The sequence below is a fragment of the Oreochromis niloticus genome, linkage group LG16 (genome assembly GCF_001858045.2).
Source record: "Oreochromis niloticus isolate F11D_XX linkage group LG16, O_niloticus_UMD_NMBU, whole genome shotgun sequence".
Taxonomy (NCBI): domain Eukaryota; kingdom Metazoa; phylum Chordata; class Actinopteri; order Cichliformes; family Cichlidae; genus Oreochromis; species Oreochromis niloticus.
The window spans coordinates 12,710,485-13,287,200 of NC_031987.2; the positions used below are offsets into that span (position 1 = coordinate 12,710,485).

The 576,716-nt window shown below is 38.1% G+C and overlaps 4 protein-coding genes and 2 long non-coding RNA genes across 17 annotated transcripts; 3 read left to right on the forward strand and 3 right to left on the reverse strand.

Annotated features, from left to right (window-relative positions):
- The first annotated feature begins 743 nt into the window (after nt 1-743).
- On the forward strand, nt 744-63,566 carry cps1 (carbamoyl-phosphate synthase 1, mitochondrial). Its single transcript, XM_003445297.5, has 38 exons — nt 744-1,025; nt 2,157-2,266; nt 2,535-2,679; nt 4,262-4,351; nt 4,443-4,499; nt 4,593-4,685; nt 4,802-4,891; nt 5,503-5,631; nt 5,840-5,946; nt 6,096-6,237; nt 6,479-6,556; nt 7,356-7,454; nt 7,570-7,665; nt 9,289-9,478; nt 9,732-9,889; nt 10,152-10,280; nt 11,409-11,553; nt 17,038-17,248; nt 17,497-17,695; nt 17,785-17,961; nt 21,199-21,320; nt 25,819-25,960; nt 26,547-26,612; nt 27,174-27,237; nt 27,508-27,689; nt 30,423-30,617; nt 32,958-33,025; nt 35,610-35,685; nt 36,803-36,880; nt 40,795-40,902; nt 41,705-41,794; nt 42,182-42,352; nt 52,416-52,490; nt 52,626-52,724; nt 57,856-57,915; nt 58,161-58,273; nt 62,218-62,347; nt 62,449-63,566. The coding sequence occupies exons 1-38, from the start codon at nt 903-905 to the stop codon at nt 62,560-62,562; spliced, it is 4,521 nt and encodes a 1,506-aa protein (XP_003445345.1). The 5' UTR covers nt 744-902; the 3' UTR covers nt 62,563-63,566.
- Nucleotides 63,567-82,939: 19,373 nt separating this feature from the next.
- On the forward strand, nt 82,940-135,164 carry LOC109197668 (uncharacterized). Of its 4 annotated transcripts, none has more exons than XM_025903911.1 (5): nt 82,940-83,123; nt 96,086-96,270; nt 111,435-111,497; nt 112,003-112,032; nt 135,015-135,164. In XM_025903911.1, exons 1-5 carry the CDS (start codon nt 82,975-82,977, stop codon nt 135,134-135,136), a joined length of 549 nt encoding a protein of 182 aa, XP_025759696.1. In that variant the 5' UTR covers nt 82,940-82,974; the 3' UTR covers nt 135,137-135,164. The 4 variants fall into 4 exon arrangements, 3 of the variants coding, with proteins under 3 accessions (XP_025759696.1, XP_025759697.1, XP_025759698.1); XM_025903912.1 differs by lacking the exon at nt 135,015-135,164 and adding an exon at nt 114,313-114,542; XR_002058774.2 differs by lacking the exons at nt 111,435-111,497; nt 112,003-112,032; nt 135,015-135,164 and adding exons at nt 103,303-103,508; nt 103,689-104,167.
- erbb4b (erb-b2 receptor tyrosine kinase 4b) lies at nt 127,812-417,762 on the reverse strand. 3 transcript variants are annotated; one of them, XM_005451921.4, is made up of 28 exons: nt 417,354-417,762; nt 286,282-286,433; nt 256,880-257,066; nt 236,158-236,289; nt 230,868-230,933; nt 223,846-223,964; nt 221,530-221,671; nt 219,924-220,037; nt 219,535-219,661; nt 218,396-218,469; nt 213,985-214,075; nt 212,336-212,535; nt 206,261-206,393; nt 202,467-202,560; nt 196,540-196,694; nt 195,363-195,407; nt 191,053-191,185; nt 186,690-186,812; nt 184,561-184,659; nt 178,317-178,502; nt 149,240-149,395; nt 147,257-147,332; nt 145,559-145,705; nt 143,744-143,841; nt 142,783-142,953; nt 137,446-137,695; nt 136,562-136,666; nt 127,812-136,329 (listed from the first exon to the last, which is right to left on the reverse strand). In XM_005451921.4, exons 1-28 carry the CDS (start codon nt 417,430-417,432, stop codon nt 135,659-135,661), a joined length of 4,125 nt encoding a protein of 1,374 aa, XP_005451978.1. In that variant the 5' UTR covers nt 417,433-417,762; the 3' UTR covers nt 127,812-135,658. The 3 variants fall into 3 exon arrangements, with proteins under 3 accessions (XP_005451978.1, XP_019208844.1, XP_019208843.1); XM_019353299.2 differs by having other exon boundaries at nt 178,317-178,499; nt 206,261-206,396; XM_019353298.2 differs by having other exon boundaries at nt 206,261-206,396.
- Nucleotides 417,763-431,089: 13,327 nt separating this feature from the next.
- ikzf2 (IKAROS family zinc finger 2) lies at nt 431,090-469,857 on the reverse strand. 6 transcript variants are annotated; one of them, XM_025903890.1, is made up of 9 exons: nt 469,698-469,855; nt 469,416-469,584; nt 449,331-449,377; nt 444,623-444,724; nt 441,680-441,868; nt 440,743-440,910; nt 437,812-437,949; nt 437,336-437,464; nt 431,090-436,417 (listed from the first exon to the last, which is right to left on the reverse strand). In XM_025903890.1, the coding sequence occupies exons 2-9, from the start codon at nt 469,508-469,510 to the stop codon at nt 435,606-435,608; spliced, it is 1,680 nt and encodes a 559-aa protein (XP_025759675.1). In that variant the 5' UTR covers nt 469,511-469,584; nt 469,698-469,855; the 3' UTR covers nt 431,090-435,605. The 6 variants fall into 6 exon arrangements, with proteins under 6 accessions (XP_025759675.1, XP_025759677.1, XP_019208783.1 ...); XM_025903892.1 differs by adding an exon at nt 450,673-450,756 and having other exon boundaries at nt 469,416-469,853; XM_019353238.2 differs by lacking the exons at nt 469,416-469,584; nt 469,698-469,855 and adding exons at nt 450,673-450,756; nt 451,641-451,659.
- Nucleotides 469,858-518,430: 48,573 nt separating this feature from the next.
- On the forward strand, nt 518,431-526,354 carry LOC112844063 (uncharacterized). The gene is made up of 3 exons (XR_003216627.1): nt 518,431-521,059; nt 525,272-525,439; nt 525,961-526,354. It is a non-coding gene; the product is annotated as an uncharacterized LOC112844063 (long non-coding RNA).
- Nucleotides 526,355-554,506: 28,152 nt separating this feature from the next.
- On the reverse strand, nt 554,507-572,984 carry LOC102082171 (uncharacterized). Of its 2 annotated transcripts, XR_001224408.3 has the most exons (6): nt 572,115-572,984; nt 571,835-572,033; nt 566,280-566,467; nt 562,326-562,449; nt 556,927-556,973; nt 554,507-556,828 (listed from the first exon to the last, which is right to left on the reverse strand). It is a non-coding gene; the product is annotated as an uncharacterized LOC102082171 (long non-coding RNA). The 2 variants fall into 2 exon arrangements; XR_266158.3 differs by lacking the exon at nt 562,326-562,449 and having other exon boundaries at nt 572,115-572,979.
- Between the last annotated feature and the right edge of the window lie 3,732 nt (nt 572,985-576,716).

Genomic DNA, 576,716 nt, shown 5'->3' on the forward strand with positions numbered 1-576,716 from the left:
CTAATCATGCACTATATGTTTATCCTTTGTGCCCCTCCTCCCTGGTATGTGGACAGTGGACCTTATTTTGTTTGGCTCTACTTTTCAAAAGGTCTCAAAAGAAATACCTGGTTCAAAAAGATGGATATATCCCCAGTGAAACCTTGAGCGGTTACCCCCAAGGGATTTTAACAGTTACAATGACAGAAATGGTTAATACAACAGTAAAGTCTATCTTACGAGAGAATGAAAAGATTTAGTGTTCCTCTATGCTTTCAAAGGTCAATTCAAAATATATTTTTTGACATCTCACAATGCATCCAGCTAGGTAAGTAAGGTGTGGCCTTGATCCCAAATTGAATGTTTCAAAGGTCACGTGTGTTTAGACTTCCTTGCATTCAGCAAGTACACATCTGAGTTGTAGCTTTTATTTGCTGTGATAGTGACTGTTTTGAATTTCAATTTGATAAAAATGACGGAAATAGAGGTATTAAAACGTATGCATAAATAATTAGGTCCATAAATATTTGGACATTTAAAAATCACAATATCAATATTGTGATATCTGTCATCTTCAATTCAACGACAGGTTAAGCAAGATTGTTGCATCAGCTGTTTAGAAACGACAACCATTGTGCTGGGATGTGATCACTTTACCCGTGATTCGAAATTTAAACACATGCTACTTCTGTATTCATTCTGCTTTCCCGAGGCCCTAAACACCGTGCGCTTCAACAATTCCCCACCGGCGAATCCAGATCAACGTTTCAAGCGCTCACTTGCTTATACTGCAATCCTGCGGCGTGGACACGAGGGAAAGCTTAAATCTCGCTCACACTTTTTCTCCCTCAGTTATTTGTTATAACGGGTAGCTTCTCAACCACGTCTGCGCCGTCTTACTAAAAGTCTGCTTATAGGTTAATATGGCAAAAATCCTCCAAGCTGTCAGCGTTGTGAAATCTTTGAGACAAGGATGCGTGTTAGGCAGAAAAGTGGGGAACGCGGGCTGCCTGAGACTTCACACTGCAAAACTTTTTAGTGTCAAGGTAAGAAAACGGAAGTGTGGCCGATAAGGATTATTGTCTGCGATAAATCCAAGAACTGAACTGTTTTAAAAGAAGTAATTTACTTTATTCAGCCCTTGAACTTCAGAAAAAAATGCTGAAGTTTACAAACAACAGCTGATCCACATGGTGGCTGGCAAATAGCAATCCGTGCCAGATGGGGGGTAGAAACTGCAAGTATATTGAAATAAATGGCGTCAAGCATGCTTTGCATACGCCGAATACACACACGGTTATATTTGTTTCTATAAAACACACTAAGTTGTTTGTTGTAGAGCTTGACTTTTGTCATTGTGAAACATTTTAGTAAATTGGCTGATTTTTCAAGGCAGATTGGAGCGGTCATGGACAAGTGAAATTTTAGTGTGACAATTCGTAAAAGAAGTTGTAAAATGAGATACTGTAAGCGGGTGAGATGTTCACATGCCTGTCTCGCCTAAAGTGGCAAACAGCTGCACAACTATGCATAACGTGTAAATCAGAAGGAGTGTTGCGTCATGCTTCAGATGATCTCTGATTGCAACATTCACGGAAAAGGCGAGAATTTTATTTGATTCGAGTCAGGGTTGTGGTAGATAAAGTACTAGTTTTTAAAATGACATGCATTAATTTGCTAAATGGCGTTAGTAAATTAATGCATTAATGCAGAGATTACATTTTTTTAAAGATCTAAATGCAGTGAATAAATCGGTGGTATGCTAATATTTTATATCTGTGACGAGTACGAGTAATATTGGTCACTGTTTTCCTGATGGCCGCTGTCTGGAGGTCATGATGCATCACACCAGCCTCTTTAATAATCTATGCAGCTCTCTCTCTGTCTGGTGGGCTCTCTCTCTCTCTCTTAGACACGTATACAGATGCACTCTCTCACTCCTACATAACAGAAAAACAGATTTGTCTGTCTCAGCATTCACAGTACAATTCACACAGGCCTGCAGTTTCAGCATGATGTCCCAGAGCATCACTGGTTGCCATTGCATCTAAACTCAAAATCTACAGCACATCTATTTCAAAGTCTTTCCTTTGGTTCTTCCAAAGTCGCTTAATAAAAAGAGAATATATTATTTTGGGGTGTGATTTTTTTTTTTTAACTTTACTTTTAACTCCCAGGCCCAGACAGCCCACCTGGTCTTGGAGGATGGCACCAGGATGAAAGGGATTTCTTTTGGGCATGATGCCTCTGTAGCTGGAGAGCTGGTCTTCAATACTGGTCTTGTGGGGTAAGAAGGAGAAATGCTGACTGAAATTATAACAGCGTTAGATTTTTATTTATTTCTTTTGCATGCTTCAACAATTACAGTACATATTTGAAGAAACACGAGGGCATTGACATCTGACATAAAACTTGCTTTTAATTTGATAACTTTGCATCACATTTGCATTTATTTAGGTTTAAATAGAAGTGTGAGTTTAAGTGCATTTTCTAAAACCAATAAATCACCTAAATACAAATCTTTACAAAATGTTTCTATTGTTTTTCTACTTTAGGTATCCCGAGGCCCTGACCGACCCAAGTTATAGAGGTCAAATACTGACGCTGACATATCCAATTGTAGGGAACTATGGTGTGCCGAATACAGAGGAACTGGATGAGCTAGGCCTGAGAAAACATGTAGAGTCAGAACGCATTCAGGTAGGTAACTAAGGTGTGGCTTGTCTTACCAGCGTGTCTTCATATTCCGTTACATTGAGTAATTATCTCTGACTGTACAAGCATTTATGTCTCATTCTTTTGTTTTTAATAATTGGATAGAAATCCTGTGTAAATAATGCCTGCCTCAAGTTTAGAACCCATGGGCATCATCAGACTAATACAGACAAATATCATTTTCTCCCCTGAAATGCTCTGTTAGGCCTTTACTGCAACCTCCTTCAGTTGCTGCTTGTTTATGGGTCTTTCTCTGCCTTCAGTTTTGTATTTAATAACTGAATAGCATGCTCTGAGTTGAGATCAGGTGACTTTGCAGTTGGAGAATATCACTTTTTTTGTCTTGAGAAACTCTTTGGATGCTTCTGCAGTATGCTTGGCTCGTTATCTGTTTGCACTTAGAAGTACTGTCCAATCATTTCTGAAGTATTTCGCTAATACGAGCAAATGCTTTAGCCAATCCGTTACATCCAATCCAACTAGTGGCCCAATCCATTATAGGTGCTCCAGCAATACATGCCCATAACATTCTCTCCACCATATTTGACAGCTGATGTGGCATATTGGATCATGAGCTGTTTCTTTTCTACTTCAAACTTTTCGCTTCCCATCTCTCTGTTACAAGTTAAGTTTTAGCTGCCTAATTAGTTTTTTTTCCGACCTGCCCAACGAGCATGGGAAGGTCTTTTGGGTTTTTTTTGAAGTGTAATCTGGCCTTCCTCTTAAGTGTAACTAGTGGTTTGCACCTTGTTGTAAGCTCTTTATTTACGTTGTTGAGGACATCTCTTGATTGTAGACTTTAACAGTGATATAGCTACCGCGTAAAGAGTTCTTTCCTTGGATAGATGTGAAAGGTTTTACTTAATCAAGCGAAAAATAAATTCTGTGGTCATTCAATCTTTGAAGCTTTCTGGTGTTGCTGAGCTGGTGGTGCGTTCATTCTTTTTAAGAATGTACCAGATTGTTATTTTTGGTCACTCTTAAAGTTTTTGATACATCTCAACCTCATTAAGGCTTCCTTAAATTGGCTTGGCATCTCTTTGTTCTTCATATTGAGATTTGCAGTGAATGGCTACTAAATTCACCTCTGGATCCTTTATGTGTTTGGCTTTGTGCACGGCTTCACTTGGCTATGAAAATGCTTGCCAGAAGGCAGTCAGTTTGCTTTTCAAGCCATAAATTGTCCAGATACTTATGGACCTAACTGCATATAATCCACCACAGTTTTCTCACTGATAACAATGTCAGCTGTTAATGTTGAATCATATTAGAGCTGCTTTAATTTTGCGGCAAAGAAAGGATTAACACTGCAGTTGGCACTGACCACTCATTTATCTAAACTATGTCTCCAAATCACGCATGGCCATTTTCCTTTTTTTTTACTTCACTGAAGTTTTGTTTAATTACAGCTAGGGTTAAGTAGTTGAAGCATCACGTCAGAATGGTTATTCTTGTTGACTAACCTTTTTATTAAAACTGTGTGTAACTGCAGTTAATAGACTGGAGGGATTTTAAATTGGACTTGGACATTTTTTCTAAGGCTAATACAATGCTTTGGTGTCTCTAGGTATCTGGTCTACTGGTTCAAGACTACAGCCACGAGTACAGCCACTGGAACTCTGTCAAGTCTCTGGGTCATTGGCTGCAAGAAGAGAAGGTTAGATTGCAAATTAGCAGCTCCTGATGTGAGAATGTGTGAATGATGAATATGACTTTTCTGTTAATGTAAATCTTACCCTCCTCAAAAGGTTCCTGCACTGTTTGGGATAGACACCAGGATGCTGACCAAAGTCATCAGAGATAAGGTACCGCAATTAGAAAGACTGTATCTGTTTCATGTTTAATGAATGAATGGGTCGGTCAGTTTCTGATATATTTGGCTTGTGGTTTCTCTCAAGGGAACAGTTTTGGGGAAGATTGAATTTGATGGTCAGCCTGTTGACATAACTGACCCCAATCAGAAAAACCTAGTAGCAGAAGTTTCAACCAAGGTAACAACTGCCAGTTATTTTTTATTTAATGATAATATCAGATTAAAAACTCCTTTTGTTTACAGATATTTTAAAATGGTACTAACCTCTTCTTGTCGTGCCTCTATACTCACCAGGAAGTCAGAGTTTTTGGAAAAGGCAACCCAATTAAAGTGGTGGCTGTCGACTGTGGCATTAAACATAACATAATTCGACTGCTGGTTAAGGTGAGAGTTGCGTGAAACATCCTTGTTGGACTGTGTGCGTTCCATTTGGAGATCTTGTTTTTGTGACTTAGCCCCAAATGACCTTCTCTGCATAAACACAGAATAAAAAGTCAGCGCTCTGTTACATGCTTTCTGCAACCTGACCTAGAAATTTTGAGAAAGTAAATCTGGGCCTAATGAGCTCCAGAAATGTAAAATTTGTTTGTGGCATGGAGATGGATAAGAGAGTGGGTTTTCATCATGTTTGTACTCCAAGTTAATGACTTGTTGTGGTAACGGTGATATTGACTTTTAATTGGTTATAACATTATATTCATTGATTTGCTCTTATTCGTTACACTCAGTGTTGACCCTTCTCTATGTTTTCTTTTTGTTCTATTTTTGCAGTATCATTATAATTTTTTAAATAACATTACATGTTTGGAGATTTTAAACCATAAACGTCAGAGCTCTCATTATGACATTATGTCCATTTGGTGTTGTCTGTAGTTATTTTTACAGCTAGGGGGATAAAATGAATGTCATCTTCTGCTACTTTGATTTTACATTCATTTGACATTTTAAGTATACCCAGAAGATTACAGAATAACTACATATGTATTTTTGTGCAGCGAGGTGCAGAAGTCCACCTAGTGCCGTGGGACCAGGACTTGCTTAGTCTAGACTATGATGGCCTGTTCATATCTAATGGACCAGGAGATCCATCTCTGGCCAAGACACTCATCAATAATGTGCACAAGGTAGGATGCTTCACAAATGTTTATGGACACTGAGAGACTTGAGTATTGATTTATGGATTTGCAGGTTTAACAAGGAACTAAAATTGTTGCAGAGCTCTATATCCATACGTAATATTCAATATTTGGAATTATTTGTTTCAACAATTTCTTTTCATAACTGTGTTTATAGCTCAATCATTACTTCTGTAATAACATTTCTTTTGTGAAGGTGCTGGAGAGCGATCGTCCCCAGCCAGTATTTGGTATCTGTATGGGCAATCAGATCACTGCCCTGGCTGCAGGAGCCAAGTCATACAAACTACCTATGGGCAACAGGTGAACAATTTAACAGCCAATCATAAATATGACACAGCGTACTGTATATGCTCTGCATTCAGATAAAAATTTCAGTCTAAAGTGTAACCTGTCCTACAGAAATGTAATGAAATAGATGATGTTTTTTATTCATTTCTGTGGGTCCCCAGAGGCCAGAACCAGCCGGTGTTGAATGTGATGACGGGCCAGGCCTTCATTACCGCACAGAACCACGGTTATGGCATAGACAGCGAGTCCCTGCCCCCAGGGTGGGGCCCGCTTTTCATCAACGCAAATGATGGCACCAATGAGGTTGATTTCAGTCTATGTGAATATTCAGTCGTTAACAGGACATTTTTTTTTCCAGGCTTTGGCTATAAAAAAACAAAAATAAAAAAATAATCCTTTTACAATAATAACTGAAGCAAAAAGAGGGCTGTATGAATTTTACACTAATATTTTGGAAAGATGCATTTATTTTGGAAATGCTAACAGTATCTTTAATTTTTTAAATATATACATAATTTCATGATTTTCGTTTCACAATTTCCAGGGGATCATGCACAGCACTAAACCTGTTTTCACAGCCCAGTTTCACCCCGAGGCTAAGGGCGGTCCCACGGACACAGAGGTAATTAAAAAACTTTGATGGTGCTGCATGAAGTACCTGAACACTATACTCCAGCTAATTAAAGTATATTCACAAAATGGAACTTGGGTAAAACTTTGAGCTCTACTCTAAAATAGTACTTGTGTAAATGTTGTGAATGGTTTGGAAAAGTGATGTGGTGTCTAGGTAGCAATAGTCAGTCAGACCTCGGAAGTCATCAGGTGCAGATCTTTTAACTGTTCTTAGAATCGGATCTAAGTAAGCTGAGGGTGATTTTAGTTACTGTGGTCCTGTTGTTTGGAGAAAAAAACTCCCTGCTCACCTAAAACCAGTTACATCTGTGCATACACTTAAAACCATAACCTTTTTATTGAAACAGGACTTCCTCAATAGGTTTTTGTTTTGTTTTTTTTAATGCTTTTTTTAAATTCTATTTCGGTGTCTTAAAGCATTGTAAACCAACACTGTTTTTCTTTTTTATCTTCTATGTTAAACAGATTGAGTTTGCGTCCAATGAAATGAGCTATATAAATAAAATTGCAATTGCCAATAAAAAAAGATAAATGTTGATTAAAAACATAAATTTTGACTTTAAACTTTTGCATTAGAAGATCATTTATTCAGCACGTTTTTCCCCATATCTCAAAGATCTGTCACTTTAGTTAAATTAAATTCAAATTCCATGACATTTTAGCCTTTTTTTTTTTTAACCAATATAGGGGTTTGGCTCCACAACAATGAACAGAAGACCATTAAAAAACAATATTGTTGATATAATACTTGAACTGTGGTTATAAGGCTTTTTTTTCCTCCCCCACAGTTTCTCTTTGATGTCTTTTTGTCTGTGATCAAAAAAGGAAAGAATACCAGCATAGCGTCAGTCATGCCTATAAAGCCCAGCATCCCTCCCAGGGCCCAGGTAGAGTACTTCACCCAGGTTGAGCAGGTTCAACTTCAAATATTCTGAACATAAGAGAATTTAGTGAAACCGGCTGTTTAAATGGTGCCAATCACATCTTTTTGTGTCGACTCAGGTTTCAAAGGTGCTTGTACTGGGTTCTGGTGGCCTCTCTATTGGTCAGGCTGGTGAGTTTGACTACTCTGGATCTCAAGCCATCAAGGCCATGAAGGTAAGAGCATCTGAATGAATGAATCATTTCTGTAGCCAATCAATAATACTTTGATATGGTTGTGAATGAAGGCATAGAAGTGTGGTTCATGTGACTTTATGTGTAAGAGTCGATGCAGATGTTTTTTTAAAGTCATATTATATTATATCTCCTGTCTAAACACTGGTAATGATCCAAATTGTCTGCATTTTAGTTCATGGACTTTTAAATGTGTCATTTATTCTGCTATACTGTCCTTATATCGGGTAGTTAAGATGCTGTAGCTTATTTCATCATGGAGCCGGTGTTTGAGCTTGGCAGCTTTTTCCCTAATTACATGGAACACTGGGATTTTAGTTTATCTAATTAAGATCTAAAAATGCTGAGCAGGCCCAGTTGATTGTGAATTTTTCTTTTTAATCAATATGGCAAGATGAGAATATTTAAATGATAATGAAAGATGGTTCATTATTTGGACACAGATGCAGGAGATTCACTAGCTAATACTGCTCAATGGGCTACTGTGACTAAGCTTGCATTTGGATTCAGCTCTGTAAAAAAAGCAAACGTAAAAGGAGTTAGAATTTTTTCATGGACAGAGCACATTTGATGACTGCAATTCTTGTGTGTTATAGTTGATATGCATCGAAAAAACAGTAAGTAAATCAACCTTAGATAACTGCGACTTTTTGATGATTGTGTAGGGAACAACACTATAGTACTGCATAAACTGCTCACTTCAAGAAAGGGTTTAGTGGAATTAAAAAAAAGAAAAAAAGAACAGAGAGTGATCTGCAGAGACGTGAAAACGGTTTATACCCAGATGAGAACCGTGGAGGCCTGAGTGCTTGACCCCAACAATGAAAGCATTTGGTGCCACCGTGCTTATGCTGTGGGGGGCCGTTTCGTGGCATAGGTTAGCTCCACTTATCCACTACAGGGAATGGTCACTGCGAATGAAAACAAAGTTGTACTGAGTGACCCCCTTTATCCTTGGATGTAACATTTTTAGTCTTGTGTAAATACTCTCTTCTGTGATGACAGTGACCCCATCCATGGGGCACAGCAATATGAATTTCATGCTGTGATATTTGCACTCAGTAGATCTTAACCCAATTAAATGGCCACGGGACATTTTGACCAACCTGTAAAAGGTCAGCCTGTAAAAGGAATATCTTTTAAAGGAATGATTTTCTTTCCCTCACTAGCATTCCAGAGACTTGGAAAAATAAATGCCAAATTGCATTGATGCTGTTGTGCTGTGTCTTAGGTGTTGGCTTTTACTATAATTTCTCACTATCTCTGGGCCCCATGTACCAATTTTTGAATGGACTTTTATGAAAAATAGAGGGAATTATTTTTTTATATATAAAGTTTGGTAAAAAATATAAATGACAGCAATATGACAATAATGATAAAATTAATGATGACTGAATTCTATTTAGCATTTGAATTGGGGCACAAAGGATTGAGCAGAGCTGTTAATGTTGTTAGTAAGACTTGTGCTATCTGAGATACGTGACAGGCCTGGAAAACACTATAGAATATCTAAAATGTAAGACATGCTGTACATGATCTAAAAGTGACACTGAAGACTCATCATGGCTGAGTTTGCTTTTAATAATTTCCCTCGCGGTCATACAGGAGGAAAACCTGAAGACGGTGCTCATGAATCCAAACATAGCCTCTGTTCAGACCAATGAAGTGGGCTCCAAGCAGGCTGACTCAGTCTACTTCCTGCCTGTCACGCCAGAATTTGTAACTGAGGTCATCAAGACCGAGCGTCCAGACGGCATCCTGCTCTCGATGGGTGGACAAACTGCACTCAACTGTGGTAAGATGTGCACAGTTGCTTGCTTAGTATGTGTAACTGACCAAAGGGAATGAAAAATAATGTATGCAAATAATGTGTCCCTCTGAAATTCAGTTCAAATGTTAATGCTGTTAGAAACCCCTCTTAAAAACCTTCTACTAAGTCTTCTATTATATCTTTTACCTTAAAAAGCTACTGACTAAATAGAATATATATATATATATTTGTACATATCTTTTTTGTGTTTAACCATGCATCTGTAATTTCTTTTCAGGGGTAGAATTATTCCAGCGTGGCATCTTGGACCAGTACGGGGTGAAAGTCCTTGGAACCCCTGTGGAGTCCATAATGGCAACAGAGGACAGGCAGCTTTTTGCTGACAAACTAATGGAGATCAATGAGAAAATTGCACCTAGTATTGCTGTTGAGTCGGTAAGGACCCACGTCCAATTGCCAAAAAAAGTGTTCTTGAGCGATATGTTTGATAACTACATATAGAAGATACCAAAATATCCTGTCAGCTTGTCGTCTGCCACTAGTTCCTTGATTCCAGCATTTTGTTAGTGTAAAAAAAAGTCATTGTAGTTACTTACTTATATCGGAGGTCTTGTGTTTGTAATAGTTCTATAGTGGTTTAAAGCCCGTATCAACAGTTTTTGTTATGGGAAGCGTAACATTTATGTGCATCCTTCAGGTGTCTGATGCATTACGAGCAGCAGAGCAGATAGGCTACCCGGTGATGTTGCGATCGGCCTACGCTCTGGGGGGTCTGGGCTCTGGTCTGTGTGCCAATAAAGAAAAGCTGGAGGAAACTGCCCAGAAGGTCAGAAAAAGCAGACACTTAGCTAATGTTTTTTTTTCTCACTGATCCTTTTTTCTCCTGGCATTTAAGCAAACATTCAAAATCTTTTGTCCAAATCAATCAAAACCATCAATCGGAGCATTTATACCTAGGCTTACCACGTTTTTTCCTCTTTTTATACCTTTTTTCGAGTTTACAGCATGAACCTGCACAGAAATAATACCTTTTGAAATTGTTCAGATACATTTCTTTGGTCCTGTGCAAGAAAGGAATAGTTTGCTGTTGCTAAGCAACATTCTTTTGTGCTCTTCCCCTTTTCAACATTATGTCTGACAGCTCAATTGGTTCTAATCTATGATCACAGGCTTCAAAATGAACCGCTTGTGCCAGACTGTTAGATTGGTGCGTGCTTTCTTTTCTTTTTTTTTTTACGCTTAATGTTTGTGCTCTTTTTAAGTATTTCTTTGAAGCTTACTTTAGTTATTTATTTATTTTTGGTTTCATTTGGAAGTTTCAATGGCAAGTGCATTGGTGCCAATTATACTCAGCAGCTGTTCACCTGGTTTGTATCAAGGACAGTTCACCAAGACAAGAATGCAAAATAAAAACCCCAAGGTAGACAGTCCTTTAACCTGGTCTAGCCTTGTCTGTTATCAAAAAGAGGGTTATAATTGTTTCGGTGCAAACTGTCCTAATAGATTACTACATTTAGTTTGATTCAACAAAGCATCTTGGCTATCGACAAACTAGAAGGACAGTTTGCAGTGAAACAATTCTAACCCCTATTTTGATAACTGACAAGGACAGACCGGGTATAGGGCGCATTTATCGCATTCTGAAAAGCATCTTTTCTGTAGTCACTGTGATTTGGAAGTTTGCATTACAAAGATAAAACACTATAAAAAGACCAAAAATCCTTACTACACAAAACACATAGTTTAGTTTGATACATTTAAGTGTGGATATCCTGCATTTACTTCTACTGCATTTACTACTACTAACGTCTTAAACTACTAACTGCTTAAACTTACTTACTTAAACTTACTTACTTACTTAAACTTTAATATATAGGTATTAATTTCTGTCCGCTTTGGATGGATGATTGTAGACACACACATTTAAATTGTTTAACTTGTTTACATATCGTAGGCTCTGGCCATGAGCAATCAAATCCTTGTGGAAAAGTCTTTGCTTGGCTGGAAAGAGGTGGAATACGAGGTGGTACGAGACGTTGCTGATAACTGTGTCACCGTCTGCAACATGGAGAACTTCGATCCACTGGGCATCCACACAGGTAGGCACTAATCTGTGGCCCTTTTCAAACTATGAGAGGCTCTTTCTTGTTATTTTTGTGAACATTTTTTATTTGTTCTGCTACATTTCATTAAGATCTGTCTGTCTCTGTCCCATTCTCCATATCTCTGAGCACACTTCACCTGTCTTTTGAGGGTTTTTTTTAATTTATTTATTTTTTTATTAAAGCTTCTGCAGAAGGATCATCGTGCTCTGACACACAAAGTATTATGTGCAGGTCGATAAAGAACTGCACTCAGAGGTATTTACTGGTACTCCATTGGGAGGCAGCACAATAAGGACATACTGACCTTGAAGATGGACAGTTACAAGAGCACACTGGTTGAAACTAATGGCACAGTTGCTCCCTATTCACCTAGCATAAACGCAAAACATTGAGGTAATGACAAAAGAGAGAGATATTTGTTTCCCAGTCTTAGATTATTGATAAATAAAAAAACTAAAGATAATCAAATTTCTGAGAGTGAACAAATTAGAAGTTAAAGTTAGGTTGGTTGACTGTTTTCTCTGGCTTAGTTCAGAGCCGGGCTGAAGATGAGTAGCAATCACTGGGTCTTCCCTTAGGGATTATGCAGTCTGCTTGCCTCAAATTATATTATTGTAGTCATTCAGGTACCGGTAGTTTGGCACTCTAGCCAGAGTTGATGGAGCAACGCTGGTTGGCAGCAAGCAGCTGTTGTTCACTGGATAATTTGTACATATGCCTTTATTGGTTGTGATCCAATAAACTGAAGGTAAATGAGCAATTTGACATACAGTGAGTTGTATAAAGAATAACATTTTAAATTTACTCTTGCTCACCAGCTCTCCCTTTCGCGCGCTCTCTCTCGCTCTCTGCCTAAGAAATCTTACTCCACCATCTTACTCCACAATAATAACTCAGTAAAGCCAATGCAGTCTGTCCACTTGTGGTATGCAGGCTTATGTTGGGTGCATGAGCAGATGTCCGTGTTTTTGCGCAGCTCTTTATCGACCTGCACATAATACTTTGCGTGTCAGTTCACGCTGATCCTTCTGCAGAATTTGGGAGGATCCTCCCAAATTCCACTGCAATTCAGATTTGTCACTTGAGATTATCCTAAGGCCAATCTTGTGGTGTGCTAGTTTATAAGATCAAGATGTTTTAGCCTTTCATTTTACCTTACCTTATTGAAGTGCAAGCAGTGTTCTTCACGCTGTCTGAGCTGTCACAGGAAGTCTGATTTTGATAACCTCTGTACATTTGCCTGTCATTTTTTTTCCCACGCTAGATTGTGCAAATACCACACGTTACATAGCTTTTTTTTTTTTTTTCCTTTGATTAGTGTGATTCAGACCATTCTATGCATGGTAGTTCTGATTACCATATTACTACTTTTTTGTCCATTTATGATTCACTAATCTTCCTGTACTCTCTTTCCCCCCTACCTCTTAAACATCACAGTCAGATTTTCCAGGTCCTCTGGCTGTTCCTTTCCATGTGGATCCATAATGCATACACACGTCCCAAACTAACAGAGTACTGCTGTTCTACAGATTATTGTATAGTTATGCTTATGCCATTAGATGCAAAACACGGGTGATTTACATTTAGCGGGAGATGATGTATGGGTTTGAGATCTGCTCTTATTGCCAGCATTAAGCCTGGTTTAAGTGCTTCTCACAAAGCCCATTGTATAAACGGGCAAGCAGGTGTGTTTTCAATTTAAAAACACCTTTTTTTGGTCTCTCAGCTTTTTTTGGTTTTCTTCTAAAATGGATAAGAAAAACATGAGATGACTGTAAATAACTTTTACAGGCTCTAATGTTTTAAAATTATTGTATGTAAAAGTTTCTCTAATTTAAAAAAACAAAAACTGCTACAACCACTCAATGGCTTTTAAGTGACACATTTACTTTTTCTGTATATATATATATATATATATCGAAGAATCCATAGGTCCCTCATCCTATTCATGTAACCCCTTCCGCCAGGGTTACTTGCGTAGTAGCATTCCAACAACGCCCTGTTTTCGTCTCTTGCCCACCGATGCCTTCTTGTTCCAGTAGCCCACTTGTCGTCAGGGTGCCCTGGTTCCTCAACACCTGACGCGGACCTTGTTGATCCGGGCGACGTCCGAGCCGGCATGCCTTCATATTTATCTGTCTCGCTCATGTCTGCGGTAGGCTCACTTTAGCATAGGGGGTCTAGCCTTAGGACCCTTACTGGATACAGACGCCCCAGGCAGGAATCGAACTTGCGATCTTCTGCTCCAAAGGCGTGTAGTTTAACCACTACGCTATCCAGCTGCTCCTTGGATTCTTCGATACCCAACATCCACAATGACGGCGAAACAACTAGTAGCTCAGTGTTCCAACATTCGAAAGAAGGGACTGCTCTCACAGCTAGAGATTGACGAGGTACAACATAAATGCTACGGCAAGGAGGAGTCAGGACGCCAGGTCAGGGGGGAGATATCATCACCCCCACCCAAGATTGGGTACATAGCCCCAAGTGCGATAGGAGAAGGATCGTTGAGTGCGAGAGGAACTGACCTGAAAGATAGGATCATGGCCAAGCTTGAAACCTGGACCCCCCCTAGCCGGTTACCAAGATTACGTGAAGTACCCTCAGAAGGTCTGCTAGATGATGTTAATGCAGCACTACGGATGATACCTACAACCACGATTACCGACACTAACAAGCTGATCTACACTACGGCAGCAGTGATCAGTGAGATGCTTGGCTACAAGTTGAACAGCCACAAGGGGCAGTACCCTCCATGGAGAAGGAGGCTAGAGGGCAAGATCAAAGTAGCACGAAGGGAGGTTAGCCAACTAACGGAGTTGCAGAAAGGCGCGACAAAGAAGGTGCATAAGAAATACAGCAAGCTGTCCATACCTGAGGCCTTGGAAACTGCCAAGCAAAGACTCACAGCCTTGGCCAGCCGCTTGAGGAGGTACACCAGAGAGATAGAAGGCAGGAGAATAAACCAGCTGTTCTCCACAGAACCAGCAAAGGTGTACTCTCAGTGGCAAGGGAACAGTAACAGAACAGCACCACCAAGGCTGGAGACGGAGCAATACTGGAAGAGCATATGGGAGAAGGACGCAACCCATAACGGCAATGCTCAGTGGCTAGTGGATCTGAGGGCAGACCACAGCAACCTCCCTGAACAGGGTCCAGTAACCATCACAGTGGCAGACATCCAAGAAAGGGTCTCCAGTATGAAGAGTTGGACAGCACCAGGGCCCGACATGGTTCACGCCTACTGGCTGAAGAAGCTGACTGCACTCCACGAGCGTCTGGCAGCACAAATGAACCAGCTGCTAGTTAACGAGAGACACCCGGAATGGCTAACCGAAGGTCGGACGGTCCTGATCCCCAAGGACCCCAAGAAGGGACCGGTCCCATCCAACTACCGACCAATAACCTGCCTCAGTACTACATGGAAGCTCCTGTCAGGCATCATATCGGCTAAGATGAACAGGCACATGGGTCAATACATGAGCGGGGCACAGAAAGGGATTGGCAAGAATACCAGAGGCGCAAAACACCAGCTACTGGTAGACAGAACAGTCAGCCGAGACTGCAAGACCAGACTGACCAACCTGTGCACAGCCTGGATTGATTACAAGAAGGCCTATGACTCAATGCCCCACAGCTGGATACTGGAATGCCTAGAATTGTACAAGATCAACAGGACCCTAAGAGCCTTCATCAGGAACTCAATGGGAATGTGGCACACAACACTAGAGGCCAACTCCAAGCCCATAGCACAAGTCACCATCAAGTGCGGGATCTACCAAGGAGATGCTCTGTCCCCACTGCTGTTCTGCATAGGCCTGAACCCCCTCAGTGAGATCATTAACAAGACTGGCTACGGATACCGACTACGGAACGGAGCGGTTGTCAGCCACCTCCTGTACATGGATGACATCAAGCTGTATGCCAAGAGTGAACGAGACATCGATTCACTGATACACACTACCAGGCTATACAGCAATGACATTGGAATGTCATTCGGGCTGGAGAAGTGTAGTCGGATGGTAACAAAGAGAGGGAAGGTAGTCAGAACTGAGGGGATTGAACTACCAGAAGGCAACATTGCAGACATAGAGGACAGTTACAAGTACCTGGGGATCCCACAGGCGAATGGGAACGATGAAGAGGCCGCTAGGAAAGCTGCAACCACCAAGTACCTGCAGAGGGTCAGGCAAGTCCTGAGGAGTCAGCTGAACGGTAAGAACAAGATCCGGGCCATCAACACCTACGCCCTGCCCGTGATCAGGTACCCTGCTGGGGTAATAGGCTGGCCAAAGGAAGAGATAGAAGCCACTGACATCAAGACAAGAAAGCTCCTTACCATGCATGGAGGGTTTCACCCCAAGTCTAGCACCCTGAGGTTGTACGCTAAGCGGAAGGAAGGGGGCCGGGGACTGGTGAGTGTCAGCACCACAGTCCAGGATGAGACAAGAAACATCCACGAATACATCACGAAGATGGCCCCAACTGACAGCGTGCTCAGTGAATACCTCAGGCAGCAGAAACCCAAGAAAGAGGAGGAAGGCGAGGAACCATCATGGAAGGACAGGCCCCTGCACGGTATGTACCACCGGCAGATAGAGGAGGTGGCTGATATACAGAAATCCTACCAGTGGCTGGACAAAGCTGGACTGAAAGACAGCACAGAGGCACTAATCATGGCAGCACAAGAACAAGCTCTGAGTACAAGATCCATAGAGGCTGGGGTCTATCACACCAGGCAAGACCCCAGGTGCAGGCTGTGTAAAGATGCCCCAGAGACAATCCAGCACATAACAGCAGGGTGCAAAATGCTAGCAGGCAAGGCATACATGGAGCGCCATAACCAAGTGGCCGGCATAGTGTACAGGAACATCTGTGCCGAGTATAACCTGGAAGTCCCGAGGTCAAAATGGGAGATGCCCCCAAGGGTGGTGGAGAATGACCGAGCTAAGATCCTGTGGGACTTCCAGATGCAGACGGACAAAATGGTGGTGGCTAACCAACCGGACATAGTGGTGGTAGACAAACAGAAGAAGACGGCTGTAGTGATCGATGTAGCAGTCCCGAATGACAGCAATATCAGGAAGAAGGAACACGAGAAGCTGGAGAAATACCAAGGGCTCAGAGAAGAGCTCGAGAGGATGTGGAGGGTGAAGGTGACGGTGGTCCCCGTGGTAATCGGAGCACTAGGTGCGGTGACTCCCAAGCTAGGCGAGTGGCTCCAGCAGATCCCGGGAACAACATCGGAGATCTCTGTCCAGAAGAGCGCAGTCCTGGGAACAGCTAAGATACTGCGCAGGACCCTCAAGCTCCCAGGCCTCTGGTAGAGGACCCGAGCTTGAAGGATAAACCGCCCGCAGGGGCGCGCTGGGTGTTTTTTTGTTTTTATATATATATATATATAAAATTTTTTTTTTTATATTATTCTTTAAAGCCAATCTTAGTCTGAACAACTTCTGAACAACACTTCTTTTACAGGTGACTCCATTGTGGTGGCACCAAGCCAGACATTATCCAATGAGGAGTACCATATGCTCCGTGAAACTGCCATCAAGGTGGTACGTCACCTTGGCATTGTTGGCGAATGCAACATCCAGTATGCCTTACACCCATCTTCTTTGGAGTACTGCATTATTGAGGTGAATGCACGGCTATCGAGAAGCTCAGCTCTGGCATCCAAAGCAACTGGGTAAGTTTTTTTTCTCTGAGTTGACATCTGAAACAGGCCTTTTTAAGGCAGAGTTATGAAATTGTGTGGCAGAATGTAAAGTTTACAAATAAAAATGCACGTTAACACATCAAGAAATCTTAGCTATTTATGTATGACAGACTATTGAGGCAACAAAACATTAATTTTACACTGTAACCACTTTTTAACCACTTTTGCCCATCGTTATTTGATTTTGGTCTCCCTGCACTCCGGTCCTGGTTTCATAGTTATCCCTTGGCATTTGTTGCTGCTAAGCTGGCTCTGGGAATCCCCCTGCCTGAGATCAGGAATGCTGTATCAGAGAAGACCACAGCCTGCTTTGAGCCCAGTTTAGACTACATCGTCACCAAGATTCCTCGCTGGGACCTCGACCGCTTTCACGGCATGTCTCATGAAATAGGCAGTGCCATGAAGAGTGTAGGAGAGGTGGGGCTAAACATTTAACCCCTCACTCATTTACTCAGCGTTCCGACAAGCCAATTATTCCATCGTGTGTTTTCCTCCTTTGCATCCAGGTGATGGCAATAGGCCGTACGTTTGAGGAGAGTATGCAGAAGGCCTTAAGGATGTGTCATCCATCAGTAGATGGCTTTGTGCCCCAGCTGCCACTCAAGAAGCCGTGGTCCAACACCCACGATCTAGAACAGGAGCTGGCTGTGCCCTCCAGCACCCGCATCTTCTCCCTCGCCAAGGTACAATTATTCTTCATTACATTAATAATAAATGACACTCACTATAGTTTGCTCATTAAAATCACATTTTGTAGTGTTGCTGAAAAAAAGTTCCTGCATGCCTAGCTATGAATGCTTAATTCTGTGGCTGTACTCGTCATTTAAATTTCGATTCAGTTAAACAGAGCTGACAGTATGGCTCTTCAAATATAGTCCAGAGAGAAGAAAGATGAATCGCGCAAACATATACTGCTGTGTGTCTGTAGCTTTCCTCATAGAAGCAGATGAAGGTGAGACAGCACTTATAGGCACAGGGTCGAGCTTTATTTTTCAGGCACAAAGATCTTACAAGGTGAAAAACATCTATGGCTCCAGCATATGAACATGCTTTTCATCACCGGCTGGGTGGAGAGCTGAATAAGGTCGTGTCAGTGTCGAGACCTCTGACTGTGTGAGCTTTGTGTGCCGACGGTGGATCTATTTCCTTAAGTATTGAATGAGATCATTGAGGTGGTGACAGAATCAGCGATTGATGATCCACATTTTACCTCTAGTCTGTTAAATTAGTCTGTAATGCTGCGGGGTGGTCAGCATAGCTACTGTCACTCAAAGCTAAACTGCCTGCTATCCATGTGATCTCAGACTGTTGGAAGCTCAAAAAGTTTGAGTAGTTTGAGTTTTAAACCTGTACATCTTGGGGCCATTTACTTTGTTGTGTGTAAAGCAAAAAACAAATTGCATCAACTATAAGAGACTTGCAGCCAGATGTAAAGGTGCAAGATAATGGTGGAGAAATAACTGGATTAATATAGTCATTGTTAAGATAAGATAACTCTTTATTGTCATTGCACAATCATACATAGTACAATAGTACAATGAAATTGGAAAACTGTCCCACGTTGGCACTACATACAAGACGACACAACACAACACAACACAGTAACTTAACTTAGTAATAAAATGAAGAATAAGTGTATGTGTATTGCACGCTGTTATTATTGCACATTATTATTATTATTATTATTATTATTATTATTATTATTATTGCACCTTGTTTTTTATAAATATAAATATTATTATTGTTGTTGTTGTTAACCCCCCCAAAAAGTCCAGGGAGGTAGCCAATCAGGTGAGCTGTTTGCATTGATTAGGGCTATTGCCCTGTTGTAAAAGCTGTCCTTTAGTCTGTTTGTCCGGTACCTCAGCAGCCTGAATCTCTTGCCAGACGGCAGCAGTTTAAACACCCGGTGTCCTAGGTATGTACAGTCCTGTAGGATGCTGCGTGCCCTTTTGAGACAGCGAGTGCTGCACAGGTCCTTCGGGGAGGACCTGCCGTAGTGCAGCTGGAGAACCACACAGATGTAGTATGTCAGCACACTTTCAATGGAGCAGCGGTAGAAGACGCTCAGAAGCTCCTTCAGGTCCATTTTTCTGAGGATTCTCAGAAAGTGGAGACGCTGTTGGGCCTTCTTCAAAACCACAGAGGTGTTTGAGCTCCGTTGGAGCTCTGGGTCTATGTGCACACCCAGGAACTTGAAACTGGAGACCCTTTCCACACACTCCCCATTGATGCTGACAGGCTACAGCTCAGACTTCCACCTTCTAAAGTCGACTACCAGTTTTTTTTGTCTTTGTGGTATTGAGGTCCAGGTTGTTGTCTACACACCAATCTGACAGCCTCTGAACCTCAGCTCTGTACGCCGTCTCGTCTCCCCCAGAGATGAGCCCCACCACAGTGGTATCATCTGCAAACTTAATGACTGCGTTGTCTGGGTGCGAATTAACACAGTCATGTGTGTACAGAGTGTACAGTAGGGGACTCAGTACACAGACTGAGGAAAGATGAGGCCCCACTCTAACTCTCTGTACACGCTCTGACAGGAAGTCTCTGATCCAGCAGCAGGTGGCAGAAGGAAGTCCGATATCCAGCACTTTAACTATTAGTCTGTCCGGGAGTGTCGTATTAAAAGCAGAGCTAAAGTCAACAAAGAGCATCCTGGTGTAACACCCCTGTTGTTCCAGGTGAGAGATGGTGGTGTGGAGTGTTGTAGCAATGGCATCTTCAGTTGCTCTGTTAGCTCTGTATGCGAACTGGAGCGGGTCGAGTGTGGGTGGCAGGCAGGACATGATGTGACGTCGGACCAGTTTCTCGAAGCACTTAACAGACACATAACAGGTGTTATAGCAACTGGTCGCTAGCTGTTGAGGCTTCAATGTAATTTGCTAAATGTTTACCAGTTAATATTATCCAATACGACAATGCTACAATTGACAATTGAAAAATTGGGTTAATGTTTATAAACCTTTTTCTCAAAAAAGTTGTGGTACTATAAAATGTAAATTAAAAACTAAATGCAATGATTTGTACCCTCAGTCCCTATATGTAGTTGAAAATGGGTTAAAGACAACATATTACTATAAATATGTTACAGAAAAGTGTGGGGGGGGGGGGGGGTATTGGTATTATCTACTGCAAATGTAATATAACTATATTTTTGTTATTCCAAAGTACTTTTGTCTGCATGCACAAATGTAACAACTGAAAACATTTTCTTTTTTCTACTTTCGGCATCCTTGCTTTACGATGTACTACATTCAAGTACGTATAGGGTATAAATGACTTTCCAGTCTACATAAATTTTGCAAGGCATCCCAGCCTATTTTGGAAACAACTGCATCGGTCTGCTCTTTGTAGGTATTTCTCATGGTTGATAACCTGGTGCACCAGATGGTTTGTTACAGATAACCTTGGACTTTCTGGCAAGTTGTCCTTTGAAACTGTTTGTCTGTGTGCGCAGATTTTTAAGATTTATTTTTTGGCTTTTTTGCATTTATTAGATAGTGACAGTTGGATGACAGGAAGGTAAGAAGAGCGAGAGGGGGGATGACATGCTGTAAATGGCCTGGGGCGGAATTGAACCGGGCCGTCTCTGCTGTGAATAAAAAGCCTTCAGTACAAGGGGCTTGCACACTATCAGCCTGACACTTTAGACACTTTATTTTAGATAAAATACTTATTTTTCTTTTAGATAAAATGTTACAATAATACTCTGTATTGTTCATGCATTTGATTTACTTATAATACACTAGAGATCACTGGGTTATTGGTTAGGCTGTTCATGAGAAAAACCACATATCACAGAATAAAATCAAATTTTAAAACTCTGACCAATTAAACACGTGTCCGAGTTTCATAATACTCTTAAGAATGGAAGATCATGATGATCCCTTTCTTTGTTTCTTTCTTTTACGTCTCAGGCCCTCTACAGTGGCACGATGAGTGTTGATCAGATCCACCAGCTGACAGCCATAGACAAGTGGTTCCTCCACAAACTTCATGGAATAACAAAAGTGGAGCAACATCTTGCAAACTACAAAAGGTAAAGCATGCAGAGTGTTTATTTAAGTAACTTGAACTTACTTAAATAGATATGTACATTTAAAAAAAAAAAAAAAGTAGATGTGCCGTCTGTTTGTTTATGAGTGTGGATAGAAACATGATAAACGGTGGCCACAGATTAGATGAGCCCCAGTCTCTTCACGTCTCGGTGTCTGTGTCTTTCATTCTTTCTCAGGGTTCTCTCTCAGGGTTCCTCGCAACTACCTTTCTCCCCCTCTTTTTCTCTCTTTCCTGTCTCTCTGCCCTCCAGCTCTTACCTGGACAGCTCAAATCCAAGCCTCTGTGAATTATCATTGCTCAGCCACAGGTTACCTGCTGCTTTCTTCCGACTCTGCTGTTTAATAATTAATGGCTGGCCGTTTGGTGGGCACCCACTGCTACAGGCTGACACACGGAGTGTTGTTGTAGTTTCCACTTCTTCTGGAGCAGGGGACATGGGGATGGGCACAAAATGTTAGTCTGCTGCCAGACTGATGGAGCACGGCGCTGAGCACAGGTGGGCTTCATGCTCTGCTGCTCAGCAGTCTTTGTGTGCATAAGATTTTTTTCCTCTAGACTGAAGGGTAATTATAATTAAATCACAGGGAAAAAATATAATGCAGCATATTTTAATCTTTATTTGTACACTGCATCACACACTGTACGCTCTCTTATTTGGTCAGCTGGCTAAGTGAAAAAAGAGGCACTGGCTCCATAACATAACTGCAGTCCTCTAAGAATGGTTAGGACTCAGAGAACAAGAAGAGACTTCTCCAAAAGTTGCTACATTACGCATTATATGCTTTTATGCAATGGTGTTAACATTTCCAAAGAAAGCTTCCTTTTGACCATTTATTTTGTTTTTCCCAAAGTTGTTTGCACAAAAGTCAGCATGAATATAGTTTTGAGTCCTTTTTTTATTGGTACTTGCATTTCTATAAATTAAAATTGCATCATGCTGCCGTGGATAACTGGGTATAACTGGGGGCAGGGATAGATCAGTAGGTAGAGTGGTGGCCCCATGATCGGAAGGTCGAGGGTTCGAATCCACTGATTGGCTACCCTGAGGTACCCCTGAGCAAGGTACCGTCCATACCCACTGCTTCACTGAGTGAATGGGTTAAATGCAGAGAGGAATTTCCACACGGGGATCAATAAAGTATAAAGTATACATTATTATTAGATAAACCACAGACAGTGCCTAGCAATTAAAAGATTTATGCACACAAATGTAAATGTAATAATTCAAAAGTTTAAACTTCAAGGGAAAGTCAGGTGGAAAACATAGTGAGTGTTCATGTGTCTTTGCAATATGTCAGAATACATGGTAACTTTCTATTCACACATAGTCGCAATGGTACCCAGCAAATATATGGTGGAGTGTTTTATTTGTGCACGATGGTCTATTCACATAGGTTAATGGCATGTGAGGGGCTTTCTTCATTCTTTAAACTGCTTTTCCAGACAAAATTGCTCACAACACAGCCAAGCTTTGGGATCAAATGTCTTTCCTTTGATTCTGCCTTGCCGCTCCCCTTTCTTGGCTTTGTTATTTCTCAGCAAAGCCACGTGCAGTGGGAGTTAAAACACACTTGACATTTCCAATATTGTTACGCTATAAGGTTATAAATAATTCAGATAAGGAGCAGGGAGAAAAGGCAGTGGTTTACCAGGAAAAAAAGAATCCCTTATTGTCTCTGCCTTGAGTTAAAGAAATACTGCTACATTTGCTTGTTGCTTTGTTTGTGGGAGTTGGATGATAAAGTCAATATCAACTTTATGACAGCATATTCATCTGTTCAGTTTAACTCATTACTGAATCAGGAAGCAAAAGGAAGTTTGCATACCTCCTAAAAAGATACTTTCAACACTTACAATGTGGTGTTTTTATATTATGTTTTTTTTAATGTGTGGAATGTTGTATTGTTTTAATATAGTTTAATATTTTATCATGCACTGGAGCGGTTTTACCTACCACCTCCTCTTTCATTTTACTGCAGTAAAGTTGCAATTATACTACATGTTTTAGATTGGTTTTTTTTAGCTGGCTACAAAATTCAATACAACATGTAAACAAAAGGAGCATTTTTCCTTGAGTACTTACTTAGTAATAACAGAATCCATCACACTGCCTCCGATCTTGTGATAAGCTTATAGAGTCATGGTAAAAAAAAGAAAAAAAGAAAGTTCATTCTCTTTAAATTCTAAGGTTTTATGTGTCAGGACTTAATAAGATTTAATTCTTCCTGGACAGTTTTAAAATTGGGTAAATGCAACCTCAGATGAAATACAAATCCAAAAAGGAACTTATAAAGAAAATACTGATTAATACTAAATATATTACTTTTCCATTGCACATGATTATTGATCATCATCAGGTGTGGCCAAATCTATAAAAGCTGAAGTTTATAAAACCTGTGGACAAACCTGTATAAAACCGCAGCAGTTTGCAGATCTGGACCATTCAGTTGTGTGTTAACAAAGACTAAAGACATCAGCAATTATCTGAAAGAGCCACCTTTTGCTGCCCATCAATCTGGGAAGGGTTACGTGGCTGTTTGACATTCATTTTCCTACAGTGAGAAAGATTGTTCACAAGTGGAAAACTGTTTCAGCAAAAAAAACCCCCCAAAAAACAGTGGAGTGGACGTACTAGCAAATTCAAAGGTCAGACCGTGCAATGCTCAGAAAAACTGGAAAATACCCAAGAGCTACATCTTAAGACTCTACAAGCCTCATTTAGCATGCTAAATGTTAAAGTTCATGACAGTACAATTAGAAAAGAAAAACTGAACAAGTATGGCTTTTTAGGGAGGGCCGCCAGGGGAAAGCCTCTTCTTTAAGTTTGCATGTGAACACACCACAAGACAAGGAACAATGTCCTTTTAGGAAATGAAACCAAAATGGAGATGTTTGTCTATAATGCACAGCACCACATGCAGAGAAAACACAGCATATTGGCATAAACTACTCATACCAGCTGTCAAGAGGGTGGAGGGCTGGTGATTAAGGTTTGTTTTGGAGCCACAGGACCTGGACATCCATGAGCATCTTTGTATACCAAAGTATTTTAGAGTCAATTATGACATCTATCGGACAGCTAAAGCTTGTATGAAACTGCAAGAGAAAAAGTTTGCCAAGCACACTAGCATATTTACAGAATGGCTGAAAAAGAAAAGGGTCGAGGTGTTACAATGACCCAGACATTCAGCGCTCAACCTGACTTAAATGGTGTTGTGGGACGTTAAGAGAGCTGTGCATAAACAAATACCTATAAGCCTCTATGAACTGAAGTAACATGGTAAAGATGATGTGAGAGATGTGAGAGACTTCACACACTTTATTATGGTTGTTGCTTCAGTAACACTCGGCTGCAGCTTTCCAGCCGTCACGCACACATACACACCAACAACACAGTCGAGACCTAGTTTAGTCTTTTAATTCAGGTACGGTGTGATTGCTCATGCCACTCAGGTGTGTCTGCCTTCCCCGCAGCCACGCCACAGACCACGCCCCACCACAGGTGAGTGGGCCAAAGTTTCTGCACTGATGTGAGAGACGGTCACACAGAAAACGATTACTGACAGTTATTTCTGCTGAAGTTGACTCTACAAACTATTGAAGCACGAAGTGTACTTATTATTTCTTATTCTTTTTTTTTCCCCTGAGTTTTGGTTTAGTGTTTGTTTAAAAAAAAAAATATTGTAATGTGTCATGATTTCACACATCTTAGGTTGCCTTTACCTCATCTTTAAGACCTGATATGGACTCAAGAGAATTTTTATGTCTTAATGTGTAAAACATTGCATTTGACAGACTATATACTGTTTTACCATCACTATAGGTAGTATACCAACTGATTATTATTATTATTAAAAAGGATTTATTATATTAATAGAAAATTGATATGCAGGCTATCAGTGCAAGTAAATTGTGCAAGGCATGGTATTTACATTTAAAAATGTAAATAGACAAAGGAATAAAAAGGATGTCTTATTCCTTTCTCATAAGTCACTCTACGTGTTGTATTCCTGATCGTGACTTTTCTGCACACACAAACCACATACTCACCTTACCACGATTCAGAATTCACCTTACGATACCCAACTTTATTCCCACTGCTATTTATCTGTGTAACCTTACAGCTCACATGGAAGTTTTATTGATTCAAATGGGTTTTAAATGGCTGCACTTGCCAGCCTAATGCTCCCACAACTTTGCAACTTGTTTGTCAATTTGTTATTGATTGCTCTGAGGTGGACTCTTCCCTGTGGTCTCCGCTGCTGGGTAAGTGAGCTAGTCATGACCCACTTACTGGATTCACCTTCTTCTTTCTATGGTTCTATGAACTTTTTCCTCTTTTTCCTCTTTTTCTCATACTAATGTCTGGCATTTGCAGGGATTCACGTTTAAAATGCATCAAACTGTGGACAGTCTTTAAGATTCAGAATGGTTAGCAAAATTGCCTAATTACCACTGCCGATTATCTTTTCCTGCAGTGGCACAGTCCCCAAGGGGATGTTGCTGAAGGCCAAGCAGGACGGCTTCTCAGACCGGCAGGTTGGTCAGATTCTGGGCTGCAATGAGGGAGTAGCAAGAGAGCTGAGGCTCAATTATGGCATCAGACCTTGGGTCAAACAGGTGAGCATTACTGGGCTGATCCTTTTAGTAGAGACCAGATGGGCTCAGATAACTGACTCTGGCTAATCGATATACACACACACCTCAACAGAAAAGTATCCTCTGGCTACAAATAAATTTAAAAGGGAAGCATAAAAAATGCATATAGAGAGAGAGTTGTCTTTGCATCTCAGTCTGTATTGACATGTCCTTTGTCCAAATTGTATTTTTTGAAGCAGGTGACTAAATTATTAGTCACCTGCTTATATTATTATATATATATATACATATATAATATAATATGATCGTTAAAGACATGTTCTGTCTTTAACGACATACTGAAGTTAATACACATGATAATTTTCTGCAAAGTGAATGTACTCATTGTGCAGTATTGTGGTAAACCTCATAAAAATGAGCAGTTGCCAAATTTCTTCTTTCTGGAGAGAGTCTGCATGCTTTCCAAATCTTTAAACTGGTTTACTCCCATTTCAGCCATTATAGTTACATTGTAGAGTAGTAGTTGAGAGTAATCTTTTTTTTTTTTTTTTTTTTTTTTTTTTTTTTAAATGCCCCATTTTTAACATTCTGTTTTCTCTCATCTTAGATCGACACTTTGGCAGCAGAGTACCCAGCAATGACCAACTACCTGTATTGTACATACCACGGTCAGGTATGTGGTCTCGGGAAAACAAAGTCTTTTGTAAATATACAATTATTGAATGTATAAAATTGAATTACTGTATCTATTACTATGTGATACATACAGTTTTTTGTTTGCCTACAAACCTTTTCACTATCAGGAACACAGGAACATCTTAGGCCTGTGAAGGTTCTTATCTAAATCTGATATTATGATGTCATCATGTAGCCTGGTAGGCATCTATAAATGGGCTAAAATTACCCATTTGTAGCATTTATCCACCTTGAACACTTTGTAAAAGCACATCATTTTACTTTGAATTTAAATCCACAAAAATTCAACTATGCATAATATATTATTACATCACCATGTTGCCTAGCATCAACCTAACAATAAAGTAAAATCACAGTCCAAACAATACTGTAGCATGAGCAAACACTAGTATATTTACTAGTAAATGTTCATATTAATCCACTAGCTAACTTCCTTATTTGTTTTGAGAAGACAATGAAAGAAAATTTGGCAGCAAAATAAGGCTAAAACATGGTTTATGTGTGCAAGAGTCTATCATTGATTTGTCTGCTTCACTAGGAGCACGATCTGGACTTTAAAGACCAGGGAATTATGGTTCTTGGTTGTGGACCCTACCACATAGGTGAGTGTAATAACAAACAGTTTATTTATTTATTGATTGATTGATTGATTGATTGATTGATTGCAATATGTGATAATAAAAATAGCACTATTACTTATAAGAGGTACATTTTTCATTATTTCTATTGCATCTAGTGTTTTTTACCCAAAAGGGATATAACTGAGTCTTGCTGCATTTTGTTTCAAGTTAAAACTTCGTAGGGTGGAATTAATTTTGAAATTGTGATCTTCCTTTGATGGCCAACCTATTTATCAACCATTTGACCACCAGGCAGCAGTGTTGAGTTTGACTGGTGTGCGGTGTCCAGCATCAGAGCCTTGAGACAAATGGGCAAGAAGACGGTTGTAGTAAACCACAACCCAGAGACGGTCAGCACAGACTTCGATGAGTGTGATCGCCTTTACTTTGAAGAGCTGACCCTGGAACGCATTCTGGATATCACCCAGCAGGAGGTTAAAACACTACCGAACACGTGACATTTTTTCATTTGTGGAAATTCAAACAAAATACACACATTTCTCTACTTTTTGTAAACGAACAAATATTTTTATGCAATACAATTAAGACACTGTCCAAACCAAATATACTACAACTTTAAATGTTGAATTACTGAAAATACCAAAGATAAATGTACTGCCCTGCATTGATCTAAAACACTGAGCCTATCACAGCTCAGAGTGTTGAGGCAGTAGACCCTGGGCAGGTCACCAATATGTTAAACGGTTTTGTCAATGAAAACGATTATATTCATATGTAAAGTGTGGAATCTGATTTAAATATTGCATTGCAATCAATTTAAATTTCCCATAAACAGAGTTATATTGATTAAGTACATAATGCATATTTATTAAAGAAATCAATCTTGACAGCTATATCAAAGGCAGAGTGCACTTGTGGACTTAAATGTTTGCCCGATAATACTGGCAAGTAGATTTATAATCCGAGACCAGCACACAAGCACTCATATAATGGCATAATAACTTCTCTGCACTGCTGAAGAATAATTCTTTATTGAAAAATATATAGAAATCAAACATTAGCAGCGTGACTGTGACTTATTACCATGGACTACCCACAGAGTAGATCGCTGCAGTGTTGGGGGAAAAATACCTTCTCTGCTCAGAGTGGCATGGATGAAACATAACCACCACTGTCTGAATTTTCTCTTATACTTATATATGAATTCAGAAAACAGTTAAGCAAGCAGCTTTGTCACTCTTTATGTGTCACACCAATTTTTGCCTCAAAAACCAGCTTAACATAACTCTTTTAAATGGGGAAAAAAATTGAATTGGCAGTGAATGGACATTTCACTTTTGTAGTTTTGTGTGGGTTATTTTTTTAATATATATTTCTAATATTTTTTATGCATTTCTAGTATGTTTTTATATTTCTAATATGTCTGTTTCTACTTTTGGTTTACATAATGCAACATTGCATAATGAAGAATTTTTATGGTTATTTCTGGATTTATTGGTTGATCTATGATCCTACTCTTACTCGTGACTAGAAGATGTGGGCAGTAACTGGAAAAAAATAAGATGGGTCATACAAGTGGTGGAGCTCAAGTTAGGGTGTGATGCTAGGTCTTTTAGGAACCTGATCAGAGATGCTGCTGCTCCACATTACAAGGAGGAGCTGAGGTGGATTGAGAATCAGGACTAGGAAATCTTATCGGAGCCCACGTAGGTGATGTGTTTCAAGCATGCCTTACCATGAATAAACCCTAGGGCAGACTGAGGACACTATGGACTAACTTGGCCTGGGCATCTCCCAAGATGACATAGAAGCAGTGGCTAGGCAGGGGGAGATTTTTGGGAGCTTTGCGTAGACTCTTACCCCTGCAACCTGGACATGGAGAAGTGGTAAATGGTTGTTGGATTGATGATTTTATGAACAAAAACAAATGAACAGTGTATTGTGGACTTGTATAAATAAATTATTTGACAATTAGCATTCTAAATGTAGCTCATTTCCATCTCAATATTTTCATACTTGGAGTAAAAGTACTTCGCACGATTCTTAACTTTATATATCTTACTCTGAGCCTTATACAGCCCCTCAGCTCATCCTGTCTGAAATGAGCCATTTTGGCTCCCATTTAAGCCAACGTTCTTCTGGTTCATTGCCCTTTTGCAAACAAACAATTTGAACAACAGGTGGACAGGGTTACTGTGTCCCTAGCAAGAGCGATGTGCCTGAGATGCCCATATTAAGGATGTCCCGACTCTTTGATGTCATAAAGACTCAAAAGTAGGAAAGGGAAAAACTGCTTGAAAACTTTTGGCTCACAAACCGACCTCTTCATTTGGCCGTGTGTAATGAGGAAAAGCATAACGGGTCCACTTTAAGGTTGCTGAAGAACTGAAATGTGATTTCACATATATAACTAGGCTTGATTAGTATCATGCATATAATGATGCATTATTTTTGCTTTATTTTGCAATTAATTGTGTGGGTGTCTGTGTTTGTGTGTGGCGTCAGGTGACCCAGATGTTGTCAAAGAATATTCAAAGGCAACGTTTCCCTGCTATTTTCCGTGTATAGGTTTGTTGGCGCCTGTGTATTTATGTTGTGTTCTGTGTTTGTATACTTACGTCCGCTGACTTTCCCTTGCAGAGGAAATGTAATCCAGTTAAAGTTGCGATGGGATCAGAGTGTGATTAAGTGTTTGTTTGTTCAGGGAGATAGCATTACCATCAATCCCTCTCTCGCAGCTACAGTTTGTATATGTGTGTGTGATAAATATGGCATTAGAGCATGGAGATAAACCCTGGACAGGAGCAGGAGAGCAAGGCCATGAATAATGAAGAGATACAACCTGGCATTGCCATGGAAACAGCATCCCCCTTGGATCAGCTAGACAGGAAAAGGGGCTGCACGCTGTTATTAAAAGGAGCGCGTACGCGCACACACACACACTCACACATACATCTTCCCTGGCGATAACTAAACCCATGGCACGACCAAGATCAACTCTTTGTGCTTGTCTCATATTTTCACTGTGATCAGAGGTCAGAATAATTGAAAGTGGTTTCAGAATGTAGATCTTGGCTTATAGGCAGGGTTTCCCTCCTCTCGTCTTTTCTCCCCTCTTCCTCTTCCTCTTCTTGTTTTAGTATTCTAGTTGATTTAGTGTCTGCGCTATCTTTTGCATTCGTCTTATTCTATTTACTCCTCTCCAGGGTTGCTCTGGCTGCATCGTATCAGTGGGAGGTCAGATTCCTAACAACCTAGCCGTCCCCTTGCACATGAGTGGGGTGAAGATTCTCGGGACGAGCCCCCTGCAGATCGACCGAGCTGAAGAGCGCTCTGTCTTCTCCAGTATCCTGGATGACCTCGAGGTTGCCCAAGCCCCATGGAGGGCCCTGAGCTCCCTGGTGAGAGGAAACCTACAAATTCTGAATTATTGATGTGACAAAGTTATATAGTGGTACAATGCTGGGATGCTCAGCAAACTCTTTACCTGTGGCCCAAGGATCAGTATTATACCATTAATTATTTCTGATAGGAAAAAAAAATCAAAATGTATTGAAAGAGGTTTTAATTTCGAGTTGGTGCTTATATAAGAGACTTGCCCTAACACATAATGGCACTTCAAATACTAGTTAGAAAAAAAAGACATTCAGAATGCTTACAGTTTGTGTGGTACATGCTTTCTCTTATGTACACAGTCACAAAATACAAGAGTGACAATTGCTACTTGTCACTGAAATTAAGAATTTTGAGGCAAGTGAGAAGATGTGCCACTTTTTAAGGCAATATTTTGAGTCAAAGCATGTAAAGACATTTACTTGTATACATTGCTAGATTTATTATAGCTCTGCTGTTGAAAGTGTGTTAATATTGCAGTCATTTAAAAAGTTTTCAGAGTCAAAACGTGGTGTAAAACAGTTCCTGGAGAAACTGTAACAAGGTTTTGCTTGTCAGCTGAGGCAGAGAACATAAAGTGATTGGAAATGTTATTTTGACAAGGTTCAGCCAAGTGATGTCTGCTCAGCTATGGCAGCTGTATATTTTCTTTTAGAGTTTTGCTTCGTTTCTATAAGACGATCTTGATGGTTTACAGGGAACTCCTTCTATGAATATCAATCATACTGTTTGGTTGAGAAATTTTGAAACTATGAAAAATATTAAGAGCATCAAACCCCACACAGAGTTTACTGATGGACATATTTGACCATGGAAATACCTTTTTTCTGATTTATCAATGAGCATTATTTTTCATATTTAAAAAGAAGTGTCTACACACATGCTTATTATTTCTAAAATATATTCCTTACAAAGGTACTATTCACTACTACGTGGATGTCTCTTTTTAGTCTTTTTCTTGTATTTGGCTGGCTATACTCACTCCTGGCTCCATCTGAATGAAACACTGGCAGACTGCTCTGTGGAACATGCGGAGCACTGTGGAAATATGTCTGCAGTCGGTGCTAAAATGTCTCTTCCATTACCTTAGCTCTTGTATTCAGTTACCACTGAGGAGTGATTATCTAGTTCACACACACAGATAGAGTTCGGTCTCTCCAAGGTTTACGTATATTCTGTATTCATGCCAGTCTTTGAGAAACGGTTTGTTTTTAATTGGCTGGAATAACTCCAGGAGAGCCTCAGGGAGATGGTTCTTGCATCTCTGGGAAGCTATTTTCTGTTTGGTAAATGGTACTTCACCTGGTGAGTGAACAGTGGGTAATGATAGAGAGAAAAAGACCAGACATGCGGTGAAACAGAATAGAGAGAGAACGATGATGATAATGATGATGATGAGGAGGAGGAGGACATTCAGCCTTGCTTTCACTTCTAGACTCTGTCCACAACTCCTACACTTTCTTCTTTCACTCTTTTCATGACAGAGGGGGGGTTCAAAAGGGAGATGAATGTAAGCCCCATGCTTTTTCACTCTTGGAGCATTTATATTCCCCCTTGTACTTGCTTGATTTGTTCTGTTCTTCACAGATATGGGAGTACACCCTTTGTTCATGAGACCCTGATATAATGTGTGTTTTTTGAACTGAGAAAAGGTAAAACAGGGGCTTGCTGTATAAAAGATTTAAGAGGATGAGCACAAGAATTCCTTCTTTTGATATTTAGTCTTTTATCTGAAGTGTCTGTAATCAATAAGCTTTAATAATAATAATATATTAGTTACACAAGTCAGCTGAATCTTAGTATTATTAAATGTACTTTGATACTTTGGTTAAACTGCCATGTCTGGACTAAATATTCTCCCTCATTTAAAGTTTTTAACGCTGTTAACACATTTTAGTATGTTAAATGAATAAAATATTTTTTTCACGGTGTCCTCCAAAACTGATGTATTTGTAATTTGCATGGATGTCCTAAACGGCTAATATGCAGAACCTTTTAGAACTTTTATTCTATAAAAAGCAAAATTGCATTGGATGTTTATAAATGTTTACATTTGTAAGCACATGTCCAACTTTATATTGATAACCCTAACCCTCCCCCTAGTATCAACTGGATTTTAAAACCTTTATGTTTCAATTAAAGTTGTTTACTACAAAATGTAAAATCTGCAGCAATGCAGAAAAAATCTCACTTCAGTTGACAGATGTGTTTTTCTAAAATTTTAGTGCAGTGTCACTGGAGCTTCAAGATGCACATTTATATGTGGAGCTCCGAGTTGTGGCAGCTTATTCCCTTTGATTTCTGGTCCAACTATAATACGTCTGCTGTGCACTTCTGTCTCCTCACAGGAAGACGCGTTTGCCTTCGCTAACCAGGTGGGGTACCCCTGTCTGCTGAGGCCCTCCTATGTTCTGAGGTAGGTTTTAATATATCATAACAACCAGACTAATCTCGTTTCCCATCACAAAGGTTGCGGTAGTTCAGATTCTCTTATTCCATCAGCAGTCTCTTAACCGTAAATGTTGCATATTAATCATTAATACTTATAATATATATATTTTTTTAGATAATTTGCTTCATCTTTTTCCAAAAAATATAGACTGCAGGGGCCTGCAAGTATAAAATCAAATCAGAATTTATCTTGTGCTACGTTTCTGTCCTAAATAAATACACACCAAGTGCACTCTTGGTTTGACTGAGACTTGAGAGGGAAATCAATGGAATGTCTTAACAGCTAATTCACAGCGTAATTACTAGATGAATAAAACACATTTTAAGTTATGTTGATTAATGAACTTCATTCACTCAAACGCTGCTTTAGTCATGCAGTGACACTTTTGTCCAGAAGGTGTCATGATGGCACCCTGGATTCGGCAGGCAGTCTGCTGTCACCGAAAACGTATGTTCCTACATTCAAGCTGTGATGTTGTTTTAAACAGGATTTGTCTATTCACTGCAGGGAACTGTGGGAAACCCATGAGTGTTGTGCACGAGGCAACATTAATGTAATTCAGTCAAGTGATATGTACCAGTATTAAAGTGTGCTTCTGTTTGATGTTGAAGGAACTATAATCATACTGTTCATGATCGAATGAAATGAATAATAATCCACTTACAGTGAGTTCTGTTGAATACCAGTCGAGTGGAAGCCCCTCTCTTCTCCGTAGCGTCAGTGTTCGATGAACTCATCCTGATCTTTAGCATCCCTACAGCTTTTTTTCACTTTTTTCCCTCTGACATACTTGCTAATATATTTTGAGTGTTTTGCCCAGCCTCAGTACATATGCAGAGATACTCACAGATTTACACACTAAACACTCTCATCCTTGTCAGAATCATACTTCAGTTTTCTGTAGAAGTAAAATGTGCACACAAACAACAAAACTGATACTATTTGCATATTTAAGTTAATCTTTCCATTTGGTTGTGTAAACATTTGCTTAGTATTGTTACTGCTGTGACAAGCAAAGCAGACTTTAAACTATTTTTTTAGTTTTACCATCTTATGAAGGTCGCGTCTTTTAAAAGCACATGAAAATCTACTACTTAAACATGCATCTGAGATGAGAGTCCAGAGCAGAAAGATTGAGACATCGTCTCATTCTTTGCTTTTAACAAATGCTGCAAAAGCTTTTCTTGAAAATACCAAGTGCAAATGCAAAGTCCTGAAGATTTGCTACGCGTGTGAAATATCATCTGTGTGGGTGAGTTACCATAGTCGCTTTTATTAATGGGGGAGAGGGGACAAAAAAAGCATCAAGTGAGTTTATTGCACTCCAGTTGTTTAATAAGTGTCTGATATGGTGAAATGTCTCTGACTGGGAGCCGGCTGGAAGTCTTGGAAGTTGAAATCCGATCAGAATGTGACAGTAAACAAACGAGGGTTTACTACTGAGCACCTAATTAATACTTAGGAAATACTGAAACAGACCTTAAAGAAATTCTTGCACTGAAATGTCTGTTTGGTGGACAGAGTTTTTGGCATTTTCCAACTGGCCAACACTAACTAACTTATTGTCTGTCAGACATTAGGGTCATTTTACATCAGGTATGTGGTTTTTTACTGAAAGTTGGTTAAGATTAAGACAGCATTTTTACTTACTCCTTAAAAAGTCTTGAATTTTCAAAGTATGATGATTACCATTACATTATCCAGCAAATATGTGCACCTCTTTAGAACTAAAACTCATTGTAATCACAACTTTTACTAATCCTGCTAATACTGGACACCATTATATGCTGGGCTAATGGATGGAAAGACATAAAGCATAGACATTTTAGGGGGTTTTAATAGAATGCTGACTTTTGATTTTGGCCAACACTGGACACATAAGCCATCGAGTTTTACCTCAGCAGCACTTACACAGCATGCTGAACAGCTTTCCAAAAATTAATCTTAATGGCTGGATACATTTGAATGTTCTGAGAATAGTGAGGCAAAAACTCGATGGCATCTGAGTCAGTTATATGCCTTCATTTAAATGCAATATAGATATATCACTGGTTTCCTGAATGAGGGGTCAGTTTTGTGTTGGGGTTTAGACATACAGTATATCTGCCTCTAAGCTACAGAGAGCTAAGGTATAAAGCTCTGACCCAAGCATGTGGCCTTCCTTCGTCCTGTTTCTCTCAACCACGTTTTTTCTATCAGGAGGATAGCCCAGCTAGCAGTCTAAAATCAAAAACAACAACCACAACAAAACTAGCCTAAATCCATTGTTTTTTAATGATGAAGATCTGAACTCATTTTCAAGAGCCTGGAGTGCTTTTCGACCTAAATAGCTGTTCTTCTCCCAGTCTCTCTCGCTCCCTCGCTCCTTATTTCAACTGTTTCCAGACCTTGTTCCTGATGGTAATAGTGATGCAATGGAGAGATAATGAGTGTTTTTGAACAATCATTTGAAGCTTGTATGTTCTCCTCTTTTGCTTGTTTCTCATCCTCTCCTGTGCCCTTTTGATTTCCCTTCCTCACTCTCTCTCCCTCGCCTGCATCGTGCCAGTGGCTCTGCTATGAACGTTGTGTACGGTGAAGAGGAGATGAAACGCTTCTTGGAAGAGGCTGCACACGTGTCCCAGGTGAGCTCACTCTTAACTGTGTGTACTTACCTGCACCTGCAAAAGAGACATATTGCGATAAAACTCTCTAATGTCTCACCCTTACTTTTTTTTTTTTCCTACTGGTCCCTCTGTCTCTGTCTAGCACATACAATCACATTAATTTTGCACAAAGTTGTCCCTTTGCTTTCAATTAACTAATGCTACCAGCTGGCAACGGCTGTTGACTAGTATTATGTGCCCATCTCTACTCCACTGAACACCTAGGCAGCTTGGAGGCAGTTGGCCCCTCCAAGGGCCTTTGCTTGGGGCTATATGCGTACACACATGCACATTTTACACCTTCAGAGCACCAAAGCAAACCTTTTAATGGCATTTTAATAGACTTGGAACAAAGTAATAATCACAGCCTCTTGTAGTTAAAAGCAAAATAAGGAAAAATGAGCGCAAAAATAGAAATATCTTATCTCCATACATGGATAAACTTGTATGTGGTTAAGCTACGGGGATCAGGTGTTCAGTCTGCTGTGTCGCCTGATGCTGATGGTGGCCAGGGAAGTGGACGCTGTATGCAATGTGTTAGGGACCTGAAGCATGGCAAGAGGGTACAGATCCATGCCTGGCTAAAAACAAACCCTAGCCAGCCAAATCGCTCCAGCTTGCCAACATTATTGTTGTGCTGTTCATTGACTGCCTGTTCTTCAACGTGACTGACAAGAAGTTGAAATCACGGTGTATAAAAGAAAAATGCAACACCTGGGCAGTGCCACCTCTTTTTCTTATGTTTGAATGAGGCAGACCGGATGTTACCGTGACTCACCATCACTTCTTCAGGGTACAATGTGGTGTAATGTAATGGCACATGGCTAGCTGTAAACAAAAGTAAGTGCCATAAACCCACTGTGCACTGCTTTCTCAAGTAATGGCAAAAAATAGTAAAGCATTTAGGAGAAGAGAGACTTTCCTCAGAACTGGGTAGAATCCAAAAACTGAAATTACATTGATGTTGGCACTAGGCCAGAAACTACTTTAAAAAGTTCTCTTCATAAGATTCATGTCTTCTCAATATGAATGTACACAACTGAGTTTTTTTTTTTTCCCCCACAAATAAATAACCTTGTTTGTGACTCTCTTTCAGGAGCATCCAGTTGTCATCACCAAATTCATACGTGGTGCCAGGGAGGTGGAGGTAGATGCCGTGGCCAAGAATGGCAAGGTGACACACTGCTCTTTCCAGTTATGTTATCTGTTGGCTTTCTCTACAAAGGCATTACTGGCAATGCAGGCTAAATGTACAACATGTGCTAGGTGTTTAATTATGAGGTTCTTACAGTACTCACACAAAGTACCAGACTATTTAAACAGCGTGTGGCGTTGTTTAAAATATGACCTGTCCTAATAATGTTCTGGACTCTGTTTTTTATTTATATTGACAGTACTTTTTAACATATATTCATTTATAGTATTCACAACATTTTATTCATCTCTATAGCCTGGCATTATTCAGTCTTCCATTATTCCTTAGTTTAAACTGAGAGGTAGGACAGATATTGAGCTGAGAAGAAAAATAAAGTGGAACGAATCTCATTCATCTTGTATGAAAAACATCACAGCCCAGATAGATCTGATGGGAAGAATGGAATATATTAAAACCAAAGTGCAGGAAAATGGTGGTACTAAATTATTTTTTCTATTTAGATTGGATCAGTTAAGGATACATTTAAATGATTCTGCTTCAACATACTGACTTTTAAATCTGACAGTTACCACAGATTTAGTTTTCCATTGCTTTGTTGCTGGATTGAACTGCTGTGTTGTTACTCTGTCATGTATGACCTGCACATACTATAACTATGTACAACTTGGCTTGTTTAAATGACTGCTTGAAGGAAAACTCTATTTCAAAGTGCAGTCCAGTTAATACAATATCAGAAAGGTCAGCTGTGCACTGGATGTACACTATATTAGGTACACCTTGTTAGTACTGTGTTAGACCCCCTTTTTGCCTTTAGGACAGCCTTAATTCTACATGGCATCAATTCAACAATGTGCTGGAAACATCCCTCAGATTTTGGTCTGTATTGACATGATAGCATCACACAGGAGCTGCAGATTTGTGTGCAGCCAACAAATCTTCTACCACATCCCAAAGGTCCTCTATTGGATTGAGATCAGTTGAGTATAGAGGCCGTGAACTCATTACGTTGTTCAAGAAGCCAGTTTAAGTTGATTTGAGATCTGTGACATGGTCCATTATCTTGCTGGAAGCAGTAATCAGGTAAACGGTGGTCATAAAGGAAACTGTCATCAGGAAACTGTGATCCATGCTTTGATGTTGTTTATGGCAACGTGACCCTACCATCCAAGCAACATGTTTTTTAGTCTTGAACAGTGCTGTCCAGTTTTGGTGAGTCTATGAAATGCACTGTTAGTTTCCTGTTCTTAACTGACAGGAAACTACTGTGGTCTTCTGCAGTTAAGCATTCAAATACGCTCTTCTGCATACCTACGGTGTGACAAGTGGTTATTTGAGTTGCTTTTACTTTATCATCTTAAAGAGTTAGTGTGGGAAAAGTTGCTTTTTGTAGCCATTGTTTAGAAGACAATGTTCCAGAGAACTGTTTCTCACCTGATATTTTTTCTTCAGACCATTTTCTGTAAACCCTAGAGATGGTTGTATGGGAAAATCCAGGTAGATCATCAGTTTTTGAAACACTGAGACTAGCCTGACAATAAAAATGACCTTTCTTCTTGTTTTGGATGCTTAATTTGAATGTCAGCATGTCATCTAGATCAGGGGTGGGCAACTCCAGGCCTCGAGGGTCCTGCAGGTTTTAGATATCACCCTGGGTCAAAACACCTGAATCAAATGATGAGTTCATTACCAGGCCTCTGGAGAACTTCAAGACATGTTGAGGAGGTCATTTAGCCATTTAAATCAGCTGTGTTGGATCAAGGACACATCTAAGGCTACATTCACACTGCAGGTCTTAATGCTCAATTCCGATTTTTTGATCAAATTCGATTTCTTTTTGTCTGGTTGTTTACACTACAAGTAAAATGTGACAACAAACGTGCTCTAGTGTGAACCGTTCACGGCCCTCAAAGCGGCCCGCATGCGCAAAAGAAGACGCGCTCTGTTTAGACCCAGACCAAACAGTATTGTTTGGCTGATGGCCCTTTTAATATAAAGACTTGTTTCAGACTTTACGTTTCCCAATTTTGCTTTAAGTTATAAAGTTATTTTGTTGTTAACATATGGCCTAATAATTATCCTTATTGCTGTTTTAGAGAGGAGCGGTGCTTCAAAGGATAGTTGCAGATTTTTGTCAGAATCTGCAGATTATACAGTACAAATAAAATGTTCACGTTTCTCCAACGTTGTCTTCCCAACAGTTTCACTAACATCTACACTGGATGGCCAGGAAGCGTTCACGATGTCTTCTCCGGTGCTGATAATTGGCATCTGTCTTGTGTCAGTGACGTAAAAGATGGATTTAATGCGACATGACTATTCAAACGCTTTCTAAAACATCAGATATGTATCGGATTCAGTACCACATACGAAAGTGACCTGGATCGGATTTGAAAATATCGGATTTGTGCTGTTCAAACAGTCATACCATGATCGGATATGGGTCGCATAGGGTCAAAAAAGTCAGATTTGATGCGCTTTCGCCTGCAGTGTGAACGTAGCCTAAAACCTGCAGGACACCGGCTCTCGAGGCCTGGAGTTCGACACCCCTGATCTAGACCATGTCTGCACACCTAATTTACGAAATTGTTGCCATTTGATTGGCTCATTTAGATATGTGTGTTAATAGGTGGTTGAACAGGTGTACCTAATGAAGTAGCTGATGAGTGCATGTTTCTCTAATGAATTTACCTAATCAAAAACTAGAAACATTGACCTGCATATTCTGTAACTTTTTATACCATATTATTCTGAGTGTTCACTGAAGTGATGATCTCCTTCATGCTGATGCCAACTTGCCCGCACCTTATTTAATAAGGTAATTTGACTGTATAGGGGTGAAGCTAGAGGAGTTGAATACAAGCAATTTGGCTTGAAAAGACTTTTTTTTTTTTTTTTTTGAATTACCACTGTGAGCGGAGAAATAGATCCACAATGCATGATGTCACCCCATTCAAAGTAAACGTAAGGCGAGCGTAGACCTCTGACACCTACATGTGAATCTGACCTTGCAGATGAAAACACTGCATTACACTTCAATGTGAAATTACTGTAGCACTAACTGGTGGTCTAACTTTTTAATTCTTGTATAACTGTATCTGCAGTTTAAGCTGCAGTAGGCGACGGAGCCACCAAGGTAATTGTCCTGAACGCCTTGTCTATTTTTCTATTGTTTAGACTGTGAGAGTCATTTCAAGGGTGTCATTTTGAACGTGGGCTCTTCAGTTGTATGGTAGATTTTCTCACTCTGCTTTCTCTGAATACAGACCCTCCTTTATCTTCAGTATCACATTAACAAGCTGTCCATTCATTGAATACCAAACAGGACTCATTACTTGTAGCTAGACTGTGTGTGCGTATGTGTGGGGGAGAGTAAAAAAGTCAGAGATAATACGTATTAATTACAGGCTCTATCTGAAGAGTGTTAATGAATGCCGTGGTTAGCAGCAGTTTAAATGAGCTAATGACACGGCAGCTCATTTACAGACACGCACACGCACTCACACATATACAGAGTGGCTTGGCAATATAGATCTTCTTTCCTTTGGGTGAAATTTTGGAAGTTATTCATTCACTTCATATCAATGTACATTGTTTCAACAAATGCAAGGGCTTTGTCTCAAACAGTGTTGACCTTGCTGAATTTATTTGTTTCTCCCACATGCACAGTGCGGCAGTTGTCGTCTTCAAGGTGGCTCCCTGTACGTTAATACTACTGTTTTTTGTTGTGGCATACTGTATGTATGAAAACATCAAATCTGGAGGCGATTTTCCTTAAATTTGGAAACTTTCTCTTGGTCAACAGACCAAGGCTGTGAAAGGAGTGTTTGCCTTGAGCAGACATTTTTGTGTCTTATTAGAGCTGTGAGCTGCTTGCAAATGTGCCCAGTTTACTCCTTTAAAGTTTCTGCATACATTTGGGTGTGTCTGTTTAGGTTTTGGTTCATGCCATAACAGAGCATGTGGAAGATGCCGGGGTGCACTCTGGAGATGCAACCCTAATGCTGCCAACCCAGACCATTAGCCAAGGCGCACTGGAAAAGGTCAGTCAAGTCACCTTAAAAATGACATGGTGCACATTGCATAGTCCCTTCTAGAAAGTGTCCAGTGTGTTGTAGTCACAAAAAATGACATATAAAGAAATTATTTAGTGTTCAACAAGTTTCCAGATTGAGACCATAATTCAAATAGTCTAAGAAACCGGCTACAAAACAGTCGATCAACTGTTGATCTTTTTTATGATATTTATTTAAAGCTAGTTTCACATTTATAGCTAAGTGAGGGAGGGATGTTCCTTAGAATATTACATATTCTTTTGTACTAATTACTTTAAGTCCTGCAGTTTTAGGTACAAAATGAGCTTTCCATGCATGTCTCTTGCTTTATGTCTGCATTCACATGTCGTTATGTTAGAGCCAGAACTGGTACTGCCATCCCTGTTTGTTGTTACAAACACAACAGTCTGAATAAGCAGAAAACGCAACCAATCAATAAAATGTATCCTGATGAAAATGGTGCATCTGTCCATTTAAAAAAAAAAAAAAAAAAGGGGGGGGAAGAAACGCAGCAAAAGACACGTATGATTCATTTATGTTTTATGACATGTAGCTTCTCTGTTTGCTCCTGCATGATTCATTTACGGAAATGGAAAAAATACCAGATAATGGAAAGCAGCTTTACTGATTCAAACTGGGTTTTTTTTCTTAATCCATGTTAAGTAAGCAGTTTACCTTGCACTTTATGCTTTTAATATGTTCTCCATTTGTGTTCAAACTGAAACGGTTTTATTTGATTTTTAAGTGTGTTTTTGTTTGTTTTTTTTCTTTCTTCTTCTTCTTCTTTTAGGTTAAAATTGCCACCCGAAAAATCGCACACGCATTTGAAATTTCTGGGCCATTTAACACTCAATTTCTGGTTAAAGGCAATGATGTCATGGTAGGTATATCTCTCAGTGTGTGACTAAAAAGACAGATTGACATTTTCACACCTGGTTTCAGCAAATGCAATTCACTCACAAAATGAAATCCCCTGTTGTTTAAAATGGTTGGCAAAGCTGGCCGAATTAATAATCAACCTTGCCCTCAGCTTTGGTGTTCAGCCACAGTGCACATGCACGCCCCCTATTTGTGTGTATGTGTGTGTATCTAATCTGGCCATTTGTATAGTATATTTGTGCATTTGTAATCTATATATTTCTGTTTATCTTCTAAGTAACGTTAATTTAAAGTTAATGGTATACTGAAGAATCGGTTTTTCTTTTTCTTCTTCTTTTTTTTAAAAAGCTTTTTTCAGATGACTATATTTTTATATTGCGTCCTGTAGGTGATCGAATGCAATCTGCGGGCGTCACGCTCCTTCCCTTTTGTATCCAAAACAATTGGTGTCGACTTTATCAACGTGGCAACCAAAGTGATGGTGGGAGAGCCTTTGGATGAGGCCAGCCTTCCCTCGCTCGAGACACCCATCATTCCCGTGGACTACGTTGGAATCAAAGTAAGAAGGAAAACTGAAATGAGCTTACAGCTGGGAAATGCACGACTGGCTTTCTTTGAATGTTTTTGTTTGTTATTTTGATGTTTTTCAGGGTACAGAGAGAATGGATTGGATTATAGACAAAATAAATGAGTTTAAAAAAAGAGAGCGTAAGTGAGGAAGCACAATTCCAATTCTCTGTAAGTCTTTGTGTCCAAGCATGAAGAATGGAAAAGCAATGTAGGCTATAGCAGCTTACTAACCTCTCATAGTTAGTCGAATTAATTGATATTATTAATAAATATTAATAAAGTACTGATAGTAAAATGGTGTTAGGACCAGAGATGGGCCGATTACTTTTTCAAGTAATGAGTAAAGTAAGGGATTACCATTTCAAAAAAGTAATTAGAGTACTGTTACTTTCCCGTAAGCATGCTGTGTTACTGCGTTACTAAACTCTGATTTTGTTTGTGAAAGTGTCTCATGACAATGACGTACGAGCGTGTGACATCCATGGCAGCAACAGACGTGTGTAGATCAATAATAGATAATATAGAGTGACCCATCCAACCAGAGTTTGTCACCATTATGTTATAAATAACAAAATAAATTATTAATAATAACAATTTAAGTATCAATTCACGGCTTGACAGTTGCCTCTGTCTGACACAGCTTTCATGAGTTAACTAGAAAAAAAATATTCTCCAAGTCAGCAAATTTCACCCTCCGAATCTAGAACTGTCAAAGACCATGTTTGTTTCATTAGCAATTAGTGGTTATGAAGTACTAATACTGTAACTTCTAGATTCTATGTTCTTTCAGCCTGTCAGCCATATTAACAACTCTTATCCTGGTAGCATGGACCCAACTTGGTCATATGAGCAGTGAGCAGAAATGGACAAATGAGTCAGTTCTGCTTCATGTAAATTACTTCATGAATAAATGTCAAATTTAAAAAAAAAAAGTGATACTGTTGGGAGTTATATTGCAGAGTAGCAGCATTTATTTATTTAGCATTATATTTAATTGTTATCAGCTCTATTCACTGCTGTCTTCCTTTTTCTTCACTCCCAGAAGGTTAACTCTTCTTCTTTTTCACTGACTAGCCTCACTCATTACGTTTGTTTAAACAGAATCAGAAACGCCACTTGCAGTGGGAGCGACTGGAGTCAGGTGGGGCCCCCTTAGGGATGTGTGGTCTCTCTGATTGTCATTGCAAACTTTTCCATTGCTGTAGTGTAAAGTTTGCCTGGTGCCAAGCGGTGCCTCTGTCCAAGGAGGTGTACAAAATTGACCACCTGGGATACCAGGCTTGCAACCTTCCCCGCAAGGTTTTGACATATACTGTTGCTATTGTTGAGCAGCCCAAGTAGCCCTGTGATTCAACCCACAGGAGGCCACAGAGTAGCTCCTGTGATCAGCCAAAATGTCCCCTAAGTGCTGCTCCGGTCTGCCTAAGTGCCTGCCCTAAATTCCCCTTTGGTCATCCAAAATTACAGCTGGTCATCAGCTGTCAATGCGAAGAGTCAGGTGACCCTGTTTTCAGCCCTTCTGCTTTTTGTAGTGTTTTTTTTATTTTTTTATACAATCAGTCTGGCAGTACTCAAGACTCTCTTCAGCGTGCCCATGGAACCCTGTGCTCAGCCCATTTTGCTGCCAGTGGGCACAAATGCTGCCAACGCACTTGTGTGATTGTGTGTTGAGTGTCGTTCTGTGCAGGAAAAAATGGAATCGCTGAGCAGACAAAGGAACGGCTTTTATTTTTCATTATTTCAGCCCATGCCCATTAGAGTCTGTACACACTAATGTAATAGAAGATTTAACCATGGTTCCATTATGCGCTTGCATGAAATTCTTCAGATGTCACTTTTGTTTATGTGTGTACATTAAAGCAGTCGCCTGACACTTCAGGCCAAAAACATGTTGTTAGCTCTCTGGCTTGAGAAATTACACAGATAGTCATTGTTAACACTCTAAAGTGCAACAAATGAATTACAAATGATTTAGTTCTTCTGAATTTCATTCTATTTGCACAGTGAAAGCCTCTTTAAATTGAGTAGCAACAGTATTTGTGCTGTGGTGTTATAAAATACAGCTGTCTATTTTGAGATCAAGCTTAACACCGGCTTTTCTTTTTTTCTTTCTTTTTTGCACTTAAGTAAATGTAATAATCCCAACTTTTGGGTTTTAGGGCCATAAGAAAAGTATCCATCCACCCATTCTCTACTGCTTATCCTTTCAGGGCCGCGGGGGGGCTGGAGCCGATCCCAGCTGTCTTAGGGCGAGAGGCAGGGTACACCCTTGGACAGGTCGCCAGTCTGTCGCAGGGTTAACACACAGACACAGACAACCATTCGGACTCACATTCACCTATCGGCATTAACTGCATGCCACTAACTGCATGTCTTTGGACTGTGGGATGAAGCCAGAGTCTAACGATAATTGGACTCTTGCAGGGGCGTAATTTCCAGGGGGGGTTCCAATAATCAGAACCAACCAATATAACCCCGCCCCATTAAAATTATGAATTATCTTGCATAAATAGGCTGTTGATTTTCTTTACTCATTTCAGTTATTACCAGCAAAATAGTTGCATGTTTAATCATCTGGGAATTTACCCAGATTTATTTATTTATTTAGACAGAGATCTTGACCCCCCCCCCCCCCCCCCAATTGTTCAGCACAAAGTTATGCCGATGGACTCTTGATAATTTTAAGGTAAAGTTTAATCCTGGAAAACAAATATGAAGCCATTTTCATTCAAAGTATGAAATAGCACATGTATTATGGAAAAACAGTATAATTTGATAGAATATAGTATATCTGGCTGTCCCAGAAATCTCAGAAACACCAGTTCGGACAAATGGAGGTGAAGCTTCTCTGTTTTGCAAATGGGCAGGGCAATCCAATGATACTGTGGTAGTTGTGTCTATTTCTCCTGGGTGTCACTGAGCTTCAGGTTGCACTATTTCACAGATCTCTCTAGCGGTCTCCTATAACCCCTGTAGTTTGCAGCAGACTACAAACACAATGGCGACTTTAAAGGGAACAACTGTGTTTTGTGTGAAAGAGTCATTTACCTTTCCTTAAAAATACCTAATTGCCATATCCTTATTCTGTATGGTTTGTAAATGAGTTCGTGTTTAGAGCCTTACATGTATGGTATTGTTATACGTACTGCAGGCTGCACTAATACAGCTTGCGTTGGCTCACATAACAAAGACAGCAATTACTCCTTCATCGTTATACCTAGGCATGATGAAGAGAATAGTACCTGGCTTTCTCATACCAACTGGGAGGCTTACTTCTTAGACTGGGTATGAGAGCGTTTACGTGTCGCCAGCTGTTCAAAAGCTATTTTTTCTGAAGTAATTTCTCTCTCTAATTACAACAGAGCTGCTGTAACAATGGTTGTAGTTTGAAACCAATCACGCAGGCATAATCCCCAACTCTTCCCCACCACCTAAAGTTTTCAATTTCCAGTCTGCGCGGTGGTGAGGAATATTAATCAGAGCTCTGAATTCTCCACGCGCCAGGCTTAGACTTCCAGAGTTTACTTGGAGAATATGACACAGGCTTCATACCCCCTGACTGATATGGGACTCCTTTGAAACCTTGCCTCGGTGCATTTGAGTTGTTTTAACAAAGCAGAGCTAATTTTCTTTTTTTCCTGTTAAACATATTTCTTCCACAACATCAAACCCGACTGCAAACAGAGTGTGATTGTCGAAAAAAAACATTATCCAGCAAAAGTGCCCTAAAGTGTGTTTGATCAATATATCCACTCTCACCACCTTTATCCTCACTGTCCTCACTGTATCATCACAAGACACATGTTATTACCACCAGAGAAACCACTGTCATTTATCTGTCTTATTCCCTCACAAGCTTTAGTGTTGCAGCCTGTTTTCTCTCTGAAGGCCCCTCGTTTGAAGCAATGTTTCTTTATTTTTTTTTCTTTTCACTAACAAGTCCCTATTGTGTAATTTCTGTCTCCATATACAAACTCATAGGAATAACACCACATTTGTATTTATGATACCAGGAGGAGAAAGAGCATGAAAACAACATTTGAGCAGGATATGATGGTTTGGTGTCGCTCCCCAGTTCAAAGCCATTTAGTGAAGAAATGTAAGTTCCAGCTGCTACATGCTTTGTCCCTGACCCTGGGGAATTACTGCATTATGGTAACTTCTAAGACAAATTCTTGTGAGCTTAATGACCCAGGAGAAAAATGTACACTAGAAACAGCATGCTGGACGGACACTTCTCTTAAACACTTAAATATGAGGAGGTCATGTTAGTAACACTCATGATACTGGCACCAAAGCATGTGGCACACGAATATCTGCCAGTTGGTGTTTTGGTTACTTTTATGTAATTTTTAAACACTCAAATATTACATCTGCTTTTTAAAGTGCTTGCTGACCTGTGCAAACTGCTCCAAAATATTTCAGATTTTTAGGTACATGCAGGTGCCAGAATTTTGGGGCCACATATATGCTCTACTCTACTGCTCTTATCATACATGACTAGTCCATACTGTTAAAAATGTACAAAAATGATTATGGTTTGTTGTGGAGACTGCTTGAAGGAGTGGCCAATCTTAAAGTGCTGGCCAGTTAATAGAATCTCAGAAAGGTCACTTTACTGGGGACACCTTGCTAGTATTGGGTTGGACCCCATTTTTGCCTTCATTACTGCCTTAATTTTTCATGGCATAAAATTATCAAGTTGCTGGAAACATTCCTCGGAGATTTTGGGCCATGCTCTCATGATGCCATTCCAGTCGCTATTGATTTGTCAGTTGCACATCCAAGACACACATCTCCTATTCCCACGCAACCTGAAGGTGCTCCCTTGGATTGGTGTGTTATTCTGCTGGAAACTGAAGATCGGTACAACGTGGTCATAAAGGAATGTGCATGGCCAGCATTAGTACTCACGTAGGCTCTGCTATTTAAATGATGCTCAGTAGGGAACTAAGGGCCCCAAAGTGTGCTAAGAAAACAAGGTTCAAGGTTTGGCATGTTGTGTGTTTAGAGATCTCTTCAGTGCAGTATGGCCGTTGTCCTCTGACTCAGCTTTTATACCCCTAGGAGAACGCTTAGATCAGCAGGCCAAATGCTCCTGGTGCGACATAGCTCTCGGCTTGAAACCAGAGGTGACCGTGCATTCGCCTCTGTTGCACCCTACCTCTGGAATAATCTTCCTCAAGCTATTCGCGCGTCTGATTCAATTCAATCTTTTAAATCTCGATTAAAAACTTATTTATTTAGCCTAGCCTTCACAGCTTCCTAGAGCCCGCATGTGTAATGGTACTGTATTTTATCGTTTTGCTCTGATTATAACTTATAATGATTTAACCTTCAGCCTTTGGCTTGTGCCTACTGTGTGCCTACTGTGCCTGGTGTATATTGGATAGTTATGTCTCCCACCTGTCAGTTTATTTGTATTTGTATCTGTAATTGCACTTAATTGATTCTGTGAAGCACATTGGCACACCTCTGGCTTTTAAATGTGCTATATAAATAAAATTGTATTGTATAATTATGAATAATGATTTATGTTAACAAGCAATTGAACAGATGTAGCTAATAATGAAGTGATCTGCAAGGGCAAATTTTTATTTATTTATTTTTTTTATTAATTCCCTTTTCCCTTTTATTGATTCCCTGGTCAACTTTCTGGATGGGGCGGATAAATGGTTCTTCTTTTTCATCTTCCTCCGCATCCTCATTTTTATTTATTTTTTTTCAACATGAGAGCGACCCAATTCAGTCTGAACATAGCAGAAACTTTTTTATTTGTTTGGTTTTTTTTAAGTCCTGCACGCCACTGAGACTCACAGCAGCTACCCTTCTAATTTTGGCAGATTTTTTTTTATCTCTCTCTTTTTTTTTTTTTTTTCTGTTTGTGATTGTAAGAAAAATCTTGCCAAAACAGATTTTTTTTTCTTCCGTTCTTTAAAAAAAAATTAAAAAGAAGAACTTATAGTGGTTTCTAGTTTGCCCAATTATATGCTTCCAAGCTTTTCAACTAAAAACGGTTCTCAAATTAGAAGTGTGCTTTGCTGTTCCCCTTGCTGGTGGTGTGATTTTATGAAAAAGAAGAAAAGAAAATTTTAGACTGTGCTGCTTTTGTATTGCCTTTATTCACACATGTGTATAAATACCAACTACTGGTTGGAGAACCACAGGAATAATATTAACTGGGGTTTATTGGTAGTGATGATCAGTCAGAGCACCTTCCAGCAAGCTTTACCACTGAGGTGACAAATGCAGCATAACAGAGCCATCCTGCACCATACAGTCATGTGAGAAAATTAGGACACCCCATTAAATAATCGGCTCTTTATTAACAAATGTTCACATATCAATGTCCAATCATGTTTTCATATATTAAGAAAGTGACTTAATTGCAATTAAACAACAACGATTACATTTTTTTTTTTTACACATTAAAAAAAAAAAGGAAAAAGATATGAACAAAAATTTGTATTTTAATGGAGGAAAAAGTTAGGACACCCTACCCCCTAATAATTAGTGTTGCCCCCTTTGGCTGATATAACTTCAGTGAGACGCCTTTTGTAGCTTTTTACCAGTCTTTGACAACGATCAGAAGAAAGTTTGCCCCACTCCTCAATGCAGAATTCTTTCAGCTGTGAGATGTTTGAGGGTTTTCTTGCATGTACAGCCTGTTTCAAGTCACCCCACAGCATCTCAATGGGATTAAGATTAGGGCTTTGACTTGGGCATTCCAGGACTCTCTACTTAGTTTTTAGCCAGTCCTTGGTGGATTTGCTTGTATGCTTTGGGTCATTGTCATGTTGCAGTGTTCAGTTCCGCTTCGGCTTTAATTTTTTAACAGATGGTTTCACATGTTCTATAAGCACCCCCCAATACACAGTCAGATGCATGATGGATTCTATGATGGTGAGCTGCAGGTGCTGCTGCAACAAAGTATCCCCAAACTAGGATACTGCCACCTCCATGCTTCACAGTTGGTATGAGGTTCTTTTCTTGGAAGGCTGTATTTGGTTTACGCCAAACATATCTACTGTTCTGGTGTCCAAATAATTCAGTTTTAGACTCATCTGTCCAAAGAACATTAGTCCAGAAGTCATGGTCTTTGTCTACGTTCACTCTGGCAAACTTCAGTCTGGCCTTAATGTTTCTCTTAGAGAGCAAAGGTTTTCTCCTTGCACACCTCCCATGAAAGTCAAACTTGTGTAGTCTCTTTCTGATAGTAGAGTCGTGCACTTTCACATCAACAGTAGCCAGAGCCTGCTGTAGTTCCTGTGATGACATTTTAGGATTTTTGATGACTTCTTTGAGCATCTTGTGGTCTGCTCTGGGGGTGAATATGCTTCGACGGCCAGGCCTGGGCATGGTGGCAGCTGTTTTGAATGTCCTCCACTTGTAAACAATTTTCCAAATGGTGGAATGGCTGATGTCAAATTCTTTTGAGATCTTTTTGAATCCCTTACCAAACTCATAAGTGGCCACAATCTTCTTTGAGGGCATCAGACAGTACTTTAGATCTCACCATGTCGCTCACTTCAACACTTCAACAGTCAGGAGCACACCAAACTAAATCTGAGGTTAAAATAGGGCAAGGCTCCTTTAAAATGCTGGGTAATGATGTACTGATCATGTGCACCTGACGTGATACACCTGTGTGATTTTAACCATTTTAAGTGGGATAACATGTGGGGGTGTCCTAATTTATTCCTCACCAGAAATTGCATTCTTTTTAAATTGCATTTCACATAAAGTTTTAAAAAGGCTTTTCTTATTTTTTTTAATTGTTTAGTTATATTATTTGAATCCCTCAGTATCATTAAAATGTATATTAAATATCCATATGTCCAAATATATTTTTAAATATACAGGCTTTCATATGGTGTCCTAATTTTCTCACATGACTGTAGCTGTTCTGGTTTTGGTCTGGTCTTGTCTTGTCACCAGTTTCTGTCTTTGGGAGAATGTTTTGAATATGGATGGGAGCTAAATGGGTTGAAATAACAGTACTGAAGGTATGTGCAATTGACTCTCAAGAAGGCACAGGTCATCACCATGAAGATGTGACTTTTACTGTGCTACAGCTGTTCTAATGATAACGGGCACCACAGAAACACTCAGGTTCACACCAGCAACAATTAAGTTCTCTAGGATCCAATAACTTAGCACTGCCCATTAATGGTATTGACACCACCCCAGTTATCTACTTACAACACAACACCAATCCTCAGAGGGCCTACCCCTAGTTGGCAATGAGTGTGCAGCTTTACCAAGAATACTATCCAGGCACTACTTGTTTCCTAGAATCCTTACAGCCATGCAACCAACTAGCATGAGCCAGCTAAAAACTTCAAAATTACCACATAATTGTGTTTGTAATAGAAAAAGCACTTTACTCAGGATGGCAGTCGTTTTACTTCTTAGAATGAAGATGCCGTCAACTTTCACAAAACTGTCTTCGCTATTCGTATTTGTTAAAATGTCTTCCAAGAATTCTAAATCTGTCAAGTTCCTGAGTTCAATTTATCTGTGAGTATAAAGACATTCACACAAGTGCTTTTTCCAGTAAAGCAGACAACAACAGCAATGTTACATGAAAATGTCTTGCTAGATTCATGTCCTTCTCCACTGGAGCTCAGCTGGTGCCCGAAGATAACATGATTCATGTTGTGGAGACTCACAGTTCTACTCTGTTTGGAGTGGCGGGTGGTAGGATGTCGAGATTGGAAAAGCTGGAATACTGTAACAGTCATACAATCCCACACACTCCATTGCATTTGAAGAACAAGCAATTACAGGCCAAACTGGGCAACATTTTTAACAACGCTGTTTACGAAGGCTTGTGTGCGCTTTCTCGTATCTCGTGACGGCTAAAACTTCACAGGTGTCGGTGATTGCATTTTCCCTTTTGTTTGCGCCGACGTTATATTTCCATTTTCATTTCTTCTTCTTAGTGTTAATGATTAAGAATAGGATGCTGTTGCTTGGGTTTTTGCAGTTTGTGTGGCGCGTACTTCATTTGACTCGCAAATGGACAGTTTTACTCAGAAACCTTCAAACATGTCTTTGTCAGTCTTTCTGAATTTATATCTGTTTTTGTCTCCGTCATTAAAACTTCCCTCGTTGTTGTTCATTCTCAATACATGCCCCTCTCTCTATTTCATTTTCTTTCTTCTTTACATTCTGCCATTTTATCTCTGCATACTTCCCTGCCTTTCTCTGACTCTTTGAACAAAGGCACGATAAAGATGCCGGTCCCTTGTCTGCATTCCCCTCTCTTCGTCCCTTCTTGCATTAGTATGCTAACATTACATTCACTGATTAGATAGCCCGCTTCAAGGATGAATCCCTCACCCCCCAAGTGGCCCTTGCCTGTGTGTGTGCGTGTGTGTGTGTGTGTGTGTGTGGACACAGACAATGCCACAACCCTATTCGTGGTGGTCTGCAGTTTGAGAAGCATCACTACTTTTCACTTTTTTTTCTTTCATGCTGTCCACGGCAGTAGTCGTAGCAGTTCTCTCTTGTATTATACCATGCCTCCTCTTCTCATTTCTGTAGAACTAATTGTGTTTTTGGGGGGAAAAAAAGACCTTGGTATTAATTTATATGACACTCTATTCTGTCAGTATTTGCCTTTTCTTTTCTGTCGTCCATAAACAAACAGCTGTTGCATGGTTCAGCTGTTACTCCTAATGACAAGCTTTCTTCCACCTGTAGGTGGCAGCATCATGAAATCTCTGAAATAATTTCAGTAGACTGTAACCATAATGCATGATACTGACCAATAATGTTAAAGAATATTCTTGATTGACTGCCACTTTCTTTGTAGTTTTTTTCCGGCTCTTTGGAAACCCCTTTTTAAACTTCAGTTGAAGATTTTATTTTTGGAAACTGATCCCACAAACTAAATATTAATCTTCTAGCTGGTTAGAGCTGTAAACTGGAGACACTTCAAAAAAACAAGTGACAGAGCTTTAGTATTAGCTTACATTTGGTGACATTTCATTTTTTTCACAATCTTGTCAAAATAAACTTCTTCCTGTTTTCAATCTTTTTACCAGGCACCCATGTTCTCCTGGCCACGACTGAGAGATGCAGACCCTGTGCTTCGCTGTGAGATGGCTTCCACTGGAGAAGTAAGCCCCTTCCAAATATACAACTCAATAATGTTATACATACATACATATATTTATTTTTTTATTATTCTGTCTGAATTGTAGAATAAGTTCAAAGACTTTCTCTTGTTTCTCCTTTTTTATGTTCTGATGCAGGTAGCTTGTTTTGGACCAAACATTTACTCGGCCTTCCTAAAAGCTATGCTGTCCACAGGCTTTAAGTTGCCTCAGAAGGGCATCCTGATTGGGATTCAGGTACGGCTACAACTATTATGCTTTTACTTCTTTCTGTTTCTGTTTCCTTTAGGTGCCCACTCCCTACAAGACATCAAATGTGTGCCTTTTAATAAGGTAGACAAGTGTTTCAGGCTGTCGGCTTCATGCAGGTCTAACTACTCTCACTGATTTATAAACCATGATCAACTCTGACAGTGTGGGAATGACCCAGTAAGGCTGCAATACATGATGTGGAAATGATGAAGGTTCTTAGTTATAGAACTGATGCTTTTTTACATAAATGGCTAAGAACTACCACTGACATAAGAGTCACATTAGTTAAGGAGAAAACTGTTTACATGCTTATCAGAATGCTATGTCAGAATGAAAAAATTGCTACAAAACACAGAAGTTTTTCCAATCCGCAGTCACAGAAAAGAACAAAATAAGCTGGACTGTTTTCTGCCACTGCATTACATGATTTTTAGTAATTAAGTCTTGCTGCTACCCAGAGTTGCCAAACTGCGAGTTTCACTAATGCAGCTTTAACAAAGCACTCACAGCACCAGCTGTGTAATTGGTGCTCTTGGGGAACAGGTCCACTTCAAGGCAAGTGCCTGGGGTCATATACAGACTATAACATGGCTGACAAACAGCAGCAATTTTGGCTGACGGATCCAGAGAATGCAGACACATGGAACTTTTTTTTTTTTTTAAACTTTGTTGTAGGGGAGTTTAAAATGGTCTTTTTGATTGAGCAATCTTTGTGAATAAGTCTGCTGGAGGGTGGGGTAAACATCTGAGTTTCACACAGAGTTCTGAAATGATGTACTCATATTAGGCTCATTTCTGTGATGCTGATAGGAGTTTTTTTTTAATGAATATTCTGCTGACAGTGTACACATTGGACTCTTGGTTTCTGCCTATCACAGTTTTTTGGCAGAAACGTTCCTAAACCCAAACAGCTGCAGTAGAGGAGGCGGGGGATGGGAGAGTTCAATGCTTCATTACAATTTAATACTGTGCTCTTTTCATGTAGCATTATCTATCCTCCATATTGAAGCTAATCACCGATTGCGCAGTAACACAAAGAACAATATATCCACCAAAATGTCAGAGATGGCGAGGGAGAGATAAATGATCACAAGTTTATTTCTTTCTTTCAGCATGAATGAAACATATAATTGTCACATAATATAACTGTCATATAATTGTAACCATCCAAGGAAAACTTAACTTACGACATTGTGAAAAGATGGTGTGGGCTCCCGTATTTCAGTACGAAAGCTTTTTATTCGGTATTGTGGAAAATAGTATTACATTTTAAAAAAGTAGAAGTGGTACTTTGAATACACTAAGGGCTTAGTAGTCCTGTCACTGTTCGAAGTAAATATGTACAAAATCTTGTACCACTTGCTTTTTTTTTTGTTTTCTGTTACTTATTTTATTCCACGTTGATTCACCTTGTAGCTGATTGACTTAGTTCAAGGCTTAAAACTTTTATATAAAAAAATTCTGAAATGTTAGGAACATTTATGAAAAAAGTCCCTTCTGGAACAAGGCCCTAAAAAGGTATGCAGTCACTGTTGCGCTCTTCACGTTAGCTTAGCTTAATGGCTGTAGATTTACCTTAGGACCAGCAGGAGGTCAACTTGCAGCTTCTCTGGCTTTTAGCACACTGGCAGAAACCCTTTAGAGGAGTATTTCTATAGTAATTCCTTTGGTTACTCGTATAATGTTGTCTGATGGATATCTAAGTGACAGTTATAAACACAATCTAACTAAACAAACACACAAAGAGTTGTACCTTTTTTTTATTGAACAGTCTGAGCCAAGGCTCACAGTATGGGCTGGAAAGAGTAAGTGAAGAGATGAGATTGGAAGTGAGGTGCCCCTCCCTATAAATAAGCACATACGTCTGGTTACTGACAAGGTTTGCTGTTCTCATGCTGTGATCGATGCTGGAGCTGAAAATGGTCTAGTAAAAGCTTTTCTAAAGACCTGGATGAATCCACAACAAGATAAAAATCAGAGCTGAGTTGTTTTAGGTCGGTTGTTCTCCCTAGAAGTCATTGTCCTGCAAAGATCTCACCAAGAGCACAATAAGCAGTCCTGAAAGATGTGCAAAAATATCGACAAAATACAGAATTAAATGGGTTGTGTACCCACATTGAGCACGTATACCAATTTTTCATATAGTGGGCAGTCATTAATATACAAAAACACTGAATAAGAATGGTGTTAATCAGTGAAAGGACACCACAAAGGAAATCCCTGTTGGGTTAAAAAAAAGGGAAACTTCTAAGGTTCATAAAAGAAACTAGATACTTATAAGAAATGCACAAAGGAGACATAAGTTAACTTAATGGAAAAAATCCACAAAGGGAAAAAAGGCCCTGCACAGCACCATCAAAGCCTCTTTCTAACCACAGTGATGCTTTGCTACCTTAGGCTTGAAAACTTTACTACCAGCGTGTACACACTGAATTCCAAATTGTATCAAGACACTACAGAACAAAAGGACCAAAATCTTACAAAATGTTGAGTGAAATGAGGAACAAAGGCACTCCAAAAGCACACACCAATTACCGCCATTTTCTAAAGTAAATTACAAGATGCTGTGGCATGACTAGAAGAAAGCTGTTCAACTAAGACGACGCAGAAATGTTAAACATTTGTATGAGATACGGTACAAGATTCTTTAGCAGATACAGAAAATGTTTGAGGTCATTGCTGCTAATGGATGTTCCACAGGTTGCTCAATTGAGGCGCTTACTTTTTCCAGCCTGTACTGTGAGGCGCATTCGTTTTGTTCTTTTTCCCAATAAAGGCTTAAACATTTTGAATAATTAATCTGGAAACCCTGGCAATACTGATGGTTTTCAGAAATGTTTTCTTGCAACTCTACACAAACTCTACAAAGTTCTTTTATCTGGTTTTGTATTGGAAATATATATATATATATATATATATATATATATATATATATATATATATATATATATATATATATATATATATATATATATATATATATATATATATATATAAAAAAAAAAAACCCGTCTGCTGCTCTGTGTTATGGCAGATCATTTTACAAATTGTTTGTCTACAAATGGATTGCTTAGCAATCAAATTCTTCAGCATTTTAGTATTTTTGCAGGATCTACAACAGTAAAAAAATTTTTTTGTTTGTTTTACTTTGTTTAGTTTGTCTTAACAGACAAAAACTAAACAGTTGTGTTCAAGATACTCTTTATTTAAAGCTGCTTAAACAAGTTTATATTAAAAATTGGATTAATCACTCAGGCTACTTATATTAACAATAACTGTTGGTAAAGTTTATTTCACTTTTATCTCTTATTTTCCTTACCTGTCATGCCCTCATTTTCAGCTGTATGCCAGATTTGCCCATCTAAGTACAGACTTGCGTGTTATATAAGGCTTAATGTAGTTACACGACAAATATCAAACCATATCACAATGCTTTTGGTGAGACAGCAGTGATTCCAGCAGGCGCATTGTTTACGAAGCTGAAGGGCACCCAGTGTGAGCATAATCAGTTGCAAATCAGCAGCAAACACTCAGAAGAGTTTTCAGCACTTTCAGTGTGCTTGGTAGAATCCATTAAGTGGGTCATTTGAAGTTGATCTCCAACAAAATAAATGCGTTACAAAGTGTTTGGGTTTTTTTTATCTTTTTTTTTTTTTTTTTTACGTCAGCTTGTTTCATGGAAAAAAAGACAATAATTGAAATTCTTTTCTACTTAAATAATAGATTTTTTTCTTTTTTAAGTGCACAGCATTGTCTGTACCGAATGTCCATGAGTTACATAAAACAGACTTCAGCAACACACAAGAATGAATGTGTACTGCATAACAAAACTGACATCATGTAAACTGCATGTATGGTTGAACATGCATATAATCCTCTGACAGAACAGTCTTAACTACCACAGTTACATTCAAACAAGCATCTGCGGACAACAAGAGTAACCCGTTTAATACTTAACTGAATACCTCGTTTCAGGGCTGCTTTGTGTGTTCCTTTTATATCTCTAGAAGATGTAACCTTGAACTCATTTTTAGCATCAGTGGTGTCAGACTGCTCCAAGATTGGCACAATATGAACTACCCTCCATTGACCTGAAGGAAAAAGAACACCTAGTGACAATCACATCCTTAGGATCGGAGCAGTTTGGTCTATTTAAACAGCTGAAATTTAGATTTTCCATACAAATGTAGTTGTCCTGCTCATACCTTGTTTTATAGATTACTATAGATTTGCATTATCAAGGGTTATGAATTTAGGAGGTAGAGCTCAAGAAATATGTATTGTTGTTTTTGTGTTTTGTCTTTCTTTCTTTTCTTTTTTTTTTTTAAGGATGGTTTCTCAGTTGTTGTTTTTTTTAAGCACAACTGAAGTTCCTGGTAAGCTTGAAAATAAATTATGCAGTCAGTGTTTGTTGTCATAGCAAACACATGTACTCTCTGAGAAATCTTCCATTGGTTGACTGTCGCCAAAAGACAGATGGCAAAGTCATCCCACCAGAGTGAGGAAGTAAATAGACTGTCACACTTTAAAAGAAAAAAACAAAACTGCTCCTTAGCTTGCCTCAGTTATCATATTCCTTATCAGAGAAGCTGTTGTTTAGATTTCTGTTGTCTAGATATTGCAATGCTTCCTTTTTCTTTTCTTTTTTAACTTCAGATTGACTGACATAACACACCTATGTACAAAATGGAGAATGTCATTATGTTATATTAATTTGGAACAGCCCTTTATTGCCTTTGTAAATGTTTAATGAATTGGGGGAAAATGTGGGTATTCCAAAGGGACGACATTATTTGTATTATTGTTGAATATTTATATAGTCAGAATTGGAAATATAAAAATTCAATTAGTTTACAAGTTGTGGCTTATTTTGTAACAGCTTTTCTTTAGTGAAGTATCAGGAATACACAGTGTAATTTTGATTTGAAAGGGGAAGTGACACAGAAAAGAAGAACAAACCTTCAATGATGCAGTGCTGAATTTGTCTCATGCAGTTTCTGTAAACCATTACGGATCAACAGAGAAATCTGCATGAAAGCGCTCCCTCTGTTTGTTGTTTATGATGTTCTTATGTCATTTAGTTTTTCAAATATCCGTCTGCTTCCCTCCCTTCCAGCATTCGTTCCGACCCAGTTTCCTGGCTACGGCAAACCAGCTGAAAGAGGAAGGCTTCAAGGTGACTGCTATTTCAAACATAAGAGACGAGACGTGTCATTGAAAATCAGAAATATTTTCCTTTTTGTAATTTTCGGTCATTGGAAATCAGAAATGGTTTCCTTTTTATGATCTTCAGTTGATGAAGCTCTTCTGATTCCCGCTCTTTAGATTTACTAAAAAGAATTAAGAATTTCTTTCCTCCTTTCCTTCAGCATTTTTACATTCTGTATGCGTTTGTAATGCTGCATTATATTGCTCTTCTAGCTCTATGCTACTGAAGCCACTTCTGCTTGGTTGTGTGCCAATGACGTTCCTGCCATTCCAGTAGCCTGGCCCACTGGGATGGGTGGAGACAACAGCTTGCCCAGTATTAAGAGGTGCGTAAATGTTCATTTAGAGTACTAAATTGATGTTAAACCCTTCTGGCACATTTATTGAAGTGGCTCATGTGAAACTTTGGCCTTTAAACTTTGAAGCCAAGCTTGTGGCTTGTGGTTTTCAGAGGAAGTGTTTAAGTATTAAATGAATTGTAACATATTAGATTAAAAACAAGATGTCTAATCAGCATAGTATGCTGCCTTAAGATCTAAAGCCTCTTCATTATCGTTGTAAGATGTGAAAAGATCAAAGAAGATTTAGCAGACTCTGAAGTCCAGAGTCATTCCATTGACCAGTATAAGACTTGATTAGGAAGAATGATGAAATTATTTATAAGGGTAACATAAAGTTAAAAAAGCAGTTATGGGCAATAATAAAGTACAAAAATTGAACAAATATTTTGCACAACTTACATAAATGGCACTGCTACTCTTCCACTTTTTGATGGAATTAAACTTGATTATATTTAGTATACTTTATACTTTGTTACAGTCCTATAGCATGTCTCCTAAGTTAAATGTGGTTGGTCGACACTAATGACTTGTCATTAAATTATCATTTTCTCGTGTACTACTGCGCCACTGCTCCACTGTCCAGACACACAGCACACTGTAAAAGACTGACACTGAAGTCTGGTCACAGAGAGAAACTATCACAACTAAAGAAAATCAAAAATAGCACAAATTAGGTAAATAGTGATATATTTTGCTGTTGGCCACACCTGTGAAACATTGCAGGGAAACTTGCAGTGGAAGCTTAATTAGAGTTGCAAAACTTTGAACACGAATTGCTGTACATTGTTTTAACATTGGTCTGTTTTTTATTGAATTGCTCAGTTGCCAGTAGTACAACCTGTTAAGAAAGTTCTACATAGAGAGAATTATTGTAGCACACTAGCCGTGACTGTGACTGTGACGGTGTTCAGGTAACGATTCCACAAACGGGTAATGATCATGCCACAATGAAGCCATCTGGACCATATGTTCAGAAGTCAGCTAGTGAAAAAGAGGGTACAAAAAAAATGTGATAAGCCTAGACCAGCACAAACAAACACATACAGATGTACACAACACTATTTGGCATCATCTGTGCACGGTGGCATAGAGGCCAATTCTTTTATAGAAGGAAAAAAACTCACCTTTGTTGTCACTGTCTGTCACACATTTTCAATTAGAATTCAGCCTTATTTCTATGCAGTCTGTCGAAGGCCTTCAGATGAAAATGTAAAAAGAGACTGGGGCTGTGTGTGTGGGGGGACAGAAAATTTGGTCTGATCTTCGTTTATGTTGGAAGTATAAACACAATTTTCTTATTTGATCATAATTATAATATTTGTTTGGTTTTGAGGGGTTTTTGGTCTTTTCTGAAGATTCCTGTGCAACATTTGAATTATTGGCAGGAAAAATCTAACACTTGGATTTAATAACTGGCGGAACCTCCTTTTGCAGCAGTAACCTCAAATAAGTGTGTTCAGTAGCTTCACATCAGGCCTTTTTTTTTTTCATATACAGAGTTCCTTTATCTCGGCCACATTGTTAAGATGTCTGGAGTGAACAACTGACTTGAGCTCCGTAACATTTCTAGTCTCAAGGTCTGGGCTCTGACTGGCCACTGTGCAAATTCAGCTTCTCTTTCTTTTCACAGTGTATTTACTTTTATGTTTAAAGTCCTTTTTTTCTGCTGCATCACCAATTTCTACAACAGCTTCAGCTAGTGGAGAAGTCACTCTGATATTATCCTGTAAAATGCTCTTGAGCTGTCTAGAAGGAGCAAACCAACCCCAAATCCTCTTTCCACTGTGTTTGACTTTTGGGTGAATGATTTCATTTTGGCAGCAGCCCTCTTTTACACTATGGTTAATTTGCATACAGTACAGACAACTCAATCACTGAAAAAGATTCCTGTATTGATTCCTCTTCATCTCCAACTTTTTGTCTCTGATTCTTGTTTGAAGTTGTTAAAAATGTTGTATTCTAGTAGGGTTACCATTCCCACAGAGTAGACTCTGCTAAAGTGTCTTTACATCCACCTGTAAACTGATGACTGAGACAGTGTGTGAATGTATGTGTGTGTGAATGGGTGAATGACTGAATGTAGTGTAAAGCGCTTTGGGGTCCTTAGGGACTAAGTAAAGCGCTATACAAATACAGGCCATTTTACTTTCTTCATCAACTGTTCCAGCTTCATACAAGTCAGCAATTACAACAGCAAATGCAACTTTGAGATCTTAGATCTTCCCACAAATTCAAGCTGATTTTATTGATGATTGGGCTTTATGTTTGCAATTTTGTAACTCTGCTTTTGCTGATGATTATAATTTTAGCTGTAATTTTCTACTTGCACTATGAGTATTTCAATTATGTGATCAATGTGGACTTGTGTTTGTATTTCAGTATTTGTTAAACTATGATTTTATCAATCAAGAGCTGGATAGAATGAATATCTGAAGCAGACTGATCAGTCAGACAGGATGGGCAGGAGAAAATGTCATTGTCAGCAACATGGTCAAACCTGATTTTAGTTGTCATTTATTTTATTTTTTGCTTCATAGCTCTTTTTGTTCTTTCTGTTCTTTTCCTAGTTGTAAAGTATCTGTGTCATTTCAGCTTGCTGCATCTTTGCATAATTGTCTTCATCCTTCACTGATTCCTTTATATGTGTGTCTTTTTTGCTTAGAATGTAAAGTCAAGTCATCTTGTCTAATCTGATTTTCAGGAATCTGTTTCCACCGTAGAGAATATGTGGGGTATATGACCTAAAGCTATGCGGTTCTGGTCAGGCGAGTTGGCTGCCAATCAAGCACAGTAATAACAAACCATTTGGTAGAAGTTTTGTCACTATGGGCAGGTACTAAGGGCTGCTAGAAAACAAAATGGGTATTTCCATAATGCTCGTCAGCAGCTGGAAGCTCTACAACTTCCTGGCAGATGACTGCATTGAGTTTTATACTATAAAACTATAATTATAGTTTTGAATCATCTTCAGCTCTTGTTTCTTGTACTCTTCCCCCACACTCTAAGTCCTTGATTTCCAAATCAAATCAGAATTTACTTTTATTTGAAAGGGAAATTTTTGGGCCAGTGAGCAACACTCCAGTTCTTTTTCTCTTTACCCCAAGTAAGAAGCTACTTGGATCTCTGATTCAGGAGTGTCTTAATAGTAAGAATGTGATGGTTGTAGCTCCTTTCCTGAAAACATCTGTTCATGGTGGCTTGTGATACACTGATACCGGTTGTGAAACCCAAGTTCTTGAATCAACTGGTCACTGGTTGCTTGTGCACCTTCCCAACAACACTTTCCTGTTTCAGTGAACTCTCCAATCTGTGGACTTTCTGTGGCTTAATCCTCCTTGTGGAAGGTTTCATTTGTCTTCCCAGTGACTGTGTTTCCATGTGCAAGACTGAACTAGACTGAGAAATGATATTTACAATGTTTGAATAGTAATTTAATCAAATTTAAAATTAAATATTCTAATAATCTGAGATTAATTATTGATTTTAGTGCTCTATAATCCATAATCAAAGTTAAAACACAAAATGAAGGAAATATTTCATTATAATGAATAAAAATAGGTTAAAAAATCTTTTCTGAATTAAATTATGAAAATATTTTTTTTCATAATATTCTTATATATAGCACCTCATAATCTTAACATTAATATCTTAAGAGTTAATACAAAGGAGTTAACTCATTGACAGATTGACACACTCTCACACACATCAGTTGTGGGTGGAGCTGCATACATGGCAGTCATCAGAAACATTTGCTGCATTTGGCACATAAGTTTCAGGGATGAAACCTTCAACCCTACAGATAGTCGAGTCTGCTCTACCACCTGAGCCACATCCACCCCACCACATTTTGTTTGAGTCAAAGTTTACACTGTGCTTTGGGTTTAAATTGAATGATTTCTTTTAATTTTTTTTTGCATGTTTTTTTATAGACTGATCAGTGAGGGTCATATTGACCTGGTGGTCAACTTGCCCAATAACAATACTCGCCACGTGAAGGATAACTTCCTCATCCGTAGAATGGCCATTGACCATGGAGTTCCACTCATTACCAATTTTCAGGTCAGTACTATGCTGCCAACCAAAACTGGTGGTTTTATTTACAATCTGACTCACTGTCACAACTGATGGACTTCTGTTTCATTTTTTTCTCTCTGTGTTAGGTGGTAAAGCTATTTGCTGAGGCTATCCACTATGCAGCTCAGCTGGACACTACAAGTCTATTCCACTACCGGCAGAAAGAGAGCCAACAAAGAGGGTCTAGCCAGCAGGGTTAGAATTTCCTCCCCAGTTGCAAAACAGCAATATTAAGTGAGAGCAATATTTTGTACTATTTTCTTATAACACTTGGAGCCAAGCTTTCCACATTAATGGGGGAATAAGCCCATTTTAAATAAACCAGAATTCTCCTAAAGTCAGGGCTTTTACAATAATTAAACTCTGCCTTTCCCAAAAGGTCAAACGGGTCATTAGAATAAATGTTCCGAACAGGGAAAGAGATGAGTGTCGTACTGGATTAGGATAAACATCAGCCATCTAGTTTCTTCATAACCTGGCAATCCAAAAACTGTTAATATTAATAGCTAGCAAGCTAAAAAGCATTATAGAACTAATTACTAATAATTAAAGCCCTTTCGTTGGAGCGCAAAACCAATTCTAAAGGGTGACTTATAAAGGGGTACCAGAGAAGGTAATTACACTGGATTTTCAATTATGTAAATCCCTAAGGAGAGTTTATGTTCTTTTGTTGTTTCATTTATGGCTCTCGCTGGATGTAATGAAATGAAAATTTTCAATTTCTCAGCTCCCCTCAGTCAATTTTAATGCTACTGGCTTGGCCAAAAGACTTTACTAATTTGCTCTTGTTGAGGTATTTTCTTGTAGTTTGGATGGTGCTAAAAATGTACTGTATGTAAAGCATGTACTATATCCATAACTTTCAACATAAGTGTAGATAAACAAACTGAAATAATAGACTTTCCCCCTTTTTGGTAAGAAAGCACTGTTATTTTCAAGGGCATCGGTCTGGAACACAAACTTTGAAGTTTGAAGATGATGGCAACCTCTCTGTTTATATATTTGGATCAATCTCTGTATATACCATATGTTTCAAATTCAGTCTGCATGTGAACCTGCTGTGCATTTTAATGCATCAAAGTGAAAACGCATTCAACCAGACGTTGTGTTGAAATAATAGTCTCATATTTTGTTACTTGCTTTTGCTTTTGGTAATAGTTGTTTTAACAATCAGTGAAACACAATAAAGACCTATTTCGCATAATGGATGCTCTTTGTGTTGGTGTTTTTCAAAGCGGTTGTGATGGTCAGGCATTAAAATGACTGTCACCCTAACATCAGTGTAGATGCTTTTAAGAGCCCCATCGCATACAGACGCACACAAAAATTAATTTGGCACTAGAATGTCGAATTGACAAAGACTAACAATGGCAACAGTTAATACTAAGGCCAGTTGTCAGCTTGTGATCAGATCTTCTAAGTCATGTTTACTGCCCAGGTGTATGAAGTAAAAGCAAAAATCCCAACTTTATAACAAGGCTTACTATCTGTGGCACTGTACACTGCATGTTAAATTTGTTTAATAATATTATATGTGTTAATACAGTTCTTACATAGACAATTAATATCAATTAAAATGATTTTTTTATGTCAGAATTTGATGTACAAGTTTGGATTTATTTTCTATTTTCTTTAATCCACACAGGCTCAAAATTAGACATGTATACATAAGGTTAAAAGTGATACTGAAGTGCGCTGGTTTAGATCAGTTGGATGAGCTGGCGACTATGTGCCACATGACTGAGAGCGGCCGGCCCGGGTTCCAGTGTGACCCGTGGCCCTTTGCTGCATTTCTCCCCCTCTCTCCTTCCCTCCGCTTTCCTGTCAGTCTTCACTGCATCTGTCTAATAAAGCCAGTAAAAGGCTAAGAAATATATATTTTTTAAAAAGTGATGCTGAAGATTCTGCAGTGTCTTTAAATTGACAAAACGAAGGCCTATTAACATCTTTTTTGTTATTATGAATGACTACAAGTGGTAGGATTTGTTTAACAGCACTCATAAGATTAATACTCAACAATGGGAAAATCCAAGGAACTCTGTGAAGATCTAAGAAGAATCGTACATTTACACAAGTTTGGAAGGTGTTTTGGAGTTATCTTTCAACAAATGCAGATTCCAAGATCATTAGTTCAAACACCACTGTAACTGTCACCCTCAGATGAGAAGAAATTGGTTAGTAAGGATGACCACAATAAAATTAGTTTTACAATACATTGGCATCCTCTCAATCCATAGCAATCAAGAAAGACGCCTCTGCTCCAAAATAAATACACAAGCTCAACTGAAATTTACAGCTGTCCACACAGACAAGCTAAATGTCTTCTGAAAAGAAACGTTTTATTGTCAGATAAGACAAAGATTGAGGTATTTGGCCACAATGACACAAAGTATGTTTGAAGGAATAAAGGTGAGACTTTCAAACCTAAAAACACTGTACAGCATAGCCATGGATTCATTATGCTCTACCTTGTTTTGCCACCTGTTGACTGATAATATTGGACAAAGTGGATGGGATAATCAAAAAGGAGTAGTACCTCCAAATTCTTCAACTTCACCTCATGTCACCAGCTAGATGGTTGAAACTTGGACATAATTGGGTGTTCCAACAGGACTTATGCCAAAAACTTGATGATGGCTACCAAAACATTTGGTCAAGATGGAAGTTGTTAAACATTTAACCAAATATTAGTGGGGGTGTATGCATATAATTGAACCTTTTATGTGTAATTTTGACTCAATGTGCAATTTTAAATGAGAAGAAAATGCAGTTCTTGTCATTAAAGATGTATGCTGAAAAAGTCATTGCACCCTGGAATAAGAATAGTTATAAATAATAAGTGATAAATAATAAATAAATTATAAACCCCCCCCCAAAATTATCATGGCATTCATGCCATGATGAGTGCATGCAAACTTTTGATCACAGCTGTGAGTCAGAGTGTAACTATTTCAGTGAAATAAGGAATAACAAAAGGTTTAGTGCAGTTCATCATCTCTGCAGAAAAGCTCAGGGAAGGAGCTTTGCGATGGTCTTTTCTCTTGTAAAAATAAAACGCAATTTAAAAAAGTATAAATCTTTCTTTAGTGTCAACTTTCCTAAATAGGTTTTCTTGTGCCGTGTTGTTCATTGTGCAGTGCCAAGCCATAATGTGCTCATTATTACCCCTTGAGACTGGTGGGGAAAAATCACTGACGGGTACATGAAGGTGGATGAGAACTGCATTTGTAATGTGTGTGTGTGTTCTCCTTAAGGGCCACAAGGTGTAACAATTATAATAAACACCTTCAAACTTTTTTCCTCCACTTTCACAGGAGAGAAAATATTGCAAATATAGACTAATGTATTTGTAAATGTATGAGTAGCTGCCACACCTGCATTTACCACCTACTGAGACCCTCCAGGTTTTCTTCCACACAAGAGCACAGCTGAACACAGAGGTAAACTGCACAGCGAGTCCAAAAGACTCACACAATAATGCTATTATAGGGCCTACACACTTGGACGATGCAGTTATTTTTTATTTGGTACCCCTATAGCTTAACTGCTACAGATTTCGTCTCTAGACTAAACTCTCTAAAGAGTGCTAATATTGATCTGCTACATATTCTTCCTCCTGCAGTTTGACCCACACCGTTTTTTCTCCTGTGCCTCTGCTTCTACAGGTGACTAAAATACCTCACCATTTTTCTTTAAGTACCATTCTGTTCATCTGCCTACAGCACTGTAATATCCACAAATAAGCAAACACTTTAAGAATTGTATTCATAAATGCAGCCTGGGGCATATTGTGTTTGTTTATAGTGTGGTTGTAAAATGTCCCATAGCTGGCAGTCAGTGGAAAGAGTATGGGAAAAATGCACAACCAAATTTGTCCATTTAAAAAAAAAAAGAAAAAAAAGAAGCCTGTGTTTATTTGTTTTTGTTTTTTTACTGCTGATGGAGAAGCACATCTGGGGTTTAACATATGCTTTATAGTGTCACCCTATGCTGAACATTTGGTTTAGTGCAATGTCAGGGCTATAGTTTTACTTTTATTTGCTTTGGTGTGGGAGAGAAAAGGTGAAATGGGGAGAATATGTTTTTGACTCTCAGGGGTAAAAACAGCAACAAAAAAACCCCAACAACACTTGGGTCTCACATAAAAAAATACCTCGGTCTTTATAAGCAAAATCTCAATTCTGATTCAGCTGAGCTAATACTACCTTAGCAGCCCAGAGCCATCATAGTCATGAATCACTGCAGGTACAGTATCCAAGCAACAGGACTCCACGTGGTGCTCATTGCTGACAATAACTTCCACACAGACCCCTGTGTCTTCAGGAGTATTTCGCCAAATCCTGCTTTGATTAAAATATAGTGTTGTTAAATTTAACCTCACACTGTTATTTGAAACATGGATGTTTTGTGTTGGGTCTGCTGGCTCTGAATCATCCACGAGCGTATCAAGGTGTTAGTTTCTATATGTGGCCAAGTGCTTCCATGAGTGCACAAAATGAAAGAAAAGACTGCAACTGAAGACCATGAACAAAAATGTTCTTTGGAAGGTTAAAATTTAGATTTAAGTGTCATGAAGGTTGTATTTTTCCACTTTACAAACTGAGAGAAAATATTTTCCAACCAGATTTTGAAACTTCTTTCTTATTTTTCTTTCTAATTAATGGTGTTAGACATACCACATAAAGACATATTAAACTCGGCATATTTTACATAGCTAATTTAGTATTTAAGTATTATAAATAATGAGTTTTAATTTAAATTTAAACCCATGAAAGTTTGCTGGATCACACTTTTGAGCATGCCATTGTTCCAATGCTTGAATATTGTTTTTAAATTCTTTAATCATTTATATCTGTTTCCAATGAAAGGTTTAATATTTTGGGGAAATTCTGCTATGTGTAATTTGAATAGTAAGTTGACCTGCAGGTAAAATCGCAGCTGATATTAATCGCTGATTTAATTAAAGATGAAATAGGATTGTATTTTATTGGATCTTCGAGTAATTATACCCTGAATCAAAGCATAAAAATGCAAATTATGTAAACATACATGAACATATTGAAATTAAAACATTTTTAGATTTTGGCAACTAAATATTACTGTTTAGCAATTGTGCATAGGGCTCTAAGGCTTATTTAAATATCTCACTATGTAAAGATATAGTTTTAGCTAGGATGGGGATGAACTGACAAGTATTTTGGGTTTACTCCTCCATATAGATTTTTGGTACTATATACACATTTCTACATTGACTAAAAGGATCCTGTGATGTATTCTCAGTTTTACCACATGCTTAGGCAGACAAGGAAGAAGTGAGGCAGTTCATCAAAGATCTTCAGTCATAGCGTTCGTCAGCCAGCGTTGATTTCAATCAATCACAGCAATAATACAACAGGCAAAATTAAAAACTACTCCAACTTAAAAAAATCTATCCATCTACTGTATCTGTCTGCAGACATATATCTATATGTCTGCTCAAATCAAACAGAATAACTGACATTGTCAGACTTTGTTCCTTTCTTTTAAAGAAGAATGAGGGTATGTAGCCTGAGCAGTCATGTCCAAAAATGATAAATAATGCACTGTTTCACTACATAATTCTTCTGGCTGGCATGAAGAGAAACCCGCTGTTTTTCATTGGAGGAAAAAAAATAAACCTGGCTAATTGACATGCGTTTTTCATGCTGTGCTAAATGAATAATTTATGGAGGTGAGGAGCAAGCAGGGCTTAGAAGACAGTGCATCACAGTGGGATAAGTCATATAGTAGTTGGAGACAGAGCCATGCATGCCAAGTGTGCACAAAAGATTTGCAAGGGACCACTCAGTTGTTCTGATTAGATAAATCACAGCAATAGTTTAAAAAAAAGAAGACATTTTTCTTCTTTAGATTTCTCTTGCATTAAATTTTGTAGTATTAACACACTATTTAGCAAATGCTGACTACTTTTATGTATTAAAATACACATAGGCTCTCCACCCTCACCTCCTCTATCTTTCTCTAACACAAATATACAAACTTTCAATCGTATAATACAAATAATGATGTAAAATCAGCCCAGGAAGTCTTCTTAATGCTTTACTGAGCCTAAACTCTTCAACTGCCCTGTTTTGATGAGTGTTAAATACCATTCTGTCAGCAAGACACCACCCCATTAGCTGTAGTAGCTTTTAAATTCAATTGTGATTGTGCAGCTTAATTGTTTCCCAGGCCATCAAACAGTTCGAGTTGCCATCTGTAAGTACACGATTGTCATAATGTGTTTCCACACTGCTACAGCATAGTCACCTATTGTTTGACAGCCTCTGTTCATCTCGTGAGAGTTTAAATCGCTTACCATGCCTCCAATAATGGATGGACGTTACTAGGACAAAGTCAAAGTTTTCTCTGTTAAGATTAAGGTGTTAATCACCATATACAGCAGTTAATCTTAGTTTCACTTTTAACCAGCTACAACCCAGAAATCCTGCTTACAATAATGCATCCATCCACGTTCTTCCACTTTACAAATTCAGGGTGATTGGGTGGACTGGATCCTGTCCTGGCTACCAGTGGTTCTTTACCTGAAGCAACCTCTGACTGACTATATATAGGGCTGTCAATTCACACCCAGTTCACCCAATTCACACCCAATTATTGGCTCAAGCCAGTAAAACTTACCAATGCATCACTAGTTCTTTTATATAGTTAAAAGGCTCCTTATAAAACACTTTCATAAAATTATTTCAAAATCCATAAAAACAAAGAAGAGAAGACATTTCCGGAAAGAAAACCCCTCTGCTTGGTTCAGCCCAGTGATGTCGAACATGAAATCACCAGCACCATGAAAGTCAAGAAAAGCTGGACAGGTCACTTCATAAACTCTTGACCTGCGTGGAGCCTCAGAACAAAGAAATAGAAGTAAGTATGGACAAAGAAACAAACAGGATTTGAACCTGCAAGAAAAAAAAGTAACAGTTGATTGTCTGTTTGCTTTAACATGCTCAGTTGTTTTGATGTTTTGAATACAGAAAAACCCAGGATAATAAGTGAAGCAATGTTATCTTAGCAATGGCAAGTCACAGCAAATAAGCACAATTTGCCATACCTATAAGCCATTTACACTCCTCTATCACAAATGGAGCAAAGAAATATATATATTTTAACCACATCTCTTCAAGTATTATAACCTTCCAGATTTCTTTCACTTCTTTCACTAATTTCTCATCTGTTAATCTGTCTAATAAGAATGAATCGGTGCAACTAAGTAGTGTAATACTGTCAACTGATTTCATACAACTAAGGTGTTTTGAGTCGGTTCAGTGTGACTATCTCTTAAATCTTGATTAGCAGAAGGTGTCTGTTGTAAATTGTACATTCTTCTTCATTGTTTTGACATGCACATGTATTGCAAGCCTAAAAAACTAATTACTCTAGCCCTGAATCACATCAGATCCCTGTATTTGTAAGCTTCCCTGATGAGCCCACGTTTAGATTACTTGCTTGTTAACACACAATTAGAAACACTTTGCAAGAGAAATGGCAGTGATGGCAAACTCCCTTTTGTTAATTTTTTTTTCTACCTTGCAGGTTTCAAGGGAGGACTTTGAGTTCTTTAACGAGTATGTTTTGCAATCAGTATTACAGAACTTCCTCTAAGCTCAATCACACCCCTTGTTTAGTGAAAGGGGGTGGCAATTAAATGTCGTTGTGGAGTGGTGTTGGTATTCTAGTGGTAGAGAGGAGATTTCCCTGCACAGTCTGTGAAGGTTGTAACTGAGGCTTTGTCTGGAATGTCAAAGACGAGGTGTGCTGTTCAACTCACACACCCCCAAATGTACATGCAACTGTGCAACTCTAGGAAACCTGTGTAGTCTGCTAAAACTCACAGCCAGCCTCTATAACATGCTCCCAGGGAAGCTCTACTCAAAGTATCATAGGATTATCTTTCCAAGCCTCTAACTATTCTGCACTCGAGCATGGGTTTACTTGTACATTAAGCTGTTACAGTAGTACAGACTATGGAGGAACCTTCATCCAAAACAAGTGAATGGAAATGTGATTTTAGGAGTGATTAGGTGTCTTAGGGCCAGATATATTAAGCAGAGCAAATTAGCACGAGGTTGCAGTTGCACAAAGTTCTGTGGGTAATCTATTAACAATGTATGACTTTACAAAGACTAAACCACTTAATTTTTTCAAGAATTACCAGACCTGATAAGTGAGTAATGCATAAGTGGAGGTTTTATGCATTGGATTCCCTTTGGAAACCATATGACATTTTAGATACATGAAGCATCTGAAGGAGATTTAATGTTTTTGAAACAAGGCAGAACTCTTCCTTTAGCAATAGCTGGGGACTGTATGAATGTTAGATGGTAGTTCCCTGGATCTGAAAGCTCAGGAGAAGCACAACATCTATCCAGAGGAAGGTAGTTCTGCAGCACACTCTTCTACCAAATAAACCTGAATTGTGTGTGCAACAGGTGACCTGTAGCGTTTGTAGAAGAGGAGCACAAAACATTGTGTAGTTTACTTTTCCTGCACTAAGAGTGTAAATGTACACACCCTCCTTTTTAAAAAAATTTGGCCTTTCCTGTGTCCTTAGGGTGGAGGCAGTAGCGGTTTTAGATACGGGCGACACGGGCGGTTGCCCGGGGCGGCATCACGGGCATCGGCAAAAAAAAAAAAAAAAAAAAATGCTCGTACTCATGCTGCCCCGACATCAGCCAGGGCATATTGGGAATGGCACATGCACCTATCGGTTTTCTATCGCCCATTTGCTGGGAGTAAGGGCGCCCTCCGTTTGCGAGGTGCACCTGCTGCTTGTGGCACAGGGAGGAGGGGGCGGGGCGGCGGCTGGCTGGAGCAGCATCTATTAACCAACTCGCAAAATAAAGCAAAATTAAAACAAACCAACAAACACGAAAACACTAGACATCATGATACAGACTTATAATTTGCACCGATGTTTTTTCAAAATTCTATACACGAAAAGTGAGCGCGAGAGCCCTCGGTGCGCCTGCTCGCTGCTGAAGTCAAAGTAAACTTTATTGTCATCTCCGCTACATACAGTCCAGTATACAGAGAGACGAGACGACGAGGCTCCAGTTACAGCAGTGCAAGTAAACAAACAATAAATATCAGAAGAGAAAGAAAATAAATACACACTTTAGGACCAGGGGTAAAGGGATCAATAACAATTTAAAATTTACAGTTTGATGATTTAAAGTCTCACACACAACCTGTCGAAAGGGGAGGGGCTGGCTGCTTCCAAATACAGCACATTTTTTTCATAGTGTTGTAAATCCAAGCCCATTATGTATTCATGATTTGAATCCTGGGTTGTGTGAAATCCCAGAAATAAACCCTAGACAAAGTGAATCTGTGAACTAAGGTGTAGGTCTGTTAGGTTATGTTGTGGTGATCCTCGAGTTGGGGGGTGGGTGTTTATACTGGAGTGCAAAATTAAAACCAATGGAAGATGGAGAAGAAAAGTTCAAAGTCATCAGGTGCTCAGTTTGGAAAAAATAGAAAAGGAGGAGAAACGAGCAAAAGATACAGGTAAGCAGATGTGTCATTGGATAATGGCAGGTCATCCTGAAACAATCAGAATCAGAATACTTTATTAATCCCTAAGGAAATAATGTGGGTTACAGTTGCTCCAAGAAGAATCAGAATCAGAATACTTTATTGATCCCTAGGGGAAATTATTTTTTTGTTACAGTGCTCCATTACAAGAAATGGTAAAAATAGTAACAGTAACAGACTAAACTCCAAACAATACATTATGTTACAGATTTTAATATTAATTAGTCATTGTCAGTTGTTGATTTGTTCTGTTCTCATTGTATGACAAATTATAGCCGTTTGCATACTATGCATACTCTCTCTCTTCATGTGTGTGTGTACAACAGTTTTATGTTGATGTAAGACTTTGTAAGACTTGTGATTTTTTTTTTCTATCGTTCTTGAGACTAACATGAGACTTAGAGACTTGGACTTAGAGCTTTTTATTGTCATTGTGCGGTTTCTTGCACAAATTGGGTAGCTGGACCACAAAGGTGCAAAGTAAAGAAAAGAAAACAATATACAACGAGGGGGAAAAAAATAAAAAGCAATATATATTAACTGACATAGCTCATAACCACCTGTTGTTGTTTAGTCAGCTTACTGGAGATGGGAAGGTTTTATGTCTATTAATATTGGACAATATTGGATATAATATTGTTTATGGATGTTTTCATGTGTTGGAGCCTTCATTTTGAGTTGTGGCTTGAGTATTCCCAATGCTTCACTTGTTTCGCATTTTGTCATGTTACAGCCTTAGGTGTTTCTGCAACTTGATTGGAGTCTCCCTGTGGTAAATTTATGTATTTTTGATCTATATCTATAAATAATGTGTGTATATAATATGGATACCTATCTATTTTTTTATTTATATAGATAGACAGATATAGTGCATCACATGCTTTTTTTTCCTCTGAGTTTTTTTTTTCACTGTAGGCTGAAAAATTAAGTATAAAAAATATATTGGCTTTCTGAAATACAGAACACAAGACACTTTTTGGGATTCTCTCCCTCCTGCTGATTCTCCATATTAAGTTAATGTCACCTAATTTCTGCTCCATAACATCAAAACGCCCTTATCATCGAGGACCAGAAATATTTCGAGTTCAGCTCTAAATATTCAGGATACTGAGCAAAGTTTTGGCACTGTTTTGTACATCCACCAATGCCAACTGAGTGCTTGTCCTGACAACATCTTCTCCTGGCATTTCAAATAAATCAACACTCCTAGCAGCAACCATCCCAGCTACATATTTATGTTTGTGTGATTCATATAAGCCAGGGTTGCCCTTTGTCTCCACTCATGTTTGTAATATTGATGTACAAGATCTCAAGGCAAAAGGGAGGAGGGTAACTTTTTGGGTATAGCACCTCCAAGTCTAAGCCATGGCTCCAGGATTGATATCTCATGCTCAAGCTCTTCAGGAGACATGTGAAGTTGGCTCAGGATCTAGACAGGCATCTGAGGCAGTGTCAGTGGTAACATGGGTGTTGTGCCTGGCCGTTATTTTAACTACCTATGCTCTAGATAATAGCAAAAAGAAGTAAATAATGGGTCAAATAATGGGTCCAAGAATCTGAAACACGTTTCCTGTGTAGGGTGGCTTGGCTCAGCTACAAAGGGAGGAGTGTAAACATTCTGTGGGAACCCAGCGTAGAGTCTGTCTGGTGTTCACTTGTGTTGAAACAAGTAAGCTAAGTTGAAGTCATTGGAGATCTCATCTGATCTGGGAACAAAGGAGGATAATACCCAGTAGAAACTGGTAAACATTGCTGGGGAAAAAGGATTACCCTGTTTGTCCTACTGCTACCATGACCCAACACTGGACAAGCAAAAGAGGATGGATGGTGGAGAGATAAAAGTGACTGTGTCTTTTAACTTGCTAAAATTTCAACAAACATTAAAAGCAGTTTACAGTTTCAAACCTAATTAGAACAAGCTCCTCAATAACTTTTTTTTTGTTCTGTACCTGTGGCAGTTGTATCATCCATGGTTTTTGATCAGGGCAAAGTTAAGTTTAGGTAAGAATTAGTTTATTTAAGCCCTGCATAATATTATCACATGGCAGATGATCCTAAGCCAAAAAATGTATAGTATGATTAGATTTTGTATAAGTTAGTGCTTTATAGTTGAAGAAGGTTAGCAAAGTTAGACTCGAAACAGAGACTGACACAACAAAAGCAAATTTTACACAACAGAATCACTTTAGCTACATTTCCTGAGGAACCATAGGGCTTTATTAGTCTCAAAGCAACTCATCTTCTGCCAGTTTGCCTTTAGTGACACAGACACATGGCCCAGGCAAAAAAAAAGGCCTCACAAACAGAATCAAAAGACCTTTCATGAAAATGACACATTTTGTTGGATTATTATCCTCATCAAAAGCTCTGCCACCAGCTGGGTCTCTCTGTTTTATCCTTGCTTTCTTTCTGTGGCCCTGGGGTACAGATCTGCACAGATGAGTGCTGGGTGGGTCCTGTAAAGTGTGGGACTTTAAAACAAGCTACATGAATAGAGCTGGTACATTCACAGCTAATTAGAGAAGTGTAGGAACAATGGCTCAGTGCTGCTCATATCACCAAACGGCTCCCACTGAGACACGCTTCATAGACATATGGAGGAAAACTTCTAACTTATCAGGGAACTATAGAAGTTCAACTGACACGGCATAATTAATAATAGCAACAACACTGTAAAACATTTGAAGTCATTCAGTAGATGTTATATTAGTGAATAAGCAAAAGTCTGAATATGGACCATTGATTATAAAGTCACGTCATACCAGAGGATGACTGCGTGTTGCATAAGTAGGAAACTTAAGCAGCTCATTTTAAACCCTGCAAAAGTCTTGTATGAAGCCAGAGAGATGAACCCATTTAAAGATGAGTGTAGGTCTCTCCAGTGTTTTCACAACAACACAACATTAAACATTTAACTTTGGCTCTGTTGCATAACTGGTTTTCTTTAAGCTCATTAGATATGAATCTAGGCCATGTAAATATTTCACCATAGGCTACTGTTAAGTCTGATCCCTAGCCTCTCCTCTGTTTTCCGAGGCACATTGAGAGTATCCCTCAACCTCTTTTGATGAAGCTTGCAGTCTGCAGTCTAAAAACCCAAGCTGTTGCCATTTTTAAATCAGATCATGTTAAGCATCTTTAAAGTTTATTATAGCTGATTTGCAACATTTTCTGATTTATTTTTTTTCTCTTTTGGCTCCTCCTCAGTCTTTGCAAATGACAGCCACGCTATTTTCTTGTACTAAGCTAACTAAATGATGGTTGAAAGAAAGAACATAATATCACTTATTGATTACGTCTCATTTCAATACAGATGATTCCCGTCCTTTAATTATGTTTCAGAGGCAGCCCACCATGTTTCTAGTTTAGATGTGGGAAGATCATATGATCATATGTGATACTGTGTGAGTGGATGCAGATGCAGACAAATCTTCTAGTTTTAAAAGAATAAAGCAGCTGAAATCCAGGCTGGAGGTAAGCCAGAAAGTAAAGCCAATTGTTAGTCAGTACACACAAGCCAGACTGTTGAATTTTGGATGAGTTGTAACTGCAGTGAGTTTCCTGGATAATGGCAGTGCTGAGTTATAGTCATGTGGTCAATTTGAGGTAATATCTCTACTTAGATTTTCTAAGAATTGGTTTAACATGACTAGTGTTACAGTTTCACATAGAACTCTCACTGGACAACTCTTACCATTAGAGTTATACCATCAATTCAAGTCATAAATAAAACTAAGATTTGAAGCTCAATTGCTAAGTATAACCACATTACTGTGCTATGAAGGGACTAGCAGATTCAGAACACCAGATGGAATCATTTTTAAAGGTGGTCCTAGAAGTAAAAATAAAATAAAATATATATAAATATATATATATATCTATCAATTGAAAATAGTTTAAGAAAAACCCAGGGAGTACATGGGGGGATATAAAAAGATGACTCAACAAAGAGGTGCACAAGGCTATACAGAGGGCGGAGACACAGTTGCATGTCATTAATGCAGTTGGGGATACAAAGCATGAAATAAATAAGAGGTTGACAAAGGCATCTCCAAAACTGCAGCTCTTGTGGGATGTTCTTAGTCTGCGGTGTTCAGTGATAATCTATCAAATGTGGTCCAAGGAAGGAACAGTGGTCAACCAGTGACAGGGGGAGCTAAGATCGCCGCCTGTGGTCCAATCCATCAAAGCAATTTCACTCAAATTGCTGAAAAAATGATTTTTGGTTCTGATAGAAAGGTGTCACAATACACACTGCATTGGAATTTATTACAAACAAAGTAAATCGAAATCTTTGCAGAACATTTGAGTGCCTTTATCAGTCATCCAAGCCTCAGTCTCCAAAACAGAGTGATGCGCAGGTGGAACACTTAAACTCCATAGTTTTGTGACAGACCTACACCGGTCAAGATAAATAACTTTCAGCCTGTACACTGATATGAGTGCTCATAACCACAGTGAAATATTTACCTATAATACATACATATACATATTGTTATTTTTGTGGAATCTGCACCTTTGTTATCCCTTGTATCTGCTGGAGCCACTCTTCCAGTTTGAAGGTTGCACCTCCTAACACTCCTATTACTGCTGGGACTTTACCTTCCACATCTGCTCCAGTTGTTCCTTCAGCTGTTGGTACTTCTTTATTTTCCTGAGCTCCTTCCTTTCTAATGTTACTGTCAGGAGGGATTACCACATCTATCACAGCTGTAGCCCTCTGCTCCTTGTTAACCACAACTATGGCTGAATGTCTTGTTAGGTGCCCTGCAGCTGCTTCTCTATCTGAAACTTACGGTCCCACAGGACTAGTTGTTCTATACAACCTTTGGAGATGTCTCCCATTGGGATATGGGAACTTCTAATAAATATAATGCACCATCTCAACCACTTGGTTATGCCCCTCAGCTGTCCCAGCTTGCAACGTATTCATGTATCTATGTGTTCATGGATCATGGGTCATGCACAGATGAAGCAAAAACTAGCAATTGTTGTCTCTGTGGAGTTTTCAGCTGGATCAAAATGAAAGACTTGCAAAGTAATAAGTTTATAGAAATGATTTTTGAGTTGCAGCTATTGCATGTTAGTGTACACCCACTGACAGTCCGGATGAAATTCATTTGCTGCTCGGGTCAATAAAGGCAGATTTCTTTTTTGTGCATGCAGCAAGGATTTTTGTATTTTTTGTATTTTTGGTGATTCCCCCATGACCCCTCAGGGACCAACAGATTGCTGTCTCTTTGAGAACTGTTTATAATGGCACTGAAGCTTGAATTTTACTGTTAACCTCAGAGGAATATTGAAATTAGGTGAACAAGAAAGATGTCAGAACTGTTATCTAAACATGTAAATCTTAGTAAACAGTCAAAAGAGCCTCACAGAACCCTTCAAGCAACGTGAGGAGTTTTTATGTCTTGACATCAGTGGCAGTGGCATCATGTCTCGTCAGTTGTCATCTATATTCTATCGTCTCCTTTGGCCAGCTTATTATTCCAGTTATGGATGGATGTAATGACAGCTAAGATCTTATTCCTACTGTTGAGCTGGCATCAAATCTTTATTTACCTGTTCTCCTGTTTTGCATATGGCCTTACCTTTGTCAGGTGCGTTCGAGTGTTTGTTTCTTTTTTCACATATCTAGCTGCAGCATTTGAGTTCCAGAAGCTGTGTTATTTCATCTTTTGACCCATATGCAATAAATTTGTTGCACTATTTTACTAAAAAGTTTATGAATCAGCAATTAAATCATTTAAAATTGATTAAATCACACTTAATTAAAAAAGTGATGTTTTCCCCATTGCAACTGTAAGTGAAGATCGTGCAGCAACATTCCAGTTTGGTCTTACAAAAATGGATGTTTTAGTTGAGCGTTACAGGAAAAATCTGGAGTATTTTCTAGGAGTAATCTTGGGTATTGATGTTGTACTAGCATGTAGTATTGATTACCTGCTCTACAGGCAATTAGGCAACACTCCTTCTTTTAACTGCTCCTTCTTTTAACTGGTAACCTTGCATGAGCATGAAGAATACTTTAAAGGTTCATTTATATCCCTGAAATTGTTTTTTATTTTACTTTTTTTCATCTGCTATTTCAACAAAGTGAGCACTTAGTTACAGAAGCTCATCTTGGTGTAATTCAAAGAAACTCTTTCTTAATTGTTGTGAGGTTGTTTCACATTTTCTTACCAGGACAAGCCACTGGGTGCTCCTGTGCACTTAGTCAAGTAGAACAAGAACACAGCTATGACCAGGTCCTAATATACCAATAGAATTAGATTCAGGAGAAGCAATCAGACTAACACACTGTGCATACAATTACTAGAGGAAAAAAGGGCTACACATACAGAAATATGCAATATTTACATAAAACTATTTCCCATGCTGTTTACAGCCTCCATTAATATTTACCAACCTCCAAATGCTAAATAAATACTGCTACATTGCTTTTCTGTGGGTTAATTAATTCACAGGTCAACAGCCTGGTGTAATAGCCCTGTGTCACCTCTGTGACCATGTGACTCACTGTACCCTGTCATTATTTAATCTATCTTGTAAGGCGGGTGGCACCGTGGTGTGGTAGTTGACACTGTCACCTCACAACAAGAAGGGTCTGAATCCAGCCTGGGGCCTTTCTATGTGAAGTTTGGAGTTTCTCTCTGGGTACTCAGTCTTCCTCCATCAGTCCAGGTTAATTGGCAAGTTGTTCGCAAGTATGAATGGGACTGTGGATGGTTGTGTGTCTCTGTGTTAGCCCTGCAACGGATTAGTGACCTGTCCTCTAGCCCTGTGACAGCTGGATGGGCTGCAGTCCCTTTGTTACTGAACTGGATAAATGAAAAAAAAAAGATGGATAGATAAGATGTGCTAATTTTGTTTATCAGTATGGCAGTATCATTTAAAGTGATAATCCCATACAGTGGCAATCACCTTTGAATGCCCCTAAAGAGCTTTGGATATGAGCCGAGTTTATTCAAGCTGAGACTGACCGGCAGACCATATTAAACACAGAAGTATTTTGTGGAGGAAAACAGACTATTTGAAGGTTCAATAACTGGCAAAAAGGGATGGCTTCAGGTTCACACAGAAATATATTGCAGTTTATGTTTAAAGGAGAATGGAAACCAGTAAGGTCGGCCTGAGAGGCTGCAAGCTTCAAACAAGAAGTTTTCCCAACTGTTCCAGCTCACCTTGATGTTGCACTCTGCGATACACAACAGTCATAAGGAATCCATGCACTGTTAAAATTTCACACATTGTTATTCTTTTGAGGACTCAGAAGAAGAAAATAGTTCCTGGACTGTAAAACTAAAGATTCAGAACATTTTCCTGGCATATGAGTAAAGACAGAGCTGAGCTGGATTGGATTGTGTGTAGGTTGTGCAAAAAAAAGTTTCCTGTATACATATATTTTTTTTGTTAGGTAGGTAGAACAGTGACAATGAGAAGATACCTGATAAATTTAGTATCTTGTGATATCCTGGGTATAGCCTGCTTCTCTGATCACATTAAGCTTTTGTACACGTTGGTGTTGGTACTGCTGTTGATAATGGCAACCTTGGTATTAGATCAAAAGGAAGGTATAATAAAAGCAACATCAAACACACACAGAGCTCATCACACAACTCAGTGAATGGTGGCTTATGATGTGGATGTTTATGCACAGTATACCAAAAGTCATTCCAGCGGTTAATTTTTTTTACTTCTATCAAATCAAAATGTCAGAGCTAGAGTAACAAATGACTCTTTGTATTAAGTAAATTAAATGGACATTATTCAACTAATTTCATCAACACATTTCATACTGTGGCATTTCCATTGTCTTCAGGGTATTAAATGTATAAATGTAATGTCATGTAATAAAAATACCTGGCATTCAAAACAAGGATGACATTCATTTCATGAAATGTTAAGCAAAATCAACTGTTGGAAAACACTTTTTTTAAACTTAGTCATTCTCTCTTTGTTCTAAACACAGCTTGGAGGGGGAAGGGGCGGGGGTATAATGCAGATACACCTCAGAGAGTTCGTTCCATATTGACATGATAGTGTTGCACAGTTGCTGCATATTTGTTGGCTGAACTGCTGTGCTTCAAATCTCTTGTTCCACCACATCCCAGAGGTCCTCTAGTTCACTGAGGATCTGTGCTTTCATGTCGTTCAATACCAAATTCAGACTCTACCATCTGAATGCCCCAGCAGAACTCAAGATACATCAGACCAGACATCATTTTTTTCTAATCTTCCATGTTTGGCAAGCCTTCGCAAATTGTCGCCTCAGTTTCCAGTTTTTAGTCGACAGATGTGACATCCAGTGTGGTTTTCTGTTGCTGTAGCACACCTGCTTTAAGGTTTGATGCAGTGTGTATTCAGAAATGCTTATTTTTAACTTCATCAGGTTATCTTGACCATGTCTACAAGCCTAAATGCATTGAGTTGCTGCCATGTGAATGGCTAATTAGCTAACGAAGGTGGGGTAGCTGGTGAGTGTATTACTACTTAAGCACTCATGATTCTCTGTTAGCTTGCAGTCAGTTTTACTTACTGTACATTGTGGCTTATAGTTCATTGCTCAGACTAAACTGTTACCCAAAAGTTGTAACATCCACATTATATGCATTTTATAGAATTTCTTCACGTTCCTCAATGCGCTGGCTGATTGCCAGTCTGAGTCTTAAATCTGGCTGTCCATGGCTATAGCTTTTTTTCTCCCAATTATCTGTGTTAATCTTCTAAATTACCCTTTCTGCGCTGAAGGTCCTTCCATAAAAGAGAGCGTGAGATCCATGTCCCCCCTTGATGAGCTCCTCTATTTACCTCATCACCCTACTCTAATTTCTGGCTGACTTAAAGCATAATCTATAACTTTTGGATTGTCACCTTTTTAGTGAATGGCAATTTTAAAATGAGTTTTGTCATTATGGGAAGGATATATTAACAAAAAATGGGAAGTGCAAGCATGCTTCTCTCTGTGATTTACTAGGAAGTTGACCAAGTATAGAGAAAGATATATATATTCAACAATGAGTAAAGTGATAAAGTTTTGCACAGCACCTCTGCCACCTCTGGTATATAAATGTATTAATGAGTGCATGGCCAGGTGAATGCAGTCCATAAAATATATTTTATTGATAGATATGCAAGAGTCTGGAGAGATAACGGCTAGCCAGGTTGGTTAGGAGGCAAAGCTTATTTACAGGTAGTGCGGTATGTACAGTATGACATTTGTGACTCTTACAAGTATTATGTTTTAAGATATAATCAACAAGAGCTGTACAGAAGAATAAAAACAAAACAAAAAACAGCCAGCACTGATGTAAATGTTTTAAATCGTAACCAGACTTAAAAGGGATGTGATTAAATTGGTGCTTTTATCAAAATTTACACCAAACACTTTGGATTAATATAATTATTGGGCAGTTGTAAATTGCTCTAACTAATCACAAGTCCTCCATTAGGGTTGTTTGGGTTTTGAATGAAAGAGTTATTCATTGTGTTCCTCATTAAACTGTTAAAATTACAACATAATGTGCTTAGGTCTACGCCACACTCCAGCTATCATTTAAAAGGAGTGCTCAGGCGCAGGCTTGTTGTTTATGGTTTTGTGTATTCCACTGAAAGCTAGTCAAGCACAGCTAAAGGTGGGCCCATACTCCATATTTATGAAATTGGCTCTGTGTGAAATTGGTTTTTGCCTAATGGATCCCTGCATGGGTGCTCCGTCTGATACCTCAGCTTCAGCTTATTGGCACCAGAGTCACATTGAGGACACAGAAACGGAACTGGAAGAGGGACAAATGAAAATGGACCAAGACATAAAAAGTTTAAAAATTTTGTAAAAAATAGCGTAACGACATTCCAAAGAACTTTTTACAGTTTCAGTGCAACTGTTGTGCCTTTAATGGTTAACATGAAATGCTTTCATTCTTTCAGTGGATTCATGCACTGTGTAATATTAATGCTTAACCCCAATCTGAGTATAAATCTGTCAGTTAATCTGAAGCTTCAACCAACACAATAAGCCACTTTATTTTAACTTCAACAACCTCCACTACATTCTACATTCTTCTCTTTTACACAATCCTGCAGATTAGTCAGATGGTTAATGAGACTGAGGTCTCTCAATGCAGTATAACACTGGAGGTCATGTCATGTTATGTGAGATAAGAATGGCCCGAATCTCTGGATGAACCAGCATCATCTTCTATAAAACTCAGAGTCATTAGATAAGGCATATACTGTAAGGATTTTTGCGTTGTTAAAGTGACTCTACAGATACGGTGAATCAGTGTGCATTACTGTCTGAATCTTGGCCTCTTTAAAAAAAGACAACTTTCATTCTTTTAATGTGTTCAACTTCATGTCGTGTCTGTGGTGGCAATTGTTGTTTTCCCCAGCAATTTCCTCCAAATCCCTTCACTATGTGACTGGATTGGGGGATGTAAAACCTTCACAGTCAGTTCTTTTTTTGTCTGCAGAAAGTGATAAAGGCCAGCTAGAACAGGCACAAAGAAAATCTTTGTAAAATTTGGCAAATGCACTCCTATTGCAAACTGATGTATGCTGTGTTGCATCAACAACTAATACGGGCGAATTTTTGCATCATTAAGTTGATTAACAGTCCAGAAAATATACTGTCAAGTTTGCACTCATATTCTTTATTAAAATGTCAAAAGATTTTTTTAATATCTGCCCAGTTTTAAAGAAAAAATATAGTTCAGGATGTATTGTGGGTAGTCAACAGTACCAAAAACCTCACAGTAAGGAAAGACTCAGATAACAACACGTATGACCATTTAGTGTAAAACACCAACAATTTCTTTTTTTAACATAGGTTCAGAAGATTGAGCACCACTTTCAAGTTCTCTAGAGACCCATATTTGGTTCATATTTGATTAGGTGCTTTAAGCTGAGATAGTATATTATACTGTAGTTGGAATTTGACATGTCTGATCAGTTTTCCCATGTGGCACTTTAGGCTTTGGTTTTTGTATTCTATTTTTAACCAGAAAAGTGGTGGAGTTTAAGGGAGGCGTGGAAGGAGCATGCAAAAGAGGAAGCGGGGGAGGAGGGGGAGTGGATGGATGGATGAAGGTTGGCTGGAGCTGTCAGTCTCATCTCTCTCCTGTCTCTCCTCATCCATTCTCACCATGCTGACAGCAGTCTTCCAAGCAGAACACCGCCTGCCTGCAAGGTAATTCATATTCCCTACCTGCACAGCCACCACCACCACTGACACAAGGAAACTGACATGCAGAGATGGGCTGGTGGGAGAATAGAAAAGCACTGGGAGGTACGAAGAATAGAGAGATTTGGAGATTTACTAAAACACAGATGGAAATCAATGGTCAGAAGCAATATTTTCGTATAAGAGGGTAATATGAATGAGAAAATAACAACGGTGATGGCTTTTTTTATTTCATCCTTGCATTGCCAATCTGCTCAATGTTTTCTCTGTGCCAAACCTCACCACCATTGTCAACAAATTATCCGCAACTCCTTCCTTCCAATTCCCTGAAGGACTGTACAACAACACATATTAAAAACACAGAAAATCATATCTGACCCATCCCATTCTTACTACCTGTTATATCTTTTGTACTCTGCGGGTGTTGCAGAAGTCTGACCTCGAGGGTATTCTGTCCCCTAACTCCAGGATACACCCTTGCATTTATGCAACATTTCCTGAATATCTAGCAGAAATTTTTTTTCTGATACCCAAGTATACCGTATTGAGCCCTATATTGTATAATGCATAATGTTGCTGCAAACACAACTTTGCTGCGATTTGGTGCTTAAATCAACTTTCAATTACTATAGCTGGTTAAAGTAATGAGAACCAAGGGTAAAATAGCATCTGCACCAACAGCAACACCACCAGTTAACTTTGTTTATTTTGTTTTTCGAATTACTGAAAAACTGCCCAGCAGAATAACTTTCTAAGGCATTATTTTTTAAAGTCAGTCAGCGTAAACACCATTTTCCTCTTAGATGACTGAGTAGACTGGCAGTGTATTATTTTGGTGCAACTTTTGTAAATTGCCTTTTGTGAGACAGGCGTCTGGCCAGTGGGTGCAATATATCCTCTAAATTCCTCCAATAAGTTAACAACAAGGAAATCGTCACAGTCACATTTCTTATTATAGCCAATCTGTGATTTTCTGCTGCCAAAAAAATTATGCTACTGTTCATTTAGGTATCATCCTTATAAGGACTATTTTTAAGTCTTGTTTAGATCTCTAAACAATTTAGGTGATATGAGTTTCTACGTTGATGAAAGCCTTAATATGTTACATGTTACATTTATGTTATATATACATTATTGCTTCAAGAAACACAGTGGGATTGTTTTTGTTTGTTTGTTTGTTCGACCAGTGACCAATACCAACGCCCTGCAGTGGTGTTACAAATGATTTTTTTAGTATTCCACAAACAGAATTTGATGGGTTTGATTTTAGATCCTTAATGATAAAATTTGCTCCCTGACCAATAGCACAAGCAGCTATTATGTGCCATTCTCGCACTCTCTGCTCCCCTTGTTCCTCTTGTGTCTCACTGTTCGTCCTTTGCAATTCAGGAGACATCACATAGAAATCTCAGCCATCGGATGAGGACAGATTGTGGGCCTCTGTAGCGTAGCGTAACTGATAGGTGATTGGATTGAGAATAATTCCCTCTAATGACGAGGCCGGCTCAAGGCTGTTAGCAGTAATGAGAACACGGTACGTGCACCAAACTAGACACTGCTTCGCCTCCCAATGCACCACAGGAAACTACAAAACACACATACACACACATCGTCACAAAAATAGAGAGACTTTCATATCCTGACACAAGGACAAGCCTTCAGTGTTGTGTTATAACACTGTTGCGTCTTCACTAAACCTTGAATGACCAACTGAAAAAAAGCAAACACACTAACCTGATATGTAAAGTCACACAGACTTTCCGAAAAATGAAACGTCATTTTGTTTTGGTTTGGTTTGATTAAATATGCTTCAAAAAAGTCTGTCTGGATAAGTGAAGGACATTCACTTCTACCTATTAGTGGCTGTTTCTCTGCCCTGAAAGTGCCCCATAGTGTTGGCATGAGATTGGCACAGCTCCCCTCTAGTGCCTGGTGCTACTAACTGGCACACACTATTGGTGTGTCACGAACCACCTGCCAGGCACACATGTTACATGTGTGTTGCCAAGAACCATATTTCCGCACCCCTGCCGTACTTATGTGAACGCAGCAGAGCATCCCTCTGTCTACCTGTGTCCCTACCCTTCCATTCATACATGCACACAAAGTACTACACACCTGCAACTCGCCAGCATTGTGTGCACACCTACACACAAGGAAACCCACCCAGACACAATCCCAGAAACATCCAAGCAGAGCAGGTCACCTAAAAACCACCGTATGTGCATCAACAGATGTTGTCGTGCAGGTATCCACATATACAAACAAGGATTCGCCCACACACATACATATAAATGCAGTCACAATCACACAAATAACAGCAGGGAGATTGTGCGCTATGGTATTGGGAGCTTAACCAAACGATGCATGTCTATGATTTTTATAATCATAAAACTCGTCTGCTATCCCTTGTGTGAGTCACAACCGAGGAAGTGGCACTTCAGATGCAGTGCATAATGACGGACCGCCAGATGCTCAATGGTATGCCCACTGGAGCTGATCAGTGTTGAGTGTGATCACAAAACTCCCAGTATACCTGCTATTCTAACCTCCACTGGCAGGAAGACGTCCAGTGGTAGCAGTCAGGAAAGTCGTTCTGTTCTCCAGAGCAGAGCGAGAGGACAAATGCCGATCCCTTCATAATCACTTGAACGTTCTACTGATTTGCTTTCAGACAGCAGCATCTCATGTATATACTCTTAAGGCCCTTTCATACTGTACCTGTGAAAATGCCTGTGAATATTCTGTGCGTTAAAAATATTATTCCGACTCACCTATTGCACTTAATGCACTTAATAATGCTTTTTTTTTTTTTGTTGCCATGATGCCAGGTCTCTCTTGGAAATGAGATTTTAAATCTCAATGAGATTTTTACCTGAATAAATAAAGGACTAAAAAAAAAAAAAAAAAAAAAAAAAAAATGCAGCCGTTCATACTGACTGCGTAATTTCACTGCACAAATTTGTGGCATTTATTTTTTTCAGACCGAACTTGATTTTTTTTTTTTTCAGATTTTTCAGAATCGAATAAACAGATCTGACCAATCACATCACTGTGCAACAAGTGCACTCTTAGCTCAAATCACACACCTGTACCGAATGTACAATGATATGGAAATAGTAAAATGATACTATTTTACCTCAGATATTCAGCTAAACACTGCTCTGGCTCACTTGGCTCTCTGAAATGATTTCTCTGCCTCATCAAGTGTGGTCCCATTTGTCCTAACAAGAGTTAAAACTGCCCCACTGACATCCTGAAATATGCACAAAAGCGGTTCTGATTCAGCGTCAGCTCCTGGATCAGATCGTAATCTTCTCCCTGCTGCTGCCTCCTCTGAGAACTGGATGAACCCAACGTCTCCTTTCTTCCTTTTTCATTTAGGAACATCAGGACCAGCTCATCATCACTTCATGTCAACTTCATTTATTCTTTTTTTTTTTTTTTAGTTTTTTGAGCACAAATGTTCATGTTACACGTCAAGTTCGGATCTGTAAAATTTGGATTTCCATGTCCTTTTCGAGCAACACGTTCATTGTGTAACAGCCTTTAAACTGAAAAGTTTTGGTTCTCTAATAACATATTTACATGCCAAGGTGTTGTAAGCTATACAAACTAATAGATGAGACTACTTACAAAATCAAAGGAAAAAAAACAAATAAACTACTAAACACCAGCGTATATACAATACGGGAATATCAGCTGCCTAACATATGAGATTTAATTTTTCCTAGTTTTAGTATATAGTAGGATAATGTTATTTTCATAAATTGCCTCCCAAATATATATACTTAAAATGAATTTAAGGCTTAGAGTCTCTATTTTTCCTTTTTCCTTTCACCTCGTGACATTTACAGTTTTATGTAGTTTATTTCTCACATCTGATTTGACCCACCACACCAAAACACCAAAGGCTTGAAAGCACCCTCCCGAAGAGAAAAAATGTTCAATTTGCCTTACATCCAGCAGGGGGAGGTATTGCAGCTCACCCAGAGTCAATGTTTACCCCCTGGCACAGGAGTTGAGTAACAATTGTGTAAGATTCACTAGTGACACACCTGGGTACAAGAAAGCATTTTAATAATAATGATAATAAACAAACAAACAAACAAAGGTGGATGCAGTGGATGGTACCAAATTTAGTCCTGTAACATTCAACTTTAAAAAACATTATGTGAACTATCTTAATTTATGCATTGAATGTTAAAGACGGAGAACATTTTTTTTTAATTATCTGTGTATATTCCATCAATCTGGAACACCCACCCTTCATACATACATGTGTAGTTGAGTAAACTGCTTCAGAGAAGCATAGTTAGATGAAGGATTCCAAAGGATGGAGCTTTGTCTATGGAACCATCTGGTGTTGCATAATTGTATATAGTATATATCACAGTCAACAGTAACCAAATCATGTAAGATATGTATCAACGGTGTCCAGAAAAAAATAGTATTTAAAAGAGAACAAGGATGATGAACAGTCTGAAAACATCGGTCTCTGTTGTGCCTCGCTCCAGAAGTCAACTCCGGGTATCCACCACAGATGATTAAATTAATTCACAATTATGAACGCTCCTCATCATCTACCTACCTGCTGTGACAATGATGAGCCAGAGGATAGTGCTACTTCCCATAGTCATATTTAGTAAACATATGATAAATGCTTAATGGGAGGCAAACTGTTATAATGTGATCTCTGCTTGTTTGTATCCTAATCCTTACACCTGTATTAAAACAATTAATAGCCATATTCTGTCATCGGGGTACGATCAGTCATTGCTTCGTACAGTAACATAATATATTCTTTGGTTACTGATTACCAATTCCCTTCAATTGGCTAGGAGACATTTTTTTATTATGTCAATGAGCACATGGAAACTGTAATGTTGCCTCTGAACACCACCTCATTGGATTTAAACAATCATGATGTGACTGAAATGCACACTTTTAGGTTTAAGAGACGCTGTCATGAAAGTTAATATACAGGCTTGACCAAACCATTGGTTACACTCTAGAACAGGAAGGCCAGATTAAACCTTGTTAGAAAACATCTAAAAGAGGCTGTATAGTTCTGGAAAAAAATATTTGAACAGAAATAAATGAAGATTAACTTGTGTCAGAATGATGGGAAGAGAAAAGTATGGAGGAGGAGGGAAACACACCACATGAGCTGGCAAACTTGGTGGAGGCAATGTTATGGCATGGACATAGATGGCTTCCAGTGAAAACCGCCCGCTAGTGTTTATTGATAATGTGACTGATGATGTCAGCCAAATTCTGCAAAACTGATTGGACAGTGCTTCACAGTGTAGCTGGATAGTGAGCCAAAACATACTGTAGATGTCCAGTTACTTTAGAACCTCTGAAAAATGAGGGACTATGTATAAAAATAGCTGTAACTCCTATAAGCCCAAAGCCTGCACTTCAGTCACATTAATAAAAAGACCAAAGAAACTAAAACTATATTTAAATGATTTTGCAAAATCATAGCTGTAAAGAGCACATGCCAATCTTCACGTTGTGTTAAATAAAGCAATTTTTTTTTTTTTTTTGCATTTATAACTAAATTCCACAGAAGCTAAAGTGAAGTAATTACATGTAGAGTGTCCCAAAAACTTTTGATACCTGAATTATGCTTTACGTTACGTTATGTTACGTTATAGGTCACGGCGTAGATTTCCCACAGAGGTCTAAATCAGGCTTTACAGTCAAAGTTCGGTTTGGTGGCGCAGACCAAAAATGTCATCTTGTATTAAGTGCAGCAGCTCAGGAAGCACTCATGCATATCATTTTGACAATGACAACCCAGTTATTTGAGAATGCAGTTTAGAGAACTTGGTAACTTCAGAAATGTTAATATTTGAAATTCTCTTTTCTAGAAACAAAGCAGCAAGTAATTTTGTAGACTGATTAAGTCAAAGAAAAGAGCCCAGCAGACTGACCCTCTCCCATTTTTGCCCCAAAGCAGCTTGCTTGTTTGAAATTTGCTTTTCCACGTTGCAGTAAGACCTTATAAGAGGAACAAAAATTAATTTTACTATTTTCTGTATCCACACTTGGAATCCAATTTCACAAATAATAGCTCCGGGCTTTGTTTGATAAGTCTGTCCTCATACAGATGCATGCATTATAAGTTGACAAAAGAGAAGAGAAAACCTACTTCAGAGTCAATCAATAATAACATTTCACAACTTGATGGGATAAAAAGAGCTGTATGGACGTTGCTTGTCAATCAGGCTCCATAGTCTGGCTGTTCTCTTCTACAAAGCTGTCAGCTATGACAACTGACAGCAGCCGAACCCTGTCTGGTCCAGTATTTGCTGTAGGTGTAAGCTTAGCTACATGGCTATTATTTTAAGGCTGGCTGAATCCAGCGTTAAGGTTGTTACTAAAAATAAAGTAATCTGTTACACATTACTTGTTTCTTTTCTTAAAAGTAATGCAGTATGTTACTTAATTACTTACCAAAGAAAGTAATTAGTTACACTACTTGTTACTTTTTTGTAACTCATTGTCACTTAATTACCAGTTAACAATTTGAACCAATAGGCTACAGTCACACACACCTGCCTACCCTAATGAGGACACACATACAATCTGTGTTTTCGTTTTTACGTTTGAACACAAATCCAACAACACAAAGCAAAGATGAAAACCAGAACAAAGTGGCTTTGAAGCGATGGGCGCACTGATTCTACTTTAGAAACATGGACAAGTAGAAATGGAGGCTGCAGCTCATCAGTTTGATACCTTTTGGAGATTGGGATCCGGCTGCTGGGCTGGGGTCAGCATTCACTCAGCTTTAAAGTCGCTCTGGGTTCTTGGCTAGCTTTGTGTTAGCATGCTGTCTGTGCAGATCCCTGCAACATAAACAAAGTTGTGTTAGCAATATGATGCAGCTGTTTCATCCTGGACGTGGTTCGCATTTCACCACCATGCTCTTGTCCTTTTGTTCAATAAAAATATGTCCACATCTTTACTCCTCAGAGGTTTTTCAATGTATTGGTCCAGCATTTTCCTCTTCTTGCACAAAAACCTAAATCAGAGGATTGTCATGGAAGTGCACAACCCCCCCCCCCCCCAAAACATGTCTGTTCATTTTTTTGTCTTTAAATCTGCCCTGCATGCAGATAACTGAAAAACCTTTGTAATGAAAGTAAGAAAATAATTGTAACTGTAATGGAATCACTCAGTTTAGTACAGTGATGTGTTATTACTGCATTACTTAAAAATGCGATTTGATTATACTGACTTTGTAACTCATTACATCCAACATCGACTGAATTTGTATCGATATTTATGCAAGCATGCTTCAATTTATTCAAATACTGCTTTTTGCTCATGATTTTATTTAATATCAGTATCTCCGTAGAGATGAATAAGCAGTCCCAAAAGGTTGGACATATTTTGATCACAAATGCATGTTCAGTGAGCCACATGTGACACAACCTCTACTTCAACTTTACAAGTATGATGACTTTTTTATGTGTGTGTGTTTTTAATTTGTTTTCATTTCCAATATTTTGTATGCACAGTTTTCCAAATCAGTTACTCAAACAACCATAATGTATAACATGAATCTTGCTGGATTCAGCTTTACAAAGGGCCAGGTTTGGCCTTGAGTTCACATGTAGCATACTTTTGGTGAGAATTGACTTTTCACAATTTTTTCATGTATAGTTTTGAAAAGACTCAAGTTTTGACAAACCACTAACCACACCAAACCACAGTTTGTGACTTTGTCAGAGCTGAGGTCTTAATAAATCGGCATTGGTAGCTCTTCAGATTTTAGGATCCAACATACAATGAATTAATCCATTGTCAGAGGCACTGCAATAGTACTTTAACATGTCTGATTTAAAAAAACAAAACAAAAAACGAGCTGGGAATATATTCCATGAGAAATTTGGAGAACAATGATCACTTTGAAAATATTGGCACATTAGTAGGCTTAGAGGAAAATCTTTTCACAAAGCTTTTTTGACATGCAAGCAGCCAACAGAAGATAGAAATAAAACCTGGTTTTGTATAAAGCTATGTTAATAAAATCTGAATTGAATTAATAACTGAAATAGCAATGAGGAAGCTCTGACAATGTTAGTCGTGCATTTGCACAAAGCTGGGAACTCGTCAAGGACTTATTTAAAACTATGGGGTTATGATGCCCTTTAAAAGGTAATTAGATAACACATGGATTGTGCTGTGCATCCAGTTATAATAGTGGATTTCTAACTTGGTTCTAGTCGATAAAGGCTTGTATTAAGGAGAGTGGCTCCATAGTGTAGTGGTTTACATAATCGCCTGAGAAGTGAAAGATCCCTGGTGTGGTGACAAATCCCTATGGGATTGTGTTAGGAAGGACATTCGGTCTAAAAAAATCTGCAGCTGAAAGTTGTTTATTAAAGAGATACAGTGCTTACTCATTACTGTGGATGTCCTTAAAAAAAAAAAAAAAAATTCAAATTGACATAAGGTAGTTGTGGTGATGAAGATGAGGGACAGAATGATAAAGTGTTCTCATCATTGGAACAAGAGTGATAATGAACATTTTGTTGGTAAACACAAAGTCACACACACATCTGAGCTTCAGGTGCAAGTACTGAGTCTTCTTTTCTGAAGAGGATATTTATGGTAATTAGCCACTTTTTGCTGCACTTGTTCTCTGAATGCTATAGTAGAATCTCTATTTTCACTCTTAACCACCTGTCACTGCTAAGAAGATGAAAAATGGAGGGCATACTGCAAAACAACTGTGGATAGCGCAGTTGTACACCCTGCTTCTCCTTTTCTGCTTTTTAAAAGCGAAATCAAAGTGATTTATTGGCAGATAGGACATTCCTGTTGACAGCTATCTCAAAGATGGGAAAATGATTGGAAAAATGTGGAACACGCACACGATCTAGTCTTAAGACAGAAGATATTTTCAGTGAAGGGGCATAGGTAGAAAGGCGACAACAAGAGCCATTGCAAGAAAAGCAAAAATGCCTCATCCTCTGTTTGAAATGAACCGTTATTAATATTTTAACATGTTAGCTATGCATGTGGCTTTGAAGAAATGAGCAGCCTTTTTCAGAGGAAAGAAGGACTGAGATTGGAAGCTATGACAAAAAAGGATGGAGTTAAACAACAGAGTGAAATAATGGCTCAGAATGGAGCTCTCTCTCACACATAAAGAGCTCCGCAGCATTTTGTCAGCACTGAGCATAGGTAGGAGAGCATAGATGTGAAGTGGTTAAAAAGACCCAAAAGAGGAAGAAAAGTAGAGGAAGGTACATCTGCTTGTGCCTCTGTCATTACCCCTTCACTTTGCCTCTGCCAAGCCTATTACTTAATTTCCCTTGTTGTCCTTCACTATGACAGAGGTTCAAGTGAGTTAAAAGCAAGCCTGCAGAAGCTCATTTTATCAGAGAACTGTGATGAAAAAGTCAAATCAAACAATATCAGGCTTGAAATATGGTCACAAATGGTGCTGGTTTTTTGCTGTAATTGAGCAAAAGCTCAAAGGATTCCACTTATAATGCATCACACAGTTAGTCACATTTTACATCTCTACACGCCGGAAACCCACTCTTTATATAAGATACTGGCACACACACAGACATATTCTGCAAAGAAACTATTCCTGTGCAATCTCACAGATACAGGACTGTGGCCTAAGAGATTTGTGAGCTCATTTGCAGGCACATTATAGCTCTACTCACTCTAACTTGAAAAAAGAAAAAAGTCTCAGCCTTCTGACAATTTTTTATTGTGGAAGTGCAAAACTCATTTAGGTGGTTGACACTAGGGTATAGATATCAGAGATACATGTACTTTTGGAGAGGAACTAGTGCGTGGAAGCAAGGTATGTCAGTAAATTGGATGTGCAAGCATTTTTGGTGCAGGGTGTGTAAGGTTAGGGTGCACTCGAAAAAAATATGCTTCTTTGCTGTAACGAAATAAAGTGTATGCCATCTGTAAGAGCAAGAGAGAAAATTCTCTGATAGGATTTTTCTGATGCCGGTCTAAACAGATGCTCAGATTTCAAGTACCCGCAGAGGTTGAAAAATATACATATCAGCCTTTCCTATTTCAAAATGCTTTCCCTGAAAAATGCAGGTTATAAAATACCAGCTGGGAAAAAGCATGAAGCTGACCCTATAGTTAGGTGCTTTGGGTGCATACCACATGGGTGAAAATGCACCGATCACCATGTCCCCGCTTCAATTCCTCACTGACAAGACCCTTTGCTATTATTTACCTGGTGCCACCAGATGCATATTAGGCAAAGTGCTTAGAAAATCTTGTCACTGTTAGTAAAAACCCATTACAGAAGAGTCACAACTGACTCATTTAGGTGCTGTGCAACTTTTTCAGAGGTCCAGAGCACCATCAGGTGAAAAATATCATAGCTGCACAGCAAAAGAAACAATTTTATGAAAATAAACTTTTCCTTTTTTCTTTTTTTTTTTTTTACATTTTAGAAGTAAATGGCAACATTCTTAGATGCCATCAGTACTTACAAACTAATACTAATAATTTCTTTAAAGAGTGAAAAAGTGTAGCACACAAGGAAGAAACTATGGGAGCTAATATCATGCTCACTGACAACCTCATTTTGACCGGGCTGCAGCACCTCTTTTCACATCTGTCTGAAACTCACCATTTTAGGTCTTTATTATGCAAATGTGTTATGTAGCGACTTAGATAAGTCACGGAAGAAAAGCCTTGACTACAAACAAGGCGATCCGAGCAGTTCAGCCGCAGTGGGAAGGAGTAATTCAGTTTGGTGTGGACTTTGAATTTTGCAGCATAGCAAACATTTTCCATGCACAAAAAAAGCAATACAGTGCAGTAGACAAAAGTACAGGAAGAAACCCCAAACGTAACATGAGCATTGTAAGTCTTATTACTTTAACTATAGTGCAGCATGATTTTAATTCATCTGTTAAAAACTGTTTATGTCAGGTGATCTGTGTTGAATGTAGGGGAAAACTGAAAGAGTACTCTTTCCTATTAATTTGGCATTGCAGTATTGTAATATTGTTGGCATAGTATAGAAGAGAGAAAAAAGTACCAATATTAAACACATATATTGCATCATATAATTTCAGAATGAATTATCAAAACATTGTTTCAGATAATTTTACAGAATATAGTATAAAACAACTGATATTATTAACAAACCACTTTTAAAATGAAACTTAAATCCAAATTGACATGATGACTCATTGCTACTAGTTAAGGATCCATGATAACCTGCGATTTAGTTCCTGTGTCATCTGCAGTTCAACTTGGCTGTCATGCCTGTCAGGCTGGCTGGAGCGGCCGTATGTGTGCAGTGATTATGACTAGTGTGTTGTGATGAAGAAAAAAGGGGGGCGGGAAGAATCTCAAAGCAAAATTCTTATTTTTATCAATTGATCTATAATCCCATCTTCAACTATGATGGCAAACACAGGCAGCTGAAATGATTTTCTACTCAGAGTAAGTAGATCTACTGCTTCACATTGCTGGAGCCAGCTGGAGTGGTTTGACTGGGATGAAACATAGATGCCTTCTTACATGAACTTTCAGGCATAGCCAACTGAGAGGTTACCATGAGGCAGAACAACATAATGCTCAAAAACATAGCTCATGGGATCACCAATCCACCAGAGGTGCCAATTCAGTGATGGGCTTTTCTAAGTGTCGTTTATCTTATTCCCAGAAGAACTGACTCGTAACTTTCCACTTAGTAATCATCATGCTAAAGGTATTTCTTGGATAAAATCATTGTTTCCTTCTTCTTTTGAACTCTTGAACTGTATTTCACAAAGGATGCATCTATCTATTTTTGGTGTATGACTCCAGTAGGCTGAGTCAACGCACTTATAAAAGTTATCTCGCTAAACATTCCCTCACTTCCATCACCACTTCAACAATACCACCTCCCACATAAACCTCCCTGGTTTTTTTGGGTCCCGGGAGTGCTATGCGTGTGATCTTGCATACATCCTTTATTCATGTAGAAGGAGTGTTTTTTGGTGGTCCTGCTTCAGACTGGGACATAATCTCTGCTGCTGGTAAACACCAATTTAATTGGCTCGGCTGGTTGGAAAGAGCTACAGTAAGCTGGGGGAAGATGGCATGTATAAGAAATGAGCAACACAGATGTGTCAGGCAAAAAGCAGTGAGAGGAATGAAGTGGCAGCATAGCAAATGTCTCAAACTAGAGAAAGACTAAGGGGGATGACAATGTGCTGGCGTGAGCTCTCCGTTCCCTCAGGGTGTAGGTACTGTATGCTGAAATGCTCTGAAATGTTAGTGCTGGCCCACTTTGCCTTTCTGAAACGGTGATACAGACAGGCAACCATGTTGAACACTTAACTCAAAGGTGACATAAAGGTACATGTTAGAGAAATTCCTGGGAGATAAACAAGTAAGCCCTGCATACGTGTGTGCACAGTGGATGAAGGTAAGCAGTTATCTAGGGCACCAGAACACTCGGATCACTCAAAAAATTTAACATTACTTTTACTGAACATGAAAAAAAAAAATCTGATTTGACGGTACAATTTGGACCATTCTCAGTTCTTATAATACAAAAACATCTTTCTTCCTCAGTTTATTATTTTGCTAATTCATTTAAAATATTTCTTAGAGGTGTAAATAGTAAGGGCTGTTGGAAAGATGGCTCTACATCTGACCCTAGAATACTTTGGTATACAGGGTTCCCTCCGGGTACTCCGGCTTCCTCCCACCGTCCAAAGACATGCAGTTTGTGGGGATAGGTTAATTGATTAATCCAAATTGGACAGAGGAGTTCATGGTCAGTTCAATGAGCGCAAGGAGCCCAGGTCCTATGGCTCACCTGTTTTCCTGTATTTAAGGAACTATGTGGACGCTCAGTCTTCACCAGACAGTCAGAGTGGAAAATTGGCTCCTTAATGTTTCTTCTGAGAATTACTTGGTCCCTTTTTCTAACGCTTCTGCCTTCCTGTTCCCAGCGACTGCATTCTGAGCAAAAGGATGGATTATTCACCTGTGCCACTTCCTTCCTTCCATGAATCCAGTCCCACATGCACAGAAAGCATCCCAGGATCAACAGCTCTCACTACCTGCCTATTTGCCTGCCCCCTTGGAACCCGCCAGCCTTTCACCCTTTCACCAACCGCCTCTCCCACTTTCCCAAGTAAGTCAGAACATTTTCCCTGACAGTCTTCCTTACACTTGCACCGCTCTCCTCTCTCCTAGTGGACCTATCTAAAGACCACAGCTTAAACAGTCCCCATCACTCTAGTGAACAAATCCTGCCCGGTCTTCCTTTCGAGTTAAATAAAGACTTTAAAACTGCTATCGCCGTTTGGGTTTTGTCTGCGCTTGAGTCCTCCACTCTACTTTGGTGGCCACGGTCCAAAACAGCCATGTTCTTTTAGGGAAAAGAGGCTTTCTTCTGGCAACTTTTCCAAACAAGCTGTATTAGTTTGGTCTTTTTCTAATTGGTACTGTCATCTACTTTAACATTTAACATGTTAACTGAGGCCTCTGACATTATCTGACCTTGGGATGAATTAGTAAATTAGGGACGTCCACCACAATGCTCCAGACCAGCAAACTGCCAATAGTTCTGCTTTTACACACTTGCTGAGGATCAGTTATTTCCTATGGATGCAGTAAGGATGTGCTTATTTTTTTCACAGCTCTGCGCAGTCCTGTTGAAACTACAAATATAGATTTATATGCAAGCACTCCAATATGTGAGCTTGTGCTCATAGTGGATGAAAAAGATGTCTAAAACATCAAGTTTGTGTCCTTATATGTTCCAAAGGAGCTTCATTAGCACAAACCTATCATACTCTAAGATATAGGAAAAGATGGGGGAATGAGGACAAGACAGCCGCTTGAGCTGAGAAGCTGAAAAATCAGCCGAGCAAAGCAGAGCAGACAGTAACTCCCCACACAAATCAGCAGAGTAATGTCCATGAGTAGAAACAGCTCTGACACATACAGTGTTACAGCTACTGAAAAGGAGCTGAAAGAATTTTCCCTCCTTTTATGTTATGTCATATTGTGAAGATTTATGGAAACATACACAAGCATGGTGTAGCCTTCTTTGGTAAAGCTTAACAAATAAGTATGACAGAAATTGCTAGCTTGTGTCAGCGTGGCATGTAACACATTATTGTACCTGGAGCTGGTGCTATACTGATACTAGGATGTTGGCAACTCTTGTCTCCTCCACTTTGCTGTTGATTGTTCAACCAAACTGCTGTCAACCTCTACTCTCATCCTGAACCTGACAAGTTTTCACAGTCCTAATAAAACCGGTCTGAAGATGTTTTGAAGAGTAATGGAAATTAAATTAAAGTGAACAAAGCCAGATAAATTGGCTTGGTGGCATTTGTTATTTAGAGAGTGTTAATCCACAGCAGTGCTGTCCAAATAAAAGCGAGGGCAGAATGAGCTGTTGCCTTTAAGCTAATGAGATATTAGCCAAATCCTCTTAGCCAAACTATTTTGTTAGGGTTCAGTGAGCGATTGCCTTGCTGGCACTAATATGGATGAAGAACTGTGGTTTTGTTAAGTGCCAGGCTGAAAGCGACTCCAGTTGAGAGTGGTATTAACCATGGATGAATGAAGGAGGAAAAGTGAGAAAACTGAGATTGTCCTTTTCTCCATCAGGTCCTACAGAAAGCTTGTTTTCATTTAAGATTTTACTGTTGTGCAAACCTAGACTTTTATATTCACTGTTAAAGCAGAAAAATATGTCACTTAGCAAAGGAAATGAGATTGCTTCTCTGCATGGTGTTTATAATGGATACAATGATACAAATGACACAAAAATAAATGAATATTTTCAATTTCTTGTATTCCACTTGAGAAATATTTCGTCGCTTTTGCTTTTAAACACCCCAAGGCAATTGATTTTGATCTTGATAATACCAAACTGTCACTAATGTAGGTTTATTTTATTTGAAAGATTCTATTAATTTATTTTGACATAAAGATTCAGTTCTAAAACTGTGATATTTTTTAGGTTCAGTATATTTGATGGAGTTTTTAATACTTGTTAATACTTTTTTTTCACAGATTTCTTCTCACAGTTTATTGGCTGCTGCTCGTAAACTAGAATTGTATTCTTTTTACATGTTAGTTTGAGAATGCAATAAAATACAGAACTAATGATGTGTAATCCATTTCAACCAAACCAGTGGGGTATTGCAATAGAAGAACAGACGCTTCACAATAGATAGAATCAGTGGGAGTATAACAGAGTGGGGCACAAGCCAATTTTCAATCTGAGACGCAAAGCTTAGAATAGACTGACGTGTAGACGCTGTTCGTTTGCCAACTGGCTTTCTTTTCTACTCACAAGATGGCTTTACACAGGGTGTGAGTTTTACAAACTATAATGATAATTAACACATGACGACAGGATGGTCTTAGAAAAAATAGGTAAAATGGGCTCACATGACCTCAATCGTAAGTAATCTATGCTAGCCATGAACAGCATAAACAATACCTTGACATGAATACATGAGGAATATACAGTTACAAATAAATGATGACAGTGCTGTGATAATACAGTCTCCTGCCAGTTTGTGAAATAGTCACAAAATTGGTTTCACTGATTCTTGCTCACTGACAAAAATTGTCCTTTTGTTGGTGTTAAAGCAGCTGCCGCACAGTTTGAGGGCAGTGCATGAAATACTCAGGAAATTTGATCCTCTAGTTTGTGTTCATGGACACGAACTGCCAAATTGTAGTGCTTGCTCTTTGACAGAGTGATAAAATCCACATTTGGTGCTTACTTCTGGTTTCACTTGCTGTTTGTCTGTTCTTGTTTAATTGAACAAAAACAAACAAACAAAACAAGAAACGAAAACACTTTGCTAGTTTTAAATAATAAATTACTCTAGTCATTTTTATTATTGTAGTACTTGTTTGTTTACTTATCTATAAGCGGAAACCCTGTTGGTAGCTTGAATGTTATTAATATTCTTTTGTTTTGTGGTATGGTGACCTCTATTGGTCACAGTTGGTATACTGGAGCCTCTGTTATACCTAGCTAGTTCAGTGCTCAGCAGAGGCGCAGTAGCGGGTTTATTCCTGTAAGTTTGCATGCTGTCTAATATTCTAATTTACTTTATTTGATTTGTGATGCATGTATAACATGAGTACATTAAGTTGCTAGTTCGTTTGATAAGCTGTGTGGCTGTGAATGATTTGTATGTTTACTGCTAGCAAGTATATATTAGCATGTGTATTCTAACTTGTTGTGAGGAATAATGTTACTTCACTCAGTGTTAAGTTTGATCTAGGCTGCTTTGAAATGTATGCATGCTCAGTGAATGAGAAAATAATGATCTGTGTTGTTTTGTGTTCATTTAGTTTTTAGAAAAAGAGGAAACAGAAGATGATGAATAAAGAAAGCCATGTAGAGAAAACTCAAACTCTTTAAAAAATGCAAATGCAGATTTTATGTGTCAGTCACCACTGAAATTAACGTTAATTCATGTAATGAGGAATTTGTGTAGATATAGGCACCTAGTGGTCTTATTGGCCAATGCAGCAGTTTATGACATAGTCACAACCACAAACTTATACCCTGGGGATGCTACACCTTGCACAAATGGACTTAAAAAGTAGTCTGACTCCAGATTCCAGACAAACATTTAGTTTATATTGATAAGTTAATGAGTGAAAAGTTTAAACCTGCTTATTATCATCAGCGTTTTGGGGTCAATTGGCTCTAAATGAGTATTTTATTGCCACAAACATTCTTCTCCAGGCAGCAGTAAAAGAAACATTTCCAGCACTAAATCAGATTTATATCAAAGTGTTATGTCAGCAACTACTCAAATAAACCTAGAAGCCGATATTGCTGTTGATTTGTCATACCAGTGAATTATCCTTAGTTAACACATTTGGAGTACATTAGATTGTAGTAATACAGTCATTCAGAAAAAAATGCTAATAGCAAGTATAGCTTTATTTTCTTTTGTGACTTTCACAACTGCAAATTTCTCCAAAAACACCTGTTTTCCTTTTGTCATAAGATATTAGATATTGATGCAATGTTTACAGTACTCCACCATAATGCTGTTCCTTCACTGGTGCATACAGCACCATTGAAGGAAATAAAATTCTAATATTTATATCTACTGACAATTTTACTTCACATTTTCAGTGAACATGGTTATTTCTTCTGTGGTCAATGGTCATAGCTTGTGTGCTATGTTGATAGTGGTTGCTAGATTTACAAGGAAGACTGAAACTGATAGAAAGTAGCAGTACACCAATCTTTGCAACTACCCAGCCAATTATAATACCACTTAAAAACACTAGGCACTCATCCTGTGATTATCACTTTAAAGTAGATGCAAACTCTCATGTTTAAACTGATCAACTTTGAAAACAAAAATTTGCATGTTTTTTTTTCTCTGTCAATCCTGTGATCCCAAAAGGTTGATTTTGTTCATCTGAACGTAGCGTTTTCAGAGGGAGACACGTTTTGTCACTCATCCAAGTGACTTCTTCGGTCTCAGCTGACTGCAGGTTTCCCCAAACTTACAGTACATTTGCACAATAACTGAAACCAGCCCACTGAATGAATAATGGGCTGTGAGGTCAGTTCCTTTTCCTGATAACACTCAGTTTGTGGATGATGAGTGAAGGTTTGACTCTCATCATCCACTGGAGCACAAACTGGGTGTCATCAGGACGCTACAACATAGAGCAAAAAACCATCCCCACAGACACGGCGGCCAGGGAAGCAGAAGAACATCACGTCAAGAAGGCCCTGAGTAAATGTGGTTGTCCCAGCTGGATGTTTGTCAAATCTGGGAAGGCACCTAAAGAAAGCTCCAGCTGATCCAGGAAAGAAGGACAACTGCTGCCTAGGCGAAAACCCTTAGTGATCCTGTATGTGTCAGGAGTATTGGAACAGTTGAGATGCATTTTTTCCAAACACCGCGTTTCTGTGGCTTTTAAACCCCCAAAACACCCTGTGCGAAAAATTGTTTCCACCCCAAGGATCGGGTCCCCCGACACAAACAGAGTAATGTTGTATAAGCTGTTAAGTGCCAGGAGGATTCCCATGATTTATACATTAGGGAAACCAAACAACCTTTTGCGAAGCAGATGGCACAACACAGAAGAGCTAACTCATCAGACCAGGACTTTGTAGCCCAGTGATGAGGATGTACGCATCCTGGACAGAGAGGAATGCTGGTTTGAGCGCGGAGTCAAGGAGGCCATTTATGTGAAAAGGGAAAGAACATCTCTGAATCGAGGAGGGGGTCTATAGGGTACATCTTTCACCATCTTACAATGCTGTGATTGCAGCCGTTCTCCGACTCTGTGAGTGGTACTCATGGCAATTGATTAATGGTCTTTGATCAGTGGGCTATGACCAGTGGTTGTTGATCAATGGTCATGACAATTTGCAAATTAATGATCAAGGAACTGACCTCACAGCCCATTGTTCATTCAGTGGGCTGGTTTCAGTTATTGTGAAAATGTACTGTTTATAAGTTTGGTGAAACCTACAGTCAGCTGAGACTGAAAGCGCTACGTCCAGATGAACAGAATCAACTTTTGGGATTTACTTACCTGGATGATTGAGCATGCATCAAGACAATCCTGTGATGATCAAACAGTTTTCATGTCCACCAACTTATAACGGCTTCATAGCTTCTAAATGCTGCACAGATTTCTCTGGCCTGCTTGGTTGCTAGGTAGCTTACTTTCAGTTAGTCCGTGAGTGTAACTAGACAGCAAATTTGAGGCTCATAACACCATAACAATGAGCTGATGGATATTAAAAACAGTCTTTAAAGCTTTGGGGAGCTGCATGCTTGATTAATACAGCTAATGCAGGAGTTTTGCACGCTGCTACTACAGGAAGTAGTCTGTTCCTTGGAGGCAAACCTTGTGTTTTCCTGCTACATATGCTAATGAATTCTAAGGGCAAAAAACAGGTTGATTTACAAATTGACCCTTACCATCTGAAACGGCATTACAAACAGCTCTGATTTCCTTCTACACGGGAATCTGGGAAGACAGAGAGGGCAATCATATTCATCTGTAGCCACCCTCCCTCTGCATTTGCCTGGTCTGACAGAAACTGCAGGGGTTGTGTGCTCACTGAATGAAATGTGAATAAATAACAGCGAAAGAGAGAGAGGAAGAACAGGCAAAAGCATTAATTTCCCACCTTCATTCATATTCACATGGTGGGGCCATCGCTCTCAGACGTGTGATCTTAAACAGATTTTTTGGCGCTCACCCCCATCAGCGCATTTTCGCTGTCATGTATCAAAGCTGTCGTATATATGAATAAACCCCAAAACCCAGCGTCATATCCAGCCTGAGCTAAAGTGATATGCGGAGGTGGGGTGGGTGCAAGGCAGCAAGGACCCAGTTGCACATTGCAGGGATCATGGCAGGAGACGACACCATACATCAGTGGGGACATAGGCTGTCAGAGCATGAATGGGTTTTGTCATGAATGAATAACTACCACAAATGTGCGGTGAGGGGAAGAGGAGAGCTTTACTTGCCTTAGCCTTTTCATCTCCTGTGATCCACACTTCAGAGTTGGAGTGAAGAGGTGCGTGTGTGTGTGTGGAGCTTGTTGAAATAAACAGATTCCTCATTGGAAGAAACAAGGAAGGATAGCCTCCTCTTCACAATGAGAGAACACTAACGGAAAGTGAAGCCAAGCAAATGTTGCCAGGGTAAACGGAGTGTGTGCCGTCTGTGTCAGCATTGTGTTTTATACTCATGTGTACTGTCACCTCAGGCTTGTGTCGTCTGAACATCTCAACACTTTTGTCTCACTGAGTAGAGCTAATTTTCCACCCAAAGGGAGTTCTGTCACAAGGAATGTGCAATGAGAAATGGACTCATTGCTCGTCACAGTCACTCAGTTGTCATCATTTTATTCCCAAGAGGTGTTTTCATTTTTGCCTACTATGTACTGAGTATTTGAGGAACAAAAACTACAGTAAAAATTACTCTCTAGTAAAAGAAAAAAGATAAAGAAAAAACCCACAAAGATGGAGTGAGACAAAGATGTAGCCCCTCCTGTGGGATAAAACAGTCCATACTGTGAGGAGGTGGGTGAGACTGGGAAGGTGAGGAAACTGGGCTGAAACAGTAGGAGGGGGAGGGGATACTGAGTCTTACCCACCATACTGTGTTTGTACTTTATCAACAGTATCCCAGAATGCCGCATGCTGATTTCCCGTATGCCCTGGCACTCTCTCCCATGGCAGCTGGTGTCCATTCTCCTTGTCCTTCCATTCCACATACCATGGCAACGATTGCTCTATCTCATCCCATCCAGTGTCAAAGACTAGCTCCTTCCACCCCCTGGTTTGACTCTCCTGTTACCTGTGACCTTACTGTTGTTCTCACCAGGGGGTATGTTATCCTAACATGCACATTCACACGTATGCATCTATATCTGCTCGGACATTCTCAAATATGTTTTTATTTATTTTAGCAAATATGCAAAAAACATAAAAGTAATTACATTTTTTTTTATATTTTGAATTGATTTTTTTTTTTTGCTTTTTCTTTTTCCATTTGTGTCGATGCCAGCTGGACTGGACTGTTTCCCCCTCAGCGCACACACATTTGCACATGGTTCTGCACTGTCCACTGTACCCTTGACTGTACAAGGTGGGAGTGATTTATGTATTTACAGGGACAGTGAACAATGAAAAACACTTATTAGGTGTCATGTTCTTCATCGTTCATGATCAAGGTTAAAGGAGGATTTTAAACATGTTCTGCAGCATAGGCGTTGGTGTGTGTGTGTCTGTGCCGGTCCCCAAAGGCCCAGTGGCTTCCCCTGAATAACTGTGTAATCGATCATAAAAACTGCTGATTAGCTCAGTGTGGACAAGAGACAGGAAGGCAGTCGTGTACAAGGGACATTGACTGAGTTAATGATGGTTTATGTGATGGCCAGTGCACAGGCTATTTTATGATCAATGTATGAACTCAGTCACACTGGGCTAGTTTATTGGATAAAATTCTAATTTGTATTGGGTTAAAATAAATTAAACTTTTGTTGAATCATATCCATCCTTTTTTGCTCATTGGCAAATTTAGATATCAGAGCTATTGATTTGTGCCTTGCTTTCATTATGTGATTGCATGCAGACCCTGAACCACATAAGCATGAATTTTTGAAGCTCGAAGGAATAACTTAGCTTTGCTGAAGTTGAAGCCAACAGTTGCATCTCTTGCATGCACAACAAAGATCTTTTTTTCTGAACCATCAAGTCTAGTCAACGGTGTTACTTTTACAGCCCAATGTCAGAAACTATGAATTTGCCACAAGCAGCTGCACATTATGCACAGCATGGAACACCCTTTATACTCAAACAGTTTAAGACTGTTCGAAGTGTGAAATATAGTCACGGTATAATTATGCTTAATGCAAACAGTCTCCAACAAAATGATGAAGTATTAGAAATTCTTGGAAGTCATTAAAAGTCACCTTCAGTTTAGTTGGGCCCATATTGCATATATCCACAAGCGAAACAACAGTTGAAAACAAATAAAAAAGTCAGAGTATTAATTTAAAAGATTCTTTTAAAAGAAAAGAAAACTTTGTGTTCAGTTAAGGCTACTGATATACTTTTAACCATGCATTTAACCAAGCATTCAAGCTATGTTAAAGTAATTAAGTATTCAAGGGATGCCCAAATGAACAGAATCAATTTTTGGGGATTTCCTTACCTGGATATTGAGCATGCATCAAGATATTCAAGGGATGATGTCTTTTCTTGTCCGCTGGTTCTTATCGTCTATTTCCAAATGAATTTCATATTGCATTTAAAATAAACCAAGTTTTTGAATTTAAAGGAGAAATACAAATAGATAAGATTTGTATTACAACATAGACATGAAAACCATAGACAGTTTCCTGCATAGTTGGGAAAATAGCTGAAAATGACACAAAAAAGCAAAACAAATTATGGGTACAACATCTACAGTACTCGCATGAAATATTTAATTATAAACTTTTGACACTGAAATTATGATTAAGCAACAATGAGAAGCTGTAAATTCAAAGAAAAGACACTGAGAGCAACATCAACAGCTTCATGATTCCAGCAAACAATCTGACACTGACTGTATGCTATTGTGACAATTTGAATCATTACTAAAACAGTGAAATGCAGCAAATATGAAGTTAATGCAAGTCATGCAGTCATTCACAAAAGGTGCCTGTTGGTTTTTTTTTTGTGTGTGTGAATTACAACTCAAATACAGTCACAATAGCTGGGTAAAAGCCCTTCTAGTGACATTTAAGTGGGAAGTGTGTTTTAGTTGAACAAATCACGTAATGCATAGTACTTTTTAACCAGGAAATCAAATCTTTGAGTTTTTAAAATCTCTGGTGTGAAAATGCCTCCATGGTCGGAGAAACTGCGGACGAACCATGTAAGCATAGAGCTGTAAACTCTAGACAAGAGGCCAACTAAGTTCAAATGTGAAGGGTTGGGGGTCTCCTAAAACAAAGCAGTGATTGCCAGAAGAAACGTCAAGAAAAACGTGCTTGCAAAGGACACCAAAACACACAGACAGAAGAATCAAGCAGTGCACCCTGTCCTAATCCAGGCTGGATGGAGCCTGCAATACAGCGACTCATCCCTCCTTGTAGGCCCCAGTTCGTCTTTTATCTCCAAGGGACTGTTTACTTCCAGTAATTAGGCTATTCATCACCCTAATGGGAACATCCCCCTCCACTAAATAACTTCTCTTTTCTCTGAATAAGGCTTACAATTCCGGCAAGGCAACATGAGAGGGAGGTGATACTCCTCCTAACCATGATGCCATAGGGGGCAAGTTGTCTAATCTGTCAACATTTCTTATCAAAAGGCCATTCATGGCCTACAATGCACTGGGGAGCGTCATGAGGAGATATTAACAAAAAAAGTATAAAAATATAATAATTCCAAATGAAGTATAGAGGATTTGCTCTCCAAATGCAGAATATGCTGTGTGAAGGAATTTTTGATCTACTTCCCACAAACAGCAATCTTTTGGAAAGCCACTAGATGAAATATTTAATATCTGTTCAGTTCAGTCAGGGCCACTTTAGTCTGAGTAAATTATTATTCCATCCACAGTAATTTATATTTGCTAGTATGGATCTGTGCTGGGACCTTTCTGCCCTTCACATGGAAAGCCTGAGGCGAGAAGAACCGCAGCAAAGAGTCTCCAGGTAGAGGGCAAAGTAGGCATCAATGACAACAGTGATGACACTGATTAAGTCAGATACAGCTTAAAAGCAGGATCTTTGGTGGTTGCAAAGAGGCATGCAGATGAAGAAGCAGAGTCAGATAGCAGCTCACCAGTCCCATCTGAACTATTTTGGCTCAGAAAATACTGCAACACAGTAAATTATAAACCAGCTCCAAGTGTTAGAATCTTGAGCCAAAATGCTCTTTTTCTTTTGTTTTGTTTTTGTTCTACTTATTTGTAAATTTTAATGTTTAACACCAGTCTTTTCTGTAGTCCCGGGAAAATTGTTTTGCAGGACCTTTTAATTGCACAACTTCTAGATGTCTTAATTTGCAGCATTTATAACTATTCCAAGGTACCATGCATGTTTGTACACAGCATCCACATCTATACTAGTATTAACTTGTACCACTGCTGGTGTTGTTGGAGTGCTACTGACCTTCTGGACGATGGTTGTACTTTCTTCGCCAAGCAACCTGCAGGTTTTCTGCTTAGTCTGAGTGACTGGAACAAAGTGCGATGGCTGCAGGTTTTCTTGAAATGTCTTTCTTTATTCAAAAGGTTTCTTCAACCTTGCACTTTTGGCATCAACACCAGTGGTTGAAATGGAGAACTGAGTAATTTCTGAGATGTGCTCAAAGAGTTGCTGTGAGGTCAGCATATGCTCACCGTTTGTTTGTTGCTTGTTGCAAATTGGCTCTGACTGCAAGGCGTTTAATTGAACCACCAGTTCAATCGCATACCTTTTAGCCATGGTTAATTTCAACAGTAGCTTTTCTTTTGGCATTTATCCTCTGTGAAAACACGGATGTTAGAGGTTTTTTGATCCATGATGTTTTGCCACAATGTCTCAAAATAATATTCCCATCAGTACTGATTTTATGGCATCTGCTGAGCGTCACATGTTTATGACGACTAGTTGGAAAACCTTTATGATATTGTGATTATCAAGACTTGCCCTGTTGTTAACAACATCACCAAAGATCCAAGTTAAACTTGCAAACCACATTTGTGTCCATGTTGTATGCATGCATAAGTATTCACTCGACATTGTCATGGTTTTAAATCTATGAGTAAACACACTGTCAAATTCAACATTTAATGAGTGTTAAAAATAAAGATATTAAAAATAAAATGTAACAATGTTTCCATTACTATATGTCATAAACATTAAATTTGTGAGAGTTGCTGCTGAAACTATGATATACTCAATGATCTCAATGCTCAAAGCATAAAAAGTTCTGGAAAAAATAAGGAAACTTAAGTGTCAAATATCAAGCCATCACTCTATATTAAATTAATCGATTTAACAGGTTTTTTGCAGCCACATTCGTTTGCGCCATAACTTGTAAGAAAAACTCTCTAGACCTCAGATTTGCATTGTAGTAGTGAATGTGGATTGTAATTTAAAAAAAGTTAAAAATAGACAAACCTACAGATGCTGTAAAAATTGTTTGCATATGTTTTATATCCAAATTCATCTCACAAAAGTACATACATATATAAAGTGCGTATATGAATAAACCAAAAACATGTTGGAGTACAAACCTTTTTATCTAACTAATAGGCTTGGTGTCAGGCTTGGGAACATTTCTTTCAGTGGAGCTCAGTAGAATGATACAATTACTCATCATTTCTGGCTTCAAGAAGCTCCATCTCTCTGCGAGAGTGAGTGAAAGCCATTGTGGTATGGAGAGACACCTTTGACAGAGCCATGGGAAGAGATGGGGGAGTATATTAACAAAACACCGGTGGGAGCTTTGGTGATGAGAGATTGGTTAGTTGATGGTTCCAGCAGTACAGCCTTTCCATTCATTACCCCGTGCTGCTGTATCGGCACACACTGAAGCCCAAAGCCTTGTCTCGTCCACGGGGAATGACTAGACGAGCTGGACTCCTCATCAACCTTTCTGATCACCACTCACCTCTCTGAGGTGCCTTTGTGTCCCGTCTCTCTTCATTAAGATAGGCCTTAATGGACTTTTTGCAAGCCTCTGTGCTTGCAGAGAGAGATAGACTAGGGAGATGTAAAAGGGCATATGAGGCTGTGGATGAATGTGTTCTCCATCTTCAACAGCCTCAACAGGCTAAAAAGAAAGTGCCTTTCAATAATGAAAGGGCTTCCTTTCTATATTTGGTCTTAGAGAGAGAAAAATGGGGAAAAAAGGGATAACTGAGGCATTTTCCTGGGGTCTTTCTATGGACAGTCATAATTTGAAGCAGTACCACCTTTTTCGTGACTGGAACTCATTCCTTGCCATATTGGCAAACTGAGACACAGTTAAATCACGATTAACTCCAGTCATATTACACATATTTTTAACAAGTCTGATCTATTTAGGCATTCAGAAATACACTTTTTCTCTAAATTTTTCCAGCACACTTTTGACCAAAGCAACTTTCGCTGTTGCTCTTTAATTTCTACTCTTTAGCTCCTTTTTTCATTTGTTTTTTTTCTGCCAAAAAAGAGAACAGTTTGGGTTTGATTTTTTTCCTCCATTTTCCCCTGTGTCACTATATCTCTGGTCAAACTAACTTGTCCTCTAGGCTACTCAGCCTGTGTTTGGTATGGGTCTACTCATAATGCTCATAATGCTGATGCATTGTCTGACGTAAACTGTTATACAGTACTTCAGGGTAGAGCAGGGTCTGCCTGTTGTGTTTGTATATGACTTAATGGGTTATATTATACTTTTGTTTGTCTTTAACTTACTCATACACTTTTTTACAGTGTGTATTCATTATTTTCTTCTCAGTTTACTGCTTTGATAAAATCTGTGTCATGCTGTTTGCCACTCCAAATCTACAGAAGACTGACAATCACTTTGAGTGCACCTGTTATTTAAAAAGTATATGAATCTTAATTACTCAATGAATACAACAAAGATCTAAAAAGATTTTGTGTGTTAAGAACAGAGAGACATCTCATCTGGTTATGCCCCACAACTACTATAAGATGAAGATTTTGTATTCAGCAAAGGGTCACTCTCATTAGTCACATCCTTATATGGCACAATAATGAATGAAATTAGGTAGCTCATTAGCAAGCAACTAGGTGATATGCGAACTCATTTGAAGAACATGTGCCTTCTCTAGTTTCAGTACTGATGAGGATATTACTGGAACAGGAAGGTGTTTCACTTGGAAGCTGCTTTGTTGCTCATCTTTGAAGGTTTTACATAAGTCACAGAAATGAAATCAATTTGTCATACATCTGATCTCAATTACTGAAAAAAAAAATGAAAGAAGCATTAGATCATAATAAGAAATGGTTCATCATCCACAACTTTCATCCCAACATTTATAATGCAAGACTGAGACAACACTATTAAACTTACTATACTGGTAAACCACATTGAGAAATTACAGGTCAGCTCTACATACCTAAAAACATTTAAACAATGGATGTATCCTTTATGGATGAAATCCTATTGATTAAGTTAAAAGAGAAGGACAGAAGGATACAAGGCAATTGTAGTATATTGCTGCCTATATATATCCAATAAAAGAATAGTTACTACACAAACAGAACAGAAAAAGCCCCAAGCAGAAAAATAAATATACCTTGTAAGTGTGGGCTAAATATATAATTTCCTCATCTATGTGCAAATACGTTTGAATGAATAGAGCAAAAATAATATGGTAGAAGATCTTGGATGTGAGGTGTAAAAGGGTGATGATATATAGCCTTTAAAGTTGATGAGCAAAGTACGCCAGGTCAGTGAAAACAAGGATTAGATGGTCAGACAGTACTTTCCATCAGACAGGTTACTCGTGTCTGATGGAAAATCAAATTGGCAAGACAGGCAGCAGGATGGTTTCAAGACATGGTGGGCATGTCTTACCACTGGTGAAGCTGTTTCCAGTGGCCAGGCAAGAGACTAGTGATGAAATCAGAAGCCCTCTGGGGATCGGGCAGGCAGCTAACTGCACAGGTGGGACCTCTGAGGTGGAATAGCAGGACTTCCAGGCATGATAGAAGATGGCCAGAAGGTTGGAAAACATAGCAATCAGATACCAGATGGGTATCAGGAGACAGGCAGACAGATGTTCTTCAGGGCGACTAAGAAGCCATCCCATATTTACCCATTACAAACCAGTTGCACTGTTATCTTACCCATAATTTCACAAATTTAACAAATTTGGTCACTGGAAAAAAAAAAATGACAAAAAACATTATCTCCCAACAAAATTGCCCAAAGTACAGTCTATCTGATAGTATTATTAGCTTTAATGAATTTAAATAAACATTTTAAATTAAAATGATTTTTACCATTTCAGTTAGAAATAAGGCTTCATATCCATACCGCTGATTTATGGCAAATTCTAGCATTGATGCTTCCACTGTCATTTGACGCAACTGCCAGTTTAAAAATTTTTTAGACTAAACTTTGAAAAATTGTGATTTTAATAGGTTCAAACTAAAAGCATTAAATATTAAAGACAAAACTTGGGAGAACAAAACATTCTAATAATGTTAGATCCACTTTAAAGAAAGTTTCACTAACAGAGGCTAACAACAGCGCTTATCAACAAAAAGGTTCAGTGTGTCCTTGACAGCTCAGCTCAGTATCGCTGTTACTGGTCTGAGCTTCACTGACTCACCGACTCATATCGGCCTCCTTTCCCAGTGCTTCACAGCCTCCACAGTAAACGGACGTGGACAACAACTGAGGTCAACAGCAGACTGACAGTCTGCACTCCCTACAGATGAATGGCAGCCAGAGCCCACTGGAGCTAGGATAAAGCATTTGAATTGGGAGTGGTAACTTGGTTATTTTATTACTATATAATAATGATTTAAGTGTAATTGGGAGACATCCGTTGATGCTTTGAAGCATGGACTTCAGTGGGCAACCCTTTTCCAGAATCTTTCACATTGTTTCAGGTTGTCTGTTTGAAGGACAAAAAAAAAAAAAAAAAATCAATGTCAGGGTGTTGGGCCACAGAGCACAGCTGGGGGGGGGGGGGTGAGCGAGAGAGAGAGACTTACTTTCATGATTTAAGAGATTTCCCTGCTCCGTTTACTATTTCCACTGAAAAACCCCTCTTCTCTCGCCCTCTCTCTCTCACACACACTAACAGGCACAGCCACGTGTACAAAACCACAGTCACATCACAAGGACAAAATGCACCATAATAAGAGCTGTGAGTATCCATTATGTTATAAAAAGGGGGAAAATGATTGATGCACATAGGAATTAAAGTTCAATTGAAGGACGCAGCTCCCTGTTATGGCAGCTATTCATCAATTAGTTCCAGAAACACCCCTCTTGCAAAGAGAGAAAAAAAAGGAAGGTAACTCATAGTTTCTTTACTTTACTGGCTACTTTTAATTTGATGGGGGAAGGGTAACTCTCTCCTGATAATTTCCCTATAACAGAATATTTAAGAAGCTGGAAGCTGAGCATTTCTGACTTCGACTGTTGGTTTTTTTAAATGTATAAACTTCAAAGAGTGTAAGGCTACCTGTAATTTCTTGGTCTGATTTTTAAACATCTCCAAAGATGGGTGTAATGTTTTGCTAGTATCCAGACATGCAAGTTGAACTGGGATGATGAAAGTGACAGCAACTAAGATTAATCCAAATTAATAAGCAACATTTTGTAACACTGCAGGCATTATTGATAATCTGTTTTTTTTCTTTTTTAAGATTTGCTGCATTGCTCTATTTTATGTAAGGGTAAGTAGTGCTCTCATAATATTTTTTTTCATGATAATAGTTTATTACATTTTAATCTTCAGGTTTTCAAGTCTACCATTTTCTTTACAATATACTGTGCTCCAGTCTGTCATAACACATTATACTGTAAGAGAAGTTGTTTCTCTGTTACATCACAAAAGGCAGTATCCCCTAAATCGAGCATGTCTGGTGGTAGTAAACAAGGACAGGCCAATCCCTATGCGCACTTAGCAAAGGTCAAGAGATGTATGTGTGTGCAAAACATGTAACAATATCTAGATTTTTCAAGTAAGCAAGTATAAAAAGCTAGTAAGTTGACACAAGTATAATACTAAGTCCACAGTGTTGCAGATAATGCATGAAAGTTAGCTGTTAATCCCTTAAGTGTGTGTTTAAGGTCTTTTTTTTATCTGTGTAGATTAGATATATAGCTAATTGTTTTCTGCTAGGGCTAATCTACTAGTCCTCGAGAGACCACAAGGGACTCTATGTAAAATGTATAAGAGTGTACTATATCTGTATTTTGTTTTGCTGTTTTGTATTATGTTGGGATTCAGAAGGTAAAAAACAAAAGAAATCTACAATTGTCTGTAGTCATCGTCTAGTCTAGTATCCCAAGTACTGTATGTACTCTTTGACGATCATATACTTTATGAAACTGGTAAGGGTCTGCACACTAAAACATGTTCCACAGAGAGTGACAGTTCAGCAGCCTTTTGACATTGTGAATAGCAAAAAGCTCAGTTGCTCCATATTTGGCAACTTGCTTGTAACGGCAAATAACACCATCCTCTAAGCTTTTTCAAAATCCTCACACGTTTTTCTATCACAGGTGCTGAATGTTTCTTAGAAATACCAGACAATGTCTCTTACACTTTTTTACTGCAATTGAGCTGAAAACCAATAAAGCACCAAGCTTCCTTGACATTTTGCAGCTTTACCTGTGTCAATTTTACCGTACATTGTTTCTGAAGGAGGTAATCCGTGACACAGAGCTTTGATCAGGCACTTGTTTATGGTGCTGCAATCTAAGGCCTTAATCTGCTAGGGAGATATCAGATAGTGTCATCCCTGGGTGGTGTTGAGTGGCTAGGAGAGTGTCTGGTCGTGACTTCGTGTGCACAGGAGGGGATTAGCTGAGAACAATACTGAGAGTAAGAGGAAAGTAGAGATACATAGAAATTATAATACAGGTAGAAAGATGCCTGTGCCTTATATTTAAACAAGAGATTCACGATGACATTGTTGTAATTGCAGAATATGCCAGACAAAAGTGAAAGACATTTCTTCTGCAGTTATAAGGTGTAACTGCATAATTACAGTTAAAAAAAGAAAGACAAACAGCTCTCATAGAAAACAAGTTCTGCTGCCTAAATGACAGAACAGATTGTTTTTTTTTTTGTTTTTTTTTTAGTAGCTCTCATGAGGCAGCATAAAAATCAACTATTGCATTTAGAGTCTAAGGGCATGGTGATGGCTCAAATCAAAAACACAATTTATACATCAAGTCTGCATATTGTATGATTACAATGTTTGCCCGGTTCAGGAAATTATAACAATTTGTTTGAAAGTAGTACCTTTCACTGCACAGTCTCCCATTGGCATCATGTGTGTATCTCCTATATTCCACTGTGGGGAAACTGGCATTGCAAACGGCTATATGGCAACCAAATAGGTTGATTTTGGGCTTGGGTAAGTTGCTTGTTTTAGTCTTTTTTCGAGCTGCTTTACTGCTGATAGGTGGTTGAAGAGAGCTTCTGCTTTTGGCTTCGCACTTTAGGCATTACCACAGTAAATCACCTGCCTCTATCTCACCTCTATTAGCAGTGGTGTCCAACTCCAGCTGTGTTGGAGTAGGGATGCATCCAAATGCTCTCGAGGATTGGAGTTGGACACCCCTGCTCTATAGCATCCACTTCTGTCACACCAACCCTCTGCATGTCCTGCTTCAGTACATCCATGAATCTTCTCTGAGGTCTTCAACTCTGACATCTTCAACTCAGCGTCCTATGTTTTTGTTAGTGCCACAGTCTCATGATCTCACTACAATCTTCCATTTCACTCTTGCTACTGTCCGTCTGTCACAAATCACCCCTGACAATCATCTCCTCCCAGTCCACCATGCCTCCACTTTCTTCTTCACCTGTTGTGTGGACTGTCTGTCGCATTGGGTGGTTGACCTCAGATACTTAAACTCATCACCTTTCTATGCCTCTGTCTCTCATTCACACACATGTATTCTCTCCTGCTTCTACTGACTTTGATTTCTTATTTATCCAGAGCATACCTCCACTTCTCAAAGTTCTCTTCCAACTGCCCCTTACTCTCACTGCAAGCCACCATGTCATCTGCAAACATGAAAGTCTATGGAGATGCTGGCCTGGCTAGATATGTCACCCTGTCCATCATCACTGCAAAGAAGAAGGGGCTCAGAGCTCATCCCTGATACTCTAATCCCACCCTAACCTTGAACCCATCTGTAACTCCTCCCGCACACCTGACCACTGTCTTGCTGTCCTGTTTTGTCCTTCATTTTCAAGTCAGTTTGTGGTTTGTCCGAAAATTCTAAATTGCAATTTAAGTCTTTGATCTTTACATCTTTGATATTATACTTTTCCAGAACTAAATTGGGTCTCTTTATTTAGTCAGTCTCTGTGTGATGATCAGGCAAGAGTATAGTAAAATGCAAATATATTTAAAAAAAATTCCCTAATACTGTGAAAGGAGTATGGTTTTGTATTTCTTCTTAGATACAAACAGCCTTAGTTTAGCAACACCTGGTATGCCACTGGCTTGTTCAGATTAAAAGACACGAAAGAGAATTGAAGGAAAATGCCTAAAAGAACAGACAAAAAGAAGGCTTATCATTTTTCAAACTGATGTTTTCCTCAGGACAAGTCTGGGAGGAGGACAGAGAGACAGAGCAAGAAAAAAAGGAAAAAAATACCACAATAAGAAATGCTAATATGCACTGAAATTAATTAAATGATGTCAAGTTTGATTTTATCTGACAGGGAGGTAATTTGTCTCTCTTTGGCTGCCTGTGGACTATGGCATTGTCAGTATGTGTGTGTGCGTGATTGTGTGTGTGTGTGCTGGTGTATGCACGAGTTTTGTAATTGCTTTGTGCCAATGTGGCACCTTCTCTCTATTCCATGTGACTGTAATATGAGCATTTTTTTTTTATTTTGCATGTGCTTCCCTGTGATTTTCAAAGTGGGATATGTCAGCTAAATCACATGGGGACAGGACATGAAAAACAGTCTTGTTTCGAGATCAGAATCATGTTGATTTATTTGTGTAACACTTTTAGAACAAAATCATATGAAGCTGCTTTGACAGAAACAGTGACAGCACACAACCAAGGAAAATGTGTACGTGTGAAAAAATGGAAACCCTGAGAAATTATTTTAAAAGGCAGCTTTGGTTGTGTGATCAAAAAATTAAGTAATGCCATTTGTAATGCTACAGTAATGCAGATCCATTTAGCAAAACTGTATTCAGTCAGTACTGAATTCAAGCTGTGCATTCAAGCTGATAATACAACCCTAAAGACTCATTTAAATTAGACTGTTTAAAGTGTCTTCCTAGCATTTACTGTATTTAAATTTCACTCTTGATCTTTTTCTGAGCGGAAACATCTTAGTGAAAATCTCTGGCAGACAAAGAGGTTGTGGATTGACAGTAGCAGAAGTTCTGGTCTAATAACCTGCTCTGGTAACCTTACATTCCCCTGATTTCTTCCACTAGGCCTTCAGTTTTTTGACCTTTCCTTTGTTACACATGTTCAGCCCTTGTGATTTGAGAAGGTGAAGGATTAAGACTGGGATCTTTTGTGGGAGGATCCCAAAGGTTCTCTTATGGTGTGGGTCTAACATGAGGAAAAAAATCTAAGAGGAGGTCAGGACCAAGCAACAACCTCAGGGGCTGAAAGTGAAGCCAGTGCTGAAATGCCAGTAAGTGCAATTCCCAGTTATCAAAGGAATTGTATTAAAACTTACATAAATGCATACTTAAAGGTGTAGCCACTCAAAGCGAACTGTTTTACTATAAAGGGTAAATCAGCAGTCCATTTCTTTATTCAGCGCTCCTTTATTTCTTTAAAACAAAAAGTCACATTTGCACCATGAAAGGTAACAGTGAATACAGTTTCAGCACAATACCCTGATTTATACCCTTTTCAACAAACAACTTTTTTGCATGCAATCATCACCTTTTCTTTTGATATAGTGGTATAAAATGCAGAACGTCTTTGTGTCCAATCAGTACTGACTGTCCACTTGCAAACTGCACCTTAAAACTCTGTGCCCACAATCATAGCGGAAACACTGGTACATCACTGTGGGAATTGTGCACTGATTGTCCTATTGTTATGAAAAAAAGCAGGTTCAATTACTGATAAACACACTTAAACATGGTGGATGGTAACAAGAAGCCTTGAAGATGGACAACATTTGGTGGAAACCACCTGAACCTTGCTGCATACCACTGTCACTGTGTGGGCACACAGATACCGTGAAGGGATCAAAACAGGTGGTAGAATGGTGGAAAATATAAAGCAAAAAAGCACTGCAATTTTGCCTTTTGCAACATGGTTTATGTTTTTAACTGACAACTGATAATAGTTGACTACTTACACCTCAGAGAGATGAAAAAGCAGGAGTCTGTACCAAGACTTTTTTCACTTTCAACCTGTCCTGCTTTCCTGATTGGATGCCCTACGATTTCATCATATCTCCAAGAAATTAAATTCAACCGGAAAGGTCACACAGTGAGAGAGATCCAGATAGCAAGTGATGGACTTTCAGGAATGACCTAAATATAGCAGCTCTGTATAAAGTGCTTTAAAGGTTCACAAGAACATGCCCATGTATGAGAAACTGGGGAAAATTAATAATACATAGCTTTATTTTATTTATATTTTACCCATTTTCTTTTGATCACAGTGTGTGATCAAAACCATTTGTTACATCATCTCACATGTTGCTTTGACTTACAGTTCAACATTTAGTCCTCTTCATAGAAAATAGAAAGAAATATATTGTGTATGGCCATTTAAACTAAAATAACGAGATTTTCTATGAAATTGAAAATAATAAGAAAAAATACACACAAGCACACAAATTCCCACAAATGGACAGTCTGCATTTGTTTCTCTTAGCCGTAGAGGTCTATGAGCTCTTTTTAGTCTCTCACACTAAGTGCACAGAGGATAGGAAAAAACACTCCACAAAGTAGAGATCTTCACCAAGGCCAAATAAACTGCTACATTCACAGTGAGCATTTTGCCATGTGGATAAGCCAAAGTTTACAGTCTAATAGTATTGCTGAGAGAACTGTCTCCAAAATCAATAATGCTCTCCGTGGTGCAGGCATTAATGTGATCAGGTTACTGGATATTCCCACTGACAAAAAAAGAAAAGCTATACTTTGTGCTAATTACCACGTACACAATACAGCCATACAATATAGCCACTGTGATGTCATTCAATGGTTTTGGACTACCTGTTTTAAAACTTAACAATATTAAAGCAACATGAGGTTTAATTATGTGGGCCACTTCCTTGTTCTGACTGCATTACCCAATCAGGAGCAAGAAGGTTCTAGACCAGGGGTAGGCCACTCCAGGCCTTGAGTGCCGGTGTCCTGCAGGTTTTAGATGTGTCCTTGATCCAACACAGCTCATTCAAATGGGTAAATCACTTCCCCAACATGTCTTGAAGTTCTCCAGGTGCCTGGGAATGAACTAATCATTTGATTCAGGTGTGTTGACACGGGGTGATATCTAAAACCTGCAGGACATTGGCACTCGAGGCCTGGAGTTGCCTACCCCTGTTCTAGACTGAAGTAAATGTGTGAAAAATCTTTTTTTTCTTTTTCTTTTCCGAAAAAAAAGAGAAAAAAAAGGAAATTAAAAAAAAGTGTGAAAATCATAGAGCTAGCGACACATTAATCATAACCGTTTTTAAAGATGCATGTGTAAATATCCAAACATGTAAATACTAAATATAAGCACAAATATGAATATGGTTAGCTCTGCAAATAATGCAAGCAAATATTTCTAAGTTAACTAAAGTATAAATTCACTGCCACACCTGAAATTAGTGTTTGATGTATTTTAGAGCCAGAAATTACCATATTTGGATCACAGTGTGCACACTGTTATCAGCCACTGCTTAAGCTTAGTGAGCAATATTTGTTCATACTCAGGGGCAGTAAGCAATTAATTAGAGCTTTGTAAAAGATAAATTAAATTCTAGAATTTCTCTTGACAAAACTGAAGGAAAAATATGTGGGGTGAGCTGACCCTCACAGAAGTTATATTAGTCAGTTAATTCAGTTAAAAAGCTACAAAAAAAGGCATCAACAGTACAAACACAGTGAAAATGAGGTCTAGCAAACATTGACTGGCTCCAGCTGCCTGTGTTGCGAGTCCAGTATGGATAAAATATTTAAAAAAAAATCGTCTTGTTATCAAAAGGACTGTGATCATATTAGATAGGTTTTAAGAAAAATGCTAATCTAAGTATAAGCTTTTCCTCTCACAGTTTTTGAACAGTTTTAACCTGTAGTCTTACTGTTTATTATACATTGATATGCAAACTCTTGGTGGCACAAATATAACCAGTGTTTCAATCGCTACTCAAAAAAGTAAAGTATCACACATTACACTTTACTTTTAAAAAGTTTATTTAATTATCCCTAACATGCTCTGAGAAAACGATCACATAATTTCCAACAATATGAAAATTAGGCTTTCACACAACAAAAATTACTGTCCTAACAAGGACACAAATGCAAGGAGTATTAATTCCAAACCGACAGTAAAGTTGAAAGTGAGCCCAAATAGTGCAATCACTACAGGAACTATCCTTTTGAAACAGATATGAGTAGAAGCTGAGGCTACAGACATACAAGTCTGAGTGCTTACAACTCCTTCAGTTACATGGTAGAGATAAGCCTAGCATGTAAGCCTCTCAGCAAAAATAAATAGATAAATAAAAGTAGTGTTTATATCTCCTCTTCTCAAAAGTTGTAGATCCCTCTACCATTTTCCTCACTCCGGTACTAAGCTCAAATCACCTGAATAAAAGGAAAAACTTGTTAGAGTGGCCCCTCCCAGCAGTGGAGAGCGAGCCACGCAAAAGCTGAGGCAGGAGTGCTGGAGGTTTGGGCGGCTGGGACCACTGCATCAGGAGTGCTCATGGATGGAGGTGGGACAGGTGTTGGACCTCCAGCAACTTCAGCAACTTCGAAGGGACATTGCTGGAAGCAGGGTGGGAGGTTAGGTATGTGCATGGGAACATAAACAAATATCCCATAGTGCCACTGGAAATTAAGGGCAAAACAAATAGAGTCAAGGCTTCGGTTAACTCCCGCCTGACGCATCTCATAATTCCGGGGACAGATTGGCTGGGAGAGTGTTGGAGGAGTTTATGGGGATACATTCATGACCAATAGGGACCTGTAGTGTCTGCATGGTGCTCAGTGGTACGCGAGGTCATCTGACACTGACTCTGGGGAGGAGGAGATTGCAGGGGCTTGTCAGGAGGCCCCGCTCTCCCCAGTGATTCACTCCACTAGAGCAGTCTGGAGATGATACTGTATGCTCAGCGGATACTGTATGCTGAATGGTGCACCCTGACGTAGCACTGACCTACCAGCATTTTGTGTTGATTGGGCCTCAAGGCAGTGGTGCCGGTGGTATTCGTCCTGCACGGAGAGTCAGCTGGTGAACCATCCAGCCATTTTAAAAGCACCCTTGCACTCGCTGCCTTTAATAGAGGTCCCATTTGAGGACCTTGGCATGGTCCTCATCGGGTTATTTTGCTGGAGTGCACGAGGATATCAGTTTGTATTATTGGTGGATTATGCAACATGATGTCCTGAAGCAGTGCTACTGTGCACCATTTCCGCAAAGAGTGTGGCACATGTGCCATTTCAGGTCGGCATCTGGAAAGAGATACTGAGTAACTTATACACATTGTTCATGTCATGCCTTACAGGTTACATGAATATAAAATACAAATTGTTCAGAAGGAATTGGTTTGGATATCAAAAATGCAAGTAATAGAAGAGTCACACGTGCTTGGTATAACCTGTTAGTTTTTGTGGTGAAGAAAGATGGGTCTGTATGGTTCTACGGAGTATCACAAGGTGAATGAGGTCTTGCACTTTGATGCTTATCTCATGCCCTGGGTCGACGTGCCCTGGACTGGTTAGGCACTGCTCATTTTTTTCACAACACTGGATTTAATCAAGGGCAACTGGCAGATTCTGTTGTCTGTTGTTCCCAAAAAAGGAAAAAAATGACCGTCTACTCCGTAAGGTTTTTACCAATTTGTCAGACTTCCATTTGGCTTGTTTGCGGCCCCAGCCACCTTCCACCACTTCATGGACTGAGTGCTGTGTCTGCAGGCAGCTTACTTGAATGATGTTGTCATCTATAGCGACACCTGGGTGGAGCATGTGCAGTAGGTGGCCATGGTCCTGAAATTCCTGAGGCAGGTAGGGCTCATGTCGAACCTTGAAGAGGTGTGCAGTTGGATGGAAGGAGATACTATATTTGGGGTACCACTTAAAGGCAGGTAGCTGCAGAGGGAGAAAAGAGCAGCCATTGCAGCCATTGCAGCCTGCCCGTGTCTTGGGACCAAACAGGAGGTGAGGTGGATTTTGAGGCAGGCTGGCTGGCTGGCTATTACAACTGGTTTGTATCCGGCTTCACAGAGCTGACCAGCTCCGTGAAGCTGGACAGGGTGGCTCCAGATCTGGCCCATTTAATGGAGCAGACCCAGGCAATGTTTAATCATGTGCACACAACCAGAGGGTTAAAAGGTTCTCTTTGGGGTACCCCTGGTCCAAACCCCTAACATTTCCCTCCCATTCTGCAGAGGAATGCTCGGGGCTGTTTTGGCCCAGCAGGTATGGGAGGGTCAACCACCCAGTTGTGTTTATTGGCCAGAAACTGATGAGAAGGAGGTATGTGGCAGGGTGTGGTCTGCGGCTCTGCTGCAAAGGAGGGCTGGGGCAGTGGGTTTAGTCGGCAGTGCCGAGAGGCTGGCTGAGACTAATCAGAGAAAGAGAGAGCAGTGCCAGGAACAAGGCAGCTGAAAAGCTGTACAAACAGTCTGGAGAGAAAAAAACATTGTAAATAAATCAACACTATTCCTGCATATAAGCCCCTTTTCCATTAGTACCTACTCTGATGGACTTGCCACGACTCGACTTGAAACGACTGGTTTTCCGTTGCAATTTAGTACGTCCTAATGTGCGTGATCACAGTGTCCCCCGACATAATTAGTGCGACACAAATGGTACAACGAAGGTGGACGTCGAGACTCAGGGAAAACAGCATTGTTTTTTGTAGCCATTTCCCTCATTGCTGGGTTTCAAAAATGGTGGTTTTGATTTTCGTGAATGAGACTCTTTCATGACTCATCGAGTAATGCTACTGACCAGCCAATTGGTGGCATGCAGTCTGATGATGTCACATATTAGTAGCTGGTACTAGATGTTTCATTTTTTTATCCAAGGGTCTTTGCTTCTTCAGTTCTAAAATATGTTGTAGAGTCCAAGATATTTAACCCCTAGTGGGGGTTATTCTTTGGAAGTAGTCCTGAGGGTCAGTGATCCACTATTGACCATATGAGTCATCACATGACCCAAGGTGTGAAAAATAGCACAAGTCATTGTCATTATCATAATCTGGGATTAAGAATGAAACCACTGAGACTTTGACCGAACCCATCATATGAATTTGAAGTCACCTGATGCAAGGTGTGAAAGGATTGTAGTTGGCGGTTCAAGATGGCTGTTCAGAGTGATGGCCTATAACACAATTTACATCATTAAGGGATTTATAAATATTCTAAAAAGAATGTTTTTTCCCTTTAGTTTTGAGTCTAGTTATCCAGAAAACTCACAAAAAACTTGATTGTTGATAACAAGTCTTAGCATACCAACTAGTTAAGATTGCTGACACTGGAGTGTAATAAACAGATGGAATTAGTAGAAAGGAAATAAAAGGGAGATGCCACCTGGAACTGCAATTACCTAAGAAAATTCAGTATTAAAATTTGAACAGTGTGTGCTTTTGCAGGATGAACTCAAAGATGTACACGTTACCTTATTACTGAATGGATGCTACTTAAATCAAAATATGGTATTGAGATGTGCGAGCTTGATGTGTGAAAGGACACAATTACTCTACTGGAAGCCAACAAAGAACTGTCAGCAAGCCATTATGTTACACATGAATAGAGCAACATAATTGCAATGGAGTTGACGTTAACAATGACGCCTCCTCACTTAAGATCGCAGCTTAATTAAAATGCAGCATTGCCCACAACTGGTCTCATTTATCACTCTGCTCACATGTTATTAGTATATTCTATGAGTCAAAGTAATTTTAAAATCTTACTTCATTGCAATTAAGTCTGCAGACATGCGGAAATGCTAGTTTGGCTGCTGTGTCCTTGATTAATCTTTAATGTGACTAAGAGGATGCGCTTACACACAATTTAATTAGTAAAAACTGGTATCATGATATAGCTGCTTTTCTCTGTATTTGAAAAGACTTTATGCTTGGCTGTGTTTTTGACAAAAATGTAATAGCTCTAAATACAAGGCTTTAAAACTAGCAAAGCCTACCCATACAAACAAACATGACCAGGTCATGCATGCAGAAAATGATTTTAATTTTAGTCTCCACTGCCTCTGTAAAATGAAGCAAATAGTCCCAGAGTTGCAAGGCATATAAGTTGCAATAGTTATACAGCTATAATTACACACCTGAATATGGGACAAATGTGGTATCAGCTTGTTGAAACTTCTTTTAAGGGCTATAGTGAAGGTATATGCTGAACTTACACTACAAAAAGCAAAAGCAAAGAGTGACTCTTTTTCATTGCCATCATTTCTGCTGGTAATATCAGGAAAAATGCAGTTGTATGAACATTAAAATACCTGAATTTCATCCACCTGAGCACCTTTTTCCTCCACATTGAACCTTTGTTTATTTATATACTACGGATGATATATTAATCATTTTTTTTCCACTCTGTTAAATGTCAGGACTTATGGTTCCAAGTTGATGGCCTTCAGTGGTGAGTTTGTTCATAATTCAAACTTCAAGAATTTATAGCAACACAGTAACAGCACTGAACAGACAATACATATCCATCTGCAGGGAATTGATCAAGTATGTGCCAAACAGATAAGACGGCCGCTGAGGAAGATGTCTGCATGACATATTTGTCTCTTTTGCACATGCCACACTGTTCCAATTAAATGTGTTACTGCATGTACATGCCCAACTGATTTAGAGCTTTTCCTAATTGCTTTGACACATTTCACAAGGCACATCTGAACTTGTCAGCACTAAGGATATACTTCCCAAAACAAAACAAACATGCAGTAAAACACTGTAAATACCCTGCAAAAGGCTTCAAAATTGTTCATCACAATTGCATAAATTGTGTGTCAAACAACGTTTTTTATGTAAATAATTGTCATTTTCACCGAAATACTACAATTTCATTTTGTAAACCCAGATTGTCAAATGCTTAGATCTGTCAGAACGAAAGTAGACTTTCGTAGGCCTAATATATCAGACTATAATTTTAGGTATATGTATCGATGAAAACACTGAAGATGCTGTTTTCAGGAGAAGAAGGTTATACATTTAAAACTGAATGTATTATATCCTTGTATGAACCCAGGTAGTGAATACTGTTGTGGAAGTTTTCCATTAAATAAAGCCTGCAGACGAGCGGTGAGCGGTAGCTAACACCCTTTAATCAAAACACACAAAGAACAGACAACCAAGCTTGGTGGAGAGCCTACATGACCGCGGGACAGACGGTCAGCAGAGTCTCCCTGAGCCTAGCATGGCTCTCAGTTAAATACCTTCTCCAGGAACAAAAGGCAGTACACAGCTGTTTCACACCTTAAGGTTCACACTCCCTTGCTACCTCCCAGAATTCTCAAAGAGACAAAAGATTCTTCCTGTGGAGTTGTCTGCTTCCCCCAACTTCCTAACTAGACCCCCACCATTTGTCTTCTTTTACATAAGTAAAAGAAATTCCTATACAATACGTTTAGACATTTTGTCAGAATGACAATTAATTCACACAATATAGTTCAACAAATAGAATAAAATCTGAAAAAAGACACTGATTATGACATGATCGCATTATAGTTTGCAGAATAAAAATATTCATCTGATAGAAATCTTATTAATTTTGTCATATAAGATGAGCCAAGACATTTGCAAAATGCTAGCAAATAATACAGAATGTTCTTCCTTTTGTGCACAAATACTGGAATACAGGATTTCATAAACTGTTTCAAAAACTTTAACAGAAATGAGACAAAGCAACTGATAAAACTTGTAGAATTGGATCTCACGTAGGTAGTGTCCTCTAAGTCTTTTGCATGTAACCAGAGCACATTCATTCATTGCCACCAGGACCCCTGAATCAACTGAGCCAGTGTTAACTAGAGTTCACAGAATGTCAATGAATCCAGTGACCTGTAGTAATTAACAATGACAGGTGATGTAATGTGCTGGAGACCCGAGTTCAACTGATCTAAACTTTGACGTGATATCTGAAGCAACTATCAGTGGGAGAGATGGATACTGTTGAGTGACACATGAGTGGGAAAGGTAGGTATAGGTAACCATGGTGTTTTTACCTTTACAACTCTCTGAATCTTCTAGCTGTTGGCCACAGTACATCTAGTAACCTAGTACACCTCTTTTAGCAAAGACAAGAAGAAACATATGAAAGCAATACCAAGAAGGTGTTTCAGCAACTAACATTTAAGTTCTAAATATATATGTTATTTCTAAAACACTGACATGAAGGTAGCACTTGAAACTGGCCTGGATATAAGTCAGAAACTGGCAATGCCACCCCACACAGATGCAAACCCTTTCCTCTGAAGATATATTCAGTTCTCACAATGTATCTGTCATTATTGGAAGTGACAGAGAAAATAAATGAGTTGTAATGACCACTTTCTCATTTAAAGTGCCAATGCAGTTTCAACGGGAACCTCTTTGTGCGAATATTGCTTTGTCTAACAAAGCAAGTGCTAAACACTAAATGCTGAGCAGCTCATATTCAAGACTAATCAGATGAGCTGTATTTCACAAGCAGTATGCAAATGACCAGTGAGATTGCCTTATTAATCTTAATGTTTGTATTTTCTAACCACTACTTGCTGAACTGTTGCGCTGTTTTAGGTTCTCCGAAGCTTGAAGTGACATTATTCGAATGGAACAAAAATGGAGTAGCTTATGCAAACCTTGCATAGCTACTGGTCAAATTTTAATATTGTCAATAAATCATTAAAATGATTTTGGGTGCTCAGAGTTATGAAACTACATAACCACTCATTGTCCTGATATAATGCAACTATGTAGCACTGCTATTGCCAGTTCATTGGGGACACATTTCAAGACACAAGTGCAATTAGAATTCATGATGTTCATTCAAAATTTGTTCAAATGGTTAGGGAGTCATGGAAAAAAAATCCTGATCTAAGAACTATGTATTATATGTCTTGTCTTACTGGTAGCACAAATAATTAGCAGCTTGTGAAAATAATGCATTTGTGTAACAACTATTCGCTGGTGTTTTACCTGTATTCATTGATTGAAACTGTTATTGCAAAATGTTCTAATGCAAAAACAGTGGCTAGGAGATAAACAGTGGGCTCTATTAAAATTTGTCAGCAATCTTTCTCCAAAGTGTGACAGCAAAATAGTGTTATACCCTTTATCAATGTTATGGTAATATAACCTTTGCAGACAGAGTTTTTAAAAGTACAGAAAGTATTACAGTTCTGCTATTGTAGAAATTCATAAAATTCAAAAGCAGTTGCAGGCCACCCATGTAGCTAAAAATCATGTTTTCTGAGGTGAGGTACAGATGTGATATGAATATGAACCCATGTTTCTTGTCTGGTCCGTGGGCATACCAGTTACTTTAGAGGTCATGTGAAGTGTTTAATACCTGATTCAATAAGATTTCTTAGAATTTACTACTGGGTGGTCCTACATGCTGCCTTTTAAAAAAAATATTTGTGTGTGTGTGTGTGTATGAATTCTTGGAGACACCGAAGCCTGCAGAGACAGACGGCCTGCGAAGAAAATCCAATATGCTGTTCCATAATGAAAAGGGGATCGCAACACTACTTAGTGGGCTTGATACAGTCCATTCAATCAGAGGCTGCCAACATGCTGGGATTTAGAGGCAGTAGCCCTCACCAGTGGCTCTCTGAGAAAAGGAGATAATGCCAAAACAGTGGAAACAACACAGAGCAAGTTTTTGAGCTTTGCTCCTGTCATTCTAATATGAAAAATTATTGCACAGTTGCATTAATTAAAATAAATAAATATATATCCCGCAATAAAAATGATTATTTACTCCAGTGAAACATCTGCATGTTTCACCTGTGTTGAATTCTATGTAATGACTGTGACAACTGGTTCCATTCATAAAGCCAGCCAAAACATTAGCAGTATAGACCTGTGTATGCTACCCCCTGTGGCATGCTGTGGAAAAATGGCTTTGTGCTGAACCAAGGAAAACTGCAGTCTGGTACACAACCACTTCTTTGAAAATTCACATTTCAAAGACAGCAGCACAGGCAATTAATTAAAACAGCTGCACAAGCAAACGTGCAGACAATAAAACACAGTGGGAAAGAATGATGCATCATCAAATAGAGCCTTCACTTTTATTTGTTGAGAAGTGCCAGTCAATCGATTTACCTTAAGATCGTTTACATTCAGCTGTGCCGATCATCGCTCACATCACGTAAAAATCTATATAGTTTGTCAGGGCAGCTGGTGTGTGAGAGTGAGTGGATAGGCAGTGACAGATTGTTTCGATCACACTCTATTACCATCTTAACGCAAGTGATTTGACTTTGCATGCGACAAGGGCTCTGAGATGCTGATCTTGTTATTGGATTTCCTATGATAATGTCATAAAATGTCATCAGCTGGGAAAGAGATGCATCTATCATGCATGAGCAAGTGTCAAAAGTAATAACACTTTACTATTGGCGCTCCTGTGTGATTTTCTGGCAAGAGTACAAGTTTGTGTGTGTGTACGAGTGGCTTTTAATGTGAAAAAAACTTCTGAAAAATAGAGGTTGCGGTGATGGTAGCGGTGCTCTGTCTGGTCTTTCTAGCTTAAAGGCATAATATGCTGAATGGTGAGAGATGTCTGCAGCCTCATCTGGACAAAATGAAGATGTCGTGCTGTGTCTAGAGGCTACACAACACTCCCATGTGTCTGGCTGAACTACTTGAGAATGGTCTGACATTTGAAATAAGGACGTGCAAGGGCACTCAAAACTATTAGGGTTGAATTTGAAGGATCACTCAATCCCTGCTACAATGAGATAAAAATAGGTAACGACAGAAAACTGATAGAAACTCTGGATAATTAACACACTGAATTATTGTTTTCTGGTAAAAAAACAAAAAAGATTTTTCCCATTTTAAACAATTGTTTATAATTGGAATAACACTTGACATAAGGATCCCAAGTAAAAAGAAAACCACTGAATATCCACTCTTTTGGAGATGTCACCAAAACATTATATTTAAGCCATTTGGCCTAAATTTAACAAAGTGTGTTGTTAAATATAAGCCAAAGATTTTGATGGATTTAATTTCCATTTAAGTTTTTCCAGTGTGCGCCAGCTTGAGCTATGTGAAAAGCACTGTTAAAGTCTAGAAAATAACCACAATTCATCTTTAAATATTGACCGATCTTTATTCATATTGAATTAAAAATATATTTTTGACAGATCCATGTAACAAAACAGAGGGAATATGTATTTAAATGTATTAGCTTGGGAAGGGTGTCAATTAACCAGTAAAAAGAAACATTTAAAACTGGTAAAATGTGACAAAGCAGGCCTATAAAACTAAGTTCTCAATCATTCTAGTGAATCGATACAAACAAATTATAATTTATGCTCATTTAATGATGGAACCTACTTTCTTCCAAACTTCAGTGTAATTTAATGAACAGATTCAAGGGCATTTGAGGAACTTTCCAAACTGACCACATTCCCAGATATACATGTAAGTGCTGAACATTGCAAAATGGTAGGATTGCCACCAAAATCATCAAATGCAAATGCCAATATGCTGTCTCAACATAAGTGTGTCATTGGCCCATATTCGTCTGTAAATGTAGTGTAAATATACAAAAACTATGACAAACATTTAAGTAATTTAGGAACAAACTCTCAGTAGTTATCATTAGTAAACTATACAGTGTCATCAGAAAACAGCACAAAACAAAAGCTGTCTGGTTCATTCCTGTGTAAATAATGCAAGTTGTGTTTTTTCAATAGGTAAAATAATGCAACAGACAGTTATACATCTAATTTTAAAATTGTGCATCCATTCAGTTGTCTGTCAGAGATTTCGATCCTAAGTTTAATGGACCATTGAGCTTCAGTTCATAAATATTGTCAGAACGAACTGCACTGCTTGATTGCTACTGACACATTTGCTACAATGCCACAATGATGATTTTGGTGGCATTATTCACATTAAATATTAGGTGTTATGACCAATCCACCATGGTAAAAATAATACAAAAATACCTGTAGTAAATATTTATTTTTCATGTCTTGTAAGATGTTATTTGTAGGCAAACGTAATCGTAACAATTAAATACACCCCACTGCATCTCAAATGCTGCTGCTTTGTCAGAAACCTCTGACATTACAGAAATATGCACGACTTAATCTTTGGTATTAGTGCCTCAATGTACTGATCATGTCAATACTGGAAATGGAGTTAACAGTCCAGTTTGGAGGGAAAAAAAAAGGGGCAGGAAAGATGGTGATGCAGTGAATCTTCGGAAGCTTTGCCAGTTACGCTTCATACTCAACACTTTTTTTGTTTTTCTTTTACTGTTTGATTAGGTTTTAACACCAAAGCTACTTTGTTAAATTCACGAAATGTTTAGATGTTGACAAGCCCCTTTACAACACGAGTTCTCAACAATTCAAAATGATTCTTTAAAGTTACCTATGGAAAATCTAGAAGAAGCTTTCACATATGAGTTGGGAATGAGGCTTGTTTCAGTACTGTCATGGCCAGTGCATCAAGGCTCCAATGCCAATGGACACTTTGTGCACTACTCTGTGTGCCTAACTTCACAAAAGTCCTTTAAAAATCCAGTGAATTGAAAATATTAGCTTCATTTAAAAACAGAAGGTACCTACTTAACCTGCACAAGCAGTGCAATGCCAGCATCTCAGCATCCAAACTGTGAGAACACTCTGGGGGGTACACATGATTTTGCTACACCATTCAACCACTATTGTCCCAAATAAATGGATGTAAAAGAATCACTGAGCTTAGTGCAAATGGAAATTAAGATATTGTATAGGTCCTCAAAATTCCTAAAGAGACACTGGTGGATTAATAACATTAGTTAGGAAAAGGTTGAAAAAGGGTGATGTCATACTGAATATTCATTAGTATTGCGACAGCATTTTAAAAGTGTACAAAAACTTGAAAAAATAAGACTCAAGAGGTGAATAATACTGAGAGATGTGTGTAAATGTAGTCTTGGTAATAATACACCCATTATTTAAAAAAGGAGAAAAAAATCACTCCTACAAAGTGAGCAAGAGCCAAGGTTGAAACACAAAATCCACAAAAGTTGTGTGGAAAACACAGTCACACATCACAGGAGAATGATGGCTTGGGGGAGGGGGTGACAAGAAGACCCTGCAAGCGTTTTTTAAAGTCAGAGTTCACGCTCAAATTACATTTACAGAATATATATATATATATATGTACTGTATATATATGTATATACATACAGAAAAGATATTCCCCAAAGAAACAATAAAATACAGTAGATCACTACTAATGCAATGATGCAAGGAGAAATAAAAAACAAAAATCTTTTAAAAAAAAAAAGAAAAAAAAGAAGCATCATTGTTCTATTTACAGCTGCACCTGGCCACCCTATTCCTGCCTATAAAAATATTATCAATTTTTTTTATTACTTTTTCCCGTGGTAAAACTGTTGAGCAATCTATTATCTGAATGTATTTTCAAAAGAAAATTATTAGTTCCATTGTGCAGTTTTACCATCAGTTCAGTACATTGTAAACTGTGCTTACTTAACCGCCTACCCAAGTTATCATGGCATTGTAGAATTTACAAATATGAATCAGTGTAAAATAGCAATGTCTGTTATAATGATAGATTATGTTTGTCAGCTGCATTGTTTGCCTTTAAAAAATTGTATTTTTTTTTTTCTTATGTACTGAACAAAAACTGTGATATCTAAAATGTAATGAAACCAGACCACTCAGACCATTGGTGTACTGAATTTCCTTGTACTGTAAAAATATTCTAATGGTATGAAAAAGAAAGCAAATACTACAGATATGCTATCCTTCCATAGTCCCCATTACTAGGCTGGATGGATCTTAATATAACTAACTGGTCTATTATTTGGGGCCTTCAATACCCCACTCTCAGTTACATGTGCACCACTCAGTTTCTAACGCATAACGTTTTCACATTAATTACATAATGTTACCCTAAATATTAACACCAACAAAAAAAAACTATAACGGTGTGTAAATAATCTAAGGTAGATGGTAAACTATCTTTTTTTCATGTTGACAATACACACATTTTAATCACATGGGGTTAGTAGCAAAGCCTTTTTTGGATATATAGCCTTGGCTGGTTAAACCTGGTCAAACCTGCCAGCTGTTGATCATGGGCTGAAGTAAAAGAAAATAATCTTACAACTCCTTAAACTCTTAAAACAACTCCTTGTAAGTTGCATGAATTTTTTTGTAGTCGACGACTGATTGCAAATAGTTGCGGTGACCACTCTCAACTGCGAGGCATTTGCAATGTCACCTGGTGAGAGACGATGCGTGTCCGAACAGTGACATTGCCCCTTAGACTAACCATAATTACCTCTATTGGTGAAGGTTTGGAAATAACTGGTAATTTAAAAATGCAGAAAGATTGTTACTATGTTGCAATCAATCAGTCAGTCTGCATCGATGGGTGCATATTATCTTAATTAGGTCTCATTGTTATAGGGGACTCAAAACAACTGGTTGCCCAATGGTTGTAAGAGGAATTCAGAATTCAGAGGAATTTCTGAATTTCCATTTCAGATCAGTAAGGCTCTGACTGAACTCTGAAAGTAAGCACTTCAAATGAATTTCTGTTGTATATGCGAACAGATTTGCGATTTTCACAGTTACCATATTATAACACATTGTATATAGTTGCCAGGCTGACCCAGTTTACTCCCAAACTGTCTCTGTCTTATTGCTGTTTATTCTCTTTCTTGATGCACCAGAGATGCTTTGAAGACTCAGGTGGTCTCAGACATGGTCCCTGTCTTCGAAGCAGCCACGCATCTACAAATTCATTACACACGACTGCAATAAACTGCAGTCTGCAACCACTGTTTTCCCTACTGTGACTGTATTAGACAACATGACAGGCATAAGACGATGAAGCTACTTATTAAAAAGAAAAAAAAATCACACTGAGACCCTGAAGAACAAAAGCTATAGTAAAACAAAATGTATACTCAACTTAAAACACAATTACATTTTTAATACTCATCAAAAATATAAAATATAAATACAAATTTTACCAAAAAGGCTCATTTACTGAATTAGCAGTCAGCACTGAGAGGGAGTTATTGTGCTCCTTTACTACTTTATGCTTATGAAGCTTTCACGCAGAACATTACAGACTGCTGTATCGTTCACATTGTGCTGTGATTCATGTTAACATTTTTCATGATCACTTTTTCTCTCCGGACTCCTCTGGTTATGTTCACTCAATAATAACTGCTTTTCATTTTTCACTGCTTCAGCCGCACAACAGTGTTTGCTACAAAGAATTCTATAGTTACCACAGAGGAGGAAAAAAGAAAAAAAGAATGGCAATTAACTCTGGTCCTCTCTGCCAGTTTCAGTGCTCTTGCATCTTCCACCCTTGTAGCTTTTATAACATTGATGCATTGACTGGGTAACATTTCTTGAATGCTAATACCTAAGTTTTAACCTCGCTGCAGGATTACAACCTATTGCCTGTCGTTCAGGGTTTCTCAGCTGGTGCACTGGGTGAGATGTTGGGTAACATGATTTCCCCACAGAACAACAAGGGAAAGTGGATGAATTAGCATTCAAAAAGCTAAAAGCCCCTTGTGATGGTTGCTGGCTGAGAGCACCAGTAGGTTTTCTCGTCCACAAGATTGGCTGTATTTTCCCACAGAGAGCCATTTCAAAGCCTTACAGTGACTCTCAACTGCTGCCGCTGCACTTAGACACACAGCCATATAGTAGTCCACAAGCACTACTGCTTTTTTATGGGTAATGGTAAAAATTGACTTACATAACTGACATTAATCTGTAAAAAATATAGAGGGGGCAATTTTGCTCCATAAATTAGGACAAATAATGTATACATAAGAGTATATTCAAATGATAGTAAATCAGAATACTTGTGATTTCAGAAGTGTAAGACAGTAGATCAGATTTCTAACAGAACAAAGGCCAAAGTGATACTTAACACGATAAAATTCACTATAAAATTCACATTTCTGTTGAGATGCATTTATTATAAGTGCTCTTATTGTGGTATTGTGGGACTAATCTGTCTTCCATTATGATTACATTTCAATAGGCCTGATGTCCCTTTTTGATTTAAAAATTTGTGCCTCAGCTGGAACTCAACTGGATGATTATTATTTCCATAAAACCTGAGAGGTGGAGAAATGCTTTGCCAGAGCAACATCTGCGTTTTGAACAGAAAATCATCAGCACTGCTCATCTGAATCTGTAATATAGAGGCACAACGTTGTGTAACTGTGCTTGTGTATTGTTTCAGCACTGATACATGCACAGGGGTTAGGCAACTTCGGCCCTCTTTAATATCACACATATATATATGCTGTGATATTGTAAATGTTATTGAAATTAAGTCAAGCTAATCATATCTTTCTGAGTTTAAAGGCTAGGTCAACAGTTTTATTTATGATGCTCAAGCTAATTACTGCTTACCACTCGGCATCTGAAAAAAAAAAGCTGAGAAAAGTATCCCTGGTGATCTCATCACTGATGCCAAGGTAATATTAAACAAAAATGTTTGGCAGGAAATAAACATTTAGGAAGAAGGAATATAAGAAGTGTTTTATGAAGCAGGTGATGTAGCTGACATTTGTGACCCTTACTCAAAACTAAAATTGAAGATATTTGATGGTAATTTTTTTACACCTCCTCTTATTAATCACTTTAATCCCAGAACATTATAAGTACAAGATCTAAACACTAGAAAATCCCTTTAATCTCTTGAATGTAGTAAATAAATAAATAATCAAAAGCGATGAAGAATCCTTCAAATTAAATATTGCTACTGTGTTTATGTTTATAGCTTCTTTCCCCCTGGTGTTGATGTCACTGTCAGCCCAAAATGATATTCTTTACAGAATGCTTCGTTGTTAGTTAAATGCAAAAAAAAAAAAAAGCAAAATAACCCAAAAAACTCAGCTGTTGTCTCACTGTAAAAACGTGGAGTGTGATGGAGAAAAATGCCCGAATTGTTGCTTATAGTGAGGATAACACCAACGCAATTTGGCTGTGCCAGAGTGTTAAGTGCTAATAAATTATCAGCCCCGACCTAAATTAGGCTTCAAAGTCATTTGACGACAGATGCTAGCACTCTCCATCATAATTTAATGTGGCATCTGGCAGTACTGTATGAGTACAGCAAGCTAGCCATCAGTAGATTTAGTGATAACTCACAATGTCAAACACCAAGACAGAAAATGTCCCTTTTTTTTTTAACTTGTTACAAGGTAATAATGTAGCTGACCCTTTCTTTAGCTACCTTATACCTAAGAGTAAAAGTGACTTTTTTAGTCTTCTCTGTTTTTATGACATACAACAGTATTAACACAGAGTGGTAAAAAAAATAAAAATTCTTATAGGTGTTCTTTTCCTTTTTCGTTGCTTGTGTCTGTCTGGCGATGACATGTAATTGGCTTATTTCCAGCCATGGAGAGTTAGCCTTTTTCTGTCATCTCCACAACGTTCTTTCATGGCTGCATTACTGTGCTGTTTACCCCATCCCTTTATTGATCAAATACAGTACATTGTCAGACAAATTGAGGAAATAAACAGGTCCCTGATGGATTAACAAACAAAGACAGACAAACAAAAAAATACCCCCGCTATACTCTGATAACGATTTTAAAATACCATCTTTCCCCCTCAGTTTGTGTTTCTCCAGAAACATGTTGTTGTACCTCTTAAAAGATTTGTCCATTCTTAAGCACCGGTTCCACTGAAATAAAATCTCTTCTACTGCAGTTACCAATGTTTTAGTCAGTCACATGATCTCATGAAGGTAACATTGAACTGTGCGACTTGTTGGCTACTCGGACTAGATTGGTAAAGATGAGGAACAGCATGGAAAATTACAGTGGAATTTAAAGGGTCATCTTGTGAGCAGTCAACCTTTTAATCCAAACTTGCCGTGGCAACAATGTGTCAAATGCTGCTCGATCAGGTACGAGGTGATATCACAGCTGTGGTGATATGTACTGTCCTGTTGGCCCGTTTTTGTGCTGTAACTCTGGCTGCCATTATCGACATAGTCTTTTTCAAGTACAAGGTCAATGTTGCTTCTCCTTCAGAACATATTTCAAGTGGCGGCAGACTTATCTGTTGGTGTGTGTATGTATGTGTGTGTGTACATATACATATACATATACATATATATATATATATATATACACACACATATGAAATAATGTGTGGTTATTGTAGGTGTATAGGTGTGTATAGGTGTGTCAAGCCTACAGGCATGTTAACATGTTTCAGGTATGATTTGAAATATGTGTGTGATAAATGTCTGAATTTCATTACTGATGCAGTGAAACGTAAAAGTCAAAGCAGCATGAGGGCAGGCATGCAGGCCACATCTGGGCTCTTCAGCATGACTGCAGGTTTGCTGGTAAGTCATGACACAACTCTATGTGCATGGACATTTGATTGACTGCACCCAAGCAATAGCAGTTTGTGAATAGTACAATGTGTGCATCTAGCTGGATGGAAAATGTGCCAAAAGGACAGTGAACAGTGGTTTAAGGGTGTATAAAGAAAGACATGTAAGGTCATGGAAATAATCGTGGTGGGGCTAACCACAGTTTATTTTTTCCTCCTCTTTTCATCTTTGATTGTGTTAATATTATTTATGTGCAATTTTGATTCTAAAAAACAGGACTTTTTCTTTTCCAGGACAGAATACACCACAAAGAGATGTCTGTGTTTGCTTTGGGGGCCAAGGACAAAGTAACAAAAGAGGCCGTTAGTGAATGTTATTATAGTTTTGTCATATAAATGCAAAACCAGTGAGTGAGAATACAAGATTAGCAGACATGACAAAGAGAAGTGTTAAGGAAAGGTGAAAGAAGAACCCAGTTTGAGAAGAACAGCATGGAAAAGTGAGGACTGTTTACTGTCCATTCATCCCCACCCATACCCCTCTATTCATTGCTAATGTGCTACAGGTGGGTCACTACACCACAGTGTTCCTCTGTCTGTATGGAGGGGGTGGCAATACATTGCCTGTTTTCATAGCAGCCTCTGACAAGTATTCCTGGTTTTCAGCCACAGCAGGGCGAATGCGTCCATTCTGGCGGTAGAAGAAGCGTGTGCTGCAGTCCTGCAGGTACTCAGGGTTGTGCAGTGAGGACTTGGGAGGGAGACTGTGCTGCCAGTATTCAGGATTGTCAAAAGTGGCTTTCTTGCCTTTCTTATCAAACATGATGGTGCTGCTGGTAATGCCTGAGTGCAGAGCGTGTCCTGAATGCCCCGGATGCAGGGTGTGTGATGGATACGATGGGTGGGGGAGGTGGCCAGGGGGTACCACATATCCAGTGGAGGAGATGGTGTGGCTTGATGTTGGTGGGTTGACTGTCTGCAGTACTGATTGTGCAACAGAGGATCCAGAGCCAGAGATGGAGACTGTGCCAGCCAATCCATTCTTGGCCCCAGCGTTGAGGAGGGTATTCAGGTACAGTGGCTCGTTGACATACTCATCATCACCATGAGTGGATTGACTTTTGGGGGCAGCAGTGGCTCCAGCCAAATGCAGAGTGTGGCAGCTAGCTCCATCAATCACTGTGTGGGCATCTCCATTCCTACGCCGTGTGACAAAGGGGTTTTCCTCTACAGGGATGAGATAATCTGGAAACAAAAAGGGGATATTAGGATTAGCTAAGGTCTCTACAGTTCTGTTATTGAATGTCGTGAGTTATAGTGTGCATATCAGATGCTTTCAAACCCTTTAAAGAACTGGGTACACATTTAATATATTCTTTTAGATAAGTACTGTATCACAACACAAACTATGTCATTTAGCTCATTTTATCCAAACATTTATAAATTTGATGAACACATTCAAAACTGTCAGAGTAACCTGAATTGCTCTTGTCTCTCATGGGATCGCCTTTTGCTCCTCGCTCTGCTAAAAGACCGGTGGGATCGGCGCTGTAACGCTGTCCATTACTGTCCTCACCTCCGCCTTGGGAGAGGAAAGGAAGCAAGAGAGAGTTTTAAAGTATGCTACTATGAAAACCTTATGTCAAGATCCTTATATATTTTCTAATAAACTCCGAGGCAGAGCTATAACTGTAGCCAAGTAACTTTTATTTGGGTGATTTAGGGATGGCATCTTTATTTACATGGGCTGACCATACAGTACATGTATTACAATTAGTGCTTGAACGCAGCCATTACCAATATGTTACACTCATCTCTTTCACTTCTTACTTCTCCAATGAAATGACATTATAGACACGCTTGCATTATTAAACTCACTTTACCCAAACAAATATTGGCAGCAAGCATAAAGGGAAAACGTAGAAAGGAATAACTTGAGTCACAATATCAACAAATAATTCAGGACATTTCCTCTGTTCCGATCTCACCTATGTTGTATACAGTGACATGACATTTTTGTCACTGTGTCACTGGCTATGGCGTCACCTTGTGGTACATTCAGGCTCAGTGACTAAAAATAAAATGAGGGCTGATTTTGTCTCGCGAATCCTCTCTTTACATATTATAATCAAACCAGATTTTAAAATAAATAAACTGTACCAAAGAATTCTTAGGAAATGTCATTAAGTTTCAGTATATTCATGTAGAGTTTGGTAATGTTTACAAAAACACAAAACATTAGGACTCTATGTTTGATGTTTGTTCACAGTTTACTGGTATGAGCAACCCTGAGTATTTTTCAGAGTCCCTCAATTGAATTTAATCCCATGACTGCTGCTTTTGAATGTCATTCTACTTTACCTTGCACTGTGGTGAGAGTTGAGCCAGCCTCAAGGGTGCTTGACCTTGGGGATGCTTGTTTTCTCAGAGTGCCATTGCAGCGGGGGTCATCCTGGCTACCACGGCCAAATCCACCAACAATTTTTCCTCCTGAGGCAAGTTCCTGTGGAGCGAGGCAGCTTCCAGAAACAGGGGGACCAGAGATCACTCTCGGCATGGCGGCCAGCATATCCTCCATGCTGAAACTGGGATCCTGACAGCCAAATTGGTTCTGAGCAGAAGTAAATGAGAGAAAGGGTTCAGTTAGGATAGTACAGGAATGTGAGACTGAATTAAAAGAAAACCAGTTTACTAAGACAAATATACAATGAGAGATTAATGGCAAATTGTGTTTAAAATCTAAAATCTAATGTCGAAGTCAATGAACTTTAAGTTCATGACCTTCAAGGGAAAACTGCTTCTATTCCAATCTTTTGTCTACAAACTAGTTTGATTTTCTTGTGTGGTACAAGTACAAAAGCACAAAAAACAATATAAAAATTACAAAAAAAAGTAAGACAAAGACTATTGTAAAAGTGACAATTGAAGTACTTTGTACTATTGTCCATCTGCAATATTAAAATGTGACAGGCAGGGGAGACAAACAGCAGTGCCAAACAATGATATGGCAGCATGACTGCCAAGTACAATTAAAAGGATTTTAATTAAAAGGCTCCATGCAGCAAGTCTTTAAGTAGCCATATCAGAAATGTCATGCTGTGTGCATTTGTGTCTACACTAATAACAAAAAAGGGCTTTTATGAACCTCAGAAAGTGCTTTACTCTGTTTATCTTTTCTCCCCCATATTTTCAGCAAGTTTTATTTTTTAAAATTTTTTATTAACTTATTGTTTTACTGACTTTTCCTTAGGTTATGTCTGAGAGGTCTGTGATCTTACGGCAACAGTTTATGTAATTTATTTCCCTTAAAGTGGACCTATGACTATTTACCTTATTTAATGCTAAAAAAATTGTTATAATAGTGGATTTTTAGATGAAACATGGCTAAATTACCAGATAATGTGGTCAGCATATGATTAATAAACATTTTGAAAAATTTGGGACGCTGTGTAAAATGTAAATTAAAAACAGAATGCAATGATCTGCATATCTCATAAACATATACTTTATTCAGAACCAAACATACATTGAATATTTAAACTGGGAAAACGTATCATTTTAAGAAAAGTAAGTGCAGGGCGATGTTTACAGGATCCTCTCTGTAAATATCTGGGAACAGAAGATATAAGTTTCCTGAACTTTTGGGAGAGGCACGCTGTCCCATTCCTTTTTTTAAATATGTATATATATATATATATATATATATATATAAACTACAGCTGTTCAACAGTCCTGGCTCTTTTTACCGTTCTTATTTTTTGATTCACGACACGCCACATGTTTTCAGCTGGTGAAAGCTCTGGACTACATACAGACCTGCATGCATACATCTGTTCTCTCTGTCCAAAGGATGTGGGTTCTGTGTTTTCCAAAAGAATTTCAAATATTGATTTGCGTTCTGCCTTGTCTCAGTCCATCTTAAAAAAAGCTTTGATATGGCTTCTTCTTTGCATGATAGAGCTTTTACCTGCATTTCTGAATAGCACAGCAAACTGTGTTCACAGACGTGAAAGTGTTCCTGAGCCATGGACGGATTTCTATGAGTCTGACCTATTTTTAATTTGCAGTGCATTAAGGGCACAAAGATCACAAGCATGATCCAATATTGATTTTCAGTCTTGTCCCATGTGCATACGTCCACGTCCAAGAGATTTCTCAAGATCCTTTTAACCTTTTAATGATCTTATATACTTTAGATGAAGAATAATTCACCGACTTTAACATTGTTCCACAATTTTTACATGCACTTTTTTTCTCTAGATTGATGAACCTGTGTCCACCTTTACTTCTAAGGAACACTGCCTCCCTGAGATACTCTATTTATACAGAATCATGTTATTGTCCTGTTTTCAGTTAATCTAATTCGTTGCAAAATGGTCCTCCAACTGTTTCTTTTTAATATTGCTTACTTTTCCAGCTTTTTATTCTCCATCTAAACTTTTTTGAGATGTTATTAATACTTTTCATAAAATAGCAAAAAGTCTCAGTTTAAACATTTGACTTGTTTGTATCCTTCTGTAAATGAAATATGGTTTATGAGATTAGTAAATTATTGCAACTTTTTTATTTACATTTTATAAAGTGTCCAAACTTTTTCAGAATTGGGTTTTTATCTAAGATACAAACGGATTCATACTCTAAATGCTCAGTTTCCAACAATCTCTTTTCTCTTTTGGGTCTATATGGTGTCACACAGAGACAGGCACATACTGATAGAGATATCCACAATACGCTCATCACAGGCACACATCTCACCCAGTGAACCTTTTGTTTGCCCATACCCACATCAGTAGAAATCTGTCTTAAAAGATCAGTGTCCTTAAAGCGGGAGAAGCTAGATTCCTTTTTTCAGACATACGGTGAACTAAGGAGTTTTAGCGAAGTACATTGTATAAGAAAATTATTTTGAACTCTGGAAAATAATTTAGTTAAGTCCACAAATACAAATCTAAAGCAGGAAATGAGCCTACTTACTTACAAGCTTACTAAGTTGTTCCAATAAAGTTTTTACTGACTACCCAGTTACTGATGACATCTGGCTGTTGTCGCACAGTCATGTAAATCTTTTTTTTCCCCTTTTTTTTGTTAACTTAGAGATCAGAGCAATGCAATTATTAGCAAATAGGAGCTTTAAACAAAACTGTGCCAACTGCTATATTTTGTCCAAACCTTTGCTTGAAATATCAGGAACTGAAAGGGCAGAAATGAGGGGCATTCTCATTTTCTGTATGCAACGGCATCATTCTTTTTTCCTGATATATTACATGTGGAGTCTTCCCCAGTTTCTCATCTAGTGCTCTACATTATAAGCCAGAAGCAATTAGTTGAGGCCTGAGAGCTCATGCTGTTTTCTCATTACAGTGTAACTGCGGGTATATCTACTAAATTTCCCTCTTTCAATCCTCATTTATACCTATCACTCATCAAAAAATAACAAAAATAAAAAAAATCAATCACTAACCTTAACACAAATATAAAACTGTGCAGTTTCTTTAAATCATATTCAAACACATGCACAGCTGTATTACTTTGTACCCTGAAGATGAACAGAGACTTAATCCAGTGTGAAGTAAAATATTAACTATTACTTGAAGAGTCAAGTAAAGTGCCCTGTTCACCTTTTTATCAAAGCACAAGCTTTTGGCTAGGCTAAACGTCTTCATCCCTTTAAACCAAATAGTTTTTAATCTTAGCATGCATTTTCATAATGACATTTCTGAGTCTGGTGGCAATGTCTGTTTAAGCGAGTGCAGAACAAATTTCTTCCAGTTATGATTCACAATAATAGAGTGAAATATGGCTGTATAAGTAAGTGTTTTAATAATCAAGCTCATTACAATAATCAACCTATTTGAAATTAAATTATTATGAAGTTATTTCCATTCAAGCTAAAAAGAAAGGCCCAGTAGTGGAAGAAAAGTAGAGGCAATAGTAGGGAACAACAGAGGGATTGTAAATATATATACACATCAGGCAAATACATAATCATTCACTCTCTGAAATGCACCAAACCAGGTTTGAGACATGTCTCTCATTGGCATTCAGTGGGTATTTTTATTCTGACATAAACACAGGGGGATTTTGGAATGCAAAATGTTTGAATTCTGGCTGTGTGACTGGTGTTGTGATAGATTTAAGTCCAAAGAGAGACCATGAACATTTGAACAGTTCAAGAACTGAGAAGATCTAGCTGTAAACTCCAATTCAGAAGAAGGCAATTACAACAGTTTCACAATGGAGAAAGACGAAGGAAAACAGAAAGAGAATGGGACAGCAAGAGACAGATGGGAGTGAACGCGAGAAAACTATGTGAGTGCAGTTTTAAGGCCTCAATCTTTTGTGCTTGAACAGAATAGTCCTGCATTACACTGAGAAAACCATTCCCATATCACTTTAGAATGCATCTAAATGATTTGAGTACTTTTGCCATATTGTCCCATTTTTCATCTTTCAACCAGCCACACTGCTACTATGCTTAAAAAGAACTGGTAATAAGAGATGGTAATCCAGAGACCATGTCACATTAAAAGATAAGAAACAAATTTAATGACAAAAGTAAAAAACACACAAATTAAAACTTAAGTTCATTAAAGAAGTAATAACAAAAATAATAAAAATAATGAAAAAGGGTTGGGACACCAGTCTTCCTTACAGTGTTAATGAAGGGATTAACTTGGAAAACACGAACTGGCTTACCTAGGTTGTTGCAAGAGGTTTCGAGCTTTATGGCTTTACAGTTTATCATTTAATAGATTTAATCTTGTTTACAATGTTAATAAATTATTTATAAATATCCCAGCTAAATATTTTTGCACAAAAGTCGGTGGACATCAACAACATGAACTGAAAACTACACTAAAATATCGGGTTAGATGTCTAGAATGTAGAAAACCATTGTGACTAATGGCAGTTGGCACCTCCTATTACCACTGTTACTTCTAGCTTAAAATTCTGATAAAAACAGAGCAACAAGAACAAATTAATTGTTGAGTGAGTACATCAAAAACAGTTCAAATCAATAGCCCATCCATCTTGACAATGACTACATTAGGGGTGCTAATGCAATCACATGTTCAACCAGCTGGCTAACCAGATCTGTCATCTTTTTAAAGCTCTATTTAGATATTTTACATAGACAAGAGTAAGTAATTTAAGAACTCTATTTGCTCTTATCACCACTGCCAGCTGGGTATACACAGAAGAAAATTAGTTGAACATTTTATGCACGCTTGATATTGTGAAGGGGTGTGATCCTACACTATAATCCATAGCCTTTTCTTAAGCCTATTGCGGCGTTGTGGTTCTGCCAGGGCCACTACAAAACCTAAAACTAATTATTAAGTGAAATCAACGCAGAACAAAGTCTGAAACAGGAGACAAATCGTGAGTTGTGATTGGGATTTACTTCACCACCACCACCCTTCTAGCCTCCAAATGTGGACTTAATCTCTCTTGTCACAGCACAGATGCCAGTGGCATCTGCCAGAATAGCAGTATTTGACATGCTAAGATGAAAACATGCTGTTAAGTCTGAGCTATTTTTAAAAATTCCTCCAAGTTTAAACAACTTATTTCTACTGCAAAACACATTGTGCAGTCACATTGCATAATGATCCACCTTAATAACACAATGTAAATGTATCTTCAGTATTTCTTCCACATATTGAACATTGTATTAGGGCGCTTGAAATAAAGTACCTTGTTGGAGTCCATCCTTGTGCGTGGAGTGTATGCCAGTGGGGGAATGTTGAAGGAGTGGGGCACCAAGTACTCCTCAGCATCCATCAGGTCATCTAGTTCCTCCTCATCTAAGAGGCTCTGGAAGAACTTGCTGTCACTGGGGCTGGGCAGCTTCATGCGATCATCACCCTGAGTAAAGTTTGATTCAGTTCAATTCAGTCTTATTTATATAATGCTAAATCACAACAATGGCCTCAAGGCATTTTATATTGTAAGATACAAACTCAGAAAATCCCAACAATCAAAAAAAAAACTCTATTAGCAACAGTGGGATGGAAAAACTCCCTTTTAACAGGAAGAAACCTCCGGCAGAAAGAAGCTCAGGGAGGGGCAACCATCTGCTGTCACCAGTTGGAAGTGAGGGGAGGGAGAAAAACATTTATTGATGATAAAGCAACAAGTTAAGTCAGAGGCTGTGGTTTGGGGCCTTGTCAGTAGCTCTCAGGTTTGGCAGATCCATCTCATAATTTTGAGAAAAGGCTGATATGCAGAGAAACGAGAGGGAGGGTGGGGCACAGAAACCACAACAAATGTGAATGGGGTGGAAGTAGACATAGATATATTACCGGACGGGGAGTGTTTGGGGTGAGGTCCAGCTTGTTATTCTGATAACATATTAGCTATTATTTTTAACACTTTTATAGCCTCTGCAGGTTGTATTTCACTGAAGTTAATTGGAAAATATCAGAATAACAAGTACGGTGATGTAACATTTCTTTCATTAGGTTTTACTTGTGTTACTCAGAGAAACCTTTTTTGAATGAGCACTTATTTTAGCACAACACAAGCAAAGTCCATGTTTTTTTTCTTTTACAAAGAAATGGGAAACAGAAAAACTCTCCATATGAAAAACTGACACAGTAACCGAAGACACTCTATAAAGATAACATACATATTCCAATACCATCAATTCACCTACCTGGATGACCAGATATCTTTGGGGATCTCGAGCCATTCGAGTGAACTCAGCAGCCAGCTCCTTGAACTTGGGTCGACTGTCTGCATCAATCATCCAGCCTGAAAGGCATTTCTTTATTATATATTTAACAATATAATATTCCAAATAAAAATAACAAATGTGTGTGTGGGGTGGAGATGCCATTTATACATCTTATTGATGTGTATAACTTTCCTAGTCAACATTCAATTTGTAGCTTCATCTATCCCCACCGGGATCCTGTTTTTTGTTACTCTGTAAATTTACTGTTACCCCATTTAACTATTAGGAGCAATATGTTGAGAAGGTGTCAGTGGAGATTTGGCAGTGCAGTTCAGTGGTCTTCCTACTTTGATGTCAAGGGTTATGTCTCCATCGACTGAGGCTTTGGATTAAAGGCTACATAATAATACACAATAATTAGACTTTGAAATCATATTTCAAGCATTATTTTTTTTTGACATGCAACTATCTCTACAGAGTGAATAATTCATTGTGAATGGGTATGTATATGTAAAGTGATCAAGTTGAAATTATTTAACTTATTTCCTGACTGGTCGATATGGTAGGTTAAATCTATCATGATGGTGGTTTCAATTCCACTCAAAACAGCTCTGTATTACACCATTATGCTATTATTATTATTGGTGGTGATAGTAGAGAGTGGTGTGTTTGCTCGTGTATTGATGGGGCAGATGTGCTGGATTATCCCTGGGCTAACTGTGGTGGGAAGGTCTGGGTAACAAAAAACTGTAGCTAACCTGTGAAAGCTTGACATCAATCACATGACATGAAAACAGGCCATATTCCCCTACTTCTTAAGATTTTTTACGATTTCATTTTTAAACCATTTTCCAAAATGCATTGTTTCATAATGATCAATTAGATGAGTTTAAATAAAGTTCTCTTCTTTATTCAAATTTAAATATAAATACTGTTTCATCGCTAGAATGGCCATATGGAGCTATGTGCTCTTCTGCCAGTTTCCATGTGAACATGATGATATAATGCCAAAGCAATCATGTGGTCTGGCCTTGAGTACAGGCTGACTAGGTATCCAGGGAAAAGATGGTTAAATGTGGCTTTAGATGTGAATACATAAATACATACACAAGCCATTTCACATGTAAAATTGATTATCTTTTGTCTTGGTGCATACTGTCTATTATTAGTGCCAGTAAAGAAGAGGATAGTGAAATGAGCTAAAGCTTCAGAAGTACACTGAGCACATGAGCCTTTTCAGTATGTGCAGTGTTGCAGAAAGAAGTCAGATAACAGGCAGGTGATAGTAACCTCTCCCTGCCGTGTCTGTGTCCACTTGCCAGATTGGCGCAGGTTGAGGGTGACCGTAAAAGCCAAGGTGACAGAAACGGCCAGAGGCTGAACCTTGGAGAGCAGTAGAGAAGGCTGAAGTGGTGCTGGCACCCAGTCTTTGTCCTGTCAGCAGTGGCCAGAGGGTATAGTGCCACCTGTGACCCCAGTGCCTGACAGTATAACAGCAGTGGCTGACCACTAAGGCCAACCTGTTCATGCTTTGCAGTCCTCTTAAATTTTATACAAGTATGATCAATTAAAAGAAAACAGGTGGGCTAAACTGTAGAACTGCAATCTACTGATTACCAAATGTTTTCTAAACACTTTTTTTATTCAAAACTAGCTAGCATGTTTCCTCAGTGCTCTCAGTTTAACATGGTAGAAACAGTAATTATTAATTCTGATTTATTTGATTTGTTGCATTTGATTTTAGGTTATTAAAGAGAGTTTCTGTTCTTCTGGCTACTTTGAGATTGTACTTACATTTGACCATGACCATGTAAACGTCAATGGTGCAGATGGGTGGCTGAGGCAGACGCTCTCCCTTCTCTAACAGATCTGGGATATCTCTGGTAGAAATCCCATCATATGGCTTCCCTCCAAAGGTCATCAGCTCCCAAATGGTTACACCTGAAAGATGTAGGAGTAGTGATATATGAGCACAAAGGCAGACAGATTAGTGAGGAGAGATAAAAAGATAATTACAAAAACAAGAACAAGTAGAAATGTGTGTGTGTGTAACAGATTCACTAAGTAAGTGGAAAAAGGAAAACAAAGACTAAATGTTCCTTTTCTTTTAGAGTAAGGAAGCACAAGTGCACTCTGAATCTTTTTCATTTAATGAAACAGACATTTGAAAAAGAGATGTCCTAAGAAAACGGTAAATGTTGTTTTACCAATAATTCTCAGTCTCAAGCAAACTACACAAATAAATGACAGGAAAACATAGGCGTGACTCTGCTTTTAACCACCTTGCTACAATGTTGCATTGTATGCTATGGGTAAGATCTTTGTCAGCAAGAGGTATGCAGAAATGACAAGGATTTAGACCTCTGGCTTGGATAAAATCAACACCTTGTGCAAAGACTCATGATGTGACCAATTCTTAATGATCTACAGTTTTATGCTTCCTTGTGCAAACTACACTCAAGTGTCCCCAAATTATTCCCTTATTCTCTGCAATTTTTACAGAATGCAAAACCAACCAATCAGCCAGGTCTGGTCTGTTCTAATTAGCCACCAAGGAAAAAAATCAACCACTCAAATGGTTCTTGATTCTTGTGAAACTAAAAAGATGAGTTAAAATAATGTTCAGGATTTTATTAATCACAATTTACTTCACATTACACTACAAGTATAGGAGTCCAAAGTAAAGTGTCCATCCACTGTCTATTCACTGTCTCTTGGCTGCTCTTATTGTTTTAAATGGACAGGGAAGAGTCGGAGCCAAGCTCTCAGTAGGAGCATGATCTCACCCTCTTTCCTATCCTGGTCCTTCTGTCCTCTCCCTCACAGCCTTGTACCTTCAATAGTTTTCTCCCACTACATGTATTTTGATGTAACTGTCTGTAAATAATGAATAAAACGAAGAATGTGAAGATGGCCTTGAACACATTCTACCTCATGCGCCCTTTTTCTATTCCCCTCTTATTTTATTTTTCTTTGTCTGCAAATTCCTGCTAGACCGTCAGCGGTTGAGCAACCAAACTAGGCACACAGATACACTTTAAAGGGCCCCGAATGCTCTTAGTGGCATCTGATATTATAATGTCATCATGTTGCCTAACAATCACCCACCACTGGCTAAAATAACCATTTGCAGTATTTATGTACATAAAGCACCATACTAAAAACATTCTATTGCATAATTTTAGGACCATAACATGTCATTTATATCTACAAAAGTTGAATTACACATGTGATATGTTATGCTGCCATATGTTGCCTAGCACCTGACATTGTTGTTCCTAGTATATTGATGGCAACATGACAATAAAGTAGTAAGAAACAATAAAACTTTTTGGAAAACAGGTGATAAGAATCTGTGTTTCATTAAAATTTTGGCATTTTTTTTTACATTTCAGCTTTTCTATATACATTTTATTGGATGAAGGCCAACCAGTATCTTTATCAATAAAATTATATAGAAAACTGTCATTGTTATATTCAAAGGACACTTACCGTAACTCCAAACGTCACTCTGATGGGTAAACTTCCTGTAATGAATACACTCAAGGGCCATCCATTTGATGGGCATCTGTTAATAAAAGCAGAGATGTTAGTACCCTTATACTTAAGGAAAACTCTAATTTTCCAAGTTTTGTTATACTAAATATCAGCTGGTTGTGTGTTGACAGTGTATAATGGACCATTTTGGCAAAGATACATCAACGACACTGGCGAGCCGAAGTGTAAGAGAAAATAAAGGAAAACAAAGTTTTAGGAAAAAAGAGGACACACACATAAACAAGCTCCATCAATGCTGGAATAAGGTGAGACAAAAACATGTCAATCTGATATGCAGCTTAACACTATAATTAGATTTGAAATTCTATTTATTACAGTGATGGAAACTGAGAAGAGAGGGGTATGGAAGGTCAGAATTTCTGTCTTTCACTCAGCTGAGGGGAAAATACTACAGTGATCGTCACTGATATAAACCGTGTTGGAGACACTGGAAAGAGAGGAAGAGAGAGGGATGAAAAAGACTTTCTTGAATAAAGAGGTTTTGAAAACAAAACACAAAAGCGGCAAAGGATAAACAAAGATTAGAAGGGGTCAGAACTCCATGTAAGTACAGCCTCAAGGATATATTTGTTTACTATGTTTACAGGGTTTTGAAATCCCCAAAGGTAAATAACACGGTCCAGTAGAGCAGAATAGCATTTCACTCCAGTGAAACTGTCCTTTGTGATGGGGTAAGTTCTTCTCGTAGAATATGAAACCCTCATTAATGTTAATGTGCATTGCTGTCTTTTACAAAATGTCAGCCGTAAGGTTCAAAATGGTTATTTATTAATATTGTATCTCCTAAACCAACACTTTATTCAACAAATAACTGAGGTAGATGGCCCTTATTACAAGTTCAAGTGATCATACTGGACCAATTGCAAAAGTAACAAAAAGCACTAACATGACGGTTACTGCAGCCATTAGACACTCCAGCATTCAAACTGCGTTTTTCATTTAAATGTTAAGGAAAGAATTATAAAGCAGACTTTATATTAAAACATTTTTGGCACATTTTAAATGTCTGGTTCAAATGCAAATGAAATTGAAATTTTTAAATGAAAGCTTTTACATTATTCTCATTCACTTTCCTGACAGTCAGAAGAGACTTTAGTCAGTCTATACAGAGCAAACGCCAGCAGCAGATTAGTTTAGCTTAAATGCCTGATCTGGGTCTTTTTGAAGATAAGCAATCAGCACCTCAAAAACTCACTACATAGAAGAATACAGCTATTTGAGCTTAAAAAAAAACAAAGCAAAGTTTCTGATCCCTTTTAAAATGACTCCTTCCTAGCTGTCACCATCTCAAGTAACATTATCTTCACTTCACCTGCCTCTCCTCTCCTCTGCTAAGAGTGTGCCTGCTTTACTCTGCTCTGTGCGTGACACATATAGGGGAACAGATGAAGAGCACAAAAGACACAAGGAAAATGTGAAACAAAGAGCAAAGGAGAGGAAGAAACAAACAGTGGAGACTTCAGACCAAAGAAAAAAAATAGCCCATATAAACAACACAAGCCTTCAACTTCATACATTAAAGTGTTGCTAATGTTAGATAGCCCTTATTCACAATCATAAGCTCTGATAACTTTAGTCCATTCATCTATGAAAACATAGTTATTAATTTATGTTTTTTGAGGCTATAATTTCACACACTGCACTTCCAAGGTGAACATGTTCGGTGGTGGCATTGATGGCTTGTTTTGCTTGCGAACAGTCTTCTAGCATTTAAAAACTCATTGTTCTCTCTAGTACAAAAGAAGGCATCCCATTCAGGAAATTGTTTCATGCTTGCTTTCTATGGCTTAATTTTTCTAAGTGTGGCAGTGATGATCAACTCAGATTCTCACAAGGAAATTAAATGTCTATTTACCAAAGGAAATTAACCAAATTTGATTATTTGACAATGTTTCTAAAGGCAATGTCACGATTTACCTTTCCTCCATCAGCATTATATTCTTTTTCATTGACATCCAACAGACGAGCCAGGCCAAAGTCAGTGATCTTGATGTGGTTGGGAGATTTGACCAGAACATTTCGGGCTGCCAAATCCCTGTGGACAAGCCTCCGCTCCTCTAGATACATCATTCCCTGCAACACAACAGATGCACATAAAGAAAATATTTCCCTCCAAGTTCATTTGCATACAACATACATGACACTGCTGTCTATAAATCACACGCATGCAAGTTAACATCACCATATGTTGTCATCATTAAGTCAACGTTAGAATTTTTCTAATTATTTATATCAGGATCATTAAAACCACTTTGATATTTTTATATTTAGAATTCCCATCAATCAACAACTAGACTGTAGAAAAGCCCCCGTCACTTCCAAATGCTTGGCAATGCAATCAAAGGCAGTATCCATAAGCATGTTTTCAATTAAAACAGGACTCATAGGAGCAAGAATGTTGGAGTAAAACACTTCCATCTGTATATTTACTTAACAATTAGGAAACCAGGCGTGTGCTCTGTCTTTACAACTGATGTGCTTTAGAAAAAAACACAACAAAACAAACCCCCAAAACATTTTACTGTTGCTGTCTTACTTGTCAAGGTTAATATTTAAAATCACAATTTTAATGTCATTGCAATGTTTTCCTCATTTTTTTTCAGCAAAAAGTACAAGTGCTCAATAAAAAACAAAACAAAGAAACAATTACAAGAAAACAAAAAACATCATTACCGTGTGTACAGAGGCACACATGCACAAACATGTGCACTGGTAAAGAGGATATCAGAATTTGCATCATTACAAAAGCAGAAAGGCAACCTCAGCGTGAAGCAAAATGCCAGTCATGTCCTAAAGCTACAATATAATATCTCCATAAAGCTGTGTAAAGGCTTTTCACTTTCTACACCTTGTGCTGCACATCTTGAGCCTACACTGCCTATTGTGCATCACTGCTAGAGTGGACTTGAAGAGACAGAAAAATGGGGGAAAACTATTTCAAATTGGACAAGCAATAATGAAAGCCACTTTGTTTGAAGTGGTGAGAAGACAGAGAAAACGAGGCCTTATTTGAAACCATAACAAATTGGATTTAGCTGGAATGGGCTGGAATGAAACGAGAAGTAGGAGCAGGAGGAGAGTAGAGGGATGGGGATAGGTGGGGTCGAGCTACAGCAGTCTAAGAGGTGAGACAACATTCATACAGTTGTAAGGCTATGATCACACTGCCTTGTTTGGCTTCATCTCAGGAGAGAACAGGTGCTTTTAGCATACCTGCACATTTACATACAAACCCATATGCACCTGTAGACATGAATATGACATAATATTGCTTTCATACGACGCTGACATGATAAATCATTCTCATGAGCAGATAATTCTATTACATGTCCATCCACCTATTCACTGCCAGCAGCACAGTACAGGCACAAGTTCAATAACTGCATATGCGGGACTATATCACCATGCGCCTACACCTGCCCTTAAAATTAAGGGCAGGTGGCGAAGTTATTTCACTTCATGAAAGGTACAATGATTTGTGCCAGTAAAGAAAAAAATCACATAAATTGTGGAGATTGAGATTCATAACTGTTAACAGAAATTTGTAGGTAGCACCTCAATGAAGTAATCAAACATATCATACATACTATTACAGTACAACAGAGTGCGTTCTTTGTTTGGGCTATTATATCAGAATGAATCAATATCTCTCAGAAATGCATAGTCAGATTATACAAAATGAGTGTTTATTTATGAGTGTTAGCTTTTATGACTTTTACTACTGGCTCTAAGCTCAACAAGCACTTGTAAGGCAAATATAAGCTCTGCTCTTATAGCCAGTGCTGCCAGCTTGGCAATATGTTAGGAGATTAATGTGACCAATCGCTGAGACTGTGACTAATGGAAACTATACAACTCGAGCAATGTACTCGTATTTAAACTTTTATCTTGTAAAACATACGGCATGGCTAATGTGCAAGTTTTTGCTATTTACATGAGTAATGAGTAAGAGCTAAAAACATTTACAGTAACAATGAGGATCCATGAGCTGATATGTTATGATATACCATATGCTTAAAGGCAGAATTTACATTAAAAGCAGAAACGCTGATATACACTAAGGGGATGATTGTTATATTTCAAACATGCCAGTGTGTGATTTTCAGTATCTATGAGAGTGTCTATTTTTTTCCCACAGTGTTGTGCCAACTTTTGCAAGCATACCTTGCCCAAAATGCTGCAGAAGGGGTAGAACTGAAAATGGACAAAGGCCAAGCTGGTCATTGCCCATGGCTCATCGAGTCTGTGTGTATGTCAGTGTATACACTGCCAGGTTTCTGACAGATTCTTATTTGTACATAAATCGTACCCAGTAATCTCCTCAATTTTCGAGACAATTAAGCAGCAGAGAGAGAATGGATGGTTTGGCAACCCGTGAATTTTAATTTGCCAGCACAATGAGATTGAGAGGGGGAGGTGATGGCGTGTGCGCAGAGTGGGAAGTGGCTGCAGACGTGCGTAAGGAACAAACTTTTTTTTCTTTTTCTACTCGGTTGCTCTCATTTACTGGCCTCCCATGTGGACATGATGAGAACAACTCACTGCCAGAGGTTTTGTAATTGCAGCAAACCTGGATGAGACAGCCAGGCTGCTGCCAGTAGCGGAAGCTGTATTTCAGGTAAGCTTGCCACCAGAGAAAATCCACAGGGTTCAGACAGACTCTGTTATGATCGCACCTCCAGACGAGAGGTGCTTTCCAATCAGTAGGGATAAGACCTATGCCCTAAACCTTGCACACTGAGATTTTACATGGCAAAGCAAACCAGGGAGAAAAATCTCTAGAATACCTAGAAGCGGAACAGTCTTCGAATGCCCCCATCAGAATTTTAGGAAATATAAGTGTTACCAGACGCAAAACAACAACAACAACAACAACAACAACAAAAAAAACCCATTCACACCATGTAACTATCACATTAAACAGGTTTTATTTACATATAATAAAATCGTGTCACTGTAATCTACACTAACTCAACCATCCTTATTAAACTTTCTGATGGGAAGAATGTTTGTTAAAAAAAGCTGCAAAGAAGATCTCATTTATAGAAGTGAAGGTGAAAAGGACATAAGTAGATACTACAGGTATACAATCTATGCAGGTGCTAAACCATCCTCATAGCAGTGAAGAAAATCGCTACTCTCTCAGAAAATATTCTGATATCCTGCCATGGTTATTTGGGCCTATTTCAGAGAGGCACGCAAACAAAACCCAAGTGGAAGGCATTGTCCTTAGATGTGTTTTGTGAAGACAGATTTGGCAGCAAGTGGCAAAGGGCTGGAGATTAAATCAATAGGAGGAGAGCGAAGAGAGGTGGTGCCCATTTTTCACTGACTGGCACTTCCCACTGTTGTTTATTCTGGCAAGATACACACACACACACAGACACAGACAGATGCATGCAGAGAAAGCTGTCGACCCACATAGCCACCACACGCGCACACACAGAGAAATCTATAATCAAGTGATTCATCCTGAATAATGTTATTCATGAGGAAACACTTCTAATGAGACTGAACATCCAACAGAGGCTCTATAAACCTCTTGTGTGTTCGCTTTCTTCAGTGAGTGTATGTGTGTGTGTGTCTGAGGTTATTCTCATGCTGTGCTTATGTGGGAGTGATGTTTCTCACTGTGGATTTATGCTCATAAAGATTCAGGAAGAATTTATAGATTGCACATGGTGACACATAATTAAAGCTGTATTCATATTGTTACAATTTCCTACATGAACGGTGAACTTTAATTTCATTAAACAAATACAGTAACATAGCATTTTTGTGAGGTGTGAGAGGAAAATAAGATAGGAATACAATATCTTTCAGTTAAAACAACTCCGCACTTAAGACACAAACTAGTATTGAAGATACCGTCACCAAGCATCAACAAATCAATTCTACCTTGGACTGCATTGTTCCCTTTCTGGCTAATTCTCTGTGTTATTTCTGCTTCCTTTGGTTTCTGTAGGCTAATATGTTTAAGTGGATGCCCATTTGACCAAGAACAGTCCTGAAAGCTTGAAAGAGAAAGCAATTAAACCTCTTTAGAAATTAAAGAAACCTAGTTGCCTTCTTTTGCAAGCTCTCAAGACTACCATGACCTGGATGATAAAGAATCTACACAGATACAGTAGGAAGGCCCAGTTGGTCTGGCTTTGGTTCTGTATTTCTTGCTCATATTTCAAGATAGGCTTGGGAGGCCTAGTCTACGGGCTCCTTTTTAGATGTGTACCATGGCCAGGATTCAAACCTCCAACCCAGTGATCCTAAGACAGTCATGTTGCCACTACACTGTGACAGATACAGAAGGTGGCAGACAATAAGAAATCTTACCAGTGGCTAGAAACAGGCGGCTTAAATCATAGCACTGAAGCTCTTATCATGGCAGCACAAGAGCAGGAGTTAAGCACCAGATCCACAGAGGCAGGAGTCTACCATAGCTGACAGGACCCAATTTGTAGTCTGCGCAAAGGTGCTTTGTAGGTTATCCAACACACAGTAGCATGATGTAAGATGGAAGTTGGGACTGCATACACTGAGAAGCACAACTATGTGGCTGGGATAGTGTACAGGAACATCTTTGCCGCATACAGAGTAGAAGTCCCCAAGTCCCGATGGGAGACTAAAGGTTGTTGAGAACAACAAGGATAAGGTTCCAGACAGACAAGCAGATGCTGGCTAACCAACCTGATATAGTGGACGCTGATAAGGAGTAGAAGAGTTGTGATTTGTAGTTGTGGCAATCCCAGTGGATAGCAACATCAGGAAGAAGGAGCAAGAGAAAATATAGAAGCAGATTTGAAAGATACAAAGTCCAAAGTGGTACCACTGGTAATAGCAGCATTAGGAGTTGTAACCCCCAAAACGCAAACAGTAGCTCCAGCAGACTCCAAATAAAATCAGATGTCATCAGATGCTGCTCAGATCCCCCAAACCACCATGCCTCTGAGAAGACCCAAGTCACCTACTCACAAGCCTTCAAAGAGAAATGGTCCAGTCTACCAATGTGACTCACAGCAGGAAGTAGACAGTGCCCTGTCAGCCTTTGACAGTGTGTAATTCAGTCCATAATTTGTTAGGTTGTTTGCACACATCTTGCATTCAAGGGATCATCTCTGATCGCCTACAAAACCTAGACATGGCCCAGCTGTTCATTCCTGGGAGCGTCTGCAGCTTCTTTTTTGGAATGGGAGGTAATGTGGGAGCACCAGCATAAACTTATACACAAAAATTCTCTCTTTGCGAGAGAGTCACTCTTCAGTAAATTCAAGGACCATTGCACAGAGCTACTAGGTGCTTCTTGGTCAGTATGGATGTTCACTTTCTAGTCGTCCATAATTCTCCCATGCAATGCATATAACCCCTCACACTGGGTAGGCTGGCATAGTAGCATTGCATCAGCATTGCATACCATATGATCAGTCCTTGTCCATTCATGTCGACTGCCTTATTCCAGTAGCATGCTTTTCATCAGTATGTCCTGGTTCCCCAACACCTGATTTGTATCTTGTTAAGTATGGCTTATGTTATGTATCTCTCGCTCATGTTTTCAGTTAGGCTTGAGTAGTATATTGTGCTTGGTATTTGTTAGTAGCTCAGGAATTTAGATTCTATAAAAAATACAACCAACAGGTATATCAATCAAAGTGAAATGCACATTTTCTGTGATGTCGGTTGCTGTAAAATACTGTGCATTTCCTTTTGAGTGCATAACATCAGACCCTGTAGAAAAGTGTGATTACAATGAATGATAGTAATTTTATAATACTGAATAGTGAGCAGCAAGAGAGCATGACTCATCTGTGCTATTTTTCTCTTTTATTATTCTGCCTCTTTTGCTCATTTTAACAGGGATGCCAGTATCTCTGGAGGGCACAGGATGTTTAGTGACTGTCTGTTTTGTGTTATCATATTGAGAATAATGGTGCAGTTTTATTGGAGACTGGTGACATCAGTACAGAGATCTGCTTAATGCGGTACATGTTTAATGTATGGTTTGGTTATAAAAAGACCCCAGTGGGCTCGGGAGAAGGTGAATCACTGTTTAAGGAATGAGGTGAAACAAATCGGACCAATGTGGAGGAGAAACTGAGAGAAAGGTGGGGGGAATGATAACACAATAATGATGAAAGCGGTAGGCTTTCATTTCATTTTGAGCTCCCATGTCGGAATGAATTTAGAAAATGACATTAGTGGGCAGCTTGAATATGAACAATTTGTCTGTGCTCAGAATGAGTTAGCACTTTGCAAAAGGAAACCTTGTTCATATACATTTATTCTCTCTGATGAACCCTTAATGCAGATGCACTACCATACCTACAACCTAGACGAGGGGTTTCTCTTTTATGTGAAAACAGACAAATGTGCACATGCACAAAACCACTCTCATAAGTACAAGTGAATCCAAGCAATATGCAATCATCTCTTTAATTAAAGATCAGCTAGTAAAACACTAAAAGTTGGGAATTAAAGGTATTGAAGAGAAGGATAAGTGATACTGATCTCATATTTTTTTAAACTATGTCACCGTACAAACAATTATCCCCCACTGGTAAAAGTTCTTTTTGTTTTGAACTGTGCGCTGGGATGAATGCATAATGCCTATACCTTGTACTTTCATGTTTACTTCACTCTCTAGACAAATTATGTGTGATCTCAGAGACAAAACCCAGAATACTGTGACAGAAGTAATTTTCCATAGTTTCTTTTGACCCACAACAATTCCAAAAATATGAAAAATAGTACTTTTCCTGCATTTTGAGTGCATCTCACAGTGATGTATTCCAAACTCTTTGCATACTCTTATGCAAATATGATGTGCCTTTAAAAAGAGATAACATTTGGCTTGCATTTCAGCATGTGTTGTGTGTAGAATTATAACACATACACATTAGTACGCCTAGACAATCCTCAATTGTGCGTAAAGCATTCACGGATGCCTCAGAGCAAAGAGCTGGCCTGAATCTTTTTGTAGAATTAAGTCTCTTGTGTCTCGCTATTGCTACTATGTCAGGTTCAGCATTAATAAAAGGGGTTAGAGAAGCAATAAATGCCAGCTGAAGTCAAGTCAAGGGTTTTACTCACCAAGTGACCTATCATTTCTATTTTCTGACCTGTGCTCTGGCAGAAGCAGAGGTGGAACACTAATAATAAATGATAAAAAATAAGTTTGTACACGTATAAAACTCAGTCCTTACAATCCCCAACAATTGCAAAACTGGCAAAACTGTTTTGTTGTTTTGAATTACAATAACCAGCAATAAATATTTACAACTAATCATTTGATTTATGGGGATATTTGGGACAGGTATTTTTTTCTGGGAGGAAATGTAAATTAATAGTATAAAACCACTAATTCTCAGGTAATTGCTGGATGAAGTGTAATTTTAACTATTTTAAATACTTTTAAAAAGCAGAACTGGTGAAATTCAGATTAATTTAATGAGTTTCAAAGAGCAAATCAGGGCTGAATACATTTGCAGGTTGCAGGTAAATTGAACTAATATAGGAAATTCCCTGATAATATGCAACTTAATCAGAGTAGTGCTTACCATATGGAAAACTACTGTACACTGTAAATAGCATAATTGTTGTTGCTGTTTTGTGAAAGCCACAGGCATCTGACAGATACTCACGCTGTGTCCTTTTGCAAGAGATCAGTCTTACTCCTCACTTGTCACATTTGGAGACTTGGGCAGGCCCCTTTGGCATCACATTTAAACATTAAAAACTCATTAGTGTTATTTCTCAGTGTGTTAAAATTTTGAACCAAATCAGAATCTTTTCCTAATCCCTAATCCTAACCAAAATCTTTGCCTTAATCTAGCCAAACATTGAGTAAAACTGAAAGCAGGGCTTTGGTACCCATTAAAAGCTGAAAACACTGTTCAGCTTTAAAAAAGCAACAAAGTCCTGCTTCATAAACCCAGTAATGTAAAGTTTGTCCTTATCATTTTATACAGTGGGCACATCAAAGTATAAAAATACCTTGTATCAGTGTCTGATATCCAGTGTCTTTTCTATCTAACACAATGGGAATGAGAAGAAGTTGAACTTACTGCTCAAATGACTGATTTGAGATTCAAGACCCACCAGTGCGGATGATATTTGCGAATGCCTGCTTTAAAATTCAAAGTCCACTATAGGAAACACATGAGGTATATAGAAATCTTATTGGAAATATTAAATATTCGTGATGTTTATGGGAGCATCAGGTATCGGGTTCACTAAAAGATTCAGCAGAATGAGTTTGCCAGTATGAGCATGGAATCTCTGATAGCATGTAATTTGTAATTACATGTGCCTGCAGACTTTTTATCTATACTTACATTAAAGAGGGTGACTGTTAAAGATCAGGCAGCATGGATAATCTTCTGATCTTACAATCAATAACATCATGAGTAACCTAAGATGATACATATCTATGAAACTGTGCTTTATCTAATGACAGTGGAGATGAAGGGGAAGTGTCTCATTCCATATGTTGTAACATATGGGGTATGTATGCTGTTGCTAAAGAGCTGTCAAGCAGCCATCATGATAAGTGGGATTTACTCTCTTGACTCTGTATGAGCAGAGGCTGACCTCACTTAGTCATAGCTGTAGGTGTAAGTTATCTACCGTCATACAATGAATATAAGCTGCTTCTAAACAGATAATACATAATTCAGTCAAAGGTTTAGCTCATATCAGTGGAGAACAGGGTATGAACTTGATCATTTTTACTGGAATTTAAAATATCCATTTTTTCATGCAATGGAGAAAAAGCAAAAGGTCAAGTTTCATGTCATTGGTTGTATAAAAAATCTGAAAAATATAAGAGCCTGTGAGAATAACAATAAAATATCATTAAGAATGCAAAGGGAATCCCTAAACTTTCTCTTTTTTTGGTTTTTGGAGCCTTTTCAACCATTCCTCCAACAATTACTTATCTAGTCAAACACATATTTTATCTCAAGTCTATGAGGCAGTTTAAGCCTGCCTTTTAAGACTCATGCATTTTAGCTGGGAAGAGAGATTTTTTTATAGCTTTGCTGTACATATCAAGAATTTTAATTTTGTTGTGAATAAGTAGATTTAATGTTCACATAAGTGGGAGCTTGAATTGAGTGAAATAAACAAACAATACAAGAGAGTAAAGCACCCAGAGCTCTTTGCTTGAGAGAAAGCTAATATTTTTGAAGCCCATCATCCAGCTGGCTCTTATGAATGAATGCATGAAGGGTATCTTTTGACCTCACCACCCACAGAAGAAGGGACAAAGAGAAAGCTCAGACAGAGAGAGAAATATAAAGAACAATGGCACAGAGATGGAAATAAAATAACACATCGCACTTAATGCAGCTTTATGTACTGAAAGTTTATGCGAGATGTATCTTGAAAAGTCTGACTGCAAGTCGGTGGAAAATGTGAGACATTATTACTCATTAAGTAATGGTTATGTTTATCCACATGGGTCAGTTTTACTTTGGAGATGTGCAGTATATGCACGTATAATGTGAAACAATAGGGAGTCCACAGAGGTTTTCAGAATGATGCAGCATTTCATCGACGTCTACATCAACATCAACTAAGATCTGGTGATGTCATAGGAATTCAAGGAAGCTGGGGAGAGGGGTTAGGTCTACAACAAAAGGGCACAGAAAAAAATCAGGTCTATGCATGGTGAGGGCAAAGAAATGCAAACACTCAGCAGAAATTTATCCATCCTTCCTTTTTTTTTTTTAAACCGAATCATCTTGTACTGAGAGGTCAGGATGAAATGTTAAATGATGGTTTGGGAAAAGCTTGTTTCAGCAACTCACTCTTCACTTCTCTGTCTTTGTCTTTGCAGAGGGACTGGTTCACTGAACTCTAAAGTCAAGGCTGTGCATATAAAATCCTCAAGGGTCATTTGACCTTTCAAATCGGAAGCTGCAGAATCTATAGGGCATAGAAAACTTCCAAACAAACGTTATTTGCTCAAGGAGATAAATGAAGGGAGGTGGTTGTGGTTTTACTTTCATAATTATATTTTTCTGTCAAATCAATAAAATGCTGTAGATGACTTTGGAGTGCTAACCACATAAACAATATGACATTCTGTTTTTGCTGCCTTTCTCTTTGGAAGAGACCTCCTCCTCTCATTCTTACAGTATTTCAATATTACCATGTTTCACTCGATGCCTAGTTGCACTCTAGTTATGCCATCTGGCTGTTTACTTGTTTCAAAGATAGATGTTTAGATTGCAAAGATTGCCAATACGTGTGGCAGAAATACACTCATACACATATAAAGATTATACCATTATCACTGCCTGATGAAGAGAGACAAATACAAACAGAAAAGGGATAAAAGTGGTGATTGAAAAAGACAGCATTGGCAAAAGGTGTTATTTTGTGGGAATACGTACGTGTGTGATTGTATGACCCATATTACATTACTCTGCCTTGCTTTCTATCAGTGTATAGCAACAGAGGCACTGCTGCCACCCTGCCAGCATGCTGGTATGCCAGGTCCCTACAGGCATCTCTGGGATCAGGTGGCAGGTTCATAACATACGGCAACAACATGACCTTGTCCTGGATGGGCCCGCTTGAGCCCAGTGACAGGGGCAACAGGGGCCAGTGGGGTGAGTGAGAATGGTGAAAAATGAGACACCAGATGGATATGTTAATATAGTTGGCATGCTGTAATCTGCTACTGTTCCTCTCTCTCTCTCTTCTGCTCTCTCTCTTTTTCAGCCTGATTCGCTTGCTCAATTTGTCAATGAGCACACACGGCATAAAATGTCATTCTTAAAGCTTCAGAAAGAAGCAGATGACTGGGCTCCCTCTATCATGAGCCAGCCAGAGCTGTAGCCACACATAATCAAGTTTGTGGCACAGACTCATTTAATTTGTGCCCTCTTCAATTACAGTAGCCTATAATTTAGAAAAAAAAGTAAATACATAACAGAGGGAACTCAGCACACTAATTAAAGCAGAGATCCAATCAAATATCAGCTAAAGCACTCAATACGATAATGATGAGTACAGATGGTGCAGTTGATGGGGTAGTTTTTTGGCAGTTTTTCTTTCTTTTTCACAGTTCCTGAGCCAAACATTTCAGCATTTGACTCTTTGGCATTGACTGGAAACCTTTAAAGTAGCATGAACTGATGTTTTTTCTTTGAAAATTTTGTTCTTAAATGGATTTCTTGACATTCTGCTATGAAATGTTTGCACACCCATGGGAACAACAGTAATCAGTAAGTATAAAAGATCAAAGTGTTTCTTATTTGCATATAGTATGTTGTGCATTTTTTCAATTAATTTAGCACAATTAAGACACTTGTTGGTGTGACTAAGTGTTTTTGTTTTTTTGCAATGAGATGAGGTACTTGTAGATAGAAACATAATTGATTTATACACTCTTTCTGAAAGAAGAGTCTCCCAAGACTATGAATCAAGTAATATTGATTTGACTGGAAATGGTGAAAAAAAGATAAATTAATCATCATCTGGAAGTTTATATTCAGAATGAGTCACATCTTATGAAGAGTAATAAGAAACACATGGTTATGTATGTACAAAGTGCTCTAAGGCAATGATAACTGAAATGGTATTCAAAATGATAAACAGTTTAAATTTTTATTTAAAATTTGTTCCTTTGGGGTTCCATCAGTCAGCAGAACTTTGTGTTTTTCTCACTCTGTTCTTCTCACATGAAGCATTGGGTCTAGTTCAATGTGCTGTTAGTGAGATGACTGCTGATCTGTCACTATGTTTCAGTTTAAAGGTGTGTAGTGTCACTGACTGTTATATAATATAGTTAAAACTTGACAGGAGCTGTATATGACCCCCTATTACAATTGATAGTTTGACAAATCTCTGTAATATGTAATTAAAATCTGACATTGTACTTTGATCTGGCTAACTTTTTCTTCCACTTTGTCAAAAACATGAAAAAAAAATCATTTATGACGAATGAAATTTCCTCTCCTCCTGTGCATACAGTCATGTGAAAAAAAATAAAGTTTTCATGTAAATATATGCAGTCCTGTGAAAAACTAAGAATAGTTCCCAATTCAATAGCTTGTAGAACCAGCTTCAGCAGCAAGAACTTATATAGTGATAATTTTCTATACGACTTCATCATTCTCTCACATCGTTATGGAGGAATTTTGGACCAATGTTCTTTACAATGTTGCTTCATTCACTGATCAAGATTTGCAGGCATTTGTTTATGCACAGATCTCTTAAGGTTCTACTACAACATTTCCATTGGGTCTGAACTTTGTCTGGACCGTTGCAAGACCTAGATTCTTTTCTTTTTCAGTCATTCTGTTGTGCATTTTACGCTTTGCTTGAGATCATTGTTGATTGATCCAGCTGAATGATCCAGTTTCAGCCAAGATAAGCCAAGTCCCATTTGACTTTAGAGTTTTTTGGTATACAGAGAAATTCGGTCCTGGTCCTATTGCTGCGAAATAAGCCGAAATAATCACCTTTCCACCTCCATGTTTGACAGTTGGTATCAGGTGCTGGTATGTGTTTATTTTTCACCAAACACAGTGCGGTGTATTTTGGCCAGTCATCTCTACTTTGTTCTTGTCTGTCCAAAGGACATTGTTCCAGAAGTCTTGTGGTTTGTTCAGAAGCAACTTTGCAAACTTAAGACATTTTGCCATGTTCTTTTCAGAGAAAAGATGCTTCTTTCCTGGCAACCCATCAAAACAAACCATACTTGTTCAGTCTTCCTCTAATAGTAGTGTCATGAACTTTAACATTTAAGATGTTAACTGTGGAGCCTGAGATGTAGCTCTTGGGTTTTTTGCAGTTTCTCTGAGCTTTGCACAGTCTGACCTTGGGGTGAATTTGCTGGGATATGGACGCAAGTGCATCTGATTAGCAGTGCCTCCATGTTACTTTTCTTTTTTACTTCCTAGAAGCAATAACGGTGTACTTAGACTGCATAAATTCCTGTGAGAACTTTCTTTTTCTCATAACTGTACACAACTTGGAATTACTGTTAAATGGATATGTTGTTTATTGATACAAACTAAGAAAGACATCTGTGTAGTTTGTGACAACAGATACTGAGATATACATTTTGTTTGTCACCTTCTAAACATTATTAAGGACAGTAAAGGAGTGCAGACTCAGAGAAAAGACTTATGAGTGAACTCTGCACATCATACCGTAAGTTTAAAAATTACTCCTACGAGTAAAGCTGATTCCCAATTACATTTTCTGTGTTACTTAACTCGACTTGTGTGCCTCACAATTACAAACAGCTGACCAATTAAAGAAAAAAAATCCCCAAACAACATTAAGTGTCCCAGGAAGTTTCTGGATTTTTCAAGTCTCTTGACTTGACTGAATGAATGATTGAGCATTAATCTTCAAAACCAGTTTCCTCTCATTTGATGTTTTGATTATGTGGTGGAGCGCTATGTGACCAAGATCTTTTGCATGTGTGTGGGCACTGTCATCTTTAAAGAGACCAACCACATCAGGATGGATGGGCTAAAGGTGACAACTCTGAACATCTTTGTGAACCTGCAATAATTTGCAGCAAGAAGATCAAACCATACCATCAAAATGCTCTTTATAGCGTAAGAGAGCAGCAGAATCGCGTCACTATAGGAGTCAGACGGATTTCAGGATTCATTCAATGTCTGTATGCTGTCGAGCTGAATGTAAATACGTTCCTCTATGAACTGAGTATAACCCTACGGCTAATGAAACTGTTTCAGTGCTTATGTCATTAAATCCCAAAATGCATGGTTGTCAGTCTAACCCTAAGTGTATTTGTCTTGACTCAGAGATATTTGACTCTCGCGGAGATAAATTATGTCCTGCCAACAACATCATGATGCGATATTCCTTTATGTCCTTAATCGCATTGGTACAGCTTGTGCATCTGGTGTTTAACAACATAGGTTATGAGTCAGTTGTTGACTAAAGATGATGACTGCGAGAAACCGCAACTATTTAGAGCAGGGGTTTATTCGGATTTTTTCACCTTCCAAAGGTGGGACAGTCTCGCTATCTACTGAGCCATCCGTCTGCTTGTGTAGGCAGCCTGGTCTGTTTGTGCTTTCCAGTGAGGGAGTGTATGGAGATTGCCTCAGGTTGTTTGCAAAGGGGTGGGTGTGTTGAAAGACTGCTGAGAAAGCACTTGAGTAAATATCAACTGCGTTTGATTTGAACTGTAATGTTGCCTACAGGAAGGGTCTTCAAGTGTGTACACTTCTTTATTTTCAAGTAGGATAGTGGGTAGTTCTTAAACCTCCCTTAAATGGAAGCTGGACAAGACAATAACTGCACTGTACATGTTCAATACAAGCAATGAACTATCAGGTTACACTCTTTAGGCTGATGCAAATCTGGCTGGAGGTAATACTCGTGTGTAAATATAGTGTATAGACCTTCAATTGGCATCAACCCAAACCAAGTTTTTGAATCGGGAAGAAAAAAGCATGGAATATTGATTTTCTGAAAATAACAAATTTACTAGTAGATTACTGTTTCGCTAGGTACCAGAGTGTGCATTGGTGCAGATCTTTATGGCAAATTGCCTGTGTGGTTGTTTGAAAGAAAATGTGATCAAGCAATTTTCCCTAGTGTGAAAATATTTTATCTGCAGGCATTTTCTTTTGAGTTACTATATTAACACGCAAGCATGCATTGGCCATATTTGATTTTCAATAATCAAATAGTTGTTTGATCTTTGATTGCCTCAATAAAATAGCTCATCATAAAATATACTTTACCCCTCTGGCTTTGCTTAACAGCAAAAAGTTGTTTACATTGCAGTCAATCCTGTGAGCAAAGTGTATTAAATGCCTGCCCACGGTCAGTTATTTGTTTGGTGAGTTTGCCGTTTTACAGCCCAATAGTTCAAAACCCGGCAATAACTTGTCAGCTCTCAGACACTTTCAGTCAGAGGAGAAAACAGCACGCAACAAGGTTTGCACCTTACAACCAATCAATAAATGGAATAACTGCCACTTAGACCATTATACCATCCTTTTTTCAGCGCTGGAGTAATGAACTGTAATAGAGAAATGATAATAATGATGATAGTCATAATTAGTGGGATAATAACCAGGCAATCACTGGGTGTCGAAACGGGAGACATTAACTGTGATCTATGATTGATCTTTTGCGAGGCCGGCAGCTTGATAATCGAGCAGGAATTCTGTGGAATGGGTTGATGTAGAGAGTATCTGTTGAGTACCGAGTGTCTAATAAATGTTTGTTTTTTTATTATTATTATGCTCCAGAAGCAAAAGTATAATCAATCTGAATTCATGCTTGAAAGAAAATTATTTGCTGTATTTCCCCTTTCTTAATTGCAACCACACTATAAAACAACCTTGCTAACTGTGCAATGCAATTCAGCACAGTCACTTAAGTATACCACCTTAAAGTGAAATTTTGAGGCATTCAATTTGAGGTAACAGTCATTAACTTGAGTATTTTTATGTTATCCCACATTACACTTTTACTGCTCATGTCAGTGACAAATACTGAACCTTACCTTACTGTATCATGTGCACTTTTTCCTTAATAATGCTGATATCACAATAAGAAATGATATTTTTTAAATAAAAGCTACCAGTTCTTTTGCTATTACTATTAACCAAGAAAAACATCCTTCAATATTGATCAAATACTCAAAAGGTAAACTGAAAAATAAAACAAAACAGCATTGTCCATTCCTGAAATTCTTGCTATTTTTGTATTCTGAGTCTGTTTTGTCCACTGTCACTTCAGTAAACAATGCATACACTGTCTCCTGAGACAAAGAAGAGACTGTATCTGCACATATATGCACATGAACATACAAAGACCTGCATGTGTGTGCAAATGTATGTCTATATATTATGGTGTGCATTTGAGCCCCCTTTTAAGAGTGCACCCTTGCCTGTCTGCACACTGGAACCATCTAGTGTGTGTGTGTGTGTGTGTGTGTGTGTGTGATGGAAGTTGATTTTGTGGTAAGCCTTGGAGACAGTGAAGACTGTCATCAATATTGTACTTTCTTTTCCTCTGAGCTTTCGAATGTATCAACGTGTGTGTGTGCGCGCGTGTGTGTGCGGGTGTAAGACCCTGAGTGTGTGAGGCCTTTATAGACAGCCCCAATTTGACAAAGGCAGCGTGAGACTTGCCTGCATGCTGTCAACGAGTTCTAACAAAAGCCAAATTGTAACAGGAGGATCCTGTCTCTGCCGTGATAACAGCTTCAACAATGTGGAACCTTGAGTCCTGATCAGGAGAAATGAGTAGGACAGGTTTTCTATAGTTTAGCTTCATTTGCTTCATTTCTCAGATGATACCGATGACATCCCAAAACAACCTTGAGCTGTGACAATTCTACCGGGACCCTTGAAAAGGTTTGAAAAGAGCTGTTAGCTTATAAAATGTCCTATGCTGGCTTTTAAGATGTGCTGGGAAAGGAATCTGCTCGAACAGGCTCCATAGGCACAGGGGCACAGAACTGGATAAGGACAAGGAAAGTTAAAATACAAACATTGCGGTTTCATGTAATGATATTATTCAAATTTCCCTCAAACACTCTGAGATAAGCAGGCCTGTATGAGTATAAACTAATTTCCAAACTCCCAAACCTCCAAACAACAAGTACCAGTACAACTATGCACTGAATAATTCTACAACTACTGTAGATGGTGTATTCACATCACATTTATATTGATAGCTACTGTATATCACTCGAATCACAGTTATGCCAAATAAAACAGCAGAGCAGAGCCTAGGACCTTGAATTAGGAAGCCTGTAGTTTTATGACTGTTAATAACATATCATGCACTTTCAAAACACAGACAATATTTTCAAAGTTGTTCTGAAAAATGTAAGTTAAACTACAAGTTTAGATCAAAGTGTATTTACTTGGGAAAAAGGTTCTAGTGCAAGTAGTTAGCTATGTTTCTTGTTAAGGTAAGCTTTTTTATGTAGGTTAACAGCTTTAATTAAGAAGGCTATTTACTTTAGACATTATCACTTCCAAATTAGCCAAGTTAGTTAGTTTTTATGCCTAAAAGAAACCCCCACAAAATACAAAAACTATCGTTGCTTTGTTTTAATATATCACTTTGAAAACAGTTCAGAATAGACTGTGTCCATACATGAAGACATAAATAAACTTTATGGTTACTCAGGTTGGTTGACTCGATTGAAAACTATAAATATCTAGTTTTACGTCCTCTGGGGTACGACGTTTTGACACACTATGCAAAATGTATTTCAAGGTGCCCAAGGTGAATCTTCATTTAACAAATCCCGTCTGCTCTGGTTGTGCTAATGTAGGCAGTATGGCTCAATTCAAAGCAGGTGCTTTGGCATATCATTTTATGTCTCCATTGAGTAGAGACACAGAGTGGTTCTTTTCTGTAACAATGTCTGATTCTACATCTCTTGTCAGTCTGGTTATGCTTCTTGTTCTGTTCTGCAGTTTTAGTGAACGTGCCTTCACGGCATGTGAACTGGTTTTCTGGCTGCTGTAAGCTGTAGACGAAGCTGCTCAGATGGATCTTCCAGAGAGGAGAATAGTATTAACGTTAAGTAGTTGTTAATGGCTTACAAGAAAAAATGTAAGCATTATTAGTTACTATATTTTTCCCCTTTAAGACACCAAGATGTAATTTAGCTGGGTGTCTTTTTATTATATGACATTTTCAGAAATGTTATTGCTTATATACCTTTAATCACAACAGAAAATAAGAAAAAAACAAATATAATAAACTCTGATGAAAAAAGTTTGCAGACACAGAGGAATTTGTGCTTCTGAAATCTGACTCATGTACTTGAATTTGTTTTTTCTTCCTGAAAAATAATTGAAAACAGAAGAAAAAAAGAAATGTCCTTTCTATGAGTCAGAGACCACTGAAAATAACTGATGGTGTAGGTCTTTGTGTGTGACCGTGTAACTTGACCTGCACTACAGCTACATCATAAGTCCACTCCCATTAAGAATTTTATTGCTAATTGCAGTGAACTGGAATATGGAGAGGTTGAGACCATTAAAAGGTTTAATGACATGTTGGTTGTACTTGACTTTGATTGCTTTTTCTTTGCAGTTAGTCTCTCTCATTTTTGCAAGTGCAGTATTAAAACACCAAAAAGACTTCTTCTCTACCGAAATTGATAGTGTTGGGAGCTACTTAACACACTTCTAACATTTTTATATAGCAATAACTGATATATGCTGGGCAAATCTTCTAGCAGGCAGAGTATTTCAATTACAAAAACAAGATGCAAAATCTGCCTAATGTCCTGCCTCAATCACCATGACGTGATAAACTAAGGTTTATGTAAATGAGGTAAGTCTAATTAATGGAGCAAATTACCACATATATCAATAAATTATAACTATTAATTTGGACTTCATATTTCAAAGGGTTAGGGAGATTAGCTTTTAATAATTCCTTGTAAATGTGCATTTTTGCAGAATCATGGGTGTGAAAAAAATGTTATTACAATTTATAGGGGGAACGACTGTGATATCACCTCATACATAAAAAGTGTATCTTTGACAAAGTAATCTATGGAGGCCACCATCTGATATTGTCATGCAGTAAGCAATGTATCACAATTAGTTAGTCCGCTTTCACCTTGTCCTCAATTCAAAGAGCTGGCAGGTATGTTGCCCAGCCCAGGTGGGTGAGATGTCACAGAGCCTGGCACCTGGTCAACCAGACATCACACTCAAAAACACAAATCCACTCATTAATTTATCTTTGACCATAAGTGCTCAAATAGACATGTTCGTGCAGGTAAGCACAATTTATTCACACTTACAGTTCACATTACCAGACTCTTAATCTGTTATATTGTTACACACACGGCAAGGTTTGAGTAGCTAGTGAGGATGTATCTAGAGTGGCAGCTTAGTAATCGAAAGTGAAGTGGGTCTAAGCCACAGGTGTCAAACTCCAGGCCTCGAGGGCCGGTGTCCTGCAGATTTTAGTTGGATTCTTGATCCATCACAGCTGATTCAAATGGCTAAATTACCTCCTCAACATTTCTTGAAGTTCTCCAGAGGCCTGGTAATGAACTAATCATTTGATTCAGGTGTGTTGACCCAGGTTGATATCTAAAACCTGCAGGACCCCGGCACTCGAGGCCTGCAGTTCAACACCACTGGCCTAAGCTGTGATCATTATCAGATGACAAGGCATCTACAAGCACAATGTAAGAACTTGCAACTTAAACATGCCCACACACAGATGCATCTTTAAAATATAGTTACATGCAGTATGAAAAGCACATAAAAAGCTAAAGAAAGTTGTTTCTGTTCACACAGTAACCACTACAATAATGCAAGAACCTGTTAGCAAATAAATAAATAGCAAATGAATGCTACACGTGCAAAAATTCTGGACGCCAAATTTTAGCATATTTTAATTACAGTTTGCAAAAACTGAACAGAACATTTATTAAAAATGACCAAATACTTCTCTTTGAACATGTTGTCAGTAATAACATTACAGGGAGGCAAAATACTGCTACTGAAAATTGGCACACTAGAACAAAATGGCATGGCCTCATTTTCTAACGTGCGAGAGCAGCATGGTATGTTTTAATGAAATGCATTCATATTTAATATTTCTTTCTTTCCTCTTTTCGTTATTGTACATAATACTTTGATTTGCATGTTCAAGGTGTTGTTCAGGTTGTGTATTCCCATCATTCAAAAATACTGTTGGCCGCCAGTGCTACTCCTCAGCTTCCTAGTACATGCATCTATATTCGAAATTCTAGGTCATTTTTGGGAAAAGTTAACCTTTGACTTTGAGGTCAAGAACACCGGAATTTGGACTTATCTGAGATTTTTAGTAGATGCACCTATGGTATGAACTTGAAATTCCTAGGTGAAATCATTCTCGATTTATTGTGTTCACAAAATTTTCAGAAGACTTGACCTCTGACTTTAACTTTGAGGTCAAGGGCATTGGGACAAACTCGGGTGTCCACACCACCTGCCCGCCCACCCGGTGAGGTCGACAATATCCCATTAGCCTTTTATGGCCGAGGGGTAAAAAAAAAAAGACATCCTGGTTTTCAAGCATCTTTGTTTGCTGATAAGTGATGTGACTGGCTAAAAGTGAACTTTTTTTTCTAATGCCAAAAGAAAAAAAAGCCAAAACAACCAGAGCAGGTAAAATTTGAGCAGTTTGAATTTACTGGAACTTTACTACTGACTCGAGACACAATGGAAAAGCTTATGGAACAATATAGAAGCTGACATTTGTGGTGACACTGCCTCACAAATTCCAGAATTCAAAATGTCCTTACAGATGAACTGTAAACAAAGAAAAAATGCTTGCTTGGCTCTTTTACTGCTGCGCACAGACAAGAATCCCACAGAAAAGCTAGCCAGAACGCTTGTTGCCACACTTTAGTGTTGCCTTGTTTTTAATCTCAACACTACAATTTTACTCAGATAGAAGATAGAATCAGGAGACAGGATCAATAACAATTACAAATGTGCGAAGTAGTTCTTTGTTTTCATAATGCTTTTTAAAAAAATCTTTTGGTATTTTCTTGGCAGAGTCCCATACTTTTTCAAACGTAACATTAGAGTCCATGTTCACAGCCTTTAGGTCACATGGTGATTAAAAAAAGACAGAGGGGGTTTTACACGAACACGCACACACATGCACATGTAGATCTCCAGATCTGTGTTTGCATAGCCTGTTGATATATCTCTTTCCTCTGGGAAATAAATATAAAATGTGAGGGAGAACTTATCACGTAATGAAAAGTGTGGGGAGGATATTTAGGGCAAAGGCTTGACATAAAGCAGTGAGTAAAGATACACATCTCCAGCACAGTGTTTGGGTTTATTTCTGTTTGTGGTTATGAAAGGTTAAAAAAGAGTGAGATCATTTGTAGTTTGACACTGACACAGAGCGAAAGGAAAAGTGAAGTAAATAAAAAAAAATACAACAAACTATTATATAGTACATTTTCTACGCTAAACAAAGCCTGTGGGCGTGTGCTTGTTTACTTGAGGGCATCACAATATGTATTTGTGCGTGTTTGCATGTGTTCAATCACTTTGTTAATGTTTGTGTTTTCAAGTTCGGATGTCTACAAGCTTCCGTTTACCTGTGTGAGTTTGTGTGTGTGTGTGTGTTTGGCAGTCACTCATTAGTGTCGACCCGTCTCCCTGAGCTGCCAGTCTCATCCATTGTGTGGGCTGCCTGCAGTCATCCATTTCCCCCACCTGGCCACATCCATCTCCGCTCAGCCAGACACTGTTAAAACTGTGTCACTGCTGCGTTTGCGAGTGTGTGTCTGTGTGCGCCTGTGTGTGAATGAGTGACTCAGTAAGGCAGAGTCAGAGGAAAAGAAAGAAAAGAAGGGAGAATGTTTTTTCTCTTGTCTTGTTTGTGTGTGCTTTTGACTGACAACACTGCAGCTATAAGTCAGTACAGGTCGTACAGTCTTTGTATGGCCTTCTGTCCTTTACAGTGAATTATCTGTCTGCTGCCTTGTGGTGTGTGTTTCTGCATTCAGGTCAATCCAAGTTTCATGGCCAAGTGTCACTTTTCCTTTTTCTTAAAAAAAATTCCTTTAATATATTTTCTTAATAAAATCAACAAACATTTTTCAGGTAGAACAAACCCCTACTATAATTACTACTAAGACCACAAGGCCATCCATCTGTACATCTTCCATCTGTTGATTTTCCACTGCTTATCTGGTCTGGGTCATAGTGGCAGTGGACTGAGCAAGGTATCCCAGATGTCCTTTTCAATTCTCTCTAGCCAAGCCCTCGATCTCTTCCTGGGAAAATCCCAAGGCATTCCCCGTCCAGATGGGAAATGTAATCCTTACAATGTGTTCTGCCCTCCCCTCCTGTTCCCAGTTACATGATCCAAAAATGCCTGCAGACGAAGGCAGCAAGGATGTAATACTAATTGTATGCCTAAACCAATCAAATTAGCACCTTTTGATGTAAAGACACAGCTATTCTAACTTAAAATACCTTTTGGCTGCTCGTATCCGTTCTCTATTCTTTGTTTCACAAACCAAAGCTTGTCACCGTAGTGTATGTGAGAATTTGAAAGCAGGAAGACTGGCAAATCCAGAGCTAATGCCTCAGGCTCAACATCCTTTTCACCATGTTCCAACACAACATCTACACTGCCACTGATGCTGCACCAGTCAGTCTATCAACCTCACGATCATTCGATTTTTTTCCTTTTCATTTGGAGCAAGACAGTATTTTCACAGCTATAAATAAAAAAAACAGTAATACAACTGCAGGTTATTATTTCAGAACCCCAGTAAGTGATTTTACTCAAGATGTTTTACTAGCTAGCTCATTATGGGGTGACAACTTGAGTTTGAAGATATTTCTGATTTTAAATTACATGCTTTTAAATCTTTAAGGCATCTGGTATTATTCTCGGGTATTAGTGTCTCATTGTGGCCAAAAGGACAACTGTGTACTGTTCAAAAGTACTAATGAATATTATCAAAATAGTTAACAATGAAATGTTCATTAGACAACAAAAAACGCTGTCTGTGCACAGCAGTGAGTACAAACCTAAATGCATTTGATGTGTGTCAACTTCTGCCTGAGGACTGGTAGTGAGCAAATAAACTCTATATGTCAAAAGTCAGCAGTTTCTCAGAATGACACTTCTAGTTGACTCATAACAAGAAATAAAATGATCGAAACCTGTAATTAATATGCAAACAGTATATGCTGTATATGCTAATGTGTTGGATTTCCATTAAACCCCTAATCAAGAGATATCAGCATCTCTGCACATAGGATTCCTTGTATCAATTATGATTTCAGTTTTATTTGGATACACTGAAAATTACAACAACATGTTGAATACAGGGTGCAACATGTTTCAAGACAGTCCCACAATAATTAAATTAAGACAGATCTTTATCAGGCCAATATCAGTAGAATCTCCAGATCTCAGCCATCCCTGTTTCAGTTTTTACATAGACTATCAAATGCTCTTCTCTTTCTCTCCTCTCTGTTTCTCAAAGCAAAGCATTCAAATTGCATTCAGATGTTTGATTCCAAGCAAGCTTTGGCAGATAGCACCCTTGCTCTCAAACCTCATGTTAAGACATGGAGCGCGGAGCAGATCACAAGCACCGAGCCTTTGATACTACCAAACCTTAGAAACGTCAACAAGTGTCCGCCTATCTCTCTTCCTCTCTTGCTCTTACTGTCTCCTTCTCTTTCATGTCCAATCTAATTAATTCTGAAGCTCTTTTTTTCTTTTTCTTGCGGTGGTCTTTCATGATTGCATAAATAACTATATGATTTAATGTTAGCGACCAGAATATAACCCCCCCCCACCCCCACCAACGATTCCCATGGGTAAATATCAGGTTGTTTAATTTAAGCGCATCTTCATGCGTGTTTTAATCACTTCTCAACTTTCATTGAAACATTGTCCATTTGAATTTAAATTTAAGAGTAAGGAGTGCACCCCCTGCTCAGCTACCCCAATCACTTCCTTCAAAAAAGAAAGGAAAACCAAAAACACTGCTGCAGTCATTTTAATTTATTAAGGTTTTCACATTAGTCCAAGAGCAGATCTTAGCCCTGAGGTCGATGGTGCCCTTGAAAAATTGTGTCCCGTCAAAAATAAATTTTTATTTAAATGTTTGCCTCCAATCATGACTACTAGGCAATAAATCAAAATACAAAATAATTAATTAATTTTTAAAAAGTAGTACTGCTGCTGCTACTCCTCCTCCTCCTCCTACTACCACTAATTATGATACTATTCCCTTTATATAGCCTTAACACTGTTAATATATGTTAAATGCATACAAAGTCGGCCTGTGCCATATACAGCACAGTAACAAATCTATGTAGCACTAGTTGCTTATAGGAACACGGCTTTACAAAGTGGGCTCAAAGGGAAAAATAAAACAACCGGCCAGTGGGTAGTTTATCACAGAGATCTGCGTATGGTGAGTCAACACTGCCTTATTACTGACATGAGAATAGAGAGTCCAATATTTGTACCAACAAAAGATTGCAAACAAAAATAAGCATCCATGGGAGCCTAGGGTATATTCTTCTTTCTACAGTGCTCAGACAAGAGGTACAGAAAAAGAAAAATTGGAGATTCACATACTGAAATAAATACAGACAGGAGAGGGAGAAAAGACAAAGTAGACTGGGGAAATGAGTGAACTGAGTTTTCATTGGAACCCTGGGGATATATGTAATGAGTTGGAGAGAGGCATGTTTGCCTAGTCTGGTTTACACTGAGAAATGACCCTGTGAAACACACAGTGTGGCCCTCTTACCACACACACATTCACACCATCACTGACTTGGAGGCAACCCAGGCCAGCAATGTTGACGAAAGAAGTAGAAAAGGTGGTGGTGTACTCAGAAAACAATTTCCACTATAATGCTTGGCTCGGTGAGGCATTCCTACAGCGTAACGTTGTCCAAAATGTGGCATTGAATTGCTGTCACTACTTGATACTGAGACAAGTCTTACAGGTAATGGGACACCGAGCTGTTAAATAAAATAAAAAATCACAAGCTTGATGGTATCATACAGACACTTCTTGTCACATTTTAATTGAACTTGTAACACACTGATTACAGATGCATTATTAATGCATCTGTAACACACTGATTACAGATGCATTATTAATGCATTAATCCCTAGCACTTAAATCTGATGCTAAATCAGGACGTGTGATTTGTTGGGATTGAGACAAGTGTCACCATTGCCACAACCAAGCAAATGCCAAGGACCAAGGACACCTTGTGTGGATCATTTGCACACTAGCTGCTTTGCAAAAAAAGCAGTATTGGACTTCTGGGAGTATAAACACTGCAACCTAGCGTGAGCAGATATCCCACTCTATGTGAGACTGCACAGCATTTGTCCCATATCTTGAGAAAATATCCCACATTTTGATTGGCCTCAGTATACAAAAGATGAACCCATGAGTGTGACAAGAAACATGTCTCAACAAGAAGTCCTTGCTGACAGTCTTGGTAGCTATAGCAATAAGTAATAGGGATATATATGTGAGACACTGTAGAAGACAAAAGCAAGACAAAAATCAAAAGTTATGCACTAGGAAAAAGACATTTAAATAGCACAGACTATATGTCCTTCACGTGATCAGTGTCAATCCTTTTAACTGCATCCAACCACCTTCTTCTGCTCTGACAAAGATTGATGCAGAAAGATGTAGTTGACAGAACGTTGAATAAGCTAAAAGGCTTAAGAATTTCAGTACAATGCACGCAATATTTCCTCGATCCTTTCTTAGAATAGACATTGCCAGCTTGTCAGTTTTAGTCTGATAAAAGGATTATAAATGGCAATGTGATTTTTTTTTTTAAGAGCTTAGTGGTTTGTGCGTTTGAGGTTTTTACCTGATAACTTTTACCTGATAAGTGTGCTAGATGAAACTTCAGCAGACTGATAGAAATATGTTCCAGTGGGTAAATTACTGCCTGTCCCAAGTTTGATGGCAGTCCTTCATACATTTCACTTTTTTCCACTTAATGTCAAACTCATAGTAGGATACGGTCCATGATTGTCTGTGATTTAACTTAACTTTTTTTTTCTTTAAAAAAAAAAAAATCAGTCTTACTTTTGAGGTGGAGATTCTTTCGAGAAACACTGAACAGCCTTTGAACTTTAAGAAAAGGCTTGAGAAAACCCACTCGGGCACAGGGAGAACACACAAAGTATACATAGGAAGGCCATTACTTCAATTTAAAAGACACCATTGGAACCGGTCTGCTAGCATGGTTAAAGGAAAACACTGGGAAGTGAAAATAATAAGTAATATGTTAGGCCAAGGGACAATATGAAAATTGTGTGATGTTGTGTTCACAGTGCAGGCCTGCTTGTACACGTGTTCTATAGTATAACCTATTGTATGATTTACCAATAATAAATTCATAGTGGCGACATAGTGGGGTGGTAGGCACTTTAAACTTAAGATTTAAAGTACTCCTCTTGTCAACTGCATTTCAATGCCTGATTTAATCATTAAGATATAATACTTATTGATATCGCAGTTATCACTCTGTATTGTAGTTCTTGTATTCAGTTGTGTAGAGCCAGAACTGACTAAACATTTGACAAAGCCTACAAGTGGATTTCACTTCCCTTCCCAGGCAAATTAGTGTGATGGTTGAACTGTTTCCACATTTCACCCATCACACTAATATAAAGACAAAGCTATTCATCAAGCCCCTTGTGTAAAACTTCTCAAAGAAGCTGTCCAGATTGATTGGACACAGCATTTCAGACTGCACTGTGCTTACCACAGCAAAACAGCAGAATAACACTTTTTTTTTTTTTAACTTAGCAGTAGCCAGATCAGTTCCAAATTACTCAGATCACAACTACAACATATGGAAGAGAGTGCTGTTGGATTCAGAGAGTCAAAAACCAAGAAGTCATAAGGAAGAGAAAATGATTCGTAGTAACAGAACATGGAAATCTAAAACAAAATAGAGAAAAAAAGAAGAAAAGGAAGAAAATTCTGGGCATCATAGCTCTGCGTATGCGGATGCTCTGATGAATATGCTCATTAGTATGGCTCTCATGACAGATCACTCCATTAATAATCTACGGCTATGATCATGGCCTTGACTGAGAGGGAGGACCACAGGGATGTTGCCTCAGAATGGAGCCCTGTCACTTGCAAGAACCTTAATAGCCATGTAAGACCGCAAGAGTGCGTGCGCTGACGATAAACAGAATAAAAAGTGTGTATTTTCAAGACTCAAGTTTAGATAGACGTTATTATGAGTCTCATTCAGAGAATTCTTTTTGTATTTATGAAGGACAATTGGTGTTTGTGTCAACTCAAGGGTGGGCACCTTATTAACCGAGGCCCCTGGTGGCTATTTGTGTCTCCAGGAGCAGTAGCCAATTATTGAAAACACAAAACAATATATGCATGGGACACACTGTAACACAACACAGCGGTAAATAATACATCATCATATCTACCCTTTATGAATTATAAATCTCTCCATGTTGACAACTGTTCACAGCAGGCATATATTTATTCATGTACATGTAGCTTATCTCATTGTTTTTTGACAAAGTAATTTGTATGATTAATTCTATACCATGAAAATGTTTATGTTACACAGCATGGGGGTTTGTCAGCATCGGCATGGCAAGACTAAATGCAAGCTCTGCTCGCCTTTGGTATTAAATAAAAAGCACTTTATATGTGGTGTGATCACAACTGTGTCCCAAATTTAATTGATGGTTTAATATTTTCCCTTGGCAACTCACTTGGGCAAAGCTTGCTTCTGATGTAGCCAAAAACAGCAACTGAAAAATTTGTCTAAGATATTAAATCAGGACTACAGGGATTACTAAGCCATTTTCCATTTTCATTCGGATTCTCCTGGCTTTTTAACCTGTTATTTTTCTGTGTGTGTATGACAATTTCATGAACCACTCAAAAAATGCAAGATATTTGGAGATTGAATCACAGACATGGGAAAACCGGACACATTAACACAGTCATAAGAAACAGATCGTTTTCATAGGACTCTGCAGTCCTGTGAATACCTACATCATCATACAGCTTATGATTCAGTAGCTTGTAGAACAACAACAAATAACTTGAAGTAATAATTGTCTGTATGACTTTATCAGTTTCTCATATCACTGTGGAAGATTTTTGACCCAACACTTTTTTCCAGTGTTGCCTCATTTCATTGTGGTTTGTACAGCTCTCTGAAAGTCCAGCCATAACATTTTGAATCAGGTTGAGGTTTGGCCTCTGACAGAGCCATTTTCAGCCATTTTGCTGTAGATTTACTGTTGTGCTTGGGATCAATGTCCTGTTGCATGACCTGGTTTGGGGTAAACACTTTACTCCAAAATCCTTTGGTATACAAAGGAGTTCATGGTCAAGTCAGTAACTGTAAGGCGCCCAGCTCCCTTGGTTGCAAAACAATTGTTCACCCTTCCACTACTGTGCGTGAAAGTCAATACTTTGGTCTCGTTTTTCCGAAGGACATTTTTCTAGAGGTTTGTTTAGATGCAACTGTGCAAACCTAAGCTGCACTGCTGCCATTTTCTTTTTAGAGGCCATGGATTTCTTCTGGAAACCCTTCAAAATGACTCACACTTGTTCCACTTTTTTCCAATTTTACCGTCATGAACTTTAACATTTAACATGCTAACTGAGACCAGTCAGAGATGTAGCTCTTGGGTTTCTTGCAATTTTTTCGAGTGCTGTACAATTTGATCTTGGGGTGAATTTGCTTCCACTCCTGGGGAGATTGTCGCATTGTGTTGACACTAATCTAAATGCTTGCGACCAGCAACCTGCCCAAACTTGCATTTGATGATGATCCCGTTAATCAAGAGTACTGAAGTAGAAGCATATGGCTCTCTTATTTCCCATGAAAGCAGTAAAGGTACTGCACAGACTCCTGTGAAAACCTTTTTCATATGACTTCATGTGTATCTGTCAGCTATTAATACTGACAACAAAATTCTAACAATTTGTAATAAAATCTGACATCCATGATACTATAACACTGATTTCCTGCATTCCACACTTCCCCCACTAAAGTCAAGAAAGACTTTGAATTATTTACTTCACTTCTACATAGAGACGAGGAAACGGGGGTGCCGGTGTCTGCTGCTGAATCCATAAACACACTCACACTTTACCAATAGCCAGTCAGTTGTCCATGGCTTGCAGCCATGTGCTACAGACTAACATAAACACATTTTTTTTCTCAGTTTAGAAATTATGTTGTAATGCATTTGGCCGCTATCGCTTGAAACATAATAGAATAGTACCGTAGTTGTTTTCCAAAGCAAATTCAAGCACACATTCAATAAAAACCCTTTATCAATGAACCAGATTGCCACTCAAAACACACACTAGGTTTATCGCAAAATATTACTTAGAAAGTAAATACACTGACCATATTAGCAAATCATGTATTTTATACTTAAATAGGTAATAAAGGCTCAGTTTCCTTACCTTGGCTATCTGGACACACCAATTGAGCAATAGCTGTGATCCAATGTTGTCTTTGTGCTCATGGACGTAGTCGAGCAGGCATCCGTGAGGCATCAGCTGTGTGACCAGCTGGATTGTCGGACTCAAGCAGACACCCAGCAGTCGGACCAGGTGCGGGTGCTCCATGCTAGCCATGATCAGAGCCTCCTGAATGACACAGATATACACTCAGGCATGTGGAGGGTAATGATTACAGGTGGCTGTTTTAATCTGTAACAGTATGTCAGCAATGTTTATTTCCAACAGTCATCATTTTAAATAAACACATAAAAAATATGCTATTTATTAGAAACATGTCAGATTGTGTGATGGGTATGAGGTAAACTGTGCCAAAACAACTTGGCTGCAGAAAAGACTGAAATACATTTATTTTCTTCATACTGGTAATATTTTTTTATTTAATAATAAAAGAAATACTGTTTCTTTTAGTTCTCCAAATTGTGAAGGGATAAGACGATGGCACTTTTCACTGCCTGAATTACAAGTTGAGTTTCAAGAAATATTTTATTACTGGGCATGCTAATTACATACCTGAGGAGACCACTACAAATAACGGTCAGCCCATTTCACAAAAACGACTTGGATCCTAGCAGCACTTCATCATCTCTCTCTCCTCACATTTCTATTCATCTCTTCCTCATAGTTCCTGTCTGTTTTTTGTCTGCAGGGACATATTGAGTGGGGCAGCACATGGTGGCATCACCCCACAAGTATGATAAGCTTCCCTTTCACTTTAGCCAAAGACGAATTTGATGCTAAATAATGTTTTTGTACAGCCCCACTTTTCAAATAATACACCTGCATTAGGACACAAGCCTGAGAATTGTGTTTTCAGTGCCAATTTTGTATTTATTCTGATGTCTTGTTTTAGTCTATCTTGTGACACTCTTTTGAAAATATCCTCGAAACAGCCTTGGCTGTCTGGTGTGAGTGCTGGTTGTGGCAACTCCTGCTCACTGAACTGGCACACCTGAGACTCATCTTCACATCAAGTCTCTTCACTCCATGTTCAGTATCCCATGTGGTACATGTGTGATGGCCAAATTCTAGCTCTCACATTTTTGTCTCTAAACAATTTAGTTCCTTTGTAATGCGTGTCTCCTGTACTTCAGGTCAACTCCTTATTATTACACCAGTTAGGTCTCCAAGCCAACTCATTTCTGAACCTTGTGCCAGCCTCAACTCATGGCCTGCTACAAAGAGTCAGCTACTCTGGACTGATACAGTAAACTTCAGCTTCATATGTAACAAAGTTTCTGTGTCTGCTTTTAGATGAACAATTTCAACTAAAACAAAATGTACTGTAGCTTGATGTTTGAAGATTATGGTAAATGGCCTGTATTTGTATAGCGCTTTAATAGTCCCTAAGGACCCCAAAGCGCTTTACATATCCAGTCATCCACCCATTCACGCACACATTCACACACTGGTGATGGCAAGCTACGTTGTAGCCACAGCCACCCTGGGGCGCACTGACAGAGGCGAGGCTGCCGGACACTGGCGCCACCGGTTATAAACTTTTAATAATGCTGAATCACCATATCATTAGGATGTTGTTCCCTTTCATCTGTCAATATTTGTTGCTGCAGGGATTCCATTAAACAAAGATTTTACTAGTTAAAATAAAATTTGTAAGACATTTCACCATGAATGCTTTTATGCCAATGCTTGGTGGCCTAGAAGCAAAGGCAACACACAGATTTAAGTATCTGCTGTGTTTTGTGATATTTACATCAACCTTAATGTTAGCTCAGACGAGCCTCTTGAACACACATTTATCATCTCTGACAGTGTCTTGTCTCCCCCCCCCCTTATTTCTTACTCATATGCTGTGTCACCAAAACTGAGATGAACCACTCTCACAAAGGTAATTTTTAAACCTTCTCTTTCACTTCTATCAGTTTGATAAGAGTTTGAATGTTTCTTTCCCTAAATAAAATTCATACTCAAAACAACATTTCCTCATAGGTCAGGCTACTCTGCTTTCTTTCATGATTGTTTTATGGCTTGTTTGTGCACATGGAACGTGTCAGAATATTCACTGCGAGAACAGAGAACTAAGATTCTGACACACATGTATGTTCTTTGGCAACTGGTGCACATATCTTTCTGTGTTATCGAGGACCTCAGTTTTGGACTGACCATAACTGATTTCTGTCATCTGCTGAAGTCAAGCTTTAGATGGTCTAAGGGTGTTTTCACACCTGTGCTGCCTAATCAATTTAAATCAAACTCTGGCTCATTTTCCCTGGTGAAGTTCATTTGTGCAATCGCATTTGGTCCGGTTCACAACAGTTGAACTGAGACCCTTTGGAGGCAGTGATCTGAGATTGGTTCGAAATGAACTCCAGAGTGGTGATCAGACCACAATCCAACTTAACTGCCATGTGTATGCTAAAGTTTGATCTGACCATCTTCGGGTAGCTAAGTATGTTTTGCATTCTGTTACCTTTTACCATAAATGTTCAGAGGTCACAAACTTTAAACTAATCATCTTTTATTACTTCTATTGGTCCTGCCCTACACCGACTGGTTGTAGCTTCGGATGTGATTTCTTTAGGAACACATTTTGGTTCACTTGGTGTATGCTTGGAGTCCAGACCTCCCTCACCCCAGGTATCTCCTCCTACTCATCCAGGGGAACACAGAGGCTTCCCAGGCCATCTGAGGGACATAATCTCTTATAATCTCCAACACACTTTCACTCCTCCACTTGGGGCAGCAACTAGTCCCTGACCGGAGTGGACACTCTACCCGCTGAACACCATTATTGTCATTCCACTCCAGTGCGACTTGGGGACCACCACCTGATGAAAGCAACAGAACCACATCATCTCCAAAAATTAGAGACGAGATCTTGTGGATCTACTGTATATCTGCTGTATATACAGGTATTAAATGGCCAAACACCTAACATACTCCTGAAAATCTCCTGTCTTCTGACATTCTGACCCAGTACAACATATTATGAAAAAGGTGCTAGTGTGCATATATATATATATATATATATATATGTATGTATATATACATATATATTAATCTCATAATATGTGCTATCGTGTGCTATAAAAGGTGCTAGTGTGCATATGCACCTTTTATAATATGTTGTACTGGGTCAGAATGTCAGAAGACAAATGCCAGACTCACACTTCTAGAGAATTCATCATGTTTACCAGCATAGACTGAACTGCCAAAGATCATAGGACCCCTTATTCTGTTTAAGGTTGAAGTTCCTCTTGAAGTGAACAGCAAGGTTCCACTCAGTCAAAAACAGTGCAATTTTATTCAAAACCTTGACATCAAAGTGACTTCGCACTTTGAGACTGTCAGCATTCTATGTAGTAAGCAAAAAAAAATGTAGTAAATAGACCAAGGTCAGATTGCTGCAAATCAGGAATATTTGCCTTTAAATATAGTAGGAATGGTGTCTTTGTGCTGATGTTGTGTATTATGAAATCTTGCTGTTATACTCTACAGTATGTAGACACAAACCAACTATACCTGAAGCTTGTAATATTGCATATGATTGCAACATAAACACCAGCAGACCCCTATTAATCCCATGGTATAGAAACTCTCCAGAAGACAGAAACAGGCTTTCATTTGCTCACCTGCAACTTTACAACAATTGAAAATTCTTCATTGGATGGTTAGGTGTACGCCAAAATACACAAGACAGGCAGGTGTGGCTGTTTGCTTTTACTTGGGAGAGAATCAATGCATACAGCTCCAATGAACACTGACAGAGAGATGCAACCACTATACATTTTAGAACTGATATGGCTCATCTATTACAATGCTTACATAATGAGGTCCCTGTTTACATGCCAGTGATGGGTATAGTTACACTGAGGGTAATGGTAAATCGGGCCAAAGTCTTTGACTGACTGGCTTTTCCTTTCTGCCTGCAGGATTCCTTACAAGCAAATTTATATTGTGGTGTTTACTTAGCACTGCAGTGGGGTATCCTGTAATCTGTTAGCCATGCATGCTATTCAGATCCCTTCTGTGAGCTATTATCCTGAAAACCAAATACTGCCACAGCATCCTAAAGAGCATTTCTTGAAGTTTCTATATATAAAATAAGTATATACAAGAATTATACTAATTGAAAAACACATGACATTAGGAATTATGACAATAGACTTTAAAGCCATTAAGTGGAGAGGTAGGGGCAGTAGTAGTTGTGGTTAGGTACTGTAAAAAAAGAGAGAGAGAGAGAGAGAATATGTCTGTGAATAACAAATCCTGTGAACATCCCTTTAGGCCCTGGAAAGCACTACTGTTGGGCTGAGATAACAGTTATATAAAACACAAAAAGGGATTTGCAGGGGTTGTTCTTTTTTGTACACTGACTGTATAAAGTTTACATCCCCACTGAATTGTAATTTCGCTGTTACAATTAAATACAAGCATTAGGAAACACTGTTTTTTTTTTTTCAAACTTGTGCTACTTCTGTAGCTCGTCATGAAGGTAAACTGAAATAAGGTAGTTACAAGTCAGAATTATATTAATATGTAATAATATTAAAACAATTTGTTTTAAAAAAAAGCTAAACTGAAACTTTTTCTCTTTTCTGTGACTCACTGTTGAGAAGTGCTTTATAGATTGCTGCATTTTGTGCATTGTATGGATGTCTCCCATTATTAAAACTGATATATTGGAGGCCCTTGGAGAATAATACCTGAGTAAAACATTAATAAAAAGAAAAGATTACTTTTTACTAAAGAAAATGCAAAAGGAATAGCATGCTTTAGCTGTTATCCTTATTGCATACACAAACATGCACACTCCTAAATGCATGTAGATCGATACACACATGCCAGTACTACAGGGAATAAACACCCTTTCCTTTTGCCAAGCACTTGCTGAAAGGAGACAGGCTTGGTATTTTATTGTTGGCCATAAAAAAAGAGAGGTTCCCTTCTCTTACTGCACCACAGGTAAGGAGTGGCAAACTCCTACACAGAACCAACCACACACACACATGCTGAAAGACAATCAATTCTCTGTGACATTCTTCAAACAGTCAGTGGCAAGTGAGACTGGGGCATTGAGTGGCCTGCAGCTAGAAGGTCACCAGTCAGAAATCCCAGTCTGCCTGGAAAATAATGGATGGCAAAGTAAATGAATGGCACTCTGCTTTCCCTTTGTAACTACCACTGGTGTTCCCTGGAGCAGAAGCTTGAGCCCCCAGCTGCTCAGCAGTCAGTCATTAGAAGACGACTGTGGATCTAGACAGAGGTAATGGAAGGTATTCTTAAAAAGAGAAAAGAAACCCCAAAACTATTTATGAGGAAAATTAACCAAGTTTACGAATAGATCCACATGGACGCATGCCTTTCTGCTGTTATATACGTTATCTCCACTGTTTCTATGCCCCCTACATGTTGTTATCTCATTTCTCTGTCTGATTTTCTGATTGTCACACAACCTCCCAAAGCACTTGGTACATAAATTAAAAACATATGGGATATTCATCAAAGACATCGTGATAAAAATAGAAATGCTAACCCTCCAAAACTCTTCCTTTTAGACTGTCAAACTAAGTGCAAAACATGAGTGCAAGTGGGTCGCTTTCAGTGTGTGTGTGCGTGTGTGTGTATGTGTGTGTGTGTGTGTGCATGGGTACGTGTGTTGATATGAGTTATTTCATCTGCATTGCATCATCACAGGGTAATAATTTTGATTTTTTTTTTTTCACTCTTCCTTTTGAAATGAGCCAAGATGTGAATGTTTTATAAATGGGGCCTAGTGCACTGTGCTAGGAGCCCATGGCATGGTGCGTGTATGTCTGCATATGTAGGGCTCCTACAGGCCCCTTATGGTTTCTAGTCTGCTGTTTGTGGGGTTCAAGTTTAGTTGTTAGAGATTTCACTTTACAACCATCTGTGTAGTGCTTTTGTAGGCTAGTTTAAACTGAAGTTAACTTGTCAGCAACAAACGCAATGTACAGCTGGTTAAAGGCTTTCAGAAGAAAAGCTCAGTGTTCGCCCCTTTCCATACTGTATGTATAAATTGCAGCACCTTTTAACTTTAAACAGTGTGACTAACAGGCTTTGGAACAAAAGGTGTACAAACTACATGATATTTAGCTTGTAATTTACCTGCGTATATGTTATCTTTATAAAAGCCGAGTTTGAATTGTATTGTCAAGTTTCCTGTCAAGTTTCTTTTTTTGGATTTTGTTTTCAAGATACTCACATCCATGAATTCCACATTAGCCTTGGGTCCTGTGGCCTCATTTAGGATTTTAATGGCAACAGGGATTTTCACAGTTTCCCCTTCTGGGACCCAGATACCCTAAAGAAGAAACGCACACATACACACACACAACATGATGATGAGTCATTACACTAATTGCACAGTCACAAATCCTCTACTCACAGAAATGATGTTTAAAAAAAGTATTATAGCTCCTGGAGGAACAGCAGGAATCTCAATAAATTGAGCGTTTTACACTCTAAATTCTACTTTGTCAGCTTTATAAATAACAACGTTCCATATTCTCACTGGCTGATTATAAAAATGAACTGCATGCTGTATGATTAAGGTTATTTCGCCCTTCAAAAAGACTTGGGCAAAACTATTTAATCATTTTGAAGTATCTAATTTTAGGGAGGTTTAAAGTGATTTAACAGCTGCCAAAGTGGATGGAATATTTGAAAGAGGAGAAAAATTAAGTACCTCTCAACTTTTTCAAAGTGATTAAAATGTGTTCCACCTTTGTTCCACCCTTATGTGACTACACATCCAGAGTGACAGGAGGCCTAGATTTCACACTTAGCCTAAAAACAACTATCCCCTGAAAGAATTATCTAAGGCGATAATGACGATCGATTTGATGCAGTTTTATGTTCCCTTTTACCTGTAATTCTGCAGATGATCATTATTCAGCACAATAATTTAAGGCCACGCTTTATGAAAGCTCGGACATCGATGTTCTAACTGGAAAAACTGGTTCACAGGTTTGTAAATGCCTCAGTCTATTAACAACACATTTATTTAAAACTGCATCTGCAAACGGGCTGCTACAGCTAACACTGCAGAATAAAATGACATTTTTTACAATAGGAGGAGAACATATCCATACACAGAATTTACCATTTTATTCTAAAAATTTTAGAAAACACATGAAATTATTTACATATGTTACGGCCTGCTTTAGGGATTAGTACTCGTTTGTGTGTTTTGTGTTGCAGGAGTTGTGATACAGGAGGACAGTGTTCTGCGCAGCTGTTTAAATCTTGACTTTCAAGGCCTTTGCTTCTATACTGCTCTGCTCCTGTGAAAGTGTCTATGCCATCTCCATGCCATGTCATTCTGTTTTGCTTTGAGTTTTCCTTTGAGTTTTTTTTGCACATACAATGTATACCATATACTTACCTAGCCATCCATCACTATGCTACACCACTAATACAGACCTACACACATCTTTCTTAATTTATTTAATTACTTGTGATCTATGAGCGGGTTGTAACACATGAACTGCACATTGTGGCAGAAGAATCTATAGCTCCAATTTGTTCTCTTAATGGTGAAATGCTGAGTTGAGCAGTTAAGCATATTGCCACCTACTATGGATATGGGTCAAATCAAGGAACAGCATGTAGCATTAGTTTTATTAAACATACACCTAAATATTGCCACACTTTAACTAACTGTGTTTTAGCTGTATGAGCTATCCTATAAAGCACTCAGTTTACAAGTTGGTCTAAATGCTGAACCTATGAACTCTCAGCTATGGAGATTAGGTACAAGTCTGATGTCTTCTGGCTGTAAAGGACCTGTCAGGGTTCTATAGCTCACCTATAAGACTTGAAACTGACTATACAGCATATCCTTACAAGTCTAGAAGTGCCTTGAAATTTCCCAGGAGAGCATGCAAGACCTTGCTTTGAAAAAGGACATGCACTGATGCCACATACCTCTGGCCTAAAAAAAAAGTGCTACAATGAGAATGGGTGGAATCAAAAAAAGACCAATTATAATTTCAGTGAGAGAAAGTCTGTTCTTTCTAATTTCAGATTTTTTTTCCCAACTTCTACCCAACCCTTCATTGCTCTTATGGTGACCTCAGCTACCTCTTATTTCACTGTCACCCCAGGGGTCTCAGTGTCTGCTATTACTTATTCTTTTCATCTCCCGCCTCCAGCCTTCCATCTCATTTCCTGTCATTAATGATCCTGCAATGTCCCTCTTGTCTTTTTCTCATGAAGTGAGAATGTGAACACAATGTGACATCATGGTCTCACTTTTAGTAGAGGAGCACTTCAGTAGTTGAAACTAAATTGCAAATAATCACTATTAATTCACATTTGATTGTATTTTACCTTGTAAACAGTTCCAAAAGCTCCGGAGCCGAGGATCTTGACTCTTTTAAGTTCTGTTTCTTTCAGGATGCGAAGCTGGGCTTGATTGGGTGCCGTTCCACTGGGTGTTAAAGGTTCAACCAACTAAGAATGCAATAAATAAGCCAGTGAGTGCTGGAAGACAAGTCTAGAATTTACATAACAAAAGCTACTAAGATTAATTCATAATACTTTAAATTAAAACGTCACAACTTATCACAGGATTAGTCCAATATGCAATACTTGTTGCTGAGCAATTAAATGCAATTTAGCTTCTCGGGATCTCAGATACACACTTCCATATTAAAAAAAATTAAAAAATAAAAACACCAACCCAAAAACAAAACACACCTTTCTTCCACACAAAATCCTTCTTTAGAGGATAGGACAGTTTCTAAAAGCTGTGACCTAAATTCCAGGAAGTCAGGTAGTGAAACAGGTTTTACAATAACAAAACTATAATTACTATTTAAATTGTAGATAAACAAGAGTAATTTCATACAAAAGTTTGACTCAAATGCAACATTTACTCTTAAGAAAGGTTCCAGTGGGTAAGAAAAGTACACACACACACCGGGTGGGTGGACAGGCAACATGAACACCCAAGTTTGTGACACTGATAACTCAAGAACGAAGCAACGTAGGACTTTCAAATTTATACTACAGGTGTTTCTACTAAAAATCTCAGATGACTTTGAATCTCAAGGTCAGAGGTCAAATTTTCTGAAAAACTTGTGACTCAAGAACAAAGCGACATTGGAGTTTCAAATGGATAACATAGGTGTATCTACTAAAAATCAAGACAGCTGGTTGTAGTTACATTTATTGCCCCTGCATTTGTGGTTACAGTAGGGTTGTAATGGAATTTTTTTTCCAGCAAGATAAATCTAAACTACGATGAACCATTATTATGACATTCTCTACGGTAAAAGGAAGTGAAAGCGATGCTAGATGAGAACAGAAGAGAGTGATGGAGAAAGGTGGATGAAAACAGAGAAAGACTGGGGGAGACGGATAATTGAGGCAGCTGAACGGGAGTTGAAATTTTTGTTGTCTCATTACTGCTCAAGTGGAGGAACAAACAGATGAAATAGTAGGAGAAGCAGAAAGATTATATCCGAGGAGGGAGGAAGGAAGATGTGGAGCGGGAAAGGAACTGTAGCAGAAACAACAACAAGACAGCGATGGAGAAGCGAGCTGCTGAATTAGTCAGAGGATGCAAAAGCATAAGTGAGGGAGCAATATAAGGAGAATTAAAGGAGAGGGTGGAAGATTAGAGAGGGAGAGAGGACAGAGAGAGCCTAACAGACAGAGTGTAAATCAGCCTGGCTGTGCTTGGCAGCTTCTGTCCCTCTGGCTTATGGTTACCATTTGATTAAAAACAATAGCCATTCTTCATTTAAATGGAATAACAAATCAGCTTCTGCGGGGTGGAAACAAGTAGGCTGGGGGGCCACAAACACACCCAGGACAATACAGACGTCTTTAAAATGATCTAACCATACACACACAAAGGCAAAGCTCTATGCTATTTCAACTGTGCTGGGAGCTGTCCAGCAATAGTGGTGCTGAAGATGTTGAGGCTGTGTAGCAGCCGCACAGCAGCAAATGTAGCTATCCACCTTTTCTCTCTACACTGCATTTCTAAAACTGAAGCGAGTGCTCTGCTGCCTGAAATATACCGCTCAAAAAAAATTAACACCACATATCAGATCTTGATGAATGAAATATTTAAGTAAACATACACTATATGTACAAAAATACTGAGTCACCTGCACATTACATCTACAGGAGGTCCTCGGCCCACGGAAACCACGCCATGGACCTCTCGGTGCACGGTGTTTGTACTGATGTTATTTGCCACTGTGCAATTATTGAATCACCAGTGCCACACAACGCACCTCAGCACTCAGCGACCCTTCTCTGTAACTTTATGTGGTCTTCAATTTTGTGGTTGAGTTGCTGCAGTTCCCTAAATGCTTCCACTCTAAAATAATTCCACTAACAGGTGATTGTGGAATCTCTATGAGCAAAAAGAATATCGTGAACTGTCTTATTGTAACAAAGGGATCCTGCCGCAATATTGCACTCAAATTCAGTAAGTAAAATAATGTAATTTGTTGAAAACAACGGTTAGTGGAATCTAAAGCGCTCAGTCATTTGTAGACGAAATTCAAAATCATACCAAAAATCTAAATTAAATTGCTCAAGTGTTGCTTCATTATTTTAAGCACTTTATATGTTGCTATTGTATTGATGTGGTGAGCTGGGCAAACTGACATTAAAACCATTAGACAAACATTTCACGTGCAGACTGATCTCATTAGATCTGTAGTCCATCAACAGTCTAAAATTATTTGTTATATAGTGATAGGATCAGGGTGAAACTGATGCTCGGTGCCTGAAAACTAACTAGTTTCAGACTTTATTTTAAGCAAATGACTATTAATCAATGAACCTGCAATATAAGACTTTCCCTGCAATTGCATAAAATGCATAATTTAATGTAAATATTAAAAATTAAGGAAAAATTATCTTTTTTTTTGCAGCCCAGAAACAAATGAAGACAGGATGGTTTCGAAGAGAAAAAAGATTTCCCATTTCCTTCTCTGCTCCTGCATTCTATTTCATTATCTGTCCTTGGAACCAGCCACTACTTTTGGAGCATCTAATACAATTATTGGGCCATAAATACAGTATTTTTATTAACTAAATGACGTGTAACAAGAAAGGCTCTGTAATATTTTAAAGTAGTGCCTGAATTTATGTATGACTACTAAAAAGAGACTAATGTAAGTACTCAAGAAATAGTGGCAGTATAAGGGTGGCCTGTACATGAACGGGTATAAAAGAAGTATAATAATTTATCATCTTGATGCTATTTTTTATTCAAGACTCTTCACTGATACTTGTGCCCTGAATAGAGAGAAAGCACTGAAATGAGACCTTATTCTCAGTGTGGACACATAAGTGCATTAGGTGAAGTACACTTCTGTTTTTTTTTTAGATAAAGAAAGAGTACTTTTGCCTCTTCTAATGGTATAGTCCCTTAGCTCTTCCTAAAAGAAGTGCCCCTATAATGCACTGTAGGATATTCAACACCTGAGTCGTCAGAGTTTCTAAAACTTTCTACAGTTCTGCAATAGTTATTTAGAATCCACCAATTAGTCTCTCTTTTATTTCTTTTATGCTTTTTTCAGTCTTGTTTTTCTCGTTTTACACAAGTACAGGCCTGCAAGCACATATAAATGAAAACGTTACATCCATATATATTTCCTATGTCTACGCATTTTGACATAACACAGTGATGTCATGAATCGCATTGCAGTAACAACGGTGGCATTATTTAGGCTTTCTTAAAAAACAACAAAAAACTTTTATTGCACAACATGACACATTGTACATGCGTGTTCATTATGATAGGGACATTTGTTAGATAGGTTTATAGTGTTAAATGGTAATTATGTGACAATTCATCTTGGGCCATATTAAAAGTATTCCAAAAGTAATGTAACAAATTATTTTCTCTGTAGACTAATCAAGTAACATACTGCATTACATTTTTTAAAATAATGAGCAATATGTTTCAAAGGCAAAACAAATATCTTGTGATTCCACAGAAGACCATTTTCATCCATTTGCTCTGTGATTGTGAATTAATGAGTCTGAGAGGAGGAAACAAACTAACTAATGAACCAAACACTGGTATGTAAGAGGCAAAATTCCAGTCAACTTTGAAATGAATGAATACATTTACAAGGAAAATCTACGCATTTTAATAAATAATGGCCTACATTTCCAAAATTAAATACAACAACCTCACTATAGTGAAAGGTGCAGCAGTAGGGGTGATGTAGACAGCAATAAACTTTCATTTGTCTATTTTGCACTTCCTGGTGAACAAAGATATTTTACTGTAACCTCTCCTCAAAGTCTGGAAGGATGGTTTGTGATAGCGTGTTGATTTGGGGAGAAAATCAGGTGTATTTACTTACTGATAAATCCAATTACAATATAGCCTGTAATTTGATTATGTAATCTTCTCCAGGCATAACAGTACCATGGCATATTAGAGGGAAACAAATACGTGAAACAGAGCCAAGATTAAAGTAATACATTTTACTTTTAGTTCTTTAAAACTATGGCAGTTATTTGCACTAATGGGATCCAATTTCCGAGGCGTATACTATAAGATCTCTCTTGACACGAAACATTTAGCATAATTTGGGCCCAGGTAACTTAATCACAAACTAAGGACATAGGTTATCTTTCAGTGCAACAAACAGCATGCTCTTTCTCGCTGGAACATCAGCTTTTTTTTAACTTAATCCACTTTCCTGTTTACCTCTGTCTCCAGGAAGCGGCGAAGGGCCCTCTTTTTCTTAATGTTCTTCCGTCGCACAGACACTGCTACACTGAGTACCATGATCACCACCATGAAGAGGCCTCCGATTACCCCTGCTGCAATCAGAGGGGTTCTGAAGAAAAGGCATTGGAGAAGGAAAGGGAAGAAAACAGATAAAGAACGAAGGGCATGCAATGAAATTACAGAAAAGGGAGAATGTTACTGGGTAGCAGTATAGAAGATCACAGACACACACACAAAAACTAAACTAAAAATACATCAAGCAAACATCGGGCTTATACAAGCACAAAGGTTAACACACATAACATGTTTCTACAATATATATTTATGTGGCTGATCCCTTAAAAACCACTTCACCTTCGGTTTTTGTGTATTTTCCCACTAAGCTTCATGTGGTAACAAATATCCCTCCATGCCCTCTCATTAAAATCGGGGCTGAGATCAAAAACATGGAAATAATCTTCAAAGAGAATCCTCAGAACCACACTGATGCTGTCACTTGAAATCAAGAATCTCAATATTTTTACTGATATGCTCCTCAAACTGTCCGAGTTGGCTTTCTGATATACTCGGCCATGGCTGGTTTATTTGACCTATCGGAAGAACCGTTCTTGGTCGAGACATAATCAAAATAAGGATGTTATTCAGGGTTGTATATTACAGACTTCAAGGATACACCTCTAGAAAATGATATCACATTCAGCCCTGTTCATGGGAAATGAAGAATGCTTTATCTCGCTGTCATTACAGTCTTTGGCTGCACAGGGGAAATCACTATACATGTGATGGTTAAAAGAAAGGGGGTCCAACCAATGAAGACACGCGGGTATATAGAGCAGTATTGCCTTACTTTAGATAGAGACAGGTGTCAATTTAAAGGGAAAAAAGCGCAGAAAGTGCAACACATTATTGCATAGTTATGCAATTATTATACTAGCATGCTCCACTGAATTTCTAAAAATGTTGAGCAGACCCAATTGATTCAGATTTTATGAAAAGATTGCAAATAGAAAAGATCTAAGTGACTTTGAAGGAGGGTTTAGTGTTTCAGTCCCATAGACTTCATTATTCATAAGTGCTTCAATAGCACAGTGACTAAATTACAGATTGTTACATTTGTATTTAGAGCTATCAAAAAGACACAAGTACATAACTAGGGTCAGAAATTATGGTTGTACCCATTTAGTGACTCTGATGTTTGGGCATTAGTGCAGTATGCAAGAGCTACTCTTCTTATGGTGACTGAAAGTTTCAACACAAGATGTGATAAGACCATAACCACTGCTGTGCACCAAAAGAATTTCACAGCCTGAACATTTGATCACTGCAAGGAACGGGTGTGGTGGCTATGCTGTGAACGGGGCTTTTTCTGGTGTGCTTTGGGTCTATTTATCTTCTTACCTGGAACACTATCACTGAATCACAATTAACTTGAGTCAACTTGATCAACTTTATCCTATGATTTTTGACTGGAGCCGCTGTGGTGGCATGACGCCTTACTTAGACACTGTATGTTATCCTAGTCTTAATTTTACCCCAATCTGTGTCTTGGAACCAACAGTAAAGTAGAAAAAAATAATCTAGATCTATAAAAACTGTGGTTCTTTAGATTATCCACAAAAGACTTTGGATAATTATAAAATGTCCCGGTGACTCCGTGGCATCATCACGATTCTTTGGTGAAACAGCTTGATTGTTGCCAACATACACAGGTTTGTTTCTCGGAAAAAAGAGATTGAGGCCATTTTAAAATCCACTGATTTGCTCTGAATCTACAACCAGGTGATGTTTACCTTATTTTTGAGACTTACTAATATCTGCAGATCCAACACACTTACTTTATCATTTACATGTGATATGTATATACACAGATAGCAAAACTGGTTTCTTTCTGCCACAATGAAGTGATTAGGCAGCTAGTAAATACAATAAAGTAATTCAGTGCACCCGGGGGTGAAATGCACCAGCATATAATGCCCGTGAAGCCCTGCACTGCTTTTACAATCTGGGTTTTATATGGATTAAACAAATGAGATATGGTATAACGAGATGATTAGTGAGCTCTAGAGGTGCTGGTAGACTATTTTGGAAAATAACCTAGGCCAATTGTTCTCCCCATTTCTCATCTTTATGCTGTTATCTATCTCTTGGCGTTACCTTCATATTTAATGGGCAGTTATGAAAGTGGTATCGATCTTCTCATCTAACTCTCAGCTAGACAGCAATGTTTTTTTCCACAAAATATCAATAAATTTCTTAAACAGAAAAGTTTTACACAGGGTGGTTAATGTAAATATTATGTTTGATTTCATTAACTTCTGAACTGCAGTTTCACTACGGATACATTTCAAAGCAGAGGAATGAAAATGAAAGCCACAAGGTTAATTTTGTGCACATGTCTTATTGTTATAGAATGAAAAGAAAACTGATGGTGAAAGACACTGTCAGCATGGCACTGACAGCAGTCATTGTCATTGTGAGGGTTTTCTCACAATAACAAATGTCATTTGGCATCAGGATAAGCAGCTAATGTGCAATTCATTCTATACACTGAAATTTGGTGGCTTTTGCACACTCAGCAGAAACTTGATAGCTCTCCTTCTGCCCTCAGAACTAGATCTAGACTTGAAACATTTCGACAAAACAATGGAAACACTCCTCACAGATTTGACGTCAGCTATACATTCATGTATGCAAAATCCCACTTCACTACAAAGGTGCTGTACTGGACTGAGATCTGGTGACTTCAAGGCGCTTTGAGAATAGTGAACTCACTGCTGTTTGTGAAACCAGTTGGAGATGGTGTGAGCTTTGTGGTCTGCTGCTTTCTGCTTGAAGCAGCTATGGGAAGATGCATGTTCTATGGTCATAAAGGGATGGACATGCTGAAAACAATACTCAGATAGGCTGTGGTGTTTAAATGATGCTCATTTGGCACTAAGGACCCTGAAGTGTGGGCTCCGTATCCCCCATCAAATTACACCACCACCAGCAGCCAGAACTGTTAATAAAAGGCTGGACGGATCCATGTTTTCAGTTTGCATAAACTGAATGTTGCCCCAGAAATCAAAATTCATCAAACCGGGAAAGATTTTCCAGTCTTCTATTGTATGATTTTAGTGAGCCAATGCAACATGTAGCCTCACCTATCTGCTCTTAGCTGACAGGAGTGACACCTGGTCACGACTTCTGCTGCTCTAGCCCATGTGTTGTGCTGTGCGTTTGGAATGGCTCTTCTGCATACCACAGATGTAACAAATGGTTATTTGACTTACTCTTGCCTTTTGGTCAGTTTAACTTCTGGCATCAACAAGGCATTTTTACCCAGAGAACTGCTGCATATTTTTTCTTTTTCAGAACATTCTCCATAAACCCTGGAGATGGCTAGGTGGGAAAATCCCAGTAGATCAGCAATTTCTGAAATACTGCAATGGGAAGATTTTGTGTAAAAAAAGACTTTGTATAATGACATGACACTTTCAACTATGCTCAAAAATGACACATCTAACAGTTAACAGATTTACTACTTGTGTGACACATCAGAGCAGGCAACTAGACCTGATAGCTGTGGCTACAGCTACATCCTGGCCAGAGCTATCAGAGATCTGATAAAAGCTGATCTCTTCACAAGGTCGGCTGATAGTTACTTTCAGCCATCTGCTGCAGTCCCCATTCATCCTGCTGGCAGTTTCCCAAATATGATTTCAGAAACACACTTGTAGATTTAGTCTTTTGAATGATATGACTTGGGTTTTTTTCGTTTCACTTTTTTTGATCCCCACTTTGATAGTCATCCCATTGCATTTACCTTTTACCTGAAATTTGTATATAGTATTCTTTTTGATGTACTGGAAATCTCCAGAGTCATTGCAAAATAGTGAAGTGTTCCTCTTGCCTACCAGCCTCTTTTTTTAATCATCCCTCAAAACGCCACGCAACAATTTTTAGCACCACTTGATTGCAAACTGCTTCACTTATGAAGTCTTGAATCTATTTGCTGCAAACTATGAGGAGCATTTTCTTGCCTTTTCTCCCCCCAGCTTCAGAACAAATGCTAAAGCACAATCAATTTATCAACAACCAGGCAAACACACACGTGCGCACACACAACTGTGCACAGAGAAGCATTAAGGACCTCACAGGGATTTGGGGGCCTTAGAGCTATCCATTAATCAGAGACTTTGCTTACTGTATGGTTCTTCTATGTGTGTCTGTGTGTGTGTACTTCTGTTTAGGTGTGTTTGTACGTAAGCACATAAAAGAGGGATCCAAGAAAAGGAATTTTGTACCTGTCCATCCAGCCAATGCAGTCTTGAAGTCTCGGTCCAATGCACCTTAGTAAATAAATACAGGACAAATGCTGTATTTTATTCTATTCAAACATTAATATTGCATGTATAAAAATGTTACCATAACACACGGGCAGCCAAAATTAGCCAGAAAGTGTTGCCTATCAGAGATGTTTTTGCTTGCTCATTGTAGAGCAGATGCCAACACAACAACGATACCTTTTATATGACTAACGCATTATGCCTTAAGTGTGGCACAAATGTGAATAAAAGCCTTGTTGGCTACCATTTTTAGCCTTGCTTTAGAACTCACTAAGAGTTTACTTTTAGAGTGACAGATTACAAAGTTATGCTGACTTCTAATGAAAACTAACCAAATCTGTTGGATGTTTCACCAGTCGCCTTGTGTTAATCTTTCAGTGGCATCACACGTCACATATACTGTCTCTGAAATTTAGTAGCTCTTTTGAATGTTTGGAAGCCTCCGGCTCTGTCTCTTTCCCACTCAGAATATGTATCCCTTCCCTCCCCCTCCATCAGCTTGTTGGGTTTTTTGCTTCTCTGAGAAGCGGCCCTGCTTATGAAGCTGTACCTGTGACAGTGTCAGCCTGGTGTTTTCCATTTACGACAACATTGTTATGCTTAAGTGAGCTGGATGCTGTCACTCACAAGAGGAGAAATAACACACAGGGAAGTGACATAAACTCCCCGTGGAGTTAAATACAAAATGATGTCTTTCCAAACCTTGTTGAATATTACATTGAGCGATCAGTGGCTAGTGAGCAGTGGAGAGTGGCAGGGTATTGACTTCCCTTACTTTCATTCTTTTTTCTCTTCAGGTTCATTTTCTGCTTCACTTCTCTATTTATCTCACTTGTCTTGCAAGACGTTCAGACTATAATTTTATGATTGCAGACTATGGCTGGCGAGAGCTTTGCGAGCATGTGCTTTTCAACCACTAAATATATGAAGGTCAAATTTTGCTTGCAATAAGAGCATGAGAAAATATAGCATGAATATTCTGTCAGTAACTAGTCACTTTGGTAAAATAAATAAAACAGTGATGTAGCAACTGCTTGCGGGGCAAGTGGTGTGCAAATCCACTTCTTGTGATGACGTTACTCTAAGCTGATTACTCCCCACATCTCTAACTTGTCCTTTTCCTGTCTGCACTTACCCTTGGGTGCAGTTAGCATGGCAGGGATGGCATTCGTTGTTGGCTTCAGCGTACTTGAAGATGAAGCTGTTGGCACCTTGCAGGCCATCGGGACACTTTTCCACACAGTTTGGACCGTCTTTGAAATGAAGGCATTTCACACAATGCTCTGGGCCCTTTGTAAAAAGAAAAAAAAAAACATGGATTCTTATTGATTTATTTCTTGTTTGTTTAATTGTGAAACCTTATTTTCCTACATGAAAACTTACCATGTATGGACCAGAACTTCTTTAAACTGATTTTGTCATATGTGTTAGATTTGTAAAATGAAAGTATGATTAGTTTTATCACTGGTAAGTCTGACTTCCTCTTGACAGCTTTTTATCACTTGATAAGGTTTCAGTTTCTACTTTCAGCATCCTTTGCTGCAAGTATATACTTTAGATTTTTCTGATATCATTAAACAAATAGGAAGGATAAAGTTGGACAAACTGTGGGTTAGTGTTAGTTACTTATGATTTTTCTTTTACATCTGTGAAGTAGTGAAAGCTTAAGAGTGAAAACGCGATAACAAGCGGCAAAAGACAGAAGGTGAAACTGGTGGAGTGGAGGAGAGATGAGAAAAATAAAAAAAGAAGTGCTGTGGAGTAATAAGTGAAGGAGAGAGACTGGACATGGACATTCAGATTTACAGAGAGAGTAAGGGTGAACAAGATATAGTAAGAGAGAGAGAGAGAGAGAACTGGGAGCAGAGGAAGAAAGCATACGAGCATCATAAAGCTGTGTGAGCAGAGCAGGCAGATAATAACCATCGCTCACAGCACACACAATGACCATAACAATCCGCCTAGAACAGGATTTATGGAGCTAATATAGGCGAAGGAGGGGGTAGGAAGGGAGAGGAAGAGAGGCGAAAGAATCTCACAGATGGGCCTTGAAACATCAGCAGGCCTAAAGAACATCGTACTTACAGACAACATACATACATAAGCACAATGGTTCGAAAGCGAGCAAACAGCCATAGCTTTGAGTCACATAAACAACACTGATTTCTTACTTGTATATACACCATAAATAACAAAAAATGACCCACAGACACATAATTCTCTCCTGTAGATCTCTATGTGCCAACTTCAACAATCAAATCCATCCCAACTGAACTGCTCAAGCTCTCTTTGCAACATAAATTAAAGTTAGTCATGAAGTTACACAGGTTGAAACTGAACAGAAAACAATACATTTCCATTGCATCGCTATGCAGATGACATGAAGCATATTTATGACACTGACAGGGCACACTAACATTTCTCTCATTTAAACTGATCTCCACTGGATCCTTTAAAATCCTCCCTTTCCCTGGCCTCAAAGTCCAGGCTCCATCATATCTTAATGACCTCATAGTACAACACCCAAAAAGAGCACTTCACTCACAGAATGAAGGCTTAGTTGTAGTTCCAACAGTTACCAAAAAGTACATCTAGAGGCAGAACATTCAGCCACAGCGTGCGTGAAGGCAGACACTCACCATTTTTTGGATTAAGCTTGAAACTTTCCTTATTGAGGAAGTTTTAAGTTAGGGTTCTTGCCTTTGAACCATCCTTTAGTTATGCTGCTGTAAGCTACAGGCTGCTAGAGGACCTCCAATGACTAACTGAGCACCTGCCATCTACTCTCCTCTCTATAACTTCCCATGCATTTGTACGCTACTATTGCATGTCATTAACTTGGTGACTTTTCCCTTGTGTAGTTTGTGTTCTTTTTTCCCTCCGTCTTCATTTTCTTCCAAGGGTAATTTCCTGAGCTTCATATTCCTGACCTGTTGTTTCAGGCCCCACTAATCCGCCAAATGTTTATTATTATATTGTTTGTTCTTAATTGTTTCTCTATGCTCTTCTTTGCTCTATTGCTCTTCCCTCAACCCAGCAGTTAGAGGCAGATGGCTACTCTTCTTCAGTCTGAATGTGTTAGAGGTTTCCTCCTCTTAAAAGTTTTTTTTTTTTCTTTTTTGCTCCCACTGTCACAAAAAGAAATCACAGGCTTTCACAGTATAATATTGTGAGATCTTTATCTTACAGTGTCTGGCATAAAACTACACTGAACTGAATATTCTGCACGACAAATGCAGCTGAGAAGGAAAGACACATAAAAATCAATTTTCTTAGGAAAAGCCATATCTTTCCTTCTGTCTCTATGTGTATTATTGCTTTGTCAATCAAATCAAAACAAGAAGTAGTGTTTTGCATAGACTTTATATGGGTGCCTATGTACTAATGCCTCTGCATGTGTTCTTTATAGCTTCTGTGTGTGCGAAAATGTTCTCACCGTGGGGATAATTATGCAAAGTGAAAGTCTTGCTGCTCTCGCTGGCTTTAGCGTTGAGCTTGGCGCTTTGATTTTCTGAGTGTCTTCCCACCCATGGATATTTGTATGTATGTGTGTATGCACTTGTGGCATCACATCAACAAGCTAAATTATGTGACAGAGCAAGCAAATGGTGTTTGGTCCAACAGGGTATTGGGGCAACTAAAGCTCCAACCTAAGCATCCTGCTGTAAATATAAATTAGTCTGCCAGCACAAAAGAACGTGTGTAGTACCCTTACAGTATAAGTGTATGCCTATTTTTTTCCATCACTAGACACATGAACTTAAATAAAATCTCTATTATGTACTATAACTATGCACATGTATATTTACTTCCTGCATGCTTAACCATTCAGGTAAGGAAATGCCAGAATGTTGATTCTGTTCATGACCATTGGCCATGAGCACGATTCACACAGAGTTGAGGAATGTCTGCAACCAAAGCACCAGGAGATGGTGAAAGAATCACCCTTGACAATTTATATATTAATGATCATGAAACTGACCTCACAGCCCATTTTAAGTCAGTGGTGCTAGTTTTAGTGATTATGCAAATGAGGCACCTTGCTGTCAGCTGACAGTGAGGAAGTCACTTGAATGAGTCACAAAACATTTCTTACACTGACACTATTGTGTGTTAAGTTTATACTATGGTCATAGATGGCTACTGCATAGTGTCAGAGAGAGGATGGGTATGTTGGACATTCAAGATTAAGATAGTTCAAAGTGCTGCAGAGAGTCATTTATAAGTTGATAATAGGATAATAACTCCATCCATCCTCTTAACCACTTATCCAATTTAGGGTCATGGGGACGCTGTAGCATAAACCAGCTTTCACAGAGCAAGAGGCTCTGAAAGCTTCTAACTGGTCCGCTTCACTCCATCACTCTTCTCAGCGTATGACAAAGCTTTCCTAAGCTAGCTGGGAGACATAATGTCTCCAGTGTGTCCTGGGTCTGCCTGAAATCTCCTTACAGTTGTATCTGATGTAAATACCTGATATAGGAAGTATTCAGAAGGTGCCCTAGTCAAATGGGCAACACCTCAACTTGCTTCTTTAGACGTTGAAGAGTAGCCACTGCACTTTCAGCTCCCCTCAAATGGTTGAGCTCCGTGTTTTGCATCTAACGTTGAACCCAGATACCGTTTGGAAGTTCATATCTGCTGCTTGTTTCTGTAATTTTTGCTAACCAGCATGTGTCGCTAAAGTTGTGTACTGTATAGAAATGCAGAGTAAATCGACAGTCCACATCACTGCAGATGCTGCAGAAATCCATCAGTAACATGGCCCTGAAAACCTAAACTCCTCCGTCTGAGGCAGCAAATAATTCCTAACCTGGAGTGAGAACAACAGCATTTTCCATCTTTATAATATATACGGTGAAGTTTGGATGCTGCTCACAGTTTATAATGTGTGCTTCTTCATCTGTTTGGCAGAGTTGGAATTTACAAATACTAAACCTGTCCTCCTTTTTAAACTTACACTTACAAGAAATATGATAGGCTATATTGGGCTTAAAAAGATCAGTTATGTCAGGAGAAAAACACTCTTGGATTTCCAGGTTATAAAATTATAGTAGTAGGTTTATTTTCAAATTTATTTTCAAATGTGTATTTTAGCTTGGTGAGATTTTCAGTCTGACATCAACATGACTTTGGCTTAACTGCCTGTTGTAAAAATGAATGAATGTTCCACTCTTTGAATGATTTGAGCATGTTTGTCAATCTAATAAAAATTGTAAACACACTAGATCTAACATCAGCTCTTATTTAGTCCACAGAATAGGCTATAATTATGAATATTATGAGAAATTCAGTCTTTATACTTTAGAGTGCATTAACTCCATTAGATCACTCTCTGTAAGCTGTAAGCAATTATTACGGGATCTGTAGTTATAACATGATTGCTGTAATCCATTTGGATTCCCACGCTGCACATATGACATCGACACACGCTCCAACAGGTTGAAGGATTATTCCAATCTTAGATCATTTCTGACGACCTTTGTTTCAGACAATAAGAATGTGGCTCCTGCAGCTACTCATTTCACATTTTATTCAAGGAGTTCATACATAATTGTTTTGTCTGCAATATTTGTTCTCAAAAGTTGGACTGGAAAGGTCTTTGGATCATTTTATAGTACTGAAACTGGGCTGGGGACTTTTGAGGCATGAAGTGGACAACCAAGACAATGAAAACAACAAATCTACTTCAGCAACAGCATTTGAGCCAACAATAATTTAAGTGTTCCTTTTTTTTTCTCTTCTGAACTATGTGAACCGGCTGGCTATCATCTAATGATTAAGGGCCAAATTTACTAAGTGGGGCAAATTAGTTTGAGGCCACAACTGCAAAAAAATATGTGAATAGTAGCAGAAAGTTACTAACAATGCCCTAATTTATAAACACAGACACAGCCAATTAATTTCAATAGTGACCCGCATTCTACAGAGAGCAGCGCAAATTAGTGAGTCAACAACAAGCAGACCTGATGAGGGAAAGACTAATATACTAATCAAAAAAATGACACTGTAAGAGGGGCTGACACAGAACACGTATGTTCTTGACAAAAGGTTAAACTATTCTGTTAGGAATTGGTGAGGAGTGTGTGGATACATATGTACGGTCTATTCCACCAAATAAAGCAGAAATCTGTATATAACATGCATGATTTGCAGAAGGACAACACACAACATCCTGATTCGTCTCCATGTTAATGAAGCTACTGTAACTGTGCAGCGCATGTAACTGTGTGCATTGCCAATATTTTTCTACATTCCATGTGAAGCTAATAATCTATATCACACTTAAAATACACTGTAAAAAAATAAACCAAAACTCTGAACATCAACTGGTCTTAACCAGGTTACGTGTTCAGCATAAGTTACCGTAGTGATTTAGCCAGGTCATGGATGGAGTCAAGTTTAGACTAATAAAGGTTATCTTATCTTATCTTATCTAATTATTTCTGTCGTGTCTTATACACTTAATCACAAACATTATTGTTGTTTTTGTTGTGCGTGTCTGAGGTGGGATGGCAAGACGGGGGGTTGGAGGGGTTCCACACTTTTAAACTATAGTGATCAAGATTGTCAGACAGGGTGTGATGGGATACAAAAGACAGCACAAGGACCCGCTGGCTTGCATCTGTCGCGAATCATCCATTTCTCTGAAACAGCAAGATAAGATTTTAAGAGAAAGAGCAGGGTCAGGGGACTAATGTGGCTGTGGGTGTTGTATTCGCAAGAGACAGAGAAATGAAGGTCAGGAATTTCGCTCTCTCTTTTTTTTTTTTTTTTTTTTATTTGCAGCTGCTACCAAAAGAATCTTCCAATAATTTCATGGGGTCTTTTTTTTAAATAGTGCACAGTTAAAGTTTGCTGGGAATACAAATACACTTCCTTATTCTGACCTTTTTATTTATTTATTTAGTTATTATTTTATTACAACAACTACAACCTCCAATGTTTTTTTTTATGTTATCATGGTATCTGTCATGTTGTGGTTTGATTATACATCGTAGTAAAGTTCATTTTTCAGAAATACAGTATTGTTACTGTCCTTACTACTTATGAAAAACTTACCGGCCCAAGACAGGTCAAAGAGTCACCGTCAGCTCTTTCACACTGGGCATCACACTCTACGCACACTGACCCATTGGCATATTCTCGAATATCCCTGACAGAAATGGAGAAAAGTGAGAGAAAGAGTCAGTCTGATGGATGACAAGAGAAAGAGAAACATTAATTTGAAACAAGTTGGGGAGCAACCACTTTATTTAAATGTGTCTCTTTGCTGGGGTAGTTGGCATAAAGAAAAAACAGCACTAATATTTATTTTTTAACTGAACTGATATGTCCTTGTAAAATCAAAGAATGTCAAGTCAGCTCTTTATTTGTAGGGACAACGTGTATATATATATATATATGTATATATACATATACAAACAAAACAATGCAATGACCTTTTCTTTATGTAAAGCACATTTGTGAATTAGCTTTGTTGCTTTTAATGAGTGATCAATCAATCCAGAGTAGAGGGAACCCTGCCAAGAGCAATAATATACTATAATATAGCATGTGATATACACACACACACACACGCACACACACACACACACACACACACACACACACACACACACACACACACACACACACATAAACATACATGCAACTGTGATACCCACAAGCATTATAACCTGTTAGCTATCCATAAGGCTGAAACCAGCACTCAGGGGATCAGTGCTGTTAAAAGGTTCAGGACCTGGGAGGGGTGCTGTATTTTCAAAAATCAATCAAATAAAATGTCTTGTTGTTCACTTTCTCCAATCCCTTTATAATTGCGCAACACCAGAGTGGCCTAGAAAAAGGCATTAAATTTGACCAAACTGCTACTAAGTTGGCACTTTGCCTTCGTCACTACAGGAGAAGAAAATTAAATTGGGGTACTTTTTTTGGCCAGTGAGGAAACACAGAATGTTCTTGGCTATAGAAAAACATTTTGCAAACCCAGTGGGAACTAAATCATATTACTATTAATTATGCTTCATCGGCCTTCATAAAACCTTCCAAGAGGCAAGGAAGGTAAGCTTTTGTCTGAGCGCATGCTGTTTGGGATAATAAAGGCTGCAATGTAGCTGGAAGATATCATGGATACTTACGGTTTAGGGCATTGCATAATGTTCTGGTATGATATGTTTTCCTGTATTTGCTGTATTCCTTTTATTTTCTGTTTGTTATAGGGAAAGAAAAAGCAACACACTTCAAGTGAATAAAAATAAATATTGTTCTTGTTTAAATTGATTTTAGTTTATTTACATTTTGTAGAAACTCTAAGAAATCGCTCCCTGATTAGGTACTTAAACCTCACAATGATCATGTCTGGTAAATTGACTGGTTCTTATATATCGTTTTTCTACTCTTCTTCAGCACTCATAGTGCTTATATAACACATCTCATTCACCCATTCACACACAAATTCATACAAGCACTTTTTTTATGTATAAGTGATTGCTATCTAACAACTCCGATGAATGCATCAGGAGCAAAACAGTATCTGGCCCAAGGGTGCTGTAGCTGGAGCAGTGATTGAACCACCACCTTCCGATCGGTAGTTGACCTGCTCTGTCTCCTGAGCCACAGCAACCCAAGAAAATTGCAACAACATGCACTTAAACCACAAAAGTCCATTTGATTGGGCTGATACATGCTGTTCAGATAAAAATAAAAGGGCAACCAGTGTTAACATAAAATACTGGAGCTATGGAAAGTGCTGTGCTTGTGCGGATATGGCAAAGGGTTTGGACTGGATTCACAGAATTATTGGGTTTGGTGAATGTGCCAGTGTGGGTGACGCTGATGGTGTAGGTGACGCTGACGTGCAGGTGGACAGGTAGGCAGGGCGTGGCCCCGTGCGCAAGCAGTGACTGTGACACGCAGTGACACGCCTAGCCCCCCTGCCCTAGCAACACCTCCTCGTCCTCCTCTGTCCTCTCCAATGTGGCCACCAAACTTTTGTGATCAAGTTGGGACAGAACTTAAAAGCATCATCCCAGCTGTTCTGCAGGGTAAAAACATCTAAAATTTCATTAATAAAACTCCCTAGGGGAGCAGATCTTTCATTAGGAGGTAGATAGCATCAAGATATATTCTTTTAAAGTCAGGGGACCTCTATTGTTATGACACTCTGCAGGGGTGCCTTTTAAACTAAAAATTAGCACCACATTTTAAATTGTTCTTTTCACCCTCTGGCTCTTAATATCATGCCCAGTAAACAGAACAGTACTGCTTAACTCAAAAATGAAAGCGCCACGGGCTGTTCAGGTAAAGTTTTGATGAGCAGATGGTGTATCAGGTCTTAAAAATAGAGGACTGTTTTAATGTCCCAAAATGTTTTATATGTCACAATGTATTTCATTAAATAAGACTAATGAAAAAAAGCATAAAAAAAATCAATAAGTCAAATTAAAACTGCATTTATTGATAGTATTTATAAGATCATTCGGTAGTTGTTGATGCATTTGATTAATCGTGTATTTAGAGGCATGCAGCGCCCTCCTGCCATTGCTGACTTCAGTACCATTATAGCAGAGCTATATTCTCAGATGATTTTGCCACCAGATGTCAAGTGTGCCTACTGACTGGCCTCCTGTTGAATAAGGTAATAAACTATCCCTGGAACATGCAATTATATTCCTTTGCTCAGAAATATAATCAGGACAAAAATCTATTGGAAAAAATTGGTTTTTCTTTAAGAACTGATAAAATACAAAATACATTTCTTGTCATGCTGTTTAATCGGTGAGTTTGGGGCCATCTTTAAAAGCTTTTCTTGGAAGATAATGAACCAAGAAAATAAAAGACACCTCAGAGGGCAGTGAACAAAACTAAACAAATTTTTCTCACGTAGTTGTTGTGAGCATGTTTTATTTCGTTCATAAACATGTTCAAGTTAAATAAATTACCTCTTGGCAGTAACAGGGTAATATATTTCCTTTACTTTTTTAAGTAGCTACATTTTGCCACACAGATGCCCGTCACTTCAAAAGCCTCAAGTTGGTGACATGACAATCACTATCTGTTGCTATAACTGTATAAGTAAAGGACTGACCGTACATGACACTCATGAGAGCATTCTGATGTTAAATCAACGTTTTGATGTGGCACTCATATGACCCATTTACCATACACCGTGTCTGTTTTGGCACAGTCTAAGAGAGTTATGGCTCTTAGGGGCTCGAACACACTTAAGAATAAAAAGGGCTATTGCTGCTGTTCCTTTTGCCTAACTTATGAAAATTCCCAGAGAGTGACTGTGTTTCCGTGGTGCTCTAGCCCATTTGACTGTCAAGAAGCTGAAGAGTAATCATTAACTAAGCATTTGTGGGGACTTTTATAGACTACAACAGCAGAAAGATGTGTTTGGCACCTTAACAAAATAAAGTTAACTTTGGTGGTAAACACATCCTGATCAAGCAAAGTCTAAGGGAGAAGCATACAAACCGTGTTTTGTCACAAGTGTCACTGATTATAAAAGGCTTTTTTATCAGTGTTGTCAAGCCGATGCTGGCTTAGTTGTAACAATGTAACTTGTTTGGTCTGATTTTGGCCACTTTACTGTTATTTGTTATAATAAAAAAGCGGAATATTTATTTTTTCTACAAATGCTGCTTGTTTGTTGGTCTGTTTGGTGTTGTTGTTGTTGTTGTTTTTTAATCAGACTCTCAAGCAGGTATTCCAGGACAACATATATACTTCTATATATACTAACAATGCCACATCTGCTTTCTCTGAGTCAGTCCAGTAGCAACAATTAAACTCAGCCACAAACCAGCACTATATCTGAATATATATGTGCATGCATATTCAAGACTCACCCCTCATAGAGATTGCAGGATTCTACACACGTTCGTCCACGACTGAAATATCGGCAGGACAGGCATTGGTCTGGGCCAGGACCCCAACATCCAGCATCTGAACACAGTGGGTCACACACCATGTGCTCCTTGGCTGCTTAATACACATATAAACAAAGAAGGCAAAGGATTATACTCATGTAGCATGCAGCTGAGCTTTGATGACTCAGTGTCAGACGCAATGAATAAACCCTAAATTCCCCCAAATTAGCTGGGTATAAAATTAGCCAAATAATCCTATTATTTATGAAAAGACACAGGGCTAGATTTACTAAGGCGCTTGCAATTTGCGAAGGCTTATTTTTGCATTAAATTTCTCCGCCTCCACAGAGCAGATGTTCATTTCCTTGGCCTATAAAAGCTAGCTTTTTTTCCTCCTTCTTCTTCTGGGGACTTCTTTCCTAAACAATGGCAAGAGTAATTGCAGCAAGACACAGGAAAAAGGTGTGCGTTTGAAACACGTGCTCTGGGATAAAGCGGTTTCTCTTCGGTAAACAAGAAATTGTCAAACAATATGCTGTACACTAAAGAGTGACAGAATAATTATCCTCCTGGATGAACTAAAAGACAACCTAGTTCCTCCCACAAAAATGCTCTCATGTATCCCAGAAACTTTTTAAAAACATCACATTGATTAACTCAATTCATCAGAGGACTTGGTTCATTGTTGGTGTATACTGTATGTTCTCTATTAATATAAATGGCCTGCATGCACAGTGTGTCTACAGTACTGACTGATATGGTGCAATTAGAAACAGTGGCGGTCCTAGCCTGTTTGGCGCCCTGGGCGAACACTCCCTCTGGCGCCCCCCCCCCCCCCCCCACACACACACACACACAAAACATGTTAGGGATTGTACATTAACATAAAACTGTTGTCCACACACACATATGAAGAGAGAGAGAGAGTATGCATAGTATGCAAACGGCTACTAAACAGCCATCATAATTCGTCATACAATGAGAACAGGACAAATCAACAACTGACAATGACTAATTAATATTAAAATCTGTAACATAATGTATTGTTTGGAGTTTAGTCTGTTACTGTTACTATTTTTACCATTTCTTCTTGGGGCAACTGTAACCCACATTATTTCCTTAGGGATTAATAAAGTATTCTGATTCTGATTGTTTCAGGATGACCTGCCATTATCCAATGACACATCTGTTTACCTGTATCATTTGTTCGTTTCTTCTCCTCTTCTTTTCTCTTTTTTCTAAACTGAGCACCTGATGGCTTTGAACTTTTCTTGTCCATCTTCCATTGGTTTTAATTTTGCACTCCAGTATGAACACCCATCCCTCAACCAGAGGATCACCACAACATAACCTAATAGACCTACACCTTAGTTCACAGATTAACTTTGTCTAGGGTGTATTTCTGGGATTTCACACAACCCAGGATTCAAATCATGAATACATAATGGGCTTGGATTTACAACATTATGAATGAAATGTGCTCTATTTGGAAGCAGCAGGTCTCCCTCCCCTTTCGACGGGTTATGTGTGAGACTTTAAATCATCAAACTGTAAATTATAAATTTTAAATTGTTATTGATCCCTTTACCCCGAGTCCTAAAGTGTATATTTATTTTCTTACTCTACTATATTTATTGTTCGTTTATTTGCACTGCTGTAACTGGAGCCTCGTCGTCTCGTCTCTCTATATACTGGACTGTATGTAGCGGAGACGACAAAGTTTACTTTGACTTCAGCAGCGCGCAGGCGCACCGAGGGCTCTCACGTAATGTCCGGTGTTTTCGTGTTTGTTGTTTTGTTTTTATTTTGTTTTATTTTGCGAGTTGGTTATTAGATGCTGCTCCAGCCAGCCAGAGAATCCCCCGCCGCCCCGCCCTCTCCTCCCTGTGCCGCAAGCAGCAGGCGCACCTCGCAAACGGAGGGCGCCCTTACTCCCAGCAAATGGGCGATAGAAAACCGATCGGTCCCTATGACATTCCCAATATGCGCTGGCAGCATGAGTACGAGCATTTTTTTTAAATTATTTTTTTTTTGCCGACGCCCGTGATGCCGCCCCCCATCACGATGCCGCCCCGGGCAACCGCCCGTGTCGCCCGTATCTAAAACCGCTACTGATTAGAAAAGTAGAAGGCTGGGTTGCTTCATTGTAAAATTGCTGTGCAAACAATGAAGAGTGAGATTCAGGAAGCACATGCAGATGTGCTTACAAATAATTACAGAAAAAATCATTTTAAGGTTTTAAGCCTTTCAATTTGAAAAGGCAATCAAATATACAGCTTCTGAATACTATGATTGTATATTATGAAGTTGTTTTTCTTAGCAACAGCATCTGGTTTCAGTACACAAGTGCTTAGCGTCACATTTACAGCACAAACAAGTGTTGTTTGGATAGCCATGTAAAGCAATACTAAAAGCCACCTGTGATACGAAGATACAAATGTTAAACTTGTAAGTCTGATATACTTTGCTGCACTCAATCATGTAAAGAAAATGCCCCTTTCTCTCATTTCATTCGTAGTGAACAATCGGTTCTATGTTTCTGCCTCAATGTTTTTCATATAGCACCGACTGACTGGGGCCATTACATCTGCTCTATAATGGCCTGGATCTCTTATCTCTTTCTGTCTCTCTCTTGTCCCCCTCTAGCACTCAGTTGTACAGAGGTTGCTACATTTCAGAACATTACAGTGACAAAATGAGTGTTGAAGTAACGCGGTGACGGCGCTACAGAAACACTGTGAACTTTTATCATCCCGCCTGCATCTGACGTGATTTCCCCCCTTGTAGGTTTTCTCTTTCTCTTCTCTTCTTTTCTCGATAGCCAGTGGTTACAGAACATGGTTACAAAAGGGTCCCCTGCTGTTTTGGGGAACCTGGCTACATGCAAGCCAGTGACTATGCCTTAGTGTCATAGCCACAGCCTTGTTCCAAACGCTTAAAAATTCAGACAAAAAGATGCAGATACATAAAGGAAAGCGGATGAAAGTCTTTCGCAAGAGACAAAACCACTTCTTTCATGCTTCTAGCCTCATAGGTAAACTGACCAGGCAGAAAGAAATGAGGAAAAGGGAGAATGATTGGTGCAAGATGTAAACAAGGGGAAGTGGTGGTTGCATGGCTTTTTAACTATACAACAAGATCAAAAACATATCTTAACTTCAGATGTTTCTGACATGGCTGACTAACAAAAGCCCTGGCAGGAGAGTTTTTGAGACTGAAGGAAGACAAAAGCTCAGGCTATGATTACAATTATTATAAGGGCAGAGACAAGAAGGAAAGAAAAAGAAAGAAAACATCAGAGGAAATAAATAAAGATTAAAAAACCTGTCCCTGAACAGTGCTGATTAGCACGACTGAGGGGAGAGATTTAGCTGGAACTCAACTAGTGCCTCCAATTCTGGGGACCTCTCTTTTCTGTATAAAAGCAACATTTCAGGGGCAGTCTGTGAAAAGGCTAAAGAGAGTAGAGGGGCAGCCGGAGAAGGGATCCTTTTCACATGCAACATGGGTGAAAAAAATAGTTATCTATTTTTAAAAAAAGCACTTTGTTTAAAGACCATTTACTGTTTAGTTAATAGTGTAATTAAATAATGAGCCAATATGAGAGACTCTGTGTTGGCTATTTTCTCAAACAACATGTATGTGTTCCACTGAGTTAACCAAACAGATCTTTGATTGTACTATTTTACATTTTGTTAATAGAGCATTATTACAATGGCCGCCAGTGACTTCTTTCAGTGAAGTAACTAAATTTCTAACATCATCAGAGTACATTTGTTTCCATCAGTGGGAGTATTTCTTGCAGCTTTTTATCCAAATTTTGCTGTGACAAAATCAGAGCTGTAGGGAAAATTACACTGATTCATATGTGTGCCCTTTTCACAGTATTTTGACTTGCATAAAAAGCCCTGGTGCTACTGACAGTCTCTTAAAAATATGCAAATTCAGTGAGCACAATGAAAATCATATTTACACAAGAACCACAACATTTCTGCTTTGATGTTTTCTTTCTTTACTGTACGCGCATGTAAAATAGTGCAGAAACAAACCAGGGATATTTCATTTAACTGTGTCACAATGAGGTGAAATAAAGTATTTTGATGCTAAATATGTATAAAATAATTAATACAGTCTGAAAAATATTAACTGAAAACTGTCCCATTTGCTTCTATATAAATATATATTACATTTCAATACAATCCTGGGTTATTATTGATATCTGTTTAGGCTATGCCAATATGTAATATGTAAAAAGTAAACAAATTCAAATAAAAATGATGGTTAAAAAGCCATCATAACTGTGTTTTAATACCACATAACATGAATGTATTACTTGTTTTACATGCTCGTACACTTTATAACACTAAATCTCTATTCCAACTACTATGAAAACTAGATGTCTTAGTTTCAGGTTTCAGCAACTACTTAAATCACTACAACCGCATGCATATTCACAAGAATACTCTTTGCTGCACTGTAACAGTGTGATAGCTGCCCTTTTCTAGCCCCATGAGGCTCAGTCAAGTTTAGACACACAAACACGCACACTCTGCTGCACACATGCAGAACCATGTCAAGTATGTGACTCTTGAAACTAACCCAAAGTCTTCAAAGACTCTAAAGTGTGTGTGCGTGCGTGTGTGTATCTGTCTGTGTGTGTTCAACAGTAAGGAAGTGCCAAGGGGAAAGGAGCACATGAACAGTGAAAAGGGGCCAACTCAATAATGCAAATACTGGCTCATTAATGAACATTATACATAAATGAATAATGTCTTAACACTTGTGGCAGTGATATAATAAAGCTCTTCCATTTTTAGAAATGCAATCTTTATCTCACCAAATCAGTTATTTGCCTAATTTCATTCTTCTAAACCTTGCACTCTCGGAATGACCCTGATGTTAATTCATTTAATTATTGAATTATTGTTTTTAGTGTCCTTCAGAAGCTAGTGAGATAATGGCTACCATTCATAAGACAGACATACTAGTACTACTATTATATATCATGTTCTATGCCTCAAAACCTTACTATGAATGGCCAATACAATAGCTCCTTTAAAACAAATGACTTTGTTATGAAGGCTGAGTGATAACTTAGAAAGCAGAATTTTGTCTAATGTTGGTTTCTTGTTAGTTCGACAATCCAAACTTCTTTTAAATCTATACTACAAGAAATGTTGAGTAGATTCGTTTCTTTCTTTAGTGTAAAACCTGTTTTAAATATGAACATGTTTGAGAAAAAAAAAGCGTACTCTTGATGGTGCCTGAAGCTAGACAGCGAGTGTTAAATTAACAGCTAAAATATGCAAATGTATCACGGTTGTACAACACAGAGGTCATTTAGCACATTATAATGACTCAAATATGTCCTGCTACCAGAGGATATCCAGATATCAGAGGTTAAAACATAATTTTCATATAATGTCTTTGTTTTCATAGCTGTTCAAAAGCTGCAGTACAAAGATCTGCTCTTGTGGTAGATTTCACTAACTTTTCAATATGACTGGACAGGTTTGCTACTTAATTTTTGTGGACATACAAACATAATTTACCTTTTTTAGTTTTTTAAGTTTATATTGGATATTTAGCAAATTTTCAACTAAATACTTGTATCGTACAGTGCAGTACAATATAGCAACTGGTATATTTTCTGTAGCATTTTTGTCACAGATACTAGGAAGAGACAAAAAGAGAAAACAGACTACCATGAAACTTGGTAGAAAGGTGTTGATGTGGGCAAAGAATATCATTAAATGTTTTAGAGCAAACATAATTTTCTTTAAAAGCCTCAATGCGCTTTGAGTTGTGTTGTAAGTGGAAGAGGGACCTGTAGGACAGTGGTAAAATATTTTGCAGTACATCATATTCATTAGATCGGTAAAAAAAGAAAAAGTAAATATATGCCAAGAATGGCATTGTTGAAAATCTGCAGCAGTTTTATTTCTGTTCTGTTGTTTTGGTAGAGCAACTCATGAGAAATGGTGATTTTTTTAGTGTAAAGTTGACCAAATATTTAATATTTAGATGTTTAGAATGATTGTGGCATCAACTTACAGCATTCCTGTGGACTTCGGTTGTTGCGAATAAGAACCTTTTGGTTTGTAGTACGGAACAGTCTTGTCCAATTGACGGTGTTGTAGTAGCAAAGCTGGCTGTTCTCTGCAATGTGGACATTCCCAGCACTGATCTCTCTCAGAGACTGAAGCTGAAGTGATGTGATCCCCGGCTGTTTCAACACCAGCAGAGAGATCCCACTGAGAGGTAAGAATAGGTGGAGGTGAGAGGAAGATGGAGCCGACAGCAAAGGAAAGAAGGTCAGAGGAGCAGGAGGAGAAGACATGATGTGGCGCAGGGACAAAAGGGGAAAAGAAAGGGAAGAGAGAAGATGGAATCATTTCACAGGTTTGGTAGAAATGCTGTTTAAGCATCATCTCAACTGTGATCTCATTAGTCAACATTAATTCTATCACTGAATCATAATTTCAAGAAGAATACACTGTATTTTTATGAGATCATATGGTCCTATGTTGCAACAATGCAACTTAGAACATGTGTTTTAATCATTCTGTCTGCTAGGCTCTCTCTCTTTTTTCTTCCTACCCCCAGCTATCCTGATATGTCCCACTTGCATGGTTTAAAAATGACAGGATGCCAGTGGGTGTCAGAACCATCAGATAGACAGAGAGTATGCAGGATCAAGCACGGGGCAGGGGTGGGTGGCAGGCTATAATTTGTACTGCAGCCTGCTGTTTCCATCTGCAGGCAGGTGCAGTGCACATGCACACACTCTCACGCGCACACCTAGGGACACACACACACACACAAAAACACACTGAATCTCACAGTCTACACTTTATCAGCAGACACTCGCTTTGATTACATCCAAATCCCGCTACATTTTTATTGCATGTTTTCCAAATTAAGAAAAAAAATCTAAATGATGAATAATTAGGTGCTATAATTTAGGTTAAATAACTAAGCTGTCGTTATACAGGTCATGTTTTAGCTATAGCGTTCTTCAGTAACAAAAAAATTGCACTTCACGTATTAACTTGCATAGCACTTATCCAGATCCACTTTCGGTTTGCATTAAAATGGTTTAAATATATAATCAGAGCTAGAGACATGTGATTGCAACTTTGGACTGTAACCTCGTCTTTCCGATCTTCTTTAAACCACAGCAGAGTTTGCAACAATGCATGAGAATTTAGATCTGTGAGATAAGCTGTATAGTTTAAATAATATCTATGTGTTCATATACACATATGTAACAGCGTCACCATGCTAATAGCAAAAAGGAATACAAATTAATATAATGATAATAAAAAACTTTATTTGTATAGAACAGGAAATGATCAAACTTAACTCGAAATGCTTAACATAAAAAAGAGAATAGAAATAAATTATAAGAAGTAATAATAATAAAACACAGCACAATGAAATACTCTAAAATTACTGTTATCGGCTCCCCTTCTTTCTTTCATTTCAGTTTTCCAGTGAGCTGTGGCTTCAGAGATTGTTCGCTACAATTAGCTAAAAATAAACCTAAAACCACTAATTTTCCTGCTTGCCATTGATTTAGAAGTACTGAGCTCTGATTCAGACATTTGTGAAACAACTTGGCATAAACTATTCCCAATAATCAAAAAACAAAATACAAAAGAAAGAAAAAGAATTTGTGAAGGTATTATGCACTCAGGTACCTGTACAATGCTCTTCCCCCAATAGTAGCCAGGTTGGAGAAAACACTCAAGTCTGTCATGTTGTCAGGCCATGACTGAATGTTTAGAAAACCTAAATGAAGACACGGATGAACATAGGTTATAAATCCACATGAGTACTGACAGACCAGAATCACCTGTCTATCATACTGTCCATTTCCACAGTGACAAGAAGAAAATGAGCAGAGAGAACCGGCCTCTCTCTAGAATTAGCAACATTCCAGAAACACAACAATGCAACCGCACCACCTGAGTCTCATCTGAAATCAGCCAAGCACTTCTAAGCCAGATAAATGTCTGGCACAGCAATGCCACAGAGGAGTTTGGTGCCAGCTATAACAAGTCCGACTTATCAATATTTTTGCATTTCCTTTATTTCCCTGTCTGCTGTTAAATAATTTAGGAGATAAAATCAAAAGCCGAGAAAATGGCCATGGCTCATTTAGGATTTTTAATAATAGATTCAGAAATATGAAATATTTATTAGAAAAAACAGTAGGGGACTACAATCCCCAAGCCAACACCAGAGGACAAACAACAGAGTTGGATAAGGCTACGAGTCCAAAGAAAAATCCACAGTGGGTAGAAGAGCAGAGGTAAGAGGGGAGGAGAAGGAGGTGGAAGGAAAGTCTACACCAATATAATGGCATGTTTTAAAAGCTAAACATGCAATACTCCAGTCAATAAACAGTATCAGACTCTATTATGCTAGACAGTGTGAGTTCTTCCCACAGGATGCATAATTTTGTTGGTCCGGGAAGGGAGGAATGGCAGAGAAAGGTAAGTAGAGCTTGTGGCAACACAATGCCACGCTTGGCTTGATGACAAAAGACAAAGAGCATCCAGTCTGAGTAGTGACAGGGTCTCAATAAATGCTTATTACGAATGCTTGGTCGGGAAATGTCCAAAACAGGTGAGGAATCATGCATGATTTTTTTTATTGCAGTTGCAAACAAAAAGGTAGAAAATTTGTATTTTTGCAACTTCCCAAAATGGAAAAACATTTTATCATTTTATGTCATTTACACATATAGCCCTTTTCTTTTTTTAAAAGTGAATCTTTAATGAGAGCATCTTAATGGCAGTCATTAGGATAAAGGAGGAATTTATTCCATTATATAAACCATTATGAGGTATTCGTACAGAATGTCAAATATATTGCTGGGGAATGGTGGTTTGTAAAAGGTAATTGCACTTTTGGTATTTGTCCATCTTGATTCTCATGATGTGCAGTTTATGATGCTGTGAGTGCCTCTTAGCCCAGAGGCAGCAGTTCTATAGAATCGTTAGCGCTGTACTTGTCAACACTAATTGTCTTAATGACAAAACCTGCAGTGCTGAGGCACCTTGCTGTTCTGGCACGGTGCTATTTCAGAGGGCTTTGGGTGTTCTCTACTCATGATAACAGTCTACTGCCTGTTGAACTCTTTCCTGTCTGTTCCAATGTAGGGATGGGATAGCAGCGCACGTTTGCTATCTGTAGGAAGGCACGGATCATCAGAAAGTGGGTGAAGATTGTTGATAAGAAAGGTCAAAATAAATAAATAAATAAATAAACAGTGGCAATAAGGTTGGTTTTGTATAAGCTTCAGTGTGATTAATATGTGTCTTTGTCCAAGCAGAGAGATACTCTAGAAAGAGTAGGTTACTGCAATTGTGTTATTGTACTGTCAAGTAATAGTAACTGTCACGGTGTAGTAAAAGAGACAATAATGCTAATAAACATGGTGGGCACTGAGCTGCTAAGCTACAAAAAAATAGTACAATTATAAAGGTGACTGGAAAGGTAGCTAGAATGACTGTTCAGTGCCCTGTTACATACGAATACAGCAACAAAGACGTGATGCAGTCTGTATATGTATATAAATTATATAGAAATTGTTACATAATATCATTGTGCAAGCAACTGTACAATGACAATAAAAGGTCTAAGTCTATATAGTTTGTGTATCATTTGTAAAAATACACCAGTATTGTATTGTATTGTACACGCTTCCTGAAGTCTGTGCAGAGTAAATGGTCACAATGCATTTTTGGAACAATCTAACTATATAAACATTAAATATCCTGCAGGTCTCTACACACTTCACATTTACACTTCAGGCAAGCTTGCTAATAGGTCTTCCAGTGAAGAGCGATGAGAATATATTACAGCAAGTTATCAGTTCAGAGGTTCATCTTCCTTGAGGTAACTGTTGTTGTTGATTGGCATTAATTGGCATTAATAATAACTGAAATTAACTGAACTGTTTCTAAGCTGTGCTAGATGTCTTAATGTGCATTTGCATCACTATCAACAATCACATAGGCTGTCCATGAGGCCCTTCACAGGGGAAAAGTGTAGGCCTGATCCTTTCAGACTTCCCCAAAATTGTGGAACCTCACTAGATAGAAAGATCAATGCCAAAAAGCAAGTCAAGAAAAATTTTGTGTGCAACATTATGCTATTTTTTGTCTTTTATTTTATTTTTTTTTTCATGTGAATTTTCATGCACATGGAAAGATCACTTATCAGGAGTTTATGCTCTGCTGGGAGCCACATCAGCAGCACACCAATGTGCATAGTGAATTAAAATGTGGAACCACTTGGACAAGAAGGCCATGAGCTCATAAGCAAAGGTTAAGAGCGCTTAAGTTGTAGTGATTACATTCTGAGTCACAACACCGAGAAACCCACTTATGCTGAATCGTGCCAGCTACACCCACTCTTTGGGTAAATTCTGACCTGGTAAGACGCCACTGAAAGGACAAAAAAATAATGGAGAATTTGATTTGAGACAGAAAGATGCGTGTGCTGGTGTGGATGATGAAAGTTGTCCTCCTACAGAGCTCATTTGAAAGCTAGAGCAACGCTAGCTGTGACCTTGGGGTCATGGATGCAGGTTGCCTGCTTTTGTAAGAAGTCACGTTCTTCTGCCAGCTCAGAGAAATGACAAGCTGAGATGACACACGTGTCTGACCACATGGCCGCTGGTTTATGCTCCATCACCTGCTTTCAAACTGTCATCACTAACCATCAGAGAAGAAAAGCAAGAAAACAAAATGACTTCGAAGTCAAGTTTTGGAGTATATCTAAGTCAGTTTAAAGAGTAAACAACTGGACTTATACAGAGATTTATATACCTTAGCAGATACAAAGAGTTCAGATGCAAGGCTTTCAATCAACTGGGTTCAGTGTCTTGCCTGAAGACACTTCAGCATGTCGAGGAGCGGGTATCAAAATGGCCCCAATGGCGTTAATGGACAATTCACTCTATTAAATGAAAAACAGCTGCGCTAGTTTAACTTGCTTTCTTAACGCACTATAATCCTTAAAAATCCTTTTTTTTCCTTTGAGCAGGCTTAAATATTAGTTAGAACTGACATCAGTTGTCAGTTTCCATTAAGGGAAGCGCAATAATAAAAATGCTATTTTGTCTGGAGCAGTTATAAATCATTTCATTTCTAAATCTTTCCTTTTAAGTTTGCTTTTGAACTGCAACAATAAAACTTTTTTCCTATCAGAGTGGTGTGGTTTACCACATTTAGATTATATAGACAGATGGTGCTGGCAGCTCAAAAGCATGATTTGGATTGTGAACAAGTAAGAAAACTGCTATTACTACTACATGTATTTTGGCACTTGATTGTGTATATTTATTACCCCCCATATTAGCTTTTAAGAGTAACTGCCATCAGGTATAACAATATTTATTATTATAACTGCTACAGGTTATGTAGAAAGTAAAGTATCTAAGATACATGTTAGATACTTTATATAATTTTTTCTTTTAACAAAATATAACTGATGTAATCCTAAGTAAATAAGTGGTGTTCAGATGAAAGGGATGCACTGTTTAATAAGATATCTGCTTTTTTCATTCATGGCTAAATAGCAGCACTGATATTTTACAAGAATATTTTCCTATTGCTTTTGAAAATATGACATCAGAGATATGATGTGTTCTTCTGATGGCATTGTCAAATGTTGGGGCTGGAAGGATGACAGTGTACACGCAGCTAAAAAGTGGAGGTGGCATGGAGAGCTGGGGGATTAACGATGTGCACCGCGTGTTCTGGCTCTTTTCTTCATGGTGCGTGAAGGGAGAGCTGGGGCTGTGGGACTCAAGGCTAGGGACTCCCCGAGGGAGAAGCAGTAAAGAGAAAGAGGAGACTGAAAGACTCATATGATATTCATCTTATTCTGCAATGCCTGTCCTTGGTTTGGACATTCTCAAGGGGAGGGGAGGGGAGGACTTGAAGAAATACACATATGCTGATACATGCAAGTATTTATAAGCATTGATGTGAAACTTTCCTGTTCAAGAAAAGAGATGACAGTAAGAGTAAACATTTGTTCTTTCTTTAAATACATATGCGTATAAGACGAATGCAGTGCAACTTATACACTTACCTGTAATTTCCCGAACGGTGCGGAATACATTGAGTTTTTCCGGGTCCAAAGCTTCAATGTTGTGATAGACATCCCTGTGAATAAAAAGAGAGATCAGAATGACAAAAACAAATCAAGTAAAAGAAAAAAATAATGTTTTTTAGTATTTCCATCAATATGTGTAAAGGATATTCCTACTTAGAATAGAATAAAATAGTCCCTCATTGTCATTGTACATGTACAATAAAAATGCGATACTTACAGGAAATTTTCTTACTTACAGGTAAGAAAAGTTTGCTACATTTACCAGCTGAAGAGGTAAATAATGTATGTGTACTGAGAATACCTGATTGTGATATTTTAAGTGAACTGTAAATACATATGAATGAATGCACACAAATAGTACTGTATATCCATGCAGACATAACTAACCACTAACATTATTCAGATTAATCCATCCAGTTCAACAGTTTGATTCAATCTGTATCACACTGTTAATAGCTCGATGGTATTTAAAATACCATATTTTCACAAGTATTATAATCAGTTTTATTTCAAATTGCAATTTTGAGTCAAAAACAAAGTTTCTGATTATTGAGAGAACAACTCAATTAAGGAGACTGAGAATGGGGAATTAAAGGAAGGAAGCAGTCAGCAGGTACAGCGGTGGAGAAGCTGATACAGCCCCGGAGAGATCTTTGCACAGAGAGGTCACACTTAGCCACTCGCAACTAACATCTGTTAAGCACACATGCTCTAAATGTGTCCATCATGGATGTTCACTTGTGTGTTAGCTGAAGAGTATCATCTATCTTAATTAATAATTGAATCAATCCCCCACTCTGTATGCCAGGTGACCCAAATTAAACACACCATCTATGCTATGAGACCAACAGGTGCACACTTAGTCTAGTTGAAGGCTAAAATGGTCACAGTAGACTTGCAGCTGCGATTCTTACTTTTAGTTACTTCCAACTTCAGTGAGGTGTGCACTACCTGTGGGCTCTTTTTCAACAATCCATTGTGAATGCTTAGTGCTCACTCAGCTGAATACAGAAAGGCTGAATGGAATGGGAAAAGCCATTTTATATTTAGGCAGATTTTTTTTCTCCCACTCTGTCTTCAGTCATTCTGATAAGCTGAATCTTCTCAGCTCTCACCCTTTGATTCCAGTAATGAGGAACACCAGGTTGCCATTGATTTTGGTGCAGTTGACAAACTTGTCAATGTTGTTGGAGTCCACTGTCTGAGCAGTCTGTAGGCTTGCTGTGCCTATCCCGTCACATGCTGAAAGAAACACAGTGAAACCATGAAGAGAAAAAATTGCATCAATTAATTCAATGGTGCAAACATGCAAAATACGAGGTAGATTAAGGGTTTGATGCAATCAGGACAACATGTACTGTTCCTGCATTTGCCAAAATAAACCCAATAGTGAAACTGACAACAGTGCATATATACAACTATATAGTGTTAATAATAAAATAGCTAAATCGATGGAGAAAAACATTCAGTAATTATTTACTGCAACTATACATTTGAATTTTACCTTTTGGACAGATGTCAGTACAAGGGATGCACATCTTAATGCGATTCTCCTCCACCTCCATCTTGTTACTGGGGCATGCTCTCACACAGGAGCTGTGGTCTACCACAAAGTTATCTGGAAAACAATTCATTGTAAATGTCAAATACAGATGGCTGCTGTTTGTCACACTGGAACATACAGAACAATAAGTGGCAGTGGAGTGTAGGCAATCACATAAAAAAGTGCTGAAAGTGACTTTGAAAGTGACTTTGCCTCACCATTATTTTTATTTATTTATTTGGTTATTTATTTACTTACTTATTTTGCATAGGATTTATGTGAAAAACTACCATAAGAAAAAGAGCAGCATACTTTCATAACAGTAAACAGTTAAATGTTTATATTATTCTCTATCCTGTGTCTGTTTAAAAGTAACAATGCCTCCAAGCGCAGAGCTCCCCTTCCCTCCCTGCTGGTTGGCCTTTTCAGTGATGTTTTGAACAGCATGGGGTGTCCACAATTAGCTGTGGGTGTGGTGAGTGGTTAGCTTGTGGTTAGCAGTGGCCACAGAATAATTCATGAATAACATGACTAAAAATTATACACAGTGAGAAGAGATATGGTGCTAATGCAGACGCAGGCCTATACTTCCTCATCACCTGTACTGGCTTTGCAAACAAGACTAATGGCTTGTCAAGATGACATGTTGGAAGGACCATTGACCATTTATGTACCCCCAAGAAGTGTAGCAGTGTAGCCAGCCATCCATCCATGCATCCATCCATCTTCTTAACTACTTATTTAATTTAGGGTCATGCAGGTGCTGGAACCTAAACCAGCTTTCACAGGGTGAGAGGCTATGTACATCCCACACAGCCTACTTATATGTACAATGGCAGTTATGTCAATTGGATTGGACTTAAAAGAAAAAGAACAAACAAATGTGAGAACCCAGCCTAACAAATATATCCCATGCCCCTTATTCTGACCTAAACTTTAAAACTCAATGACTAATGCAACTTAACGTTTTCTACTCCTAGCACAAAACTTTATGCAAATTTTACTCTTAAACAGCCATTTGCTGAAGTAAAAAAAAAATTCCTCACTTTGCAAAATGTCCCTTTTACACAACTGTAAAAGTCAACTTCGTCCTCACAGACATAGTCACGCTCACACACACATAAAGACTATTTTAGGAAAGAGACAAGCTATATTTATGTTGCTAGGATTTGCCCTAAAAATGATCTACCAGCAGTAATGAGAAAGTTATGAGAAACCTAAGGAGTAAATGCAATTCAAGAAGCAGCTGCATTTATCTTCCAGTCCAATGCAAATGAGGGTTATAAAGAACATAACAGGCATTGCTACTGTCCATTCCTCCTGCTTGTGGGTCTCGAAGACCATGGCAATCAGCTGATGGATTGCACATGGATGCAGGTGTAATTATCCACAGTAAACTGAAAATGTCCCATTAAATTAGTACTTAAAGTGTAGCTATGAAGAGGTTATGACTTAAGATTAATGTTTAAAGCAGTATGCATGTATGTGGAGTATCCATGTGTGTGTGCGTGGGTGTGTGTCTGTGTGTGTACGATTTGTTTGTGTTTGTCCAGGTGGTGAGACTTACGTGGACACTTCTTGACGCAGAAAGCTCCATAGGTGTACTTTGCCCTAGGGTTATGCTCCAGCTGGAAGGTGGTAGGGTTGTAGACAAATGGCTGAGGGCACTGGGTCACACATGCCCCACTGTCATTAAAGTTGGTGCAGGCCTGCAAACATTCACATAAGTATTATTAGCAGTAGTAGTTGTAGTAATAGTACTAGTACTCATAGTGGTAGTAGTATATTTACATGAACCGTATAACTACTGCCAGCCTGACCCCAGGTTTGTATTGCAATTTCCTTTCAGTGTCCAGTAGTGATATTACTGAAAGGTGGACTATCAGCATGCACCCAATGAAATTACAATTAGGAAAGAATACCATTTGAGTTGGCCTTTAAGGCCTTTAATTTTACTAAGAAAAATCAAGCTGGTGTGGAAAAAAGTAGATACAGAAATGGTATTTTGCTTGATTCTTTTTTAATATAAAAAAGTTCTACTACAGAATTTTAGTCTGGTTGATCTCTGGACTTTGACTGGGCCATTGGAATACCTTGGTCGTTTTCTTTTTCAGCTATTAATTTTTAGATTTGCTGTACTTGCCATCACAGTCTTGTTGTATGACCCAATTTGAACTAAGCTGTAGCCATGACGCAGACAACTTGCCATATGACTTAAGAATACAGAAGAGTTCCAGTTAAGCTAATAATAAGTGGCCAGATTCTATGGCTACAAAACAAACCTGAATCCTCATCCGTCCCAACCATTGTTCTTTTTAAAGAGAAAAGGCTTTCTCCTGGCATCTTTCCAAACAACCTATACTTGTTCAGTCATTTTTAGTTATGCAATTGTACTGTCAAGAACTTTAACATTTAACATGCTAACTGAGGCCTGTAGAGTCTGAGATGTAACTCTTAGACTTTTGGTAGTTTCTCTGAGTATTTGACCTTGGGAAGATGAAAGACTTCCTTAAGTGTTTCCTACTCGAATGAACAATTTTTGTCACTGTAGGCTGATGGACTTTCGAGATTGGGCAGCAACAATTGCTTCTCTAAGCTCATCACTGATGTCTTTCCTATTTAGCATTGTGTTAACACACACTGAAATGCTTTTGACCTCTACTTTATTATTATTTTGTTATTGCAGTACCTGCCAGTCCATTGTAAAAATTAATAACAAATATGATTGAAATACTGATGAATTTAATTATACTTTGTTTTACTTTACACCCAGAGTTTGACTATATACACACACTGGTACAACTGTTAGGCTACGTAATTATAATGTGTGTGGAACCTGATTTTACAATAGAATAGAATAGAATTCAACTTTATTGTCATTGCACATGTCACAGGTACAGGGCAACGAAATGCAGTTTGCATCCATCCAGAAGTGCTTTAGCCATGATATAGATATATTACAATATATATTAGCAATAATATAGATATGTAAGTATATTACAGAAATGGGTCTATTATGGTATGTTATAATGCACACGGTATGAAGTATGTTATGAATATTCTATAACTATAAGTATGTACAAGCTGTAGTGAGTACAAGCTATGTACAGGCTATGAACAGGATATATTTATGTAGATTTTCTGGATGTTTGCTTGAAATTTTCCCTGACTCGACCTCCTTAAATTTTAATTGAATATCCCTGTACTAAGACATGTATTTATTCTATATGTGATTACAGACCCTAAAAAACATATACTTGTTACTTATGATAATAATTTAGAAATAAATTCTTGTGTCTGAAGACTTTGAATTTGCCAAGATTCATTCAAGAATTTTCTTTGTCATTTTCTCAATTTTATGATGATTGTGAAGAGGACAGAAGAATAAAAACTTATGATACAGAACTTGCTTTTCCAAAGCCAGGAAGAAGAGCTCGATTAGCCACGGACTCACAGCCTCAGAAACAAGTTTAACATGCAAACGAGCACAGATAAAAGTGATAAAGCACATGGCAAAAAGTCAGAATGAAGACTTCCTGGTGAAGTCTATATTTAACAATGACACTCATGTCAGGAAGAAAAGAGAATTAAATGTCATCAAATGATATTTGCCATACAAGTGGCATTTAAAAACTGAGTGAAATCCATTTTAAGAGGTACCTGAAATTGATGGAAGGAAAAAGTCACAAGTAAAATGTGTCAGATTTAAGAAACCAAAAAGAAAAAAAAAGAATAAAAGAAACGTAAAACAAAGTGTTAACTCAAAATGTTATCTGCACAATCATATTGACATTGTAATATCACCAGGAAAATGATCACTTTAACCTCTTTTGTCACACCGTAATGATGTAAAGTGTGTGTATGTGTGTGTGTGTTCACTTACAAAGCAGTCTGTGTCCTTTGGGCCATAACAGCCACCTGCACACTCACGGTGGCAGCAGTCACTAACAAAGGGACCAAAGCAACGGCCGTCACACTGCTCCGCACACACTGTCTTAGTTACTTTGAAGTTACAGGCATGTTGAAAAGAGAGAGACACAAACAAAGGATAAAATGTATATATAATACACGTACTTTATGCATCCATATATAAAACGTAAACACAACACAGTCTTAGAATGTGTCTGTCTAGCCAGTTCAAATGGCAGGTGAAGTTAAAAAAATTAAAGCCCAGTCACTGGAAAGTTGTCACTGTAAAACCTTTGAGGGGTGGGGGGGTAATTTGGTTCAACTTCACCATCTGCTCTGGAAGTTATCTATACTATACTAACCTAACTAGATGACAAGTCACAAGTCAAACAATCTACCATCTATTGCTTTGTAAAATGTATGCATACGTGTGTTTACATGTGTCTGTGTCTAGTGAGTTCAGATGAAGCAGAAGGTTTTTTACCACCTACTAGCTATCTTCAATCATGTTTTCATCTCTGCTCTCGTCTGCTGTCTAGCTCAGTGTGACAAAGACATAGCGATTCTTATCTGAATGTACTACAGAAGTGAACATCTGTCCACCTTTTCCTTATATGCCCTTTGCAATCATATGGGCGGCCGTATGTCTGTGTGCCTTTCTTCTTGACAGCCATATATAAATGTACATAGGACCCTGCTATTTCACAGGTAAAGACAGCTGGTAATTGACATTGCTTAAGTGTCAGCAGTGGGACTTTCATTATAGGGCAGGAATACATAACTAAGCAGCTATGGATGAACCAGTAAAGTTGGCACAAGATAAAGTACTGGGGTGGGTTAAAAAAAGATATTACGCATAGTGGTTTGGATAAATGGATGTACTGTAATCACAAATTAAACTATTTGCATAATTTTGTTGTTATCATATTTACTTTTACTTCTAAATGACTGAGGCTCTCTGTTCTTTTTATACTCAGTCATGTTGCTAATTAGTGACAGCTATGGCTTTTGGTTGTATGAGGTGAAAGATGCTCAGCGACGTGGAGCCAGCGATAACTGAACGCAAACAACAAAAGAATGTAATTAGAATCACATTCAATGTAATTTTAAGATTATATTTGGTGATAAAGGATAAAGCGAACTGGTCAGAACTGAAACTAGGAAAGTAAATTGCAACAGTAAATATTACTGGGGAACGTAAGGCTACTATTGTACAACATTACACATGTATTGGTGGTGCTTATTTTTGTTTTGAGCAGGGCAATTTTTTTTTTTTTGATCTGTGTTATGTTTCCCTTCAGCCTTGTGTTGACAGGACACCATCACCATGATAGATAAAGGCTATGGACAAGTCGCCAAACAAACACGGACACACAGACACAGACACACACGCTCATGCTACTGAGTGGACTGCTACTGATTTACCATCAGTAGCATTCCATTAACAGTGCCTGGCCTGCATTAATATGGTCTGCTTTATTCAAAAGACACTTTGTCAAACAAATGGCCAAGCCAGATTGGCAGAGACGGACACAATGCTGTTTGTCAATTTGGCTTTAAAAATCCACTTTAAGAATAACAAAAAACAAAAAACAAAACAAATCAAATTACAGGCTGGAACCAAAAAAACACTAAATGTAGTCATCTCATGAAATATGCCTGGAAGCTTTCATTTGAAAACACTGCCAATGCTGACATCACTCACAGGAACCCATGCCTCTGAGTTCCCCTGTGAATTTATTATTATTATTATTATTATTATCATTATTATTATTATTATTATTATTATTATTATTATTGGGCACATCTGGTTCTAAACACCTGTCTTTTTCTGAGACAAAATATTCAGTTAATTTTTCAATTTAAGCTTAAGTGTAACTTTATTTAAATAGCGCATGAATGTCTATAGATCAAATGTTTGCCAAACAGTGCTATGGCTCAAAAGTTTACAGTGAAGAGGTAGCAGTTTGACACATGAGGTCAATTCAATTGCACGTCAGTTACAGTGATTTCCAATGTTGAAAGTGAAATGACTTCTTAAAGCAAATGGAAAGCATATCAATGATAAATAATGTGCTTAATTTGACAAGTATAAGTTTTTATTTGCTAATTAATGCCCTTGTTAATGCCCCATTTTTGAAATTATTTGCATTTCAAAAATGGGGCATTAACTAGATGTAGTGATAAGGCTATCATGAATAAACTGAAATGAATAAACACCTTCATCATGGGATGTTTGGGACTACATACGCTTCTTTTTTATCTATGAGCTGATAGATCTGAGACATTCACCACAGTCTCACAGTGTTTATATTTTGTGTGTTTAGAAGGTCCAGAAGTTTATTTTGATGCAATTTAACATGGGAAAGATGGAGCAAAACTTCCTCTTTGCATTTCACACAGTGCACACACACACACACACACACACACACACACACACACACATATGTAGATGTATGTATATATATATATATGTGTGTATGTATATATATATATATGTGTGTATATATATGTGTGTGTATATATATATATATATATATATACATATATATATATATATATATTTATATATATATATATATACATATGTGTATGTATATATATATATGTGTGTATATATGTGTATGTATATATATCTATATATATAGAGAGAGATATACATATCTATATATATATATATACATACATAAATAAAACTCTGGCCCAGATTTGCAGACTACATGTGTGATGCCATACAGTGCAAATGACAGAAATTCAAAGGCTCATGAATGATATTTTACGATGTTTTAAATTGTAAAGCTACATTGAAGTTATATCTGTTAATTAGCAGCTGACATTTTAGTTTTTGCAATTTATAGGAAGGTGGCCACAATCACCACCCAGTTCAAAGGGTCTAATGTCATCTGTTACTATCAAGGACCACGGAACTTGTCAGTTGAGATCTCTGCAGCCAGTGGTACAACTAATAAAAATTGCTGTTTCATTTAGAGCAGGTGTGAGTACTTTATCCTGTATCCTTTAATAGAAAAAAAAAAAAACTAACATAACATGTACGTCTATGGAAGAAAAAACTACCTCTGCTGACAGAGATTCAGTTTTTTATGTGAGAGACTCAGTAAAGTGAGTGGTTTTGAATTGTAATTTACTTCCTCTGTGTATTTGGTTCTTTAAAATCAACAAACTTATTACTTTAATGCAGATTTTTATATGCTACAAAAAAAGAAAATTACACCAATATTTTAGCTGATTTTAAAAAAAAGAACTTCATAATTAAAAGCATTCCAGTGCAAGAAAAAAAGGTTTTCTTTTTTGAAAACAAGTAAAATAAAAGATGAATCATGGCATCAACAAATAAATGGATGAGGATAGAGAGATGGTGCGAAAGGTGCACAGCTGAAACAAGGCAGATAGATGGGGCCAGGGCTTATCTGGGCCTGCTCTGTGACGTGTTGTTAACAGGTCCTGGTCAAACAGTTCATTCCTCATTATCTTAACGAGATCACAACCACAGAACAAATAAGATGTGACATGCCAGGGTTGGAAGGCATAGATGAAGTGGTCTGAGTACGAAGTGATGGACAAAGAGGAAGAACTTGATGAAGGGTGGTACAATAAAAAAAGGGTATGTGAGAGGTAAAGAGGTATGTAATGGGGAAAAAAATGTGAGCATGTGTCCATGTGAGTTCATAATTTTGTTTTTGACTAAAACTAAATGTGTAGATACAGTTTTGCAGGTGGCTTTTTCTCTATAACAAAAAAGCCAAACATAGCCATACTAAATATGAAGTCTTCCTGTGGATGTTCGTATGTGTTAAACACGGATGGAAGAGGGCTTGTAGTGCTAACCATTAACAAAAGTGCCGCCTTATAAATTACCATTTTATGACACTTAATTAATTTAAGCACAGTTGCTCTGAACCACACTAGAAAACAATGCAATTGTAACAAAAGAATTCATTAGTATTGTTAAAAATATAATTTTTTATTAATTTTATTATTAAAAAATGATTTAATGTTTTTGCAGAAACCAATATTGTAAATATCACTATACTTAAGGAATGGCCTTATTTGATGTTTACTTGTGTAGACATAAGCATGTTGCATTAGCCAATGTTTACCGAACACCTCAGAACTCGTTCAGTTAATTGCATTCTGAAGCATCAGAATATGCACAACATTGTCATCAGTGCTGCCGTGCTGCCACTGACTAAATTTGAATGAGACCAGATGCTGGATGCTGGCATGCATGACTTAGCTGTTGCTGCAGCCTTTCATGTCCATGAGACAATGATCTCTGATCTGCCTATTGGTCGACTTGGTCAAAATTTGACTAGATAGACTAACTAAAATGAAATACTCCAACATGCATTTGTGCAATTCCTGCAGCAGGACCCCAGCCCTGCGGCTGTTTCAGCAGGACAAAGCCAACCTTCACACTGCCAGGGTAGTGAAGGCCTTTCTGGATCAGGAGCATATCCAGACACTTCCTTGGCCAGCATTCAAACCCAATATTTCTTCAAATGCAGCCACAACCAATGAGCATTACACAGCTGCAGGCTGCACTCATCCAGGAATGGAGAGCAATTCCTCAACAGCAGGTCTAAACACTTGTGCAGTCCATGCACAGATGGGCGACTGCTTGCATCACATCCAGATGAGGCTATGCCTTGTCAGAAACATGTTGTATACAATTAAGAATTGCTTTTGCTGACAGGTACGAGAGCCAAAACCATCATTAGCATTACAATCATTACCGGTTCCCAACCTAAACAGCAATCCCCATGCCTGGGGTGCGGGAATCATCATCAGAAAATATGTGACGAACCCTCTCTTACAACATTCTCCAAATATTTTTTTCTAAAAAACCTTGTTTTGTGTTTTTCAGAACTGTAGAGCAATGTTAAAATGGAGGGATTGTTGCTTTTCCTGTTTCACTACTTGCTGTTAGGCTGTCACACATCATTTGCATCACAGTGAAACTTTTGTTATCTTTTAATGATTCGGTTTAAAATAAGAGCTTTCGTCATAGGTGAAGACAAGAAACAAGCACTCATCACAGCCTTGTGTAAAACTTTTTTCCTCGTGTAGACTGCAAGTAATTTAATCAGTGAATGTAGATGATGATGTGTTTTGTCCTTGAATCTAGGATTTTTGTATTGATGATCTTTAATAAAGTTAACACAAAAGATTTGTCTGATTTTTAGATTGCTCATAAAACTTTGCTTTAAAAAATTTCCAACCAGTAGTACTGATATAGTAGTACTAATAAAATCAGTGTGACGACATCTATTTAATACCAGTCAAAGCCACATCAAAGTTTCTGCCTGACAGAATGATCTAAAGAGTTTCCCTGTTTTGATTATTTTGGCCTGCTCTGTTGATTATACATTTTTTGAGGCTAAAATTCTTTTGCAGTGTGGAGCTGTGTTCATTAAAATACCACAATATTATGTGGGTTAATTTGGAGAGCATACAGTCTCCACAAAAGAAATGATCACTTTCAACAGCAAAAAGAAACCTGATGTCATCCATTCGAGGCAACACGCAGGAAAACCTTCACTTTATGGAATTTAAATAGAAATTTAGATGCCAGTCCATTGGTGATCTCTTCATGTCCCGTTTCCACAGAGGCAGCATGGAGCTGCGCTTAGTTTGTGAGTAATATGCTTACAAACTACTGTGTTCAATCCCGCCTCTTATTTCCATAAACACCTGTTGCCACTGATTTGCAGTTCAGCTCTTGTGTAATTTGGCATACCTCAGCTTTTTTCCCTGTTTCTCTTCCCTGCTTTTTGACAGCCATTCTTTCCCTTAGACCATTTCTAAAGAGGCTTTGGTGAAGAGTAGAGGGATCCACTGAAGGGCTGGATGGTTTTCATCTGCCTTTTTAGACCTACCACTTCTTTTGTCCTCCAATTGTCCAGTTTCCTCAAGTTTTTTTTTCTATTTAAGAACACAATGCACACCATGCTAAGACATGCCAAGTTTTTGGACTTTAGGAATTACCTCGATGATCTAAAAATATTATTTTGTTTGTTTGTTTGTCATAAAATTTTATTTACATTATGGGATTTTTCATAGATTAAACTAAAGAGTTTGTCACCCATGTATCAAACAGGCTGCCTGAACTATTTTTGTCATTTTGCCTGTAAAACTACATAACATTACATTTATGGTTGTCCCCAGCTAATACATCTACACATATATTACAGTGTTGGTCAATACAGTCCATATTTTAACACAAAGTTGCATTTCTTTTTATGACTAGTATAAAGCGAACAAAGTATATGCAAAATTTCAACAAGTGAACAAAAAAGATAAAAGTCGTCATTATTTGGAAAATTGTTTCTGGCCTAGTGTCTAATGTCTCATAGTTGATATTGTGATTTAGTGAAATTTGACCAATCCAACAGATGACTCAACTTTAATTCAAGAATAAGAGATTTGTCATTTACAAAAATGACACTTTCATTTCCTGTTTTCAAACTGAAAGATGCTGCAGTAACAAGTCTCACAGTTCATAACACTGTTCACACACACGCACATATACACACACAAAATAAAAATAGAGTATGAACATGGCTTTTATTTTTATTATAAACTATAAACAAACTATCTTTATATCCAGCTCAGTTTCATTATGGGTTGACCAGAATGTATTATTGGCAGTTCAGTGGAACAGAGTACAGAGGCATGTAAGACACTGCATATTAGTAAAAACTCTATCATGAAAATCCACTAAACTATTGGGAAAAACCAACATCACCTTAGATAGAGTCACATGGATGTATACATAAATTACATACAAAGGTATAGCCACTAAATAAAGCTTGGAATCTCATTCCAAGTACATTACCAGGTATGCTAAAGATATGCTACATTTTATTTTTGACCCACAACAGTTATCAGTAAAGTTTTGATGCATGCAAAAGTCACTCAGTGGTGATTCTAACAACTCACTTCAAAGTTCTAATCAGATAATAATAATTAACTTACAGCTTTGGCACTGGTCCTCTTTGGGTCCCCAGCAACGACCATTGCAGGAACGGTGGCATTTTTGACCTGCACAGAAGTTCAAGGAAAGAGACTATTGGCATTTCATGCTGCAACTTCACAAACTATTGTCAGTGTCATTCAACCTTAAAACAGACCAGAGAATTGCTGCTGGAGTTTGATTCAAGCACTCAACCAAAGGCAAAGCAAAGTCACATAGTGAACAAAACTATGGAGGATCATGTGGTTTACCTTTGAATTCACTTAATATCTATTTGTATGTTTATGCAGTAATTGTTTAAATGGGTGGAAACATTTTTCTTTGGATATGCATGATAGGTGCATTCTGTTTGCTCACACTCTGAGCAATTGTAACCCTTTTTGAACTTGGAATAAGTCATTCTTGCTGAGATTTTCTTCTGTTATACCACAAAAGTGTCTCTCTCACCTAGTTATGCAACAGCTCAACTTCTTCATGGATATAATCCTGTACATGTTAGGATTGATTTTAAGATTTTAATGATCGATGACTTCCTTCAAATCACTTCTAAAAACACATTTTATAGACTTGCATTTATTGGTATTTTCTGTGGATACAATTGTGCTATTTGTCCTAACTGTTCTTCTTTTTATTTTTGGCTCTTGGTCCTCCTTTTCAGTTTGAGTCTTGCTTTTACTTGTCTGCCAGAGCAGTTTGTAAACTCTTTAAAGGCACCAAAGAATTAAAGTTATTAGCATCACTGCTATTATGATTATAATCATTGAAATGCAGGTACTGCAAGTAGTTTGCAACAGTTAATTTCATTAATATGATGATGATACTATATTTAACCGATATAATCTTAAGAGTTAAGAAAAAAAAACCCTTGTGAATTCTCAACATTAATGTTTTTTTATATATATATATATATTTTAAGGCAGGAAAGATCCATCTTCCTTGACTGATATATGCTGTTGTGGTAATAAAATCCAAAATAACCTTGGCACAGGTTATTTGGGGAAAATAAGATGATTCTTTTTGCCACTCCACGCAAAATCAGCCCAGCATGAAGCCAGCACACATCAGGTTGAGATAAAAGCAGTAAAGAAGCGGTAAGCAGCATCATACCCTCAGAGCTTTAGCCAGTGCCTTTCTGGGTTTTTGGAGGACTTAATTGACTGTCTAGTAATTGACTGCCGGGAGAAGTGAGTCTGGATAAGTGCAGAAGTGCTGTCCTCTGTCCATCAGCCTCTCCAGATGAGAGCTATTAGCATCCAACTGACTCCATTGCTCAACATGAGAATCTCCATCTTCTGCCCTCTTCCTCTTTCTCATTTTTGAGCCTATCTACTACATATTTTTCTCTTCATCCATCGCTTATAGATTCATCACTCCTCTGTAGCTCTCTTTCCCTTAGTGCCCATTCCTGTCCCTTTTTTCTTAAACCACTATATTTCTCTATTTTTTTCTGTTTCTCCAGTGTGTCCCCATTGAACTGACAATTTAGTAAAAATTGAGGGAAAGGCTGGCAGCTTTGTCTGTATGAAAGCAGTATACAAATGGGATGTTAATACAAATGTCCGCCAGCCATACGGGCAGAACTTCTGCTGTTCTTCCTTAATTCTTTGTTCTTCTCCGTGCTATGTGCCCCAGGAAGTCAAGTCAAAGAGTTTTCATTCAGTGACCATGGCCTTCACTATCTCAGCTTCTAAATCCTCAATGACCTTGAATAAGACCGTCAAACCCCCTTCCCGGAATGCACCGTAATCTTTAACATCCCCTGAAGGTTAAAATGTCGAAACTGCTGCCATACCAGCGTCAGTGTACAGCAAGAGAAAGATGGAGGTGTTTAAACTGAATCAACAGGGCATCAGTTTAAAAAAACAGAAAAAAAGATCACAGTCCTATTTTGAAACCAATAACACAACACAACCGTGGCACAAATAAGTCACAAGCAAAACAACATGAAGCTTGTGTCGCTGCAAAGAATGAAACAGAGATTATGTTCTCAATTGTGGATTACAAGTTTGCAGACCCTTGATCTTTCAGCGAGGGTGGAAGACTCGCAAAGGAGTCGGGGTCGATCAAGGGCTAACAGGGCTGCAGGGAGGAGGGTGATTGAGCAGAATATCAATGCTTGGAGCTTTTAGCATGCATCTGAAGCCCTCAGCTAGTACTATGAGATGATTCCAAGGACATATGCATCAAAAAGGAAAAGTCTGTTTGTTTATATCAGAGTCAGTGATAGCGTATTTTATCATTTTTTTATTTGTTTCCATTTGTAAATGAATGAGATGAGACAGTTTGAAAAAAAAAAACTGTGAAAACAACATTTGATTTAAATGTCAAAAAGCACGAGAAATTAATGTTAATTAAAAACAAAAAGAAACGAGTACGCTAAGAGGTGTAGTAAGCAAATTAATAATAATGGGTCAGAGGAGATCAGTAAATGCATTGTTATTTCACTGATCATCCCCTGTCCTCTGACAGATTGAGTATGTGTATTTCACACTAATAAATCCCATCATAATGCTATGCATTCATTAACGGGTCTTCCAGCTGGCTACAGAAGGACATTTAAGTGATGTGAGCTAGCAGTCATTGTGAATTGTTATGGTAAGCAGAGTGACAGAATAGGGTCAAAGGGTGATTTTGTGATGACAGTGTTTTGCTGCTCACATTCAGCCATTTATTGTGAATCGACCAGGTTGTGATAATGGGCCTCCTCTGGATCATTTCCTTTGTCAAAAATAACCTGCCACTGAAAGACCTTGGCAAGTGTGTGGGGAATAATTGTGAAAAGACATTTTCAAAGACTAATTCGGAATTAGCACAAATTCCTGCAAATTTGAGTTACAGAAACTGCCAGGTAGAGTGGCCGTGACTTCAATCAAGTTTGTTTAAGCAAATGAGCCATCACATCTGTAGTCATCAGCTACCCTCATTATCAGGGTACACTATCTCAGCTACTTTTTTTTCTTTAATCAAGAAATAAATTAAATGACAGGTGAGAGAAATTATGATGTGTGAAAGGTTATTATTATTATTGTTATTATTATTAGGTTGTTTAAAAGGGAAAAAACTGTATCAGTTGCAAAACTAAATGTACCTTAAATATATACAATAAATAAATGTAAACTAAATAAAAAACGCCTATTTGGTAAAAGTTTGATTGGTAAAAGTTTGAAATAAGGTATTGGGCAACAGTAACTCACTCAATGTATAAAAGTGTATTACATAGATAAAACAACAGAAAGCACACGAACACACATACACACACACACACACACAAAGGGACCATGTTGCCTTCACCCTCCACATCTTCTCGAGCTCTTCTCTCAGCCCATGGTACTTTTCCAGCTTCTCATATTCCTTTTTCCTGATGTTGCTGTCAGTCGGTATAGATACATCTATCACTACAGCAGTCTTCTTCTGCTTCTCCACCACCACTATGTCCGGCTGGTTAGCCACCACCAGTTTGTCTGTCTGTATCTAGCTCGATCATTCTCACCCACACTAGGGAATGTGTCCCATTTTGACCTCCAGGCCATACTCAGCACAGATGCCGGCCACTTGGTTATGCTGTTCCATGTATGCCCTGCCTGCTAGGATCTTGCAACAAGCTGTTATGTGTTGGATTGTCTCAGGGGCATTTTTACATAGCCCACCACATGGTTATATATATATATATATATATGCTTACTGAAATTTATTTAATACACAAACAGTCTTCAAATCCTGAAGGTTCCATGGGCCCCTTCTATGAATCTTAATTGCATTCAGGTCAGGTGACTGGCTGGGCCATTCTAGCAGCTTTATTTGGGATCATTATCTGAAACATCCACCCTTGTTTCATATTCACAGCAGATTTTTTATCAAGAATGTCTTCGTACAGTTTTCCATTCATCCTTCCTTCAATTATATGAAGTGTGCCAGTGCCGTATGATGCTCCCACCTCCAAACCTCACTGTCATTATGGTGTTGTTACGTTCCAAAGACTTCAATTTCGGTCTCATCTGACCCGACTATATTGTCTCAGTATTTCACAGGTTTGTCAAATTGTTGTTTAGCAAACGTTAAAAACACTTCAACACTTCCTTCGACAAAGGAGTCTTGCATGGTGAGCGTGCATACAAGCCATGGTGGCTGAGAGTATTACTTATCGTTTTCTTTGAAACAATTGCATGCGCTGATTCAATGTCTTTCTGTAGCTCTCTACAAGTGGCCCTTGACTCTTGGAGAACTCTTCTGATAAATCTTTTTACTCCTCTGTCTGAAATCTTGTGGGACACCTGGTCGTCTACACCAGGTTTATAGTAAAGCATGTCTTGATTATGGCCCCAACAGCGCTCACTGGAACCTTAAGTAGTTTAGAAATTCTTCTGCAACCAGTGCCATCAGTGTGTTCTGCAGCAATAAGGTTGCAAAGGTGTTGAGAGAGCTCACTGGTCTTACCCATCATGTTTCTTGTGTGACACCTTAGTAATGAGACACCTTTTTATAGGCCATCAGTTGGGACATAACCGGCTGATATTAATTTGCACTAAAGTGGCAGGATTGCTTTTTAATTACTGATAGATTTCAGCTTGTGTCATGACATTCCATGCCTTTTTACACCTCCCTTTCTTCATGCATTACTTGTTCAATAGTTTTCCCTGTGTCATTTCTCATTATTATACATTAATATTTGGACATCCTATGGTTTGATTTCTTTGCATGTGTGGATTGGATAGGTTGTTACCGACATCTGATGGAACCCAGTATCAGGGCAAAACACGTAATAGACACGCCAGTCCACCGTGTCCATTTCTCCAAAATGGGAAATGGACATGCATGCAGAAATTGTATTATTGCATGCAGAAGTTGCATTACCAGCAGGGGGAGATAATATATTTAAAACCAAGAAGTTGGTAGTGAGCAAAAAATGTGTGAAGTACATTCCATGGTCATGCCAGAAACAAGTAAGCTAGGCGGTTAATATGTGTTTACATGTAAATATGCTAATAATGTCTGTTTAAATGCTTTCCTGTGACTATTTTCACTTTGGATTGAAACAAAATCTCTCTCTCTGTTGTTACCCCAGCTTACTACAACTCACTGAAATGTTCTGCATGCATCTACACTTCATGCTTTGGAGAGGAAAAGCATAAAATGGAAACGTTGGACAGGTACGTTGTTTTTGAAATCATCTTTTCACTGATTCAGGTTTTTGTTGGGCTTTCCTGAATATCCATATATTTTAAGTGCCTTTTTTGGCTTTTCCAATTTTTTTTTTTTGTCATTTTCTTCATTTGTACCATTTGGATTACTTACATGTGACACTGCTGTTGGTGGGCACCACCACAGGTTGGATCCGTGGGTACTTGACGATATCTTGCCAATGGATTGTGTCCGCATGGCACAAGAACTTGTTTTGGTCAACATAAACACCTCCATTTAGGATCTCTGTAAGAAAACAAATAAGGGACACACTAAGTACATATATACAAAGAGCTCTCATGTCTTTTTACCTGTAGGATGTACCAAATTCAGCAGTCACGCTGCCCTTCTCTGGGTATGATTTTCAACTGATTGGCTTTTTCCTTCTAATTTTTCAATTAACAAAGAACACGACTAGACGATGTTAAAGCCATAGTCATTAACAAACTTAAGGACTAGATTTTTCTTTTAGCTGGGGAGAAGAAATGATTACAGTTATTTTGGGGTGAACAGTTGATTTTGAGTCACACAGATGTAATGATTGCTGTTAGTGTGAAGCACCAAGGACAAAGCCATGTTATATTGCTGTTATTACAACCTCTGATCTTTTCCCATTGTGTTGTTTTTCTCATCCTTTTCCTTCTATGCTGTGAGCAGATAGAATCAATTATGCCCCATGGCCATCACAACATTAAATCCATAGGATTTTATCCTCAGTAAGGGGCAGCAGGCCTAATATATATATATATTTTTATTTTGTATTTCATCAAGGATGTGATGTATCTCAAATCATAAAATGCTTTCCCTTGTCAAACCAATGATCATCAGGCTTATCGGGACAATTCATCCCCCCCCCCCGCATAGAAATATACACCATAGTCTGTTGAATGATTGGATACGGAGGGTGGTTCAGATTATCGTCATGCAGGAGTTTAGAGAATGCTTAATCTTGACTTTTATGAGAAAGAGAAAGAGTGCCAAAGAGAAAGAGAGAGACAAATAAAGATTAAAGAAAGGCACAAAGAGACGGATGGCAGAAAAGGAAAGAAGAAGTGAAGCCCAGTAGCAGATTTGCATTATTTACAGAGCTTGTGTGTTCTCTATCTCCATACAAACAGATTACTGACACAGGGCTGAAACCGATGAGACACATAATCATACATGAGGCGCCCCACCAGCTCCACACAGAACGAGCCAAATACAATATCATCCCACAAAGGCTCATATAAATAATAATCATTGGATAATAGGTGGCAGTGGTATTACCTACACAGATTCCCCACCCCACAACCCCAGCCACCACCACCCCACCCCCATCTATCTGCATGTGTGCTGGGAGTTGGGGAAGAATTTAATCCTGCTTCTCACCACATAAGCGATATCGCTCGACCACGAGGAGGCCATGTCTCAAATTCAAATAGTTTACACAATAGAACGATTTGAACCCCAGTTTAGCGAGATACATGTATATTTTCTGTGCATTCCTCTTCATCCTGGCTGGTTTGTTAGCCAACATGTATCAAATTTATACATCAAATTATACATCAGTTATGAAAAATATGTATACATAATTAGTATTATAAATATTTAAAGTTTACCAATCTTACAAAATAAAAATACATCATTATTATCACTTTGTGGTGGCGGTGATCTATCTAAAGAAAACAACAACAATGAAACAAACCAAAACACATTTGGTAATCCATGTGCGTGTAACCTAGAAAGAAATGCTGCTTCGACGAATATCAGCTGGACGGATGTAACAGTCGTGCTCTCAGACGCTACGTGTAAATCTCTCACAAGTGGCTCCCCTGACTGTCTAACCCGTTGTCTAATTCTTTTCACACATGATGCATTTAGACATGCACTACGCATACAAAACATGTATTAACAGTCTGACATGACATGTTCATGAATTTAGATTGTAGTTTACTGTAATTCGTTCCCTGAGGGCGCTTTGCCCAGGACAGTTTTAGTATTTCCCATCAGCATATTTCATGGCCTTCCTCATCAAGATATGAATAATTAACAAACAAATATTACATAATAATTACAATAACATTCCCGTCTCATGCAGGCTTTAGTTTCATTAGAAATACATGCTTGGCTTGCATATTTTCTGGCTGTGCAGCTGGTAGCCAGGGGAAGATCAATGGTTAAATTCTGTTGTTGATTGTTTGGTGGGTAGAGAAAATGTCTTAATTAGTTTGCTCATGTAGCTACTACTCATATTTCTGAAATGTAACCTTCCCAATCACCTCCAGCCTTATCCCTAGAGCAACTCCAAGCATCTCTGTGTGACTGCAGGCTTCAAAAGGTACAGCAATCTTCAGTATCAGGCTGCATAACCATTGCAGAAAAACAATATGATATTCAAGGCAGCACAAATGTATCCAGGTAATTGCAAAATGATGTTAAGTGCTTTCTCTCTCTTTTTTTTCCTTTATTGCAGTGTGGGGATGAGTTTGATTAAAACTGGGGGGCAAAAAGCAAACCAATCATCAGAAAAAAAAGGCGTATTAATGAGTGCGTAAGGCTGAATTAATTGGTGCAGAGTGAACAACTTAATGAAGACATATGTAGGACAACAAAAAAAACCATAAATCTGGCCGAGCTTCTGTAATGTTGGAGAATTACATTATCGTATACCTTTATTTTTTTCTGTACACTTAAGAAAATCCATGTGTTGAATTAGCCCAATCAAGAAAACAGATTTATTGCAATTCTTAACTTCAGTCTCACTTTGTGCTGTCTTTCAGTGTCAGGAAGAGAAACACCCTTGTTTGATAGAGCAACCACAGTAAGCTAGAGAGTAGTTAGAAATATAGACAGGTACCCAGAGACTCAGGAAGACACTCAAACAGTCAGGCTATTACAGTAGATAGATAGGTATTCAATCAAAAAGATAAAGGTGTTTCCTCTATCCTATAGCAGTGGAACTGGGGATTTAGCCCTGGGTCTCCAACGCACTGTGTTATTGACTCTGAGAGCTTCAGCTTGGTTTCAGGCGATTGTTGCTATCAGCTCATCAAAACAGTAGGGAGAAACTCTGCCGGAAGATCAGGATGCATTCTGGGTCAACAAGGCTAAATGCTCAGGCACACATCCTGCTGGACACCCCAGCAGAAGTATTAGTTTCTAGGATGTATTCCTAAGATGGATTGGCAGAAATGCAGCAAAATAAGAGATGAGATATGACATGCAGTATACACATACAGGCACACAAACACACACAGGAAGAGCATGCTCAAAAGCCCTTCACATATATAAACATTTACAAATATGGCTCAGACTTGCTATTAATGAGGTCCTCATTGCATGGCTTCAGCATCAATTAAATTACCAGTTTGCTTTATCAAAAGGTCACTAATTTCAATCTTTGTGTAAGAGCAGGGGCGGGTGGGGAATGTCAGTGCTACTCAGCTGTCCCCTTGCAATTTCTTTTACGCATCAATCATGGTTTCATTTCCAATCAATCTAAGAGAAATGGATGCTTCGCAGGTAACACGTAGAGAATGGCACTGCACAGTTTATCTAATTCCACTTACACTGTGTCACCATTCACAGATCTGCCATTAGAAGAAATAAAATATATATTCAGTAACTGGTTTAGGAATGCTAAAGAATGAAAGAGATGGCAGTGGTATCAAAAACGTCTAACAACAACATGTACCATGGAATATAATAAAAATCATTCAATTATTAAACAGTGCAAGGTTGTGAAAAATACCATTTTTTTCTTAGTTTTTTTATTGTGTGTTACTATAAAGTTATTGTTATTGTACAGTTTTTGAGGGCTAATTTTCAATTTTTAAGTGTAAAAACATAATAAGGAGTAACATATACACACTATTAAAATAAAAAATAAAAAACTGCCATTGTGATATGATGTATTATCAACTGGCATAGCTGAAAAGGGAATAAATAAAGTGCAAAAAATGTAGTTTCTGGAACTGCCACTTGGGGCTGATGCTAAATGTGAGGAAAACTTTCTATCAATAGAATTTTAGCTTTCTATCAGAAATAAGCACGTTTACATTCTGGTACAAACTGTATAACTAACTGTATAACTAAAAAAACACACACAAAAGGAAACTTCCTCTGTCTGGTTTTGAGACACTGCTCATGCTGCCACCCAGTGCTGCGTCAATCACTGTGCTTTGAGCCGCTTGCTTGCCGACAGTAGATGTCAGGACAGCAAATCTCTGCATTTGCTCTACAAATAGGTGATCTACCCTCCAATCCATCATCTGCTGCCACCACGCAGTTCCATCCGTGCCCTACAGTCCCCAGTGTTGTCAATGATATGCAGCGAGGATGCAGAAATGTAGTTTATCTGCATAGTCTGTGTTTTCGTGAGAGCGAAATGCAATGTTTTTTGGGGTTGTTTTGCTTTAGTGCATTCATTTGTATAATTGTGTATATATTCAGATACACGAGCAGAAGAAGAAAGAGAAAATAACATTACTGTGTACATGTTTTTTCCAGATAATGTACAACCACACTTGTTGAGAGGGATTTGTCCCTGCAGAAGAGAGGTCATAGTGGAACTTATGTGCTTCTAATAGCATCATGGACCAAATGAAAGAGATCATACCATCATATTATATTCTTCCACAGTCTTGAATTATACAGTATCTTTTTTAACTTAAGAGTAAATATAAAGATTTTTAAAAATATTTTCTATAATGTTTAGAGGAACATAGCAACCTTTAGTAAAGAGTGGGTGGCTGTTAAGTCTTGTTCAACATAAAGGAGGAGTCGGCTGTTCAGTTTCTTCAAGTTAATTTTTTGTAAGTTAGTTTTTGCCTGTGAAAATTAGCATCCCTATGAATATCACAGTGAATTACCAATACACGTCTAACCAAAATCATTAATCATTATTTATCAGTACTGACACACCAAATTTCAGTTCCCTAAGATATAACCTCCACCAGCAAGCAAGAGACCATGGCTTAACTTCATAATTATTGCTCACGGGGATATGAAAAATGCATAGTTTTATCCACTGTAGGGATAACTACTGTAGCACTCAAGCATCTGGTCAACATCTGAGTTCTTAGAAATGTAATAAAGCCATTCACTACCACATTAAAATAACACTTCTTTAATATGACTTCCATAGTGTGAAGTGCATCACATCATGCATCACAAACTTTATATTTTCTATAAGGTCCGTAGATGGAGCACCTCCCACAGGAATTGCATGCAATTTTAACACTGTTAATGGAGTCCCCAAGCAAAATGGTGGTACCCATTCAAATGCAATTGCACTTTTATGTGTTTAACTATTGACCTGAAAAGAACAACTGCATTAATTTGACTACATAAAAGTGCTTCATGAGAGCTACAACAGAGAGATGGCAGTGGTGGGATTTGACTGTCTCTGAACATGCGGTCAGGAGCAGCAGCGTGGGCACTGTGTATGTGTATGTGCATCTCACACAGCTCGACTGATAATAGAAAGAGAAAAAACTGAGATTTAAGTCATGAAATGGAAGAAAAGGGGAAGATGTTAAAGACTGGAAAAGACGCTTTCTGTGAGTTGTAGTCTTAAGAGTGTGCACAGACACACTTGGTGTGCACTTGCTTAAATTCTTTACCATTCACACAACCTTTGAACATCATGACATACCCAGACAACTTCAGCCATAACGTGCATACAGATCCATTAATTTAAATCAATCTAACATTAATTATGACAACACATGTCAGAAAGCATTCCAAACATTCCAAATGTCACTTGCCAAGTCCCTAGTAATGTCTTTCTGTTTGGTCCTTGTTGGCCCTCTTTGCTAGTCAAGTTAGCATACATTTTCCTGTAAATAGCACAAGCTAGCACAGAAACAGCTTTTTTGTTAGGTGATAACTGTTGAGTTTGTTAGAAAAGGTCACATTTAAAATGAACTATCATATAAAAAAAGGAAAAAAGAATGTTTTTACAACATATGTTTGTTTTAGCTCCCCTTCTGTAATGCTAGGTAGATGCTAAAGTACCACAACCACAACTTTATTGACATATACCGATTTGAAATAAAAAGATGGTAAAAAAAATAAATCAAAGGATACTTTATTATCTGCAGGCATGAACACAGAGTAACGTTACTTTGTTACTTTTTAGTGAGTATGAGTCAGCTGGACTCAAAATTGGGCTCCAGCACATAAAGAATAAACTTGTTTGATATTATGATGCATTACATATGCCTATCACATTTAATTTTTAATTAATTTAGAGTGCTGTAATATTGTTCCACTGTTCTGGCTGACTTCAACTCCCACTTTAAGCATAATATAAGTAAAACCAGTATGAAAAACTAAACTGATTAGATTAAAGATATCTGTGGAAAGCCATTTTGTCTTGACATCTTTAAAATCAACACATTGACCTAATGTTAGTACTTACATGAAACCATTTTATTCTTTGTGTCACCCTAAAGGAGAAATGTTAAGCTCTTTTCTGATGTATAGTAAATGTCATGGGGGTGTTGGCCAAGGTCCCCATCCCCCAAACCTACGCCTCTCCTTCACCAAGATAATTGCATTCACAGGCTGCTGATTAAATTTGGCCCATCCTTCATGAAATTGTTTCCTATGAGTCTTTATGAAAAATGGCTGAGATTTAGGGATTATAGTATTATACCCAAGCAAGGCAAAGCATCTGCTGAAACACAAGAAGAGGAAAAAAATAAAATAAAATCATGACAGAATTGTTAGGGGGGTGTGGGGTTGCAGCCTTCCTTATTTACAACTTGAACTGTGATAAGCCCTCATAATCTGAGCTTTATGGATAGAAGGAGAAGAGCAGAAAGGAAGCGGAGAAAAATCATATTCCAGTACTTTGAGATAAGACGCATCTACAAGCAAAGAAGACAAAACCAAGAAAACAAATTAGGAACTAGACAAAAAAAAATATAGAAAATAAAGAAATAAATAAAGGTTGAAAAGATTATCAAGGGAACATACAAGCAAGTGATTAAAAAAGAGTAAAAGGACCTTCAATTGCTGCTGCTGAGGGCCACTTAGCTTATCAAGGCTGATGTGTGATCAGCCTGCCAGCTGAATTAAAATGAGCCACGCTCTCTGCTCTGGAATGGACAAAACAAACCAGGGTCTGAGAGGGGAAAAGAAAAAGAGAAGGAAAGATGGAGAGACTGAGAAGAGAGAACGGGTATGTACCACAAGCATACCAAGTATGTTGGTTTTACACAGAGGAAGCTGACTTTAGTCAGTGCATGATTTGCTAAGGCAACAACACGTTACTGAGACCTTGTTTTTTCAAGTCAAATGAGAGATAGTGAGTAACACACTGCAGACCATGGCTGCTACTTTGTTTACACACCTCAAATATGTAGTGAGCATTATCTGTACAGCAAGACTCTGTAGATTTATAGCAAAAGGAGTAAGCAATTTGAAAGAACATAATCAAAATGTATTAACTTAATATATTCTTTTCTGTCTTTTTGGTTAGAAAGGTTCAGCTAGTCAGCACTGATCTGACACACACAGGTAAAAAAAAAAGGTCTTGCTATTAGCAAGTAAAGGGACACCAAAAGATTCATGAGAACAACTGGCAAATTCAGCAAAGGTGAGTTAGTTTTGAACTGAGTAAGATTTCGTATAACTTTTCCAAAACTTACAATATTCACACCCACTTAACACAGTGACTAGCCAAGCATACTGAAGTGAGAAAGAAGGCAGGGTTTGAACTTCTCTATCAAGCTCTCTTCTCACTACACAGCTATTTTTGGCACTTAGTGTGTACACAACCATGTTGCATACACACTATGACTGCCTTCCAGGAGAGATTATCTGAAAATATGTGCCATCATCCCCATATTTAATAACTATAATGCTTTCTTCCTCTCCGTAACAGTTACGTCTTCATTCAGTTTTTGAATATGATCCTTTGGAACAACTAAAAAGATGCTGCTTTGCCTTGGTTGTTTGCTTAACTAGTTCTTTTTTGAGCAGAGCGTCTTTTTTAGAATGCATACAGAAGGGACAAACTGAGATATCGTCCCATTAAAAGACACACTACAGAAGTTCTCAAATTACAAGACCATGTTTCAAAACCCCATGCACTGTAAATATCCAAACCCAATTTAAATAAAGTGTAAAATCCAAATAAAAACAGAATGCATCTGCACAGAATCTTTTACAACCTCATTAAAAATATTACCTAATTTCATATTTCATGGCGACATGTCTCAAAAGTGTTAGGATAGGGTCCTGTTTACCATTGTGTAGAATCCCATCTTCTTTTAATAACAGTCTATAACCTGGGAACTCAGACCAGTAGCTGAACTTACTATTGAAGCTTCTTCTTTGTTATATTTTTGATTTTATAACGTGCCAATTTTTTTCAGTTGGTGAAAAGTCTGGATTGCAGGCAGGGCAGTTCAGCACTTGGCCTCTTCTACTGTACTGTTGAAACAAATTACTTCAATTCTCTTGTTTGGATGAGAACACATGTTGCATTAAAACCTTTATATACCTTTCAGCTCTAATGGTGAATTTCCAAACGGCAATTCCATAGGCACTGATACACCTCTATACCATCTGAAATGCAGGATTTTTAAGTGACCACTGATAATATGTCAGGTGGTTTGTAGACATAGTTCGTTAGAAATTAGCAAACGTCTGCCCATCTTTACGTTTGAGAAACTCTGCCTAAGATGCTCATTTTTACCCAGTTATAGCATGTACTGACCTTTCCCCAGTTAACATAATTAGGTGCAAAATGTCCCTCAAGCTGTTTCTTTTTAGTAACACCTAATTTTTCTAGCCTTTTGTTGCCCCTGTCCCAACTTTATTGAGACATGTTGCTGCCATTAAATTCAAAATAAACAGATTTTTTTTTGTTTCTTTGGGATGCAGCATCCCAACTTTTTCAGAAATGGGTTCATATATAGATTTTTAACTTTTTAAACAGCAGCATCAAGGGTAAATAATGATTAAATAATATATGTATACTTTCTTTTAAATATGAGGGACATGTACTGCATTCTGCATTCATATTGTCTAATTGTATGATATAGTGTGGGATTTTCCAGTTTTACAACTTTACTGTTTGGAATTGAAAGTTACAAGAAGAAGAAGTTCAATAAAGACAAAGAACCAATAAAAACTAAGATCATGGATGATTGAGATGCACTGATCCAGTCACTAATGAAGCTTACATTGATTACTTTTAATGTGTACCGTCTTGCACAAATTAACCTTTGAGTGCCTTTGTCTCTAAAGTCTCAAGATAGTGAGGCCACTTAACATATTTTAATAACCACTTGGATTTCCTACTTTTTTATGTCTGATGCCAGCCATCATATTCGAAGAGCCCGATTGTGTTGGATCTTGCCAAATGCACAATCCTGACCAAAGTGACCTCTTCGTATTGGCAAATAGAATAGGTCCTACTTAATATGAAAAGGACAATCTGGAAGATTGCAAAGACTGATCCAGAGCTTTAACAAAAAATACCACTGGTGAAAAAAAAGCATGTACCACAGAGAGAAACAATTAAAATTTAAATATTTAGTGAAGCCATGGGTGGTGATGCATGTATTAACACCCATCATATCTGTGTGGAAAAGTGAGATGGACAAAAAAGTCTTTTTCATGTCCCATTACCCACCACTGCCCCCATCAATAGCTGTTCCACTTACCCAAGGCTTTGGCCTTAGAGACAAAAATAAGCATATTAATTATTAAACGGCCAGGGGAGAAAGGGGCGAACTTGTCGGGTCCGAGGGTAATATGTGTGTTTATGTGTGTGCTGGCACTAGTGCAAGGATATTAAATTTGGATTTGACAACAGTTTCTTTTAAATTCACATTAAGAATTTTTAATAAAAATTTCACACCTTTTATCCAGCTGTTTAAATATGTACTTTATATGTTACCAGCATGTAGGATATTCTGAAAGACTCGAGGTTTATACACTATCAAAGGCTTAAAGTCCAATATAGGTTTTCGATTTCTTTAACATGTCAACATAAAATTAAATGGAAAAAAAAATGGTTTACACTGTCAACGGTTACAAAATAAACACTTTAAAAAAGTTAACAAGAAACAGTATTTTCTGTGTGATTTTATGATTGCTTTCTATGAATATCAACCATCTCGTGTCTTTAAGAGTAAAAACATTTCATCATCAGTCCACAGGTGTCCATTTAGACCTTGTAACTAAGTTGATAAAAAGTGACATTTTCCTCAGTTACTTCGGAGACCCACGGAGCTGCCAGTCAGCTCCTATTTTATTTGCTTTCTCACTCATTTTGTTCCTCCTCTGAGATGAGCACTGAGCGCCTCTGACATCAAAGGCCTGTCTGAAACTCTGTCTGGCCTTTGGAATCAAAGTAAAAACTGTGTGTCAAGTTTGCACAGCCGTGCACTGACATGGTAAAGCCATAATGACAGCCAGTCAGTGACAGAAACTGAGCATGATGAGCACCATGTGATTGTTTTGAATTTTCAGAAACATAGAAAGAAAGACAATGAAGTAGATACAGTATAAACTGGAACTTTTAAGTCTTTAAAAGTATGAAGCTCTTGACTGATTTATATGTATCGACACTGAATTTTGTACACTATGACAAAGCAGTGTTCACCTAATCAGTACAGGCATAATTAATACAAAATACTTAACAGAATTTATAAGATCTGGAATATTTTCATTGACCAAAACGTGCATAGCTTTTGTGTTTTGTTTTGTTTTTTTTTAAGAAAAAAGAGACCCGCTTAATGAACAGTATGTATTTTAATATGCTAGTTAATATGCTCTAGTGAAATAATTTACTTATTTGTCCTTTGGAGGTATACTATGTACTTAGGAAAGCAGGACTATTTCGGTTTAACCAACTGCAACACAGGCCATTCGCTTCAGCTCAAAATGACCAATTTCAATATCTTTTAGGGGATTCAGGAATAAACATAAAAATAAAATAAATAAATATAAAATGTGCCACCCAAAATGTATCTGCTTACATTAATAAACCATTAGTAATAGTTGGTCTCTCTTAATCATGATTTCAGTAACTTTTATGAAGTGAACACATTTTTTCTTTTTTTTATAGTATTTACTCTGCAGGAGTAAATTGCACATATATACAAATATATATATCTAGATGATTTTTACCTGCGTAGTTACTCTACTACGGTGTAAGTACTGGATGTAAGTACCGCAAAGTCCGAGTGGCACTGACACACATGGTAATTTACATAATCTACAGAGGAAATGAAATCCCAACACACATACTCAAGGAGACATACATGCTTGTGCTCTTCTGTGTTTCCTGTTGGAACAAGAGGGAAAAATTCAAACGTGATTTGAAGTAAGAGAACAATGTCCTGTTGGTCTCTTACCCAATTTTACATCTACATTGTGGCGGATCTATGTCTGATCTAAGGCATTGCCTGGGGGGATGGAAATGTTTGAGAAAAAGGGAAAAAGACTGTGTTTTGATTATTAATTGGCATTAAAATTCTTTCCACGCCTACTTTAACTTTTAATGAGGTGAAAGTCAACTCTCACTTAGAGGAGGCCGTAGAGGTTCCTTTAGGAAGGCAAACTGGTAATGAGTGGTATGTAGGTATGAGAATATTGTGATATTACCAGATAATATTTCAGTATTATCTGCTAAAGGGGAAGCTGAAGTAAGGTCATGTGCTGGAATATATTCTATTCAGTGAGGACAGACTGGTCTGCAGTGTAATCATAGGACATGTAAATTGTTTATTGGAAAGAGACACAAGATACGAGTGTAGAGACTAGTGTGATGCATTCACACATTAGCATTCTTGCATGAAATAAAACAAGCAGCCGAATAAAGAATGACATAAACTGCTGTTAGAATAGACGGAATTGTCAGTTCTATGTGTCTGTATCAAAACACTTTAAAAGGAGTTGCTGACCAAAACAATCTCACTTAGGGAGGATAATTGATATCAGACTGCTTTAATAGCATACAGAAGAAGCAATCACTAATCTGCCCTGCACTTTTCCAGATGCTGTCTAAATGTGCAGTACTATGCTAATGTCTTAAGCCACTCCTCATTTCTTTAGCTCTTGCTTCCAAGGAGCCAGACTTTCGTATAATTTGTGGTCTTGAGCAATAGTTCTACAGTCTCCATTTTCAGAGGCTTTTCTTATTTTTTGTTTGGTTTTTTTTTGTTTGTTTGTTTTGTTTTGGTTGTTAAGCCACTTAAAACTAACCCATGAATCACTGATGCATAAAAACATTCCCTAAATCAAGGCATGAACTAGTGAACAGAACAGAGATTAGCAAATAACCAACTTTAAATAGCATATTTAAAGAGATAGCAGAAAAGGGGAGGACAAAATAAGAGCTGGGCTGATTCTCTTTTTGGTACAAGAGACATCGGCATAGGCTCTGTGGTGCTGGACTATGTCGAGCTTTACCTCTGCTTTTAAAAAAAGTACTATTTTGTTTTACACCTTTAGGCACTTCACATATAGCGATCTGTCACTAATCATTTTTTCCCCATTTCTGTAGTTGGATCTATGAAAATAGCAAAAATAATAGTTTTACAGGTATAAAATATTTTTGCTACAACATGTCTACATTGTCTGCAGTGTGTCCTTAACAGAGATGGGCAGTAACATGTTACTGTAATCTGATTACTTTTTTCAAGTAACGAGTTAAGTAAGGGATTACTATTGCCAGAAAGTAATTAGATTACTGTTACTTTCCCATAAGCAGGCTGCGTTACTGCGTTACTAAACAAGCAACAGACGTGTGTAGATCAACAATGGATAATATGGAGTGTGGGAGAGAGTACGACCATGCAGCGTTTAAAGCTTGGAAGTCCTGACATTACTTTGAGTTTGACTCTGTAAAAAGTGACAAAAACATTATCGACCATTCTACACTCTGTGTGGGAAGAAAGCTTCTGTCTAGTGTAAACACAAGAAATTATTTTATTTTATATGCTGGAATATGCAGAAAATAGGTTTAAATGTTAAACAAATTTCTGTTTCATATAATTTAAATTTTGCTTGATGCAATGTGCATAAAGTTAAAAGATTAAAACTAATAAAACTTTTTTTAATAGACTTTTTCATTTGATTCAGTTTTATATGATGGATTATGCAGAAAAAATAGAATTGGGCTAAAAGGTCTATCGCTTTTTACATATTTTGTTTGTGTATCATGTTTTTTAAAAGTAATTAGGTAATAAAGTGACTGATTACTTTTGAAAATAAGTAATCAGTAAAGTAACAGGATTACTTTCATGGAGAAGTAATCAGTAATTAGTAACTAATTAACTATTTTCAAGTAACTTGACCAACACTGGTCCTTAAAAAAAGAGGAAACTCAACAAGTGGAGGACAAAAGAAGTGGCAGACCTAAATAAAAATATCTGCAGCAGATGAGCAACTGAAAGTCATGCCATTATGAAACAGGAAAAAGGCTAACAAAGAACTAAAACAGGACCTAAGATCCTGATTCTTTCAATAGCTACAACTACTGTTCACCAAAGCCTCATTGAAAAGTTGTCTCATTGGAAGGGTGGTTGTCGAGCCATTCTTAAGGAAGGGAAACAAATTACACAAGAACTGGACTGAAAATCAGTGGCAGCAGTTCTTAGCAGTTCCAGTGTGTGTTGAGAAATGAATGTGGTCATATTAATTATTCAGTTCAATTCAATTATTTTTATATAGTGCCAAATCACAACAACGGTCACCTCAAAGCACTTTATATCGTAAGGTTAGATACCATGTTTCTATCATTTTTAGGGCCAAATACAATACTCTGTTCTCTCTGGATTTAGAAGTAGGAAATTAGAGGTCATTCAGGTCTTTATGTATTTAAGACATTCCTGTAGCTTAACTAATGGGCCTTGTCACTTGGCTCGATAGATTGATAAAGTTGAGTATCATCTGCATTGGATTGAAAATATATAATAAGCCTTTTATTATGATACTGCCTAAGGGAACCATGTGAAATGCAAAAAGAATGTATCCCAGCACCTTGGTGTGTAAACAGAACTCCACATTTACATGAACGAATTGAAGTCTATTAGACAGATATGATTCGAATCACTGCAGCCCAGTACCTTTTAATAACCATGTGTTTTAATCTCTTTAATAAAGTATTGTGGTTAGTGGTATTAAATGTTGCACTGAGGTCCAGAGATGAGTCCACTGTCAAAGGCCATCGTTACCTTCACTAGTGCTGTTTCTGTATTTTATATGAATTCTGAATCCTTACAGAAACTCTTCAAATAAACCATTCATCTGAATATGATTAATTAGCTGTTTTACAACTACTCTATCATGAAATTTTGAACTAAAAAAAAAAAGGTTGGAGACTGACCTATAATTACCTATGAGAGCTGGATCAAGTGACGGCTTTTTAAGAACTGGTTTATTTACTGCCACCTTAGCGGCCTTTGGTACATAGCCCATAAAAAGAGATTGAAAGAAGACTGATCATATATTAGATTGAAGCATTAATTAACAGTTTTGTGGCATTAGGGCTCTAATAGAGCTGTTGATGGTTTAGAGGAAGTAATTTTTGAGGTTGACTAGTGAAATATTCACCTTCAAGTTTATTAGTAATATACAAACACTGCTTTTGCCTTGTATATTGCATTTCCATATATCTTTGCATATGTTTCAATAAATCACTGGAACTATTTCCCAGTTTCCCAGCAAAATATATATATAAAAAGACTTTTGCACATTACTGACTGTATTTGTTATTATTACTTTCATTTTCCTCTTCATTGTATTCATGATTTGTAAAGGCTTTTTGTACAAAATATTCTTATATTTCTATATTCCTTGCAGGCAGGTAAGAGAATAGTTCAGGGCTTTAAAGATTAAGGGGAAGTAAAATGCAATAAACCTAAGGTGGGATAATAATGGTCACTGGTGTTTGAGTTAAACTTTGCAGTCTAAACATATTTAAGGGAGCATGAACTCTGTTAAAACTTTTAGAAGACACAGTCCATTATTTCAGTTCTTTGCCAAATGCAGCACACACAGAGAGAGACGTACACATTTTTAATTGGAGAAGCTCCATTTTGTATTATTATCTTTCCTTTCTCATGGCAGGTTTTGCTATTGTTGTCCATTAATATTTCATAAAGCACATTTATTTTCTGCTTATGAAATCTCAGGCATCGCATTATTAAAGACTGAAGAACCGAACAAATAACAAAAGCATAAAAAAGAAAGATATCCATGCACCCTTTAGACCATGCTGTGAGTGACAGATCCAGATGGCCCTGGAAAAACATAATCGGGTAAAATGTTAAAGCTAAAATAAGTTAATTTAAGGGAAAGTAAGAATAATATTAAGTCATTTAATTAAAGGACTCCAAACTGTAAAAATTGAGAAATTAAAAATGACAAAAATATTTTGCATTTTTTTTTAAAGTAAAAATGTGAAAAACCCTTTATATTAAATGAAGACATTAAAAAACAGAAACGCCAAAATAAACTCTTTTGAGGAATTCAGCTTTGCTGACCTGTGGCATAAAAACAAATTGCTTTGGTAATTTCTCTCTCTCTCTCTGCCACATTACACTGCAATCACTTGACATCAGTTACTACTGATGGCTTGTATCGGGCTTAAGTTTAACATGTGCTTCCCCACAATCCACATTAGAGACTCACAAATGTGACAATATGAATGTCGTCCTTCAAAAAGACGCCCCATCTTGCCCCCTTCCCGCAGTGGTGAAATATTGAGTGTGACACAGGAGTAATTGCATGGGAAGTAATCAATTAGACACACAATTGAAGGAGACCTGAGGTCTGTGGGCTCCCAGGCAAGAGGCTTGGCTGAATTCTTGTGATGTGCACTGGACCAATCTTCTCTGGCTCCCGTGGCAGAATTTCTTACTCGTTTACTAGTAGTTAGACGGCGAACGAAAATCTTGGGGATCAGAAAAAGGCACCAATTTTATGCCCCCCATTTACCAGTTCCTTGTCTGGGGGAAACACATTAACTCAAATCATTCCTGTCAACATGCCCCATTCCATCCTTTTCCTGCTTCCCCTGTGTATCACTGTCATATAACACTAAGAAGGACACACTGAGCAGATGATATTGTATCCTCGTGGTCGATTTCCACACTCAACGACTGCAGTAGCCTTCGGAGAACAGAGTCAGACTCAAGTGCGCAAGAGACTTTTGCATACAGTACAGATTGGTACAAACATGCATGTGTTTGTGTGAAAGGCATCAGTGTGACAAATCAAGACAGCCAACTAAAATATGATGACCAACCGAGAGCCAAAGACAGGGATAAAGAGATGGAAGAAAGACAAAAAATGGGATAGACAAAGAGAGAGCAGATGGGCCATGAAGGAGTGGTTAACGCCTTGGCGTAAAACACAGGCTTGTGTACATGCATGCGATGAGAGAGGATCATTCAGCAGATGGGGCCTCAGATTGGATGCTTCATTTTGGACAGACGCAGTGCAGGCGTAGGGTGGTTAGAAAAATGAATCAACAACACAAAACAAATCTGAAAAAAATGAAATGAGGAAAAGGGAGGGGGGGGGTGGCAAAATCAGAAAGCTCATCTGTGTTGTGCTCCTTATTGAGGCTGTTATTATTTTGCCAGGGAAGCAGGCTGTAATTACCATGTGAAAGCACAGAGGCTGCCCAGGGTTCATGTGAATCCAGACAGAAGTGGTGAAAATGTTTGCCGTAGCAAGAAGGAGGACAGTGCGGGTCATTATGCATCAAAATATGGATAGGGAACTTTGAAAATGTCAGAAGCCAGCTGTATTTAACCTTTTTTCTTGCTTGGACATAGGGAGAAGTAAAAAGAATGACTTATTTAAAGCTTTTCCTTGTAGCTATCAGAGAGCTCACTTGCACACCCAAAATGCCTAAAAATGGATAGTCTTATAACGGCCACGACAGTTTTTTGTTCCAGGGGAAGAAATGTCAAACAACACAACTAAACTTTCTGCACTTAGTGCCTATATTTCTTATTCTATACACCCCCGTGCACACACACTATCCTTAACTTTCCCTGGCTTGACTGTGCCTTATATTTCATATTCATGAGGATAACTTAGCTAAGCTTGATTGAAAGGTGCATCAGAGGGAGTCCTATCCCTGCTCAGCCAGAGACGTCCTCCACCCCATCCTCCAGTCCCCTCAAATCCAGAGAGTCCATTCACAGCTCGCAGAGAGTGCACCAGAAAAATCAATAAGTGCAATGCTACAATATACTAGCGACAAATTGATTTCATCCCAAGGCAATTTCAAACCAAGTAGAACTGCGTGTGGGTTTCAGCACCGAAGGGGTCTTTCACTGTGCCTTCTTTCGATTAGCCCCTTATGTATTTAATATGTTTTATCCTCTTATATATGTTGCTTATGAATTTTATTGATCATTTTACACTTCCCCTGGGAGCTACTGCAAGAAGAACGATGGGCTAATATGACAGCAACATCAAAGGCCTCGTAATGAATGAGACTGCTTTGGATTCGCTACAGCAGCTGAAGGAAAGGAAGAGTTTGATCTCTGCTGCTTGAAGTACAGGAGCGGGTTTATCCTGATAGTTTTAGCTTATTTCCTTTCTCCGCTTGCGCATAGCAGAATGATGACAACTGCAACAGAACAAACTGGGACACAAGTGACTTGTCTCTCCCCACAGCAAGAGCTTCTTTAACTGTCAGGTCCATCTGCACAAAAACCAGTGATATGACAGACCCTTCAAGACAAGTTTCTTGTTCTGAAGTGACAAGTTTGTATAAAGGTTTTCTAGGGTCCACAGTTATAGACATGATCATGAACGCCCCTATCTACCCAAACCTGACATGCATGTACGTGTGAAAAGTTCAAGACACAAGAGGATAGGTCCTTTTAAAAGTAATACTATCAAGCTATTTGTGATTTAGGTTGCCTCATTGTCTTCTCTCTTGATGTAATCCCACACTGACTAAGTGATGATTAGGGCCATGTGGGGTATATTAATTGTTCTTCTAGAAGCACCCATGAGAGCCATTTACGTTCTCTACATAATATACTTCAATACCAACCAAACCTTTAATCGATAAATGATTGCATTTTAATAAGACAAACGTGTTTTTGTCACCAAGAAAGCGAGCACAAGGGTGAAACATAGCACTCATAGTTATGAAGTAGAGCAGATTCTGACCCTGGCTGTTGTGCATAACTTCCCCCTCTACTTCATGGCTTGAGGCCACGGATGGCACATCAAACACCAGCTTCTCACAGAGAACAGCCCTGGCCTCCCTCCGCGCTCACTTCAACTTGGCACCACAATGGAAAAGGAAGGGCACAGCAAAATGCTATGCTGGACAAATGTAATTCCCCAAGTATGGCACCACGTGTGAGAAAGAATAGAAGGCAGAACGTTAACACCCCAGCACATACTGAAGCTGCACATGCAGACTGATGGCTGCGTTGTTTCTCTCAACTCTGGGGAACAACCAGGAAAGAACAGCTGAAGACAACAATGAATTATTTAGAAAGTGAATTTGGAAGAGGTAAGGAAGGCACAGTCTCAGTGCCATCCTCACACATCTTCATAAATGTCACGAATTGAATGCTAATCTTTCACTAGGTCATTTTGTTCTTTTCTTTTACATTTTTAGAACAAGCTAATGTCACTGTCTTTTTCTTCTGACTCAGTGTTTCCCTTGGAATTCTTTATGTTGTGTCTGTATTTTTTTTAGATAGGTAGTTGTTAAATTCTAGTAAATTCTGTGTGCTGTAAACCTGATTTAAGAGCATTCTAATTAAGAAATAATTTTCAAACAACATTCCTTATCAGTCGTAACATGCATGCATTTTTTGTGGTACTAATCATTCATATATCATTCTTAACACTTTCCTGTGGATGTCAGACTGTTTTTCATGACAGCAGACCGAACGTTTTAGAAAAGTGACAGTTTTTGCACATGATATTCAATTAGTTTTTCTAAAAACATGTGTACTAGTTTGTCAAATGTCACCTGCAACAGACACCGCCCCAACATGACCCACTTTGAGTAAGCAATTAAGAAAAGTTATTATTGTTTTTATTTATTTATGTTTTGTTATTGTTATTTTTAAATGTAGGCAACAATACAGGCATTCAATATTAATGTCAAAGCTGCTGCAGAACAAGAGTTAACATGTGTGGCAGATGATATTTTTACTGTGATCAACACACGAGCATAGAGATGTGCTGATGCATTGATCACTTAATGTATCTATTTCTCCATCTTGAACATTATCAGAGCTGTCAAGGGTCATACAAACCCTTATTTACTCTTATTCAGCCACCACAAAGTATCGATTCTGTCCATATCTTCACCCGCTTTGATCATTTGTGATGTTGGATTTAGCTTCAAGATGAGTGAATGGCAGCTTTGATCTTATTTCGAGCACACCGTGAGAAAGGTGTGCTGCTCTGTGGTGGAAAAGCTGTGCATCTTTTTTGCCAGTCTAGAGGTTCATTTTGTGCTGACCTCAGGGTCAGTCTGCAGAAGATAACCTTCTAGCACTGGATCATTTTTCATAAAAAGGCAGAGCCGCCCACACAGTCCTTTCCTTCTTACTACGCTGTTTATCAGCAATCACTGGGACACAATATTCTCAAATAGATTTCAGGTTGTAACTCATACAAGAATACGTTTTTGTCTGAGCAATAGCTGGAAATGATAAATTAGAAGTATTTTCACAACTTTGTCAGATGGTATAATATCCCTTCATATAAAAAGGTGAACTGTGATAACAGCACCCATCAGGATAAAGAAAAAAAAAGACATGACAGGTGACAGAAGCCAGTAACCCACTTCCAGCATACTTAAATTGTTTGATTGTGCAATGTGAATTATCGGCGCAAGTATACATACAGTATGCTCTGTGTCTTTGCCAAAAGAGTCAAGCTGCAGTGTACATCCATGGCTGTATGTTTGAGTTTTTTAATCTTGTTTGACAAAACTCCAATCACGACTTCCATGAGTCATAGTCGAATACTGAATATTTTCAGAGTCACAGGCCTTTAAATTACATGGTGATAGTTTAAAATTTGACATTTTTAAAGTTGTGATTTTTTAATTTCTTAAGTTCCAGAAGCAGAAAAAAAATATATTTTAAGGAATATTTTAAGGAATGACAACTAGAAGATGAGCCTGATATCAAAATATAGGTAAAAAGGAAACATTTCATATTCTATAACTTGTTTTGATCAGCTAAATATGCCACATGGTGATAGAACCCTTTAAAGTTTACCCAAAAAGTACTTTTTGAAGCTTTCTCCAGTGAATTATCCGAAAACATCTCGACTTCTAGTGTTTGATACTCCATGACTAAGATATTAATGATGGAGTTGCTTCTGAAGCTCGAGTGTATCCATGATATAAATGCTCAAATTTGGTAGCGATAGCAAAGTCATGCTGAACATAAATGGGAATTTGGCTTTAGATTGTGAGACTTGCAATGGTTATAAACTTAATTTGGTTGCAGTTTTAGGTTAAATGTGTCTTTCATGTGCTTTGCATGTGTAATTCTTGTACTAAAGGCGTTGTGATTCTGAGGGGATCATTTTGGAGACACTCACTGTTTTTTTCATGGAATGGGCCTCTTGCCCTAACTATTGCTTGTATGGAGGCCTAAAAACAACATAAAATGAAAATATTCCTCTATTTTCATCACCTTTTGTTATAATTTTTCTTAATACACACAACTGATTTTAATGTGATTCTTCTAACTCAGTTCTGAATTGTAAAAATTGATATTACAGGTGTTTTGAAGCTGGATTTTTTTTTTTTTTTGCTCATTTTGTGCCCTTTAACATAAAAAAATGTGAGTAACCAAAAAATAATTCAACTTGCCTGTGAGATTTTTTAGACCCAACTGGCGCAGGCCAAAGTTTCCATCACGTCTGTAATTGAGGAAGATTGCAAGGGAGTAGCGGTCCTCGTATAGCTTGGTTCCTCGGATGATTCTCAAGTTCTCTAATGGCAGGTAGTCAAACTGGTTCAGAGCCACCAACACATAGCCTGTCACTTCCCTGATAGACTGTGGATAGAGGTATGGAAATAAGTGTTAGTGTGCATTTTAAGTGTGTACATGTTGCATAGATGAAAACACTAACAGCACATTTCTAAGGAAAAAAAGAAGAAAAACAACTTGTGCTTCTCATGGCGGATGTAAAATTAATTCAGTAAACAAGCTGGTGTAAAGGCAAAAGGCACAAGGTTATCACAGTTCTGTGTTTATAGTGGCTGCATGTTCTCAGGCTAAAATTCATCACATAATATCTAATTGATCAAGAAAAAAGATAACACTGAATTTCTGCAATAACATCCATTTTAGGGTTTTCCGGAAACTGTTATCAGTTTAAAAACCACTAAAAACCTCATGTTTAGGGTCTGTAACAAATTATATTTTGACAGAAGTATAATTGATGTTAACATTGCCTATTTTGCAGTTCAGTATATTCGTTATTATTATATGTATTTGGACAATGACACAAGTTTAGTTTTTCTACATGTTTACTGACATGTTCCAATTGTAGTTATATAATAGACAAGGGTTATCCCCATTCTATCCGTCAGCAGATGACCCATCTGTTAGTCAGCACGCAATTTTTAAGTCAGTAATAAAAAACTAAAAAAATAAAGAGTAATAAATATTTATTTCTCAAGGTCTTCAGGACTTTACGAGTACTACAAATGATGATAAATCTGAAACTCTGGGTGAAATTCAGGAAATTAGTCAAAGCCTCTCTTCAGACAGAAGTGTTCAGCTCCTTAACATGTGCCACCCTCTTTGTAAAGGGACCAAAAGTAATTGGACAATTGACTCAAAGGCTATTTTATAGGCAGGTTTGGGCAATTCATTCGTTACATGTATGTCATTATCAGTTAAGCAGATAAAAGGCCTGGAATTGATTTGAGGTGTGGTGCTTGGATTTGGAAGATTTTGCTGTGAAAGACAACATGCGGTCAACGGAGCTCTATGCAGGTGAAATAAGCCATACTTAAGCTGAGAAAACAGAAAAAAAAACCCATCCAAGAAATTGCTACAGTAGTAGGAGTGGCAAAGTCTACAGTCTGGTACATTCTAAGAAAGAAAAAAATGACTCTGAACTCAGCAACGCAAAAAGACCTGGACATCTGGATGAAGACTTTAGGCTATCTGTCATGATCTGCAGCAGCAGATTGTGTGTGTCTTTATAAGAGGACCCAAATTCAGACCACAGAAGACAAAACTGTACTTTAACTAAGGGCATGCCATTTATTAAGGCAGCTAACAGGAACAGGAACAGAAATAGGTAATCCAAAATAACAAAAAATAGACAGTGGAACATCTAAACTGGGGAAGCTAGAATGAAAAAAAGGTAAAACCTGGAACACTAAGAATGCCTTGAGATACCTTGGAATTTAACGAGGAAACATGGAAACACAAGGAGGATTTAGCAGGAGATTTGCAGACGCACCGACAAAGGACTGAGAAAGACAGACAATAAATACACTGAGGCATGACAAGAGTGGAAACACAGACGGGGAAGCAAAACTTAACACACTGAACACAGGACAGATCTAACACACAGCAACACGGAGACACGGAGAGAGATACAAACATGGAGACAGGACATGTGGAGGGGCGAGAGACATAAACAGACTCTTACACACAGCATAGGGATGAGACAGAAAAACCTAACAGAGAAGAAACTAAAAACTGGGGAGCAAGAAACTCAGAAACATAGAAATAACTAAACTTGAGTCTAAATGTATGACTGGAACTAACCCATCCTTATAATACAAAAGTCACAAAAAACCAACTCAAAAGATACCCTAACAATGTCACTGTCACAAAAGTGTTTTTAACAGAGTATTAAAAATGAATATTTTCAGTTATATAATTTGTCCAATTACTTTTGAGCCACTGAAATGAAGGGATTGTATTAAAAAATTCTCTAGTTCCTCTGATTTTTATACAATCTTTTTGTTAAACCCACTGAATTTCCCAAGAAGTTTCCCATTTCTTAAATATCAGTAACAGAATTAGCCAGAATGACCAATTCTAACATGTATTTTCTGTTTAGGTTTTAGCCAAACTCAGGGTGGAGCAGTTGAAATAGTTCAGTGATTGCATGTTATCCTGTTTATTTGGAAAGCAATAGCAGACATGCATACTTCGCCTTACATAATCTTTTGATGTATTTGTTCAAATTTTTAGGTGGACATAGGTACAATAATAAAATAGATTAAGATAGGAAAGCAAAAGAATCAAAAAAATATGAGGACTACAAGACAAAAAAAAGTAAACAAAGTAATGTACTCTAAGCATCTGTCTTCAAGGTCGTTCAATAATGCCAATGAGCTGAGTTCAGGCGTCTAGGAGAAGAATTGACTGTGGGGTTTGTGACCTTACTTCAAAACTTGGCACAGGGTTCGGGATTCGTGTCCGGGGCCTGGCCTGGGGTGACTGAGCCACAAGGACAGCCACTGCTTCACACTTTAAATGTCATTTAGGAGGGGATATAACGACTGTCGAGACTTTGGCGAGAAGCCATCCAGTTGGATCTGCTATTGCATGAATCAAAGTGACAGGCTGTGTCCTCTTTCTCCCATCCACCATCATGGTGGCTGTCATTAGCAGACAGGCGGTCAGAGAAGTCTTTCCACGCCGGCCCACTGATGCTGATAATCAACAAGTCTGTGTGTGAAGTGCTGCTGCAGCTGATGTACTGAGCTGAAATAAGTCCTAAGGAGGGCCCTGGCAGTGTAGTCATGGCGGCTGACAGCTGTCAGAGAGCATGGCCATCAGCCACCAGTAAGTAAGCCACAGTCGCAGCTCTGGCATCATTACCCAGCTGATTACCATTAATAGAAACAGACAGGCCTTGAGTGTCTGTGTACCTATGTGAATGATTGATGGGGACGTTACATTCATGTCTCTGAATGTGTTTATCAATTTAAAAACTACCTGGAGAAAAAAGGACATAGCGTAAACTTCTTTGTGCTGATGAAAATATCCAGTGAATTAATAAGAGCAGTGGTGGGTTTGAGGCTTCAAACGTTGAGGAGCATTATGATGGCGCAAATGTACATTTATCGATTTGAATCAAGAGTATGTGTACATAGAGAATATATTGAGCTTTTTTTCAAGTGAATGTATGTAGTACTCTTTGCCTCCATGTGAACACAGAGTTTTGCAAGGTCTTTGGATGACTCACATTCACCCCACAGAGTTTGAAGGTCTTTTCAACCCTGCTACAAAACCAAATATGTGGCACTCTGTGTAGCACAGTGACATAGCCTTGGACACTGCCATATCCAGGTACTCTTTCTTCCTCACAGAAGACTGAGGGCAGCACACAACAGCAAAAGCAATCAGCTCTGGCTGATTAAATTTAAGCATATACAGTAGCTAATAATTACTTCAAGGCACATACTTCACGGATGCCTTTTATATTGTTTTTTCTGAGGTTGTTTGTTGTCCCACTCACATAGCTGTCGTTTGTTATTTTCAAGCCACCAAATCGATAGTTTCCAAAGTGCAACATTGCAGAGGGAATAAAAAGAGGGAGAAGGAAGTGGCAGAAACACATGCTTTTCCCCCCACAGAATGTTTGTTCAATAATGAACTGCGAGAAAAAAAGGAAACAACTTGTAGTGATTACAGACTCTTGCTGAGCTAATGGCCGAATCTCCTCTGTGCGTGGTCACTTTCATTAAACACAGATCAACAAAACAAGCACCCCTTGGCAATACCACTGGTGCAGGCCAAGCGCATAGTAAAAGTACTTCAGGGAGACAAGCACCTGGATTTCAACACGTTTTGATGGATAAGTTCCCAAAGGAGTATATCTATATATAACATTCAAACAGATATTAATGCAAAGAAGCTGATGTGATTATCAATGCAGACTGCATAGGTGCCAGTGCAACAGCTTTTCTATGTCTAAATTAGCACTAAATACAATGATTTGCATTATGCCCTCAATTTAGCTACAGTGAAATTAGAGCAGTAAATTACCTGCTAAATATAACACCATGACACATTGTTGTCCTGGATTTCTACCAATAAAAATAGCTCTTCAGTGTGTTGATAGGCGTGTGGGCCACATCTTCCAGAAATCTAAGTTGCAATGGTCTTTGCATGCATTTTCAGGATTTCTTTTTAATCTTAACACAAGTAATTATTTATACCAATGCATCATTACAAATTCAAAGAGGTCAGTGCAAACTGTTGATCATCTGCAATCTCTTAAGTGAATAAAGACAGCTTTTTTAAAAAGAGATTATGTCTACAGCTGGACGTCAGACTCCCTCTAGCAACTTTTCAGTTCATCCAACCACACACCCTACATACCTCCTAAGAGATCAATGTGTCAGGATCTCAGCAACAGTGAACAAAAAAGACCTAGAGAGCCAGATTCACTAGATTAACAGGGATTTCTCCCTCCTCCCTACGCTGGAGCATTTGTGAACGGAAGTGTGGCAGCGGAACAAAAACCTCACTTGAGTCACTGAGACGTGCACAGTTTTGAAATCGAGTCCTTCAATCCCTGACTTCTAAAGGAAGAGAGGGAGGTTTCGGGGGTAGAGCCAGTGAAGGAAGGAGAAAGGGTAGAAGATTTTCTTCCTGCACATTGCAGGAGAACCTCAGACAAGTGGACTTGGCTAGTCTTACGTATATTTTTATGCATAATTAAAAACATACCTGTTCCAGGTCAGAAGAGACAGAGAGAAAACCAAAAGGTGAAATGTTAGGCTGCGGGTGGAGGAAATTGGCACCATTAGCATGTTTGAAGACACTGAACACACGTTAGCATGATTGCCTCTCATTTCCATACATATTGAGGCAAAGATATGTGCTCTGCAGGGCTGCGGTCACTGAAGTCAGATACACAGAAGTGCACTGGGGGTGGGCTTAAGGTTTGCATCGCTAAGCCTCCATCCTCTATTTCCATATCGGTTGCTTAAATCCTCTGCCTGAGCTCACATCCACATTTGTACACAGACACAAAATCGGATGAAGTGTCTACAAATGTAAGTAAGAAAACCTCCTGACTTTTTCCAGGAGATCACCTTCAGTGGAACTGGCATATAATGGAAATATTACTGGCTGGTAGTTGTCCCATATTGCTTTACTACTGTTTTGACAATAATTTCTGAAATTAACTCCACTGTGAATAAACGCAAATGACTTCCTAAATCGGTTATAATATGATGTTGTGACGCCATCCCATTGCCACTGCACTGAGCGCAGCAGAATAAGTGGCCCTGGTGAAACTGGTATCCTTTTTTCATTCTCAACCTCAGAAGTGTTGCCATGCCAAAGTGCCCACCTACAACCCACCAGCTCCTCAGTAATACCTCAATCCTTCTGGAGTGGCTCAAACCCAATATGAGCCACTTCAAACACCTGCAGGTGATACTGCCTTTGATGTATGTGTGTATTTGTGTGGAAGTATGCACACCAGTGTATGTATCTGAATCACAGAAGTATCTTTTATTGCCTTGGCAAGTTGATTATGATGACTCATCTTTGAAGATGAAGAGAAACTCTCACTTGTGTTTCTTACACCACTTGTCTTATGCTTATGTGTGTGTCTGCGTGTGCAAATATGTGTGTATCTGTTAGTGTGTGTGTGTGTGTGTGTGTGCGTGTGCACGATGATGCCTGTGTGGCTGTACAAAGGCATTCTTGTGTTAGACAGATTTTTTTGTTGTTAACTGTGGTAACAAAAGCCAAAAGAACAAGTGACATGAAAGATTTGAAACCTCTCTGTTGGCGTTCCACGTCCTTCCTTTGCCTCTACAGTGGGAGAATGCCAGCTGTTTTCTAGGAATACTACTTTACTCAAGCACAAGTGAGGATTTCAGAGGGAAAATATTATATTATCTTTATAACAAAGCAAAAAAACTAGTTTAAGTGTACTGAAATAAAAAAAATCACAAAGTCACAAATAATTTTATGACGAATGAATGCAAGATAAAACGGCATAAACTGATGTTTGTTACTAACAAGTGTGGGTTTGGCATGTGGTTCATATTTTGGGTGGCTGTTGCTGGCTAATGAGATTGGCAAGAATGGGTGACTTTGAGAAGTCCCTGTTCAGGGTGTGCATGTCATGTACGGAGAGGCAATGTGTAGTACTCAGTTGAAGTCTGAGTGTCATTGGTTGCGACAGGATGACAGTCGACTTGTCAAGCATGATGACGAAAAAGCCCTGTAAGGTGAATGCATCATTGACAGAATACACCACCGCAATCCTCAAATTCTGAAGGAAAGAAAGGCTAAACAGTGAAACAATCATATGAAGAAACAGAGATGGATTGAAAAACAGTAACGCATAATGTATGAAAATCGAGTACACGTACGATTCTGGTATCTCATTTTAATCCAGGAGAGCCAGGATTTCTTAGAAAGCATTTTCATAATTCTGTTTGGTGTATTTTCAGGAAAGGTGGTTATATAAGTAGAAAAGAAATCTCTTACAACTTTCTTGACAATATTGGCATTGAGGTGTCAAACTCCAGGCCTCGAGGGCCGGTGTCCTGCAGGTTTTAGATGTGTCCTTGATCCAATACAGCTGATTTAAATGGCTAAATTACCTCGTCAACATGTCTTGGAGTTCTCCAGAGGCCTGGTAATGAACTAATGATTCAGGTGTGTTGACCCAGGGCGATATCTAAAACCTGCAGGACACCGGCCCTCGAGGCCTGGAGTTCGACACCCCTGGTTAAGCTTTTACAGAGGGAACTTATAGGATGAGGCCAGCTTATTTCAATTTTCCTTAAATGTGATTATCATAGGTCTGTGGCCAATCCTATATTTTACATACTATGCCATTAGGGCAAGTGTCTTGAGCCTCTTTCAGTTCTTCAAATATACAGTGCATCTCCCATGTATACTACATAGGTCAGATAGAACTTTTATAATTACAATTAAAATAATTTAGTAGACCCTGGGTAGGTAACTGTGCTGCAGCAAAACTAACAGGTCCACTGCAATACCCTATCTCTGGTTCTAGTTTTAAGAGGGTGTCAGACCAAATTGTGTCTGTAGCCTTATGATTTCCAGGCTATTGTGCTACAAGATCTGAGAACAATGTGAATGTGTAAAAAGCACAAACTGGGCTACCACAGAAACATATACAAAAACAAGTATGTATTTACTCATCCTAAATATAAGATAAATAAATATAAAGCATTTATTTAAATGCAGCATCTGAGGACTCTGATGCTTCTTTTTTATCTGGAATGGTTTTTTTTCCCCATCTGTATGAGACACGTGGTGATTTTCTTAAAAAATTATTACGCAGATTTTTTGTCAGATACTGATTCAGATGTTTGCGGTGTCTGAACAGACATGAAAAAGGGACATATTTTAGACTGTTACAACGTCTGCCTTTTATTTTTGTTCTTACAGACAAAGCAAAAGGATCAACTTTGCTTATGCAGTAATAGATGGAGGTGGCACATTTGGTCATGTCTCTCAGCTTATCTAACTCACCTCCCTTAGTCAAAGCTCACACAACAATCATGACACAGTTCCTGTTGTTTTACTTAGGAAAGTAAACCGAGAGAAAATCAATATCAGTCTTTCATTTCCTTTTATTTTTCACTTTGTCTTGTTTTCATCCAGTATATTGACTGTCTGTTACACTAAATAATTATGTAATGAACAAGATAAAATAAAAATTACTTTATTCTGGGTATGTTCTGATGCAGATATCAGGCCTACTGCAGTTATCAGTCATCAAAACTGTGAGATCAGTGTTTCTGCCAGTTGGTACTTTGATCAGATATGATACTGACTGGCTTTTAACATAATTAAACACAAAATTAGTATTTCTGAGACTCACTGATTAACCTAAAAATCAAAAAGAATAAAATATAACCAAACTTGTGCCACAGTGGCAAACTAAAATACTATTACTGTTTGCAAGTGTCATGGAAAGTCAGTGCTAGTTTACCATCACTGCTCGTGCTGAAGGAGTCCTGCTTTCCTGAATTTTGGCCAACTCAAAGAGCTACAGCAACAGTTCTGATTAATGATTGCTGTCATTGCTTTCCATTATTATTATTATTATTATTATTATTATTATTATTAAGCATTAGACTTTTGAGCCAAACTCATTTACAGGGTGTAATAAAAGTCCACAAAGACTTTGCAATCCCTGTAAAACATTTTACACCCACCTGTGGAGTATAAAGCAACTCAGTACATCTGTTCTGCCACTCAGCAGCTTACTTTTAAGAAGCTGATGCATTTTCAGTTTTCATTGTCTAATAGCTGTGATTTCACTTTATGTTTATCACTGAGATCATAACTGGGGGTGGTGATGTACTAGAGTGGATTCAAAATATGTTCCTCTATTTTTCTTCCTTCATTTATGTTAGTGAACAATGCATTTAAAAAACAAAGAGCAATGTTAAATTATTTATTTAAAAAAATAGACTACTGAATTTTATATTGGGTAATATATAATGTCTATCTTTATTTTTTAATCTGCTGTGTTTACTGAATGCTCCTTGCCTTTCATGGACTTGTGGGCAGGAAAAAATATACACAGCCACACATACACACACATCCATACCTTCTTTTGCTGTCTCTCATCATGGCAGTCTTTCCCATTTCACCTCCCTGACAGTTCCTGAATTGAGCTAAAAAGCCCTCTGTCATTAAGACCGATTCTCACCTTTTGGCAGGGAAATGAATAGTGTGGTGTTCACCTTATCCTATGCTATGAGAACCATCAATACAGAGTGTGCAGAGAAAGGCATATAATTCATGCTACCACCTTCCTTCAATACCTGTTTAGTTAGGTATACTTTATATAATTCCTGTAATTTGGCCACTGCACTATTATTTCGGGGCAGTGGATAGCAGAAGTATGGTAATACAGTAGATGACCATCACTTTTGCTGTATAACTTTTGACAGTATTATTGAATGTTATAAGGAAATGTGCAGAATAAAAACACAAACAATCGGCAAAATCAATATTACAACTGTCTTTTAAAGGTTTATATGAAAATGTGCTTGTATAGTACAAAGTCTTCAAAGCTTGGTGGTAGACAAACTATTTGTACTTAGGATACCCTTGTAAAGGTGTTCTCATTAACTTTGATTAGCTTAATGCTCTTCTCCAGTTGGACCTATAATCGAATGTTGTGTAGCTGACATTTTAAATTGCAATGCAAAGCTAAGCAGCAGGCAGCATCAATTTCATCCTCCATTTGTCTTCCGAAGCCTACCTTCAGAAAAGAGATAAAGACAGATAGAAAATGAGAGCAATGAAGTGACACCCCTTCCCAAGAGAAAAACTTGCGACTCCATCAGAGCACTGGTAATGAGTGGACTCCAGTGGGGAATTCTCCAAATTGACTAATTTGTAATTGATTCACTGCATTAATTACCGGGCTGGTTACGCCTGTGTCATGGTTAATATTGTGCTGATCTGACGACGTTGGGAAGCCCGTATGCATTGGGACTGTTCGGGTGAGGCAGCCATTATTTAATTATGCCACACATATCTGCCGGTAAGGCAAGTCTTAATCCGAGAGTAATCACTTGCCCACACTCCCCTACAAGGATGTGTGGGAGGAGGGTGCTGGGGTGGTAGGTAGTCCTAGATTCGTGTAGCCCATGGTTAGCTCGTTAATCAAGCCCAGAAACCATATCTCACTAGTATTGAATATTTTTTTTATTGTCAGCAGACGAATTTTACAATAACTGTTTTGTTAGACAGTAATAATTGTGTTTTTATAAGTCTCAGTCTTTTGAGTGTCATTTTTCTTTGCAAGAGTTTAAAAGAAAGAAAAAAAGTTTGTGTAAATGTGAAACAAAAAATAGAACATTAATAATACAACGGTGTATTTTGGCATAGTCTGTTGTTTTTTACATATAGTGTTTAATCCCATAATGGAAAAAAAAAAAACCCCAATACATTTTCAATGTTGTTTCAATGATTAGGAGAGTTAATATTCCCATCCAAATCCTGTGATTTTGAGTGATGTTCTAAAATTATAGGTTATGAAAGTAGAAGGCTCTAAACGTCATTAATGCTGAGGTACTAATTATTTAATTGCAGTCATGCTCAAAATAAATTCCTATTTTGGAAATATCGACAGCAACTTAACCCATTAAACATCTTTTTGAAAATTATTATTTAACTTTTGCATTTGTCTATGATTCTAATAATCAGGCTTGTGTGAATAAATCAACGAAATGGATATTCTCTGAGTACTGAAAAATCTCATTATCCTTTTGCACAACAACCTGATGGAAGATGATTAAATGGCTACAAGTAAGTAAGTAGCTGGGTTTAGCCCCCTGTTATTTTACACTATTAAAATGAACCTAATTTTTGGCCATGTGACTCATCAAAACAGACCACATGACCTATTTCTAAAACCAAGCACAGAACACATACTGTACCCTCCGTTTTTTCTCTTTATCAACTCTTAGTTCAGCAGCAGTCCGTTTTCAGCCCTGAGCAAACAGACATGATAAAGTAGAGGTCTTTCTCTCTCTCACAGTTGATTATATTTTTGCTTTGATCTACAGGGGCCATCCTTTAACCATTCTCTAAGAGTTTGGACCTAGCACAACACAACAAAAACAACACCCACGGCTATGGGAGTAACCAGGCTCCATTATGCCCTTATTTTAGTGTAGCAATCTAAAGAGTGCCGGCAGGATCTTTAAATCATCTGCAGTCCACAGAAGCATAGAAAACAGTCAGTCCCTAAGTGAGTTCTAGGCATCTTTGAAGAAGCTTCAGGGCAATCCTATAGGTGCCTAGAAATTATCTAAAAGTAAGAATTACAGGGTGTTTGTTGTTTTCACTCGCATTTGTGTACATATGAGAAACAGCTCTCACATTGTAGAATCCTTGGGTGGACTATAGCCTTCCTTCTAAGAAATTTCAAAATGGAAAGGGTAATTACTGTTTTATCTAAAACAGTGAATATTTGCGTTTTTGCTGCATTTAAGTGACATACCAATCACCCTCTGGGGGAGCTGCGCTGGTCTTAGCAACATCAAATTAGAAATCTGCTCAGACACGTCGGTGCAGTGGGGTTGTCACAGTGTGGTCCTGTTACTTCAGTCCTCAAGTAGCACCCCACAGGGTCTGTTAAGTGTTGCTCTGGGTGAGTCTTGGCCACACTTAATGGCCCTAACAGCATTATTAGCTAATAAAAGTTGATGGGCCTCGCGGCTCAATAAATTCAGGAGGACAGGAGTAGAAGAGGCAGTGGCCATGTTAAAGGTAAGATCTCAGTATGGGAATTTGTAGATCCCCTTATCCAGGATAGGAATTGTGCTAAGATCTGTTAGTATTAAAAGTTGGTGGTGTTGGCTATATAATGTGTTGTTTACATATTGTGTCATGAGAACACTGGCAGCAATTACACTCAATCTCAACTTGTTTACAGTCACTTATCATCCACCTGCAAAGCTGCTTTCTAACAAGGACATTATCACAGTAGTTCGACTATCAACCATGGCAACTGCAACTGCGCTTTTTGTCTGTGTCAGCAGGGCCTTTACTGGGGCATTCAGTATGTTAATTTCACATACCCACAATGCCATTGTTATATCATTGCTTCCAGTTATTTGCTGAATTTGCCATGATTTCAACTGAAGTCACAACTAGAGTGCAACAGTGCAATGAGAGTGCAGTGCATTTGGGTTTAGGATGGGTGATTGTGGAGGTCACCTAATGCAGCACTTTATCCATCAAACAGCTATCATGCTTTATAAAAAATGTAAGTGTAACATCAAAAGAATTTATTTCACTACACATAAGAAGTACAGTTTAAACAGGACTTTTCAGTTTTTCTACATGATATACGTGTAAAATGTTCTGGTAGCTCACTGCCCAGACTGCCCCGTATTTATAGAACAAAGTTTTTGTTGATTATTAAAAATGTCAGAAAGTGAACAAAAGGAGGTTTTCTTTGGTGTAGTATGAAGGGCTGTGGGGGAGGGCTTTATCGAAAGGAAAAGCTGTAAATCTTATACAAATATTATTAAAAATCCATAAATATATGTTCTCCACATTTTCCAAAGCTGTCCAGCTAGCCACATTGGAGTCTTTGCTGACCCAATTTTGGCCCTAGGGCCTTATGTTAAACACCCCTTAGCTAGATGGAACTGTAAAAGTGAATAGCAGCTGAATGCCACTTCAGTTGCTTTTGTCAGTTGCCATTTTTTCCCTGGAAATTGTCATACAAGACAGCAAGCATGATGATTCATCTGTCATATTTGTGAGTCACCAAAATTCAAGATTCAATTCAATTCAGTCAAATTCGGGTTTATTTATATAGCACCAAATCACAATAACAGTCACTTCAAGGCACTTCATTCTGTAAGGTAAAGACCCTACAGTATTCTGAGTCATATGATTGTATAACTCTAATTTGACACAGAGGCCATAATAAAAGATTAAAAAAAGGGAAGAAAAAGAAAATACACTGTAGTGTCTGTGCCTGGTTTAAGGTGATGTCATTTGGCAACTGTTAAAGCTGCTAGAGCCAGCTGAGGCTAACTAATAAGCCTTTACTTGGGTAGTAAATATGGGAGAATGTTTTTTGTTTTGAAACAAGGAACACATCTTAAATGAAAATCTTTGTGTGTTACTATTTGATCTACCTGGCTACCAGTAATGCACAAAGCTGTCGTCCATGCACATACTGTGCACTCTTCAACTCCATCCATCCATCCATCCATCCATACTATACAACTCCACATGTGTTAGTTTATCATTTTAATAGCTTAAAAGAGGTAAACATTTAATAACCAGGTGTGTCCCATTATTTACTGCACTGTGTGCTGCACTGGATAGTAATTGTGAGGAATATTTAAGATGATAGGCAATTCATAGTGTGTAACTCAAAAACACAACAATTTATCAGTTTGATGATATTACAGTATTATACAAAGTAAGTAGCAGTAGCATGCAATGTTATTATGTGTATCAGAGACAAATATACTTCAAAAATATACTGCAGTTTAATGTTCTGTAATACTGAAATTTCACTGTAAAAGGGCAATATATGTACGTTTAAGTTCAAACAGAAATACCAAACAGCAGGTGATATAAAAAATATGAAAGCCCAAATAAGTATGAATAAAGGCAGAGAACAAGAGGCCAGCGAGACAACATGTCTAACAAAAACTACATAAATAAAACCCCCATTATATCTGTTCTTTTGACTTGTCTGAGTTAAGGGATGGCCCAATAAAACAAGTATAAGAGTGGAAGAGAAATAGGTGATGTGGCCTCTTATTCTGACCACAGAGGAAATCTGTGAAATTGAAGATAAAGGTCTTGCTGTCTCCACAGGGAACCCAGAAATCAGTTTTCTGACCCACTTGGCTGTTCCCTCTCTCTCCCCCTCTCTTACTGTATCGCTTTGTCATACACACACACACACACACATACACACATAAACTGAGTGACTCCATCCACTCCTGGGAGTTATATTTGGCAGCAATACCCATCAGTGTTTCTAAGAATTAAACAAACCCAGATAACAATCATGTTTAATTAAGATGCTAAAGTATTATGGTAGAATTAGAGCAGGGTAGTGAATTGATGTGACTCCCTGCGTGCTGCTTACAGATCGCATTCAGCAATAAAACAAATGTTACATATTGTGTTTGCAGTAAGTAAAACTTAATTCTCGCAGTACTGAGGGACATGTAATACTGCCAGTCAAGAAAGCTGCTTGTGGCAATTTTTTTTTTCATTCTAGTCAGTAACTTGGATTATCAAATACCTTTCCAAAAAAAACATACAGGACATTAGTTGAGAAATCAAAATGTCTTTGTAGTAGAGAGCTTTCGGTTTTAGTTAATTATAGCAACTGGAGCACAGATGAAATTGGAATATTCTTGCTGAGGCTTTATCCATCCATCCATCCATTCTATTCTGCTTATCCAAGGCCGGGTCGTGGGGCAGCAGCCTAAGTAGAAAAGCCCAGACCTCCCTCATCCCGGCAACCTCCTCCAGCGTGTTCGGGGGAACACCAAGGCATTCCCAGGCCAATTGAGAGCTATAATCTCCCCAGCGTGTCCTGGGTGTACCCCGGGGGCACCTCACCCAGGAGGTGCCCAGGAGGCATCCTTGTCAGATGCCCAAACCACCTCAACTGTCTCCTTTCGATGTGGAGGAACAGTGGCTCTACTCTGAGCCCCTCCTGGATGGCCGAACTCCTAAAGCTATTTCTAAAGGAGAGGCCAGCCACCCTTTAGAGAAAGCACATTTCCACCACTTCTATCCGTAATCTTGTTCTTTCGGTCGCTACCCAAAGCTCGTGACCATAGGTGAGGGTAGGGACATAGATCGACCAGTAAATTAAGAGCTTTGCATTTACGCTCAGCTCTCTCTTCACCACAACAGATCAGCACAGCGTCCACATCACTGCAACCGTTGCACCAATCTGTCTGTCGATCTCCCGCTCCATTCTCCCCTCACTCGTGAACAAGACTGTGAGATACTTATACTCCACCACTTGGGGCAGGAACTCGTCCCCAGCCCTGAGTGGGCACTCCATCCTTTTCCGGATGAGGATCATGGCCTCAGATTTGGAGGCGATTCTTATTCCCACTGCTTCACACTTGGCTGCAAACTGCTCCAGTGCGAGCTGGAGGTCACCACCTGCAGCAGCGAACAGAACTACATCATCTGCAAAAAGGAGAGATGAGAGTCTGAGACCACCGGAGTCGAAGCCTTCCACCACTTGGCTACACCTAGAAATTCTGTCCATAAAAATTATGAATAGAATCAGTGACAAAGGGCAGCTCTGGCGGAGTCCAACACGCAACGGAAACCACTCCGGCTTATTGCCGGCTCTGTGGACCAGGCTCGTGCAACGGCTGTGTAAAGACTCAATATGCCGTAGCAAAACTATTTAATGGAACACTGGACCAGCTGATGCTTTAGTCAGTTAAAATGTGACAGCAGCGCCAGTAACATCCTTATTTGGGAATTGCAAAGAATATAATGTACCTTCATTTCCATTGGTGATTAAGTCTGTACTGTTATATCTGTGCTCTACTATGACATCTCACAATGTTGGTGAGAAAGGTCTCTTGTGTAGTCCAGTGCTTTAGACTTTTTAGAATTAAACAATCAAATTTAAAGTAACTGGTATTTTTTTTCCTTACAACAACTGCAACTTTTTTTTCATAATTTTGGAGATGATCTATAGAGATAATGTTTTCTCGTTGGAGACAGAAGCAGCGCCAACTTACTACATAGCTATGCATAAAGGTATTTGTGTACCTTTGTGAGAGAACTGGAGTCCTGAAAAGTTTATTCTTGTGCAGAATGGGCATGGAAGAACAAGTTGGGAACCGTTACTGGGCTACAGAGTGATGAATATTTAAACTGTTTTAATGGACATATCCTGTATGAGTACCTTAAGTACGACATGGTGAAAAGTTAACTAGATCACAAAAAGAAAAAAAGATGTAGAGATATTCTCTGTGGTTTTAAGAGTTTCCGTGCAATGTGATTGTTTTCATCTACCTCACTGAGTTTCTCCCCTTCTAGGAAAGTGCAAGCCTGACAGACGTGAATCTGGTTGGAATTCAGTGATATGAATGGCCAACTTAGGGCTTTATCAGATTTCATGGCTGAAAGATTGGCTGACGTCTAACAGCTAACTTTGCTCTAACACTAGGTTTTGTACTGAGTATATGTCAGTTCTTGTCAGAAACAGATAGATCCATAAACATTTGTCCAGTTACAGTTCCTTTTTGTATTGGTGCACAACGACAATCAAGAAATCATAAGTGAAGTCTCAGTTTGCTGTTTAGGAATCCTTGAGTGCTTAAAATGAAGTTTTATCTATCATTCCAGAGGCTCTTCATCTCTGAGAGGTGGTGGTCTACGACACTACCTATCAGCCACCTACAATGCAGTCTTGAGATCCCTTCTTAGGTGTTTCAACCCTTACTCACATTTTGCCTCAGCTGACCTCAATAGCTATTTTAGAACTGAAGTACCTAGTGAACTTTTGGATGACAGGCAAAACATCTTCACAAACCTAAAGAAGTCTAGTTGGCTTCAAGGCTACAATGTCCTGGATGACTGAGAACTTGCACAGATATATTTTGGAATAACACCCATTTTTATACACAGTCCCCTTTGCTCTTTTCTCCCATAAAACAATTCAATTAACTAACGATTCAGCTCAGAGGTTATGCTGTCATACTGCTTAAGCAGTTAAATGAGCAAGCTAAGGGTAGCATGCTGTACATTAGTGTAGGCACTTTTAATCCATTCTACAATTTGGGCCTGGTGTTTAGTAAGAGGTGTAGTGTTACGATAGAGAAGGTCTCGCCAGTGCTGAATTAAATTTGTCTGTCTGCATTATCTTCATATATGGTGCCCCTGACTAAATATGAAATGTCATTAACCTGAGAAATCATCATAAATATTATTCCAACTTGTTGTATGACCTTTCTCTCCATCTTAGCTTTATTACCTCTTTTCTACCTCTCTCTCTTCATTAACATGGCTCTTTTGCTTTGTCCTCTTTTTAGAGCTTGCCGATATACCGTAGATGTCAGTAAAAGAGCCATAAAAGTCAGACCAATTTTCGCTTCCAAGATAGTTGTGCAAAGGGCTAGACAAAAGCCTACGTAATTACAGTAGTAGTCACTGGTCCATTAGTGATAAAGACACGATGGCTCACATGGGTGGAGCTGGCACCGTTAGCTCCACACAATGCATTCATTTCATGGTAAAAGCTGCAATTATACTAAAAGAGACTCTCTTTCTAATTTTCTATCTCTTGCTCTTTTTCTTTATGTTTCTCTTTTCTATACACTCAGTCTCCTTTCTTTCCCATCTCTTTTGCCGCTCCTTTATCCGCACTATGGCACTGTCATGCAATGGGATATTATCTGCATAAAACACTGTCATCAACTCAATGAGCAATTAAGTTATTCTCTCATCTATTTAGAGGAAGTATCTGAATCATTCGGAGCCAAAAAAAAAAAAAAAAACTTTTATCACCCACCACCTCTGTCACTTTTGTGTCTAAGCTCTTGGCTTCCTTTGTGATTCCTCCTCAGATAACACAGCTGTACTTTTGGAAGACAGAATGGAAATGTTGCATGGGCAAGAGCTAGGCTAAGCTATAGCAGGCTTTGTCTCTATTTCAGCCCAAATAATGAAACCCTTTATTTGCCCCCCAGCCAGCACAAACAAGTCATTCCCACATTGACTGACCAAGCAAGGGCCCACCAAGTGAGAGTGGCTGAAACAAGACATATGTTGTAAAACAAGCTGAGCAAGACCCGACTGACCCACAGAAGACAATGATGTGGAGGAGACATGCTGAAGATGCCTACAGAACAGTGAAACACACCAGAGGTGCCATTACTGGCAGACTGACTGACTGACTGGCAGAGAGTACACAAGGAGGATATAATCAAGTGAGAATTATTTATAAAAGATCCAGGTCATCTCAATCAGATCAGGGCCAGTGAACAAGTAAAGCTCCAAAAATGAGTGTAGATGAAGGCATAAAGTAGCTTTGAAAAGCCAATGACTGAATGCCTGAACGGCAGTAAAACCACCAATTACACAAAAATTAAGAAGAATTTGAATGTGATTTGAGGGTCAAGGGTCAAACATGCACCAACAGTCCTATTGTAACTCAATTAAATTTTAAATATTTTTTAAAAAGTGATAATATACTCCAGAATGTTTTTCACATTGATCATCATCTAGCAAAATTTATACTAAAATTGTAAAAATATACAAAGATAAAAACAAGGCACATAGTTTATTAGCATATTTGTAGAGAGTGAACACATCAGATATCACTGATGTGTATCCAAAACATACTGTCTTAATATTTTTGTATGTTTAACTGTTTAAATGTAACCAGGAACAGAGTGATACTTTGTCTGTCTTTGATAATTTGTTGCCATCACTTCCAAGTTAATTTGGCTTTCCCCTTCCCCAGCCTCCCCTCCCACAACACCAAAGGCCACCCCACATGATCGCCTCTGGCTACTTGTTCCCAAAACCCACTGGTGAAATTGTCTGACGGCTAATAAACATTTAGCTCCTCCGAGTGTGTTATTACATTGCAATTGATGGATGGTACAATTACACCCCGTGTCACTTAGCTAAATGGCTATGTAATTCTAATGAGTTTTTATTCAAACACTTAGTAGTTAGTGCAAGGAGTGCTGGGGAGGGGGCAGAAGGGAGCAGTGATGTAAATGGAAAAGGAAGAACACTTGCACATATAGAACACAAGTGAAAAGAGGAGAAATTAATACAGGAGTGTAGTGGGTAAATAAGATATTCAGGTAACGTGATTAATGTGTGTAGCTCTTGTCGACTGGACTCGGCAGGAATACGGCCTTGGTGGTTAAGATGCTGAGTACTTATTAGTCTCAGTTTAAATTTAAATGCAGGAAGCTAGAGTGGGGTGTTGGAGCGAAAATTAACTAACCTAACTTGTGTACTCAACATCGCAGCTATAATCTGATTAAATATTCCACATTTATCATGTGCACACCGGAAGATTCTGCAATTCCTCAGATTTACATCTACGGTAACACCTGTGCTCAGTACAGAAGGCTGGCATTTTGCATGAATAATGGTACAGAAAAGTAACGATATGGAAGGAAAAGAGTGGAATTTACTGTGGTTGGTCTGTAGGTATATGTTCCTACAAAAGCCCAGTGTCTGTTCTTAACTAATGTTTCAATCAAAGACAGAGAGGGAGACACAGAGAGAGAATGTAACTGCAATTGGCCATGGTTCGTCAATTAATTTGGTGCACAAAAACAAACGGCTCTCATCTCATTGCATGTGAGACTTAATATTTCATATATCTTCTTTAAATAGGTTTTAATTTCTTATATATGCTGCAATTTCTTACTGTTTACTTTTGTACTTACTACTAACAATAAAGATAAACAAATAGATAAATTAATTAATAAACAAACAAAAAATAAAACAAAAAACAAAATCAGTTAAACCCAAAGATCACATTATGTGGTCTTATAAATAAGTCAAGGGCGTATTATTGTTGGTTATCAGTAATGTGTATTTATTTATCCAATTATGGCTACTATCTTTTATTAAGTGCTTACTAAACAAATAAACAGATAAATGATTTAAAAAAAGATTACAAATGGCATCTAATGGAGTAAAATGAGAGTTAGTAAAACTCTCTAATGTAAACTTAACAATGAGTTAAAGTAACTTCACTTGAAACATTAAAAAACTTAAAAGTATAATACTGATTTCAATACATTTTGGGGTTTCTTTTTGTGTTTTTGTTTGTTTTAGTTTTGTTTTTACCAAACTTGTGTATGAAAAAAATGCATGTATGGTTTGAGAATTAAAGCTAGAAGAACAGAAAATTTAGTCTTTTTGAATAACACCTGATGATAGAGTAAGGTAGCGTTTCACATCAACATAGCGACAGAGTTAATGGGACACACTTTTAAATGCAGGGAAGTATTATAAACCTCCTGGGTGTACCAACAGCCTTTACTAAACCAAGGCTTCATCTTACTCCAACCTGCCCATTTATGTAGTACAATGTGATGTTTACATGTACTCCATGTAAAATAATCAACAATAATGGTTGTTGCATATCATATTTAATGTATTTGCTGATACTGCTTTTTAATTTATCTGAGATATATTGTCTTTCTTTGAAAGCAACACAAAATACACAAAAAGGTCTTAGTGTATATTAGATGGCAGCAATCTCAGGAAATGTGGTGATTAAGAATAAGTAGGCCCACTTCAATAGTAACTCATGCTGTTAATGTGTCCAGTGTAACCAGCAGGAGATGGTGTTTTAAAAAGTTTGAGCAACCAAAATAATATGCTAAAAAATAAGAGCGTGACGAACAGGCAGAGAGAAGGTATTGTCTTACTACAACAAGGCAAAACCACACGGTCCCTTATTAGCATGCATAAACTTATGATGGCAGGTATAATGTAAGTGTGTTTGAGGTTGGGGGTGTAAATAAAACCAGGCAAGATTATATGTGCTGCTGGCTGTTTTCAATAAATACTGTTATCAATTAAGTTTTTTTTCTTATTTAAACAAGGACGGAGACCGGTTCCAGAGGAACAATTTTACTTCGCCCATCTTAACACTAGCCATTCAAATGGACTCCCCAATCTAAGTCGCAGTGGGTAGAAATTGATTTCGATCCTCCTGAGAAGCTGGTCCATATCATTCACTTCTTTTTTTAGGCAAGCTGCAGAGGGAGGCAGATATGAAGTTTGAAAGGCATCAGAGAAGCAGGGTGGGCTATTGTCACAGCCCAGTTTGCTTCTCCTCTCGACTGCCTCTCTATTCAGTGTGGCACTGCTATGTTACGATAAGAACTATCACCTCTGGTGTGACAGTGTGTGTGTGTGTGCGCATGTGTGTGCAGTGAGAAAGTCTCATGCATCTTCCACACCATCTAATCCAAGACAGCTTGCAGTTCAAGCAGTAGCTTCTAAATGATTGGAAGCTACTGCTTTAGTCTGTTGATGCATGGCAAAGGAGACATTACAATTAGATATATTTAACCCTATACACTCTGAAGATTACCATTCAATCACAATAGAGTAAGGATGAAGGAAAGTCTAATTTGTATTTTATTGAGGGAGATGGGGAAATGAAATATTCAGAGTGCTACTATGTAATTTAACACATCATTCCACAATTTAAGCATCTGGAAATGAGGTGATTTGGTTTGCAATAGATACAGGTATCTGGCACGATAAAAAAAAAAAAATGCAAACATGGAAGTTAACAAACAGATTTGTTTAAAAAAGAAGCCCGGTGTAGAGTTGCATGTAAAAGCACAAAGGGCAGAAGAAAGAAGAAATATGAGGATACTGTGTGAGGTCGTTTTGAGTCACAGATGATCCTTTTTCTAATTCCAGTCAAGACAAATCACAACAGACAAACAGGAAATAAGTATTAGTATGATTAGTATGACTCTGCGTGCCATGAATTTCCTGAGGATATCATTATCTCCAGTGACATTTCAGAACTTGCTGGAGTATCATCAGGTTTATAAGGTAATCAAGTGATAATTGTTTATATATTCATGGGTACATTATCAACGCTAGCTGCCAATAGCTAACCAGGGACTTTTTCAGTGCTATCAATTTGGCAAGATGTAAACAAATTAAGACACACAATGTTTCAGGAGCGAATGCTTACATTACATTAAATTAGTGATTTCACTCTCTTGAAGGCTGCTGTCATATTGATTCCCAGACTGTTGGTGTTAGCATGTTTCCATCTATCAATAGAAACATTTTGTCCTACTCCGTGTCCCAATAAAAGTCCCATTTTACATATAGCTTGTAACAATAAAGGATGGGGATGCGAAACTACCCATACACGCTCACAAATTAAATTTTTACATTTAATTTAGTTTTACATTCATTTAAACGCTATGCAACATCTGGCCACTAAGGCCTAATGCTGAAAAAGATTTTCACTGCTAATACTCATTTGAAAACACTTAGATTAAGCAAAAGGGAAAATAATCACTACTTCCATATCAGTTGTAGTGTAATAAAAATACTGCTATAGGAAAATAGTACTTGTGTTGAACACAAGAACATGGATAAGGTTTGTGTCTTTATTGTATGCAATGAAAGTCTGCAGAGGCAAAATGTTTAACAAGCTTAAAAGTTTCCCACACTGAGGGCAACAGTATCCTGATGATTCAGTGCAGGTTTCCTTTTTTTTTAAACCAACTCGCATTACAAAATAGGTCAGCACAGTTCTTATTGCCCTCCAGGAATCTACAGGTCAATACTAATGGAAGAGTGTGTAGTGGCTAATTTAAGGAATGGCAAACACAACTCGTAGAGAGAGGTTTTATTTTCTTCCTTTGTTTTTTCAAACATCTGACATTTCAACCTCTACATTTCTGTTACTTCGCAGTTATATCAGTTTGGATCATTTCTAAAAGACATGGGAAGAAAACGATATCGGCTAACCAAGAGTGGGTAGATGAACGAGAAAATGTATGTGTCAGTCGAACAGTGAGGCTTATTTTAACCCTGTGCAGGAGCACAAGCATGCATAAACACAAACTTGCAGACACACACACTATCATTTGCTCTAGTCAATTTGTGGGAATGAGGGTTTAAAATGAATGTCAGTATGTTAAAGATAAACTTTTCTGATTTCCCAATTCATATCAGTCGAAGCGACACATGCCGTTTAATGCATATGGACATACACACAACAACAACGTGCATGGAAAGACACATAAACATGACACATCATCAACTTCTGCCTATCAACTCCTGCTTCTTTTGCTTGCACAAGGATGGAGAGTCATTCATTTTCAAGTCCCGCTGTCCCCTTATCGCACACATTCATCTTTCTCCCATACGCACTGACAAGCGATCCATTTGGTGACTGCTGCAGGTGAGAGAGGAAATGTGGAAAGTGAAATAGTGTTATTTGCTAAAGAGTAAAAAGCATACTGAACTTTATTGGTGATAGCAGGAACTCCATAGCGGAGATCACAACCTAGACCTAGCTTCGAGGTCTGAAGGTGGATATGACTAGTACAGAGTTCCCTCTGGCTGCTGCTCTACATGACAAAAAGCAAGGGAAAAAATGTAGAAGTAAGCTACAAAAAATCATTTGAGACACCTGTGAAAAAAATTCTAGGGACTCATGTTTCCTTTCTCCCTGTGTAGCTTTCAAACTAGTTCCTGGTCAAACTCCTGTACCTTATTTTTCCTTGGCAACCTTTCTCCTCGGGACTTCTTTCCCTCAGTGGTCTCAATTCCAACCCCACACTGTCCTTCTTCGTGTCAAATTAAAGTGATGGAAATGAACTTGAGGAGACGCTAATTGCAATTGTCAATCCAATCTAGGTCGGGGCTGAAAGACAGGGGCTCCCTAGCACTTCATCAGTCTTCATTAATATTGAAGGAGTTTGGTGAGGAGCAGGGGGCCATCGTAATCTGCACTCATCTAACAGTGCATCAAAAATTAGGAAGCTGGGGAGGGCAGGGACGGAGCCTGAGGGACAAATATGCCAGTCAAAAAGAAGTATGAAGAAAGATGTCAGAAGACAGGGATTGTGTGCAGGAAAGGGATTCTGCTTACAAATGCAAGGGGATTAGCAATTAAAAATCAAAACTTTATACATGCTGCTTTAAATTGCAGTAAGTTGAACAAGAATGAGCCACCAGGTAAAAATATAATTGATGGAAGCATTAACAGTAATCAGTCATGAATTGTATGCAGCAGACTTCAGTGAGCTCTGGTTGTGAAGACTGGTTTGAGATCAGTGCATCAGAGATGTGCACTGAAATTCAAGGCGCACGGGTTAATTTTTATAGTCACAGGGTATAATAAATAGCACGAGTTGTTCTCTCTCTTGTAATGCCAGCAGACCTATTGCACAGTAGTAAACACAGGTGTTACTAATGACATTAATGAATGCTCTGTTCTGTTTAGGTACAAAGGCTTAATTAATGTGATTAGTAACACCTGTGTTTGCCTACTATTTCAGATGAAATTGGCCGCTCTGAAATATACACTTTTAATAACTGTTAAACTAGCTACGGTCTATCATGTAGCTCCATGAAGAGAAACAGAGAAGTAGAATAAATAATGCATGAGACGAAAGACGTAATAAGTAATTTTTCAACCACAAATGCTATTCCTCGGGTAACAGCGAAGAAATGAGCACACCTGTATTTAATAAGCACTTCATGATAAACCATCACACCATTATTTCCTAATTAGTTTAAATGACTCATCCGATGATAAAACATTTAGACAGTTAAGACCGGAGAGTAATCTGGCCACATAATCTTTTTCATACTTAGTGAAACGGACGGATGGATGTGTTTACATCTGATCAGATAGGAACTGAGACCTGGATTATTGATTCTACAAAATCAGGGCACTGCAATATGTTGATAGTATATTGTCATGGTGGAGCCCATTTATTCAATCCCACCTCCAGTTGAGATGGGCTCAAGCCCCACCACAATCCTGAATTGGATAAGTGGTTAAGAAAATAGATAGATAAAAATACAATCCATGTACTCATAAAGTAGAAAAAGTAAAGTAATGTGTCAGTATTTTGTTTACTTTCCTTTATTGATTCTTATAATGTTTTACATAAAAATCAATGTTTTGTTGACATTTCTCTTTTTTAAGCAGTTCTTTTTTGTAACTTTGTTCATATAAACTATTAAAAGGTTAAAACCTCAACTGTCGAAAGGTTATGATTTCCATTTATAGTAATTTGCTGTATTGTTTTTAGACTTTCCTGCTCTTTAACATGAAGAAGTGAAAGCCAAAATACAGGAAACGCAGAACAGAACAGAAAAAGCATCAATGACAAAACAAAAATGAGAAAAAAACAAAACAAAAACAAAATAAAAAACAGAAACTGTGTGAAATTAAGAGTCATAGGATAGAGATGCAAAGCTGCTTGCAGGTGCACAGCAACCACAGGCAGGTTAAAGCAGCTTAAGTAGCATGATCTGTAAGAGATTTCTGAGTTTGCCAACTCAATGGGCATGGCCACCCAGCATAAGAATAGAATAGAATAGAATAGAATAGAATAGAATAGCACTTTATTGTTATTGTATATGTACAGCGAAACTGTGGGTGCTCCACACCAACTGTGTCAGAATAAAATGTAAATAATAGACAGCAGGAATTAATTAGAAACAAGATAAATATATACAATCAAGAGCCAAGCTGTGCTTGACCAGTGAAATCTAAAATACAAATCAATCAAAATGTTACCAAAGTGAAAGTAATCTATATTCTAATTGCTCAGAACAATATTTGGTCACGTAATATTCTGTATTGCCTGTTTGCATGCGCATGTAAAATACTGCCATCTTGTAGCAGCAGTTTGTTGTTGTCTGTAAAAGCTAGCTTGACTATCCACCATCAGATCTGTTGCATCTGTCATTTCTGACAGATATATGAATATGCCCACATCCCACTGACAATGGTTAAAGTATTGTGTGTGAAGCACATTGTAGAAAGCTTATCCTCTTTGATGAAGAGAAACCAGTTTGCTAGTTAAGCTGCTTGTGGATCACCTTTGACTGCTCCAAGATCAGTTATGCGCAAATTACATTGATTTTTAATCCCCAAGAAACAAATTGTCTCTTGCTAATCACCTTGGTCAAGATGAGTTATCCACTAGCAATTAGAGTCCACTGTTTTAATAGGTTTAAATAACTCTAATGCTTTAACAAGGTGTCTTTAATCAGATGAATCAGTTAACAGACATAGGACCATAAAGTAACTCCCCATCTCTAACTTGATAAAACGGACAATTCAAGAATCAAATTAGCACATTTAACATTTGTAGTTATTTGGTTTCTATTTGTAACAGAGCATTGATGGGTTTTTTAGATGTCAAAACATTATGTGGCTATCTTCTGTAATTATGAAGAGGACCTAAAAATGCTGGAAATACTAACCTCTATTAAAAAGTGGAAAAAAACAGTCCCTGTAACTGAGAAACTGTTCATACTATGAAGACAGAAAAAATGGCATGGCTTTATTTAAACTTTCTGTTGCACAAAAATGTATTTTGGCCATACCAGCGTTTAATATATCCAATATATGTATGTATGTATGTATATATATATATATATATATATGTATACATATATATATATATTTTGGGGTGGGGTGGGGTATTTCTTTATATATAAAAATGAAATGGAAATATGGAGTTTAAGGGGAAAAATCTTTATTTGAAAATGCAAATACAACAACACTTTTCTCTCCATGTTTCTATCTTCTTCTAGATTCTTGGTTGTCATCCTAACACCACATGTTATTATTGAAAACCAAAGACCTGTTGGAAATATAAAATGTTCAGTTTGTAAATTATAATTCCATAATTTATTTACAACTACAGGCAAAGAGGTGGGAAGTCAGTGAAGTGTTGTCAGTCTGATAAGGCAGCTGATCACCGCATTAATATTGGGGAGAAAATTACATGTTTACTAATGATTGCAATGGCAAGACAAACAATCCAATCTAACTGTGTGGTTGAGACTGGGAAGAGAGGAGGAGAAGGAAAAATTAATATTTCATAATCAGTTCTGTTTATGAGTGCACACAAGAAAGTGACAGGAGAGAAACGAAGGATGCAAAGTGTGTGCTTTCTTCTGCATCCACCCAAAAAACAATCACAGTATATGTTCAGCTGGGAACAAGATGTTATTTGTTTTAAGGGTGACAAATTATTGGATTTAAACCGGGAAAGTGTTTCAGTGACTTGTTTGGCCATCCACGTGCTGCCACAACAGTGTGGATGTGCTGAAACTTTACTGGAGGGATAAAACACTCCAAAAGATGCTGGTGGTAGAGAATATTGTTTAACACTATAAACCAAAATCTCCCACAGACTCTGCACTAGCATGCTGGGGGCTTCCCATGATGCACTGAGTATTTCTTCTTCACTATGTAACTGTCAGTCACTATGTGTTTAAACACCACTGTCCATTTAATCATGAGTTATTATTAATCTCTGGCTCTCCTCCACACTTTGTCATAACAGGCTGCCCCTCCCTGAGTCTGGTTCTACCTGAGGTTTTTCCCTGCTAAAAGGGAGTTTTTCCTTCCCAGTATCACCGAGTGCTTACTCAAAGATTGCCGCAGTTTTTTCCAGTTGTATTGTAGGGTCTTTACCTTATAATGCAAAGTCTTGTATTCAAGTCTTGTACAAAATCTGACTATTGTTGTAATTTGGCGCTATATACATGAAATTGAATTAAACAGATGGATAGATAGATCTGTGTGTGTGTGTTGTATGTGTGTGTGAGAGGGAGGGGAATTTAAACACTGACAATGTAAAAATTGCATGTGGTTAAAGCTCACGGTCTAGGTTGTTGGTGCAAATGTCCATATGTGATAGAAGGGAGAAAGCCTCAGTGCTGAAAAGCAGTTATTAATCACAGTGCAAGCGTTGATTCATCAGTTGTTGAGGCAGTTTGGAAGATAGAGTCTATTTACTGCTAAAGCTGTTTGAGGGGCTTTGGGGAGGCAGCCATCAATCTCTTGGCTATCTTCAAAAAGAAGGAGCCAATGCACAGGCATCAGTTTCAATCACCTCCCAGAGACAGGTGGTATGGTAAGCTGCTGCACAATAGTTTTGTCTTTACTTCTCTACTTCTTTACCTCAAGGTGATTTTTTTTCCTCCCTGGGGAAGCATGTTAATAATGCATTTTATCATAATAATAATAATATTCTCTAAAAATAAATACTGCACCTTGCCCTTTTGCTCCCTCGGTGTTTGGCACCCCACATTGCTAATTAGCATCTTCAATTAACCCACATTAATTGCAAGCCATGGAAAGGTGGAGGAACCTGGCAAGTTGGTGCCACAGGGAACTGCTTTGTAAATGATTGGTGGTGTAATACAGGCGTGTAAAAAGGGGACTGTACTAGTGCTCTTTTAACCTCGATCTACAAATAACTCTTCAATGTAATCCTATACACACGACATTGTAAAAAGCACGGCTAAACTAGAGAACCGATGTTGTTTTATAGTGCACGGTGGTCCCGTGTAGTTAAACAACAATCACACTTGGTTTTTGAGCCACATCTTTCCCCCCTACTACCGTTTTTCATCTAAGTCAGTGGGGCCCATTACCTCTGCAGGAGTCTAATGGTAGCACTTTAGCATCTATTGCTCCCTCTTTCTTAATATCATCTTCGTTTTGTTTTGCATCACAGGGGGCGTTATCAGAATTGTGCTTCACGATGTAAAACACTTAATGACTTTGTTTTGGTGCTTTGATCAATCTTGGTGTTTTTGTGTCCATTCAAATTAAATACAAAAAACAGAGGACTTTTTTACATAAAAATGTCATATCACAGTATTAACTTCTAAATCATCACAGTAAGGAGCAAAATGTAAAAAAATACAGAATGCCTTGTTGGAGGACTACCTCACTGGCAAAGCCTCCTTAGCCCAGTTCATTCACACAGCAATATTGGACCATTAATGCAGTCAGCACTTTAGTGTAACACCAGGGGAGCTCCCAAGACCCCCAGATAGACCGGAATCAATTGGAGTTGGACGCGTTAGCAGTGCAGAGCGCAGCCAGCATAGTCTTGAGTTGGTGTTCATGAGAAGTGAAGGGCTGATAGAGGTCACTAAGAGCAGCTGATTTCACCAAAAAACAGAATGCATGTGTTTTCTCTTTTTTTTTTCTCCTGTAAATTCTCCTGCAGTTACCACCTTCTAACCTTTCATTACTGCACTATTAGAGTTTGGCCCTCAGTGGAGCTGGGACCTTCCATCACCTGACACTTAGTTTGTATGTGTCCACTCAACCAAAGTGAAAAAATGCATTCATGTAAGCAATTCCAAAAGTGTACTTCCACAGTGTTAGAGCACAGTCTTTAACCACATTTTGTATCCTAGTGTTTCTTTTTGATAACAATACTGTTAGATTGTTGCAAAACTATACTTTTCTTAGATGGTCCAATTCAGCTGACTCACCTGTTCAAGTCTTGGGTATAAATATATAAAGAATTAAGTAATAAAAATAATAAATATCTTTGAGATTAAAGCTGAAGGCTCAAAAGTGAAATAAAATAAAATGAAATGATGACCAGCACCGTGGAACTTTTTCACTGTAGTCTGTGATTCACGTTCAATCAAAAAGGAGATTTGAAGGATCAAGTTATTTGGATTTTGATTATTCTGTGCTTCAGATCACAATGGTGCGAGCATACAATCAGTTAGACACGCTGAGTAGAGAGGAAGTTTGATTACCCGCTGATTAGAACAACTTTCCTCTCTAGTTATCATTGGTGAGATAGACACTAATCCGAGTGCTGATTGGTAGGAAAAGATCTTAGCACAAAGCATTCTCTGGGTAACAAGGTCATATGAGAAGGAAAAAAAGACAAAGTTCACATTAAGAAGTTTAGACTCACTCATTTTTTTCACAAGTTACTATTTGTATTTCTGTTGTGCAGGTAAAAAGACAGATGATAGGCATTACTAGTCAAAAAGGAATCCTTTAAACAGAATATATGGGAACATATCATTTTATTCAAATATAAATATATTTTCTCAAATGTTCAGGGGGGAGTGATTTTTGTGTACTATTTTAAGAAGCTTGGTGGTTCCAAGCTAAAATCTATAACTTTGCACTTAGACTGCATTTTTTTGGCACATTTTATTAGTTGACGGTATCATGTTGTTTTTTTTCCCTTACTCTGAGGAAGGTGAGGTCACGACTGCGGTCAATGCTTGTGATCTCGAGGTTGCCCATTACAACTTCACAGCTCTCATAGTATTTCCTCAGAGTGCGATACTGCTGCTCCAGGTCCGACAGCGTGCTCAGCTTGTTCTCTGTTCCAGCACATACTAGGAAAAGAGAAACAGGAGAAGAGAGATAAGTCAGTTGTAATCCAGCTACATTAATCTAGAAAACATAATTTTCTAAATTTTTTTGATTGAGGAAACGCCAAAATACTATTGTTAAAACTTGTATTTTGGATGCATTGTCTTTTATGTCTAACAAAGTATAAAATGTTTTGTCCATATAAAAAGGTTTTAATGTAGAAATTAAAATAAGGACAACAATTTAGGAAAAGACATATAAACAGCTTGTTTTTCAGCACCACACCTGCGAGTGTTGTCATGTGACTAAGCTGGTCATGTAACACGATGCAGCCACTGAACCACTACACCACAAGGCCTCCCTAGATCATCCCTTGGTGCCTACAGGGCAGATGAGAGCTCTTTAGTACCTAGCTGCACTGCTCACTTTAAAGGTAATTAAACAGGACCATTTCCACCCATCACATACCTTGCAACCCCAAGATGACACAAGCCATCTGCCCAATCAGCTGGTGTTCCCTAGTCTAACATTAAAACACACATGTATGAATACATGGACACAAACAGATAAATCCCGAGGTTTGTGGCTAAATCTTGAATCCCTATGAAATTAAACATCGTTTGCAGTTCCTGCCCACCTATATTCCTTTACTAGACTTAAAATATAAGTCACATTCACTATAAGGTACTGCCTTAGTGTTTTCACTTAGGCACATTTCGCAAACCTGCTGATATAAACCCAAGTTACAGATGTACACTGACATTTGCTCCTTTTGAAGAATTAGCTTCATTTCCACACACTGTCATGGCAGTGTGGTTTCTCCCACCTGCACCCTGTTCACGCTTGATAGCGGTGAAGCCATCACTGTGACCGAGGGGTGGTGGGTCCTTCCAAGAGTCTTGTCACACTGTCTCCCTTGAGCTGTAACCTCTCTCGGTGAGCACATCCACCTCAAAAGATCTTTACTGATGCTTTGCATTTCAATCCCACCCTACTATGTGCTATACTGCACTCTCCATTACATACCTTAGATCACTCTCAGTCCAACTTGCACTCTGTCCACTCTGCTAGCAAAACATATGCCGGAACTCATTTACACCGTTATCTTCACACAGGCACAGTGCAGAAAAATAGTTCCTATTCACTCCATTGATTACACAATAGATATATGTGAGGAGAAGAAGATTCAACCTCAGGGCAACAAAGGCTCAAAAGACAAATGAAACTGTGTTTAAATACTTCCACATCTAAGCAGATATTAGATAAGTGGAGCTATTCTTCTATGACCTGGACAATACCCATTCTATCTGGGGCTGATTAGCTATGTTGCGCATAGCATACCATGCTGCTCAGGAATGATATATAGCAGACCTGGGTGTTTTCAATAACAGTTAGCGTGGGCTTGAGGGGAGCGGGGTGGAAGTGGTGGGGGCAGGTGATGGGGTGGGTCATAAAGTGAAGATAGGTGTAATAAACTGTTATTGCACCCTTGAGGCAGAGCGCCGAGATCAGAGGAAAGGGGCATTGTGGCATGTGATGATGTGATGTCTGGTGAAATTTACTTTTTCGTACCCATTTGCAGACCTTCAGTAAGTCTGCTGACTTTTGAAACCTGTCTAATGCAATGTATAGAATGTTTACATTTTTTTTTTATTTTTAAATGTGACTTCTAACAAACCACCACGAAGGCTCTGCATGAGCTTGAGATGGTGCTGGCTGCCAAGTGAACCACAACTAAACCATCTGTGCATTTATACTGTAGAGGATGTGTGAACTGTTAAAGGTTTACTGCAGAGCTCGGTGCTCCAACTGGTGTAGACTCTTATGTCTGCATGTGTGTGCGTGAACGTGGGCAGGCTGTAAACAATAGACCTCAGGATGTATTTTCCCCCTCTCATCGCATGATCGAATCCATTTGTCTCCATGCTCAATATGTTACATCTGAGTCCGTACGTCACACTAAAGGTTGCATAAAACAATTGGACAACCTGCCCACCCATGAGCACAAGCTATAAGATGCTGAATTGTCAATTGTTTAACATACTGCCAGGAATACAGGAATACAATACAAGAACAAATGAATCTTCATACTGTTTAATGCTTATGGCTATTCCACAAAAGGAAATCTATGTCATCTGTTTGATGTATTTCACTCTCTTGCACTCTGAATGCTGAGAATGCCAATGAGTTTAAGTGTCTTTCTTCCATGTATGAAGGATAATTGCCTGTGAGAGTAAATTGATGTGATATGTTTGTGGGGAATTTCACCTCAGAAGTGATACATCGTGGCGATAAATCATAATAACGCAACATTTCCCAACACATGTAATTAATGAGACTGTGTGCCAATGGGGAAAAAATGCATACGGCTCAATTTCTATGGTCTTGAACAGCATATAAAGGCTTTTGCAGCAAAGCTTGCATTTAGCCAGATAATGCGAAACCGCATATTTATCAAGTAAACAGATAAACAGACAGAGAGCTCCCATGTATCTCTGACAGACAGCCGCCAAAAAAGACGACAATGCATCTATCACCGTTTGACATGATCAAAACCTTCAGCAAAGAGTAAATTCTTTACACAAAACAAAACAATGTTTAAGTCTTTGCAAGCAGGCTGAAATGCCCCTTAGCTGTATTTTCATCAATTTTAATTTCATAAATATCCTCGTCAGGATTACACGGGAACTTTAGTGTCGTGATTTCTGATCCCTTCTCATTTCATTTGGTTGTGCACACAACAACTTCATCAATAGTGCCTTGTGCGACTATTGAATGCCTATAAAGCTGGTGAGCCTCCGAGGTTTATAGGCTCCTGCCAGTGAAGCCAGCAAAAGGTCATCCCAATAGCAAGTAACTGACCGAATTAAATAAAGTTGCAAATGTCACTTCCTTGAGTAAACACTGTCAATAGCTGAACTTCATCAGCGTGAACTGAATAAATAGGAGTACCTTGTAGAAATAAGCTTTGCACAGTGGAAAATACTACATTTTCTGTCAGGCACATTGAATAAAGTACCATATTTGAGGTCAGAGTTGTCCTTTGTCCCCTAATGTCTCCCAGATGAGCCTCAGTGGCTAAGTGTGAGTTACAAGCCACTGCCTCGGATGGTAATCATGGCCTAGATTATCGTCCATCTGCTGAGCAGTTTAATAAGCATCAGAAACAATAACTAGATGAGTGTTCGTGATAGCGGCACGGTCCAGTAACACTAACCTCTCATTGCCCTCTGAGCTCTGGTCATCTACCAACAATGCTGTCGCTGTCTCCATATGGTCTACCATAAATTAGCAATCGTGTCATCAGCGGTGCATATTTCCAACACCTTGTGAGAGTTTTCCACAGAGGATAACTTGCTGTCGCTGTTATGCACTGTCACTCCCCTACAAAAGCAGACAGCATTGCATGCATTTTAAATATTAAAACAAATAATATTACTGGTACTATTTAGGCTCACCTTCTTTTTCACCTATTTTAGCTGTATTTGCTTTCAGTGAACAAGCTCAAACACTTTGAGATTTCAAAACCAAAACAACAACAGAGAATGTATACTTTATGTTACTTTTTGTAATTGCAGTTTATCTGTATGTTCTCTGCCTCCTGCTGTTCTTTAAATCTGCTGTCAAGCTACAACTCCATAAACAAAAAAGAAAAAGCCAGCAATCCCAGAGTCTGATTTGGTTGTTGCCATTACTTATGATTACTGTTGCTATTAAAAGAGTTAATATACAATTATGTAACACAGCGCAGCATAGTATAGATACCACACCTACTGAGTTAGTGTCATAAAACGTTATTAAAAATTGCTGATGACAAATTGCAGATTTAACTTTATTTGAAATGTATGTATTTAAATGTAAATGAAATGTATTGTGTAATCCAGTAATTACTATGGTGAAACTGTGCAGAACAGTGTACTTCACTCTACCCTATTTTTCTCTCTTAGCACTCTGCTCTCAGTATTTCAGTGGGATTTAAAGTTGTCTCCAGACGAAAAAAAACCCACCGAATTCACAGCGGAGTGATTGGCTGACACTGAAACACACCTCATTACCCCAAATCCTCTAGCTTCTTCTTCCTGACTGAGTCCACGACTGACAGTAGGTATAGTGAAAAGACTTCTAGACCTGCACTGACCTGTAGAAATGCTTTTGAGTTTGTCTGATCTTCCGCTTTGGCTTACTCCTGTAATGCACACGTTATAGTGTGCAATAATAATAAAGGACACATTAAGAACCACTGAACGACTCTCGGAGCCCTCACATTTTGCCTGCAGAGCCATCATCCATAGACACGGACTGCCACAGCACCTGGACTCCCTAGGAACACAGACCTGTTTATTGGTTTTAGCTCTGCCTTCAGTACCATCATTTCAGTTTTGCTGTATAAAAGAAATTGCAGGTGGATGAGAAAGTTCTTGTTTGACACCACGTGAAACTGTGAAAGCATGATGATATCCACAGTCAGTGTGGCTTCCTGACAAGACTGTGTTCTTCCTGCTGTACTCTTGTCCCTGCACACCAACAGCTGCAGTGTGCGATCTGTCAAACTCAAATGTTTCTTTGGCTGGGGCGAGTCCACCTACAGGTGGGAGATTAACTATCTGGTGGCCACGTGCAGTCAGAATAACTTGGAGCTCAGTGATGTCAAGATCAATTCCCATAACAAACAAACAAACAAACAAAGAACATCAGAGGATGTACAGAGCATGTACTTCCTGTAGCAGCTGAAGAAGTTCAACCTGCCAAAGACTAAGATGGCGCACTTCTACACCTCCCCTGTCCATCCTCACCTCCTCTATCACCATCTGGTATTCTGCTGCCGCTGCCAAGGACTACAGCATGTCATTTGTTCTGCTGAGAATGTGATTGGCTACAATCTGTCATGTCTCCGGGACCTGTACACCTCTAGGATTCTGAGGCGGGTAGGAAAAATTGCAGCTGACTTCTCCCACCACAAAAACAAACTCTTTGAATCATTCTCCCTCCAGGGTGGAAGCTGTGGTCTATCAAGTCCTCAACCTCAGGCCCCAAAGAACTGCAGATGGCCTCATCATTAAGGCTTAAGGACCCTCCGTCACCACAGACTTTCATGGCACCCCATAGACACTACTTGTTATATTGATTCAAAGTCATGACACCTGTCACCATGTGTTGCATTAACATCCTTTTGGGGGTTTTTCTGGGGTGCCGCTTTAGCTAAGTGGGTGAACAGGGCCCCACATACCACATGGCCAGTGTGCAGTGGCCTGTGTTCCAGCACCACCCCCTCCACTTTCCTGTCTACCTTTAAAGCAAAAATAGAGCCTTTTTTAACATTTGGGTGGTAATTTGCATTCTTATTTCGATTTCTAGAAAACTTGCCAGGCCCAAGGTTTTGCATATCCTCAGGGTTTCTGTTGAAGTTTTGGTTTTGGTTAATCTGTAAATGGTGTTTAGGTGTTCCATGCATCTAGTCTTGTTTGTTAAACCAAAATGATGTAGTTTTAAGAAGCTTATTGCAAAGTCTAGTACCAATTTTCAACCCAAATACCAAAATATCAACTTGCTCTGTTGCTGAGGGAACCTTCTAACTGCCTGTACTGATCCTCTCACCTATGTACCACCACCTCTTACCACTGCATTAAGACATCACACAAACAGACAAGGAAATGTATTGGAAGATACAGCCTGAGCACTGTTTTCACTGGTCACTATAGTGCCACTAATCAGAGGTTCACACTCTTCCCACTATGGCAAATTAGCCTTATGGAAAAAAGAAAGAGTGAGTACTTGAAATATATGTTTGGACTGCATGTGGCAGACATTTTAAATTCAATAATTAACTCAGAACAATTGTCTCAGAGCACAAGTGCATGACCACCAGCTGCTTATACCGCACCACACGTTATACCAATTATGCTTCAGCCATTGGAGGGCAAAATTAACTAGGTTTTGTGAAATGCTGAAAACAATATATGCATAATTTATGATGCATTTCAAAACTAAATAGCACTAGCAGCACCTTCTTCATTTTATCTTAAGCCTTCCCAAGGAAGCGGTTGAAGATTTTCTTTACTGGAGAAATCAGATGCTGCTCCAGCAAAGATTAAAGCAGCCAGTGAAGGACCCTCCAGGGCTGCTTTGGGGGCTTTTGGCATGCACACAAACCACTATGTGGTTCCAGGGCTTGGTTTTTAATGCGAGTGAGGTGGATGATTAACCTTCTCTATGATAGGCCAGGCCAGACTACTCAAAAAGCAGGCATATTTTGCTGTTGAACAAAGAGAAATTGCTGACCCTCTTGTCAGGCAGCCTTTGTTCTCTGCTATTTCACTACAACAGTATTTTGATTAAGTATCATTCCAACACAGTTCACTCATTAAGTTTGAGATGGCAGCTTGTTCTCACCTAGACTGTGAGACCTCTTCCAGCTCAGCCAACTAGACACTTATCATTGTGTGAGGCAGTTAGATCAACTCTTTGTCAGAATGCACTCAGTTGTGGTGGAGACAGAGATGTTAATTTACAGTAAACTAAAAGACAGGTGAAAAGTGTTTTTCATTTGAACTCCTTCATGCTACTATTTCCTAAAATGTGTGTTTTTGAAAGAAAATATGTATTTAGACTGACTTCATGTGTCTGTGTATGAATGGATCCGCATACTCTACTTACTTAATAGCAAATCCACCTGACTTTCCTTTTTAGCGTAAAGCACAACTTTTCCAGCCACTGATTTTTTTATTTTTTTTTTGAAGTTTTCCTCGGTGGCTTTGCCTTTGCTCTTGAAGTCTCAGAGGCTTCCTCCTAATACAAGGTGGAGTGAAATTTATGCTCTTTATATGCTAATAGTAGAAACAGTAAACCCCTGAGGTGGTTCATATCCCAACAGTCTGCTAAAGAGAGAGCAGATAGGCTGAGCAATGGGGTCAAATGAATCGGTTGCAAACTACCTTGGTGTGTATGTGTGCACAGACGCGGGCTGACAGTGTCGGCGTGTGTTTGTGAGAGGGACTGAGCACTTTGTACGTCTGCATCTCTGTCGTGGCCTTAAGCTATTATGTTTTCAGCAACATGCCGACACACTTAAGTGATCCTCAGAGGCTCACTTCTAAAAATGGAAACGCACGCATGTACCTACACACAAACACGTAGTGCTGCTATTTAGAGATCAATTTAGTTTAATTTGTTTGTACTCACACAAGTGACCACATAAATCATGGAAGAACAAAACAAAAAGAACAGTTCCTTACATGTAGAGGAGGCTAACAATGAATTAAACATGCACACAGACTCGTACATAAACAGAAAAAAAAACAACTTAAAGCTATAGCAGTAGCATTTCTTACAATTATTTTGATTTTCCTATATATATATATATGTATTGATGTTTTTAGTACACCAACAAAATCTCTGACTAAAGAGCTGAGAGAGGGTGTTATTTGTTAAGTTATTTGATTTAACAATGAACAAAATATCTCCTTAAATCACGGCAAATTACTCATGTCTATGGTCAACAAGTTTAACCAGTATTTTTTCATCACGACCGCAATAAATCTTAAACTTGTGCAGCGTATCGGTGCGTCTCTTTTTGAATTACAGGTTACACACGTGCTTTAAAATCAGCCTCTCTTTTAAATTCCTCTGACTTAATAAAGTGTAAATAGAATATTTTAACCTTTGTGTGGTGTTCACATTTTTGGTACTCCGCCAATGTCATTGTATCAGGAGGAGATTAGACACACATCTGTATAAATTTGCCTCTTATTTTGTCCTCTCTTGTCCTGTCATTTGTGCATACACTGCTTTTAGCTGTCAACCCAAGACAGTGCATATGTGCCAGATACACTACTTTATTTTCTAGTATATGTGTATACCCACCCAGAACTGCAGAATGCGAAGCTTTAGATATTCTACAGTATAGCTGCCCCCATGTGAGTTCTGTGCTTTCATAACGCATCAAAAAGTTACAGGGAAAAAAAAGGACTGACAGGTATTCATTGTGTTAGGTGGTGTTATGTTTTAAACATAAGTTGCTGTGTCCAGGAAATCAGATTGGCTCCACTCACTTTCTCTACTCATACAAGTAGTCACATTCACAGCAGGAGCAACACTATACTGTATCTCCTATTGCTCCCCACCGAGGAGCTCTACTGGGGCAGTTGTGTGTTAAGCACATTGCCAAAAGGCTCCTCAAGGATAGTGGATGATGAGTGGCAGTATGTACCTCGTGCACTTTACTTTTTCTCCAGCCTGTTTCCAGAAATTCTGGGGATGGGAACCACTGACCTTCAACATTCAAAGCTTTTTTTTTTTTTGCCGCTGGGTTTCCACTGCTTTTTGCCCTACTTCCTAATCCATTCTCTCTCTGTCAGTCTTAGTTTAGGTCCAGGTCCTGGAATCCATTCTAGCCTCTATTCCAAATCCTGTTTGATAGTTTTTTCTCTTCTTCTTTTTTTTCACCCTGCATCTGGGACGACACTCTATCAATTAAGCTAGCAGGCCAGTCAAAATGTTGCCTCATATCCTTCATGCCTCTAGCACATACTGGTTTCCAGCCCCCATGTGTGGTCCTTCCAATGAATCTTAATCTCGTACCCAAACAGTTGCCATCAATTATCCTGGCTGCTACTGCTAACTCATCCCCTGCCTCCCATTTTTCCCCATTAAAAAAAGTCTTTTTTCCTCCTTGCTGTGACGGAATTGCCTCGCTTGCTTGCTTGCTTGGGAAATGATTTCTCAGCAGGCTCATGGACCAGGCGCTTTCCACAGGTAGGACATATGAATGGACGCATGTGTGTATTTATGTGTTTATTGTGCATGGGCGTTCAAGGACATACATGTCTGTTGGTCATGCACTGGGTATTAAAAACAGTTCCTCCCAGTAAATGTTCTTGCAACAGCCGATCAGCTCAGCAGTCCGGATGTAATTAAGACAGGGCAAAAAAGATATTCATACAATGCAGATAAATATTACAAGAAATCAGACAATCAGCTTGAAACAACAGGGCATACAACTTTAAAATCATTCCATGTGATATTTACCCTTCTCAAAAACAATAGCTTGAATTCTTTATTCATTTGAGCCTTGCAAATATTTACATTAAAAATATTGCTTGAGGCAAACAAGAGTGAAATAACACATTTTTAGTCAAAAGTCCAAAAAATGCATCCAAGATTTTAAGGAAGAATTTAATTTTATGTCTGTATTTTTGCCTGCAGCACTGATCATAGTGACAATGAATAAGGGGTACTGTAGCAACACTGGTACTTGTAATGACTTAAACATTACTTCATTAACGCATCTCTTCCCTCAGCACTCAAATCTAGAATACATGTCTTGTTTCACAAGCAAGAATGTCTGTCTCTTTTCTCAGCCTGCCAGATAGTGAGAGATTTGTCATTCAGGGGACATACAATGGCATGTTACATATGAGAGACATGTCTAAAGTTGTCACCATAATAAAATAATTTATTTCATTAAACTGCTGGAACACACTGACAGGAAGACAGGTTGAATGTGTTAGTCATCAAGATGACGAGCAAATATTACTATACAAACTCTATCAATTTATCCATCCATCCATCCTAGACATTTGGACCAGTAATAGTACCTTGACAAACATACCATACAAAAAACGACAGTACATTTCTCATTTAAGAATCTGCACTATTGTTTTGAAATATTTCAGCTACCCAGAGGCATTGCTTGCAGGCAACGCCTGTGAGAACACAAGAATCTAACTTGTTAAAGCTACAATAACCCTAAGCACAGACTTTAGAGAAGGAATGCCATTTGGTTGGAATTGTGGTTGAATTTCAATGTGTTTGCTCTTGTTTATATTTATTTATATACACAGTATGTATTTTTATTATTATTATTATTTGTAGTCATTGTCCTTAGAATAGGTAAATCATATGATATAATGTACAACTGTTCTTTTGCTTTTATATCTTGTCTAGTGAGAGTGAGACTAATCCTGACTAAATAAACTGATTAGACAGTTTGTTGCACTTTCTAAAGAAAATAAGTTTACCTACTGTTGACAGCTCTCAGTAATGAGTGACAGAAAACACTTAGTACAAAGTTTTTTGTTAAGACCTATGTGTCTTGGATTGCTTGCACATCTTAGACGTATGAGTTGATGGTCTTTTTTTTTTTGCACCACACACTCTGAGAGGAGCTGATTGTGATTCTTTTGTCCTTGTCACCTTGCATTCTTTTTAATTTGCAGCAGGACCACCCTTTTCATCACGCCCAAGATCGATTATAATTTGTTTTAAGGCTTAGTGGATGAATGTAAATAGCAAGGCACTGACGCTTAAAAAGATATAAGCTAACACACAGGCAGGCAAAGCAATCAGCTGGGATGCACATAGTGAATTCAGTGTTGCTTGTAATCTATGTTCTTATTAGAGGAGGGAGCAAATACATCTTGTAATACAATATCAGACTCAGCAATGAATTACCAAGTGGAAAGCTGCAGTGGTCAGACAAAGGGGAGTGTCCTATCTTTGTGTGTGTTCAAGCACGTTTTTTTTTTTATCAATCACTGTCTGTAGATACTATATTACAACAAGATATAGAGGAAAAAAACAGGAGATCATGGTTTACTAAAGAAGGGATATGTTATCTAAGCCGAGAGCCACATCATTTTTCCATACTTAGATTTCCTATTCTCTGTGACAAAGATTAGGTATGTTTCTCTTGCATTGGTTTGTTTTTTATTATTTTTTGGGTAGTGATCCTGTTAAGACAACAAGCTTTGTCCAATTTTTAAATGCCAAAGCAGCATGAAATGTGATTGATTACACGAGTCAGTCTACTTGATTATTTCCCCCCCTAAGGTTGGACCTTTATGAATGTAAAGATGCTAAAAAAAAAAAATACACACATATATGTATATATATATATATATATATATATGTACATTAGTGATCACAACATGGTCCAAAATTATAATGTAATTAGTAACAAAATCTGAACACTAAACAGAGAGAGGGGAGACTGTCAACCTCACCTGCAACTTCACCTGGACTCATTCTTTCACAAAAGTTTGTAAAGGCAGACTGCATGACTGGGCGTTTGATTTAGACTCCTGTAAAATTAGGACTGAAAACACCTGAATCTAAATATTATGATTCGTAATCTCCTATACTTTTGTCTATCTATTATATAATTGAGATGGAGAAAATAAACAACAACTTTCTATTAAGAGATTCACACAGCTCTCCTATATCAACTTTATCAAACAATATTAATTCTAAAAAAGGTCAGGACTAATTTTAATGAAAGGACTGAGGGAGGTTACTAATATCATCTGACACTAGCCATCTAGCTTTCAAATAATCTATGCCTATAAGTGTGTAAAAAAAATCTAATAAATTAAGACTGTAATAAGTTAACATTTATAATATATCTATATGAAATATATCATTTCTCTACTACCTCAGGAACATACTATTATCTCCTCTGATAATGATACAATGGTGCTTACATGCATGCATGCTGTTGATTCATACTGAGAATTAAAAAAAAGTATAGTCCTAGAGTGTGTGACTATTTATGAATTATAACATGATTAGAAAATCATGCTTCATAATACGAAAGGATACTAAAGTACTAGCTGTAAAATAAAATTCAACTGAAAAACAGCTTTGAAGACACCAGGAAACACAACTCTCATCCACACTCTAAGTGCTGTAATATTTCTCCCTGCATCCCTAAGATCCCAAACACTGACTTCTCCAGCTTTGTTTATTATCTGTTAGAAAATTTGTTTAAAACTAAATAGAAAAGTCTGTTTTATTTTTTGAGATAGAGTCTTGGATTTTCTTATTTACACACTCTAGTAACTTTATTATTGCTATTATTTTCTTTTATCGTTGTTTCAGATGTTACATAAATGAGTTTTTCGTTAAAGTAATTTAAAAGGTTAGACCAGTAAGATTATAGAGATTTTCTTACACACTGATTAAAAGCAGTGAGCTAGTCTGATATAGGTCTAAGAGACTTTAAAGTCTATATCAGTGTACTTCAAGATATATTGTTGACTCTTTTGAAAAAAAGTCGTTTTGGGAAAGATATTTTTGAGGATGGATGGATGTTGTTTCGGGGTTTTTTTTTGTTTTACTTTATGCTTCGAAAAAACACAGCATATGCCTACTTGCACCTAGTGTTCTAGTAGTATTTTGCATTATAAGAAAGAAAGAAAGAAAAGATTCCAAATAGCCAAAATATTAAGTGCTGGGTAAGAAATTCAAACATGAGTTTGGTCTTAATGGCTTTAAATACCTCACATTGTTTCAATAAATTACGTCTATCATCAAAAATGAACATGTTAATAAAGCCTTTTTTTCTGCTTGATCTACTCTGAGCATATTTTAATTAAATATTGCACAAATGCAGGTCACTGTGTAAACAGCGGGCATAGAGTTGTGACAGTGATGAATTTCTTGAACAACAGGGTTATTCTGCGGAAACTCCAACGCCCAGTGAACTCCAAAAAATTGCCCAATTCAACTGCTTTATACAATTTTTAATTGTTTGTCCAGCTAGTGGATGGATGTATCTTTGCTAGAATGTGTAAACTAAGCAACTGCTCAGTTTTTCATTAATCGCGCTCTGGTGGGCTGTTGTGTAATTGTTTCTATCGCCACACTGGAAGTGGCCAAAGGAGCTTAATATTAATTTTCCCCGGCCACAGCCAAGGGATTAGATGTGCTTTCCCCTGGCAAGGATGTTTGGCAGCCACACTTATCTGCAGCGACTTACAAGGCTTATTGAACATTAGCATGCAATTATCTTTGATGGTCTAACTTTCCTGCTGGCTGACAAGACCCAATGATTCCCTGTTAGGGATTTTCTGAGGACATGACATGAATATCAAGGTGCAGGAAAAGCAGAGAAAATAAAAATGTCATCTAGTTAAAATGGACTCTTAATAAAGTTGGAGGCAGACTAGAGCACGTTTAAAATTCTGATTGATTTTTAAATGCCTTGTGTCATCCATCATACACAGCTATCGATTTGGTGGTCTGTTTTGCTTCTCGGTTGTCAATATGCTAAAAGTTGAGATAGTTGACAAATTAAAGGGAAAAAAACCAACAACAACAACTACAAAAACCTGCATCATCCTATAAGGTGTACCACATTCCACCAGAACAGCTTCACTGCCTCTTGGCATTGATTCTACAAGTCTTCAAAATGCTACTGATTGGAATGCAATAGGTGCTTGATTGAAATCTGATGATTGCAAAAAGCTACAGCATGTGATTAAGATCATTTTCACACCCACGAGACTATTCAGTAACTATGTTGGGGGCACTGTCATGTCATGCTGGAAGCAACCACTCCTATTATGATGTTTATTGTATCATCATAAAGATGATCACTTAGAACAGCTCTGTATTGACTTGCAGTGACACTGGGGTCAAGGGTTTCAGTTTATTTATTTATTTTCTAATTCTCCCATATTTATACGCCCTTTGTGCATAGGTGGAATACTGCCAGTGGTCTTATTAACGAATGAAAATAAATAAATGAATAAATAAATAAATACATTTGCTATGGACTTTTTCAGAGCTTACACAGAGGTAAGAGAGAAGAATGGAAAAATAACTTAACGTCACTGTTTACAATAGTAAAAGCAAATATATAGCAAGGTTTAAGGATTAAAATTGCATGATGCTCAGTTTTAGCCTCCTTTTATAATTAAAAAATAATTTCATTGACCTGGGTTTGTTTTATCCTTTCTCTGAGGCAAACTGTAAAATTGGATCAGATAGTTATCAGCAGTTATTTTAAAATTCCAATGTGACAAAAAAGTATGACCTTACGCTCCTTTGTTTCCCCTTTTTGTAACTGATAGGTGTCATAGTATTAATATGAAAACGACTTTCAGAATGCACAGTACAATAGTTTTATTTCACAGTGTACACGCTGCACCGTATACTGGTATCTGAAGCTGTTAAAACATTTTTATCAGAGCTAATGCTAGTTTTTCTTCTTCTTGATTACTACTTCAGTGTCCCCAGATGCCTCCAATTAGAGACAGCTCTACTACCCTTTGGATACTTTAATTCCCTTTCTCCTTTCTTTGTTTCCCATCCTGTGTCTATCACCCATTTCCTCTGATTGCCTTTTGCCCACTGCCCATGTTAAGTTGTCTCGCAGTGAGCGAGAGAGGAGATCAATTCTCTCCCCCATCAACAGTCAATATCTGGTCAATGGCAAGAAAAAGGAGAGCAGGCAACTCTATTGATGATTGAGGAGATCTTGTCACACCTGATTTTCTCTTTATATCTTGCTCACCTGGGGCCCTGTGATAACATTGCTATTGATTCGAACTAGCCAGTGCTGGGTAATTCAATAATGGCGGAGATGTAGGTGAATCAAAGGCAATTACATTTATGCACGGTTTTTATTGTGGGTGCAGAGGTGCTGGAAGCCGCTGACATTAAAGTAGTTTAAACTAAGTGAGTGATTAGAAAAACTGTGTGTGTTTGGGTTAGTCTATATAACTGTAGTAGCAGGTGTTTTTGCCAAATCAATGGCTGGTCTATTGACTGCATTTTAGCCCATTGCATTCTATCCTCAAACACAAACATAAACATACAGACACACACAGCCACATATAGACTCCCAGAAAAGGTTTATGAGTGACCTCCTTACTGTAGTGGATTATTAACTACAGGCTCACTGTCAGCACAGAAGGTGAAGAAAAGGAAAGAAAAGTCCCCTAATAACCCCAGGGGCTTTTGAAATAGTCATGTGTGTGTACACACATATTACTGGACATGTTTCCATTCTTTTTTATTTTCTTTTTCCCTATGCTGTGTGAAGTTGCTATACCGTCTGTCATTTTCCTTGACTTTATTATTTATTTATCATAAAAATTCAATCTCTAGCACATTTATAGTTGTTTTTTCCACTATTTGGAAGCCATGATACCAACATACTCTTGGTTACTTGTCAATTTTGGTTATTTAAAATATTATACTTTGTTCACAAGTCAATAAAGCTATCACCTAAATGCCAAATGTGTGACTGTAGAATGAAGACAAGGCACACGGGCAGAATGATGCAGTCACATAAAGACAAATGGGGAGCCAGTGTAAACAGGAAGCACAGGATTTTTACTAAGGTGAGAGGTATAACACAGACTTCAAGGACAGAATTAATGGGACTCCTAAATCAGAAACTACTGACTCCTGCAGCAGTAGTTTCTCACCACATCCTCCAGAGAAAGAGTAAGTCTCAGTCTCCACATTACTCTGACTTTAGAGAAACTGTGTAATTGCTAAAGACATAAAAGTCAACTAAGTACGGTTAGGTCAATCAGGTTTGGGTAAACTATTTAAAAAATCATTTTTTGTTATTTTATTTCACCACACTAGCAGACTCGAAATCAAACAATCAATATGTAATTGACATACAGATTTTCAGTTTTAATGCAAGGGGTTTAACAAAAGCATTGCATTAACCGTTTAGGAAATACAGCCATTTTTATACACAGTCCCTAATTTTCAGCTGCTCAGGAGTAAGTGTATACAGGTCTAGAATGGAACCAACCAAATGCTATATTTCCTTCTTTGAGATGCTCTGCTAGGCCTACAGCCATCTTCAGTTGCTGCATGTAAGTTGTCTTTCTGCATTCAGTTTTGTGTTTTGTGTAGAGGCATGCTCTATTGAAATGAAATCAGGTGCATGATTTGGTCACTGTGAAATATTCCTTTTTTTTTGCTTTGAGAGTCTCTTGGATTGCTTTCGCAGTATGTTTTGGGTCATTATCCATTTACACTGTGAATCATTTTCTCATCAGTTCTGCCCCACTTGTCTGAATCTAAGTAAAAAGTATAACCGTACACTTCAAAATTCATCCTGCTACTCATATCAACAGTCGCATCTTTAATAAACACTAGTCAACATGTTCTATTGGCAGCTATCCATGCTCATGCCAGAGTATTGCCTCCACCGTGTTTTATCACAGTGTTTTCTAGACAGAACAGACTTTATCAAATATTTTCCCGCAAGTCAAATCTGACCATCCTGAGTGTGACCAGTGGTTTGCACCATGTTGGAAACTTTCTGAAGATGTCTCTTGATTGTAGAATTGACAATGATAGACCTACTTCCTCAAGAGTGTTATTGACATGGTGGTTTGGATGTAGTGAAGGAGGCTATACATAGGGTTGGTGTGAAAGAAGATGATTGTAGGGATAGGTGAGATAGAATCATCAGTGTGACAACCTCTTACGGGAGCAAATGAAAGAAGAAGAAAACTTTAAGAGGAATTTTTTGCGATGGTACTTTTAAGTGGTCTTTCAGGCTTTTTGGGGTTCCTGATCGGCCCAATGCACGTCTTCTTTTTAAGGATGTAACAGACTGTGGATTTGGCTAGTCCTAAAGTTTTTGCTCTCTTTGGTTATTTTTTTGTTTCTTTGATCTAACAATGTCCTCCTTCACTTCCTTGGACCTCATATTGGGAATTCCAGTGCAAAGATGGCAAATACAAGTCCAACACTTGGAATCAACTATTTTATCAGGTGAAAATGCTTGTCAGTCAACTGTCCATTCATTTTGATCCTCTGAAAATGGGGGACTACATACACATGGCATTAAGTTCCAAACAATTAATGCAATACTATATCAAACCCTTCAAATCTGAAAAAATCCACCTCCATCACAGCTTGACAGTTTGATTCAAAATGTTCTGCTGTGATGTAAAAATACAAAAAAATAACCCAAAATTATGGATGTAACTTTCATGCAAACCTAAATACATGTCAAAGAAACACTTGAAAAAAATGTGTGTCTTTATTGAAAACTTTGTCACAAATGCAGCCAGGTGCACAGTGTGAGCAAAATCAGCAGAATTAGTCTGGCAGACTGTGTAAGACAAACACAGACAAGCACTGATGCAAGACAAAGAGCTTGTTGAGCAATAACTGCACTACAGCACGTACAAGTTATGCTTCCTGACACATAATTTGATTTTAATGAACAACGAGTCACAAAGAATGAAGCTCAAAAAGCCTGTTTCCATCGGCGTCCATCTGCAGGGCTGGGCTAATGAAGTGCCTGGCACGGAGCACCTGGGCAGGGAGAGGAGGAGACTCTAACTCAAGCACAAAGCCTTTTCTCCACATCGCATTATTGCATACAGTTAATTCCAACATTAGCATCAGAGCAACTACATTAGGGTCTCTGTAAGAAGAATGCTTTTATTGCCATTATGTGTTCACACAACAAAATATTGTTTGGTAGCTCTCGGCACAGAAGAGAAGGGGCACTTAGCTCACCCTTTGACATACATAAAGGACAGCAAGCAGCACAAAATCTAGTTTTCGTTTGAAATATTCAAAACCAAAATCTTTAGTCCCCAGTATGTCTCAGAATAAGTGCTGTAAGATTAAATCCAAACCACCTTGATGGTCACCTGGGTGTTCAACAAAGCTCCAAACATGCAGTAACAACATTTCCATCAACCCCCTGCCGCTTACTGCTCATTAACAAATACAGCACACAAACATTACTGGTCAACGTTGCTAACCATTGGGATGTGTGGCAGCTGGCTCTTAGTCTTCCATTACCACTATTCCACTTCATTCACACTGGCAGAAAAAAAAGGATGACTTTGCCTGTTTTACCCATCCAACAAAAAGCCGACATATCTTCGAGTGTTGCTTAACACTACGAGTGTTAAGCAACACTAGACTGATATTTTCATTATTGAAATGCTGTTATAAGAAATAATCTACAACTAAATAAACTGCATTATATCTCAACTGCTGTTAGGACTTTGCTATTGCCAAGGAAAGGGGGACCAGGTGGGCAGAATCCTTTTTAGGTTCAAATGACTGATTAAATGAGATTGATGAAGAAAAGAGGGGAAATAAATAAGAGGGAGAAAAAAAATGAAGCCAAACAACTCAAATGAATCAGCCAAGTGAGCTCAGCCAAGCAGTCAGAAGCTGGGTAGCATTTTGCATATAGTGTAACAGATCCCACTGTGTATGGCATGGTGTGTTTACATGCTTGTATGATACATTTCTCATTCAGTCACAAACTGTGCCTCCCTTGCGTTTTGAGGAAAAAACAACCAAAAATATAATAAAGATAATCACCTAAGTCATTAATTTCTGGTGTGAGGATTTGGTTGGTTATGTTTAGGGTGAGTAGTGGTTATGATTAGTGTTACTGTAAGCCCCAGTCTTCAGAAAATGAGTGGAAATGTCCCCTGAAGTGACGGAAGCATGACTATGCTTCTCGTGGCGACATAGGATTATCAGCTCTGACTGAGTCTTCACATATCTGAGTCAGAGCACACATATTCACACTTGCAAGTAGACCGATACACACGCACACACACTTGTGTCAAGAGCACACAACAGTATCCACCTGTCACACAGACTCTATATCTATCTAGCACTCTCTCATACACACATATGCACATTTGTCTGTTTGGTCTCTGACTCCCACTCATACACCCAGCTCAAACACCCGACCACCCAAGCACATTATGTACGCAAACCTAAACAGTACTGTACGCTCTCACCCAAAGTGACAGCTTTTCTGAAGATAAAATGAGTCAAATCCTTGCGTTCCAGACAGCAGCCTTCAGATTTATGACAGATCACATCTCTCACATAGATGATGCTGCAAGACACATTTTACCAGCTGCAAAATCAGTTCCGTCTAAGTACTCTGGTAAGACAAACTGGCAGTGATTATGCCTCTATGACTACTTATCCCATTTTATAATTAGCTTTAACTGCATATTCTCGTTTTCTTTAAAGAAATGGTTCCCATCAGTGAAATAGAGTCATAAAGCTAAATCAATCAGCTACAACTCTCTGCCTGATGTTCTGATTTCGTGGAGGTCATACTGTCTTTACAGCACCCCCCTATCGTGGTGATATGGATACATATGGCTTCTGGAGGTTTACAGCAGGGTCTGGCACTGGAATATTGGCAGCAGATTGTGTGAACGCTGTCCTGCACCAAGGAGAATCGCTACAGCAACGGCGTCTACTATTATGGGAGTGCCACTCTGGGCACAAAATAGCATCTACTATATTGCATCTACTATATAAATAAATAAAATAAAACACTGCTGGCAACCACTGCTATCTCTTATATTCTAGTAGATGCACCTGTGGCAGAAATTTGACAATTCCTAGATGATTTTCAGAAAAGTTGACCTCTGACCTTAGCCTTGAGGTCAAGGTCACTGGGATTTGACATCATCTGAGATTTTTAGTAGATGCACATATGGTATCAATTTGAAAATCCTAGATGACATTCTTCTTGAGTTATTGTATTCACAAGATTTTCAGAAAACGTGACCTTTGAGGTCAAGATCATTGAGATCATAATTCATTTGAGGTTTTTAGTAGATGCATCTATGGTATTAATTTCAAAATTCTACATCGCCTTATTCTTGAGATATCACATCCACAAATTTGGGTGTCCACGCCACCCACCCACCAGTCTGCCCAGCAACTCTCCTCAGCCTTTTATGGCAAGAGAGGTAAAAGGGGTAAAAAGGGGTTAAAAATGGCATCCTCAGTTGCCCCATACCTGTGTTTGTATTCCAAAAAAATGTCTTATAAACTGCCCGCATGAAGATGTGCTCAGACATACAGTGGATAAGAGCTAAGCACACTGGGATGTTGTGCTTTAAAGAAAAAGTTGATATGCTCAGAGCATCAACCAGACAGAAAAAAACTTTTGTGAAATGCTTTCGACTTTAAAGATACAGAGGCATGTCTTACGTGAAACCTCAAAACCCCAGAATGCTTTTGACTTCTATAAATCTTTACTGAAATATATCTATAAAATTACAGTTTACTGAATCTGATAATCAGAGTATAGATATCACTACTTTGAACAAATCCAAATTATTACCGCAGAAGGCAAAAGAACATTCTGAACCAGACGCTAGGTTTTTGTGAAGATTTATAGTTTATATGCATAAAGCGGACAGTGAAAAGCCTCCCAAACAAAAGTTGTGGTGTGTAACTGTGGGTGTGGTGTTTGATTATGTGGCAAAGCTGTCATGTCGTTTTCCCATTTAGATTGCCTCTCCTCGGGGGGAAACACTTGTTCGTGCGTCTGCCGCATACAGTCACGGCATGGCAACCTCGATTTCATCAAGGAGATGGGGAAAGAGGAAAGAGAGAGGGAAACGTGTGTTTGTATCAAATGTAGGATTGTGTCTGTTGTGTTCTGGCTCCATTCCCCCCTGTCCTGGTGTGTGCTGATGCATACCTTTTTTTTTGTGCGTACACTTAAAATATGCCTGTGAGTGTGTGAACAATGAAAATTTAATGAAACCAACTGGTAGCATATGATTGCAATACATCATGTTTCCATCCTCGCAGCACTCCTTTGATGAAGGCGGCTTGTCCATTTTCGTTTTCTTTCTTTTCTTTTTCTTTTTTTGGAATGAATGTTGTAACATTCAGGTACACGCCACAAAAAGTATTGACCTTTCTGCCCGAATGCCGTCAGAATTGATAATCAAGGAATTAAGTGAATTAGAGGCTGGCAAGGGCATTTAGAGAGGGTGAGGGATGGATATGTGAGAGGGACTGTAATGAAGTCAATGGTGCGAGAGTAATGCCCCATCACCCGGCACCGACAGCACCCCTGCCACACACACTACCCTACTCCTCCCACCCTGCTGCAATACCTCTGGGCATCGGGGCAGAAGATATTAAAAAACTGTGGCACATCTTTTTCAAGGACGATTAGACATTTCGCCCCTTTGGTATCCTTATTTACAGATTGCCACAGACTCCGCTGAGATGGCTCAGGAGCAATATTTTGCAAGCTAACATTCATATCAAACCTTGTTTACTAGGTGATGTCTGGCATTTCCTTCCACTTCCAACACAAACAAAAAGGCTTCCCTACCTTCACGGGCTATTTTTGAGCCTGCATTAAAGCCTGTAAGATGGCAGCTGCCTCTGACAAACATAAGCTAATTGTCAATGACACTCAGCGAAAAACCACAGGAACCCTCATAGAGCAGCTCTGCGGCATGCTGAGTTATGTGAGCGGTACATCTTACTATCAGTGCCTATTTACAGTGAACCTTTAGCTACCTGCAAAGCACAATAATTCCCATTGCTATAAAACCCTGCCATTTTCCTATTATTACAGCTCTATTTTACAGCCAGTGGAAATATTCTAAAGAGTCCTCAGAAGCACGCAGAGGAGAGAAGAGGGAATAAAACGTTTTGCACCTCTGCTTCACAGAAGCGCAACTTCAGCTTTCCCTGAAAAAAAAAAGTTATATGGTTTTGATTGTCACGTTTTAGGTAATACATAGTTAATGTGCTCCTGTCTGGCATGCGCTTATGTTCTGCTTAAGGCCTCAGCAGACACACGAACACACACACAAACAAGCACACACAGAAAACTTTATTTATTTATTTTTTTTGCACGTTAAATCTCATGATGATGACAGCACATCAGACAAAATGCCTGCAGCAAGCAGATCTTTAGAGCTGTGTTCTCAATAGAAGTAGTCATACATTGACAAATGGGTAGAGAGTGTGAGCAATCAGGGACTCAGCTCCCACCCACTTTTCTTTTGAGTCTGTACAGTCCAGTACAAAATATACTGCAAACTTTTTCTTCCACATTTTGTCAGTGCAAATGTACTTTACTGTGACATTTCCCTGTCTGTATCAAATTTGAGAAAGTGACATGAGTATCTTGGCCTAACTTTGCACCACAGTTCATCTGACTCGTGACATAGCAGGCAAAGGGCACTCGTGGGCTCAGCTGAGGCAAACTGAACTGAACAGACTTCCAAAGACTGGAGAGTGACTGCCTCATTGAATTAATTATCGCTACTTTGTGGGTTGGCATCTTGAGTGCCCCTGCTGCCCCTGCCTACTGAGCCTGTGCAGTGACTGAAAGTTACTTTTAATACTTTTGAAAAATATACTTTATGAAAGTATTTGTTGGGTATCAAACATCCCCACGAGCTAGAATGGTGGTTCTGAAAATGGCAGCTTTAGTTAGTGAATCAACACAGCCTTTAGAGCCAAAGCTATAGAAAATCACATGAATTGTCAGTTTTCAGATACAATATTTAGACTTTTGTAGTAATATTGACTATTTATTAGTTGTTTAAATGTGTCTCTGTGGTCAGAGAGCCGTGGGTCAGTCTGCCAGATGGCCTTACAGACTTCAGAGTGCCAGATGGCCTTACTTCAGTTCAGTTTTATCAAACAAAAAGGTAGATGAAAGGAGTTTTGTCCTTGTACTTTGGTCTCAAATCAAAGCTTCACTGTCATCTTTGAGAATGCCTAATCTCATAATCACTTGAAAGCTTGCTTTGGTTTTTTAAACTACCACATATATCCTTCTGGAGCCAGAAGAAGCTACAGTGCATGTAGAAGGTATCTTGGAGGGTGGGAACACCGCCTGTTAAGCCACCTTCTGTCGGTCTAAATTTTCTATTTCTTAAATTTAGCATTTGACTGCAGTCACTCAGCAGACTAGTAACACGTTTACAGAAATCAAACAAAATTCCCAAAGAGTTAAAAGAGAAGATAGAGAATGTGGTGATAAATGAATTAGCTACCCCTCTGGTGTTGTGCCTGTTACTTTCTCTCTGACTCTCTCTCTCTCTATTCTATTACTGCCCCACTCTCCATCTAATTAAATTTGTCTGTAACCTCAGTGTTCCTGCCCTGCTTTCAGCTTTCTTTGTCTAGCAGCAATGCTTGATCCCATCCACCACAGCTCAGTTTGCAAATGGGATTTCAACCCACCACAGGGATTTTTTTTAAACTTCTTTCGAACACAAACCTACTTTAAAACAACAGAAACAAATGTGTTGTGGGAAGCGGTCTCTTTGAGTGTAAGTAGGTATAGCCTATGCGTCAAAAAAAACCACTTGTGTTTCTATTATGACTGAGCTGTTTAGAGGACTAATGGCTTAGTCACACTGGAATAAAAATGAGATAGCAACCTCTGTGACTAGGAAAAAATCTGTGGTTGCCCAGTGACTGCATTGATATATATATATATTTTTTTTTCCGATTGCAAGTAGTTGCAACCAAAACAATTGCCCAGAGGTTGAACGTGGAACACTCAACCTCTGGGCAACCATTTGGGTTCACAAGCTGAATTTAAAGGCCACAGATTTGTAGTTTAGTTTATTGAGTTGTCAGCTTCATACCATTAAATCGTAACTTGCCAGCAGACTGATTCTTCTTATTGCCACTTTATCACAGTTGTGATGCAACAATGTTGCTTGGAAGGTGGCAACTGACAGTGACAGGCTGCAGCTCTGGTTCTCGCCCTCAGAAAATGATTTTAAATGCCTTCTCATTCACTAACTGACATATTGTTAAGCAAAATCTAAAGCTAACATGAAACTGAATGATGCTCTACTCACAAAATTAATACAACAGGCTACTATGGTTCTTACGAAGTCAAAAGCCTCTGAGCTCCTACAAACCAGCCATATCGTCATCCCTTCACCTAAATATCTTGGGCCTTACACCTATTTGTTTCTTTAATGTATTACAATGATTACGCAGGCATAATGTCTTACTTTATATTTTAAAAAGAAGTGTAATTAAGCAAGATAAATCACTCTTGAAAGGTTGTTTGCATGTGTCTTGGTAAAGTAACAAGCAAGACTTTGTGTTCTAGCTGGAAATTATGGATAAGTGCTGCAGCTTTAGCCTCCATCAAGTGTGCTGTTTTCTGTTTTTAACCTGCTTGTTCATTGTGTGTTCTGTTCCGACAGACATGAATTAAAAACTATGACTGAAACTGAAAGACTTGAAAAGTAAATCTTTCAGGCCTTTTCATTCCTGTCGTGTAAAACAATGCTGTTTTGACAAAGATGCTTGTGAGTGTCAATTATACACAAGGCATCCTTTGGCAGTGGTGTGTCACATGTTGGGTTGTTACATCAGTGAGACGGCTCTATAACTTCCAACTCATCATTTTTTCAACATGGGTGGTAGCTAGTGTGAAGGGGTGTATTTTAACTGAAACCAAGATCTTTTCCTGATTGTAAATATTACTATAGTCTGAATAGAAAAAAACACAGAAAAAAAACACAGAATATTAAACTTAACAGATTGTAGGACAAACAATAAAACTAAAAAAAAAAAAAATCAGTACAAAACACAAATGACTTTGTACCGGAAGGATGATCTGACACTTACACAGAAGATGAAAATAAGTTGAATATTTTAAGTTGACACATTCTTTTGACCGAGAATTGTCCATACTCTCTTGAGGGGTTGTGGGGATATTTGCATTTGGGTTTTATAGTCTTAGTTCCCTCTGTCTTACCCTATCTATCTTCTTTCTGTATTTGAAACGCCATCAAGACATTTCCAACATATTCCAACACTTTCTTGAGCTTTTCTTTGGACATTAGCTGCTTTTTTCACACATTTTCAGTCAAGTCAGAGTGTCCCTAACCTTCTGGTGGAAGCTCTGTTATGGTTTTGGGTCGCATTTCAGCCAGTGGTGTTGGGAATCTTGTTAAAATTGAGGCAATCATGAATTCAGAAAGTATCATCAGAGTGGAAATCATCTAAATGTCATTATATTTGTTTTTTATGCAAAAAAGTAAAGGTGGTCTTACCAAATATTCCCTTTCAACTTGTACAAACTGCTTTCTCCTGCATACTGTATTTCCAAGTATGTTTACGTGTTTCAATAAATTGCTGCAGTTATTTCCCATTTTTCTAGCAAAATATAGATAAATGACAAGTGGGTCATGAATTTTTGCACTGCATTATACTGTAAAGTAGAAAATATATATGTTTAAATTAGATAAACAAATGAGAGTTCATACTAGTGAGATCAGACATCAGAAGTTGATATTTAAAAGCTGCTTTTTGCCTGTTTTATAGATTGTCTAAAGTAAAATGCACTTCACCAGATGTCCACTCAGTGTAAGCAAGGGTGATGAGATTGCAGGTGAAGGGGCCTGCCAGTGGCCACTGATCCCATTACTAAACCTGCCTTCCCAGTGCTAAGGTCAACTGGCTGTAGCAAGTGATGCAGGAAAAGGGAAAGGGTGAGTGTGTACGTTTTTTTGTGAATTCATGTGTGCATTTGTGGACACACACAAGCTGATGTAAGTGTGTTTAGAGTGCAAGGATGTGTGTTTTAAAGATTAATGGGTTATTGAGGTCCACCTTTGGTCTTGGCTAACATTAAAGAGCTGACCACATATTACTGTTGAGCCTTTACTGGCCAAAGTAACAACTCTGTGTGTTGAGATACAGTTTTCCCATTCAAGTGATAGACTCTGCTGGCCATCTTTTGGTAGAGTTTAGAGAGAGTGTGAGGTAGAAAGAAACACGCCAATGGAAACACTGAGATACAAAGACAGAAATATTGACCAGGGGGCAGAAAGACAAAGAACAATAAAAAGCTAGAGTCTCAGACTGACTGTGAATAAAAGAGCAATAGAAAAACAGAATAACACAGAGAAATGTTGACAGAGTCCACCCCAAACCCGCAATTTGTCTGCTGAATGTTGCTTAGGAATTATAAATCTATCACAGCAAGGCAGGGCTAGCAGCAGGATGCCACCAACACATAATGAACTGCCTATGGTAATGGAGATAGAAGCACAAACAATGTTCTTTAGTAGTCACATTCAACCCCACCACCCAGACCCCCACCCACCCCTCTCATACACACACACACACACACACACACACACACACACACACACACACACACACACACACACACACACACTCTTCCCGTGTCTAATTCTGGCACTGAAACAAAAGCACTTCCCTCATCATTTTATGGCCCTGAAGGTGAAAAAACTGTCCCTGTTGTCCTGGCATTCACTGGTCCTTACTCAATACTCACTTTGGAAAGTGTTAATAGTGTACACACTATTATGATCTTGAAAAAACAGAAATAGATTTAAATAGAGCTGGAAGTAAAAAGATGTACTTGAACAAGTATTGTGGAATGATGGCGATTTTGGCAATTTCAGAATAGCACATTAAGTTACTTGAAAAATCATCTGTCTTCTGTCTCTTGGTTGGGCAGAGTATACACAGTCTACATGTGCATGTACACACACACCTCACAGACACACAATTATATTCGCACTTCAGTCTGTAGTTCTTTTAGCCAGGAGGGGAGGATATGTTGCCAGCATACGATTCTCCTCCCTCTGCTCTCCTCTCCTGCATATCTATGTGGAATGCTTTTGAAGATGATAAACTGCTATTTTTTGATTTGCCCTCTGCAAGACTTTTTCTGTCTTACAGCTTTCAATGGTCCAACCAGACCAGAAATCACAAACACACATGTAGGGATGTACAAGGTACCAAGCCAAGGCTATTGCCTCAGGCGCTGTGGTTGGCTCTCCAGCTAGCGACCAGGCTGTCAGGCTTGACCTTGCCAGAACCCCTGTCACACTATCATCCACTATCACTTCACAAGAAAAAAAAGGCCAAGGATGGCGTTCAGGGAAAAATTCAAAGCCAGCGGAGGAAATTTAGCCAAATATTTTGGATGCACTAGTTCGTTGTGCTTTTTTCTTTTAGAATTGGACTCGTCTTTGTCAGTTTTTCCTCCAAATGCAAGTCTTGCAATGTTGCCACAAAATCAAATACAAACTTGGAAGAAAAGTACGTTTTCTCATTCAGCCGAGACTTAAGAAAATACAAAGCAACAGCAAACATGTCATCATGCCCAGAAAGCTCTTTTCCTTCTCACACTATATTTTAGGCAACATAAGCCTAAAAATATAGCAGGGAATAGTGACTGCATTCTCCTGGTCAACAGTATGTATATAGTACATTAATGCAATGCAGTAGGTTGACTGTTTGTTAACATTGGGTAAGATAAGCTTTGATTTAGTTGACCTAATATTGGGGCTGTAGTTCTTATGAAAGTGGGTTTTTACAGTTTTTGCCCATGCTTGTTTCTTAGTATTTACATTCATTTAACATACACCACTGCATTACTGATGACATAAATTCTTAGCCAAAGAAAACAAACCAGCGGATACAGGCATGCAGAAGAGGCCTGTCCCTAAGATGTCCTGTTTTAAAGACTTGATTTATTTTGCAAAATTACCTATCACAACTATGTCGGGCCAAGGTCTTAAAGTAACATGAACCATTTTTTCTGACACACACATACACAAACATTCAGTTTTTGCAATTGACCATTTTCAGAAAAAAATATGTTTCTTTGTTAAGCCGCTTAACACTAACTCAAGCAAAATAAGGCACCTAACACAAGGGATACACCACTCTTGTATCTACATATAAAAGACAGCCTAGTACAAAAAAACCCCAAACAAACAAATATATAAATCCATAAATTCACAAATAATTAAATGGTATCTTTAGGCTTTTTTCTACTAGCAATTGAATGTAGAAAAAATGCCAAAGGTAACTTTGTTAAACCAGCTTTGAATGTCTTTCAAGAAGTGTAGAAACTACTTAAAGAAATTACAAGAGCATTTGCTTAGAGAGTTCAGGCTATATTAAGAAATAAAAGTTGACTTTCAACCCTGTTAGAATTGTACAGATTTTTTTTTTTTGCCTTGCCTTTTTGCCTGTATTTCAACATATCTTTCGATAAATCACTGCATTTAGCAACATATGATTCCTAGCGATGTCTTTTGCACAGTAGTGTATTTATGTGTGTGTATATATGTTATGACTCACTTTATTAATGTACAATGCCGGTTAACTGTTGGGTTATAGGTCCACCCTCCAGACACCAGGGTTGCAACTCCATGAGAAAACTAGATTCTATATCCATGCAAATGGGTAGAATGAAAATCAAATTGGGACAGATGACATCTAGTAAAACCACTGCGGCATGGCAGTATTTTATTCTACAAAGTGACCTTGCCACTGCCATATAACCACCCTCGAGCAATGTGTAATCACATTCAGTAAAGCGATAGAGAAGTTAACCTGCAAGGCAAAGAATGTTGCTGGTGCTAGGACTGCCAATATTGTTCAAACTCTGAGTGTTTGCTTAATTTTACAGTTTATGATTAGATTTGCTTATATGCTTAATCAATTAGAAAGTTAGCTTCTCAGAATATCCTCACAGAAGACTCTGCCCCTAGTTTGCCAATGTTCTTTTCTACTCATTCACAATGAAATGATGATTCTTTTTACTGTTCCCATTTGAACCATATCAGCTTCTCTCCAAACACCATTGCTTTTAATCTTATCTATCCTCCTTTTTGCTTTTCAAAACAAGAGTCTAAGATGTAGCATACTAAATTAAAAGAACTAATACATTTCCAATCGAGACAGGCAGACAGTAAGACTGGCAATCCCTCTCTTATCACCATCTGAGGCAAAGTGGGTTGCCAGGTTGGGATGAGGTCACACATGGTCTATAGCCCAGCGACAGGACCCTGGCTGTGCCTCATGCCTCTGACTGTGGGACATACAAACACACACATACTTGCAGGAACTGGCAGCTTAGAGGAATGCTCTCATTCAACACAGGGGCAACGGAAGTCTGTCAGAATGAAACTATCCCACAGAGCCATGTGTTAATGTAACTACCACAAGTTGGCATCATTGGGGTTTCCAGTTCAGTCTCCAGCAAACAGATATGTACAAACACAAACTGTAACCAGTTTAAAAGATTTGCTAACACAATAGTTATTTAGCTGAAAGAATTAAATTCATAGACAAATGAGATATCACACAGGTTTGCAATTGTTGATACATACTCTTCTGTCAAATATTTATTCACTTCTCTTCACTACCCATAAATCTTTATTAGAATGAGCAGTAGGCCGGACAGAGATGCACTGATTGACAAAACCACATCGCGGTCCTTAAGTGAGAGTTTATGTGTGCATGGCGGGCATATTTACAACTGTTAACAAACAGCCTTAGGGGAGAGAGGAAGCACCAGATAGAGTCAAAGGAGTGGGAGGTAGTGGAGAAATAAACTTTATGGAAATGGTGGACCAACGGAGACCCCCGACTACAAGCTGCATAATGCAACAAAAGAAGAGGATGATGTTTGTGCCAGAGTACTTTCTAATATTCATACGTTACATTTTCCAACTTAATTGGAATCTGTCAGGGTGCATTGGCCGTGAGTGGCATCACAGTGGCAGCTGGGCTGTTTCCCTGCGGCTGATGAGATGCAATAAAAAGAGAGAGAGAGAGAGAGGGAGAGAGAGAGAAAGAAAGAGGGAAGTGGATTGCTGAGCGCTGAATGAAATGCAATTCAGAGTCAATGGGAGTCAAAAACGTATTACTGCAAGAATGGCTTGAGTAAACCTGTAAAGGGAAGATTGTTTAAGACAAATACGTCTGCCCATTCAAACCTTTCAGTTCTTCCCCAGGGGTTTGTCTCACTGTTTGTTATATAGTTATGTGTTAAAGAAGTTTTTCCACATGACTTTATCAATCTCGCAGAACCACTCGGCTTTGGGACTTCAGGTCAGGGGTTCGACTCCCAAACAGGCCGTGTGTATCCAGTAAGTGTCCCCAGGCCAGGCCACCTTGCTACCCAAGCCTACCTCAGAAGATGAGAGATGTATAAACAGAAGCTATACCAGCTCGGACATCGCCTGGATTAACAAGGTCCGCATCAGGCATTAAGGAACCAGGACACACTGATGAGAAGTGGGCTACTGGAACAAGAAGGCATAAGTTGACAAGGAATGAGAGTAGGGCGCTGTTGGAATTTAACTACGCAAGTAACCCCAGCAAAAGGCGTTACATGAAGGGGATGTAGGACCTATGGCAGCTTCAATACCCAACATCTAGACTAATGGCGAAATAACTAGTAGGATAGTATACAAGAACATCTATGTCAAGTATGGCCTGGCACCCCTTAAGTCAAAATGGGATTCACCCCCAAGGGTGATTAATAATGGCCAAGCTAAGATCCTGTGGGACTTTCAGATACAGGCAGACAAACTAGTGATGGCTAACCATGGGTGGGTGTAGCTCAGGAGGTAGAGCAGGACATCTACTAATTGGAAGGTTGGTGATTTGATCCTTGGCTGCTCCAGTACACATACTAAATATCTAAATATGAGGCAAGTTTTATAAAGCGCTTTGTGTACTAAGAGTAGAAAAGTGCTGTATAAGAACCAGTCCATTTACCCGTTAACCAAACAGACACAGTAGTGGAAGAACAGAGGAAGAAGGCTATAGTGATAGACGTAGCTATACCAAGTGATAGCAACATTAAGAAGAAGGAATACGAAAAGCTCGAGAATTACCAAGTAATGAGAAAAAATCTAGACAAGATGCAGTGGGTGAAGGCAACAGTGGTTCCCATAGTAATCGGAGCACTTTGGGCAGTGACCCCCAAACTGGGCACCAGAACATCCCAGGAGTGACACCTGAGATATCTGTCCAGAAGAACGCAGTTTTAGGGTCAGCAAAGATACTTTCAAACTACAATTATATTATGAGAGGCATCAATTCCATGATGAATTTGTCCTTGCGTGATCCTTACATGGATATTATTAGGTTAGGTTCTTTTCCTTTCATTTTTTTTATTATAAGCAGGATTTTTTTGTATTATTAAATAATGAAAAAAAAATCAAACACCTTTGAGCTATTTGACAGAACCCGAATGACCACTGGCAGGTGAAAATGAGATAACAGCTCTATGAAAACAGAATCACACATACAACATCCTCATACACATTTGCATATGGTCACATCCACACAAAAACTGGTTGCACTCATACACACACAAACACACATGGCATATTGCTGGGAACATCTGGAGCTGAAGTCGAGTGGAAGTCAAACCACAAACCTGGCGGTAAACCAAAGCAGAAGGCCACAGATCTAGGCAATCACAATGACTTTGAAAAAGAATCACAGCCCCTTGCCACCAGCACTATGGGTAGCTGGAAGGCAAGATCAGAGTCAAACAAATGGTGAGTGAAACTAATTAGGATTTTTAACTCTGATGGCATGCGAAGCAGTACATTCAGAAGCAGTGTGCAGGTTTTGCTTTTATTTTGTACCCCTAACATATTCTAGGAGACCTGTAGTGGCTGTCAGAGACTGGTTACAGTTGCATCAGTACCTCTTTAATACACTAATGACTATCTTAATTTAAAAAAAAAAAGTACTCTCCATTTGATTACTTAATATATACGTATTTTTCCATCTTTCTGCTCTGTATACAGACTAATAAATGCGTGATAGAGAGCATTTTTATTTCCTTGAGCAGAAAATGCATTAGCAACACTAAACCATGATTTTAGTAAATGTCATAAAGTAGAGGGCAAAAAAGGGCTTGCAATGGCTCGAGCTACATGGTAATTATTCATCTTCCCATACAACTCATGTCCTCCCTCTCCTTTCCTCTTCTGTCACTCACAAAGTTAAAATATGCAATAGAGCATAAATGACATTAAAAGAACTGCAGTACACAAAAATAAGGTACATTGTATATGAGCTAGGAAGAAATCAAACAGGTGGCCATGTTTGTGTGTGTGCAAAAAAAAAAAAATAAGCGAAGATAAAGTACAGATGTTTCAGTAAGGTTCAGTTAAAAGCCTTATAATTTAAAATGTCTCACTAGGTGAGACCTGTAAAGATGTGACTGCACTGTCAGCTCTTTCTGGTTGACATTTAATAGAAATTTCCCTCCCACAAGAATTAATGTTGCGCATGAAGTAAAAACCAGAGTACACACAAACAGCCTCACACACAAACAACCACGACTAAATTCTCTCATAAAACACCTCCATTAGTCAAACTAATTCTGAATTTAAGCTGTAGGCATGCTGTAAAAAAATAAAATAAATAAAAATAAATTAATAACCATGTAATTTGTGTTACTTAAACAAAATAAAAGCACAAGGTTTAAGCATGCATAAGTATGGATTTACCATCTTGCCATAAAAATAACGCTGATAGTTCAGTAACAAGCACTTTGCACAAAAAGAAAAGAAAAAAACAACAACAACCAATTTATCTGTTCCAGACTTTGCAAGAGAGACAGAGAAGAAGAGAGAGAGAGAAAAGCCCCTTAGGCAAAGAAGAAATGCAGTGTCCCAAGTTGACAACATAAAGTCAACTTTGAGTTTTTTCTATCAGAACCAATTGAAAATAGCACTTTGCATGATAAGCAAGGAGGGATAGCATGTACATAGCACAAAGCGAAGATACCATGGATCAGATAGAACTGCATGCATACCTGTTGCTCCCATCAAAAAGTTCTAGAATCCTAACAATCAAAAATCATGGCCAATCTCCCATTAACACTAGATCATTGGCATTTTAAAAATCGCATAACTGTTAAATTAAAACGACATCATCTCATAGTTTTGACCTTTCCAAAAATGGGCTTTTTATCATCAAATACAGAATTTTGTGGTGTGTGAGATAAAAATTGTATTTTCCATGATTGCTTGCACACATTTTGATATGAAGACCACTATAACATGAGCCAAAGCTAACTATATTGATAACTATATATAGAGGTAGCTGTAGTTAGATAAAAGATTACTGCTGGTCTGGGATTTTAAATGTAGGCAAAATCACCCCTCCTGGCACTTCTAGAGTGCTGGAATCCTTGTGGTTGTTGTGTTAAAGGTAATTTTTTTCCTACAACTTCAGCCTTTTAGTGTAGTTGGCATTTTTTGATTATACTTAGACTAGTAGTCCCATTATGACTACTAATACTATGTGCTCTATGATTTCACAACAGACCTCAAGCTTACATAGAAAGCAATCATCAACTTCTCTTCCAAACTGTCCCAAATTCTGTGGGTCTCAGGCGGTGACCCAGCAGTTTTCCACTGATGAGTCTACAGTTTCTAAGCTTAAAGATGACCGATCAAGATGAAGAGAGGAGAAAAATGAGAAGCATAATTATCTGAACTGCTGTTAGTAGAGAAATTTCAGCTCAACTAGTTACTTTGATCTGATAGTGTCATATTAAATTTAAATGTAGTTAAATGCTAAATAACAGACATGTACATGGTACATGTAAGAAACACATCAGTAGAAGCTTTAGAAGTCAAAACTGATAGAACATCACAAACACAGCGAATAAAGACGATAGCTCCAGCTAGAAAAAAAAATCATTAGAAACAGCAAAGCAATTTTGTTTTAAGAAGACAAAAAGCACATAACAGAAACAGCGGTGCACCCAAAGGTAAAGCATGCCTACACAAGATTATAGAAACAACTTTGGACTGGCTGACAGAAATATGTTTATATCTCCCACGACAGTTCTTTCACGCAGTTATTTTTCTCCCATGTCAGGGGCCAGGCCTCTCAAGGTGTGTTATCATTTAGTGCGGCGAAGAAGTTTTCTGCTGGTGAATTGATTCTGTGGGTTGAAGGCTACCCGTCTCCTTAGCATCCTCCAGCTAACCCAGCCAGACCGAACCTGATGCATTTGTGCCCACATATTCTCTCTATTCTTGTCCAAAAACTGTAAGGGGTGAGCACGAAAAGCCTCCTTCGAGGGAGGAGTGTGAAACCCTCCTTGAAGGAAAAATAGGGCCTTCCATCTCTCTTTTTCTCTCTCCTCAGCTTGTGCGTTGCTCACAAAGGCAGCAGACAGCCGGGTAGAAATCAATTCCATGGAGCCACAGGATGAAAGTCGGGAAGAAAAAGAGCAGCGAAAGACAGAAGCTGTATGAAGATTTCACTAGGCAAAGAGTAAAAATAACCAGTGGTTTAGAGCTGGACTTCCACCTGTCTACACATAATACAGTACAAAACTCTGGCATAGTCGGCAGCAGGATACATGAACTCTTACTGTAATCTAACAACAAAAAAACACACAAAACTGCAACAAATTTAGTTTCAATCTTGGTCTTTTCACAATAATAAGCATTAGTTTTACTATTAAGTTCAATTAAATGTCTGTTTTGGCAAGAGTGAGGCCTCATTTTAAAATAAAAGATATTTGTTAACATGTTAAATCATATATTTAAATGAAATACCCCTTTTTTTAATTAACACTTAATGTACATGTTATCGTCACTCCAGTTTACTGACAAACCATCACGGATGCTAATTTTTTGAACTCTGAGCTCAAAACAAGTCTGATGGTCGATCACTTTGTCTGTAAGATAAATAGTTTCGAAACACAATTTAAAATTTGGATTCATTAGACCCACAGATAGGGTTCCACTTTACATAATTGCCTTGTAATTGAGCCTCGACTAAGAGAGTTTCCTTTTTGTTGTCTGTACGATAAAGTTCTAACTAAAATAAACTATGCTGATTGATAACTGGTTTCAAAAGTGTTTCTGTTCTGTGCATAAAGGCATCTCTCTCAGGATTCTCTGGATATTTTAATTATATTATATACAGCTAATAATATAATCTCCAGTTCTTTGCAGTTTTTGGTAGAATGCTATTCTGTTAAACTACTTGCCCAGACAGTCTTTAAGAGAGTGGCACACCCCTATCGTCTTTACTTGTGAAACACTTAGTCCCCAGAGATGATGTTTTTACATCCAGCAGGGGCTTGTTGCCAATTAACCAAATTAGTTGTGAGTTGCTATTTGTTTGCTTTTAGTTTCACAACTTGGAAATGTTCACATGACACTTCTCGGCAAACATTTCAGCGCTGAATAACCATTTGCTGATTGACTTTTCTCAACATCTCATCTTGTTTGAAAAATGGTTCCCAAATGAAGTGACAATGTTACAAATTTAGTTTTCCTTTGTGAGTACTTCTTCAACATCTGAACATTCTTATTAGACGTTTGGCAGGAGAAAGATTTTTGTTCAAGAATTGTTTTCTAACATCTTTTTTTTTTTTAATCAATGAATGAAACAACCTCAAATGAAAGAAGAGAAATATGACCAGTTATGATCTACTGGACCACTATTGTACGTGGAAACAGCACTGACATCTGCTTGCCTACGCTGCAGTTTTTGACACCACGTCATGACCAGTTTTGCCTGCAGCCTGTGTGAACCATGTGTGTTTAGTTATTATTGGTTTAAGATCAAACTTTGACATCAGCGGTTAAATTGGGCTGGGGGCTATCAGAGCTGAGCACCAGGTCCTAACATTGTATCCTGCTGGAGACCAGCTCCATCATCATTATCAGGGCACTACCAATTGACATAGAACTCTTTTACAAGTTTCATGACTTTTTTTAATTAATTGGGTGATTGATTGATTGATTGATTGATTGATTGATTGATTTTTAATTTTATTTTAAAATCAAGGTTAAGGACAGAGAAAACATGAAAATAAAATTAAGCAATGAGAATGCTCTCGCTTATACCTCGAGGAATTTAACTTTTAATTGTTATTTTAAGACCTTTCTGTTCTACACTGACAGTGAAGGTGAAACGACTTTTAGAACAGTGTTCAGAAACTACTCTGGAAGTTAAACAAATGATTTTTACCAAAGAAAACCACTATTTCTGGATGTTCCTGACCTAACTAAACAGGGGCTCATCCATTCTAGAAATTTCAATATCCCACTATACAATGGTAAAATTTCTATCTAAGAAAAATGAACAGATTAAGAAAACTAACCTTGATCCTTCGAGAAAGATCTTTCAGACAAGACACTGACTTCTAGAATAAGCACTAACTAATAAAATGAGGTAGTCATTTCCATTTAACTTCTAAATATTTTGCACAGTCAAAACAGTCCCAATTTTAATCTATGTGTTCTCATTAATTTAGAAGTTCATGAAGGACAAGGGCAGCATGACAGGGCAGAGAATTCATTTTACATGGACCTTGGGTGCCCTGACATTCAAAGAATGAATAAGCATATATAGACTGCCTCTGTGTGTGTGTGTGTGTGTGTGTGTGTGTGTGTGCGTGCGTGCGTGCGTGTGTGTGTGTGTGTGCATGAACGAGACACTGATTAAAAGCGATAAACGAGTATAAAGTGATGAAACAATGAAGTCTGAATCCAAAAACCGACAAGGAACGAAGGATAAGACTATGGGAGTGTAAAGAAATACACACACAAAACACACATACAGAGCATAAGGAGCTTCAAGCTGACTAGGATCCCAAACGGCCCACTTACAAGCAGACTTTTGGCGCTATCTACAATCTGCATCACTGGTCTTGGATGCGTGTGTGTTTGCACTCAGACCACAGAGTGCCAACAACTCTCAACCAGCATTAGGATTAACCTACTGATCGATCCTGGCAAAACAAATATATATGGGAAAAGGGCAATGAGAGAGGAAGAAATAAAGTGAGAGAGCATCCTTAAAAAACGGGAATGTAGAACCACAGTAAGAAGGAAAGCTGAGAGAAAGAAGAGGAAGATGAGTACCAGAACTAGAGTCTGGAAAGAGATGAGAGTGAGTGTGGGTAGGTGTGCATTAGTGGGAGGATAAGAGAGTGGAGGGAAGGACGGAGGGAGGGAGATGAGACACACACGCTCACTACCCACTCATAAACCTATGATGGCAGATGGACCATAGCACTTTCCAGACGATGCAAAGTGTGTGTGTTTGAATATGTGTGTGTGTGTGTGTGTGTGCATATACTTGTCTGAGACCATTTTAGACCCACCTTTGCTGTTCATTGACAGTAAGGACTAAAGTGTGTATAAAAAACCACTCTAAAGACAGTAATACATGAAACTGATGGTGTAAGCAAAAGCATACCTTTTTTTTGAGGTATTGTCTATTTCTTTTTGAGTCCTAAACAGAAAAAGACAATACCTATTAGTCTGTGCATTAAACCAACCCTGTGTGTGTGTGTGTGTGTGTGTGTGTGTGTGTGTGTGTGTGTGTGTGTGTGTGTGTGTGTGTGTGTGTGTGTTAGTTCTAGTGAAAGTCCTTACATGCTTGCTTTTAAGTGTATTTATGTGCACATTGAAGTAAAGGACACTACATCCTTTACCTCCGTGTAGTATCTAGTGAACTGCAGCGGCTACCTCAATAGTTCCTTTAGCTCAGTGCTTCACATTGGAAAAAGGAAAAAGAAACAAAAAAACTTTGCCTCACATCCTATATGGCAGATTTGAGCTGGCAAGATATCATTGGATTACGAAGCTCATTTCACCGTAAGTTCAACGCTTGACACACTACTGCCTGGGTTGGTCAGGCATGCAGATGGAGATGGAGTGGCGGTTCCCTTCTACCCATCATTGTCTGTGGCATTTGCAAAGGGCACTTGCAGGAAGCCTTAGACATGACAAGCTCTAGCTCCATCTGCATCCCATGATTGCTCTGTGGGCTGAATATAACAGACGCTTTCCAAGTCACTGGAGCGACGGGACACTTAAGCGGCAGGCCGTGAAAGTTACACTCAGGTAAAAACCATTAGTGCAATAATGTTAATACTGTTTCTCTGTCGCCCACTTCCTCTCCCACTAAGGCGGGAGGCCACGTGCTGGCTAGAGCACTGGCCTTTACTGGAAAAAAAATTAACAAATATACAGTCATCCAGGCGAGATAAAACAAAGACATGCTTGAGGGTAATTGAACGAGAAGGCAGGGCACTGCAAGGCTGGGGAAAAAAGATGAAAACGCATGCAGCTGCAAGGCGAGGGAGCGCATCAAAGCTTGATTAGCTGCACATAAGAAAGCAGGCCTACGTTCTTTCTGCAAGTACTTAACCCTCACTGGGGCCCCAGAGTCTTTCACCCCCTCAGCTTGTACCGATGCAAAGAGAGAAAACTTGTGTTCCCTTTCATGGTACATGTGTACATCTGAAGTGTAGCGGGGATTGTAATGTTCCTGATGGCAAGCCCAAGTGATTTGTCAAAGATGATGGTACATCTGCAGGAGAGAGTATTAATGATGCACTGGCCACGGTTACAAGCTCCTTCCACACAGTAAAATCTCACACACATCCACACACAGACACTATGTGACACACAGTATTCTTAGTAAAAGTAACTGTACCCCTGCTCCAAGTTTTTTTTAAATATAACTGATAGCGCATCCTTTTCTAGACACGAGAAAAAGTTTGCATAGATAAAAAACAAGAAATATGACATCACATTTGATGGTTCTGGGCTTTTTGATTTTAAATTTTTTCACTCAACTTTTTGGTCGATCAAATAATACATTTTAAAAAACAACTACAGATTTACCTTCAGCAGAATATTTCATTGCAGCCCTTCAGAGGACCATAACTAGTGTATGACATATATAACATATCAATAAATAATGGAAATAATTAGGCAATAGGCAATAATTATAGTTGCAATCTAAAAGTATCTGCATTATACAAAAAAGGAGGAAAAAAACAGTAAAAATCGAGACATCACTCCCATGAATGAGTGCTAAATCACAGCCAAAGTAGACAGGACAGAAAGAAAGCAAGGAAGAATGGAGTACAGCCTAGGACACAGAGAGGTTAGGGAGACTGAATTGAGCTAGTACAGTGGGTAAGAGGATGGCAGGAAGGCTGGGGGGGGGCATCTGTCTACTGTTTAATTTGCCATCTGTGAGGGATACTATTGCCAGGGTCGCTAATCAGGCAATCCATCACACCCCCATAGAAACAGTGTCAATTATATGCCATCCCAAACCTGACAGTTTCCCTCATGCCATTCAGAAGAAGTAGTTGGCTTCTCATGCATCACTGTGTAGGGTTTGAGTTTTCTGATATCCAACTGCTTTTTCTTGTCTGGTTCAAATTTGAATTGCAGTTGTTAACATAATACCCCAGCTTATGGTACTGTGATACATAGTTTTGGGTGGGCCATTAATAATGCGATTTATATTGCATGTGCATGAGCTTATCAAGATTTTATGGGTTCCACATTTATTCAGTGATTTAGAACTGGGACTAAGACCTTAATAATAAACTAAAGACATGATCATTGATAGACATTTATTGTCTTTCAAAATGATATCCACCTTGTTAAACGTCATTACCCTTATCCAAACAGACAGTCAAACCATAATCATTATCCATTTTGTGCGTCTTTTGATTTACAGAGAAAAATAACAATCAATCATAATTCTCCTTTCTGTATTTAATCGACAAGTTGTCTTGACTTTTGTTTTTCTATAGTATTTTAAATAATTCAACAATATGCCGACGTAAACTCATTTGAGGTAATATCTGCAATCAAGCTTGAATTGCACTTCTCAAGCAGAAGCACCCTGGTTTGTGAACCCGTGGCTCTGGTTCGCTCAGGTTTTGATAGGCGCCTTCTTCCAAAATGTTCGATTTAATTAATATCAGGATTTGTGGCAGTCCACTTTTATTAACCATGACAAAGTCATGACTGAATTCTTGGACAGTATGTATGAAAAGTGGTCCAGTGAGGGAACAGTGGTGAATCAGCAACAGGTTCATGGGCAGCCACGGAGCACTGATGCACGTGGAGAGTGAAGGCTGGCATGTGTGGTCCAATCCAACAGACAAGCTACTGTAGCTCAGATTTCCAAAGAAGTTAATGCTGGTTATGATAGAAAAGTGTGAGAATTCACAGTGCATTGTAGTTTGTTGCATATGAGGCTGCATAGCCATCGACCAGTCAGGGCCCCATGCTGCTGACCCCTGTCCACCACCGAAAATGCCAATAATGGGCACATGGGTATCAAAACTGGACCACCGAGAAAGTTACAAGAAAGTGCCCTAGAGTGATGAATCACATTTTCAGGTCAGGGCTATTTTGGGAGAGGCCTCTACAGACTGTCACAAAAACAAGCTAAAGGTTTTTATAATGAGTTGAAAGTACCTGGAATATTTCATAAAGCTGTGAGCAGAATGGTATTGACAAAATTACAGGCATTAATAATAAAAGATTATTATCAAAATGTTCTACATAAAAAACTTTTTAAAAAAAAGAAAAAAGAAAGGTAAAAATGTCCTTATACTAAGTGCACAGGTAAGCTGGTCCTTTAGTCTTTGGGGAAAACTGTCACCAATAGTAGGGTTAGCTTAACACAATTAACTCTCACATGCAAAAATTTAAACAGTTACATTTACTGCACATTTAGTTTGCAATACCACCAGAAGGGATGACATAAGGCCCAGAATCACCCCAGAGACAAGAGTCATAAGATCTCTATGTAGTTATAAAGAGAAAGACTTATGTAACAGATATAGCCCAAAAATCAAGCACAGATCTCCTTAACTTAGTCTGTGGATAACATGATGAGCCAATAATAACTTAGGTCTTATCTCAGTTCTTAAAAGGAAAGTGGTTAAACTAAATATCAGTTTGATTTGTTTTCTTAAAGTACAAAATACTGTAACTGATACATTAAAAAAATCCCACCATTATTTGTGAAGCAAGCAACCTTATGTTACTTTTAGTACCCAAAAGTTTTACTGTACATGCATTCCTACAGTGGGTATGTCTGCACCCTTCCCCTCCCCCCTCTCTCTTTTTTATAGATGCAAACCATTTCTAATTTGGAGGCCATCAGCTTGCTAAATGCACTCTAACTCTCTCTGGCACTGAGGTCACATAGCCTGCTGAGCACACTCATAAACAAATTAATTGGCTTGCCAACACAATTTATGTGCTGTACAAACACAACACCAGATACACACTTCCTCTTTCCCCACTACCCCTGGTACACTTTGGTATAGAGAGTAGTGAATAGTTACTTCTGCAAATGAATAACATTCCACCTTGAATGAACATTGACTTGAAAAATTGTAAAATCCTGAAGTTTGTTAAAGTACATTTTTGATGATGAAGGTAAACACTGTCCTATTAATAAACAAAGCAAAGACCATACCTGATTAAAATTTTCCTGCTATCCTCTTCAAGGTAGTCTCCTTGTAATACACATGTATCAACAGTGTTTTTTTTAATAAAAACAGAATCAGCCCCTTTCAACAGAGGTTAAGCTACTAACTAGAATCAGTTGAAACAAACAGCATATGCTTTAATCATTTTATACTCTCTATTGGCAAATGTTATTCACGTGGCTATTTGATATTGGCAATGCATTTAAGTTTTCATTTTACTGGCCATGATTCGATATTCTAAAGTAAGAAGTGAACTAATTTAATGACATTTAATTTTCACTATGGTAACAAGAGCCATCATTGTCATTGAGAAGTTGTGCTTTCTTTCTGTGACAAGCTTCCCAGGTTGAGGCTTACAGGCTAAATTTATTTCATAATCTTAATAACATGTTTCGGTAAATAAAATCTTTATCGTGGTCACCAAAATTTAGCAGTGCTTTACTTTAAAGCTTTTGCATTTGGCTTAAAACAGCATTTAAAGCAGTTGCTGTTACTATCCTGTATTCCCATTTATTCCCATTTGCAGCAGGGGCACATGTTCCAGTGAAATGGCACATTAGCAAACAAAGAGCCACCTTTTCAGAAGGCACCAATTATTTACGCCATTCTTGTCCACATGAATAGCAAGTCCTTATAAATTTGCAAAGCAAGCCATAAGATAAAAAAATGTATTTCTGTGATAGATCATTGAGGCTTACATAGGGAAAAAGGAATAGAAGGTACATAATAAAGATGATCCCTTCTGCTATTTTGAGGTTTCATAACTTATCTCTCTTTGTTTTCTGGAATATAAGGATAAGGATCGGTAAAAGCCTGCTAAGTAATGGCAAAGGCCAGGGATCAGAGTACAATACTATTTTTCAGAGACGCCATCCTTATTCCAAGACCATATACTCAACGAATGCATATACCAGCAACAAATTATAGTGAGTTTAAATCCAACACTGGTACTGTGTTGTTGAATAATGGAAATATTCTTGTTAACTTGACAAGCTTTTCATTATTAGATATCATTATTACTATGATGATAATGATTGTTATTATTACTAGTAGTAGAGGTAGTAGTAGTAGTATGTGTAAATATGTTCTGTGTATAGCAGCGGAAGGTGGAGGAAGGTGGGAAAAGAATAAGAGATTACACATTTTCCTCTTAATGCACATTTATTGTGTGTAAGGGAAAAAGAAGTTAATCCAAATGATTGCAGAAAATTACAGTTACAATCTTTCTTTTTTTACTTTCTTTTGAGTTTTTCTGGGTTTTTTTCATGTGTTCACAGTTTAGTGTTGTTTTTCAGCTGCTTTTTGATTAGCTGTCAGCACAAAAAACTACATTATAGGTTAAACAAAAAATACACCCATTCACAACACATACATTACATGTGTTGTGAATTAATATAATATATGTCTTCAGTTGTGACATTGTGACTTAGTAGTAGGATTCATCTTTTACATATAATGCATGACAGACAGATTTTCTGTAGTTTGTTTACCATAGGTCTTCCCACATTTACATGTTTGCTGGCAGTAATATTTTGTTGAGGATATTATTTACTTTATACTAGTGTGCAGTATTTCCTTGAAAAAGCACAAAACAACCCTCCCTTTATCCATTTCATTAAACATAATGAATAATCTAATGTAAACACACAAGGCAAACACCCACATATAGACAGCCAATAGACTGAATATCAATTAAAACTTAGATACATACATGTACATGTATATATGCACCTGCACAGCAGGCTAAGGGCCTGAATGCCCTAAAGCATCGGGCCAGTCTCCAAGCATCATTTGTAACACACACACACCCACACCTAGACACGCACCCGCACAAATACACACCGCCACACACATCACTCTGTTACCTTGAGGCAAAACGGTTTACATAAAACCTCAAATCTCAGCTGGCTCACAGTGTTGATCAGTGCATGACTGGTCTTGCAGAAGTAAAAGTAGAAAAACTGCTTGATTGGTGAGGGAGAACACAAATACCCACAGATATGATGGTTTACAGTAATGCCTTGTATTTGTGCTACTGCGCAGACAAGAATTGTGGGTAATGTTTTCACAAGAACAAACAAATAAGAGTCGGTGAGCCTACTGGCCTAATGGCTAAAGAGTCAGGCTTTGTGTTAAAGTTGAACATTAGCAGAGTAGGAGGTATTGTATCTAATTAGTAAGCTCCTGCAAGGTGCACCAATAAAATGGTATTGCAGTATTTTTTTTTGTATACATCTTTAAGTGATGACTGCTGTCATCAAAATGCTTTTTTTGCAACAGTTGACACTATAAAATAAACAATATAAGGCTTTTGTGACACGTACATGGTACTGTAATAATACATTTAGGTCTGGAAATTGCAACAGGAAACCAAGCACACCAATGAGCATGAATATAAAAGCTAGGTATGATTATCATTTGTGTTTGTGAATCATTAGTTCTGGTTTTGGTTTCCTTTATCCTTGTTTAATATGTATTTCTTTGATCTTTTTTCTGGTAAAATCTGTATGCTGTGTGCAAGATAATAAGCTTAAGCTTCAGCCTGCACCTTTTTGGTCAATAATTGGCCAATTATTGTTCTTCAATTGTTTGTTGTCAGTATGTTTAAAAAAAACCCAATACAAATAAATCATTCAATCACTCATTCATTCAAGCAACCTGAAATGTTTTTTTTAATAGGTGAGCCTTATAAAAAGTTAACTGGTGGACTGTGTTCTAATACATTGTCTACCAAATAGCCGAATACTCATCTCTAGCGAGCTATTTTATACCATGATCTGCTCCAAACTAACTACAGAGAAACAAACTTCAGTCGTGACTTTAAGGGATCATTGTTGAACATTTCAAGAACTCTGAAGGTTTGCTTCAAGGGTAGTAGTGCTTTGATGGAGTGCTCCAATTTGTAACTAACTTTTTAAAAGTAGCCCTACAATTGACATTAGCCTTTACTGTTTATATGTAGAATGTACTTTTTGTTTGTTTTTTTAGATAAAATAGGTTATGAGTCATGCACAGACGCTTTACTAAACAGTACACTTATGACTGGTGCAGAGGCTGATACAACTGACGTTTTGTAAACAGGGACAAGTTATTGAAAATGGATAAATGACAGTCCTCGGGCAGCAACGGTGGGATAGAAAATAAAACCCAGCAGTTAAAAAAACCTCTGAATGAGGGTTAGTAGAGCGACAACTTCAGAGCATATTGATGTTGCCACAAGTGCAATAGCAGAAGGAAATCAAAGATCTCACTCATGCGTAAACTGTCTTTTTAAATAACAATAGTAATAATAATAAAAAGTTACGCAAATGTCTGTATGACCCCTGTATCTCTCTATGAATCTGTCTGAATATTCAATCTTTCTTAATAAAAACACACATGCACATACACACTGTCACATATCTGCACACGTATCTGGCTTCATCTCAATTGAATCTTAGCCCAGCAGGACGCATTATTCAACTCCAGCCTGTAAACAGAGGGAATTACAAGAACACTGCGCTTACGTCTGAATGTAAAGTACATAACAAATTGACTAAGTGTGCATCTGTATATGAGTACATGCACAAACCCTTTGGTAAACACTCATGAACAGGCCTTGAGAATTGAATGTACAGCTTAATATAATCCAACCTTCCTAAGGAAAAAAATGAGAGTGGTTCAATCAGTCAGTAATTAATCAATCCAGAGATGTAAAAGACACAGAACACAGGGCATAATCAATCCTTTTAGCGTAAGTATTGTTGTTTTGAGAGTGCTCATGTAATAGAAACTTTGATAAACCAGTCTGCAAACTGAATTTTGTGGTTGGGTTAGCAAGAGTTCTGCACACTGTCATGTTACAAAGTAAAGAGAAAAGATTGTTGGGCTATGAATAATGAATTGTCCTGAAGTTTGCCAAGTTTTGTTTGCTCTTTGTGATCAGAAGAGAGATAATGATGACAGAGAGATTATAAACTAGATTTTAATGCATTTCAAAAGAGGTTCACAAGAATACCAATGAGTTCAACCCAATCCTTTATTCATATATTAAGTACAAGACCCAGCTAACTGTCTGGCTTTTTTGTGGCCTTTTTACTTTCAGTTGCATGGGTTCTTATATGGAAACTTAACCATGTTATCGAGTCTAAAAGTCATTAACATAATATATATACATCTTCTTTAAAGATAGATAGTGGAGTATACGTTAGAGCTTTAGTTTATAGTTGCAGAAACAAAAACCTAAATGGCCATTATTAGGGACATTACAGCAGTAGTGTTTCTCTTTGCACCCTGTATAATTTTGTAGCTCTGAAAATTATAGGCAAAGATGATACTTCCTCAAGACCACATCAAGGTGTCTACATGCACCCGCCGGCCTGGATCACATCGGAAGATTCCCAATTTTAAATCCAAGGATGATAATGTGTGAAAAAAACGTTTTAACTGACTTCATCAGACTGACAGACAAGAGGAGGGAGAGATGAGAAAGAGAGGAGCTTTTAGCTTTTCTCTGCTCTTTCAGACAACCCTCAGGTGCGTCCAGACGAGAATGTACTAAATCCCTTTAATCTCACATATCAAAAAGCAACTCACTTGCAGCACTTAGCTGTCTGCAACTACTGAAGCAACCTAGGACATGAGGCTTTTTTTCTTTCTTTCTTTCTTTCTTTCTTTTTTTTTTTTTTTTACAAAAACTATACTTTATTTAAACTTTTTATCTGCCTTTCAGGTAAAACAAAAGATTTTTACCACCGCTAATATAATATTCTCTGCCTTGTTTATATGCCTTCAGTTTAATGCATCCTTTGTTGTCACAATAATCCACATTATTTTCTCCTCTGTTTGCTGTAAGATGCAGCTTTTTGTTAATGCCTTATCAAAGCTGCCCCCTTTTTAATTCTCCATATTCTCCATATTCCCCTGCAGGAAAAGCAGTGTATAGTAATTCACAGCAGACAACACTACTGCACCACAAAGCTTTTGCAATAGTCAGTCAAATGGATAAATTAGTGTCACTGCTCTTGTCCACATCCTACTGGGGGTTATCTCCCCTTGCATCACACCAACATGAATCTTGTTTGAAGGCTACTGCTGACTATACATGTCAACTAAAACCTGCAGTTTTACAACCATGGCAAAGGTACCATCAATCATCGCATTTCTGGAAGCACTTACACAGGCAAGTAGTAGACAACATTGTACATGTATACGCCTATGCACGCTCATAGCGACACATGCGAAAGCCTGGCACACAATAACAAATCAGCCCTCAAAAAGACACTAGACAGAGATCTACCGTTTATAATGAATTTTGAGGCCTGATGCTAAATCAAACAATCAGCCAACCTCATCGTGTGTGTCTGCGTGGGCACTGTCATATCTCAGCAGCCAATGAAGACTGTCAGTCAGGCTGCCATCAAATTAAAAGGATGTGGGGAAGCCAGAAGAGACGAAGCTTCATTCAAACGAAGGAATGAACAAAGACAAACATGTCAGCCAACATCGGCAGCTCGACAGCACACGCCTATGTGATCGCACTGCTTCAAGATGACGGAAACATTTTGTAGGATGAGATTTAAGACACTTCACATGTAATTATCACAACAACACGTGTAAAGGGTTAGAGTTGAATTAGCATGGCTAGGAGAGACTACAGACATTGGACACGAAAGAAAAGAAATGACAGGTTGATTATAGGCCCAATTTACTATTCAAACACACCCCAAACCTGATTTACTAACAGCGTAAAATGAAAATGGAAACATTCTTTTGTAATCGCTTTACTTTTAAGATGACATGACTATAAATGAAAAGTTCTGATAGTACAGAAGATTGAAATGTACAAAATTACAGATTCATATCTAAGCTATTGTGAATTCATGCAGCCTACCACATGCTTTCCACACTATGCTTTTAATCTACGACCACAAACATATTTAAACACAGTTCTTGGTTTGAAAATGCTTTGTGCTTATGCCACTTTTTTAAAAATTATTATTGTTGTTTGCAAGCTCGTTAATGCAATTTTCAAAGTGTGCAATTAGTAGAATTGGATATTTTAATGCTAATGAGGAACTGTATGGTGGTCAGAAGTCACTTTTTCACAAATCACTGTACATTTTTGTGCACTGTTGGATTTGTGTGGGCAATTTCAGGTGTCAGTATGAGACTCAGTGAGGGCCAAGGGCGCCCTATAAATCGTGTTTAGTGAACACTTTCACCTGGGGTAAAATCATCACATATGGCCCAAGGTGACTGATCTCCTAGTCTACCTGACACTTTTAGTAACCAACAGGTTACTATGCATTATTCCTAATTATTATTATTATTATATTCCTTAAACAGAATACATTCCCCTGTCTTTGAGTGTATGTGCAATTATATGAAGTTGGATCTGTATAAACTAGCAGTGATGGCCTCTTATATTTCACAAGGTATTTCCATATTAAATACAGTATTCTTTGTAATGAAATGGGGAAATTTGGGAAAATTTACAATAGAATAGCTGATGGAAGACTCAAAGGCCACAGTTAAATGGTGAGATTGGTTATGTGCCCTTATTAAGATCAGAGGTGAATACAAATGAAATAAGTTGCTGAACAAGGAGTGAAAAGACACACTCATGGACGAAGGACAAAGTAGTAGAAAAGAGCGCCTCTATACCGAGTCATCTAATAAAAACACTTGATACTGGGCACAATGTACCTGACATAATGGCACATTACTGAGGCACTGAAAGGAGAAAACAGCCTTGTAAGATATGGGAGAAACAGTCCTTGTACTGTACACATCAAACACCGGCGACAAGAAGGTGACAACTGTAAGAGGGACTTCAAGAGATTAGGCAAGCTTACAGTGGTGTGTGCCAATCCTACGTTACAGGCAGTAATCTTAGGTAAGTCATGCAAAAAGGAGACAAATTTGATGGGAATTAGGGACTAATAACCCAGATAAAGATATTCTGTCTTAGAAGAGACCATTCACAACACCTCCCTAGCCTCCCTGATACCTTTCCTTGATTCCACTGGGTGGATAAAGACCTCCTTGGAGGCCCAAGTTGTCTTCTATCAAGCCAGACAGACATTGTTTTAGTTCATTAAAGGGGAGACATGAGCAAGGCCTTGATGGGCTGGACTGTCTATCATCAATTGCAATGTATCTAAATCTCTCTGTCCTTGTAAAGGTAAGTAGAGCTGAAACAAAAGAGGCCTTCTTTCTTTGGGCCAGTGAATTTTATTGATTGTGGCATATGGGTGGAATGAGTGGGAATCAAAAGTATTACACTGCTCTTGTGTGTTTATGTGCAAATTACAGGTGTCGTGTTATCATGAATGGAAATTAATCAATTCAGTTGTTATGTTTGAATCTAAGCAGTTTAGTTTTATATTTCTTTTTATATTCACTTTTGCAAAAACATGTGCATTTCAAAGCATGGCAAACATTCTTTGGGATTCAATTTTATGTGCAGGGTTTTAAATACACACAACTGTATCAACAGTAATTCATTACTACACAACAAGGTGAGAAATTAAAAGCAGAACCTGAGGAGACAAGTCTGCAGGGAGGCTTAGAATATGCACAAGTGAGGTGTTCTGTTTACTCATATGCTAATTCATCCCCATGCTAAAGCCCACATGTAAAATGGATTTTCTGCACTCTGCTATTAAATTATGAGCACTCACTATCCAGCTGTTTTTGCTTTATTTCCCATCCACTCTCTCGTGTGCTTAGGTTTACCCGTAGTTTATGCACAGTGTTCTTGATTCTCCTTTTATTTTTTATGCTTCTATAAAATATCAATTCTAAGGCAAATTATTGCAATAATTTATGCTTGATATCAATCTTTTTACATTCGGTTACACATTTTGGGTATTTTTTTAGAAATGCTGAAAGAAAGTCCAACAATCAGACAACCCCGTGTGAGTAAGTGCTTAGGAAACAATGGGAAAGAAAAACTCCCTTTTAACAGGAAGAAACCTCCAGCTGAATCAGGCTCAACAAGGGTCAGCCATCCGCTGTGACTGGTTGGGGGTGAGAGGAAAGATAAGAGAGTAAAAGAGAGACAACACACTATGGGAGAAGCAGCCAGAGTTTAAATAGTATTTTAAAACACAGTTTTGTTTTTTTTCCTTTGGTGGATGTATCACAGAATGGGGAACAGTTATTTGAAACATAAACTGGTGGTGTACTGGGGGCTTCTGTTTAGGTCTACACTTCCTCCTCAGAGTCATGCAGCCTACCTGAGGAGGAGCTAAGCTACCTTGGCCCGGACCGACTACTAGGGTCTGGTTAGTTAAAAGGACTTCTGATTAAAGACGGGTCTCCAGTTCACTGAGTTCGGCCTCTAAAGCCATATTTATTACAAATGCTATTAGTGCTCGCAGAGGCAAAGGAATAAATAAACATTTGGCACACTGAGCAGGAAAGTGCCGGTGAGATGGCTGAAGAACTGCAGGGCATACTGTTAGTGGCAGCTTAAGCAAATGCTAGGAATATAATCTGCAGGTAATTCAGTGCTCTGAAAAAGCATATGTAGGTTACAGTATAAAACAAGTCACTATGAAAAAGTCTGCATTGTAACAGAAACTGCAAGTGATACAATATCACAGTGAGAGCCAAAACCAAGTGAGATCACATAACTGGACAATGTACTTCAGGGTGTACAATACAAGGTGGTATTGTGGTATCAGTTTTCACATTTGTGTTGTACAATGACAATCCACATCAACACCACATTGGTTAGAGCTCTATGGGAAAAAGGTCCTATCAGATCCAAATAGCAGGCACTGACTATATATATGTATATATATATTATATGTGTATATATGTATATATATTGTGGCATGCAGAGGAATCTTTACAAGGAAGCTCAGAGAGAGATTGGGCTTGTTATCCAACTCCAAGCTGGTAGGGGGAGCTCTTTATTAAAACACTTGCTGGTGCTACAATGTGCCTCAAGGTTCAACAACAGCACAACAGAAGTCACTCATGGTACAGCACTCTCTCTACAAAACAGCAACTGTCAGTGACTCTGCACCACAGCGTAAACACAGCATTCAAGATAACAGTTAAAAGTAACGTAACCATAAACAATAAAACAAGAACATCTAAACAGCAGCACATGTCCCAAGGCATGATGGGAGAGAACTAGCTGTTCCCCCAACACGCCACAATATATATATATATATATGTACATATGTATATATATTATATGTGTGTATATATAGATATAGATATAGATATATAGATATATAAAAAGAGAGAGTAGTTAATTACAAGTAAACACAAATGTCTGCCCACACTCTTTGTCTTCTCACAGTTACCTAATTTCCCCACAGGGATAGACACTTTAATCTCATCTCATTCAGTATAACGCTCTGCTCTTGATCTGTAGATGTTGCTAGTGGTTGTAATTACAAATGCCACGTGTGAACACAATCTCTCAGGGAGGCACAGGTGATAACCATCTTTGTGAGAACTGGTATCCAGGATTTCTATTTTTTCTATCTAGGTAGCTAAAGGATCTAAAGTAAGAAAAGAATGAATTGTCATAAGGGGATCCAAAGAGATTCATGCAAACAAAATGGTGCTTATATCATAAAAAAAAAAGTTTCTCACTTGTTCTTTTGAAATGAAGTAAAGAGACAAGAAAAACACATTTGTTGGAAGCAACTCTGAGAGCCATAGAGCACTGAAGAGCATCTCTGTAATCCACTAGGGATTACCGAGATCAAGGAACATAGTTGCAAGATAAAGCTCAACGTCTGTGCAGATTTAAGGTAGCTATTAGTTCTATTCTCACTTCTATGCCCTCCCTGTGGTACACTCTACCTTACACAATGGTTACTTTGAAGAAAAAACTCAGTTTAGGCTTTTAGAAATGTACGCATTCACAGGAACCATACATCAGCATGACTGCCAATTTTTTCAGGCGGCAGGGGCCTCCTAATGCATGTACTCTTATCGAGGCAGGAGGTCTATACATAATTAAAAATGATTGCTTGCTCAATTTTCAACAGATTTTTTAACTGGTCTGGTTTGTTGCATTTGCTAAAAGTGAATTTGTGATATAGGATACCCTTACATTAAAATACAGGCTTTTATACCAAAAGTGATTGTCTAATGTAGGAGGTAACCATGATTGTGCTACAATATAATGTTAGACAACGTCCATCACAATAAAAAGTTTGTTTTTTTTGTGGCTATAAATAAGCCAGGATAAATTAAATTACACTGATCCAACCTAATTTAGTGGCAGAGCAGCAATGAACCAATAAATCATATTAAGTACTTAGTGTTAAATATTGTTACGTATGGTTATTTTTGGCATTTCTTTTCTTTCAATGGAGCATCAAATAGCAGTATCAATGATTTTCAAGTATTCTTACAAGATTACATCAAAATACAAAAAACTACGCTAAGATATAGAGTGGAACAAGATGCGATTAACAAAAACCAAATATCTGCCCAGGAAAAAAAAGATCAAAATGAACCAAAAAGAAATCTAACAAAAACAAGGTTAAGTTTAGAACATTTTAGAACATTTCATCATAACACTTTGCCCCAAAGTTTCCAAGAAAAAAAAGGAAAAAAGAAAGAACAAAACAACATATTTACCCACAAGAAATTTAGAGCACACTGAAACTTCAAGGAACAAAGTGTGCAGAAAAGATGAAAACAAGTGCACTTCTTCCCTTACTATCATCAAAATCTCAACTTAATGTTTAAGCATAGGCTATAGACGATTACTACAGCTGCTTTGCTGTGTGAACGCACAATTAACGCAATCTTACATCAACTGGTCCATCTGCATATATTTTATGTGCATATTGTGTGTTTTTGTATTCTAAGGACCAGTGTGAAGTTGTATGCCAGGTGTCTGTTTCACCTGTTTCTGTCCCCTTATTTAGTCCAGGCAGATATATGACAGACTGCCACTCAAGTCATGACCTTTTCTTTTGCCTTCTCACCAGCCAACCAAGGGTCAGGACTAATGAGTGGCAGGTCAGTCAATTGGGAAGCTAGGTCAAACAAAAGGTCCAGGTGACATCCTCCTAACACACACAGCCCTGCCAATGCTGCTCTGCTCACCAGCAGGAAGCAAACCTCTGATATTGTGCTTGAATAAAAAAAAGGGGGAAACTTTAATAGGAAAATTCCACAAAACAGCTGAATGTGTTGGTGCGTGGATGTGTGTGTGCACACATGTGTGTGTGTGTGTGTGTGTGTGTGTGAGTAATGGCTGTAAGGTCAGAAGCAATATCGTAGGCCAAGTCACAGCGGGAACAGGACAGAGAGACAAAGAGCAAGCCATGCAAAAACATTTTTAAAACATTTGACAGATCCATCCCTGTGCAATATATGCTTGAATAATTGGTGCAGACTGTGATATCAGTCACTAAGTTTAATGTTTCTACAATGTGTTTGACAAATGTTGTGTGATGTGTGATGAAATAAGCCAATCCAATAAAAACACGGGGTAAAATGTAAGCTTATACCTTTTATCTGTGCAATTATGCACGCACACAAGCAAGAGCAAAAATGGCTCCTGCCATTTTATTAAACCTGTTCTCGCTCCAATATTTCTTTCTTAATGATATGTATAAATGAATAAGACGGCGTTCCGTACCACACAGTTATATCCGCGCTGTGATGAAACTACACCATGCACCTGAAACTAAAGAACATATTAAATTTGAAATGAGACGGAAAAATGAATCAAAGCAAATTGACTTGCTGTGATTGAGTTTGCTTTATGGCCTCTTTCTTGTACTGTATTTTTTGTCGTTCTTTAGACTTTTTTTTTTATTTCTTTTCTTTTTTTAATTTTAAACACAGGATGCAAAACACTGCTCTGATCTCTTTTCGCTTCACTGCTTCTACTGGAGCTTTGGGGCTTTGTGCACTGACTGTTTACTTTTTAGCAGGCACACGCACACATACAAATGCAACGTATTGGCTAAGTGCCAGGTAACCAGGCCAACAGTCAACAGTGTAATCATAGGGTGTATGTGTTGATGTGTTGACATTTTTATGATCCATGACTGGAATTACCACTTCACTAACAAACTCCTTACAGACACATGCACATACACACACGAGGGGACGGAGGGTGAAGGTGCTGAGATAGTCTGAAAAGGCGTTTGCTCTGTTTAAATATTATGAAAACGTAAAATGAATAGATCTTTACCAGCAATGTATAAAACTTAGGAGGGAGAGAAGTGCACACTGACTAAACCTGTTTATGTTGTGTGGGAGAGAGAAACACAGTAATACACAGTTCTATGAGTTTAAGTCCAGATTTTATTTTTTTTTCTAACAAGAAAATTTTGACTGACAAGTAAGATGTGTGGGCAGAATCGACTCACAATACACGTGAAGTATCTTAGCACAAAATGCAAAACACTTTACTCTTACTTGCATAGCGCATAACAGCCTATCACTAAAATAATCTAGACCTCAGTCGGCTGTAAACATGCGGTAGAAATTTCTTCACAGTTTATGGTGCTGAAAATGGTATCAGGGTACATAACACCAGATTCTGTAAGTTTGATTAGACGATTAGACCTGGACACTTTGATAACACAGCGAGTCCATTCTGCGCTAAAAGCCTGGGAAGTTAAAATCGACGTCAGGTTATCAGTCATACGCAGGGAAGCAGAGTAGTGCGGAGAAAAAAGATTTAGGAAGGGAATTCTGCATCTAATCCAAATCACATCTAGAAGTTCAGTTTGTTTCTTTTACCTGAACCATTATTTGTTACAGCTAATTTCTTAAGGCAGTAATTGCAGGTATACTTCTTTGATTTTTTTTCTGACAATGAATAACATTTTTGAAGCCAGTTATTGCAGACAATCACAATAGCGCAGTGTTTATTGTATATCCCTAAGTAAGAACATGTATGTCTTTTTATTTTTAAAGATTTTTCTTTATATAAGGATAAAACAATGGGCTAATTAATGAGCTTTAGAAGTTCTGGAGATTGCATTTTTGAACCTGGACAGTGCAAAGTTATGTTTCCACAGCCTTCCTACCTTTACTTAAATACAAATCTCACTCACCACCTGAAGTTAATCAAATGCAAGTTTATCCACTGGTGGTTCCTGCTGCATATGCACTTGTGGACACAAGCATGCTAACAAACAAACAAGCAATTTCCTGAAAAATATTTGTTTTTTTGCATTTTTTTTCTTTCAAGTAGCAGTTCAATTAGCTAGTTTTAACTGAACAGGGAAATTTGTATCAGCTAACAAAATGTAGTCTGAAAAGTTCTTCCTAATTGCACCAACTTTAAAAAATTCTACCTTTTCAACTTTCTTTTACTTTAAAGTTCTTTAAAGTTTCGTTTGCTTCTGGTATCTTTTCTTTCATCCAAGCCTGATTAGACACTCTGGCAACCTCCAACATTTGGCTTTAGATCAACTCAACCTAATCACCCTGCCTGTCTGCTGCTACCTACAGTGAGTCTCTGTACATACACCTACATGTATGCTCAGTAGCACCTACACAGTAATACAGATGGGACCTGGATAAAAATTCTCTCCCTTTCCTTATTGAATGACCTATTTTTCCTGCACATTGGCATGGATTTAGTATCCAGAATGTGACAAATGTCATAACCCCATCTAAACTCACTGAGCAGGTGAACAACTACAGTTAACTGTACAAGAAAATTAGAGTAAAAGTACACAGAAACAACAAGTCTGCAGGTCACACAAGTGCAAGTCAAGACAAACTCACTATAAGTCAAACAAGTTCCACTACATTACAATGCAGAGGGAAAAAAGTGCAACAAGTGAGACAGTTAACTGTCAAATCTCTGTGTGGCACTCCCTAGGTCATCTGTAACTTATTCATGTGCTATATATATATAAGTAAAACTTCAAAATACATTTGTCCATTATTAGAATCGTAAAAGTGTTATAAGTTGTTGTAAGAGAAAGAGAGAGAGACCGGGGGATGTAAACATTTGTGTTTGATTACATTATTTACCTAAGTAAAGGAAATGGACCAGTCCAAATATTGCATCAACCGCCCACATGGAGTGAGAACGGCTTTATACACAGATTGTGCATGTTTGCTTTCACCATATCAGGCAAACAAAACAAATTGTGCCAGAGTAAATAAAAAAGTGTGTGCATGTGTGCATGAAGGGCTGTATCAATTATCACCGCTTTAGAATCAAATTATACAATGTTCAGCGAGGTGACATACAAGCAGATGGTGTACAACATAATTAAGGTCAATCTCTGACCCCTTGTTCCTCTTGTGTCATGCTGTACGAATATATTTAGTGTTGTTGTTGTTTTTTATATGTAGTTTAAATGGTGGATACTCATAGACGAATGTAAATTGTGAAGTCAGTAATATTTTCCATCTGGTATTATAGATATCTAGTACAGTGTATGCATGTATTGCAAAATATTTTCTGATGGTATTTTTAAAAAGTAATATGCGAAATTCTGCAGAAATAGCGCTCGGTTTCTGAAATTGTGTGTTTCTCCTGCTCTGTGTGAACAGTCAACAGTGGTCAACAAAGTAAAATTGTGTTACTCATCACATCTGTGGTCATCACTGAAGCTAAACCCACGGGGATCAACAAAAAGATGTTACCTGCAACAGAGAATGAGAGAAAAGACAGCATTAGACGAGCGATGCCTGCATCAAATGAGCTTCCACATGTTGCACATGGATAATTATCTTACTGCAATAACGAATTGTGAGTTTGCAAAAATAGAACTGATAGAGGTTGCCTCGTGTTTACAGCAAACGCGGCTTGGTGGATTTAATTTCCTTTTCGGTAAAATATTGCACGCTGTGTCATAATCAAAAAGGAGACAAAGCAAGCTGGATCATTTATAATCCACTATTTATTTTCATAACGGGCAGGGAAACAGTTAGTTGAACAACAAAGGGTTAAGCCTGTCAGGTGAGAACCTGTCTTTATCCCTCCTTTTTGTTTTCTTTTTTTTTTTTTACTAGACAGACTGGTTGCCTATTTGGTTTGGCAGTAGCAGCTAAATGCAATCTCCCAGTAACAGAGGTCTTGCTGATGTTTAACCCATTCGGGACGGTGGAGCAGGGAAATCAATCACAGTGTTAGAAAATATATTTATATATCCTGCCAGCTGCTCCCTAACAACGATTCCTGTGGCTGGCTGACATGGAACGGAAACCCATGGGAGAGACAAAGAGGTCAAACTCATTTAGGCAACATTGGAAAATGTCACACAAAACAGTGTGTTTAAATTGGTGAAGTCTTTAAATGCTTGAACTGTGGTCTTAGAAAAGGCTGCAATTATTATAAAATGACACAAAAGAATATGGATTTAGGAATGTAGATTTAAAATGTCCCTCGGAGCGTTAGAGCAGTTTGGTAACACGTATGACCGTAGATTGCCTGAGCTCTGATACAATCCTCTGGAGCCTTTCTTAAATTTGTGCCTTTCCCAACAACAGAGGATTATGCACATATTTTGCACAAATGTATTTTTATTTATTTATTTATTTTTATTTTATTTTTTCACCAAAAAAGTCCCTGATTCAAGATACCATCTAAGCCGTCTACTCTTATAGCGGCAGCATTTTTTAGGCTACTTTAAGGTAATGTCTGTGGGCATTTCTGTTTCTTTTATATACCTATACTATTATATAATGGCATAGATAATTAAAACAGGCTTGAGGTTAGATACAAAAGTGACTTGGACAGATTTAACAAAGGGGGTTTGGGTTAAAACAGAACTTCCACATTCAATGTCAAGTGTTATTTTCTGTTTTTTTTCTGCCAGTGCATTGTCCATTATTAAAATTCAATGTATGGCTAGTGAAAAACATCCATACAAAATTATTATTTTTTTAATTAATTAAAAATCATATTTACCAATCATTTTTTACGGTTGTTTGTTGTTGTTTTTTGTCTGTTTTTTGTTGTTTTTACTGTGACAAATGTTGAATGAAGAATGTTAGAAAAGAGAAACAAACAGCAGTCTGATCCGATCCATCCTAACGTCTTACCTACATAGACTTGACGGTTCTGTAACTATTTAACCTTATTTCCTATTAACCTTAGGCAGGAAAACACCTGCCTTACTACTTCATTCTAAAAGTACAAACAAAAATTTAAAGAAACCCAAACTTTTAACCCAAAATTACTAAAATACATGCCTTGTAAAATCCATGTCAAATTTTAGCCATGTGTGTAGCATTTTCCCAGTAAGCGGTTTCAAAAGAATATAGCACTATAGTAAACAACTGCTAGTAAAAGCTCACTCATGCAGTTATTTTGAAAATGTTTTACCTAAAGGTCATGTCATTGTCAGAGGATGTTACCCCCAAATATTCCTAGCCTTGAAAATTATTTGAGGTAGAGACTAAAAGATACTCTTTGAGGCATGCTGTGGTTTCAGAAACTTGCTTCTGAGAACATGTTTATTTAAAATGTAAGACTGCTGAAACCTGACAAAAGAGAGTCGCCATCTGAAACTAAAGGGACTGTCAGGAAGCAACACAACCATGACCCTCGGCCCCATCATCAAGGATAAGCATCTCTGGGTTATTTCAAAATTCTGTTTATGAGTCTGGTTCTCTCATTTGCCTTTTCTCTTTTATCTCCATGTCTTTTCTTCTTTTTTGCACAAATAGCATGGATGTGGTGCAGTGTTGATGCCCCTCGCAGTGCTAATTAATTGTGACTCAGGGCCACGAAACAAGCCTCTTCATTTTGAACACTGAGCAACCCAGTGTCCAGCGCTCACTGCACTTGGTTTTAATGAGTCTCTCTAAAGTCCCTTTACCTGTACTGTTTTCTTTTCTGTTGTGTCTTTTTGTTTATCTTACATTTCTCCTCAGTTAATCTCCCTCTGTCAATGGGCATTCTTTGGCATTGCCTTATAAACAAAATATTTGATGCCTCTATCACTAGGGCAATATTCTCAGCAATGGTATAGTCAATGATTGCTTTCCTGATGGCAAAAAAGGGGGAAATACACATTACCACTACTGCTCTTTGTGCTTTTACAGGATTAATCCAGAGCAGCAGCAACATTTTACAGCCAAAGCTGTTAGGGTTCAATAATATTGGCAAGAGGAGTTAAGATCTAAACACACAGAATAAGCTAAGTTACTACATAGTTGCAGGTTTTTTAGAAGCAGGAGGCAACGAAGACACAGTCAAGCAGAAAAGGCAAGAATGCAAAAATTTTGTGATATTATTGTGAAGTAGGGAGCTAATAACTAAGCTATGCAATTCACAGCTGTTTAAGAAAGGGACTTATGATCCGCTAAGTTGCAGTAGGTTGGTTGGTGTAAGTTGGTGTAGAAAACTTGGCAGAGTGTCAAGATGCCAGTTTTACTTTTGCCATTGTGACAAATCTTGCCATCATGTTCCCTTTCGTGGATATGGGGCATGCTCTTTGCAGTGATTTAAAATACGAAATCAAAATACACCATCCTTATGCCCAAAAGAAAGTACTAATTTTTCTACTCTAGACATAAATGTGCTTTGATCATCATGTAGCATCTAGATTTAAACTGACAATTGGAGGCACTGTTTGAACACTTTAAGGAATGTTATTTCTTTTTCTTTGTTTGCACATGATGTAAGTTTTATGAAGTATATAAAAGCATATGAAACCAAAAGACACCCCAGGGTTGACAGCCAGACTTCGTTTCCATACCATCTGCACCTTTCAGTGTAAAAAAATAAATAAAATAGAATGTACATAAAGAATCACTACGTAATCAACACTACGATCCACAAAGTGGCTGTGCTGTGCAGCTGTTTTACCTCTGTGAATTTTTGGTAGAAGGGGTTTGGGGAAGATACCGGACACCGATCCCACTGCAATAATTTGGGCTAATATTCCTAACCTATAGTACTATGGTCAAAGTGGGCTGGCCTTGGCCCCTATTCCTCCTCTTCTTCTCTCTCCTTTTACAGAAGGAGAACAGCCAATATGTGCCAGAGCAACATATCCTTCCCTCAGATAATGGAATTGCCTGGCTGTAATAATAATTTGAATTTCACACTCTGCTGCCTCGTGCAGAGGGATCGCTGGAGCAATGGCATAAATTAGCCTCCATGCACGGAGCTGATCGATGACTGCCCCGTCCACCACCTATTGATCTGAAACAACTCCTAGGGATGCAAGTGTACCCTGCATCTGTGCACACACACACATGCACACCACAGTTTTCTTCACCAAAACTTAGCAGGAAAGGGTAAATGATGCAGAGATGAGAGACAAATTAAAGGAAAAAAGAGAACAAACATTGATTTGGATTGATATCTAAATGCATTTGGAACTCAACTGGAAGGGCGGAATGCCATCTTTTCAAAAGAAATTCCCTTATATAGTAATTGGGAAAAGGGGAGCGTGCGGGGCAGAAGACTGTGTACTGTGTGTGTGCAAAAACTTCAAGCGATGCTTTGAGAACTTTCGAATGAAATGACCATAGCATGCAATCCTCATTATTTTCATACTCATCAAACACTATCATACTGAAAGAGACCATGACGACCTTATCAGCATAAAGTTTTTTTATCACTGGATAAAGGCAATCTGTCAGATTATGTACAGATTTGAACGACCCTTTCACCACCCTTTTAAGAGAAAAAGTAGATCCAAACCATGCAAGCAAAATGCTCTCCGCAGCATAATACCACAGGAGTTACCTGATTCACCACCGAAATTATGAGTGCTTCACAGTTTTCCTTTAATTTGTCACATATCAGTATTTCCTAATTAATGCTGCATCAAGTTGGCCTTTTTAAAATATAGAAAGCATTTATAATATATTTTTATAATTAGAGCATATAATATGTATGTTTACGTGCTTCTGCTCGAACGTCTCCAATTTACATAAACATTTTATGATGGTAGTTTCAGTCATTATGCAAATGTCCTGTTTAAAAGGTTGGGGAAACCTACAATCAGCTGAGACTGAAGAAGTCACTCATATGAGTGACGAAACACTTCTCCGTGTTTCCGTGAAGATGCTACATCCAGATGAAAGAGATCAACTTTTTGAGGATTCAGGAGCGGTAATTTCGAACAGATACATAAAACAAAATCATATTTTCTAGTTTAAAACAAAATTCTGATCTGAATGGTGTATAGTCATATTTCACAAAAATGCAAAAGAAAACATGTTGAATAGTTAACATGAAATTCTTAGTCAAAAATGCTATTTTCATTCAACTTTCATGCTGGCTTCAGTTGTACCACAAAAACAAAAATATCAATAGACAGTTTAATTTAAAAAATTATCAATTTTATGGAAGAAGAATGTTTCATACATAAAAACAAAAATAGCAAAACCCTAACCTTAAGAGTAATGAAGATGGGCTCATTTAAGTAGTATTGCGAGGCCAAGGTGTTGTCTCCACACGGCGTAATTGGTAGTCTGATACAAGATGGTTACCCCAAACCCTTAATCCTAATCTTAACACTGCTAGACATAAGCAGGGGTTAGGCAATCAGTATGCTAATACTGCAGGAATTTAAATATAAATGAATATGCTACATTGTTGCGTTTTAATACTTCTTAGTGTATTTTAAACTTAACCTGAATTATAAGACTGCTCCAGGACAATAGGTCTTGAAAGGGTAGATAGATGAGGTCTTGAAATTGAAGAATATGCACATATTTAACAAAATAATTTGCTCAATTATGCAAGTAATAGAAACTCCAGAAATGTGTTCTGTTCGATTACTAACGATATGTTTTTTTCTGGTTTAGTTGTTTAACTTGGTCAATCCAGCATTAAATTTAAAGGAAAATAGCGTAAGATAGATCAACGATCTATATATTTATGTTCAAATGTGTTCAAAAAAGTTCATCGAATGACCTTTTTTCAATAAAATTATATCTTGAAAAGCATTTGATATATGAACCTAACATTTCACAGCACTTATTATAAATTTTTAAACTGCGGACATAAAATTTTGAAGCAAAATGGAAATGGTCGAGCAAAAAATGTTTTGAAAATTGGCTGGTTTGAGATGGAATGACCCATATACTATATTACAGAGTGACACAATGTGGACAAAAAAAAAAAAATCTCCACAAATCCCTTCCTAATTTTTACTCCATGTTAAATTTTGATGCATTTTTCTTGAGGCCAGAATGTTGTTCAGCCTGCCTGGAAACTGCAACTCACTCTGGAGCTGTACTCCAAATAAAAGTCATGTGTGCTTAAAACAACAAACTCAGGGGAAGAACTGTGACATTTTGGTATGAAAAAACATGTGTTTTGGGTTTTTTTGGTCTTCTTACTATAATTTCACCAATTCTGCAGAAAAAAGAAAATTAGTCTTGCAATTTATGTGCAGCATAAAAAAGAAGTTATGAAAAACAATCATGAAAAAGTTTCAACATCAAAGATAAAAATTATCTTAAAAATGAGAGAGCTCCTCCACAACAAAAGCACACACATTTACACTTCAAAATTATCTAAATCTACAATGACAACGACACTCAAATGTAGACACACTAATTAGCCAAGATCATCAAATGAACCACTATGCAGAACTAAGCACATCTGTGAGCACGTTCAAAGCATCAACCCAGAGTGAATGGGCGAAAGGCGAGGGAAACTATGTCCCTGTGGAAAAAAGGGCGGGAAAGAGGGAAAAAATCACATGCTGAGCAAAAATACTGTGCTGAAATATTGAAAAATTCATCAAATTCACAAATCGATAGACCCGCAAGAAGCCAAATCATCCTGACAGGAGAGGTAATTTCTCTGACCTTTCTACAGGTCTGTAAGAGAGTCAGGGACATTGGGACCAATAATGATGATAATCAATTCTCACTTCAGGCTTTTTCCCCAAATGCGTGGGCAGGGGTTTTTAAAGAATCCCTGAATGTTACCCACCCCCACACACCACACCCTGCATAACGCAGAAAGAGCACTGCTCATATCTATCCACATATCACGCTAGTGGGTGGAGGAGGAGGTCCAAGACTTCAGGATAGGGCTTATCCTGAGGCAAAGCTGCATGGCAGTACTAAAGGACATCTCAGTGACAGCTTATTAGAAGCCTGCTCATTTTAAAAGAAACTGTAATTTTATGGGTGCAGTTAGGTAGTGCGAGCTGTAGCAAATAGTTGGTTATACTGTCTCTAATTATAGTTACAGTCAAATTACCAACTGGTTCTTTAATGACCAAACTCTACCATGAAGATCATTAAAAGTTTTACATACTGTATATGCTGAATACCCTGAGAAATGCAATAAGATACTCTGTATGATCAACATTTTTCAGACTTGCTGGTTAGGTCTCTATGATTCGTGCCTGTTACAGTCAGATGCACTGATTACGCAAGTTATTGATATAATTAAGCATAAAACAGAACACTATTTATGGTAACTCTTTTTAAATGCTGATGGTGTTTAAAATGCATTGGGCTGTGATAAATTGATAAATTAACTTGAAAATTGAGCATTAACATACCAGATAACAGTACAGTGGGCTCTGAGTGTGGCAAACAACTTTAATAGATTAAAAAAAAAAACTACATATGGCAAGCTAGATGTTTTCCCAGACTTACAAAAGTTATCTTTCAAAACAACCAAAACAGCACCATATTCTGCTGAAAAAGAGACTCAATTAGACAGAGAAAATGAGTGAGAGATTACAACTGACTTCCCAACCTCTGTCGACATGCAGCACAAGAGTCTAACGGTCATGCTTTTTGCTTTTCTTGGCATCAACAGTCCCTTTTTTTAAAAGAGATTAAAAAAACAAACAGTTTTGACAATAATGCACACCATTTTTTTCTGCATTGAGGAAACACACAGGGTAATTGCATTATATAATATAACCATGTACGCATTATCTGACCAGTAACTGAAGGAGTCTCTGTGTGTCTGACATTCTCACTTTTTTTATCTAACTTGCTTCAAAACCAGCAGGCATCTCTGAAGACCTGAGTGAGTTAAGTGTCAAAATGTTATGATTTTTCAACAAGGCATTCTCATACTTTAGTTTAAAGTAGTTTTTTAGGGGGATATTTATTAAGCTCCCTCACAGTAGTAAAAAAAAAACATCATTCTCACCACATATGATTTGACAGTATTGTGCATGAACTTGCTAAAAAGAGAGCTTTCGTTGAAAACACACTTTCTTTTAAAAGGTCAAGTGAACCAGCTAAGCTGTAACTACAGAACCTGCCCGAAGGATTGCTCAGTTTCTCAAGTGTGAATGAATGTCATGAAGTGCTTGCACAGCATGTGATGGACTCAACAAAAATACAGCTTCGTGGGCTAGATCGTAGTAGCAATAACAAATACCAGGCATTTTGTATTTATCAGCAGTGACACACATACACATGCATACACATGTGCTCTATGTCTGCTATAAGTTTAAAATAAATGAATACATGCATGTCTGGGTGACATTCTCCGTGTAAAGGAAGTTGTATTTTATAAATACTGTGCAGTGAAATTTATGTGACAAAATTCCAGGAAATTGTGCAGTCCTATGACCCATCAAAGCTATTTGGATTCTGGATACTATTTTACTTTTGAATCTTTAGAATCACTCCATTTAAATCCAGGATTGGACATGTTTTAGCATACTACACGTACTATTTTACCTGCACATTTTATCTTCATGGCGTAACACAAACGCTCATGAATACTGCCTCAAAGAGAAAATGGAAGATCATTTTCTGAAGATGTTCAGAAAAGAGCAATTGGGCTGCCAGTTCTTTCTGGAGCCATTTGATAAGCTTTTGATCTTTGTAACTGTGAATGTTACTTTCACAGTTACAAAACGGAACACAAAGACTTCACCAAAAGCCATCACGTCTGAGTGATGCAGTTTGCTGCAAGACCAGTCAGCTGAGATGGATAGTATGTCCTTTGCGATCAAACTGAACAAGATTGGCTTTTTTTTCTGCGCACATTTTTATTCTATAGGCTCATTAAGTATCAGAAGAGGGCTGAGTTGTTGCACAGTTGATAGCCACTGGGTCGAACCATGAATAGAAGGGGTATGTGGAAATAATGCCAACCACATTATTTTTCTCCCATCTCTGTCCGACAGGAAAAACAGCTGAAGGGCATGAATAGTGTTAAGAATTCTCTTTCAACCTCTCAGCCATACTGGGCCACGTCCTCTCTGTGGATCACATAGAAACGAAATCACAGAATCTTATTCACAATTACATATGACACTGTCAGAAGCATGAAAAAACATAAAAGAACATATGATGCACTTTCTGAGGTAAAACACTATAAATAGCAAACACTGAATAGCAAACATTTATGTTCTTTCTCTCAGACCAATATTAGAAATATTAGTTCACAAAAAGCTGTTTTAATTTTTAATTGCAGGATCACAAACACATCACCTACTGTGTGACCACTTCTGTGATTATTTTGGTGACCTTTTATTAAAGTGTGATGTTACAGCATAGGCATCCTGTTGTTAACCAACTGTCTATCTGGCTTAAATCAAGGATGGTATCAAGTGCCGTGAGACAACTGACGCTGTGAACTGGCACTATTTATTAAATAGAAATGAATCGAGCTGGAATGAATCGAAACAATTTGTTTTGATGTTGCATGGTTCACTGGTATTGCAGTTCACATATTAAAGACGGCGGGATGAATGAATGAACGAATGAATACAAAATACAATCTGTACTGTACTGACTTAAACACTCACGTCAATCTATTCAGAGGTTTCCATCTTCACTTCTCCCCTGCTTATCAGTAATTAAGCTAATAACCAAAGCAGAACACTTAACTTAAAACCCACCCACCTAAAACCCTTAAAACTTTAATCTCCATGTATGGAGAAACCTCAACATTGTGGCTCCTAAGTTAGCAAGATGTGCATCCTGTTGCAGGCTTCAAGTCAATGACTTACAAGCTTCTGTGTGATTACACCATATGGTGTTTCTTAATGAGGAGGTTCTGGGTGCTGATATCAGTATTCTACCCTCACTTCCTCTCCCCACAGGAAGACACCCCCCTCCCCACTCATAAGGAATTCACCACACGTCGGTGGCCCACTTTGTAAAAGAAAGTCTCCTTGAATCATTGAAGCTGTGAGTCTCTGTTTCAGTCAATCCTCTGTGCACTGTGGGAAGCTTATTAGCCAAGCTGAGGCATTACAAAAGGATTTTAAAAAAAGAGAGGAACAATTGTCTAAAGCTCTATACTAGGTGTGTTTTTTCTCAGCCCGTGACCTAACTCAGGTGCATATCTTGGAGAGACGAGATTAGAACATTTCAACATATTATGTTATGTTTACTTTCAGAAATACATTTTCCAGTAAAAGCCGGATAATACATTTACAAGTTTACACAATTAAATCAGGCCTTCAGGAGATAAACTACAAACAGTAAATAATTTTAGGTTAAATTATGCCATTTTTTACAGCTCTGGTACGCTCATATCTGGAAGTGGGTAAACAAATTTTAATTGAGATCAAAACTGAAACTGAAATTCCTGTTTTTAAACATGCAACATGTGCTTTCATTATGTGCTGGGGTGCTGTTATTATGGATGATGTCACTCTTTATACAATGAAAACTGAAATGTTAAACACAAATATACTCAACACACACAGAGAGTTGGGTTTTTCATCTCTTTAGAAGGCATAGCAATGACTAGGTTTCATGGAGACCGCAACCATACCTATGCTTGACCAACCCTTCACCTAGCCGTAACCCTAATCTAATTTTAAACTGCCATAAAAGATCCATCCATCCTTTTTTCCCCACTTATCCAGTCCACAGGAAGGCTGGAGCCTATTCCAGGTGTCACAGGACAAAAGGCAAGGGTCACCTAGAACACGTTACCAATCTGTCACAGGACTAACACATAGAGAGAGCCAACCATTCACATCTACAAAGAATTTAGAATCACCAGTTAACCTAACCCCATGCATGTCTTTGGACTTTGAGAGGAAACTGGAGTACCTGGAGACAGCCCACAGAGGCATGGGGAGAACGTTCAAATGTGGCAACCCAAGACTTTTTTGATGTGAGGCAACAGTGTCACCACCATGCCCACCTAACAGCTGTCTTTATCTTAAATGTATTTTATTTTTTGTTAATCAGCTCTAAACTGTATTTTGATACCATTTGTTTACAATGCAATGTTGGCATTCACTGTTTTTATAAATGTGGGAAAAGTTCCATAGGGAGAAACATGGATGCAACAACATGTTAGGCCGGAGAATTGAGCATCTAATAAAATTCTATTCGGCTGCAGACAGTAAAGCACGAGCTTGAAAACTGACAGCTTATTTTATAATTTAAGGGGGACGAAACTGCGAAAATGAGTCCAAAATACTTTCCCCAGTCTCCTGGCTATTCTTACTAACAAGGTGAACCCAAAACAGTTAGTCTCACCTTTTGAAAAGGGCAGGTGGGAAACATTTCTATCACACCCCTTCGTCTCATAAATAACCCAGTTGAATAAATTACCCTGTTCATTTGACGTTTAACCAGATAATTACGTGGTGCGTTGCAGAGCCGAGAGCTTGGTAGCAGGGCAGCTCTCTTCTTGGCTTGCCAATGGCTGCTAACCCAGCCATGACATTGGGCGCTCCTCATCAATCTTAATGAGGCCGGCATCACCACTGGACTTAGCAATGAGTTTCACCGATGCACACACAAGGACATGAGTGACACCCTCATATACTTATGAATATACGTGTTTTGGAATGTGTAATGGACATGTAGGTACATGCTTAAAACACCAACACTGTTACTGCAGATTTACTCAGTAGTCTTAATTAAATCAACTGAATTTGTTGTAGTTACATATTAAAGGATACAGAAATGCATCTATAAATTTACTTGTGCATAAAATGACATCATGATTCGGAGTCACTGATGAAAAAAATGCACTTTTTCTAGAACGTGGGCATAGTGAATGGCATGCATACATAGAGGGTCAGTATATGTGAATTACCTGCTAAGTGGACCTGAAACAAGTTTATTTATTACATTGGTTCTATTTGCGTTCATGTTCAATTTCTCTTTATTTTGCACAAAGCACCAGCCTTCAAAGAAATCATCCTTCAGGTCAATGTTCTTGACTTTTTAATAGTGCAAGCACTTTTAGCACTCAGTGTACTCTCATTTATGTGAGTAAATACACTTGCCAGTGCTCTTTACTGGTGTACTATTTAGAACTCAACTATCTTTATGAACCTAAAATTGTAACTGGGGGCCTTTAATATAATTTTTCAATCTGTCTTTGCAGTCTTTCTTTCTTTGTGTGGAAAACTCAAGAAAATGAATCAAGTGTTAAAAGAGCAAAAACAACCTTAAACATTAAACATTAAATTACATTAAAAAACTGTTTTCCTTGAAATGTCAATTTACTACTTCCTTCTAATTAAACTATATAAATGTAAATGTGTGGCTATACCTCAGGAGGTAGAGCAGGTCATCTACTGATCGGAAGGTTAGTGGTTCAATTCCTGGCTCTTCCAGCCTGCATGCCAAGTATCCTTGGGCAAGATACTAATGTCAAATTGCTCTCTGATGCGTTCATCGGAGTATGAATGTGCATGAATGGTAGTTGGGAAGCACTAAGAAACTTAGAAGACAGTGCTTATGTGAATGGGTGTGATTGGGTGAATGTGGCATGTTGTATAGAGCACTTTGAGTACTCCGGGAGAGTAGAGAAGCGCTATTTAAGAATCAGTCCATTTACCAAATTACTATATAAAGAACTTATGCTGTCTGAAGCATTACGATTCACTGTTTTGCAGTAATATAGTTGATCACATTGTGTGACTTTTGCTCTACCTGACACTGATTGCACATGGAAATTTTCCATCTAAGCACAACCTGATCTTGCTAAGCTTTTATGGTCTTGAATGTAAAATAAATCGTGTTATTGATTCCGAATAGGTGCTTTCTAACAGCTAAAAACAAACAACAGATTTCCACTCTTGGATTAGTTTCTTAGATCTTGGAGGCCAGGCCATGTATGAAGCAGGACATGGGGCTTTGCAAGGTTTAACACTGGGTTTTCAGGGTTATATATAGGTGGTTAACTTGTTACTGGGGTAACATGATGTAAATCTAAATTACTCTGGAGCAGGTTATGTTCTGGTCACAACAAATCCTAGTATCCTAGTAAATCCTAGTACAGGCTTCTGGTGTCTTTTCATATCACACTGAGCTTTAGCAGCACGTAACACAGGCTTACATTCAATGTTTACAGCCATACATATCTACATGTGCGCACACACACACATACACACACGAGCACAGAAGCTCTGTGGTTCTGCTTGTGTATGTTAGATGTGCTGGGAGCAAATCACTTTCAACTGCAGCAGGTTGACATTGTTCGGCACCAAATGTGAACAAATTAAATGAGGCAATTAAAGAGTGAATAAGCCAGCGTTGATAATTGCGACCTGATATGCCAGCAGCAATCATAATGAAGCTGCCATTCTGTTCAGCCTGCCTAGTAATATTCCACAAGCAACCACAAAATGCGCATGTGTATGGGCCACTTAACTTGAACTCTGAATTCATTTCTGTACACGCTTATCCCAACCATCAGGTGGACTTCCAATATCCCCATGTCAGGATCTGTGTTATGTGGTGTATATGTGAAAGTGCTTGGTGAGAATGAGTGTGTAGTAGCATGCATATATATATATATATATATATATACACATGAGGAGAGGAGCCAGTGTGGCAGAAAATTGAGACGGTCGGCCATTTTCAACTCTCATCCCTCTCAGTTTATGGCCCGTGAAGTCTCTTGTCATTGTGACTCACCATAGAGCCAAGTTAACAGGGCCTAGCCTCACAAGAGGTATTACTCTTCATCATTAGCCCACCTTGGATACACCATAATACACAGTCAAGATAGAAAATAATTCCAACAAACCCTGACTAAAACAGAAACGATGCAGACAAAACAGGGGGGAAAAAACAAAAACTTAATTAACCAGTTTAGCTTGTATGTTATGCAAGCCTGTGTAACACACACAAACACACACACACTTTTGTAGGTCATGCAGTAAGGCATGACACACAGCCTCTTCAATATATTTTAAGCTTGCTTTAACAAATTTTTAAGCAATAAAAGACTGAGTAAAAACTGACTTACTTGTTGTTGATTTAGATCATTGTAAATTACAGTTTTGGAGGCTTTTTTTCTGTTATTCAAGCACAACATTTATTTTTTTCACTTTTGGAAATTAATACATTCAGTTTTTCACCTTTTTATTATATTACGTAGATCTAGCACCAGAAAAGTTTTTAAAGATTTCAATCACCAAAAACAAGTTACAACAATAATCAACTTTGCAATGACTGTTCCTTGGAAGTTTTCATTCACCATACAGGAGACTGCCATCTATAGTTACTGCTGAAGTACTGCAAGGCTTTAACAAAAGTCTTTCAATTAAGTGCCTACAATAACTTTTACATATTTTTCTTAGAAGAAAATGAATCGATTTTAGGCACATAGACATTAAAATAAATACCTTTGTGGTCAAAATGCAAGATCAAAGCAAACTGTGAACTTGATCTTGCAAAGTTTTATTAAAATGTATAAAAATGAATTGAATAAGTTTTGCACCAATTGTATGTGATCCAAAATAAAGTATTTCAGTTAGTGTAGTAGCTTCAGGAAAGCCAAAAGCCATTATAGCATAATCTATTCCACAAATACAGTAAGAGTGTTTGCTCATTTTCTTTTTGACAAAGTGACTTGGTCAACTCAATGACGTAAAACACACTGAAGACAAACTGAAATTTCAAGAAAAGAATCTAATCTCTAAAAACTCAGACACGTCATGCTTTGTGCTACCTCAATCATCCTTGCTGCACTGCTGCAGTAAACAGCCTAGCCTTGAAACTCTCTGTTTTCAAGCCTACCACTTTCACACACTCTCAATCTCTTCTCCTGTCACAGGGGATTCGGGCAGTCAGTGCTGGCCAGCCGCCATGCAGTCCCACTCTGTTTATCTGTTTGTAATCGGTGCCTTTCCTCTGCAGGGACAAATAGAATCCAATCAGTCTAGCTAAGCAATGACAGGGTCACAGGCCTGACACACTGGCCAGCTATCTATTTGTCAATAGTGTCAAACGGTGGGGTGGTCCAACGTGTTGCTGGGCCATCACATCAGTCTGGTATATCACTGACAGTAGGGAGAATGTGGGGAAGAGAGACAGCAAGACACAGATGAAGTACCAGAGAAAAGAAATACACACTGGAACACTGAGCATAGGGTTATCAAGATAAGCTAAACTTGTTTGAAAAAGCTGTGCGGGCAAGCATGCCGATATGATTCAATGCATACTCACCAGCATACAGACAAACACACATACTGTACTTTTAATCCTTTGACAGTGAATAACAGACATGGAAAAGTTATAAAATATAAGTTAAAAATATATCTAGAAGTAAGAATTAAATGGTAAAGTTCCCCATACACAACATAAACACAGCAAATATCAATTGTACAAACACACAAAAACTCAGTCCCACTCTCAGTGTTTGTTTTGCAGATATATCTATTTGAGGGGATGTCATCCGTCATCCTTTCGTCATCCTTGAGGGGAACTGTTAGACACAAGAGTGGGTAAAAGCCCCACTGGACACCCACTTTTGTGTGACCTCTATTAACAACACCTGGGGTATCTGAGTGTGAAATGAGCAGCGTGTGAGTTGGGACTTGAATGGATCAGGTAAAAAAAAAAGAAAGATAAAAACATGTTTGTTCTTCCCTTTCTCTCCATTCCCATTCAAACTATTAATAAATTAGTTATTTTTTAGATGTCTATGGTGGTAACTCTCGAATGTCTCATGTTGGTATTTATAATAGTGCTTGAGTTTCCACAGATAAAGGGCCTTCTACTTCTAATGTCTTACAGCTCATGGTCTTTGCAGCCTTTAAGGGAAAATCTGTTTTCAATAGAAAATGGAAGTGCATAAACAGACCTTGTACTGTTCAGCAAGAGAATCAAAAGCTTTTTTTTTTTTGCAAAATGAGAAAGTATAAAACCAAGATAGGAACTTTAAAAAAAAGTTTTTTAAATATTTAATCATTTTTCATCTCTCTATGTTACACAGTTGTCATCAGAAGTTTACATATGCGTCATGAATGTTATGGTAATTTTGGATTTTAATGATTTCTTCGAACTGTTCTTTTTCCAGGGTGGAATGATTATACAGCATACTTAAAAAAACAAGAACTGGGTGCACACGTAGAGCAGCCAAATGCCATCTGGAAAAAAGGTGAGGCTTTCAGACCTAAGAACGCTGTACCAACTATAAAGTATGCTGGTAGCAGGGTCATTTAAAATGAATTGTACCAATTCTGCAGAGAGGAGTGGTCAAATATCCAACCAGAATTACAACAGAAGCTTGTTGATGGCTATGAAAAACAACATGTAGAGGTGCAAAACGCTAAGGGGCATTTAACCAAATACTACTGGGGGTGTATATATCTGAGACTAGATATATACTGTTGACCCTGTGTGGATTAGAGAAAAACAAAAATATATTCACACTGGTGCACTTAGGTCTTGTTATTCGAAGAATGCTGTATGCTGTATACATACATGATTACTCCACCCTGTTGTACAAAAGCCTGCACTGTTTCTACAGTGACATGGTAGCAGAAGTTGGAAGGTTTATTCTGTGCGGCACCGATAATTCTTTAGGCGCTGGCAGCATTATAGGCAGTTAGCATCAATAATTAGCTCACTATAAGCAGTCAATATAATCCTGAGAGATTTATGGGGCCATAGCCAAATGTATTGTGACTGCTCACCCTGATGATAGACCTCCAACAGGTAAATAAATCATTTCGTGCTGGATGTGACCGGGATATGACCATGCACATACATAACCCCACATATAAACACCCTCAGATACACATACATATAAGTTACACCTAAAATCCACTGTTAAGCAGAGAACTACAAGAACTACAAGTTTTCAAGAGGAGTATTGTTGTAACATTTATGTAGAAGATACCTCACAGTATATACTTTTAAGTTTGTCACATTGATTGCTTTGCTATTTAAAAGAAAAAGTGCTACATCAGAATAAATTGTAAAAGGGATCATCAAATACATTCTACAATTTTTTTAATTGTCCATTATTTTTGTAATACTCAACATTCTAAAAAGATACTAGATTTGAATATTAAAAGTCATAGCACTTTGCAACAAATATGCAAAATACATTATTAATGCAAAAAAACAAAACAAAGTTAAGTGTGTTCTCCCTTTTCTGCACTACATGCTAACATCCCACTATACTCTGTGACACAGGACAGACCTTCCCATTTGGAGCTTCAAATGCTACTGGCCTGAATGCAGAACCCTCTGACATACATGTTTCCACTCAGCCCCAAAGAGGAAAAGGTCACTGCAAGTCAATTCAAAGTTGTTGTTGTTTCATCCTCAGTACCTTTAACCTCACACTTCTATCTCAGAGGGTAACAACAGCATCACTCAAAGAGCATCACTGGGTCATTGAATGATCTGATAAGGTTGTAAAAATAATAATAATAATAATTATATGCTAAAGTGATCAGATACAAAGCCTGGTGGCAATCGATAGGAAAATATCTGGAAGAATGAGTTCAAGAAATGGAGGATAACCTTTCTGAGGTCTGATTAAGTTCTGAAGGATTGTGGTATTTATTTACTTATTCATTTTATTTTGGTTTTTCCAAGTTATCCATTTTGATTTTTTAATTTATTGCACTGCGTTACATCAAGAGGTGCGCATGTGTAGATGTGAATCGTAATGAAATATTGAAAAAAAAAATGAAACGGGGACCTTAGGGAACCTGACTGCCAACAGAATCAGATAAATGAAATACTGAGATAAAGTTTCAGTTTGTTGGGGGTGATTTGGGCTGATAAGGTGAATGCAGTTTTACAGGACCATATCTGTCCATATCTGCCTTAATACATACTTTATCCAGGGATTCAAAAAGTATTGTTGGAGCTGGATACTTGCAGTAGTCTAGTCAGCTATGCAAACTCTTCAAAAAGTGGTGCATTTATCAGACATACGTATATAAAGGCAAGGAATTTAGTATTTAATATTAAAGAAGTAACCTCACAATCTCTGTCAGGGTGTTTAAAACCAACAAATTACAACTAACAAGAATATATTAGAAAAATATTTTTTTTAAAAACACACTAATGATACCTCTGATACTCTAGTTAGAGAAATATCAGTGTTGCAAGCGGCGCCTCAATAAATGGTTCTCACTCTCTGAAAGCAAATTTCACTGGGCACTGAATCGTAAACAATTATTTCACTCTTATGGGATACATGGCGCAGAAAAGCAGCCATTTGAGTCAAAGTGGAGGTTGTTGCGTGGGAATAAGAGGTGGTGTCAGCGATAAGGGAAGAAGAACAAGATAACCCTGACTGAACAGCATTGAGCAAAGTTAGGTGTTATCACCTCCTTTCAAAAAGGGCGAGGCAGAGAGGGAGATGGAGTGAGAGTGAAAGAAGAGGCAGAAAAAAGAGAGAAGAGCGAAAAACAATGAATGGAAAGTAGAACATCTTGGTATTACAAGACACACATGGAAGGTGATATAATTAACATGAACAGGAATGAGGGACTGGGAAAGTGGCAAAAGAAGAGGGTGACAAAAAATATCAAACAGAATGAAGTGAAGGAGATGGAGAATAGAAGAAAGTACAAGAAGGAAAATACAAGAGGGAGAAGGAGTAAAGCAAGGGAGGCAATGGATGAGTAAGTAACAGAAAAACAGGAAGAAGGCCAGTGTGATAAAGGTAAAGGAAGGTCATTGAAGTGTGTAACAACAGCATTATTTAAACAGTAAAGGTGGCCAAAAGCATATAATATGAAGGGTAGGTAAGGATGATGATATTAATGGCACTGGAAGACCCTCAGTATATGTCAATGTACTGTCACTGTACAATTACACCCACTGAAGAAACGTTAAGCACTTACTGACATACTACCAAGCCTGAGGTCATTTACAAATGACACAGCACATTTTTTTCTCGTTACAGTCAGAAACAGTGAAGCCGAAGCTTGATGTGTGCTTAGATATCCGTGCATTCATATTGTAGTTATCCCCTATTTGGTATTAAGGATAAATAAAACAAATGCACTGAACCGCTTTCCCTGTTTTACTACAAAAAAATCAACAATGTGTGAGCTTTGTTTGAGAGTTTGCTTGCAATTTACCAACCTAAGCTAAAATGCCTTAGTTATCTAAAAAACTTGAATGAACCATGTTTGCTCTTTTATATCTACTTTAACTCATAAAAAAAGCAAATTTCTGCTTGTATCGAGTGACTTGGCTTGCTTTGGACTTCTGCCTTTTGACCCCCAGAGATTTTTGGATTTTTTTCCCCCCATTTTCTGATCTTATAATAATAACAAAAAAAAAAGGTTGAGGCTGAAAGGAAGATATGGGACTTGAAATTCACTTGTATCTTTTTGATAAAAGTACACACCAGAGGTCATAACTCCCATCAGGAGCTCTGAATATCTTGCAATCCCTCAACATTTTTGCTTTGATCAAATTAGTGCAATGCTTTGTGTCTAAAAAGAAATGCATCCCAGTAGAAAGAATATAGGCAGACAAATGCTTTGATCCAGTCATACAAGTACAAACGAATATCGATACACCAATAAATCAAGTCAAAGAGCAGATGAAGTGTTTTGAACTTCAAAGCTACAGAAGACCAGAAGCCTTTTAATTAGGGTTAGGCACGACTCCAAAAAAACAAAAACAACAAAAAAACACAAAGTCTTGTTTATTGTTATTAACAATAAACTTAGGTCAAATATCCACAGTGCATTTCAAAGTCTGAGATACAATATGTGCATATACAGAATCAAAATCAGGCCATTCATGTTAATTCATTCATTATTCAAGGGGATCTCTAACTTTGAATTAGCATTACGGTTTGCATCTTCATTAGTGATCTAGGAGGGTTCAACCAGCCTCACGGATTCTCTTTACTTCTTTTTTCCCCCTCTCCTCAAAATCAACTGGCGAGGAACATCAAGAAGAAAAGAGAGCCATCAGAACCAGTCATTCTCCAAACAGCTGATATAGCGAAATGTGACAGCCCTGAAGAGATGACATGAATAGTAATCAGGCTATCATAGAGTGTAAAAAACACCTGACAAAAGGTACTTTGAAAATCTCTCAGGAGTTTATTTTTCGCGGTGTTCTCGAAAAGAAAAATAAAAGATGCCTTTGAGGAGTAATATTCAAAGCTTCAACAGTAAAGTGAGAGACTTGTTGTCTGTGTCTTACTTTGAGATTTGTGGAGATCCACATACAGCTACACATACATTGTTTCTAGGTCCCAAGGCGCATGATCTCAAGTGAGGCATTATGCAAGTCTAATACTGTTACCCTATCTATCAACATCAAGAGCTCTTTCAGCACCATTAATTACACTGTTGACTGTGGTATATACAGCGTATTTCTGGAAAAGTTGAGTCAAATGTAAGTTACACATAATGTATTGACTTGCAAACCATATAAATCATATATTGAGGTGCAGACACTGAGACTGACTCTCTGATGACTTACACAGATGGCTGACTGACCAATTACACATGTCTGCCAGACCAAGCCCCACCCTCGACTTCCTGAATTTTCAGAAAATACTAACCACAGAGAATTCCATCTCTATGTAATGACACTAAACTTTAGGATTTTTTTTCCTCTAATACAGATGATGTAGCTGTTGCTGTGAAAGCAAATAACAATAAACATAAGCATGATCAAAACTTCTAAGTCACCTTGGCTGAATGCACTGCAAGCATAATCCAGCATTTCCTTGTGGATTGATTTGGGTTTTTTGTGTGATTATATAAGAAGTCCACAGACATTTGTCAACCACAAGAAATGTTTGGCCTGGTCAACCAACTTAACATAAAGCCAAACATGTGGTACTGAATAATCCTACTGTTTGAGTGCCAGGAAGCAGGTGACAAGTAGATTGTGCTTTTGGGGGGAAGTAGGCTGCAGGGGATGAGAAGGAAAGAGGAATGGTTTTTGTCTTCAGTCTATGAACTATCGTTATCAGTCCCCCAGGACTCTATGATTACAATGGATTAAACCAAACTCCCTCTGAGATAAAAAAAAAAAAAACAGAAACAATCTAGATGCAGACACAATTGCCTCAGTTCCCCAGGCTGCAGCCGTTTTCTTTTTCACACACACACAAATGGACAAAGTGGCTATAAGAGCTAAAGATCACTCTCAAAGGAGCATTGGTAACTGTGCTTGTAGGTGTGTGCAGGCTGTGAATGTGTAAAAGAGCGAGGACTGCATGCATGTATTACCTTTAAGAATCTTTATGAGTGTAATATCTCAGACTTAGCCTTCCGGGTTACTGATACTGTATGTGCTTTCTACAGTCTTGTGCTTACGAATGCGACAAGACAAAGGACCCACGCACACGGCGTCTCACATTGAAGGCTTTATTTTCAGTGTTTCCCACAACATGTTTTCTTTGGCGCAGCTTTCCAGCTACATCCTTCCACACCAAACACCACAAACCGCCCTCTTGTCAGGTCCTGGCATCCTGCTGAAATAGGGAAGGCATGACCAGGTGATGAAGAACAGCTGTGTGGGTCAGCCACTCCTGACACCACATCCTGAACCCACTGCTCCACCCTTCCTCTGAAGCTGAGCCACAAACCACACCCTGCCACAATGAATGAATGAAATTAAGTTTTAACTTTTGAAGTTTAAACTAAAAGTACCCATTAAGCTACAGATACATTACATATCAGTAAGAAAAGAGACATCCATTTATATATCTATCCAGAGATAGTAAAGAAATTTTCCTAGCTACTTATCCAATTCAGGGCTATTCATTTTGTTTTGCAAACATAAAATGCACCTACACAGCTACACAATATATTTCAAAATACACATACACGTAGTACAAACTGTACATAGACATAAAAGATAAAACACTGATGGAGCTGATTAGTGAAGCCATTGTGGAATTGTATGCTAAAGTCTTACAACTTTTTTCTAATGTTCATGAAGGGGGCCATATCAATCTTTTATAAACAGTCTCTCTTAATGCATCCATGGATACATACATTCCTCAAAGATTTTAGGGCCAAGATGTGTCTAGAAAATACTCTCCACAATCTTCCAACACCACCAGGATTGTAAACCACTCATACAAGGCAGGAAGGATCCATGTTTTCATGTTGTTTATGCCAAATTCTGATCCTACTACTGTATCTGAATGTTGAGGCAGAAATTGAGACTCATCACACCAAGCAATACTTTTCCAGTATTCTACTATCAGGTTTTGGCGATCCAACTGAAGTTTCCTTCTTAGTTTGCATGCAAACTTTGCTGCTGTAGTCCATCTGCTTCAAAGATCAACTTGTGTGTTCAGAGATGCTCTTCTGCATACCTTGGTTGTAACAATTGATTATTTGAGCTACTGTCACCTTCCTATTAGCTTGAAGCGGTCTGACAATTCTCCTCTGACCTTTGGCATCAACAAGGCTTTTTTGTCCAGATAACTACATGTTTTCCCTTCTTTTGATGCGTCTCTATAAACCCTATAAAATCCATTGATTAAGTCTTGTCTACATGCATAAAAGTTGCTGTCATATTATTGATTAATTGATTAGATATTGGTGTTAACAAGTAATATTCACCTTGCACAATAGAGAATGAGTCCACGTCAACCTAATATAGGGTACACTTGTTAAATAGTTTCTAACTTGGAAAAAAAAATCACTTCAGAAGTTTATAGATTTTTCATTATGTTCTGTAGGTGCTGTTAGAATTGGCTGTCACAGTATTAGAATGCCCGGGATGAGCCTGTCCCACACCCAGATATTGCTTCTCCTCCCCTTAGACAGGGTAAAAAAAAAAGACCTAACCCAAACCGGCTTATTCAGCGTACGACAAGTTGTAGAGAAGCAAGAATGGGTAATTTCTACAAGTTTTTTTTCTTCTTACCAAATTTGCCCTTTTGCTACAAATTAGTGGCAGTAATTTTAGACAGAATAGACAGCTAAGGAAGCTATAACATGAGTCAGAGTAGACACTGGTGTTAGTAAGGTAGATATCACTTCAAATGTCTTTTCCACCACTATTCTTCCCTCTCCAATAGAAAGAAAACTGACAGTGTTACTCATTAGCCAGTCTCCCTAATGACTGTTAATAATCCACAATCATTATAAAGATTAACTCCAACAGAAAGGTTAGCTTTCCACTGTGTCTGGGGAAAGTTGTGGCATTTAGAAGCAAAAACCCTAAAGCTGCATCAATCTCTCCGCGGCAGTAGTTAAGTCACGACTTAAGGGAGAACAGCAAAGGGTAAAAAAACAGGCAAACAAAAGATAAAAAAATAAGCTAGTGGTTTCAACATATGTGACTGTCAGTTTTCACTAAAAACTGTAACAAGAGTGCCATTTGTAAATTAGCATACTTTTCGGTCTATGAACGACTGCTTAAATCCCCAAGAGACATGTAGAAAATCCAATGATTTTCCATTTGTCTGCCTCTCTTATTATTGTTTTTGTTCATAATGTCAGCAAGCATCTGTTCTGAGATAGAAGTGCAAATAAAAATGAGCAGACCATACTCTCTAGTTTCAGCAACAGGCTATATCTTCTTTATGGTTCGACAGTCATCATAAACCATCTCCTTGAAAGTAGGTAAGGAGTCCCTTACCTACTTTAGTACCTACTTTCCCAGGGTTTGGTGCTTATATAAGGCAGAGGCACATTGACCATCTTATCTTGGCGTGCAGTGGAAGAAAAGTTAAAATACATAAGTGTACAAAAGGAAGCTGTCAATTTACACAAATTCATTGTTGTCTAGTTAGATTTAAAATCATAAAATCCTTTTCGAACCTCTATTCTCTTGAAGAGTATCCTTTACGTTCTTGATGAAAAAATATTTTTTATTGGGATACTACATAATGGTGCAAACAGAAAAATAAATAAATAAATACATAAATAAAATTATATATATATATATATATATATATATTCATGTATAACATTCAAAATATGTTGTTGATGGAGTACAAGTTATAATAAATTCAAACAGGTTAAAATTATATGCAGGACTATAATTAACAACATACAGAATTAGCAACATAACTGATATTAAAGTGAACCCTACCTCTGTATTTTACCTTACTTAAATGATGAAACAAGTACATTTTCAAAGTGGTGTCAGTAGCAGAAACAAAGGGAATTGTTAATTAACTTGACCTCCAATTTTCTGTGGTGGCATGTGGTCACTGCAATTGATTGTTTTGCAGTTGGGTATCAAATTCATCCATGTCTGCATGTGGACACGCACACAAACACTAAGACGCACACACACAGAGGAAGAGAGAAGCAAACACACACATTTGGGTACAAGCATATATGGAACTAAGCAACAGTAAGCCCCTAAAGAGAGTAGATGTAGAGAATGGATAAAGAGGAAGGGATCAGCTCAGATAAGATGATATCTGCAGCCAATCAATAACCAGTAAGAGTGACCATTAAGCAGACACTTAATTGACATAGTTTCTATTACTAACATACATAATTAAAGTACAAGAGTTGCCTTGGTTCTCACTTGTGGTTTTGAAATCAGCTTTAAGAAGATGACCTGTAGTTTTGTCTTACAGGTCCTTCAAATAGTCACAGTTTTAAAATTGATGTTTGTTTGTTTACTCTGGTCCAAATCAAATGATCAACGTGGAGCTTTTCTCCTGAAGTTTCGTTTAAAAGAAAACACGAAGTAAACTTTAACATTTAGTCCACTTATTGGTCAAATGTGTCTTGGGTGGGGCCAATAAAAGTAAAAACAGGAAGAAGGTGCTGTGTTCTGCCCTAATGGATAATACAGGTAATTCACATTCATGTTGCAGCTAGTTGCTAGCCTGTATTAACCATTATTTTGTACTCTGCACATCTATAGTACCTCGCTGCATCCTAGAATGCAAAGCATGGTTATTTGCTCAGATCACATTCACACTAAAGAGCAATTAGAAGCAGAGTGAGACCACCTTCACCAAAGGCTCTTGGTGTGGATGTGTGTACCGGAGTGGGATTATCATGCATACACCTGCACAACCAAAACGCACAAAGGGGGAAAACAAACCAGTGTTTGCTTTAAATGGATTTAACATTGCACGTGTGAAAATAGCATTAAAGTTGCATTAAAAATAATCTTTTCAAATCATTTCTCTGCTCATCATCACTCTGTACAGCGCCCATGAAAACAGATGCAGGTAGAAATGAAGATTATAATGCTCCAATCCTGAATGTTTGCCACTGCTTTGCTTACCTGTTAAAGATCAGGCTCTGACTGCTTGGGTGGAGCCAGTAAACAGTCAGCTTTAAAATCATTGTTGGTGCTTTGCTACTAGCTTTGCATTAGGATTCTGCTTTGCAGATTTGCACTTTACCATCATGTTCTTGTGTTTTCTCACAGCTAATTCAAGAACTGTGTAAAGCAGGCAAAGACAGTGTTACATGCAATACTGCTGATAAATATTAATAGTTAATGCATTCATATTTTTTATGAATGTCAAAAACATTTATTTCTACCAAATAGACACATTCATGAGCACATTTATCTATACAAAACATGCCACTGGATTTTTTTGAGGTAAAAATATACGATTCTTATTCTCTACACTGTGCAGTGTTCGCTCCAAGTTATCTCCAGGGTGTACAGTATCCTCTGCTTTTACAAACTGAAAGATTGTCTGCAAAAATAAAGGCCACCCCAGTCGTATGAATGCTTCCGCAGCAGAGTGCACTGTCTAGACAGCACATCCACAGAGGAAAAAGAATTCCTGTGTCCACACAAATTGTGACAAATCACTTTGGAGCAGAAGCAATATAAGCTTTGATAACTGTGAAGGTTGAGGAGAAAACACAGGTGAAAAATAAAAACAAAAAGTCACTGAGGGGGGATTGTGGGTTTGTGTGTCTAAATGAGTGTGTGCGGCTCTCTGGGCATGTAAGGGACAGTGGGTAACGTGTATGAAGGTGTCAAGGGAGGACACTCAAGTGTGTGTGTGCACGGATGTGTGTTTTGCAAATGGCTTGTCACAGACTATTGTGCTATTAATATCATTGCGTTCACACACTCCCTCACACACGCAGGTGCTCATGCTCATGAACGCAAAGCTTCTTTGCCAACAGAAGCCCAGAAACAACTCGGTGCACGCAGAGCACTCAATGGGATTCATCTCTCCATGTGTCTCTCTAGGGATCTCGGTCACAGGCTGTGTTAGCGATGCAGCCAGAGCCTGGTGGGCCTTGGAGAAAACCAGTCTGTTACTGGTTTCCCAAATCTATGCTTAAACTCTCCACCAACCTTACCCCTTAGTCTGCCATCTGCACCATCATCTGCTCCAGCATTCTAAAACAGTCAAAGATAATGAGTGAACAACTTCTCGGCCTTCCTATAACAGGTTTTGTGGTATAACATTCTCACTATTTGCAGTGCATGAACACAAGAATTAACTCAGTGTAAAAAGTAAGGCAATTAGTTCTGGTGTAATAAAATTTCATATATATATATTTTTTAAATATAGCAGATGAAAGGTCTGTACTTAAATCTTTATTTTTTTATTTGTTTTCAAACAACATAACACCTGAAATAAATGTCAAAAGTGAACAAACCAAGCTGCTTTTACCTATTTTTACTTTTATTGCAATACAAGCTTCAGATCCTCCCTTATTAACAGGGGGATGCCACAGCATACAGAACCACATCTTTGATTTAGCAGATTTTTTTTTTTTTTTTTTTTTTTAGATCTCAGTGATCTTCCTGATGTGAAACCAAAGAGATATAACCTAGTGAACCATTCCTTTGCTGTAGTACCTAAATTAAAATATACACCTGTATTTGCTTTATTTAATCACATTCAGTAACAGCAACCTAAATTCCCAAATTTGCAACCAAGAAATTTCAAAATTTAACCATCAGCAAATGACATTAACAAATATAAAACTGAATGTCAATACCAATATCTTAGTGAAAAATAATGTAGCTCCTCCTAGCAATACACAGATGATTGTTTTTATTTTTTTGTTTTTCAGAAAAACTTGTATTTGGGAGATATAGTAATGGGCTGCCACCTGATAATACCATAAATGTATTCATGTTGAATAAATATGCATAATATATTGAGGGTAATTGAATTCTGGAGATGAAAATTTCAGCACTCATTTTATTTCAGAGGATTCCCACATTAATGGGTGAATTTCAGCAGATAATTTCATGACACTTGTAGAATCATAAAGGTTGTTGTATTCTGTTTCAAAATGCTGACATTTAGATATTATCAATCAACAATGACTGCCTCAGAGACAATTCACCTGAGAAAAATGGCTTACCAAATTTGAATGGTTTACCAAACTAAGTACTACTACTGAGGAAAACACAAGCATTATATACAGTTAAGCCCATAATTATTCATACCCCTGGCAAATTTTGACTTAAAGTTACTTTTATTCAACTAGCAAGTTATTTTTTGACTGGAAATGACACAGGCGTCTCACAAAAGATAATAAGATGATGTACAAGACGCATCATTGTGGAAAAAAATATTTCTCAGCTTTTATTTACATTTGAGCAAAAAGTATCATGTCCAGAATTATTCATACCCTTTACAAACTGTCACAGTCTCTGGGAAAATCCAAAGTTCCATACCGTTCCAAATAGTCAAAGCTGTTCTAAAGCATCCTAATTACTCTGATTAATTGGAAATAGCTGTTTTGATCAACTCAACAGGTGAAAAACAGCAGCTCTCTGCAGGTGGTCTGTGGACATTCATGGCTAAGACAAAGGAACTCAGTGAGGACCTGCAGCTGTGCATTGTGGCTGCTCACAAGTGAGGAATGGGCTACAAGGCCATATCCAAATGTTTTCAAGTTCCAGTGGCTACAGTGCAAAGTATTATTAAAAAATACAAGATGTTCCGCACTGTGGAAAATCTCAGAGGACGTTGTCGGAAGCCAAAAGTGAAACCTGTGCTGGCCAGGAGAATAGTGAGAGAGGTGAAAAAGAATCCAAGGATCACCACCAAGGCCATTCTGGTGAATCTGGGCTCTGCTGGTGGCAATGTCTCAAGGCAGACAGTCCAACGGACACTGTTGGGTTCCACGGATGCAGACCAAGGAAAACGCCACTTCTCCAGGCACTTCTAAGGCATGCAAAAGCTCATTTGGCCTTTGCAAATGCTCATCTGGACAAAGAAGAAGGTTTCTGGTCTTCAGTGTTATGGTCAGATGAAACAAAAATTGAATTATTTGGTCATAATGATGTTGCCTTCATTTGGCATAAAACTGGAGAAGCCTTCAACCCAAAGAACACCATCCCCACTGTCAAACATGGTGGTGGGAACCTAATGCTTTGGGTGTGTTTTTTAGCCAATGGACCATGGAACCTAATCACAGTAAACAGCACCATGAAAAAAGAGCAATACATGAAAATTCTCAACAACAACATCAGGCAGTCTGCAGAAAAACTTGGCCTTGGGAACCAGTGGACATTTTAGCACGACAATGACCCAAAACATACAGCAAACGTGGTGAAGAAATGGTTAGCAGACAACAACATTAACGTTTTGCAGTGGCCTAGCCAGAGTCCTGACTTGAATCCAATTGAGAATCTGTGGAGGGAGCTAAAGATCAGGGTGATGGCAAGAAGACCCTCCAAACTGAAAGATTTGGAGCTCATTGCTAAAGATGAATGGGCAAAAATGCCTGTGGAGACATGCAAAAAGCTGGTCTGCAATTATAGGAAGCGTTTGATTGCTGTAATAGCCAATAAAGGCTTTTTTCTATTGATTATTGAGAAGGGTATGAATAATTCTGGACATGATACTTTTTGCTAAAATATAAATAAAACCTGAGAAATATTTTTTTCCACAACGATGCCTCTTGTACATCGTCTTATTATCTTTGGGGAGACACCTGTGTCATTTCTGCTCAAAAAAGAACTTGCTCATTGAACAAAAGTAACTTTAAGTCAAAATTCGGCAGGGGTATGAATAATTATGGGCTTAACTGTAGGTATGCTTCCAGAACTAACTTATACAGATGTAAAAATTTGATGTGGTATAAGAATGTATGTAATATCTATTTCACCAAAAACTGATAATGGCATTTTTACTTACACACATGCACTCCCGCACATCCCACAACTCCCCTTCTGTTCCTCTGCTTAGCTCAGTAAGCATAAGACACCAGAGGATCCCATTCATCAGGTTTAGTTGCTAGCTAAACAGATGGGGTTTTGAGCAAACTCCTGCGGTTTCCCCTGAGACAGATTACAAACCACATCCAGTGAGCGTTGAGAGAAAGAAAGCTTTGAATGAGCTTTGATAGAGAGACAGAGATTGAAGCTGGTTTCATGTAAGCATCAAAGTCTGGTTATTCCCATTTTCCCATGATTCACACACAGAATAAATGTGGCTATCAACATGTCCAATTGAATTTCTTCTTTGTTAATGGCAGATTGGAGGATTCGGGATTCAAGTCTTGTCAGCTCTTCACAACAGTATTTGTCTGCATAAGATTCTGACAATAATATGATTCAATTCTTTGTCTTTGTCCTGCCTATGTCCCCTCATCCCCAAATGATCTGCCCCTTCTTGGGTCTGGTTCTGCTGGAGGTTTCTTCCTGTTAAAAGGGAGTATTTCCTTCCTACTGTCACCAAAATGCTAGTTTAGTAGTGATTGTTGGGCTTTTCTCTGTTCTCTCCATATACTGTAGGGTCTTACAATATACAGCACCTGTTGTGATTTGGTACTATATAAATAAAACTGAAATGAAATGAACAAATCATTGTTTTTGTTAAAATAAGTATTTATTTTAACAAAAATATTTAAATCTGTAGTTGGAATCCAGAATTGTTGCAACAGGGTTACATATAAAATACACAGACACACACACCAAAAAAATGCCAGACTGCACTTCTTTGGTTGTGTTTTCCAATAAAAAAATAAAAGAAGAGAAGTGATAATAGTCCTCACAGCTTTTTTTGTGGAAAAGAAGAGGAGTAGGGACTTGGGAGATGCTTGAGGGGGAAGATGACTTCCAAAGACTCATGGCTGTGTTCTTGACACTCTCCAGATGTGATGCCTTTAGTCAGCCAAAAGAGCTAAAAAATGCCGCTGGTTACACGCGATGACAATTCTTGTGATTACAGTTTTCTTCCACAAGGGATTAGGCCCTTAGATAGCAAGTGAAAACTGCTTTAAGAAACATGAAAGACAGGAAGAGTTAGATGCTCTCTTGCTAGGCAGTAAACCATCAGGGTCAGTGGTTGCTCTGAAAGTGAGTTAACGATCACGACCTGGATCAGAGAAACCTGACAGTCTACAAGTTCAGTTCGCTCAACAATCCGTAATCCAATGCAGCCACTCAGACACATATCAGATGCAGTTATACAGCAACAAGCAGATGCATGTGAGCCAATAGTTTTAGATTATGTTTATGCATGTGAACATTAAACCGACTTAGATAAAAGAGTAGAGAGGAACTATACACTGGTGATGGAAGCTAGTAGATGAAATTACTTTGAGTGGAAGCTGTTTAACCATAGAAAAGAAAACCTTACAGCTGATGACAGAAAGTGGAACTCTTAGGAAGAAATGCTTTAGCTCTTAGTAAACGCAGCAAAACACAACAGCTAATATTATAACAATATTCAATTTCCTGAGCCGTGGGGGGAAAGAGGCAAACCTTGTCTTTCTGACATTTCCTCCTCTGCTTACTAAACTCAGAAACCTCTGCTACTACCACTACTAACACTTCTTCACTCTTGGAGTCCTAACTTTAAGAGGATTTCATCCAACGTTTGATCTTCCTATCATATGGAGTGCAACTAGCAAGTGCTTCAGTGTCACTCAGTTGAATCATTTGTTTACTTTTGGGTCACACATAACCAGCTGCTTGTACCTCCTTATGGCGTGCCTTCAAAGCCTGGAGATATAAAAGTCTGCAAAAAAATTGTTCCATGGTGTGTTTTTGCCTCAAGTGGCGAAAACACGTTTATTGTTTCCACCGTTAGTGAGAACAGTTTTCTTGCATATTGTGCAAAGTGTCGTACTTTGCTGGAGGGTTTTGAAGTAGTTCCTTAAGGGACAAAATCATTGTTGGAAGCTGACATGCTGCTCTGGCTGTCCTGTATCTCTGGGCTTTTCTCATTCTTGGGCCCAATGACGAAAGTAAATATGTAGCACTGCTATATCAAGTAAAAATGTACACTGATATTATTGTGGATGGTATGATATGCCACATGCCTACTTTGCAAACACCCCAGTGGAGTTTGTGTGCTTTTTGGCTCAGGAACCATGTTGAGCCCTGCATGCTAACTTTGGAGTATATGAAAACAGAATGTACAGAGAAAATCTAGGATTAAGCAACATGGAAACCACTGAAGCCAAAAGATGCTCTCTAAATTTCCAAACCAACTAAGACTCCTTGGAAGGAAATGAAAAGTCCAGCATGTTTTACCCAATCTTGACCATAATTCCTATATCTGAAAGCATGCTACTATTTGTTTCAGAACTGTTAAAAACAAAGGTCATATATCTAAGTGATAAATGAGTGTTTATATGAAACTGTCATTCTTTCACTGAGACCACAGCAAAGTTTCAATGTCATATTACACGTATTCCAACAGTTGAACAGGCAATATTTGATTTATAAAGGCACAAAAAAACCACTATAGATATCATCTTGCAGTTAGTAAAGCTAAAGTAGTGATGGTAAGCCCAGTGACAGAGCATTTATACTCAGTGCCCGAAAGAAGCTCTCACTTGGCAACACAGGACAGCAGCTTGCCATTGTAAAAGACAATGAAATCCATGTCAGCTTTAGCTTCTTTAGATGGAGTATTTGTGCAGAAAATGCACTGCTCTTTTCTCCAAGGGAGGTGGACACAAAGGCAGAAAGAGGGATTTGTGCCAAACTCTTTCCAAAAATATACACCTACTCCACTCTCTTCTCAGCTGGGATCTTTCTAAAATCATTATGACATCTTTCACGTTTTTACATCGACCGCTAATCACACTGCCCAGCCTCTGTGCCCTCTAAAGAGGAGATCTGGCAGATGTGAAGGAGTTGTTTGACTAAGTGTGGTTGATTGTTGGGGGGAGATCTAGATTAGCTCAAAGTGATAAAGGGTACCTTTTTATAGTTTGATGTATTATATATGTGTATATTCAATATACACATAAATATATTGAAGACTAAAATGTAGACAACTTATATAGAAGATTTTACAGCATGTTAAATTAACGTTCTGTGAATATTTGGTATCTGAGGTCAGTGACTACATAGGTGTTTAAATGGTGCCTTTGAAGAAGGTCATTTTTTGACAAACTATTTGAAATACTGAATTAAAGTGACAAATGTTTCTCTTTGTCTATAACAACGATAATCAATGGTAAATGGCCTGTATAGCGCTTTACTTAGTCCCTAAGGACCCCAATGCGCTTTACACTACATCCAGTCATTCACCCATTCACACACAGGTGATGGCAAGCTACATTGTAGCCACAACTGCCTTGGGGCGCACTGACAGAGGCGAGGCTGCCGGACACTGGCACCACCGGGCCCTCTGACCACCACCAGTAGGCAACGGGTGAAGTGTCTTGCCCAAGAACACAACGACCGAGACTGTCCGAGCCGGGGCTCGAACCGGCAACATTCCTTGTGTGTGCTTATCCTTTGATCCAGTCCTTTGAGTCTGTCGTGAATCCAATGGACATGCTGCCTGGACAAGCAAAGCAAGACATCACCAATGTCTTTGCCATGGCAGCATCTTTCCACTGGAATAATTTTACCAGATGTGTCAATTTCCATCCAAGAAGCCACATTGAATGGGAACTGACAACAGTTGGTGTGTTTTTTAGCCTGTTCTTGTACAATACTCTAAGGACACTGCAAAAAATAAAACTGTGCCATCACAAATTTAATAAATCAATGCATCTGTTGTATAATTATATAGTATGGTTTACATCCAGGGCAATACACTACACACATGCATGAACCATCACTGGCTCAGTGCATGTGTTCCATATTTGACTTGAGCTTATGCTGTAAGAACCATTGTCAGCTAAGAGCAGATAAGAAATAGGTGAGTAAGTGACAAGGCACTGGGTACCAGAACTGGAAATGAGACACTGACATGAGGAGTTATATTTGAGACCAATTTAGTCACCTTGGTGAGGCAGTGGAATATAAAGCCACCTGGTAAAGCGCTCTGACTACAGATCTAAGGACTTAACACTTCTAACATTGCCAAATGAGGTCCCGTTTGCTAGATAAGAATAGGGAAAAAAACAGACTCTACTAGATGACAATTGGAAAAGCACATTTGTTACTCTTCTGGATTTTCTGCCATAAGTGAAGATGCTGTAGAAGATCAGGATGAGGTAATTGTGCTCTGAATCCTGAAATGCATAAAAGTCTCAGTCATTTTGATATGCTACTTGGGTGGGTGACTACACAGACCATATAAAAAAATTGTCTGAAAAGTGAAGCCAATAAAAGATAAATAAAACATTTCTTAAACCATAGAGGGCTGACTCTTTTAGTTGAAAAGTAACATATAAAAGTCTATGAGAAAATTCATAATTCCTAAACTGATCTATGCTTTTAGAAAATGTTTTCCAGATGGGTTTATGGTTATGGTAAGTAAATCTTGATATTGACTTTTTTTGTGGTCTTAATTAAAGCCAAATAATAAATCAGGTATAAAATAATTTAAAAAATGTAAATAATAAAGGTCAAATAACTTTAACGTCCAAAATACATTACAGTATTCATTTCAAGCATTATATAAGTGTAAGTAAACAGCAATGCTATCAATCCAGCTAAGTCATGCCTGCCAGCACTTGTTGGCTCTCTCATTCTTCTCTTAAATCTCTACACGCAGGCCAATTAAATTTGCAAGCCCTCATTTGTTACATTATATGTTTCCCAGTATTGACTTGGATTTCAATAGTGCTGGTTCAGAGTTCATTAAAAGTCAGCTGAGTCGGAAATGGTCAATATTATTAAACAAACAGGCTGAAGAAAATGGAGCTCCGACTTGCAGTTTTAGTGACTTCTTAAAATAGTTTTCAAGGCTGATTTTTTTGTTAGTGGGAAGCAAGTTAATTTGAAGAAGTAACTCCAAGTAAATCTATGAAGAAGTATCAAATTTCAAACTGGGTACAGAAGGGAAGCATTAGAATTGTGATGAATGAGTAAATGAGACCTTGTTGTTTTATCAGACCCAGTGAGCAGGCAGTGTGCCAAGTGTATATGCATCATGAGAGCCAGTCCTCACACTGAATCATTATTGATAAATAACACAAACTCCCTAGACAGAGCAGTTATTGCAGTATGCATTATTAATAAAACTGTATCTGTTCATTAAAAACAAAACAGATTTGGTGGGTAAAATAAAACAAGACATTTTCTTACAAAAATAAAAAGTACTCCATTACATTTTTTATATATTTACCTGCTCAAACTATTTCTTTGTTATTTTTTTCTTTTACCATTATATTTAACTTTATCTATCATTAAGGATGTCAGTATTGTAAGCCAGGATAGGCCCAGCAGTGCCCAACATTACCAGTGTATATCATTTAAAAAGTTGTCTTATGAATTGTATTCACCCCATTTAGTTTCTCATCTTTTTTCAAGCTTAAAGCTGATTGTTTTTCTAAGTACACGGAGTTCAGATGCAAGATGTAATAGATTGCATCAATTGTGCAAAGAAGTCAACCACAGCAGATGAAGGGCAAAGACTGGATCTAATATACCTGCCTAGAGAGGCAATGGAACAGAAAAAAAGACAGAAAAGAGAAAAAAAAATAGCAAAATGCAAAAACCAATACCACGAATTTCAAAGCCCAAGCAGCAGTTCATGATTAACTCCATATCTCCATATCTGCATATCCCATAATGACCGCTGCTGGCCAGTCTGCATTTCCCCATATAAGCCATGACCAGCCAGGAAGTGTCTACTGCTGTCTATGTATAAAAAGATTGGTGTTAAAACTGTTGTATTTTAATATATTTAAAAAATATAAACACTTAACAATAAAGAACAAAAAAATACTGTTATTATGAAATATCTAGTATTGATGTTTAATTAAAGTATTCAGTATTCCAAGAGGAAAACAAATATAGCACACATAGTTACATACATTACGTCATTTACAGAATTTGCATATAAGTTCTCTTTATTGAAAGCGCTGTGGCTCTCAGCATTAAAGATGAATGGTTCTCTTCCACTTTTTTCCCCAAATTATTACATATTCAGAAGTATGGAAATTGAGCCAGGCTGATTTGGGCCTGTGTCCATGGTCCTCCAGCTGTATGGTTTTAATACACTTTTGGATTCTTTCCACACCTTGGCATGAAGCCACATCTAGTTAAAATGTATGACCTTATATGATCTGCATAATAATTGCAATCTGCCTTGATGTGTTTGTAATTGAAGCTGTATGGTGCATCCCTCTTTTTTCTGATAATTTATTTAATTGTATTTATTTATTTTGGTTTGTGTGTATGTGTGTTTCTTTCTGTTTTTAACCCTAAAAGAGCTGTCTGTATAGTGCTTGTCTTGCAGCCTAGCTCTTTAGAGACTGATGCCTCTGTAAAGCTTCTGTAGAAGCCTGAGCATTCTGCTTGACCAATTGTCCAAACAGACAGAGATGTCATTGAGGATCTAAGTGAGAAATAACACTTTTGCCTGTCTTCACATTCCTCTGTCCGGCCCAGTGTATGAACACAGCATGTGTGGGAAAGCAAAAAAGAAGAAAAGACTACTCTTGTTTCATCCTTTTGGCTGGTATATTAGTCTGGGTCTGCCATTGTTTTGGTTTTTGGTTTTTTCTGGGTTGTTTTGAGCTAGTTTACAGTAATGCTTTAATTATAAGTTATGCTTAATTTAAAAAAAAACAATCAAACAAACAATATACATTACTAATCTAAATTTAGATGAATGTAAATAAAGTTTATCTGTGAAAGAAAAGCAGAAAACAGTTACAACAGGATAAAACGACATACCATAATTTTGAAAGTGCTGCATTTAATTTAAGAATTTTTGACAGAGAGGGATGTGCTCATATGGTCTCAGTGGGCCAACTGATAATCCTTTCACTCATATCCGTAGCACACATGCTAAGACACACATGCCAGGTGACACAGCTAACCGTGCCAAAGGAGATGTATTACATCATGTGGGATTTCATAAGGAGAGCTTCCTATAATTATCTACAAATAGTCAGCCAATCAGAGATTAAAATGAAATTTGAGGATGCAGTAGGATTTCCCCTCTGCAGACGTATCTATCTATTTTATAATTAACATAGTTTATTATTAGACAAACACATTCACTTCTGTGGAAAATTCTAAAAAGGCTACGCGAACATGAAATAAATGCAATGAAAAAAAAACAAAAAACGGTTACAAGATCAAATCACTGTGTTCCTTAAATGTGTTTCTGTTTGACATGCTCAAGTGCTTATTCAGTGCTACTTGTGGGTAAAGAGGTGACTAAATGTATTGTTATCCTATGAGAATCATCTCCAATCCATCTCCCAACCAAGTTTCTAGCGAGACAGTTCCTGCCCCCCTACCACACACGCACGCACATATTGCAGCCAAGTCAATGGTTGCTGTGGTAACCTGTAACCCTCCTATTAGTGCTCAATCTTGACTGAACCCCACTACAGAGTAAGACCAAAATGTATCTTTACTGATCTGGCAGTGTTACAGAGGATAATGGTGGGAAACAGTACAATAGTCTTTGTGGACCTGGTTTACTGTAGGTATGCCGTGGATGGAATTGCTTTGTATATTGCCGACTATTTTCCAAAATATAGATGAATTTTTCTCATGGCTGTTTTTTTCCCTCTTTGTTCTTTTTTCATTTGTTTTGTTTAGTTTCAAAGCAAGGATTACTAGGAACTTTCACTGAAATTGCTTTGTTGCTCTGTTGGTTTAGACACTTCTACAAAAAGAGTCTAAACGGTAAATAGTCCAGTCTTTTGTTGGTTTGTTGTTTTTGTTATTTGAAATTCATATTAAATTCATATATATTTAATTCATATTTATTTACACAAGTCACTATAGGAGACTCCACTGCAAGGAATGATAAGATTCTTGTCACTGTCCTGAATGAATCCTTTGTTCTTAATGCGATCTGTTAAGGTCTATAAGGCACATTTTCTCCTCCTCTTTTCCATTTTTTGTGACATTGCTCTGACGTCTCTACAACTAAAGTGTCCAACTGCCCTCTGTCTGACCCTCCACTGCCATTTTGTATGGCTCATAAACCTCCACGCCTCTCACCCCCTGCAAGTACTACCATCCACCCAGCTCCACCATGGGTACAACACTGGTCTTAGCCACTCCAACACAACTGAGTGACCAAACTCAATTACATGTCCCATTTATCTCTGCTGGAGCCGCCTAGCCCTGTGGCTCCAGTGTAAATCTCTGGTCCCAGTCAATAATCTATTCTCAAACTCGTCCAAGGGCCCTCCATTGTCATTAGACATCCGTTTGGCAGAGGATGGATGAATGGAAGAAAGGGGATAGAATAAAAGAGAGAGAAAGTGAAGTGGTGGGAAGTGATAGGGGACTGAGAGACCAGAAGCCATCTATCTACTCAACGATGTGTGGTCACCATTCATTATGAGTCCTAATGCACCCCACCATCACCCATAGCCAGCATTATGTTCAAGCAGTGCTCTGGTAAAGGTTGGGTTGGGCCCCTCTGTATTGACTAAAGTGTGTACTTGTCTTCTGCAGATGTAAAAGTGTATGTTTGAGCTTGGATTTCTATGTTGTACTGTCTATAAAACTTGCTGAATATCCAGCAAGTACAAAGCTACACAGTCTGAGACCTCTCCCTCAGTCTGAAGAAGGTTTAGGACTGAAGTAAGCCCATCTAACTCCCTGACTATCAGACAGACTAGCAATGTTACTGTCAGATGATATGAATGTGTACTGCAAACACGAGTTGATGATAACCAACAGGCGTATGCAGTGTGAAACTAAAGATGTCATATTAGATAGATAATTGCAGCTGATATAGAGGTGTGGGCTTCTGTTTTGCTCTCCCACAAACTCTAGGCAAAGCGATCTAATTAAACGATGAGAGGGCATATTCATCCTGTTGTCTGAGAGTCCACTGGTGATGGATGGGATAATGAGTTTCCTGAAGAGCAGCAGACTGGGATAATGAGTTTTATCCAGGAGAGGCTCACAGGGTGCTCAAGGAGGGCTGCTGAATCCCAAGTTAGGTGACAAACAACTCAAGACGTTCAGTGAAGTGTGCCTGCAATTGAGGAAATGGCATCATAACTGTTGGCCAACGTAGCCTATTATTTTGTGTGACTGGCTGTTAGAAATGAAAACTGCCAGACGTGTTGGCATACGAATCTGTGAAGCCGATCATTCTGCATGATGGGAACGCTGGCCTTTGGTATCAGGCGCAGACAGATTAAATGATGGTTCATTCTCTGTGTGTCCTGTTAGGAGTCATTTGCTCAAACCTGTTGTATCCCTGTCAGAGCTTGTCCTCCCAAAATAAAAATCATTCTTTTTAATATGTATATAAAAGTAAGAGAGGGACAGCTAAGATATACTGAATAGTTCCTCAGATAAATATAAATCATACTGGTCAAAATAGCACAGATTTTCTTTTTTTAAATACTGACTCGTTATCATTCCAGTACATTGTTACTCATTCGATTTTGTTACTTTGTTGCCTTTCTGTCTGTTCTGTTTCAGTTTTTCTGTTATGCAGCTGGCAGAAAAGTTTTGAGTGCCATCTGTGTGGACTTTTTCAGTCACAGTCACAGCAGGCTTGATCTACACTGCCGCAGGCATTTGAGAAAGACAGGATGAGGCAAAGCTGAGCGTATCCTTACAATGGCCATAATGGCACAATGATGAGAGTTCTTAATGCAGCTTTATGTCAGGAGGCAGCTGCTGGTGGTTCCAACAAGTGCAAGTTACGGAAGGGCACAATAAACAAGGGTATGAGAAACAGAGTAAGTATTTGTACTTGTACATTTGTGTATGTGTGTACATCAGTGTGTATTTACTTGAATACACACATGTAATGGCACAGGGAAAATAATTCAGTTTCTCACACTATCTGAGCAGCATTAAGTCAAAACAAGAGTGGAATGAAATCGACATGTTCAGAAAAGTGCTACAGAGCCACAGTAATTTCCAAAAGAACTTGCCTGTCACTCAAACTCTAGAGGGAAATGGCATGGAAATGTTTCCAAATTAGCACATTTGTGTAACATCCTCACAGATTATCAGCTTAGTTTGGGCAAACAGAAAAATTATCTTTCGGCAGAGGTAGGAATTGATGATTAGGAAAATCTGTATTTACATTTATTGTTTTCATCTTCTTCTCCTTGCAGGTAATGAGGTGCATTCTAATTACCAGCGGTGCAGGTGACTTATCCCATGTCAGAGTATAAACATTCAATAGAGCCTGCATGGGTGGCATGGTGGCGCAGTGGTTAGCATTGACGCCGGAGTGGATTTCTTTTGGGTTCTCTGGCTTCCTCCTGCATTCCAGAACATGCATGTTCGGTTAATTTGCCATAGATGTGCGTTAGATAAAATGGTTAGAATGTGAATAATTCCCTTGATGAATGTGGCTTCAGATTTGTTGTATAAAGCACTTTGACTGGTCAGTTAGTAATACTAGAAAAGCACTTTATAGTTGTGCAACCATTTCCTGTATGAGTCTGGCACACTGGATCCCTTTCCCAAATCTTCACAGATTACATAGTGGCAAAAGCTTTGCTTTTGATTCTATATATTAAGTTTCACTCTTTGTTTTCACCTCAGTAGTTGTTTCAGCCTATTCAGCTTTACTTTAGATTTACTTCCCTCCTAATGTCCAAAAATGTAGTATGATCAAAATATTGTGATTTCATTTGTAATAGGATTTGTAGAGGTGTTTATCCATTAAAAAAATAACTAACTAACAAACGTATAAAGGTGCAAAATGCTTAACTGCTGTTATACATGTATCAGTTGGAAGGCTTCCACCCCAAGACACACACACACACACACACACACACAAACACACAATCACACATCGAGACAAAATGACATATTCCTAGCAAGAAAGAAGAAAAGTACTTTTCAGGCTGCAGATAGAGATCACATCAACTTTCCTCCTGTCGATTTTAAGACTGTCGTATTGCTGCTATTGAACTTTGTGGCAATCGATGTCTTAAGTAAACACTAAGTAAGCTACACCACTGCTGTTCATACAGCGTGACCTGCTTGGTAAAAAACAGAACGAGTTAAGAGACAGACAAGGAGAAGGCACTAGAGAGCAAGTGTTGGCTGAAATAATCAATAACTCATACCATACTGGCTTGGCATGGCAAAAAAGGGAAAGCAGAAATAATTACAAAAAGTGAAGAAGTAAGGAGTGTGTTTGTCTCTTGAAATACACATATTTTGCCACTAACTACCAACTTGACATGATCTGGCAGCATGAGTAACGTGGACTCTCAGGTCACAGGAGTACTTTTAGGAAGTCTAACCTCATCTTGCAGCAGTAGGGTCCACAAAAGACCTGCATCACAGGAAACAGCCCCTAGTCATTCACCTCGTGCACCGTTCCCTTGCTCACCTGGAGACTGCTGGAAGCACTGTGAGAATCATGTTCTTTGATTTCTCCAGTGCCTTCAACACTATTCTTCCCTCGGTTCTGAAGGACAAGCTGGAGAACTCTGGAGTGGACCATCACCTCACTACCTGGATTTTGGACTACCTCACCGACCGACCACAGTATGTGAGGACTCAGGGCTGTGTGTCGGACAGGGTCTTCTGCAGTACGGGGGCCCCACAGGGAACGGTTCTGGCTCCGTTCCTCTTCACCATCTACACTGCAGACTTCTCCCACAACTCCACCCAGTGCTTCCTGCAGAAGTTCTCTGATGACTCTGCAATAGTCGGCCTCATCACTGATGGGGACGACAAGGAGTACAGAGGACTGACTCAGGACTTTGTGGACTGGTGCCAGCTGAACTACCTCCAGATCAATGCCAGTAAAACCAAGGAGCTCGTGGTAGACTTCTGCAGGCACAAGCATCCTCCACAACCACTGAACATCCAAGGTATGGACATTGAGGCTGTGGACAGCTACAGGTACCTTGGTGTTCATCTGAACAACAAACTGGACTGGACTCATAACTCAGACGCCCTCTACAGGAAAGGGCAGAGCAGACTGTACCTGCTGCGGAGACTCAGGTCGTTTGGAGTAGAGGGCCCACTCCTGAAGACCTTCTATGACTCTGTGGTGGCCTCAGCCATCTTTTACGGTGTGGTCTGCTGGGGTGGCAGCATCTCTGCTGGGGACAGGAAGAGACTGAACAGGCTGATCCGAAGGGCCAGCTCTGTTCTAGGATGCCCTCTGGACCCAGTGGAGGTGGTGAGTGACAGGAGAATGGTGGCTAAGCTGTCATCCCTGTTGGACAACATCTCCCACCCCATGCATGAGACTGTGACAGCACTGAGCAGCTCCTTCAGTAGGAGACTGCAGCACCCACGGTGCGGGACAGAGAGATTTCGCAGGTCTTTCCTCCCCACTGCTGTCAGACTCCACAACAAAGATTTTAACTGATCAAACACACACATCCACACATGTGCAATAACACTAATGTGCAATAATCTTTTCTGGCATCGTTGTATTTTTTACTCAGTTGTATATAGCATTTGTATTCTATTTTTATCTTATTGTATATTTTATTCTATTTTATTCTACTGTATATAGTATTTTATTTTATTCTATTCTGTACAGTTGTGTACTGTATTTATTCTTATTTTATTTTATTCTAATTTTTGCTTCATAACTTTTGCACTGTCCACTTCCTGCTGTGACAAAACAAATTTCCCACATGTGGGACTAATAAAGGTTATCTTATCTTATCTTATCTTATCTTATCTTATTTGATCGGCCATACAGCTGTCAGCTGCTGTTTGATACATACCCAGAAAATCTGCTGGGTGTCTGTAACTGACACCTACATTGCTAGTTCATGTTTGGTGATTTCTTAAATGAGTCTTAGACGCTGTTGCCATCTATAAGGTTGCCTTTTACTAATGAGAACCTGCCCAGCAAAACAAACATACAGTACATCAAGGCATTATGTATATACCTGTCTACATAAATAATACCAGTATGTTTTTATGTGTATGTGCATATACATTACATGTATTGGTTCACATGGCTGTGCAGGTGCAATGTTAATCATGTTTGGTTTATATAATTCTGAAGATGTTTTCTGCAGTGTACATTTGTTGAGTGTACTTGACTTAGATATGTCTAATAAACAACATAATTGCATAATTGCAGCCATGCCTTAGCTTAAGTCTACTTCACACTGTCTGACAACCCTCAGTACCTTTGAATTATAAAAGATATAGCATGTTAATATTATGGAATATGTTTTGAAAAAAAAATTAATACAACAAAATTATAATGCAAGGCAAATGTCATATCTTAACAACTTTATATAGTCTGTACTTTTTCTGATTTCCTGGAAATGCCAGACTACAATAAAAAAAAGAAAAACACTACTTTCAACAAGGTTTCTTTTCAGCTAACTGAAAGAGAAATTATGGAATTTATTTACAGTTCATTACTGTATGTATTCAAAAATGACGTGGGCAGTGCAGAAAAATGTAAATTTATGTTTTCTTGGAAAATGCTTAAGCACTCTGAGCTTACCCCCAAAATTATAGTTTTCGATAGAAAAGATAGAGATTATATTGTTACATTTTGTTTCAGGGTAAATTCAAAGACAGTATTGTCACACTTTGCAAATACAAGTGAATGGACATAGAGTCAAATTATGTTTTTTAGCTGTTAGCTGTTGATGTTGTTAACACAATAGCAAAGCTCTGTGACGTAAAATCCCAGAGCAGGGTCAGGCGATGCTGAGGGACATAGCGCGTGGAGGTCGCCAACATTCTGAAGAGTGAGTCAACCTCTAGATTTTATGTGGCCTTCAGATTAGCTCAAGATCAGTCTGTAGAGAGCTTTAAGAAATGGATTTCCATGGCCGAGCAGCTGCATCCAAGCCTTATGTCACCAAGCGCAACGCAAAGCATTGGATGCAGTTGTGTAAAGCATGCCGCTATTAGATACTAGAACAGTGGACCCGCATTATATGGAGTGACAAATCGTGTCTCCTGGCAATCTAATGAATGAGTCTGAGTGTGGTGGTTGCCAGAAGAACGGTATTTGTCTGACTGCATTGTGCCAAGTGTAAAGTTTGGTGGAGGGGGGAATTATCTTGTGGGATTGTCTTTCAGGAGTTGGGCTTGGATTCTTAGTTCCAGTGAAAGTAACTCTTAATGCTTCAGCATTTGGTGTAGAGGATCTTGACTGGCCTGCGCAGAGTCCTGCCCTCAACACGATAGAACACATTTGGGATGAATTACACTCCTCAGAATCAGAATACTTTATTAATCCCAAAGGAAATTATGGAAAAGGTTGGCCAAAATCATATTAAACCCTATGGATTAAGGGTATGTGTGTGAAGGCAGACCAGCAAATACTTATAGCGACACAGTGTATTTTTAGTTGGAGAATTTCTGTGAGTGAAACTACGGCATCATCCGCTCCAACGCCAGGCTGGTAGGCAAACTAAAGTGGGTCTAGTGATGAGCTCACAAGGCGCCGAAGCTGAGCCAAATGAGGTGAAGGAATACACTGTTAGAATAGAACAACCATCTTTGTGTGGAACTACTTCTTTTTTCTTTGATGCTTTATCCAAGTTTAAAGTTCACAAGACAAATTCTTCTATCGGGGGTAACCTACTTAAAAAAAAAGGAGCAATGGTTAATTGAGCGTGCCAGTGCAAAGCATTGAAGCACATATACACACTGGTACACATACACACTTTTTGATGGGCTTCTTCTTATACTCAATCTTATTCTTTTTCTTCTGTAAAATGTTCTGACAGGACCCCCCACAAAAGTTAGATCAAAATGTGTAGCTCAGTTAAGAACAGTGTGCCATGAATTTTGGGAGCGATTTTATGCAGCACTTTTTCATCTTGGAGTACAAAACCCCGCCCACTTTGGAATCCTATCACTACAGTATTGTTATCACAGAAACATCATTCAGTATTTTTCTTTTTTGCAAAGTCAGAGTTCAAGTTAGAGGAAAAAAATGTTTTCTCCTTCGCTGCATACCAGACAGATGACACCCCTTAGTCCAGTTATTGTGATTATTCACTAAATCCACAAATTACACATCAGACAGTGGGCATTTTTGTCCTCTTTCACTTGATGTTACTCTTGTGTTGCACACTATTGTCATGTCTGCTTTTCTTTTTCCTGTATCCTCTGATATCAGGCCCATTAAAGCATTAGCTTTACAGCTAGCTTTATAGCTGTAAATCATCAGAATCAGAATCAGAATCAGAATCATGTTTATTGGCCAAGTATATGTGCAGACACATACAAGGAATTTGGTTCCGGTAGATGGTGGCTCTCAAGCACAGCAATGTAAATCACACACACACACACACACACACACACACACACACACACACACACACGTGTCTATATATACATTACACATGCATACACATACATACACAAAGCTGTGTAAACCAACTATAAATAACTAATCATATAAACATTAACACCCATTCATATTCCTACCCTTACAAATCATACTTCATTCTACAAATTTCATTCAAATTTTATGACTCACTACCTCCACATAGCTGCTTTTAAGTTTCACCTGACTCTTCGCACATTGTCATACTTACACAACTGTTGCAACAGTTGTGTATGTATGCTATTACAAATATGCTATTGATTTTTCTATCAATGAGTTTTTATGAATTACAGTTTTTTTAAATAAATTTTATTTTTTATTTTTTGTCCTAATTTTATCAGTTAAATTACTGTCACATGAGTAATGTTTATTCAATTAATCTTGTTATTTCAGCCAAAGAAGGCATAGCGTTCTAGACATCTCATCTTTAGTCTACACTTCAGTCTAAATTTTAGAGACATAAATTAGGATTTTTTAACAAATATGTTCCCATGTGTTGACATAATCTTGTTTTCCAATTCAAATATGCTTTTACCATTAAAGACTGCCCCTTGGTGGTTTTATTATTATTTTTTTGACCTGTGTGTATATTTATAGTATCCTTCTTATGCTATTCATGCATGTATTATTTTCAGACATATGGAGGTTATGTCACCCCCCCTTTCCTCCTCATCATTAATGTTCTTGTCCAACATCTACTTGGGCGTGACTTAACCAATTAACCAATACCTACTTATGATATGTCAGCTGACCTATCTGTGAAGTTTTGACTGGTTAATTTGAATTTTTTTCTGTTTCCTGTCTTGTATTTAAGCTATTTTTTTACAATGTTTTACTATGACCCTGATGAAGGCCACAAGCCGAAACGCGTTGGTCAATTATTAAAGCTGTTCTTCTTTCCTCAAGTGTTGCTGGAGTTCCTGCTTTTTTAATTCTTTCATCTTCTCCATGCACCTTGGAAGCAGGTGAAGTTGTGCCAGGATTTTTTGCTGTGTATTACAAATATGTTGCAAGTTTTCCTCTCTCCTGCCAAGAAAACCTATAATATACCCCTGTTGTTCCCCCTTTAATGCATCGGATTGTGTTCGGATTAAGTTGATATATTTTCTGCACTCATGGCCTTAAGCTCCAGGAACATTAATGTTACAAGCTTTGTTATAAGAGCTACAACCTGATTCATATCAGCTTTGATAACTCCCACAACAAGCATCTTTCACATATTCACATCCAGCACAAAGGTCAAAATCCTTTGAAATTCCAAGACAAAACAGTAGCTCTAAGGGGGGTGGTGAAAAACTAAGAAAAAACAAAAAAAAAGAAGGAGAAGAAGAAGAAGGGAATTGAATCTATCAGCCTCGTCATCTCATCTTGAAACACACAGCACCTGCCTTTGAGCTCAGCATTCATAAGACACAAGAAAGACGACATGCCGGAGTAATGTCTACCTGACAGAATGCCCTCAGGCCTCTGCGGTGTCTGAAAGTGAGAAAGAAATAAAGAGGAGAGCGAATAGAAGCATTCTTTGGCTCAAAAAGTCAAGTTACTCTAAGAAGCCAGACAGTGGGATAAAACAAAATCTTTTTCCATTTAGTGTTTCTGACATGGCTCCTGGATGACATGTGCATTTGCTTTACTTCAGTTTGCTTCAGACAAAATGGAAAGTTTGACTGTGAAGCCCAATTTAGGCCTTCAGGCCGGTGCAGAGGTCTGCAATTCCCCTGTGAACCCCAGTAGTGAAGCAACATTACAGTGTAAACCAGCTGTGGTTTTATTGTCCCGCGGTTTTAGATCTACCTTTAAACACTGCACTTGGTTGAACCTGACTATTAGGAGACAATGACCTCCTCATGTCGATCCCAGGAGAGGTAGTACTGATGAGTACTGTAAATAACACACTAAAACCAAGCTGTGGTGTTCTACAGGTCCAATGAGATTTTAGTCTTGCTCAGTTATACAGTGTGAAGAATTTTATTGAGGCAATAAGATAATAATCTAATAATCTAATCTAATAACAGTGGATATTTGTTACAGTGTCACAGCATCTTCTTTATTATTCTCGTACTGTCAAATAATTTGAAGCATAGCAGTTGTCCATGCAACTAACTATTCATAAGTTAACTGTATATAACCAATACGTTTTTTAAAAATTCTTTTCGATTAATTGCCCTTTTAACACTTCAGATTCAGGTGCATTAGATGCTTTAACAGAAGACTTAACTTGCTGGATTTTAAACAAAAATACTTCTTTGGCCAAGTATATAAAATGACTAATTAACTCTAAAACCATACTTTCCTAAAACTATCCTATAATGAGGCTTTGGGCAAAGATTATTTTTCTTCAATTGTCATGCCATTAAGTTTTAATTAACACAACTAGGATTCAGTGTCCTTTAATTAACTCCTTGAAGGAGACATCCATACTCATTATCAATAACTCTAGCTTAATATAAATGAAAGGTTAGTTTAATAGTCTCCAACAGCGGAAGGTTGTTTTTATTACAATTTTTTGTTTTGTGGGGGGGAATGTAACACCAGAGAATAAATATATGAGAGTGAGGTACTAAATAATAACATTAAAGAGCATAATAACACTTCAAATGACTAATAAAAAAAAAGTTCTCAACAACTAAATTGCTTTGGTACTGCAGAGGTTTGCAATTACATTAAAATAAAACTTGAGCACCAGCAGAAATATCTGGGAATACCTGAAGATTTAGTGAAACTATTTTTAAAAACTTTCTTTTTTGCTTACTTGAGCTACATGACATGGAGCAGATTGTTTTTACTTCCGTTTTTATATAGGTTCTATATCCAAATGCATTAAAAGGTATTTTTTCCTTTTTTAAAAGAATGCTTATACTTCAGATTACTTTTTTTTATATCGCACCTTAAAAATCCTGACCTGAATTTTTCTACCTGATGCAGGGCTATAGTAACCATGTTAAGACAAGAAGGTCAGGTGCCTTTGTATAGCACTGCTGTAAACTCATTACTTTGTCCCAGTTTAAGGGCTAAAAGTGACAATCATGTGACCATGCATGCTAATAGCTGTTCATGTACCGACAGAATCAGGCTGCTCACAATCCTCAACACTGCCTAGACCCTCTGTCCTGATAAACATCAATTTAAAAGGGTAAACATAATCCATGCAATCCTGGTTTCACACATCCACTTTCACACACATCATTTATTCTGCAGTTCAGAACTCTTTGAGCGACAGGCAAAAGTAGATCAGTAAGTAAAGTGCAGTGTTTGTTGTTAGAGAAATATATCACCTGTAGAGGATTTCTGGTAGAATATGTTGGCAATAATAGGATGTTCCTGTAATATTATGCTCTGTTTATTACAATGTTATCTATCAATTTTCTTAACCACTTATCATATCATGGGTCATGGAATGGGAGAGACAGAGGCAGGTACACCGTTGATTCAGCCCAGAAAGACAGACAACAGTTCATGTTCACATTCACCTACAGTCAATTTAGAATCACTAATTAACCTAACAAGCATGCTGGATATTGGGAAGATGCCAGAGAATCCAAGCTAAAAAATGTGGTGAGTAGGGCTGCAACAATTTTTGGGCATAATCGACACAGAATTTTAATGTCGACGTGTCATATTCTAAAACCACAAAAATGTGTTTTTCTAACTGCAATAAACTACAGGAAGCTATGGGGGCAGTATCACCTATATCATCTACCAAGACAGCACTCAGGACTAACGAAGAAGACCGTAGTGCAAACCACAAAACAGGAGGACGGAAGAAAATGGAAACTGAGATTTTAAAAAAATGTGAAAGCATTTCACAGAAAACAAACTAAGTTAAATGTAGAACAGGAGGTTTGCCCACAGGAAGCAGAGATAAGGAGAGCAGAGCAGAGATAATCGTTGACTAATTGACTAATCAAAGAAAAATTAGGCTGATTGGTCGATCAAAATATCAGCTTGATACGCAGTACAGGAGCTGCTCTGTCACTGAAACCCATACCATGAAGCTCCCAGTGCACAGATTTTGTTAATGCCAGAGGAGGTTTGGAACTCTGAAGTGCACTACACGCCTCAACACTCAGTTGGTGTGGTTCCTAAATGCTTCCACTTAAAGTTAATCATGGCACATCTAGAGGGGAAGAAATTTTACAAATGGACAAGTAGCCTCCTGTTATACTATCATGCTGGCATTCAGTGAGCTCTTTAGCACAACCCATTCTTTATTATTTTATATATTTATATTACTTTATTGTATTTCAGTGAATTTCACTGTTCTTTCTTCACAGTTGAGGTCCCTTTGTCTGCCCTGTGTCATCTGGGCTTCCGTCTGATCTTAATGCTGTGAATACTGCATATTTAGGAATACATTTCATATTTTCTTCTACTGTATGTCTGTCCATCTGTCTATGTGTTGCCCTCCCTCTCTCATAGGAGATGGTAATGGGATCTTAGCAGAAGTCTGATTAAAAGGACACTTCCTCCTTGGAGACCACCCGACAGTTTCCCTTTTTTCTTCCCTTCTCTTCCTCAGAGCGTCAGAAACCTTGGGTTTGGAAACAGAAGGGCCTGATAGCAGGCTCACGCAGTGCAAGCTAATTAAATTAGGCCTCCTTTAATAAAAGAGGAAGTGAACTTAAAGCTTTTATCCCAACTCCACCATCAAAGGAAGAGAAAAAATAAGGCACTGAAGAGGAAAACACACAACCTGAAGATATGAATTTCTTCCTGTTACATTACATTCACACTTCCCCTGAGCTACATTCAACCTCGCGTGGGGAAAAAATAAATTAAAAAAAAAAGAAGAAGTAAATTGTTTTTAAGAGAGTAAAGGAGTTCATGGAGACCAATACTGTAAAAAAATGTTACAAAGTTTTTCGATAATCTGGCTTTGGGTTAAGGTTATCATTGTATTCACTGCATATGCATTTTCTTGTTTGATTTTTTTTAGTCATTTGTTTTTTTGTTGGTTTTTTTTTTTTAGAATAGCCGAATATGGTACCAATACATTATATATCAGCAGAGAATACCTACTCTTCGCTATATTCATTACAGCTCAATAAACTCTAAACATTTATGATTTAATATCAATGTCAGTTGGAAAAAGCAGCTTTTTGGGTGAATCATTATATTGATGAGGTGTGCACTGGGTTCAGATTTTTAGCATTTTTAGCATAACAACCAATGGCTGAGGACTAAATATGTTAGAGATGGTAGAGACCGAACTAACATAATTTTCAAAATAAGAAAAGTCTGAAGACTAGATTAAATAGATAAACATATTTAAAAAGTTGAGAGGGGAAAATTTCCATTCAACGTGCAAATGTGAAGAACTAGAAATCTGCCCTTTAATACGTGACAGTAAGCTTTCTTATTTTCAGGCTTTTCATTGTAGTAAAAGGCTTCTGAACCTAAGTCCAAGTCCATCACTTTCCATATCTTGGAAGGGGGGAAATGAAAGGTATTGGAGTGGGGCAAAGGGCAGAAGGAGAAAGTCAAATGGATTATCATAAATTTACATGATCAAACTCTCGGGTCTATATACAAAGACGCTGGAAATCTCAGAGAAATTAAAAACAAGTTCAAAATAGAGACATGTCTGTTATACGGCCAGAAGTGCCAGATAGCTGTGCGAGGATTTATCAAGCGATCGCAAGTTAAAAATCAGTTTTCTGTCAGTTCCCTGAGCCACATTCCTATGACTACATATGGTGGTATACCAGGTCTGTGGAAGCTGTATGACACTGGCCATAAGCCACAGAAGGAAGAGCTGTTCTTCTTTGGTTCAACAGGCCAAAAACAGAAAACCAGAGAGAAGGAAAAAGAGGAGAAAAAGAGTCTCTCCTCTCATCCTCATTATGTAAACGAGGTGCATGACTGTTCAGTGGGTCCCTCGAGAGTTAATTACCAGTGGCTTCTCAGCCTAATTGGCTGAAACTAAAGAATTTGCCATTTCTTATTCCCATGCTCACTCTCCCCTACCCCCACCCTCGCTTATTCTGTCTTTCTCTTTGTTTCTTTCTCTCTCACAAGCATATTTTCCTTCTCCCGCTTTTCAACCTGTTTTCTTGTTTTCTCCTCTTTCCCTCCTCAGCGTTGGTCTTCCAGCTTAGCTTGATGCCAGTCGAAAATCTGGCACTGATACTTAATTTGAGCATCTGCTCCAGCTGGCAGTGGATAAGCAGATTTTTACATTGCTAATTCCAGCTATTTGGCTAGACTAATCTACTGGATAAAGAAGAGAAACGTGGGCTGAGAGTTGCCCATCACTTAGAAACAAAAAAAAAAAGAGATATTGAGAGCTGGCATCTCATCTATTTCTAAATGGATGCAAATTAAATTCAAAAAGACAGGGATAACAAGTTGGAAGTAAGAATGAAAGTGGGCAACACTGTGAGGAAATATTAATAAAACGGGGCAGGCAAGGAAAGGAACTGGAGGATACAGAAAGCTTTGATTTTCACTGAACACTAAAAAGTAACCAAAAGCTATGTTGGACGTGCCATTCCAGCATTCATATTCTTTCTTTTTTGACTTCTTTGACAATGTTTAAGATAGATTTTTTTCTTAAGATATGAGCTGCATACTATTTAGTAAAGCATTGAATATTACATCCAATGTCAAGACTCAAAATTCGACTAGCACAGACTCTTATGTCCTCAAATTTCTCCCTCTAGTATTAGTCAACCTTCAAAAATGCAGAATACTACAATCTCCATTGTGCTTGGTTAAGCAAAGCATCGACTTACTTTTGTGAGACTGTACGTCTGCTATTAAAATCTGCAGTCTATGCACAAAGTAATAGGGTCTACCCATAGGATGAGCTGGTCATTGGAGTTTGGCATAATGCTGTGCCATACTGCAATGACATGCTTTTACACTGCAACTTCACAGCAGGGGATAGCCATGTTGAGCTGCTGCTGTGGTCATACTCAGTCAGCATAGCCAAATAACCAACATATTCTCTGTGGTATGGAGGTTAATTTCATTCTGTTTATGAAATCACTAATAATATTGATTTCAGTAGGATTAAGTTCCTGTGTTAGTATTAAACAGCAAAACCATATCAGGGACATGCAGATATAACTGTATTACTTATTTGTCAATCTGTATTATTTGTCAATCAGTGTGATGAGTAACAAAAGTATTGAAATAATATTTAAATCCACTAGCTGGGCCCACGTCCTCATTTTAGATTTGACAGCATTTTAGTAGGTGAAGGTGAATGCTTGGACATGAATTGAGCTGTGGTTTGGGGAAGGCCTCGAAGTTGACTGGCGACGGCTCCCGCGCCTGGCAGATCCCCTTGTACTAAATAGAAGTGAAGCAGTTAAATAGTTGAAAAGGGGAGGGAGGGTGTGGCACGTAAACGAGAATGACAGCTTGCAGTACTGGGGGGACCTGGAGGCGAGGTCCCACTCCTGAAATTCCAATACATAATACTGAAAAACTCTATTTAAAGAAAAGCTTTACAGCAGGGGTCCCCAATCTCAGTCCACGGGGGCTGGTGTCCCTGCAGGTTTTAGATGTGTCCTTGATCCATTTAAATGGATAAATTACCTTCTCAACATGTCTTGAAGTTCTCCAGAGGCCTGGTAATGAACTAATCATGTGATTTAGGTGTGTTGATCCAGGGTGAGATCTAAAACCTGCACCAGCCCTCGTGGATTGAGATTGGAGACCCCTGCTTTACAGTCTTACAGTACAATATCCACTTGCAGTGACTAATATTTACTTTTTAGCATTATGGAAACATCGAAAACAAAACCATCCACAGTGAATTTAAACGCATGTGAATCTAAATACATAGTTTGCAGAGTGAGTCTAAATGCACAGTTATAGCTGCTTACTTAATTTGAGATTTGTAATGTGCAGCAAAGTGATTTAAGAGTTAACCTGTAAAAGGAATTATGAATTAATGCTTGTGTGTCTTCCCTGAACTGTGAGTTTGAACAACAATAATTATTAGCATGAATCTGCACCTGAACATTTTCTCAATTTCTAAAAATCTCTAAATGGTAAATTTCTAAAATTCTGAGAAAAGTCTGAGATAGAATCAAACCAAGGCCTTTGCGGTGAAGACAGACCCTTGTGTATTATTGGGCAACCCCAATATCAATGACATCAACTTATTTCCAAACTGTACATTATTGTTCCTCAGCCTTGTTTACTGTTCTTTTTTCTTTCTTAAATCTACTGACTTGTACATGAAGCAAAATATCCACCATAATGTTCATCCATTAGTTAGTAAAGTTGTAAAGGTACTGGATTTTCATTGTTACAGTCTTCTTGTTGTAAAACCAGACGTGATATACATGTTATCTAACTGAGAAACAAACCAGAGGACAGTGCATGCTGACTGGTCTTTTACAATGAAGGCTCACTCTAAGATCTGGAAGATAGTTCTGTCTATGACATACACTCTATTCTTTCATATCATCAATGTAAGGGAAGAGTAAAGCTTTACACATTACTTCTTACTTTTCTTAAAAGTAATGAGGTATGTAACTTAACTACTTGCCAGATTAAGTAATCCGTTACACTACTCGTTATTTTACATTGCTCCTTAAAATGACCTGAAAAGTACAGTCACATAATTACCAATTAAAAGTATAAACCTGAGGCTACAGTCCCACACACCCAAACAAATCCCTATTCTAATGAGGGCACACATTAGTTTTTACATTGAAACTCAAAGCCAACAACACAAAGCTAAGAGAAAAAAAACGGGTCTAATAGACTTTGAAGCTGTTGCCACAGTGATCCTACTTGAACATTAGCATAAATATACAATCCTACAAGCCTCTTCATCTGTGCTTTTGTTACAGTAAGACAAAAGAGAACGTTTTCACATTATTTTTCAGCATGGAAATTTCACATTATTCACAAGTGGAAAACATTCAAGATAGTTGCCAGTCTTCCCAGAAGTAAACATCCCAGCAAATTCACCTGAAGGTCACACTGTGACGCTCACAGAAACTGCAAAAAAACCCAACCCCCCCCCCCAAAAAAACCAAGAGCTCCACAGTTAGCATGTTAGATGTTAAAGTTCATAACAGTACAATTAGAAAAAGGTTGAACAAGTATAAGTTGTTTATAAGGGTTTCCAGGAGAAAGTCTCTCCCTTTAAAAAGAACATGCACAGCGTATTTTGCAAAGTTGCATCTGAACCAAGGTAGCCTAGAATCAAATGTGAAGTCATCTGCATGACAGCTACAGCTTGGCTGAAATTGGGTCATGCAAACGAACATTGATCCTAGGCATTCCAGCAAATCTACAGCAGAATGGCTAAAAAAGAAGAGAATCAAGGTAATGCATTTGTCCAGACCTCAACCCAAAAGCTGTAGCAAGTCCATAAATCCCTTCAATGAACTGCAGGATTTTAATATTATAAAAAAGAACACCTCCACATCAATGTACAAGATATAAAAATAATTTAATACAGAAAAAGATTCTTCCAAGTTACTGCTGCTAAAGGTGGTTCTACAAGATACTGAACATGGGCTGTACTTAGTTTTTCACAGGACTGCATAGAGACCTAAGAAAACATTCTTTTCACATGACTGAACCTGCTGAAAATCAAGCCTTGCCTGCTTGGTTGGGGTCAGCATACACTCTGCCTTTATACAACTCTGATTATGGAGGTCTCTTGCTGCTAGCTTTGTGTTAACATCATAGACTCAGTATAAAAGAGGAAAGCATGTTGCTTTCGAAGTTGCTTTTAAGCTTTGATGTTGTGGTCGCAGCAGTGGGTTGTTGTTTGTGGAGTGAGCACAATTTGCTCTTTATCATCACACTGTTGCCCCTTCATGCAATAAATATGAAGAAAGCATCATTCCCCAAAAGATCACATTTATGTTTTTGTTCTGTCTCCCACAAAAACTGAGGTCAAGTGATTGTAGTTCAATGTGAATAAAAGGGCAGACTTGGTCATATTTTTGGTAATATTTTTCCACCCATAATGCAACTAAATAACTTATGTAATACAAATAACATTATAAGTGACTTTAATAACTGAAAGGTATTACTCTATCTAGTACAGTCATGCTAATAACACTATGTTTCAGACAACTGTAATGTGATTATAGTAATGCCTCACTGTGGGATGTGGTACACCCAACGCTCTGCATGACCCAAAACATATGACAGAACTGGTATTATGATTTACTTACTAAGATAATGATGCTGTGGCATTTTTTCATGTTATGTGGTTGCAGAGAAAACGAGTAATCTGCGAGTCTTACACAGCAGTTTGAATCATGGTCAAAAGTTGGGTTATGTGAACCTGAGAGTCCTGCTGAGTGTTCTCAGTTTGTTGTTCTATAGTCTGTCGGTAGTCTCCTTTTACTTTCAGATGTTTACTGCAGTGTGTGGCGTTTTCAGCTGTGTATGTGACATCAGTGTCAGACTTTTAAAAGCAGACTGGGAGCAATGAAAAAATACGTCTTCCTCTTCTTTGGTGCCTCTTCAGCTGGTGACACTGTAGACAGCTGCCTGGTTGGACTATTCCAAAAAGTAAGAAGTAAGAAGGGAAAACCCCCATTTTCACAAGTTGCTATAATTGATCTACTCTTCACCTGCATTTAGTTAACCATTAGCTAATAGTGTGAGGAAAAGTCTATTATGTCTAATATTAAGATCAAGAACTGCAAAATAAAATTCAGTATGGATCCAGTGATGCTGGCCCTGATGCTGACCCCCCCCATCCCAAAAAAGCCTTTAACTAGTCAGCTTGATGGCCGAATTATTATTGAAATGAATAAATACTGGACTTATAAGAAGGACGGAAGACAAAAAACAAGCAGAGAATAGGATTTAATTTTTTTTTTAAATTGCAGACATTTTGGGTACACCAGTGCAGCTGGCATTGTTCCATTACTCATTACTCGGCGCAGATGTCTTCACTTAGTAAAAACATGTTTTCGCTTTGCACTAATGTCTTCACTTCATGTAGGAGGTTTTATTTATTTAATTCATTGATTTATTTATTCATTTATTGTTGATGACAGAACAGGCCAAACGGGTAAACTTTCTATTAATACACATATTGACACTGGAGACCAGAGCAGGGAAGACACAAAAAAAACCAGACCAAAAAAACCAAACAAAACTCTGAAATGCATTTTCTTATTTAAAAAATGGGGGGAAAAACATCTACAGTCAAAGTAAAACAGAGCCTACTGAGCAATGTTCAGTAAAAGAATTTAATTGGATGTCAGTAGGAAGTCAGTCAGTTTCATGTCTCTCCATTTGCTGAAAAAAACAGAGACATCCGAACAGAAATACTGAGGGACTTAACAGCACTTTTGTGTTATATAAACAATGATCAGGCCCCAGCGGTGGTGTGGACAAAATATGATTAGCTGCGCTGGCAGTTCAAAGGCACAGCACAAATTGTAGTTACTCCATGCACGCATATCTGTACGTTCGCAGCTGCGTTTTTAAAGATAACCGCCATATTCAACATGTTCCGCAAAGAAATACCATTTATTCACTGTAATGAGCAGATATTAAAGAGCGAATGAGAAAGCGAAAATAAATAAATAAATACAATTACAGACACAGGATGAAAAACAGAGAAATATTAACGATAAAGGCAGAATAAAGCGGAAAAATAAAAAAGACATTAAAGCCATGAAAGGTAGCATTTTTTAAAAGAAATGTCATTAGCAACTTTCTTTATGTCCAGAGTGTCTAATTTATGAAACAATTGTACTGACATCCCCCACCCGCAACCCCACCCGCACTTCCTTCCCATCAAAGCATGAGTGCAGAAGTGAAAGGCAGTGTTTAAACAAATATTACTGTCGGTCCAATTATTCAACTAATTATTCAACACGTTTTCTAAGGAACGTGTATTTCTTTTTTAAAATTGGCATTAGTTGTGAAGAAAATGGAACAGCTTGGACCCAGATTGACATCTCCAAGAAAAAGAAAAGTTTAGAGGCTTCTGGGCTTTTTGAACTTGCAGGTGAATAAGTAACTGTAAATAAATGTGGGACATTTAAATTAATCTCCTTACTTTGGTGCCAAACTACAGTTTAGTTATGTTCCTTCTGAGTGGATAGCTGACAGTTACTGCTGAAGAAGATAAATGAGATTTGTCTGTTATGACAGAACATTTTGGCAGCCCTCAGCGAGCATCCCATCCTGTTATCCTCTCTGTCTCCTTCTGGTTTTTACTCCCTCTTTCCTTCCTGTTCCACACTCACTGCGAGCAGCAGAGAGGATGCTGCTGCTGCTGCTGCTGCCAGTAGTGGTGACATTTACGAAACAGCTGCTTTCCTCCCACTTTCCTCACCCTGCACCTATTACAGTGATTATCGGTACTGTCAATCACAAGTCTCCTTCCACCTCTCAATCCCACTGCCCCACCCTGGTGCTGATACGCCGATCCAGCTTTTCACTGAGATGGAGGGGAATAGAGGGTGACAGTGGCAGGAACAGGAAACTTCTCTACATCTCAACAGGAAAGAAAAGCAGCAAGAGAGGAGACTGCTACTCCCTGTTGGTGTTCTTCTGGGCAACACAGAGTTTGCACAAAACTGATGATTTATGTTGACAGGGACTGTCCATTAAATTAAACAGCTAAAAGTGACTGTACAGAGTAAGTGACTGTGAGAAAGTACTATACATAGCACGATAACTCCACATTCACATGACACTATCACCTGTGGTTTGTGCACGAGGCCCAAGAAGTTCAACATTGTTAATGGAAAAGTACAGATTATCCAAAAATTAAAATGAATCATGGCTTGCTGGTGGAAGCACAAACACACACACACACACACACACACACACACACACACACACAGACACACTGTTGATCTTGAACTATGCCTAATATAAGCTAGATATGATTTTTAAATGTGCAACTCGACATAATGTAAACATCTACTTTAGATACTTTAGATATATTTTGATGATATAATCTGCACACTATTTTGCAGCTTAAGTACCACAGCAACATTTCAAGGTTCAAGGTTCTTTATTTGTCACATGCATAGTTATACAAGTATAACACACAGTGAAATGTAACCTGACACGCTCCTCGACATGGGGGGGGGGGGGGGGTAGAGGAAGAACATTATATATATAGTATATACATTAGGTGAATGTACTTAGATAAATAGTATATAATAGTAAGCCCATCAGTGTCTCCTCTTTCATTTTGTTTTTGTCTTATGAGTAAAACCGAACATAACATTAGAGCCAGCTGTGCTGCCTGTAAAACAAATTCTTGCGTGTTTGCGCGCGTCATATTTTAGGTTTCAAACACGCTCAAACCTTGCTCTCTCTCTTAAAGCATCTGTTCCAGTACATCATTAACCCATGTCACTGGACCAAACACTAAAAAGCAGTGACTGGGACCGGTAAAATAAAGGACCATCAGAAAACCTTTGATCTTTTGTTGTGCTTATGCCATTAGTGTGGGGAGCAACACACGCACGCACTGGCTCACTGCCAAGACTTTGTTAGATCTAGCTAACGAGGAAGGCTCAGGTAGTCCTAATAGAATCTTTCCTGCTCTTATCTGTATTGACTTCAAACAGTGAGGAATGAATGGGAAACAATCTGGGCCTGACTTTGAGGGTGAGGTTGAAGAATACTTATGGGCTTGTGCTTTTCTACAGGGTGGGCTACCAAGCTCCTACTACACAGTGCAGATCAAAGTTAATTCCCCTCTTAATTAAGCTGAAATTGGATGAGAGCAGGCAGGGACTAGCTTTTGTTTTCTGTTGTGCCAGTAAATATTATGAGCTCTATATCTGAATACGTGTTTGTGTGCACAAGGGGAATGATTTCTTGTATCTATAGCTATAACCATAGGTGTTAGTGCATCCTACTGAAGCGCGTGAGTCGATATCCTTGTTTTTGTGCGTTAGAGCTAGTTGTTCTCTCTCTCCTTCTCTCCCGATGGCCAATCTGTCTGCATGTGGCCCGGTGTAAGCACAGTGGTGCTGTGTAATGAGACTCCTTCTGCCACTCTCTGTTTCATGGCCGTGTCCATGTGTTGTGATGCTAATGAGCCCTTGCTACCACAAACACCCCCCTTAATTGTCCTCTTTGATCTACTGCTAATTCTGCTAATTAGAAGCCCAACTTTCAAAGTTAAACGTTTTGTTTCCACCTCCAAGTGTGCCTCTTCGTGTGTGTATGGATGTGCAATTGAATAATGAAAAAAAAACTAAAATAAATGCAACTGGATAAGGAGAAAGAACTTTGGAAACCCTGCGCCTTGCTAAACATTGCCTAGGTTATGTTGGGTGCATTTTGTTGCAGGCCATGTAAAAGTAACACATTCACCTGTCATGTGAAATTCATTACATTAGCTACATTACTCCCATACAACCAAATGCGCACACGACATACATCAGCAGGCAGATACTGTATCACGCTCCAAAAAGAGACAACGGCATGAAATCGGGTTCTGCGCAGATTAATCCAGATGTCCCGTTTTGCACAAAAACACGTGTAGTCTCGCAAATTATTGTACTGTATGAGCAATTCCAGCTCAGAGATGGGAGCAAACACTCACTACTGACATAATCGAATGGATACATGCAGCAAGGCATCTTCTTTGCCCACCGACTCGTCGGCACTGCAGTTTCACACGTTACACAAATAGAGCAATTTTGCATTCAGAAATCAGATAAAGGCATTCAGCTTAAGTTAAAAAGTTCTCAGGATTTCTAACTCTTTAAGAATCCAGGAAGAATTAGTTGTTTCTAACTATTTCCTGTAATTTATTTAGCAATCTATCAGAGATGTGAAGTTTTGTTGTTGCTGTTGCAGTCTTTTTTTTGTCTTTGTGTGTTTATAGTCTTATATCATTGGAACAGGCAGTTCACACAAATCAACTACAAAGGCACAGAAGTTGTGTTATCTATGAATTTCTGGCATAAAGAGCATTAGTTGATGGACAGTAATAGGATACGGCTCATCACTTCACCTTACCTTATTCTTACTTCTCCATGACTTTGTTGATTAAAAGCAAACACTTCTATGACATCTACAGTATGCACTTGCACATATCATACACCTCCAGTAGACACATACACACAAATATGAAGTTGCCTTCTGTGGCCTGTGTCAGCTCTGGCCAACAGTATTGTTTTTGCTCAGTAGATAAAATATAAAAGAGACAGAACTGAGCGTGTCAGCAGTGCAGCATGCCCTCAAATCATCTCTGACCGCAGCCATCGCCAGCTAAACCATCTCCAGACTAAAGTAAGAGTCACTACATTTAAAAAGAAATTTATAATTTATTTTCAAATTTCCAGAGCCATCTTTAACCTCAACAGTGACCTGATCTTTTATGTAAGCAGGGCTGAAAATTTAAAGGGAAAAAATGTACAAACACAATTTTACAAACGCATGTCAATATAATTTTGAGATGCGACAAAATTCTTTCAGAAGAACACTTAGTTGGAAAGACTACAGAGACATTACACAACATTTAGTATGGGTCAATTTAAGTTGTTCACACTTAATTAAAAAGACTTTATCCTGAAGAAGGCAAGTTGGCCTAACCTGCATTCAAAGTGACAGAGAGACTTGGCTGTATTCAGTTGCTTGTGAGTAATCAATATTAATCACTGGAAGGAGGGGAAAAAAAGAAAAAAAAAGCAGGAGATAGACTGAGACCTCCCTCCACCCACTATAAACAGCCTGTGGTCACTTTTCATCCCCATCAAACTGAATTGTGAGAAGCTAAAGCAAAATGAGCAATTAATAGTGTTGTCAGACCAGTAAAAGAATTTGCCATGCATTTCTTCAGAATATTGATTGCATGTTCGACGTTTTTTTTCTCTTAAAAATAATTAAAAACGATTATAATTAGACAGAGAGAGAGAGATGATTATTAAAAATGCCTCCCCAACAACGATAACACGAAGAGGAGAGGAAAGAAGACTGTAGCTTGACACAGAGCAGCCAGGGGATCCCATGCCAATCGGAGCATGGCCTTTTAGCCGAGCACTCTGTCAGAGATGCCAGTTTGACGGACGATGCCCGCCCAAGTGACATTTCTCCAGGGTAGGAAAGAGGGGACAATACCAATTGTTAAAGAGAAAGAGGGTAAAAAGCACAGAAAAGCACCTATAAGCATAAAAGGGTGAGGGTAAGATGGTTATTTTGGAGTCAATTTTGTGTTATTTCCCAGGTGTGAAGTGCACCAAAATGGCCTACTCATGTTTAAGTACCACAATTTTGCTTGAAATTGTCTTGAGAAGTATAGATGTGTGCAAAACTCGGCTTGTTTGAGCACACTCAAGTATAAAAAATTTACTCACACTCGTACATTTTTTAGAATATTCTTTACAATATTCTTTAAACATAAAACCTCAGTTTGTACCATATGGAGATTTCATAAAATGAGGTGTATTAAATTGTATTAATAGCACAACTACGGTTCCGGTCAGGATGCTGTAAAATGTCATTAAATTGATTGAAAATCAATTTATAAATGATTTTTAACATCAAATCAAATATCAAATATCCCCCCTAAATTTAAAACCAGCAACACACTTAAAAAAAAAGTTTTGTTTTGTCATTTTAGATCATCATACATCCAAAAAATGATAATCCTCACAGAAAAATGAAGAAATTAGCAGCCTTTTTAAAAAGCTAATAGGATCACTGAGCAACAAGTCAGGGACATGACTGACTATCAAACTGACATTTATTTATTCTGATTCATAAATATCTATAAATAAGCATACCAAATGGACAACTTTAAAACTACAATTAGTTTTAAATTTTTAACTACTAAAAATAAATAACATTAAAAAAAACAAGGTTAAGAAATACCATCACCTTCTCTCAGACCAAGCTTGTTTCAAACTGTGGGAAACTCCCTTAAGGTCTTAAAATCCCTTTTCCCCCCAATATTTCGATTAGGATGATCCTTCAGACTAATAGGAGAGAGATCATCTGGCAATGATTTATCTGTGACGGTACTGGGATACATTAGTGGCATAGGCAACTTGCATTAATGGTGAAGGCAGCATTGATCCTGAATGATATAGCCAGGTGCTATATCATTGCTCGAGATCATGACCATCAAAAATGTTCCTTCATTGGTCACCATTGGCCAAAAGTGAGACAATACCATGTTAATATTCCCAGTTTTACAGCATGTAATGCATTTTTTACAGACTGGTACAAAACAAGGTTTTTGGCCACTATAAAGTTTATTCTTCATAACAACTCTGGAAGGGTTGGGGTTACTTATTTTTACTTCTCATTTATGTATTTAAAAAAAGAAATCATCCAGTTAGTTTATTAGAAAGCTGGCGCCCACATTCAAATATGCTAATACTATTGTTTGATACTATCTATGTGTGAAATTGGCCTGCAATGTAGAGCTGTCACACACTGAAAACATTTGGCACACTATGAAACAAATCATCAATAAGCAGGTTAGATCCTTTATTACCCAAAATGGTAAAAACAATTTGCTGTCAAAACCAAAGCAAGTGCTCCTGTCAGTTCCCAGATTGTTACAAAGTGTTGTCAGAATAAGCAGCAACGCAACAACGGACACAACTTTTACAAAAACACGACTGTTTTGGAGATGTGGTTCTATTTCAGTGATAAATAGATTTATGACTGTACAAAAAGAGTACGTTTAGCTCACATTACAGTTCTCATTCTTCCATTACTGGCTTTTTGGTAATTTCTGGCATCCTGGCTGAATTCACTTCATCATACCTGCAAGGTTGTTAAACAAACAAGAGAGGAGATCAGAGGTGAGGGGAGAGGGAGGTAGCGCTTGTTTATTGGCTCGTAGCTCATTAGCATCACACCCATTAGCATCCTGCCAGTTTCACTGCCCCATCTCCTTCATTCAATCCTCTCAGAAAGACTGGCTGTCAGAGCAGAGAAGAGGCCAACATGCCCCACAGAACAAATACCCCTGCTGCCAATTTTTGCTCTGTCTTTATTTATCTATGTGCTGGCCCTGTCTGATGAATAAAGGACAGGTTAACAGACAGATGAGAGAAGTATTTTGGCAAGACGCAGAGCACTGTTGTGAATTGCAAACAGTTTTTGTTTAAAACTGAGTTTCTTTATGAAGCAGTTTAATATGTTTTCTTAGACTGATAGAACTATTCATTCCAATGAAATTTCATATTTATAGTTCTTAAATTATAATTTATTATTTTTTGGCACATCACCAAAACCAAAACCATTGGATTGGAATTACTTTAGAATATTCACCATTGTTCAGTTTTGATAGTTAAGCAGTGGGAATGAGAAGCAGTCAAGGTAGTAAGGGAGCCATATACACCAACCAGTCACTTTTTTTAAGGTACATCTGTTTAATGCAAATATTGTAGCTAATCTGCTAATAGCACGGCAACAAGTGTATTTCACATTTCTTCCCCATCAAAATTGGGAAAATATGTGATTATTTAAATGACATGGTTGTTGGTGCAAGAGGGAATTGTCTGAGTTTTAAAAGAAGGATCTACTGGGATTTTCCCATACAGTCATCTCTAGGGTTGAGAGAGAATGGTCCAAAAAAGAGCATTCTCTGAATGGACACGTTAAGTTTGAAACTGATGAGCAGCAGAAGACCACAGTGGGTATCATGCCTCTGCGTTAAAAACAGGAAACTGAGGCTACAGCCTCACATGAATCGGACTATAGATTGGTAAAACATAGTCTGATATGATGAGTCTCAATTGTTGCTGTGACATTTGGATTGTAGGGTCAGACTTTGGAGTGAACAACATGGATCCATCCTCCCTTGTATAAAAAGTTCAGGTAAGTGGGAGTGGTATAATGGTGTGGGCCATGTGATATTTTCTTGGCAGACCAGTTGAGCGTCATTTAAATGCCACAGCCTTCCTGAGTGCTGTTGATCATGTTGATACCTTTATGATCACAGTGTACCCATCTTCTGATGGATGCTTCCAACAGGATAACGTGCCATGTTCCAAAGCTCAAATGATCTCAAACTGGTTTCCTAAATATGACAATGAGTTTACTTTACATAAATGGCCTCTGCAGTCACCTGATTTCAATCCAATAGAGCACCTTTGGGATATAGTAGAACGGGAGATTCACATCATAAATGTGCAGCCGACAAATCTGCAGCAACTTTGTAATGCTGTCTTGTCTATATAGACAAGAATCTCACACAAATGTTTCCAGCACCTTGCTGAATCTATGCCATGAAGAATTAAAGCAGCTCTGAAAACAAAATGGGGTCCAGTTTGTACTAAAAAGATGTACCTAACAAAGTGGTGTAGGGAGTGTAGTGGTGCAATATAACAGCGGGAGGTACGAATTTTAAAGATTTTAAGGAAACAAGAAGAACAAGGTCTGGTAGTTCTTTCAGGCATTTGTTATTACTTTCAGATGGGCTTAACAACAAGAGCTTTGTGCTTGTTCCAGTTACAGTAAGCAATTCAGGGAAATGGTAGGGCAAATGGTTAGTGGAAAATCTGAAAAGTTCAATGGCTGCCTTGCTTCTCACATTCTGTCCAAGTTTTGGGGCCAAAACATACATGCGCTTTATGTGGGTATAATACACGGCTGGTGTCTGTAACTGTGTTTAGACATATCCGTGTGTCACCTACTGTCATCAAGCATTCATCACTCTGCACTTCCCTGTTAGTGCGGTGATAGTCTAGGTATTGTTCCCAGCAGTAGGTGATGCCAAGGGAATAATGGTAAGAAACAGGCGTTGGTATGGAAGACTGGAAAACATCTCTTACACCAGATGACTATCAAGAACAATCAGACCAATACATGTGACAAATATGATTCATAGGCTATATATTTATATGCCTCATCAAGTCATGTATGAGGATGACTGTAAACTATTTTTAGTAGTTTTGAAAACAGGTAGTTGGGACTGAAAATGAGTAACTGTGATACACAAGCAAGACATTCCATTCCATTATGTTATTAAAATTTTAACTTCTCTGCTACTGACACAACCTGCCTCACTCTAACTTCGTCTTTAAACATCTGGCCCTCGCTCGGATAGTAGTGTGTGTACTGTGTGTGTGTGTGTGTGTGTGTGTGTATATGTACGGGTTTTGGTTGGCATAAGGCAGAAAGTCAGGCCAGCCTGTCAGGCCCCCGAGGGCCCTCGTTGTTTGAGTCTCCATTAGGCTGATGAGGTTTGGCAGCTGAAGTTGCTGGAGTTAGTGCTGTGCTTCAACCCTCCTCGTAGCTAGGCCTAATTAAACCTAGACCTCAGCCCTAATTTAAAGATAATTAGCTGTAGGGGTTAGCTACCACCACCACAGGGTGAGATGAGTCTCGTGTAATATGTGTAATAATGCATGCTAAATGTTTTTTTGGTGGTTTTAGTCAGCGACAGACCAGTTGAATGAAAGGCACTTACCATATGTAATTTGGCGGATGGTTTTACCCAAAGCGGTTTACAGTAACACAAGTGCAGACAAACTTTCCACTCTGGTAAATATTGTGTCACTCTGAAACATAATGGATTATCACATTATGGTGAGACTTAGTAAAGCAAACAAGGATGTGTGTGTTTGTGATATACAAACAAACGAAGTGGCAAGACTGCATTTTTGTAGGTGCTGCACAATAAACTGTCTGACCCTTGGGATCGGCCCTATGTTTTCCCATTAAGCTATACTGACAGCTTGACATTTCCCAGGGTAGAGGGCTCTGATTCAGGTATGTTTTATTCATCCTATTGACTTCACATTGCTGCCAAGCCAAACAGAGAGCAAAAGCCTGAAGTGTGGTAGGCGGCAGTGAGAAGGAGAGCAGAAGATACCTGTTGTTGTTGTGTTTACTGCTCAGATAGCCAGGCAGTCTGAGACTCGGAGACAGCTGGGTGACACATACACAATACACTCATCACCATGCAGACAGAGATTGGGAGATATTGCAAACACTGAGTGGATAAAACTGCCTATTTACTGAGAAGACTTGAGGCAGACAGGTGAAAATGCGGGATTACATGCTTCAAGAAGGTTTTTATGCTTTTCTGTACCCTACCTCCAAAAAGCTACATAAAACCAAACTTAGACAGATACTTGTTAACTTCTACTTCTGCTTGCCAGCCTACTGGTTGTTTAGCTCCATTAAGTTGTAGAATTCTGTTGCCTGCGCTGTGAAGAACATCTTATTTAAGCCAACTCAGACCTGACAATGGACTTTTATTCGCTTGCATTCCAGGTATAAGCATTAATTCTAGATTTATGTTTGACTGTGTTTTTCCTGCTTTTTGCCAATCAATAAAAAACTGTTTTGTTTTCTTTTTAGCTAACAGAATGAAATGTTCTTTAACAGGGTAGTTTTGTTCCAGCACATATTATACCTGGAATATCAGTAGGGGCCCTGAAACCAGCTTTAGTTAATTAATACAACTGGTGTTGGTTAATATGTTGTCTGGGGTCTAAAGAGTAGATTTTGGTTGCTTAATAAATCTGACAGTCAGTAGTGGAAAGCATCTTATTCATAATTACTGCTTTCTTTTAAATCTTTCTACCCATTTCAATCTTTATGAAGTAAATATATTGTCTTTATAAACGTATTTCTGTGTTTTTTCTAATACATAGAACAATTATGAGAATGTCCCAGGAGCGTTCCAGATAACCTTCTTCTAATTCTTCTGGAATTCTGATATAATTGTGGCAATTTTCTCAAAAACAACACCAATAATTTACCTCAGAGACGTGTGAGAATTTGACCCCAAGATCAGTTTGGGATTTATAACAACAACATTCGTTCTGAGTTTTCTTGTCTGTTTCTTTTTAATACATCGTGCAACTCACTGCCATCGTAAACACATGGGACCATATTTGGATTTATTTTGCCTGGCTCTGTGCAGGCAAGTGCTTCCCTCATCTTCATGCACGTCACGTGAGGCTGGGAGCTGGGTGCAACGGCGGGAGCCTCCTCCAGGACAAAGCACTTGGGGCAGGGAGACACTGTGGGCCTTGTTCCCCCTTTGACGGCTTCATGTCAAGTGGGTGTTAGCTTGGTGGGAGACCCGGACCCCCCTGGAGGGTAAAGCACTACGCAGCCTGCCTCCAATTGAGGAAAGAGACACCGAGGGCTTATTGAAGATGCACTTATGATCCCGACATCGGCGACATCGCCTATGTCTGTTTCAATACACACAACAATAATGACAGCATATTTTTAAGTAAGACTGTTTAAAAGACGAGAGGTTGAGGTTGAAGATGAGGAACAACCAAGACAGTTGATCTAAATATGTGAACTACAGGTTCTTTTAGGCAGAGGCTTGGAAAATTCAAAAATTGTTTCTACATGTAGTACTGAGAGATAAAGGAATTGATTAAATAATTACATTTTGTGTGTACACTCAGTTACAATCATGTTATTCCATGTTACTTGAACCATACTGAAAAAGCCGCAAGGTGAATAAGGACAGGTGTACCGTGAAAAAGATTACTCACCCTAGTAACCGTAGCAAGCCATAGTGGTCAACAGTGTCGAGTGCTCTTTCCTTTCTTTATCGTCTACTTTCTCTGTCTGCCTTTCCCCAGCATCTGGCTAAGTCTCACCAGTGTCCTTGCTAATGCCCTCGGGTGAACCGGGCCATGTCAAACTCAAATACATCAATCACTTGGTGCTAGCCGTGGGGAAAGAGAAGGGATGGATTGGCAGAAATGTAGGGATGAAAGCAAAGAAGAAGGACGGGGTGGTTAAGGTAATGTATAGCCACTAGTCAACCCTCTTTCACCTTATTTTTCTTCTCCTCCAACCTCCATGTCTCCTTCCCTCTGCAGCAACTCCTACAGACTTTGGAGTCAGCTGTCACATCACAAGAGGCACTTTCAACTGATTCTCATCAAGCGGTTTGCAGACCTAAACACATGTTGGAGAAGAACAGAGCAGTGGAGAGGAGAGCAAAAGAAACAAAAGGACAGTCAAGGCCAGAAGAGAAAGCATTAGAAAAAGGAAAGAAGAAAAAGAGCAGTGTAAGAAGGGAGATGAGCACTGAAAGCAGGTCGAGGAGAAGGAAATAAGATAGCAAAAGAACAGAAGCACAAGGAAAGAGGTGACAAAGCTATGGGAGAGCCTATCAGCAGGTGTGTGCGCATGTGTGTGTGTCCTGCAGAATAAAGTGTCCACGTCAGAGCCTCGGTTTCCCCCCTGGGCAGTTTCTGATTAATTGTCCGTCCAGCTGCTGTGATAGCGACTACTTTAACCAAGACTCCCAAGACACTCACCCATGTCCCATCCTCCACAGAAAGACACCTCTACTCCTGTGTACCCAGCTTCCTGGCTGACCTTCTCTGACTAAAATTAGGATTTTTTTTCCTATTCGGATACCCCCCATTCTTTTTTTCCTGCCTCTTTTTGGCTGCTACAAATAATCTTACATCAGCACCCCATTCACCTTGCCATCAGGGGATAATGTCTCTCTGTGGGAGAGGGGTTTTGGAACAAAGGCAGGGGGAGCTGAAAACCGTATGATATGCTGTGTGTTCCCCCCTGTGTGTTTACACATGCTCTGGTGACTGGCTGAGATAAAGCATCCCTGTCTCAGGTAAACAGTCTAGCACAGCAGGGTAAAATGGCAGGGTTGACTTTGGACCTGCCTTATACTTAGTCAGCACCTCTAGATATAAAGTACCATCCCACCCACCCACATTTAATCACACAACTGCACACACATAATTTCCATTTCAGTACATTTTCATTATAGTTCAAATTCAACAATTACGAATTCAAATCTGCTTTTCGACTCTATGAACAATAACTGCCGTACTCAGCACTGTCCCCTTATTTTCCTCCCTCTTCTCCAGACTGCATAACCATAGCATCTAACCTGATGGCTATATAGCCAGCCCCCAAAAGCAGCCAAGGTCAATTGCCTTTCCTGCTCCTCTCATCTTGTGCTTTATGTACCTTCACATCCAGGGGAAAAGAGCTGCACTATTTCTGCTCTGCTGCAAGGTGACTGCTGCTTCATACGAGTGACAGCCACACAAACCAGGAATACCAAGAGTACCAATCATTTTGTTTAAGGTCTTCGTATTTTGAAAATAAATCCAGAAAGTTAAATTCATATAAAAATGCAAAATGTTACATTTCAAGCAAAAGAAAAAAGGTCTTCTAGGTCACAGCTTCAGTCTGCTAGTAAATGTTGGACTTGAATTTCTAAAAAACAATTTAATTAACAGAAGCTATACATGGAGCTACCTTTGACTTTGATATTATGGACCATAACTAACAATAATGAGAGTCGATCAATACTTTCAACTCTGTAATTACTCCACCAAGCAGTGACTTTCCACTATTTTCTGGTTCAAATCAGCATTCCACTGCAGACTCCTGAAGCCATTTTTATGAACTCAGGTGATCTTTTAATGTTAGCAGAATAACCCCAGCAGTCAGTTTTGTAAAGGGTAGTATGTCAAAACATTTGTCCACAATTAGGATGGTATTTAGATAGTATAAACACAAAAAAGGATGATGATTAAAGTAAATGCATTGTCTGACATGTTGGGAATTTAGATGATGAGACTAAAGGCTGAAAAAGACTTTTTTCCCCCAATGATGAATTGGTAATGAAAATTGAGCCCCCTTTTTTACTTTTTACATGCTTTATACTTCATTATCTTTGTCTCTGCCTGTTTGACTTTCTGGTTGATGCTTTACAGCAGTCATTGTTTTTCCTCATCTACAAGATGAATAATAAATATTTGCCTAATATTCAGACAGAAACTCCCAAGCCACAGTGTATAGTGTGTGTGTGGTACCCATTTTTACATTTTTTTTTCCCTTTGGTATTGAATAGTAAGATCATCATTAATCCCGATGGTGTTGGATTATCGGCGGTATTATTTTTTACTCGCTGCATTTTTTCCCTGACGTTTGTGTGGTAAACTGCGGGAATTTTACAATAGGATTTCCATTTGTTGTATAAGTGATAGCGTGTTTGGTGCAACCATTTTTCATCCTCGCATAGATAAACTGTTTCCCGGTGAAGTCTGAATATCTCCCTTTCTTTCTCTCTCACTCTCGTTCCCAGATGTCTCCTTACAGCTGCCATGACTGACTGCAAACTCATTTATTACAGGTCACAAACACCAAGTGCTTCATTTAAAAGGACACCCCACCCCCACCCCCACCCCCAACTCATGCACGAGTGAAAAATCGACCTGCAAGAATAGCATACAGGGCACACCGTTCCATTAACACCAAATGGAAGCCTGCAGGATTCAAAATACGGGAACGGGGTTCGAGTGGCGGGGTGCAAAACAGAAAAAAAACATGAGGGATAGTTTAGGGACATATTTTAATCTGCTGCAGCGACCACAGTTAATGAGCACTAAGCACATAAAGGACGGGGCAGCATCATTACAGCTCCTAAGACAAAATCAAAAATATTTATTGCATTATGGGGTTTTGGCATGACAATGATTGGGATCTCTTGCTATAAGTTTGCTGACAGAGTTATTAAAAGCGTAGTTTGTTTGATATCACCTATTGTAAAGAGTCTTAACCGACATGTCTGCTACATATTTATTCAAGCTCGCAAATCACCAAATCAAGATTTTGTGGGAAGCATGTGTTCTGCCGGCCATATCCGATATCACTCACAGCTGTCTGTAATTACATTGTACATGCAGATTAGCTATGAATATTTTAGAAGGGGATTACTAAAAGAGGAAAGAGACAGAGACGCACAGAGTCGAGAGAAATCAGCCCTTTAACACACACCCACATGCAGAACTGCATGAAAAGCTCGTTTGAAGGTGGAGCCAGTCTTTCATGCCCAAGTTGTCAGCCTATTATCATCCTTTCATATGTTTGCCACCATTATTAACTGTGAGCGGGAATAGAAAAATAACACAAAAAAGTGAGAATAAAACACATCACTCCAGCATGTCAGGCTGTCTCTTCAGAGCGGGGGGGGAAAAAAAGAAAGAAAGGCATGGCAGACCAAGTCTTATCATCGGACTCTCATTCTAAAACGTGGCAGTAATGAGTGTGTCTTAACAAAGATTAGCCATAATTTCCATTGTCATTTTAAGGCTCCCACATTATGTGGAGGCTTACAAAGCCACAGATGAAGGCAGAGGGTGGGCGGAGGAAGACGAACAAGCAGACACTGGAGCAGAGAGAGAGTCTCTGGAGCTTGGTTAGTCTGTCAGTCACCCTCTATCCCTTCAACCGTGCATCCACACGCGCACTGACAGACAAAGTCATAACACACACACATGCACGCACACACAAACACACAGTATATGTACGTTTCCCAAACCCTTTGTCGCCACATTTTGAAACCCTCAAGATGCGGTTGTCAAAAGGGTCGGCGCCTGACAGCCTCCTGCAGCCCTCCAGGAGGATGCAGAGGACAGACAGGCTTATTGTTAGAAGAGTAGCAGCAACAACAAAGCAGATCAAAAGTCTCACTGACTGACAGACATACATGGTGCGTTCAGACTCCCAACATCTACATTGTTTAGTGCACGCAGGGCTGAGGCATTCAGGGGCCTGGATCCTGCACATTTGCCTTGTACATCAGAGTGATGGCCCAGGGTCAAGGCAGTGTCAGAATGTGGGTATGTGTATAAGTGTGTAGGAGTTTGGGTGTGTGTCAATCTGCTACGCACATTGACACCAATCTGCACTGGTAACTTTATATTTATCCAATTAAAAATAATGAAGAATGTTAAAAAGAAATATTATGTGTATTACCAAAATCCAAATCTGAGAATATTTAACTTTGAAAAAATAATGAAGAAGTTATTAGATTGATAGCTACAAGAATATGGCTGATAGCAGAACAGATTTAGGCCCTGACACTCTTACTTTAGGCTTAATTATAGACAGGCCAAAAACATGTAAGTCTATTTTTCATATTTATATTTACCCTGATAGCAGACATGAACCTTGCACCACCAGCGATAAAGAGAAAGCAAGTCTGTTCAGAAATTTTATTTTATTTTACTATTATTTTTGGCTGACACGTGTCCTCTTTTCTTGGAGTGTTGCGTATTGGACCATAACACACACAAAAAGCTGAATGGTAGCAAAAGCACAGTTTTTTCTTTTCTTTTCCTTCGGCAAGCTCTTTTTGGTTGCCCTAAAAGCATACGTGCCATCCTAATTAAGGTCCATCTGATTGATTTCCCCCAACTAAAATTCAGTCCCCCATCTGTCTAAAATAGCTAGAGTACATTGTCAAAGATACCAAGCAGGGCCTCGCTCCTGTTTGTGTATATGAGTGTTTGCTGCACTACCTTGTTAATGAAGGACTTTGGTTGCTGTGTATTCAGCACTCAGGGCCATGTTACACGGAGGCAATCAGCATTTCTATTTGCATGTCTTTCTCTCACTCCCTTTGCTTTCATTCTCTCTCCAACAAACACAAAAACTCAAAGCTTGCTCAATTTACAGAGAGGAAAAAAAGAGAAATCATAAAAGCATAGGAGCACAGACGGAATGAGTGATAAACATGAAACAAGCATTCTGTCTTCAAGAGTTAAGACACCTTATCAGATCTAAAGTAATCTAATAGCTTGAAAGTCATGTTTCAAACATAGAAGTTGCATTTTTTTATACAGATGTGCTATAAACAGCTGCCCAAATTAAGGGATGCACGTCCATGGGTGATGGCCTCTGATCTAATTATGACATCCCTCACTAAAGGGACATTTATTAGCTAAGCTGAGAATGACACATGTCAAAATAGACCTGGATGTATGGTGCGTTTGTAATGGCAGGTGATAAATGAAGGTGCATCGTTTGCAAAGGTCACAGAGGATATGAGCCAATCATTTCTGCTGATGTAGATAGGAACCTGACTGGTTATAAGCCCAGCAAAGATCCAACACGATACTTCTACGTGTGTGTTCAGAAAAGAAAACTCTCAAAAAACATTTGGAAATTCAGTGCTAAGTAAACAATAGTGAACTGTTATAAGACATTCTGGTAGTAGCTAAATGATATTGTGTAATATTCTTTAATCAGTAGGCCAGTACACATAAATCTTAATGATTTCCTACAATACTACACTGCAAACACTCTCGATTGCACAAAGAGAAGATTCTTAGTCTGGCTGGCTGGGGGTTTAAATAACACAATAAATCATTGTCTGTTTTTACATTTTTATCATTAAAGAGGAAACACTGACTCACCAGAGAGATTAATCTAAAAGCTACATATATGTGCATCTAACGGTCCTTTTCTCAAATTCTAAAAATAGCCTGTTTTCCATATTTTTTAAAATAATTTCAGCAGCTTTTAAAAACAATACAGGAGGGTCTTGCATCAGGCTATAATAGCGGTAACTGAATTTTCTTTATAGTGGAAAAGTGGCTTTATATTGCTCCCTATCTGTTACTCTGGCCAATAAAGAAAGGACAAAAGCACAAATGTTTATGTTCTTCTTTTCTTTTTCCTTCTAATAAAATGCCTGGTGGTGGTAGACGGTCAAAGCTTCTTTAATGGGTGACAGCAGATAGGACTGTAAGCGTGGTCTGTGCCAAAGCCCAGCTATGTTGGCTCCTCAGTTTCATATCATTCTTTCATTATCCTTGATGCTGGATAAAAAGTAAAAATATACAATGAGGAGACATTTACAAGAAGTGCCAGGGTCTCCTGTAAAAGGTGCAGAAACTGGTTTAAAAAAAAGAATTATCTTGTCTCCCTTTCTAGTAGGTTCCCTGTCAGTGTCACCCTCAAACCTTAAATGTAACACATACTGTGACCACACACATCAGCTTACAAATTTGACAGTACTGTCAGTTTCAACCCAATAAACAGTGAGTGCCACTGTAAGTTAAAGGTTGTAGTCGCATTCTGTTCAGCAAATTAGGAAAGAAGACGCCGCTCAAAGCTGTAAAACAGGCTCATTTAGGGATGTAGTTTATCCAGATTGCAGTGATTACACGCAAGTGAAAAAACTCCACGCACACGCAGAGGCATTCAACAGATGATTCGAATGCACTCCTGTGCACAAAATATATGAATATTCATAAACACAAACAGAGTTTTGGAATGTCGCCATATGGTTCAGAATTGCAAGCTGTATCAATTTCCAAACTTGTTCAGCTGTAGTGTGAAACTGCAGTCCAGTGAAGAGGAGTGTGCACAGTGGACTCACATGGGGGACATTCAGCATATTGCAGGCATGTACCCTGCTGTCATGAAGAGTCCAGTTTAGCACAGGATTTTCTTTAAGTGGCGTTTTTAACACTAAACAGAAGAAAATAAATGACATGAAGGTGATGAAAAGTTCATAAAATTTTAAAGCAAAGGATTCAATTGAGGATGTTATGCATATTTATGGATATTTGTATCTTGGGACATATTAAGATAGATGCCAACGTTAAGTGAGGAAACTCAAGAAAAAGAAACTTTGAGCATGAACGCATGTGCATTTTCTTATTTTTCAACTGAACATCATAACACACGCGAAGTCCTGGCGTCAGGACGCGCTCACATCCGAGCGCGCACGCACACACACACACACACACACACACACACGCGAACACATATTTGAGCATCCGTTTCTGTTCTGTTTCGTTTTATGTTATTTTACTATTTCCCAATTAAATTGAAATGATTTGGAGCTTCACTGTTGGCCGAAGCTTGTCTAGTCTGAAAAGACATTAAGACTGTGATCTTCATACACAGGTGCGTCAGATAATCTATAACGAAATCCATATTTTTCTTTCCGGATGTTATTAAAAAAAAAAAAATCAATTAAAAAATGTAAATTTAACTTCGAAATATGCGCCTTGCTCGGACACGATTAAGACAACCCCCCGGGATAAAGTAATGTTATCAAAAATTAAGTTTTCTAAAATAAATGAGCAAAAATATATAACCGCTTTTATTTTGGAACAACAATATATTATGTTAGGAATATTATTTTGACGTCGTGCAGCACACGTGGTGAGTGTAAAGCAAAAAAAAAAAAAAAAAACATGTGGAAGCATCCCTCCATGCCCTGTCTCCTGAACTGCATTCAACATTTTAATTCAGTCACTGTCTCTCAGCTGTAAGGCTCTCACACACGAGGATTTATTAAAACACGGGTTACAATGTTAGATCTGCCCTAATATGTGCACATTACACATCACATTTAACGCAATATGATGCTTAAAAAATCGCGAGAGACGTGGTGCCAAAAGAACTTATATTGTTTGAAATGTTTGACTTTTTTTGGAGACCCATACACTGCATTAGCACATGAGCACTAAACAAACAAACAAAAAAATGACCACAAGAAAAATGCAGTCATTTTCGAAGGATGGATACAAGTACATATATTTCAAACAAAACTGCAGAGTAACAAGTTTGAACAGTAAAAACAGTGAGTACACTGTTTTTTGTTTGTGGTGTTATACGCCTTAAGTCACATAAACATGACTCTAAGATATGCGGTGAAACAGTTTAACAGGCAGCATGAGGGGAAAACGACTGTGTTTGAATTACGATCTAGAGATGCTGTGTCAGTGCAGCCGATACTTGGATTTAGTCTCATTTTAGTCGTAGTCGTCCGAAAATGTGATTATCTGTGGTGATGATGGTGGTTGATGAGGTGGTATTGCTTTTTCTAACTAATCTCTCTCTCCCTTTCTCTCTCTCTCTCTCTCTCTCTCACACACACACACACACACGAAGACGCACAGACACCGCTGAGTGCACCTATACCTCCCTATGCGTAAAGAGCGCCCCTGCACTCTACAAACAGTACTGCTACTGTCAGAGCGAAAAGTCCCGTGCGCTGCAACGATGGTCGTCAATTTGTGCTCCACGGGATCCCCGTGGGCATTTACTATAAAACGAGGAATAATCTAATTTGACTATAATCCGCTTTGTTTTTATCCTGATTACAGAATGCACGTACATGTTCGCCACTGTTATCACCGTTTGCACAGGTGAGAGTTACACAGATCAACACAAACAACAAGCCAAAAAGCCTAGTAATATAGAGAGCGTTCCCACAGCAGTCTCTGCAGGACTCAACGGTTTGAAGTAGTCTGAACCACCGGGTGACTACTTGCGGAGCCTCAAGCTGTTACTGTAAATACAACCCACTGTCCAACCAGCCGAATTCATCAAAAAACAGTAACCATGGGGTTGCGTCTTATTATCATGACGACAGTTGTGATTATTGGGATAAATTAGTCAGAATGGGACGAAAGAGCAGAGATTGAAAGCAACTTTTGAAATAGTTATGCGTTAGACAGCCTGTCTGTCCACAGGAGGGAAAACAGGAGCACAATAGCCTGTTGTAAACCAAGGCTATAACTCCTCTGTGTTTGTCTAGCTATGTCCTGAGGACACGTGTGATGAACAACAAATGCTCTCATTTCTCTCCAGATTCAACAGTGCCGCTCTGCGCAAGAAGACGGAGCGACGCGCTCGCCTGGATCCTTTCGGCTTGTCAGATGTACTGCTACAACCTGCCATCTGCTCTGACCAACACCTGTGTCTCTGTGCAACTGTGATCTTTACGTCATTTCATTGGCTGTTGTTTAAGACGTTCTCCGGCGTTAGAATTCAGTGCTGCTGGTGAAACCGTATTAGCGTGTTTGATGTGATATGATAAGCTCCAATAGCCATATGCGCAACAAAGAACAGTGACAGAAAAGTATGCTCGGTGGGTAGTTGTGCTGCGCTCAGCGCGCACTAACCAGCTCCGCGGACACACAGTTTTGCGCACTGGGGAGCATAGGGTTGGAATTCACTCACCTGATTGTGAAAAGCTGAACCCAAACAAGAGGCAAGTCAGAAGAAAGCCGAAGCAACACTGGGCAGTCGTTGGTTTCATTGTTGTGCTTAGCAAGTATCCCCTTTAAATTCACATGTCCAGCAGCGTATCCTTCCCTGAAGCAGCCAGAAAGGATGGATCGTTTGCGTTTGACGCCTCTTGAGCGTGCGACTTTGGGGACTTTTGTTGCTTTTAAGTAAGTTTGCTTTTTGTCCGAGTGTCCTTTTCCTGTCCTCTCTGAGCCTTCGGGCTTAAAATTGTGGCTTACTTGACAGCAGAAACAGTCGAATAATAGTTTCCTACGCACGCTCTGAAAAGCTTGTCTAAACAGTGTAAAGCAGTACTCATGGCATTACTCCCCGACTTGGATACAGTATGCAGCTGCAGACTCGCATTTTTCAGACACACCTCCCAGTCGCCGAACTCCTCCTACACGCACTGCGATTGGCACAGGTACCCGACCATCATCCTTAACCCCGCCAGTTTAGACTTAATGCATTGTCCCATTGGTTACCACAAGATGCCAAAACCTCATGAATTTGTGCGTCGGCACTGTTGCACCTGTCACACCGAACACAGCAGAGATAAATCCTGCCAGAAGGATTTATGGGTGTACTGAGTAAAATAGAACTGAATACCACTTACCATTGGTGGATTCCCATATGCTATGAAATATGTGATCCGGATAAGGTATATTTTCATCTTCTAAGATTTGATTTAATACTAAACCGTGAGAACAGTACATAAAATTGATGCTTAGAATGGAAATAGCAGTTTCATCAGGTTTTATGTTTACTAAGTTCCCATTTTTCCTGTAGTCCCCCCCCCAAAAAAAAATAAAATAAATTATTGATCTACTATAATGCCACTTCATTTTATAAGGTTACTGCATAAGTATAATCAAGTAAATAAGGACATGTATTCTTACAGCAAAATCATAAACCATTTGTTTCTTTGTTTTGTTTTTCTGCATCTTGAGACAAGATTTTCATTTTTCATCACTTATCAGGCTACATTACTCCTGAAGGCAATATATCTCCATATCCAAGAGAAACATTTCCCCACCAGGGGATGGTCTTGGTGTAAATGACACAAATAAAAGTCAAACAGAACGTTTAGATAGCGGTATTATTGTGCTCACTGAGCTATTTGTAATAGTTTGAAACCAGTGACTTTGGAGTAGCGGGAAAATAACTTAAGATAATGGGGGTAAATGCAAAACAACATGACAAAAGGTTATTACTTTCACCAGCTGCTGACTACTTTTGCACTTTAAAAAGAGAGGTGAATGCCTCCTGGAGTTGCAATATGCCCACACATCTGGACAGAAAACATGCACTCTGACTGTCCCCCAACTCAAAGTTTTCTTGAAACATGCACACACACTCAAATGTGCTCACAAGTGCGGAAGAAGTCTGAAAAAGACTTGAAATACTTGAGTGATGTTCGTCTCACAGAGTTGGTTCATCAGTAAGTCAAAGCAACATTGTTACAAAACACTTTTACCCATTTAAACTATATTTACCTGCATGAATGAAGGGTTTATAATGGAGCTTAGACACATTTTATAACACCTTAAGTTGAAATGGAAAAGTCGCTCAGATTATTAGATTGACTATATGGCACAACAACAGAAACATTTTGAGGGCTTTAAAGGACAGAAGTATGATATTAATGCTCTGTTTTTAGCTTTATTATGACTAGATGAGGCAGATTTTCATTGCATAAAAAGCATATCCCTGAGCAATAATCTACTCCAGCCAATAAACATCAGTCTTTTAGCTATAGTTCATCCGGGGCCTTTGCTCTCACATTTACTGAGGTATTCCATTCGCTGGCACTAACCCACAGATTCTGGTACTTGAACACTAAGCTGAACTTTCTGATCCAAGTGTACAGTTTGGAAAATGGGATGCATACAGTTTCAGCTTTCACTTTCAAGAAAGTCAAAAGGCTCTGTTGTTTTCGGCTTGGCTGCAGAATGAATAGTGCACTGAACTGTGAGGGGCACTTCTTGAACCTCTGCTGCAGTGTTGACCCTTCACCAGTGGGGGGCAGTCCATTTCTCACCACACAGGTCAGAGGTCCGGTGGCGTGGCGCGGTGGGTGGTGGGAGGTTCAAGCTGCCACCGTACAGTTTCCTGACTCTGTCTTTGACATTGGTTTCCTATCACACAGAAGCTTTATTAAATATTCCACAGCAGAAATGAGCTTTTAATATCACTGACACTACAAATTTATTAAGAAATATTGAAAAATGAGATCTGGCAGCATGCTATGAGGAGAGGCTTCACTCTAAATATCCCCCAAATGGCTGACGTTTATCATTTTTAATACCAAAAATGCAATTTAGCAACGTTGTGTATTTTCATTATACATTATGCTTTAAGTGGCACCTCCTGACAGTATCAACCTAATGCTGTCAATTAGGTAATTTATTCCAGGGATTATGAGAGGGAATGAGATGAGGTTTCGTGTGTTCTTCTAGGCGTCCCCAAGTGCCTGCTGTACAGCTAATCTAATACATAACCCCCTGATTTGTTTAATGGATGAGACTTTGCTGCTGCAAGAGGCACGCCAATAAAAGCCAGGCCCTCCAGAGGCTATTGTGCCTCATAATGATGCCAGACACACAATGTGAGAGTTATGAAGCAATTTTTTATCATGCGGCACATTGTTTTGCTCTGTTGGTGCCATGCAAGTAAAGGCAATCTCTCCCTGCAGCATAGCACTTCTCCCCCACACTTAGATAAACCTTCAGTATGATAAACTATCCGAGCAACATGTTGCAGAGATGAAGGAAGTTAATGACCGTAATACACGTCTGGAACTGATGATTAGGTAGTCATAGACAACTAAGACTTTTCATTATCTGTTTGTTAATTTTCAGGTAGATTTTATTCTGTTTATATATTGAAGAATGTCAGTTTTGCATAACAGTTCAACCCCATATCCCCTCAAACACCAGCTATTAAAAGGAGAGGTTACACAGTGAGGTTATGACGTTATAAGCTTCATTCTCTGCATTTCTATATATATCAAAATGTCTTTAAAACATTATGTTGAGCGTGTGACTTCTACAAACGTGTGAAACCAACTATTTACTAAATTGCTTACTTTTTGAGCAGCAGTTAAGTCATGTGCATCTATACAAAGGACCCTCGGATAGTAGCAGTCGAGGTCTTCTTTCATGCCTTTGATTGCTTCTATCTTTCCTCAACAATGAGGGAGAAAGAATATGAACAATAACCAAAAAAAAAATAAAGAAAAACTCGAGTTTTCTTAGATGCCAGAGTTGCAAAAACTCAGAGGCATTTGTTACTGTCAAAACAAAATGGTTTGTTGAATAGATAATATTGAAGTTGTCTAGGGAAGGCAACGAAAGAACCAAAAGACTATCACAACAACGTATTTCACACTTTTTTTTATCCACTGTGCTGAAAACTCAAATCAATATCAGCGTGGCTGCATATATTAATCTCAAGGATTACAGATAAACAATAAAAAAATACAATAAAAACGTACATTTAGCACTCAGACGGGTCTTTTTGCCATTAATGATGCAAATGCCGCTCGATCTAAAGCACATGTTTAGCTGTTTATTAATCATTTTGGATCAGATGTGGGTTTTGGACAGATGCTCATTCCATAATGACAAAGGACAAACAGCAGTAATGAGAATTTTCAAGTATAGATTGTCACTGATTCTATCTATCAGCTGACAGCTCAGTCTGCAGGCTGTTCTCAAGTCATACAAGACAGTGGATAGATAAACAGAGATGACACATCATTTGTCATATTGACTGATAAAAATTCAATCAGCAGCCACCCCCACCTTCCTGTTCCTCTTTGTAATTATTCACTGTTAATGGACACTTTTTGGAAAAGTAACTTTGTTTTAAGCGTTCTAATTTTTAAACGGCTAAATTAAATATATGTTAATAACACGGTATTTGGTTTCTGTTAAGAAATTCAGACCTTTTTGCCCCCTTTTAAGTCATAAGACAGTGCTCATTTGCATTGCATAAAATGGTTTTTAGCAAGTCACAGTGCCAAAGCCAGTGTGGAAATGCCATAATCTGCTGCTCCTCTGGTCACTCGATGTGCTTAAAGCTAAGTCTGATGCCCCCTTTTAATACACAAAACAAGGCATTCGGTAAGAGATGAGTTATAACTTTTGCTTTCCTGCGATATTCCTCCATAGTTTCTTGATTTTTTTTTGTGGTTTTCAGATGTTCAGTCCACAGATCCATCTAACATCCTACTGTTTTCATTTATTAACTTTATCTTTTTTGGCATCAGATACCATGTAAATGATGTCTGATGGTGTAAATGGTGTCTTACTTAATTTGTATAATCCATATTAGTGCGTATGCCATGAAAAGTCACCCAGTTTACTATGATGCATCTATGCTATGCTATCCTAAATGCTATGCTATCCTAAATTAGGTTTGAATACATAACAAGGTTAATATTCATGTGCAGACCAGGAAATCTTTGGCTACATGAAAGCCAACATACAACACTCTGGACTAAATAGTCATGAGTGACTCAGATAACTCGTGCTGGTGTGAATCACATCAGAAATTCAGCTTATTATAAACTATATGCTACTGGAGCAAGTGCAAACAACATTAAGGCTGGCAGTGTTTTTATACAGAGTGGTATTAATTACCTCAAAAATAATTTTATATGCTGGTGACTGATCATCCTGTCGTCAGAAGCCACAAGGAAGTGATTAACTTCCCTCCGCGTAACATGGCATTACATTTGTTGCATTGGTTCAGGCATGAAATCCGCATGCAGTAACATTCCATCATACATGTCACTTTAATTTGGGTGTTTTTAAATATGAGGATTTTTCAGACAGCTTGCTTGCCGCATATTGATTATTCCACTGTCAATATTATGTGCAATTTCTGTACATCTGCAAGTAGACTTTCACAGAAAATTCAAACTGAAGGATTGCTTAAAGATTCACTCAGATTTTCAAGGCACGGCCGCTATCACAGTAATTCCTACTTTTAAGACAGATGAGCCAGTCTTGAGTCAGTCAGTGTAAAAATTACACTAAAGCTAAAAAATGACAACCTGGCTGCATCCATGGAAGAGAAATTCCTCCGTGTTTACATCAGTGTTGTAGTCTAGCCAAGCATAAATCATAAAAAGTCCCTATTTTCCACTGCAATTTATTCATAGTCACTATGTTGAGAAAGAAGAAGCATCAGGGATTATTTGGTTTTAAGAAGACTTGTCTGTCTCTCTCTATATACATATGTGTGTATATGTACATGTACTATAAAACATGTAAATACCCACAGCAATACAGATAGCCCCCTGAGTACACGTGTTGTACATTCAGCGCCATTTCCTTTGACATTTCTCCTATCATCAGACTCATAGGGTGGCTAAAGAATCTGAAACTCTGACTGGCTCTGCATGAGCCTGACTCTGTGAGCAATAAGCAGTGTTAGCACATTACACACACATGATTACGTGGCCATTTCCTCAGTGAATGAGTCTCATCAGAAGTCAGTGAAGAAGCCACTGAGTGTGTAATTGTTTCCCATTAGGGGAAATGTTGACTGCCATCGAGTCGCATCTCACTGCAGAGTTTGCTGACGAATGCTCACTGTCCACTGAGTGAAGCGGGTTAATTCTGCTGTGGGTTGTGATGGAATTACCCCAAACTCCAAAACCATCAGATCAGTCCAAGGATGAGGGTGATGTGTTATATTGTGTTTTTTTGCCCTGCAGGATAAGAGGTCAGATTCTTGTTGATTCACTTCAGTGACACCAGACTTTAAACATTATCAGTCATGTCGATGCCTGTAGCTCTAATGTCTCTGTAGTCCAGATGCAGTCTTTGCAATATGATGCAGTGTATTGTGTAATGCGTCCCCATTTTTATGTTCTTTTTTTTTTGGTACATCTTTACTTGGAAGGGGTTGAATGCATATATGTATTTGCATTTTCATACAGTTTAGGTTGTTTTCTTTTCTCCATCTGCAGTATCTCACACACAGGCGCACGCACGCACACATACACACTGACTAGCCTGCACTGCAGCAATAAATAATTGTTGGCATGTGTCCTTGTGAAGGTGTTGTAAATTGGATAGCTTACATTGCACATTACAGGCCGGTCAAAAGTTCAGATGAGTCCAACCATGTCAGGTGAGACTTGAAGATGAGGCAAAGAAAGGACTTTGCTCAGGTTATTAATGCTGCCCTTGATGAGCTTTGCTGCTGCACTCTTAGGCTGAATGTATGGAAGCCGTAATCGCCCGTGGTTTATTAGGTTCGCTTTATAATGCTGCCATCTACAGGGCAGAAATGGAAACGTCATCATCACTGCCTGACACGACTACTGTAGTCCATATGAGTAGAAGGATGGACAATAATTGATTCAGATCAACCCCCAAATTAAAAAAATAATAATACAGTGTTGTGTCTTGAGCACACTTCACTTCTTTGTATTTTGCTTAAAACAGCCTTGAATCTTAATTTCCGGCGATCTCTCAAAGTTTTTCTTTGGACACTGACAGCTTTTTCACTTATTTTCAGTCCAATCCTTCTAGCTGAACATTTTCAGTGGAATGTTTTCTTTTTTACTTTGATTTTTGTTAAGCCATGTAACACCAACCTGTGAATTATTCAAGAAAAAAAAGGCACCTAACTCAAGGGATAAACTAGTTTCAGGCACTTTGCTGCTGGCAACCTGCTGCAAAAACACAGAGCTTATCCCAGTTTCTGAACTTGAATTGATGAAAAATGTCAACGATATCACACTTTGAGAGACACGAAACAGTGTTTTTACTGCAACAAGGTGATTCCCAAAAAACTATTAGCTAAAAATTTGCATATCATGGTGTGCAGCACATCCTTAAAATAATTTGATGAAAGTAGACAAGTGGAGGACAAAACAGAGTGGCAGTCTTAAAAATCTATCTATAGCAGATGAGCATTATCTAAAAGTCATGTAATTAATAAGAAAAAAAATCAGTTAAAAAAATCAGACCCGAGAAGACTCTGGCCCTTCAGATGATCCATGTACTGTTCTCCAAAGCCTCATCAGAAATGGCCACAGTAGAAGGGTGGCTGCCATTGAAAGCCACTCTTAAGGAAAGGAAATAGAGAGAAAAGGCTGCGGTATGCCAAATTCCACAAGAACTGGACTAAAAATCTGTGGCAATATGTCTTAAGAAGTGATGAATCTGCATTTGAAATTTTTGCTTCAAATCATTGCCAATATGTATGGAAGAGGGATGAAAAGAGGCACAACAGTGAGTGTCTACAGCCATCTGTACAACACAGTAGGGGCTCTGTCATGATTTGTGGCTGCATTTCACCCAGTGGTGTCAGAGATGTTGTCAGAATTCATGGGATAATGACCACAGAAACCAGAATACCATCAGATTTGATCCATCGTGCAATACCATATGGAAAGTCATCTGATTGGCAACAGCTTCATTTTTCAGCATGACAATGATCCCAGACACACAGTAAAAACATGTCTGTATAGAAAAACACTCAAAGGAACACAATCAGTCATGGATTGGCCTCCCCAGAGCCCGGACCTCAGCATAATTGAAGCAGTGTGGGATCATCCTGTTAGACAACTGAACAAAAGGCAACCAGCATCCAAAGATGAGCTGTGAATCTCCTTCAAGAATCCCGGAGAACTATTCCTAAAAACTACTTAATGAAATTACAAGAAACTTGCCTAAGAGTGTTCAGGCTGTGTTGAAGAATTAATGTGTTCATAACAAATATTGAGTTTCAAATTTGTGAGAACTGTACTGTATAAAGGCAAACTGTTTTTGTCTTAATATAGGATTTCCATTTAGTTTGAAGCATGTTTCAATATCACATCTATAATTTCACATTTTTCTAAAAACATGAAGAAATGAAGGATGTCTCAAGATAAATAGCCAACGAGAACAGACATTACTTGGATAAAACGTTAGAAAATCTCATTTAAATCTAATGTAATCATATTAGTATAATTGTTATTCTTAATTATTATGAACTTTCTAGTTGTATTATTTCTAGAGAACTACTTCTTTTTTTAGTTATGCAAATAAAACATTATTAAAATACTGCAATATTGTCAACTCCTAAGGGTGCCAACCACAGTGAAAGCTTTACACAGTTTGACCACTTGATGGCAGTAAGAGAAAGCATCTGAATGGTAGTTACTATCCAAGGGCACAGCTACTGCATAAAGAGAGGGAGAGAGAGTGTGTGTGTGTGTGTGTGTGTGTGTGTGTGTGTGTGTGTGTGTGTGTGTGTTCTTTTAGGTGGGTGGCCAGACAGAGAAAAGAGACAACACGGTCCACATAGGAAATAGTTCTGTGTAGAGCAGAAAAAAACCTTCTTCTCTACAAAGAAACGTGGCCAAGTAAAAATACTGTAATAAAAGTAATATTATTCACAGACAGTCATTGAAAAGTAACAGTTCTCTTCTGAAGGGCACAAACTAAAGACCCTTTTTACATGAAAACATTTTTTTTGTCAGTGGAAAAATACAGCAATCATCAAAATCAATAAAGAGTGACTGCTGAAACTAGGGCTTTCCAGAAAACGCAGCGTCTTAGATGATAGTTGAGTGTCCGGTAGCTCCATGATCAGCCGTATATTAGTTCTTGTGAAACATTTAGCATCGAATGCTGCGGAAAAGATTAATCAGAGCAGCTGGATGTGACCTTTTTTTAGTTGTGTGTGTTTTTTAACTTTCTTTTCAGATTCTGATTCTGTTTCACATTTGGTTGCTAAAGTGACTTGATAAACATTAGGCAGCCTGACCAGGAATTCACTATCCTAATGTACATATTCTATAAATAAAACAAATCTGACTCCAGTGTTGCTTTAACACAAATTTATGTTGGTGACCTGACATGAACTTGAATATTTTGAGGAACAGTAGACATAAATGTAACATCAATGACCAGTCTGTGTCATTTCTCTTGAACTAGACCCGTTTTTGATAAAGTGATAAAGAGAACCATGCTTGTTTAGGTTTAGTGACACTGGTTTGCTTTGGAGCAATCAGATACACAAACACAGTCACCTTTTAAACTTTATGAAGCGAGTGTTTGTGTCTGTGTGCGTGCGTGTCTGTGTGATTTCAGATGGAAGGGGCCCAGTTAGGTTGGCCTCAGCACTGCGTAGATATGTGTCAGGATTTCCATCTGAGCCTCCTCCTTCTTCTCTTGACCCAGGAGTCTGCAACCACAAGAAAAGCGCTGACATTTGAAACACAAAAGGTAAGAAGGCAACCCAAAGTGCTTGTACCAACTGTTGTATTCTCTTTCTTCCATTTCGCTCGGTTGCAAGACAAGTTGAATGCACAAAATACTCTTTGAAAGAGACAAACAAGTAGTCGCTGTTACTGCTCCCGAATAGCTATTAACTTCTACCTCTTCTGTACCCATTTTACCTTGTGCTACTTTTGAGAAATGAGCAACTTCAGCGACTGATAAAGAATACCCCATATGTTTTTCATTTTTAGCAGAGAATACTAATTTTGTGTTCTATATTTTGCTCTGTTCTTTTGTTTTTGTTTGAGAAATCATACACATCACAGTTGCAAGATTAACAGTATTAAAATGACAGCATTTCAGTTTGAGTAACAGTGTTGTCCCGGCCTTTTCTGAGAAGTAGACTAAAGCCAAAGCTCTTGGATTTTCTGACAACTCATCAGCATCATTCTACAGAAACAACTGTGTGTGACCCACTGTGTTGATAGCTTACAGGCAGCAAAACATGTATTGACTACAAAGTAGAGCACAAATGTGCTATAATTCAAAACCTGATTTCACTTTGAGTATTACTGCTCTGTTGAAATGCTTTCATTACTAACATAGAGTACTATAAAGACTACTGAAGTGTTATGGTGGCCCAGCAATGTAGTCTAGGCTGATGTTGATTGATGATAAAATGCTGAAAAAAACACAAGGAGGAGCTGATATAGTGTGCCTCCCCAACCCACATTGAGCTGCAGTCAATGCGATGCAAATGGAATAACATCAAGGGCTGACATTTTATTTTTGCACTTTGGTTTACAGTATGTGTGGTTGCCCTTTAAATCACTTGTGATAATTTTGAACATGACTCCTTCTGTCGACCCCTTTTAGGTCCCACCTCAAAAAAAAAAGAAAAAGAAAGAAAAAGAAAGAAAAATGCAAATACTCTGATACTCTGTGGTGGGTGAGCAGCTTTTTCACAGTCAAACTGAAAATGATGAAAAAAATATTTACAGTCCAAGCAAATATTTTTGGAAATGACAGTGATAACATGTGCTTCCCAGCCCATGTCTGACATTCACATCACACCGAATATAGTTTTGAACTGGTGAAACTTCCCTCTCTTTATTTGTCAGTGTGAAAAAAGGGTTAGTGTTCACATTTATTTCCTGTTTTCAGTTCAGCTCATTGCAGCTGTGTATCCATTTATGTCAAACCACCGGTGTCTGTATCCCCACATCCCAATTTCCTACAGTAAACCTGTGGTTGTCAGCTTCATGCCAGTCTTCAAACTCTATCTTGCCTCCTGGTATATTTTCACAGTTCAAGACGATCAGCAGGTGTGGACACTACAAAACCTTATTTTCTTTCTTTCTGTCATGTTCTCGATCTTCCTGTGTCAGATGCATTCATCCCTCTCAATTTGTCTCTCTCAGTTTCTCTATTAACTCTCTGTTTCTTTCCTGCAGTCCGACTTCCCAAGAAGTGTCTATCTAATGCGTGTGCCGCTTAAATGCTTACGTTACAAACTTACCATTGCTGACTTTTCTCTCTATGTTTAACAGCGCTGCCCGTCTTCACACTTTTTCATTGCCTGGTGTAGCTGCACATTATTGTTTTTGTCTGAAATGCACCTATCAACTTGTCTATCTTTTTTGTGCATGCTGTTCACCCCACAATACCTCCCCATTCAACATGGCTGCAGGAAAGTGGAAGTTCCCCCTCTACTTCCTCCCCACATGAATACTGAGACCTCTCTCTTTTTTCTCTCTGACCACAAACCAGAGAAGGCCTTTTGCAGCGATGTCTGCACAGGGTGTAGTTGGCCTCAAAATCTCAACTAGAGAAGCTTCATTTCCAGTGAACTGAAAATATAATTTGCTTGAACCCCGACTTTAAATGGATCTAAACAATTTCAAAGTTGCTAACATGTATAGCAGCCCTATACCTGACCTGTTCCTTCAGCCAAGTGGGTTAAGAGTGCAAGAGCTGCAGAGGCGCAGACCACCATTACCAGCGCAAATCCCAAACAGAAAAATTGTAGTATACCACATCTTTTGCAGTGTTTCAACTGTGACATCACACCAATCAGTTGTTGAATTGTATTTATTTTCTCACAGCATTTCTCTTACATTGCAACACCAGCGAACAGTTCAAAACAACGTTACTATATGTGATATCAGATTTCTAGCGCTTCAACTTTATTACTCCTAAAATATGGGCGTGTAACAGAAACTAGCTAGGCGTGCAGGTTGTTATCCCGTGTGTATGCGCGTGCATGCATATCTTGTGTTGGTGTGTGTGAAAGTTTTAGGGCCTGTCCAAACATCCACCACTACCTGGCAGGAAAAACAGGAACAGGACTTGTCACCAGCCAATTGCACAACGTTGATGAGGATTCGCACTCGGCTGAAAAAAGATCTGGAACTGCTCCCTGTTCTGTAAGCTGAAACCTAAAGGGCAGGCAGCACTCTTGGTATCTCAGACTGTGTGATTTCCAAGTTAAACACTATCCATCTTTATAAATGCAACTTTGCTTTACGCAAATACTGTTCCGTCATTGTTGACTTGCTAGTGTAAGTGTAAGTAAATACATTTTTTCTTGTTCACTAATGAACAAGTTAAACTGATTTAGCCCAGCCAAAGATAATTAATATACTCTTGTTTATTCACAACATACTAAGGTTGCTCTTGATATACTGTACGCTGGCTTTCTACAGTACTAGTATAAGGTGTGCTTTGTTCTAATCTGAAGTTGTCTGTATGGAGGGTGGATACCAGTAGTTTCCAGTGCTTTTGCAACTCTGTGCGGCTTTTATTGTCTAACAGGATTTGCAGAAGAAGTTTCACGGGGAGTGGAACCTGGCAGAGGAAGTCTTGCAGTCACAAAGCTTTATTCAGCTATCTGTCCTGAGAAAAAGACAAAAAAGGGGCTATAGCTGCACAATACCTAACACTCACATATCAAGTCAGTATTAACAGCAAGTTCCACAAACCAACAATGACTGTCATGACTTACAAATCATACAGTGTTCTATACTTTATTTATGTGGCAGCTACAAAATACTACCCTGGTGTATTTTTCGGGAGAAAACACATTTAGCCCTTTGAAATCTAACAGCTAAAATGGCTTGTTGATTAGACAGCTCATCATAGAGTGACGAGTACATACTTCATCTGCACGATTTCGGGTTCATGTGTCATCATTTTCCTTGACCACTGAAAACCATGACACTGACTCAAACCTTGAAAGTGACTAAAAGGTTAATTTTCAAGCTGTCAGACTCTAAGAACTATCATAGTACGGTAAGCACCGTCATAGTCAGTGACAGATCAGTTATACTTAGTAAAAAAAAAAGAAAATAGTAAGTAATAGTGATGAATAACTGTGATGACTACCAAGCGCCATGGAAATATAGTGTATTTTGATATACGACGTTTAAAAATATTACGTCTTTTTGTAATATTGTAATAATTACTGACTCAAAATGATGGCAATAATCTATTTTTCAAATAAAGGTTTTTTCCTTGCCTTCGGCGTGGAATGGGTGAATAAGTTTTTCCTTTTTTTGTCTTTTTGTTTTTCTTTTTTTGCAACAGTACCACAAAGTGAGGGCAGGTGTATCACTCCTGTGCTGAAAGTATGACTCAAACAGAGATATCATCTAGATGGGAACAAACAATCAACTGACAGGCAGAAAACTGGAGGAATCTGAACATGAAAAGATACAGTTTGGGGTCTGTTCAGGCTTTGCACTTCTCAGTTTTGCGACCGCCTTCACGCAGCTTTGATTTTGTATGTGTTTGCTGTGTGAATATGTGTGAGGGTGTCTGTCTGTGTGCAATATACTGATTAAAGAAGTAAGGGGGTGAGGAAGACTGCTCTGACATTTGAGGCTTCAACAGGCTCTAGTAACCACCTGTTCATAGACAAAGAGTGGAGTGGAACAAACAGTCATTACATTGCAAAGGAAGGCAAGCCTCTGTGGCTGTACAGTAAGGATTTAGGAGGCTTGGCTGCGCACTTCATTTTTAGAAATTATTCCTTACCATGATAAAAGATACAGCAGACAGTTTACATTGTGGTTTTCCATTTCCTCAAATAGGCTCATCAGTGTTGTGTTATTGAAGCTGTTAAATGCTGATTTGTGTATTGCTATTTTTTTGTATTGCAAATATATATTTTTAGCAATAACGTGAATTCGGCGCTTGCTTAAAGTTCCAAAGTTTCCCCCAAGTACAAAAAAAAATCACGTTACATTTATTTATTCAATTATTTAAAAAAAAAATATTACTACTTGGTGTTAGGAGTGTTTAAGACGTTTTTGATTTTATATAGATTTAAAACCAGTGATGAATGTCAGCATTTTATAGTCTGGGGCTTATTTATCTTTTTGTTTTTATTATTCATGGTTATGAAATTGGCATTTTATAAGAATTAAACTGCACATTCAGTACACATAAAATCAATATATTTCACATATACTTTATTTTTTATGCTAGAAAGCAGATTTTGAAGTAGAGATACAGACATCGCTAAGAAAAATCTTTCTTCATATTCGGTACACTGTTCTACAGAATTAAAGCTATCGCCAAAGAACATGACTTTGGCTGCTAAGATCATTCAAACACAACATAGTCTCAACAAAGTCCCAGTGTCACCAATTCAACTGTCACCTGATGATCATTTGGTCTTTTGTGCGTTTTGATTTCAACTGTGAAAAACATTAGAATACCTTTACATATAATCAACATTGCAGGTGTAAGATGAACAATTCAAATTCAAACAATAAGAAAAGTGTGGAAGTTGAATAGTTTTCTAGGGATGTTTTCTGACCTTTAGGCTCTTTAATGTTGCATCAACAGATTTCAACATTCAATTTTTATCTTGCAATAAAGAATTTTATTTGCAAGTAAGGTACAGTTTGCATGTTTTGCAGAAAACAACACAGTATTATTATGTTTGTCTTCCTGTTTAAAAATGAACGAAATAGGCAAAGCAGTAAAACCATGTATAGAGAAGAGAGAAAGTCATGCCTTAAAATATACATTGAATTCTTCACAGCAGTGTGCCTTCATGTATGGTCACTGTTGAAAAAAAAGGGGGCTTAAGAATACTCCAACTTCCTTCACCATATTCAGTGTTAAACTGTTTTAAGTCAAGAGAAATGATCATAGAAATTAAATTCAATATGCATCTTTTTTTCATAAATAAATCACATATTTTAAGACTTAAAAATACACAACCTATGTAAATACCTGAGAGCCCTCATATCAGAAAGTTGGTATCGATATCAAAGTTGTTCAATCAGCACACATATATGGATAAATGTTCATTTTCAGTGCCAAAATATACACTGTTTGTATACTGTTTCTTAAAAAATACAATGCACCCGGAACCCTGCCTTTTACATTTTTTGTAAACATTTTTAAATAAAAAAAACACACAAAATTCACAAAACTATTTGCAACATTTCAGCAGAAAAATAGACATTTACCACACTGTACAAAAACATTCCCCCCGATCTGTAACAATAGCAATAATCGTTCAAGTAAAGTCCTCACTCACTAGGAAAGCTGACAGAAGACCCTTTTTTTTGTTATGGTTTGTTTTTTTTGTTTGTTTGTTTATATGGCTGCTTCAGTGAAGGAAAAAAAGTAAGACAAGAATCTGTCAACAGATAAGTAAATAGTTGGAACTGTGATATACCTGTACCCCAAAGAATGTTACTAAATATAACCTAGAGAGTAAGTAACTAAAGAGTAACTAAAAAAACACAAATAAAACAACAACAACAACAAAAAACCCTGTAATATATTATCCTACATTTAGTTTAAGCTCTGTTCTGTTCTGTTCTGTTCTGGGATAAGGAGAGAAAACCAAGGTATCCTTAACACAGATTTTATCACAGGATAAATAAACTGACTCCTTTTTTCTTTTTTTTTTCTTTTTAGAAAAAAATAGGAATAATATGACAGAGGAATGTATAGAGTCAATATCACAGCTGCAAGATGTAAACAATTTCTAGTGCCAAAACTTTACAAATAGTAAGGTTTTATGCTAGCTGGGCACCATTTGCGCATGAAAAGAAGCAACATGTAAACAGAGAAAAAGCTGCCTTTTGATTACGAGTAGATACTGAACAAAAAGAAGAGTTCACTGAGTTTAGCCTTAGAGCATAATAGCCTGCTCATAATGTTAGACAATACATGTTTAAAACTAATAATGCCAACAGTTTTGTGAGTCCATTAAAAAAAGTACATGTTCATCAGGCAGCAGAGCAAAAACCGACAGTCCTAATTTCCAGTGTGCTGCTCCAACATTTCTCTCTCAAACAAAGGTCTAACCTTTGTTCTGACAATGATCGTTTGGAACCGTCACAACACTTAAAAATTAAAACTAGAAAACATTTGACATTTCTGCTTTAAAGAGACATAAAGTGCATGACCAACTGTACCAAGCACAGTCTTATCGGAGTCCTTTCACAGCAGGGACAGTAACTTTGAAAGAACTGGCTTTGTGGATCACAATGTGTTATACATCAATGTACTGCTAGATGATGGACAAGCGAGTTTGGAGGTTGTAATACTCCTACTCTATAGATTTGGGATGCTACAACTATCAGAAGAGCCTTCAGAGTAGTAGTACGTGGTACGCTTCTTTAACTCCGCCTCCTGCTCATGCTGTCTCTTTCTTGGTCCCCTTTGTAAAAGGTCATACATGAATTCGGTGACATTATGGCGATGCAAAGAGTAACATTCAGAGAATGAGGAAGAGGAACAGACATTAGTGTGTATCTGCTTGTGTGGGAGATGGGGCTTATGAGGAGCGGAGAAGGGGCAGCCTTAAACAAACAAGATCAGGTCGATAATACCATATTATCACATGACAATTTTAGGAATTTAGCCTTAGGAAAAAATACACTTCCCCATATTAGTCATGTCTACAAACAGGATGAAAGAATATATTACACACGCACAGACAGACAGACCATCCCAATTAATTCAAAAAAGTGGATTAGATTAAAAAGAAAGGCATACAGTAAAGCACAAAGTGAGGTACAATAGAGACATCCAGTGCTGTCACTTTGGTATCCACTGCCATAAAGAATGAAACTGCAGCCAGGTAGTTAAATGACTTCAAGATTGTTACGGGCTTCTATACCACCATCTGCTTTTTAATGTTGCCCATGTGGACAACATTTCTGACAGTTGTTTTTTTTGATACTCAAAGTTTAAGAATATAGCAGTGTACTCAAACGGTAAGCAACACAATGTCTGAGTCAACAGGACACAGTAGTATTCCGCAGAAGTACAAAGGAAATAAAACAGTTATTTGGACATCTTACCCTGAAAGCGTAGAGAAAGAAAACAATTGAGAAAAAGATGTCCGCGACTGAACTTTTAAAAGTCATAGATACAACAAGAATGACTAGGCAACAGTTTTTATGTTTAACTTTCTGAGTGGTTTTTCTTACGTCCTCTTGCATTTAAATGGTGACTGATTATAACAGAGAGAAATACGTCTCAATACAAGCAACAATTTTGGTTTCGTGAGCTATAAATAGGATCATTTCAAAATGTAAGACAAACTGAAATTTGTCTTAGATAAATATTTGAGATAACCTACGTCTAAATTCATTGTGTTTCCAGTGCTCTGTTAAGCAACCTCAAGAACACATTAGACATTGTGCTTTTCAACATGTTTTTCTCTTCAACATAGGAGAACACTTTTTTTTCCCCAATCAAGATATTTCAAATATATGTTTACTACCTTAAACATTGGCCTAAAGTCATTTTCATATTTTGCTTGAGATAGTCTCTTTTTTATTTGGCAGGATTTTAAAATTACAAAATAGACAAGCCACCAACAGGAAGTTGGTGGTTTTCTTTATCTGCGCTAATGGTTCACAAATGCTTTACAAGCCCCTGAGAGATGGAAAAACATGGGTGGTATGATATGGTAACCTAAAACATGCACCATTTGCAGAGAGTTAAAGTAACATAATACAATAATAATGCCTTCAATATTTTCAACTGCTCATTATCAGATAGGCAGATAGCAATAGCTAAAAGACTCTCCTGAGCTTTTGCACAGGAAATCACATTGTTTGTCATTGTTTAAAATTATCTGCAAGACAATTTACTCAGAATTACAAAATGTGATAATGTTACCATTTACTGATAATTTTATTTGCCACTTGCATTGAAATTTTGTTCATAAATTACATTCAAATCCCACGTTTTTCTCTTTTTTTCCATTAGCCCAAAAAAATTAAGTTGGTGTATATAGTTATGGGGGCTAATAGCATTGTCTAAAGTCTAGGCAGCAATGTACTTGCATACCCACTGATATTAGAACCAGAATGCATTCAGTATATTTACTAACATCTGATAGCAACAATAATCAAATTTTTATAAGTACAATAATGAATAAGTGCTACTATTTTGTCAAACATAGTGATGTTTTTAGTGACATTATACACCACCTGCAGCCCTGACGTTTGTATAGTAATCTGAAACTGATTTTTATCAACCACATTGAGCCCACAGGGCAGAAACAAGTTCTAATATACCATCTATATGCATGCATTATGTCTTCAGAATGAAAACGGTTAAAAGCATGATGAGAGGGAAAACACAAAAGAATATACTTCAGAATAGATTAAAATGAAAAAAAGAAAAACACTTGTCAATGCCCTTTGACAGCTGCTCTAATATAGAATCTAGTAAGATTTTGAGAAAAAAAAGTCCTTCCTTTACATTAATCGCAATTAAATAGTACAAAATGTGTCTTTGGCCCATACCTTCATGTGATTGTTAAACTGTTCAGATTCACAATAAGTAGCTTAAAAAGAAGTCTGTGATTGTGCTACACTTGTCTACAATGCCATTCAACAATGCAGTCTCAGAGGAGATAAGGACGGATATCAGGGTATTGCTCCTTTCACTTCTTTGTCTATCCCTCAATTTTCTACCCATCCTCTTACTGGAAGGTGTGTTCACCACGTACTATGTGAGAGGAGAACTCATAGCGGTCCTTGCTCCGGTGACCACAGATGTTGCACTCCAGTGGATCTCTGTATCCGTGGCAACCCATGTGGATGGTGTACATGACATGGTCCAGGAAGAGCACTCGACAGTGCTCACACTGGAAGGCCCTTAATTCCTGGCCCTCCCGTCCAAACACCCGTATCCCTTCCTGGCTCACAGGCCTCTCTGTAGCCAGTCGCATTATCCCAAGCCCGACTCCTGCCCCACTTCTAGGTGATGCATCTCTCATCCGCTCACCTGAAAAGACCACTGCCGGACTGCCACGAGACCTGAGGCCCACGGGGACGTTGCTGCCATGGTATCCCTGCCTTTCCTGAGGGCTGCTGCGAGCTGAGTCAGCAGATTCAACACCGCTGTTGCTGGGTGACTCCTCTTGCCCTTGTTGGGGCTGCTTACCTGGCCTTGTTAAACCAGTGGGGCCATTTGAGGTGGGATGACCGGGGAACTCATGGGGCTGAGGCGGCTGTGTTGGTAGTGTGTCACAGTTTCCTGAACGTTCTGTTCGTTGGCTCAGTGGCAGGACATGGGGGAAGAGTGGGTTCACAATAGGCACCACCTCAGCCATAGAAAGTGGAGGGCCTGGATGGTGGAGCATGGGGCGTAGGGTGTCTGATCCCAGGTATGTAATGGCATTGTTGATAGCCTGGTCCATCATGTGGGGTGGCATCATTTCAGACTGCTTCTCATACTTAACAGCCATGTCATAGCTCATATCAGGATAGCTATAGCGAGGCATCTTTTCACCTGCAAATAGCAGAGTAGTTCATGACTGCATGTAAATAATGATGATGGCAATTTCTTGTTAGAATAAGATATATATATAGATGCAGTAACATAAGTGGCAAAAATACTGTTATTTTTATCTTCAGTCAAAAGGGAAAATTAATATGTACAAATGCAAATACTGATTGAAATTTCCATTCTAGACAGTGAATGTTATAGCTTGGTGATATTTTGATCTTGTTTTTCACATTTTGTGCATGATGTTTGAGTCTAATGAGTGGAAAGCCCCATCCATCTACGACTGCAGTGTTTAACCCCTCGAGAACAGGGATGCGGTAAGCTGTTTTCTCTCGATAAGAGCAATGGCAAAGTTACAGGTGTACGTAACCACAGAGTGAAAAAAACACTTCCTTGCCTCTCAGTCATCTGCTTGCTCTAGTTGCTCAATCTCATTTTCTAATACTGTGGCAAATTAAAAAAAAAAAACCAGTAGGCCAAAGCTATTGTGTGATATTATATAATACTATATAATGCAAAACTATGGAACAAGGGGAAGACGAATCAAACTAAGTAAGCTCAAAAAATAAAAATCGGGCAAGTTGATAAAAACAAATCCATGTTATTAATGCTCAAGTAAAATCATTTGCAAGACTCCTATAAACCACTAAATTAATCAATTCATTGTTGAACAATAATATATTTATATGATAACAACAGCATATAGGCATGCTTTATAGGTCGGAGTCATAAAAAAGATCACTGCATGCAAAACATAACATAACAAATTATTTCAGTTGGTACCTCAACTGCTAAACCCCAACCTCCTCACCCTCCCACCCCACCCCTCTGAATAAATCATATGAAACGTTGGTTTTTCATCTTCGTGGTAATTAGAGTAGTCGATTTGCTGACTATGTCTGAAATGCATGTATGACTCACCCACAAATTTCTGAGGTGTGGTGCTCTTCCTCTTGCCTACATTGCTATGCAGTCTTTCAATAACAGGTGGCCGATCAAAGGTAGCCATGGTGGGCTCTGGCATGGGCCTTGGCTCTTTTGGAACGTCACCTTAAAAGGAGTGAACAGGTGATAAGAAGGAGCAAAAATACAGCTGGGTGTTTAAAAGGAAAAATAAATGAAGAAATGATCACGTTTAGAATAAAAGTAAGATGAATTTTGCTTAGGGCAAGTATATTATCTTTATTTCAAAATCCAAAATAGATGGTGCTGTTTGCAAAATAAATAACTTAACCAAGTATTTTGTAAGTATACACAGATAGCAAAAGTTGCACAAATTAATACATCAGTCATTAGTGCTTAATGGTAAAGATTATTTCCATAAGTTCATTCAGGAATTAACTTTACTGTATTATATGTACTGGTTTCAATTCTAGTGCATTTATTTTTTTTTTTACCTGTGTAAGGCCCACTGTTGACATTAGGATCCAAGCTGATACCCTGCAGGTAACCATGGCAACGCTCTTTATGTTCCTCTAAAGATGTCCGCTGTTTGTAACTCCGCCCACAGTAGTTACACTTGTGCGGTTTGCCGACTAAAAGCAAAAACATTCAATCGTGAGTCTATTAATTTCATTCATCGCTGCAGACAGAGAGTGGGCAGTATCCAGTGCCGCAGTATTTAGGTGGTGCGTAGTAGTACACACTGTGAACAGTAAGTAGTACAAACAAACCAAAACCAAGCCTCTGAGATCATGGAGGTTCCACTACTAGTGTGATTCCACACAACTATTGCCAGACAGAAACACAAGTTGTGGGCGACCAAGGCTGTTGCGCCATGAAGTCTGCATTTCAAAACGCTTTGGTCTGTGCAGCAAACTCCCACTGCAGAGGCATAGCATGAGTAAATAATGGAATTGATCATGCATCCCATTGTGGCGGTAGGAAACTAACTCCAGGTTAAACTGCTATGGAGGTGGAGTGTGATTCATTGTTCTATTTAATTTGATTCCTTCCTACGAAGAAAAGTGAAAATATAAAGACTCATTCTTTACATCTGTCTTAGTCCACTCATTTCCTTTCATACGTCACGTTTGCTTCAACAAGCATTCAACACACCAATGAATTATTGGAGTTGATTTTTGTTGTTTAAAGAAGTTATTGTACACCTCCCGGGCGGGTGGTTATCAGCTTACTTGTGATCAACATGAGCTGTTTCCATACTGACATGGAAGTTGAGTCAAAAATGGCTAAAAAATAATAATTGCAACCTGCTTCAATAAGCGAAATCCCAGACACTGCAGAGGGAAAGATCTGAGTCTTGCGTCAGAGTATTCTCAAAATTAGAATGACTCATGAAGTGAACTGAAGGCCACAACAGCTAACCAATATGACAAACATGGCACCTTTGGCCAAGTGATGTAGACACTGACTAGCATCGTGGTGACAGTATTACTAGAAGAAGATGTGAAGCTGATCCAGTGCTCTTTTCACTGTGAGAACAGAGAAACCCAAAACGTTTCACTTTGAGCATGGAGGTTGTAACACACATACGAGCAGTCACACAAACTACACACACATTTAGAGCTAGGTGACAGTTCACATGTTAACAGAAGTACTCTTTCTCACATAGAAAAGGCGAGTGGAGTTATTATAAAAAGAAAAGTTTCCAAATGTTACGCTGTCTGTGCTGGACTATTCCTTTTGATGATGTGAATGAAATAAAACCCACTTGTCACACAATGACACGACCAGTCATGGCCAATCTTACATTTCTTGTGTGAATCATTTAAAATGATAATAGTTTTTTGCTGCTGCATATGTCATTCAGTACTTTTGTGGTCTATGAATGACACTGTATGGGCTGAACTTGAAACTGGGGTTTATTATCTTTTTTTTCTGAGTATGAACAGTTACAAGAGTACTGCATAATGACAAAAGGTTTCAATATTATCAAAGTGTGGGTAGTGTGGAAGTGTGGTGTATATGCAGGGTCATCTCAGCAATATTCATTTTGGTAATGAAAGAGTTACTTCAAAATGAAACGTCATCATGGAAATAATTGCCTTTGCTTTCCAGCCGTGCGGTACTCTAACAGTGGAGTAGGCAGTATTCAGTCAACAAGACTCACTCCCTTGTTCTCAGTGGCTATACAGATTCTCACTCACACTACATAGGCTTCATTACTTTTTCATATTTATATAACCACCCACACACAACCTTGCACAGATGTTGGGTGGACACATTACAGGTGCTATTCTTATTCATGCAAACGGTCCACTGTGAACTCAGACCCACTTTATTGACGCCATCTGGATAATAAATAAAAACCTGTTTGAATTTAGACCTTAAATAATATAAAACCCTGTCACCTGATTTTCCTGCATTACTATTTTACCAATCAACTGTGCCTGAATGAAAAATGTCATCTTCCAATGTAAGGTTTAATCTAGCCTTTGTCTTCACTGTCTCTCACCCTAGTCTTCCGTTTTCATCATCTGACCTCTCTGTCAAAGCTTTGTATTTCTCTTTTCTTTCTACCTGTTCTTCCTGGCAGGGCACCAAACCACAAATGCCATAATTCCAATAGTCATATAATGAATAGTCCCTGAACACAGAGAGGGAGGGAGTCAAGATTACACACGTCGGTCAAATATCCAAATCGATGTTCGGAAGCATCAAATTTAATATCTACGAAAGGACAAACAAATTCAGATCAACAGAAGTGTAAGCAAAAATATGGTAATGAAGGTAGGTGACAAATGTGTGTGTAAAAGAATCATGTAAGTAAGGGTTTCTAAGAGCAAAATTACACCTGCACACACACAAAACTGTACATAAACACATGGGCATACACATAAGCACAAAAGTTAGCTTTAACAAAAAGAGAACTATATATGAGTAAACCCTGCGGGGCATCACAGACAGAAATGACGGTATTGTCTGACCTTGATTTCAAAGGCGCAACAAAAGGGAGAGCACATCCTCATATAGGAAAGTGGGTTACAGTTGATACAGCCAGCACTCCCCATGTGTTTCTCAACAGACAGATAGTTTCCTCCTTAGCGACTAAGGAACAGCGTGTTTCTTGGTACCTAACCACAAAGCACTCACTGTGCCGTATATAACGCGCAGATAAAAAGAAGACATAATCTATCTAAAAGACAAGGTATGGTCTCACCAGCCAGCATAAATACTACCTAAGAGGTTAATAGTATGTTGAAAGGGTTTGGGCTTTTTTAAATAGTGCACCTCAATATCGAATGCTTATGTCAACTGCATGATATATATATATAGATATATAGACAGATACACACAAAGTCTCTTCTGGTTAGCACAAGTGGGCAAGTAAAAAGGGAAGAAAAGGGGCTGAGGAGGAGGACACTTACCAGCATGAGTGCGCAAATGACCAGTGAGGGCATCGCGCCTCCGACAGGCGTAGCTACAGAAGGGGCATTTGAAGGGTTTTTCACCTGTATGGAGTTTGATGTGTCGTAGCAGGTTTCCCTTCTGGGTGAACGACACACCACACTGGTTGCACTGGAACGGCCTGTCTCCTGAGAATTTCATGAACAGGAAGATAATGCCACAATCACTGTGGATATTTTTTTTGAAAGTATCTTGTTGTTGTTGTTCATTAGCAACTTGGTAGTTGCTAATGAACAACAAACAATAAACAAAATAATGATTCAGTACAACTTCTGACCGTGATAATACATCACATCGTTACAACACAAAAACCTGATAACATGAGGGTAGTGTACTTGCGACTCTCTTCTGGAATCTCTTATGGAATCAAAAGTATATTGTAATCAGCATTAACATTAGCATCAAAAGTACTTTTGGCTGAACTAAAGTTACAAATACAAGTGTTACAGTGTCTAATACACAAGCACATATATGTATGGACTACTTTGGACTACTTTCTTATGTTCTAATGACAACTCTTTTAATCTGGAGATGGAAAAGAGAATAATGACCTGTGACAACCAGAGTACTCATGGCGTCAACTGAAACCTGTTGCGGAGGATTCCAAGGATATTTTTTTTCCCTTGATAATAATTCCAAGACACAGCTATTGTTTCAACCAAAGAAAAAAAAAGAAAGAAAGAAGGCAGTCCACACCCACTGTCGAGGAAAACAAATGGTTTCTGACTCACTCTAAAGGAGGGGAAACTGCTGGTTCCCCCGCTGGTTTAATGGTCGGAACAAGATAAATTCTTTGTGGATCATTCATCTCCAAAGATTTTCGTAAAAGATATGTCAGTTATGCTAAAAGGGTTCTTTAAAAACCTTTAATGCCATTTGGAAAAACAAAATGAGTACCGTTTGGTCGATTTCCTGATTCGGCTGTCACATTCGGCCCAGATAACCCGTCCTGTACGTTGCTTGGGCTGCCACTCATGGATTCCTCTAGTGCTACTCCTTCTTCCCCTGTTTGGCCTATTTCTTCCACTGCTGGACTTCTGTTGTCAGACTCCTCCATGATTTCTTCTTCTTGCTTAATCGTCAGTTCTGAAAAAACAAAGCATAGTAAAATCCTGATGAGCCTGATGGCACGGCAAATGTCAGGTGTACAGGAATCATGAACCATACCCAAACCCAGGCTGGCAACACAACTCTGTCAAAGGTAAATATGCATTACACTAAATTCGGTCATATTGAATTGTAATGGATGGAGATGAACTAGGTGAAGGTAAAGGTTGAGCCACAAGGCTGAGTCACTTCTGTAAACTGAATTGGGGCGCAACGGGCTGATTTAATCTGTGCTGGACTTGCTATGTACTGTAGACAGAATGAATATAGGCTAGAGACAGAGCAGATTAGAGGTACAGAATAAAAATAAAAATAACTAAAAAAAATAAAAATAAAAAACATATTTACGTACCAACTGATCTCATAGATAGCATTGACTTGACATGGTGACAAGAAGAGACAGAAAGGAAAAAAAAAGAATAAAACAGGCTGGTCTAGTTTCTGGCTGTCCCTGGGAAGAAAAGGAGTGCCAGAGGCCTTCTCTGGCTGCTGCTCACTAGCAGTGGGAGACCGGCTGGATGGCAAAAGCAAAATATTGTGCAATATTATGAGTGCATCTCTCTGTGTGTGTATGTGCGTGTATGTGTGTGTGTGCGTGTGTGCACGCGCGCATGTGCGTGCACGGGTGCGCATGTGCATGTGTGGGTCTGCATGCTTCTGCATGTATGTGTGTCTGAATCTGAGCTGGCGGGAAACTTATCACTTAGTTTCTAGTTATTAGTTACAAGCATTTAGCAATAATTTTACATAAAAAGTCTTCTACTCTTTATAGAATAAAATCAATATACTGAACACAGCAGACAAAACATTATCTTCAGTCGTTTAAACACAAACGCTATCTTAAATACGCCATGAACAAGCACAATGAAGTGTTTACATTTATAGTTTCTTACATTTGATATCTTTGATCTCGGTACATCTGTCATATGTAGCAATATCAAAGTAATATGCACAGGGATCAGTTAGCTTTTGTGGTGTAAATTATATTTTTAATTTAAAAAAATCACATGAGCCTGCAGTGCTTTAAAAACAAAATTCAGGCACTACATAAAATCTTGAAAATAGCTTTTGGGGCTTTATATGTTGCACAGGCAAGGAGTTATACATTATCCAACTACAACTAAACAATCCTGGCTATCTTATTTTGGGATTTTATGAAAATCAATAATATAAGCATATGTGGTTGGATTACTAAAGCCTCCCATTAGACAGCATTTAGTAATTGTTCTCTTTCACCTTAAGTTAATTCTCACAGGCCAATATGAGAAATGCATAAATGTGGTCATTGCATGTGACTGAATCCATGCATATGCATATAAAACCAGCATTGTTCAATCTGATAATGTATGTTTTTCAATGCCACAGTTTGTACAGAAGAACACTTATCCCAATACCCAAGTTGCAATCGAGCCTGTCTTCGACAGCTGTATCCTGGCAACACGGAGCAGACCTGAACGTCCTTGCTATTCAGCTCCTTGCATCTTTACATCTGTCTCTCCAGTGTGGCAGAGTGGAATGCAAAGATTGGTCAGATGAGGATACGCTTGAAACAATCCGCATGACAAAAACAGCTAGGAAAATCATCTGGATACTGTTTTCATAATTACTACGTCTCTGTTCAATTTGTGAGTTAACTGAATTTTCATATAGTAAACAGAAAACCTAGAATCATGATCACTACTGATTGAGAAGGTGACCGAAACCCAAAGAAGAGATTCAGCCATCCCTCAATCGGTCATGTAGTCAGCTAGAGTGTAATTCAGCTATTGCACTGTGTAATAGATCAGTGCATAAACACAAATATAACCGCTGTACGGTTTCTGCTTTTGCTTGCAAGTTTAAGAAATTTACCGCCAAAATTTGTACCCCTTTGCGCTTATTGTCAGTATATGATGAGTAGTAACACAACTCTTTTGAAACAAAACCTCAAATGGCAAGCATGTTAGGCAACTGAGACGATGACAACAGCTCTTATTGGTGAAAAGTATTTCCCTGTGAAAACCATTGCACAGCCCACCTCCCTGCATCTCTAAACATGTGGGAGATAAGCTTCCCCTTTTTTTTCACTGAGGTCCCTTGTCTTACTTTGTTTCCCCTTTTCTTACTTTGCTGCTTCACAGTGACACTGCTAGAGATGATCTAAAGATATAAGTCAGTAGGCTGAAAGGAACCAAGCAACACTTCAGACCAAGTGCAACATGGTATAAGATGCAACAGGGCACATTGTTTGCACGCAAGCTTTTACTGTGTAATCTACAGCCACTTCTGGTAACCCTGCTTTCATCTTCAGGTATATTTTATTTGATAATTTTCTCATGAAGCTTCTCAAATTCTTTATTTGAGACAAGAATGTCATTCTGGCTTCATGCCTTGGATGGCTTTTCCTCCCTTTTTTTTAAATTTAAAGTTTCCACACAAATCAAATGAACATGTGTTCCATGCAAAATACCAGAAATACTATCAGAGGCATCTGTTTTCTGATCTGCTCACATTTGCCATGGTAATTTACCTGGTGCAACCAATTACAAATCTATCAGCTATGTATTCCATAGTTACTGATGGGAAACAGAGTATTCTTTCTTTCCTTGCAAAACTTTTTTTGTGAAAACATATCTCAACGCATAGCCAACCTGAATGATCTCGTGCTGATTTTTAATGATGAACTGCCTCTGCTCATTCTACAGCTGTTCTTGGAAGGCTGCAGAAATGTGTATCTAATAACTGAGCACTCACCACCAGGGGAATTAGGACCCTGAGGAACCGTCTCTCCATTAGGTGCTGATATATCCGCCAACATTCTCGAGTTCTCCTTACCAGGAGAGCATTGGCCGTTACCTGGGAGACACAGAAACACTGCAATCTGCATTGTGCTGTAGAATACGGTACTTGAACAACAAATGCCACTGTTATGTGAAAAACGCCAGTTTTCTTGATTGTGTTAAATATGCAACTAATTGGTTATGTTACATTAAAAGGTTTCAAAAACTGAGGTTAAGATTGAGAAAGTTGCTGCTGAGAAAAAAAAAAATGGTGTTATAGAGGATGACATTAGAGACTGTGACAGTAAAATACCAGACCTAACCAGATGCTTATTTCTGGTCTATGATCTTAATGCAGGTAAATATAGCGACAATAGAACAGAAATAAATCAAATGTCTTCATTTGACATACTGAATAAGATGAAGAAGCCTTCTTGTAATCATTGCCTTCTCAGATTGAATATGATTAATTTCTTCATACTCAGATCTATTTCAAGACCTATTTTGAATAGTCATTAAGGTAGTCAACATCCAGAATGCAAAACCAAACTAGTTTTTACCCACCTATGTGATTATAATGTTCAGCAAATGTAGATCAAATTGCATTCTCTCAGCAGTTTGTACAGAACTCGGGCTATGGATAGCCCGGTGTCCACTCAGAGGGAGAGCAAACCAATCCCTTATCCCCTTACAGCATGGCCCCATCAGGGTCACTAGAACAATGCAGTAGCAACAGGCAAACACCCCTTCTGACCCCTTAGGAGCCACAGTGAGAAATATTGTAAAGTATCCATTGTGGTGTCACCACACTATCAGTCTGATTTAAAAAGGATAGCTGCAGCTATGGAATCTTCTGTAAAAAAAATCGAAAGAATATGATAGATGCTTCCTGTGAATTGCTACAATGGTGCACTGTTAGAATTTGGTTTTCCTGAATATGTCTAAAGTGACCCCGCATACATGAAAAAAGAAATCTGTGTCAGATCTTTTCTCTCTTTGACAGCTCCTCTTAACTTGACAAGCTTTTTCTGTGGCATTGTTCCATTGTAGTTACAGCCTCACTGAGTGGGGCTTACTGGGAGATGCTGTCCAAGACACAATCCCTGGGCCTAGGCTCAGGTTGCACGGGTTGGGGTTGGAGGAAATCTCAGGTGACCAACGTTGGCTATCCCTTGGCAATACTGTCCTGGAGACAGGAGTGGCCCAGATTTGTCATGGAGGATTTTCCATTACTGTAATAGATGCTGTCAGACACCTAACAGCACCATGGCTAGATAATCACAAATCTATCTATCTATCTGTCTGTCTGTCTGTCTGTCTCTCTGTCTGTCTGTCTGATGTCTGTCTATCTATCTATCATTAACAGACATATCTAATCCAATCCAATCGCATGCAGCAATTATAGCATGACAACCTGCTAAAATTTAAACTGAGCGTCAGAATAGGAGAAAAACATGATTTAAGTGACTTTGAACACATTATGTCCAAAAAAAAGGAAAATTTCCAGCGAATCGCAGTTCTCTGTAAAAATGTTTTGTTTTATGACAGAAGTCAGAGGACAATGGCCGGACTGCTTTAATCTGAAGGAAACAGTTACTCAAATAACTACTTGTTACAACCAAGGTATGCAAAAGAACATCGCTGAGTGCACATCATGTTAAATCTTGAAGCAGATGGGCTACAGTAGAGTAGAAGATGACACTGGATGCAATTCTGTGAGTTAAGAACCGAAAACGGAGGGCTACAGTTTAAACAGGCTAACCACAACTCGACAACAAATGATTGGAAAGTTGTCGCCTGATCTTATAGGTTTCAATTTCTGCCTCAGTACTCAGATTTATAGGTCGCGATTTCATGTGAACAACATAAAAGTGTGGCTCCATTCTGCCTTATATCAGCGGCTCAGACTGGTGGCGGTGGTGCTGTGATGGTGGGGAATAATTTTCTTAGCACACTTTGGGCCCTTTAGTACCAATTGAGCGTTGTTTAAATGCCACTGTCTATCTTAGGATTGTTACAGACCATTCCCATCCATTTATGACCACAGTACATATCACAAAGCTGAAATCATCTCAAACTGGTTTCTTGAGAATGAAAATTGGTTAACTGAACTGAATCCAATAGAATCCCCTTGAAATATAAATCTATATAAATCTATACAGAGATACATAGATATCGCAACCAGTGAATTTGCAGACGCAAACTTTTAATGTTTTAGTGGCTGGTAGATAATAAATTTGGGATAGGTTAATAATAGACTCAGACACACACGTATGCTTTCATGGACTGAGGTTTGCGTTGGTGCCCCTGGTTTGCTGAGTCAAATCTGTACGAACAGATTAGGATATCAAACACTTTAATCTTACGGAAGAAAATGTTCTTTAAGTAATATACCAAATTGACATGATTTAATGCGCTGGCAAATGGAAAGGAACAAATGTGTACACATGAAACTTGTAGGTGTAATAATTGCTGACTTCACTGACACACAGTGAAGTCATAAGCATAGCTTATAAAGTACAATCATTGTCCCAGGATAGCAAATGGAATTTCTGCTCTTATAACTTGTTTTAAGTGTCAATATCATACATACTTAATCAATTTGTCAAATATAGGCAATTTCTGAGTTTCATACCAGCCACACATTTGGAAAAAAGGAGATCGGGGACAACAAACGGCTGGACAAGACAAGTTATTACAAATAAAATAAATAAATAAAATGTATATTTCATTAGATCATTTTATAGCATGATTTGGTCAGTTAGAACATCCCAAATTAGTTGGACTCCCACAGAAGTAAAGGTGGGGAGGGTTTTCGCTTACAAAATCCTACATCGATAGTTGTTCAAAGACCTACAGACTCTGAAGAAATCTGTTTGCGTGCCTAGAACTGATATTGTATTGCAGTGGAAATCATTACATAATCTCAGGAATACTACTGAAAACCACTATCACTGTGGAACACAGTTCAGCAACATTACTATGCAAAAATAAACGTAAAAAAGTAAAAAAAAAAGTGCCGCCTATATAAACAAGATTTAAAAACACTTGCACTTTCTTTGGACCTGAGTTCATATAAGATGGACAGAAATGAGATGGAAAACTGTCTTGTGTGCCGTTCCAAAGCAAAACCATATGGGGATTCATAAGTGCACACAGCATTTCTTACTATGAGTGTTATACACAGTTTTCTGCTTTTAGTTTTCTTTTGCAGCATAACCATAACCAGCATCTTTTGCAGAACAGACCTTGCTTATATCAGCAAATCGATACCACACGACATTCTGTATTTATGACAACAGCGAGGCTTTGAAGTAAAAGAGGCTTGATGCTAAGTAGAGAAGGCTGCAGATAAAAATAAAATTAAAAATAAACAGTTAAAAAAAAAATTAAAATGCAAACAAAGCATGGAGAAGTTTGCGTCTTTTATCTAACAAGACTAGAAAGATTTTTTTTTTCATAAGTATGCTAAATGGTTATAAGTAGTGTTAGCAGAAGTCGGGATGCAACACAGTGGTAAACATGTCCCTTTCCTAAATTATTTGAAATATGTTACTGCCATAAAGTTCGAAATTAATCTACGTGGCTTAAAACAAACGAATACATGAGAACAATATAATGTCTCCGTTTTAACGTTTGATACGTTTGATACGTTGTCTTTGTATTTTTTTTTTTAACGTAGGAATTACAAACCACTGTACTCAATTTTTTTGTTATATTTGTAATATAGTTTCCCAGAGATTTGGAAACCATGTGTAAACAGAGTGTTTATATGTAACAGGGATGCTAAGAATTAGTGTAGTAGGGTAGCTGTGTACATGTGGAAGAGAACTGAGTGAGACTGTGATGATGCGTGACACAAAGGTAGACTACTTGACCTAAATTTTCACCCACAGTACACAGTGCCTTGCCAAAACTGAGGAGAAAGTCAAAATATATGGAAGCAATGACAATTTCCATCTAGTATCCTCCAAAGATGTATGCCTTTTGAAAGATATAGAATTATAAAAATATTATTTCAGAAGTGACGCACTGACAGGCAGGGAGAAAAAGAGCCTCCATTTCTTTTTTCCACCTCCAAGACTATTCGCCTATGTGTTCCTGCAAGCGCAAACCCCAAATGAAGACCTAAAAGTCCCCACAGATCATCAACAACATGCTACCTGTTTTGAAATATGCACACCAAAGCGAAATACATGGTGAGGGGGGTGGGGGTGAGGGGGGGCAGGGAAGATATTCAAGAGACCTGCCCAAAGGAAACCAGCAAAGGGCAATGGAGCACCACAAAGCGCATATCCAGTATCTGCTGCGTTCAACAGGATGTTGCTAATGCATTTTCTCTACCTTTAAGGGGTGAACAGGAAAAAGGCTGCACTTGGGGGAAAATCCCTTAAAATGTTGTGTTGTGATTGCAAAAATGTTTTGGGGTTTTTTTTTGTCATTTTTTTTTCATGGTTTAAAAATAAATCAAATAAAAATCAAATAAAAATTGTTGGATTCACTGTGAAGTTCAAAACCACTTTTTAAGGTCAAAGTTCTCATACCGATGCAATCATTATTATTCTCATATTCAGTAGAATATAAACATGCATTTGAATATATGGGTTATACTGTGTCCTTGTTTATAATGTACGGGTCACAGATTCAATTGAATGTAATAAATAATAGATGTAAAGACTTACTAGTACGATAGTCTTCGGAAGCCTCCATTTCAAGGGCTCTGGGAGTGCTGCAATAGAAAATTGAGATATTACTGCAACGTTTACGTTATTAATTTTGTCTTAATTCTTCATTTGTTTAACGATGAAGACTAACAGATAAAACTAAGTGACACAATAAATGATCACGTAAACCTGCACGATCAAAGCAATGCATGTGCAAACTAACTGCAATTCACAGCAGCTACAAAGCTTTGTGTGTATAACTTCCACTCTACAGAAGTTTATTACAGCAACAATAGGTCTGTGCTGTTTTCTTTTTAGAGAAGTAGTCATGTATATTTAGCAAGCTACCCTGTGAACTATTTTAAATGTGTGAACAGCCGTGTTTTAGTTTCACATTCTACAATGAAAAGAGTGCTCGTCTAAAAAGAAGTTGAATTGTTGATTTCATGGTTCCTTTATTCACCTCTTTCCCCAAAATTACATAATCATTGTACAAACGTTATACATTTCACCAATCTTTATTTCAGGTTAAATAACCCCTCAACTATTTGAGTGAATAACAAAACAGGCAAGGGAAGATGAACCAAAATGTGCACTATGCTGAAATTTATTACGTTGCCATTTGAACTTTAGTGCCAAAGGGACAAAGCAACCAACACAATAAGTGGCATCACCTCAGAACGAAACACAAGGCATTCAACTTTCTAGAAGGGCATTGTAACGCACGCTCTGTTTTTAACCGAGTGTTGGTATAATGGGGCACATTTGAATTGAATAAGTTGTAATGGGATTTCTTATTTTTATAAGTTAGAAACTGAAGTTTGATTCAATCTTTATCGCTCAACCTCCTTTCATTGCTGAGTATAAAAATGTTATAATCAAGAAATACAAAGTGACTTTATAATCATTAGAATTTGGAAGCACATTACAACAAAAATATTTCTGATATTATTTAAATGTGTGGAGTGTCACAACAACATTACATTGTATCAATGCACAGCTGCTGGCTTCCTTGAAGAACATACAACTAAGCTCTTAAATAATGAGAATAGAGTGCAAGAGAAACGCAGAATCCACATCCCCTTTTTTCATTTCCCATGATTAGATATTAGATACTCTAATAACAGTTTAATAGTGACAAGAAGTCAGCCACAGTTTTCTCAGTACATATATGAGACCTCCTCTTAGCTACATGGGGTAATCTTTGGCCATTTTACAGTCACAGCAACTAAACATAGCGATTTCTTTTAAACAGTGATTATTTATATACAATAAGCCACTAAAATTAAAAGTGAAACGTGAAAGTAAAACAAGAAAGTAATGTGGAGTGAATAAAAAATATATATATTCATATAATTACCTTCGACTGTCTCCCTTGTGCAAAAATTAGTTGGTGCTTTCAGTCAAGGACGGAGGAGGGGGGTGGCAAGGTGTCTCCACCTCCCTTTAATGAAGCAAAGAGTAAAATATGCCTATTTAGTCCAGTGATGTCTCAATACGAAAGAAAATACTTCTTTTTAGATCGACATGTCTCATTAGCAGTCCACTAAAAGCGAAAAACATCCTCTGATTCACATGAGTCAGCTCAAAAAAAAACATTGGAAAGTTGAGGAGGTGCGCGTCGATAGTGTCCTACAGGTGAGTGTCAAAAGCTTCTTCTGCGTGCGTCCCGCACAGTTTTCCACATTAAAAAAAAACGACACTCGCACTGCCCCACCGAGTTATACACTCACTGGATGTAAATGTACAGCATTCCATTAGAAGTCGCACGACTCTTGTCTTACCCCGTGGACTTTTGCAGTAGGAACAAAGAAGGGGAAGACTCAACAAGTTGGTAAGGAAAGAAAGAGAGGGATCAAACTGGATCCACCGGTTCCTAAGGAATTAGCCATAGCGACAGGGAGCAGCCAAGCTATTTTCAACAACCAAAGGACTGGAAATCCGCGGGTAGGCAATGATAAAAAGCTACTGTGGAGATGTGACTCAAGGTCAAACCGGTAGAGCTTCATCTGTTTTAACTGCTGCTGCTGCCAACAAGAAATAATGTGATGTAGTGGCAAAGTAAACGGCGGATTAAATCGGCAATACTAATGCGTCCAAACGCTAGCCAACGTGGGGCACTGTCCCATCAGCAATAATAATAAGTTAAATTAACAGTTTCTTTTTAAATATAGGCCTTCCACTTTTGAAACTACTTCCTAGTTTGTCTGCACGATTACTTTAGGAAGCCAAAAATATTCAAGCTACGAAAACAGCAAAAAGGCAAGAAAAGTGTATTTTGCAGATCACCAGGCAAGTTAAGTAGTAAGCTAAGGACAGAGTGCATACCTGGCAGGCAACAGCGCATCTCTGGAAATAACCATCAGCTGCAAAACCGTAAAGCGACTTTTTGTTCTTATTGTGGCAACGCGCTGTGTTTCTCGTGTTAAGTGATTTTTGCTGGCTGTGTTGCCTGGAAGGCTCGGAGCTGACTGACAGCTGCAATTCAACAGGTTATCCGATCACCGCAGTCTACAGCAGAGCCCGTCTGGCTTTCCATTCATCAGACAGACGCTCCTTGTCTGCCTTTGCTGCAGACATGCGCCCCTAGCAGCTCTGAAGCGTCTGTAGCCAATTGATAGCCGAACGATATTCAATGGCTATATCAAAGCAGTTACCTAGTTCAAACAGGAAACCGATTCACGCACTAAGGTTTCTCCCGCGCGCTCTTTTTTTTAAAATTTACCTTAAACACGTAGGAGTTTATATAATCCCATGAACTTGCACACTGATCCAGACTGAATGTCTCGGCTTGAAACGGAATTCATTCTTGTCCGACATCTAACATGCAGCGCGGACTGACAGGTATGGTTCCGCAGCGGCAGCAAAAGCAACAGTTGTTACATCCACCACTGACTTCCTCTTCCATCTCCTCCACAGACAACCCGCACGAGCTGCTATTCTGGGAACTTGGTCTGACACAGAGAAACGGATCACAGAGTGTGGACCCAGTCTGCCTCCCTGCTCGGCAATCGATTAGGTTACAAGGGGCCTCTTATTTCTAAGGCTGTTGCCAGATTATATCCCTGTGACGACAAAACATAAGTGGCATAGTCTATTGGGGGCTACCGTGTACTCAAGGACATGTAAAGTGACCACATGCATTATATATATATGTGTGCACACTGACATAATATTATCACTGAATTACTACAACGTTACTGCTTTTCTTTGGAAATAAAATTGTGGCAAAAGCATTGGTTATTTTATAGCATGATTAGTGTTGTCAAGAATGCAAACCATTAGTCTATAACTACTGCTTGTACAAGCTACAGTAATTGTGACTGCAATATCAATAGTTGATTTTAAGAAACTCAGGTATATATCTTCCATTATTCATTCTTTTGTGTTAATCATAATCATTATTTTACAAATTTGTTAAAACTTTTGACATTTTTAATTTCAGTGTGTTACTGGGAGACTCCATCGCATGACACAAACCTCAGGTATGTTTTGGGGTGAAACAAAACAAGAAAGAAAGGAAAAAACTACTTTCTAATGGTCTCTTGAAATTCAGTAACTTAAAAGTAAAAATAATTTGTACAGTACCAAAGTACAGTGACAAAATGGGAAAAGTTCAAGAACACAGCACCAAATATAAGTCATTTCTTAGAATGATTAATAGGAGAAATTATGACGCAAATTAGGTCATGAGGTCTGGTTTGCAGTGACATCATTGTAAATGTCAGAGTGTGGGAATGATAGTAAAGGGTGTTTTTAAACTTGAAAACAAAACCAAAAATCAAACCAAAAAGAGGTTGAGGGTGCAGGTGAGTTTAACACCATTCACACAGTGGCTCCCCACAGGTGTCACAGTCTAATTAATCATTTTTATTATATTGTCTACAAAAACAAATAATATTTTCTAATATTTATAAAACATATAGCTTGAAATGTACTGAAAGACAAGCCAAATTATCTGCTAGGTGAGATACACATTAAATGTCTGTCGAGTTTAGATTTTGGTACATAATTTCTGTTTTGAAAACAACACTTGATATTTGAAATTGCCCTTTCTCATATACACCACACAAATCAAAAGTTTCCATAGGTCATGTTTGCAAGCAGCGGCCAGTCATCACGATTGGAAAAAATGAAGTGAAGCAACATAGCTACCAAGCCACAAATCCTCAAAAGTGACAGATGAAAATTTTGTGCTCCATGGACTCCCTTTGGGTCCCCCCAGGCTGAAAAATGAAGCCCGCACGTGCAGTTTCTTTAACAGCCACTTGAGGGTAGCTCCAAAACTGAGTCAGTTAATATCCATCAGTTACTTTTTCCTTGATAAAAATTGCCACAGGTAGCTGTAGCCAGCAGGCTGTCTGCTAGGCATCACCTTTACAATTCAAGTCACTGAGTAGGACCTCTTGACCACTTTCGCTCTAAGGCCATCTGTCCAGTTATAGAGTGAAATTCCAGTGTTGTATACTGTTGTTACTTCACACTTGTGTAGGTGGAATTAGTGTACTCTGCCTCCATATTTTATGAGGGTAAGTTGCTAACCAAGCTTTCCTTTGGAAAACAGACTTTCTAGAGTTAAAGTAACACTGTCATCTATCTTTATGGTAGCATTTGAATGTCTCTGTACGCCGCTGACTGGTGTGTTGCTGGCTAGCTTACAGTTTTAGCTATGACTACTTACATTAGCTTGCTAGCAACAGTCAGTCAGCAGCCATAATTTTAAAGTGGTCCAGTAAAATAAGTCAAAGATTGCATGGTATACTACAATAAATCTCATTAGTGTAGTGCCATACAGTGTCACTCTTGACAGTAAAACTAAGAGCCCATAAATGGTAATTTCATAGCAGAGTGTTTAGGCCCAGTAAAAACAATGCTGCTTAGCTGGCTTATCCAGGACTAGCTTCATGTAAAAAACATACTGGCTGCAAATGAAAGGTAAGCGGAGTGTTGGTAAAATCCCAAAATTTTATTCACCCTTGTGTTTTGTTCGTTAAAGAGTTATGTAATGTGCTGTTAGCTGCATTTGGAGAAGTATAGCCCTTATTTATTATTATTATGTCCATGATTATTAATATTATTTGCAGTATTATTTTTATTAGAAGTTTTGCGTTGTTATATCAAATACATACAACTGAGTCGAATGTAGCTATATTTAAACTTATTTGCCAAACCTATCCATCATCCTGTTATACTTCGAAGAGCAAAGTGAGAGCTCAGTGTCTGGTTTAAAGGGGGGAATTGAGAGCTCAAAATTGCCTATGAAAATGTTCATTTTCTTCATGTAAAGTTATATATTTGGTCCAAATTGGACCTGCATCTCATGTTCTGGTATTGCTTCATTATACAAAAATATATAAGAAATGAGTATGAAGCTCTCAGATTTTCTTTTCAGATTTGACAAAATGCATGAAAAATTCAATCTGTATTCAGTGTAGTGACCACCTTCTGATGCCCAGGTTGCAACACACTGATTCTCATAGTCAATGCTATAATCTTCCTCAGACATTCAGAAATCAGACAGCTTGTGTGTGTCATATGTAAGTCTAGTTCTTATTAGTAGAAGTTAACACAGTTTTTAAACTCAAAGTGTAAATGAATTTTCTTAACAGTTCTACCTGATAACTTAGTAGGAAATGTTGGACTTTCTTGCACTGCATTTTATTTTATGGTTTTTAACATTTCACGTTTAAAACTCTAACCAGTTTATGAAATAAAGTAGATTTCAATGAAGGTTCTCAGATGTGTATGATTTGTTAGCATATTCACCTGTTTTCACCTATTTTATAATTATTTTCATCATTACTTCTGAGCTTTGCTTTCTGTTTTTCTTTGTTGGCCTACCCCGTGATTACCTTTCATACCCTATTTAACATTTTCCTATATTAGTAGTATACTACCATAACTGATACTACTACTTGAGAGGTTCAATTCTAGGACAAGACTGACCTGTTGACCATCTCCTCTGTCTCACTCTTGTCCCACACATTCAACACATTTATCTATATACGTGTCAGACAAAGAGGACTTGGTTGATTTCAGAACTGGTCAATACCACAAGTGGAGGACGATCAGTAAATTGCGTGTTTGGTTCATTTGTTACCATCATTATTCTGAATGAATGTCAAACTGGAATGTGAATATTTCAGATTCACCTCAGGAGTGCCTTTGTCGCACTTTGATATTGGTAAAGGTGGTCTTTACTGCAAAATTAGTCAGTATTTATCCTGTTTTATCCTTTGTTGGTGAGATACCTTTGTAGTTTGTAGTTGTAGTTTTAGTGTACTTTTTATTTGTAACATGGAATGTTTTTTTTTCTTTTGTGACCTGCCTGGACTTTTTAAAAAAATCTAAATATCAGATGTATTCAGTAAGTTTAGTCCAAATTGTCCACACTGCCTGGATTCAGTCTGTTTTATTATCATTGTGATGTTTGTCTTAAAAAAGAAATTAATCAGAATAGTTTCTCTGATCTTTCTTTCTTTCTTTCTTTCTTTCTTTCTTTCTTTCTTTTGTTCTAAAAATTCTGGCCACTGTTCTTTTAAATGCAGTGAGATATGGGGGTGTTCTTATGAAGCAGAGTATTTCCACAGTGGCAGTACTGAAAAATGTCACCGAAACAGATGTTACATTAACTGTATTTTGAGTAGTCACCACAATTAGACCTGTAAAAACAACATAGTATTGTTACTGATGAAGCTTGACCATATAAACATTCATACAAACAGCAAAAATTAATCAATTTCAGTAACTGCCATTTTCATTTTACTGCCAGTGTTCAGTAATGTAAGTGTGTGACGTACATTGTCACTCTTTGCACATGCCGATTCACATTATTGTAGTACTGAACGTATGGAGTTGTAAGAAGCCAAAGGCACCTCTAAGACTTATTTTATGAGACTTTCTTTTAAAAGTTATTCAGTGTAACCAAAAAACACTGAGCCTCCACCATTAAGTGGCTGAATGCTTCCCCCTAGTGTCAGTGTGTTGAATAATTAGATACCCTTTTTAACAGCAGTCCATAAATTAAATGCTTACACATGTAGGAATAGATTGCTAAAGATATAGATATTCACAGTGATAGGTTTTGTCATGTTGAGCCTTGCATAAATCCTTCAAACTCAGACCAATACAAGAGAGTTTTTTCTCTTCTCTCCTCTCTCTCTCTCTGTCTTTATATCACATAGCACACACGACACAGCACTGGTTTTCCTCCTTATGATACATCAAAATCTATTTTATTAAATTCTGTACATAACATGGACACATAGATTATAAGCATCTATTGTGTTATTTGTAATACTTGTGTGTTATCACTCGAAATGTATTATCAGCAAGATTACTTCAAATCAGTATTACTTTTCTCTTCTGCTAGCATGCATTTTGCTTCCTCTCTAAGTATGGTCAGAAAGTTTCAAACATAATATAAACTTGCATTAGTAAAAAATGAGTACAAGGCTATAAATGAGGCAGACCCATATTGGAAAATTGTCTAGCAAGGTCAGATAGAGCAGATAAAGATATGATCAACTCCGAGGAAGGCGCTGGTTTTTCTTTTTTTTTTTTTCCCCACAATCAGTTTTCAGTTTCAGAAACATAAGCAAATGCTAATAACTGCCTCAAGACCCTTTACCTCAAAAACAGCCCCACTGCATATACGCCCACGGTTGCGGTTATTGCATCTGTGGTAATTTGTCATAGTGTCACATCCTCATCTACAACTGAAAATATACATATAATATATTAGGTTCATAAATTATTGGAAAGAGACATGCTTTGTGTAATCTTGTCTTGGCACACCACTTGGTACACTTGGCACAACTGTTGGGATTTATGGTATAATATGTGATTGAAATTCAGACTTTAATCAATTTATGCAGCTTCAGATATCAAATCTGAAGCTGATTCAAAGTGTTTTGTATTTCATAGCTTTTTGCTGTAAATTTAAATATGTTGCCCAATGAAATTGGTGCAATCTGGTGCATTCTTTGAAACAATTAATGCACTGGACAGCTCAGCAATAACAAAAGGCCTGAAAGACTGTTTGTATTTCATGCACTGACTGTACGTTCCAGTTCAGTTTAACCTGGGTAAGATACCATTTCAAAGCAAGTGTCTATATCAAATTTCAACCTACTACCCAGTGCTAATAAATGACTTATTAATGCTTAGCTAATGTTATATAGAGGTGGTGCTGGTGGTGTTGGTGGGTGGGGTGGGGTGGTTGGTCATCTATTTCCACACACTGTTTTGTCCTATTTTACCAAGGACTTCAAGACACAACAGCCATAAAGATTTAATTATATTTTATTTAAAATGAAAATGATGAGAATATTCTGGAACTGCTGGCATTTGTTATGTATAACCATTATAGCTGTTAAACTCCTTCCTCGCCGTTATATCAATAAAAATGCTCATAACTACCATCTATAATTATCCGTACGAATTCAGTACTAAATAACATTTAAAACACAAACAACAAAAAACAGGTTATTTTAAACTAGTTTGTACATTCACATCAATTGTAGGAAACCTTGCATGTGTGAAACTGTGTTGGAGATATGTGTTTCCAACACTCACTGAAATTAGGTCTCAGATATCTTATTTTAAAACTTACTGATTTCCACACCCCAACCTCTCTTTTGATCTTTGTTTTAATCTCAGTTAGCGATCAATTTAATCCCAGTTGGGTTTAAATGCTTGTGCTTATGCTTGTGCTTTCAGGTACACATCTTGCATTTATGTCAAATCACCCTCTGACCTATGTGTGACCTCTGTTCCTTTTGTTCATTACATATGATCACTCCTATGCTGTTTTACTCTTTCACTGTTTCGAGATTCCCCCCACGAGCCTCAAACGTGGTGGGAACTCAAACAGTTCTAGCGATATTGTCAAAGTCCTCCTTGAGCTCACTACTGTCCCATTAAAAAAAAATACAAGAAGAAATGACATATTCAAGAAGACATCCGAGTAGACATCTACAGTCTACAGAAACATTGATAAATGGAAACACAGATGGTTTACAACAAGGTGCAAACCAGTCGCTATACTTAAGATGAGGAAAGCCAAATTAGTTTTCAAGGGAGGAAACAGCATTTGGTGACACCCATGAGTTCCAGACATTGAACTTCATCCAAGTATTGAAAACAATTTAAAGTTATGTTAATTTTTCTAATTCATTTTGACCTTCTGGAAAACGCTGTTACTACAAAACCTTTGTAAAACATCTTGAACTAAAGCTGAAAGTCTACACTTTAATCAGACAATAATTATTTTATATAAAATCCACTTTGTTGATGGTGTACAGAGGCAATACGACTAAATTTTGTCTTTGTCCAACAATTTGCACACGCTCACATGCACACACACAAGGGAATACCAACTAAAAGTCTGTGATATCCCTGTAAATGCTGACAGAGGGCACTGTAGCTCTATCGAAATACAGGGGCTTTAAAATGTGCAGAGCCAACACAACTATTGTCTTGAGTGCTTTAATACCAACTGACAAAAACAAAACAGAACACGACCACTGGTGCCTTCTGTGAACAGAATGAACCAATGCATTATTTTAAAGGTGAAGCAGCATAGTGAAGCAGCATAACGACAAGTGATTTTATTTCAAAGCCAAAAATCTCAGACCACTCATTCTAATTGGGAACTTATATTACACATATATCCCAAGGAAGACCTCCCACACTTATAGATCTTGGTTTTAGTCATGTTTTGTCATCATTATAGTCATATTAACCTTTCAATAAATTGTAATTTAGAAAGATAGTGACTAAACTAGATATCTTAGATTATAGAGCTTGCTTTTCCTTTGCTTTTTATCCAGAAGAAAAAAAAAAGCAGACTTATAACAAAGACTGTTTAAAAGAGATTCTATATCAACAAACCCAATCACAGAACTGGAGTTACACCCAATAACAAGTGTATTCTTAGTCTTTCTTTCTTTCCCCAGGCAGGTAATCTCCTAATTTAAACGCCTTAATAAATTCCTTAATACTTTGTAGTGGTTGTTTATATACTATGAAAGAAAGTAAAGACAAGCTACATTAACTTTTTCATGCCTATGTGCTTACAACAGCCATTACTAGAAAGATTATGTTTTCAGATTATCCCTCAGTTTGTAATCCTTGGTTCAGTTTGACATCCTTTGACACTGTCTATGATTTCTTTCTGGAATTTCTTCAAGTTTGACCCAACATTGACACTTGGACTCAAGGATGAATTGATTAGAAGTTGATGGTCAAAGATTAAGATCAACATTTTTCTGGTCCTAGCTAATTCTTACAAAAATATCCACAACTTTAGTGTTAATTTGAACATTGAACATTATAGTCAGCTGCTTTAGCTCTTTATCTGTTTGTGGGCATTTTTCGTACTACAGCAGAGGGCTAGTTATAGCTAACCCCGAGTCCCTGAGTTTAATACAATCTTTCTAGTAAGGAAAGTAATTTTTAATATGTCTTTACATGTTTGATATTCAGTTTTGTAATGGGGAATTATTTCTCAGTAGATTTCACAAGAAAGTCGAGTACTGTGGATTTATTGATACAACTGAAAGTTGTTAACTAGCTGTCTAGCTCTCTGCCTAGTAAAACATTCCAAGAGCAACATTTTACTAATCTGAGTGGGTGTGTTGTGATGGTAATCAGGGTAAGTGGGGAGTATTTGTGTTTGTTTCTGTAAGCATGATCGTGTGTAGGAGGAGGATTTTTTTTCTTTCTTTTCTTTTGGCTTTTTAAAAAAAGTTGCTTATAAATAATATTTTAGGTTAGTGTTTAAAGATGCAACTAGCTTTGGTGATAAAGACTGGCTAGTGCTCGGTTTACTCAGTGGCTGTGGAGAATTTCTAAACAGACGGTCCAGTTCTATTTTTGTTGTGATTACTCTAATCGTTCAGGCCCCCTGAACTTCCTGCTGTGCTTTTTGCATTTATTCATGAGTACTGATGTAGCATATCAAAGGAAAGAGATTATATGATTATCTTGACTGCCTATGGTCTGGTTGGCATTTTGTATGTATGTTTTTCCCATATGCATGCCAAACATCAATGGCACCAAATTTCAGTAGGTGGATGTTTGACAGTCATGCAGTACTACTCTTAGATAACTTTTTCTAAAACCCTTTTAAAGAACATATCTACAAGTCTATAGATTCTGTCAGTTTTTGGTAGTCTGTATCCTGTCCAATTTGTATTGATCAATTATGGCCATTAGCAGGGCTTAAAGTGGAAATTACAATTTCTAATGTGAGTCCTCTGCTTTCCTGGAGTTTACTGCTCAACTTACCCCCCCCCCCAAAAAAAACCCCATTGTAATTTATTTAAATTGTTGAGCTGTTTACAGATTATTTGATTTTTTTTTTAATCTGTCAGAGGGGGCTGACATATGATTTACTGTAATCACTGCACTTAATAGTATATACTAATCTTGTTGTTGTTCTCATTTTGCCAACTATATGTTTTCACTGAGAATCCATTAAAAGTTCACAAGGACACAACTAAATTGAAAGTACCAGCAGAGAAGTCACAGGGATGCACACAGACACTGTGACAACAACTGAGGGGAAGGACAGGATTATTTATAGACAAGTCAGGCAATCAAAAAGTTGAACACAGAAAGATAATGAGGCACAGGTGGGTCGAGACATGGATGTGAAGACTACCAATGACAATGAGACAGGAGGGGAAGTAAAACTAATTGCAAGACACAGGAGACAGATTATTCTCAATGTAAAATTGCAAATAAATGACAAACATGGCTGAAACATAAAAATGTGAGTAGATTTAACAGATTAGAAATCAACAGAGGATAGGACAAAGGGTTAGTAAAGGGAGGTAAATAAACTCCATAATTACAAAACTAGGAATCACTAAATACACAGAAAAACCCTCCTAAGACCCGAACTCTTTCATGGCATGCAGTTTTAATTTCTCTTTGCTATTTAGGCTGATTGGGACCTGATGAATGTAAAAACAAAGAATTACCACATTTTTATTTTTATTTTTTTTTTTACAAGATTTTTGTTTCTGAGAAAAATGAGATCCACATATGAGGACATTCGTTTTAAATTTTGATAGAACAGTGGCAGTATAATGTCCTAGTGGATATCAGGCCCTTGTAGAGCAAAATGTTATATTTTGGTCTAGACAACCCAAAATGTGTTGTCCACATATGTGGACACCAGGTCCTAGGAGGATACTAAAGAATATCTGAAAATCAAAACCTGCTAATAACTAAGGACTCATAATTTAAGGATTGGTGCTGTGAATAACAAGTGACTTAACTATAAATAATACTTAGTGTCTGATAGGAAAACTGATAAATTGATAACTGATAACCCTCTGTTATCTGTTAGATGCTGATGATAAGTATGTCGGGTTTAACATGTGTATATGTGGACACACACACTTCCTTAACTGAGCTACTATCTTCACAACTTCAGCTGGAATGAAGGCCAATCAGTGGCACATGAAAAATTAACTTGCTTGACATTATTATGTATGAAAATGCCAGTCACATTTAATTACAGAGGACCCACTTTAACCCATGGCCACTGGGAGTATATCTGGTGGGACACTTGGCCAGAGTTATCCTTGTTAACTAAACATAAGTATATTTAAATTAAGTATATCCGACAATCATCATGCCAATGAACCTGCACTTAAAGGAGGTTACATGTTCCAGTAGATTCAGTGGCTACTGTGTGAGGGAATTTCTCACATGCTGTTAGTTGGTTCAGCCCAAGGAGCTTGCCTTGCATTGTATCACTGATACTCAGGGAACAAACAAGCTCACAGTAACTGGTGGGTGACAAAAAATAAGCCTTGTAATTATTAGTGAATATAAAAATGTATATAGTGAACATAACTCTAAATTTATAAGGTACGTATAAAACGCTCTAACAGAATGCCTTAAATTAAAACTTATCCCAAAAGCTGTAGCTATATTGTGAAATAGCCCTCTTTACACTACACCCCTAGGAATACCAGTGAAGTGTACTGCATATTAAGCATAGGGACAAAACCTTCTTACTACAACTCTGCATTCATCACAGGATATAAACTGGACCAAAGAACATTTTTCAATCTCATTTTCTCAATTTACTTCTTTATTTTTTAAAGAACACATGGTGTAGGTTCATTTGTGTTTAAATCAATGTGTTTGGTAGAAACTATCTTGGCATAGTGCCCTACCATGGATATGGATATCATTTTGCACACATGAGAAGCATGGATGTTAAAGCGACATGTACACTATAAACACACTATAAACAGGCTGTTTGAGATTTATGCTCATATTATGATTGAAAAGGAATTCAGTAAAAGATCAATTTTCTACTCTTTCTATGAACACATACATTTTCATTGATTACATTGTTATTTCTGCCTGTATGTGCTATAACACATACCATTCTGCCGTCACATTGAGGCCCCAATAGACACTTCGTTGAGGCTAAAACTTTATTTAGCAGAATTTATCTTCAGTGTTATTTCTTACCTTCATTTTTGTAACTACTGGAAATCTGTCATTAATTCAAAGCTTGAGGTTCTGACTTAAGTTATTTTGTAGAGTTACTGTTTGTTCAAAAACAATCCATTTCAGATTTAATGATGGTGATTCTGTTCTGAGACCTGTGAAGCTAGAGACACCAGCAACTATAGTCAACTGTCTTCCAGGGGTCAGAGCAGGCGACATTTGAGGAAAATTTAAAACTGCTGGCTAAGTGTAAGGGTATTCACATTGGCAGTAATGACACCCGGTTACGTCAGTCAGAGGTCACTAAAATTAATATTGAATCAGTGTGTAACTTTGCCAAAACAATGTCGGACTTTGTAGTTTTCTATGGTCCCCTCCCCAATCAGACCAGGAGTGACATCTCCTTAAATTCCTCTGAGTGGTGTCCAAAAAACTATGTCAGCTTTATAGATAATGGGGAAACTTTCTGGGGGAAGCCTGTTTGTGTTAGGAGAGACGGCATCCATCCCACTGTGGATAAGCAGCTCATTTTTAGAAATCTGGCCAAATATGTTAAACCCTCCAAAATGTGACTATCCAGAGTTGGGACCAGGAAGCAGAGTGGCAATCTTACACACCTCTCTGCAGCTTTTTCCTCCCATTACCTCCCAAAACCCCATCCCCTTAGAGGCTGTGTCAGCTCCCAAACAGAGAAAAAAAAAACTAAAAATCAGCAAAAAAATCACAAAGAAAGAACAATACACCATCCACATCTGAACCAAAGAGTAAAACAGTGAAATGTGGATTACTAAACATCAGGTCTCTCTCGTCCAAGTCTCTATTAGTACATGAGTTAATAACTGATCAACAAATTGATTTACTCTGTCCTTACAGAATCCTGGTTACAGTAGGAGGATTATGTTAGTTTAAATGAATCAACCCCCGAGTCATTCTAACCATCAGAAACCTCGAAGCACAGGCCGCGGGGGCGGTGTGGCAGCAATTTTCCACGCCAGCCTATTAATTAACGAAAGACCAAGAAAGACTTTTTATTTCACTAGCTGGGCCCACGTCCTCATTTTAGGTTTGACTGCGTTTTAGTAGGTAAAGGTGAATGCTGGGACATGAACTGAGGTGCGGTTTGGGGAAGGCCTCGAAGGGGACTGGCGACGGCTCCCGGGCCTGGCAGATCACCGTGTACTAAATAGGAGTGAAGACGTTCAAGAATAGAGAACAAGGAGGGAGGGAGGGTGGGCCACGTAAACGAGAATGAACAGCTTGGAGAACTGGGGGAACCTATATAGATGACAACCGGAAGGAGCGTGTTTGGAGGCGTGGTTCCGCTCCTGAAATTCCGATACATAATCTCCAATAATTTGAAAGCCTGATGCTTAGCCTTGTTCACCCTAGCTGGTAAACTCAAAAACCAGTCTTATTTGTTATCATCTATCGTCCCCCTGGGCATTACACAGAGTTTCGGTCTGATTTCTCAGACTTCTTTCTCAGATTTAGTGCTCAGCTCAGATAAAATAATTATTTTAACATCCATGTAGATGCTAAAAATGACAGCCTCAACATGGCATTTAATCTGTTGTTAGACTCAATTGGCTTCTCTCAAAATGTAAAAGAACCCACCCACCACTTTAATCACACTCTAGATCTTGTTTTGACATATGGCATAGAAACTGAACATTTAACAGTGTTTCCTGAAAACCCTCTCTTGATCATTTCCTAATAACATTTACATTTACAATAATTGATTGCACAGCAGTGGCGAGTAGATTTCATCACAGTAGATGTCTTTCTGAAAGTGCTGCCAATAGGTTTAAGAATATAATTCACCCACTGTTATCATCTTCAATGTCTTGTACCAACACAGAGCAGAGCAGCTACCTGAACGCTACACCAACAGAGGTCGATTATCTTGCTAATAATTTTACTTCTTCATTTTGTATGAATCTGAATTCTGTAGCTCATGTGAAAAAGAGAGCCTCAAATCAGAAGTACTTGACTCCCTGGTATAACTCTCAAATGCGCAAATAAAGCAGATAACTCGAGAGGAAATGGCATATCACAAATTTAGAAGATCATCATTTGGCCTGGAAAATAGTTTGCAGCTTTATAAAAAAGCTCTCCATAAAGCTAGAACATGTTACTGCTGCAGCAAGACTACTGACAGGGACTAGAAAGAGAGAACATATTTCTCCTACTTTGGATTCCCCTCACTGGCTCTCTGTTAAATCCAGAATTGAACTAGAAATTAAGAATTAGGAAGGTCTTGAATAATTGGGCCTCATTTTATCTTAATGACCTTATGGTGCCATATCACCCCATTAGAGCACTTTGCTCTTGGACTGCACACTTACTTGTTGTTCCTAGAGTATTTATTAGTAGAATGGGAGGGAGAGCCTTCAGCTTTCAGGCCCCTCTTCTGTGGAACCAGCTTCCAGTTTGGATTCGGGAGATGGACACGATCTCTGCTTTTAAGATTAGGCTTAAAACTTTCCTTTTTGCTAAAGCATATAGTTAAGGCTGGATCAGGTGACCATGAACCCTCACTTAGTTATTTTGCAATAGGTGTAGGCTGCTGGGGGATTCCCATGGTGCATTGAGTATTTCTTCTTCAGTCACCTTTCTCACTCACTACGTGTTAATAGACCTCTCTGCATTGAATCATACTTGTTATTAATCTCTGGCTCTCTTCCACAGGATGTCTTTTATCCTGTCTTCCTTCTCTCACCCTAACCGGTCGCAGCAGAAGGCCGCCCCTCCCTGAGCCTGGCTCTGCTGGAGGTTTCTTCCTGTTAAAAGAGAGTTTTTCCTTCCCACTGTCGCCAAAGTGCTTGCTCTTAGGGGGTCGTATGATTGTTGGGTTTTTCTCTGTATGTATTATTGTAGGGTCGGCCTTGGAATATAAAGCACCTTGAGGCAACTGTTGTTTTGATTTGTCGCTGTATAAATAAAATTGAATTGAATTGACTTGAATTCATATTTTTAAACCTGATTCTTTGTTGGCATTTATTTGATGCTCTTTGATTTATTTATTTTTTCATTGAGCAATTGGAATCCATTTTAAAGTTGGGTGCAGACAAAGTAAAGTCAATAGACTATTTAATTTATTCTCACTCTGTCTGTAGACCCTCAGCTGTGAAATTGCAGAACAGAAACAGAGGCAATATAGACACTTTGAAAACACTGAAAGAGGATGTCTGCCTGAAGTGCAAAGTCACACCACTCTTGCTATTTGTTGTGGTGCATATATGTCTCACAATGTGTATGTGTTCTATACGTATGTGCGGGCCACTGTTTCTTGTGCTAGAGGAAAAACACATAAATGTCACACGTAAAAACTTCCAAAGATACTAATCAGTCATCCTTGACCTTTTGAGAAATGCTTTACAAATTACAGAAAGGGGTTTTGAAGCTGAGACACCTTACTCTGTACTAAATCACTCTCCAATTACACTTGGCCTTGTAGAGCTGTGTCCTGGATTAGTTATAGTTTTTTGATTCTTACTGTTTACACAGGATTTATCATCATGACGTCAGTGGCTGACAAAAGCTCAGAAGATCCAGTCAGTGACTTAGATGGAAATAAGCAAAATTGCCATGCAGTGGCATCTGGCAGACAGTCCGTCGTGGCCAAGGTCAAAAAGCTTTCCATTTTGTGAAAGCACAAAGATGTGTTTCTGCTCAGTATGTGTCATGACCACTTTCAGGCTAGTCTTTTGGGTTTATTGATAGTTACTTAGAGTCCAGCCATGTGTATCACAACATCTCTCAGTCAGGAAGTTGCAGCAAAGTTCATTACATTGCCCAGGACTGATCTGAGCTCTCCTACAACAACTACAGAGACTTCATTTCTATTGATCAAGTTTTTGTTTTGTTTTTATTTTTGTTTTGTTTTGCTTCAAACAACATGGTATGAAGTGGCCCTCTAGCAATATTGCACTCTACTATTACATTCCACTATATCAAAGACACAGTTATAGCGTCGGACTCTCTGACACAGTGATAAAAGAAGAGTTTAGCTTGTGACCATACAGCTTGTAGATGTATAAACTGAACGCTTTTGTTATTAAATGAAAAATACACAGCACTTCACATAAAACGTACAGCAGATCAATGTGGCATTCTGAACAGGCAACTGATCCAACATGTCCAGTTTAAATACATTTTTTAATTGTTCCAAGAAGAGTTTGGCAAAATTTGATTTTGCAGTGTTATCAGCTTTAAATCACAGTAGAGGCATGGATATATATATATAGCTCATATGTAGAAAAACTACCCCAGAGTACTCCACTGTTCTGTAGTATGACTAAATGAGATTAGTGAATAATTTACCTTAGACAATAAATAAAAGGATAACACATTTCTTATGTAAAAAGTTAACTAAATATTGTTAACAATGCTTGTATAACATAATGTTGTACAAGCATTGAGCTCAATTATTAAATCAATTAGTAAAAAATATCTTTTTTGTCATGTTTTTCTGAATTGTTTTACAGAGTTGAAGTACTGCGTGCTATTGAAAATGCTTCTCTGAGAAACAATTCCAAAACATCACACATAAGTGTTCGATATGAATAACAAAATAGAGTCCGGACTGCCTTCAGTAGTAATTGATTGGTTCCCAATATAAAAAACATGAAAAGGTATTGATACAGTCTGTAACGTAGACGGAAAAATAATATATCAAAAATCATTTTATATTAAATAAATATTTAAATAAATATCAGGTTTGTGTGTTATATCTTTTATAATAACCATATGTATAGGCAGTGGTTTTCTGTCAAGACAACTTAAATCTAAAAACAGATATGAATTAAAAAATTCCAAAGTAAATGTTGTCTTTCATTTGCCTTGGAACATTTTAAGACAAAAAAATGTTCCAGTGCTGTCATGAAGCTCCATGCCTGTTAATAAGTATGGTTGTGCATCCTTTACATCACTGCCATCTTGTGGCTGCAGATGGCTACACATCCTGAAACTTGTTTCAATCTCATAAGAGGCTGCAGCTCTCTGTTTTGAGGGTGTGTCCATCTTTTATTTATTGGAGCTAGGGTAACTGACTGGTTAGCAGCCTTTTTTTTTCTAGTGGTTTGTACTGGTCTTTGATGGTAAACAGATAGGAGAGCAGCGTGTGAAGCAAACTGCCATTGGCTCTGCTTTCACTGATCTGAGACCACTTGCTATGGAAACAGAGCTAGGACAGGCAAGTAAACGAGCATAAGTGATTTTGACACCACCTTAAAGAACATGTGTGATGTAGAGAAGCGTGAAAAGGTTGATAATAACTTCTTTAGTACATTAGAGAGGAAAACTGTGGCAATGAAGAAGAGGACACAGCAGCTCAGACCATGTCCAATCTAATAAAACAGACAAGTTGAGTAGATGCAGGCTCTGCCAGCACTCAAACTAGCACATATGAGATTGTCTGGATGTCATTTTGCCAACACTCCATCTTCATTTTTCATAAATAAGTTCAATCCCTCCTTTACTTATTGACATTTAACCATCTCCTCAACCCTGTTTATTCAACAGTTTTGTAAAAATTACTATTTTATTTGAATTTACTTAAAAAATCAAGACTTAGGCCTGTGTTTCTGACCTCATGAATTACTGTTTCTTTGCTTCTTGTTTCCCCCCCAGAGATATGTGGTCCTCATTGGAGGACTGCACTGCAATGATATGATTTATAGATTATAAATTATTATATAATTTTTGATATTCCAGTGTATTCTAATAATAAGACTTTATACATGCTGAGGTGTTTCTTTGCTTCTTTTCCCAAAGGAATGATTTGAAAAATTTCCTGCACCACTTGCATTGTCAGCTAATAATAATATATCTTTTTGATAATTTATCAGATATTTATTTAACTGTAGTACAATTCTTCAGCCAGGAAGGAGTGCACAAAGATAAAGATTTCCATGTAGAGTGCAGGCAGGCAATGCAAACGGCATGTTTAAATCTGATCCTTTTTAACTTCTTAAATTGACAAATAGTGGAAGAAGATTTTTTTGTTTGTGTTTGTATTGTGTGTTGGGGGAGTTATCCTCTTCATGCCTTTCAATAAAGGTCACTGCACCCCACTAAACATACCTGTTCAACTGCACATTAACATAAATATCTAACAAACCAATCACGTAGCAGCTACACGGTGGATTTAGACATGTCCACATGGTCAAGGCAACCTGCTGAAGTTCAAACTAAGCATCAAAATAAGGAAAAAAGGAGCTCCAAGTGTCTTTGAATGTGGAATAGTTCTTGGTGCTGGTCTAACTATGTCAAAGACTGCTGATACACCCAGATAAGAATCTCTAGAGTTTACAGAGAATGGTTTGAAAAAGTGAAAATATTCATTGAGCCACAGTTTTCCAGGTGAAAATGCCTTGTTGATGTCAGAGGTCAGAGGAGAATGGCTAGACTGCTTTAAGCTGGTATCACAACAATGGTAACTCTAGTTGTTACAACAAAGGTATGGTACATTCAGATGACAGAGTCAGAATTCTGGCAAAGAACAACAAAAAGCATGTTGCCTTGTATCAGTGATGGTGCGATAGTGTAGGAGATGGTAATTCTTGACAGAATTTGTGCCGCTTGGTATCAACTCAACTCAACTTAAATGCCACACCCTACCTGTGTATCATTGCTGACCATGTCCTGTCCATCTTCTTACAGCTCTGTCCAAGAGTATGTATCATGTCACAAAGCTCACTTCTTCTAAGCCTCATTTCTTGAACATGAAAATGAGTTCACTGTCCGGAATTGGCCTCCACAGTCACCATCTCTCAATCCAGTGCAGCACCTTTGGGATGTGTTGGAACAAGAGATTCCCATTATGGATGTGCAGCCAACAAACATACAGCATGCTGTCATTTCAATATGGACCAAACACTCTCTGAGGAATGCTTCCAGCACCTTGTTGACTCTATGCCATGAAGAATTAACAGATTTCGGAAGGGGTCCCAGTACTAGCAAGGTGTGCCTTGTAAAGTGTCCACTGAATGTATGAAGCTGGTGACAACTGAATAGATTCACAGTAAATCAACAAGCTTTGTTAATTTTTTTTGACGAACTAGTCATCACTTTCTGTCCCTCTTTGACGTGTAATTCGTATGCATTTGGTAGTGTCTTGGCTTGACACATTCACTAGTTTACAGTTAACACCTATTTGACAGTTCTGTATATGTATGCTTTGAGAAATCACACTTACACACTCAATAAGCACTGACACTATGTTGGAAATACGTGGGGGTGTTTACAATCTGTGGACCCCCCGTTTCTCATACAGTAAGTGACTCTTTTCACTACTGAAGAACTGTGAGATATGCAGTGATGACAAGTGAAACCTTCTCACGTTCTCTTGACTCCTCCTGCATACCCACAATTGGTTTGCAGCATAAAAACTTTATCTTAGAATCTGTTGAAAACAGCACCTGACTTAAAAGAGATTCTGCGGTCTAGAGGCAGTTGCATGTTTTGTGGAGGGGGTGGGTGTTTGAAACACACACACATGCACACCACAGAAACACAGACAGCGTGTGTCTTTGTGTGTGTGTTTTTGAAAATCAAAATAATGATAAGATATGTTGCTGCTGTAGTTGGATTTATTTCTTTGCTGTGCCTCACATGGCTTTATGGTTCTAAAGTATTAGTGGCGAAACAATGACTTGTGCATTAATAATCCAGGTGCTCAGGTCTTTTCATTACATTCAGGTAATCTTAATCTTAATGGTGAGATAATTCCTGGACTTCACCTTAATAATCAGATCTCTGTCACCATACTTTTTATTTTTTTTAAAGTGAAAAAATAGATACATAAAAAGCTATTTTTACAGCAATGTTACTATATATAAAATTATATGATTGTTTAGCCACTATGTGTGACAAAGTATTGATGTATTTCCACGTATTTCTTAATGCTATAGGTTTTTACACATTGTAACTGAAACTGCTGCATCTCATTGTGAAACTAAAACAGTATCTATCCAGCTCCAAACCCTGATGGTTTGTGACATTATAAAATGCAATGCAAAATATAGAACCTTAGACTTCAAACCAAGATATCTGATTGCTGGCTATTGACTCACTTAATTCCTCCGATATCAAGTAACTGTAGAGCAGCAGTTTCGCAAAGAGCAAAATAGCAATTACGCAAAACATCACAAAATAATATTCCCACAAAGATTTGTTACTTGTGAGAACATCACATGAAGCATCAAAAAGCAACTTTTCCTCTCACCGTATCAGCCTCAGAAATGAATCATGTAAATTCACATTTCCAGACTAAAAGCCAGGTAATGACAATGCAGATCTAATCCTGTAGCTGATGCAAAACCTTGCAAAATCGATGCAAACTTTTTAGTTCTCATATCACTAATAGTTGTATTGAGCTATGTAAAATATAAATGGAAATGTATACATAAATCCCAGAAGGGATATATACTGGCTCAAATTTACATACATCCCACAAAAAATTGGCTACATTTGATCCTTTGGACTAAATTTAACGATCAACAAGTTTTTGGCATTTTGGTGGGGCATGGTATGTGGCATGGCTGCGGGTAAGGCAGACACACTGAAGCGGCATCAGCAATCATCACTTGTATTAAAAGAGTGAACTACGGCCTGATTGGGGTTGTTGTTGGTATGTGTCAGGCTGTGACCTGTGGAGCAGCAGCCGACTGTGTTTGTACAGCAACCGTGTGTAAATAAAGTACGCCACAATGCATGTACATGTTGTTGCCGTGACATAATTCTGGCTGGATATTTGATTACTCTTTTTGACAGATGGAGTTCATTTAAATTGCTTGGTTACCTGGCATGGACCAAGCTTTTAAGTATAGTCTACAAATTTTCAGTAGGGCTGATGGTTCCAGAAGCTTAAAGTAAGTCTGGTTTCTCCATTCCCAAAAAATTGTGTCCAAGTTTCAACCATCAAGCTGCAGATTTGAGGTGAAGTTTAAGAATTTGGAATTTGGACCTTCTTTTTCATTATTCCATCCATATTGTGCAGTGTACGAGCGGCAGCAAATGGCAGCTAAACAGCCCAGAGCATGATGCTACCACCACCATGCTTGACAGCTGGTACATTATTCTTAAGCTTGAAACCTTTACTCCTCGAAACATACTTCTTGTAATTGTGACTCAGTAGCTCAGCCTTATCTGATCATAAACACAAAAGGCATTTGGCTTGGCTTTTTTGGCAGCTGCAAATCTGAGTCGAGTTTGAAGGCCGGAGCAGGAGATATCTCAGAGATGTTCTATTAGATTTAGGTCAGGCCAGTCAATGGTATCAATTCCTTCATCCACTGGGAAATCCTCTCACCACTTGAGGCTGGGGATTGTCGCACACCAGGAGGAACCCAGGACCCAATGAACCAGTGCAGGGTCAGACAGCTGGTCCAAGGATTTCATCATGATACCTAATGGCACATGTTGTTCCTGTTTTGGGGGTTGTCTCGTTTTTTCCTCTCTAATGCATCTGTGGTTAATTTCAGTGACAGCAAAGCAGCTGAAACCACATAACAACCCCCTCTGCTACTTAACTAACCAGATCAAGTTTAACCAGAGGTTTAACTGACTTGAAGCTATATCCTACCGTTCAAACTTTTTCCTTCATTTTACTCAGAGTGCTTTTGTTGCCTAGCTCATATATTGCCCAGCAGGATATTTGATTATTACAACAAAAAGGTTATTTAAGACAAAATTATGTTAAGTTATCTTAATGACCAGTGAAAGTCAAGCTTCGCATTCACATTTTGTCTGAATTCTCCCAGATCTCTGAAATGAGATTCTGTCAGCTGTGATAGGAGTAAAATGACTTCCTGATTGATCAAAATGTTTCCACCATTTAATCACTCCCAATTTAACCCATTTTAAATTAAACGCACTCTGGGGGCATCATCACTGTGACATGGCTCTTAATATATGAAATATTTGCCTATTTTCTCCTGCAACCAAAAACAAGAAAAAAACCGGCGTGCAATAAGGAACCACATTTGCAAATTGAAAATGACTGATTGTAGATTATTTAAGGTTATTTAAGGATAAAAACTAATGGATTCAATCCACAAAAAGGGCATTTATTTTAAACTTCTCCTTTTTCTGTTTTCTGTCTAAAACCTCATACATAAGTGAGAACTATGCCACAGCTGTTACCATGAGGTGAGAAATGTAGCTTGTTGGTCTCACATTAGCAAATACCCTTAGTCTCCTTTATCCTGCTCAGACAGATCACTACAGTGTGTCTGGTGTACCTTTCTCTCTACTGCACTGTCAGCTCTGGTAATTAACTCTTGCAGTCTCCTCTGAGCTGTCCACTACATGGCCTCTCAGGCTCCACACCCAATTACAGGCTGCAGCTCCCTGATGGGCTGAGGTGGATGACTCAAGGGAAGTGATATTAGTCTTTGATGTGTAACTGAAGGTCAGGTACATATACATGGACAAACCTACACTTCAGTGCTATGATCCTTGTAAAACGATTAACTTAACTTGACACAGGTGATACAACATTGACGCAGTCCCCTGGATTTGACACATTCATACAAAAAAGTGTTGTTGAATTGTCAGTGTAACCAGTTAGCTAGCTCACGATTGTATCCCTTTTGCTCTGCATAAGGCAACAATTTACTCTTTTGCTAACATCTGACAGAGAGATGGTTTGGTTTTTGGACTTCTAGTAAGTGACTCAAAAAGCCAATGTGAGGGTGCTGCTGGCCAGAGGCAGTCTGTTAAAGATTATATCTATCTGGGTCAGCTGTGATTGCCAGAGGGAATACTTGAGTGAGTCTTTGCATTTTGTATGTATCTGTCTCAGTCGGGTATTTTCAATAAGTCATTGTTTATTTCTTATCTTAAAACCAAGGTAAAGAAAACTGGATTATTGCATCTCGCGGCTCAAACTTGTTTGTGACTTCTCATTAATTTTAAGAGCAAACATGGTCAGATGATCAGACAAGTTGATAAAGATATTACTCAAATTATCTTGAGGTAAAATCAACAGCAAGCGCAGTGGACAGTTTTATAATAATCCTTAATTGCAATGTTTGTGCACAAGAGTTTGCTATAAATATTTTAGACAGTAAATTTAGCAATTTATTTCTTTTTAGCCTCAATTTGCATATAACATGACAGCATAACTACTTAGCCTGTGCTTGTCTGGCTGCTGTAGCTACGCTGTAGCACCTTCTACAAATGACATATAAGTCAAAGACTACAAAGTGCATACCAAATAGAGACAGTAATAAGCATTTTGTCAACATGGGCTGCTTGCGTATTTTTCTCAGTGCTTCGTAAGCCATTGAGTTCATAAAAATGATGGGTACAGGTTTGGATCTTGTTTTTCTCAGAACAATACTAATGGATATGTTGATATTAAACATTAAGGTCACTAATCTTCTCCACTTCAGTTAAACACTTTTAACAAACCCATTAACTGCAAACATTCCCGTGGCTGCAATCAGCAGACGCAAGCACATCTTTTCAGTAACAAGATAAAGGGAACTAAAAGGAAGCATCTTAAATGTAATTCTAGGCAACCATGTGATAACAGCTGTCACAAATACGTTGCTATGGACATTAAATTTGTTGCAGTGCAGCCCTAATTATAAACCTACATCAATATTATCTATGCATTCCTTGTTATGATAACATGCTATGATTATACCTAGACCATTATCTCCATATTATACCCCCTGTTTGGTAAGGATATAACAAAATAAACTTTAAAAAGCCCAAGACATGAAGGGCCAGTACTTTTTGCTTGTGACATTTGAGCCATAGATTGCAATGGATGTGATTACTTCTCGCTGGACCGTTATAAGCGGCTCCATCAGCCAGCTACAAGTGACGAGTGAGAGAGGGAAATGTTTTTAGCTTAGTAGTTTTGAGGCCTAATGGCCCATCTAAGATGTGCACAAACCAATTAGCCTGGCTGACCTCAGAGATGGAGTGTCAGCCCTGCCATTCATGGGGAAGGAGGGGCAAGAGACAACTCTTATCTCTGCCTCACTGTTAAAGGGGGCAGATGAGGAGATGAAGAGGGTGGAGGGAATTGATGGCAACCTCGGGGAGAGTGGAAGGGTGAATTAGGAAAACCACTAGTGGTCCTGATCTCTAAAAAAAAGAAAAAGAAAAAAGATCCAGTGAGGACTATTGTATCATCATGAAGGGACAATGTAAAATCACCCTTATCGCTCACGTTACTGTTGCCAGTATTGTTGTTCAGTGGATCAAATTTTCTAGAGAAACACTACAATTAACACCACCTTAGCACAGACTGATGCAAATTTAACATCATTTTCTGATATGTTAGTCTGAAAACTAGGTTATAAAGCTAAAGCTTAAGATGATAAGCTACAGAAGTACTTTGTAATTCTGGCTTTTAATAACTTTATTCTCTTTCAGACCTCTGTGTCATTTCAGCACGCCTATAATCCAGAAGTTAAAGAGAGAGAGGTTGTTCTGTGGGTTTTAAGATTATGATGTTCCCTGGAATGTGAATGGTTCAGCTTTTTATGTACATTTGGAAAACTTTGTTTTAAAGATAGACATGTTTCAACTTTTTACCTTTTTAAAGTGGACACAAAACACCACATGTATAAAGGCTAATTTACAGTGTGGAGCTCTGCTTTTATAACCAGAAACAGATTTAAGACTTTCTGAAGCTGGATTTAAGAAATAAGTGCTTAAAGTTTTCAGAGCAATTTTAATGCCATATTGTGTCAGTACAGAACTTGATGTCACCAGGTTGGTTGGTTTGTTGTGGCTAATAGACTTGTATTAGTTTATGTTAGCTAACTAGTAACACGTTTAACAAAATGTTTTACTACATAACAGGTTACTACACGTGCACCACACTACAAATATAACTATGGGAAACCTATCAGCATGCCTGCAGGGAAAATAGGTCGAAGTGTGCGATGTACAAAAAAATAAACAACCATACAAACAAAAAACATGAGGCGCTGAGGAAGAAATGCCTACTTTTTGGAGTTCTGGAGATATATTTTTCCTCACATCATCTCACTGACTGAATAGCTTCATACAGTCCCCATCCAAAGTTTAAGATCACTTGAAAAATGGCAGAAAATCACATTTTGCACGGTTTGATCTTAACAAGGTTCCAAGTCGAGCTTCAATATGCAACAAGAAGAAGTGGAAGTGAGACAAAACATTTTTTTGAGCATGAAATTTATTGAAAACAACGCTTAAACTGAAACTGTTTTACAGGTTCTCAATTGGATTTAGAACAGGGGAACACGCAGGATGGTCCCAAAGAGTGATGTTATTCTCCTGGAAGAAGTCCCTTATCCTGCGGGCATTGTGTGTGAAAAACCCAGTCGTTACCAAACAGAGGAGGGCCCTCAGTCATAAGTGATGCTCTCTGCAACATCTGGACATAGCCAACGGCCGTTTGACGCCCCTGCACCTCCTGAATCTTCATTGTTCCACTGAAGGAAAACGCACCCCAGATCATTATGTTGCCCCTCCACTGTTTAGAAAACATCTCAGGTTGGATCTGCTTGTCATGCCAGCAACATTGGAAACCATCAGGACCATCAAGGTTACATTTTTTCTTATCAGAGAATAAAACTTTCTTCCACCTTTCAATGTCCCATGTTTGATGCTCTCTTGCAAAGTCCAAACGGTCAGTTTGTGGTGTTCAAGGAGACGAGGCTGTTTTTTTGTTTTTGAATCGCTTCAGTCTGTAAATCAATCAGCTGTAAAACAGCCTGTTTCAGTTTAAGGGTTGTTTTCAATAAATTGCATGCTCGAAAAAATGTTTTGTCTCACTCCCATTTCTTCTTGTTGCATGTTGAAGTTTGACTTGGAACCTTGTTGAGATCCAACCATGCAAAATATGATTTTTTGCCATTTTTCAAGTGGTCTTAAACTTTTGATCAAGGCTGTATTAGAAGTGAGGTAAAGCTAAGCTCGAATGTAAGCCAAGGAGAGTGTAATGTGGAGATTTTTCTTTTTTTTTTCCTACGGACATGCTGATGGATATTATGATCCCCAACTGAAAAACAGAGTTATTTTTGTTGTGTAACACACATATTTTAATGTGTTATGTTGTAAAACTGTTTTGTAAAATGTGGTTGGGAAACGAAAGACTATATTATAGCATAAAATAGTGCTGATCACATCTTTTGGACATCTGCTTTGCCAGCTGATTGTGCAGCTCAGCACACCTGGCCTGGCATGGCGAGGAAAAGCTGGAGTGTCGGACTCCAGCTTGTCGGTCTAGTGGCTCAAACAAGCTCTCCTCCACAATGTTCTCATTTATAAACTGCTTCACAAACCTGGTCAAACAACACAGAACCACTGACTGCTTAAGAGACAGAGTGAAAATGGACATTATATCCTTGTTTTATCAACATAAAACTAATTGTTGCAGGAGCAGTACACAAGTGATCTCTTGAGAATGCTTTTTAGTTTTAGTCCCCTTGTTTTCCAGTGAGTTATTGGTTATTTAAACAACCGACCAACCAACCTGGTAACGTCACGTTCTGTACTTGCACAAGACGATACTAAATATGTTCTAAAAAATTGAACTTTAAGCACTTATTTCGTAACTCTGGCTTTACAGAAAGTGTTAAACGTCTCCTTTTTATGTTCTACTGGTTATCTCAAGGATTCATATTATAGATATGTGCAAAGAAACTAAACTTACTGGCTGGAGGAATAGTCCATTTGTTTTTAAGGAAAAGTACATATGCCTTGAATTTTTTATTTTTGTATACAATGGCATCAAACCATCTGTTGTTAGACCCAAAGCTGTATTTCCTGAAAGAGTTCTATTGTTTAGGTGCGTGTTGCAGAATAGTGGATTTATATAGATTTCCACAAGACACCCTTTCTTTTCTTCATATTTTTAAACAATGCATAAATTTGCCTTTAGGAAGTGTGTATATATAACTGAGCTCTCTTTATGAATGTGTCTAATGTCAATTATTGATGTATTTAATCTAACATGTAGGATGCTCTGAAGAGAATTTAATTGTTTACACATTAATTGGTGGGTGCTGATTATTTTAATATCAGCCAGCAAACCAATATCATGTATCCAAACCATTTTTAGATCTCAGAGGCAAAAAGTGTGCTAGAGTGTATAGAATTGCTTTAGTGCATCACTTTCCTCATCCTGCTAGGTTTGGCCTGTCCCTGAAGGCCCTATACAGACTCTTTACTCTTTGATCATGACTTCTGTCAAAGCTAGAAGCAAAGATTGATCATTTCTAAGACCAGGTTCTGGCAGAGTCATCTTCTCTGTCCTGGTTGTTAGCACATGATGCATCTCTGCTGCTCTGCTCTTTCCGAATCTGGTGCTATATGTGACTCTTCGTGGCTAAACTGATGGACTCCAAACCAGAGGCACCAGGACAATGCAATCAATTTGATGTCAAAGTTATACACCAAGGACACACTGCTACAAAAAATGGCAGTTTATATGTAATACTTCTAAATGGCAGAAGAAGATAGGTCTATACATAAAGTGCTGTGAAATCACCTTTATATTTTGCCATTCTTTGGAAAAAGAGGTTAGAAAGTCTGATATCGCATGAACACAGTTAGTAAAAGCCTTTTGATGTTCTCATTGTTGTTGTTTTCTAAAATTTTCTGTGAATTTCAAACCACTAGCAGGACATCAACAAATCCACTAAATTATAACGTGATTATGTGACTGGACACTGTCTTGCAAAAAATGAGCATGGGTAATAGCTCTAATGACAAGTACTTTGTTATCCAGTAGTCTCCTTTTGAACCAGTGTACAGATAAATATCCAGTATACCCTCATCTTAAAATTGAAATTATTAAGACCGCTGGGACACCAGATTACTTTGGAGACACTGTACTGACTATGAATATAACAAACTCTAACCAAGGCAGACAAAATGAAACAAAAAAGAAAGAAGAACATAATTAATTTGCATTACAGGGCAGAGTTGTTCAGTTACTACAAATATAGCAGATGAACATATTTCAAATGAGTCAGTAGGGGGCAAAATTGGTCCAACTATCCTGGAATCAATGACCTAACAGCAGCTGTGGGAAATGCCAGGCTGTGTGTAGGATGTGGAAAAGTTATAGGGAAAAAGACATATTTATTCCTCATTGTGGAGCTCTGTGGAGGACTAACATCCTGCCAGAGACATTTAACCCTACTCTCATTCCTCATTCTCGTGAAATATTGTATTCATTGAAAAAAAAGGGTCACGTTGTACTTTGTGAAACTTGAAAATAATGGTTCCTATAAAAAGTATTGTCTAACAATGCCTTTGTATCCATACACCAACAGCAAGTCTGACATGCCTGTGGGAGAAAAAAACACATTTCAGGAACTATAGTACAAATATTGCACTAATATTACACAAGGGTTTTGGGACTGATGGGAGACAGATAATTAATAAATTATTGACATTAAGTCTAAAAAGTTTAAATGATAAATTTGGTGTCTTGTAACTGATTAGAGCATTCTTTTTGTAGTAGAGGAACATAGAAAACATTTATTCTTTTGATGATTAAAAATGTTTATGCAATTCAGTAGAGGTGTTATGTTGCATCATTGGAATAGCAGAGTAAAAAAAATCTCACTAGTAAGTACCTCATAATATACCAGAGTCACCAGGGACACCACTGCAGCACTTGCAAGGTTCCCTGGCTCAAGAAGACACGTACAGTTTTCCTGTGAACCCACCATGTTTGGAGGAAGAGAAAGGAGGAAGTATGACCCAAAGAACATCATCCCCACAGTCAAGCACAGAGACGTTATGACGCTATGACATTATGCTTTAGGGCTGTTTTTCTGCTAAGGGTACAGGATGACTTCACCACATTGAGTGGCTAATGTACGGTGTCATACAATACATTTTAAGACCAGAATGAGAACCTCCTTCGCACACCCTGAAAACTGAAGATGGGTCTTTGAGCAATGACCTAAAACATGTCCCCAAGTCAACAAATGAGTAGGTAAAGAATTAGCACATAAAGGTTATGGAGTGGCTTAGCCAGTTTCCAGACTTCAAGATACTAAAGTAAAGAGGAGCAGACCAAAATTCCTGCTTCACAAACCTGTTGACAAACTACAAGAAATGTCTTACTGATGTGGTTTCCAACAGGGGTTTCTCCACCAAATACTAAGTCATGCTTGCTGTCTGCTCAACTCAGATAGCAGATCTTGCTGGACGGGAGCTCCAGTAGTGTTTTGTCTAACAGTGGTGGAAATGACAAAAACTATGGGTCACTACGGCAGTAGAGGTGGATTGTCTTTCTGCAAGGACAGAAACAGATCAGAATCAGAATTAGAATCATCTTTATTTGGCCAAGGTTGTGCGGACAAGGATTATGACTCCAGTTCACTTTGCTCTCTTTGTGCAAAATAAAACAAGAAAGAGACATTTTGTTAAAAAGGCAGTATATATATTATATATGTAACATAATAGAGAAAAGAAGAAAGAAACACGTTACAGAAATTCTTTAGAAACTATACAATAAGAGTACAATACTATAAGTGCAAAACTGAATTTAGCAATGTGCATATGACCTGAATGATACAACAGTGGGTTATTTCATAGTGTTCATCAGAGTGACAGCCTGGGGGAAGAAACTGTCTCTGTGGCGACTGGTTTTAGTAAACAGCGCTCTGTAGCGCCTGCCTGAAGGCAGCAGTTTGAGCAGTTTACGTCTGAGACGTGAGGGAAAGGCAGAGATGTTTCTGCCCAAGTTCCTAACCCTTGACCTGTGCAGGTCCTGGTTGAAGGGAAGATCAGCAGAGATGATTCTCTCTGCAGACCTGATTTTCTGTTGCCGTCTGACCTTGTCCTGCTTCATGGCTGAGCCAAACCAGACAGTGATTGATGTGCACAGGTCAGACTGGATAATGACGGTATAGAAGTTGACGAGCAACTCCTGTGGCAGGTTGAACTTCCTGAGTTGTTGGAGGATATACGACCTCCGCTGGGCCTTCCTCCGAACAGAAATATATGTGAGCGCCAATTCAGATAGCGTGAAAAGGTGGATCCTAGGAATCTGAAGTGATCCACAACAGGTACTTTATTGTTTAGGAAAGTGAGAGGGAGGAAGGTGGAGGGTGTGGGGTGGGGGCTTTCTCTGAAAGTCCACCGTCATCTCTATAGTTTTGAGCACCTTTAACTCCAGGTGGTTCTGACTGCACCAGTGGACCAGCTGGTCTACCTCCTGTCTTTACGTAGACTCATCATCGTTCTGGATCATCCGTCATCCATTTCAAGAGTTTCACAGATGGTTCACCTGGGGTGCAGGCATAGAGTAGAAGGAGAAGAGCAGCAGGGAGAGAACATACCCCTGGGGAAGGCTGGCGGTGATGGTTTGTATGTGGGATATGATGCTCCTCAGCCTCACCTGCTGCTGCCTGCCCATCATGAAGCTGGTGATCCACTGGCAGGCACTGGGGAAGCTTCTGGTGAAGGATATCGGGGATTACTGTGTTAAAGGCTGAGCTGAAGTCCACGAACAGCATCCTGGTGTACGACCCAGGTTGCACATGGTGATGCAGCATGTAGTGCAGTCCCCTATTGATGGATCAGTGTTTCAAAAAAATGTAATGGGATGGCTGGAGCTTGCTGTTGTTGAAGTTTAGCTACCAGCAGTCAGTTGTCAGAAAGCTATAATTCTGTTGCCTGGCAATGTTATAGATGCAAGCAGTGGCGCACTGACCACTTTCTAAAATCTGCTGCCTCCCCCAGTGCCCCCCACCCGGCAACTGTCCTGTGTTGTTGTGTTGTGTTAAAACTTTGTTAAACGTGAGCACAAGAGAGAGGAAGACACCCTACAATGAGTTGAAAGATTGTTATTTATTTCTTCATATATAATCATTCAATTAAAAGGGATTATTATGGATTTCATAATCTTATTTTTCATCTTTAATAGCAGGACATTAACTAGGCATATAATTCTTTTCTTTCTCTGTTTTTTGACATATTTTTCCAGTAACCTAAATTTGACAACAGCATAATAAAACTTGAAATTCCATTTTTGGTGTGCCACCCAAGTATTGTTAGTGGGCGCCATATGGCCTCCCCTATAAGAAAATTCTGGAGGCACCCCTGGGTGCAAGGAGTGCATCCATGCATCAAATGAGAGTCAGAGTAGGAGAAAGGCATAAAGGCAGAACTCATATACCACTGAAGTCAAACCGTAGGAAATGCCAGTGCACCTGCCAGATGAACTGCTACCATAAACATGCATCCTTGCACTCTATAGTGGTAAACAAATCCCACCAGAGAGAGGGTAAATGAGAGGGACTGACACTAGCTAAATAACTCCAGAGGAGAATTTTCCCACATTTTGTAGCTAATATTTAAACTAAGTACAATGGGCCAGTCAGTATTGACATGCTGGAGAGCAAGGTGTAGTCTGGTAGAGAATGGATCCAGGGGTTTGCTCCTTTATAACTAAATCCATCAGTTTATTTGGCATTGAAGAAGTGAAGAAAAGACCACCTAAGTGGTTGTCAACACAGCTGTGGCTCACAAGAGAAGAAGGGTAGATACTTAGCATCTGCATACAAGCTGTGTCTGGTCAACCTCAACTGGATAACTTGAAGGAGGGTACATGATATTAACAGACCCGAAACACCCAATGATTCCAGCCACCACCCTGAAAATGTGTCCAGAAGCATTAGAAGATATATTAGCATAACAATGTTTTTTAGGATTGTTACCAACCTTCTTATATATAACTAAAAAAAGAAACACTTGTGGTGGAAAATTAGAAACTTTACCTGAAAAATCACATTGGCTACACCTTTTTTTGCATGACAGAGGATTTGCATGCAAGGAGATCAAGTAAGACTTATGAAAGAGAAATATTAAAAAAAGCCAGCCGGGTAAAAGAAAAGTTAATATATTATACATCAAAATAATTTTCTGATTCTTTTGTTCTAAATTTACTTAAAGCTTGTGTCATATCACATGCTGTAGACAGTTGAAACCCTTCATGAAGCATGACCTGAACTCTGTAGGATTTTATGAATTTGTCTTATTCATGAATTGCAAAAAGTTCAGAATAGCTCCCATCTTAATATTTCAGGAAGCTATTGAGAAGATATGCATGATTCAGAAGTTCTGGCTTCGAAGTGAAAAAAGTTAATGATGATAAGATATTCTTGTTTTTTTCTTCTTTTTCTGCAAATGCAATAATTCAATAACTACCCAGCAACATTATTTCTTCTCAAAATATTATTAGTTATGTCTACCTAAAAATAGACTAATATCATTATTTGTTGCAACCATACAATTAAATTGCATATTTTGTAAAACAACCATATATACTTTCCTTTAATACAATTTGCAGCTTTCATCCCAAGTACAATCAACATAAATACTTAACAGCTTATTTACTATCCATAAATTCTTATATCACTTAGTTTTCAGTAATTTTAAGGAAATATTGTTTGTATTGTATTTCTTGAAATAATCACACAATACAGGCAGTTATAGCATATACTCCTGATTAGGCCATGCTGATATGTGACAGGAGGAGCAAACAGCTGCTACCTTCCTGTCTGTCTATGTTTGGGGGCAAAGGTAAAATCTTTTTTGAGTAGACTGTCCAGCTGAGCTTTGGACAGTTAGCAGGTGGAGATTTTCTCACTCCTAGGTGGGTCATTTCTGCTAGACTTGGGCTTGCATTGTTGTGTTATCAGCTCTCGTTGTCACATGTGGCATGATCAGGCCAGCTATCTGTCTCAGGCGAATCCATCAACTTCTCCAACGTTCTTATAACTTCTAGTCAGTGAAGTTCAGCATCCGGAAGATGAAGGCAACAATAACATCTGAGTATTTCTTCTTTGAAAAGGCTGGCACAATTCTCCTACTGTGCTTTACTTTAATTTAGGCCCCCTGGCAAATATTTACTGAATAAATAGTTCAGCTTATTAAAAATGCACAAGTAGAATTGGGTGCTTTTCACTGGGGTTTTCTTGTACTCTGAAACACTTCTAAAAAATTCTAAAAAAGTAATAATCAAAGCAGAAATTGGTTAAATACCATCACCCGTCAGTTATACGGGTGCCGTATTTTGAATGATGTCAACATGATTCAAAAGTCATGTTGACAGCAATTTGCCAGTGAAGAAAGGGAAACTAATCACAGCCCTGTATTATGAAGCAAGCTTAGTTTAGACAAGATATCTCCAGATTCACCTACCCTAACACTGGCAATCAGGCTAAGTGGTCACAGCTGGTTATTAGCTAACAATCTAGCTACAAAGCTGTTCATATGAAAGGGGGGTGGGGGTTAGAAGCCTCCGACCAGTCATAAACACAGATAATTTTAAGCAGAGTAGCTGATTTTACAAAGAAAGATAAGGTTATATATAAAAAAAAATATGGAGATGTTGCACATACAACACAGACTGAAAGCAACACAGCTATTGCCTACAAATCAGCAGAACATCTCTGAGAAGAACAACACAGTACTTCAGTTTGCAGAAGTAATGAGTAATAAAACAAATAGATATTTGTCTTATTCCTTCAGCAGTGTTGCTCAAACAACCCAACAAAAAAAAATCCAAAAAGTACATTAGGAGCCAACTCAACCACAGAATCTTTTGTGGCAAACATAATTATCCTTTAAAAACAGTTAAGCTGCAATCTACTAAGTAATGTTTTTCTGTCTTTTTTTTTGAGCTCACAATTGTTGTTTTCAAGTATGTAGTTTAATAAGACAACTGAGAAAGTTTTGACATGAGAAATCTTTCTGAAGCAATTGAATAACTTATAATTGGTGTCAATCGGTCTCACAGCACCTTTTTTCCCTCAACAAAATACACAAAAAGCAGCAGACTTTATGTGTTAAGTAGCAAAAATAATAGATGAGAAAAGATAGCCATCAAGAAAATACATTTTTAAAGGCAATACACAATAACAGAATGCCAGTTAGCCTCACTGAGTAATAATCCAGCATTACCAGTGTTGCCTTACAGCAAGAAGGTCTTGGGTTCAAATCCACCATCTAGCCAGGGGCTTTTTGTGTGGAGTTTGTATGTTCTCCTCATGTGTGTACGGCTTCTTCCCACAGTGCAAAAACATGCCGTTAGTGAGTTAATTAATTGGAGGTAAGTTAATTGGTGCTTCTAAATTTGCCATAGGTGTGAATGTGGGTGCAAATGATTGTCTGTGTCTGATTGTCTAGGTTAGCCCCGCGACAAACTTGTGATCTGTCCAGGGTGTACGACGCCTCTACCCTCATGGCAGCTGGGATAGGCTCCAGCCCTCCGTGACCCTGAATTGGATAAGCAGAAGGGAATGCATGGATATATGGACAAACTGGTGTATAAGAAATGACAAGAAACCAAATGTGTGATGCTCTCAATTTCCTGAGAGAGAACCCTCAGAAACTTCAATTCAGCAAACAAACAAAGTGCAGGGCAGCTTCAGTTTGCATTTTTTATATATTTCAAGTTGCATTTACAAAATGTAAATAAACATGCTAATTTAATTATTTGTTACTTTTTTCTCTTAAACTCTTCCGAACATCCTAACTCATGAAATTTCTGTTGTATTAACAAAATGTAGTTTATTTTCCTAAGCTGGTTTCTACATGAGAACAAGGAGGTCTATAGGACAGTGAAAGCTTGAATGAGGAGCTCTTGTAGAAAAGAGTTTTTTAAAAAAAAGAACGTAAAGTGCTGGATGCACTTTGGGTTAATTGCATTTGACACCCATCCCTTTTTTGTGAAAGGTTGCACTCTGTAAGACAGGACAAAGTGTAGGATTGGGTACAGATGAACAGAGATAATCTGGAAGCTGTGTGTCAAAGAACGGGTATTCTAAGGATACACAGGTTTCACTTTGATCACGATGACTGTTCAGCTGACGCTGCCTTCCTTTTTGGTCTCCAAGGATGTTGTGAGGTGAGAAGGGGGTATTTGAAGTCTCATAATAGAATTGGGAGCGGTGGGGGTGGGGGAGGCTACCCAGAATAGGACTCCTTTATGGTTCATTTTGTAAATGAAAACATGACATCTGAACAGTTGGCATGGGCAGCCTCAATATAAATAATATAATGATATAAATTAAAATTTCTGTTTTGCAGCGATTTTTTTGGTCCACATCAAGGGTGCTACACTGATACTAAGCTGAGCCTTATCTTATTCACTCATTCACCTCACTGAAGACTCTTCGGCTATCACCCTTACAGTCATATTAGTTTTACACATGCATTTTTTATGAAAAACTGACATGTGCTCAATTAAATTTTCCCATTTGTGAGATCATGCTTTATATGGTCCAATAAGAACATTGTGAACAGTAATAGCCCAGCACAAATGACAGCACATTAAGGACTGGATTGTTCAGTGCTAAAGAGAGATGCAGGGAAAAAGGCATAGGGCACATCATAGAAAAAGAAATGTTCCTTAACATTCTCTACCGCCTCCCTGCTTTAAATCAATACAGAAACCTTGCTTTTTTCCTCCAACCCCAAAATGCAACATAATGGCTCTATATAAATATCCCCTTTGGCCAAGAATGGTAAAGACCAATCTCCATCCTGGTGATGCTTTACCATGTTTCTGTATTCTGTCAGCTATATTCCAAATAAGTGTTCATTTTCATAGCGGTTTATGTGGCTCCATTTGCATTAAAATGATATTGGCAGCCATGCCTGGACAGCTGGACACTGTTTTCACCCTCAAATCCCTATTATGCCCTGTTTGGGAGCAATAATACTTTTAGTATTCTTTGAATAATTTTCAGACAGAATTAGTCAGACTCCCTTAAGCTAGACACATGACACTGCAAACTGTAAATGAGACTAGATGGTTCTTCCTGTCTCACTTGCTGAAGCTCTGAAACAGATATGTGAATACTTAGTGTTGTTTTTACTAAGAGATTAGGATCTAAATACTGTAGTTTTATACTTTTAGCAATTTCCCCTTTACTCAGTCTTTTACAAGCTATTCATTTTAAATGGACCTGTACTCTCAATCAGTCCTGCCCACACTAAACAAGTCAGTTGGGGTCCTTCCTATTTATATTTCAGTGTATCTGGATTCTTACAACACTTGTGAGAGAGAATCAATTTTGCCAGGCTTCCCAGTTGGTTTAAAAAAATCGGTTCAGTGAATACATTTCACAGGTATAACTGTGTTTTAGTATTTTAATCTGATTTTTGACTCATCTAATCACATGCAAAGTTGTGATTTTTTTTTCCTTTTGAAAAGGCTGTCTACAAATGCCCTTTGATGTATATTTTAACTGGGTTAACTGACAACATAGCTAGCTAAAGTGACTACATGGTAACTCAAAGCTTCCAAGACATTGTTTTTTCTTCTTTGACTCTGTCTTTAACCATCTACTGATCTATCTGATTTTTATTTAACCTCTGTTTTACCCTACTAGAAAAAACCCCCAAACACGTATGATATCACTGAATGTGTCAGTGATATCATTTCAAATAAGGTTTATACATAAAGGAAGCATTGCAATCATTTATCTGCCTGTTTTCCCTGGGTGTTTGGCAACTAGTCTGCTCTTTACATCTCTTCCACTTTCCCACACTGTCAAACCCAGTGTGGACATCATTACTTTAGTCCAATCATCTTCTCGCCCACCTTCTTCAAGCCAATCAGCCTCCACTCTGCCTGCTCAGTGCTTTTCATTTAGTCTCCCTTTAAGACTCTGATTCGTGCAACCCACCTCCTCCCTATCTCCACCTCACCGAGGCACTCAGAGTTCTATAAAAGCCCCCATATTCATATTCACCATCACCAGCATTTGGACTCTGGGGGGTCCTGTCCTAAATCTTATCATCACTGGGATTCTGCTCTGCCGTAATGGGTGATCGGAGTCTCATTTCCATATATATTGATTAATTTCCTTATCAGAATAAAATAATGTTCGCTTCCAAATGATCTCTCTTTATGGACAGATCACTATATTTAAAACAGTTCAATATGCAGGTATTCTGCAGTAGCTTTTTTGTTGCTTCCAATAACCCAGCTGACTTTAAGCCACACCACAAAGTCTGTTCTATTCTACTTTATTCTATTCATTCTGTTCCTGTTTAATTTTGTAATCTTAGACTGTTTACACTCGTGTCAGTTAATTATTCTTCTCTTTGTTAGTTTTACCTCTTTTGTGATTGTGTGCCACCTCCTGATTAGTGCATCCTCTGTTGTCCTTCATGTTTGCTTCCAATTAGTCATCAGTCTGCTCAGTGTACAGGGTGGGCCATTTATATGGATACACCGTAATAAAATGGGAATGGTTGGTGATATTAAAGTCCTGTTTGTGGCACATTAGTATATGTGAGGGGGCAAACTCCTCAAAATGGGTGGTGACCATGGTGGCCATTTAGAAGTCGGCCATCTTGGATACAACTTTTGTTTTTTCAATAGGAAGAGGGCCATGTGACACATCAAACTTATTGGTAATGTCACAAGAAAAACAATGGTGTGCTTGGTTTCAATGTAACTTTACTTTCTACATGATTTCTGCAAAAGGAATAGTTAGGGGCTCCTTTATCTATGCTCTCTGCTAGTTTGAATCAATTTATCTTCCTAATGTCACATCCACAACTTTTTGTTTCTACAGAGTGCACATGAATCAACTGCAAAGTCGTTACAGGTATTTTTGTACCTTGATAGATAGTGGTTAAGGTGTAATTTAAAATATAGGGTGTGTGTCAGTGGTTTTACCCTTTAAATAATATCTTTAAAAAGCGTCTTAACATATTGACAGTGTGGGCGAGTGTACAGTCCACTTTGGGAGTGTCATTAAGTTGACAATGATCAAGAGCTTCATTAGAAGTGTTGAATGGCCTCCATATCTGAAAAAGTATGCATACTATGTTGATCCATCCACTGAGCTGCTGATTAAATATGCCAGGCTATAAAGCAAAGCCATTTCTCCATAATTCCCCACAGACACCCGGGGTAATTAAATGAATCTGTCTAGGGGAGAAAACATGTTTTTGTCTTTTTTCACAGTCAAAGAATAGTTTGTGCCATCAAGTCTAATTATTATCTAACTTGGCTTATAGTGCAAATTAGTTAATACTCTACTGAAATTAGGTAAAGAACTTAAAAATAAATGAAAACGACATGGCTGGAGTCCAGTAGACTTTAATTAACAAGTGCTTGTACCTCCAAAAGATATCTGGCTCCAAGCGAGTGAGTGAGAGAATGCATAGCAAGGCAGCTTAATTGTGATCAAGTGTCCTTCTCATATGGACTAAAAAAATTGATGTTTTGAAACATACTCTGTGGTTGTCGGCTTCTTTTATCCCTAGGAGAGGTGTCTTAATGGTAGGTTGAAGTCTTTATGCATAAGTGTTCATTTGCTTTCGGAAGTGTAAATGAAGATGGAATTAGCAACTAAATACTATGAAATATTATTGAATTGTCCCCAGGAAAAACACTAGTCTGGGAGAGGAGGCAGGGCAAGACTGTTAGGAATAGACTTCTAGAATTCTTCTCCATCATCCTGACAAAATATTATGTCAATCTCAAAGAAACTTTGTCAGTTTGGTAGACATGAATTATTCACTAACACAGTAACTTTATTTTGATGCATGAGTAAAATTGTGTGAGTTATAGTATTTGCAGGTTATTCATAATGCTGTGCTAAATTTATGCGCTATTCAAAGAAAATAATATTTAGTGTTGGAAATTTAAAAATATATAGCTAAAGCAATCTAGAAAAACTGTAAATGTGGTTTATAACATTCCTACTTATCAAATGCTGCTTGATCTAAGATATGAGAAACTTCCTATTTATTTTTGAACCTTGAGTTTCCCTTGACAAAAAAATTACAAGTCAAGCTGTCTGTACTCCATATAAAGGCAATTTATGAAATGTGAATTTGGTCAGTCTTTTCAACACACACATATTTTGCAAACTCTACACAGTGAAATAGCCAGTGCTGGGTCACCACTGAGTAATAAATTCAACACTAAGAACATGTTCTGTATCTACACGAAAATGAAACCTGTCATCTCTAACAATTATACAATTATGTTGACAGTCCTGTTGAATAAAGGCATCTCATATTTGAATTCTACACACAGCAATCCGTTCCATAACCTTTGACCCCAAAAGTTGTGAAAACATTACAGGATACATTAAAATATTTTACTGAGAGCCTCATTGCTCTTTAACATGCTGTCCAAGACTTAGATAATTCAGCCAAATTGTAATCTTTTAAAAAAAAAATCAAAATGAAAAGCTCACTGATTCAGGTGTTTCTTTACCAGTGTTTTTCCGATGTTTATATGTTTATTGTACACTGTAAAAAAAAATTGTTGCGAAAACCCAGAAACTCAAGGCAACCGACTGCATTTACGTTTTTAGGTTCTGATGGATAACTTATAATTTCAAGTTTAGGAGAAAAGTTGCTTCAATTAATGTTTTTGTGTTTACAAGACTAATAACTGTGCTTTTTCTTAACTCATATTTTATTGTTTTACCAATGTAATTCCTAAAGTTTACACAACATATATTTTTTTGTTTTGCCAATCAATTTCCTAAACACAAAAAATATATGTTGTGTAAACTTTAGGAATTACATTGGTAAAACAATAAAATATGAGTTAAGAAAAAGCACAGTTATTAGTCTTGTAAACACAAAAACATTAATTGAAGCAACTTTTCTCCTAAACTTGAAATTATAAGTTATCCATCAGAACCTAAAAACGTAAATGCAGTCGGTTGCCTTGAGTTTTTGGGTTGTCGCAACAATTTTTTTTTACAGTGTATTTTGCATTTGTGAAGAAAGGAAGAGAGAGATTTATAAAGCTTGTGATATTCAAACAATAGATGTTTCAGCTACAGTAAGTTCCAGCAGCTATCAACCTAAATCTCCAAACATTAGTGCAAGAGGCACCCTTACTGAACTGCAATATTGCCAAGGATTTTGTTACTGTTATCAAGATTTAGTAAATAAATAGTAAATAAATAGAATTGACTAAGGTCACCAAATCCTTAAATACAAGCTTTAGCTCATACTTCATTGCTGCTTCCAGTAGATCGTGCATTTCATCTTCTGCATAGTTGTCTGAAAATCCTTAGAGAAGTGAGCAGAAAGGTTCTGTTGATGCCACTTAAACATCTTCGCAGTAGCAGAGCCAATGCATGAGATTTGACCTGAGTACTTCAAGGGTGTGGATGTGTGGAGTTGTCTTGGTTGAGACATCTCTTCAGCATTCATGTGGCAAAGTGTTCTCCAACTTCTCCTTCCTCCCTGGAAAGAGGGTATGTCAGGGTACTGGTGAGGAAAGTCTGCTTGCTGTAACTTATGTAAGGATACTTAAAGGTACATGAGAGTTTGCCCAACCACTTTACATCCATTATATAGACTTGGAAAGAATGTATTAACATGTCCCTATGGGTGTGTTTTCGGTTACCTTACAGAATATGGTATATCCTGTTCTTATTGGCTATTTGTTCTCTGTAATTCAGACTCAATAGGTGGGAGTTGGACAGTGCAAAGGATGCTCTTTTGTCACCGATTGTGGTTATAACTTTAATGGAATAAATTTCTGGGCATAGCCAAGTGGCAGAAGGTTTCCAGTTTTGTGGACTCTCTACTTTTTGCATATGATCCTTTGGGCTTCAACAAGCACTGACAATCAGTCAGTACAGTGGTAAGCAATAGACAGTTTGTAATATACCAGGTTTAACTATGCTGTGCATAAGCAAACTGGCACACAATTCCATAAATTTCTTATGGATCTATTCATTACAGCAACAACAGATTTTCCAGATTATTATGTAACATTTAGTGGGGTTACATATAAATGAATTGCATGTTAAACTGGTTTTTGTTCTTTCTTTATTTTTTGTTTTATTATGTTTTTAGTATCTAAAATAAAACACATTCACCGTGTTAGGATTTTAGGTTAAAGTTGGGATACTTTTCAGTTTCCAACCACCTTTTCGGGTTCTGAAATTGGAACAGCCAAAATGTAGTTTCTGTAAGCAGAATTTCTCTAAAAACTCCTTTTTAAAGTTTTTGAAAAGCCAGAATCAAGTCACAACACTGCAACATGTTTGCTATGAAATTAGCCATGTCCACTTTTAAGTTATTGTTTTAGTCCCATCAAGATAACTGATTTAATATTTGTCAAAGCTGTTCAATATAATTTATTAATATTATAAAATTAGACTTCTCCTCAGGCGTGCTCTATTTTTGTTTGGGGATGACACTTTCATAGCTTTGGTTCGCTTTGTGTTGCTAGTGATGAATGTAGGGACTCTATTCCTACTTGAAATGAAATTAGATTATACCAGACTTATGAATCAAAAACACCTTGTCATATAGCTCTGACTAATAAGGCTCAGGCAGAGTAGATACATTTGTCAGATTTTGTGTGGCTTCCTGGAAGGAACAGAACAAAAAAAATCAAATTAAAAAAGTACGCAGGGCTTTTTTCATACATTGCTTTTAGTTTTCCTAATATTAAATCTTATTGTAACAGAGGAATACAGGAAGCTCCTTAAGGCACTAGAAGACCTGCAGCACATCCATGCGTCAAGGGTAATATGTTGTCTTTAGTTTTATGGTGCCAAGAAATATTTTATCACACTATAATTTTTTTTTTTTTACTGGTCTTTTTAGAGTGCCATCATATCTCACCAATGAAAAGTATGTGGTGTCTATAGTAGATGAAGGAAGACTTCATAATTCTCCAACAACCTGCAGTTTGTTGGAATTACTGGCTTATTATTTTTTCATTCATATAACAGAGTTAATGAATATTTTATTAATTATGGTCAAGCAAGGAATATGCTAATCAAATTTTTCTACTGCCTTTTGTAAAACGCCAACATGTAGGCAGTTTTCATGACATGTACATATTTATATGATGATCTCACAACATAATGACCTAATAGTACTATACTGTTTATGTTTTCATTTGATATTAAAGAAGGCATTTGGGGTCTGTTATAGTTGTATAGACAGATTACAAAGTAAAAGAAAACTCTAATAATAGCAAAGAAACTAAAAGCATATGGTTCTAAATAGGAAACAAAGGATTACTGAATTTGATAAGGATTTAAATAATGCCAATTCCATGCAATGACATCTGCCATGACCTAGTCTACTGAGCTGGGAGATTTCAGACATGCTTAAGACTCCAATGGTAGCAGTGCTGTTGGATGGATACAAACCAAGTGTGTGTGGTCCAGATTGTCTTAATTAAAAGAAAAAAGTACCACAGATGATGAAACTGTGAAGGAAACTGGTTTGCAAAAGGATGATTTTTCTTTTTTTCATTCTTCTATTGATTTCACTCTTATGCAATGAATATATAATTGCAATCCTTGCTTGCTTAAAATAGTGGCCCACTGCTCCAAAATAACATGAAATAAAAATGGGTTCATTAAAGACACCAAATTAGTTTCCAGGTGAAAAAGTTCTATAAATATATAAAGTGCATAATCAACTAAAAAGAACTTAGATAAGCTTTGCCTAGCTCTGGGTCACTCATTTCTGTGAATAATCGTCCTCCATGAATAAGAGATCACCAAATCACTGAGAACTAAAACCCCATCTAGTTCCAATTCAAGGTCAGTGTTTGGATGGGCCATAACTACTTTCTGCATTATAGTCCTTTTATAATATTACGGCTAAAATGTCATAGGTATGCATTTACATCAATTCACTCTATTGATTAGATTTAGTTACATTTAAATATTTACTATCATCTCTTCTAGTGTTGCTTCTTGTAGACTGGGAACTATCCTATTGAACAAAAAGGGACTCAGTTTTCTCAGTGACCCTAAGTTTAATTCCTGAAGTTGCAAATTCGACTACCACCATCGTTGATGTACCCTTTGCAGGGTTAATATGATGTCACTCTACCAGTTGGGTGAAAACATTGTGATATCAACTCTCTGAGATCAGAATGGCATTTCATATTAGACATTAGTGATGATTCTGCTTAATTCTGCAAAAAAAGAAATCAGATATTTGCTACACCTGTTCACAAGATAAAAAAAGAAATAATGTACAGCAAAAATAAGAAATACCAATCCAATCTCTAGCCATAGTCCAAGTGCTCACAGCTTTCATGGCATGTATAAATAATAATAATAATGATTTTGTGGTTGTTTTGTGTGAGATACTGCAGTGTTGTAGTACAGTGTGTGAGTGGTTCATACTAACTTCCAATGTGTTTCAGGCCTTACAGAGCCTACAAATACCCCCAGTTCTCAAAGCGAGTTCGAGTGACTGATAAAAGGCTTTTTCTAGCTGTGAAGTGTGCCGGCCTTCACATCAAAACCCAACCCTCCCAAAGGACTCAGTAATGTTTTGAAGTGTAGCACAGCTTGTCAGTGGTGTCACATCGCATTTTCCCTCAGTTACCGAGCCCAGGTCATCATTTTCAACTGGAGTTTTAGAGCAACTTTCCTGAGGCAATTAATTTTCCAGTTTTCATTTTACCTTTATTACCTTTAAGTCTGTTGAACAAGGCCTGCAATAAAGGGGTTATTAAATGTGAATCCTTACCTGTACACCGCCTTTGTTAGAAGACTAATCATAATATAAACCCTGCCTTTCAACCATTTGCATCTATACTGTGGGGATTTGTATAATATCTTGATGCCACATAAGGCTTTACCTCAACTGTGGCTGTTGAACTGGTCAGACTAAAAACAATGAGCAGCATTACTGATCTATATATGGCTCTAAAGAACATTGTAGATCATTTCACACTAAAAAACCAAAAAGTCTCTAAATGCTGAATGACAAAAGCTGAAACATTAATTCTTTGTTCTACGACGAGTCGTAAAAGGTTTAAAAGAGACTCTCTACGGTCTTTTGGCCTTTTAATTTTACTTTACAGTTTTACATTCACCGTTCCATCAGTTCGTACAGAGCTTGGGGAGAAGGCATTCTCCTTTTCTGCCCTGTCTTCATGGAATACATTGCAGAAAGATTTGAAGCTCTCTCAATTGATTTCACTTGCAGACTCGAAAAGACAAACAAATGTCTCTGGGAACTTAGACATTAGACATATTTAGGTATTTCAAGACAGTTTCATTTATTTATTTTTCATTATTGTTGTGATTTTAATGTTTGTCTGGAACAGGTCTCTCTTGTAAATGAGGTCTCAATGGTCTCAACCTGTATAAAAAAAGGTTGAATAAAAAATAAAATAAAATAAATGAAACTGTCTTGAAAACAAAACCAGTAAATGAAATCACCAACTTATCATGTTATACAGTTGCAATACTTATGCATATAGATTAGTATTGATTTCAAACTTTTAATTCATTCTTAGTAGTATTGATCACTGGTAAGACAAAGCTTTGTTAATCTTTCTAACAGTCTGCTAGTTCATAGACCTAATCATTCTTTGTGCAAACATAATATTGACAAAAACTCCACTATGCAGTGTTGGAAGTAGTATTTTATGATGTCAGTGACCCTTTCCATAGGGTATGGGAGGTCAGGGCTTTAATGAGTATAAAGCGCAACTCATGAGAATCATGTAATATAACATTCACAATATCAAGATCTCAGCTTAAGCAAACGGACAAATATGTTCGTTCGACAAATATACTCAAATACATAAGTTATCACTATGACATGGTCTTTAACTACAAGAGCAGCAAGAAATTTACATGGAAGTGTGTACAGTTGATGCATTCTACATTGAATTCACCACAGAATTTCAAAGCTGAATGTGACTTGAGGGAGGGCTTTTAATATGATCAGGTTCAGGGTCCTTTTATCACTTAGGACAACTGTCAACAAAACAGCCTCCGGGCATCGCCTCCTCGACGCATACACTAGTAGATAGAGTCATAACCCTGAGTGCACTGAGATAGCATCATTCAGCTATACACTATTATCTGTCTTTACCATTTTTTCCCTTGACTCCACTAGACTTTAATCATTTATTAATTTCCCTTGTGGTCTGAGGGAAGGAATCATGGCCTGAATTTAAACGGGCAAGATCAGAGGATTGGGGTGTCACTTGTTCATATGAGAAAGAATATGGAATGTGCAGCTTTCATCCCAGCAATCAACCAAATCTACCATGGACAAGCATATCAATACAGATATGAGCAACTGCTTCAGGAAAAGTATATAAAGAAATACTGACTGATCTAAATTTCTTGAAAAAAATTTTTTTTTTCTTTATCAGAATTGCAGCTGTGATATAGAAACTTAAGATTTGTCTGTGAGAACAGTCTGTTGATGATGTATATAATGATAATTTTGATACTGGACCTGTAGTTCATAAGGAAAAACAATATAAAAACAAATTTATGACCTCTTTACCTTTTTTGTCATCCAGGAGGCCCCAGTAAGCATCCAGTTGGAGCCTTGTTGTTTTGCACTTTCTTTGGATTTTGTTTACTTGCTTGTTTGCTTTCATTTGCTGCTTAGGTTTAAGTACTAAAAAGTACTTGTTTTGTTTTCAAAAAAGCTAATAGTGTCAGATAAAACACATCCTATAAAAGTAATGAGTCTGGTTGTTGACAAATCACAAACTGAGATTGCCAGATTTGCCTTTCTAATGCCATAACCAAGTGTGACAGGACACAGATGCCAAAGAACACCTTTGCACATGAGCCATACCAGTGGCTTTGACAAAACTGTCCTAACTGGCACTCCAGGAGTGAGAACAGGCTGCTATAGCAGTGCAGAGCTGCACATCAAGAAGCTATACAGCTTACCACGATTATATGTGTGTAGTAAGCCATACTGTTTCACCTTGCACCTTTCTTGTTCTTCCAATCCCCTTCACCTCAGGAGGACCATAGGCCATTGACAACACCCTGCCACTTGGGTCTGGGTAGCCGTCTCGATATCTCTACAGGAGTATCCAATTCATTGCATATCTGGCTCGATGCCCTCGCCATGCAGCCTTTTGCTCTTCTTCTTTCTATTCCAGATTTCCAGGTCCAGGCCTGGCCAGTGATGTCAGTGGTAGACTTCCTGAGCATGTGGCTAATCCTGCTCCACTTGCTTCTCAAGAATTCTATTATTTGTTCCTGGTTTGGTCTTGCCTGCAGTTCTTCATTGGTAATGTCTTGCTACTGGATACAGAGGTTTTTGAGTGACAACTGTTGATGAAGGTAGTAGTAGTAGTTTGTAGTGTGCACCCTATCTGATGTCGTACTAAATAAATATGCATATTACATTATTTATTATAGTTTTGAATATCATACTGCCAGATTGTCCTGAAATGGCTGGATCAGGTGTCCTGAGTTATCCCTTAGGTATGTTGCTATAGGCTCAGGCTGCAGGGGGACCTTCTTTGATGCACTGAGTGCTTCCATCCACTGCCCTCTTTTCAGTTTCCATGCATTTGTAAGCCACTGTTGTATGTCATTAACTTTTGACTAGTAGTCTCTTTGTGCATCTGTTTTCTCTCATTTTTTTCTTCTCACCATTCAACCACTTGCCACAGATCACTGCCCTCCAACATCTGGTTCTGCTGGTTTTCCTTTTAAAAGTTAATTCTTCATCCTCACCTTTGGCAAGTGCTTGCTCCTATAGGGGATCACTCTTCATCGGGGTTCTCTCTCTGATATGGTAGAGTTTTTACCCTATAATATAAAATGCCTAAAGATAACTGCTGCTTTAAACTGGTGTATGAATGGCAATTGATTGAAAATCAAACTGAACTGAAAGGGAATTTGGATGGAAGTTAAGATGTTAAATATGTAGAAAAAGTAATCTTATGGAAAAGACAAAGGAGGAAACCCTGACCTGATGGAAGGATGCCTTCAAAAGACAGAGATAAACAGGTAATGGGAGTCAAATGCACCAACAGATGCAGGTAAGATGAAATTGTTGCAATTTATTACTCCAGTCTGTGCCTTGCCCAGTCTGTCTAAAGACAATAGTACTGAGAAGAAAAATAATTTACTTCCTCTCACACTCCTTATTACCATATGGTTTAATGAAAACTGAAGTTTTTTAATTGATGACTTAACTGCTCTCAGTCTACTGTATATTGGCCTGTATATGCCTCTGCAGAAGCATATACATGTGCTGCCTTTTTCCTGTTCCATCCGCACATTCTTTTCATTAATAGTGATCTAGTGTGAGTTTTCTTTCAAAGAGACACAAAAAATCACTCTAGCCTGTCATGTCATGCCTTGAATAGATAAGGCCTGTGTGTATTTCACATGAGCTGCCTTAGGGTATTTTGTGATGCTTTACAAAATTTCTATGCAGCCCTCCAGATATTATTCTCTCCTTAAAGTGCTGATGGCAATGCAACGAACAGATGAATAGTCCTGATTTAAATCAAATTGTAACATTTTTGACAATAATGTGGAAGCAAAGACATTTCTATTTATCACCAATATTGTAGTTTCTTTCATGGGCCATGAGTTGCATTGTACTATTTTCACAAAAAACAAAAAGAAAACTAATTTCAATGTCCAATTAGTGTGAATGCAAAAATGTATTAATTTTTTTTAAAGAATTTTGTTTCACTGTTTCCCCAAACAAGCTTCTTGGCTTTTACAAATACCAAGCAAAAAAGTAAGAAAGCCCCTAGAAGTGTAATGGCTTCCTGGATTTGGAATACCTCCATAAAAACCTCCTTAGAGACAAAACAACCTTTTACAATCCAGCTCCACACTATATTTTCACATGTTAATTCCCTCTCTTTTTTTTCACATTTATGGTTCTCTTCTATACCTACGTGGACCGTAAAATGTGAGGCTATAACAAGTACAAATTGTCTTAAAATGGATGGGAGTTTACAGTTAAATGCGATATGACTACATATCACACATCTCATTTTATGTTACCTTTCCAAATACAGTACAGCCAAAGTTTGACCTAATCCATGGCAGCACTATTCAGCATCTGTCATAGCCAGGGAGAGCAGCTGCAGCTGTGCTCACAGCCAGTGTCTTACCTGACAGAGATGCAGGTGCAAATAGAAATGCCCCATGCTGTCAACTAAGACATTAGTTGGTCTTTAACCTGCCAGCTTCCTAGTATAAAGTCCATGTGATGTTGCATTGTGCTGATGTGAGAACAGAGAAACTAATATTCTGGTGCATTCACCTCTAGTGAGTGGCTGTCATGTGTGCTGTCCATTGCTTGCTCCCTTACCTACACCTCTCAGAGTATTTCCAGGAGTGCAAATGTGTGAAAGAGACTAGTTCCCACTGTGTGCTATATTCAAGAAAGGACAACTAAGGAAAATCATGCACATGGATCCAGAACAGACCCATGCTGCCAAAAAAAATAAAAATTACTTCAAATGAATTTCAGCTTTACCTAAAAAGTTACCAACGCGTAAGAAGGCCCTGGCCATCACATTTACCTTTAAAGAATTCAAGTCAAAATGAAGTTATGAAACTTCATTAGAAAGATGTGTCTGTTTCATATACCGTATTGGTCAAGTTACTTGAAAATAGTAATTAGTTACTTTATTACTTTAGTTACTTTTTAAAAACATGATACACAACCTGAATATGAAATAAAGCAAAAGACCTTTCAGCCCAATTCTATTTTTTCTGCATAATCCATCATATAAAATTGAATCAAATGAAAAAGTCTCTTTTTAAAAATTGTTTTATTAGTTTTAATCTTTTAATTGTATGCACATTTTTTTTTTTTATTTTTTATTTTTTTTTAACCTGTCCCGTTTGGTTCTTTTGCCATCAGAATTATTGTCTAAAGGCGAAGAAAGATGCCCAACGGATTTACTTTACCAAATGGACCATCCCAGCCTTGCCGTAATGGTCCATTTGATTCAACTTTTTATTGTTTATTTTATTTTCACTAGCTGAATACGGGACAGACTTGACTGGAGGAGAGAACGTGGAGAAAGAAAGAGGGAAAGAAAAAAACCTGAGAAGAGGGACGGAATTGTATGCACATTGCATCGAGCAACAATTTAATTATATGCAACAGTGTTTGACTTAAATAAACATGTTTAAGATTTAAACCTATTTTCTGCATATTTCAGCATATAAAATGAAATAATGTTTTGTGTTTACACTGACTCTTTCAAATAGATGCAAGTAAAACACAGCAAAAAATAAATAAAATCAAAGACTCAGTGGCACTAAGTCCTGTCACTCTTAAATCTACAGGGTGGGCCATTTATATGGATACACCGTAATAAAATGGGAATGGTTGGTGATATTAAAGTCCTGTTCGTGGCACATTAGTATATGTGAGGGGGCAAACTCCTCAAGATGGGTGGTGACCATGGTGACCATTTAGAAGTCGGCCATCTTGGATACAACTTTTGTTTTTTCAATAGGAAGAGGGCCATGTGACACATCAAACTTATTGGTAATGTCACAAGAAAAACAATGGTGTGCTTGCTTTTAGCGTAACTTTATTCTTTCATGAGTTATTTACAAGTTTCTGACCACTTATAAAATGTGTTCAATGTGCTGCCCATTGTGTTGGATTGTCAATGCAACCCTCTTCTCCCACTCTTCACACACTGATAGCAACACGGCAGGAGAAATGCCAGCACAGGCATCCAGTATCCGTAGTTTCAGGTGCTGCACATCTCGTATCTTCACACCATAGACAATTGCCTTCAGATGCCTTCAGTTCTAACCCTTCTGATCAGATGTGTTACAACAACATGAATCCAATATTCAAATGAGGTCTGTTTTCAAGCTCTGAATCAATTAACTTTTCATGGGGCTAATGGTTATTAATGAATCCTTACATGTAACAAAGTCTTTTTAGGTTAGTGCCAAATGGAACCATTAGAGGGCCAAGCAGTTTTCATAACAAATGCACACTCATACTGGTCATCCACACAACAGAAGGATCAGTGTTGATACACAGAGATCCAATGTTTCCTTTATGGGTCTTCCATGTAAACCATGAAAGAAAGTTCAACTAGACCTTTTCAAGAATGGGAATAAAATGCAGACAACATGGACCGACATATCTTTTGGAAATGGGAACCAAACCAAATTGCAAAGCTTCTAAAGACTGTGCCAGCTCTCTTTGTTATTTTTGGCTTCATATAATTTATGTGTGCATCATTATGCTTGTCTGTGTGTTCAAACTGCAATCCAGTGGGCTAATTGCTATTCATAGATTTTATTTTGCATTACATGGATGTGCCACTCTATGTTACGGTGCCAATTAATGATGTGCTTTAATACAGGAGTAGTATATCAAAAGCAAACTGTTTTTGTAATGTAATGTAAAAATTACTATACAGGGAAATACAAAAAATGAAGAGCAGCATTCCAAATGGAATTTTTCATTATTTCTGTAACAGAACTGTAAAAAATATTACTGAGAATATAGGCCAAAGCACACAAAATACTATAGCATGTATTGAATGTGCAATCCATAAATGGAGAGTAAAAAAGAACATTCTGTGTTCAGATTGTCAGTCAATCTGAGTTTCTCAAACAGCATATGTCAGAGAAATCAGGTCGTCCTTGGTGTTGCATTGTGATTGATGACGAAGGCTCTGTGAAAGTAAATGTGTCTCTCAGAGACTGAGTGATTTGGCCTCAGTAAATCAAGGCATAAGGCATGAATGAATGCAAGGACTGCCACCTTTCTGTATTGAAGACTTATTTCCAGATTTATGTTAAGAATAAGCAACATTTTTGCGCCTTACAGTGAATAATTCTGTTGGGTTATTTTTGCTGATTGCACGAGTGAAGATTTTTTGCATGTCTGTCATGACTGGACCCATTTATCACAGATTAAAGTTCTCCTCACTGCTTGCCTCTCTCATTACCAGTTTACTAGATTAAAATCCCTGCCTTTAAATGTCGTGGTACTTATCATTCCCGTGCTTGTATAATGGCTATAACAATTAAAGATCTATCCATACTAGCAATCCATCTGTGTTTCCTTCTATGTATGACTCTGCACCAAACTGGAATGTAATTGGACAGGTCCAAGTGGCAGCTGACAAGGCTTGCTTGGCAGATGTGATCAGGAAATATGTGCACAGTGGGTCCAATTGAACAGACTATGGGGCCTTTTCACAAACCCAGATGGAGCTCTATAGAGAGAAAGGAAATGATACAACATAACGGATTTGGAATAAGATTTCAATTTCACAAATGGCTTCTTGCTTGGATGCAGTTCAAAAGTGAACAAGTTGTGTCCCTTTCATTTGTTTGAGAATGTGACTCTTCACTGTAGAACAGTTTGAGTTTAGAGTATAATATGATCACTGAATTAGATTTATGAAGTTAGCGATCTATCGCTTATTTCCTGTTTCAAAAAAAAAAAAATGGGTGTGTTTGTGTTATATGTAAATTAAAGTTAAAGGTAACACATTTAAGGGTTGGAAGAAGGTCATTCCTTTTTTATGTAAGGGGTATAAATCATTACAACTAAAAGTTTTGAATAATAAAACATACCAATTAAGAGAAATACATTTTAGGGATTTATGCATTTTTTTGTTATAAATGTACATTTCTCCAGTGGACAAAAATATGCATATATTATAGTTATTTAGTTTTAGTTTGTATCCAGATTTTTCTTTAAATCATTGTTTAAAATGCATTGTGCAATTTATTCATTTTTATTTTTTATTTTTTGTGGCTCACACTGATGATGTAGAAGTCTCAAAAACTCATATTCCATACATGATACAGTGGCTTTAAAGGGTTTAAAATATTAATGTCTATACAGAGCAGTGGAATATAGCTGGGACCATATACATAGATTTGGTATTTTTTCCCCTGATATGTCATTTGTGAACTATGGGTGGGCTCACAGTGAATCCGTGAAGTGCCTTCTTGAGAGAACACAGATGTATGCTACTTAAGATTTCACATCAACATTTAAATTACATTTCACTCTTCTTACATATTTGTGTCCTCAATAATTTATGAATGCTTGTCCTACTTTACTCAACAGAAGCGACTTAGATATCTTCCTGCCCTTGCTTTACCTTTTGAGGTTTCCATTAATTCTTTTTGTCCTAAAAATTACAGTGAAACATGGGAAGTACAATACCTTCAACAGTGAATATGTTGGTGATAAAAATCTGAAAAACTATTCAGCATTTTGCTGGTTTTGCTGGTTTCTTATTGTCAAATACTATTGTGAACTTTTATCAAACATTCGGTGAAATAAAAATGCTGTGTATACAGAAGGATTACTCCTTGAATGACACCGCAGAAATGCATTGTTCATTAAATCAGAACACCATTTCAAATTTACTAGTCAATTTTTGTAGTACTTGAATGAAGATACAGCGAGAGAATGGTCATGAAATTTGCATGCTTTGAAAAAAAGAACGACAATAAAACCGTTGAGTAATGGACTTATGTGTTTTCACATGACTATGTGCATAAATATATCCCAGGATAAAATGCATGTGAGGGAGTTTGTTTTCTGTTTTTTTACTAGGGTTGCTTGTATTTCGTTTAATTTAATTTAATATAAAGTTTGTTTTAGGTTTGGATTGAGATATACCTGTAGATTAAATTCGGTGTAGTTGTATTTAGCATAAATTCACAACAAAAGTATCCTCAAGTTCGCTGTCAGGGATGCGAATTAAGAACTGGTTCTTGTAGAAAACCAGTTCCCAGTAGTTCCTTGGAAGTGTTTGTCTGCATGCCTGTCAACCTCACTTATCGGTTCTTGCACTGATTACAATCAGCTGATTTCACTTTGCGTGTCAGAGGAAAAAAATAGTGACGCAGTCTAGAGCATGGATATGGACATTTATTTTTATTGCACAAAAGGATGAGATAAATGGTAAAGTGATAAACTGCATTACCAAATTTTATGCAATGATAGATCCAGACCTTGAATCATAAATAAATAATAAAAAAAGACTCATATATTATATCTAATCCTTAACTTGACCAGAACACATACAGTCGGTCTGTTTTTGTTCCGCTACACTTGGATTTGAAAAAAGGATCCAACAAAAACTTGCCTGAAGCAAGTGTCTGCAAAAAAGCCCAAAACTGGCTTAGAATATTCTCCTTCATCTTTCATAAAACCCAGCAATAGTGTGATATGCATGCAATGGTTTTGCATTTAAAACATACAGTACTGTCCCTGCAGGGCTTCAGACAATAACTAAGCAATGACATCACAATGGTATTCAAACAACAACGGCTTTAGAGAATTTAGATCGACATAAAACTAACCAAACAATTTGTTTAATGGATTCTGTGTTGCTATTATTTTTATTCAATTTCTGTCATGTTAAACATTACGAGGCAAGTTTCCAAATGAGAATGTCTCACTGCGTTACACAGTGAACTCATCTAGACATTCAAAACATGCAACGATACAAGATATTATTAACATTTCATTAGGTGGATGAGGAAAAAATGAAGACATAATTAGTTGGTTGCACAGTACAGTATAAGAGCATATTTGGTTCTCTTTGACTTGTTTGATCTTTTGCTTCAAAGCTGTTTCATCACGTACACAAAACAATTTTTCATAATCCTTTCCATCACTCAGCATTTTCAGACATATTGCAACAAAATATTTGATGTCTTCTTTAAACAGTTCTTTAACTTTCTTACAAGTTGAAAAGAAGGTACTTCAGTATGGCTTTATTTTTTTTCAGTACTTCTTTCTGGGCCGATTATAACATTGTCACAATAATGTGACAAATTATGTGAATGTCAGGTTATTTTTCTGCTGTTTACATAATTAATGCACAAGGAAATATGCATTAAGGGCTACCAAGTAGATTTTATTTTATACCTTCTTAAAGCAATTGCTACTTAGGCCTGAGAGACAGGCATGATCTATTTGTCAACTTGTGAATAGTGAAAAATAAAAACATGTTTTTCTTCTTCTTTGCAAGCTACATATTGATTGTATAAGGCAAAGTAATTAAGTACAGGAACATTAGCATGCCTGTAACTGATATTACTATTGCACTATATTACATTCCAAAACTACCACTCCACAAAAAACTTTATTTAGCAAAATTTATTTGCAAATGACATTGTATATGAAATGTACACATAAGGCCACAATTTGTTTTGAGATCAGGTTCTACACATAGTATGGATAATTAGTAAGAATATGAGTAAAGAAGGTCAGCTAAATGGTATATGAGTTTTTTCAATTTTAATTACAAATTCTGATCATGATAAGCCTTATTCATGCAGCACTTACAATGGCCCACAGTAACATTGTGTATTGATATTAAATAAAAGAAATAAAATAGAACAAAAACAAAAATAAATTAATGTGTTTAATTTTGCTGAAGAAGAAATAAAAAAAAATCCTTCCAAATATTTCTCTGGGCCACGTATATGTGTGTGTGTGTGTGTGTGCATGAGAGAGAGAGAGAGAGAGAGTGTGTGTGTGTATGTATGTGTGTGTGCATGAGAGAGAGAGAGAGAGAAAGAGAGTGTATGTGTGTGTGTGTGCATCATGAGAAAGAGAGAGAGAGAAAGAGAGAGAGAGAGTGTGTGTGTGTGTGTGTGTGTGTGTGCATGAGAGAGAGAGAGAGAGAGAGTAAGAGAGTGTGTGTGTGTGCATGAGAGAGAGAGAGAGAGAGAGAGAGAGAGAGTGTGTGTGTGTGTGTGTGTGTGTGTCTACATTCTACAAAAAAATTGCTTCCGTCTAATACTTCAGTACTGTTATCTTTAAGTCATGAGAAAAAATTTCTTGAGGAAGGGGTGGGAACTTGCCAAAAACACCCCCCTTTCACTACGACCTGTAGAACACTGTGTACTTTCCACGGCATTTTATAACAGCCTGAGTGCTTCTGGCAAAGTGCCTCTTTATCTCTTGTAGACAGAGCCCTGGCTGTTCTGACGATTATGCCATGCGGTAATGCAAGAACTGGAGATTTTGTTGTAACTATATGTACAATAGGTCATCTAAGGATAGGCCAAAAGGAGATATATCCACACTAAAGTACAACACTGGACAGTAACCTGACCCCAGTGGCGCATTTGCTCCTTTTCACTATTTATATGGTTGTTAGTGTTACCTTTATTTTATCAAAGTTACACTAAAATAATAAAAATTGGACCCAAACTACAATATTTCTTTAAGTAAATAATTCTCTTAAAGGTTAGCCAAGGAAAAGAATGATTTTCTGTGTGCTGATTAGGATTACTGATTCAGAACAAGACACATGTTTTCCATGTGTCTTTGTGGGTTCTCTCCAGGTACTCCAGCTTCCTCCCACAGTCCAAAGAAAATCTGTTAGTGGGGTTCGGTTAATTTGTGATTCAAAATCGGCTTTGGGTGTGAATACAAATGGTTGTCTGTCTCTTTGTGTTGACCCTGCCATAGGCTTGAAGGCTGTACGGGGTGTACATCACCTCGCACACTAAAACAACTAGAATAGGCTCCAGCCCCACCACAACCCTGAATTTGATAATGGCATTTGGCCTAAAAGGTTTTTTCTTTCTTTCTTTTCTTTTTGTTTTGTTTTTACATGATTGAATTCTTCTGTTTTGTGTAAATCTAAACCTGTTTAATAGCAGCCATCACTACAGGGATGTCAAACCATCCAAGGTTGTGCTTAGTGATTTATTACTCTTTCACTCATCCTTTTTTCTTGCCTCAGACTAATAGTTGTTTTTGTGACACAGAAGACTAAGATTTTAACATAAACCAGTATTATCTTTACAGGCACTGTGGAAAATTAACTTAAAAGTTATTATCTTAATCTATAGAGTTATAGTAAAACTTCTGAACATAGTTTGAGTGGATACAAAGCTCCACAGGGTGACTGAGAAGCATCTTTTTTACTTACTAAAGCAATGTGATAAAATGCAGATTTATCTAGTAATATGCACTGTACAAACTCAATTACATTAAAATTATAAGAATCCTCAGGCAATTTCAGAATGTTTAGTAATTGCAAGGCTGTGACCTGTTGTTTGCAAATGTGTTGGTATGATGATCTCTTTTTGTTCTGTTTTTTTGTCCTTTAGTAGCTACTGCATTTTTTTTCCCACTCTTTTAGTGGCCAGGTGTGTAGAGGCTCTTTGGACAAGCATATTGTAATGCAATATTCATGTGTCATTTGAAAAATTTGTAGTTTGTAAAATTTCTTTGCAACAACAAACAAAACAAATGCAAAATGGGAATAAGTGTAAGTGCTGGGGCCAGTGGGGTTGTTCACACATGTATAATTAAAAGTACAGCTTTCTGAGTGACTGACTTTTAATTTGTTCTAATCCATTTTTCAAATCAGGAGAACACTAGACAAGTTGGCTTTATTTATTTATTTTTCTTATTAGTGATAGCTCGGTGTTATTGTTTAATTAGTAGCTTTCCAAAGTTACTCAAAATAGCCAAGAGCAACTTCTTCCCCTCCCTTTCCTTTTGTTGCACAGGCTTAGCTCTAACTTTTCACATTACAGCATTGTGAATTATTAATCTTTCCTTTTCCAGCCATGCCATCACTTTCGTTTGTGCCTTCAACAGATTAAATCTACCTTTCAGCCAGCTTTGAAAAAAAGTCTGACTCTAAAACCTCTTGTCAAACTAAGTTCAGAAAATCTTCATAGATACTACTGGAATTATGATTGCTTTTTTTTCAATCTGATATGTGTGGAACCAAACTTAAACACTTTAAGAATGAGAAAGAACTACTTTCAGCTGTTCTCTTTTCACAAGGAGTCACCACAGCAGTTAACTTTGCGTGTTTGATTCAACAGTTTTTCTATGGAACTACTATTAACAATCTTTTTTATACCAAAAATTCTGCATTCTACAGATTCAGAGAGTTGGTTGTTAATTGATTCATCTTTACTTAAATATATTGTCATGTTTGCTGTGTAGTAGGCAGGATGTAGGACCCAAACGCAGGACTCAACACACTCGGGGAAGTGAACTAAAGACAGCAGCTTTATTGCTGAACAAACTCCACAATGAATACATGAAAACTAACCAGAAACTAGAAATATGTAACTAGGGAACTAAACTGGGACAGAGAACTAGGAAAATACTAGGGGCACAGAGGAAACACACAGCACTGAGGAGGTCCATGAAGGTTAACCACAACTAACAGAGGAAGACTGAGGACTAAAAATCAAGGCAGGAACACAAGAGGATGGGGAACAGGTGGAAACACAGCTGGGACTAATGGGACATTATGAGATGAGGGAAAGAATGTTAGGCAAAAGTGAGCTAAAGGCTCACATAACCCAGAGAGGGATGGAAAATCCAATTACTTTGGTTAACAAGCTGACCTTCGCACGTATAATGCCACTGTGTCCCCTGGCTTATTTTCTTGGCAGAGCATAAGCACTCCAGGGCCTCAACAAACCTCTAAATATTGCAGTGATTGCACTCAAAAGTAATGTCCACTGAGTAGCTCTGAGCAAGAAGAACTCCCTGATAAAAGAAGCTAATTAAGAGCTGAGGAGGGTTCTTGCATCTAAAAGCCAAAAATGACTTTGTGTGCATTATTTACTGTTTTGTTTATGTATATTAGTTTGCTATCTTCAAGAAAATTCCACTGGTTTGAATATTCATGAGAGTGCACATTATTCAGATACACTATGCTGCGTTTATATAAACAATAATTACATTTGTCATTTTTGAAACTGTAAAATATTTTAGATGAATTTCTGTGTAGTCCACACTCAATAGTTTGGCATATACATCCTTATGCCCGACAAATAAACAAAAGTGGGCTTTCATTTTGGAGGGATGTTGTATGTAGCAGCCTCAGAAATACTGTCTTTCTCTCTGATTTTAAACTAACAGGCTATACTTCCAAAGGTACTCCTATTAGCATAATTGGGTAATTTACACTGCTAGGGCAAATCTGCAAAGTATATCATGCTACTGAATAATGCTTTAGCCTCTGCATTAGCTTTGCAGCCCTGTGCAAGGTTATGGCAAAAGTCGCCTTTTGATAAACAATGTGGATTACTAGTCTTCTCAGGATGATGACTTGCTGTAAGCCCCACAAATCAAAAAACACTATATGGGTTTCACTGGGCCTAATAGGAATAAGATGTATATAAGCTGCTCCCTAGAGCAAGGTTAGCTTTCAGGGAGGCCTTGTACTGCTGGCTGGGAAATAGATATCTATTCCCATTAAATAAATGGAAAGAAAGCTTCCCTTGTCTGTTGGGGGAAAAAACAGGACGTACTATATACTGTAAATGCTGTATTATTCTACACATAAGGCGTCCAAAAGTAGGTTACCCATGAAAGGATAATAATAACTTCTTTGAACTATTTTAACTTATTAAACTGAAATGATGTCGAGCCTATTAACTGTAACTGTATCTATATATTTTACAGTTATAGTTAATAGGCTCAACATTATTTATGCTTTTCCTCGTTCCACATTTTCCACTTCTTCAGTCCCTATTCACACAACCATGACAAGTGATCATCTTCAAAAATAAATAAGTAATTAAATGAATAATAGGTTGTTTTAAGAATTTTAACAAACAACAGATGCTTTTTTTTGTTTTCCCTCTGTGCCTTTGGGGATCCTCAGTGTGCAACAGTGCGTCAAAAACTGATGAACTGAACTGATGCTGAATTTGTATGTAATGTAAATGAGCATAACAGCACTGTGCATCAAAAGCCTACTGATTCGTTTTCAGTATTAATACAATTTATCTCATCAGCTCTGCAATAAACACATTCTTGAAGGAGACTGATGGCCCAGCTGCTTAAGGTGTAAAGCGAACCCATGGTCTGGACAGTTGAAGAACAAATGACTCAGTTCCCATATCGGCATGTTCAATATATCAAAAGAATTGAATTATAAATGACCTTTAGAGAGAGTCTTCAATAAGCTAATAACAGTATGCTTTCCTCAATACACAACCACACTAACAAATGTACAAGTAAGATAAATTGTTACAGCTTGTGCTCAACTTTCGGAATTTGACTTACACCTTTGAATGCTTTATTCATTCATTCAGTGGGAAAAGGCTCGATGGCTTATCTTACTGGCATTTCATGCTACATTAAAAATATTCCTGACAGATGCTATACATGGGCTCTCTATAGCTACTTATCCAGCATTTGAGCTTATATTAGGAGTATAAAACATATACAGTAGAACAAAGGATGCACTGGAAATTATTTTGCATATTAAATGATTCTCAATATGAAACACTGTTCTTTATTTTGTAGCACAAATATTCCCAAAGATTATCCAATCCCATTTTGCAAGAACACGAAATGTAGTGCAGGACTTTGAATCCAGACACTGCAAAACCTAATTATATCACCAGAGGAAGTTTCAAATGTCCATTGTCATTGTCAGTGTCACTTGTACTTCTTTAAATGGCATTTTACCTCCCTGTCCAGCTGCTAAAACAACATGGTGAATGTTCCATCTGTTGATATGCCGCTGTGTTTTCACTGACAGACAGATGTGCACTGTACACCCTCTGAACCTGTGGGAACTTTGGAAAAACATCATGCCGGTAGGTGCCAGGGAGCAGACAGCTGTCAGATGATAGCAACGCATTCCAAGTAACCTCTCAGTCAATGAGGAGGACAACAACGGAAGCTGAGGTGACCCACTGGTAAACCTGTCAGATGATATATAACTTTTTGAAGCTCTACAGATTCAGTTGAGCTTCAAAACTTAGTTTTGCTTCTTAATCCTTTATTTTTAAGTATACTCATGCCTCCCAGTGGGAATGTCAGATGATTTAAAAAGACAAGTAAAGAAAAAAAAAGAAAGAAAAAAGCATTTTCCTTATAAAGCTTAATTTAATATGATCACAACATCTGGATTATTGGAATTCATTTCACTTGTCAAAGCAAAAACTCCCTGGAATGTCTGCAGGTTGTTCAGAACGCTGCTCTGAAGCTTCTGACTAGATCTTCTACTTTCATACTTTCATCAGAAGACTTTATTTATCCCCAAGGGCCAATTATTCATGTCACACCATTGTTGATCGAGCTGCACTGGCTCCCTATTAATTTCAGAGTCCATTTCAAGATTCGGGTTCTGACTTCATGGAAAAGCACTAGCTTACATCATTGAACTTTTACAGCCATACATCCCCAACAGCTCCTTGAGGTCTTGTGATCAGGGCCCACTTACTGTACATCACACAAGGCTGAAAACTAAAGGAGAAAGAGCTTTTTCCACAGTAGTCCCCAGACTCTGGGACTCTCTCTGAGCTTGAGATCTGTGGACTCGGTAGTCTTTTCAAAGAAACAACTAAAAACTCATCTTGCATAGAGCTCAGTCTTTTTTGTGCTGTTTTTTGTTGTTGTTGTGAAGCATTTTATGATCCTTGTCTTGAAATACAATTTTACTTAATTGCTTGCAAAATAAGTAAAAACTAAGCAAACTAACTTAAACTGTTAGGATTTTGTTAATTAAAAACTGTCAAGTTAAAGAATGGAACTCTATATAAAGCAGAGTACCCTCTTTTCTTACAGATGCGATAGCAAGCATGCTATAACATACTAGTAGGAAATTCAAAGGCACAACGGCTGAACTGAATTCAGTTGTCAGCAGTCAAGTTCTGCAGAGGAACCTAAAGGCAGGCTTGGCAGCTGTAAAAGCTAGAGGCAATGCTCTCTGATGAGAGAGAGATGAAAAAGAGGTTTCCTCTCATCACGCCTTCATCACCATAGTACTGGAGGATGCCAAGAGAAGCTAAGAATTATGGCAGCTAAAGGGAGAGTAAATCTTCAAGACCTGTTCTCTCTCCTGTTTCCAGGCTTGACTAATAATTTCTGTCACCCCAGGAGGAAGGTTTGTGCACATCTGTGCACATGCTGGCTGGGGCAAAAATTGTGTGGCCTCGTATTCTGTAAGTCGAGGGAGGCATCGAATTAGGAATGAGATGCCTTGCTTGGATGAAGAGGGATAAATCACCATTATACATCAGCAGCTGAAACATCAGCAGCTGAAACACAGCAAAGTTTCTTATCATCTGATGGCCTGAAAGCAAAAGCTTACCCTCAACGCATCATCATGTAATAAATCGCAATGTATCCGGCACTGTTACGTGTGATGTTGAGCTTAGTGCACAAGAGCAAAGTACCAAATTAAATATAAACTTTTTTACAAAAATGCCAAATTTGGCATGCACGGGTATAGTTTTTCTTTAATCCTTAGAGCAACAGTAATTGAATGCTGTATTCAATGACAGAAGGCAGAAACAGGAGAGAGTGAAGAATGGCGTGAAGAATATTTGGGTCTCAGATGCAAACAGGGTTGATCAACTGAGTGAAATCTATATGTCAATAGAGGAAGCAAGCAAGCATTCAAACATTTTGTTATACTTAAAGTACAATCAGCAGAGATGCTGATAGATGCAAATGCGACTTGCAGATTCCAATGTAAATATTTAACTTGAAAAAACATTACACAACTGCCTAAGGCTTGTTTATTTATATTGTTGCCCAACCCGACCATCCCCCTTCACACCACCATCTGTCAAACACTGGCTGGCAGAGAGTGGGCTAAGTGTTTCAGGGATCTACAGTATGAGCAGTTTTTATGAGGAAGACAGACATAACTCTGAGTTCTTAGCTTTAGAAACTATCTAGCACAGTCTGTTTTAATCCATTGAGTTACATATAATAATAATTAAATACACTTGTTTCCTCAGATTTAAGAAGCATCTGTTCAAATAGCACTCATCAGTCATTGATTTCTTAGAACAAGATGAAGAATTTTATGCAACCACCCATATTCCAACAAACAATGTGTTCATAATAATGGCTCATTAACTTGTAGTTATGACTTACAGCAACGTGAATGTTTTCTGCAAATTATTAATGTCAACAGTGCGCTTGAGTTATTAATATATGCATTCATTCTTGAAGAAATCACCTGGTGATATAACAGTAGGCAATTGTGCAACTGGATGACCTGGGTTCAAACGCAAGCAAGCAGAGTAGGCAGGAGGCAGTGTTAGACTAGAGATTAAAAATAGAAACTTGTTCAAAGGTCGTCTTGGGGTGGCTGAGAAAACGTAGGCTGAGTGAGTGCTTGACTAACTAATCCCCAACACTGAAGCTGTTCAGTCGACCTCGAGCAAGTGCTCCGGCTGCATTAATGTCACCTTTACCTTCAGTAGTCAGCATTAGACAACATTTGCTAGTACTAGGGAGTATAAAGTATATTTTGTACTTTTCTGTTTGTTTGTTTGCTTGCTAGCTTTCCTGACTGGCAAAGGTTTTGGCAAAGTCTCTATTTCATCCTCTCTGTCCTCTGGTGTGTAACTGACAATGAGAAATTATAAGTTTTGAATGCATACTTTAGTGTCTACACACCTTGCAGTTGTCTTATTTGATCGTTCTTCTTTGGAGACTTTACTGATGTAATCACTAAACTGCATTTAAGATTTCTGGTCTTATTTCTCTATAAAAAATATTTTACTGACTTTTTCCACATGTAAAAAACAACAAGCATACCCTTCTGGCAAATTTCAGAGTTCAAGCAAGCTCCTACCTGAACATATTAACACTCCACTGTATCTAAATCTTTTCTCTTCTGCTGAATGTTCTGCCATCTGCCTCTGCCTCTCTCTTTGGACTGTATGCTTCTTTTCTGAGAAAGGATAGGAGACCATTCATCACCTGTTCTAATTAAACATGCCCTCATAGGGAAGCAGCGGCAGCCGCAGGGGAAAAGAGACAAGAGAAGGAGATAGATTGCCATTGGAAAGATGAAAAAGACAGAGAGAGAGGGGGGGGGGTGACACTGGCAAAGCAGAGAGAGTCACTGTGATAGAGAGCACAGAGAGGAGGTGAAAAAGATGTGGTGGCTATAAGTCAGGTCTCCCGCCAGATGGGCTGAGCCCCCCTACCTGGGTAATAAGAAGAGTGACTCCCTCGTCAGGATGCCTGACAGCCCTGTCTTAGTCCATTTCTTTAACAACATGCGGTCCTTTTTCCATTCCACTGGAGACTGATGGAAGTTGTGCGTCACAGCAACTGCAGCTTCAGGCTGGTAGGACTGCACAACAGGGCTGAGATTGATTCCAGTGGTACTTCTTGATTCCTGACCCCTTTTCCTCACTGACAGATCAGTTAGATTATCCTGACAATGATAGTGCTTGATCCCCCTAATGTGAATTTATACCTGTGGCACTCCGTTTCTGTGCACGGTAAAGACAGAAAAAAATGACATTATTTATCAAGTTACAGGACAACTGAAGTTAAAAATTCCAGCAACTTTCTTCAAACAGGATTCCTATGAAATGGACTGTACAGTATTAGGTTGCAAGTGTGGATATTTATAAATGTCACAGCACAGTAATAAAAATTGTGAAGTTTAGTAACAAAGACTGCTGCCTGATCATTTGCTAACTTGATAACTAAAAAGATCCTCAGTAAAATACCTTTTTTGTGATCACCTTATATCACCTAAAAGCCATCAAAGCATTCTTCATAGGTTACTATGGTATTTTAATGGTAAATATTATGTGTCACTCTATTTTAGTTTGATGGTTATCATTACTGCTGAAACTCCCACATTTCATATATTTACCACAGTGTTGTGTTACAGGAAACGACAGCTGAAAGTGGAAACAGTTTGGCCTTTTTCCCTAGATACAGCATTAAGTCTGCATTCTGTGGCTTTACTCAGTTAATTTGGTTTGAATTCGCTGTTCATGACAAGGACTATTAAATATGTCAAGCTGACTGACCTTTATGCAATGGCACAAATATTAAATATATCACTCTTTCCTGCAATGTATTACACAAACTGACTGGGGGAGGGGGAGGTGAGAAAATATAAATCTACAACAATATGAAAACTGAAACAGCCAACAACCTAAAATGAACAGCTCAGTGGTTTCTTGTTTCAGAGTAGTAAACTATGAATCAAACAATGGCATTCAAGCTTAAAACACACAGTTAATTCTTCAACTGTTGTCATTTTTCCATGATCCAAGATCAAAATGACATGTTAAAATGACATAAAATCTACATTGGAAACTGGTTTCTTGAACATGACAGTGGGTTTACTGTACACCAGTGCCCTCAGCATCATCATATTTCAATGTCAAGAGACCATTTTTAAGGAAGGGAAACAAGGAGAAAGGTCTTGTGTATGCCAAATTGCAAAAAACCTGACTAAAAGTCAGTGCCAAAAGGCTTTTTGAGTAATGTATCCAAATGTGAAATATTTGCTATTTAGACTATGTATGGAGGCGATTGGGAGAGCGGTCCAGCAGTGGCTCTGTTGGGGATCTTGTCAAAATTTGTGGAATTATGAGTGCAGAAAAGTACCATCAGATTTCAATGCACCATGCAATGCCTGAAAAAGCACCTGATTGGCAACAGTTTAATTTTTCAGCATGACAATGCACACTGCCAATGCAGTAAAAGCATACCTGGATAGAAGAACACACAATGGCTTCCCCGGAGCCCAGACTTCAACATTTTTGAAGCAACACAAAATCATCTTGACAGATAACAGAACATAAAGGCAGCCAACATCCAAAGAAAAGCTTTGGAAGATGAATGCCCTTCAAGAAGCCTGAAGAACGATTACTGAAGACTATTTAAAGAAATTACAACAAATCTTCCCTAGAGTTATTCAGTCTGTGATAGAGAATGCAGTAAAGGTGCTCATACTAAATACTGCTGACTTTCTAACAAGCAGGTTAATGCAGATTACTATTGAATTATTTGATTATTCATGTACAGTACTGCCTGATGTTGTTTGCACTGAAATAATGAAGAAAAGAAAATAATGGCACTTTGCTTACACCTTCAACATGTAGTTTTCCTTTTACCCCTGAGTTTGTGTAGTCGCGTTATGAGAGATTTAGATATAGATATATAAGGAACACTGATATTTAGGTTTGACTCGATACAGGCTATTAATTTGGATCAGACATTTTAATATGTAATTATCATCCCCTACATTAACAATTCAGCTACCAGTATCCCCAAATCAAAGAATCAGTTTATTTAGCAGCTTAATATATGACCATATACTTGGAAACATAACGACATTTATGTAACTCACATCTATACTCTGTCATTAGCATTCATAACTTGTAGTAATTAGCAGTTTTGAAATCTTAGTGGAAATTGTCCTAACTGCAAAACTGAGCACACACAGCACAGCACACACTGTTCCTGGATGACAAGAATAAATTTTACTTGCTACATATCAGCACTTAGCTCACTAAGACTAACCTCTTAGTCTTATCTAAACATACTGACATTATTAAAAATGGATAAATTGTGACTTATAAATCATTTCAAGAACAATTTATATTTTGTCAACCTGTTGGCATGGCAAGCACTATGTATCTAAATAATATTCATACTGTGATGTTTTGGCTTGTTGGGCTTTGGAGCCTGTTTTTCTTTGCTGCTCTAACCCTTTTGCCTGTGAGTCTCAAGTGAGGTTGCTGGGCTGGCTCCTGTCCCCGAGTCGCCCCCAGAGTTTCCCACTGGTCCCATCCTTCCTACACTTGCTTCACATTTGGTAATCAAGTGCTGGGTATATCAAAGCTGGAGGTTCTGTGCCAGATTGTCTTCGCCATTATGGTCCGCGCTCCAAGCTTTCTCTGAAACCTTCACCCTAAAAAGACAAAACAAAACAAAAAAAAAACTCACCTGCTGCCTGTGTGCCTCCGCAAATCTCCAAGCTTGCCTTCTAACCAATTCTCTGTAACCTGTCAAAAGAAGCTGCCCATTCTATTTCTGTTGCTCTCACTAGCAGGTCCACTCTCATACAACACAAAGCTACCATGTGTTACCCTGTTGTTCTGTAGAACTTCCCCACCTCCAACTCTGTCAGTGCGCCCCAGGGCAGCTGTGGCTACAATGTAGCTTGCCATCACCAGTGTGTGAATGTGTGTGTGAATGGGTGGATGACTGAATGTAGTGTAAAGTAGGGCTGCCACGATTAGTCGACTAGTCACGATTACGTCGACTATCAAAATAATCGTTTGTGGCAGCCCTAGTGTAAAGTGCTTTGGGGTCCATAGGGACTAAGTAAAAAGTGATATACAAATACAGGCCATTTACCAACCCAATGGTTAATCGTAATTCACTTTTTGCTGTCACTCAAGCTTGAGTTTAAGTTGACAGTTTAAGACTTTATGTAAAGGGTAATGTAAAGTTAAGTAAAAAAAAAAAAGTATTTTTCATCCATTCCCCCCTTATTATTGATCCAAAGCACATCATGAAACTTGTTTATTACAGTTTTATTTCAACAGCTGCACTGAGGGAGAAAACCAAAGACTGCCACTGAAAATAGACACCATCTCCACCCCCTCCCTCTGAATTGATATTAAAAATAGTCCACATTATTAGAAAAAGAGGGGAAAAAAGCTGACAAAATGTGGCTCAATTGCTGATTGCAGCAGACATAATAACAAAAGCTCAGTGCTCTGACTTTGAATCAAGTGTGTGAAGAAGAAGGGACCCGAAGCAAAGTGGACATGCTTGTTATGATTTCCGACCAACATTGACTCTTAAGGCTTGTAGCTTCTAGATTGATTCATTGCAACCTAAAATGTTCTTTTTGTGTAGAGTTTAGCACACATCAGAATGACTAATTTCAGTGAGTGACCTTTTGAATAGACACATTTATTCATCACCGGGCCATAGTGTTAATTGTCTTCTGTTCTGACTTAGAGACGCCTCCTCAATATAACAAATAGACAGTCTACTCCTGTGGGGGAGTTGTGAGGCAGAGTGTGAAATTAATACTCCTGTCTTTGGAGTGCAATAAATAAAGTCTTTAGTTTATCAAGGGAGAGCACCCTCCTACTTGCAAATCATACAGGTACCGACATGGTTAAAAAGGCCATGTTTATTATTTCACACTTAACTGGAAATGTGAAAATGATTCACCACAATTTCACTCCATCATCTGAAAAGAGGGAAAATATAGAAAAGGCCAATATTGTTGACATGCTTAGCGTGTCAAAGCAACACGCAATCAACTGCAGGAAATACAACTACAGATTTAGTAAGAAAAAGCATAGCGTATGAGTACAGAAATGTATGATCTATACAACCCAAATTCCAAAAAAGAGATTGGATGCTATTATTTCATGAAAAAAATATTTAGCTCATTTTGAATTTGATGACTATAACACTTCCCAAAAAGTTGAGATCTTGTTACAACAGTGTAGGATCCCCTCTTCTTCTGTTTTCATTGACATTTTCAAGAGCATCCCAATAGTCATGTAATTCGGGTTGTACTAAAAAAGTGGTCACTGTGAATATTTATTCAAGGCAAATAATACGAAGTAGTTGTTGTTTTTAAATGTTACTGTTAACTGTTTTATATAAATGTAATGAGAATATGTGCAACAGTAACATCATAATTTTCCTAGAAGAATCTGCTGACTGAAAAATCAAATACAGTTATGTGAGGATGGGCCAAGAGGTTTCTTTAATTGGTATTATTTCTTAATTTATTTACCTGGATAATTAGCAGGTTAGTTATCTTTAAAGGCTAGGGCACTGACAATTTGTTCCAAATGTCAGTTCCACCAACTATTGTCCCATCTGACTCACACATTTGTTTCCTTGGGGGATAAGCTCCAGTTGCTCACACATGATACTTCCATCACAGGCAGCTGCACAGGTGTCAAGGGACACAGCAGTGATAAAGATACAGCAATGTAAAATTAATGCAGGGCAGCAAAGGAGTGCTGGCAGGAATAAAGATGTTAGTGTCGCAACCCAGTGAGCAGGTGTGTACAATAAGTCACCTTTATAAGAAGAAATGACAGAAGGATGTAAAAATCTGATGACATAATGTAATTCTTGCAGCCTTTATTTCCCCACATTGGGAGTCAAGCAAAAAAACATCAGTCATTTAATAATGAAGAAAATACCCTTTTCACTGCAAAGATTTTATAGTAGAACAAGCACAGATAACTGATAACAAATGGCTGCATAACGTATACGTGACCCCTATACCAGCAACTGTCGTTGCTCCGTGACTGACATGGCCCAATGGGATCCATAATGGAATTCAGCCCTTTTTTGAGGTTAATAATTACATATGTGCTTTTCCTGAAATGGCAAATCAAAATGCTCTCTGCGAAAAAAGATCAATTAGTTTTAAGTTTCAATGCAGCATTTTCTGAGAGAGTCTTGGGAGAATCTCAGAGTGAGCACATCTTGTTTACCTGTTATGACATATTTGATGTTGATATACTACCTACAAACATGGTGATATAACATATTTTTCTTCGTATCTTTTTCACTAATGCTCAGCCTTTTGGATATCTATAAATAAAACTTTCAATTTATCTGGTCAATTTAAATTCGTTTAGTAGGTTCTTCCATTCAGACATGAAAGGCTCAATCTTTCAAAATAAACTAATGTCTTTAACTAATGAATTTATGATTCAAATGATTAAACATGACAGGACCTATAATTCTACTTTTTTTTCATATGTCACCAATCTTGACTTGAATAACCTTCAATTTCAGCCATCTCACTAGAACAGTTGATATTGAGTTGAAAATTGACGATGGGTTTTGCTCAGCCAGCATTTAAGCTTAAATTAACTGATGGATTGTTTGTTTCTACCGTCCAAAGCAACCCCTTAACAGATTTCTGAAATAACATTTTGGAATTTTTCAAGTGAAAAAAAAAAAATCTATTTCAGAATATTGTATTTTGGTTTAGGTATATGTCAGTCTGGTGTGTATATCCTGTATGGGGTTTTTGTTTTGCATCAAAGCAAGTGTCTTAATTCTCTCAAATCAGCGGAAACAATAGGCCCAAATCAACAATCTCATACATTTTTTAAAAATGTGCTGGCCAGCTCAGCGATGCCAAAAGACCTAAAAGACCACAGAGCATAACTAAAGTGCATGATGACAGAATAATATCCATGGTTAAGAAAAAGTTCCAACGTCTAACCAAATCAAGAACACTCTCATGGAGATAAGATTGTCGTTGTCAAAGTCTACAATTAAGAGATGCCTTTATGAACACAAAGTCAAAAGTCTTGATGCAGTCATCCAGGTATTTTTTGGGATAAATGCAAAGCTTTTACAACAAGGTGCAAACCTATGGTTACACTAAGAAACAGTAAGACCAGATTAGACTTTTCCAGGAAACATGTAATACCTGTATAGTTATTAAAAAAAAAATAAAATAAAATAAAAACTTTGAACAGATGAAACCAAGATCAAGAAGTACCAGAATGATAGGAAGAGAAAAGTATGGAGAAGGAGCAAACTCATGATTTGAAGCATATTACATCATCTGTCAAATGTGGTGGAGCCAATGTTATGGAATGGGCATATATGGCTGTCAGTGGAACTGAGACATCTGTGTTTAATTATGTTGTGATTGCTGACAGAAGTAGCAGGATGTAAAACAAATGAAACAGCAGCGATGACCCGTAGCATACCCCAAAAGCAGTTCATACCAGTTTTTCAACATGGGATATTCTTAAACAGCCAAGTAAAAGTTGATGAGATATTTAATGTTTGATTTAAAATCCGCCCTGATAGTGTACAGAGGTGTGTCTTTGTCCAACAAATTATGGACCGAATTGTATTCCTGAAGGCATAATGATATTTGTTAGTTGGTGCTTTTGTGTATATGAATTAAGGTCTGTCTCGAGGAGCATTAATGTTTTCTTTTTTTTAATCTGTTCAATGATTTTCTATGTTAGTCTACTTGTGCTTTCACATGATTTTGGTGAAAGTCTAGATTAAGGGAAGTTTGGCTACTACAACACCAAATTTCTTCACAAGAGTGTCTATAATCCTTCACATTAATTTAACAGAACAAGCAGGATTGAATGTGCACGCGAATGGAATAAAAGTACATCCCTAGACAGAAATCCAGACAGAAATCCGGTAAAAGCATAATCACTGAATGGTTGGTACCAAATCAATTCAACAAATTTCTGGTTTTTGGTGGCGTTTAAGTTTGTAATTCCACATGATGGAACAAGAATTGCTCCCTGATATCCCAGTATCATTTTCTGACATATCCTGGCATGCCAAGCAGAACCAAAAAGTGAAGCAACAGGCTGACCTTGGAGTACCATTTGTTGATTTAGTGAGACACACTCTGAAGCAGCTGTCAATACAGTGCCTCTAAAGGATTGATTTAATCTCTGTTCATAAATCATCATAAATGTCAATGATGGATTTACTTTATGGACACTCTTAATTTTTCCTCTAAATGAATCCTGTGTTAATGTTGTTTGCATTTATGTTGTCTAGAATGATCTCTGGTTAAGATTTATTCTCTCTATTACACATAAAAGTGTGGAAGCTTTAGCCTTGTATCTCTTGGTATACTGGATAGCTAGATTTTGATTTTATCTCTGATATCCACTCTGTCACTGTTCAGTGCTTTCATGCTTACCATCCAAGAGAACATTTTATTCTCATGGTGCAAACAGCAGTTCATCCTCAAGACAAAGGTATGTAAATATTCATTCAATAATGTTTCTTCATTAGCGGTGTGTTGACTGTCTCTTAGAGCATGAGAATTTCAGAACTGTAGTGTATTCCACCTTCCTATCCCATCAGTTATTTCATCTTGGTCTCCTGGCCATAAAGAGCTTCCATATTTACCATCCACCCTTTGTAATGCAGACTACCTATTCCACAACTTGCTTTACATTCCTGCTTCACATATAACATTTTCAGGATCTGGTATATGCTGTCAAAGCAAGGAACATACTGTGCATTGTGAAATAGATTTCCCAACACCAACTGTGTAAGAAGAGATTGAAACCAGTGAAATATCTCCAGGTTGCAATTAAGTCATGACAAGCAAATCACACATGTTATCATTCCCTGTGGAGTAGTGGTGAAAACATCTGTGATTAAATCCTTTCACAGTTTTGATTTGGTTTTAATTTCACGTTCACAATTGCACACAAAATCAGGTATCTGTGTATTTGGCAGCCCCAATATTACACCAGCCCTTATTTTGGGTGCGTACTAAGAAAAAAAAACTATCCAAAGATAGTTAGACTTTGGCTCATAATACACAGTTTATATATTTTTTTTATTATCTTATTTTGACCAAATTAACACTGACTAATTTCCTTTCATGATCTTTTTTTTATTATTTAAAATGCCATTAGTCTCCTAAATCCCAGTCTAATTAAGGCTTAAGAAAATGTAATGAAATCCAATTTGACAATGTCGCACTGGTTTCCCACACCATGTCTAATGATCCATTGCCTTTCCAATACAGAAAGGGAGCTGGAGGGAGAGAATGAGAGAGAAGGCCTCATCGCATCAGCATATCTTTAGTCCTCTGTCGGCAGTGTGCCTGCCTGGGTTATTAAATGAATCTCTTATAATCAGACAAAACTATTTCACACAGGCACAGCAGTGACATAAGCCCAGCTTTATCCCTATCTGTTGCTGACATATTTGATGCGTTGCCTTCATTGCCATGGGAAAAAAACATCTCCCTAAACACATTATCTGTAAATTAACAACTATACTATGCCATATTTCATTTTATGTAGGCATTACCCTTTAATGTGTTTTAATTCCAGAAGTCATAAATTACTCTTAAAGAGAATTTTTAAGTGAAATCTAAAACAATTAAACCTTTAGATTATTCAAAAATGTTAATCGTGTCAGAATTATCAAATTTGCTCTTCTTCATTTATACACCAGCCAGACTCTTCTGGTACCTTGTTGTTAAATCTAGGTTAAAAAAAGAGGCGTGATGATCAGTAAGGAGCAGTATGGCTTCATGAGAAAGAGCACCAAAGAAGTGATGCTTGCCGGGAGATTGTTGATGGAAAAGCATAGAGAAGATCAAAAGGAGTTGTGCTGAGTCTCTGTGGATCTAGTGAAAACATGATAGGATGCCAAGAGAGAAACTGTAAGAGGAAGTCAAGAGTGGCATAGAACTATGTGATGATGGTGCAGGACGTGTATGAGGACAACGAGACAGTGATGAGGTGTGCAGTAGGAGTGAAAGACGGCTTGAAGTTGGGGGTGGGATTACATCAGGGATTGGCTCTGAGCACCTTCTTGTGGCAGTGGTGATGGACAGGTTGACTGACGAGGTCAGGCAGGATTCTCCATGGACTATGTTGCTTGCAGATGACATTCTGATCTGTAGTGAAAGTAGGGAGCAGGTGGAAGAGAGCCTGAAGAGGTGGAGGTATGCTCTGGAGAGAAGAGGAATGAGTCAGTTGACATAGGACACAATACATGTGTGTGAATAAGAGGCAGACATACAGGAAGGTGAACGTGCAGGGAGTGGAATAGTGAGGGTTAAGGAAACGGCTAAAAGAAGAATAAAGAGCTCCACTGGTACATTCAGCACGTTATCACTACAGAAGCGATCAAACATTGTGCAAACGGTGGTGGAATGTTTTCTTGAAAAACCTAAAATAAGAATGCACTTTAAAAAAAAAAATCATACCATTATGGGGGTATCACTGCTAAATTTTGATAGTGTGGTAACTGATGCACCTCCAAAAATGTGTTTGAAAAAGCATTGGGCTGTTAAGGAAATGAAAATGCATCCTAAAACTAGAGTAGTATGTTCTCTTCTCTAATTCTTCTTCTAGCTTCTCTCATTGTCTGCTAGTTACCCTTAAATAAAATGGCAGTCAAGCTTTAAGAAACTGTAAACAAATCTTTCCCCAGGTTTCTTTTTCAGAGCAGTTGCAGTAATTCTTTAGTCTTGTCCATATTTCTGCTTCTCTCTGAGTCTTTTTCTATTTAATCTTTTCCCTTCCTTTGTTCCTGAGAAATGCTCCAGCTAATCACCAGAGGGCTGAGGGCCATTTGCTTCTACTCACTAGTCTGGCCTCCCAGGATGCCCCAGATGGATCCCATTCTGGGTGTTCAATGACATCTTCCCAGCTGTCTTCTTTCTCAGCCCTCAGAAATTTTTTCTCAATCCCTCCTCTTATATCCTTGGGAGTAAACGTATTGAAGGGGCATTTTTCATTTGCTTCACTGTGAACTGAAGAGTACTCTGGTCACAGGCAAGTTGAAGTCCTGGCTTTTCTTTTCATGATGATGCCGAACCCATTCAAGTATTTATATCTCCCACTGATAATCATGACCATGGAGATAAATGACTAATAATTGTTGTGTTCAATTATAAGATTATTAATAATAATAAGTTGTTTTATAGACACGGTCATATTTTTTATTAACTTATCTTGAGTTAAATGGCTCATAGATGTCCAGTAGTCATCTAAGCAATGTAGAAGCACACAGTACTATCAGTTTTGACATTAATCACATTAACATTGTCCTCTACTATAGTAATTCTTTATTTGCTACCAAGAACTAGTGTAGTACATGCATGAAAACTACTAATGATTGGGTTGTTCGTTTTCGGCTTATCAGCCCTAGGGATAGGGTGTGAGGCACGAGTGCTAACTACTGCAAAACTATACTACCCATGAATGCAAACATGATTTACAATACATTTCCAAGAACTTTTACATAAATACAAATGGTGCTTTAAAATCTAGACTCCACTGTGTTTTGGATCCAAACCAACCACAGGTCTTTAGATGCCATCCTTCCTAAATGTCATAGTGGGCTGATAGAAGTGGGGTTTAAGTAATTGTTTTCCAAAGGTACATTACAGTTCAAATTGCCTGAGTGTTTGGTTGTAACAAAGAGAATGGAGGTGATAAAACCTGTTAGTAAAACCTCTCTCCCTGTAAACCTCTAAGTCAAGCTGACTCACCCACTACTTTGCCTATTCCCCTGAGAGTGATATGTGTGCGCGTGGGTGGACTCACATTCACTGGGACTTTAAAATGACTGCTCTGGGTTTACTCATAATGCTGAGATGTTATTTCAAATGTAAAACAATAAAGTCACTTTATTTCCAGTTAAATGTTTGCTTCACCCAAAGTTAGGCTCACATGTTTGTCCACAAATGTGTAAGTTTGAACATTCATTGAGTTTGTAATGGAGAGATAAATGTATGCATTGGTGAGTTCTTAATGCTATATTTTACATACAGGTTAACAATTTGTGTTTGTGTGGTCCTGTTTCCTTAAACCTTTTATTGACTGCTAACCAATGTTGATTTTTAATGTGTTGGCAGTGATGAGGCAGAACTTTTAATTTGAAGTCAAAATTTTCTATTTCTGGTTGGTGTCCCACTTTCGATATTTTACTATCACTTATACATTAGCAGTAGTAGTCAACATCTCCCATGCAAACGTTTGGAAATCACAGTAATCTGTTAGTCCCCTCCTAATTTCACCTAGTGACTGCCAGGAACCACTGGTCAACTAGTTGGCGAATACGTATTTTTCCCTAGCAACCAGTGTGTTTTCTAGGCCTGAGTGACTTTGGCTTAAGATGAGAAACCTAGCTACTTGATAAAGCAAAAGCACTATATTCTCACAATTTCTGGGGAAAAAAAATAATTTTTTAAATCCATTTTTAATTAATTAATTCTTACTTTTTGTTTACTTTATATAAGTTAGTGTCATTATTTCTCATTTTCAGTTTCTCATTTGTTTAGCCTTTTACCCCAGAGGCTTTCTGAGGTTCCTGCTTGAAAGTTACATGCCCAGAATGAACTGGGTGTAAGATGATATTGTGTCAAAGTAACCAAGGATGAAACACAGACAAATATAAAAGATATTTTTCTGAGTGTCATTTTTTTTTTATAGCATATAACCCCTTTGAAAACATGCTGCAGTAGACCAAAAAACGAAAGAAAACCATGAATCAACACATGGACGTGTGAAACAGATCAAAGTTACACCTTGGGAGATGGAAATGTGCTGGGAATGTGGTTATATTACCACAGTGGATTTTATCGAAACAAAACGGCAAAGGTAAGAAAGAATTCATGCTGGGGGTTTTTTTTCAAATGTGAAGCAAAATTTTGGTTTTCTTTGGCTTCTGGTTCAATGAATTTTGGTTGGCACGTGATGAAATTTGCAATTTTGAAATCTGAGAGATCTGTGCTTTCAGCAGAGACATTGCTCGTCTGTGTACATGCTTTTGCTTTGGGTAAACAGGAGATTCTGAACTTTGTGTTTAAATCTTTCCATGGAATCTGTTTACCTGCTCTTTAATTTTTTGTTGTTTTAATGGTGTTTGGTGGTCATGGAAATGGTTTGTGAGCTTTTAGCCAATAGTCTGACGTTTCCGTGGATACCATACATGTCTATATGTAAATAACAAAACTCCAAAACACAAATTCGGAGTAAATGGATTTAACCTCAGCCTGTTTTATATCCTTTAATTTATGTAAAAGATCTTAAAATATGAACTTCATGATTTCATTAAAATGAAATCTGAATTTCAAAGAGCACAGATGCCAAATGTGACAATTTCCTTTTCATACCTGCAGGAAACAAAACATCACAAACAGCACTGATCTGCCTCTCAGACTGTGAACACAGCACATAGGTTGCAAAGGAGGATACTGGCAACGACATCATGTCAAGCCTCCTTTCGATTGGAGTTGTCAGTGAGAATGAGCGATGCAAAATGCCAATGTCAAAAAGCCCTGTGTTTAGCTTGTCCATGCTGACAGGTTAGGAAATGGAGCATGCTACCTGACCAGCATAAGAGAATTGCTGCCCTCCGGTGCTGCAGCAGTCACATCTGCGGGCCAACGATAAACAACTTTTCATGCCTTCAATCACCATGAGTATAGCCCCATTTTCTTTCTCTGTCTTTTTCTCTTTCTGATTTTCTCTTGCGGTGTGTTCCAGCAACAGAAAAATATATTACATTTTCTAATTAAATGAGAGTTTCTAAATGTGATTGCTGGTAATTTACATTGCATGTAGAATACTCAGAGGCACTTCATTATATAGTACAATGAGTGGTTAAGTAATATATACATATATATATTTATATGCATATCGTTTATTTGTTTTAATTTGATTATATGCCATATGTTTAATTATGGAAGCAATGGTAATTTAAAAGCAAATTCTAAACTGAAAGCATCTCACAGAGAAAAAAATGCATATTCTGAGCGGGTTTTTTTGGCGTGCTACAACTCCAGACCATCTTAAAATAAACAAATGAAAGTATTTAAAAAATACATAAATCCTTTAATATGATGTTGCCCCACCTAAATCAGCTTCAGCCCTTCTGAGAAGGGTTTCCACACATGTTTACGAGTGTGTTTATGGGAAGTTTTGACCATTCTTCCATTAGCACATTTGTGAAGTCAGACATTGATGTAGAATGAGAAGGCCTGGCTTGCAGTCAGGTCATGGTCAGGACTCTGTGAAGGCCAGTCAACTTCTTCCACACCAAACTCAATCATCCAAGTCTTTATGAACCTTGATTTGTGGTGTGCAGCTGGTGTTCAATCACATTGAAACCCCCAACCCCAACTTTACACTTAGCATAAAGCAGTCAATTTCACTTCAGTTTTGAAATTTTCTATCTAAATAACTGCTAGTTAATTCGTTGAGTGAAACAACTGACTTATCTGAAAATGCTGACTTAGCCTACACCTGTTCAGCTTGCCTGTTCTATTAAATTGGATCTGGCAGGAGTTGGCATCCTCATTCCATCATCAAGGCCTTCCTTAATAATGTGCTGAAGAAGTACTAAAAGTTTCTTCACTCTACAGTAACTTCTGTACATCACGTTTGCCAAGGTGGTCAATGAGAGAACCTCATCTGTTAAGATGATAAATCACAGAGGACTCGTGTACTTGCTTATCCAAGTAGCCTAAACCAAGAAAGAAGAGGATCAAGGATCACATCATGGAAGGACAGGCCCCTGCACGGTATGTACCACCAGGAGATAGGATTTCTGGATGTCAGCCACTTCTCAGGAACTATCTCTGACACAAGATCCATAGAGGCTGTAGTCTACCACACCAGGAAAGACCCCAGGTGCATCTCAGGGCCACTGGCCCCGGGGACCCACTTGCTCCCCTACTCTAGTCCTCCACTAGCTTCTTCTCTCGCCATTACCCTCCTACACTTCCAGCACATAACATCAGGGTGCAAGATGCTAGCAAACAGGGCCATAACCAAGTGTAGTATACTTTAACCGCCCACGCCCGATGAGTAGAACCAGCCGATCCCAGGAACAACACCCGAAATCTCTGTCCAGAAGAGTATGGTCCTAGGACGAGAAAAGACATTGCACAGGACCCTCATGCTCCCAGCCCTCTAGTAAAGGACCTGAGCTTGAAGGTTAAAGGCCACCCTGCAGGGCGAGTGGGGATTTTTTTTAAATATATAAAAATGCTTGCAGCTAATTTAGAATGTTGTTGCTAAACTGCTTACTTGATCAGCTGGTATCAAATCATCCATCATCTTCTTTAATTATGTCTCTTTAGTTATTCCCTGTTGAATTTAAGATTGTCTTTAACATTCCCAGCCTTACTTACAGAGGGAGGAACAAACATGGCTCTGTAGATGTGGTGGATTTTATTCAATATCAGTCTTCAGCTTGCTCTCTTAGGTCCGTTACATCACATTTACTAAATGCCCCACATACCTGACCAAGGATCCAGGATGAGCAAACTGCTCTGGCACTGATGCTCAGCCTAAGATTTGAAGATTTTGTGGATTCTTTGAAAAGTCAGATGTTTAGACAGTTTTGGTAGTTTAACTACAGAAGTACTAAACAAGCAATGAAAAACATTCTGTAACTGTTCATACATCGTAGAATCTGACACTTACAAGAAGTTATTTTTTGGAGTATTTCAGTAATATATACCCCCACCCCTCCCCTCCTGCCATACTTTTGGTTTACAACTGGCTGTTTCTCTCACCTTTGCCATCCCTGCTGCACATCCACAGGAGTATTGGTCTTCTCCTAAAATATGATTGTAGCTCTATATCCATTTATATTTCCTGACAGTACCTACTGTAATATCTCCCAAATCAAATAAATGTCATCATTCATCACAAAAGCAAGTCTCTTCTGATTCGAAAGATACAGGAAAATCCAATTTGCTTTAGCCTGACATACATCTATCAAGACTGCTTTCTCTAATTGAACTTTAAGGTTAATGTTTTTTTTTATTCTGCACTGTCTGTACTTTATTCTTCTCTAAAACATATAATTATCACATGTCAGTTAAGGCCAAGGTCAGTGTGATAATGACTGAAGAGAAAAATACTGATTTCTTCAGACAAACAAAATGTAGGAAAAACGTATTGTGTAATTTCCGAGAATTTACTATGTTAATACTTTGAATAAATCTCTACTGTAAATATGTATACATATATATATATATATATATATATATATATATATATATATATAAACCCTTTACAGTGATTAAAGAAGGAATAAACAAATTATATGGTAAGCTTTTTTCTCTGTGTAACTTTGGAGAATTTTAGAAGATAAGCATTATTTTGCTGTCACACATTGTACACACAATATCAAAAGGTTGTGGTTTGTACTACTATGTCAGATATTTGTCTAGTAAAAGGTGCAGAAGGTTAAACTTTCAATAAATAAATAACACCAAGAGCTGTTGCAACATCCAATATTTCTTTCATACATCCAAAAATGAATTCAAATGCAAAGTGTTAAGTCACATAAATACACATCAAAAACAACCGGCCTAATAGTATAGAATTCGTTCTATTTTAGTCATATAACCCTATTATTCGAATGTATTTGAAGGTAAGCTGAACTTAACTTACAGATATTGAATGGGAAAAAAAATCATAAGAGGTTTTTAACACTGTGAAGAGCACAGAAGCATATCTGAAACAACAATCCCTCGGGATATGCAGTCATCCTTAGCTGAGTTCACCCACCCTGTTTGTTTTCACCACTGCACTGATCTCTCCAATAGTATTTCACCCATCAGAGTTCACTCCTCCAGAGAGAAATACAAAAAGAAAAATGTTTTTGTGGGTATACAGTAATTTTTGACAGAAGGAATTATCTTTATGGTAAGCCTTGAGAGGCGAGATTTTTTTTATGATGTTGAGATCACATATTCTACCCAATAACCCAAAAAAGACACAAATGGAATATATATTTTCCATTTTATTTACTTGATATTATTCTGCCAGAACCTTAAGCCAAGTATGCAGCAGGTGTAGTACCGCTATAAGCCACATTGGAAAACAATATAGGAAAATAACACCCAATAGGCTTTGGAAGGAAAGCTGTACAGAATGACATTTTTGCCATTTCACTGAATACCAAATGTCCCTGTAAACTTATGACCTTCCTTTTATCCCAACATACTGGTCAGGTGGAGCTATAAAATGCCTTTTTTATCTCAGCCTCAGTTTGTTAATTGATTATTTTATTATTTTTAAATACATTCAAAAGTTTGAAACAGATAGTTTCCCACAAATATATATCACTAACAATGTATTCCCTATTTCAAGAGATTTTGCATGTCTGACTACTCTCTTGCCTGTCTCACGTGTCTTCAGTGGTTCTGATTATTGCCACCTCGCTGGTCATTTGAGTTGCCAGAGGAATTGAGGAGTGATGCACACCTCTCCAGTGCATGGATGCATCTCTAATTAAATACCACTCCAATGGGGACAGTCACTGAAAGATACTGCTGGTGTTTTTACTGTGTCATTATGAAATGGCTACTATATGCCATGTGTGCATTTGTAAATGCAGATGGCAGATGAAACCTTGGAGGCTGTATGCATTTATGCTGTGTATATTTGTGTTGCTAAACAGTATTAAAGTTGTACCAACCTTTGCATGTATTAATTATATCCTCTGCTATCAGACATGATTTGACATGCAAAGAAAAGAGTAAAATTCATTCATTCATTCATTCTGGATCAGTGATGCAGGGACACTGGGAAGACTGAGCCCAAAACAAGTGAACTGGCCAGTATCACAAACTCAAAGTGAATGTAGGCCTGAAACCCAAAACGATTTTAGATGACTTAGGTTAATTCAGCCCTGTAGTCAGTTGAGGTAACTCCATGGTCCAGTGGCTTTACACAAATTCTACAGTATTCATCCTTGTGAGGAGTTCATTTTGGGCTCTTCACCTACTGTGTACAAATCAATGAAGCAGAAGGAACAGCATAAAATAGCACTTCTAAAAATAAAGTGATGCTCTGGTTTCAGGCAGAGTGCGTTATGTCTAAATCCCCTGGAATTTAAAAAAAAAGGTTATTTTATAATGTAATTAAAATTAAGCAGCAGAACCGTCTCTATGATGCCTTCATCTCTAATATGCTTTTTCTGGTGTCAGAGTCAGATTACTCACCATTGTTAGAGTTTAAAATACTTACAGTAGCCACAAAGCCCAGCAGACAATATGACGTTCTGATTTTCCTAAGCATTATAAAGGCTAAAATAACTGTATTTCCCTGCTACAGGGTTGATGGTGCAATCAGTGTACTGCAGTTCCTTCTGTTGTCACAGGCTCAGACAGAGGACCCAATGGTGCAGAAAGGTTCTGGGCTGATGAACAAGCACACAGCCCTCTGATTACAGCAGCTCTCTCTCTATTCAAGCCTTTGTGTCACTCTGAGACACAATTAGTCTTGACGAGCAAAGAGCCCTCTTGTGTCTGCCTTTTACCTGCTCCCATTCCTGTCCTTTAATTCAATTTACAAGCAGCAAATATGATTGCTATGTGGATTCCACACAAAACTGATCATACCGCTCCTTTGTTGTCTTCTTGTAACTGAGTCACAGATGACTGACTATCCTCCCCTTACATGTAATAAAGATACACATGAGATACTTTGTTATTGTCACTCTGTCACAACACAGCAGCTCATGGGTGAAGGTTTGTCAAGTGAATATTTCATGTGCTCTTTTGCCTGCTGATTTGGCAGGATGGTAAGTTAATATTTGTAGTTATAATAGTAATAAGCAGTAATAATAGCCAATGCTGCAGTTATGCACACACATACACATCTATTCCAGCTCTCTCTCAATTACACACACACACACACACACATATATATTTATACATATATATGGGGCTTGGTACCCAGTGTTGGAGTGTGGGGGTGATAATATCTTCCCCATACAACCCATATGCAAGGGTTAGCCAGAACTTCAGGTCATGGGGGAGATGTCATCATCCCCAACCCAAGAACAACTGATGTGTTGAAGGCGTTTAGTATTGGCATGTATGTATTAGCAGTGTGAGCATTATGGACAATCCCTTCTGTGATCATCACCGCAACCAACCACCTGATCTACACAACAGCAGCGATAATTTTTGCAATGCTTGGCTACAAGATGAACAGCCTGCAAGATGACCTCTACTCTCCTTCCATGGAAAAGGAGACTAGACGCCAAGATCAATGCAGCATGGAGGGAAATTAGTCAAATATCGAGGCTGCAGAATGGTGTTAAGATAGGGTGCCTAAGAAGTAGGGATGGGTACCGGTTCTGACATAAACGGTAGTAACCAGACCGAAAAGCAGCGCACATTTCGGTGCTTTATTTCGGTGCTTTTTTTTTTCCTGAGCCAATTCTAGCCAATCATTTTACGTTTCCGAGGATAGTAGGCGGGGCCAGGTACGTACGTTCTTTTAGAGCAGAGCTACAGATTAAAAATGCCCAAGGCGAAGCGGTCAAAAGTCTGGCTGTACTTCACAGCAAAAGATGCAAACTCAGCAGCCTGCAACAAGTGCTTTAAGCTGATACTGTGATACTGTCAAAGGAGGTAACACCTCAAATCCAATGAAACACCTGGCGACGTATAGCGTTTTTTTTAAAGCCGAGAAATGCGCCGTGTTTGATAGCTTGCTTGAGTATATATAACCAATAAATAATTACAGAGAGTAAGGGAAGTCCTGAGGAGTCATCACATACCCTGCTAGAGCAATAAGCTGGCCAAAGGAGGAGATAGAAGCCACTGACATGAAGACAAGGAAGGTCCTTGCCATGCGCTAATGTATCACCCCAAATCCAGCACCCTGACACTATACAATAAGTGGAAGGATGGTGGATGAGGACTAGTCAGTGTCAGAACCACTATTCAGAATGAAACAACAAATACTCATGAGTACATCAGGAAGATGCCCATAACCGATCATAAGCTTAGTGAATACCTCAGGCGGCAGAAACCCAAGAAAGAAGAGGAGCAAGAAGAGGAATGATTGTGATAGGACAAACCCCTCCACAGAATGTACCACCGGCCTGATAGAAAAATTACTGATATCGAGAAATCCTACCAGTGGCTGGACAAAGTTGGACTAAAAGACAGCACAGAGGCACTAATCATGGCAGCAGAGGAACGATCGCTACGCACACGATTGATGGAGGCTTCAGTCAGGACATCTGTGGCAAGTATGGCCCGGAAGTTCCAAGGTCAAAATGGAATACATCCCCTAGGGTGGTTAAGAATAAACAAGCTAAGATCCTGTGGGACTTCCAGATTTAGATGGAAAACTAGTGATGGCTAGCCTACCGGATATGGTAATGGTGGACAAGCAGGGGATGATCCCTATTGATGTAGCTATACGAAGTGAAAGCAACATCAGGAGAAGGAATGCGAGAAGCTCAAGAAATACCAAGCGCTGAGAGAGGAGCTGGAGAAGCTGGACAGGTGTGGAGGGCGAAGGCAATAGTGATCCCGTGGTAATTGTAGCACTCGTGGCAGTGACCCATACTGGACGAGTGGCTCCAGCAGATCCAGAAACAACCACTGAGATCCCTGTCCAGAAGAGGTCCAACCAAAATTTAAAAGCCAACCTCAGTGAAATGACGTGGCAAGACCTGTGCATAAACAGATGCCTGCAAACCTGTGAGAGACTTATGAAGTCACACTGAAAGTTATTACTGCTAAAGGTGGTTCTGCAAGTTACTGAATCAAGCTTTATAGTTAGCTTTCACAAGATTCTAGAGAGTCCACTGAAAAATTTATTTTTCACAGGTCTGTTTTATTATTTACATTTACATTCCCATACTTGCAGCGCAAATATCCTTGACATCAATATTAACTTCAACATGAGAAGACAATTTGCACTGGTTTATGTGCCTAGGGTCTTTAGACCATTAAACTCTTTAGGCCTAGAATAAGAGTATTTGTGGTTTTGCAAATGAAAGAAAACTAATCAAATTATAATCATTATTATATGTTCTTGTTGTTAAATAATTAATAGTTTTGACATTTACTAGCTGAATTCAAATTTATTTTAGGAACCAATAAAGTTTGGATGTACTCACAATATTAACATTCACAGTTACGTGGAAGAAAGCTAATTAGTGTCTATTTTTCCCATTTAAAGCAGACATTGTTGAAAATGATGCAGTTTCTTGCAGAAAAGATCAAAAACCATTTTCTAATTGTGGTCAATTATGTAGAGTTAATAAAGTATTATGTACAGCCTCCAAGAAATGTAGGATTTGAACCTTATCAGTATTTTAGGGTAATTAATCTGCTTTTGAGGACTCAGATTTCTGCTCCTCCCTGTTACTCCATTCTCCTTGTTTTTGGTGAGTGTCACCAATTTCTAGGTAACCTTACTTTACCTGAATTGACTTTTTTTGGACAGCTAATTTTTGGAATCGATTTTTTTTACAGAAATATGAAAGATATGAAAAAAAAAAATGCGTATGGAATCTTAAGTCAAACACTGTATTCCCTTCACGTTCCGTAGAATTCCTGCTCCAAAGCTTTAACATCAAGGCAAGGTCACTAGTAAAAAACAACAGGGACTCGTGGATTTGCTGGTATGTCAAGCAAGATTTAGAAGATTGTAAGAGGCAATTACTGCAGGGTCGCAGAGCTCTATGCACAGTAAGCCGACACAACCTGATCAGGATTATGATGCCCTAATTTCCATAAATCTGCCATCACCACGGCAGGAGGCACGAATGACTGATTGTAATCGCAAGGAGTTTGTGACGATTAACAAACCTGCCAGGTCAAACTGCAAATCAAAATGCACTAACACTGTGGCTTCTCATTACACTTCCAACTCTTCGTTTCCACAAACTTAGTTGAGATGCAGATGACACTGCTGAAGAACTGTTTTTATTTATTTATTTTATTATTTTGTTGTTGTTGGGGGGTTTTTGGGGGGAGGGGTGGTGACATCTTTCCTAGCAATAGCTATACCTTCCAATTTCTCTCAGAGGACTATTGTCGATCTAGAGCATAGTAGCACTTCCACAAATGAATCACGCAAGGAAGCACGATAAAAGCCTGATCAATCACAATCAAGAGGACTATCTTTATGATACTAGCAGGAAGTATTAACCTTGGATTGCAGAGAGGATTCTTGTTACAGTGGTAGGTATGCAGCAGGAGCAGAGGCTTTGCTACCTCTATTTTTCTGAGGTACATGACAGAAAGCAATATAAAAGGATCAAGAGTAGATCCCAGATTGTCACTTGGCACTCGCAAAGATGGATGCAAAACATTTCAGAACACTGATTCTGGACCAGTGCGCTTCTGAGAGAGACTTATCCACAAAAAAACAATATTTTACACATACTAAATGAAGACTGCAATTTATTATACAATAAACCTGGTCCATGTATTTTCCTACACTGAAAAGGTTAGTTCAAATGATAAATGTAATGCAGTTTAATGCACTGGACAAATGATTACCTGGATGTGGTAATGTGTGTCATCCATTTCATTGCTAAAACAAGCATTAAAATCCATCTATATGTCAGCAGGGAAGAAATAAGTGTACATTAATGGGGGCATAAAAAATTATGCTCGTCGCAGGGAGACAGAAACGCTACCGGAATAATTCGTTGTTGGTCACTGTTTGAGGTACTTTCTGCTCTGTTTTTGTTTCATAACTCCTTCATATATTATAACATAGGCCCTGCACTTTATTCTAGAAGCTGCATGCTAATACTATTGTAACTCTTTGATGTGCATTATATTGTGGAAATAGAGAAGAGAGTATTTTCTGTCTCATTGTATGTTCAGTAAAATTCTTGAATGTTGACAGAGGAAGAAAAATCAAGGTAGGACATGCCATATACACTGACAGCGCAGCACTTAGCCAAAACACTTGAGAATAATATATTAAACATATCTACACATTAGACAAGTAGCGAGCTGTTATTGCACAGTACTTGCATTTTTCACTCAACCACCAGGATAGGAGATGAAGTTGAGACACAGAAATAGTATTGTGGATGTAGATCAGTCTAATAAACACAGTTCAGCACCAGGAAGGAGATTGGAGCAGTAATTTAATCCACTTACAGTACATAACGCTAGAGAGGCTGTCAGTGCCAAAAGCTTTGTCAGTCTACAGCTTCTGAGACAGTAGCTGCCCAAGATATTGGTTCTGGAATTGGATTACGCTCAGGCTGTGTTTCAGAAAAAATGATTGTGGTGCATAAAATACGTATTGTTTATTGCAAATTATATTATTGACTTTATTAAGGCCTGATAATCCAATAACAATTGACATAATTCATACGTACTTCAACCTTTCCTCCTCTTATAACTAAACATACACATCACCAACTGAAAAAAAAGATGTTTCAGTGTTTTGTGCTTGGCTGTTCTACACACGAGCAAGTCATAACCTTTGGGATCATTTATCTTCACAAAGACTTACAAAGTGCTCTGTGTCACACATAAAATGAGTGAGCCACATGTGAAAATTCCCTATCAGTTCTGCTTCGTAAAAAAACATAAAAACGCAATGAATAGAGGAACGTGCTGTCTTTTAAATCGTGATTGATGTGATATGTTCAGAGAAACAAAAAAGCAAAGGTGCACACACACACACACACACACAAAGAGAGAGAGAAAGGGAGAGACTCGAGTGGTCACTCTTTCAGCTGAATACATATGGTATATTTTTATGGCTGTTGGTGCTGTTAGAACTGATTTTTGTTTGCGTTTCCAAGTCATGAGCCTTTCATCAAAGTTTCTACTCTGTCTGTAGGTTTCCAATCCCATTATCTTCCGAATACAGAAGCTGGGCTTTGATTCTGTGATTACCACTCTCACCATTTCTCTGGACAGTGACCCACAATCTACCCTGCTGCCTCCCTACTGCCTCCTCAGTCTTCAGGGTCTTTCTGGAGGGGACTTCAAAGTTACAGTGGAAAAATATCCAATATTTTCCAGCAGCACAACACCTATCATAAAGCATGATTCCCTCAAAATTGTATTTTGTGTTAATAAAGCATTTGTATCTCTTTTTTCCTTCGGCTGTCATCTGATTATGTGTTTCCATTTTAGGTATAAACATCACAACTGGTGTTGTATCATCTGATGTGCAATGGTCAGGTAAAGGAAAGCTAGTAGCTATATCATTTCTGCAAATCTCTTTCTGCAATGAGGATTTTCCAAATTATTGACACCAAAAGACACACTGTTAATAAATTATTCAGTCTTAAATAATCCAAATCCATCATAATCTGAAAAGGCTGAAGTAAGAGAAAATTCAGCAGCTGCCTATGTTTAGTGACAGAAAGTTATGCATCATAAATTACAAATGCCATGAGTTTTGTTTGGTCTTCTTATGTAACAGAAAAGTTATTTAAAATGCAGATTTCTCATGATAATAGTCTAAATGTTTTGTCTCTGTTTTTCTATATAATATCAGTACATACAGTAAGCATATTTATCATTATTTTATCCCCTTTTGTGAGACAATTCATTTGGCCGTTCTACTGTTTTTTTTTGGCACTTAAGGGGTTTCCTATTTTATACAAATGCACATCCAGTTAGCATCCTTTACAGCTGGATAATCAAAGGTTTATTGTTTGTTTTTTCTTGCTACCATCAGGTATCTGATACAGTATTGGGCAATGGGCATCAAGACTTTGTGCTTCCTCAACTAAATTCTACTGATACACTTCAACTATAACTTACAAAAATTCATACAATTGTGTAATGAAAAACTTAAACACTCATAAAGCTGATAAGTTATTGCAGTGCAAGCTCAGTTACATTATTAATTTCACAATTAGTGTAGTGCTTCTGCAGCAATCGTGGTAACCAGCATAACTGAGGACACCGAGCAGACAACCCATTGTCATGGCAAAGTGTGTAATAGACACACCAGTACACTGTGTCTATTTCAAGCTTTGCCTCTCCAAAGCTTGAGATGGACATAGATGCAGAAGTTGCATTACTGCATGCAGAAGTTGCGTTACCAGCAGGGGGGGATAACATATTTAACCCTTTAAGACCTACCATAGAACCAAGTCCGCCAGAGCTTATTTTTTTTGGGAGCATTTCAAGTTGCTATACATCAATACAACTGTTATAGCCCAGATTTTAATAATATGTATACATTAAGTCCATAGAAACTACATAAATTGCAAAATAGTGCAATAAACTTCAAAAAAAATTGAAAATCGTTTTTGTTTTTTTAACATATATTTCTAGTTAGAGAATTTAAGAGGTTTATTCCTCAAAACTGTAAATACAAAAAAGTTGCACAAAATAGTTTCCAACCACAGGAAATTTATTTTGAGTGTCTTCATAGTTTCATTTTTGAGATACTCCAATTTTTATATACTATAGGAAAAACGAAAATAAATATTGCAATGCAAATTTGCAAAAAAAAAAACAGCATGTGCATCAAAATAAACTATTTCCAGCAGTGCAATTTGAGTTCTAAGCATCCCAGAAACTATACAGAAAAGCATAAAGTCAAACATGACTTTTAAAAACACCAGTATAGGCTTATAAGGCCCTGAAGGTAAACTAAACTACATTTTCCGCGAAAATGACGTCACTTCCGGTTTTGGCCAGGTAATGGCGGACATGCGATAGTTCGAGCTGAAGTCTATTCCAACGTAGGAAGTGTTGCGAACAGCTGATCGGATCGGCAAAGCGTGTTTCTGGAATATTATGTTTTTGTTGCTGCAAGTGCTTTTTATGCAATTTTTGCAAAGCTGTATGTGGAAGGAAACCGTGACCTAGGACAAGCTAATGACATAACATGTAAGTACAACTCCTCCGGTTTCATATGCAAAAATTATTGCGCTAGTTTATGTGGTTCCAGTTCTACAGGGATTTAATAGTTACGCAAAACCGAGCGTCCCCCCTTCGACTGGTTTTAAAGGGTTAAAGCCAAGAAATGGGTAGTGAGAAAAAAACGTATCAAGTTAGGAGGCTAATATGTATTTACATGTAATTGTGCAAATAATGTCTTTTCAAATGCTTTCCTGTGATTATTTTCATGTTGCTTGAAATAAAATATCTCCCTCTGTTGTTACTGCAGCTTGTTCATTTCACACTTGGGAGAGGCAAAGCATGAAATGGACACGGTGGATCGGTGTGTCTATTATATATTTTGCCGCGATACTGTGTTGGAGCTGAAGGGGATACACAGGTCAGTCTGTTTTACACAATGCACGGAAGAAAACCAATGCTCAAAGTATAACTGGAAATAAACAAGAAAACTAATACATGTATGAAGACAAGCACTGAACAAGAGGTCAGAGTATGGAACACACACTGTAGGCCTAAATCCTTACAATGACAATAAATAAATACACAATGCCTTAGAAGGCAAGTGAGATCATACAATAGCTGCTGAAATTGAATAGAATATGATATACGGTCACTGTAAACCACTACATCACACCATTATAGACTACCTTCTTTCATTAGCATTAACCAATATAGATGCACTTCTGTCCTTTATTATGAAGTCACACAGAAAAAAAAAAGGTGCCTTTGTGTGGAACAAGTTTGGCTTAAACATATTCCACACAAAGTGAAGCAATTGACTTTTACATAGTAGATTCATCCAAGTAATTCAAAAAGCTCTGCTTGCTGCATAACAATTTCAAGTTCCAGCAACTGAAAAGATCCATCTGTTAGAGTGTGCCTAATCTGCTGTTCTCATAACAAGCAATATAAATATGCAAATTGTTAGTAGCATTCTAGAGCTCTCAAAGGGCTTTTCATTTCAGACTTCTTGTGGGTTGGTAAAAAAATACCCATATTAACCCTTTCAAGAGTTCTTTGTACTGTCACCAAGTTTACTTACACTGTACAGCCAAATGTACAGCTAAATTTAGCCTCCGTGCGTCATGTTAGTTCTGGCTGTTACTTTTGTTATTTTTCTGAGCACCACAGTGATACTTTTAATATATTACCACTCTAAAAAATTGGGTTCTTGAAAAAGAAAGCATTACATGTAAGCACTTACAGTTTAGGCTTCTGGTAAAATAGAGGTAGCAGGCAACATGATTAAACTGTAGTGATAAATAAACATATAGTGTAGAGTGGCAGAAATCTTCTATCACATATAGACAGTGTGGGGAAAAAATTCAACCTAATCCCAAGACATCAAATATTGCCACATAAGTAACTGCTGGCATTAAACTGAGACATAGCACAAATCTCCTGTGAGACAACCGCAATACTAGATACACACAGGTAACCATATTGCTTTTCATAGCATGGCAAAGTCTATAACCAGGAGAGACAAGGAGGGTGGCAGTGGTGCAGATTCGCAAGATGGCCAACCAGGAGAGAGAACAGTCCATGTCGTGCTTGTGTTTTATGCTTTGTTAAATCTGCTTTTACTGATTACTTTTGCTTGGTACCTGATCATTTTTATTTACAGTACATATAAAATGTAATTTACTCTTTCACAACATGAAGGAATGTGGAAAAAATGCAATTACAGCTACAGCTCATTTGGTAAAATCAGATCCAAAGGAGTCCAAACTAAATGTTAGCTTTTGAAAAGTTGGGAGATCAGCTTTACTTATTGCTGTGGCCTGAACATCACAGCACGAACACTAAATGACTCTTGACACTTGTATCTCTGAAATGCCAGCAGTTTCGATGAAGCAGCAGTATTTGACAAATTGGGAATGAGAATCTGCTCAGAAAAGTACACTGCATGTACTGAGAGAACAGTGACAAGTGTTATGAGTGTTCTTAAAATAGATTGTGAGCTCATAGACATGGATTCTGGTGATATGGCAGTTATAAGACCATATATAACCTTCTCTAGCATATAACCATCAAAACATGTACCTTATAAGGTACATGTTTATATACAAATGGGAATCTAAAATAAATTTGTGACCATTGAATGAAAAAATACAGGTGTGGAGTCAAATGTTTGTATTGTTAAAATAAATCTTTATTCCCTGGGTGTATGGAAGTCTGTGAGTCTTTTCTGCCATGCATGTGCAAGCATGCATACATGAGCAACACAATTGCTCATTTGATTGGAAAGGTTCTTTTAAGATGCTATGTTCTCTTTGATCAAACATTGATTTATTCATAGTATAGTGCCAATCACGCTCTACCTGAGTGATCAAATTAACCTGTCACTCTACTGCCTGATTGGTGAGAATAGTGCTTGCTAACTGGGAAGGGCAGTATGAAGTTGAACTGAGATTGTTTCCTCCCAGCAAGGCCCACATAAAGAAATGTAGTTATGGACCATCAGGTTGCATCGATGCATGTAGAAGCCTCCTCTGACAGTTAGTCCCTCTGGCTCTGATGCTCAGTTCCATTCCTCTCTGGTGCAGTACTGAGCTTGTGTATGCATATGCATGTTTATGTGCATCCGTGTGTTTGTGTGCAGGGAGGGGTAGTGGGTAATGCTATTTATGGGGCATTACACTTTGAAAATGCAAGCCTTAACTGAAGCACAAAAATATACCTTCCACGACTGTGCTTCAGTAAAGGAACTGTGTTAAATTTTTTATGAAGAAAAAAGCTTGAATTGCGTGATGCAACATTGAGTAAAATTCTGTATTTGAAAACTGGAATGTAGCAAGTCATATATTTCAAGAATGAATATAAAGAAAAAAATAGACATTTTAATAGTCAGTGCTTTATTGTCTGCATCAGTTATACTTCATGATTTCCAGAAGTGTCATTGTAAAACCACTGTTTAAAATTTGAACCCACCCATTACAAGAATTTCCAAGATTTTGTTGTCCCATTTGCCAATTCTGACCTGAGCCAAGAATCCTTCATAATAAATATAATTTCAATCAACAGATCTTTATAGAATGCACAAATACTTAATCTGACATTTAAAAATAGTAGAGAGAATTATTTATTTAGATACAAAACATAAAAGCCATAATTATTTGAAAATATTTTATTGAGTGAAAATGGCAAGAACTATTATATAACAATAAATTACTGTTACAACACTTAAAAAATGTCACTGCTATATAATAAAATAAATACTCATTAATTGCAACTTATAATGATAAATATTCAACGCTAACTAAAATGTAGAATACAAAACATTTACAAAAAATTCTTATTGCAAACTGCTCTAGTCCATTCAAATCAGTGATAAGACACCTTGTATATGTGACACTTGCACATGTGTTTCCCACCATAAAATTTCAGCTCAGGTGGTTTTATAATATTATAATTCTCAAACGCCTCCATTTTTATCTCAGTTAGTGGAGTATAAATGTCAGGTAACTAAAAATAAATTCACTCTTTTTTGTTTTTAGATCATTACAAATGTAATGTGTTTGTATTTATGTAATACCTTCCTAGTCTTAGTGACCACTCAAAGTGCATTTCAGTACAAGTCCCCTTTTAGCCACACACCTTAAGCACTTTATCTAGATCACCAATTGAGAATCATCCATTAGCTTAACATGCATGTTTGTGGACTGAGAGAGGGAGCTTGAATATGTGGTGGAAGCCCAATCAAAACCATACAGAAAGCCACCCTCTCTCAAAGCACCTTCTGATCTCTGTATGGCCTCTGTAAACTCAGATCGCTGCAAGACAGCAATCACAAGGTCAATGCATTTAAAACCTAAATCATGAAAATAACGCAGCAGTAAAAAATTATTTTGATATAAAATCATGTGATACAAAATCCTAGTATGACATAAAAAAAATAACTACCACTGACCGTTGTGGGGTTTGACCCTGTTGATTATACCATTTTCACTTTTGCTCTTTGTTCTTTAGATCCAGTCATGGAATTACAGATGTTTGCACATTTTACCAAAAAGGGTCATACAAAAAGTTTTATACACTTTAAAGAAACTTTTCTAAAACATACACTGTATTCATTTTAAGCACAACAGGCACACAAAAGCAATAGAGACTGATGCAAAACTCTGGCCTTGTTAGGATTGTCAATGCATCAGCCAGCAGCACCAAACTGAATATGAGTGCTTAAAACAGCTCAGTCGAAAGTGAAAACATCCTCAACTGAGAAGCAGAATGCTTGTAAACAATTGTTTTAATGCCAGAAAACGGCACTGAGACATTTAATATTCAAACTGTGCTCTTTGCTTAAATGTCAACATAAAATACCTTTGTAGACTCAAGGCTTATTCAGTAAAACAAGAACGAACAGTGTGGCATCATTCCTGCCCTTCTTGTGCTAGGCTTTTATACAACCTTTAACAGCTGAGAGCACAACAATAGCTGTAAGCCGCTTTCCATGGTGTCTGACTCAGTCGGACTGTGTGGGACAGATGAACACTTATAAGGACATCAGTTTCCAAGGCTTAAGCTTCACACAGAGATTTTCTTTAGCCCCTTTTTATCTCACCTCTCTGTGTCCCTTTGGAGACTTACCAGGGCTAAGCTATTCACTGCCATGGATGATGTCTGTACTGTGACATCTAAATCATTTAACCTTTTGTTACACATTCTGAACAGTGACTTTTAAGCTATCTCCTGTAAAATTATGAGTTAATTGTGTTAATGTTTGTGTAGGTTCTCAGTTATCTCAGTCATGGTAATCTAAGGAGCTTGGAAAGAAACCAATTGGACTTCTTTAAGTTTCTAAAGTTTTGTAAAGACGTCTTCGTTGAACTTAAAGAAATCTAGTCACATAGACTATTAACACTAATTGCGCTAAAATTCAACACAAACTAGGATAGTCAAACTGAGACTAGAAACCTACAGAACATCTATTATTGGCAGTAGTTCTTCTTACCATAATCATCTCACTCAGACATGTAACAATGGCTCATTGATTTTTAAAACAAAGAATAATGTGAATTAATTCAAATAAACAAAAATAAAATCTGAGATTTTATCTTTGATAGAGAGAATGTGGGGTGTAAAACTATCTGGAGTTGGATTTAGATACTTATTTAGACACAAGCTGTTGTATTTTGCCTCCAAACTAAAGAGCACCTTAGATCCTTTGCATGTGTAATGACAGAGCAGGTGACAGAGCAAAAATTAACCAAACAAAATGCACCCTGTGTGCAAGATTAAACACTTGGTAGGCAAAGCAAGATCTGACAGATTTTGCTGGGGGAAAACAAATGTATAAACAAATATATGCCAGTGAGCAAGGTAAACATGTGTCACTAAATGTCATGGAACATTTAGTGTTGGAAAAAAAGATTTGATCTAAATGATAAGATTACCACATAGCTCTCTGGCTGTGCAAACTACACAGTGAATTCTGCAATTGCTAACAGCAAATTTTATTTGCTATCATTTCTTACATGGGGCAGCAAAGCTTGTATCAGCAGCTATCTTACCACCGTGACTATGTTATGTTTTGGACAATGTGAACTGAAGGGTTGGAGCAGGTTCACTTGTTTTACCAACTGAGCTTAGCATTCTTTCCAGTACATTAACAGATATCAACATTTATTTGAAATGACACAGGCTAAACCAACTAAGCATGAGGAAAACAGTCACTTAGAAATAAATCACATGGTAATTTATGTTGAAAGCTCCAGTAGATTTTTCTTTGTGTACAGCTTGAGATCAGCTGACTTGCACTGCTGCTCTGAGGCTTACTGTTCTTTGTGGATTTAGCCGACTGAATTAAAAAATCTATAATCAGAAGTTATATGGGTCACCGTGGCTGCATTCCAAGCCCCAGCTATTTCTGCTAGTGCAAAAAGTAGAATTTACAAATCAAACTGAACCGCATCATCAGCCTAAATTTAAACTCTCCACTGCAGAAGCTTAAAAATGGTTTGATCAGGGAGTGTACATCCATCCTGTATGATGACCTTCTTTCCAAAAGAAACAGAGAAATACAGAAGCCCTTTTCTCTATCAATATTATCTCATTGGTGTTCTGGCAGTTATGTTTGCTATAAGGCACATAGAGTAGAAAAACACTGAATCCATCAACATTTCAAGGTTTCTTGTTTTTTTGAATCTATTGAATCTACAAAAACTAAAGTTCACTTCCACTCTTTCAGCAACTCAGTTTCTATTGGAGAACCTTACTGAGGTGTTTAACAAAATGAAGCCCTCATGTGCCCTGGATGTCCTGTGTGAGTCCTAAAGAAAGTTTATGAAATGTAAATGCTATCTAGAAGAAATGTTCTCACTTCTAACTGGTTTTGGAAATGTTTATTAAAAAACAAAAAAAGCAATCGTAAAACCTCTTCTGAAAAAAAAACCCTTTTCTGGACCTAAATTTCTTGGATCATTTTAGACCTATTTCCAAATTTCAATTTTCACTCCAGTGTTTTAGAAAATATTGTCACTGAACAATTGATTGCTTTTTAAAGCAGAAATTTGCTCTTTGAATGATTTGCTGGTTGCAGCTGATGGTGGTAAATCCAAATTCTCTGTTTTAGTTTTATTAGATCTGAGTGCTACACTGTGGATCACTATATCTTATTGGATCATCTCCAAAACTGAGTTGGCATCACTGGTACAGTTTTAAGGTGGTTTTACTTCTTATGGGATAGGTCTTTTAGTGTTATCACTGGCGAGTCACAGTCGCTCTCACCGAGAATGACCTTTTGGCTACCTCAAGAGTCTGTCCTTGTAACTCTTGTGTTTTCTTTGTACATGTTACCCCTGGTTCATCTAAGGGATAGTGTGTTTTCACTTCCTATTTTAGCTTTCCTTCATTGGTTAAGTTTTTCTTTTTGAATTGATTTCAAGCTTTTATTGTTGACTTTTAAGGCCCGCTCTAGGCCTGCACCAAAGCATATTTCACATTTTCTGACGCTGTACACCCTTGGTCATAACCTGAGGTCCTCAGCCAAGGCTCTGCTGGCCATCCCACCATCTCGGCTGAGAACCAAGGATGATCAGTCTTCTTTTCTGTCAGGGCACCCACTCTTTGGAACAACCTCCCTGAGGATATCAGAATGGTGAGCTCGCTTGTCTTTTAAATCTATCTTAAAGACATATTTTTATAAGCAGGCTTTTTCTGTCTCCACTTTGAATTATGTCTGTGTTTTACCATCTTCTTCCAGCCATCATTTTTAATTTCTATTATTTTTTTACATTTAATTTGCCAGTTTTTCATTTTTAAACTTATTCGATTCCTTGCTTTTATCTCATCGCCCTGCCAGGATTTCTATAGCTTCATTTGTTTCACCTTTATCTCTTCTTAAATGTCTATTTGTTGTTCATTTCCTGCCTTGACCTGTAAAGTCTTATCTTTGTTTTGAAAGCTGCTACAGTACAAAATTAAAGGTATCATCAATATTAATTTCTAAAACCATACACTAAGTTTAGAGTGATATTCATTTAGTGGTTTAACTGTATACAGGGTAATTTGGCATCTTAACATTACGTGATTTATATGGATAAAGGCATTATTTATAATAAACAGCTGTGGTTAAGTGAGAATTAATCAACACTTCTTAAAATTATCTCATGGACTGAAGAATTTGGTCATTATAATTACACTTAATTACAATACAGAGCTGTAAACAACACACTTTTTCCTTGATTGCTCATGCATAAAATCAAGCAGGCTGCAGAGAACTTCTGATTTTAAATGCAACTCAGTACAAAAAAAAGTTGTCTTTTCTTCTGCTTGTTACAGTTAGCAGCTTTTTATTATGATGCATTATTATTTTTATCCTCGCTGTCATTCTTTTGAATCCAATGCAATTTTATGACTTGACTTTTATGCCGAGTATAGTCCAAAAGGGTCTCCCTTTTATTTTTCAATTGTGTGTGTGTGTGTGTTCCATTCATATGTGCTTGTAAATGACAATAATTTGATGTAAGTTAATAAAGTAGCATGGCTGACGTTCCCTCATGACTTCAGGGAGAAGTAGATGGTGGAGGGAAAGCTTTGTTTCTACTGCAACAGTAGCACACAAGCTCACATGCAACCGTTTTGAAGTGATTTTATTTTGTCAGCTTATTTTTTGTGTCGGAATACAAATGAGTTAAGTGAGGAAAGCAAAAAATATATTTGTTTAACTTCAAGTTGTGAATATTATTTTAAGCACTGCTATTGCCACATGGTCTGTAGTGGAGCAACTTTCTTAGTAGTTTTTAGCTTTTTCTTCTGCTTTTTTACAAACCATTGATCAAAAATGCCACAAGAAAAGTTTTTCTTCTAATTTTTTCCCCCAGTGAACAAGTGAACAATTACATACAACAACCTTTATAATAATATTAACAGTTCTACTTCCTCCCTAAGATTTAGGTTCACTGAAATTGTTTACACACCATCCACAATCCTTAAATCAGTGACAGGTCACAGTAAACATTCTAATGACTTTTTGCTGTTCTCACTTCTGTATTCTGCTCCACACATTTTAGTTTTCTCGCCTGCCTTCATGCCTGATTAAAACTCTCTCTGTGGCTGCCTGAGCCGTCATTAATGTCATCACCAAGGACAATCCTGTGATTTCCCAGTGGTGTCTGCAGCCAGGGACAATGCTCTATTTAACGATTTCTCAGATGAATCAATTTATCTGTACGAAACCTGAAATGGTTCCACAAAGCTGGGAAACTGATTTGGTGCCTGGGAGAAATGACAAACCTCCAAGATAAGATATCATAACTGCATGAAATTATAATTTAACCTTTTCCTGACTACAAATGTTTTGCTGGTGTACTCATCCCGATGACTTACATGATGATTTCCCACACAATGGAAATCAAAATATTCATGTTTACTGTCATACAGAAGTATACTGCGTCACATAACCAATACAAATGCATACAACAATTGATATTCCAGGTAATGTTAATATAATGTAGATATTCTGATGGTGGCCAATTGAATCTCCAGTCTTTTAGATATCTATCCTGCACTCACTGGACTGACTTTTGAAACATTTCATAAAACATTTGTGTAACCCTGCTAACCTGAGAGATAATGGGTTCTTTATGAGGATCAATTCCTCTTTGGAGCCAGTCACACATGGTACCTTACAGAAACTGTAGCTTTTGCCACTTTTACACTGGATTCATTTCTTCAGCTCCAGAGGTTGCCCCTTGGTGATAATGGAATACTAAATGAGCACAAATTTAGTGTGAGGATTTTTTTTGCCAAACATCACACAATAAATAACAGACATTTATTACTGCCTAAACAGTCCTGGATCCTGTGTGGGTACCTCTAATCTAATTAGAAGTAATTAAAAGTATCTAATGTAAGACTCCTTGGAGAGCAGGCAGACTGAAGAACACAATTAATGAGTTTTATAAATGTATATAAATTAAACTTGATGATATAAACAAATAAATAAATATATATCTATAGCGCAAAACAAAGGTAAAACATGCTGTTTTATTAACAAATAGTCCCTGCTGATTGTTTAAGAATTCCTTAAAGCCGCTTAAGCCTTTGTTGAAGTCGACCTCACAGCCTAAGCTGACTGCGCACTGTGATCTGCTTACCAGCTAATGGGGGACAATTGCTAGTTGCCATTAGCTACATGTCAAATGCAATCTGACAGCTCTTCACCTTTCAGAGTGTGCTATAATTATAATAATGATATAATCATAGATAACAAAATATTTTCACTGTTAAGTTTTCTCTTATCCTGACACAAAAATTATGTCCTGTGGTTTGAGTGGGAAAACTGACAGAAAAAAATATTAATATTATTATTATTATAATATTATTATATTGATTATACAGAACTAATTGTAAGTAATCAGTATTCATGAACTATATTGTCTACCCAAATAGAATCACTGCCCTATAATTGCATAATAGTATTTAAAAAAGAAAAAAAAGTATCCTGGAAGTTGTTTGAAATTAATAAAACACTTATTTGTGACTAAAAAACTAAAAAATGTTGCCTCCAACAGCTGTTCACTGCATTGTTGAGGTTCAGAATTTAGCTGCTGTCCAAATGTTCTGCGTCATATCAAGGAAATAGTTCAGTTGACCCTGAAAGATATAATTGATGGATAGAAAGGATTGAAACGATATAATACTGAGCATGGACAATTTATTGTTTTTTTATGACAATGGGCTGTCACATGGTATGGCCTTTAGACACCTCTATCTCCTATGGAAGAGAATCACTTTCATTGTTATGCTGAGACCATATTGCCGTTTTTCACCAAAGTGCTATAGTTACGTTACCTTTTTGTGTCCTTATAAATCACTATGTATAATCATTTTCTCAGTCTACTTAGTTACTTTTTAAAAAAAATTATAGTGACTTTCCAAATGCTCCCAAATTCTTGGTCTTGACAAAGACTTGCCCTTTTAATAGCAGTTGTTGCGTGTGTAAAGGCACAATGATTGAAGCATAGGTTGCATAATTCATTTAGCATTGTATCTCTCGCTCTCTTCCACGGTATGTCTTTTGTCCTCTCTTCCTTCTCTCACACCAACTGGTTTTGCCGGAGGTTTCTTCCTGTTAAAAGGGAGTTTTTCCTTCCCGCTGTCGCCAAAGTTCTTGCTCATAGGGGGTTATATGATTGTTGAGTTTTTCTCTGTATATATTATTGTAGAGTCTACCTTACAATTAAAGCACCTTGAAGCAACTGTTGTTGTGATTTGGCGCTGTATAAATAAAATAGAATAAAACTTTTTAACCTGCGGTATGCTAGGCTAAAACAAGAAATTCTGATGTTAAATCAATTTACCAAAATCATATCAAACAAACATAAATGCTCTTCTTTATTTAACACTTTTCATGGAACCAGGAAGTTTTCTGTTAATGAAACAGTACCTTTTTGGTTGGTGCTGGATTCGGAATATGGAGTTAAGAGACTGCTTGGTAATGTACCTGTATCTCAAATAGTTGCATCAAATTCTGAGTTACAGTCAGCAGGCTAGATTCAAAATAAACAGTGTCACTGATTTAGCCTTAAAAAGGATGTGATTTACTCTTTTTGCTTTGATAAGAACACATTGGTTTGGGTCACTGATGGGGACAAAACAAGTTGCTTCATTTCAAAATAAATTTCAAAGTGAAAAAAGATGAATAGTGTTTTTACAGCCTAAGGTGTTTTTTGTTTTGTTGTTTCATTATAAAATTATGCATCACCTGCATGGTAACTATTGCACTGGAAAATCAGTAGGTTTGTCTTGGTGGACACAGGAATTCAGTGACATAGTGCACTATGTATATATAGTTTGTAGTAGACTAGGTTTTATTCACATAGTATTACATCTAAATTCTTTAGTCACCTGTTTAATTAAAAATACTGCTAAATGTACTGTTATTGCTTATAAGTACTGTTATTCAAATGGGCTTGATTTTAGACCATAGTGTGACACAATACTCTGAATGTATAACTAAAATAAAACTAAATAAATTTGTATGACACTAAAATAAAGTTTGATTAAAAAAATGTCATCATGCTGGCAGTGTTGGAGCTGTTACTCAAAAAAGTATGCAGACAACTGAAAAAGTTCTGTAATGAAAGTAACAACATAACTGTAACTGTAAATGTAACTGTAATGTAATTACTTGGTTTAGTGCAGTAACGTGATGCATTACTGCATTACTGAAAAAATGCTTTTCATTGTTACTTTGTAGCACCCAGGACTGCATGCAACAATATTCATATGAAACAGCACAAGATACAAATCATGTCTGAACATGCCATAAACACTCAATAGCATAGAGTTCCTTTGTGCTGCTTCACATCAGTTTCACATTCATTTGGGTGTCTCCTTCTGAAAAATAACACGTGTTTTCAATATAGAAGAAGCAGTCTCCAGTGACAATAACACATCATCATATGTGTTACTAGAAAACCAGTGTCATGTGCCTTTTTTTAAGTTTCCTCCTGTTGTAAGGATGACTTCATGTTCTACTAGACTAAAAAAAATAGACCTTCTCCACATATGATTGTCTATGTCTTAGGCTAAGGGCTGGAGGATAAGTAAAGATGATTTGTAGTATAAGAGCTAAGGAGCTAAGCAACCTAGATAAGGCTATAAAGAGTTCTATAATGCATTTATTGTTCTCTATAAAACAATTCTCAAAACACACACTCAAATTATGCTGTGTTTTTATCCGGTTATTATGTCAACATGTTTCTTATTGTGCAGCACACACCGGAGTGACCTTGAAAAACCACAGTACAACCAATAAACTTTTCTCCAATCTTTCAACCACACTTTGCGTGGTTGTTTGATTTAAAATATTATGTAAGACAATATGGTGTGCTAGTACACCCCAAGTTCATTTACTGACTGTTTATCATAATTAAATTTTGTAGTCTAAACATCTCTCTAACCATAATGAATGAGCTGCGCTAAGGGCAGGATGTTGGTCAGCAAATGAACATCCAGCTTCCTTATCCATAATGTCTGCCATTAATCTTATTCAGTTCTTGACTCAGTCCTTAATGAAGGGGTCATTTTCAATGGCACATTATTACAGAGACATCCTGTCTTCATTGTTTATTTATTTTTTAATTTATGGATAGGTAAACAAGAAAAAACAAGAAAAAATCTAATATAAGATAATATAAATCTAAGGCTAATATAAGAAAAATTAACTGGATATATAAAGAGCAATTTCTCCAATTTATGAACGTCTTTTTTTCTAGCTTCTTCCTTAGACTTAATGAATTTCCTATGTGTGTTTGAATTCTGATCAGCTGTTTCCACTGGTAAGAGTGTTATTATTATGTGTCATTATGCTTTTATTACACATTAAACTTTCCTATTATTATGTATAAAATGACATCATTTGACAGTTTGAACTGCATGTTTGAACTGCATGTTTGTTTAATAGCTGCAGACACCATGCCACACAAAAACCTCAAAGTACACAAAAAAGTAGCCTGATTAACAGATAAAGTCAAGGTTACCATTCATGACACATGGAAAGCTAAGAAAAAAATGTATATTAAAAAAATGTCATGTTTCACGATAACAAGCTGAAGAATTTGAAAAAGTGCATGCATGCACCTTTCCATGGAATTTCAGCTGGATATCCTATAAAGGATATCACGATGGATAAGAATAAGCACGATGTCAGACGTGTGCTCCTAGCAGTGAACCCCAGGAAGGCGGCCGGTCCAGACGGAGTACCTGGCAAGGTACTAAGAGCATGCGCACACCAGCTCACCCTCATCTTCACCAGACTCTTCAACCTCTCACTGGATCAGGCAGCCATCCCATCCTGTCTAAAATCAGCCGCAATCATCCCAGTGCCAAAGAAGTCTCCCATCTGCAGCCTGAATGATTACCGCCCTGTGGCCCTCACACCGGTAATCATGAAATGCTTTGAGAGGCTAGTCCTTCAGCACATCAAGGATTACCTCCCCCCAGAATTCGACCCCCACCAGTTTGCATACCGCGCAAACAGATCCACAGAAGACGCCATTGCCACAGCCCTCCACGCTGTGCTGAGTCACCTAGAGCAGCGGCAGAGCTACGTCCGAATGCTCTTCGTGGACTACAGCTCAGCCTTTAATACAATCATCCCGGACATCCTCATCACCAAACTGGTCACTCTTGGCCTCCCTCCTCTCACATGTGCCTGGATAAAGGACTTTCTCACAAACCGGCCCCAGACTGTAAAACTCAGCTGTCATCTCTCCTCCACTCGCACACTGAGCACCGGCTCCCCACAGGGCTGTGTGCTGAGCCCCCTCCTGTATTTTCTCTACACCCACGACTGCAGTTCGACCCACAACAACAATCTCATCATCAAGTTTGCTGATGACACCACGGTAGTCGGACTCATCTCAAAGGGAGACGAGGCAGACTACAGAGAGGAAGTCCTGAAGCTGGCAGCATGGGGTTCAGAAAACAACCTGGCACTGAACACTAAGAAAACCAAAGAGCTCATTGTTGACTTCAGGAGACACAGCACTGACTTAGCCCCCCTTTACATCAACGGTGAGTGTGTGGAGAGGGTCCACACCTTCCGGTTCCTTGTGTCATCTCTGCTGACATCTCCTGGACAGACAACATCTCAGCGGTCGTCAAGAAGACCCAACAGCGGCTGCACTTCCTGAGAGTCCTCAGGAAGCACAAGCTGAACTCCAACCTGCTGCTGACCTTCTACCGCTCGTCCATTGAGAGCCTGCTAACCTACTGCATCACGGTATGGTACGGCAGCTGCACCAAGGCGGATAGAGCGAGGCTTCAGAGTGTGGTCAAGACAGCACAAAAGATCATCGGCTGCCCTCTCCCCTCCCTGATGGACATTTATTCCTCCCGCTGCCTCAGCAGAGCAGCAAACATCATCAAGGACAGTTCCCACCCTGGTTTCAACATGTTCAGCCTGCTTCCCTCAGGGAAGCGCTACAGGTGCATCAGCACAAAAACCCACAGACTCAAAAACAGTCCATATGTATATAGCCCTGCAGAACTGCCCCCCCCCCAGCATGTTTACACTGAGTAGGAGATGCTCTGTATCTCATTGTACAACTGTATAGTGACAATAAAGGCATTCTATTCTATTCTATTCTATTCTATTCTAAAGGAAGTCCAACACACCCTTGTTTTCTTTGCAATAGCTGGTTTGACCGAACCTGAAACCCCAGTTCAGAACAATATGTATCACAATGGTTGTTATTAACACATAAAAAGGGACATTATATATAACAAAAAAATGAATGGTTAGCACATTAGCACTACTTAGACTTAGCAGCAGATTAAAAAGTATGAAAACATCTACACTTTGCATGATCAACTGAATGTATGTAAATTCCAGTGACAGTGTAATGCACAGCTGTAGATTTGCAGCCAGGCTTAGTTTGTGTCATTTGTAATGTAAGGGTTACCAATCTGGATGTATAAAACCTGTTAACCTAACAGATAATTTATACTGTACTTGAAACATACCGTAAATAAAAGAATTAGTTAAAATATGGTGCTTCAATTTAAACTCTGAACATAACCTGTTACCGACCAGGTTATGTGTGCAGCAGAAGTTACCACAGTAATTTAGAAAACCTCAGACTTTAGGCTTGACAATGCTCATTTGATTAATTTTGTGTTGTAGTACATTTTTATGTGTTTGCAGAACAACGAATAAAATACAGAACATAAGTAAAAACTTTCTGACTGTAAATAAAAGAGATCTGAAACAGACACAGACTGATGCACTCACTGGCAGGTATACTTAATGGTTGACAACTTCCACTCAGGAGATTTTTGGTTTGTCTCTTTGTGTTTCTATAGTTGTGGGAAGAGCATTTGTGACTGTAGGACACTGGGAAATATTTCTTCCTTACTCAGCAATCTGCACGGTCTCAGACACACACATATATGCATTCAGTTGAGGTAAAAATCATTGTATGACTTACTATCTGTCTGTGTACTTGTTAGGCTGTATTACCAATACAGAGAACTAGACAGACAGATAGGTACATAGATCCACAGAGTTCAGCATTATTGCTAAAAACCGCATTGACAGATTTTCACCAATGATGGGCTATTATGCATTTAACTTAAAAATATCCAGTAAAGCAGAATGAATTGTAAGTTGTGTTAAGATAAAGATACATCACTGAAGTGCACTCAGCTCTTTCATTTATTTTTCATTTTCCATCTTTTTCTTCCTTTTCAAGCTCATGATTCAGACTAACAAAAACGACATTTTGTCACACACAATCATTGGAAAATTGCAGTTAATAAGGCAAAATAAAACCCACTAGGACAGGTGAAGTCTGACAAAAGAGTGATGATTCATCATTTAGTTGTGCAACGCTGCATGCACAAAGGAATCAAAATTCAACTAAATTGTAATAGTCAATCTTCATAAGTGGACTCATGTGTTGCATATAAATGTGGTTAAATTGTATTTCTTGACCACAATTGATGAAGATATGTTTGGAAGAAAATTGGATGCCATTTGAAAAGAAAAGAACACATTGCCAATTGTTAAACTCTGTTATGGAAATATTCTGCTATGAGGTTGTGTGGCAGTCAGTGGAACTTTGCAACAATAAAGGGAAGAATGAGTTCCAATAACTATTATCAACCAGATTCTGGATAAAATATTGTGCACTCAAGAAAATAAAATAGGATTGAACTGCAGATCTTTAACTTGTCAGTCAAATGTGTAAACCACCACACTATGAAGTCACTTTTTCTTTGCTCTTTTGTTAAATAAAAGAAACAACTAAACAGAATTTTGAGCTGGTTGTCCAAACTTTTGCAAATACTTGATAATGCATCAGTGGCTTTCCAGAGTCACTAAATAGCTCATATGCCATTATTTCATAGGAATTTGAATTATGAAGTTGGTAGCTATATCCTCAGATTGTAAGAGAACATCTATGTTTTACTTTTAAATTAGTGTTTGGGTAAGACAGTAACCCCAAGTTACTCTCCGATACATCGATCGGAGTATGAATGCGTGTGAATGTTAGATAGAAAGCACTTACATAGAAAGAGCTTAGAAAACAAAAGTGCTTTTGTGAATGGGTAAATGAGGCAAGTTGTGTAAAACACGCTTAGAGTGCTCTGATAGAGTAGAAATATGAGAACCAATCCAATTACCATTTATATAAAATTTATATGATTTATATATTATATGTCATTGGCCCAAGCACCTGGTCTGATTCACCACCTGCCGCTTGTTAACCTGGTTTTCCTGGCCACTACTCAAGGTAGTGGCTGAGTGCTTCTCATTGCTGGATCGTTGTGCAACCTGCGTTAGTGTAACCCCGGGAAATCCTAGTGTCTAGTCTCTGTGAAATCTCTAGCTTGTTTCTGACCTACATACTTATTGTATGTAGATACCTTGGTCCTGTCCTTGTTTTTCCCATCCTGGATTCCTCAGTTTGGCAGTCTGACATGGTGTGAGAAAGACTGTGAGCATATGTGGCAGAAGAGGAGTGTGGCATGAGAGACTCAAGAGGAGTGTGGTGTGTGATACAGAAGAGGAGCGTGGCGTGTGTGATCGTCACTGCGTGTGAGGACTCTTCCTCTCCTTCCCGTGGATCCCTGGAAACCCCGACCCCACACTTTGTATATATTTCACCTGGTGTTTGTAAATAAACCTCTGACCTTTGATTTTAAGCACTCTGGATCTGTGCTTCAGTCAGACATTATATTTTAATAATAATATTACTAGTAGTTTATATAGGATGCCATCTCAACTGCAGACAACACACCCTTAAATCTTAGTTCAGCTGCATGTTCCATATATGAAGTATCTATATAAATTGTATGTATTGCAAACTGAAATCATTCTAGTACAGTACTACAGTAACTCCAAGCTATGAGGATGAAGAATGGAAACAATGTATGTGATATCCCTGAGTTGTTTGTAATGGAAGCCCCACATGTGTGACTGTCTCATTAGAAGACCGAGCTGTCTAATGGGGGGCCATTTGTCTAAAGACTCTAGATGGAACCTAACGGGTACAGGGTGGGAATTAATAAACAATGCCCCCTGGCACATGGTCGGACAATTAATAGTGCTTAACGAGAAAGAATATAAATAAAAGGGCTGTTGGTGATGGACCTGAGTTGACAGAGTTGGGTGATCAGGGCATCTCCTCTATCACCCTGTTAAGGCAGACACATGACTTCACTTAGGGGCGAGAAGCTGAGGACAGAAAGCTTAATTAGGAAGCATGCATTGGGGAACATGCAGAAAAATAAAGCCTATTACACTTCTATAGTATTTTAGGTTAAACTGCATCAATCATACCTTCTAGCTTGTTTTTTATCCACATACTAAGAGTGATTGTGTATCAAGATTAAGACTTTCTTAGAAATTTTCTTAAGCTTCACTGTAGGCTGGTAAAAAGCTTTATGACACCATGGCATTTAATAGTCATTCATTGCTTTGTGATCCAATATAATAGATCTAAATCTAATTCTAATATAACTTAAGTATAGTTATAGTAACTCGTATGGTTTTACACTGTTGCATCATATTGCTTCCTAGGGCATTTTTTTTATTATTTGTTTGCTGCATCCGGAATACATTTTCCATACTGCAATGTAGGGAAAAAGTTTAAGAAGTTGGGGCACATGAAGCCCATTCATATTCATAGAGGAGAGTGAAGTGAATTGCGAAACACAGAACCCTCTCTGAGTTTGGTGATTCAGCACTGAGCTTGTCTCTATCAGATAAGATGACAGACTAATATTGATGGGTCCTGTCCTTGCTCAGCCTGCTACTGTACGTTGTACACAGATGTTGTGACACGGCATTCCCCCGGGTTTCTGCTTGGCCTTGTTGTGTAGCCAGAGTGACAGCCAACTGCTCCAGGTGGATAATCCTCTGAGGAGCAGAACAGAATCAGTAATGAGATTCGAAGCAAGAAATGTGGCTACTGTGTTTAAAGCAATAATAACCAAGCACATTTTTCAATTACTGACCTGATCTGGGCTCAGGAATAGGGCTGCAGTCTGTGTTGAAGCTTGTTCTATTTAATACAAAATGGAGAAGATTACACGCTTGCTTGATGCGAACTTGTTTACAAGAATATTGGCAGAGTGACAAACTGGATAACTCTTGAATTAATATCTGAAGAGATTTTTTTTTTCTTCTCTTGTTAAGGAAAATCATTTTTAAAAAATGGTTATGTATGTTTGTGCTAATCAGAAGATTTAATGACGCCACACATCATTTCGGGATTTGCTCTGCAAAATATTGTCATACTCTTGCTTTCTTTTTCATCATGAATGCTAGGGTAGGCTACACAACCCCTCTGAGAACAAAAAAGTCCAATCTACATTTACCAACAATTAACCAATTAAGCCAACTTAATGGGTAATGCTGGGGCAAACATGCTGACTAAGAACATTTTTTCTTCTTCCTCGTATATACTGCAGCAATTGACACAGTAAGCTGCGCTTCACTTCTGACTATCTTAAAGCTAGTGGCTATGTGTAGTGCAAAATCCAATATGTCTTCCAATAAGATCCTCTGAAAAGCCATTAGACCCACTGTGCTCCTTCTATCGAAAACCCTAATGGCCTTCTGCTTGGGACAGGTGCTCCACAAATTGCTTCCTCTAAATGATTAATGAGAGAAGATTTATAAGAGGACCAGTCCAACTGTGTGGGCTGTATATGTGAGGAGTGGGTGTACATCAGTGATGATAGCTGACAGGATAGTGAGTATACACTCAAGTATGTTAGTGGCCAAATCAACGATATGATATATTCTTAAAAAGAATGAGTGGGTAAATGAATAAATGCACTTACTAGCTCAACAGAACCAAAAGTGCCAAAAGAATTATTTCCATGGTTAGGAAAACCTTCATCACAACATCTAAACAAGTGAAGAGCACGCTTGGGGGGTAGGAGTATTATTGTCAATGTCTAAAATCGAGACACACCCTCATGATTTGAAATATACAGGGGTTGCAAGGTACAAACCACTGGTTAGACTCAAGAATAGAAAGCCCAGATAAGACTTTGCAATAAAACATCTAAAAGAGTCTGATCTGTTCTGGGGAAAAACAAAAATCTATGATGAATCTACAGATGAAACCAAGACTAACTTGCATCAGCATGATGGAAAGAGAAATGTATGGAGAATGAAAGAAATGGGTCATGATGTGAAGCAAACCACATTATCCATGAAACATGGTGAAATGTTATGGATGAACATGTACGCATGTCCAGTGTCATGTGCTGGTGTAATAAGGTCACTTATGTTTATTGATGATGCCTATCAGATGCAATGCAGCATCTGGTGATGTCCAGGGGTTGTTCTTCTGGGGGTGGGAGGTATTACATTGCTGTCAGCATTACAAAATTACTTGTATGAGATTTTTATTCATTTGATACAACGGAACAAACATGTTTCTTTTTTTCGGGGGGGGGGGTATTTTGTTTTGTGTTCTGTTTTATTTTCTGTCTTTTTTTGTTTTTTTTTCCACTTCTTATATGTTGGGAGGAGACAGAAATCAGAAATCATCTTATGACTTCTATTGCAGCTTTGCATCTTGTGATGTTACAATCTGTTTATACATTGTTTTTATGTTTTTACGTATTTATTTTTTGTTTGTTTGTCTATACCTAAATGACAGTAACAAGTGTAGGCTCCAGTCTGTTTTGTTAATGTTGATTACCAAACATTATTTTAGGTTTTTAAAATTGTATTTTAATGTATCCTAATGTGCATCTCTCCAATTCACTGATTGAATATATGTGGACAGTTATGACCCAACTGCAGATTGCTATGTAGCTATAATTACATTTAGACATTGGTGGGCTCATCCTGCCAGGAATCTTCACATTACAATTTGACTCATTAAAAAAAGGCATTAAAGATAACACATGACACACAGTGCTTTCTCTTACTCCCTCAATAGCCGTAGGTCCAAAGACAGAATATTGGTGATTGGTGTAAAAAAAAAAAAAAAAAAAAAAAAGAATCTCACATAATATAGCCATAATTATCTTGACCTAGTATTCTCTTGCTGAGTTGGTTCTTGGGCACAGCAACATGTGGCCATAGTAATGGCTCCTGAATCATTTCCACTTTCACCATTGTCACGCTGAGATTTCAAATCACAGAAAGAAAGCCAAGCCACAAATTGTTTCGCAGATCAGCTGCTTATCCTGAATATCTTCCCTGCAAACTCCATGAGCACAAACCAGTAAGATAAAGGATTTCTTTGTGTTTATCTCAACTCTGATATATAAAGGCCTACAAATTAAAAACATCCCAGTTTGAGATGCATTCATACTTAATGGCTCTATTTTTCTCAGGTGCAGCCGTTATTGATTTGGACAGAAAGCTGTTTAAATGTCAGAGTCTCTGTTGTTAGCATGACTTTAAATTTTATGATAGAAATAAAATGTTATAAGGCAACATTACTGCTTGACTTTTGAACTAATGGCAGCAAAGAACAACTGTTTGTTTTTTTTCTTTATTATTATTTTTTATCAACATCTCAGTATGTTAAGCTTAGTAAACGTTGGACCATTTTAAAATATAAGGAGTAGTTCATGGATATTCATCAGACAATCAGGCAAATAAGTCTTTATAGTAACTTAACAGATGGGAAAGTCGAGTGTCATTTCAAGAAATGGGTGTTTCTTTGAATGAAAATATGGAATTAATTTGTGTTTGCACTATTTACTCTGAAAATGATTTGTTTAGAGTACTTGATTTGTTTTATACTAAGATTAGTCTCAGGTTTCAGTCAAGCCAGAGACTAATCAGGTAACTGTATGTCTGGGTTGGACTGCTGTATCACCTAATGGCTTCAGTCTATCATGATTGAATAAACATTTATAATCAATTGGTTGGCGGAAAACCAGGAAATGATCAGACAGGAAAATCTGCCAGTTAAGCGCAAAGCCAGTCCATCATCTTTCCCTTGGATTGCCAGGTCATTAATTCATCTTTAATCACCACTGTGTCCATTGGTTTTCCTCTTCTGGCTGTCAAAAAACCATTAGACTCTTTTTAGATTGAGAAAAGTGACTGGCCCATCATTTGCACACTCAATTACTCCATCACATCAGCAGGCCATTTTAACATCTTGTGACTCTCCCAGTCACTGCAGAGTCATGGTTTCTTGGACTTTGTACTTTGTTTTTGAAACCCAGCAATAGCCACACACACACATACAATGAGAATTGTTTACATTTAATTTGTTAATTCTCAGGGTTACTTTTTCTTATTCTGGTTTAATCTTTTTTGTTTGTTTGTTTGTTTGTTTTAAATGTCTTCATTATTTGACTAAATGATTAATATATGCTGAATCTTACTTCACTGCTAAAAAGTGCTAAATAGGGTTTACCAAATGAGTGATGGATTGTGGCATAATACCAGAATCTTTCCACAAAAATTGGGTGTTGCACTCAGCATGTATTATACTGGTCTAAGGTGGTTTTCATAAAGCTACAAAATCATCAGAAAGATGCGTTGTGAAGGGTCCAGATGCTGGACAGAGACTCCAGAAAGCATTTTAGGCGCATCTATTGGTTATAGTCCATACATACTATCTGTAGTCAATATGTAATTACACTGTATTAGAAACATACAGTAAAGATTGTTTAGAAGGAGTTTTAAAAATTTTAATGGAAGTTAGAAGAAAAGACACACCACCAAACAAGAAAACTGCTTTCTAGTTGGTCTAAGATTACAATAAATGGAAACTATTTCCTGATCACCTAGATGGCACTTCCCAAATTGCATGAATCATTATGTTGTTTTCTCTCCCTTTCTTTCTCTGCTGGCTTAACCCCTGCTGCCTCAATGATTTTCCTATAGCAGAGGTCATCACCAGAGTTGAATGAACCTTGAGGATTTATTTTATTTTATTTTATTTTATTTTAATTTATTTTATTTTATTTATTTATGTTGTGGGAAGACATCATATGTACAGGTTGTTTTTGTTTCATGGACATGCATGCACAAACACCAACATATTCAGAAGATTTCATCGATCTTTACACAGAGGAAAAAGGAGGAAAAATCGAATAAAGGCAGCAATACACACAGAAATAGACCGAAGAAGATTGCAAGTTAACAGGGATGTAACTGGTTGAGTTCAAATGCTCAGGTTATGCTTGGCAAGTCTTTTATTGTGGCAACATTGCATTCAACATGCTTGTCTGTTAGGTTTAATTCAAAATGTAGACCCATGAGGAGCTAGATAAAGGCAGGTGAGGCAAACCGAGGGGACTTTTAATGAAATGTATTAAAGTAGAGTAGCAAAAAGCACTGCAGGGTGCAGGCAGTCTAATAAATGTCTAAAAGATGATACACGCTGAGACATGAAGCCACGATGCTGGAAAACAGAGAGACTGACAGTTAATCATTGGAAGCACCGGGCTAAATACACAAGGATTTTAACTGGGAAACCAAATGCAAGTTGGAAAGAAAATGGGGAAGAGATTAACAAAGCGAGGGAAAAAGACAGAGACAGATTGTTTTTGGATTGTCAGCTTGTTCACAATCAAGCTTACCATTTAGCGATCAAGCCATTTTGTAGCATTGTTTGATTTCTCAACTGTAAATTTCCTCCACTTTATGCATGCATGTTTACAAATATCAGTCGGGCCTGTGACCAAACGTTCAAGAGTTTATGAATATAAATAAATACATGACCTCATTTTGAGGGCATGGCATTCCTTTAATTCACAGTGTTGACCAAGCTTCAGTTCATCTCACTGGTATCAACTAAGTGACATTCTCAGTATATTTAGCACCATGTATACCCTTTCGTAATTAAAGAAGAAAAAAACTCCAATAGATATGGAGATTGTGTGCTGTTTTTTTCAGAGGTAATTACGAAAAGCTTCAACTACTGTCACTACCAAAATATTGGACATCTTTTATCTAAATATAGAGTGAGTGAATGTGCAATCTTAAAGGGTCTACAGCCAGGTCGCTGAGCTAGAGACCATGTGTGGTTGTCCTCTCCCATATTTCCCCCACAGGCAGTTGACACAGAGTGGGCTCATCAGAGACACACATGACTGTGCCTGATGCCTGTGGAGTGGTCAGAAGAAAGGTCAGTAGGTTGACCCATGCTGGGAGTGACCTAGGTGGACTGGCTTTTAGTGCTGGAAGCCCTCATGTGCCCTGTGGGGCGTGTCCAGCACACAGTAGTTCATAGCTGGCCATTGGCAGGATTGTGGCATGTGGTTTTGTACCTGCAGTATGATCTGGAGATGAAGGTACCTATGCAGAGGTACCTCCATATTCTTGATAGATTAGCAGGCCAAATGCACTACTGAGTAAAAAGGACATGGGCCCAGGGTGGCATTGAAGTATCCTTGAGTGACTGTCATCCACCATGGTTTACCATGAATCAGCTGTCGACTCTGAGATGGTAAGTAGCGTGTGTTCAATAGGCCTGGGCATATCCACACACCGATGTGTCTGCATGTTGCTCCCCTCACCCTCATTTTTTGTCTGAGACAGTGGCACTGCAAGAAGATCACAAAGGAGGTGGATTGTTAAGAAGCTAATGCATTGGCAAGGGAAGGCTTACTCCAAAGATAGTTCCCCTTTCACTGCAGGGATATCTGGCCAGCTTATTTGGAGCAGGTGGGTTAATGCTGCACTACAAAATATCATCAAATACCAAGAAAGTAAAGCACTATTACTACAAAATTGAAGTTTTAGCACCTACACACAGATGGGAAAAAAATGTTGGTACTGACTAACACTAGTAGCAATTCTAGTCCAAACTTACCGTGTGGGCAACTGGGACACAACTTACTAAAATAAAACGAAGCAACTATAACAGTAAGAAAAAATGTGCAGATTTACGACAGGAAGTCACAAACATGGAAGTACAGGAGAGAAAAAAATACAGACTAAAAATACAAAGCTCAAAAAAATATACACAGGAACCTGAATTTTAACAAAACCTCCAAACCATGACATTTATTACCTTCACCTCACATCACCTCAAGTACCTAACTAATAAATAACTGAGGTGAATAGACACTTTTTTTTTTTTACAAGAAAAATCCACAAGGAATGTGTAACAATAATAGACAGGAAATAGTATTATGTTCTCTGCAGTCTGGACACCCATTTTGCCAAATCATTACTGATCTGTTGTTAAGATAAAATGTAAACTCTTCGTTTCTGGGGAGGTCTAACATGACTAATTTAGGAGAGATTAAGCCAAGTTAATAGCTTCCTAGAAGGATTTAGAGATTACAAGCATTTAAAGTAATCAGATGTGGAAAACAAAAATGTTTGGTAGCTGATCATTTTTTCAAGAAGCTTGCAATTTTATATCAATGTCCCTTTTGTTTGCAGAGTCTTGCTTTATTGTGTTTTCAAGCTTTTAATAGCAAATATTGACAAAATAACATTTAACATGTTATTATGACACGTTTGTGATGGTGTTTGTTTTTATCAGTGTTTGTTTTATCAGTTTTTAATTTATTAGTTACAAGATTACAGTTTAAACAGATGATACTGGTGTACCTAATAGTTACAAAACACTAATATATTCATTATAAAGTTATGCTGATGTATGGCTGCCTTCAGTGGTACAACAGTCTGACTAAATGCTTTTGATAGACCCTATTGATTCAGTGCTGTGGCTGTTTTATCAGAAGATAAATGGTTTCTGCAGAAACATTGGGGACTCAGACCCAAACTGCACATTATCACACCTGTGATAATCCCATACATCTACAACATACAGGTGTACTTTCACTGAGGGATGTGAATATGTAATGTAATGTAAATGTTTCTTATACTCTTAATCGGTAGTGTTCAAGAATCACTGTCATCTGAAAATGTTTTTTTCCCCCAAATGAAACTCTTTTTTCATGTTTTTTTTCTAAAAAAATCAAAATGAAATGTGGTTGTTCAGTGGGAATGCTCATTTTCTTAAAAAAAACTGGCTGCAAACTGTGAAAATCTGTTGCTGAGAAACAGAGCTCTAATCTCGTAGTTGTAACATTCAGAATATTCAAGTATTAAAATATTAAACCTTAATAAATTATACATTATGTGAGTTCATTGCCCTGTACAAATAACAAAATAGTGCATTATATAGGTTTACAGGTCATTTTGGTGCCAGGTACTTTTTCAGGGCAATTAAAAAATCAGGTAATTAAAAAAAATAAAAAAGGATAGATTATAATCCATTTGAGAGATTTCGACAGTAGAAGGTCATATTAACTACGTTCATGCCCTTAAAACATAAGATTCATCATCATAACACTTGACAGTTTGGATATTCTATTTTGTGAAAAATGTACAGAGATTAAAAATGTAAATATAACAGCTGAACCTGATCGCATTTAACTGATGTCTTATCAGAAAAAGACCGACAAGAACAAAGTAATTGAGGTAAATTTGTGCAATTTGAGAAGTTTAGACTGCTTAATAATATTTAATGAACCTTATCATCTTTCTGCCCACCGTCTTCAAGCCAGTCAGCCTCCACTATGCGTACTTAAGTCATCTCTCATTCTCCCTTTTTTGTGCAACCCATTTCCACCTCACCCAGGTCACTCAATGCTCCATCCAAACCTCCATTTTATCTTTACCAACATCATGGTCTAGACTCCAGGGGTCCCTGCCTTAATTCCAATCACCTCAGGGATACTATTCTCCTATCGATGGGCCATCGAGCCATCTATCAATACATCGTGTTCAGTTCTTTCTAATGATCTCTCTTTATTGAAACTGGATTATTGACTTCCTCCCGCAGTCCAAAGACATGCAATTAGTGGGTTAGGTTAATTGGTAATTCTAAATTGCCCATATGTGTGAATGGTTGCCTGTCTCTCTGTGTTAGCCCTGCGACAGACTGGTGATCTGTCTGATGGGACTGAGTAAAATGGCCTGGATTCTCTGCCACATAAGCAATAAGTTATGCAGTAGTACAGTGTACAGCACTGCAACAGGGAAGGCAGAGATAGGTCTGTGATATCGAGCCATACATATAATTTGCCAAGGTGAATGCCTTTTCTTTGTTTTTGTTTTTGAAAAAATGGTTTATATAATAATTGTGATCAGCAGCATCGTTCCTCCACAATGCAACACTTTATATCCATCTCACAAGCTGGAATTTATAAACTGACACAGTCCTCCTTCCATCTGCAACAACTACAGAAGTAAACAAAGCAGTGGGAGCTGTAGGCTGACAATGAGAAAATAAATGAACAACATATTTGCCCACCATCTTCACAGCTGCCACCCTCCCACACTGTGAATTAAAACGGCATGCAACATTTACAAAAGATACCAAGCATTCTGAAACACCAGTTGATCTGCATTTACACATGTATGGCCATTCATAGCAATTTTATAGAGTTATTAATTTAACATTGCTTGAAATGCCATAGCTCCACTTCATAAAGCTATAGAATAATATTTAATAGTCAGATGGACAGCATACCTACTTGAGTACAGAAGTGGTTGAGAAAATGTGGGTCCAGAGTGTGGGTGATTCATGTACCCACACGAATGTGTGGCGGATGATTCATTTATGTCTCCCAGCAAAGGACACACTTTTACACTGATACATTAGTGACATTGAACATCTAACCATTTGAACAGCCATGCGCACGTCTCATTAAGTTAAACACAGTTTTCATCTCTGACTGCTTTTCTGTCAACTGACTGGACTAGTGATCTAATTAGAATAGCAGAAATGTCATAGCGCTACCAAAAGGCGCATTAGATCTGACTGGAATATTTGCAGTATGTCAGACATCAAATAAACACTGATCCTAGGGAAGATGAAACATTTAATCAAAAAAGGTGTATTACCGAGAAGGTCTTTCAGTTTACAATTGACAAGGACTACAATACAACTGCACACAATAGAACTACAGCACAACATACAATTATATGGAGATGTTTGTTTTAATAAAGGTTAGCGTCAGTAAAATCAGTAAAATGTTAAAAGTGTTATCTTTTCTTGAAAGATGAGCAAGATGATGTCATGTATTTTTTATATATGTATTTAATGTACGCACTGTGTATTTCATGTTTTGAATCATGGTTCAGAGGCAGCACTAAGTCAAATAAAGTGAGTCACCCTCGCATGGATGTAGGTGTAAATTTTGTGATTGACCTGAGTGGGTAAATTATAGTTATGAACAACAATAGGTAATGTTCTGTGGAAGCTCTCGACAGGCTATGATGCAGTAGTTTTGGTTTTGTCCCTGAAGCAAATGGTTTTTGTTTTGGTTTTGAATGTTTTTGAAAATATAGCTGTTTTAGACCTTTTCAAAATAAAGTTGTTATAGTTTATTAGGTTAAAAAAACTACTTACCTCCCTCTCACCTCCTGCCAGGGTGGTATGTGTTACTTCTTAAAGCTGTGGTTCTTTATCTGAGGCCTGTGAGTTTGATGGTTATTGTGTAGTATCTTAGCTGTTGAAACAACACTCTTCTGGAAAGAGACCTCAAATAGGGTACCTGGTCTGGAACAGCTCTCCCAGCTAGGGTTGCTCTCCATATCCTGGTGCAAAGGCAGAGTCAATGGTGTTACTATATAGCTATACAACACGGTCCAAGAAGGATTGGATGGCCTGTTAGCTACTATTTGCAGTTATTATGAAAGATAATAACCAAATATTTTCTCAGGATGACATTACACTGACATTTAATATCTTTTAAGTTGCAGATATAAGCCACTTTTAGAACTGCATTTTTCATCTGCACAGTATTGTCAAATTTAGGAACACCCTAAAATTCTACTCCATGTATTTGTTGTTTCTCTGCTGGACTTTTCCAAGTGTATTCTCAGCCCTAATTACTTTCTGAGAAACCTCCAGTTGAAAAGGCTGCAGTGATAGTACTGACAGGACATAGAAAAGACAGATCACATTTCTTCCATGCCTCCTCTTCATTGCCTCCTTGTAAAATCCAGTATAGAATTTAAAAACCTTCCTGTCACACATACAAAGCCCTGAATCATCAAGCAATCATATCTAAGAGAGCTGGACCATGTTATTCCATTAAAGCCTTGCTTTTAGAATGCAGACATATTTGTGGTTTCTACATTTCACAAGTACAATAGCAGGCAGAGCCTCCAGTTATTAGGCTTGTCTTCAGTGGTGCCAGCTTAGGTTTGGAAGGCAAGTATCTCTAATTTGAAGATTAAAAGTTTTGGTAAAACTCTTGATCAGGTGATGCTGAACAGTCCCTGTTTTAGTTTGCTATAGAGCCATACATTTATATACTACTGTCACATGTCATTAACATTTTCTCTCTCCTATAGTTTGTTCTTTGTCCTGTCTTTCATCTCTCTCACCATGAAGCTTTCTGATGGGGACAGAGTTTCTGATCATGTTTCTGATCTGCAGTTGGTGTCCATCCTGAGCCTGAATCTGCTGCGAGTTTCTTCTTCTAAGATGATAATAGTAGTATAGACTGGACTGAGAGAGATGAGAGAGGACAAGCCATCAAGCAGAAACTAGCTCAGCACAGCTCAAACTCAGCCTTTTACCCTTTACACAGCCTTCACAGCCTTTAACTGTAAATAAAACTTAAAAAAAAAAAAAAAATCAACCGCTGCCATTCAGTGCTAACAAGAGCTATAAAGAGCCATCAGAAGCAAAAGCTGCTTTATGGAGATAAATTCATCTGATCGTGAAAAGCTAAGTCCTTCTACATTTTAAAAAATGTCACTCAAAGTTGAAAGTAAATGACTCGCTATGTAAATTTAATGCAAAGCATAAACGCTTTAGATTTTTATTCTTATTTCTTCTAACACCTTCAAATGTCATACCGATAATCATTTTTAGGAAGTGCAATATTACATCCTAAATTTAGAAAACATTATATGGTAAATATTAGGAAAAAAAGAAAAGGTCACAGGCTGGATTATGAAGTCCTATCATATTCCAATCGAACAAACTAGAACACAAAACATGCAAACAGCAGTGTCCCTTTGCATGTTTGTTGAAGCATAATGACAATTCTTCAGGAGCTTTCATTTTCCATTGACAAATATGTCTTTTCTTGTCTGACGGATGGATCATTGCAAGTTGGAAGACAAAGTGAACTGGGGGTTGTGGGGAGAATGATGACTTTTAAAGGATAATAAAGAACCTCTAGGGGACAGCTCAGTAGAGTATTATTCAAAAGCATTTTAATTTATAGGGTAATAAGGGAAGAGCTGTCCTTATCAATGAAATAGCTTCAGTCTGACTGTGAGCCTTCTGGCATTTAATTTAGTTCCCTTGGAGGTTCTTGTTTTAAATAACAGCAGTGGCAAAATTCTCAAATATTATATTACTATCATGAGCAATATCACAATACCCTCAGTGAATCTTGACACTGATAAAAAATTATTGCCCAAAATTATGAAATCATATATATTACTTTATTTTCATGTAGTTCATCTGACACTGATATTATTCACAGCTATATTTATTTTGGTGTAGTGCTTTGGTCTCAAACTGTCACCTCTATTAAAAGATACATTATATAGGTCAGGTTGTGGCTAAATAACCCTCCAGGAAGGTGTTTCTGTTTAGCAATCAGCATAAAGCATATGAAGAATGAGTTGCGTGTGGACATCAAGTGTACTGAAGCTTTCAAAACAGTACAACAGGATAATAAATAAATAAATAAAGATGTAAAAGAAATTTGCATTTTTATGGGCACTCTCCATTCAGCATGACAAAAACACAACACAAGCCAAAGAGGCAAATGAAAAGCAGGAAGTGTAAAATTTCTACTGTATTTACAAATTCTCTACTTCCCCCCAAAAGTTTTAAAATGTCAAAGAAAATATCAGTTAACAGAGTAACTAAAAAGTAATTTAATCTCATTTTTAACAAACTTTTTTTTTAAATATCGTGTTACATAATATACTGCAATTTACTTTTCTGAAGTCGCTATGACAATAACGCAACAGTTAGCAATTACAAATGATTGATATATGCACTGATGGCAGTACTGAACATTCTTATTAGAGATCTGGATGGTATAATACATTAAGAAATAACAGACAAACCTATTGTGCTTGTCTGCATTCTACTTCCTGTACTAAAGCAAGGTAGCATTTTTCTGATATTGAAATTGACTTTCATGATTCTGTGGCATTTTTGAGCCTATGAGCAAACATGTTTCAAAGAAAGGACAGTTTTTATGAAAACTATTGGTGCAAAAATTAGGTCTTTACTTTTCAAGAACATGGTGACTCCTTCTTTTACTCTGTGTCAAAGAACCACTCCTAACTCATTAATATTTTATATTCTACCTGTCAATCAGATATAGCATGGAAGAAGGAAGCACTTTTCCTGTGATGCAACACTAAATGTGCTTTTAGTGTCATAAATGCTTTCATAGTCAGCGGGTGACTGACAGTGACCTTGCCACAGCAGAGACAAGTATAACACCACTCAGAATGACAATGCTCACCACAGGCCTAATTAGTGATGAGCAGATGACAACTCTGAAGGAGAGGTCACTTTGGTGGCTAATGTAGCAAATACTTGGCAATATGGTTAGGCTCTCCTAGATATCTTTGCCTCTGGGAGGAACAAGATCGCATGAGTTTCTATTATTCAAGGCTGTACCAGCCTTTGACCTACCTTTCATTACTGGAAGTACTGGAAACTTCCCACAATGTAGATGAGAGGGAGTGTGGTGGAGGTTAGGAGATGTATAATGCCTCATGTTTTTTTTCTTTTTTGTATGGTGACAAGCTGACAGTATTTGGCCTCCCTCTGATAAATGGGAAGACCATAATGCAGCAAGATACTGAAACACTGATTTGACTTTAAATATCTTTTCAAGGTCTCTTATAAAGATGTAAAAAAAGAAACAAAAACATATTTTAGAAGCGTCTTCGTCAACCAGGTTCCCTTTTTTAACTTTTCCTGGATTTTAACACACTGCTTCAATCTTTAAAGATTTCACAGAAATGAGGTGAGACTCTCATTCTACAGACACATCAGCATCAGCACAGTGGGTAGAGACTGCCGGGGGGTAGAAAAATGACAAGAAGAACCAAGTCCCTGAGTTTGTGGCATGAAAGAGAATGGAAGTTAATGAGCAGCTACCTGTTTTTAATCTGCTCACTCAAGCTGCATGTTGTGTTTGTGCACACCAAACTTTGATGCCTTACTAAAAAAGAAGTAAGACAATGATTGAGGTGCTTGACTTATAAACAACATACGGGCCTATACTGAAAACTGCATCTCTTAGGAAACTAATTAAAATTAACTTTAAATTAACTTCCACTAAGGCAAAGAGAAGTTTATTATGTGACATGTATTATAATTAATGAGTTTGCTGTATGAGATCATTTGTCATGTCCTAAGTTCAGCTTTGAATTACAAACCTATTTCCAAGGACTTCTGCATAGCCTCAATTGGTGTTTTTCCAAAATTTTAATGTTTATTCAATTCCATCCATATGTCATCCGATCTTTTGGAAAATAAGGAAACTATAAATGACGGGGAAATGGCAGAAAGAAATATGAGGGAGTTGGTTGTAATTATGCCTACAGATTCTAATAAACCACGAGATAATTGCATAATTAATCCTCCATCATTCTCAAGTAAGCTTGTCCCTTTCTGTGACTGCCTTACGCTTGCATGTTTATAAATACATTAGCGGTGGATGAAAGACAAACCCAAAAATGTTCAAGGCCACTGTGTTAGCATGGAATAATTTTCAGAAAGCTCTGAAAAAAAAATAGCAAAAAAAAAAAAAAAAAAAAAAAAAACACCTTTTCAAAGTCAATATAATGCACAGGCCAATGGAACGCTTTCAAGAGCACATTCCCGGTAGATTAATTTCTAATGCAAAAACCACTGTTCCTTGAACTAACTTTAATGTGTTCCCTATAGGGTGCAGTAAGTGTTTCTGTTCTTGATGTCAAAAATGCACCAGTGGAACGAATACAGGTATCTGCGTGGTTGCGAGTCTGCTAATGAAACACAAGCCTGTGAGTTATTAATTAGCAAATTAGACCAGTGTATAAATGACACCATTACTCTTTCTTTTAAATGTTCTGTGCTTCCTGACAAGAGGTAGTAGAGATATTATTGTGCTATGAGCATACTTCAAATTTATTGCTTCAGCGGGAGATGAAATAAAAACATACACCATCATACAGCATGTGATGGTGTATGGCTAAACACTGAATGTTAGGAAGAACTGAAATCTGGACCTTATATAACCATTTTAAACCTCCCTATGTTTTATACAAGATCACTCTTCTTAAAACCTAAGTCAAAAGTTTTGTTCATAGAGTCTAAAAAGTTTAAAGTTCTCAGTCCCAATAAATGAAGTCTTTTGGCTTGGTTGGTTTATTTAACCTACTCTGAGCTGTTCTCTTTCAAAGGTTCTCTCCATATGTGGACTTTGTGATCATTATGTACACAAGATTAGTATCTATAGAACTCTCATGGAGTGTTTCTATTGAAGCTAGTGCTCATAAACAGTTAAATATACAGTATTTTTCAGGATTTGTCTGTTTATCTTCATCTTTCCTCTGCAGAAAATGCTCACCTGTCCCGTGAAGGTTTAGTATCCAGACATAGTACAGTAACTAACTACTGGAGGCAATGTAGCTATGATTGTTTTCCAGTTAATATATTTGATCAATATTATCATTATTGTTTTATTCATATTAATTTGATTCTGTCTCACTGGAATTTTATGGAGGAATCTCCACCTATAACAGACAGATGTGACATAAAAAGGTGGATGAATGCTTGGACCACTGCATTTCCTGACCTAAATGACTGAGGATGCATCAAGTATAAACTATAAATTAATTTGGCCAGCATGGTCTATATTATAATTTAACACTCTTTTGCCACCGCTCGTAATACAAAAACAGTTCATTTCTAACATGACTAACCTCATGAATTGTTACGGGGTGGTGAGTAAGAGAACCCAGACGCGGACCTCTCGTTAAAGTTGAACAGTGTCTTTATTTACAGTGAAGCCAATCCACAGTTATCCACAGTGCAAAGTCCCTTCAGTGCTCCCCTCATGTGTCCACACAACTCTCGTGAATAGTGACGTCTCTCCTCTCGTCTTTCCGTCTCGCTCGTTTCCTGGAAAAAGGCAAACAGACGCGATTAGCCCCCCTCCGCTAACAAACACTTGTCTTACACTCGCTGAGTTCGAATCGCTACCAGGCTTGGTGGAATACTCCAGCGCTGTCTGTCACTCAGCCACACCATTAAATAGCTCTGCCAACGATGGTGGAAGATTGGCAGCAGCTGGCGAGGAATCAGTCGCAGGTGGGACAGCGCAGAGTGGCAGCACTTCCGGGTCGGAGATCTCCCGTTGCTACGCAACCGCGTAACAACTGCAGCGGAGCCGGAGACAAAAACAGAGCGAGAGAACAAACACACACATACACACAGGTCGCCGGTCGGGGCACCGTCGGACCTGACATGAATAGTACCAGCTAACTAACTAATAATAACATTCTCGTGATTTCTTGTCATATACCTGGGATGGAATTAGACCCTTATTTCAACTTCAGGGTTATTTTCGCTAACTCACTTAAAGATAAATAAATAAAGAACATCTAGTCTCATAGAGATGCTAAAAACTAGTCCATGCATTCATTACTTCTACACCTATTACTATTCCCTGACTATCAGGATGTTTCAAAAACTGCAGTCGAAAATACTTCATTGCGGGTACCAACAGGGACTGGCAAATAAGATTTCTTCCATTTCAGCTTCTTTTCATTGGCTTCCTATAAAAAGTCCTTATAGTACCGTGTTTTGTCATGCTCCCAATGCCCCCAGCCTGGTGAGGCCATGGAAAAACACATTAAAGAGTCTCTGGCCGCAGGTGTAATTCATGCATCATCCTTTTATCTGGGTCCTGGCTTTTGTTTTGTTGACCAAAAGGATAAGACATTAGGCCCCTGCATAGATTATGGAGAGTTCCGAATAAATTGTCAATGATAAATAGCCCCCACTGTTGATTAGCTGCAGGGCGCTACCATCTTCACCAAATTTACACCTCCATGGCATTCCTAGTGAAATGGATTTTAATAGAGGTCCTCAATTTATGTCAACACTTTGGAAGTTTTTCTGTAATGCTCTTGGTTCTAAAGTTGGCTTAATGTATTGGTTCTATCCTCAAAGCAATGGTCAAACTAAGCAGGCAAATCAAGAGCTTGAAGCAGCCCTGTGTTGCATTGCCGTTACTAATCAAACCACCTGGAGCTCACAGCTTCCTTGCAAAAAGCAATAAAGGATGCAAAGGTTTGCAAGTCATTTATATCCTACTTCTTTTGTCAGTTGAATAAAGGGTTTAACTGGTACATTAATCGTTGTATTCTGTTTCATTTACATATTACACACTGTCCCAACATTTTTCTAAAGTATGCTGTAATTAAATTTACAGCTTATTTATTTTCATAAATCAGTTTAATTCACTGTGCAGAACTGCTTTTGTATTTTATATTTTTTGTGTGTCTGTTTGGTTTGTTTGAGCCATAGCAGAATGTTCTTTTTTCATATGCATCACCAAAGTTTATTTTAGATTTGAGGCAACATATTTCAGTTTTCTGTTTAGGTATCATAATGTTTCCCCCACTAATATTTTAAATAAAAGAGGTATTGTGCATTGACAGACACAATGTAACATGCAACTGCTCAGTAAGTGCAATACTTGCTAATGATTGACAGATCTATGGGTCCCAGTGAAGCTGTTAGCTTGGCTTCTCCTAATGGTCAGCAGCATGGATGGATGTCCACGAGGTATTTACAGATTCATGCCCTAATTTTTTTTAATTCCTGTTAATAAAAACAATTTGAAAAAGAGATATTTTGCCAAGGGAAGACAGAATGAGAACATAAAACTTGGAAAAAAGTATACACATTGCAATACTAAAGTATTAAAACATACAACTCACCATCAGTGAATTATTCTTAAATTATCAACTAACTTTCAAAAAGTGTAAGATAGTATTTTTAACTTCAATGTCTAATTAATATGGGAATTAATAACAAATACTGTGCAAACATCTTTTCATCTTTTCAGTTAAAGCTCTAATAAATCATGGAGAATGGATAATACTGTTAAAACATCTTTATGAACAAAGTTATCTCTGATGTGAATTAATGTCACACAGCCAGATACATTATTTCAAGCATAAACCACTATTCAAAACCCAGAGTCATACCCTCATTTTTGGATGACTCATCCACAGTAGAGGTATCCCAAAGGCCCTCATTTCTCACTCTGGAATGAGGGCAATCCCTTAGCAACCACCTCTCTAAGCACTTTGTGACAATCCCTAAAGGCTACAGTCCAGCTTCCAGTGAACATTTTAAAGCACATAGTGAAGTTGATTTCAACTAAAGCTGCTGACCTCAGCTCTCTAACCTTCCCCATTAGCAGTCCAGATATCTCTTGCATTTACCATTCTGGGGCTAGCTCTAGGGGTGGTGCATAAATTTAGCGCTGGTGGTTGTTTGTTCTAATTAGATTTATGGGTAGGAACTGTTTGGAGAAGCAAGGCAGCACTGTTTTATTATTAAGCTCAGAATCAGGTCAGATGAAATGAGAAGCAATAAAATGCACTTTGGTATTAATGAGCTTTCAAAGTGACACATAGGTATAGCTGTAGTAAAATTGAATATATGGTAATTGTGGAGGAAATAAAAACATTTTTACCAAACTTTCAAGACAAAGCATAGTCATGAGAACATTCGTGACCACAAAATCAAATTACCTATTTAAACCAAATTGGAATAGTGAAAATGTTTTACTAAGTTAGTGTAGGACACAGGATGAAGAATACAGGATACGTTCTGCAATACAAGCTCTCAGAAATTTCTGAATGTCTTTTTTCTGTACATTCTGTCCAGTAATAAAGTCTGATAGCAAGTAAAATCACTGGAAACTGTAATAACTGCACTAAATAAGGCTTAAGCAATTCCCTATTGATTAAATTTAAAGTGCAGTAAGGCTGGCATGTATTTTGCTTGCAACAGTTTATTGGTTTCATACTTGCAGTGAAACATTTTATGTGTGTACTTAAAGCAGGACCCCTGCAGCAACTAATGAACAATGTCAGTCAAGCTTTACTTGACTTGACATTACCTGATGGGCTCCAGGGGTGCTGTCATGCTGCAATAGGCAGGGTACACCCTACAGCTCACCAGTCCATCACAAGGACTACGCAGTCTCACATACCCACCTAATCTAGAATTAAAAGTCTTGGACTGTAGGAAAAAGCTGTAGTAAGCAGTGGAAATGGGGCAACATACAAACTCGACACATAAAAAGCAGCAGCCAAGAAGCTTGCTGTGCAGCAACAGTGCTAACAACTATAAGCCCGCTATTTGACAACCCTGCAGATTATATACAAAGTGCAGTGTATTCTGTTCGATGATGTTTTTGCATGAATAAAATTCCCACACATTACAGTTTTCACTTTGCAAATGTAATCAACTAAAGTTATCATCGTTGAGGAGAAATTTCATAAATAAATCTAATAACATTTGGGAAGCTTTGCCACAGTAACTACATACAGTGCTGTTTGCTGTGGTTGACTGAAATAGAATTACTCACTGAGTCCCACCTGGCTGGTGTGAGACTCAGAGGAGTTGGCTAATTAAATAAGCCAAACACTCCAATTGAGTCTTTCAATGTGACCTCTTACAGTCCATGGCACATCTATTTAGATTCCATCTGCTCTGAATTAAGGATGCACACATTCTCATTTTGTCCCGGCTGCTCTAAGCAAAACAACTACTGTTTATCAAATTCACATAAGTGCTGCCAAATGCTTGCATGAGATGAGAACAGCTGCCAGTGAGTTGCAGGTGGAATCGTACTACATTATAGAGTTTTAAATATCATCGCAGTTTTAACAGTGATCTTTAATATCTGTCTTACTATACACTATACACATACTTGTGTCCTTATTTAATAGCTGGTAGGTTTGTGTGGATTACATCGTCTCACACATACACACACACAGATTTGTGGGTGTGTGGGTGTGTGGGTGGGTGCGTGAGGGTGGGTGGGTGATTGGTTGTGTGTGTGTGTGTGTAACTCAGCATCCAGCGAAAGCAATCATATCTCACTCCGACTGAGTTTTACAATTTATTTTCCTCCTCTTGGAGCTGAGTGCACAAACCCTTATTACCATTACACTATGAATTATGAATGACCACAGAACTGTGTATAAAGGCTTATGTTATTTGTGAACTGTATTATTAAACAGAAAGCTGTTTTGCATGCCAGGCTGAAGCAAGAGAGTATACTATCTTACATATATAAATATACTATATATATATAAAGTATATAGTACTGGGAAGGTACATGATTACTAGTTACCAGGGCAAATATACAGACAGCCGGGGTTTTCTCCATACCTTCTAAAAGGCCAACACATTTTCAACATTTCTGATTGAAATTATTCTTTGAAGCAAACCAAACAAAAATGCATTCTATGACTCCAAAGAGCCATATGATTGTTAAATCATCACCTATCAGAAATAGTAATGACTTAGTCACAGCATGGGGAAGTTGCAACATCCTTTCTTACCTCAAGAACCTCCTGTTCTCAAAAGTTTTGAGTGTGTCATATTACCAAGTATCTACCAATGCACCTATCACCCTAAAGTCAAGAGCAAATAGAGAAAAGGCCACGGTAATCAATTTAGCAGCATGTAGATGGAAATGATTAATGACCCCTTAGGTCATTTGGCTGTAGACTGCAAGGAAAGTCTGGACAAAGACAGGACCAGAAGGTTTGA

Coding starts and splice junctions, on each gene's coding strand:
- LOC109197668 (XM_025903911.1), top strand. CDS start 82,975: ATGCAAAAGAGGAAGCGGGGGAGGAGGGGGAGTGGATGGATGGATGAA. Junction 96,271..111,434: donor CGCCTCTCCCACTTTCCCAA/GTAAGTCAGAAC, acceptor ACACACTAACAG/GCACAGCCACGTGTACAAAA. Junction 112,033..135,014: donor TTGCTCTATTTTATGTAAGG/GTAAGTAGTGCT, acceptor TTACTGATGCAG/TGAAACGTAAAAGTCAAAGC.
- ikzf2 (XM_025903890.1), bottom strand. CDS start 469,510: ATGAGGCTTAGAAGAAGTGAGCTTTGTGACATGATACATACTCTTGGA. Junction 444,725..449,330: donor TTCCGAAGACTATCGTACTA/GTAAGTCTTTAC, acceptor TGTGTCTCCCAG/GTAACGGCCAATGCTCTCCT. Junction 436,418..437,335: donor CACACCTCAGAAATTTGTGG/GTGAGTCATACA, acceptor TGCTATTTGCAG/GTGAAAAGATGCCTCGCTAT.
- cps1 (XM_003445297.5), top strand. CDS start 903: ATGGCAAAAATCCTCCAAGCTGTCAGCGTTGTGAAATCTTTGAGACAA. Junction 35,686..36,802: donor AGGCTGCACACGTGTCCCAG/GTGAGCTCACTC, acceptor ACTCTCTTTCAG/GAGCATCCAGTTGTCATCAC. Junction 62,348..62,448: donor CACTCATTACCAATTTTCAG/GTCAGTACTATG, acceptor TCTCTGTGTTAG/GTGGTAAAGCTATTTGCTGA.
- erbb4b (XM_019353298.2), bottom strand. CDS start 417,432: ATGAAACCAACGACTGCCCAGTGTTGCTTCGGCTTTCTTCTGACTTGC. Junction 149,396..178,316: donor GGTGTGTCCAGATAGCCAAG/GTAAGGAAACTG, acceptor GTTGTGTTGCAG/GGAATGATGTATCTAGAGGA. Junction 145,706..147,256: donor GAGTGACGTTTGGAGTTACG/GTAAGTGTCCTT, acceptor TACATCTTTCAG/GTGTAACCATTTGGGAGCTG.